This window comes from Trachypithecus francoisi, unplaced genomic scaffold (genome assembly GCF_009764315.1).
Source record: "Trachypithecus francoisi isolate TF-2019V2 unplaced genomic scaffold, Tfra_2.0 Lachesis_group10, whole genome shotgun sequence".
In the NCBI taxonomy this organism is placed as follows: Eukaryota; Metazoa; Chordata; class Mammalia; order Primates; family Cercopithecidae; genus Trachypithecus; species Trachypithecus francoisi.
In genome coordinates this window covers 74649851-75215896 of record NW_022681455.1, presented here as the reverse complement: position 1 = coordinate 75215896, position 566046 = coordinate 74649851, and the positions used below count along the sequence as shown (strand labels likewise).

Sequence of the window (566046 nt, the reverse complement as noted above, 5' to 3'; positions counted from 1 at the left end):
ACCCCATCTCTAAAAAAACAATTGGCCAGGTGTGGTGATGTCCACCTGTAGTTCCAGCTACTCCGGAGGCTGAGGTGGGAGGATCGCTTGAGCCAGGAAGGCAAGGCTGCAGTGAGCTATAACTGTGCCATTGCACTCCAGCCTGGGGGACAGAGAGACCCAGTCTCCAAAAATAAAATAAATAAATATGTATGTATGTATGTATGTATTTTTTGAGACAGAGTTTCGATCTTGTCACCCAGGCTGGAGTGCAATGGCACAATCTCGGCTCACTGCAACCTCTGCCTCCTGGGTCCTAGCAGTTCTCCTCCTGAGTAGCTGGGATTAAAAATGCAGGCCACCATGCCTGGCTAATTTTTGTATTTTTAGTAGAGATGGGGTTTTACCACTTTTGGCCAGGCTGGTCTTGAACTCCTGACCTCAACTGATCCGCTCACCTCGGCCTCCCAAAGCACTGGGATTACAGGTGTAAGCCACGGTGCCCAACCAATAAATATGTATTTATTATAAGCTATGTTATTGCCTGCCTGGTGAACAAGAGTGATGAGGCCCCTGTCTTCGTAGAGCTTAGAGACGCCTATGCCTTAGATGTAAGACAACGGTAAGACAACGCCACACGGAAGGGCACCTTCTAATGGCCGTGCTCCCGGTAGACGTCTCCAATTTTGTTCAGAGAGGGCCTGCCAGGGTCCTTGAAGGTAAGGTCCACCCTGTTTACAAGTTTCGACTCATTCATGTCTCCTTCATCCTCAAGTAAAAAAAAAAAAAAAAAATCCCTGCTGATTTGAGGCTCATGCAGCCCAGCTCTGCCACCTTCTCCCCCTCCTCTTTGCCACCTTGGCCCTCCTGGTCATCCCCTCCCAGTTACTGAAAACTTGGTAGCTTGGCCCCTAGCCTTCATCTCCACCCCAAATCCTGCCACTCTCCTTGGTGTCTTCAACGTCCAAGGTACAGCCTAGCCAGCACTGCAGCCTCTCAGTGGCTGTACCTCTTTGGAGACCTTACCCCTCACGCCACAATTGCACGTTATGTCCTGGGTCCTTGTCACACTCAGAACTACTCAGTTCCAACATCCCTTTCTCTGATTGCAGCCTCCTCTCCATGCAACAGTTTCACCCTTTCATTCTCCTTATCCTTGTGCCCTGACCTACATGGTACCTTCATCCCTCAGTCTCTTTCCCACTCTGTCAACCCTTTCCTCGTCCTTATCCAGCTTGGACCTCCTAGCTGACCATCTGAAGGAACTACACCACTGTCTTAGGCTGGGTTTCCTATGAACAGGTTGGGATTTTTATGAAAGTCATTTCACACTAAGCCATGCCAGGTTCAGGAGTTCAAGACCTGCCTGGGCAACATAGGAAGACCTCAGTCTCTACAAAAAATAAAAAATAAGCCAGGCACGCTGGTGTGCACTAGTAGTCCCAGCTACTTGGGAGGCTGAGGTGGGAGGATCCCTTGAGCCCAGGAGTTCCAGGCTGCAGGTAGCACCACTGCTCTCCAGCCTGGGCAACAGAGTGAGACCCTGTCTCTAAAAAACAAAACAGGCTGGTCGCGGTGGCTCATACCTGTAATCTGAGCACTTTGGGAGGTCAAGGTGGGAGGATCACCTGAAGTCAGGAGTTTGAGACCAGCCTGGTCAACATGGTGAAACCCTGTCTCTACTATAAATACCAAAATTAGCCAGGCATGATGGTGCATGCCTGTAATTCCAGCTACTTGGGAGACTGAGGCAGGAGAATCACTTGAACCCAGGAGGTGGAGGTTGCAGTGAGCCATGATCTCGCCATTGCACTCCAGCCTGGGCAACAGAGTGAGACTTTGTCTCAAAATAAGTAATTAAATAAAAAACCAAACAAAACAAAAACAAAGAAATGTGTACATCATGACGTCTTTGGTTTACTTGGTTGCTCTTTCATGCTTAGCTGTTTCAATATCACTAAATTGGCCCAGTAGTCCTAACTTTATTAAAAAAGTGATTGCTTGCCACTGTAGAACCTAACCCAAGCAATTGAGTGTGTGAACGAACCCTCCTTTCTGCTCTATATTTTGTACACTCTGCATTATTTTGAAATGTACATTGTGTTTACTATGGTTGGATTCAGGCATTTCTCATGCAAAAAATTTGACTTGCATAAAATACAAACTGCAAATGAACTGGAATAAATTATGTGTGTGTGTATGTGTTTATGTGATGATAAAAGTAATATACATTCTAGAAACTTTGTAAAATTCAGAAAAATTTAAATAAGAAAATATTTGGATAGGTGTGGTGGCCCACACCTGTAGTCCCGGCTACTCAGGAGGCTTAGGTGGGAGGATCACTTGAGCCCAGAAGCTGGAGGCTGCAGTTAGCTGTGACTGCACCATTGCACTCCAGCATGGGCTAAAGAGCAAGACATTATCTCAAAAATATTAATAATAATCAGCAGGATGCAGTCAGTGGCTCATCCAGTAATCCCAGCACTTTGAGAGGCTGAGGTGAGCAAATCACTTGAGGTCAGGAGTTCGAGATCAGCCTGGCCAACATGGTGAAACCTTGTCTCTACTAAAAATACAAAAATTAGCCAGGTGTGGTGGCACATGCCTGTAATCCCAGCTACTTGGGAGGCTGAGGCAGGATAATTTCTTGAACCCTGGAGGCAGAGGTTGCAGTGAGCCGAGATTGTGCCATTGCACTCCAGCTTGGGCGACAGAGCAACACTCCATCTCAAAAAAAATAAAATAAAATAAAATAAATAATAATAAATACAAATTTTTTTAAAAGTTCATTCATGGGTCCACCACTTGAAAGCAACACCCCGTTAACATTCTGTCATACTTCCGCCAATGGTTTCTTCTCCCTGTGCCTATATGTATGATGGGATCCTATGTTGAAATACTTACATGTTTTTTCCACTCCAGAGTTTCATTTACCCGGACAGTCCTTCTTCCATTCAAGCAAGTCAGCCCTAAATTTTGTTACCTTAGCAAATGGATGAGAAGCAGAAAGATAAATGAAAATTCTAGCTTTTGAGTTTTCAGGAAACTCAGGTTAGGAGCCTAGATTTGAGACAATAACCAGCCTGGCCAACATGGTGAAACCTTGTCTCTACTACAAATACAAAAATTAGCCGGGTGTGGTAGTGCGTGTCTATAATCCCAGCTACTTGGGAGGCTGAGGCAGGAGAATCACTTGAACCCTCAAGGCGGAGGTTGCAGTGAGCTGCACTCCAGACTGGGCGACAGAGTGAGACTCTGTCTCAAAAAAAAAAAAAAAAAAAAAGATTTCAGATACTAAATGAGGCTGGAAAAGATTTTCTAGACTTGGAGAGGAAGGAGAATAAGAAGGAACAGGGAGAAGCTGCTCCCGGTCCCCGAGGAAGGGAGACCCAGGCCTGCAGTCCCTCATCCAAGGACGGGACCCCATGTAGGTTTGTGGGGTCCAAGAGCAGAGAGGCTCTGCATTTTGCTTCCTGGGGAGAGCCTGGGAAAGCAGGAAGACTCCGGAAGAGAAGCTGCATTCTGGTTGGGGCAGAGGGGCCCATTAGAGGGGTCCCCACTGTCCACTGTGACATGGAGGTGGATGGGTGGATGTTTACCACGTGCCTCAGTGCCTGAGAGTGGCTTGGAGGAGGGAGAGAGCGAGAGAGATGATTGGTAGAGATAAAGATAACACATGCATGCTCACATAGAGATGGAGAACATATGTGTTGAAATTAGAGCGAGAGAGAGAACATGTGTGCTCAGAATAGAGATGGAGATAGAGACAGAGAACATGCATGCTGAAAATAGACACACATACACAGAGAACACATGTGCCCAAAAATATATATGTAGAGAGAGATGGAAAGAACATGTGCACCCAAAATAGAGATAAAGAGAGATACAGGCTGGGCAGGGTGGCTCATGCCTATAAACCCAGCACTTTGGGAGGCTGAGTCAGGTGGATCACTTGAGGTCAGGAGTTCCAGCCCAGCCTGGCCAACATGGTGAAACCCCATCTCTACTAAAAATACAAAAAAAAATTAGCCAGGTGTGGCGGTGGGTGCCTGTAATCCCTGTAGTCCCAGTTACTCGGGAGGCTGAGGCAGGAGAATTGCTTGAACCTGGGAGGTAAAGGTTGCAGTAAGACGATATTGCACCACTGCACTCCAGCCTGGGTGACAGAGCGACACTCCATCTCAAAAAAAAAAAAAAGAAGAAAAAAGAAAAAAAAAGTAGAATATGCATGCTCAAAATAGAGACAGAGAGAGAAAGAGAACACATGTGCTCAAAAAATATATGTGTATGGAGACAGAGAGAGAGGTAAAGAGAAAGAACATGTGTGCTCAAAATAGAGATAGAGACAGAGAGAGCATGCATGCTCAAAAGAAAGAGATAGAGAAAGAGAGAGAGAGGGAACAAAGAGTGAGACAGAGGTAAAGAGAGAGAACATGCGTGCTCAGAAAAGAGGAGAGAGAACAGAAAGGCAGAGAGAGGCCGCGTGAGGTGGCTCACGCCTGTAATCCCAGCACTTTGGGAGGCTGAGGAGGGTGGATCACCTGAGGTCAGGAGTTTGAGACCAGCCTGGCCAATATAGTGAAATCTCATTTCAATAAAAATACAAAAATTAGCCAGCATGATGGCGGGTGCCTGTAATCCCAGCTACTCGGGAGGCTGAGGCGGGAGAATCGCTTGAACCTGGGAGGCGGAGGTTGCAGTGAGCCAAGATTGCGCCACTGCACTCCAGCCTGGGTGACAGAGTGAGAGTCCCTCTGTCCATCTCAAAAAAAAAAAAAAAGAAGCAGCGAGAGAACACATGTGCTCAAATATACATGTGTGTATATATATATACACACACACATATATACATGTACACACATACATATATACATGTATGTGTGTGTGTGTATATACATATGGAGAGAGAGGTAGAACATGCAGGAGAGAGGGAGAGAGAGAGGGAGGAAAACAGGGAGGAAGGAGACTTCAGAGGGGAAGGACAGGCAATGCAGCAGAGGCCATTGGCATCTCAAGGGCTGCCTGCTGGTACAGATGGTGACCCGACCCCCGTGCTCTCTTGCCTGCTGGTGCTGTGTAGGCTCCATGGAACTTAAACCCACCCTGAAAAAGGCTAGGAGGAGCCAGATGGGATTGCATTTCTTCCACCTTGCACAAAGGGAGCTTAAAATAAAAGTTACATTTTATAAAGTCTATGAAGTTCTATAAGATTTTACAAAGTTGATAAATTTTATAAAGTTAAAAAGAAAAAAGTTCTATTTCTTCCCTGCACCTCAATGTGTGCTCAAGGGCTCTGAAATTTCTAGATCTATACACGCATCAATAGCTTTTCTGCTGTTTTAGCAACAGAGCAGAGAAAACGGAAATAGAAAACAAAAATATTCCAATCATAATAGCACTGAAAGGAAAACGCTTAGGAATAAATTTAAGTAGAAAGGCACAAGACCTACAGAAAGAAAACCTTAAAATCTTATGAAAGACATAAAACAAAATGTGAACAAATGTAAAGGGATGTTCCTGCATGGGAAGATTTTATATAATTAATATGTTAATTCTCCCTGAATTAAGTTGGGCGTGGTGGCTCACATCTGTAATCTCAACACTTTGGGAGGCCAAGGCAGGAGGATTGCTTGAGGCCAGGAGTTTGAGACCAGCCTGGGCAACATAGCGAGACTCTGTTTCTACAAAAAAATTTGAAAAATTGCTGGGTGTGGTGGCAGTGGGAGGATCACTTGACCCCAGGAGTTTGAGGCTGCAGTGGGCAATAATTACATCACTGCCCTCCAACGTGGGTAACAGAGTGAGACCCTGTCTCTAAAAACAAAAACAAAGCACAACAAAACAAAATAAAACAAAAAAAACCCAAAAAGCAAACAAAAAATTCTCCCCAACAAAACAAACAAAAAACCCTCCAAAAAACAAACAAAAAAATTATCCCCAAGTTAAAATATAAGTATAATGTAATTTTTTTGATCCAAGGTTTTAAAAATTGGCTAAAATAAAGATTATACGCAAGAACGAATGCTTGATGTGCTTATTTCGCATTGCATGCCTGTATCCAGACATCTCATGTACCCTATCATAAATATGTACACCTACCATGTACCCACAAAAATTAAAGATGCAAAATTTGAAATAAAATAAATGCTTGAGAATAGTCAAGAAAAGTGTGAGAATAAAGAAAAATGGGAAAGGGGCTTTTTTTTTTTTGAGGTGGAGTCTCACTCTGTCGCCCAGGCTGGAGTGCAGTGGCACGATCTCGGCTCACTGCAAGCTCCGCCTCCCGGGTTCACGCCATTCTCCTACCTCAGCCTCCCGAGTAGCTGGGACCACAGGCACCTGCCACCACGCCCGGTTAATTTTTTGTACTTTTAGTAAAGACGCGGTTTCACCGTGTTAGCCAGGATGGTCTCTATCTCCTGACCTCCTGATACGCCCGCCTCGGCCTCCAAAGTACTGGGATTACAGGTGTGATTCACCATGTCCTGGCGGAAAGGGGCTTATTTTTTACTAGATTATCAGAACATACTGCAAAACCACAGCATCAATATAATTTTAGCACAGGAATTGACAAATAAATAAATATATGAGTTGGATTGAACAAAGAATCCAGAAATAAACATCAGTATATGTGATAATTTAATAAATGTCAAAGATGATATTTTTATTATTTATTTATTTAGAGATAAGGTCTTGCTCTGTCACCCAGGCTGGAGTGCAGTGGTATGATCATAGCTCACTGCAGCCTCAAATTTGGGCTCACCTGATCCTCCCACATCAGCTTCTCAAGTAGCTGGGACTGCTGGTGCTCACCACCACACTCAGCTAAAGATGATAGTTTAATTCATTGGACTATTTGATGAATGCCTTGGCATAATTGTCTATCTATCAGGAAGAAATAAAATTTCTTTCTTATATCACATGTGCATTAGTTTTCTATGGCTGCAGAGCAAAGTACCCCCAAAATTGCTGACTGAAAACAACAGCAGTTCTTCTTCCACAGGTTCTGTGGGTCAGGAATGTGGGCGTGGCTCGGCAGGGCCCAGTGCTGCAAGTCTAGCAAGGCTGCCCTTGGGGTGTCTGCCTGGGCTGTGCTCATCCTTCCAGGCTCACTCCATGATTGATGGCAGTATTCATTTCTTTGTGGGCTGTTGGACTAAGGGCCTCAGTTCCTTAAGAGGTGTTGGTCCACCCTTGTTTGGTTCCTTGTCATGTGGGCCTGTCCAAAGGGCAGTGTATAACATAGCAAGTTAATTCATCAGAGAGAGAGAGAGAGATGAGAGAGAAAGCAGAGATGCTGGCAAGGTGGAAGTCACAGTCTTTTGTAACCTAATCTCAGAAATGATACCCTATTAACATATTCTAAGCCCCCCGTCTTTTTTTTTTTTTTTTTTTTGAGACAGAGTCTGGCTCTGTTGCCCAGGCTGGAGTGCAGTGGTGTGATCTCAGCTCACTGCAACTCCTGCCTCCCGGGTTCAAGTGATTCTCATGCCTCAGCCTCCCAAGTAGCTGGGATTACAGGTGCACACCACCACACCTGGCTAACTTTTTGTATTTTTTTTTTTTTTAGTAGACATGTGGTTTCACCCTGTTGGTCAGGCTGGTCTCAAACCCATCTCAAGTGATCCTCCTGCCTTGGCCTCCCAAAGTGCTGGGATTACAGGCATGAGCTACTGCACCTGGTCTAACTTTGATATATTCTATTTATCAGAAGATAGTTCCAGCCTCCACTCACAGAGAAGAGGTGACACAGGTCATGAATACCAGCAGGTGACAATCATTGGGGCCATCTTAGAAGCCTGCCTACCACAATATACAAAATACATTCTAATGGATTAAAAGTAAATGTGAAAAATAAGACAATAAAAATCTTTGAGGATGGTTTACAATACTACGTGAATGATCTAGGAGCGGCCGGGCGCGGTGGCTCAAGCCTATAATCCCAGCACTTTGGGAGGCCGAGACGGGCGGATCACGAGGTCAGGAGATCGAGACCATCCTGGCTAACACTGTGAAACCCCGTCTCTACTAAAAAATACAAAAAACTAGCCGGGTGAGGTGGTGGGCGCCTGTAGTCCCAGCTACTCAGGAGGCTGAGGCAGGAGAATGGCATAAACCCGGGAGGCGGAGCTTGCAGTGAGCTGAGATCCGGCCACTGCACTCCAGCCTGGGCCACAGAGCGAGACTCCGTCTCAAAAAAAAAAAAAAAATGATCTAGGAGCTAGGAGATGGGGAAATTTATTTTGTATTTTATAGTAAACTTTTTTTTGAAGTGTAGCATACCTACAGAAGGTACACAAATCACGGGTCCTACAGTGAACACATCTGTTTGACTGTGATTGTGCTCTGTTTTTTGTGCAAAGATCAACAAACAGAACTTGACCGACTCCCCCAGAAAGTTCCTTGTGCCCCATTTCAAGAGTAACCTCTACCCAGACTTCTCACACCATAGATTATTTTTGTCTGGTTTTGATCTTTATATAAATAGAATCATACAGCATGTGCTCTTCAATCTCTGGCTTCCTTTTTAGTGTTATTTTTTGTGAGATCTGTAGCTGTAGTTCATTCTCATTGCCGTATAGCATCACATTGTATGACTATGCCACAACTTATTTATCCATTCTAATTTTTTTAAACTTTTATCCTAAGTTCAGGGGTACAAGCGCAGGTTTGTTACATAAGTAAATTTGTGTCATGGGGGTTTGCTGTACAGATTATTTCATCACCCAGGTATTGAGCTTAGTACCCATTAGTTATTTTTCCTAATCCTTTCCCTCCTCCCAACCTCCACCCTCCAAAAGGCCCCAGTGTGTGTTGTTCCCCTCAATCTGTTCTCACTTATAAGTGAGAACATGCGGTATTTGGTTTTCTGTTGCTGTGTTAGTTTGTTAAGGATAATGGCCTCCAGCTCCATCCATGTCCCTGCAAAGGACATGATCTTGTTCTTTATTATGGCTGCACTATTGTAGTGTTGATGGGCATTAGTTTTTTTCCCCACCAGTTTTTGGCTTTTATGAATAGTTCTATGAGTATTCTTGTACTATTTTATTTTATACTTTATTTTTAGAGATAAAATCTCTTTCTGTTGCCCAGGCTGAAGTGCAGTACGTTGATCATAGCTCACTGCAGCCTCCAACTCCTCGGCTCAAGCGATCCTCCTGCCTCATCCTCCTAAGAAGCTGGGATTACAGGTGTGTGCCACCACCATGCCTGGCTAATTATTTTATTGTTTTGTAGAGACAGAGGTCTCACTATGTTGTCCAGGCTGGTCTCAAACTCCTGGCCTCAAGTGATCTTTCTGCTTCAGCCTCCTAAAGTGCTGGGATTACAGGCAGGAGCCACGGTGCCCGGCTGTACATGTCTGTACATGAATGTATCTATGCATTTCTTTTGGGTATATACTTAGCAGCAAAATTTCTGGGTCATGGGAAATGTGTATGTTCTGCTTCAGTACATTTTGCCAAACAATTTTCTAAACTACCAGATTGCACTTGGTGGTGGTGGTGGGGAATTTCTTATGCAATACAGAAAATATAGAAGCTTTAAGAAAAAACAGATACACATGAAATATATAAAAATTTAAAACTTTAGAATAGACACCATAGACAAACATCAGATTAGAAAAAATATTGGCAACATGGAAGATAAGTAAAGGATTAACATCTATTAAATACAAACTGTTCCTATAAATCGACAAGAAAAAGACAAACCAAAAAATATGCAAAGTCTATGAATAGGCTCTTACATAATATCAGCTCTACACATGTGAAAATGTGCTCAAAATCACTAGCAGTCAGAGAAATGTAAAAACAAGATTAAAAAAGTAACAGCAAGTATATCACTTTATGCCCATAAATTTGCAAAAATTAAAAAGAAGGCTGCGGGAATAAAATAATATTGAAAATTGCTGAAGCTGAGCCATGCGTTTTTGGAGGTTCATCATACTGTTCTGTTTGCATTCAAAATGTTTGAAAATGTCCATAAGATCAAGAAAAGAAGAAAAAAATTAGCCGAGCAGGGTGGCATGTGCCTGTAGTCCCCGCTACTCGGGAGGCTGAAGCAGGATGATCACTTGAACCCAGGAGTTTAAGGTTGCAGTGAGCTATGATTGCGTCATTGCACTCCAGCCTAGATGACAGAGCGAGATATTGTCTCAAATAAATAAATAAATAAATAAATAAATAAAAAATAAAAAGAACAAGAAAAGGAAACCCAAACAAACAGAAAGAAGGCTAAACCTATTGCAGTCAGGGATATGGGGAAGAGCACAGTCTCACATAGTACTGGTGGAAATGTAAATTGTTACAGGCTTATTTGGTTATTTTGTTTTTGTTTTTTAAAAAATGTTTTGTAGAGACGGGGATCTTGCTATATTGTCCAGGCAAGAAACTCGAACTCCTGGCCTCAAGTGATCCTCCTGCTTTGGCCTCCCAAAGTACTGGAATTACGGGTCTGAGCCACCATGCTTGGCCTGTTACATATTTGAAGGCATCTGTGAACAACTGGTAAAAATAAAAAATGCATAACTCCTTTGACCTGGAAACCCCACTCTCGGGGATCTTTTCCACAAAAATAAAAGCACCAGGTTTATAATGGTAGAAACATCAATGTGCTTACTGTAGCGTTGTTCTTAGTGACAAACAAGTGGAAACAATGAAAGTATCCTTCCATTGAGAAATAGCTGACTGAAGGCTGTTGTGGATGGATCACTCGAGGTCAGGAGTTCGAGACCAGCCTGGCCAACATGCCAAAACCCTGTCACTACTAAAACAAAAACCAAAACAAAAATTAGCTGGGTGTGGTAGTGCACGCCTGTAGTCCCAGCTATTTGGGAGGCTGAGGCATGAGAATCGCTTGAACCCGGAAGGCAGAGGTTGCAGTGAGCCGAGATTACACCACTGCACTCCATCCTGGGCAAGAGAGTGAGACTCTGTCTCAAAAATAAATAAATAAATAAGATAAATAGTTGCCTGAACTGTATAACATCTGCAATTTGGAGTATTATGCAGCCATTAAAAATAATATATTGGAGGCTGGGCACAGTGGCTCATGCCTGTAATCCCAGCACTTTGGGAGGCCAAGGTGGGCGGATCACCTGAGGTCAGGAGTTTGAGACCAGCCTTGCCAATATGGTGAAACCCTGGCTCTACTAAAAATACAAAACTAGCCAGATGTGGTGGCCAGTGCCTGTAATCCTAGCTACTTGGGAGGCTGAGGCAGGAGAATTGCTTGAACCTGGGAGGCAGAGGTTGCAGTGAGCTGCTGAGATCGTGCCGCTGCAGTCCAGCCTGGGTGACAGAGTGAGATTCTGTCTCAAAAAGAAATATATATTATATATATATATACACACATATATATATACACATATATATATACACATATATATATACACACATATATATACACATATATATATACATATGAGGCTGGGTGTGGTGGCTCATGCCTATAATCCCAGCACTTTGGGAGGCCGAGGAGGGAGGATTACTTGTGCCCAGGAGTTTGAGACCAGCCTGGGCAACAAAGTGATAACCTGTCTCTACAAAAAATTTACAAAATTAGCCAGGTGTAGTGGCATGCACCTGTGGTCCCAGTTACGTGGGAGGCTGAGGCAGGAGGATGGCTTGAGCCCAGGAGGTCAAGGCTGCAGTGAGCTGCGTTTGTGTTACTGCACTCCAGCCTGAGTGACAGAGCGAGTCCCTGTCTGAAAAAAAAAAAAAAATAGAGTACAGTCATTGACTCGGAAGAATTTCTTTGAGTCACATTGATAATTGCAAGATGAGAAAACAGCCTTATAGGAACTTATTTTTGTAAAACTTTGCAATATGTTTGTAAGTTATTTTATATGAGCATGGAGAAAAATACAGAATGTAATATACTGGTTTGTTAACAAGGGTTTTGTGGTAGGCTGGAGGGAGTATTATACTAGTGAAGGAGTAAAACCAGCAAAAAAGAAAGAAAAAAGCTACTAAAAATAGAAAATACTCTAATTATGTATCCCATTTATATAAAATTAGATTTTATTAGCTATGTGATATGCATGTATGCACTAATATGCAAATATGTCCTTGACCAAATGAAAGAGCTGTTTATACTATTATGCATAAATGTTTTTAAAAAAATAATTTTGGGGACAGTGTCTCTCTCTGTTGCCCAGACTGGAGTGTGCCTGGGCTGGTCTCGAGCTCCCGGTCTCAAGCAATCAGCAATCTTCCTGCCTCAGCCTCCCAAAGTGCTGGGATTACAGGAGTGAGCCACTGCGCCTGGCCTGGAGCAGTTTTAATTCCCATGTTCGCATACCCTGCCAGTTCTGCACATCATAAATTCAGTGGATTGGAATGTCTTTCGAAACCAAATGACAGTCTTCCTTTCATCCTCCTCAAAATAGTCACTGTTGCTGCACATATGTGATTTACTTAATCGCTAATTTGCAAGGAAGGTTTTCTTGCCTCCATATCACAGATGAGCAAACTAAGTTTCATAGAAGTTAAGTAATTTGTCCAAATTTACAAAGCTAGTAAGTGATGTGGCTGTGATTCAAACGTAGGTCCGTTGGACTCCTGAGTCTGCGAGCTTAATCTCTATGTTCTATTTCCTTACCTCTATTTTCCCCTTGATATGTTTTTCCATGGGTTTGCTTCTTCTAGATCAGAGTGGTGTGAACTAATGAGCTGATTAAGGTTTAGGCTTCAAATAAAGGAATCATTGGTAACTGGTCCTGTTGCCTGGGCAGAAGCAGTCCTTGGTGCTCATTTGGGCTATGCTAATTCACTAGCACAACACACTGTTTTTTTTTGAGACGGAGTTTCCCTGTTTTTGCCCAGGCTGGAGTGGTGCAATGGTGCCATCTCGGCTCACTGCAACTTCCGCCTCCCGGGTTCAAGCGATTCTCCTGCCTCAGCCTCCCAAGTGGCTGGGATTACAAGAGCCCACCACCACGCCCGGCTAATTTTTTGTATTTTTAGTACAGACGGGGGTCTCACCATATTGGCCAGGATGGGCTCGATCTCTTGACCTCGTGATCTGCCCGCTTCGACCTCCCAAAGTGCTGGGATTACAGGCATGAGCCACTGCGCCCGGCCTGTTGTTGGTTTTTTGAGATGGAGTTTCACTCTTGTTGTCCAGGCTGGAGTGCAATGGCGCAGTCTCGGCTCACTGCAACCTCCGCCTCCCAAGTTCAAGCAATTCTGCCTCAACCTCCCCAGTAGCTGGGATTACAGGTGGCCACCACCACGCCTGACTAATTTTTTTTTTCTTGGTATTTTTAGTAGAGACGGGGTTTCACCATGTTGGCCAGGCTGGTCTTGAACTCCTGACCTCAGGTGATCGCCCGCCTCGGCCTCCCAAAGTGCTGGGATTACAGGTTTGAGCCACCAGTCCTGGGTTTAAGGCCAACACTAGGGTTTAAGGCCAAAGTTGGTCCCTTTATCTTCCCCAGGAAACACTGTGGCCTCATATCTCCTCCAAGGACTCACCCACGCACAGTCAGAACTCAGTCATTTCACTCTCCTCCCCGCCCCGGCGTGAGTAACCATCTCCTTACGTCTGAGGAAGGCCAGAAGTCCTGCGGGACTGGGTTTTTCAGAGGCGGAGTCCTGTAGATTTCTGTTTTGCCTCACGAGAGGCCTCTAGTGGTAATATTTCAAACTGCAGGCTCATGATTCCATTGGAATGACAAAAGCAAGCCAAGGGTTCCAAGCTGTTGGAAGTATTGGTTACCCACGGAGAAGCGAGAGAGGGGGAAAGAAACGGGGTAGTTACCCTGCGGGGGCTGGAGGGAGGATCCTGGGGGATCTAACTGCATTGTATTTCTTGATACAGATGGAGGGGGCGTGAACACTTTATTTATTTATTTATTTATTTATTTATTTATTTATTTATTTATTTATTTAAAGACAGTTGCATTCTGCCGTTCGGGCTGGAGTGCAGTGGCGTGATCTTGTCTTACTGCAACCGCCACCTCCCCAGCTCAAACGATCCTCCCACCTCAGCTTCCCAAGTCCAGTAGCTGGGACTACAGGCGGGCGCCATCACGTCCAGACATCATTAACAACGTATACACACTTACAATTAAATACATTAAAGACGAAAGTAATAAATGCTCAAAGTTTATTTTCTAATTCTTTTACTGTTGCTTCTGAGCACACTTGGGACTCTTTCTATCTATGGTATCTGTTTGGTGGAAATACTATTAATATGGAATGGTGGGTTACATAGAATTATAACCCAACTCCATGCCAGTGACATCACATTACCATCTTGGAATCAGTTATGGTGCAAGTATTTTTACCATGGAAGTCAGCAGATGCTACAAGTTGGGTCTTGGTTTATATTTTGTTGACCCCCTAAACTTTTTTTTTTTGAGACAGGATCTCACTCTGTCTCCCAGGCTGGAGTGCAGTGGTGTGATCTTGGCTCACTGCAACCTCTGCCTTCCAGGTTCAAGCGATTCTCCTGCCTCAGCTTCCTGAGTAGCTGCACCAGTACGCCTGGCTAATTTTTGTATTTTCAGTAGAGACGGGGTTTCAGCATGTTGGCCAGGCTGGTCTTGAACTCTTGACCTCAGGTGATCCGCCCCTCTCGGCCTCCCAAAGTGCTGGGATTACAGGCGTGAGCCACCGCGCCTGGCCGAAAATATTTTTTAGAAGTGTTTTGTCTGTTAATGACATAAAAAATCAAGGAAATATTCTCCTTGTGTTTGAAATCTATTATCTGACTCAACAAAGATGTTCCTTTCATCATTGAAAAATGAGCAAAGTTCCAAAAAAACTTCATTTCACTTTTCTCTTCCTAGTTGTTTATGTAAACAAAAATATCAACAAACATGCATGTCGGAGCTACACTTGGAGAGTCAGTTGTTAAAAGTCTATTAGTGCATCATACGTGATACTCAAATAAAAGGTTAAAAACCAGTGAAGAAGCAGACACATAGATTTATGCCCTTATGGTAAAAATATGATGGATTTCATAAACAATGGTTTTGTTTAATTTTCTTAATAAAATATACAAACATTGAAAAGAAAACCTGGCTGGGTGTAGTGGCTCATGCCTGTAATCCCAGCACTTTGGGAGGCTGAGGCAGGTGGACTGCTTGAGCCCAGGCATTTGAGACCAGCCTGGGCAACACAGTGAGAACTCCACTCTACAAAAAATCAAACCATGGTTGTACATGTCTGTGGTCCCACCTGCTCGGGAGGCTAAGGTGGGAGGATTGCTTGAGCCTGGGCAGTCGAGGCTGCAGTGAGCTGTGATCATACCACTGCACACCAACCTGGATGACAGAGATCTTGCCGCAAAAGAAAAGAAAAATAAAACCTAATTACTAAAACAAGCAAAACCTTGCATCTCAGCCTCGAGCTTGCTGAGCAACAAACCTGTTGAGTAGAGTCTCTGCAGAGTCGAATAAGTTGCCTTGCATAGTAGACACAGTGGGATCCCACCCTCATTTCCCAACTGCAGTGAGTGTTGGCTGTTTACAGCCCATAGTGGTCTCCCTTCCTCAGAACACTGCCCTGGGATGATGCGAGCTGCCTCTCCTGGAAGTTACCCAACCCTGTGGTCCTCAGAAAAGCCCCGCCTCTGTTCTCCAGGTAGAACCTTTCTGCACTATAGCCTATGCCCTAGAAACCCTCACTGATCAGACCAAGGCTAGACTTTTCCTGAGACTACATCTTTGCTCCATCTCTCTCCCTGACTTACCCTGTTTCCCTTTTACTCCCTTACATTTGCTTCCAGAAGAAATAAATGAATAAACCCCATGCATCGGAAGCCCTGTCTCAGGCTCTGCTTCCAGAGGAATCAAACTAAAATACCATGGTTTGGTGGAGTGCGGTGACTCACGCCTGTAATCCCAGCACTTTGGGAGGCCGAGGTGGGTGGATCACTTGAGGTCAGGAGTTTGAAACCAGCCTGGCCAACATGGCGAAACCCCACCTCTATTAAAAATACAAAAATTAGGCCGGGTGCGGTGGCTCATGCCTGTAATCCCAGCACTTTGGGAGGCCAAGGCTGGTGGATCACAAGGTCAGAAGTTCGAGACCAGCCTGGGCAACATGGTGAAACCTGGTCTCTACTAAAAATACAGAAATTAGCTGGGCATGGTGGCATGTGCCTGTAATCCCAGCTACTTGGGAGGCTGAGGCAGGATAATTGCTTGACCTCGGGAGGCAGAGGTTGCAGTGAGCCAAATCATGCCATTGCACTCTAGCCTGGGCAACAGAGCAAGACTCTGTCTCAAAAAAAAAAAAACAAAAAAGATTCTCCCACCTCAACCTCCCCGGTAGCTGGGATTACAGGTACAAACCACCACACCCAGCTAATTTTTGTATTTTTAAGAGACATGGGGTTTCACTATGTTGGCCGGGTTGGTCTTGAACTCCTGACCTCAAGTGATCTGCCCACCTCCACCTCCCAAAGTGCTGGGATTACAGCCACTGTGCCTGGCCTTTTTTTTTCCTCTTCTATCTTCTCCATCTATACACTTTTTCTTGGCTGACAATAGGGACATGGTTTTAGACTTCGGGATCTTGAATCTTGCTCTTGGCTTGGGAAATGCTATTTTAGGAAATAATCAGTGCTTTGATTTTAAGCAGCTGCAATGGTCATCTTTAGTTCTGATATTTGCTTGTATTTTCTAAATTTGGGGGTGTGTAACTGGTCCTGAGATATCCTTGTGAGTTCTATTGACTTCTAGAACTTCGGAATGGTGAGACATGCACGACTCTGGCTGAAGTAAATAACCCAATTCTCAGGCCTTGAAGAACCCACATGATCCACCGACCTATCTAGGTGAGCTCTTTCAGTCTATCAAGATGGACCAAGTGCAGTGTCTGACACCTGTGATCCCAGCACTTTGGGAGGCCAAGGTGGGAGGACTGCTTGAGCCCAGGAGTTCAAGACGAACCTGGGCAACATAGCAAGATCTTATCTCTGCTTAAAAAAAAAAAGGCTGAGCATGGAGGTACACACCTGTAGTCCCAGCTACTCAGGGGGCTGAGGTGGGAGGATTGCTTGAGCTGGAGAGGATAAGACCAACATGAGGACAATGATCACTATCGCACTCCAGCCTGGGCAACAGAGCGAGACCCTGTTTAAAAAAAAAAAAAAAAGAAAAAAGAAAAAACTGAGATGGTGAAGAATGACAGATGGTAGAGAAGAATAATAACAGGCCAAGTGTGTGGTGGCTCATGCCTGTAATCCCAGGACTTTGGGAGGCCGAGGTGGGTGGATCACTTGAGGTCAGGAGTTTGAGACCAGCCTGGCCAACATGACGAAACCCTGTCTCTACTAAAAATACAAAAATTAGCCGGGCATGGTGGTGCATGCCTGTAATCCCAGCTACTTGAGAGGCTAAGGAGGGAGAACCATTTGAATCCAGGAGATGGAGGCTGCAGTGAGCCGAGATTGTGCCACTTGCACTCCAGCCTGGGTGAGAAAGCGAGACACCATCTCAAAAAAAAAAAAAAAAAAAAAAAAGAAAGAAAAACCCAAAACCCAAAACAAAACAAAAACAGTAACAGTAGTAACAGTAATGTAACAGTAATAGTAACAACAATAAGAGTAAAGATACAGGGTGTTTGATATGAGCCAAGCACTGTACAAAGAGCCTCACAACAATCCTACAAGGTAATTACTACTATTATCCCCATTTCATCTATGACAAAATTGAGTCACAGAAAAGGTTCAGAGAAGTATAGAGTTAACTTTCCCTAGACACACAACTTAGAAGCTAAATTATAGAACCAGGCGCCAGGCGCAGTGGCTCATGCCTATAATCCCAGCCTTTGGGAGGCTGAGGCAGGAGGATCACAAGGTCAGGAGATTGAGACCATCCTGGCCAACATGGTGAAACCCTGTCTCTACTAAAAATACTAAAATTAGCTGGGTGTGGTGGCGGGCACCTGTAATCCCAGCTACTTGGGAGACTGAGGCAGGAGAATCACTTGAACCTGGGAGGCAGAGATTGAAGTGAAGCCAAGATAGCACCTCTGCACTCCAGCCTGGTGACAGGGCGAGGCTCTGTCTCAAACAAACAAAAAAATAAGGTATAAAACCAGGCAGACCTGGTCTCAAAAAAAAAAAAAAAAAAGTACCAGGGCCTGGCATGGTGGCTCACACCTGTAATCCCAGCACTTTGGGAGGCTGAGGGGGGAGGATTACCTGAGCCCAGTAGTTCGAGACTAGCCTGGGCAACATGGTGAGACCCTGTGTTTAAAAAGAAAAATAAATAAATAAATAAAATAAAGAGCCAGGCTTTGAATCGTGGCATATCTGACTTCAAATCCGAAGTTTTTAACCTCCATGCTATATTGTGTTTCAGAGAAAATCCTTTGCACACATTCTGTTTTTTTTTTCTTTTCCCTAGGACTGAATGACATTGCTGTGAGTTTTAGACCTCAGTGGAAGCAGGAAACTGATGATAATAGTGGTAACATTTGCAGGGTGGTGGCTTACTTCGGATGATGGAATTGTCTACTTACGCTCTGGGATTATCCTGGGTGCATTGCCTAATCCTGCAGTCCAGATCCCAGGTCTGGGTGGATCCCCTCATAGAACATTGTTTGAAATGGGAACTGGATTGGAGGGGATTCTTGGCCATGTGTCATAGTGTGGCTGAAACTGAAGCAATCAGCTCACTTACTTTAGAAGTCTTTGGAAACAACAGTAAAGATGGCTGGGTGCAGTGGCTCACACCTGTAACCCCAGCACTTTGGGAGGCCGAGGCAGGCAGATCACCTGAGGTCAGGAGTTCAAGACCAGCCTGGCCAACACGGTGAAATCCTGTCATTACCAAAAATACAAAAATTAGCCAGGCGTGGTGGCGGGCGCCTGTAATTCCGGCTACTTAGGAGGCTGAGTTAGGAGAATGGCGTCAACTTGGGAGGCAGATTGCAGTGAGCCAAGATTGTGCCATTGCACTCCAGCCTGGGTGACAGAGTGAGACTCCGTCTGAAAATGAAACAAAACAAAAAAACGAACTAAAGAGACATTTGTAAAGTCCTCAAGGGTCTGCCTGTGGGTTTTGTCAGAACGCACAGTAGCTCTCTGGACTATGGCCAGAATAGTTCTATTCTGGCAACTCCTCCTTGCAACTCTCGCTCTCTGGCTGACAAGAGGTTTGGCTTTTGTTTTGTTTGTTTTGAGACAGGGTCTTGTTCTGTCAAGGCTGGAGTGCAGTGGCACTGCACTCTTGGCTGACTGCAAACTCTGCCTACTGGGTTCAGGCGATTCTCTTGCCTCAGCCTGCTGAGTAGCTGAAATTACAGGCACCTGCCACCACGCCCTGCTAATTTTTTTTCTTTTTTTCTTTTTTTTTTTTTTTTTTTTTTTAATGAGACGGAGTCTCGCTCTGTCGCCCAGGTTGGAGTGCAGTGGCGCGATCTCGGCTCACTGCAAGCTCCGCCTCCTGGGCTCACGCCATTCTCCTGCCTCAGCCTCCCGAGTAGCTGGGACCACAGGCACCCGCCGCCACGCCCAGCTAATTTTTTTGTATTTTTAGTAGAGACGGGGTTTCACCGTGTTAGCCAAGATGGTCTCGATCTCCTGACCTCGTGATCCGCCCGCCTCGGCCTCCCAAAGTGCTGGGATTACAGGCGTGAGCCACCGCGCCCGGCAATTTTTGTATTTTTAATAGAAAACGGGTCTCACCATGTTGGCTAGGCTGGTCTCGAACTCTTGACCTCAGGTTATCTGCCTGCCTCGGCCTCCCAAAGTGCTGGGATTACAGGCGTGAGCCACTGTGCTCAGCCTTGTTTTGTTTTTTTTTTGAGACAGGGTCTCGCTTTGTGCCATAGGCTGGAGTGCAGTGGGATGATCACACCTCACTCCAGCCTCGACCTCCTGGGCTCAAACCACACTCCCGCTTCAGCCTCCCAAGTAGCTGAGACTACAGGTGCACACCATCAGGCTTGGCTAATTTTTGTATTATTTTTTGGTAGAGGCAGGGTCTCGCTATGTTGCCCAGGCTGATCTTGAACTCCTGGACTCAAACAATCCTCCCACCTTGGTCTCACGAAGTGCTGGGATTACAGGCATTAGCCACCATTCCTGGCCAGAGGCTTGGTGTTAAGTCTCTTAGTTACCTGGGGAAAGGGTGAGGGGGAATCTTGGCCTCTAGGGAAGACCCCTTTCCATCCATGGCCTCCTGAGGGGGCATTCAAGGTGTTAGGGAAAGTTTGAACTCTGGCCTGATAGCTTCATTTTTGTTTTTTCTCTTTCACAACTTTGAAAGGTTGCTCTCTTCTCTCTCGAGGCTAGTGTGGCAGAAAGATCTGGGGCTGCTTCTTGCTGTGTGTGTGTGTGTGTGTGTGTGTGTGTGTGGTTTAGAAGGGTTTGGTTCTAAGTAGATCTTTGAAAAATCTTTCCTCATTAAATTTGTGACATTAACCCAGAGGAGCCAATTAAAGGCCTAATGCAAAACCTGCTTCCAGCAGGGGGCAGTAGAGTGTAGCAGTTAAACATGTGGGCTTAGCTTCTGTATTTGGGTTTGAAACTGGCTTTAACCAGTAGTTGCCACGCATTTGTGACTACAAGCCTCTTTCAGTGAGAAAATTTTGAACCTGCACCCTCAAATAGATATACATATATGTATAATCATTTATAAGTTGTATGCATAATTCTGGTCCTATTTGTTATATTATAAAACAAAACAAAATTGAAATTTAAAAATGAAAAAATAAAACTAACTCTTAAAATGCTTTATTGAGGCATAATTGACAATGAATTGCACATATAAAAGAGCATGATTTGAGAAGTTTTGACATATATATATATATATATATATATATGCCACCACACCCAGCATATAGAGATTTGTCTTTATGTCCTGGATGCTAGTTTTTTTTTCTTTTACATTGGAATAATTTTTAAAATTTTAATTAATTAATTTTTTTTTTTTTGACGGAGTCTTGCTCTGTTGCCAGGCTGGAGTGCAGTGGCGCAATCTCGGCTCATTGCAACCTCTCTGCCTCCAGGGTTCAAGCGATTCTCCCTCCTCAGCCTCCCGAGTAGCTGGGACTACAGGCACCCGCCACTACGCCCAACAAATTTTTGTATTTTTAGTAGAGATGGGGCTTCCCCATGTTGGCCAGGATGGTCTCCATCTCCTGACCTCGTGATTCACCCACCTTGACCTCCCAAAGTGCTGGGATTACAGGCATGAGCCACCGCACATGACCTAATTTAATTTTTAAGTAAGTAATACATTCACATGGTTTCAAACCTAACCATATGAAAACATATAAAGTGTAAACCCTTTAACTGTTGCTCCCTATTCATCTAAATGCACCATATCCTCCCACATTCCAAAATAAGTTTCTTAGGCATCTTCTGGATGTATTTATGCAAATATATACACATATGTATGTATATATAGATATGCACTTTCTTGGGATTTTCTTCTTGTATTCTCTGGTTTTTTTTTGAGACTGAGTCTCACTCAGTCACCCAGGCTGGAGTGCAGTGGCATGATCTTGGCTCACTGCAAGCTCCGCCTCCCGGGTTCACACCATTCTCCTGCCTCAGCCTCCCGAGTAGCTAGGACTACAGGCGCCCGCCACCACGCCCGGCTAATTTTTTTTATTTTTTAGTAGAGACGGGGTTTCACCGTGTTAACCAGGATGGTCTCGATCTCCTGACCTCGTGATCCGCCTGCCTCGGCCTCCCAAAGTGCTGGGATTACAGGCGTGAGCCACTGCGCCCGGCCTTTTTTTTTTTGAAATGGAGTCTCACTGTGTCACTCAGGCTGGAGTGCAGTGGTGTGATCCTGGGTAACTGCAGCCTTTGCCTCCCATGCTCAATCGATTCTCCTGCCTCAGCCTCCCGAGTAGCTGGGATTACAAGTATGCACCACCAGGCCCAGCTAATTTTTGTATTTTTAGTAGAGATGGGGTTTCACTATGTTGGCCAGGCTGGTCTTGAATTCCTGACCTCAAGTGATCCACCTTCCCTGGCCTCTCAAAGTGCTGAGAATACAGGTGTGAGCCACCGCACCTGGCCACATTCTGTTGTATTTTTAACAGAAAAGATAGTATATTATTCACAATCATGCATATTGCTCTACAACTAGCTTTTTTCATGTGATATGTCTTGGAGATCTTCCTATATGAGTTTGTAGAAAGGTTTCTCCCTTCCTTCTTTCCTGCCTTTCTTTCCCTCCCTCCCTCCCTCCCTCTTTCCTTCCTTCCTTCCTTCCTTCCTTCCTTCCTTCCTTCCTTCCTTCCTTCCTTCCTTCCTTCCTTCCTTCCTTCCTTCTTTCCTTCCTTCTCTCTCCCTCCCTCTTTCTTACAGCTTCATTGTGTTTCATGGTACCGGACTTTATTTAACCTGATGGGCACTTGGATGGTTTCTGTTTCATTTTTTTCTTTTTTTTTTTTGCTAGGTGAAAAACCAATGTTGCATCAAATAACCCTGTGCACACGTCATTTTACAAACATGCAAGTGTTTCTGTAGGGTGAATTCTTAGAAGCTGGATTGCTGGGTCTAGGAGTCCATATAATATTTTTGGGATTTTAATGGATAGTATCCACATGACCTCTGCAGGAGTTATACCAATGAACACATCCCTCTACAGGGAGAAACTGAAATGGGAGTGCCTAGGTCCTGAGAGTCTCACCACCAGTATATTTTTCCAACTTCAGAATGTTTTTCCTATTCTCAAAAATTAAAAATGGTATCTCCGTGTAATTTTAATTTGTGTTTCTCTTAAGGCTGAAGTTGAATTAGATGCTTCGTTGTATGTATGTATGTATGTATGTATGTATGTATGTATTTGTTTACTTACTTATTTTTGAGACAGAGTCTTTCTCTATCACCCAGGCTGGAGTGCATTGGTGCAATCTCGTCTCACTGCAACCTTTGCTTCCTGGGTTCAAGTGATTCTCGTGCATTAGTGTCCCGAGTAGTTGGGATTACAGGCGTGCGCCACCACATCCAGCTAATTTTTTGTATTTTTAGTACAGATAGGGTTTTGCTATGTTGGCCAGACTGGTCTTGAACTCCTGGACTCCGCTAATTGGACCAGGCGTGGACACTTGACCCCAGCTAAGCCAAGTAGATCTATTCTCTTTAAAATCTGAATTGACGGCAGGAGGGTTTGGGAACCCTGGAATTGTAAGATACTGTAGGATCTGGGTCAGAGTAGACACTGGGGAACCCAAAGTCAAGGGCAACTCTGTTTTTTTTTTTTTAGAGATGGGATCTCACTGTCGCCCAGGCTGTTCTCAAACTCCTAGCCTCAAGGGATTCTCCTGCTTCGGCTTCCCAAAGTACTGGGATCACAGGCATGAACCACTGCACCCAGCCCCAAAGTCAAGGGCAAGTCCAAGTTACGGAGGAGACAGACTCTGGGAGCCTTTTAGAGGACACTGACTTACAGAGAAAAAAGAGAAATACCCAGAAAGAGAGAAGCAGAGAGGCAGATGATCTGCGCCAAAAGACGGCGGAGGGAGGGGGGGGAGGGGGCGGGGAGGGGTTGGAGGGCTGGGAGGGAAGAGGGGAGAGGGGGGAAGAGAGAGAGAGAGAGAGAGAGAGAGAGGAGAGAGAGAAGAAGAGGAAACAAGAGAGAGCCAGAGTGCCAGGTGGCTGGTTAGCTGAGCTTCTTGCTCTAGGTTTCCATGAAATTCCTCTGATCCTTACACTAAAATACCTTCTTTGTAACGTATTTCATTTCCTTCAACAAATCCCCGGCATTTGGATGAGAAATATATAGAAGGCATGCATATACATTGCTAGTGGAAGTGTAAAATCATGTAAATACTTTGGAAAACAGTTGGGCATTGTCTCTTCAAGTTGAATACAGCCACCCTCCATATCTGTGGGTTCTGTATCTATGGTTTCAACCAACCTTGGATTGAAAATATTTGGGAAAAAAACTCATAAAAAATAACAACAATAAAAAATAATACAAAGAGGTCAGGCACGGTGGCTCAGGCCTGTAATCCCAGCACTTTGGGAGGCCAAGGTGGGTGGATCACTTGAGGTCAGGAGTTCGAAACCAGCCTGGCCAACATGGTAAAACCCTGTCTCTACTAAAAATACAAAAATTAGCTGGGCATGGTGGCTCATGCTTGTAATTCCAGTTACTTGAGAGGCTGGGGCTGCAGAATCATTTGAACCTGGGAGGCAGGGCTGCAGTGGGCCAAGATCGTGCCACTACACTCAAGCAACAGAGCCAGACTCTGTCTTTAAAAAACAAACAAACAAACAAAATAAAAAAGCAATCAGGATAAAAATGTGCCTTTTTTTTTTTTTGATGGTCTCACTCTGTCGCCCAGGCTCGAGTGCAGTGATATGAACATAGCTCACTGTAACTTTAAACTCATAGGTGGGAACTGAACAATGAGATCACTTGGACTCGGGAAGGGGAACATCACACACTGGGGCCTATCAGGGGAAGGGGGGAGGAGGGAGGGATTGCATTGGGGAGTTATACATGATATAAACGTTATGCACATGTACCCTAGAACTTAAAGTATAATAAAAAATAAAAAAATAAAAAAAATAAAAAAAATAAAAAAAAAAATTCCTGGTCTCAAGAACTCAAACAATCATTTCACCTCGGCTTCCCTAGTCACTGGAACCACAGGTACACCACCATGCCTGGTCAATTTTAGATTTTTTTTTTTTTTTGTATGGATGGGGTCTCATTATGTTGCCTGGGCTATTCTTGAACTCCTTGACCTTAAAGGATCTTCCTGCTTCTGCCTTCCAAAGTGCTGGGATTACAAGTGTGAGCCACCACGCCTGGTCTAAAATATGCACTTCTAAGGCATATGTATAAAATGAACTAAACATAAATAGGAAAGCAAGCGAATGATGAATATGGGATTCAGGATGATGGCTCCCTACTTGGGGGAACCATGTGGTTAGAGGTTGGCTACTGCCAAGTTCCTGGCTTTTGTTTTGGGTGAGTGGTTTTGCAGATGCTGAATACCTTATTAAAAACTGCTAACTAACAACATAAAGGCAGGCCGTACACAAAACACTGAGAAGAGTGTGCCTTGAGCCAAGGGTATTCATTATTATGAATAATCCAATTCTGTGCACCTGATGTTCAAATAAAACAAGAAATATAAAAGAGACTGACTTTTAACAATCTTTAATAAATTTTATTAGTGGTTAAAGTACAAAACTGTTGACATGTGTTAACTCTTAAATCCTCTTCTCCAATTTGATATTTCATGATGGTTGCTATTGAAAAGCAATGCAGGCTGGGAGAAGTGGCTCACTCCTGTAATCCCAGCACTTTGGGAGGCCGAGGCAGGCAGATCACTTGAGGTCAGGAGTTAGAAACCAGCCTGGCTAACATGGTGAAACCCCATCTCTACTAAAAATACAAAAATTAGCGGGATGTGGTGGTGTGTCTGTAGTCCTGGCTACTCAGGAGGCTGAGGCAGGAGAATTGCTTGAACCCGGGAGATGGAGATTGCAGTGAGTTGAGATCATGCCATTGCATTCCAGCCTGGGCAACAGAGCAAGACTCTATCTCAAAAAAAAAAAGGCAATGCAGAGTGGTATCAAACAACAGCCATAGTGACAGCTTTCATTATTTAAGTGCATGCTGTGTACCAGATGCTCTGATAAGCCAATCACAGGCATTTATGTCATTTACTCCTGAACACATTCTTAGGTTCCAGCTACTATTTTTCCCCTCCATTTACAATACACTAAGGAAACTAAAGTTCAGAGAGATTTAGTGAATTGCCCAAGGCTAAATGACATATGGACCAACACCTTATTAATTACAGGCAATTTTTTAATTTTTATTTTTTGAGACAGACTCTCTGTTGCCCAGGCTGCAGTGTAGTGGCATGATCTTGGCTCACTGCAACCTCTGCCTCCTGGATTTAAACAAATCTCGTGCTTCAGCCTCCCAAATAGCTGGGATTACAGGTGCACACCACCACGCCCAGCTAATTTTTGTATTTTTAGTAGAGACGAGAGTTCACCATGTTGCCAGGCTGGTCTCTAACTCCTGACCTCAACTAATCTGCCTGCCTCAGCCTCCCAAAGTGCTAGGATTACAGGCGTGAGCCACCACTCCCATCCAATTACAGACAATTAATACAACAATTATGTACAACATGGAAACATCTTTCTTTCTTTCTTTCTTTCTTTCTTTCTTTCTTTTTTTTGTGAGATGGAGTCTTGCTCTGTTGCTCAGGCTGGAGTGCAGTGGTAGGAATCTCCACTCGCTGCAACCTCCACCTCCCAGGTTCAAGTGATTCTCCTGCCTCAGCCTCCCCAGTACTGGGATTACAGGCACGTGCCACCATGCCTGGCAGCCTTGTGTTTCTCATACAGATGGGGTTTCGCCATGTTGGCCCGGCTGGTCTTGAACTCCTGACCTCAGGTGATCTGTCCACCTTGACTCCCAAAGTGCTGGGATTACAGGTGTGAGCCACCACGCTTGGCTGGAAACATCTTTTTTATCCTCAAATAGCATTTAGAATCAATACAACTCAATTTGTAGTCCTCCCTACCCCCCCCAAAAAAGGATAAATTCCATCCCTATCTCTGTAGGACAAAAATGTACCTGTCATACCTGGAGTGATCCCTTATTGATATCAAAGGTTTCTAGGTGTCTCTTCAGTTTCCCTGTCAAGGCACATTGGGAAATCCATGCCTTAATCTCAAGTAACATCTGTCTTGCCAGGAGCCAGCCAAGGGTGGCCTGCCTGCCAAACCCTGCCTGCTGCCTGTTTTTGTGTGGTCTGTGGGCTAAGATAGTGTTTGCATTTTTTAATGATCAGAAAAAAACAAAAGGAGAATGATATTTTGTGACATGTGAGAATTATATGAAATTCAGATTTCAGGGTCTGTAAATAAAGTTGTGTTAGAACTCCCATTCCTTTGTGTGTTGTCTGTTACTTTTGCCCTGCAAAGCAGAGCTGAGTGGATGTAATACAGACCATACAGCCTGCAAGCTTAAAATATTTACTATCTGTCCCTTTGCAGAAAATGTGAGCTGATCCCTGTCTTATACTAACAAATTCACAAATAGTAGCATATCCATTGCAAAATAACTTCAAGTTTAATAATTTTTTTTTTTTTTTTTTTTTTTTGCTGTTGTTGAGATAATTGCCATGTGTTTTGTGCCAGGGTTAGAGACACTGAGTACTTTTGAAGGAGATTCTTGGAGTGAATATTTCTTTCTTCCCAAAGAACTAACAAATGCCAGTTCATGAAAACCGTATAGTCACCATAGCATTGTGGAATGTTGATAATTGGCTTTGTTTCTAATGCAAACTATTGTATCTATCTCTATATATATATTTTTAAGAGACAGGGTTTCACTCTGTAACCCAGGCTGGAGTACAGTAGCATGATCATAGTTCACTGCAGCCTTGACCTCCTGGGCTCAAGTGATCCTCCCACTTTAGCCTCCCAAGTAGCTGGGACTACAGGTGCACACCACCATGCCCGGCTAATTTTTTTGTTTGTTTGTTTGCTTGTTTGTTTGTTTTTGAGACGGAGTCTCGCTCTGTCGCCCAGGCTGGAGTGCAGTGGCCGGATCTCAGCTCACTGCAAGCTCCTCCTCCTGGGTTGACGCCATTCTCCTGCCTCAGCCTCCCGAGTAGCTGGGACTACAGGTGCCCACCACCTCGCCTGGCTAGTTTTTTGTATTTTTTAGTAGAGACGGGGTTTCACCGTGTTCGCCAGGATGGTCTCGATCTCCTGACCTCGTGATCCGCCTGTCTCGGCCTCCCAAAGTGCTGGGATTACAGGCTTGAGCCACCGCGCCCAGCCAACCCGGCTAATTTTTTTTTTTTTTTTTTTTTTTTTGAGACGGAGTCTCGCTCTGTCACCCAGGCTGGAGTACAGTGGCCGGATCTCAGCTCACTGCAAGCTCCGCCTCCCGGGTTTACGCCATTCTCCTGCCTCAGCCTCCCGAGTAGCTGGGACTACAGGCGCCCGCCACCTTGCCCGGCTAGATTTTTGTAGATTTTTTTAGTAGAGATGGGGTTTCACCATGTTAGCCAGGATGGTCTCGATCTCCTGACCTCGTGATCCGCCCGTCTCGGCCTCCCGGCTAATTTTTAAACATTTTTTGTAGAGATGAGGTCTTGCTGTGTTACCCAGACTGGCCTTGAACTCCTGGCCTCAAGCAATCCTCCCTCCTTGGCCTCCCAGAGTGCTGGGACTACAGGTGTGAGCCACCACACCAGCCTCATATCACAGCTCTTAAGATGGTGCCTGGCATAGAGTAGGTGCTTGGTAAATCTTTATTGACTAAATAAATGACTGAATGTATTTAATGTCTACCTCCTCCATCGGACTCAGCTCTATGGGTCTGGGACTATGTCTCTTTTGTTCATTGCTCTAATCTCAGCATCCAGCACATTCCCCTTCAATACATGTTTCTTAAATGAATAAGTAGAAAGAACAGAGTTGAGGACCTGCCCTTTGCGTCCACCAGAGGATGGCGACATAGTTGCTTTTTCTCCTTTCTATCCTCTCACTCCTCCTTTTCCCCACCTGTTTTGTTCTTCTCTTCCACTTCGCTTCTTCCCCTCCCCACCCTTTTTCTTTTTCTGCAGGGGATGACCTGGTTTGAGTTTTCGGTCTTGCTGCTAATTGTCACTGTCTCTGAACCCTTTGACTCAGCCTCTGCTTTAATTGGTCTGAGATTGGGCTCCCATATCTCATATTTTTTAAACATACCAGGTGATTCTCATGTTGCACATTTTTCTTGCTCACGATTGCTTTTTACATGAGCGTGTGAGGAAACCTCCGCAAACGAGGGGCAAGGGGAGGTCTTTTGGGAGAGACTTCTGGAAAAGATTCCTTTTTCTTAGGAAGCATCCCTATATCTTTTATTTTCTGTTTTTCTTTTCTTTTTTCTTTTTTTCTTTCTTCTTCTTTTTTTTTTTTTTTTAGATGGAGTCTTGCTCTGTGGCTAGGCTGGAGTGCAGTGGTGTGATGTCAGTTCACTGTAATGTCTGCCCTCCAGGTTCAAGTGTCTCAGTCTCCCAAGTAACTGGGCTTACAGGTGCCTGCCACCACGCTGTTCTGTGCGGGAAATGCACAAAGGGAAAAGAAAAGATACACACAATACCTTTAAGAGTAAACAACCTTTACCCCACATGAATGGCAATGCAGATATGATAAGCAAATGATATAATAAGCAAATTGATATAATAAGCAAATTGCAATGGGAAGAAGAGAAGGGAAAAGATACATATATTTACACTCACCAGACTATAGAGGATTCATCACCAGACGGGGAAGCAACAGCCTGGGCTCCAGAGTCGGCCACTCATCTATGCACAGATGAGGAGAGGCAAATCACAGTGGGAAAGGGAGAGAGCCGATATCTATATCTGTATGTCTATATATCTATATATCTATACATTCATCAGACTATGGAGGAATCACCAGACTGGGAAGCAGCAGCCTGGGCTCCAGAGTCGGCCACCCGTCTGTGCACAGGCGAGGAGAGGTCTCATGAAGCTTCGGTGCAGTCTGGGACCCTATCTCTTTTTGTAACGAGTTGTTTGGCATGAGGCGCAGTCACGAGGGCCCTTTGCGACTGGACTCAAGGAACACAGAAAGATCAACTTGGTTTTGCAATTGTCTGTTGTTTTTCAATAACTGACATATAAGATTAGATTGAAATAGAGATTTTTCCGAAACAGCGCTGGATGAACGCATCAATGGGCTCACACAACCTGTTCTGGGACTTGGTGACCATTGTTTGTGTCCACTTCCAACTGAGTTCAAATGTGATATTTAACTTTTCCTCCACACACGCCTGGCTAATTTTTGTATTTTTAGTAGAGGCAGGGTTTCGCCATGTTGGCCATGCTGGTTTCGAACTCCTGACCTCAGCCTCCCGAAGTGCTGGGATTACAGGAGTGAGCCATTGTGCCCAGCCTCCTTTTATATTTTCTTGCATATGTATGAACAACTCTGGAAGATGCACTGAAAAAGAAGGGGCAACAGTGGTTCCAATAGGAATGAGGATTGGTAAACAGGATGCAAAAAAGGAGACTTCACCTCCCCCGCCACAAGGGTGAGTGTAAGACCCCAGCTGGCCCCTCAGTGATGGATTTAGAGGTGGGTATGTGAGTTCCTTTTCAGGGACTCTTTCGATCCTGATGGAGAGAGAGAGACACTTCTTACTCTCTGAGATCCAAGGTACTGAGAACCAGTTTCACCTGGAGATGTTGGGCACCATCTTTATAGGCAGGTGGAGAGTCTGTCTGAAGATGAGAAAACCACAGCCAATGGAGAGAGAAAGTGAGACAGCAACCTGATGGTGTTGTTTGAACACCTGAATCTAGCTGTGCCTGAGGTCCATCCCCCTAGAATTCCCTTTGACTTGAGCTCATCCGTGCTCTCCTTTCCTTAATCTAGGTTGAGGTTGGTTTCTGCCTCTGGAACCCAAAAGTTTCCTAACTTAAGAACCACTGGCCATTGTGAAATGATTTCACTTCTTTAGAAAGTCGTCAGGCTGTCCTGTAGAGAATAGACAGGGGAAGAGAGAGGGCAAGGGAAGGGAAGGGAAAGCAAGGGATAATGTTTGGAGGTGTTTTTTGTTGTTGTTGTTGTCGAGACAGAGTCTTGCTCTGTCTCCCAGGCTGCAGTTTAGTGGTGTGATCTCAGCTCACTGCAACCTCCACCTCCCGGGTTCAAGTGATTCTTCTGCTTCAGCCTCCTGAGTAGCTGGGATTACAGGTATGCACCACCACGCCTGGCTAATTTTTTGTATCTTTAGTAGAGATGGAGTTTCACCACGTTGGCCAGGTTGGTCTCGAACTCCTGACCTTGTGATCTGCCTGCTTCGGCCTCCCAAAGTGCTAGGTTTACAGGTGTGAACCACCATGCCTGGCCAGCCTTGGAGGTGTTCTTAAGCCCAATTTAGATGTCTAATAGCTACCTCACCTGGAATGCATCTGCTGTGGTCTGAATGTTCATGTTCCCTCAGCAAAATTCATATGTTGAAGCCTAATCCCCAATGTGGTGTTATCAGGAGGTGGAGCTTTGGGGAGGTAATTAGATTGTGAAGGTGGAGTGATCATGAATGAGACTTTTGCCCTTATAAAAAAGATCCGAGGAAGCTGTTGGTTATTTCCACTGTTGGCTGTTATGAATAATGCTACTGTAAACATCCGTGTACAAGTTTTTGTGTGACTATATGTTTTTATTTCTTTCTATGTACCTAAGAGGGAATTGCTGGGTCAGCCAGGTCATTCTTTTTTTTTTGAGACGGAGTCTTGCTCTGTTGCCCGGGCTAGAGTGCAGTGGCCGGATCTCAGCTCACTGCAACCTCCGCCTCCCGGGTTTATGCCATTCTCCTGCCTCAGCCTCCGGAGTAGCTGGGACTACAGGCGCCTGCCACCTCGCCCGGCTAGTTTTTTTGTATTTTTAGTAGAGACGGGGTTTCACCGTGTTAGCCAGGATGGTCTCGATCTCCTGACCTCGTGATCCGCCCATCTCGGCCTCCCAAAGTGCTGGGATTACAGGCTTTAGCCACCGCGCCCGGCCAGCCAGGTCATTCTTGCACTGTTCCTGTGACGACTCCTGCTGTCAAGCTCCCTCAAAACTGTCCTAGTTCGTGCCTTTTGCAAACCTGATTCTCCAGTCTTCTTCACAAAAAAACAGTTTGTTTTAGTTCAGGAATTCCTTTCCTTCCCAGATGGGCAAAGTTCTGGAGATCTAGAAGAACAATGACTTGGTACTACTGGGGTATGGTCAGTTTTTTTGTGTTGCCATCCTATTAGGCCTTGAGGCACTCTGGACAGTATGCCCCACTGGGTTCTGGTTTATACCAGTCTTGATGCAAAATTCTAGCTTTCCTGGAGAGCTCTGAAGAGAAAACATATCAGTCTTTTACCGAGTACAGCCCTACGGAGAATGCAACCCTTGATGGAACCAACCCCACCACTGCCCTGTAGCACCCAGCTTGGCATTAGTAAGTGAAAGGGAGATGGATGTTTTCAGTCCTCATTTGGAAAACCACATCATACACATGATCCCAGAAATTACCATGATTGTCCATATTTGAGCCATAAACTACAAGTTATGGATTTTGTATTGACTTTTATTACCAGGCTGGTGTTCTTTACTGAGCTGAAAAACCACACACCTGATTTTCCTCCTGTCACTGGCCATTTTTTCTCAGGCTCCTTTGGCAACTCCTTCTCCTCTTCCCAACTTTTTGATGTTAGAGGGTCATCAGAACTTAATCCTAGGACTTCTCTCTTCACTGACATCCCAGGTGATCTTGTCCAGTCCCATAGTTTTAATACCAACTCTACAATGATAACTCCCACATGTATATAGCCTTGTCAATTCACCAAGAAGAGATGACAATTATAAACATATGTGCACCAAACAACAGAGCCCCAAAATCTATGAAGCAAATATTGGCAGAATTGAAGGGAGAAAGAGACAGCTCTACAATAATGGTTAAAGACTTCAATGCGCCACTTTCAAAATTGAATAGAACATCTAGACAAAATAATCAGTAAGTAAATAGGGAGCTTGAGCAACACTACAAAGCTACTAGAACTAACCGACATATATAAAATACATAAAACAGGCTATCCAACAACAGCAGAACATACATTCTTCTCAAGTGCACATGGAACATTCTCCAGAATAATCCACATGTTAAACCACAAAATAAGTCTCAATATATTTAAAGATACTGAGATCATACAATGTATCTTTTCTTCAATGGAATGAAATTAGAAATCAATAAAAGGAGAAGTATAAAATCCACAAATATGTAGAAATTAAACAACACACTCTTAAACAACCAGTGGATCAATGAAGAAGTTACAAGGAAATTAGAAAATACTTTGAGACAAATGAAAACAAAAACACAACTTACAAAATATATAGCTCTTGTTCCAACTTCTCTCTTGAAGCCAATACTCCCATATGCCATAATCTACTTCATATCTTTATTGGAATGTGTAACAGGGAGCTCAAGGATTTTTTAAAACTCTCCCCTCGAAATGTGCTCCTTCTGCTCTCTTCACCATCTTAGCAAACGGCAACTTCCAGTTGTTTAGGACCAAAATCTTGGAGTCATCCGTGATTTCTTTCTCTCACAGCCTACATTCCATATATGAACAAACCTTGCAGGCTGTTCTTTCAAAATAGGATCCATATTTGACCATTTCTCACCACTCCACTGCTGGCACCCTGGTCCAATCCACCATCATCTTTCACCTTAATTATTGCAATAGTCTCCCAGCTTTCATCTTGCCCAGTGAAGTCTACATACAGCAGCTGGTGTGATTCTTGTGATGCTATTAAAACAGAAATTGGAGCCAGGCACCGTGACTCATGCCCCAAATCCCAACACTTTGAGAGGCTGGGGCAGGAGGATTGCTTGAGGCCAGGAATTCAAGACCAACTTGGGCAATGTAACAAGACACAATTTCTACAAAAAATAAGAAAATTAGCTGGGTGTGGTGGTGTGCACCTGTAGTCCTAGCTACACAGGAGGCTGAGACAGGAGGAGTACTTGAGCCCAGGAGTTTGAGGCTGCAAGTGAGCTGAGAAGATGCCACTGCACTCCTGCCTGAGTGACAGAGTGAAATCCCATCTCTAACACAATAACAACAGCAAAACAGAAATTGCATTATCTCATCCTCCAAAGCGGGTGGATCATGAGGTCAGGAGATCGAGACCATCCTGGCTAACACGGTGAAACCCCATCTCTACTAAAAATACAAAAAATTAGCCGGGCGTCGTGGCGGGCGCCTATAGTCTCAGCTACTTGGGAGGCTGAGGCAGGAGAATGGTGTGAACCTGGGAGGTGGAGCTTGCAGTGAGCTGAGATTGCGCCACTGCACTCCAGCCTGGGTGACTGGCGCGAGACTCCGTCTCAAAAAACAAAACAAACAAACAAAAAAACAACCCTACTACTGTGTCCTATCATACTTTTGGTCTAAAAGACCCTACGAGATGACTCTCGCTTGCTTGTTTTGAACATGTCAAAGATAGTAATAGTCGCTTGTTTCAGTTTGTATTTTAGACTTTGTGTGGTTAAGGATCTTTTTATCCTTATTGGCCATTTCTCTTTTACATCTTATCCCAATTATTTTTCCTATTGGGTTGTCTTTTATCTTTTACATATACGTATTTTTATGTATGTACATACGTATATACATGTGTATATATACGTATGTGCATATATATATACATAGCCATGCAGAGGTTTTAATTTTCATATAGTTCAAATTCGTCAAACTTTTAATTAATGAATTAATTGGGACAGGGTCTCACTCTATTGCTCAGGCTGGAGTGCAGTGGTGTGATCACAGCTCACTGCAGCCTCAAACTCTCTGGCTCAAGTGATCCTGCTGCCTCAGCCTCCCGAGTAGCTGAAACTACAGGTGAGTGCCAGCATCCTCGGCTAATTTTTGTATTTTTTGTAGAGACAGGGTCTCCCCATGTTGCCCAGGCTGGTCTGAAACTCTTGGGCTCAAGTAATCCACTCTTCTTGGCCTCCGAGAGTACTGGGATTACAGGTGTGAGCCACTGCGCCTGGCCATGTCAATCTTTTCTTTATGATTTCTTTGTTCTGTTTCATGTTTAGAAGACCTTCTTCTGTTTAATATTATCAGAACAGCTACCCAAGATTTTTTCTAGAATTACATGGTTTCATTTTGCATTTAAATCTCTATTCTATCTGGATTTATTATATTTTGGTATAAAAAGGTAAAGTACAGCCTTATTTTTTTCTCCCAAAAGACAGAGGACCCAAATGACATTTTCGAATGTCACTAATTTGAAATGTTACTTTTATCAAATACCAAATTCCCATATATATTTGGGTCTATTTCTGACTTTCTTCCTTCCTTCCTTCCTTCCTTCCTTCCTTCCTTCCTTCCTCCTTCTTCCTTTCTTCCTTTCTTTCCTTCTTCTTTCTTTCTTTCTTTCACACGGGAAAGGGTCTGGCTCTGTCATCCAGGCTGGAGTGCAGTGGCGCGATCTCGGCTCACTGCAACCTCCACCTCCCGGGCTCAAGAATTCTCCCGCCTCAGCCTCCTGAGTAGCTGGGACTACAGGCTGTGCACCATCATGCCCAGCTAATTTTTGTATTTTTTATAGAGACAGGGTTTTGCCATGTCGCTCAGGCTGGTCTTGAACTCCTGGGCTCAAGTGATCCACCTGCCTCAGCCTCCCAAAGTGTGCCAGGATTACAGGTGTGAGCCACTACACAAGGCCTCTTGTCTGTTTTTTTTGTTTTGTTTTGTTTTGTTTTGTTTTGTTTTTGAGATGGAATCTCGCTCTGTTGCCAGACTGGGGTGCAGTGGTGTGATCTCAGCTCACTGCAACCTCTGCCTCCGGGGCTCAAGCAAGCAATTCTCCTGCCTCAGCCTCCTGAGTAGCTGGGATTACACACACCCACAACCACACCTGGATAGTTTTTATATTTTTAGTACAGACGGGGTTTCACCATGTTGGCCAGGTTGGTCTCGAACTCCTGACCTCATCATCTGCCTGCCTCAGCCTCCCAAAGTGCTGGGATTACAACGCCCGGCCCTTTATTCTTATTTCTTACCTCTCTATTCCTGGTAGAGGAATTTGTATTTCCCTGATGACTAATGATGCTGATGTCACCCACCCTCATTACTTTTTGTCCAAGAGTTTTCCTGGCTATTCTCTTTTTAATTTTTAATGTTTTTGTTTGCTTACTTTTTTCCTTTCAAAATTTTTTTGTTTTATAGTTTGTTTTTAAGAAGACAAGAAGATCCCTCTGTAGGTTCACCTACAGAAATCTTGTTGCAACTTTTATTTCCTCTAGAGAGTCAAGTTTGACTGTCTTCTCTGTGCTGTTCTCTTTTAAAAAAAGTTTTAATGAGATATAATTCACATACCATACAATTTGCCCATTTAAAGCATACAATGCAACAGATTTTATTACATTCACAGATACGTGCAACCAAACTGTCACCAGAGTCGATTGTAGAACATAGTCATCACCTCAAAAAGAAATCCTGGGACCAGGTGTGGTGGCTCACACCTGTAATCCCAGCACTTTGGGAAGCAGAGGCGGGTGGATCACTTGAGCCCAGGACAGCCTGGGGAGCAAAGTGAGATCTCATCTCTGGTGAAGGGGTGGCCTGCCCCTCCTCACTTGTGGGTGTTTCTCGTTAGGTGGAAACGAAAGACTTGAGAAAAGGAATAAAACACAGAGACAAAGTGTAGAGAAAGAAAAGCGGGGCCCAGGGGACCGCGCTCAGCTTACAGAGGACCCACGCCGGCACCGGCCTCTGAGTTCCCTTAGTATTTATTGAGAATTATCTTAGTCATTAAAAGGATAAGGGAGTGGCTGGACAATAGGATTATTGTAGGGAGGAAATCGGCAGTAAGACATATGAAAAAATCCTTGTAATATGAATAAGTTTAAAGGAAAATGCTGTGCCTTGAGATGTATATGCGACATCTCCATAAACCTTTTAGCAGTATTGCTCCAGCAAGTCCCACCTTATTCCTAAAGGCGGTTTCTCCTCACCCAGTAAACAAGGCACACAATGGGTATTACCCGGAGATGTTCCATTGCCCAGGGAGGGGCAGGAGACAAATGTTTTTCTCTTTCTTGAGATTTAAGAGAATGGTGATGACTTTTAACCACAAGCAGCCTTTAGGCACTTGTTTAACGAAGCACATTCTGCACAGCCCAAAATCCTTTTAACCTTAAACCACCTTCGCACATGTCTCTTGCAAGGACAAAGTTGAAGGTAAGGTCACAGATTAACAGCATCTCAAATACAGAACTAAATGGAGTCTTTTATGTCTACTTCCTTCTATATAGACATGGTAACAAACTGATCTCTCTTTCTTTTCCCCACATCTGGGGAAAAAAAAAAAAAAAAAGGCCAGTTTAGATGGCGTGTGCCTATAGTCCTAGCTACTCAGGAGGCTGAGGTGGGAGGATCATCTGAGCCCAGGAAGTTGAGGCTGTGGTGAGCCATGATCACTCCACTGAACTCCATCCTGGGTGACAGAAGGAGACCCTGTCTCAAGAAAAAAAAGAAAAAAGAAGAAACCCTGTACACTTTAGCTATCATCCCTGGCTCCCACCTACCTCCCTTAGCCCTTGGCAATCACTAATCTACTTTCTGTCTCTACAGGTTTGCCTATTCTTAACATTTTATATAAGTACAATCATATAATACGTGATCTTTTGTGACTGGGTTATTTTACTTAGCATAGTGTTTTCAAGATTCTTCCATGTTGTGGCATATATAATACTTCATTACTTTTTATGGCCAAATGATATTCCTTTGTATCAATATACCATGTTTTACTTATGCATTAATCAGTCAAACATTTGGCTTATTTCCACTTTTTGGCTATTATGAATAGTGTCACTATGAACATTCACCACAGGTTTTTGTTTAAGCCCCTATTTTCTTTCTTTCTTTCTTTTTTTTTTTGAGCCCGAGTTTCGCTCTCTTGCCTAGGTTGGAGTGCAGTGGCGCAATCTCGGCTCACTGCAACCTCCACCTCCTGGGTTCAACTGATTCTCCTGCTTCAACCTCCCAAGTAGCTGGGATTAGAGACACGTGCCACCATGCCTGGCTAATTTTTTTGTATTTTTAGCAGAGACGGTGTATCATTATGTTGGCCAGGCTGGTGTTGAACTCCTGACCTCAAGTGATCTGCCCACCTCCGCCTCCCAAAGAGCTGTGATTACAGGTGTGAGCCACTGTGCTGGGCCTGAGCCCCTATTTTCAATTCTTTTGGGTGTATACCTAGGAGCAGAATTGCTGGATCACATGGTAATTTTGTTTAATGTATTGAGAAACCTTCAAACTATTTTCCACAGCAACTGCACTGTTTTACATTTCCACCAGCAATGAATGAGGCTTCCAAGTTCTTCATAGCCTCATTAAGATTTGTTTTTGTTTGTTTTAATTCCAGCCATCCTAGTGGGTATGAAGTGATATTTCATTGTGGTTGGTTTGTATTTCCCTGATGATGAATGATGTGGGGAATCTTTTCATGTACTTATTGGCTAAACATATATGTTTTTTTGGAGAAATGTCTATTCAAGTCCTTTGCCCATTTAAAAAGTTGGGTCATTTATCTTTTTATTATTGAGTACTAATTGTTCTGTATTTTCCTGACTATTCCCGGATGTTCATTTTTCTAGTTGAACCTTCGTCAAGAATGACTAGCAGCCAGGCGTGGTGGCTCACGCCTATAATCCTAGCACTTTGGGAGGCTGAAGAGGGCAGATCACTTGAGGTCAGGAGTTCGAGACCAGCGTGGCCAACATGGTGAAACCCCGTCTCTACTAAAAATACAAAAATTAGCCAGGTGTGGTGGTGCATGCGTGTAATCCCAGCTACTAGGGAAGCTGAGGCAGGTGAATCACTTGAGGCCAGGAGGCAGAGGTTGCAGTGATCTGAGATGGCGCCACTGTACTCTAGCCTGGGCAACAGAGTGAGACTCTGTCTCAAAAAACTAAAAAAGAAAAAAAAAATTACTAGCAACTTTTACATAGCCAAAAAGCAAAAACCAAATATTCACCCTGACTCTAGTCTAACAGATTCTGCAGATAAAATTTTCCTCAAAGCATCTTCCAGCTTAAATGACCTGAAAAAACCGTGAAGTTGATTTAAGTGAGATTACTTGTGTACATGAAACAGAAATGAGCTCTAGCATAGCCCGCTCTCTCTCTGTTTTTGTTGTTGTTGTTGTTGTTTTTTGAGATGGAGTCTTGCTCTGTTACCCAGGATGGAGTGCAGTACAGTGGTGTGATCTTGGCTCACTGCAACATCCGCCTCCCAGGTTCAAGCGATTCTCCTGCTTCAGCCTCCCAAATAGCTGGGATTACAGGCTCCCACCACCACACCCAGCTAATTTTTTGTATTTTTAGTAGAGACGGGGTTTCACCGTGTTAGCCAGGATGGTCTTGATCTCCTGACCTCGTGATCTGCCCACCTCAGCCTCCCAAAGTGTTCAGATGACAGGCGTGAGCCACCGCACCTGGCCCAGCCCTCTCTTAAAAGCTTGTGTGTGATATGCGCATGGGAGTTCCTAATTACTCTCCAGCCTAATTTACTTTGGTGTAGCACTGACTCCAAGATTAAGGCTGCAGAAACCCTTTTCAAGATCAGCATCCCAAGCTGGCCTGACATGCTTATCACAGCCTCTTGGGGGCTCTCATCTCCTCCTGGGTTCAGAACTGAACCCAAACTACAGGCACAGCCTGACTCACAGCTGTGGGTTGCAGCGATTGCTGGGTTTCATTAGGGAGGAGTGTGGTTTCCCGCATGCTTAGTCTTTGAGGGGAGTCTGAAAGAGAATCAAGCACTCCTCATGCCAGTTGCTTAATCCTTGGGGGTATCTGAAAGAGAAGCAAGCACTTCTTAGATCAATATTTTCAAGGCTCATCTGATGCAGGCCTCTGCCTGGGGCTGGGGGAGAGACTGTTTCTCCAGCTGCTCTCTCTCCAGGGTGGATATGAACTTAAGTCCTTGTAATGAACTCCTTGCATGTTTTCCCCCTGGGAAATTTGTGTATGTAAGTGCAATTATGATGGGGGAAAGGGTTTAAAGATAGTTTCAAAAGTGGACACTTCTGGTGTTTGTCCCTTGGCAAATTAGTTTCTCAACCTGTGTGTGTGTTTTTTTTTTTTTTCATTATCAATACCTCCCCGAGTCTTTTTAATTTCCCCACCCTCACCCCTCACCCATGAAATTTTCTTTTCTTTTCTTGTTTTTGTTTTTTTTAGACCAAGTTTCGATCTTGTTGCCCAGGCTGGAGTGCAATGGCGCGATCTCGGCTGACCTCAATCTCTACCTCCCGGGTTCAAGCGATTCTCCTGCGTCAGCCTCCCGAGTAGCTGGAATTACAGGCATGCACCACCATGTCCAGCTAATTTTGTTTTTTTAGTAGAGACGGGGTTTCTCCATTTTGGTCAGGCTGGTCTTGAACTCCTGACCTCAGGTGATCTGCCCGTCTTGGCCTCCTAAAGTGCTGGGATTACAGTCATGAGCCACTGTGCCCGACCTCTTTTCTTTTCTTTTTTTCTTTCGTTTTCGAGACAGGGTCTCACTCTGTCACCCAGGCTGGAGTGTAATGGCGCGATCATGGCTCACTGCAGCCTCAACCTCCTGAGCTCAAGTGATCCTGCTGTCTCAGACTCCCAAGTAGGTGGGACCACAGGCATGCTCCACGACACCTGGTTAATTTTTTTTTTTTTTTTTTTGGTGGAGATAGGGTCTCACTATGTTGCCTAGGCTGGTCTTGAGCTCCTGGGCTCAAGCAATCCTCCTGCCTCTCCCTCCCAAAGTACTGGGATTACAGGCATGAGCCACCACATCTGCCCTGAAATTTCAATATCACAGCTATACTGTATATCTGTTTATGTGTTGTATGTATGCTGTGCTTTACACATAAAAAATTTGTTTTATTTTTTGTCCCGTTGGAGTGTGATAGAGACTGTACTGAGAATGCACACTTTACATAATTAGTTCACAACTTGCCCCGGGCAGCCTCCATCACATAAAATCAGAAGAAGTCAGCCCAGCAGGGCCTACAAGGAATGTGTGAACGGATGCACATAAAGTGCTTAGCAAAGCGTGGTAAACAAGAGCCCTTGTTGTTGTCATTCTTGCTTTAAGCCCAGTCCCAGTGATGTCTGCAACCCTCTCTGGGGCCAAGGAGTCCCGTGGCTCTGGAGGGCTGCTCAGAGGACTAAGTATTCCCTGTCTGGAGCTCTAGGGGGTCAGTAGGCACCTAAGGGAGTGAACTGGGCTTGGAGGGACTGTGGCCAGAAGACAGCTCTGGGCCTGGTGGTGACAGAACTTCTGATTTCTCAGGAAAAGCCAAGAATATGGATTTTGGGTTAAATCTCCTGAATTTTAAGCTTTGGCTCAATTAAACAACGATAAGGCAATGTGGGCCGAACAAAAGGGATGAAACCAAGATTTACTGACTTTCCCAGAGTCAGGGGCACGGCTGGGATTCCAATAAGGACTCCTAAACCAGTGCTCTTTCCAGTTAACCTAACGCACACCCTTCATCTCACCGTCCCTCCCTACTTCTCAGTCTTCGGGAGTCCTTCATGCCTCTCCTCCCACCCCCAGGATTCCCTCCCCATAGGCCACCCGCCTTCCAGCAGGGCGTGGTCTCTACAGAGGAGGTCAGGTCTCCCAGGCTTCGTCAGCATCGACGCCGGGGAGCGCCCTGAGGTTGGGAGCGCCCGGGGCCCGCGAAGGAGGAGGTGGCTCAGGAGTCGGGGCAGACCGTGGGAACCGGCCCCGGGGGAGGCGTGGAAAGGCGGAGCGCGGGACTCGACCAGTCTCTCCCGCGCCGATCGCAAAATCTCGGAACTGAAACAGCCAGTTGTTCGCAGCTTCCCTCTGACCCGCCACCCTAGACATTGTTTTCCATTCGCCCGGGTCGCGGGTGGGAGGCGAGGCACGCCGGGGTTCTGGAGCTTGGCCGCGCGCCAGGCTTGTGGCCTTCGTCCCCTGGGGCCACTGGGGCGGCCACGCCTCTCCCGCAGGAGGAGAGAACGCGTGGGTCTGGGTGGCTGCTCCGGCCCTCCCGCCTCCAGCTCGGCCATGGGGTCGCGCAGCTCCCACGCGGCCATTCCCGACGCGGACAGTATTCGGCGAGAGACCGGCTGTGAGTGCGCCTGCACCGGCGGCTGCGGAGGGGACCGGGCGAACCCAGGCGTCCGGGGCTAGGGAAGGGGTTGAGTTGAAGGATGGACGAACTTACAAGTCCGGGGTCCGGGGCTCCCTGGAGCTGGAAGACCAAGACCCCAGCGCCTGGGATCTCTGGGCTCGGGGCGGGTTAATCTAGGGGTCCCAGCCTCCAAGTTTGGGGAGGATCCGGGTTCACGGGGTTGGAGTCCAGATAAATCCAGGCACCCAGGTGTCCTCGAGCCTGGATCGAAGCTGAAGGCAGAGCTGACGGCGGATGGAAGGGATGGCTTTGGTACTTTGGTTTTCGGGAGGTTGCGAGCCGCCCGGGTCTCCAACCTGATCTTCGCGGGGTCACGTCACTCTCCCTCCACCCCGGCCAGCTCCACCCCTCATTCCTCGGGATGATCGCCCCATCCAGCCAGCCCCCGCTGTCTCTGGCCTATCTTCCCGGCCTATTGAGGCGGGTTTCTGGAGCGGGCCCCGCAGCGTCACACACCACCCCTTTCTCCTTCCCGCAGTCTCCCAAGCCAGCCTGCTCCGCCTGCACCACCGGTTCCGGGCACTGGACAGGAACAAGAAGGGCTACCTGAGGTGAGGGGGAGCCGACCTCATGACTCTGTCCTCTGTCTCTCTGACTCCACGTCCCTCTTTGACTCTCCATCTAGCATCTCTGCCTTACCCTCTTTGAACTTTGGCTTTGCAGCCGCATGGATCTCCAGCAGATAGGGGCGCTCGCCGTGAACCCCCTGGGAGACCGCATTATAGAAAGCTTCTTCCCCGACGGGTGAGGCCTGCTGGGCATGGGGAGGTGGAGGCGGGAAAACCAGCGTGAGAGTGGGTGGGAGGGGAGTTTAGAGATTGAGGCAGAGTGATGACTAAGGTGACCACCACCTCTTTCCATTCTGCCCCCTGTCTCCCCAGGAGCCAGCAAGTGGATTTCCCAGGCTTTGTCAGGGTCCTGGCTCATTTTCGTCCTGTAGAAGATGAGGACACAGAAACCCAAGACCCCAAGAAACCTGAACCTCTCAACAGCAGAAGGAACAAACTTCACTGTGAGTTTGTGAAGACCTGCCCAAGTGAGAATGCAGATGTACCCACACCAGGGACAGGCTCCAGGAATCTCCCATTCCCTTCCTGAGCCCATTGACAACCTCCCCCCTCCTCCAGGGTGGCCTTCTGCTGGAAGAGAGCCAGGGAAGACCTACCTTCCTTTCCCCCTCCCACCCTCTCCCCAGATGCATTTCAGCTCTATGACCTGGATCGTGATGGGAAGATCTCCAGGCATGAGATGCTGCAGGTTAGCAGAAAGCGAGAGCAAGAGATGTGATGTGTGAAGGATGGGATGGTTAAATGCAATGGTGTGAGAGATGGGGTGGGATGATTGGGGAACTGGGGCGCAGATAATTGGGGTATTGGTTGGGAAATGGGAATGGGTGGAGTTGGAGTGTGGGTTTGTTGGGAGTTTGAGTGGGGAGCAGTTGACTATGAGGTTGGGAATAGATCAGTGATTCTCAACTGGGGGTGATTTTGCTCCCTGAGTGAACATCTGGCAATATCTGGAGATGCTTTTTGTTGTCACAAAGGGGGAGAGAGTGTGCTACTGGCATCTAGTGGGTAGAGGTCAGGAATGTGGCTCTATATCATGCAACACCCAGGAGAGCCTCCTCCAACAAGGAGTTATCTGGCTCCAAATGTCAATAGTGTCAAGATCGAGAAACTCTGGAAAAGATGTGATGGAATGAGGATGGTATTAGAAACCCTTAGTGGTTGAGGTGGATAATGGTGTGGAGGATGGATGGAGGTTGGGTGATAAAGTTGGGTAATGAGTTTGAGCATATGCTGAGGGTAGTGTGGGATGGTGAGGGAGAGATAGGAGATTGGTTGTTGAAGCAGTAGGGAAAATTATTGGGGGGATACGGTGAAAAATGGATGAAGGATGGATTATAAAATTAGTAATAGCTTTTGGGATGAGGTGGGCAAGGTTTAGGGGATGGGGGAGTAGCAGCCTTCGTGCCCCCTCTTTTTGGCTGCCTCTTCACTTGTCTCCTAGGTTCTCCGTCTGATGGTCGGGGTACAGGTGACAGAAGAGCAGCTGGAGAACATCGCTGACCGCACGGTGCAGGAGGCTGATGAAGATGGGGATGGGGCTGTGTCCTTCGTGGAGTTCACCAAGGTCAGAGTGCCCTTGGGGACTGGGGAGTTGAGATCAGGAGTCCCTGGGGCAGACATGGGAAATGTTCAACGGAGGAGGGTGGAAAGATAGGGGTTCCCTGGGAATGATGGAGTCTCTGGAATGGGTAGAATACTGGGGGAGGAGGTTGGGAGCATGGAGAGTTGAGAGTCTCCATTCGTCTGCCTGTCATTCGTTTCCCCCTCAGTCCTTAGAGAAGATGGACGTTGAGCAAAAAATGAGCATCAGGATCCTAAAGTGACTCCGTTTGTGCCTTGGGCTTGCTCCTGCAACCAGTATCTCCTTGGAATTCATCCAAAGCCCACATGGACGCAGGACGCCAATAAACTGTATTTTTGCTTCTACCTCTATTTAGGGCCAAGGGAAGAAAGCTGGAAGGATGTGTACTAAAGTCTAGCTCAGCAGTCCCCAGCCTTTTTGGCATCGGGGACAATTTTTCCACGGATGGGTGACAGGGGATGGTTTTGGGATGATTCAAGTGCATTACATTTATTGTGCACTTTATTTCTGTTATGATTACATTGTAATATATAATGAAATAATTATACAACCCACCATAATGAAGAATCAGCGGGAGCCCCGAGCTTGTTTTCCTGCAACTAGATGGTTCCATCTGGGAGTGATTGGAGACAGTGACAGATCATCAGGCATTAGATTCTCATAGGGAGCGCACAACTTAGATCCCCTGGGTGTGAAGTTCACAGTAGGATTTGGGCTCCTATGAGAATCTAATGCCACTGCTGATCTGACAGGAGGCAGAGCTCAGGCCGTAATGTGAGCAATAGGGAGTGGCTGTAAATACAGATGAAGTTTCAGCTTGCCTGCCACTCACCTTGTGCTGTGCGGCCCGGTTCCTAACAGACCACAGACCTGATGCCAGGTCCAGCTCATTTGGTCTCAGAGCTGAGAATCAGCCAGTCATCTTTTGGTTGTAAATCACTGAAAACCCAACTCAAAGTGATTTAAGTCAGAAAGAAATTTTAAGAGCTCATGTAATTAAAAAGTCTGGAAATATCTTACTTTAGGCACAGCTGGACCCAAGGGCACAAATGATGTCATCAGACCCCAGTTATTCTCCATCTCCCAGCTCAGCTTTTTCTGTCCATAAGCCTCATTTTCAGGAAGGCTCTTTCCTAGTGGTGGAGATGACTACTATCAGCTCCAGGCTTCTATCCTGCTAACCCAGTAACCCAGTGGGAAGAGATTTTCTTATTCCAATAATTCCAAGTGGAGAGAGTCATTGACCTGGTTGGGGTCTCATCCCTACTTCTAGGGGAATGGAATGCTCTGAGTGTTCACAGGCCAGGCCTGTGTCATGTACTAATCCCTAGAGCCAGGGAAACAAGGTCTGAGGATTCAGGATAGGGTGGAAGTGGTTGCTTAAAGGAAAATGAAATACAATTAGCAGAATAAGGAGAAATGAGTGGTCTGCTCTGCTTGGGCAAAACAAGAGATGCCCATTACTGTGAAGGACCCTTGAAGTCTGGACTCTTAAATGGGTTTTTGCTGATTTCCTGGGTGCATGCTAGGATGATCGGGCTTGATGGGGTAGGGAAGAGTTGATGTAAAAATAATAAACAATACATACCTTCCTAGAGTGTGAATGCGTTCGAAGAGTCTAAGAGTAAGCTTGTTTTCATGGTAAGACGTTCAAACATTGATATAAGACGGAATGGAGTAGGATGTCCCATAAAACCATGAGACTCTGTCTGCAGCAGAGCGCTCTGGTTGCTTTCGTGGGAGACACTGTAATTGCCTTGCTGTTTTTCTTCCTCCCAGAGCTGGTCTTTGGTTGCCTTGCATCAACACATGAGAACCAGCTGAGCTTTTTTTTTTTTTTTTTTGAGACGGAGTCTCGCTGTGTCGCCCAGGCTGGAGTGCAGTGGCGCGATCTCGCTCACTGCAAGCTCCGCCTCCCGGGTTCCCGCCATTCTCCCGCCTCAGCCTCCGAGTAGCTGGGACTACAGGAGCCCGCCACCGCGCCCGGCTAGTTTTTTGTATTTTAGTAGAGACGAGGTTTCACCGTGTTAGCCAGGAGGGTCTCGATCTCCTGACCTCGTGATCCGCCCGCCTCGGCCTCCCAAAGTGCTGGGATTACAGGCTTGAGCCACCGCGCCCGGCCCCAGCTGAGCTTATAACATCTCAACTCTGCTTTCAATGATGTGTTAGTAGCTTGAAACTGGCTATAGTGGGAATATTTACACCACAGACATTGGTAAATGCAACAGGTTAAGGCTTTTTCCTCCAGAAAAGCCAGTTGTTAAACATTTATCTGCACACCACCTGATAAACATTTGCCATTACTTAGCATGCCAATGGTTTCTTCCCTTTTTTCTTCTTTTTCTTTCTTTCTTCTTTCCTTCCTTCTTTCCTTCCTTCCTTCCTTCCTTCCTTCCTTCTTCCTTCCTTCCCTCCCTCCCTCCCTTCCTTCCCTCTTTCTTCCTTCCTTCCTTCTTTTCTTCTTTCCTTCCTTCCTTCCTTCCTTTCTTTCTTTCCCTTTCTTTCTTTCTTTCCCTTTCTTTCTTTCTTTCTTTCTTTCTTTCTTCTTTCTTTCTTTCTTTCTTTCTTTCTCTCTCTCTCTTTTCTTTTCTCTTTTCTTTTCTTTTCTTTCTCTCTTTCTTCCCTTCTTTCTTCTTTTTTGAGACAGGGTCTAGCTTTGTCACCTAGGCTGGAGTGCAGTGGCACAGTCTTGGCTCACTGCAACCTCTGCCTCCCGGGGTCAAGCAATGTTGCCACCTCAGCCTTCTGAATAGCTGGGACTACAGGCACATGCCACCATGCCCAGCTAATTTTGTTTTTTAAAGAGATGGGGTTTCACCATGTTGCCCAGGCTAGACTTGAACTCCTAGACTCAAGTGATTCGCCCATCTCAGGCTCCCAAAGTGCTGGGATTATAGGCGTGAGCCACCGCACCCAGCCATACATGCTAGTGGCTTCTTTTTCCAAGCACTGTGATGTTTTGCCCGAGGGCTTTGCACATATTCAACCTGTACAAGGGGCAGGATGGAAGTGCCAGGGAGTTTATGACATTAGGAGTAGCTCTTAACTAGTGACAGATGGAAATTGATTGGATAAAAACCCAGTTACTTCATCCTTCAGGCGGCACAATTTAGATACATGTTTTCTTAATTCTCAGAAATTTCCAGCAGATTTGAGCCCGGATTGCTCACAGCATTAATTGATTTGCTTGTTAAATCACCCTGTCCTGGCTGGGTGCAGTGGCTCAGGCCTGTCATCCCAGCACTTTGGGAAGCCAAGGTGGGTGGATCACCTGAGGTCAGGAGTTCGAGACCAGCTTGGCCAATATGGTGAAACCCTGTCTCTACTAAAAATACAAAAATTACTCAGGCGTGGTCACATGCAGCTGTAATTCTGCTACTTGGGAGGCTGGGCCAGGAGAATTGCTTGAACTTGGGAGGCAGGGGTTGCAGTGAGCTAAGACTGTGCCACTACACTCCAGCCTAGGCAACAGTGAGACTCTGTCTCAAAAAACACAAAAAAACCCCAAAACAACAAACAACAACAACAAAAACCCACCCTGTCCTGGCTTCCTTCCCCTTCTGTCTCACGGGCGTACTTCCCTATTAGTGCTTCCTGGATCACCTCACAAATAAACTTACTGTCAAACCTCAGGGTGCTTCTGGCAAAACCCAACCTGAGAGACACTAGACCTTCCAGAACACAAGCTCACACTCATCCATTATTGTGAGTACTCTGTGGGAAATTTTGAGGAAGCGATGCACAGCTCCTGGCACTTTCTGATTTTAGAAGTTTGAGGCCGGGCGCGGTGGCTCAAGCCTGTAATCCTAGCACCTTGGGAGGCCGAGATGGGCGGATCATGAGGTCAGGAAATCGAGACCATCCTGGTGAACACGGTGAAACCCCGTCTCTACTAAAAAAAAACAAAAAACAAACAAACAAAAACCAGCCAGGCAAGGTGGCGGGCGCCTGTAGTCCCAGCTACTCGGGAGGCTGAGGCAGGAGAATGGTGTAAACCCGGGAGGCAGAGGTTGCAGTGAGCTGAGGTCCGGCCACTGCACTCCAGCCTGGGGGACAGAGTGAGACTCTGTCTCAAAAAAAAAAAAAAAAGAAGTTTGAGGTCATGTAAATATGATGCACCTTGGGGCCCTAGGAACCTGGAATTGTCTGGGGTTAACCATAATGTGAAATGTGGATTAACCACATTTCAACTTTTAGCATTTATTATTATTATTTGAGATGGGGTCTCACTTTGTAGCCCAGGCTGGAGTGCAGTGGTGGGTTCTCAGCTCACTGCAACCTCTGCCTCCTGAGTTCAAGCGATTCTCCTGCATCAGCCTCCTGAATAGCTGGGACTAGAGGTGTGTGTCACCACACCTGGCTAATTTTTTTTTTGAGATGGAGTCTTGCTCTGTCACCAAGGGTGGAGTGCAGTGGTGTGATCTTGGCTCACTGCAACCTCCGCCTCCTGGGTTCAAGCAATTCTGCATCAGCCTCCCAAGTAGCTGGGACTAAAGGTGTGCACCACCATGCCTGGCTAATTTTTGTTTATTTGTTTTTTTGGAGATGGAGTCTTGCTCTGTCACCAAGGTTGGAGTGCAGTGGTGTGATCTTGGCTCACTGCAACCTCAGCCTTCTGGGTTCAAGTGATTCTCCTGCCTTAGCCTCCTGAGTAGCTGGGACTACAGGTGTGCACCACCATGCCCAGCTAATTTTTGTATTTTTAGTAGAGACAGGGTTTCGCCATGTTGGCCAGGCTGCTCTTGAACTCCTGACCTCAAGTGATCCGCCCGCCTTGGCCTCCCAAAGTGCTGGGATTACAGGCGTGAGCCACCACACCTGACCTGAACCCCCTTTTTTGGCCCTCCCAAAATACTGGGATTATAGGCATGAGACACTGTGGCCAACCCAGATCTATATATTTTTAAATAAGTGATTTCGATATCAGAAGATGAAGGAAAAATTTTTTGAAAACATTGAACTAAAGCTTCCAGCCAGGCTCCTAGTGACTGCTCTCTATAAGAAGGTCTCCAACAGCCATAAGGCACTGAGCATAGCGCCAGGCCCATAAGCTCTAAAGAAAGATCTCCCCATCTATTCATGCCCACACCTTCTCTAGGAACTCAGTACCACTCACTGGTGCTCCTCATCTCATAAAAGTTACTAGAGGGCCTGAGGGATCCCCAGGGCTCCACTCACTGTTCTGGTGGTCGGAGGCACAAACCACTCTCAGCACGAAACCCCCAGATTCCACCCAACCTCAGGAGGGGCGGCTTTTGCCATGCAGATGAGGGGCTGCAGTCTGGCTGCTGGGCAGAAACTGCTGAACCCCACCCTCTGGATGTCAAGTCTGGCAGACGCCTGTGGATTTGTTCTAGAGGGGTCCTGATGAGGAGCCCCTCTCCTATGAGCAGCAGTTGACAATTTTTAGTGATTTGTTTACCATCTTCATTATTGTTGCTGTACAGCATCTGTGTCCTATACTGTTACTCATTGTCTATAAACAGACTCACTTAAAATTTATGCATTTGAGTTTATACAGGAAATTTCATTTACTCCTATAAATTTTATTTTCTTTTTAAAGTATATTTTCTGCATCCAATCATTCATTATCACTCCTATAAAATAAAAGCAGCATCAATGACTATAAATAAGATAACTACACAAATATAGTACATGCAAAGAAACAAACAAAAAATACACATATAAGGGATATCAACACAAATAAAGGATAAATGTTTGAGGTGAAGAATATACTAATTACCCTCATTTGAGAATTACACATTGTATACATGTATCAAAATATCACACTGAGCTGGGTGCAGTAGCTCACGCCTCTAATCCCAGCACTTTGGGAGGCTGAGGTGGGCAGATCACCTGAGGTCAGGAGTTTGAGACCAGCCTGGCCAACATGGTGAGACCCTGTCTCTACTAAAAATACAAAAATTAGCCAGGCATGGTGGCAGGCACCTGTAATCCCAGCTACTTGGGAGGCTGAGGCAGGAGAATCGCTTGAACCCAGAATCACTGCCCAGGCTGCAGTGAGCCGAGATTGCGCCACTGCACTCCAGCCTGGGCAACAGAGCAAGACTCTGTCTCAAAACATAAACACAAACAAAAACAAAAACATCAACTGTATTCTGTAAATATGTATGATCATTATATGTCAATCAAAAATAATACTGTTTTTACAGGGAGAAGATTAACAAGTGTTAATTTAACAAGTGTTAAACAAGATTTAACAAGTGTTAAGGAGTTTTAAAAGATAAACCTGCCTAAAACAGAGATTTCTCTTTGGTGATCTGAAAAATGCAAAAAAGAATTGAGAAGGGTATAATTTTTTTTTTTTTTTTTTTTTGAGGCGGAGTCTCGCTCTGTCGCCCAGGCTGGAGTGCAGTGGCCGGATCTCAGCTCACTGCAAGCTCCGCCTCCTGGGTTTACGCCATTCTCCTGCCTCAGCCTCCCGAGTAGCTGGGACTACAGGCGCCCGCCACCTCGCCCGGCTAGTTTTTGTATTTTTAGTAGAGACGGGGTTTCACAGTGTTCGCCAGGATGGTCTCGATCTCCTGACCTCGTGATCCGCCCGTCTCGGCCTCCCAAAGTGCTGGGATTACAGGCTTGAGCCACCGCGCCCGGCCTAAATTTTTTTTCTTTTTTTGAGACTGGATCTTGCTCTGTCACCAAGGCTGGAGTGCAGTGGTGTGATCTTGGCACACTGCAGCCTCTACTTCTGGTGCTCAAGTGATCCTCTCACCTTAGCCTCTTGAATAGTTGAGATCACAGGTACATGCCACTACACCTGGTTAATTTTGCTATTTTTTTGTAGAGATAGGGTCTTGCTATATTGCCTGGGCTGGAATTACAAGTGTGAGCTACTGTACCTGGTTAGAAATGACCTTTTCACTGTGCGATTCAGTGTTATTGAGCTGTGTTGTTACTACCCAGAATCATCTTGTGTATGTGAATGGTGCGCTTCCCATACCTTGGGAACCACTGCCTGGAGGAGACTATGAGGAAATCAACTTGGGTTGAGTCTTCACTTTCTGTCCCTTCAGGGACCATCTGGAGGCAGCCATCAGTGGGATGGACATCGTGATGCTCAGGTTGGCCACTGGTCAGGTTGGGTTTGGTAGAGGTTGGCCATCATAGTGGAATTCACTCATCAGGCCAGGTCCAGGGACAAGTAACAGGACATTACGACACATGCTTGGTGGAGTTGGAAATATTAAAAGCAACAGCCCTCTGCTGACATTCGTCTCCAGAACCTTGTAAGACTTGTAAGTTTGGAGACATGGCCCATGAACTTGCCCACTTGCTGGGCTAAGATGGTAGAGTCCCCAAGGGAGAAACTGGAGGTGGCTCTAGTCCTGGTGCTTGCGATCCTCATTTGAGACGGAGGGTGCTTCCCAGCCAGGAGTGGGATGGGCACTGGAGGGGTCCCAGCTTGTTCCACTGAGGGTGCTGGGAAGGGCCTTGGCTATCCTGGAATTTTCTAGAAGAACCCATCTACGTATCTCAAAGAGGAGATGGCAGCTCCAGAAGAAGTACCTCTCTTTGCCAAGGAGACAAAACTTGAGACGGTGAGTAGGGAGCTCTCGGAAGAGAAACAAGTACAATCGTGCTTCGCTTAGCAACTAGGAAATGAAATGTGTTGTTGGTGTTTTCATCATTGTATGAACATCATAAAATGTGTTTACACAAACCTAGATGGTGTAGCCTACTGTACACCTAGGCGATACGGTATAGCTGATTGCTATCAGGTGAGAAACCTGCACGGCATGTTACTACATTAAATACTGTAGGCAACTGCAACATAATGGTAAGTATTTGTGTATCTAAAGATAACTAAACATAGGCACATTACAGTAAAACTGTGGTATTACAGTCCTATGGGACCATCGTCATATATGTGGTCTGTCATTGACCAAAACGTTATAATGCAGCGCATGGCTATAGAAGGACATAGGTAGTGATGTTGGGCAGACCTGGTTATGCTGTCATTGCCCCTTGCTAACCGATCAGGAAAATAGTTAGGAATTCTGACCTAGTCCTCAGCCCTACCTAAGCAATACCAATAAAACTCTTTTTTTTTGAGATGGAATCTCACTCTGTTGCCCAGGCTGGAGTGCAGTGGCGGGATCTCAGCTTACTGAAACCTCTGCCTCCCAGGTTTAAGTGGTTCTCCTGCCTCAGCCAACTGAGTAGCTGGGATTACAGGCACCCACCACCATGCCTGGCTAATTTTTGTATTTTTAGGAGAGATGGGGTTTTGCCATGTTGGCTAGGCTGGTCTTGAACTCCTGACCTCAGGGGATCCACCTGCCTTGGCCTCCTAAAGTGCTGGGATTACAGGCGTGAGCCACCACGCCCAGCTCCAATAAAACTCTTAATGTTTAAGAGGCAACATACAGTCTTGATTCCTGGTAGAGCCCTACCCTGAGAATTAGTGTGGTTTAGTAAAACCACACTGGCGATACGGCATAGCTGAGTCTTGTTAGGCCTGGGTTTGAATTTGGACCCTTATAATGAGCTGCCGTACAACCTTGAGTAAGTGATTTTAACCCTCGGGGCCTTAGCTTCTGTCATCTGTGACAGAGAGAGATACTAGCAGCTGCCCTCCGGAGCTGTATCTTATCCTTTCTCTCTCCCCTTCTCCCTCAAACCTACTTATTTTAGCTGAGGCCCTTGGCCTCATTTATAAGCCTGGACTCTGGCCTGCACCAGTCAGGATTCTTCAGTTGTTAAGTGGCTAATAAAATAATAGAAATGTATTGGTTCATATAGCTGAAAGAAAAGTCCAAAGGTACACCAGGCAAAGGTGAGTCCCAAAGGCTCAATGATATTACCAGAAATTAGTCTTTCATTTCTCAACTCTGCTGTCCTCTGTGTTGGTTCATTCATTCGTTCGTTTCATTCATTCATTCATTCATTCATTTTTTTTTCTTTAGACAGGTCTCATTCTGTTGCCCAGGCTGGAGGGCAGTGGAGTGATGTTGGCTCACTGCAACTTCTGCCTCCTGGGTTCAAGGGAACCTCTTGCCTCAGTCTCCCAAGTAGCTGAGATTACAGGCCTGTGCCACCACACTGGGCTAATGTTTGTATTTTTAGTAGGGACGGGGTTTCACCATGTTGGCCATGCTGATCTTGAACTCCTGACCTCAAGTGATCCACCCACCTCAGCCTCCTAAAGTGCTGGGATTACAGGTGTGAGCCACCGTGCCCAGCCAATGTGTTGGTTTCATTCTTAAGCAGTAAAATAAAATACCAGTAAAAAGAGAGCCTCTCTCTCTTTTTAAAAAAATTTTATCTTAAGTTCAGGGGTACAAGTGCAGGTTTGTTACACAGGTAAACTTGTGTAATGGGAGGTGGCTGCACAGATTATTTAGTCACCCAGGTATTAAGCCTACTACCCATTAGTTATTTTTCCTGATCCTCTCTTTCCTTCCACCCTCCATCCTCCAAAAGACCCCAGTGTGTGTTGTTCCCCTCTGTGTGTCCATGTGTTCTCATCATTTAGCTCCCACTTATAAGTGAAAACATGTGGTATTTGGTTTTCTGTTTCTGTGTTACTTTGCTAAGGATAATGAGTCTCTCTTTTCCAACAGTTCTGTCAAAAGTCCCAGAACAAAATCTCATTGGCCCATCCATTGTAGCCAGGTAAATGCAACACTCTGGTTATCCAGACTTGTTCACATGCTTGTCCCAGTACTACGGACTGAAGTCAATCCCACTTGAACCAAATGCAATGTGTGTGTGTGTGTGTGTGTGTGTGTGTGTGTGTGTTGATTCCCTAAAGGAATATCAGAATGTTGTTATGGGAAGAAGGAGGCTGCATGTTGAACAGGCAAAATCAACAGATAACTATATACTAGTTAGTTTGGTTTTGGCTACAAATAACAAAATTACCAGCTAACAGTGGCTTAAATAATTAAAACAATTATCTCACATTATAAGATGTCTCTGGTGGTAGGCAGTCTTAGAGTTACTGAATGATTAAACAATGTAATTGAGACTCCAAGATGTTTTATCCTTCTATTCCTTAGTATGTTGGCTTTTAATGCTCAGGTATATTGACTCATGGTTACAAAATGACTGCCATAGCTCTAGACATTCACATCCTCACAGGAACAGTGTCTAGAAAAGGCTTCTAGAGAGCGTGTCCTAGGAAACAGGAAGTGGAAGATGCCAGTGTCTTAAAGCCTGAGAAAGCGGCACAATGTCACTTCTGTTATAATGTATTGAGACAAAACAGGCCAGGAATGGTGGCTCATGCCTGTAATCCTAGCACTTTGGGAGGCCGAGGTCAGGAGTTCGAGACCAGCCTGGTCAACGTGGTGAAACCCTATCTCTACTAAAAATACAAAAATTACCCAGGTATGGTGGCAGGTGCCTGTAATCCCAGCTACACGGGAGACTGAGGCAGGAGAATCGCTTGAACGTGGGAGATGGAGGTTGCAGAGAGCTGTGACTGGGCCACTGCACTCCAGCCTGGGTGACAAAGTGAGACTCTGTCTCAAAAGAAAAAAAAAAAAAGAATTGGGACAAAACAGTCCTAGAGCACACAGAAGAGGAAATCTAGACTCCATCTCTGGATGGCAGGAGTGCTGATGAATTTATGGTCATCTTTAATCTGACATTGTGGCTACAGGTGGGGGTGCATAATTTTCTTGCAGGGAAGGAAAGTAGACATTTAAAAAAATTAATAATAATATGGGCCTTATCTTACCAGTTAACATCGATCATTTATCATGAAACCAAAATAAATAAAATGGTTGATTTGGGAAGCCTCTAAAGTTTAGGCAACTCTGTGTAGACTGCTTTATGAATGGATTTTTCTCATACTTATTAATGCAAAGCACTAAATAGGTAGATGTAAAAGAGCTTTGTGTATATAAATAATGTGAAGTATCTAGTTAACTATTACAGTATTAAAAAAAAAAATACACTTTGGGAGGTCGAGATGGGAGGATCGCTTGAGGCTAGGAGTTTGAGACCAGGTGGGCAACATAGTGAGATCATGTCTCTAAAAAAAAAAAAAATTAGCTGGTGGTGCACACCTGTAGTCCTAGCTACTTAGGAGACTGAGGCAGGAGGATCACTTGAGCCGAGGAGGTCCAGGCTGCAGTGAGCTGTGATCATGCCTTGCACTCCAGCCTGGGCAACGGAGTAAGAATCCATCTCTAGGCCGGGTGTGGTGGCTCACGCCTGTAATCCCAACACTTTGGGAGGTCGAGGTGGGCGGATCACGAGGTCAGGAGATCGAGACAATCCTGGCTAACATGATCAAACCCCGTCTCTACTAAAAATAGAAAAAATCAGCCAGGCGTGGTGGTGGGCCCCTATAGTCCCAGCTACTGGGGAGGCTGAGCCAGGAGAATGGCAAGAACCTGGAAGGCGGAGCTTGCAGTGAACCGAGATCATGCCACTGCACTCCAGCCTGGGTGACAGAGAGATACTCCGTCTCAAAAAAAAAAAAAAAAAAAGGAAAGAAGAAAAGGAGTATAACAGCACTTTAGAAGGCTGAGTGGGAGGATCACTTGAGCTCAGGAGTTCAAGACTAGCCTGGACAATATAATGAGACCCTGTCTCTACAAAAAATACAAAAATTAGCCGAGTGTGGTGGTGTACACCTATAGTCCCAGACACTTAGGAGACTGAGGCGGGAGAATTGCTTGAACCCAGCGGTTTGAGGCTGCAGTGGAGTGAGCTATAGTCACACCACTGCACTCCAGCCTGGGTGACAGAGAGAGATCCTGTCTGTTAAAAAAAAAAAAAAAAAGAAAGAAAGAAAGAAAAAGAAAAAAAAAGAAAGAAAAAAGGTGTGATTTTTAAGGTATTAATGTAATCCTGAGGTGCGGAGGCTTTCCTAAGAAGAATCATAAAGAAAATATTAATAGTGTTGACTACTTAAAAATTAAAAAAATTAAAGGTAAAAGACAAACTGGAGAATTATTTGAATCATGCATATCAGACAATGGGTTGCAATATTTTGCATATAAGTAGCTCTTTCGAGGGCATTGTGGCTCATGTCTGTAATCCCAGCACTCTGGGAGGCCAAGGCAGGTGGATCACCTGAGGTCAGGAGTTCAAGACCAGCCTGGCCAACATGGCAAAACCCTGTCTCTACTGAAAAATACAAAAATTAGCTGGGCTTGGTGATGGGCGCCTGTAATCCCAGCTACTCAGGAAACTGAAGCAGGAGAATTGCTTGAACCCAGCAGACGGAGGTTGCAGTGAGTCGAGATCGTGCCCCTGTACTCCAGCCTGGACAACAGAGCGAGACCCCATCTCCAAAAAAAAAAAAAAAAAAAAGAAAGAAAGAATATAAATGTCTACATGCATATGAAAACATTCAACCTCAATGTTGATTAAAATCTGATTAAAACCACAACTCTTCTGAGGCCCAGTCTAGTTTTAGATATCAAAAGCCCTAAAAATGGGGAGATTATTTGTCCCAGATCCTCATTTCTAGGCAAGTATCCTAAGCAAATAATTAAGGATGTGCAAAAAGATATGACCTACCAGATTGTTCACTTAAGTCTTGTTTATAACAAACAAAGTGGATTATCAGAGTCATCCAACTGTGCGCCAGCACGGGTGGGGCAGCTCTAGGGTGTGCCATTCGGGTCTACTTGCCCTTCAGCTGTGAGGAATGCTGGGAGCTGACAGATTCCAGCTATTTTTATTTTTCTATTTTTGAGGCATGGGCCTTGCTGTGTCACCCAGGCTGGAGTGCAGTGGTGCAATGACAGCTCACTGCAGCTTTGACCTGGGCTCAAGTGATCCTTCCACCTCAGCCTCCTGAGTAGCTGGGACTATAGGTGTACGCCACTACGCTCAGCTAATTTACTTTTTAAATTTTTATCTGAGATGATGTCTCACTATGTTGCCCTGGCTGGTGTTGAACTCCTGGGCTCAAGTGACCCTCCCACCTCAGCCTCCCAAAGTGCTGGGATTGTAGGTGTGAGCCACTGCACCTGGCCTCTGCCTCACCTGTTAAGCTGAGGTTGTGCTGTTCTCAGGCAGCCCTAGTGAAGGACTGAGCAAGGCACTGAGACTAGTGATTATAGCTCACTGTGGGATTCCTTTGGTGGGAAATCTTTGCTCCAGAACTCCCCACTGGGTTGGATAAACGTTTTCCAGATCTGAATCTCCATCTGAGGTTCTCCCTGGCCAATCCTCCTTCTTCACCATTTTATCTTTCATGGATGTTACTCCCAATAAACCTGATACTACCCCAGAGAACCCAACTAACACACTGCATTAGCGTTCAATTGGAGTTTGATCAGAAGGGCAGAACCACTATGGCTGACATGCAATGAGAGACTTATTGCATGCAGGGATTAGTCCTCATGCAACTGTGGGGGCAAGTTATCAGTCTATGTGAGGCGGTGGCTCTTCTGAATCTAATGTTGGACCTGAAGTCATCAGGGCCAGCAGGTGGGCAGGAAAAAATATACATGAAGTATGGGATGCAAAGACCAACAGGAACCTACAAGGACAAGGTGGAACATGAGTCTATTGCCACCTCCAATCTTGATGATGTGAGTGACTGGCAGGAGGAGCCGGGCATCTGGTCTAGGCTTTGGAGAAGCTGAAGGAGACCTGGAGTAGCGGGAGGCACCACAGGCCTGGCTGCTGCCTCACACCCACAGGTGGAGCTTCAGCTTAGCTGCAAATTGTGTGAGTGTCAAGAATGCCACGCACTATGCTCAGAGCATAGAAATTGCAGCAACTTCAGTCCCATCTGCCAAATCTTTTTTTTTTTTTTTTTTAAGTGACAGAGTCTCACTCTGTCACCTAGGCTGGAGTGAAGTGGTAATCACAGCTCACAGCAGCATCAAACCCCTAGACTCAGGTTATCCTCCTGCCTCAGCCTCCTGAGTAACTGGGACCACAGGCCCATGTCACCATGCCTGGCTTCTTTCTTTCTTTCTTTATATTTATTTACTTATTTTTTTTTTTTTTTTTGTAGAGATGGGGGATCTTGTTATGTTGCCCAGGTTGGTCTTGAACTCCTGGGCTCAAGTGATCCTCCAGTCTCAGCCTTCCAAAGTGTTGGGATTACAGGCCTGAGCCACTGTACCCAGCCAGTCTGTCAAATCTTGCAAACGTTTTTCTTACGGCCAACAATAACATCGACCACAGAGAAGGGATTTCTTGGAAATATCGTTCCAGTTTTGCTAAGTTAAATAAAATTAAATAAACCTACCACAATAGGATCGGTTAAAAATAAAATGATATATTTATAAAATGAAATGGTATTCAGCCATTTAAAATGATGTCATAGATGAATATTATCATCGTTAAGAAAACAATATAAACAGCATAAACTAATTTGTAAACATGTATATAAACATATAAAGAAAAGTATTTTGAGGGGTTATGTTCTAAGATGTTACATTTTTAAGTAAAAACAAGTCAATCTGGGGCACTTCTCTTCTTTAAACTCTTTTTTAGAGACACGGTCTTACTCTGCTGCCAGGATGGCGTCGAGTGGCACAATATAGCTCACTGCAACCTCAACCTCCTGGGCTCAAATAATCCTCCCACTTCAGCCTCCCAAGTATCAGGGACTATGGGTGTGTGTCACCATACTGGGCTAAGTTTTCTTCCATTCTTTTTTTTTTTTTTTTGTAGAGATAGGGTCTTGCTGTGTTGCTTAGGTTGGTTTTGACTTCCTGGTCTCAAGTAATCCTCCTGCCTCAACCTTCCTAATCTCCTTTAAATTCTTAAATAGTACTTTGGGAGGCCAAGGCGGGTGGATCACCCGAGGTCAGGAGTTTGAGACCAGCCTGACCAACATAGTGAAACCCCATCTCCACTAAAAATACAAAAATTAGCTGGGCGTGGTGGCGGGTGCCTGTAATCCCAGCTACTCGGGAGGCTGAGGCAGGAGAATCGCTTGAACCCAGGAGGTGGAGGTTGCAGTGAGCTGAGATCACACCGTTGTACTCCATCTTAAAAAAAAAAAAAAAAGGCCGGGCGCGGTGGCTCAAGCCTGTAATCCCAGCACTTGGGGAGGCCGAGACGGGCGGATCACGAGGTCAGGAGATCGAGACCATCCTGGCTAACACGGTGAAACCCCGTCTCTACTAAAAAAAATACAAAAAACTAGCTAGGCGAGGTGGCGGGCGCCTGTAGTCCCAGCTACTCGGGAGGCTGAGGCAGGAGAATGGCGTAAACCCGGGAGGCGGAGCTTGCAGTGAGCTGAGATCCGGCCACTGCACTCCAGCCTGGGGGATAGAGCGAGACTCTGTCTCAAAAAAAAAAAAAAAAAAAAAAAAAAAAAAATCTTAAATAGTTTCACACAATTGATCAAATGCAAGTATTTTCATAGCTTCCAGGTCCTCCGCAATGTAGATGACGTATGCAGTCTTTCCAGTTTCATCTCTGACTCGCACGTGCATGTCATTTCATGTTCTAGGAATGCCAAACTGTTTGAGGTTCTTCCTCTCTATGCTCTGCTGTTTCTCAATGACTTTGGCTTTTCTCTTTGGATGGACCGTCTTTCACCCCAACCTTTGCCTGATTAGTTCCTCCTTATTATTCAATAATAATTTTCTGGTAGTGCTTTATTGAGCCATTTGCAGCTCAATAGTTCCCCAAACTAATGATTTTGAACATCAAAATAGATTACCTGGGAAATTTACAAAAATACTGATACTTGGGCTTCACTATAGATCTTCTACATTATAATTTCCAGAGGCAGGACCTGCAAGTCTGCATATTATTTTGAATATGGACTTGTCTGCATATGACTGAGATCCACGGGTTCTGTGGTGAATTTCCATAGTTTTATGTTGCCTTGGTACCCATTTTGAATGTAAGTTAGACTTTCTCACATCAGACGCAGGGCCCAGTCACCCTGGACACAGTTCTTCACCTCTTCCCAGTTCCTCAATGTGGTTGATCCAGATACCTGCCTTATATCTCCTCCTGGTGTAGATACAACCTACTTGTCTCACCCCATCTACTTGACTCACCCCTCTGGTCCCTACACCTTGCATAGGTTGCACAGATATGCTACAGTGACTACCTCTAAGTCACAGTGTGACTTTGCAGAGCTCCTGCCTGTTTACTCTAAACCCACCAATTAGAACTTCTTGGGGGAAATCTGCTGGGATAATACTCAAGACCTTTTTTTGTGTGTGTGAGATGGGGCTGGAGTGCAGTGGCGTGATCTAAGCTCACCACAGCCTCTGCCTTCCGGTTTTAAGCAATTCTCCTGCCTCAGCCTCCTGAGTAACTGGGATTACAGGCACCCACCACCACGCCCAGCTAATTTTTGTATTTTTAGCAGAGACAGCGTTTCCCCATGTTGGCCAGGCTGGTCTCAAACTCCCGACCTCGTGATCTGCCCACCTCAGCCTCCCAAAGTTCTGGGATTACAGCCATGAGCCACCGCGCCCGGCCATACCAAGGACCTTAATAAAGGCTTTGACCCACAGGTCTCTCTCTTTCTCTCTTGCTTTCCACTTACAGGTTCAACACACTGCTGTCTCCAGACTTTCCATCAGCCCTTGTAGGCACTCCTGGCCTGATGACCAAAGTTTTAAAATAGCTTTATTGCTTTAAATGGTTCCATTCTAAATGTGAAATATATATATATATATATATATATGTATTTTAACCAAATTTTAATGATAAAGGCATAATGGTAATGGCCACTTCCTATTGAGCTAAATAAACCCTACACAAACATAATCTCCTTTAGTTCTAACAATAAACCCTTGAGTTAGGTATTTTTAGTAACCCCACATTATTAATATGAAGTAATATTCTCAAGGTCATGCGGTCAGTAAGTGGTGAAGTGCTTGCTTTTAGTCATTAAGCTTTTCGAGAAATTGCTGGTTTCCAATCACATACATTTTTCTTTTAATTAAACATTCCCTCTGATTTTCCCACAATTTTGTGTATGAATTTTCATAACTAGACTTCAGTGTATACTAATTTGATATTTAAGAGGTCTGGGCCGGGCGCGGTGGCTCAAGCCTGTAATCCCAGCACTTTGGGAGGCCGAGACGGGTGGATCACAAGGTCAGGAGATCGAGACCACCCTGGCTAATACGGTGAAACCCCGTCTCTACTAAAGAATACAAAAAACTAGCCGGGCGACGAGGCGGGCGCCTGTAGTCCCAGCTACTCGGGAGGCTGAGGCAGGAGAATGGCGTGAACCCGGGAGGCGGAGCTTGCAGTGAGCTGAGATCCGGCCACTGCACTCCAGCCCGGGCGACAGAGCCAGACTCCGTCTCAAAAAAAAAAAAAAAAAAAAAAGAGGTCTGTTTGTCGCTTCCTAGAATGAAAATAATTCACAGAAGATATTTAATTTAATACTCGGATGATCAACTTCTCATTTTAAGCCCTACCAAACTCTTTCCCAACTCTGAGCAATATTTTCAGATTCTGTTTTGAGCAAATGATTAATTAATACATAATTAATGTTCATGAACACTTTGGCATGCCAGACACAGAGCTAAATAAAAGCAGATATCACAGGGATAAGCAAGACAGACAACCCCATTGCCATGGAGTTTATATTCTAGAGAGGTAGGCAGATAACACAATAAATAAATGTATGACAAAGTAAGTTCAGGCTGGACAGAGTGGCTCATGTAATCCCAGTGTTTTGGGAGGCTGAGATGGGAGGACTGCTTGAGCCTAGGAATTCAAGACCAGCCTGGGCAACGTAGTGAGACTCTGTCTCTACAAAAAATTAAAAAAATTAGCGGGGTGTGGTGGTACACATCTGTGGTCCTAGGCACTTGGGAGGTTGAGGTGGAAGAATGGCTTGAATCCAGGAGCTGGAGGCTGCAGTGAGTATGATTGCATCACGACACTCCAGCCTGGGCAGCAGAGCAAGACTCTGTCTATGAAACGGAAATAACATTTATTTTTTAAAAAAGCAGGATGAGAAAGACTAGGTGGAGGCTATGGCAGTAGTTTAGGTAGGGAGGAGGGTGGTGACAGCAGGGGTTAGATTTAGAAAGACATGGGACATATTTTGGAGGTCGAGTCAAGAAAACATGCTCATGGTTTGTACGTGGGGCTAAAGTAAAAGAAGAATCAGAGATGGTTTGTAGGTTATTGGTTTGAGCACGTGGTTGGAGAATGGTAGCATTTCTAGAGCTGAGGATTTCTAGGGATCAATATGTTTGGAAAAATGAAGAGTTTTGTGCCTAATTAAGCAAAGTAATTTTTTTTGAGTGAGTGCCCATTGCAGAGACTGCTAGTTGTCTACTGTAGCCTATTCATCCCCCTCTTTTTTTTTTTTTTTTAAATAAAGGAAAGCCAATTTTACTTGGGGTAAAGTGTCTGGCGAAAAGATAACATTTCTTAGTTTCCTTTGTAGCTAACCTCTTTTGCTTCTCCATTACGTGAGCTCCATATACATAATGTGAACGTGAATAACCCTGAGTTTTGAAATTACATGCTTAGACTAAGAGAAGGAGCCTGAATCCCAAATAACTTTGTGGAGTTGCCATATCGGTTCTAGCCTTTCTTTTTTCTTTTTTCTTTTTCTTTTCTTTTCTTTTTTTTTTTCTTGAGACAGGGTCTCACCCTCTCACCCAGACTGAAGTGCAGTAGCGTGATCTCAGCTCAATGTAACCTCCGCCTCCCAAGTTCAAGCGATTCTCCCGCCTCAGCCTCCTATATAGCTGGGGCTACAGGTGCACACCACCACACTTGGCTAATTTTTGTACTTTTTGGTACAGACAGGATTTCATCATGTTAGCCAGGCTGTTCTCAAACTCCTGACCTCAAGTGATCCACTCGCCTCCGCCTCCCAAAGTGCTGGGATTACAGGCGTGATCCAACTGCACCCAGCCAGTTCTAGCCTTTTATATCAGAGAACAAACCCTAAATTGTTTAATCTACAATAATTGGAGCCCTGTTACTAGTAGTTGAATACAATTCCTGTCTGATACCATACCAATTCTAGAAAAAAATTATTACGCTATAATTTCCAGACTTTGTCCCTGCATTCCCATTCTCCTCCAAGCAGAACATGAAGAAGTTGCCCAGAAATAATTTATCTGTGGTATGCAAATCCGGTGTATTAGAAAATATTTTCTGAATCTACTTTTGGTTCTGTTATCCTCAACCAACATATGTCAGCAAAATAAAACAAGCATTTGTATTTTTAGTATGTCACTGTTGTGCATTCTCCTAAATTTTGATGTTTTAAGCACTATGCCTTTAACATTAGCTAAAGCTGATAACATGGAAGAGGTTGATTATGGTTCTCTGGGTGCCAAGAATTACACTGGTTTCTGTTCCAATGTTGAGGACAGAAATCCTTCAGTGCAGATGGAAACATGGTTGGATTCTGTAGATATATTTCTTATTCACACAACAGAGAGTCTAGTAGGGACTGGACGTTATTACTTTTCTGAAACCTCTACAAATGGTCACTTAAAAAGTTACAAGCATTATATGCAGATACTTTTTTTTTTTTTTTTTGAGACAACGTCTCATTCTGTTACCCAGGCTGGAGTGCAGTGGTTTGATCTCTGCTCACTGCAACCTCTACCTCCTGGGTTCAAGCGATACTTGTGCCTCAGCCTCCTGAGTAGCTGGGACTATAGGCAGCTGGCATCAAGCCCGCCTAATTTTTGTATTTTTAGTAGAGACGGGGTTTCACTATGTTGGCCAGGCTGGTCTTGAACTCCTGACCTTGGCCTCTCAAAGTCCTGGGACTACAGGCCTGAGCCACTGGGCCTGGCTCATTATTACTTTTATTTTTTAAAAAGTAGATGTGGGTTCTGTCATTTAGGGTGGAGGCTTGGGTTTGTGCATGGAGTACACAGTTCCTTTCTTTTGGGAAAGGCCATCTGGGTGAGCTCTTTCGCTTTGGGCAGGGACAAGGCAAGGACAAATCCCATGTTTATAGGGGACACTTTTGCTCTCTTTCCAAGTTTGGGGCTGGAAGCAATTTCTGGGCCTAGTGGGAGGGGGAGGCCAGCTCCTGGCATGTGGAGTCTGAGGCTGGGGGCTGTGCCCCTTGGAATAGCTGAACTGGACAGTGTGTCTTGTGACCTGAGGGTGTCTAAGTGGATCTAATCAGAGGCATTAGAGAGTGACAAGTCTCCTGAAGGCCACAGATTGCAGAGGCCTAAGTGTGGTAAGTAAGACAGAGACTGAATACAAAAGCCCAGTTATGCTTCAAACTCAACCCAGAAACCAGCAGTCCTTGCCACACTCTCTTCCTCCCCAGTTCCAGCCTAGAGAGGCAACCTGTATAATTTTTTTTTTTTCTATTGAGACAGAGTCTTGCTCTGTTGCCCAGGCTGGAGTTCAGTGCCACGATCTCGGCTCACTGCAAACTCTGCCGCCCTGGTTCAAGTGATTCTCCTGCCTCAGCCTCCTGAGTAGCTGGGATTACAGGTGTGCACCTCCACACTTGGCTAATTTTTGTATTTTCAGTAGAGACGGGATTTTGTCATGTTGGCCAGGCTGGTCTTAAACTCCTGACCTCAAGTGATCCACCCGCCTCGGCCTCCCAGAGTGCTGGTATTACAGGTATGAGCCACTGTGCCTGGCTGCAACCTCTATGAATTCTTTTAGCCATTTCTTCTCTAATTCACCTCCATATTTATAAACATACATCTGTCTTTCCCCTTACGGACATTATTTGCTGACTTCTTACTATGGAGGGTGAGAATTCGACTCTTTCACACTCCCTTCCAATTTCCTTTCTCATCTTTGACCTAACCACATTACAAGGTTTGGTTAAATCCATATTCAGTGTTTGTATTACTGTGACTTTGTAAATGCTATGTAAGCTGAGCCAAGTTGTGTACCATGATTACCTTTCCTTCTTGCATAAGCTTTTGTTTTCTCGAGTGAATAATTCCTTTATTTTACTTTATTAGTTTTCCACATATTTGTCTTAGTCTGTTTGGGCAGTAAAACCAAGATATGGTAGACAGGGTAGCTGATAAACAACAGAAATGCATTTCTTGGCTGGGCGCAGTGACTCACACCTGTATTCCCAGCACTTTGGGAGGCCAAGGCAGGCAGATCACTTGAAGTTAGGAGTTTTGAGACCAGACTGGACAGCATGGTGAAACCCTGTCTCTACTAAAAATACAAAAATTAGCTGAGCGTGGTGGTGCACACCTGTAATCGTCAGCTACTTGGGATGCTGAGACACAAGAATTGCTTGAACCTAGGAGGTGGAGGTTGCAATGAGCTGAGCCCGTGCCACAATATTCCAGCCCGGGCTACAGAGTGAGACTCTGTCTCAAAAGATAAAATAAAATAAAATACAAACACAAAGGCAGAAACTATTCTTCTTCCCTTGAACCTCAGTGGAATTTTGTGATGCTTCAACAAATAGGCGGTGGAAATGATACTGTGATTTTTGAAGCTAGGACATAAAAGATAGCATGTCATCTACTTGACTGTCTCTCTCTCTCAGGGCTCCTAACCTTAGAACCCAGTCACTGCTGTGAGAAAGCCCAAACTAGCCCACATGGACAGAGTGCACAGTGAGGAACTGAGGCCCTCAACTGACAGCCAGCATCAACCACCAGACCTGTGGGTAAACAATCCTTCAGATGATTCCAGCCCCCAGTCTTTGAGTCTTCTAGTTGAGGTTCCAGACACTGGGTAGCAGAGACAAGCCATCCCTTCTGTGCTCTAAATTCCAGACCCACAAAACCCATGAGCATAATAAGTGATAGTTTTTCACCACTAGGGTGTTTTTTGTTTTGGTTTGGTTTTTGTTTTGTTTTTTGAGACAGAGTCTTGCTCTGTTGTCCAGGCTGGACTGCAGTGTTGTGATCATGGCTCACTGCAGCCTCAAGCTCCTAGGCTGAAGCGATACTCTTGTCTCAGTCTCCTGAGTAGCTGGGAATACAGGCACATGCCAACACACCTGGCTAATTTTTTATTTTTATTTTTGTAGAGATGGGGGTCTCACTATATTGCCCAGGTTGGTCTTGAACTCCTGGCCTCAAGTGATGTTCCTGCCTTGGCTTCCCAAAGTGTTGGAATTACAGGCATAAGCCACTGCAATCCAGCCAATTTCACCACTAGGTTTTGCTACACTGCTGTAATAACTGGAATACCTTTGTGGTAGGCAGCCACAAAGATGATCCCCCCAGAGATCCCTGTTTCCTGTTATTCACACCCTGTGTAGTCCTCTCCAACCTTATACCAGGGTTCATCTCTGTTGACCAGCAGAATAGACCAGAAGGGAGGGCATATTAGTTCTAAGATTAGAATATAAGAGACATTGTAACTTCTGTCTTGGTCTTTGCTTCATCTTCATCTCTATTTGATTATTCACTCTAGAGGGAGCCAACTGCCATATGGAGCAGCCCTGTGGAGAGGCCCAGGTGGTAAGTAATTGAGGGATCTTGCCAGCAGTTATGTGAATGAATAGATCTTTCAGCCCCTGTCAAGCCTTTAGATGACCTCAGCCTCCACTTGACTGCAACTTCATGAAAGACTGAACCAGAGGCTGCTCCCTGATTTTTGACCCTTAGAGTGTGTGAGATGATATTTATTTGTTGTTTTAAGCTACTAACTTTTGGGGTGTCATTTGTTACACAGCAATAGCTAACTGATACAACCTCCTATTTGGATCCCATCTCATTGCTTCAGTCTGAACAGACCTGCTGTACATTCTGGGCCACTTTTTACTCTCATCCTAGGGATTCCCTTTCCTTTCTCCTGCTTCCACTGCTTCCTGGACCCCCTGTTTTCCTCTTTATAGCTTTAATTTCTCATTTTGATAGAGCAGACTGTCTAGTAGCCTCCTAAGAAAGAATGCATTGGTGACCAGGTGCGGTGGCTCATGTCTGTAATCCCAGCACTTTGGGAGGCTGAGGTGAATGGATCACATGAGGTCAGGAGTTCGAGACCAACCTGGGCAACATGGTGAAACCCCGTCTCTACTAAAAACACAAAAATTAGTCAGGTATGGTGGCAGGTTCCTGTAATCCCAGCTATATGGGAGGCTGAGGCAGGAGAATCACTTGAACCTGGGAGGTGGAGGTTGCAGTGAGCTGAGATGATTGCACCACTGCACTCCGGCCTGGGTGACAGAGCAAGACTACATTTAAAAAAAAAAAAAAAAAAAAAGAGTGCATTGGTGAAAAATATTTGAGAGCTTGCATGATTTGTAATGTCTTTATTCTGCCATTATGCTTGATGGTTAGGTGTCAGAGCCTAGAATTTTAGGTTGAAAATATCCTTTCTCTCAAAAAAAAAAAAAAAAAAAAGAAAAGAAAAGAAAAGGAAAGTATTGCTTCATTTTTCTTCTAGCTTCTTATGATGCTCTTGAAGAGTATTAGTTTTTGTATATGCCTATTTTGTTTATTCCTCCACTCCTGAAAACTTCTAGGTGCCATTGTTGGTGGCAGTTAAGTGTGCAAACTCTAGAACCAGACTACCTGGGTTCAAATCTCAGTTCCAACAATCATTGGTTATGTGACTCTGGGAAATTAGTTTAACTGCTCTGTGCCTCAGTTTCCCCATCTATAAAGTGAAGATAATAATAGTACCTACCTCATAGAGTTGCTGTGAGGATCAAATGATCCCTCACCTTTCTGTGCTCCTCTGTATCTGTTGATGTAAACCTTCCTCAAGTTGGATTCTTTCCACAGATCATTTCTGGAGAGGGGTAGGGTCTAGAACAAGGTGGGCAAGCTTTACCCATAAAAGAGCAGGTAGTAGGCTGGCTGTGGTGGCTCATATTTGTAATCCCAGCATGTTGGAAAGCTGGGGCGGGAGGATCACCTCAGGTCAGGAGTTCGAGACCAGCCTGGCCAACATGGTGAAACCCTGTCTCTACTAAAAAAACAAACAAACAAACAAACAAACAAAATTAGCCAGTCATGGCAGCACATGCCTGTAATCCCAGCTACTTGTGGGGCTGAGGCAGGAGAATCACTTGAACCCGGGAGGCAGAGGTTGCAGTGAGCCGAGATCACGCCATTGCACTCCAGCCTGGGCGACAAGAACAAAACTCCATCTGAAAAAAAAAAAAAAAAAAAAAAGCAGATAGTAAATAGTTTTGACTTTGAGAGCTATAAAGCTAGTGTTTCAGCTATTGAACTTTACCACTGTAGGGCAAAAACTGCCATAGACAAAATAAAAGTGAATGAGCCTGGCTGTGTTCCAATAAATCTTTTGTTTATACAGCTGCAGGCAGATTTGGCTCACTGACCACAGGCATCTGACTGTGAAACACTATCCTCTCCTATTTGTACTTATTTTATCCAACCCTTCTTAGAGGTATAGAGACGCCTCCTAGTTGGAGATATCTCAGACTAAAAACTGACTACCTTATGCTATAACTTCTCCACAATGCACTAAGTGGTCCAATGATTCAGTTGCATCAAATGCAGGGTTTCAGCTGCAACATTAATGAAATAGCCTGGGTAAACCTTTCATGATGACAAGAGCCAGCCACCAATTATCTTATCCCTGGATTGGCATTATTGTAAGCCACAAAGCCCCAAGGTTCCTTGTGCTTAAACCGATGAGGAAAATGCTTGACTCTTTTTTTTTTTTTTTTTTTTTTTTGAGACAGAGTCTCGCTCTGTCACCCATGCTGGAGTGCAGTGGCATGAACATGGCTCACTGAATCCTTGACCTCCTGGGTTCAGGTGAGCCTTTCACCTCAGCCTCCCAAGTAGGTGGAACTACAGGTGCAAACCACCATACAGGCTGATTTAAAAAATTATTTCTAGATATGAGGTCTTACTATGTTGCCCAGGCTGGTTTTGAACTCCTGGGCTCAAGTGATCCTCCTGCCTCAGCCTCCCAAGGTGCTGGGTTTGCAGGCGTGAACCACCATGCCTGCCCAGCCAACTCTTTCTTTATAACATCTTTATACAAATAAAAACAGCCATGCTATGGCACTTTTATTCATTAATTCTAGGTCAAGTAACATGCTGGGACTGGAAAGATGAAAATCACTGTGTCACCCTCAAAGGTTTGGGTAAACAAGCAATTTAGATAGGACATCCCCTGTGTCACAATAAAGTCCTTTCCGCCAATCAGATTAGCAAAGACTAAAAAACAAAACAAAAGATACAATCAACACTTGTTAGGACATGATGAAAAGGGCACTTTGTAGATTTCTGATGTTAAGTAAATTGGAACCCAGCCTGACTACATTTAACTCTGTGCTGTTATCTTCATCCCTGTTTTCTTTGTCTTTTCTTTCTTCTCTCTCTCTCTCTTTTTTTTTTTTTTTTGAGACAGGGTCTTGCTCTGTCACTCAGGCTGGAGCACAGTGGCATAATCTTGGCTCACTGCAACTTCTGCCTCCTGGGCTCAAGCAATTCTCCTGCCTCAGCCTCCCGAGTTGCTGGGACTACAGGTGCACACCACCATACCTGACTAATTTTTTAGTAGAGATGGGGTTTTGCAATGTTGTCCAGGCTGGTCTTGAACTCCAGAGCTCAGGTGGATCCACCCAGCTCGACCCTCCAAAGTGCAGGGATTACAGGCGTGAGGCACCACGCCCGGCCCCAACTCTGTTTTCTGCTCTGCCCTGTGTGTCTTGCCTTGGGGGTATGGGTGGGTAGATGGGCGGCAGTTTCCTCTTTGTTTGCCACTGACTTTTTTTTTTTTTTTTTTAAGATTATCTATTTATTTAGAGATGGAGTTCTCACTAGGTTGCCCAGGCTGGTCTTGAACTTCTGGGCTCAAACAATCCTTGCACCTCAGCCTCCTGAGTAACTAAGACTACTGGTGACCCAGTTGACTCTTGGGGAAGGCAGCTCCAAGTGAGTTGACAACAAAAGTGCCTCCTTAGCCTGGAGGGCCAGTGAGACCCCAAATATCATCCCCCTCCCTTCACCTGGTTTTTCCTGGCCATCTTTACCTGACCATTGGTCACTGGAGGAGCCTCTTACAACTTCTAACCGGGAACTACTGCTGCTATTGTATTTTCACCCACCTACCCAGTTACTGGACCACAGCATCTCCTACCACGCTCTCACTTCCCACATTGTCAGTTCACCCATCCCCAGTCCTTGCCTGCCAAATTCCCTCATCTGTCATCAACACCACCTCCCCCCATAGATTTTCTTTCCCCTTCCATCGACAAAAACCACTTTTCCCTTCTCCCACTGTTATTATGCTAGTATTGGTTAACTCTGAGCTATTTTCATTTATTTGCTTCATTTGAAATTTTCAAATGCATTCATGCGCCTTGTAAAAATTAAAGTAATTCAGAAGTACATGAAGTAAAAAGGTGAGAATCCCTCCTTCACTCAACTCATCTCAGTGCCCAGAAATAACCACTGTTAGTAGTTTTGCTTTCCTCTTTCCAAAGCTATTTTGCAAAATTCAATTTGGACTAATGGGGTTTTAGTGCTGATATGCATAATTTATAGAAAAGGGTGGATTCAGAAAATCACATCTCTGGGAATGGGCTGATTCAATCGATCTACATCTCATATGACTTTGCTGCATTTCGTTTGGCCAAACTGGTTTTGTTTGTTTTGTTTTGTTTTTGAGATGGAGCTTTGCTCTGTTGCCCAGGCTGGAGTGCAGTGGGGCAATCTCGGCTCACTGAACCCTCTGCCTCCCAGGTTCAAGCAGTTCTCCTGCCTCAGCCTCCCAAGTAGCTGGGACTATAGGTGTGCACCATCACATCTGGATTATATATATGTATATATATTTGTATTTTTAATGGAGATGGGGTTTCACCATGTTGGTCAGGTTGGTCTTGAACTCCTGACCTCAAGTGATCTGCCTGCCTTAGCCTCCCAAAGTGCTGGGATTACAAGCATAAGCCACTGCGCCCGACCAAGGCCAAACTGTACTTTTTTTTTTTTTTTTTTAAATTTGAGACAGAGTCTTGCTGTGTCGCCCAGGCTGGCCAAACTGTTTTTGAGACTTGACTCCTTCTAGGCTTCCTGAGCCTGCTCTTTCTCGTTTCCTTGGAGGCGTTCTCTTATCTGTTTCTCCCCTAAATGCTGGTGTTCCTCAGGGCTCTGTTCTCATCACTCTTGGTTGATGAGGCACAGAACAAATCATCCCTTCTTTAGACTTGCAAACTCACGTCTACTAGTGAAATATGCATTGAGCAGGCAGCACACGGTGGCTCGTGCCTGTAATCCCAACACTCTGGGAGGCTGAGGTGGGAGGATTGCTTGGGTCTGGGAGTTTGAGAGCAGCCTGGGCAACATCATGAGACTCTGTCTCTACAGAAAATTTAAAAAGTTAGCCAGGGGTGGTGGCACACACCTGTGGTCCCAGCTACTTGGAAGGCTGAGGCAGGAGGATGGCTTGAACCCAGGAGATCAAGGCTGCAGTGAGCCGTGTTCATACCACTGCTCTCCAGCCTGGGTGACAGAGTGAGACCCTGTCTCTGAGCTAAGGCTGAGAAGGAACCAAAGGTGACTGGAAGTTCAGCTTAAGACATATAAGTAAATTCTAGATTTGTTTCAACCTGGGTCAATATCCAAGCAGAATGCTGCAACTACTACTGTGATGACTAATACTATTACCGGTATGCTGGCTGGCAGAAGTAGATATTAGACTTTGTAGTATAAATACCTACTTTCCACTCCATCCACCACCATTATCAATATGCATTTGCATCCAGTGATGGTCATGGAGCTATTGTTGCATAACTGGAATAGAACGGAGGTATCAGGGCTGGGTGTGGTGGCTCATGCCTGTAATCCCAGCACTTTGGAGGCCAAGGTGGGAGGATCACCTGAGGTAAGGAGTTTGAGATCAACCTGGCCAATATGGCAAAACCCCATCTCTACTAAAACTACAAAAATTAGCTGGACTTGGTGGCACATTCTTGTAATCCCAGCTACTTGGGAGGCTGAGGCACGAGAATTGCTTGAATCCTAGAGGTGGAGGTTGCAGTGAGCTGACATCTTGCCACTGCACTCCAGCCTGGGCGACAGAGTGAGACTTTGGCACAAAAAGAAAAGAAAAGAAAAGAAAAGTGTAGAGGACAGACACTATAGAATTGTTTCTAAAAATGTTTTCTTTTGGAGGTGGGTGGGAGTATATAACATTTATATAGAAAAATGCATCAAACATAAGTGGACAGCATAAAGAATTGCTATAAAGCAAACACCCATGTAGGTAACCATCACCCGAGCCAAGAAAGGGAACATCATCAGGGCCCCAGGAAGCACTTGGATATTCCTTCACTTTCAAAACCTTTCCTTTACCCCAAAAGGAAACCAAGCTCCTAGTATTTAGTAATCACTCTCTTGCTTTTTAAATATCTTTTTATCACCTTAGAATACATCCCTAAACCATGCCATTTGACTTACTCTGTTTTTTTTTGTTGTTGTTTGTTTGTTTTTAAAACATAATATAGGTTGATTCAAAATTTTTTTTTTTTTTTTTGGCTAGGAAAGGTGACTTACACCTGTAATCTCAGCACTTTGGGAGGCCAAGGTGGGTAGATCACCTGAGGTCAGGAGTTGGAGACCAGCCTGGCCAATATGGTGAAACCTCATCTCTACAAACAATTTAAAAATCACCTGGGCATGGTTTTGTATGCCTGTAGTTCCAGCTACTTGGGAGGCTGAGGCAGGAGGATCACTTGAGCATAGGAGGTAGAGACTGGATGATTGTGCTGTGATCATGCCACTGTACTCCAGACCAGGCAGCAGAGCAAGACTCTGTCTCAAAAAAAACAAAATAAAACAAAATAACAACAACAAAAACAAACCCAAATAACCAAAGCCAAACAAACAAAAATACTTTTAAATGAGTGTTTTCTTTCACTTAACTTTATATCTGTGAAATTCATGCAAGTTATTGTGTGGAGTGTTTGTGCATTTTCACTGTTCTATGGTATTCCATTATGTGAATAAATGACAATTAAAAAAACTCATTTGCATTGTTTCCAATGTTTGGCTTTTATAAACAATGCTGTCTGCAGAACTGTTTGGATGAGAGATTTTGTGATTGATGGGGAAGATTGATGCAGCGACGGGGAAGAGGTGGTCCTGTGCAGAATCCACCTCAACTGGGGCAGCCCCGGAACTGGTCACTTTGTGGGCATTGGGAGATGGTACCTCAATACCATCACAGGCATCCTCAGAAGAGACACTCTCAGCTGTGGCTAGTTTATGTGGCTTCCTGCACCTCAATCTGAAGCCAGAAAGAGAAAGAACTTGGCAATTTTTGTGTTTTTAGATTGCAGTGGAAAACTGGTGTGTGAGTGCATATGAGGTTGCTTTTTGAAAGTAGGAATGGGGGTGCAGGTGGGAGGCTCAGAGGCATTGTAATTCAGGAATACATATAAATGTTCCATATATGAATCCACTGGAACCAATAATCCATAGACCTGCTGACTAGTGGGGAAGGGGCTGGGCCACCTGGGGTGGGTGGGAATGTTTCTCACTGGGTCTGGCATGAGCAGTGACAGGTTTTTGTTGGTGTTACTGCAGTAGAAGGGATTGCTTCTTTCCCACTGGCTAACTCTGAAGTAGCTGTTGCTCACTAAAATGGTGTTGGAATGAGATACTCATGATCTGTGCAGATCAGCAATGACTAATGGTGCTTTTGCAAGGTCTGGAGTCCCTCCCTTGGGGAGGGAACCAGACTTGGAACCAGACTATGGGTTGGCAAAATTAAGTATAATTTCTTTCTGTACGTACTCTGCTTCAGCAGAGATCACCCTGGAAGGTTCCTAGTATCCTGACTTCACAGATCAAATGATGTGATCAACATTGAATACTTATTATGTGTTAGGCACTGGTTGAAGCACCTTATATACATTTAAAATTCAAACATCAGGAAACAACAGGTGCTGGAGAGGATGTGGAGAAATAGGAACACTTTTACACTGTTGGTGGGATTGTAAACTAGTTCAACCATTGTGGAAAACAGTATGGCAATTCCTCAAGGATCTAGAACTAGAAGTACCATATGACCCAGCCATCCCATTACTGGGTATATACCCAAAGGATTATAAATCATGCTGCTATAAAGACACATGCACACGTACGTTTATTGCAGCACTATTCACAATAGCAAAGACTTGGAATCAACCCAAATGTCCATCAGTGACAGACTGGATTAAGAAAATATGGCACATATACACCATGGAATACTATGCAGCCATAAAAAAGGATGAGTTTGTGTCCTTTGTAGGGACATGGATGCAGCTGGAAACCGTCATTCTCAGCAAACTATCGCAAGAACAGAAAACCAAACACTGCATGTTCTCACTCATAGGTGGGAACTGAACAATGAGATCACTTGGACTCAGAAAGGGGAACATCACACACCAGGCCTATCATGGGGAGGGGTAGGGGGGAGGGATTGCACTGGGAGTTATACCTGATGTAAATGACGAGTTGATGGGTGCTGACGAGTTGATGGGTGCAGCACACCAACATGGCACAAGTATACATATGTAACAAACCTGCACATTATGCACATGTACCCTAGAACTTAAAGTATAATAATAATAATAATAAAAAAACCTCAAACATCACTATGACTGGGGCAATGTGTATCAGTTAGCTTTTGCTGTGTAACAAACCTCCCCAAGTTTAAGTGTCTTAAAACAACAGACCTCATTTTATTTTTATTGAGACAGAGTCTTGCTCTGTTGCCCAGGCTGGAGTGCAGTGCTGTGAACATGGCTCACTGCAGCCTCAACCTCCTGGATTCAAGTGATCCTCCTGCTTTGGCCTCCTGAGTAGCTGGGACCACAGACACATGCCACCATGCCCAGATAATTTTTAAATTTTTGTAGATACAGGGTTCCACTATGTTGCCCAGGCTGTCTTGAACTCCTGGGCTCAAGTGATCTCCCACCTCAGCCTCCCAAAGTGCTGGGCTTTCAGGCATGAGCCTCTGTGCATGGCATTATTTTATCTTTTATTGATTTTTTTTTATTATTATTTTTTAGAGACGGGGTCTTGCTGTATTGACCTGGCTGGTCTTGAATTCCTGGGCCCAAGCAATACTCCCTCCTCAGCTTCCTGAGTAGTTGAGACTATAAGCATAGCCACTGCAATTGACTAAGCAATAGACATTATTATTTCTCACAGTTCTGTGAATTTTCTGCGAGTTTGTTCTGATCTGGGCTAGCTTGGCTGCAACTGAATGGCCTAGGATTGTCTTGCTCACGTATCTGGCAATTGGCTCAATGTCAGTTGGGGCGACAGCCATGTGTCTGTCAGTATTAGCCCACACTGGTTCACATGATGGTAGGAAAGTTCTCAGCAGCAAGAGAGTAAATCCTAATGTGCAAGAAGGCTTCCAGCCTCTGCTTGCATCGCATTGGTTAATGTCCCATTGGTCAAAGCAAGTCACATGACTAACACCAGATTATACATAGAAATGACCTTCTCAAGATATGGATACGGGGTGGGGGTGGATTACGGTAGTCATCTTATAAACAACCAGCTGCATACTCTTATTATCCTCATTTTGCTGGTGATGGTTAGATAAGTTAAGGATCTTGTTCTAGGTCACACAGCTGCTACAGGGCAGAGCTCACCCTCAACTTTAGGTCTATATGGTGATGAAGCCTGTGCCTTAAGTCTTGTGCTACTTGTATTGCTTCCTTCTTCAGACCTGGACTGTTGTGTCAGCCCAGGGAAGAGGGGAGATGAGACACTTAACCAGCCTCCTCCAGGGACCACTCATCATAGAGCCTAGCCATTGCTTGTGCAGCCAGCTGGACTTAGCAGCCCCTGCAATGCTGAAGGGAATAATTCTCATGAATCGAACAATTCCGCCATGGCACTGGATTCTGTACCTTCAGATTCGTACTGGAGATCTCATTCCATAGACTGTAGGAAATAGATGGAAAGCGTAATGGATGGCAGCAGAAATAGGGCTCCACATTTGCTTCATGGGCAATCATTAAGCACCTAATGTATCTGGGCTAGATTGTGGTTATTCAGGCAAAGTGCAGGACGGGGAACAGTTGCTCTCTAAAGTACGTTTTCAACAAGGGAACATGTTGACATAAGGGACGTTAAAGACTGAGATGAAAGGCACTTAGAAGCTGCAAGACAGTAAGACCTTGAGATTTGTAGGGAAGAGGGGAGGAGAAGACATCTCTTAATAATAACCAGCTGCTTTACCAGTGCTGGTGCAGACACCACCCCCTCTCACCGGGTGGTTATAGAAACTGCACCTTCTTCTATCCAATTTCAAGCCCACCATCTCTTTTAAATTTAAGGTCTTCAAAAGAGCAGTTTTTGATGACACTGGGAAGAGGCTTAGCAGGCAGATTTGGGGTGGGAATTGAAGGAATCAAATCCCAAACCCCATTTTAGATTTGCAGTCAAGCTGAAACTCTCAGCACCCCCAGAGTATGCCTTTAAAAGGAATTTAAAAAGGCTATTTGTAAGAAACAAAGACCGAGGTTGCATCTGCTTGGAGTGCCAATCAGCACTCATTAGTGGGAACACAATGCGGCCCCATTAGCAGGAAAGGAGCTTTGGCAATTGCTCATTAGCTTTGTAGATTCAAATAATTATTTTAAGGGATGCTTGGGTATTTGATGAGATCCAGCAGTGTCAATGATATGCCACTTCTCTCCCCAAAGAAAGGGAATGTTCCCAGGAGTAATTGTACCTGGTTATCTCCCTCCCTTCTCACTCACACCTCAATGCTTCTCTATATACTCCCGGGGGTACAGGATCTCAACAAAGGGCTGGAAGGTGGATAGAAACTCCTCCATCAAGACATTACTGATGGGAAAACTGTGGTCCCGAGAGTACAGGAACGCAAAAGTAGTTATCTGAAGAGCTGGGAGAATCTGTTTATTACACGCACTCCCTTCTCTCATTGAGGGGAGGGAATCTCGATGGGCTGGGGGAAGCATAGAAACATTGCAGTAGGCTCTTGAGTACATACTCAAGAGAGAGGAGTGTGGACATACCAAGAGAAGGAATATTCATGAAAATTCCTGGAAAAAGGTGGAGATTTCCCAGAGCTATGGTGCCACCAATTTTTACATCAAATATGGGTGCTCCTGAAACTGTCCTGGCACTGGTGGGTGTGTGATTAAGAATGTTAATGAGCATATAGGCTGGGTGCAGTGGCTCATGCTTGTAATCCCAGCACTTTGGGAGGCCGAGGCTGGCAGATCACCTGAGGTCAGGAGTTCGAGCCCAGCCTGGCCAACATGGTGAAACCCTGTCTCTACTAGAAATACAAAAGTTAGCCAGGTGTGAAGGTGGGCACCTGTAATCCCAGCTACTTGGGAGGCTGAAGCAGGAGAATCGCTTGAACCCAGGAGGCAGAGGCTGCAGTGAGCTGAGATCACGCCATTGCACTCCAGCCTGAGTGACAAGAATGAAACTCCATCTCAAAAAAAAAAAAAAAAAAAAAAAGGTTAATGAGCATACAATGAGGTCCTAGGTGAAACCTAGGTCAAATCTAGTGCTAATTAAGTTCAATTGGTCTTAGCCAGCTTAGTCCACACCCCGGTTTTTCAGGGTCTTATCAGCCCCTAGCTTCTGCAGCTATTTCAACATTTGCCTTTTGCCTAGCCATGTGAAAGTGCTGCCTGGAATTTTTTTGTTCTCCTGTGACCACCCTGTATTATTCCTGTCTCACTTTGATGAGAATTTCAAAGATCAGACCTCTGTCCAAGGGGCTAGAAAATTGGGGTGGGCACAACTTTTTTTGTTTTGGCTGGAAGGAACATTCTGGAGGATAAGGTAGGTCACAGGAGACCTACGAAGGGGAACTTCTTAGGCCTAATTCTGCTGTAGGCATTAAGGGAGTGCTCCTAGAGCAGTGCTTGGCATAGGGTAAGAGCTCAATAAGACAATGGTTAAAAGCCCAGGTGTTAAAATAGGTGGATTTAGGCTCAAGTTCCATCATTCCCAGAGATCTGCCCTTTCGCCAAACTTCTGGGGTGATTCTTATGCACATTATTGTTTGAGAACTGCTGAGACAGACAGCACTATTTCTGATAATTAATGCTGGTCCTCAGGAGATTGTATTTGGGGAGGAAGAAGGATGAATCCCACTGTGAAGTCCACTTCTGTGGTTAGAATGTGGCAAAAACTTGGTTTCCTCTTCCTCTTTCCCAATAAAACCTCCATTTAATTTTTTGCTGTCTACTGTCCTCCACGTGGTCATGTTCTTTACAGGAAGTGGACTCTGACTTCAAGAAGTTAATAGTAATTGCTCTAAACCAACCATGTTTTCCAATTTCCCTTGCTTAGTGATAGGCTTAGCATGGGCACATGAGATAATTCTGGTCAATGAGACATGAGTGGGGAGTGTATTGGAGTTTCTGGCAAAGGTCTTCCTTAATGATTGAAAGGAGATTGATTGAAAGAGGGAAGAAACAGTCCCTTTACTGCCTCTGGATATTTGAGAATATTCTGACTGGAGCTTGGGCAGCCATCTTGTGGCCATGAGGGGGCTGACAGGTCAAGGATGACAGTGGAAATCCACAAAGAAGTGGGCCTTTACTAATGGAATTGAGCTGCCAAATCAATCAACCATGAAGCTTCCCCATTTTATTATGTGAGATAATAACATTTCTTCAGTGTTTAAGACCAGATCAGTCGTAGGCTCTGTTTCTTGCTTCTGAAAGTTTTCTGAAGAGGAGGGATGGAGATGTATACTGAGAAGGCCTGAAGAAGGAGGGACTGAATAGAGGGAGAACCCTGAGAATGGCTAGGAACTGGAGTGCATCTTTAAAGAGAAGCCCTATGAGTGGCCCAGCCTTTACTGCAGCACAGTGCCTAGAATCAAGGACTTTAAAATCTGAATGTCTTGGTTCAAATTCTACCTCCACTACTTATTACTTCTATTACCTTGGGTAAATTACTTACCTCAGTTTCATTGTCTGTAAAACAGGATCATGGTGGTATTAACCTCATAGGGTTTAAGAAGGTAAGTAGGACTGGGCACAGTGGCTCACACCTGAAATCCTAGCAGTTTGGGAGGCCAAGGCAGGGGGATCACTTGAGCTCAGGAGTTTAAGACCAGCCTGGGCAACATGGTGAAATCCATCTCTGCAAATAAATACAAAATAATTAGCCAGGCATGGTGGCACATGCCTATAGTTTCAGCTACTTGGGAGGCTGAGGTGAGAGGATGGCTTGAGCCCAGGAGGCTGAGGTTGCAGGGAACAGAGATCACACCACTGCACTCCAGCCTGGGTAACACAGACAGACCCTGTCTCAAGAAAAAAAAAAAAAAAAAAAAAAAGATTAATTAATAATGTAAAGTACCTAGTGTAGTGTGATCTGAGAGACCTACATGTAGTGTGATCAGAGACCAAAACGGACAGCCCTTTATCAACTAAGACAGGCCCAAGGTTAAGGAAACAAAATTTACCTACCTATAGGTCAAGGGTTCGGGTCCTGGCTGGCATGGCAAATTTCTCAATTCCTATAGCTATAAGAAAAACCAGCTGAGTGCTGTGGCTCATGCCTGTAATCCCAGCACTTTGGCATACTGAGGAGGGCAGGCTGCCTGAGTCCAGGAGTTTGAGACCAGCCTTGACAACATGGCAAAATCTCATTTCTACAAAAATTGCAAAAATTAGTCAGGTGTGGGCATATCTGTAGGCCCAGCTACTCAGGAGGCTGTGGGAGGATTGCTTGAGCCTGGGAGGTCAAGGCTGCAGTGAGCCATGTTTGCGCCACTGCACTCCAGCCTGGGTGACAAAGCGAGACCCTGTCTCAAAAAAGAAAAAGGAAAAAAAAAAAAAAAGTAAAACCACGGCCTTGCTAAACTCCCTAACCAAAGGAGCTATATCAGGCGAATTTACAGCCCAAACTGCTACAACTCTGGACAGGGACTGGCCTTATAAACATTCTTTTGTTATAAGGAACTGCAGACCTTAAGCCAGTTTCAGTAGCTTACAGAGGCTGCGCACAAACTGTCTTTGTGTCCTATAGGTCACCTTTTGAGGTAATGAGCCAAATTCCACCTCATTTTAATGCTAAAACCTGGCCCCAAAGTGAACATGGGATGTATGTTACATCACGTGTGTGTGTGATTAAGAATGTTAACAAGCAGCCCGGCGCGGTGGCTCAAGCCTGTAATCCCAGCACTTTGGGAAGCCGAGACGGGCGGATCACGAGGTCAGGAGATCGAGACCATCCTGGCTAACACGGTGAAACCCCGTCTCTACTAAAAAATACAGAAAACAAGCCGGGCGAGGTGGCGGGCGCCTGTAGTCCCAGCTACTCGGGAGGCTGAGGCAGGAGAATGGCGTAAAGCCGGGAGGCGGAGCTTGCAGTGAGCTGAGATCCGGCCACTGCACTCCAGCCTGGGCGACAGAGCGAGACCCGTTCTCACACACACACACACACACACACACAAAGTTAACAAGCATATAGGCTGGGTGCGGTGGCTCATTCCACTGCGGGTTCCCCTTCCTGCGCTTTGCCTGAATAACCGGAATCTAGCCCAGACACGGTAGGTGCTTAATGATTGAGCGTGAAGCAAATGTGAGGCCCTATTTCTGCTGCCGGTGTTTACCCATTGCTCATGCACTTGGCTCCTCTCATAAATATGTATAGCTTCCTCCCGAACCTGCTGAATATGCATGATTATTGTGTAACAAGAGTTTGTGTGGCATAAAACCCAACCTGCCCTTTCTCTCTTCAAAGCTGAGTGTGGTGGCTTACGCCTGTAATTCCAGCACTTTGGGAGGCTGAGGTAGCCAGATTGCTTGAGCCTAGGAATTTGAGACCAGCCTGGGCAACATGGTGAAACCTTGTCTCTGCAAAGAAAATACAAAAATTAGCCAGGTGTGGCGGGGGCATGCCTGTAGTTCACTGTAGACTCGAATTCCTGGGCTCAAGTGATCCTCCTGCCTCAGCCTCCTGAGGACTATGATGTGTGCCACCATACTTGACTATCTTTTTTTTTCTTTTTGTACAGATGAGGGTCTTTGTATATTTCCCAGGCTGGTCTTAAACTCCTGTCCTCAAGCGGTCCTTGGCCTCCCAAAGTGCTGGGATTACAGGTATAAGCCAGCATGCCCAGCCTCAACCCATTTTAGACAACCAATAAATTTTATTTTTTATTTTTAAATTTTATTTTTGGAGACAGAGTCTTGCTGTGTTGCCCAGGCTGGAATGTAGTGGCGTGATCATGGCTCACTATAGACTCCACCTCTTGGGTTCAAGCAATCCTACTGCCTCAGCCTGCCAAGTAGCTGGGACTACAGGCATGTGCCACCACACCCGGCTGATTTTTTTTCTTATTTTTATAGGGACGAGGTCTTACTATGTTTCCCAGGCTTTTATCGAACTCCTGGGTTCAAGCGATTCTCCTGCCTTGGCCTCTCAAATTGCTGGGATAATAGGTGTGAGCTACAATGTCCAGCCCTAATAAATTTTAATAGCCGGTTCCACTTCTCTTGGAGAATATCTCTTTGTCCATTGCTGGACATTCCAGCCTGTACAGTGTGCCCCTTGGTCTGAAGAAATGACAGTTGGCTGCCCAAATCCATGTACTATTTTTGGTCCTGTCTTTTAACGGCATCGTGAACAGTTGCATTTTCCACTGGGTAAGCAAGGCACAGTGCAGAGTCAGTGTCTATTATTGTCAAGAGCCACTTGTGGTCCCCCAGGGCTACCAGCATCGGTCTCACTTGCCAGCTACGTTCAGGGTCTTCCCACCAAGGAATCTTTCCCATAGCCCTCAGCAGCTTCTGTCTCTCTCGCTGACAAACAGAACAGTCTCACTGGCGTTTTTTACCTCAGAGGGCACAAGAGGAACATGTCTAGATTCAGCCCCTCTCTGCACTGCTGCAGTACCCCTGTCTCATAGACCCAGGTGGCCCCTACAAGGGAGCACATGGGGATATCTGCTTGTCAGTTCCAATCACCTTCCAAACCCGGAGGAAGGTTCTTCTGATGGGCAGCCCATGACTTACTTTAACGCACTCTCACGTTTCCATACGGCTGTGCCCTATAAAGGCATCTCTTTAATAGGCCAGGTTTCCATGCCCTCCTACCTGAGTATGGCTAGGCCACTGGCCACTGCCTATGAGTTAGTAAAAACCCAAACACAAAGACTTTTTATCACTGTTCAATCTTTCCAGCACTGCTTGGAAACCACCATGCAATTCAGCCCATTGAGCTGATTTGCTTTTACCCTCTTTGATCAGAATGGCATCTTTCCAAATAAGATGTTGTCTATTCATCTTGGAACTTGGAACTGTCACCCACACTATGTGGTTTTTTTTTTTTTTTTTGAGACAGGGTCTCACTCTGTCATCCAGACACCCAGGCTGGAGTGCAGTGGCATGAATATGGCTCATTGCAACCTTGAACTCCTGGGCTCAAGTGATCCTCCCACCTCAGCCTTCTGCGTAGCTGGGACCACAGGCATGCACCTGGTTAATTTTTAAATTGTTTGTAGAGAGGGAGTCTCACCGTGTTGCCCAGGCTGGTCTCCAACTTCTGGGCTCAAACAATCTCCTGCCTCAGCCTCCCAAAGTGTTGGGATTACCAGCGTGAGCCACTATGCCCAGCCCCAACCAGCTGTCAGTTGAGAACTGTTCATAGGGCACTATTCAAGTGACAATAGAATCCAGCAACCCCTCCCACAGTTCCAAAGTCTATCTGAGGGGAAAAGAGGCTCTCTGCGTGTATTTCCTCCTTGCATTCCCCAGGTAGGATGATCCTGCTAAACCATTTCCATTTCATCATGGATCTCCACTGCGCAGTGTCACACTCATTCCAGTGTTTCTCTGACATCACTCGAGTCATCGAGCGTGTTTTCCACCTTCCTGGGGTGAATCCTTTGACTCTCTTGTCTGCCTTTCCCCATTCTCTTATTCATTAATCTGTTTTTTTTTTTTCTTTTTTTTTGAGACTGAGTCTCTCTCTGTCACCCAGGCTGGAGTGCAGTGGCATGATCTCGGCTCACTGCAACCTCTGCCTCCCAGGTTCAAGTGATTTTCCTGCATCAGCCTCCTGAAACTACAGGCATGCGCCACCACGCCCTGCTAATTTTTCTTTATATTTTCTTTGTAGAGATGGGGTTTCACCATGTTGGCCAGGCTGGTCTCGAACTCCTGACCTCAAGTGATTTGCTCACTTAGGCCTCCCAAAGTGCTGGGGTTACAGGCGTAAGCCACTGTGACTGGCCCAGAAAATGTGATAAGGCTTCTTGAACTACCTTGTGATTTTGCAGCAGCAAGATTATACGGGGCATCCACATTACAGGGGTGCCCTTAACCACAGCATTTACTATGACCTTGGCAATGAGCACATTCAGCTGGTGAATATCCTGATCCTCATAAAGCCAGGCCCATATGACTTGCATACGAAACACATCAGCTGCTTCTTCCGAGGTGCTCTACTGGGTATTTATAGGAGGAGACAGCGTCCCCCTTCTCAGGGAGAACAGATCTTACAGTGGCTTTTTTTTTTTTTTCTTTTTGAGACAGGGTCTCACTCTGCCACCAAAGCTGGATGCAGTGGCGTGATCTTGGCGTACTGTAATCTCTGCCTCCTAGGCTCAAGTGATCCTTGCACCTCAGCCTCCCACATAGCTTGGACTTCAGGTGTGCACCACCACGCCTGGCTAATTTTCTTTTTCTTTTGGAAGGGATGGAGTCTGGCCACATTGCCCAGGCTGGTCTCAAACTCCTGGGCTCAAGTGATCCACCCACTTCTGCCTCCCGAAGTGTTGGGAGTACAGGCATAAGGCACAATATCCAGCCTACAGTGGCTTTTATCCAGTCCACCAGGCTGGCTGTTTTCTTGGAAATAACCCTCGTGTGTCTGCCTCCCATATAACCATTTGTGATTATTTCATAGTGAGCTGTGGGTCAACCCAAACATGCTCTTTCACTGCAGTATTTAAAACTAAAGACATAGGCTGGGCGCAGTGGCTCAAGTCTGTAATGCCAGCACTTGGGGATGCTGAGGTGGGTGGATCACTTGAGGCCAGGACCAGCCTGGCCAACATGGCAAAACCCCATCTCTTACTAAAAATACAAAAATCAGCTGGGCGTGGTGGTGGGCGTCCGTCATCTCAGTTACTCAGGAGGCTGAGGCACAAGAATCATTTGACTCCAGGAGGTGGAGGTTGCAGTGAGCCGAGATCGTGCCACTGTCCTCTAAGGATTCTAAGCATTTTAGGAGTTGTATGCCAGGAAATGGGGTCCAAGACCAAATATAATTTTACAATATCACAAGTTGTTTCCAGTGATTGCCTATTAGGAGTAAAGCTGCGATAAACATTCATATAGAGGTTTTTGTGTGAATATAAATTTTTATTTCTCTTGGATGAATATTCAAGAATGCAATTGCTGGGTCGCAGAAAAGTTTCATGTTCAGTCTGCGTAGATTATGACAATGAGACAGTGAGAGAAGTCTAACGTGGCTGACTCCATCCTCACAGGCTGGATGTCTGCTCATTCCTGGGCATAGGCCAAGCTAACCATGGGAAGAGTTTAATTTACAGCTTAACCTTGAAGCAAGGATGAAGATAGTCTTACCCTAAAATGGATCCTTTCCTTGTTCAGGGGCTGAAATCGTCTTTGTAAGGTTAATAAAACACCACAAGATTAAGATTATGGGAGGGGCCTAAATTTTAAAATGTAGGTACAGTTTTTATAATCCTTTTACTGCTCTGGTATCACGTAACCAGAGGCCACGAGATTTGAGGCTTTGCTAATTGCTCCTGTAGATGATAACACTATTTGTAGAATCTAAGGTTGATTTTTTTTTTTTCTTTTGGGACAGAGTCTCACTGCATCACCTAAGCTGGAGTGCAGTGGTGCAATCTTGGCTCACTGCAACCTCTGCCTCCTAGGCTCAAGCAATTCTCATGCTTCAGCCTCCCCACTAGCTGGGACTATAGGCATGTGCCACTGCACCCAGCCATATATGTGTGTGTGTGTGTGTATGTATTTTAAGTAGAGATGGGGTTTTACTATGTTGGTCAGGAAGCTCTTGAACTCCCAGCCTCAAGTGATCAGTTTGCCTCGGCCTTCCAAAGTGCTGGAATTATAGGCATGAGCCACCGCACCTGGCCAAGATTGATCTTTTGAGATGTTTTTTAGGCTTTTACATTCTGAGTAAAGAATGGATTGACTCCTACTGAACCCATGACTCATGACTCAATCAGTCCTGTGACCCCTACCCAGAGGCAGACTCAGTGCACAAGGGCCATTTTCCACACACCTGTGATTGCGCTTCCAGCCCATCAACAGGACCCATATTCCCTAATCGCCCACCCACCAATCTATGCTTGAAAAACCCTAACCTCCGAGCCTGTGGAGAGACTGATTTGAGTGAGAACTCCAGTTCTCCCACATGGCCGACCTCATATTAATTAAACCATTTCTTTACTGCAATATTACAGTCTCAGTGAACTGTTTTTTTCTGTGCAGTGCACAGAAAGAGCCCGATAGGCAATTATGCATGGATACCAAAAGTTGGGGGATCCCCATTACTTCTGGGCAAGAGGGGCATTTCTTGCTCCCCACTAGGCCTCCACGGATACCTTCCTGGAAAGGGCAGGAATGGCTTCATACTGCTTCCCACATGGCTTTTACTGACATCGTGGACCAGGGGTGGGGTGGGGAGATAGGAGAGTAGAGGGTTGGGGGGATAGGAAGTTGGGGGATGAGTGGGTTTGTTCCCATGACTGCTGGGAGGCCATAAAAATCCTAACTTTCCACAAGACCTACTATGACCCCGCCCAGCAGAGAGGGAGAAGACCTTGCTACTGCCTTGTGGAGATAAAAGCCCCAGCTCCCTACCTGCCCTTCTCTGACACCACTTCTAGACCTCTCATTACAGCCTAGGGAGGGTGGAATTCTAGGCTATTCACTCAGCTTTGCTGCATGGGTGTGGGTACATTCCGGTTTTTTTTTTTTTCCCTGTGGCATTTCCTGGAGAAGAGTAATTATCATTTAAAAGATTTCTATCTTGCTAGGCTGCCTCTTCCTGCTCCCTCTGCTAGAGAGAACACTTTTGGAAGAGCATATTTATCTGCACTTCTTGGCATTTCTGGGTTGCTGGCTTCTCCAGCTCCCAGTCTAGGCTATATCAGGCAAAAAGAAAACCCAGAGAGCTCAGCAATATGTCATTCCTTGAGTCCTGAGGTTCTTAACTGGCCTGTCTTCTCTCTGCCTCTCAGAGTCTTTTTTTTCCTTCTGAAACAGGGTATCACTCTGTTACCCAGATTGTAGTGCAGTGGCATGATCACAGCTCACTGCAGCCTCTTCCACCTGGGCTCAGGCAATCCTCCCACCTCAGCCTCCAGAGTAGTTGGGACTACAGGCGAGTGCCATCACCCCCGACTAACTTTTGTAATTTTTTTTTTTTTTTTTTTTTGTAGAGACAAGGTCTCATTATATCGCCCAGGCTGGTCTCAACCTCCTGGGCCCAAATGATTCTCCCGCCTTGGCTTCCCTAAGTGCTGGGATTACAGGCATGAGCCACCATGCCTGGCCGGCTTTTTCCTTCGTTCCACTGAAAATTGTAATGTGCCAAGTTGTCAAGAATGGGTCATGACTTGTGTAGGCCAACCATTGCTATCCTATTCTCCTTTGCCAGATACCCAAGTTCTCAGCCTCCCTTGCACCTAAGGGTGGCCGTGTGACCCAGTTCTGAGAAATGATATGTAAAAGAAAATCTTTCTGGAGTCTTTTATGAGCATTTTTGCATTTTCATTGTCTTCTTTTCTGCTGGGGACAAAAAGAGAGAGGGCATGAAGGCTGGAGGTGCAGCAGCAATCTGGTGACCTTGAGGTGATAAGCCTAAGAGAAAGGCCGAGCAAATGGTTACAGATGCTCTCCCAGAGACTGCAGCCATGCATAAGCTGCTGATTAGACTCATTACCTAGCTCCAGGTTCTCACTGAGAAAACCAGAAATGTCTTCACAGTCTAAATCTTCGCTAGTTGGGGTTTTTTTTTTTTGGTTGTTGTTACTTGCAACCAGACATATTTTGATTGATTTGGGGGGGAGGAGCTTATGATGCAGGGAAACAGCTGCTAATAAATTAATTACACAGTGGATGTGACACAAACTGATGTTCCTCAAGTATTTCAAAGGAAAATGATTCTTGAAAGGGAAGGAGGGAAGCTGGAACTAGGTTTTGGATCGTAAACACTTAATAAATTATATGTTTTCAAAGTAATAGACGTGAGCCAGCAATCCAGGGTGGAAAGGGACATTGGAGTGAAAGAAGCCACTTGAGCTCTCTCTGGCCTTAAGAGTCTGGAACTGGGAGTTATTTCTAGTGAAAGCTCCCATTTGAGAGGGCCCTGAGGAGCTACCCATGGGAGAACTCTGTCTTAGCAGCAGTCACAAGAGATGCAAAAAAGTGGTCAGGGGTAAATAAAGATGGACACTCTTCAGGATTCGGTAAACTACCGAGGGAAGAAAAGGATGCTTCTTGATTTCCAACAATAAGGACATTTTTGATCTCAAATAATAACTCAAGAAGTATACAGCTCTGGGTTTGTTTGGAGAATACCTAGACCACCAGGAACATCAAGGTTGTATGACCGGTTGCCTGCCATCCACATGGAAAACCCAGCTTGGGAAATGGACTCTGTCTCTCAGTCAATACATTCACTCAATACAAGTGCTCCTGGGTCAAAGAAAGAAAAGAGGCTCTGGAACATGGCTGGGTGCAGTGGCTCACGCATGTAATCCCAGCAGGGAATTAGCTGCTGGGAGGCCGAGGCAGGTAGGTCATTTGAGGTCAGGAGTTTGAGACTAGCCTGACCAACATGGTGAAACCGTGTCTCTATTAAAAATACAAAAAAATTAGTAGGATGTGGTGGCACATGCCTGTAGTCCCAGCTACTTGGGAGGCTGAGGCAGGAGAATTGCTGCAACCCAAGAGGTGGAGGTTGCAGTGAGCCAAGACAGTGCCATTGCACTCCAGCCTGGGCAACAGAGTGAGACTCTGTCTGAAAAAAAAAAAAAAAGACACTCTGGAACATTCTGGAAAGGGGAAATTTAAAAGATTATTATTATTTTAGAGACAGGTCTTGGCCTGTCATCCAGGCTGGAGTGCAATCATAGCTTACTGCAGCCTTGAACTCTTGGGTTCAAGCAATCCTCAACCTTCCAAGTAACTGGGAATACAGATGTGCCCCATCACAGTGGACTATTTTTTTTTTTTTGGTAGAGATGGGGTCTTGCTATGTTGCTCAGGCTGGTCTTGAACTCCTGGGTTCAAGCAATTCTCCTGCCTCAGTTTCCCAAAGTGTTGGTATTACAGGTGTGAGCCACTGTGTGTGACATTAACAGTTTAAAATAGAGTTGGTGGAACTAGAGGAAAGAAGGAAATGTTGGGAAAGGTGTCGTGGCTCAAGGGATGACCCTTGCAGATTTGCAAACGTTACTTCTCAGAGGTGATATCTCTGGAAATGAAGATTTCTGTAAAGTGGGAGGGTAATTGTTCACCAGGATACGAAATATTTCCAAAGGAGAAATAATGTCACATTTAATATTTTTTTCCTTCCAATAATAATGTTTTTCTCTCATTATAAAATTAGGGCATGTCCTTAAAGAGAATGTAGAAAGTACAAGTACAACAAAAAAAAGAAGAAAAATAAATCACTCATATTTCTGCTACACTAACAAAGCCGCTTCCTATGTTGATTATGTTTATTTTACATTATTTTTAAAGCCATAGGCTGGGCGCGGTGGCTCAAGCCTATAATCCCAGTCCTTTTGGGGGCTGAGGTGAGCAGATCACTTGAGGCCAGGAGTTCAAGACCAGCTTGGCCACCATAGTGAAACCCGTCTCTACTGAAAATACAAATATTGGCTGGGTGTGGTGGCGCATGCCTGTAATCCCAGCTACTCATGAGGCTGAGGCAGGAGAATCGCTTGAACTCAGGAGGTGGAGGTTGCAGTGAGAGATTGCACCATTGCACTCCAGCCTGGGCAACAGGAATAAAAAATCAAAAACAAAAACAAAACCATGCTACAAAGCTTGATATTTTGTGTCCTGCTTTCTTTTTACTTTTCCATTTCCATTATATTGTGATCAGTATTCCTTATTATTATTACAGACTTTTGGCCAATATCATTTTTAATGCTGCTTACTAATATATGAAGTGCATGTACTGTAATTTCCTGAAAAAATCTTTTCCATTAGCTGGACAATTAGGTTGTTTCCAGTTTCTCTCTATTAAAATTGATGTTTTGGTGAAAATTGCCATGAGAATGCCCACTGTCACTGCTCACCAAGCACTTACTGTGCTGCGTGGCTTCCATTCCACATTTATCTCATCTTCACAACAACCCAATGAGGCAGATGCTATTGTAGTTTATTTCCTTTTCTTTTTATTAAATTATGAAAATAAAATGTATCTCTGCAAAAGCAATTCAAGCAGAACCAAAGCAGCCTAAAGGGAAAGACCAAGCACTTCCTCCCCTTTCCCTCCAATCTCACCACTGCGACTCCCCAGCGATAACACTCATACATTTCTCGAATAACCTTCCAGAAATTTTTTGTGCATATACAAACACATTGGGAAATGAACTCTGTACTGGCATTTCATGGCATGTGTTTGACTCTGAAACTTCCTATTAGTATGAGTGACATATCTCAAATGTCCTTTTTTTTTTTTTTCTGAGACGGAGTCTCGCTCTGTCATCCAGGCTAGAGTGCAGTGGTGCAATCTCGGCTCACTGCAACCTCTGCCTCCTGGGCTCAAGCGGTTCTCATGTCTCAGTCTCCCAAGTAGCTGGGACTACAGGTGTGCACCACAGCACCCTGCTAATTTTTGTATTTTTAGTGGAGACTGGTTTTTGCCGTGTTGACCAGGCTGGTCTCAAACTCCTGACCTCGTGATCTGCCTGCCTTAGCCTCCCTAAGTGCTGGGTTTACAGGTGTGAGCCACCGCGCCTGGCCCCAAGTGTCTTTCTATGTCAGAATATTTCAATCCTATGAGCTGGCTATAATTATTTTCATTTTACACTTGACTAAATGAAGGCTTAGGGGGTGAAGGACTATGCTGTTGAATTGCATTGTGTGCCCATAAAAAGATATGTTGATGTTCTATCCCCCAGCACCCCAGAATATGAGCTTATTTAGAAATAGAGTCATTGAGGTAATTAGTTAAAATGAGGTTGTACAGGAGTAGTGTGGGCCATAATCCAATGTGACTGGTGTGCTTATAAAAAGGGACAATGTGGACACAAAAAGAGACAGGCATAGGAGGAAGATGTCGTAAGAGACACAGAGAGAAGGCCACGTGAAGATGGAAGATTGAAGTGATACATCTACAGCCAGGGAGAGATTGCTGGAAACCACCAGAAACTGGGAAGAAGCAAAGGAGTCCCCTGCAGGTTTCAGAGAAGGCATGACCTGGCCGACACCTTGATTTCAGATTTCTTGCCTCCAAAACTGAAACAATACTTATTTATTTATTTATTTTTGGTAGAGATAGGGTCTTGCTATGTTGCCCAGGCTGGTCGTGAATTCTGGGCTCAAGTGATCCTCCTGCCTCCAATTCCCAAAGCACTGGGATTACAGGTGTGAGCCACCACACCCAGCTCATTTTTTTTTTTTGAAATGGAGTCTCCCTCTGTCGCCTGGGCTGGAGTACAGTGGTACAATCTCAGCCCACTGCAACCTCTGCCTTCTGGGCTCAAGCGATTCTCCTGCCTCAGCCTCTCAAGTAGCTGAGATTCCAGGTGCCCGCCACTACGCCCAGCTAATTTTTGTAGTTTTAGTAGAGATAGAGTTTCTCCACGTTGGCCAGGCTGGTTTCGAACTCCTGACCTCAAGTGATTGGCCTGCTTTGTCCTCCCAAAGTGCTGGGATTACAGGTGTGAATCACCGCGCCTGGCCCAGCTCATTTTTTAAAAACCACCCAGTTTGTGTTACTTTGTTAAGGCAGCCCTAAGAAACCCAAACACATGTCAAAGTTTCAAAACTAGTATGTAGCAGAGCTGGAATTTGAACTCAGGTAGATGTGATCCTAAGGCCAATGCATTTAAACGAACAGGATCTATTTTTCTTTCTTTCTTTCTTTCTTTTTTCTTTTTTCTTTCTTTCTTTCTTTCTTTCTTTCTTCTTTCTTTCTTTCTTTCTCTCTTTCTCTCTTTCTCTCCTCTTCTCTCTCTCTCTCTCTCTCTCTCCTCTCTCTCTCTCTCCTCTCTTCTTTTTTGAGCAAACCCCTATATATAGTGCTTAGCCTGTGCCAGGCTCTGGTCTAAGCACTTGACATGTATCTCTCCGAAATTGGCATTTCGCCTTCTGGGCAGTGCAGTACTGTCCTCCTTGAGGTTGTCTGGAGACTTCCACCAGGGGGCAGACCTGGGCTTTCGTGCGCAGGCGGAAAAATAACACACAAGACTTTCTTTTTTTCTTTCTTTCTTTCTTTCTTTCTTTCTTTCTTTCTTTCTTTCTTTCTTTCTTTCTTTCTTTCTTTTTATTTCTGCTTCTTTCTTCTTTCTCTTTCTTTCTTTTCTCTTTCTTTCTTTCTCTTTCTTTCCTTCCTTCCTTTCTTTCTTTCTTTCTTTCTTTCTTTCTTTCCTTTTCTTTCTTTCCTTTTCTTTCTTTTTCTCTCTCTCTCTTTCCCTTCCTTCCTTCCTGCCTTCCTGCTTCCCTCCCCTTTCCTTCCTTCCTTCTTTCTTTCCTTTTTTCTTTCTTTCTTTCTTTTTTTTCGACAGAGTCTTGCTCTGTCGCCTAGGCTAGAGTGTAGTGGCGCTATCTTGGCTCACTGCAACCTCTGTTTCCTGGGTTAAAGTGATTCTCCACCTTAGCCTCCCGAGCAGCTGGGATTACAGGCATCTGCCACCACACGTGGCCAATTTTTGTCTTTTTAGTAGAGACAGAGTTTCACCATGTTGGCCAGGCTGGTCTTGAACTCCTGACCTCATGATCTACCCACCTCGGCCTCCCAAAGTGTTGGGATTACAGGTGTGAGCCACCGTGCCCGGCCAGGAGGTAGACTTTCTGGCAGTTCTCTCTGCAGGGGTTGTCTGTAGGTTTGGTTTACCAAAGCAAAGACCACACTGAAAAAAAAAAAAAAATAGAGAGGATTGACCCAGATGATTGAGTGCAAATAAACTTCCACGTTGTCTGAGGGAGAGAGAGCCAAGCCCAGGGGGTACAGGCAGTCTGATTTCCAGAGAGGAACGCTTTATCGTGGATGTGATGGGAGACATGATATCTGCTTTTTCTCCAAACAGATCCTGAACCCATTCTCACTCAACAAGCTTCTGATGAAAAAACAATGAACATTTGTGTCACAGGCACAGTTCTGGAGATGGTGGTACAGTAATTAATCTTGCCAGGTGTGGTGGCTCACGCCTATAACCCCAGCACTTTGGGAAGCCGAGGCAGGAGGATCTCTTGAGTCCAAGAGTTCGAGACCAGCCCGGGTAACATAGCAAGACCCAGTCTCTAAAAAAAAAAAAATTAAAAAATTAGCCAGATGTGGTGGTGCATGCCTGTAGTCTCGGCTACTTGGGAGGCTGAATTGTGAGGATCACTTGAGTCCTGTAGTTTGAGGCTGCAGTGAGCTATGATCATGCCACTGCCCTCCAACCTGGGCAACAAAGCCAGACCTTGTCCCTAAAAAACAAATGAAAAATTAATCTGCCTTTTTGTGCAACTGTCTCAGCAGCAGCAACCATGTCTATACCACATGACCTTATACCCCTGGCCAAAGCAGAGCTTAAGATTTTGACATGAGAGATGTAGAAGCTGCCCCTTATGAGGAAGTTTGCACAATCCTGCTGCTGGGTTTCTGCAGCTTCCTTGGTTACTGGCCCTGCTAAGCCCTGGTTGTTCAGTCCTTTCTTGGATTCTGATAATACACCCCAGTATCCACCCCATAATCTTTCCTTTTACAATGCCTTTTAAGCGAGTCGTAGTTTCTATTACTTGCAAAAGCACACACACACAAAAACCCCTGAATTTATATGAATAAGAATAGAAAAAAATAAAGGAGTAAGTATATTATTTAAAGCCATGCAGGCAATTAAAAAGTCATATATAATAAAATCATTAGAACAACCAGCACCCAGAAAAGAGCTTACTGTGTGGAGGTTCTCAGTAAATATTTATTCACTGACTGCAGGAATTTACCCACAATAATATCAAACAAAACTGATGTAGAAACAAGGGAAAAGGGGATAGTGAGGCTGAACTAAATTTCACTCTTTTCAATGGAGACAATATGGTTTTAAGTTGATCAATCAAGACACAGAAGCACAATCATGTTATTTAGAATTATAGTGTGAACGCCAGAGTTAAAACAAGAAAACGTTTTCTGAGGAGTGGGAGAGTGTTTTTCTGTCTCCTTCTAAACACCTCCTTCTAAACTCTCACCCCTTTAATAATTCGGCCGAGGGTTCCAAGCCTGTTTGGAAACCCAGGCTGTGAGGCAGTAGGACTGAAATCCAGAACTCGCCCCGGTCACCGGCACGAGGCACATCTTCCCAGAAGGGGGCGCTGTTTTCTAATGTGCACAGACGCGCTCAAAGGCCAGCGTCCACCTCCTGTTTGCCAGTCCCATAGCAGACAATGGTGTCTCATTATTGTTTCAATGTGCATCTCCTTAATTGTGTGTGAGATCGAGTGCTTTCTCCCATGTTTATAAGCCATTTGTATTGCCTTTTCTGTGAATTGCCTTTTCATGTCCTTTGCACTAAATGGAAACTGTGTCTCGTCCCGTTCAGAACTTTCTTTTACTTATCTGATCATTTTATTAGTCAGCTCCTCAGTCTAGCTCATTTTTGGCATACTAGATGGGTTTTAAATTCTCCTTTCCTCTTCCTTCTTTTTCCTTCACATTTTTTTTTTTTTTTTTTTTTTTTGAGACGGAGTCTTGCTCTGCCACCCAGGCTGGAGTGCAGTGGCGGATCTCAGCTCACTGCAAGCTCCGCCTCCGGGTTTACGCCATTCTCCTGCCTCAGCCTCCCGAGTAGCGGGGACTACAGGTGCCCGCCTCGTCGCCCGGCTAGTTTTTTGTATTTTTAAGTAGAGACAGGGTTTCACCGTATTAGCCAGGATGGTCTCGATCTCCTGACCTCGTGATCCACCCGTCTCGGCCTCCCAAAGTGCTGGGATTACAGGCTTGAGCCACCGCGCCCGGCCTTTTTTTTTTTTTTAATGAGGTCTTGCTCTGTCGCCCAGGCTGGAGTGCAGTGGCGCAATCTTAGCTCACTGCAACCTCTGCCTCCCAGGTTCAAGCAATTTTCCTGTCTCAGCCTTTTGAGTAGCTGCGATTACAAGCGTGTGCCACCACGTCCGGCTAGTTTTTGTATTTTTAGTAGTGACGGGGTTTCACCATGTTGGCCAGGCTGGTCTGGAGCTCCTAACCTCAAGTGATCTGCTTGCCTTGGCCTCCCAAAGTGCTGGGATTACAGGCATGAGCCACCGCACCTGGCAATATTTTTCTTTTTAAAAATTTTTTCTGGCTGGGTGCAGTGGCTCATTTTTAATACATATTTTATGTATTTTTAAACATTTCCTTTCCTTTTTTTTTGAGACAGGGTCTCACTCTGTAACCCAGGCTGTAGTGCAGTGGCACAATCTCAACTTGCTGCATCCTCAACCTCCCAGACTCAAGCAATTTTCCCACTTCAGCCTCCTAAGTAGCTGGGGTGACAGGCTTGCACCACCTTGCCTGGCCAATGTTATAATTTTTGTAGAGGTGAGGTCTCACTACATTGCCTAGGCTGGTTTTGAACTCCTGGACTTAAACAATCCTCCCGTCTCTGCCTCCCAAAGTGCTGGAATTACAGGCATGAACCACCACTCCCAGCTCTCCTAATATTTTTTATTTAAATATTTTCCAGAGAAATAACATGGTAAAATTCAGAGTAACAAAATGTATACAATGAACACCTAATTTCTCTCTTACTTTGACCCAAGAAACAATTACAATTAATGTTCTCTTACGTAAATTCCTTGTGATATGATCTGTGTAGTGTCTCTACATGTGTGTCTCTATCTCAATCTCTAACTCTGGATATCATCCTCCACTCTTTTTACACAAGTGGGTGTGTCACCTACAGACTTTTATGCCCCCAACGCTACAACTTGTGAATTGTTTAATGTCAGAGCCCATAAAAATCCACCCCGTTTAAAAAAATGGCTGTGTAGGCCAGGAGTGGTGGCTCGAGCCTGTAATCCCAGCACTTTGGGAGGCCGAGACGGGCGGATCACGAGGTCAGCAGATCGAGACCATCCTGGCTAACATGGTGAAATCCCGTCTCTACTAAAAATACAAAAAACTAGCCGGGTGAGGTGGTGGGCGCCTGTAGTCCCAGCTACTTGGCAGGCTGAGGCAGGAGAATGGCGGGAACCCGGGAGGCGGAGCTTGCAGTGAGCTGAGATCCGGCCACTGCACTCCAGCCTGGGCGACAGAGCGAGACTCCGTCTCAAAAAAAAAAAAAAAATGGCTGTGTAGCATTCTTATGTGGAAGTTCTGTAATAAAACCAACACTCTCCCATTGATTGGGAAACATTGTTTCTCATCTTTTGCTACTATTAATAATGTCAAAAGAAATAACCTTGAGCAAATATCTTTACTCAGATTCCAGCTTATGTGTAGGATAAACTCTCAAAACTAGAGTTCCTGGGTCAAAGGATTGTTTTTCTTCCTCATTTCTAATTTTTGATAGCTATTTCAGAATTTCCTTCCAAAGAAGTTATACCAGTTTATGCTCACACCAACAATGTGTGAAGCTGAATTTCTTTTTCTTTTTCTTTTTTTTTTAAGATAGGGTCCCACTCTGTCACCCAGGCTGGAGTGCAGTGGTTCGATCTCGACTTCCAGGTTCAAGCTATTCTCCTGCCTCATCCTCCTGAGTAGCTGGGATTACAGGCATGTGTCACCACGCCCAGCTATTTTTTGTATTTTTTTAGACAGGGTTTAGCCATGTTGGCCAGGCTGGTCTCAAACTCCTGGCCTCAAGTGATCTGCCTGCCTTGGCCTCCCAAAGTTCTGGGATTACTTCTGGGATTACAGGCATGAGCCACCACACCTGGCCAGAAGCTAGGTTTTTTTTTGTTTGTTTTTGTTTTTTTTTTTTTAGACGGAGTTTCACTCTTGTAGCCCAGGCTATGATCTTGGATCACTGCAACCTCCGCCTCCTGGGTTCAAGTGATTCTGGTGCCTCAGCCTCCCTAGTAGCTGGGACTACAGATGATGTGAGCCACCACACCGAACTAATTTTTGTATTTTTAGTAGAGACGGGGTTTTACCATGTTGGCCAGGCTGGTCTTGAACTCCTGACTTCAGGTGATCCACCCGCCTCAGCCTTCCAAAGTGAAGACATTTATTTGTATAAATGAAGAAAGCATACGGATAAATCACACAAACACAAATTAGAGAAACTTTGATCTCTGTCTTCTACTTACCAAATTAGCAACAACAGGTAATACCCCTGCCCTAGTAGTGACGCTATAAAATGTTACAGCTCTTTGGGAATACGATAAGGCAAACATAAGCCATGCAATTGTTCATATTTTTCTATTTAAAAACCCCACTCCCAGGAATTATCCTAATAAAATTAAAAACTATGTAAGGATTCAGCAATACTGATGCCCTCTGTGGATGAATCCATTTTCGCCCCACTTATTTGAAATACCTCTTTAATCTTATTTGGGGGCTCAATGACATGGATACCCACAGCAAGTCTTGGGTAACGGAGCTCTGAGATCCTGTTCTTCATTTTTATTGCTGACATTTCTGTCTTTCAGATGGTAAAGGAAGTTATCTAGAGGAACTGTTGCTTTGGGCCAAATTCTGGCCAACCAGGCGGAACAAGCTGGTGAGGGGAAGTGACAAGGATCTTAGTAGAAAGTGACTGTGTGGCTCTAGACACGCTGTCTGCCTCCTACTGCTTTGGTTAACCCTCCAGTTCTATCCAGCTTAGCCGGGAACATCCCTTGTGGTCAGTATCCTTGACAGTCTGGCTCTGTCTCTAATAACAGAAAGTTTGACCAACAAGTTCCCCAAATGTGCCCTCCTTTCTCTTGTCTCCACGTATTTGCCTCTGCCCTTCCCTTTGCCTGTAATATTTTTTTTTTTTTTGAGACGGAGCCTCTCTCTGTCTCCCAAGCTGGAGTGCAGTGGCCGGATCTCAGCTCACTGCAAGCTCCGCCTCCCGGGTTCACGCCATTCTCCTGCCTCAGCCTCCGAGTAGCTGGGACTACAGGCACCCACCACCTCGCCCGGCTAGTTTTTTGTACTTTTTAGTAGAGACGGGGTTTCACCGTGTTAGCCAGGATGGTCTCGATCTCCTGACCTTGTGATCCGCCCGTCTCGGCCTCCCAAAGTGCTGGGATTACAGGCTTGAGCCACCGCGCCCGGCTGCCTGTAATATTTTCCCTCACTTTTAGCCTAGCTAACTCTTCAGCCTTCACATCTCAGTTTAAAGGTTACCTGCAATGTGAAGGAGATAACACGTTAAGCTAGACACTCCATAATACCTTCTATTTTCTTCTTCTTCTTCTTCTTCTTTTCTTCTTCCTTTTTTTTTTTCTTGAGACAGAGTCTCATTCTGTCACCCAGGTTGGAGTGCAGCAGTGTGATCTTGGCTCACTGCAGCCTCCGCCCCCTAGGTTCAAGTGATTCTCCTGCCTCAGCCTCTCAAGTACCTGAGACTACAGGCCCCCACCACCACGCCTGGCTAATTTTTGTGTTTTTAGTAGACACAAAATCACCTGTTGCCCAGGCTGGTCTTGAACTCCTGACCTCAGGTGATCCACTTGCCTCGGCTTCCCAAAGTGCTGAGATTATAGGTATGAGCCACAGCACCCGGCCTGCTTCCATTTTCTTAATGGTCCTTATCCAAGATGGATGGGGTGCAGACAAGAAAGCCACTCAAATTCCAGGGGCCTGATGATCTGGAAAGTGGGCTGAGGTAAACCCCAAGTAAATACTTCCCATTGCCTGTCTGCCTCAGGACTAGAACCAGCTACATAATAACCCAATACAAAATGAAACTGTGCTGGGCACAGTGGCTCATGCCTGTAATCCCAGCATTTTGGGAGGCCCAGGCAGGAGTTCGAGACCAGCCCGGGTAACATAGTGAAACCTCCATCTGTACACAAAATTTAAAAAATCAGGTGGACATTGTGGCATGCACCTGTAGTTCTGGCTACTCATGGGGCTGAGGTGGGAGGATCACTTAGGCTTGTGAGGTGGAGGCTGCAGTGGGCTGAGATTGCACCACTGCACTCCATCCTGGGCAACAGAGTCAGACCCTGTCTCAAAAAAAAAAAAAAAGAAAAAAAAAAAGAAAATGAAAAGAAGGAAAGAAAAAAAGCCACAGTTGTTTGGGGCATCGTGGAAGTCTAGCTGAAGATTTGTGGAAGCAGGAAATATTTAATGAACAAAGTCTCCAATGAGATAAGCATGAGTTCCAGAGCCAGGGGCAAGGATAGCGTGGAACAGGATTTGGAGTTGGAGGGATACTTCTTTAGACCCTTCTGTGTGGTTATCAGGACTGGATGAAGATATTTAGAATCACAAAGAGCTATCTTCATATATAATAAAAACACCAACAGTGGGGAGAGCATTACGGAAAAGAGCTGATGCACGCTGGGCTTCATACCTAGGTGATGGGTTGATAGGTGCAGGAAACCACCATGGCACACCTTTACATATGTAACAAGCCTGCATGTCCTGCGCCTGCACTCTGGAACTTAAAAAAACAAAACAAAACAAAACAAAAAAACCCTGGCCAGGTGCAGTGGCTCATGCCAATAATCCCAGCACTTTGTAGGGCCGAGGCTGGTGGATCACCTGAGGTCAGGAGTTCAAGACCAGCCTGACCAACACTGTGAAACCCCTTCTCTACTAAAAATACAAAAATTTGCCGGGCATGGTGGAGGGCGCCTGTAATCCCAGTTACTCGGGAGGCTGAGGCAGGAGAATCGCTTGAACTCGGGAGGTGGAGGTTGCAGGGAGCTGAGTGACTCTGTCTTGGAAAAAAAAAAAGAAAGAAAGAAACACCAACCGTAAGTCATAAAGGATGTATAGCACAAAAAAGACATGCTTCTCACCCCCTCTTAGGTCTGCTTTTTTACTCCAGCCAACACTATGGTACTTGGTTGTGCATAGCCATAAAGGGGAGCATCTCCCTTTGGTTGCATTGTGTATCTTTCATTCTCTGTCTCCGGGCTTTTCTGCTTTCTCCAGAGGGTAGGACTGTAGGAATCTTCATGAATGAACCACACTGACTCATTCACACACCTGGAAGGGCAAGGGAGCTAACAGCCCATGCAGCAACCCTTGACAGATGAAGGAGGCCTCCATGGATAAATTGCTCTTCTCTGGAGCCTCCTGTTTGGAGAGGATTCAACATCATTCCCCTAAGGACCTCAGCAGGACTGAGCCCCAGCTGCCCATGGTGGCAACCAGCTCAATAAGGTATCCTTGGATCCGTGATCACTCCTTGGTTTCATGCTTCTCCAGCCTCTGCTTTCCTGGAATCACTTTCCAGATGAAACTGGCTGCCTGCAAGCCCTTATCTCAAGCTCTGCTCGTTGGAAGAACCTAGGCTAAGACAATAGGTGTAAGAAATTCTACCAACATTTTAGTTTTTCCATGATCATTTTTTATTTTCAAGACAGGATCTCACTCTGTGGCCCAGGCTGGAGTGCAGTGGTGCAATCACGGCTCACTGCAGCCTCGAACTCCCGGGCTCAAGCAATCCTCCCACCTCAGCCTCCTGAGTAGTTGGGACTGCAGGTGCACACTATAACTAACTAATTTTTAAAAAATTTTTTTCTTTTTTCTCTCTTTCTTCTTCTTCTTCTTCTTTTTTTTTTTAGAGGCTGGACTCAAACTGAAGTGATCCTCTTGTCTCGGCCTCTGAAAGTGCTGGTATTACAGGCATGAGCCACTGCGCCCAGCTTCCTTGATTATTTCAATGTTCCTGAGTCACTGCTGTTGCTGCTACTGCTGCTCCCTGAACTGGTTCAAGAAGGCAAGAAAAAAAAGTAGGCTCAGGAAAGATTCCAAACAGGATGGGGAGAAATCAGGATGAGGCTGAGGCCACTGGGGCCTAGTAAGAGACTTGCAGAAAGGATGGAAAGAGCTGGGTGGACAGGATCAGCCAGGCGTGTGGCAGAGTTAGGACATATTATGAGGAGTATAGCATTGAAAACAAAGGAGGCAAAAGTTCTCCATTCTTCGTGAATCTGACTGTAGGCTGGAACACTGTGTCTCAGTTTCTGGGCGCTATACTTTCATAAAGACAACGAAAAACTGAAGTAAATTAACTCAAAAGGTCAGCAAAGATTTTTCAGGACTTGTTACCATGTTATACAAAGAAATAAGGAGATTTCCTTGCAGAACTGTTAGGAGAAAGGGAGGGATATGAGACCTATTTTTCAACGTGTGAGGGTTGTCATGTGGAAGAGGGAATATATTTATTCTGTAGGTGAGGAATAATCGGTGGAAGTTAGAAGGTGTTGGATTAATCTCAGTTTAAGGAGAAACTCTCAAACCTGGGGGCTGCCTTCTAACTCCCAAAGGATCCAGATGCCTGGGGCTGCTATGCCTGGTACAGTTCACAACCTAAGAACCAAAGGCAATGGAATCAAAGTTTCTTAGCTTATCTCTTTCCCGTTGCCTCCATTCATTCCATAAAATTACTGAGCATCTCAAATTTGCATGAAAGTCTTCCTCACAGAGAATTAGAAACATTTTGGTAACTTTCATCGTTGGTACCTAGGCTCTTCTCTCAAATACAAGTCTACGGTGTTGCTTTGTTTTGCCAGAGTCCTTCTTGAAATGTGGTTCATGGAACTGAACATGTCTGTGACAGCCACGTCCACACACCTTGGCAGCAAGAGTCATTTGTATTTGTTCAGCACCTAGGATACTTTAATTGTAAACAACAGAAACAGACCCTGGCTAACTCTACGGGAAAAAAATAAATTTTTTAGATTGCAAAATAGGTACAGGTAAAACTAAAGGTTAATGGTTGATGCCAGAACATGGAATATTCTAAGGGTCTGGGTATCAGGAACAAAGGAACCTATATTGTACGTCTCTCTCTCTCTCCGTATCTGTCTGTCTGTATTGTCTATCTATGAAGCCTGCACTCACAACCACAATGTTGCAGAACCTCCTTCCTTTCCTTTCCTTTCCTTTCCTTTCCTTTCTTTCTTTACTTCCTTCCTTCCTTCTTTCCTCTTTCTCCCTTTCTCTTTCTCTCTTTCTTTCTTTCTTTCTTTTGAGACAGTCTCACTCCGTTGCCCAGGCTGGAGTGCAATGGCACGGTCTTGTCTCAATGCAACCTCTACTTCCCAGGTTCAGGCGATTCTCCTGCCTCAGCCTCTTAAGTAGCTGGGATTACAGGCGCCCGCCACCACACCTGGCTAATTTTGGTATTTTTAGTAGAGACAGGGTTTCTCCAAGTTGGCCAGGCTGGTCTCAAACTCCTGAGCTCAGGTGATCCGCCCGCATCGGCCTCCCAAAGTGTTGGGATTACAGGCACGAGCCACCATGCCCGGCTGTAGAATCTTTTTCATGGGAAGCCAACTTCACAACCTTACTTTAGTTGAAATCTAGCTCCCTATGGAGTTATTTCTTCTCTCCCTTTCTGTTACCATCCTGAGAAATTTTAGTGTTCTTACAGATGACTTTCCCAGCATGCTGGATGGCTGTTCTGTGATCTTCTTAACCAATGACCTTCTCGTCTGTTTCCTCATGGCCACACCCTGGACTTGGACATCAGCTGCAGCTGCTCTACTTGAAAAATATCAGAAATGGACACCTCTCTCTTCTGGTCATAGCTTCCTATCTCTTCACCTCTCCTACACCTTTATTCCCAGTTAACCTATTTTTCAACCTCATCAAAGCCACTGGTTCTAGCCAGGCATAGTGGCTCATGCCTGTAATACCAGCACTTTGGGAGGCCAAGAAGGGCAGATCACTTGAGGTCAGGAGTTTGAGACCAGCCTGGCCAAAATGGTGAAACCCTGTCTCTACTAAAAATACAAAAATTAGCTGGGTGCAGTGGCTCACATCCGTAATCCCAGATCTTTGGGAAGCCAAGGCAGGCAGATCACTTGAGGTCAGGAGTTTGAGACAGGGTAAAACCCTGTCTCTACTAAAATATAAAAATTAGCCTTGTGTGGTGGCAGGCACCTGTAATCCCAGCTACTTGGGAGTCTGAGGTAGGAGAATTGCTTAAACCTGGGAGGCGAGGGTTGCAGTGAGCTGAGATCACGCCACTGCACTCTAACCTGAGCAACAGAGTGAGACTCTGTCTCAAAATAAAAATAATAAAAAAAAAAAAACGCCACTGGTTCCTCAACTCCTCTTGGCTTCACCTTTTTCCCCAGCTGGGAGTCTGTGGTTAATGAAATGAACATCCTTCTGACCAATTATTCCAGTTCCTCCACATATTTGCCTTTCTAACAATTCATTTTCTCAGTTCCTATTTCCAGGCTTTTTGGCATGACTGGAGAAAAATCACAGAATCATACTCTTTGGCTTCATGAAAAATCCTTAGTTTACATCTTTAGGTTGAGCTTTACGCTATCAACAATCCTTTTATGAATTCTTAGGTGTTCTCTTTCTCATACAAGCCTTTACCACATTCCTGAAGGTCTCTACTCCATTGTATCATTTGATTCCCAAGAGATGACTTTACTTCCAGAGCAAATATAAGCCAATGATCTAAAACAATCTCAACTTTCCTCTCCTCCGTTTTGAAACCTGTCTGTATTTTCCTAGTCCTTACCATAACCATGGCATTTTCAGTAGGACAAGGATGCTGTTTAATTTTCTTTTCCTTTTTTCTTTTCTTTTCTCTTCTCTCTCTCTTTTTTTTTTTTAAACAGAGTCTCACTCTATCACCCAGCCTGGAGTGCAGTGGTGGAATCTTGGCTCACTGCGATCTCCGCCCCCTGGGCTCAAGCAATTCTCTTGCCTCAGTCTTCAGAGTAGTTGGGATTATAGGCATGAGCCACCATGCCCAGATATTTTCGTATTTTTGGTAGAGATGGGGTTTCACCATGTTGGCCAGGCTGGCCTCGAACTCCTGACCTCAAGTGATTCGCCCTCCTCTGCCTCCCAAAGTGCTGGCATTACAGGTGTGAGCCACTGTGCCCGGCCGGATGCTGTCTAATTTTCAAGGATGTGTTCTACCTCTTTCTTCATCATGTCTCCTATCTTCTCCCCAGGAACCTTGCTCCAGCAATTAATTCTCTATCCACTTACTGTTTCTTCTTTTCCCGCTATGCCTGATTTCTCCCCTGTCTTATATATATTTTATGTCTCCATCATCTAAAAATTAAAAATCCAGCAATTCCAACCCCTTTACTTAATCCTATGTTCGCCTGAAGTAATGATCATATTACTCCCTGTATAATCATCTAAACATCTGGAAAAAGTGCGTATAGTATAAATTTCAAAAATGTATCTCCTTTGAGATAATTGTAGATTCACATGCCATTGTAAAAAATAATACAGAACATATACATAATGCAATATTATTGAGCTATAAAAAAGAATGAGATCTGCCATTCGTGACAATGTGGATGGAACTGGAGGTCATTATGTTTATGAAATAAGCCAGGCACAGAAAGACAAACTTCATATGTTCTATTTAACTTGTTTGTGGGAACTAAAAGTTAAAATATTTGAACTCGTGGAGATCAAGAGTAGAAGGATGGGTACCAGAGGCTGGGAAGGGTGGTGGGGGCGCGGGGAGAAAGTGGGGATGATTAATGGGTACAAAAAATAGAATGAATAATATCTAGTATTTGATAGCACAACAGGGCATCTATAGTCCATAGTAATCTAACTGTACAATTTAAAATAATTAAATTGGATGATTGGATTGTTTGTAACACAAAGGATAAATGCTTAAGGGGATGGATACACCATTTACCCTGATATAATTACTATACATGGTATACCTGTATCAAAATATCCCACACACCCCATAAATGCATATATCTACTATGTACCCACAAAAATTAGAAATTAAAAATTAAAAAAGAAATAATATAGAGAGATCCCATATACCCTCCACCGTTTTCTCCAACAGAAACACCCTGTGTCACAGAAGGGCGATACACCAACCAGGGAATTGACATTGATATAATGAATTGACCTTACTCTGATCTCACCAGCGTTTCAGCCATTCATTTGGGTGTGTGTATTAGTGTGTATGTATTAGTTTCATGAGATTTTATGACATGTTTAGACTCCTGTGACCACGAGCAGTGAAGACAAGAACAATTTCATCACTGCAGGGATCCTCGTGCTATTTATTCTCTTATAGCCACAGCCACCTCCCTTCCTCTATCTCCTTGTCCCTGGAAACCCCTCATACATTTTCCCTTTCTATAGTTTTGTCATTTTAAGAAAGTTATATAAATGCAGATATACAGCATGAAACCTTTGGGATTGCTATTTTCCATTCAGAATAATTCTCTGATGATCTATCCAAGTTGCTGTGCATATCAATAGTTTGTTACTTTTTATTTCTGAGTGTATTTCTATTCTATGATAAGGGTGTACTGTAGTTTGTTGAAAGATTCATCCTTAGAAGGACATTTGGGTTGTTTCCAAATGTCTTTCCAGTTTTTTTTCTTTTTTGCAATTACAAGTAAAGTGGCTATGAAAATTTCTGTACGGATTTTTGTGTGAACATAAATTTTCATTTATCTAGGATATACGTACAAGAGTGCAGTTGCTGGGCAACTACATGTATTTAGTTTTATGGATTGATTGATTATGGCAAAAAACATATACCATAAATTTACCATCCTAACGACTTTTAAGTGTAAAGTTCAGGAGTGTTTAATATACTCATATTGTTGGGAAACAAATGTCCAGAATGTTTTCACCTTGTAAATCTGAAACTTTTTACCTATTAAACAACAACGCCTCTTTCCTTCCTTCCCTCTGCCCCTGAAAACCACTATTCTACCTTCTGTCACTATGAATTTGACTCCTCAATGTTTCTCATACCAGGGGAATCATACAGTATTTGTCTTTTTTTGTGACTGGTTTGTTTCATCTAGCACAATATCCTCAAGTTTCATCCATGTTGTAGCATGGGTCAGAATTTCCTCTCTTTTTTTTTTTTTTTGAGACAGAGTCTCGCTCTGTCGCCCGGGCTGGGGTGCAGTGACCGGATCTCAGCTCACTGCAAGCTCCGCCTCCCGGGTTTACGCCATTCTCCTGCCTCAGCCTCCCGAGTAGCTGGGACTACAGGGGCCCGTCACCTCGCCCGCCTAGTTTTTTTTTTTTTGTTTTTTTTTTTGTATTTTTTAGTAGAGACGGGGTTTCACCGTGTTAGCCAGGATGGTCTTGATCTCCTGACCTCGTGATCCGCCCGTCTCGGCCTCCCAAAGTGCTGGGATTACAGGCTTGAGCCACCGCGCCCAGCCAGAATTTCCTTTCTTTTTAAGTCTGGATAATATTCCATTGTATGTATGTACCGCACTTTGATTATCCATTTAACCAGCGATGGGCATTTGGGCTGCTTCTACATGCTGGCTGTTGTGAGTAGTGCCACTATGAACATGGTGTGCAAGTATCTCTTTGTTTTTTTGTTTTTTTTTTTGTTTTTTTGTTTTTTTTTATTATACTTTAAGTTCTAGGGTACATGTGCATGACGTTTATATCATGTATAACTCCCCAATGCAATCCCTCCCTCCTCCCCCCTCCCCATGATAGGCCCCAGTGTGTGATGTTCCCCTTCCCGAGTCCAAGTGATCTCATTGTTCAGTTCCCACCTATGAGTGAGAACATGCGGTGTTTGGTTTTCTCTTCTTGTGATAGTTTGCTAAGAATGATGGTTTCCAGCTGCATCCATGTCCCTACAAAGGATGCAAACTCATCCTTTTTGATGGCTGCATAGTATTCCATGGTGTATATGTGCCACATTTTCTTAATCCAGTCTGTCACAGATGGACATTTGGGTTGATTCCAAGTCTTTGCTATTGTGAATAGTGCCGCAATAAACAAACGTGTGCATGTGTCTTTGTAGTAGAGTAATTTATAATCCTTTGGGTATATACCCAGTAGTGGGATGGCTGGGTCATATGGTACATCTAGTTCTAGATCCTTGAGGAATCGCCATACTGTTTTCCATAATGGTTGAACTAGTTTACAATCCCACCAACAGTGTAAAAGTGTTCCTATTTCTCCACATCCTCTCCAACACCTGTTGTTTCCTGACTTCTTAATGATTGCCATTCTAACTGGTGTGAGATGGTATCTCATTGTGGTTTTGATTTGCATTTCTCTGATGGCCAGTGATGATGAGCATTTTTTCATGTGTCTGTTGGCTGTATGGATGTCTTCTTTTGAGAAATGTCTGTTCATATCCTTTCCCCACTTTTTGATGGGGTTGTTTGCTTTTTCTTGTATATTTGTTTGAGTTCTTGGTAGATTCTGGATATTAGCCCTTTGTCAGATGAGTAGGTTGCAAAAATTTTTTCCCATTCTGTAGGTTGCCTGTTCACTCTGATGGTAGTTTCTTTTGCTGTGCAAAAGCTCTTTAGTTTAATTAGATCCCATGTGTCAATTTTTGCTTTTGCTGCTGTTGCTTTTGGTGTTTTAGACATGAAGTCCTTGCCCATGCCTATGTCCTGAATGGTACTACCTAGATTTTCTTCTAGGGTTTTTATGGTATTAGGTCTAACATTTAAGTCTCTAATCCATCTTGAATTAATTTTCGTATAAGGGGTAAGGAAAGGATCCAGTTTCAGCTTTCTACTTATGGCTAGCCAATTTTCCCAGCACCATTTATTAAATAGGGAATCCTTTCCCCATTTCTTGTTTCTCTCAGGTTTGTCAAAGATCAGATGGCTGTAGATGTGTGGTATTATTTCTGAGGACTCTGTTCTGTTCCATTGGTCTATATCTCTGTTGTGGTACCAGTACCATGCTGTTTTGGTTACTGTAGCCTTGTAGTATAGTTTGAAGTCAGGTAGCGTGACGCCTCCAGCTTTGTCCTTTTGACTTAGGATTGTCTTGGCAATGCGGGCTCTTTTTTGGTTCCATATGAACTTTAAAGCCGTTTTTTCCAATTCTGTGAAGAAAGTCATTGGTAGCTTGATGGGGATGGCATTGAATCTATAAATCACCTTGGGCAGTATGGCCATTTTCACGATATTGATTCTTCCTATCCATGAGCATGGTATGTTCTTCCATTTGTTTGTGTCCTCTTTGATTTCACTGAGCAGTGGTTTGTAGTTCTCCTTGAAGAGGTCCTTTACATCCCTTGTAAGCTGGATTCCTAGGTATTTGATTCTCTTTGAAGCAATTGTGAATGGAAGTTGATTCCTGATTTGGCTCTCTGCAAGTATCTCTTTGAAATCCAGCTTTCAGTTATTTTGGATAATTGAAGTGGTATTGCTGGATCACGTGGTAGTTCTGTTTTTAACTTTTTGAGGAACCTCCATATTATTTTCCAGGCTATGTTGGAATAATTTTATAATGATGCAATTCCACCCACAGTGCTCAAGGGTTCCAGTTTCTCCACATCCTCACCAACATTTGTTATTTTCCCTCTTCCTCTTCCTCTCCTGCTCCTCCTTCTAGTAGCCAGCCTAATGGGTGTAAAGTGATATCTCACTGTGGTTTTGATTTGCATTTATTTGATGATTAGTGATGTTGAGTACCTTTTCATATGATTATTGGGTTTTGAATATCATCTTTGGAGAAATATTTATTCAAGAGCTTTGCCTTGAATATTTTAAAATTGGGTCAAATGATTTTTTATTGTTGAACTGTAGGTGTTCTTTATGTATTCTGGATATTTACCCCTTGTCAGATACATGATTAGCAAATATTTTCTCCCATTCTGTAGGTTGCCTTTCCACTCTATTGATTATGTCCTTTGATGCACAAAAGTTTTAAACTTTGATGTAGTTCCAACCACATTTAGTTTGTAAGAAATTGCCATGCTCTTTTCGAGAGTAGCGGTACTATTCTACATTCTCACCAGCAATTGATGTATGTTCCTGCTTTTCCACTTTCTTACCAGAATTTGGTGTTATCACTTTTGGAGGTACAAGGAGGAGCTGGTACCATTCCTTCTGAAATATTCCAATCAATAGAAAAAGAGGGAATCCTCCCTAACTCATATTATGAGGCCAACATCATCCTGATACCAAAGCCTGGCAGAGACACAACAAAAAAAGAGAATTTTAGACCAATATCCCTGATGAACATCAATGCAAAAATCCTCAATAAAATACTGGCAAACCGAATCCAGCAGCACATCATAAAGCTTATCCACGATGATCAAGTGGGCTTCATTCCTGGGATGCAAGGCTGGTTCAACATACGCAAATCAATAAATGTAATCCAGCAGATAAACAGAACCAAACACAAAAACCACATGATTATCTCGATAGATGCAGAAAAGGCCTTTGACAAAATTCAACAACCCTTCATGCTAAAAACTCTCAGTAAATTCGGTATTGATGGAATGTATCTCAAAATGATAAGAGCTATTTATGACAAACCCACAGCCAATATCATACTGAATGGGCAAAAACTGGAAGCATTCCCCTTGAAAACTGGTACAAGACAGGGATGCTCTCTCTCACCACTCCTATTCAATATAGTGTTGGAAGTTCTGGCTAGGGCAATCAGGCAAGAGAAAGAAATAAAGGGTATTCAGTTAGGAAAAGAAGTCAAATTGTCCCTGTTTACAGATGACATGATTGTATATTTAGAGAACCCCATCATCTCAGCCCCAAATCTCCTTAAGCTGATAAGCAACTTCAGCAAAGTCTCAGGATACAAAATCGATGTGCAAAAATCACAAGCATTCTTATACACCAGTAACAGACAAACAGAGAGCCAAATCATGAATGAACTCCTATTCACAATAGCTTCAAAGAGAATAAAATGCCTAGGAATCCAACTTACAAGGGATGTAAAGGACCTCTTCAAGGAGAACTACAAACCACTGCTCAGTGAAATAAAAGAGGACACACACAAATGGAAGAACATACCATGCTCATGGATAGGAAGAATCAATATCTTTAAAATGGCCATACTGCCCAAGGTAATTTATAGATTCAATGCCATCCCCATCAAGCTACGAATGAGTTTCTTCACGGAATTGGAAAAAACTGCTTTAAAGTTCATATGGAACCAAAAAAGAGCCCACACTGCCAAGACAATCCTAAGTCAAAAGAACAAAGCTGGAGGCATCACGCTACCTGACTTCAAACTATACTACAAGGCTACAGTAACCAAAACAGCATGGTACTGGTACCAAAACAGAGATAGAGACCAATGGAACAGAACAGAGCCCTCAGAAAGAATACCACATATCTACAGCCATCTGATCTTTGACAAACCTGAGAGAAACAAGAAATGGGGAAAGGATTCCCTATTTAATAAATGGTGCTGGGAAAATTGGCTAGCCATAAGTAGAAAGCTGAAACTGGATCCTTTCCTTGTTCCTTATACTAAAATTAATTCAAGATGGATTAGAGACTTAAATGTTAGACCTAAAACCATAAAAACCCTAGAAGAAAACCTAGGTAATACCATTCAGGACATAGGCATGGGCAAGGACTTCATGTCTAAAACACCAAAAGCAATGGCAACAAAAGCCAAAATTGACAAATGGGATCTAATTAAACTAAAGAGCTTCTGCACAGCAAAAGAAACTACCATCAGAGTGAACAGGCAACCTACAGAATGGGAGAAAATTTTTGCAGTCTGCTCATCTGACAAAGGACTAATATCCAGAACCTATAAAGAACTCAAACAAATTTACAAGAAAAAAACAAACAACCCCATCAAAAAGTGGGGAAAGGATACGAACAGACATTTCTCAAAAGAAGACATTCATACAGCCAACAGACACATGAAAAAATGCTCATCATCACTGGCCATCAGAGAAATGCAAATCAAAACCCCAATGAGATACCATCTCACACCAGTTAGAATGGCAATCATTAAAAAGTCAGGAAACAACAGGTGCTGGAGAGGATGTGGAGAAATAGGAACACTTTTACACTGTTGGTGGGATTGTAAACTAGTTCAATCATTGTGGAAAACAGTATGGCGATTCCTTAAGGATCTAGAACTAGAAATACCATATGACCCAGCCATCCCATTACTGGGTATATACCCAAAGGATTATAAATCATGCTGCTATAAAGACACATGCACACGTGTGTTTATTGTGGCACTATTCACAATAGCAAAGACTTGGAATCAACCCAAATGTCCATCAGTGACAGACTGGATTAAGAAAATGTGGCACATGTACACCATGGAGCCATAAAGAAAATGTGGCACATGTACACCATGCAGCCATAAAAAAGGATCCATCATTCTGCAAACTATCGCAAGAACAGAAAACCAAACACTGCATGTTCTCACTCATAGGTGGGAACTGAACAATGAGATCACTTGGACATGGGAAGGGAAACATCACACACCGGGGCCTATTGTGGGGAGAGGGGAGACGGCAGGGATGGCATTGGGAGTTATACCTGATGTAAATGATGAGTTGACGGGTGCTGACGAGTTGATGGGTGCAGCACACCAACATGGCACATGTATACATGTGTAACAAACCTGCACGTTGTGCACATGTACCCTAGAACTTAAAGTATAATAATAATAAAAAAAAATTTTCGTCATTCTCATAGGTGTGTGGTGCTTTCCCACTATGGTTTTAATTCATATTACTCTAATGGTTAATTATGTTGAACATATATATTTTTTGAGATAGGGTCTTGCTCTGTTGCCCAGGCTGGATCACAGTTGCATTATCATGGCTTACTGCAGCTTCGACCTCCTGGGTTCAAACAATTCTCCCTCCTCAGCTCCACTAGTTGCTAGGACTACAGGCATGTACCATCATGCCTGGGTAATTTTTAAATCGATTTTTAGTAGAGACGAGGTCTCACTATGTTGCTCAGGCTTGTCTTTAACGTCTGGACTCAAGCAATCCTCTTGCCCTAGCCTCCCAAAGTGCTGGCATTACAGGCATGAGCCACCACACAAGGGTGAGCATATTTTCATGTTTTTATTTGTCATTTGTATATCCTCTCCCATGAAATGTCTGCTGATGTTTTTTTTTTTTTTTTTCTCACTTTCCAATTGGGTTGTTAGTTTTTTTTGCTGCTGAGTTGTGAGGGTTCTTTATGTATGGTAGATGCTAGTCCTCTGTGAATTACATGGTTTGTGAAAAATTTCTCCTAGTATGTAGCTTGTTTTTGCATCTCTTAACAAGGTCTTTCAAAGAAAAAATTTAAAAAATTTTCATGAGGTGCAATTTATCAATTTTTCCTTGCTTTTGGTGTCAAGTTTAAGAAAGCTATTATATATACATTTTTTAACCCTTTACTTAGCATTTCTTCTTTGAGACAAACATTATTCCGCTTATTTCATAAAAATCCTGTTCAATCCCTGTGGCTTGAAGGCTAACAAGGGCACAGCCAATCAGAACACTCCATCTCCCAGGCTGGAGTGATAGGGTCAGGTGTGGTCATGTTTCCCAGGCTGGACCATGCAGCGTTGTCCTCCGAGACTTTTGCTAGTGTCGCTGGGGAGGCTGTGCTCCACTTCTCCATGTGGAGAGAGACTTTTTAAAAAAATTTGTTGTCCAGGCTGGAGTGCAGTGATGTGATCTTCACTCACTGCAACCTCTGTCTCCCAGGCTCAAACAACTCTCCTGCCTCAGTCTCCCAAGTAGCTCCTGGGATTATAGGTACGTGCAACCGTGCCTGGCTAATTTTTGTATTTTTATGAGAGACGGGATTTCACCAGGTTGGCCAGGCTGGTCTCGAACTCCTGACCTCAAGTTATCCACCCACCTCGGCCTCCTAAAGTGCTGGAATTACAGGCGTGAGCCACCATGCCTGGGCTCCATGTGGAAGGAGACCTTCTGAGAAGAAGGCAAGTAGAACCAAGAAATGCAGAGAAAGACAGGGTTTCCATTATGTACAGTGGGTTCTCCATATCCGAGGATTCTGCATCCTTGGATTCAACCAATTGCAGGCCAAAAATATTAAAAAACAGGGCTGAGAATGCTGGCTCACACTTATAATCTCAGCATGTTGGGAAGCTGAGGTGGTGGAAGGATCATGAGACCAGGAGTTTGAGACAAGCCTGGGCAATACAGAGAGACCTCATCTCTACAAAAGAAAAACAAAAACTTTAGCCAGGCATGGTAGTGTGTGCTCGTAGTCTTAGCTACTCAGAAGACTGATGTGAGAGGATCACTTCAGCCTAGGAGGTCGAGCAGTGAGCTATGATTGCACCTCTGCACTCCAGCCTGGGTGGCGGAGTGAGACCCAGTCTCAAAAAGCAAAAACACAAACAAAAAACCAATACAGTATAACAACTATTTACATGTCTTTTACATTATATTAGGTATATAAGTAATCTACAGAGGCTTCAAAGTATATAAAATTATATTCATTGGTTATATGCAAATATTACATCATTTTGTATAACAGTTTTAAGCATCGTCAGATTCTGGTATCTGAGAGGGTCCCGGAACAAGTTCCCCACAGGTAATATGGAGTGACTCTAGTTCAAACCTCTGAATCCAAGTACGTCTGACGCTAGATACTCTTTGAGTTTCAGTTAAAAGAGCTGTTAAATCTACACCCTCAAACCAAGCGGTTTAAGGTGGGATTATGAGGCGCATAATCAAAAGAGTCCAAGATAATGTGATATCCTATATTTATTATTCATCCTTTCTCTTCTTGAGTTTACTCTTCAATTCCTCATAGTCTGCTTTTCATGTCACGGCACTGAAACTGTCCTTGCTATGGTGACCGGTGACAACAATTTTATGGTCTCTTTTGAGCCCTTTTGTACTTATCCTCTTTGCCATATTTGGCATTAAATAAAACCTTTTTTCTAATATTTCTCTCTCTCTCTCTCTTGCTCTCTCTTCTGTTTATTGGGATTGTAACATGGGGTATTTTCTACTACACAGCAGAGGCCATGATGAGCATCATCACTTAAATTATATCATCTATGCCTACATCTGTTTCACATATTGTCTGTTTTACGCTTTCTATGTATGTGTGTATTTGGAATTTTGGACCTCAGAACTGGACTTTGCTTCTCATCTTCTGGACTCTATGTAATTTAAGGATATATAAATTTGCATATGATTTTTGGGTAACCATCCCTCAAATTTGGCTCATATTAGGCATGCAGTTAGCCTGGACTCCTTCACAGAAACTTGAAAAATATCCAGCCAGGCTGGGCGTAGTGACTCATGCCTATAATCCCAGCACTTTGGGAGGCTGAGGCAGGTGGATTACTTGAGCTCATGAGTTCAAGACCAACCTGGGCAACATGGTGAAACCCCTTCTCTACAAAAAACACAAGAATTAGCTGGGCATGGTGGTGTGCACCTGAAGTCCCAACTACTCAAGCGACTGAGGTGGGAGGATGGCTTGAGCCCAGGTGGGAGGATGGCTTGAGCCCAGGAAGCCCAGGAGGTTGCAGTGAGCCAAGGTCATGCCACTGCACTCCAGCCTGGGTGACAGCAAGACTGTCTGTAACAACAGCAACAACAACAACAACAACAACAACAGATATTCAGCAATTTGGGATATCTGGCAGTGGGTGAACCACCTTTTATCATCTGGGAACTGACCTCCCCTTGTAGCATCTTAATTGATACACAAAAATAATATACATCAATTAATACTAGTTCAACTGTCTTAAACAGAAAGGAAAATTAATCAGCTCACATAACAAAAACTTCCAAGGTAGCACCTCTTCAGGGTTAGTAAATTCAGTGGTTCAATGTCATCATAGAGAATCCTTCCCATCTTCTGCCATCCTCAGGCTAGTACCCTTCATAGTCCCAAGATAGCAGAGTTCTAGGGGTCACTATGATAGACTGCAAAAATTGCTGCACTACGTTTTATCTCCTCCCATAAAGAAATATGATCTATTTCTCCACCTTACCAGGCTTAGTCACGTGGCTTGCATTGGCCAATGGGACAACAGCAAATGTGATGCATGAAGATACTTGAAAAGTGCTTGGGCCGGGCACGGTGGCTCGTGCCTGAAATCCCAGCACTTTGGGAGGCTGAGGCGGGCAGATCACCTGAGGTCGGTAGATCGAGACCAGCTTGGCCAACATGGTGAAACCCCTCCTTTACTAAAAATAGAAAAATTAACAGGGCATGATGGCACATGGCTGTAATCCCAGCTACTCAGGAGGCTGAGGCAGGAGAATCACTTGAACCTGGGAGGTGGAGGTTGCAGTGAGCTGAGATTGCACCACTGCACTCCAGCCTGAAGGACAGAGTGAGACTTTGTCTCAAAAAAAAAAAAAAAATTCCAACAACAACAACAACAACAAAACTCCTGGTGCGATGGCTCATGCCTATAATCCCAGCACTTTGAGAGGCCAAGGCAGGTAGATCAGGCTGGCCAACATGGTGAAACCTCGTTCTACTAAAAGCACAAAAAAATTAGCCAGGCACGATGGTGTGCACCTGTAATCCCAGCTACTTGGGAGGCTGAAGCAGGAGAATCGCTTGAATCCAGGAGGCGGAGATTGCAGTGAGCTGAGAATTGCACTCCAGCCTGGGCAACAAGGGAGAAATTCTGTCTCAAAAAAAAAAAAAAAAAAGTTCTTCCCCCCCACCCCCGCCCGACCCTCTTACTGTACTTTGAGAGCCTGAGATGCCATGTTAGGAAGACTGGGGCTAGATTCCTGATGTAGTCAAGATGAGCCATCCTCAGCTATCCCTTGTAGATCAAACAGCTTGTGAAGTGTTAGACATTGAATGAAGCCATCCTAGACCATGTAGTCCTAGCTGAGCTAGCTCAGATCAGAACCAGCTGGCCAACCTACAAAATCATGAGAAATAATAAGTGCTTGTGTATTGTCGCTAAATTTGTGTGTGTGTGTTTTTTCTTTTTCTTTTTGAGACAGGGTATCGCTCTGTCACCTAGGCTGGAGTGCAGTGGCACAATCATAGCTTACCGCAGCCTGGAACTCCTGTGCTCAAGGGACCCTCCTGTCCCAGCCTCCCAATTAGCTGGACTACAGGTATTCGCCACTGTGCCTGGCTAATTTTTATTTTTATTTTTATTTTTGTAGAGACAGAGTCTCGTTATGTGGCTCAGGCTGGTTTTGAACTCTTGGCCTTAAATGATCCTCCTACTGCTCCTCCCAAAGTGCTGAGATTACAGATGTGAGCTACTGCAATTGGCCTAGGGATTTTTTGTTGTTTTGAGATAGAGTCACTCTATCGCCCAGGCTGGAGTGCATGATCTCGGCTCACTGCAACCTCCGTGATTCTCCTGAGTTTAGGCAATTCTCTTGCCTCAGCCTCCCGAGTAGCTGGGATTACAGGTGAGGCGCGTGCCACCATGCCCAGCTAATTTTTGTATTTTTATTAGAGACAGGGTTTCGCCATTTTGACCAGGCTGTTCTCGAACTCCTGACCTCAGGTGATCCGCCTACCTTGGCCTCCCAAAGTGCTGGGATTACAGGCATGAGCCACCACACCCCACTGTAGGGTGGTTTTTAATGTAGCAAAAGCTAATTGATAGAATCACACACAGACACAACAACATACAGTAACAGAAGAGTGGCCGTCTTGACACTGTATCTATTTTTAGCTGTGAGGAATGTTTCCTTATGTATCATTAGCTAGAACTGAATCACAGATCTATTTCTAAACCCATTACTAGCAAAAGGCACGAAATTACTATGATTAGCTTGGAAAAGCACTGGGGCATATAAAGAAGAGTAGACTATCCTTCACATGGGGCTTTGCAAAAACATAGGAGCCCTCTGTGTTTTTGGGAGAACTGCACTGGGAGAAGGGATGGTCAGTGAAGGGGTCCTTGGTTTCCTGTTGGCATTGCATTATCGGGGGTCAGCAATTGTATTTTCTGATTCTCATTGTTCTCCCACCTCCCACTATGGCTAATGGGACTAGGAATGCACTGTGGAAGAAAGATTAATCAATTAGAGTCTCTCTCTGGGAATTTGGAATTGAGACTATGTGGGAGCATATGTCGGGGGTGGAGATTGTGTCATGTACACTGGGGGGATGTAGGGAGGCACACACTCCTACACTCAGAAAGGAGGTATTTCCCCGTTTAGAAAGCGAAGAGTAGATGAGAGGAGAGGGAGATAAATCCAATTAACATTTTTTGTTTTCTAGATCTGGGGGTCTGGCTGGATTGCTGCTCTTGGCTCCATGAGACACCTCTTTTTTTTTTTTTTTTTTTTTGAGACGGAGTTTCGCTCTGTGGCCCAGGCTGGAGTACAGTGGCCAGATCTCAGCTCACTGCAAGCTCCACCTCCCAGGTTTACGCCATTCTCCTGCCTCAGCCTCCCGAGTAGCTGGGACTACAGGCGCCCGCCACCTCGCCCGGCTAGTTTTTTTTTTTGTATTTTTTAGTAGAGACGGGATTTCACCGTGTTAGCCAGGATGGTCTTGATCTCCTGACCTTGTGATCCACCTGTCTCGGCCTCCCAAAGTGCTGGGATTACAGGCTTGAGCCACCGCGCCCGGCCGAGTCACCTCTTAATTCTTATAGTAATTTCCCCTTCATTTGCTTGAGTTAGCCCTAATGAACTTCTGTCACTCACAATAAAAGTATTTTTTAATGTGCCATTCTTATGAAGAGATGCTCAACCTCATTCATAATAAGATAAATTAAAATTAAAATTCCACCAAGAGATCATTTATCACTTATCAGATTGGCCAAAATAGAAAAGCATAACAATGTTGTGCGTACAGCTGTGGGGGAAACTGGCATTGTCATCCTGAGTAGGATGAGTACAAAAGGCCATAGCCTCTGTAGAGGGCAAGCTGGGGACATCTATCAGCCTTGAAAATGCACTTACCCTTTGACCTAGTAATCCCTAGTTCTGGGAATTTATTCGACAGAGGCACTGCTGTAGGGAGGAGTTGATGTATGTGCTAAGTCATCTGTTGCAGCATCATTTGCAACAGCAAAAATTTGGAGATGACCCAAGTTTTTACCAATGAGGGACTGGTTAAACTAACAGTTATACAGAATATGATACAGCTGTAATAATTAATGAAGTTCTCTGTGTTCTGATATAGAAAGAACTCCAGAAAAGTTGTGAGTTTTTGTTTTTCTTTTGTTTATTTGATTTGATTTGTAGAGACAGGGTCTCACTCTGTTACCCAGGTTGGAGTGCAGTAGTGCAATCATAGCAAACTGCAGACTCAAACTCCCGGGCTCAGGTGATTCTCCCACCTCAGCCTCCTGACTAGCCAGGACTATAGGCATATGCCACCACATCCAGCGAATTTTAACCTTTTTTTTTTTTTTGAGACGGAGTCTCGCTCTGTCGCCCAAGCTGGAGTGCAGTGGCCGGATCTCAGCTCACTGCAAGCTCCGCCTCCCGGGTTTACGCCATTCTCCTGCCTCAGCCTCCCGAGTAGCTGGGACTACAGGCGCCCGCCACCTCGCCCGGCTAGTTTTTTGTATTTTTTAGTAGAGACGGGGTTTCACCGTGTTAGCCAGGATGGTCTCGATCTCCTGACTTCATGATCCGCCCATCTCGGCCTCCCAAAGTGCTGGGATTACAGGCTTGAGCCACCGCGCCCGGCCCATTTTTTTTTTGTTGTTGTTGTAGTGATGAGGTCTCACTACGTTGTTAAGGCTGGTCTTGAACTCCTGAGCTTAAGCAGTCCTCCCGCCTCAGCCTCCCAAAGTGTGGGGATTACAGGTGTGAGCCACTGCACCCAACCCAGAAAGATTGTTAGGTGAAAAAATAAAGTGCAGAATATTATATATAGTGAGATACTTTTTTTTTTCTGTAAGAAGAGGAAAAAAAGAATATATCAGAATAGATACAGCATTGATTTTTTTAAATATTTAAATAAGTAAATTTAATAAAGGAAGTATGGAAAGATGAATAAGAAACAATAAACTAATAAACATCACTATCTCTAGGAGGTGAAGAGAAAGGCTAGGATGGGAGATACTTCTCTCAATGAAAACCTTTTTATATTATTTTAGCTTTTAAAAAATGAGCATATTAACTGTTCTAAAAATGAATGCAAGTAAAATGTCATATTTTAAAGTGAATTCAAATATTAAGTAATTCTATTCTATCCAATTGTCTAAAGAATTCAGGGCAGGTCAGGTATGGTGGCTCACATCTGCAGTCCTAGCACTTTAGGTGCCCGAGGTGGGAGGATGGCTTGAGCCCAAGAGTTTGTGACCAGCTTGGGCAACAAAAAGAGAACCTCTCTCTACAAAAAATAGAAAAAACAGGCCAGGTGTGGTGGCTCATTCCTGTAATCCCAGCACTTTGGGAGGCTGAGGCGGGCGGATCATGAGGTCAGGAGATCGAGACCATCCTGGCTAACACGGTGAAACCCCATCTCTACTAAAAATACAAAAAATTAGCTGAGCTTGGTGGCATGCGCCTGTAGTCCCAGCTACTCGGGAGGCTGAGGCAGGGGTATCGCTTGAACCTGGGAGGCGGAGGTTGCCGTGAGCCGAGATCGTGCCACTGCACTCCAGCCTGGGTGACAGAGTGAGACTCGGTCTCAAAAAATAAAATAAAATAAAATAAAAAAGAAAAAGGAAAAGAAAAGAAAAAATGAGCCAGGGTGTAGTGGAGTGTGCCTGTAGTCCTATCTATTCAGGAGGCTGAGGTGGGAGGATCACTTGAGTCCAGGAGGTCGAGGCTGCAGTGAGCCATAATCACACTTTAGCCAGCAGACAGCGTGAGACCCTATCTAAAAAAAAGACAATACAAGACAAGGCAAAAATGATTTGGGGCTAGCGCAGTGGAAGAAAACATACTATGCTTATACCTTGACATTTGTTTAAAAAAAAACACCCAAACCTGGAATGTACCAATGAAAATCCAAAAGCAGAGAAAGTGTGTGGTAAGTATCCCTTTAACTGAGTAGTTTGTGCTTTCTACATTTGGCGCTGTGGTTGCTTGTTGAAACCTCCCCTCTCCAGGTCACACTACATCTGGAAGCAGTAATATGGATGGGCATTGTGCTTGGCCAGTTGAAGATTAAGCTGACCAGCCAAGCATAGAAAAGAATTCCAGGACAGAGAGAGATGTTGTATTAAAGATTTCTTTTTAACCTGAAGGGATCAGGTGGCCTCTTAGGCAAATGACAGAACCTATTTTCTCCTTCTCATCTGTTCTCGCCGTTGGCAAGCTCTTGTTGTAAGAGGGAGTAAGTAAAGATTGCCTGGGGGTGGAGGGGTAATAGAGCTGGCATCTTTTCACAGATGTGGGCGGCAGGGTTCTGTTAGCCTGGGAGCCCTGTCTAATTCAATACTTAGGAGCATAGATTCGGGAGTCGGGGGGGTGGATGGAGCACAGCTGTCCTACGCTGGTAACTGAGTGACCTTGAGCACACACTTGACTCCTCTGTGCCTCAGTTTCTTCATCTTTAAAAGGGTATAGTGATATCACCTACCTATATGATTATCATGAGGATTAAATGAGTTGATACATTGAAAAAGGTTAATACAATGCTTAGCACGTATGAAGTCCTCGGTAAATGTTAGCACTGAAATAAATAATGATAATTTTGTTATTATATAACTTCAGACTAAATAGGAGAGTTGACAAGTATGTTAACGGTTGCCATTCCACTTCTCTCACCAATCAATTTAGTGCATCCTTGTGAAGAAGGTTAGAGGAGAGATGTGTGGACACTGATTCACACTGATCTAAGAGAATAAATATAGTTCCAGCAGCTATTTCGTGTGAGGCGCTGTGTTTGGCCCAGGGAAGGATAAACTGGTAAGCAAAATAGGACTATCTCTGCCTTCACAGAGGTCCTAAGCTACCCAGGGAGATGAATGTGATGGACTAAGTATTTGTGTTTCCCCCAAATTCATGTGTTGAAGCCCTAAGGCCTGTGTGATGGTATTTGGAGGTGAGGTCCTTGAGAGATAATTAGGTTTACGGGAGATCATGAGACTGTGGTCTTCCTGATGGGATTAACGTCATTCTAAGAAGAGGAAGAGACCAGAACTCTCTTTTTCCATCTTGTGAAGATAAACTGAGAAGGTTGCTGTCTGCAGGAGGGGAAGGGAGCCCTCATCAGACTCCGGATCTCATGGCACCTTGAACTTGGACTTCCAAGCCTCCAGAACTGTGAGAAATAAATGTCTGTTTTTCAAGCTACCGAATCTATGATATTTTGTTCTGGTGGCCTGAGTTGATGAAGACAATGGCCAAGTAAACAATCAACACGATGCTGTGTAAGTGCAGCCCAATTCAGGATGCCAAAGGATCACAGGGAAGGAACACCTAATTTAAACCCTAGGAATCAGGAAAAACTTCTTACAGGCAAGGATGGGAACAGCAGACCCCCACTCCACCTGGTCATAAAACAACTATCTCTTTCCTGCAGCAAAAATAGTGGTAGTAGTAATAGTAGTAGCTGTAATAGTAGCAGCAGTAGTAGTAGTATTAGTAGTAACAATAATGCTAATAATTAAAACACATTGAGGGCTTGTTCTAAGCATGTCACATGCATTAGCTCATTTAATCTTAACTTCTTAGTGGAGCTACTCTGCACTTACATGACTTGGTCTCACCCTAATTCTGCCTGTCATAACCTATATTTATTTTAAAAGTTGTTATTTCCCTCATCATGGATTTTTTGCATTAGTTTTGGTTTTTTTAAATATAGCATTAAATGTTGTTTATCTTGCTTGTTGATTTTTTTTCCTTTTTGAGATGGAGTCTCTGTCACTCAGGCTAGAGTGCAGGGGCATGATCTCAGCTCACTGCAACCTCCACATCGTGAGTTCAAGTGATTCTCTTGCCTCAGCCTCCCAAGTAGCTGGGATGACAGGCATATTCCACCACACCCGGCTAATTTTTGTATTTTTAGTAGAGACAGGGTTTCATCATGTTGGCCAGGCTGGTCTCGAACTCCTGACCTTAAGTGATCCACTCACCTTGGCCTCCCAAAGTGCTGGGATTATGGGCGTGAGCCACCATGCCTGGCCTTGCTTACTGATTTCTTGGCATCCCTTTAATTTTGCACTCAGGGCAAGCATCTTTCTCTCCTGATTCTAGTTCTGGCCCAGCTGAGGAACACCATGTGGGGAAGGGTAGGCAGAGTTGTCTAGCCTGCCCAATTCAGGCTGTCTATGCAGAAGGCATTTGCAGTTCCTCCTTTCCAGACAGCATCATGGAAGGAAAGAGAAAGAGAAAGAGAAAGCATTCCTATCTGGACTCAGTCACCCCTTAGCACCCTCCTTCCCAAATAGGGCTCCTGCAATGACTTTTAGTATTACTTTAACGTGGTGTCAAGTCCCACTGAATCTCACAATGAGAGTCCTTCCTTATTTAACTTGCTTTCAATTACTCTAAAACCATCAAGGAGAAAGTGTCAGATCGGTGCTAATAGGTTTTTAACACCTCTCTAATACTTAATGAGCAGGCCTCTGACTTTCCTCCCCTGCCTCCCTGAATGAAGAGGGTTATGGAGCTGCATTTTAGCATCTTAAGTCTGCCCTTGAATCTGAGCCCCATTACTGTACTATTACTGCTGGGAGGACCAGACAACTGTGATGGGAACGATGCTTCAGTCTGGATGTCTGACCTCTTTGTTTGTGCCCTCATACCTTAATTTTTTCAGTTTCCCTTTCTAGAATTTAGTAAATCAAACAAGAACTTTCCCTGACCTGAATACTGGGTTCAATTGTGCTGTGTTCCTTATTACACAGCATTTTACCCATGATTACTTCCTGTTCAAGTTCCTGTTTGTTACTGTGCTCTGAGAACCCACCTAGGTACTAGAGGCTCTTCAAAGGAAGAGGAAGACAAAGTCTCCTTTCTGAAGGGGAACTTAGCTAAGGGAGTGGAGTAGATACAGACCACGTGGCATCACAGATCCAACTGTTCGGAGTCAGTCTAAAGGACTTAAATTTTAGTAATTCTACTTCTGGGTGTATTCCTAAGAGATATAGGCATGTATATCCACAAAAAGACATGTACAAGGATGTTTATGGTAGGGTTTTCCAAAGTAGCCCCAAACTGGAAACAACGAAATAACTATCAACATTTAATGGATAAGTACATTGTGATATATTCATGCCCAGCAATACAAAAGAATGAACACAGATACACACGAAAGCATGGATGAATCTTACAGACATTATGTCGAGTGAAAGAATCCAGAAACTGTATGATTTTATTTATATGAAATTCAAGAACAGGCAAAACTAATCTACCATCTCAACCTTAAAAAGGAAAGAAATGCTGACACACGACGGGACATGAATGAACCTTGAGGACATTATGCTACGTGAAATTACAGAAAGACAAACACTGTATGAGTGTACTTTTATGAGGTACCTGGAGTAGTCAAACTCATAGAGACAGAAAGTAAAATGGTGATTGCCAGGAGCTTGGGGCAGAGGAAATGGAGAGTTGTTTAATGGGTATAGAGTTTCAGTTTTGCAAGATGAAAAGAGTTCTGCAGATTGGTTGCACAACAACATGAATGTACATAACACCACTGAACTGCAAACTTAAAAAGGCTAAGATGGTAAATGTTATGTTATATATGTATACCACAATTTAAAAGATTCTAACAACAACAACAACAACAACAACAACAAAACCTAATCTATGATGATGACAGTCAGACAGTGGCTCCCTTTTGAGGTAGTATTTCCTGGGAAAAGGTACAGGAGAGTTTCTGGGGTACTAGAACTTTCCTGTATGTTGACCTGGTAGAAGTTATGTGGGTATACACACTTATAAAAAACATAGTCTGTTGCAGGTACAGCTTATTGCATAGAGGTTATACTACAACAAAAAAGTGTTTTAGAGAAGGTAGCCAGCTGCTGGGCACAGCGGCTCACTCTTGTAATACCAGCATTTTGGGAGGCCAAGGCAGGTGGATCCCCTGAGGTCAGGAGTTCGAGACCAGCCTGGCCAACACGGTGAAACCCCATCTCTACTAAAAATAAAAAAATTAGCTGGGCATGGTGGTGAGCACCTGTAATTCCAGTTACACAGGAGGCTGAGACAAGAGAATTGCTTGAACCCTGGAGGTGGAGGTTGTAGTGAAGTGAGATTGCACTACTGCACTCCAGCCTGGGTGAGTGGCTCCATCTGGAGCCAGTGGAGGTTGCAGTGAACTGAGATTGCACTACTGCACTCCAGCCTGGGTGAGTGGCTCCATCTCGAGCCACTGGAGGGCAGTGACTCAATCTTGGCTCACTGTAATCTCCGCCTCCCGGGTTCAAATGATTCTTCTGCCTCAGCCTCCTGAATAGCTAGGATTACAGGCACAAGCCAGCACACCTGTCTAATTTTTGTGTTTTTGGTAGAGACGGTTTCATCATGTTGGCCTGGCTGGTCACGAACTCCTGGCCTCAAGTGATCTGCCTGCCTCGGCCTCCCAAAGTGCTAGGATTACAGGCGTGAGTCGCCGTGCCCGGCCCATCTTAGCTATTTTAAAGTATAGTTCAGTGATGTTAAGTGCATTCGTGTTGTTGTGCCACCATCACCAGCATCCATCTCCGGAATGCTTTTCATCTTGCAAAGCTGAAACTATACCCATTAAACAATAATCTTCCATTTCTTCCTGCTCCCAGCCCCCAGCAACCACTATTCTACTTTCTGTCTCTATGATTTTGACTACTCTAAGTACCTCATATGTATTAATCCATTTTCTGTTGCTTATAACAGAATACCTCAACCTGGGTAATAGAAAGAAAAGTAATTTATTTCTTACAGTTATGAAGGCTGAGAAGTCTAAGGTTGAGGGGTCACATCTGGTGAGAACCTTCTTGTTGGTGAGGACTCTCTGAAGATTGCAGAGGTAGCTCAGGGTATTACATGGTGAGGGGGCTGACCATGCTAATTTACTTATTCAGATCTCTCTTCCTCTTCTTATAAAGCCACCCATTCCCCTCCCATTATAAGACATTAATTTATTAACCCATTAATTCATTCACGAGGGCAGACCACATCATGATCCAATCATCACTTAAGAGCCTCACCTATTAATACTACCACAGTGGGGATTGACTTTCCAACACATGAAATCTGCGTGGGCCGGGGGGAGGCACATTCAAACAATATCATATAAGAGAAATCATACAGTATTTGTCTTTTTATGACTGACTCCTTTCACTTAGCATAATGTTCTCAAGGTTCATACATGTTGTAGCATGTGTCAGAATTTTCTTCTTTTTGAGGCTGAATAATATTTCAGTGTATGTATATGCTACATTTTGTTTATCTGTTCATGTTTTAGCTACTGTGACTAATGCCGCTGTCAACATGGGTACAAATATATCTTTCAGACCCTCCTTTCACATTTTAAAATTTCAACCTATTTGTGTCTTTGGATCTGTAGTAGGTTCTCTTTATTTTTTACTTATTTATTTAGTTTTTGAGATGGAGTCTTGCTTTGTCACCCAGGCTGAAGTGCAGTGGCTTGATTTCGGCTCACTGCAAAGTCCACCTAACAGGCTCAAGTGATTCTCCTGCCTCAGCCTCTGTAGTAGCTGGGATTATAGTGCCTCCCACCACACCTGGCCAATTTTTGTGTGTGTGTTTTTAGTAGAACGATGTTTCACTACGTTAGCCAGCCTGGTCTTGAACTCCTGACCTCAGATGATCTGCCTGCCTTGGCCTCCCAAAGTGCTGGGATTACAGGTGTGAGCCACCACACCTGGCCTAAGGTGAGTTCTCTTGTTGTAGACAGCATATAGTTAGGTCACATTTTTGAAAATCTATTCTGCCAATCTCTGTCTTTTGATTTGAGAGTTTAATCCATTTACATTTAAAGTAATTACTGAGAATGAGGAACTTACTTTTTTCATTTTGCTATTTGTTTTTTGTATACCTTACAGCTTTTCTTATTCTTCATTTCCTGCATTGCTATCTTATTTTGTGGTTAGCTGATTTTTTTTTTTTTTTTTGCAGTGAAATGTTTTAATTCCCTTTTGTGTATGTTCTATAATTATTTTCCATGTTGTTACCATGAGGATTAAATTTAACATCCTAAAATTAGAATATTCTAATTTGAATTTAAACCAACTTAACTTTAATAACATACAAAATCTCTGCTTTTAATAGCTCTGTCCCCATCCTTTTCAGTTATTAATGTCATAAAATTACATCTTTATACATTGTGCACCCAAAAACATAAACTAGTAATTTTAAATAATGCATTAGTCTCTTAAATCATGTACAAAACAGAAAGCGGATTTTATGATAATATTAGCTTTTATAATTGCCTATGTATTTACTTTACTGAAATATTTATTTCTTCACATTGCTTCAAGACACTGTCCAGTGCACTTTCATTTAAACCAGCTGGACTTCCTTTAGTATTTCTTGCATGGCAGTTCTGGTGGTGACAAACTCAGCTTTTGTTTATGTGGGAATGTCTTAATTTATCTCACTTTTGAAGGACATTTTTGACAGGTATAGGATTTTGGGTTATTCTTTTCTTTTAGCATTTTGAATATATCAGTCCACTACCTTCTAACTGCTGAAGTTCTGATAAGAAATCTGCAGATAATCTTACTGAGGATCTCTTGTATGTGATAAGTCACTTCTCTCTCATTGCTTTCAAGATTCTCTTTTTGTCTTTGGTTTCAGACAGTCTGATTATAATGTCTTGGCGTGGGTCTTTTTGAGTTAATCCTACTTGAAGTTTGTTGAGCTTCTTGGATGTTTATATTCATGTCTTTTATCAAACTTGGGGGGTTTCTGGCCATTATTTCTTCAAATAAACTCTCAAATAATTTTTCTTTCTCTTTCTATTCTCCTTCTGAAACTCCCATGGTACATTGTTGGTTTGCTTGATGGTGCCCCACAAGTATTTCAGGCTTTGTTCACTTTTTTCAATCATTTCTCTTTTTGTTCTTCAGACTCAATAATCTCAACTGTCCTGTATTTAAATTTGTAAATTCTGTTTTCTGCTTGCTTAAATCTGCCTTTGAACCCATTTAGTGATTTTTTCATTTCATTTATTGTTTTTTCACTTCTAGAATTTCTTTTTGGTTTCTTTTTGGGTTTTCTATTTTTTTATTGACATTTTCATTATGTTTATGCATTTTTTTTCTTTTTCCATGTCTTCCTTTAGTTCTTTGAGCATCTTCAAGATAGTTGCTTTAAAGCCATTGTCTAGTAGGCTCACCTTCTGATCATTCTCTGGGACAGTTTCTGTTGGTTTAATTTTTCCCTTTGAATGGACCATAATCCCCTCCCTCCCTCTCTTCCTCCCCCCTTCTCTCCCTTCCTGCCTTCCTTCCCCTCTATCTCTTTCTTTCTTTCTCCACTGTGTCTCTTCCTCTCTTTCTTTTTTGAGATAAGGTCTCACTCTGTCATCCAAACTTGAGTGTGGTGGCACAATCATGGCTCACTGCAACCCCCAACTCTCAGGTTCAGATGATCCTCCTGCCTCAGCCTCCTGAGTAGCTGGGACTACAAGTGTGGACTACCTGTCAGGCTAATTAAAAAAAAGTTTTTGTAGAGATAGGGTCTTGCTATATTGCCTCGACTGGTCTCAGACTCCTAGACTCAAGTAGCCTTCCCACCTTGGCTTCCCAAAGTGGAGGCATGAGCCTCCACCACACCTGGCCCTTTCTTGTTTCTCATTATAGGTTTTTAGTTACAATTAGTAGCAGTTCTAAGTGAACTTGAGAGTTGCTTAACTTTTCAAGTCTCTGTTTCCTCATATGTGAGATAGGAATTGTGACATTTTATTAATTCAACAAATATTTGAGTTCCTTACGTGTGGTCCTCAAATTCTTTGACATTCTTTCCACTGAGAAATGGGGTCTCTTCTTGAATATGGGCTCTCTGTCTGCCTGATCAATGGCATGTATCGGAAATGATACTGTGCCAGTTTGTGGGTCACATCTTAAGAAACTCGCATTCTCCACTTCCTGTCTTTTGGAACTCTCACTCTTGGGATTCAGCTACCATGCTAGGAAGAATTCCAAGCAGCCAGTGGAGAGGCCCATATGAAGAGGAACTGACACCCTTGGCCAAAGCCTTGGGTGAACTTTCAACTGACAGCTCGCACCAACTTATTAGCCACATGAATGAGAATCTTCAAAGTGGACACTTCAGCTTCCAGTCAAGCACCACTGCTGATGCCACATGGAAGAGAGATGAACTTTCCTTTATAGTATCCAGTTGTTTTTATTAGGTTACTGGATATAATTTTAAATCTATTCTTCAGAACAGAGCTGCCCAAGTACATATAATGCAGGCCACATAAATAATTTTATATTTTCCAGCAGGTACATTACAAAAAATATAAACAAACAGAAAAGGTGAAATTAATTTGAGACAGAAATTTGATTATCCAAATAGATCAGAAATGTTATTTCAATATGCAATAAAGATAATAATAGTAATCATTATTATAATTACAATTATTTGGAGACAGGGTTTTGCTCTGCCACCCAGGCTGGAGTACAGTGCTGTGATCATGGCTCACTGCAGCCTCAAACTCCTAGGCTCAAGCAATCCTCTTGCCTTAGCCTCCCAGGTAGATAGGACTATAGGTGTGTACCACCATGCTAGGCTAATAAAAATTATTTATGAGGTATTTTACATTATTTTTCATACTGCATGCTTGAAATTTAGTGTATATTTTTATGCTTGAAATCATATATCAATTCAGACTAGCCACATTTCAAATGCTCAGCAGCCACATGTGGGTACTGTGACAACTGTGTTGAAGAGTGCATCCTTAGAACAAAGGGATTGAGGCCGGGCACGGTGGCTCATGCCTGTAATCCCAGCACTTTGGGAGGCTGACGCGGGTGGATCACCTGAAGTCAGGAGTTTGAGAACAGCCTGGCCAACATGGTGAAACCCTGTCTCTACTAAAATACAAAAATTAGCTGTGTGTGGTGGCACACGCCTGTAATCCTAGCTACTTGGGAGGCTGAGGCAGGAGAATAGTTTGAACCTGGGAGGTGGAAGTTGCAGTGAGCCGATGTCGTACCACTGCATTCCAGCCTGGGTGACAGAGCAAGACTCCATCTCAAAGAAAACCAAAACCAAACAAAACAAAAAACAAAAGAATAAAGGGGTTGAGAGACAAACTACTCCATCCTTGTCCTTCCTTAGAGAAGAGGAAAATGAGACACAGAAGGAGGAAGTAGGTGACTTGCCCAGGGTTATCACTGTAGTCATTTAAATGGTAGCCTGCAAGAAGGTATACCAATGTTATAATTCCTGGAACCTGTGAATGTTATTTTATTTGGCAAAGGGGTCTTTGCAGATGTAACTGTATTAAGGATTCTAAGATGAAGAGATCATCTCGGATTATCCAGGGGAGCCCTAAATCCAAGGACCAGTGTCCATATAAGAGATAATTAAGGGATAGGGCCAGCGAGGTGGCTCACGCCTGTAATCCTAGCACTTGGGAGGCTGAAGGCGAGCAGATCACCGGAGGTCAGGAGTTTGAGACCAGCCTGGCCAAGATGGTGAAACCCTGTTTCTACTAAAAATACAAAGATTAGCCAGGCGTGGTGGCGGGTGCCCGTAATCCCAGCTACTGGGGAGGCTGAGGCAGGAAAATCACTTGAACCTGGGAGGCGGAGATTGCAGTGAGCCGAGACCATGCCATTGTACTCCAGCCTAGGCAACAAGAGTAAAACTCCATCTTGAAAAAAATAAAAAAGAGATATACAGGTGATATTAGACAAACAGAAGGGGGTGAAGACAGGCACGCAGAGGAGAGGGTGATATAAAGACAGAGGAGGATGGGAGTGATGTGGCAACAAGCCAGGGAAGCCAAGGAATGCTGATGGCCTCCAGAAGCCACAAGAGGCAAGGAAGCGTTCCCCTCTGAAGCCTCCAGAGGGAATGTGGCCCTGCTGACACCTTGATTTATGGTTTCTGGCCACTAGAATGATGAGAGAATAAATTTTTGTTATTTCTAGCCACCCTGTTTTGTGACAATTTTTTATGGCAACCACAGGTCTGGAGCAAAGGGGCCTTGGACTCCACTCCCAGCCAGAGCAACCTGCCCTCTCACTGTCTCTGAAATCTTTCGAGAGACCAGCATTCACTCCTTCATGAACAGAGCAGGCCTGGGGGGCTCTGGTGACACAAGAGCCACTGCCCTGCAGCACCAGGTGGCACTATGCCATGTTGCCCTAATCTCTTGCCTGTTCTGCTTATTTGACCTATTCACTGTTCTTCCTGCCTCCACCCTTTCTCCTCTAATTTCCACATAGTATCTAGGGTAAGCTTTTAAAAAGAAAACCCATAAGTCATATCAGGCTACTCCTCAGCTTCCAACCCTCCAATGGCTTCCATTCACTGGAGTGAAATCCAAACTCCTTATCACATTTACAAAGCCCTTTGGGGCCCTGCTACCTCCCTGACCTCATCTCGTAAGTCCTTTATCCTCTCTGTTCATCCAACCACTGAGGCCTTCTCGCTGTTTCTCCAATATACCAAGCATGATCCTCCCCCAGGCTCTTTGCATTTGCTGTTTTCTCTGTCTGGAAACTCTCAATAGTCCCCTGGCTCACTCTCTCACTTTATTCAGGCCTTGCTCAGATGTACCCATATTATAAAGGCTTTACCTATGGTCTTTATAATAATGCTTTATTTTTCTTTATGAACATTCTATTATACCCCACCTGGTATGGATTCATTAGTTGTTTAGGTTATTACTGTCCCTTCCCCATTAGACTATAAGCTCCATGTGGGCAGGGACCTCTGTCTGGTTTGTCTAACAGTATCTGGAACAGCACATAGTGGGTGCTTAATAAGCAATTTGTTGATTGAAAGAACAAATGTATGAGTGAGTGCAGGAATGTAGGCTCCATTTAGCTATATCTTTTTTTTCCTAGATAAATCAGAATCTGGATATTTAGGTAAAATTCTATGACACTTGAATAATAATAATAATTAAAAAAACCATTGGGCTATCTTTAAAAAAATAGAGCATCTGGAGCTACCACTTTGAGACCCCTGACCTACAGGAATCTGGGTCCAATGGGAATCACATTTCTCATCCTCAGTTGGTGCAATGCCTTCAAGAACCAAGTGGCTCTTCTCCATCCACAGCCCTTGCATCCCCAGGCCCTGGCGCCATGAGGTACTGTTTGTTGTTACAGACCAAAGTCATCCAGAGCACTTCATTCAAAAGGCAGGATGTGGACTGTGAGCTTCCAGCTCATCAGTTCAAAGGAAAACTACTTCAAGCAGCAATGTCTCCTGGGATGTTTTCCCAAGCCTCACTGGGAGGTGGTGGGGCCTCTTAAAGGACTAATAATAGACAGGCACATCTAGTTTCCCAAACATGTCAACCTTAAAAGTGAATGCTATTTTTTCCTCCTTACCTTTGAATTACTATGTAGGAGAGGGACATTCTATTATTGCAGCCCTTGCTCTCGACATGCTACCTAATAATGACTTACCACTTAGCAGCTTCCAGGCAAAATTGTCATAGTGGGACCTGAGCTCATGCAACTCCAGCCTGCCCGCCTTCATCCACCACTACTCAGGTTCACCTCTTTGTCACCAGGATACTTTGTAGTCAGGCCAGCCCAATCACCATTCAGCAATGGTATGACTGTGGGTGTATCTTAATCACTCTGAACCTCCCCATCCTTATCCATAACAAAAGTTACCAGATCTACATAGCATTGTCGCGGGGGCTAAATAAGACAGCACAAGTACCTGACGCCCATCAATCACTTGATATTTATTATTAAACACCTACTGGGTGTGAGTGGGGGTAAGGAGTGCCGTCCTTTAAGTCTTCATTCATTCACTTGTTCATCTATGCCCTCACTCAATCAACCAATATTTACTGGGCTCTTGGGAGGTGTCAGGCACTGAGCTTGGTGCTGGGCGACATGGTGGTGCGCAACCCCCCTGCTCTCACAGAACCTAGGTCTGGTGAAGTAGCTCATGGTCTAATGAAGCTCTGCATTCCCAGAGTGGGGGACATGGTGGCTGTGGGTATGTTTAGGCCTTGTGCACGAACAGGGCGCTAAATAATATTGAATTACACATTGTAGACAATTATTACCCTTTCAGTTACCTTCAGATCACATCAAGGAGAGAGTCCTGTTTGATATTAATGTCTTTAACACTCCTCTAGCATTTATTAATTTCCTCTCTTAACAAATAAAAGATGACTTCAGTCGAAGATGCTTAGGACAGATGACGGCACCTGGAGATATTTTGATAACATAGATACCTCTTGCTATTCAAACTCAGATAGACCAAAAGAGACAGGCTTTCCCCACCCCCCGCCAGAGGGTGCACAAATACGACCAGAATTTGTGAAGACGAGTCAGAAATGAATGAAATTTGGAAAAATAATGATCTACTGAAATCCTTCCCCCCCACACTGTTAGCCCTATGTTACAGTTGGGGAAACGGAGTCGCTTTGCAGAGGGGATGGACAGAAGGTAGTGAGTTCTCTTCCAAACGTGCAGGCGGCAGGCAAAGCCAAGACTCTTCTTTGTGGTGGAGTTAGAGATATATAAAATAAAGATCGCTCCTCCCCTACCTCTGCGGAACGTGTATGTGTATGTGTGTGTAAGTGTGTGCTGCCACAAGCCTTTCCGAATGAGTGACAGCGGGAGCCCATCCCTCCAGGAGACGCGTGCAGAATGACCAATGGGATGGATGGGGGTGGATGGGTACCAGTCTCCGCAGAGGCCAGGGTAGAATTCGCTGCGCCCCACCCCTTCCACCCGCTCCCCTTCGCCCCGTAGGTCCTTCCACTCTCGCTCCTCCCCGGGGCACATCTCTAGAACGCAGCCCCGGGGGCCGAGCACGGGGTGGGGTGAGGGGCGAGGCTTGGGTCCGGCGACCCCGGGCCGCTGTCCCATCGCTGCAGAGCTGCGGCTGTGCACGCTTCGCTGCGAGGCCCACGGCCGCCCGGGCGCGGATATGTAAAGCAGCTGGCGGCGCTGGGCGGGGCCTGGACGCGATGCAAATGAGGAGGGCGGGGCTGGCCCGGGGCTCCGCCTCCCTCCCCCGCAGCTGGGGCCAGCGGTGCCAAGCGCAGCTGGACGAGCAGCAGCAGCTGGGCGAGTGACAGCCCCGGCTCCGCGCGCCGCGGCCGCCAGAGCCGGCGCAGGGGAAGCGCCCGCGGCCCCGGGTGCAGCAGCGGCCGCCGCCTCCAGCTCCTCCCCGGCCCGCAGCCCGCGGTCCCGGGGCCCCGGGGCCGGCACCTCTCGGGCTCCGGCTCCCCGCGCGCAAGATGGCTGACCCGGCTGCGGGGCCGCCGCCGAGCGAGGGCGAGGAGAGCACCGTGCGCTTCGCCCGCAAAGGCGCCCTCCGGCAGAAGAATGTGCACGAGGTCAAGAACCACAAATTTACCGCCCGCTTCTTCAAGCAGCCCACCTTCTGCAGCCACTGCACCGACTTCATCTGGTGAGCGCGCGCTCAGGGCACCTTTCCGGGCCCCCGAGGGCAGCGCCGCGCCGGGGACCCCCTCTCCGCGCCCTCTGCGCCCTCCGCACCCCGGGACCCGCGTCCCCGGACTCCCCGCTCCGGACCCTGCTGTCCGGGACACCCGGATGGACAGTCCTGCGGTTGCCCTGTCCCCACCCTGGTCCCAGACGGTCCTCCGCGGGGCGCCTCCTGCCCTCTCCTGCTCCCAGGCGCCTCTAGAGCGCCCATGGGCAGCGTCGCGGGCGCCTTTGCTCCACCTGGCTAGGAGCGCTCGAGGTCTGTGCCTTCTCTGGAGGGCAGCGCCTCGGGTGCTCTCTGACCCGGGGTTCCCTATCTCTCCGCCTGCTTCCGGGCGCGAGGAGCCCTCGCCCCCCACCCCTTGTTTCCGGGGGGCAGCGCCCTGGGTGTCCTTCTCTATCTTCCTGCGGGCATGGGACATCCTTTCTCCCTCCTCTTTGCCTCCGAGCAGCGCCCTGTGTTATCTCCCATTGCCCCTTCCCGAGGGCCTGGGTTCCCCTTTCCACTCCTCGGTCACATCACTGCGGGCCCCTTTCTTCCCCGGTCCCTTTAGTAGTGGGGCATCCTTTCCTCCCCAGTCCCCCTCCCAGGGGACACCACCGCCGCGGGGTCACTCTCGCCCTCCCTCAAAATGCGTCTTTATCTCTTCTCTTTTCCCAACGGTGCTGGGGCATCTATGGGCAGATCTACCGCCTGCCTTCAGCCCCTACCCCGGGAAACGCTCCCCACTATCCCGCCACCTGGTGGTCGAAGCCTTCTCTCTTCTGCAGGAGTGAAGGGAGATGAGGGTTACAGCCGAGCTCCCACCTACCCCCACAAAGGCGGAAGACTCTTGGGCACCCGCCTGTGGCTGGGAGTTTGCACCTGGGGTACAGAGGCAGGGAGGAAAGGGGGTGACTCTGTGGGGAACTAGCTGGAGGCTGGGCCCCCCCGGGCTGCCTGACATACACCTCCTTCTGCTTTTGCAGGGGCTTCGGGAAGCAGGGATTCCAGTGCCAAGGTAGGCTCTGGGGCTTTGGGGATGCTATTTGTGGGAAGAGAGGGTGAAAAAGACTTTATAGAAGAAGTTACTGAGTTAGGCAGAGAGTGAAAGAATTACATTGGTCAGAGTGACCTCCCAGGCTAGGAATTCTTCACCACAACAGGGTCCTTTTAAGGGGTGTGTGTGTGACTGGGGCCGATGGCGCTGGGAGTCTTACATGCCAAGGAAGTGCACCTACCCTTCCTGCCTTCCCTGCTCTGGAAGAGTCAAAGCAGCCTCCTGAAGCAATCCTGGCATGGTCAGTTCTGTTGGGGGAGAAAGTGTCTTCCCGGGACGTTTCTGGGAGAACCTGTCCTTCTTAGTTCCTCCCCCTTTCTCTGCCCATGTCCCTTCCTTATCTCACCCAGGGAGGTTCTGCCTCGCCCTGCCTTGCAGAGGTCTCCGCAGGTGGCTGCTGCTCCTCTGTAGATGGTATATCACTTAGAAAGACGACTGTGTTTGTCTCCTGGGCCTCCTCTCTCTCTGAAAGAAGTAGTTCCAGAGGCGGGGTTTCTCAGATCCTGGTTTAAATCACCCTATCTTCTGGGTAGAAACAGAAAGGTCTCCAGGGCACTGGTTACCTGAGTTCTTGCATCTGGCTTGAGATCCTGGACCCTAACCAGGGGTATCAAACCTGCTGGTGGTGACTTGATCACGTGTAAGGTGCCCCCCTCCCCCGTCTTTGGGGCTCATGTCTGAAAGACAGATTGCAAATTGGCTCTCCAGGACCAAAAGTCACCCGCAGTTCTGTGTAGCCCTTAGGGTGTCTTATTTGTGAATTTGATGTGAACATTTTAGAATCGGGAGATTTCACATGCACATCCTAATTTCCAACTTTAACTTTGCTGAGAAATGGTCTGACTTCCTTGTGAAAACAGTCGTTTGGAGCTGAGAGCCGTTGTCCTAGGTGGGGAACAGCGTTACCATTTGTCTCAGTTGATTCCAATTGGGACCCCTTCACCCATTTCTGGCCCCTGTAGGCATTTAAATTTGCGACCTCTCATCTGGAAAGTTTGTGTGTGTAGTGTATTTTTTTGTTTGTTTGTTTAAATTTTAATTTTCCACTCTTAGGCTTGGCGAGATTGAGTTTGGTAAGAAACAGTGCATTGCTGGGGTATTGTGTCTTTAGGGGCAAATTGACCACCACCCTGGTGAGCTGGGTTTAAATCAAAAGAAAGTATTTGAGTGTGGAAGAGTCTGACATGTGATTTAGCACTGACTGACAGTTTTGTGGCTGCACCTCCACCCTCCAGGGAAAAGTAAAGTGATCCCTAGTGAGTGTAGGTGGCATCGTCAGTGGTGCAGAATGTTTGCTTGCTGGCAGCATGGCACTGTGCTCCTCTGAGACTTGTGCATACGCTTCTGAGATCGAGGCCCCAGTGGGCTCAGTGAGCCCTGCCAACCTACGCAGCCTCTCTTACCAAGATTTGGATCCACTGCACCACACCAGAGGACTCCTCATGTCTTTTTAAGTGGCAACAACTTAGGCCCTGGTGCAAACAAGTTTGGACTGTTTTCTAGAACTTTGACCCCTCAAACAAAACGCCAATAGTGTCTTGGTGCTGGAATGTGTAATTTCTTCTTTGAGGTTGCCTTTCACTTCCATGAATCAGTTTCAGTCTTTGTCTCTTGCTGAGGCCGGGGGCGATTTTTCAACATTTTTACCATGGCTCTTCTATGCCACCTGCTCTGTTGTTATTGATGGATGGGAAAGTCACTTTGGAATGTGCAAGGCATGACACCTCTGAAATAGGAGATCCTCTAACTCAAAGTCTGGAAGATAACCGGACTTTTTTGATGTTATGGGAAAAAGGCAGAATTAAAGTTTGTCATGAAATATGGCCACTTTAGAGATAGGAGTGTCTTTTTTTTTTTTTTTTTTTGACAGAGTCTCACTCTGTTGCCCAGGCTGAGTACAGTGGTATGATCGGAGCTCACTGCAGCCTCAAACTCATGGGCTCAAGCGGTCCTACCACATCAGCCTCCTGAGTAGTTGGAACTACAAGTACACACCACCATGCCTGTCTAATTTTAAAACAACTTTTGTAGAGAAGGGGTCTTGCGATGTTGCCTAGACTGGTCTTGAACTCCTGGCTTCAAGCAGTCCTCCCACCTCGCCCCGCAGTGTTAGGATTATAGGTGTGAGCCGCTATGCCCCTCTGGAGTGTCTATTTTTTAAATTGCCTTTCTTTTTCTCCTCCCTGCCTCCCGACCAAGAGGCAGTGTAGAGAAGTGGGCCTGTGCACAGGCTACCAGGCAAGTCCCTGTTGGTCTGAATCCTGGCTCTGAGACTTCTCAGGCGTATTACTTAGCTTCTCTGTATTTCAGCCTCCTTGTCTATAAAACGGAGCCAGTAACAGTACCATAGTGTGGCTGAGCAGCTCCAACTCATGGCAATATCCAAGATTCTTGGGCCAGAGCTTGGCACAGAGAATGTTCAGAAAATATCAGCTCTTATGATGGTCCCCAGACTACCCCAATGGTGGGGCAGCTGGTACGAGAGAAGACTGGCTCTGCAGGGTTGCTTGGCTGTGGAACTGCCTGCCAGGTAAGAGTCAAAATTCAGCCATGAACTTCTGGTCACTCTGTGTAGCTGCTTTGACAGCGTATTCCATTTGGGCAGGAGTAGGGAGGAGTGAGGGGAAGGGCAGATTGGCAGTCCCTGAAATTGAGGTGTTTAGAATGGGAACATACAGGAAGGAGGGAAATTTATCCCTGGTACTCAGCATTGCCTGGGACTAATTCTGGAACCACTGAGGAGTTCCTTAGTATCTGATTGTTCTTGGTACCAGATATTTCCTCTGAAAGTGAATCCACTTACAATGGAATCAACAGTTTATACAAAACACATAAGGTTTTATGATCTCACTTAAGTCAGCAATCCAGAACCCAGGGCCTCAGGTTCCTTTCAGTTTTCTGCTCCACCATCCCTGGGGAGTGACAATTACCTCCTGGTCCAAGAAGGATGCTAGACTGTGGAGTCCTCATACCCTTCTTTCAGCTAGCAGGAAGGAAGAAAGGGGTAAAGAAGGGCAAATAGCACATGCTCGGTGTCACTTGGGGAAGCTGCTCAAGATCCTTCGACTTATATCCTATTAGCTAGGGTTTAATCACATACCCACACCTTGCTGCGAGGGAGCATGTGGGAAATGTAGTGTTTATTTCAGGCAGCCACTATTTAGAGGATGTTTCCATTTCAAAAATATAAGCAGAGAGAGGATATCGTCTCTGCCACTCCGGTAGGAGGTATGTAGGATGATCTCAAGGCAAAGAAACCATTGAGAGTTACCTTCATGCTCTATATGGAAATTGGGTACACTGCTATGGGTTGGGAGAGGAAGGATGGAAAACTCATAAACCACGGGAAATTATGGATTTCTACATGCTCAGGGGAGCTTAAGAATCAATTTTCTTGCTTTTGTATGATGATAGGACAAAACTTTAGGTTGACTGCCACATAATTTCTCCCTTTTTGTTTCCACTCTGTCTATTTCTTATAAAACCACTCTCTGGGAGGTAATTTAAGAATGTATTTGATGACAGGGAACTGGGGCTGAAGATCCCTATTGTAAAATTGCCTAAATTCTAGAGTAGAAGTGGAACTCCTTTGACAAGCAAGGCAGATTTCTATGGCATTATTTTTTCTTTTCCTTTTTTTTTTTTTTTTCAAGACGGAGTCTCTCTCTGTTGCCTAGGCTGGAGTGCAGTGGCACCATTTCAACTCACGGTAACCTCCATCTCCCAGGGTTCAAGCGATTCTTCTGCCTCAGCCATCCAAATAACTGGGATTATGTGGGATTATGGGGGCCCACCACCACGCCTGGATAATTTTTGTATTTTACAAAATTATGCAGAGATGGGGTTTCACCATGTTGGCCAGGCTGGTCTCGAACTTCTGACCTCAGGTGATTCACTTGCCGTGGACTCCCAAAGTGTTGGGATTACAGGCATGAGCCACCATGCCGGCTGTCTCTATGGCATTCTTTACAGGAACTTAGGACCCACATTTGAGCTTTAGTTGTAATTAATTAATTCTACCCAAGCCATTGGGTAGAATGAGACTCTTATTCTCAGAAGACTTTACAGTTTGGCAGCAAGAAAAGCCTTCTTCCTTTTTTTTTTTTTTTAATTTTGTTCTTAGAGACAAGGTCTCACTGTGTAGCCCAGGCTGGAGGGCAGTGACATGATGATAGCTCACTGCAGCCTCAAACTCCTGAGCTCAAGCGATTCTCCTGCCTCAGTCTCCTGAGTAGCTGGGACTGCAGGTGTGTGTCACCACGTCCTTTTTTTTTTTTTGAGGCGGAGTCTCGCTCTGTTGCCCGGACTGGAGTGCAGTGGCTGGATCTAAGCTCACTGCAAGCTCCGCCTCCCGGGTTTACGCCATTCTCCTGCCTCAGCCTCCCGAGTAGCTGGGACTACAGGCGCCAGCCATCTCGCCTGGCTAGTTTTTGTATTTTTAGTAGAGACGGGGTTTCACCATGTTAGCCAGGAAGGTCTCGATCTCCTGACCTCGTGATCCACCTGTCTCGGCCTCCCAAAGTGCTGGGATTACAGGCTTGAGCCACCGCGCCCGGCCTTTTTTTTTTTTTTTTGAGACGGAGTCCATTCTGTCATCCAGGCTGGAGTGCAGTGGCATGATCTTAGCTCACTGCAACCTCCACTTCCCGGGTTCAAGTGATTCTTGTGCCTCAGCTTCTTGAGTAGCTGAGACTACAGGCATGTGCCACCATACCTGGCTAATTTTTATATTTTTAGTAGAGGTGGAGTTTTGCCATGTTGGTTAGGCTGGTCTCGAACTCCTGACCTCAGGTGATCTGCCCGCCTTAGCTTCCCAAAGTGCTAGGATTACAGGTGTGAGCCACTGAACCTGGCCAAATATATATTTTTTAATTTTAAATTTTTTTGTAGAAATAGCGGGTCTTGCTTTGCTGCCTGTGCCTGGTCTCAAACTCCTGGCCTCCAGCCAGGAGTCTCATTCTGCTTTGGCCTTCCGAAGTGTTTTTTGTTTGTTTTTGTGAAGGAAGTGAATTTGGTAGAAATAGGCAATAAAATATAGATATTCGGAATTCTTAGCAAGGAGTTGGAGTCCAGTAGAACTGGGTATATATCTGTGATGGGTCACTTACTCCCTCTGTGACCTTGGGCGAGTCATCCTCCAGTAGCAACCTTGGTCTCCTCATCTGGAAAATGGGGATAATAGCACCTAACTCAAAGGGTTATGGTGAAGAATAATGAGGTGGTGCATGAGAAATAGCCACAGCAAGTATCAATGACTCTAAGTGAGACCATCAGTATTACTTGATTAGCAGTAGGAAACTGTGTCAAAGTGGGACAGAGTTCATTCTGGAACTTGTTAAATGACTAGGCCTCTTTCATGTACTTAGATAGTTTCTCTTCTTGGATGTATTTCTTCCTAGGTATTGGGTAACACCAGTGAGTGCTCAGTTCAGTGTCTGGGCCCAGAAACCCAGGCCTGGTTAGCATTGTCTTTTCTTCTGAGAAAGATCTGAACTTGCCATGGACTCTCTAGAAAAACCCCAGGGCACAAATTTTCTATGAAAAGCTAGAATTGATGATTATAATGAGTAAGTTGGCTCTTCTTTTTCTCATGTAGATTAGAAAACATGTTTTTAAATCTTCTAATTGAAATTATTCTTAAAAAACCCCAAAGCCTGACATGACTCCGACCACAGTTGTTTTCATCAATATCAATTCTATCAAATCAAATATAAGTTTATTTTAGTGTGTAGCTAACACGTGTAGATTAGAAGAGTTTGCACTTTTTTATACCACAAAAAATGAAAGGTTAATTTTATTTTCTATGAAAAGCTAGAATTGATGATAATGAGTAAGTCAGCTCTTCTTTTTCCCATGTAGATTAGAAAACAGGTTTTTAGGCTGGGCGCGGTGGCTCAAGCCTGTAATCCCAGCACTTTGGGAGGCCGAGGCGGGTGGATCACGAGGTCAGGAGATCGAGACCCTCCTGGCTAACACGGTGAAACCCCGTCTCTACTAAAAATACAAAAAACTAGCCGGGCGCGGTGGCGGGCGCCTGTAGTCCCAGCTACTCAGAGGCTGAGGCGGGAGAATGGCGGGAACCCGGGAGGCGGAGCTTGCAGTGAGCTGAGATCCGGCCACTGCACTCCAGCCTGGGCGACACAGCGAGACTCCGTCTCAAAAAAAAAAAACCAAAAAACAAAAAACAGGTTTTTAAATCTTGTAGTTGTAATTATTCTTAAAAAACCCCAAGTCATGACATGGCTCCAACCATTGTTGTTTTTTTCAATATTCACCCTATCAAACATAAGTTTATTTTAGTAGGTAATTAACACATGTAGATTAGCATAGCATATGTGTATTTATATAACAAAAAACGAATCAAAGTTTAATTTTATTTTGGGCAGTGTTCCCTAGAAATGTATAATATGACCTCATGCACTTCAGGTTGAATTTTCTTAGTAAAATCATGAAGAGGGCCATTTTTTCAAAAAATCACCAAGTCAGGCTGCAAGTTTAGAGGTTACTTCTATTGTTTCACTTCTCTTTCTTCCCAGAAGCAGACCCCAGAGACCTGTGAGCCAAACTCCACTCACCTTTTAGCTTATTCTAAATGTGTCCTGCGGGCTTCTATGTGAATAAAAGGCAGAGGCTTTTTGACTTCGTGTTTGATGAGCTGGCTTTTTTCTTTTTTTTTCCACCTGAAGAGGGATTTCAGGCTCAATGTCCCAATCAAAATAAGAATCTTTGAGTGGGTTAACGCTGAGTCTTAAAAAGGAGGGCTGATTTGTTGGATAGGCAACAGCAAATTCATTTTTCACTGTGGAGCACTCAGGAGGAGCCTGAAGCTTTGTCACTGGGCAACAGAACGTCTTTCTAAGTAAATATGGAAAATATGACCTTTGAAAATCTAGATGATATGATATACAGATTCTTAGGAAATAATATTTAAAAAATATATTATTTCCGAGCACTAATGATGCTCCAGATACTGCCCACAACTAGATGCAGCATGTTTATAGTGTATCTAGGCCAATAAAAAAGAAGATATAGAAGAAGACAATTGGTCAAAAAATTAACTGAAGGTCTGAAAATAATTTTATATACATTTGTACTGTTGGAGTCTCTCTTTTCTCGTCTCTGCTTATCCTTCTGTCTCTGTCTCTCTGTTTCCATCACACACACACACACACGTGTATACACACACATATATGTAAGTAGATCAATATGTCATAATTTTCACAATATGCATCTTCTTTTGCTACTTTTCAGATACAGGTCATTAAATTACTAAGTATAATTTAAAAGCTATGGTCTGGTCTTGTAACTGTGCAGTTCAGTTAATTCTTGGATAGATAGGGGGATCTGCTGAAAAGTCTGTTTCTGATTGATGCCTTCAAAGGTAAGTCCTTTATGTTCTGGCATTTGCTCTAATAACATGAATTCTTTGACTTCATTCATCCAGTCTCCTCATTGAAATTGTGTGAAATTCCATAGATAGAATGTTAGCCTTTTTACAGAGAATACAACATCCTCAGTGTTTACATATGGCATTTGGAGGTGTGATGGCTGCATGAAAATCCAGTAGGAAATTCGTCTGTTCACCACATACATTCATTTATTCATCCATCCATCCCTCCATTTGTCCATCCCTCTTTTCATCATCCGTTTTCCCATTTATCTATTTGTCCATCCATGCATCCATCCATTCACCCGTCTTTCCATTCTCCTTCTAAAAGTTCTCTCTCTCTCTCTCTTTCTTTCTTTTTTTTTTTTTTGCTTTAGACAGAATCTCACTCTTTCACCCAGGCTGGAATGCAGTAGTGCGATCTTGGTTCACTGTAACCTCCGCCAGGTTCAAGTGATTCTCCTGCTCAGTCTCCCAAGTAGCTGTGGTTACAGGCTTGTGCCACCACACCCAGCTAACTTTTGCATTTTTAGTGGAGACAGGGTTTCACCATGCTGACCAGGCTGGTCTCTATGACCTCAAGTGATCTGCCCACCTCAACCTTATGAAGTGCTGGGATTACAGGAGACAGCCACCATGCCTGGCCTCACTGGTTAAGTTCTATGTGTCAAGTTCTATGTGTCAGGAGCTATTTTAGGTGATGAAATACGGTCATGAATGAGATTGAGAAGATTTCTGTTGTAATGGAGCTTATGATGTAGTGGGGGGAGATAAGACATTCTACAGATCATTGCACCCATATTTAATCTCATTTTTATTAGGTACTTTGAAGAAAATGCACTGGGTACTAGGAGAATATATAATGGGAAGCTAACTTATGTAATGGCTGGGGATACAGTCAGTGGTCTGGGAATTAAAAAAAAAAGCCCAACTTTTCATTCTCATTTTCTGAGGTAACTGGAGAAAGTCTGAGTTGTCAAGGAACTACAGCTAGAAATCTGTATTGTAAAACTGCCCATATCCTGGATCATATATGCAACAGGGCTGAAGGCAGTGGCTCATGCCTGTAATCCCAGCACTCCAGAAGGCCAAGGCAAGAGGATTGCTTGAGGCCAGGAGTTCGAGACCAGCCTGGGCAACATAACGAGACCCTATCTCAATTAAAAACAAAACAAAACAAAATATGTGCAGGAGACTTATCTTTGCGACATTCTATGGAAAAAGCCTAAATATTTATTTGTATCATGGCTGCAAGTAAGATGAGTAAGTATTTGGTAGAACTAGCCTGTTACTTTGAGATGGCTTCTTTCCCAGTTTGACAGAGAACTTCATCTCCTCTTACTTAATGACTCAGATAATGAGCTGACTTCCTTTTTGTTTAGGGTTTGCAGTTTGAGGTGGCTGTTCTAAAGAAGAAAAATCAGACAATTTCAGAGGTGGAGGAGCCAGTCTGGGCTAATAAATTGAAAATAAATAAAAAGAGAGAGCACAGCATTTCAGTGAGAGGCGTTTTGAGCTGAAAGTCCGTTTTCAGGGGGCACAAGATTATTCACATTGCCTCCCAAATACCTTCCTCACCCTGTGTCCATCTCTGATATGTTACAAGTCTTCATTCCTTTGACTTGGACAGTATTTTCTCTTGTTCAGAAGATACTTTGTAAGTAGTTTAACAATAAACAGTGTTGACTCACTCACAGAGAAAGGACTTTTGTCAAGTCTGTCTTTCTGATTTCATTAAGGAGAAAGTCTCAGTTGATATTAATATGTCTTTAACACCCCTCTAACACAAATCTGGGCACTTAGTAGATACCTGTTGAATATTCTTTTTTTTTTTTATTATAAAGGAACTACAGGGAATTATGAGAATATAAAAATATGGGCTGGGTGTGGTGGCTCATGCCTGTAATCCCAGCACTTTGGGAGACTGAGGTGGGTGGATCACCTGAGATCAGGAATTCGAGACCAGCCTGGCCAACATGGTGAAACCTCTTCACTACTAAAAATACAAAAACTAGCTGGGTGTGGTGGCGTGTGCCTATAGTCCCAGCTACTAGGGAGGCGGAGGCAGAAGAATCGCTTGAACCCAGGAGGCAGAGGTTGCAGTGAGCCAAGATTGCACCACTGCACTCCAGCCCAGCGACAGAGACTGTGTCTAAAAAAAAAAAAAAAAAAAAAAATCAGTTTCTACCTGTGAACCAACTTTTTCTTTTGGGTCAGCGGTGTTACACTTTTACCTAATGTTGAGCCTGGTTCTGTTCTACCCTGGGCTTGATTCTGTACTGGCTGTTCCTCCTTGTGAATAGAGAAGGGAAGTTCAGGGTCTTTCCTGGAAATTTTTGGTGTTGTAAGGATGCTTAGTGTTCTAGAGGGTTGAGAGGAACAGCAAGGACAGGATCTGGTAGAGATGGCAGCTTTTATTCAGAAGTGCTAAGCTGTTAATCATTACCATGGTTGTTATTACCTTTTAATTGACATTTGTCCTGCTTGTTTGTGGTCTCCTGGGCATCTCCTTCCCCCTCAGCCCACAGGCAGAAAGTTGCCCTACAGAGTCAGGAGGAGAACTCAAGCCCAGACCAGAGAGCTCTGATCCACTCTTATTTGGTCTTGGAAGTGGCTAAGCAGATGGAAATTAACTGGTTCAAGATATGCAGCATCATTAGTTCAACCATAACCATGTTCCTGGGTTGAATTCTAGCTTTCTTTTTTCTTTCATCTTGCTACTTCCCAGAGACCAGACTTTGGGCCTCTAGGGAGGGAGTATCAAATTGGACTTGAGAGTTCAAGCTCAAATCTCACCTAATTTTAAATCCTGGTTCTGCTTCTCCATGTCTTCATGACCTTTGGGTGGGTAAAATATGATCCTGCCTCTATCTATCTATCTATCTATCTATCTATCTATCTATCTATCTATTCACCCATCCACCCACCCATCCAGCAATCCATCCATTCATTCATCCATCCATCCATCCACCCATCCACCCAGCCATTCTTCCATCCATCCATCCATCCACCCATCCATCCATCCATCCATTCATCCATCCACCCATCCATCCAGATATCCAACCGTTTTTCCATTCATCTAATATATATTTATTGGGTGCCTACCACATATCAGGTACTGTTCTAGGCATTGGAACTAGAACAGTGAACAAAACAGCATCACTGACTTCATGGAATTTACATTCTAGTAGAATAACAGTGATAAGTAAATAACATAGAACAAATATATTGTATAATGTCAGGTTGCCATATGGGCTTTGAAGAGAAATAAGACACTGTCCTCACCCTTAAAGATCTTCCTGGTCTTTTAAAAGGAGAACAGCACATGGCCAATTAGTTCTGAGACATAATGTAAAGTGCTACACCAAGGATGTAAAAACACTTTGGATGGCATCCCTACTCCTCCTCGGACCGGTGAAGATTCCACAGAGGAGGTGACATTTGGGAACAGTCTTACAACAGGAGTGGGAGTTCCCAGATTGACAAGGGGATGAGGGCAGGGGAGGGTGTTTCAGGCACAGGACAGGACCACACAGTTGAGATAGTGAGGAGAGAGAATAGGGCGTATGCAGGGAACAGGAAGAAGAGGGTGTGAGGGAGGGAGGAGCAGGTGGGAGACAAACGTCACCTCACAGGGGTGGGCCCTGTGAAGGCAGTGTAGTGACTAGGAAGTGGTTGTTGTCACTGTTTTAAAGTGGGATGTGTGGGGGTGAGTGAAATGGCCAAATGTTTGAAAAAGAGGAGCATGAGATGCCTTTGGCAACAATACTTGCCATGACTCAAATCCTGAAATTCCAGGCCTGCAGGGATGGAAGTCAGGCAGGAGAAACTGAAATGGCCATTTATAAGCAGTGGGGGTGCCTTACCGGAGCACCTCGGGGCTGTTGCTATTTTTCACACCCTAAAGAGATATTTGGAATTTCATGTCAGTCATATTGTTGATTGTTCTATTTTGAGGGTGGTTACTAGGTTATTTTTATGGTTCTATCAATAGGGATATCTCTCTTCACTGCATCCTTAGACGTGGAGGGCCATAGAAATGAATTTTCCTCTGAAAGGCATCCTCCCACTCCTTCTCCCTCTCCACTGCTGTCACCCAGTGGGTACGTGTTTATTGAGTACATGCTGCACATGGTGGTGAAGAGTTGGTGTTTTGGAGAAAGAAAGGCTTTGGTTTAAATCTTGACTTCTTGCCGTGGGACCTTAAGCAAGTTACTTAACCTCTTTGAGCTTCTGTTTTTTCATAGTTGAAAGGATATAATAATAAAACCTAGTTTATGTGAAGTGTTTCTTAGCACCCTACCTGACATATATACAGTAAGCACTTGATAAATGGTAGTTATTTCTGTTCTTCCTAGGACTGGGCACTGTCCTTGTCCTTACTGAGTTTATAATCCTGTTGGGGAGGCAAGATGAATGCTCTTGAATCAAGGAGACGATGCAAGAGTGGATGTGCTTACATGTCATGGTCAGTAGCATTAGCTGCACCTTACCGTGGATCTGAGAGAGAAATGCTTGACTGGGGCCAGAGAGGTGATTTGAGCGTGGGTGAGCACAGTGCTTTCTGAGAAACCCTTTCCTGGCTTGCGATGCTTTAATTTGTGGGAAACCTCAGAAAGTTGAATTGCAATCTGTGATCACCCCATCGGCTGACCTCATTTCAAAAATGTATTGGTAGCATTTCAACTTTAAATAGATTTGTGACCAGTTCACTCTTCTAAATTTGGGTTCCCTTCACCCTTTGGGTGCAGTGTTTATATCCCTTTTCGGTTGAAGAAGCTGGCAAGTAGTGTGGGTGAAAGTGGAGGGTGAAGTCTGCAGGACAGTTGCTTGTCTTGTTGGGATAGTCAGGGCAGTGATTTTTATGGGATGGCCCTATATTAAAGATCTTCTTTCCCTCCCTAAAGGTAGAGACCATTCTTTAGAATTTAGTCAGTGCTGCAAATGAAGATTTGATAGTTATTTGGATTTTTGTGTGTGTGTGTGGATTTTTTTTGGTAGTTATCTGGATACATTTTGTGTCAAAATTTATGGCTGAGGGTATTGATAATTCTTTCTGAGCCAAACAATGCACTTAGGGAAATAGGATTGACATATAGTATAGAGAAGGACTTCTTTTTATTTCAGTTGGATATTCATCTTTTGTTGGCTAGCTTTTTTAAAAAAAACTGTTAATATTATTTTTGATTGACAAATCATAATTTATGTGCAATGTAATGTTTTGATAAATGTATACAATGTGGCATGGTTAATTCAAGCTAATTAACATAACCATCAGTTTGTATACTTATTTTTTATGGTGAGACACTTGAAATTTACTTAGTTGTTTGAAATATATGATACATTTATTATTGACTGTGTTACCCTGCTATGCAATAGATCTCCAAACCTGTACCCCTTGTCTGTCTGAAACTTTGTGTCCTTTGATCAACAACTCCCTCCCTCCACCCCAGATTCTGGTAACCATCCTTCTACTCTCTACTTCTATGACTACAACTTTATTAGATTCCACGTATAAGTGAGATCATGCTGTATTTGTCTGTTTCTGGCTTATTTTACTTTGTATAATGTTCTCCAGATTCATGTATATTGTCACAAGTGATAGAATTTTTAAGTCTGGGTAGGATTCCACTGTGTGTATATACTATGTTTTCTTTATTCATTCATTCTCTATTGAACACTTAGGTTGATACCATATCTTTGCTATTGTAAATAATACTGCAACAAACATGGGAATGCACATATTCTTTGACATATTGATTTCAGTTGCTTTAAATATATACCCAGAAGTGGGATTACTGGATTGTATTGTAGTTTTTAAATTTTTTTTTTTAAATTTGAGACTGAGTTTTGCTCTTGCTGCCCAGGCTGGATTGCCATGGTGCAATCTCAGCTCACTGCAACCTCCACCTCTCGGGTTCAAGAGATTCTCCTGCCTCGGCCTCCCAAGTAGCTGGGATTACAGGCTTGCACCACCATGCCTGGCTAATTCTGTATTTTTGGTAGAGACGGGGTTTCACTGTATTGGTGAGGCTGGTCTCAAACTCCTGACCTCAGGTGATCCACCTGCCTTGGCCTCCCAAAGTGCTGGGATTACAGGCGTGAGCCACCATGCCCTGTGGTAGTTCACTTTTTAGATTTTTTTGAGAAACTTTTAGTACTGTTTTTCGTAAGGCCATACTAACTTACATTCCCACCCACAATGTATTGGTCCCCTTTTCTCTACATGTTCTCCAACATGTTATTTTTTATCTTTTTGATAAAAGCCATTCTAACAGGTGTGAGGTGATACCTCACTGTGGTTTTAATTTGCATTTCCCTAGTGCTTAGTGTGATGAACATTTTTTCATGTACCTATTGGCCATTTGTGTGTCTTCTTTTGAGTAATATCTGTTCAGATCCCATTTTTAAATCAGGTTATTTGTTTTCTTGCTATTGAGTTGTTTGAGTTCTTTGTATATTTTGGATATTAATCTCTTGTCAGATACAGCGTTTGCAAATATTTTTCCCGTTCTGTGGGCTGTCTCTTCACTTTGTTAATTGTTTCCTTTGCTGTGAAGAAGCTTTCAGTTTGATGCCTTCCCATTTGTCTCCTTTTGCTTTTGCTTAATCATTGCCCAAACCAGTGTTGTGGAGTTTTTCCCCTATATTTTTCTCTAGCAGTTTTATAGTTTCAGGTGTTAAGTCTTTAATCAATTTTGAGTTGATTGTGTATGTGGTTTGTAAGATAAGGGTCTAATTTCGTTCTTCTACACGTGGATATCCAGTTTTCCCAACACCACTTACTAGAGACTGTCCTTTCCCTCATTGTGTGTTTTTGGCACCTTTATCAAAAATCAGTTGGCTATAAATGTGCGGATTTATTTCTGGGCTTTCTATCTTGTTCCATTGGTTGATGCATCTGTTTTTATGCTAGTACTGTGCTGTTTTGATTACAATTGCTTTATAATGTATTTTGAAATCAAGGAGTGTGATTCTTCCAGCTTTGTTCTTTTTGCTCAAGATTTGGCTATTTGGGGTCTTTTGTGGTCCTGTATGAACTTAGGGGTTGTTTTTACTATTTCTGTGAAAAATGACATTGGAATTTTGATAAGAATTGCATTGAATCTGTAGATTGCTTTGGATAGTATGGACATTTTCACAATATTAATTTGTCCAATCCATGAACACGGGATATCTTTTCATTTATTTATGTTTTCCTCAGTTTCTTTCATCAGTGTTTTATAGTTTTCAGTGTACAGATCGTTTACCTCCTTGGTTACATTTACACCTAGGTAATTTCTTTTTGCTGCTATTGTAAATGAATTTGTTTTCTTACTTTTCTAGTCTGGTAGTTTGTTATCAGATATGCTAGTATAGAAAATTAGAATAATTAGGTATTCTAATATAGAAACACGACTGTTTGTGTGTTGGTTTTGCATCCTACAACTTTATTGAATTTGTTGATCAGTTCTAACTGTTTTTTTTTTGGTGGATTCTTTAGGGTTTTTTGTATATAAAATCACCTTGTCAAGAAATAGAGACAGTTTCACTTCTTCCTTTCCTATTAGGATGCCTTTTATTTCTTTCTTTTTCCTAATTACTCTGGCCGGGACTTCCAGTACTCTATTGAAAAGAAGGGGCGAGAGTGGGCATCCTGATCTTAGAGGAAAGGCTTTGACTTTTCAGTGTTGAGAATGATGTTAGCTATGAGTTTGTCATAATAGAGGCCGTAGAGTTTATTGTGTTGAATGCATTTCCTTTATACCTTATCTGCTGAGTACTTTTTTCATGAAAGAAGGTTAAATTTTTTCAAATGCTTTTTTTTCCTGCCTCTATTGAGATGATCATGTGATTTGTATCCTTTATTTTTTTAACATGGGTATCACATTTATTGATTTCTATGTGTTGAACCATCCTTGCATCCCAGGGAGAAATCCCACTTGATCATGGTGAATAAAATTCTTTTAATTTGGTTTGCTAATATTTTGTTGAGGATTTTTTCCCATCTATGTTCATCAGGGATATTGGTTTATAATTTTCTTCTCTTGTCATGTTTTTGTTTGACTTTGGTATGATAGTCTTGGATAATGAGTTTGGAAATATTCCCTCAATTTTTTGGAAGAGTTTAAGAAGAATTGATTGACATCCAGATCAAGAAACAGAACATTTTGGTACCCCCAGAAGCATCTCACAATCCCTATCCACTGTATCCTTCAGGAGTAATCACTATCCTAACCTCTGTCACCTACGATTACTTTCATCTGTTCCTCAACTTATGCCCACTGTTCTGTTATGCAACTCCATTGACTTATGCCCACTTTTCTGTTAAAAAATTTAGAAAGCACAGAGCTTTAAGTTACTGAGGCTGAGCCTGAGAAATGTTAGCTGGGACTTTTTTAGTTTTGCATAGAGGAAGTGAAATCCGTATGGGAGACAGGCACCTTCTGGAGTCACCCATTGGGGAATGGTGCCGTTTGCCTTCTTTGGGGGAACATCTGCTTCCCGTTTCAATGTTGCCCATCGATTCCAGACTGTTCAACAAGGAAGCCAGGGCATTCTGACAGTTTTTCCACCCAATAATTTAGCTCTGTAAATACTAGGAAAACTTGAGCTCACAAACTATTTTTAGGGCTTAAATTCCAAAAATTTTGTATTAGTAAGAATCTATTAAAGCTGCTGTAACAGACAAACCTTGAAGTCTCAGTGGCTTGATAGAAGGGGGTTTATTTCTCACTCATGTCACTAACCAGTGCAGGTGGCCCTGGTCAGGACATCTTCCACAGAGTCACACAGGACCCCAGGGTCCTCCCCACTGGGTCAGTGGAGGGGGAAAGGGAAATCGAGAAAGCACACTCATTTCACAACCACTTCAGCTGGGGAAGGAAGTCACATCACTTCTGCTCACATTCTATTTGCCAGAACCCAGGCAAAGAGGCAACCAACTGAAAGGAATGCTGGGACATGTGAACTAGCTCTCTGTCTAGGAGGATAAGAAAACAGGTTTTGATGAACTCAGTAAATCTTGCTCCAGTTTCCAAAGCCCAAAGCCATATCCCCTTTGTCTTTCTTTGTGGTGATGTATCTAGTTTTATCTCTCATTTGACTGGTAAAACTAAGATGCGAAACTCTAGACGTCTTTATCTTATCAAACATAGTAGGGAAAGAGTGAGGTCTATTTGTGTTCCTAAAAGTGAAATAAAGAAGCACTCTTCTTGTTTTTAGTTACTAGAACAATCTGGTTCTTGTCAGACTTTCCAGTTTTTCAGTCAGTCAGAGTTCTCGCCTCTCGGTTGCCTGTTGTATTAGTCCATTCTCATGCTGCTACTAAAGGCATACCTGAGACTGGGTAATTTATAAAGGAAAGAGGTTTAATTAACTAATAGTTCAGCATGGCTGGGGAGGCCTCACAATCATGGCAGAAGGCGAAGGAAGATCAAGGCACTTCCTACGTGGCGGCAAGCAAGAGAGCATGCGCAGGGGAACTGCCCTTTATAAAACCATCAGATCTCGTAAGACGTATTCACTATCACGAGAACAGCACCAAAAAACCCACCCCCATGATTCCATTACCTCCTGCCAGGTCCTTCTCATGACACATGGGGATTATGAGAGCTACAATTCAAGATGAGATTTGGGCGGGGACACAGCCAAACCATATCACCTGTGGACATCCCAAGCAGATCTCTCTGAGGCTGGGTTAGTTCTCTTCTAAGCTGACTTATCATATAGAAGAATCCTTTGTTGTTTCTACTTCAAGGTATTTGACTGGACACCCAACAAATCAGTTATTTATTGCTAGATAGCACATAACCTCAAGGCTTAATGACTTCAAGTAACCACTCTTTTATTTAGTTTTAGTTTCTATGGATCAGTAATTTGGGCTGGGCTCAGCTGGGTGACCAGCTCAATCTGGTCTGGGCAGGGATTGGTTGTTCTTGGCTGGGCTCATTTATCTGCCTGGGGCCTCAACAGGGATGTCTAGGACAACGGGGCCTCTCTTCAGGTCTTTCATCTTCCAGTGGGCTATGCTGAGCATGGTCACGTGCTGATGGGTGCATTCTCTGGGCGTGAGCAAGGGCTGCAGAGCTTCTTGAAGTCAAGGCTCAGGACGTGCATAATATCACTTCTGCCATATTCCCTAGTGAAAGCAAATCACAAGCCCACCCCAGAAATAAAGGAGGAAATAGAGAAGAGAATAGACGCCTCCTCTTGATGGGAGAAGCTGCAAATAATTTGTGATATTTTTGGAACCCACCACACTAATTTCAGTGTTATCCTCGCCATTGCTTGGCTGTCTAAAAACATACTCCAGTCTGGTGTGCATTTCCGAAAATTAACTTGATCAAAGGCAGGCCCCAGATGAGTGCTCAACGTTTACAACTGATAATAATACTACCTACCTCCTAGGGAAATGGTAGGGCCAGATGAGATGCTGTATGCAAAGGATACAGCCCAGGGCTTAGTGCACACGCAACACTGAATACTACCACCATTGCTACTGAATACTGCCACCAAATACTACTGTTACTACCACTTGGCACTGCCTAAAAGCTTGAGACTCAGAGAAAGGAACACAAAGCCTTTGCACTTGAGGAGGGAGAGATCAAAGAGAGACAGAGAGAGAGAGAGACAGACAGGTGTGCAAGTGAGTTCTTGCAACACAGTGTGGTCAGTGTGATTACAGAGCTGTGATGGAGTGTGGATAAGGTCCGATGACTTACTGGTCAAGAGCGTGGGTTCAGGCCTCAGTTCTTCCCCAATCACATGTGGGGTCTTAAGCATCTTTCTCTTTAATCTTCAGTTTCTTTGTCTGTGAAATGAAGATAATGGCATGGAGCCTACCTCCCAGAGTTCTATGTGCATTAAATGAGACAGGCAAACAACAACAACAACAAAAACAAACAAACAAAAACCAAAAACAAAAATCACGTGATTGCTTATTAAATGTTAGTTATAGAAAAGAATATAAGTTCTTAAATATGCCCTTGTAAAAATCTCCTAAAGACCTCATCGTTACTTAGTTCTTCTGCAACTCTGGCTAGCGTCATTGATAAGTTGTCTTAAAAGATGAAGATTTGCATGCAGGTGGTTTATTGGGGATGTAGCTCGTGGGAACAACATCTATAAGGGATAGAGGGAAGCAGGGAAGAGGTAGTTGAACTGTGGTGCAATAGTTGTAATAGAGGCCAAAGCCAATCCCATGACGGGAGCTGAGATGGCCCTTCAGAACTGGGACAAGCCAATGCATTAAGTGGACATTGGTTGTGGGCTGCTCTTTGGAAGGTAACATTACCTTGGGCAAAGCAGCTCTGTTCTTCAGGGGAGGATTCCCAGGGAGGACACAGCTGTGAGCCATTGGTTTTCCCAGCAGCTGGGGGAATGAGTGCCTTGTCCCTATAGATGGTTTTGTGTGGGCGCATTTGGGGGATGCTCTCTGGGGTTCACCACATGCTTCTACGTCTTTCTTAGAGGTTCATTTCAAACTATATCTTGGTTCATTCACAGTACTGATTTAGTTACTATCCAGATTCATAGACTGTACTTACTGGCACTGTGGACAGAGAGTCCTAATCCAACTAAGCCTAGGGAATGACATGGGAATGGCTTGTTCCAGGTTATCCAGCTACCAGAGAGGAGAGCTTGGATTCATATCCAAGCAATGAGACTTCATACCTCATCTTACTTCCCTTATGCTACACACACCTGAGTCACAGGAGATTCCAACTTATATTTCAAGCCCAGACTGCGTGACTTCAATGTCCTGTTGCCCTTAACCCTTATATCAGATTGCAGCCCCACTCTGGAAAGTTTTCTTGAATTCTTCTGTGTATGTTTCTTAAACTGTGGATCATCACTCATTAGAGGTCATAAAATCAATATAATAGGTCAAGAACACCATAAAGAAAGTGGAACAGAAAATATCACAGTGCATCACTCTCAGGAAGGGTAGGTATCGTTTTATGAAAGTTTTTTTTTTTTTTTTTGAGAAAGAGTCTTTGTCTGTTGCACAGGCTGGAGTGCAGTGGTACAATCATAGCTGACTGCATCTTCAACCTCCCAGGCTCAAGAGATCCTCCCACCTCATTCTCATGAGTAGCTGGGACCAGAGTCACATGCCATCATGCCTGGCTAATTTCTAAAAATTTTTATAGAGATAGGATCTCCCTGTGTTGCTCAGGCTGGCAGGCTGGTCTCAAACTCCTGAGCTCAAACAGTCCTCCTACCTTGGCTTCCCAAAGTACTGGGATTATAGGCATGAGCCACTACTCCCGGCCTCATACAATTTTTATTTGATATATGCATATATAGGCAAGAGTGAACTGCATTAAAATGTAAAATGTGTCTCTTACTGCAAGTAACTGTCAATGTAGTTTGAATATCACTGTGAGATATATAGAGAAGAGGCTCTGGGGGCTCATGAACTTGGTCCATGGACTGTTGAGGCATTTTTAAAAAAATCTTTAGAGATGATATAAATGTAGTGCTTTGAATTCTTTATAATTAGAAGTTTTATTCTTACCCCATCACCATATCCCAAGATCATTTTTATTATCATCTTTGAGCTTTAACATATCACAGACAAAAGTTATTTTTCCAAATAGAATTTTAAGTATGGTATAAGAGATTTTTAGAAATGGCATGATTGGTTTTGGCAGAACTGCCTGGCCTGACCTGTCACTTGGGCGAAGTGTCAGAGAGCTGTGTCGAGTGCTGGCAGAGAGCTGTCCCTCTCCTGCAGAGAGAAGGAGCTGCTTATCCTGGGGGATAATGTGGGTTGAGAAAGAAGTGTTTTATGAGCAGAATCAGCACAGAGGGAGGGAGGAGGAGGTGTTTAGGGGCTGCAGAGAGCCGCCGGAAGATGTGGGAACAGTATGCCAGCACGGAGGTGGGTCGGATCCCCATGGTGGGATTTTGCTGAGGGTTGCCTCCAGCTGGGACTTCCAAGGGCTGGGATTCAGTGTGTGTTTATGTTCTCTGGTGTCCCTGATAGGTGGGGGCCCACATGACAGCTGGCCTCACTGTGTTTCCCTTCTGGCCATCTCTGGTTTGGGGCCCAAGGGCCATAGGGGGGCCAGGGCACTCCAGATGGGATGAAAAGTCAAGTCCAAGAAAAAACTGAAATCTGGGCTAGGCTTGTCCCTGCTTGAGGATGTGTGTGTGTGTGTGTGTGTGCGCGCACACGCACATCTGCAGTCCCTAGAAGGATCTCTATTCATTGGACAGAGAGGCCAAGGGAATTTTCCATTTCCTGGATGTCTTCAAAGATTTCAAATGCCGTTAACTTGAGCTGACATTTATTGAGTACTCACTCGGTGACTGGTACTGTTCTAAGTACTTTACATATATTATTTAATCCTCACAACAGCCCTGTGTGGTTGCTGCTGTTATTATTGCCATTTTATGCTGAGAAAACAGCACAAAGAAGTGAGAAATGTTTCCAAAGTTACAGTTAGGATTCTGACATGGACTTGGTTTTGGGGTTGTATAGCTTCAGAATTGATGGTGATAATGACGATGATGCTGATGATGAAGGCAGCTAATATTTGAGTGCTTGCAATGAGCTGGGCATTTTCACAGACTTTATCCCTTTGAATCTTTACCTTCCACTAAGATTTGTTGTTATTCTTATCCCTGTTACAGATAAGAAAGCAAGCTTAGAGAAGATTAAGCACTCGCTTAAGTAACTGCAGAGTGTAGATTGAATTCAGATCCATTCGAGTCAGATTCTCTGTTCCCAGCCACCAAGGTGAAAGGCTCAGGGGTTTTTTGGGGTCATAGAGGAGCACCCTGGTGAGGAAGGCCCCATAATAGTGGCAGAATGGCAACCAAGAAGGATCTGGCATATGGGATGGTGATAGGCCCATCTCTCATGGCCAGGAAAGTGTGCCTGCCACAGCAATGAATGAAACTGGCAACATTTGACAGGAAGGGGAAATTCTCCAGTGGGAGGAATACTTCCATCAAACATTTTTTTTTTTTTTCCAGTGGGGGAGTTTGCACATGTGTAGATTTTTTTAGCCATAGCCTTGAATAAGGAATTCAGAAAGTGGCTTCTAGTTTGAGGCCTTTCTTTTTTCTTTTTCCTTTTTTTCTTTTTTCTGCCACGTGATCACAGTGGGCTGATTTCTTCATGCCTAAGTTACCAGGCTGGGAGGACAGGCTGAGAACTATGAAAGCGGTTGAGTCGTTTGGAAGGAAGAGGGTTGCATACAGCAGGCACTTCCATGGAATAGCACTTCTCTGAAGAGCTGCACTAATTTATTGAGGCACTGAGCTGGATGCTTCACACACATGATCTCGTTGAATGTCCACAGCACCCTAGGAGGTTAGTCTCATTATTAACTTCATGAAGTGACTGAGGCTTAGAGACATTAAATAGCTTCCAGACTGGGAAACGTAGTGAAACCCCGTCTCTGCAAAGAATAAAATAAATGAGCTAGGCGTAGTGGCTCGTGCTTATAGTCACAGCTACTTAGGAGGCTGAGGTGGGAGAATCCCTTGAGCCTGGGAGGGTTGAGGCTATAGTGAACTTTGATGGCACCGCTGTACTCCAGCCTGCATGACAGAGTGAGACCCTCTCTCTAAACAAACAAATCCCAGAAGACATTAAGTAAGTTGCCCCGGTCTCTAAGCTAAGTAGTTGAAGAGGGCAACAAACCCAGGTGGTCTGACTCTGAGGCTTGAAGGTCCAGGTTCAGCTACTCCACCAGTATCCCTGGTTAGTCTTTGGCCAGGGCACAGAAGGTGGCGTATCAAGTGGTGGGGCCTGATTTGGAAAGTGTGAGATCCCTTCTTTGTATCTTTTCCAAAGTCCACTCAGAAGAGAGTAGTGTAAAAGGAGTGATAGCACAGCGTGGTCTGGCTGGCGTAGCCAGCCACCGTCTGATGGGCAGGGGGAAGTACGGGCTGCTTTCTGTCCTCAAGCAGCCCCTAAACTTGTAGGCCAGACTCATAAATCACACATTGGTAACTCAGTGTGATGTGTGCTGTAATGGTGGAGAGAAATACCAGGAGCAGCTCACTTCCCAGGGGCCTGGGGAGGCTGCACAAAGGAGCCTGAGTTCTCAGTTGGGTTTTGAGGCAGAGGAAGCAGTGAAAGAGAGAGGAAGAGTGTCAGTGAGGTGCAGGGAGAAGCAAGAGAGAGAAGACACTTGGCAAGAAGTAGTTGAAGTACCTGGGGATGTTTAGCTCAAATAATAGAAAATTTGGAGGAGGCAGAGAGAAGGCAGGAAACTTTAAAAGCAGGAGAGAAAGACCTCCAGGTTCCCAAAGGGAGCATGGCACTTCTCAAGGGGGTGAGGCTGACAGCATTGGTGGGAGAGAGCGAGAGAGTGAGAGAGCGAGAGAGCGAGAGAGAGAGAGAGAGAGAAAGAGAGAGATCAAGGAAGGGAAGGACCCATTGAGGGGAGAGCACATGTGAAAATGAGAAGTGGTGGGAAAATGGGTGGGAAATAAATGAAGTTTTGAGGCCATTTGAGAAATCTTGCTTGGTGGTTTCTATTTTCTTTGCGAAGCAGAAAAAAAGAGGAATTAGACAGACCTGCATTCAAATCTCGTGACCCCAGGCAAATTTCTTATCCTTAGCTTCTTCATTTTGAAAAAGGGTTGAATGATAATAGGACCTACCTATAGAGTTGTCAGGATCAAATATGATAGTGCTTGTGTTAAGATGCAGTGGCACCCTGGCACATAGTACCAAGGAAAGTACCATGAATGTTGTCAGCTATTGAGGGAGTCCGGGTTTGGGTGCTTGATACATAGAAATATCATGAATAGCAGCAGAGAATCCAAGAAGAAGAGAAAGCTTGGGGGAGAAGATAGAGAATTATGCGTTGGGTATGTTGGGGATGAGGTGCCTGTGCTATATCCGGGTGTAGGTGCCCAAAGGGGCAACTGAGAGTCATGAGAAGTCAGGGATAGAGGTAAATGTTTGGGAGTTATTAATACAGCGGTATATTTTTAAAATATCTGAAGTATATTACTGGTGGCACTCAAAGATTTTTAATGATGTAAGTTCAACAACATGGAACTACATAGTTTTTAAAAAAATTCTCTTTTAGGCTGTGTGTGGTGGCTCACGCCTGTAATCCCAGCACTTTGAGAGGCCAAGGTGGGTGGATTAGTTGAGGTCAGGAATTCGAGACCAGCCTGGTGAACAGGGTGAAACCTCATCTCTACTAAAAAAATACAACAACAACAACAGCAACAACAACAACAACAACAACAACAACAACAAACCGGGCATGGTGGTATGTGCCTGTAGTCCCAGCTACTCAGGAGGCTGAGGCAGGAGAATTGCTTGAACCTGGAGTCAGAGGTTGCAGTGAGCCAAGATCACGCCACTGTACTCCAGCCTAGGCAACAGAGCGAGACTCAGTACCAAAAAAAAATTTTTTTTTCCTTTTCATTCTTCAGGTTAAGGAGAGTGTCTTAGTTTGGTGGTATCATGTCCTAAACATCTTTCTAATGCATGCAAATCTCCCTTTTAAACTAAAAGAATGAAGCAGTTTCAGACTCAGAGCTATGTACCTGCTAGAATTTAATAATTTAAATTTTCATTGTGTTCTTCATACTCACCTTCTATTTATAGCAGGTGTTACTAGCTCTCCAATTCTGGAGGTTGTTTCATATAGGATGCATTGGTTTTCTTTTTCTTTTTTTTTGTGACAAGGTCTTGCTTTGTCACCCAGGCTGGAGTGCAGTGGTGCAAACACAGCTCACTGCAGGCTCAACCTGCCAGGCTCAAGCAAACCTCCCGCTTCAGCCTACTGGGTAGCTGGGACTACAGGCATGTGCCAGCATTTCCAGCTATTTTTTTTTTTTTTTATAGAAACAGGGTCTCACTGTGTTTCCCAGGTTGGTCTTGAATTTGGGCTCAAGCAATCCTCCCACCTCAGCCTCCTAAAGTACTGGGATTACAGGCATGAGCCACCACACCTGGCCTGCTTTGGTTCTTAAAAACAGAATACCTGGTGAGCCTAACAAGGAGGCAGGTGATTCCAGGGTTGGTTTAATCAAAGACTTAACACTGTCATGAAGTGTCTCTCAGTTATTTGCTCTGTCATCCTCAAAATGTGATCAGTGTCTCCCTTCTTGGTCCCAAGAAGGCTGTGATAGCTGCCAGAATCATGTACTCACAGGGCAAAGCAGGAAGGAAGGGGACATAGGACAAAGGATTTGTATTTAAGTACTTCATGTCACACCTGCATGTGATGCTTGGAGCTATGGCAGCTATGTTTTGACCATGAGGGACAAGGCTGCAGACTGTAAATGGCAGTGTAAAAAGAAGGAGAGGATCTGTCTCCTTCACAATGTCCTTGAGTCCCTGAATTCACTAACCTTGATATAGCCTTATCTCTTGAAATTTTGTTTTGTTAGATAATTCTCTTACTGCTTAAAACATCTCAAGATGGGTTTTCTCTTCTTTTCAGTAGAGTGCGTTGAATCTCACGCAATATGAGATTATTGCCCCAACCTACTCTGAATCATTACTCCTCCCCCATTTTTCCTGGTTGATTAGCTTTTCTCTTGAGATTGTGTCTTATCTTCCTGGTGTTTTGTGTGTCGGGTAATTTTGGGTTGTCTCCTGGACACTGTAAGTGTTGTGCTGTGGAGACTCTGGATTCGTTCGTATTTCTCTGAAAAGCATTGATGTTTTTGTTTTAATAGGCCATTGACTTAGTTGGACAGTAGACTGTCTCTGGGACATCAGCTCAGATGTCAGTTCTGTTTTTTATTTTATCCTTGAGTCTTCTTTGGGACCGCTCCATGCATGCATGGTTCAAGAGTCAGCCAGACATTTGGGTGGGGTTTAGACACAGAATTTGGGGCTCTTCTCTCTTGGCTGTCTCTATTATTGAATTCCTTCCTCACTTTCCAGAAGCTGTGGGTGACCTGAAACCTGTCCTCTAGTTCTGTACACCAGAAAGACTTGGGGCTTCATATTGAAGTGTTAGCTACCATTCAGTGACGGCAGCTTGCGTTCAGGGCAAAAGCTGTAAAATGACCATTCGTTTCTTCCAAGTTTCAACCTCTCTGCAGAATCTGCTTTCTTTTGTTCGCTTTCCAGTAATTTCAGGAAAAATTTTTTTTTTCATTGAAGTTTTTACGACTATGGAAAGGTTGGGTCTAGCTGAAGCTTGCTTGCCCATAACAGAAACGAGCCTCTTTTCTGTCTAACACATGGGAAAACTAATGCCCACAGAGTTGAAGTCATTTTCCCCGTTGTCAGAGGCGACTCCATCTTGAGTAAGGGCTAGGAAAATACAACCGGGACTTGCTGGGCTGCATTCCCAGAAAGAAAAGTATTGCTAGCCTCTAGATGCTTGCAGTTAAGGGAACAGATTAATAGTGTTTACTAAACAGACCCAGCCTTGGGAGTGTCCAGATATTCCAATATCTTGAGAATAAAGGCATTCCTAATTTTGCTTTAAAGATAATAATATTGATTCTTGCAAAATATAGTAATTAAGAAAATTAATCCTTTATCACAAACCCTTGTAGTAGAGCACATCTCTCCATGATCTTTTAAATCATATATATGATTTATATATATGATCATATAATATATAATATATATGATCATATAATCACACACACACACACACACACACACACGAATATTTTACCTAGGGTGGACATGCTCCTTCTCTTACTTTTAGGAACCCCCTACTCTGTTTATGGAGTAGCTGTTCTTTCACCACTTTGCTTTCTTAATAAACTTGCTTTTGCTTTGCACTGCAGACTCACCCTGAATTCTTTCTTGTGCAAGATCCAAGAACCCTCCTTGGGGTCTGGATCAGGACTCCTTTCCTGTAATACAATGTCACAGAGCTTTTAAGTGGCAGAACTTGGGACCAAACTTAGGCTGCTGCACCCAATGCCCCAGCTCCTCTGCCCTATCCAGCTGTGGATTTGTGCCTCGAAATAGAATTGCATTTTGCATGCAGTTTCATTTTGGTATGGAAAGTGTCTATACTGTGAATGTAACTGTAGCAGCCCCAAAGCTGAGCTGGGCAGTTTTATGGTAGCCTGGAGCCAGTCTTGTCCCTTCCGATCAGGGTTCCTGGACTGGCTCCTTTATTAAAATTGGAAGTAGTAGATAATGTTCCAGGCAGAGTTTTGGATAGAAACTATCCATCAGCACCAAGAACATGCCTGATTATTATTTATTTGGTCATCTTTTTGCCAAAGTAAAAGTCAGTAGTAAGTTGTGGTTAAAAGAGAGGAAGTTCAGAGTTCAGTACGTTATTTCTCTCTCTCTCTCTCTCTCTTTTTGTTTAAATAAAAGAGGAAGTTACTGCTCTTATTTTTGTAACAGCTGTCAGTAATGGGTATGGAGTAAAATCTTAGCTAAGCTGAGGTCGAACTTCAAAACTTAGTAATAAGGATCTCCCTTGTTCCTTTGTAGGGCCACTAGTATGAAGGTTCTGACTCTTAACCCATAGAGCCACAGAAAAGAATCCTAGGAAATCATATGATTTTATTTATTTTAGGAACAGAAATGGTCCTCTCCAAAGTAGAGTCATTTCTATTTCTTTCTTAAACACTATCTCTGCTCAGTGAGCTCTCTCACCCTCAGATACTGTGTTTCAGGCTTCTTGCTATATTGCTAGAAGTATCCCCACCTTTGAGATTAAGAAAAAATATTTATTGCCAGGCACAGTGGCTCACGCCTGTAATCCGAGCCTTTTGGGAAGCTGAGGCAGGGATCTTGAGACCAGCCAGGGCAGTATAGTGAGACCTCATCTTGAAAAAAAATTATTGAGCTCCTACTGTACACTGGGGATACAGCAGTAAGCAAGACAGCCCTTGCTCCTCATGTAACTTACAGATACAAGATTATAAACAAACAAAAAAGGAGGTCGTTCTAGATTATGATAAGTGATGGAAAAGAAAAAACCCCATATCTACTTCTTAGAGCAGAAACCTGTGTTGGGAATTGCTGAGATCAAACAGGAAATGGAGGGTGGAGTTTGCTTCTGTATCCCTCCATCCCTGGGTGGAGGCTGGGTGCTTCTCATGACCAGCGCCTCTGAGATTTCTTTTTCTTTCTTTCTTTCTTTCTTTCTTTCTTTCTTTCTTTCTTTCTTTCTTTCTTTCTTTCTTTCTTTCTTTCTTTCTTTCTTTCTTTCTTTCTTTCTTTTTAATTTATATTAGATTAAGGGAGTACACGTGCAGGTTTGTTACATGGATATGGAGCGTGATGCTAAGGTTTGGCTTCCATCGATTGCACCACCCAAATAGTGAACCTAGCATCTGATAGGTAGTGTTTTGATCCCCTTTCCCCTATGCCCTCTCCCTCTTGGAGTCCCTAGTGTCTGTTGTTTCCATCTTTATGGCCCTGTGTACCTAATGTTTAGTTCCCACTTAGAAGTGAGAACATGCGGTATTTGGTTTTCCGTTTCTGCATTAATTTGCTTAGTATAATGGCCTCCAGCTGCATCCATGTTGCTGCAAAGGACACGATCCAAATAAGCACAATCAGAAATGGCCAAGGTGACATTATGACTGGTCCCACAGAAACACAGGAGATCCTCAGGGATGACCGTGAACACCTGTATGCGCACAAGTTAGAAAATCTAGAGGAAATGGGTACATTTCCTTTGCACACAACCTCCCAAGATTGAACCAGGAAGATATAGAAATCAAGATTTATTTTCTATTCTGTTTTGTGTGTGTGGATCCTGTGGGACAGGATCTCATTCTGTCACTCAGGCTGAAGTACAGTGGCACAATCACACCTGACCGCAACCCCGACCTCCTGGGCTCAGGTGATCCTCCCACCTCAGCCTCCAGGGCAGCTGGAACTACAGGCATGTACCACGATGCCCGGCATATATATATGTGTGTGTATATGTATGTATATATATAAGATACAATTTTATATATAAATGTATATTTATTTTTGTAGAAATGGGGTTTTGCCATGTTGTGCAGGCTGAAATTGAGATTTCCTAATGTAAGAAACAGAGGATGAATCAGAAGGGGCTCTTCTTGGGCTGGTCGCTGTATTTCATCAGGTACCTCTGTGTTGGACACTTACTTCTCTCCATTGCATAGACTGGATCCTTTACGCTTAGCATAGACCCTGCCCTTTGGGATGCAAGGAGCTGAGTGAAGGTTCTGGGACAGTAGGCTTAAGCCCAGAAGAGGAAGGCCTATCTCTGGATGTCATGCTAGAGCCTGCCCCTTAGTCTTTGTGTTTCCACTCTCCATCCTCCTCTTCTGGAGTTCAGAACCCCTTCCTGGCCAAATTGCCCCCAGGTTCTATGGGATCCTGTGGGATTCTATCCTTTGAGTCTTCCCCATCCTTCAAGTACTTCCTGTCTTTTCACACGTAAGTGAAAGTAGGATAAGAACTTGATTGACTGTAAATTGCCTGCATTAGAAAATGTTAATTATCACCCGTGGGAAGGGATTAATCCTTTAGGTCTCTAGGTTACTAGACTAGCAAAAGCCAGGTTTGCCTTGGTTGACTGTTTCCTTCTGACAGTAAAGAGAAAACATGAGGGGAGGTAGAAACCTCAGTCATGGGGTAATCATTATGGCCATGTGTATCCCCATACACGTATCTTCTGCTGATTCTGGAGTCGGCTAGATTTTGTGACCCAGCATGGATGACATAGTGAGATTGTCCTGCTGTGTTAAAAAATTTAAGTTCATAAGAGATGCATAAATACAATCTCATTAGGATAAATTACACATCATAGATAAGATTGAAGACCTTTTGACTCTTTTGACATCTCAATTTAGTCCCCTCTACCTTCCCCAGAAGCGACTATTGTTTGTAACTTTGGTGTCTCTTTTAGAACTCTGTAGAATTCTAAAGTCTGAACTTTCTCCCATGCATATGGCCACTTTCCTGTTGATGAACATTTAGATTATTTTTTGGAGAGATTGTGTCTGTTACAGACAGCATGGCAATGAGCATCTTTCTACACATCTCATCAATATGCAAGTGTTTCTCGTGTTCCTCGGAAGTATAATGGCTTGGCCCTGGGGTATACACGATTCAGCTTTTAATAGATTTTGCCAAATGTTCTCCAGAGTAGCTGGACCATTGTACACTCCCACCAGCAGTGTGTGTTTCCATCTCACTGAATCTTTCCCAGACCAAGATATTATCAGGCCTTAACACTTTTGCCAATCTGATGGGAGAAAAATGGCATTTAATTTTGATGATCCTTTTTTTTTTTTTTTTTGAGACAGAGTCTTGCTCTGTCGCTCAGGCTGGAGTGCCCATGGCACAATCTCGGCTCTGCAACTTCCGCCTCCCAGGTTCAAGCAATTCTCCTGCCTTTGCCTCCTGAGTAGCTAGGATTACTGCCACCTCACCCGGCTGAGTTTTTTGTATTTTTAGTAGAGACGGGGTTTCGCCATGTTGGCCAGGTTGGTCTTGAACTCCTGACCTCAGGTGATCCACTGGCCTCGGCCTCCCAAAGTGCTGGGATTACAGGCATGAGCCACTACTCCCAGCCACCTTTTCTTACTAGTGAGATTGAATATCTTTTTACATATTTATTGGACAATTGTATTTCAACTTCTATGAATATCTCCCTTCCCACTCTTTTACATTTTCATATTGATTTGTAATAATTTTTATTTCAATCTACTAGACACTGATCCTTTGCTCGTTGTTTGTGTTTGTGTTGTCTGTTTTCATCAAGTCCTGGGTTCTGTTTCACTCTAGTGCCTGGAATGACAGACTCCATTATTATTGGTCTAGCTGTTGAAGCCTAACAGTGTTTCCAAACAATTCATTATTCCCACTTTAAGGATGTGAAAACTGAAGCTCAGGGTGACAACTTGTGCAGTCTTGGGTAGACTTTGAAAGTCTGAGCAGACTTACAAGTAGACCAAACTGCTGTGAGCCACACAGGGAGATTATTATTGCTGGCTTCTCACTGTTAACCAAACACTTCCGCTTGGTCCCTCTAGAGAGAAGTCTTTAATTATTCATCTCTTTCCAAGTAATTGGTGACAAGTCCTTCAGTTGAGAGATGGACCAAACTTGTTTGCTAAAAGCATCCATCACACATAAAACAGGAGATCTGGCTCCAAAGAATGGTAGATGGAGATCTTCCCCTAAGGGTTTGTTTTCTGAAGATCTCCTTATACACTGACCTCAGCCTTTTGCTGAAATATCCTTGTGAACTGAAGGCTGAAAAAACCAATGTAGCCATGGTCCACATCCGTTTATCACTTTCAGAAATGGCCCCTGCACTTTGTATTTCTTCAGGTCCTGCAAAAAGAATCGAAAATCCTTTACAGATAGAGGCAAGGTCAGGCCATCCCTGTGGGATTCCCAGGGAGCAGTGCACTGACCCATTTTACGGAATGGGAAACAAAAAAATAAAACTCAGACTTAGACGGCTGGCATAAGCAAGGACTTCCCTATTCCGGGTGCCAAATGTTGATTTGAAATGCTTGAACTTTTCTTCTCTGGGACAGGTACTGGGCATTAGTAAGAATTTCTATTTATTGAGCATTTATTTGGGCCAGGCAGATGATAAGTTATACACATTAATTATCTTATCTGATTTTCACGATGACCTATCAGTTACATAATTGATGGTCTGCATTTTATGGATAAAATAACCTGAGGCTCAGTTATTTGAGTTGCTCAAGGTGATGTAACAAGTAAATGGCAGAGCCATGATTTAAATACCAAAATGCATGCTCTTAATCACCACATTAATGTTTTGATATCAATTAATAGAACCATTTCCCTTCCATTTTCTCTTTAGTTTCAGAACTGGTAAGAGCTTGTCTAATAAGATTTTTATAAAGTGGTGACATGGATGGCTTGTGGGGATGGAGACTGGGGCCGGCTGGCAAGGGTACCTATCTCACATGAAACATCAGGTCCCCTTGGGTTTGTTTTTGGCTGATTACAATCTTGGATCAAACTTTTCAGTACAGCTTGTCTCCCAAGAACTTTCTATTGCTGGTTTGAGCTTCCCTGAATGAATCTCAGAAAATAAGAAAGGGAGAGAGAACGCCTGTGTATTGAGCTTGACCCATTTCACAGATGCAGAAATAGAAGTGAAGTGACTTTCCCAGGGTCACTGTGGTGGATTGTATTATTGTCTCAATTATTTGCTCCCACCTCATACAAGGATTACACATTTCACACATGGCTATGTGATATACGTGTCTACTTGCAGAAGGGGCACACTTTCCTTCCCACTGATGTGGAGCACTGGCCAATGGAATGTGAACAGACACGATCTACTCTGCATCTAAACAGGCTTTAAGAAGCTATTGTGTGGTTTAGCCATTGTTCTTCCCACCTCTGCCACAAGACCAAGAAAGGGCCGTTGCCTCAGCTGTGTCCTGGGATGGAGAAGACACAGGAAGTAGAACCACAGAGCTAAAGACAACTGCAGTGACATGTAGCATGAGCAAGAGCTAAACTTTCAATATCATAAGTCACTAGAATTTTGGGTTTCCTTGTTATTGCAGACTTCCCTACCAAAAACTGACTAATACAGTCATATAGCCAGTAACTTGGCTAAGCTGGAACTTGAGCCAGGTTGAACTACCAATCCTATCCATGTTCTTTTCCTTATTTCAGTCTTCTTTAATATTCTGTTCTGACTTACATCATTTTTTCTGTGTCTGTGTGCTGCTGTTTGTCCTTTTTCCTTTTGAATAAATCTTTTTTTTTTTTTTTTTTTTTTTTTTTTGAGATGGAGTCTTGCTCTGCCGCCCAGGCTGGAGTGCAGTGGCCGGATCTCTGCTCACTGCAAGCTCCGCCTCCTGGGTTCATGCCATTCTCCTGCCTCAGCCTCCCGAGTAGCTGGGACTACAGGCGCCCGCCACCTCGCCTGGCTAGTTTTTTTGTATTTTTTAGTAGAGACGGGGTTTCACTGTGTTAGCCAGGATGGTCTCGATCTCCTGACCTCGTGATCCGCCCTTCTCGGCCTCCCAAAGTGCTGGGATTACAGGCTTGAGCCACCGCGCCCGGCCGAATAAATCTTTTTCTACCAAAGATATAGAATAGGAAAAAAAAATTTTCTTTAAATAGTCTGTTTTTTTCATTTCAACCCATTTATTTTAAAGGAAACTTTATCATCATATGAATAGAAAGACAGTGTCACCACAAATAATTCATAACTATAAGTGGTGGCTCACACCTGTAATCCCAGCACTTTGGGAGGCCGAGGCAGGTGGATCACCTAAGGTCAGGAGTTTGAAACCAGCCTGACCAACATGGTGACACCCCATCTCTACTAAAAATACAAAAATTAGCCAGGCGTGGTGGCACACACCTGTAATCCCAGTTACTTGGGAGGCTGAGGCAGAAGAATCACTTGAACCCGGGAGGCGGAGGTTGCAGTGAGCCAAGATCGTGCCATTGCACTCTAGCCTGGGCAACAGAGTGAGACTCTGTCTCAAAATAAATAAATAAACAAACAAACAAATAAATAAATATTTAAACAATATTATGAAGTTCTAGCTAGGTACTGTTGGCCGACAAGAATCTGATTTTGAAATATCGTCTCTCTTTGTTCCAAAAAGGAGTTTGGCAAATATTAGAATGGTGTTCAAAACATATAAGCACCAAACGAATACTTTCTCCTTTGATAAATCAGGAAGATTAAAAAAGAATCAGAAGAACATTTTCTTCCTAATATGGTTTGGCGTGATGAGTTCTTTTTTTTTTTTTTTTTGAGATGAAATTCTCGCTGTGTTGCCCAGGCTGGAGTGCAGTGGCCGGATCTCAGCTCACTGCAAGCTCCGCCTCCCGGGTTTTGGCCATTCTCCTGCCTCAGCCTCCCGAGTACCTGGGACTACAGGCGCCCGCCACCTCGCCCGGCTAGTTTTTTGTATTTTTAGTAGAGATGGGGTTTCACCGTGTTAGCCAGGATGGTCTCGATCTCCTGACCTCGTGATCCACCCGTCTCGGCCTCCCAAAGTGCTAAAATTCTTTCAGATATCACCAATGAGTGATATGCTCATTACAATGGGGGGTGTCCCTTTCTTTAGTTCATGTGTAATAACTGGAAACATGTATCTAGCATGTGATATGTGCCAGGTACTCTTCAAGATACTTTACTTATTTAATCTATTATCAGGTAAGGAAACAGAGGCTTGGAGAAGTTAAACAGCTTCTCCTAGCTAGAAAGAGGCAGAATTCGGACTTCAAGTCAGGTCTGTTTGATTCCACAGGCAACATCCTAAAGCAGAGGTTCCTTCTAACTGCTCACTTGGGACTTTTAAATGAAGCCATTAGGTATTTCACTTCCTTGTAGTGTGCCAGAGTGGTTCCTGCTTCAGGGCGTCAGCCTGGGGCCACGTCAGGACCTACCTGCACTTAGGTTGATTAGGACCCTGGCAGGGCTGTCAGGTACAGCCACAAAGCAGGCTGTTTCTGACTGTGTTCCCACACTTTCTCGGGCATCCACCCTAGGTGTATGAATGTGCTTCCTCTTTATAACAAACTGCCTCTAAACTGCACACTAGTTGACAGATCAGCTGGGCAGTGCTGTTGATCTCGGCTGAGCTTGCTCGTGTGTCTTTGGTCAGCTAGCAGGTTTTCTGGGGCCTGGTTGATCTAGTATGGCTTCACTTGCGCATCTGGCACTTGGATGTGTGTTAGCTGGAGCAATAGGGGGCCTGGACCCCTTGGGTCTCCTCTTCCAGCAGACCACTTGGACTTATTCACAGGGCAGATGGGCACAGTTCAAAGGGTCTGAGAACACAATCGTTCTGCAGGATGAGCTTCGGAACTGGTGCACCGTCTCTTCTACTGCATTCTGCATACTGGCCCTAAACAAGTCCCAAGCCATCCCAGATTCAAGATGTGGGGGGATAAGCTGTACCTCTTATGGAGAGAGAGAGACATAGCAAGGGCGTGGCTCTAGGGAGGAATGAAGAGTGGTCAAGTGCAGCCTGCCATGCTGGTTCCTTCACCAGCCTCTCAGTTACATGAGCCAATAGGCTGAATCATAGTCATCTTTCTCTCCCCATGTCTGGCTCATGAAGGATTTGCCTGCCCGGCAGATACTATGGAATGAACGTGTGCTCCAGTCACTCTGCCTTCTCTCTCTTCTTTGACTTCTCTAAGCTTGTTCCTGCTCCTGTCCCCCTCTGTCTCTCTTCCTCAGGATCATGGCATTAGTCAGATCCTTCTCATCATTTTCATTTTAGCTCCAGTATCACCTCTTTGAGCCTTCCCTGACTACCCTTCCAGCATTCTCTAATCCCATCACCTTGTTTTTTTTAATCTTTTCTTTTCTTTTTTCATTCTATTTATTTATTTATTTGAGATGGAGTCTCACTGTGTTGCCCAGGATGGAGTGCAGGGGCATAATCTCAGCTCACTGCAACCGCCGCCTCCTGGGTTCAGGTGATTCTCCTGTTTCAGCCTCCTGAGTAGTTGTGATTACAGGCATGTGCCACCATGCCTGGCTAGTTTTTGTATTTTTAGTAGATGCGGGGTTTCATCATGTTGGTCTGGCTGGTCTCGAACTCCTGACCTCAGGTGATCTGCCTAACTCAGCCTCCCAAAGTTATACAGGGTTTTTAAAAAAATCTTTTCATAGCATCTGTAACTATTTAAAATATTAGTTTGACTTCCTCTACTAGAATGTAAGCTTTGGGAGAACGAGGTCCTTGCCTGTCTTGTTGTCTGTTGCTTCTCTAGCTCCCAGAATGGTGGCTGGTACTCAGGGGGTGCCTGACACACATAAGTGTCAAGAACATGCTACATCAAGCCCTGAGTTGCTTTGCCACGGCTCTTCTTGCGACTGCAGGCCTTGGTGCCAGCAGCCTCCCTAGTTCCAAGAAATGGTCTCTTGCTGGCCAACTTAGCAGGAAGAACTGGCAGGGTTCCCGTTACAGCACTTCTAGGTGGATGCTTTTCCCCGAGTCCATGTGGCTTCTCCATGTCTCTCTGTTGGAGTCACAAGTGGTGGAAATTCACTTAGGCCAACTTAGACTAAGAAGTGGAATAGTTAATAGTTAAATGTCAGTCTGGGCAACATAGCAAGACTTCGTCTTTCCAAAAATTTAAAAAAAATATTAGCTGGTGTGGTCGCGTGCATCTGTAGTCCCACCTACTCGGGGGTCTGTGGCGGGAGGATCGCTTGAGCTCAGGAGTTGGAAGCTGCAGTGAACTATGATCATGCCTCTGCACTCCAGCCTGGATGACAGAGAAAGACCCTGTCTCTAAAAAAACAAAACAAAACAAAAATAATAAATAAAAGTTAAATATACAGTCTCTGGAGGTATCCTGTTTGGATTCAGATTCTGGCTCTGCCACTTCCTAGCTGGGCCACCTTTAGGAAGTCACTTAACCTCTCTGTGCCTCAGTTTTTCACCTACAAAAATAGGGCAGAGTATAAATATATGAACTACCTCACAGGGTTGTCAGAAAAACTAAATTTCATGTATGGAAAGCACTGATTGCTGAGCAGATGGTGAGCATCTCTGAGTGGGAGCTCCTGATGCCATTATTATTATTATTATTATTGGAGGTTATCATTTGTGATTGAAGAGCAGGAACTTCAGCTGGGCTTCAGGAGCAACTGGATAGAAAAATAGAAGACTTGGCCCGGCGTGATGGCTCATGCCTATAATCCCAGCACTTTGGGAGGCCGAAGTGGGCAGATCATCAGAGGTTAGGAGTTCAAGACCAGCCTGACCAACATGGTGAAACCCCGACTCTACTAAAAAAAAAAAAAAAAAAGTAGGTGGGTGTGGTGGCAGACGCCTGTAATCCTAGCACTTTGGAAAGTCGAGGTGGGTGGATCACTTGTGGTCAAAAGTCTGAGACCAGGCTGGCCAACATGGTGAAACCCTGTCTCTACTAAAAAAAAAAAAAAAAAAAAATGGTAGCTGAGTGTGGTGGCAGGCGCCTGTAATCTCAGCTACTTGGAAGGAGGCTGAGGCAGGAGAATTGCTTGAACCTGGGAGGTGGAGGTTGCAGTGAGCTGAAATCATGCCACTGCACTCCAGCCTGGGCAACAGAGTGAAACTCTGTCTCAAACGAAACAAAACAAAAAACAAAACAAACAAACAAAAAAAGGAAGACTTACCGGGAATGCAGGCAGCTGTGCGATTTCAGCTTCTCTTTGTTTTTGGACCACCATGGGTTTTCTGGTTCTTCTTTGGTTCCTGCAGGTCTGCCTTTCTCCTTTCTCTGTTGATGGTCTTTCTTGGCCTTTGTTTGCAATGGGTCAACCATGTGCTTTCTGGCCATACTTCACACTCACTTCCCAGTTGGGACAGATAGCGTTTCTTAAGTCTAATTCCAAACTTCTGGGATAATCTGATTGGCCTTCCTTGGGTCAGAAGCCAGTGGATAGGGACGTGGAAGATGCTATAGCTGGGCTCCACCCTTGTAGGTGAGAGGAGCAGTTTCAGGAAAGTCTGCCAGGGATGGGCTGAGACCTTAAGAGATGTCAGCTAGACTTAGCCCCTGTCAGTATATCTGCTTCTTGGTCCCGCTCTTCATCCTGCTTTTCAAGGTTTTCAAACATATACTCCTACTCAGTCTCATGAAAATTATTATTTTTAAAATACCCTTTAGCACATTTACCTCTAATGATACTAGATTGTTGCCTTCTGCCTCTGTAAATCACTCGGTCATTTCCTCATCTTATATTTGGCTGTCATGAATGTGGAAATCTCACAGAACCCTTGAATTTCAAAGTTGGAAGGGAAAATTGCTTGTCTATGCTTATAAAAAAATACACACCTACACCCACGTACTCACGTATTTACTAAAATAGTATTAGGCTAAATATTCGGTTGTACAACTTTCTGATTTCACTAACAATGTCTGTCTTTCCATGTCAGAACAGATAGACATTTGAAAAAACGGCAGCATAGGATTTTGTTCTATGGATGAGCTAAAAGTTCTTTCACCTGTCCACAAATTTCCACCTTGTCCATGTGCCTCGTAAATCATAAATTCTGAAATCCCATGTAACATGTCAGCTAGATTCTGCCTATCACTGAGTAGTGATGAACCATCACATCTCACGTTCTAGATTTGGGGTCACAATTTCAAATTCCTACAGGGGCCAGGCAACTGTCTTAGATGTGTGAAACATCCTAGATATAAGAAATGCCTGTAAATGAAACCTTAAGAGTTTTTATAAGCATACAAAGAAGTGTGTAATATTTTGAAACATACTTATTTTTTGGTATACCCACACAGGCCTAGCATTACCAGATTATTCTCTCTCTCTCTCTTTTTTTTTTTGCCCCAAGAGAGGCAGGAAATTAGTATATTTATGGAAGCTTTCCTAATTTTGAAGTGTTGGTAAGTTGATTATTTTTAAAAAACTAAAAACCAACTTGCAGGCCAAACAAAATGTGGGCCACCAATGTGTAATCACTGATGTAGATAATGTACTTCAATTAATCTAAAATCATTAACTATTTTTTGGCAGCCTTCTCAGACTGCTGACTCACTGAGCTTTTCATCTAATGAAATCCTTAAGTGATTCACAAATACTTAATCTGAAAACCTCTTAATCTAACTTGTGTTCCTGGATTTGTAAATTGGGTTTCTGGACCTTAATACTTGCTCATGTTAAATCCATTCTGTTACTTATGTTTAAGGTCCTATATCTGTCTTCCAGCCTGGTCACCCACCTTTTCAGCCATATGTTGTTTTTGAATTCAACTCATTTGATTCCTTTCTCTATGTTCTTTTTTTTTTTTGAGACAGGGTCTTGCTCTGTTGCCCAGGCTGGAGTATGGGTCATGATCAGGACTCAATGCAACCTCGACTTCCTGAGCTCAAGCGATCCTCGTACCTCAGCCCCTGCAAGTGGCTGGGACTACGGGCATATGCCACCACACCCAGCTAATTTTTTTGAATTTTAGTAGAGATGAGGTCTCTCTATGTTGCCCTGGCTGGTCTTGAACTCCTGAGCTCAAGTGGTACTCCCAGCTCAGTCTCCCAAAGTGCTAGGATTACAAGCGTGAACCACCACGCCCAGCCTCTCTGTATCTTATGATAAAAAAAAAAAATCCTGGATGAGACAAGACTGAGGATGAAGACCCAGGGCCCCTTTTTAGCAGAGCTTACCAGCAGGTGTCCAAGGACCGAATTTCCCTTCCTAGACATGTTTCGCTTCAACTAAAAAGAGTTATATATATATATGTGTATATATATATGTATATATGTGATATACATATACATATATGTGATATACATATACGTGTGTGTGTGTGTGTGTGTGTGTATATATATATGACCCGTATTTAAAAATAGGATTTCATAATGAAATACCTGTATTAGGTATCTTTTGAAAAAGCATCATAACTGACAGCCCAAGTCTGCATTCCTTCACGGCACCAGGGCTAGAACTGAGAAGTAGCTGACTTTTTGGGATGGATATAGGCTCCTCTAGTCACCCTGTATGCCTCATTTTACATGACTGCCCTGGCCCCATAGGCGTTTATGTTTGCCACTCTTTTAGAGGTCCCTCTAAGGTTGACATACATTCGTTGATTGATCAACTCATTTACGCATGCATGCAGTCATTTTTTGGACCCCTGTCTATGTGCTCTGCACAGTGCGAGGTGTGGGATATAATGGTGACCAAGACAGATGCCAACCACTCACTCACAGATCCCACAGCCTACCAGGGAAGCCAGATATGGAACAATTATATACGTAATTTTACTTGTAAGTGCCACAAAAGCAAATTGTATTAAGCAGTGCCATTTGGCTGTGGAAGTTTAGCTTGTCACTAATCCACCAAACTGTCTGAGAAGACAGTATATTTTCCGTCATTTCCAAAAGACTATTGCAAGTAACATTGAGGAATGCTTTGTTAAACTCCAGGGATATATTCCACATCACACTTCCCCCGTCCACCAGATTAGCAACTGTCCAAGGACAAAACAAAACACACACTAAAAAGGAAATAGGGTTAGGCTGATATGCCTCCCTCTCCTTATGCTGGTTCTTTTGTCTGCAGAAGCCACGGTTTCTTTTACTTTTGAAAAACAGAATGACATTTGTGTACCTCTGTGCGTTTCTCTTTCTCCAGGATTCTTCTGGGATCCTAGGCAGTGTGGTTTGGTGATTTCACTGGTGAGATCTCTTGGAGCCCTGGAATGCAATTCATCTGGGCCAGAAGAGTTGAACTAATTTAAGGACATCTGGGTGCTTCATTGATGTATTTGCTCTGCTCTGTTCCTTCAAAATACGACTACTCAAAACAGTGTTCAGCTGGGGAAAGTGGTTAACACTAGAATTTTCTTTTCTTCTGAGAGCTAAGTGATAGGGAAGGGTGGATGGAGGAAACATATCCTTTGAAAATCCTTTAGTTAGAATCCTTTGGTTGCAAGTAACATAAATGAACTCTGATTAATGTAAGCAAAAATGAATTTATTAGAAGGATATGGGGGGGACAGAGATGTGAAGGAAAAGATGAAGAAGTAGGCTTTAGAAGGTTCTGGAACCAAAGAAATTCTGGGGATCTAGGAAGCAGGGACTAATGACCTTTTCCTTCAGGACACCACAGATGGGGTGAATAACTCTGTAAAAGATGCAAAATTCCCAGCCTGGGCAACATAGTGAAACCCCATCCTTGAAAAAAAAAAAAAAAAAAAAAGACCAGGCACGGTGGCTTATGCCTGTAATCCCAGCACTTTGGGAGACCGAGGTGGGCAGATCACCTGAGGTCTGGAGTTCGAGACCAGCCTGACCACCACGGAGAAACCCCGTCTCTACTAAAAATACAAAATTGGCCAGATGTGGTGACACATGCCTGTAATCCCAGCTACTCCAGAGGCTGAGGCAGGAGAATGGCTTGAACCCAGGAGGCGGAGGTTACTGTGAGCTGAGATCGTGCCATTGTACTCCAGCCTAGGCAACAAGAGCGAAACTCCATCTAAAACAAAACAAAACAAAACAAAACAAAACAAAAGAAAAGAAAAGAAAAGAAAAGAAAAGAAAAGAAAAATAGCCAGGCATGGTGCCTATAGTCCCAGCTACTGTGGAGGCTGAGGCGGGAGGATCACTTGAGCCCAGGAGTTCAAGACTGCAGTGAGCTATGATGGCACTATTGCACTCCAGCCTGGGCAGCAGAGGGAGACCCTGTCTCTTAAAAAAAAAAAAAAAAAAAAGCTAAAATTTAGAGAGAATAGAGAGAATCTTTTCTAAAAAAGATGCTAAGTCTGGGGAAGGAACTTCTGATTGTCCTGCCTTGAGTCACATAACCATCTCTGACTTGTTGACCACTCCACAATCCCATATAAGACTCCCCAAGAGTACATTCTGAGCAGGTAAAGCCCATGGGTGTTCCCCAAAGTCGGCCTTAACCTGAAGCCACTTATTTCACTCTGAGCTCATCACCAATGGCATGCTGCACTGTCAAAACTTTTTCTGTGCATTTGTCTGGGCCACTCAACTCAGGAAAGTTAGTTGTTCTATGTGAGTCCCCATGTTCTCGTTGATTTCATGTCAGTCTTTTAGCTAGAAATCTGTATAAATGGTAATGGAGAATGGCTACATTGCACATAGTATGTGTCAAAGACGTATCCTAGGTGCCTTAGTGGTATCAGCTTATTTAAGACTGACAGTGCTATGAGGTGCAGTCACTTCTCATTTTATTTTTTCTCTTTTTGAAACAGAGTCTCACTCTGTTATCCAGAATGGAGTGCAGTGGCATGATCTCAGCTCACTGCAACCTCCACCTCCCAGGTTCAGGTGATTCTCATGCCTCAGCCTCCTGAGTAGATGGGACTACAGGCGTGTGCCACCATGCCTGGCTAATTTTTGTATTTTTAGCAGAGATGGGGTTTCACCACGTTGGCCAGGCTGGTCTTGAACTCCTGACCTCAGGTGATCCACCCATCTTGGTGTCCCAAAGTGCTGTAATTACAGCCATGAGCCACCGCACCCGGCCTGTGCAGTCACTTCTTGTCATTCACAGTAGTTATGTTCTGTAAAGTCACTGCAAACACTGAATTAATAAACAGTGAACCATTGCTCCTAGGTGAAATACAAAGTTGGGTTCCTGTGAGCCTCTGGTCACAGCGTTTTCATCCACTGATCAACCCGTAAGCTTATTTTGTGTGTGTTTCCGTTTAAAGACACCTTAATATATATTGCTGACTCATTAACATCTAACTCACTGCCAACAGCACTCCAACTCATGCCTGATCAAAGCTTATATAACACACGTATGACACATCTCGGACCCCTTGCACTTAGGAACACCAGATAGCACTTCACCATTACCCTATGGGATCATTTTACAGCAACGTCATCCTCAAAAAGCAGGAAAATGGGAAAAAGCGTGCTGCTAATATACCACAGAAAGAATGCTTGTTTATAGCATGAGAGCTGAAGCCAGAAGGTAGAACATCATTTTGTTCATCCTCAGCTGGCAACACATGTTAGCTGACTCAAATATTTTGCCACTCTGTACATGTCCGCTACTGATCTTGAAAGAACCTTGAGTATGGATTGGGGGGTTATAAATAAATTTTAGCAAGAGGTGAATTTGCAGATAATGAGGATCGACTATAACTCCTGTTATTAGCTCTAGTTAACAGATGGGGGAATGGAGGGGTAGAGAGAGGGTAAACAGCTCTCTGCAGGTCTTGCAGCCAGGGAGTATAGAGGAGGCTTTGTCATTCTGGGTGCAGAGCCTGTGTTCTTAAGAGGCAGTGTTGTGTTGGCTGGGCGTGGTGGTGGTTCATGCTGTAATCCTGGCACTTTGGGAGGCCGAGGTGGGTGGATCACTTGAGGTTAGAAGTTCAGGACCAGCCTGGCCAACATGGTGAAACCCTATCTCTGCTAAAAATGCAAAAAAAAAAAAAAAAAAAAACAACCAGTGGGGTGTGGTGGCACGTACCTGTAATCCCAGCTACTCGGAAGGCTGAGGCAGGAGAATCACTTGAACTTGGGAGGCAGAGGTTGCAGTGAGCCGAGAGCATGTCACTGCACTCCAGCCTTGAGACTCCATCTCAAAAAAAAAAAAAAAAAAAAAAAAGAAAAGGCAGTGTAGTGCTTGAGTGCAGTGTGGCGCCTACTGAGAGCTGATTTTCATGTTTTGTGGGCACACAGGAAGTAGAGAATGTGGAGAGCTGGGGACTGAAGCAGTAGGAGATATGGGAGTGGGAAAGTGGTTTCCCTGAGTAAGTCTGGGCTGTTTTCATAGCCTAGGACGAGGTCCAGCAATACTCAACCCTGAGGTTTTCCAGGCACCTTCTCCTTGACGTGAATCTCCTGCAAACAGATGTCATAGTAATCTGGGAATAAACCTCTGCTGTTGGTCCTTTAGCTATCCTTTTTTTTTGTTTGTTTAAGATGGAGTTCCACTCTGTCGCCAGGAGTGCAGAAGCGTGATCTCCCCGGTTCAAGCGATTCTCCTGCCTCAGCCTCCCGAGTAGTTGGGATTACAGGCATACAGCACCATGCCTGGCTAAATTTTGTATTTTTAGTAGAGACGGGGTTTCACCATGTTGGCTAGGCTGGTCTCGAACTTCTGACCTCAAGTGATCCGCCGGCCTTGACCTTTCAAAGTGTTGGGATTATAGGCGTGAGCCAGTGAGCCCGGTGCCCTGGTCCTTTAGCTTTCTAAGAGAGCAGCATAGTAGTTCAGAGCATAGGCTCTTGGGCCATAGCTTCCTGAGTTTGAATCCTAGCTCTGTTGTTTTTTAAACTCTGTGACCTTGGGCAAGTCTTCACCTCTCTGTGCCTCAGTTTTCTCATCTGCAAAATGGGATTAATAAAAACGCCGGTCTCATAGGATTGTTGTGAAGATTGAGTGAGTATGTTTGTAGTGTTTAGGAAAGTGCCTAGTACACAAGACATGCTCTGAAAGTTTATTAATATTATTTGTCCTTAGATTCAGTGGTACCCTGGGGAAATCAAATCCCCACCCCCAAGCCAGGCAGCACGGTAGAAGCTAGGTCAGCTGTCAGGCTCCTGGGTCTTTTCCATTCTGCTGCAGGAGATGCCTGACTCACCTCTTGTGCTCATGCAGATGACAGCTAAATAGAAGGGCTCTTTCCTCCTAGTATTAGCTTAATTATAGGGGCTCCCTAGAACAGTGGGGAAAATGAGCTTTGAGAATCCCCCCACCACACATTGGCACCTGAAAGAGGAGTGAATGTTCTTCCTGCCTCCTTCTCCCCCTCCTTCTCACATACGCCTTTGTCTCTGCGATTCTGCCTGTTTAATTTTTAATCCCGGGATGGGTTCTGTTAGTTTTTGTGTATTTTCTCTGCCCTGGTTTGTGCTCCAAAAGGTCTGTTTGGGTCTCTGTGGGTGTCTGACAGCCTCTGCAGGCCTTTCTGAATTACATAACTCAAGCTTTGTGTTTTCTGTTTGTGACTGGGGGTTCTTTCTGTGCTATAATTTTACTCTTAGAAAATGAAGTAGGGTACTAGAATTTTCTCTGGGATCCCGTCGGGTTTCCTTCTGAATATTTTTTCCTGCCATATTTTGTTTGCTAAAACATTTTTTTTCTTATTTCAGAAGCAATACATCTTCATTATAGAACATTACAACAAAATGCAGAGAAAGAAAATAATCTAATCAAGCAGAAATGTTAATACCTTGCTATCTACCCTTGTCTCTCTGTTTCTGTCTCTCTCAAACACACACAAATGGGGCCATGATGACATAAGAGGCTATTGCTTTTCAATTCACATTTCACCATCTTTTTTTGTGTGGTTCTGTAGTCTCCACTGCTTGGCGTGACCGTCCTTAACAGGTGCCCTGTGGATGGTCATGGGGGTATTTTCCATTTCTCACTGTTATAAGCAGTGCTCTGATGAAACACCTTTTGCTGTCACTCCCAATTATGTCCTAAGAGCAGACTTCTAGAATTTTTCAGCAGTGAGGTTAAAGGGAATGTTTGCCTCTCCTCCTCACTCTGTGATGCTACTAGGGGCCCAGGCCCGTGAGTCTCTGTGTCCATCTTCCCAAGATGAAAGGCAAAGTATGGGCAGAGCATTGACAGGGCCCTGTGTTGACTCCTTTTCTCTCTTTTCCCAGTTTTTTTTTGAGACAGAATCTCGCTCAGATTGTTGCCCAGGCTGAAGTGCAGTGGCGTGATCTTGGTTCACTGCTACATTAGCCTCCCAGGTTCAAGCAGTTCTCCTGCCTCAACCTCCCAAGTAGCTGGGATTACAGGGACTCACCACCACACCCAGCTAATTTTGTCTTTTGAGTAGAGACGGGGTTTCATCATGTTGCCCAGGCTGGTCTTGAACTCCTAGCCTCAAGTGATCCACTCACCTTGGCCTCCCAAAGTGCTGGGATTACAGGAGTGAGCCACTGCGCCCTGGCCCATTCCTATTTGTTTAAAAAATATTTTCTTCTTTTTAGACTATTTAGCCACAGTTTTCCATTCTATTCCTTGGGATAGATGAAAACTTGTTTTGTAAAATATAATTACAAAATTTTAAAATCATGGTTAAAAAACACATAACATAAAATTTACTATCTTAACTATTTTTTTAAGTGTACAGTATCATTTCAAGTACATTTACATTGTTGTACAACAGACAGGACTTTTCATCTCGTAAAACTGAAACTCTATACCTACTGGCAATAACTTCCCATTTCTCCCTCCCCCCGAGCCTCTGGTAACCACCATTCTGCTTCCTGTTTCTATGAGTTTGGCTATTTTAGATGCCTCATGTAAGTGGACTCTTGCAGTATTGTCTTTTCATGGCTAGCTTTTTCCTTTTTTCCTCTTTTCTTTCTCTTTCCTTCCTCCCTCCCTCCCTCCCTCCCTCCCTCCCTCCTTTTCTTTCTTTCTTTCTTCTTTCTTCTTTCTTTCTTTCTTTCTTTCTTTCTTTCTTTCTTTCTTTCTCTCTCTCGTTCTTTCTTTCTCTCTTTCTTTTTCTTTCTTTTCTTTCCTTTCTCTTCCTCTTTCTTTCTCTCTTTCTTTCTTCTTTCTTTTTTAGACAGGATTTCCCTGTGTCTCACAGGCCAGGCTGGAGTGCAGTGGCGTAATCACAGCTCATGGCAGCCTCAACCTCCTGGGCTCAAGGGATCCTCCCACTTCAGCCTCCTGAGTAGCTGGGACTACAGGTGCACACTACCACGCCCAGTTAATTTTTTTTTCTTGATTTTTAATACAGACGAGATCTTGCTATATTGCCCAGGGTGATCTCAAGCTCCTGGCCTCAAGTGATCCTCCCACCTCAGCCTCCCAAAGTGAGGGGATGAGCCTCCCAAAGTGAAGGCGTGAGCCATTGCACCTGACATGACTGTTTTATTTCAGTTAGCATAATGTCCTCAAAGTTCATTCATGTTGTAGCATATGTCAGAATTTTCTTCCTCCTTATGGTTGATTAATATTCCATTGTATGAATAGGCACCATTTTGCTTATATATTAATCGGTCAATGGACATTGGAGTTGCTTTCACCTCTTGGCTATTGTAAGTAATGCTGCTGTGAACATGGGTATACAAATATCTTTTTTTTTTTTTTTGTAGAGATGGGGTCTCCCTATGGTGACCAGGCTGGTCTCAAACTCCTTGGCCCAAGGAATCCTCCCACCTCAGCCTCCCAAAGTGCTGAGATTACAGGTGTGAACCACTGCACCTGGCTGAGACCCCACTTCCAATTCTTTTGGATATAGATCCTGAAGTGGAATTACTGATGGTAGAAACTGTCTCGGGAAATTTTTCTGGGGATTTAGCTTCTAATTTCGCCACAGCTCCAGTGGAAACATCTATTAATTAAACTGGCATTTATTGAGGGCCAGCTTTGCTCCAGTCACTGAGCAAGGCTGGGGGGATAGCACGGCTTAGATAGGTCCCCACCCTCATGGAGCTGATATTCAGCAAGAAGCCAGACAATACGCAGGTAAGCAAATTGAAAAAACAGGAGAAGTTCCATTGGCAATAAATGTCATGAAACTGAATCAGGATTTGACAACAGAGTGATGTAGTGAGTGGCTATTTTAGATCAGAAAGGCCTTCCTAACCAGGTGACAGGTGACCTGAGAACTACAAGGTGGGGAGGAGCTAGCCACACAGAATTTGGAAAAATACCATTCTGGCCCTGGGATGAACAGTGGAGGTCTTGAGGAGGAAACTGGCTCGGCATGATCCTTGTTGCTGGGGTGTAGTGGGTGTGGGGCCAGATCATAAGGGGCCCCGTAGGATGAGCCTTTGTGCTAAGTGCCGTGGGAAGCCACTGGAGAGTTTTAGGTAGGCGAGATGGAAAGGGTCAGATTTGTATTTAACACACCTTCCATTGGCTGCTGAGTAGAGAATGGATTGTTGGGAGTTGGAGTGGAAGTGGGAAGATGAGTCAGGAGTCAACTGCATATTTCTAGGTGAGAGATGGTGTCTTTGTCTGCAGGGGCAGCAGTGCAGAGGGAGAGACACAGGCAGATTTGGGAAGTAAAAGGACTTATTGGTAGATGGGATATAAATTAGAGGAGGAAAATGAATGCACAGCGGGGCACATGGTACACTTTACATATGACGTCTTTGAACTTCGTAGCAATCCCATAACCACATTTTGTAGATCTGTGTTGTCCAGTAGAAATATAACATGAGCCATAAATCTGAGCTGTGTATGTGATTTAAAATATTCTAAGCAATCACATTAAAATGATCAAAGGAAACAGGTGAGATGAATTGTATGTTTTCTTTAACTCAGCATATTCAAAATCTTCCCATATCAACATGTAATCAATATAAAATTATTAATGAGATATTTTACTCCCCCCCCGCCCTTAGCAAGTCTTCAACTTTTGATGTGTATTTTACACATACAGCACATCTCAATTCAAACCAACCATATTTCAAGTACTCAGTAGCCATATATGGCTAGTGGCTACCATATTGGTAGCACAGTTATAGATGAGGAAAGGGAGGCTCAGAGAGTGTAAGTTCTTATGCAAGCTTGTAGAGTTAGGACTTGAACCGTAATTTAACTCTGGCACCCATGCTGTGCTTACGGCACTGCATCCACCCCCAGTGATGAAGACATTTTAAATATAAGCAAAAGTCCTGGAGATTTCCCCACATGATATACATGGGGACATAGGAACTAAAATTTGTCATATATTTATATTTTCCTTTCCAAAGCAGATCAACCCCAAGTTATTTCCGTTAGCTCTCGTTTTCTGCCTTTCTTTGCAAATATCACTTCATTAAAAATTGTGAACTTTCTCTTTGCCTTCCCTTGTGTGGGCTTCCTGTTTGAGCACCACATCCTATGTACCCTGGGAACTGAACCATCTCCTTTTCTTTTTCTTTTTGAGACAAGGTCTCACTTTGCCATGCAGACTGGAGTGCAGTGGCGTTGACCGTAGCTCACTGCAGCTTTAATCTCTTGGCCTAAAACAATCCTCCCACCTCAGCCTCCTAAGTAGCTGGGACTAGAAGAATGCGCCACCATGCCTGGTTAATTTTTTTATTTTTATTTTTTGTAGATGCAAGGTTTCACTATGTTGCCCAAACTGGTCTCAAACTCCTGGACTCAAGCAGTCCTTCCACCTTGGCCTCCCAAAGTGCTAGGATTACAGGTGTGAGCCACAACACCTGGCCCATATCTCCTTCTCTTTTGTGGCATTCTGGTAGCCCTTTGGTTCATGAGATCATTTAGTTGTTCAGCAAATATGGATGATTGAATGGATATAATAGGTCCAGAGCCTTTGGGATCAGACAAACATGGATTTGACTCCCAGGTTCACAAGATGGATGATCTTGGGCGAGTTATTTAATTTCTCTGGATTTTAGTTTCCTTGCCAGCAAACTCAAGATAATAGTAATGCCTTCTTTTAAGTAGTTATGGTGAAGATTGTAAGGAGTTAATAATAACGATAATAATAATTAATAATGATACATGTTGTTTATTAGAGCCTGCTGTACGTCAGACACTAACTCAATGATTTAACCTTCCCCTGCTACCCTTTACTCTTATTATTTCTTTAGGAGTGAAACTAATCATTATGCTTTTTATCTAACGGAATCAATTCTGTTTCTTAAGCAGATGGGAGATCCTGTGGCTTTTTACCACTATTCACAGCTCTTTTTTATTTTTTGAAATGGAGTCTTGCTTTGTCACCCAGGTTGGAGTGCAGTGGCTCCATCTCGGCTCACTGCAGTCTCCGCCTCCCTAGTTCAAGCAATTCTCCTGCCTCAGACTCCCGAGTAGCTGGGGTTATAGGTGCCCGCCACCACGCCCAGCTAATTTTTGTATTTTTAGTGGAGATGGGGTTTTACCATGTTGGCCAGGCTGGTCTCAAACTCTTGACCTTGTGATCCACCTGCCTCGGCCACTCAAAGTGCTGGGATTACAGGTGTGAGCCACCGCGCCTGGCCTATCCACAGCTGTTTTCCCTTCTTTGCCCCCTTTTGTGGCACTCACTTCTGATTCACTCTCAACTTTGATTTCCAAGCTACCCAGCTCCTTCCCATAGTGTGAATCTGTATTTGCACTGGATTTGTTTTTAAATGGGAAAAGAAAGCCACCATGTGCTGGAAGATACATATTTCAGACACCAGGAAGCTGGTGGGGAAATGTTTTTTGGATGTCTTTCTAGATCTCTTAAAAATCCTATGAGCCATCACCAGGTTGATCTTGTAGTAAGGTGGCCTTGGCCTTAGTGTATTTCTTTTTGACTTGATATTGGGCGGCAGGAGGTTTGAGGAGTGTGATACTAACAACATTAAGAACAGCGAACTTTCGTTGATTGATTGCCATGTGCTGGAAATATGCTAATAAATTACATTTATTTTCTCTTTGGATCCTCAAACCAACTCTTTGAGACAAGTGTGTTTCATTACAGTTGTAGAAACTCAGGTTCTAAGAGGTCAGTAGATTTGCTGAAGTTCACAGAGCTGGGATCGAAATCTAAGCCTCACAGCAAGAAGTATCCTTAACCATCATCTTTGCTGTTGGTTGGCTTAGACTGGCTGTGCTAAGAAAGTTTCCTTTGACTTGCAGATGGATCAAGGCTTTTCTTGAGAGAGACTTCTCTTGCCTGGTTCTCCTTCTTGCTTTTTATTCTCTAGGAGACTCAGTTTTTCTCAAATCCCTGTCTGTGGGACTTTGGGCAAAACATTCAACATCATCTTTACCTCTTAGAGTCACTGTGAGGGTTGGACTATGGTGTGTTAGGTTTTTTATGTTTGTTTGTTTTTAAATGAAGTCTCACTCTGTTGCCCAGGCTGGAGTGCAATGGCATGATCTTGGCTCACTGCAACCTCCGCCTCCTGGGTTCAACCGATTCTTCTGCCTCAGCTTCCCGAGTAGCTGGGATTACAGGCGCACACCACCATGCCTGACTAATTTTTGTATTTTTAGTAGAGATGGGGTTTCACCATGTTGGTCAGGCAGGTCTTGAACTCCTGACCTCAAGTGATCTGCCCTCTTTGGCGTGCTGAAGTGCTGGGATTACAGGCGTGAGCCACCGCGCCCGGCCGTGTTAAGAGTTGAACAGAGTTCTTGGCTTCAGCAGGTGCTCAATGTGGGTCTGTCATTATTACAGTTTTCATTTATCTCCTTTTATGCCTCATGCTCTATCTGTCTCCTTCGTCTCTGCCTGTAGCAACCACAGACACTCTCTTTCCTTGGTGCATATCCCTCCTTCCCACTTTCCTAACTTCAGCCTGACTTAGTTCTTTACCTGTCAGCTTGTACTTAAGAAAAGGAAGTTCTCTTTTCTTGGGGGGTCACTGGGGCCATGGGCGTCTTTCCACTCCCATTTCTTTTCCAAAGCTGGCTCTGGAACGAATCTGTAAATCCCAGGGCATTGCATGGGTTTTCTTTCTTTCTTTCCTTTTCCTTTCCTTTCTTTTCTTTTCCTTTCCTTTCCTTTCTTTCCTTTCTTTCTTTCCTTCTTTCCTTCCTTCCCTCCCTCTCTCCCTCCCTCCCTCCCTCCCTCCCTCCCTCCCTCGCTCCCTCCCTCCCTTCCTTCCTTCCTTCCTTCCTTCTCTCTCTCTCTTCTTTTTTTCCTCTTTCATTCTGTCACTGAAATCAAATATTGTATTGTAGACAGATATGCTTGTAGGGTGGAAATAAAATGCCCCATTCCTTTAAACATATTTTGTTTTTTATTTTCAATTAATGGAGTACATGTGCAAGTTTGTCACATGGGTGTATTGCATGATGCTGAGGTTTAGGCATTGAACTTGTTACCCAAATAGTGAGCATAGTACCCAGTAGGTAGTTTTAAAACCATTACCCCCTCCTCTCCCTCCTTTCTGAGTGCCCAGTGTCTGTTGTTTCCATATTTGTGTCTGTGTATACCCCGTGTTTAGCTCCCACTATAGGTGAGAACATGTGATATTTGCTTTTCTGTTTCTCTGTGATAATTCACTTAGGATAATGGCCTTCAGCTGCTTCCATGTTGCTGCAAAGGACATGATTTCATTCTTTTTTATGGCTGTGTAGTATTCCATGGTATATATGTACCATATTTTCTTTATCCAGTCCATTGTTGATGGGCATCTAGGTTGATTCTATGTTTTTGCTCTTAGGAGCAGTGATGCAATAAACATGGGAGTGAAGGTGTCTTTTTGGAGGAATGGTGTGTTTTCCTTTGAGTATATACCCGGTAATGGGAATGCTGGATTGAATGGCAATTCTAGTTTTAGTTCTTTGAGAAGTCTCTAAACTACTTCCCAGAGGGGCTGAACTAATTTACAATTTCACCAACAGTGTTAAGAGCATCCTTTTTTCTCCGTAATCTCTCCAAGGCACTGTATAAGCTGTCTGAATGACCAGCAGGCAGTATGCTTGAAGGATTCTCCAGCTGGGGGTGCTGGGCCCAAAGGTGAGCAGTGTATGGCCCTGGCCTTTTTCTCTCCAGCAGGGTCCCCATGATCTTTCCAGGTCTAGTTTTTTCTTGAGCACACCTGCATCTGACAGTTAATTGCAAGAATCTGACTTGCTGAACTCTCATTTCTCCCTCCTCCTTTAGCACATCAAGTCCCCTTCTTTGTTTTCCCAGCCTGGTTCTTGCAAGGACTACCTAGAGGAGGACTTCAGGCAAGCCCTTTCTCCCTGGTGGACTGCTGTGTTCTCACCAATAAATCGATGCTCTCTCTAGATTCAGCCTGCCTCTTAGGACAGTTGCTGAGTTCAAGTGACTTTTGAGGTTGTTGAGTTGAGACACTTGGACCGAACAATGGAAGGCACAGCTTGGCTCAGCTAAAGGAAGCCCCGTGAAAGCTCTCTGAGTGGGCCAGTTGGCTCCATGAGTTGGCAGGCTGGCCCTCCTCTAGGAGATAGTGGGTCCTCATGGGCTGTAGCAGGGCCAGGCCACAGGAGCAGACTGTGTGGAGTGGAACATTTAGAGCCATCTTCCTTGCTGCCTTTCTGTGATCTCTTTACCCAGGAAGCTGAATGCTGTCGGCAAGCCAAAGGGTGCTTGGTAACTGTTTCTTTTTTAAGTGTGTGCTGGTGCCAGGGAGGGGGAAATCCTCAAAACCCATTGTGTCTGACTCAGGTGCCATTGGTTTGGCCATAACCACTAGTTTGTCCTCCCTCCCTCTACCACCCTTGTCATGTCTGCTTTTTCTCAACCACAACCTGTCTGGGCCATCCCTGAGTTGGCCAGGGCTTGATCATCTTTTTGTGTAAGGAGTTATCCCTTCCTCATCTGCCAGGGTGGGGCTACTGTGTGGGGACTGGGTAAGAGGCTTGAGGTTGCAAGAGGGCTGGAAGGGTGTCACTGGCAAGCACACATTATGTCTTATATAGGTCCCTGGCCTTGTGCTTCAGACCCTATCACAGCTTTTCCACAGCTGGGGCTGTTGAGAATGTAAGTGGTGACATAGCTGGATGGCTAAGATGGGGGGAGTGTGAGACCTGCAAGCATGTGAGTCTCCTTCTGCTAGCAGGGTGTGAATGAAATGTACTTATTTTCCCAATAAATTTGACATGACTGGTCATTCATCCACCCACTTACCCACCCATCTACTCACTAACCCACCCACCCACCCACTCAGTCATATACCCACCCATTCACTCATCCATCCATCCATCCATCTATCCAGTCACCTACCCATTTACCTACCCACCTATCCACCCCACCCATCCACCCACCTACCTACCCATCTGCCCATTAACCCATCCATTCATCCATCCATCCATCCATCCATCCACCCACCCACCCATCCATCTATCCAGCCACCTACCCATTTACGTACCCACCTATCCACCCCACCCATCCACCCACCTACCCACCCATCTGCCCATTAACCCATCCATCCATCCATCCATCCATCCATCCATCCATCCATCCATCCACATTCAACATAGTGTAGTGATTAAGGGCATAGAGTTTGGAGTTACCCTGCCTAGGTTTGCATCCCAGCTCTACCACTCACCAAGCATGTGATCTTGGTTGAGTTTTGAAACCTTTCCTTGTCTCAGTCTCCTCGGCTGTAAAATGAGATTGGCATTGAAATTAATAACAGAGCCTCCCTTACAGCACAATATATAAGGTTATGCGAGTCAGTATGTGTAAGGTATTTTCAGTAGCGCCTGGATCATAGCAGTGCTATCTAAGTGTTAGCTGTTAGCATCACTGCATCTATTCACCTGTTTATCATCTATAATAATCATTAAAGGTCTTCAATAAATGTTTCTGGTCTTTGGCCTTGCAGGCCAATGGTAGGATTGCACTGTTTGCCTTCCTTGTGGGTAGGTGGGGCCATATGAGTAGCTCTGACCAGTGAGTTGTGATCTAAAGTGATGTATGTTCACTTTTATGCTGGGATATGTAATTGCTGGTTCTAGATTATCCAGAAAGAATCTTTGAGTTATGGCTGCTCTATCAACTTGCTCCTGGAGACGTAGAACTGCTTCCCTAGCTGATCAGGCATGAACCTGTAGTATGTGAGAAAACCAAACTTTTGCCTATTTTGAGGGTTATTACTGCAGGATAATCCAGTTCTATCTCTGTCTCTCTCATCTATCATCTATCTATTTAAAATAATACCAGTCTCATTTTATTTCCCTTCCCTTTTCTTTTTGGCACCTGTTACTAGCTGGCATTTTCTTATGTTTTTTGGGGTTTTCCCCCAAAATTTATTTGTTATTAATTATAAGAATATGCTTTCCATGAGAAAAAGGACTTGTTTATTCACTTATCTAATTGTAATAGTTAGAATGGTACTTTACACATAGTAGATACTCAGTACCTATTTTTTAAAAGAATAAATCAGTTAATGAATGGATCTGCTTGACTTTTAGGAGGTCCTACTGAATACTGCATTTTACAGCTCCTTGAAAATCCTTACTGAGGCAGCTAATATTTAAGAAGGAACACCCTGACCTTTCACTCTCCAATTTTATTGCCTGTGTTAGGCATATCTGTAAGAAGCATAAGGGTTTGTCAGGAGCTATTATGATTACTTATTCTACAACCCCCAGCTCAACAAAGAAGGGTGAGGCTTGAGTGTTTAATTAGAGAAGCTGGCCAGTTGTGGTATCATGATATCGGCTCTACATCCAATGCCCAATTTTCAAGGGGTCATGTTGCTCTGAAAGGCCTTGTGAGGTTGATGACTGTCTTAATGAAGCCACTTGTGAAAGAATACCACATGTCCGTCCATCACATTGACCCAGGAAAGGAGCTTTCACAAAAGACAGCACAGAAATTTTGCAGGCTCGGACCAGAAGGGAATTTGTCAGTGTTTAGCTTGGCTGACATCCCACACCCTACCTTCTTGTGCAGTTAGAATCCCTTCTAGTGTAATGTGTGAAAAACCATAGGCCCCCTGCCCACGCCCTCCTAGAGCTGTATCACCAACAGCTTTCAAGTGTGTGCAAATTGGGAGACGGCTGGATCCCACATCTCCGAGTGACATTTGCTGAAACAAATGCCTGTTAATAAGTGGTACAATTTCCTTCGTCTCAGTGATAAAGATGTACCTGTTACTGGGAGCCCTTGAGAGAAATCTTTGGTGAAGGTCTTTACACTTATTTTAATTGGTGATAGACAGATGTGTTGAGAAAGCTTACAATTTTTTTCTCTATCCGTCTCAATTAGAATGTTATGAAATAGCACCCCCTTTGCTCTTCTGTGCCTTATGCCCTAGACTTTAAAGACTGACAACGCAAGTGGTTAAAAAATCTCCATTGCTTCAGGATGCAGTATCAGCTGAGTTGGTGGATTAAATCATTTTAAGGTCCCGAACTTTAATTCTTACTTCAGTGATTCTCAAATCTTGCTTTGCAAAGCCCCAGAGCTTTTATCTTAAGAGATGAGCCTGCTATTTCCGAGACAACAACATTATTTCTACTTCGTATTAATACAAAACATTAAAATACACATTGTCTTTGTAATGTAGTTTATTAATTCAAAGCACTTGCATTCCCATTTATCTGGTCTTCATACAAAACCATGTATGAGTGAGTAGGCAGATGGTCTTATTTATTACTTCGTTCAATATATAGATTTTTGAGTGCCTACCGGTATATAGCACTGAACGAAAGAGAAGAATACTAGTTTCAATGGGAGCTCAACACAGTCTGAGGGGATATATTGGACCCATTTTGCAGAGGAAGAAACCTTGGTTCAGGAAGGGAAAGCAAATTCTGAAGTTTGACATCAAGTTAGCTTCAGAACTAGAATATCTGCCTTCTAATCTCAGCCTATCACCTATCTCAGGCTCTGTCTCCACGATACCATGTGAGTGGAACCAGCTCATTAACATGGGGATGGATCAATTAGCATCTTTATTTATTTATTTTTTTTACCAGGATTGGAAATCTGCATTCTTTGATCACTCAGTCTATAGGGTGAACTTACAATGGCCCTCATGCTTAATCTTGAAACACAGGGATGGTCTCAGGGAGTGTGTTGGAGACCCTGCTGAGATTTTGGACAACTCCTCTCCAGTCCACTACCTGAATCCTTTCTCTTCTCCTCAAAGAAAATCTGAGACTATCCACATGAAGAGTAAATAAAGGGAAAAGTAAGAAGGAAACATGAGACAGAGAGGTAGCAGGAGCAGAATGAAACTTGAGGAGCAGAGGGAGAAGCCAAGAAAGCTTACTGGACTTGAAGCCAATAAATTGGCCATGGCATGAAGGCTTTTGCCAGCAATATGGCAGCTCATTCCAGCTCTTTCCATTTTCTTTTCCCAGCTGTGCTGCCAAGCACCATGCTTAGGCTGGTTTAACAGAGATTATGCTAGGAGGATTTTCTAACATTCATGCCCCGATTACCCCTTATCGGATTCCTTAGCCATACCCTTCAGTGGCCTCAGAGAATTCCAGGTTCAGCTCTCTGAACAGTTCAATGACTGTTTATAAGTTCTGACTTATGATCAAGGCAGGAAATGTGAAAAGCATTTTAAAAAAGGAAAAAAATCATCCAGCGTTGTTAACATTTTTATGTTATTCCAGTATTTTCCCATGCATACAAATATGTGTGCTTTTATTTTTCACAAGAGTAGTCTCACACCATAATATTGTTTTATAGCCTTCTTTTCCACTGTGCTCTAGTGTAAACATTTTACTATATCAAATCTTTTTCCACAAGAGGATTTTTAATTACTGCATAGATTTCCATTGAATGGATATACCTAAAATTTACCTAAAAAGCTCTTATTATTCAACATGATTCAACCATTGTTACAAATAACATTGTTGTATATTTATCTTTATGGAAAGCTATTTGTGAATATTTCCTAAGGACAAGTTCATGTATTAGTTAGCTTTTGCTGTGTAACAAATCATCCCACAACTTAGTGCTGTCAAACAATGACTATTTACTTACCTCTGCAGTTCTGTTGGACTAGTCTGGAATCAGTGAACATAGGCTAGGGTTGGTTATGCATTTGCAATCAGCTGGGGAACTGCCTGGGATAATGGTGGTATCTATCTTCCAGTAGGCCAGGTTGTTTCCATAGCAGTCAGAGTTGCAAGAGCAGCAAGGAGGCAAGCCGTGATGCACAGACTTTTTTTCAAGTTTTTGGTTGCATCACATTTGCTTCTGTCCCATAGGCCAAAGCATGTGATGTGGCCATGCCTGGAGCCAGTTTGAGAAGACATTACCAAGGGCATGGCTACAAAAGGCATGAAAGTCCTGGGACCATTATTGTAATCAACTCATCACAGTCCCTAAAATGGGAGTTTCTGGGTCAAAAAGTGTGGCCATTTAAAAGGTTTTCATTGTCACGTTGCTCTCCAGAGAAGTTGTAACTAATTTACACACCTCCTAGAGTACATGCATTTCCAAATTCACTTGATCACTGGATATAATCATTGCTTTAATTTCCCCCCAGAAAATAACACTGTTGCTTTTGAAGAGTACATGCTTTGTGAGGGAAGCCATCTTGAATGTTCCAGCTTCCAGGTGCAAGCACCCGCATGTGAGCACAGGTGATACCATGTAGAACTGAAGAACCACCCAGCTGAGTCTAGCCAACCCAGAGAATTGTGAGGGGAAAAATAAATTATTTTTTTAAGGCAGAAGAAAAATGTGTCTTCATTGTAAAAACCTGAAGCAATATGGTACCTTTATCATCAATATCGTCCCCAGCACTTGATTCATTCTGACATTATGTTGTTGGGTTACATTTATTTCTATTACATTTAGGATCTTTGAGTCTATATTCATTAGTGAAATTTGTCTGCCGTTTACTCTTTTTTTTTTTGGTCTGCTGTCTTTGACAAGTTTTTGCTATTTTCATCAAAACATCTGGGACGTCTTCCATCTTTTCTTGTTTTTTAATGCTTAGGAAGAGTCTAAATGGCAAAGGATTTAGAATATTTTTTAAAAGTTTGAGTGGATTTACCATACTCCCAAAGCAAAACAATTTCTGGGCCTGGTGCCTTTTCCAGGATTAGTTATTTGATAATTCTTTCTCGTGTATTCCAGAATCATTTTTGGTATACTTTAAAATGTGTTGTGTTTTCTTAAGAATAATCATTTAGGCCGGGCGCGGTGGCTCAAGCCTGTAATCCCAGCACTTTGGGAGGCCGAGACGGGCGGATCACGAGGTCAGGAGATCGAGACCATCCTGGCTAATACGGTGAAACCCCGTCTCTACTAAAAATACAAAAAACTAGCCGGGCGAGGTGGCGGGCACCTGTAGTCCCAGCTACTTGGGAGGCTGAGGCAGGAGAATGGCGGAAACCCAGGAGGCGGAGCTTGCAGTGAGCTGAGATCTGGCCACTGCACTCCAGTCCGGGCGACAGAGCGAGACTCCGCCTCAAAAAAAAAAAAAAAAAAAAAAAAAAAAAGATAATCATTTAATTGAATCTTCAATTTATTAGCATAAAACTATATATATTATCCTGTAATGATGTGAAAAATTGCCTTGCCATCTGCAATTCTCTTTTCTCATTCTTACTGAGTTTCTATTTTTAGTTTCTGAAAATTTCCTTATGAGCTTTGCCAGAGTGTCACTGTTTTATTTTTCCCCTCAAACAACCACCTCTTAAATTTATTCTTCAATTCAACTTTTTTCTGTTTCCAGATGCATGAATTTCTGCTTTTTAATTCTTTCCTCAGTTTTATCACTGTTTCTAGTTTCTTGAGCTAAATGTCCCTATATACTTTTAATTATATCTACTGATTTGTCAAAAATCGGATAGCATGCTTGTCTCCTACTATAATAGTGATTTTTCAACACATCTTTGTATTTTTTTAAGCAAATTTTGTTTTGTATATTTCTAATGTATTTTTATGTTATAGGAGTTAGAGGTTCATGATTCTTCAGTCTTATTGTGAAGTTACTTGGATCTGAGTTCAAATTCTCCTCTGCTGCCTACCAAATGATGAACCAGTTTTAGATTCTCCTAAAAGCTTGGTGATAATAATGATGCGAGTGTTGCTTATTTTTAATGCTTAAATTAAATGACATAATTGATGTTAAGTATTCATCATAGTGCCAGGCACATGGGACACACACTGCTATTGGTCATGTTGTTATTGTTGATGTACCCTTTATGAATATAAAATATCCATCTTTGTCCTATGTAATATTCTTTTTTTTTTTTTTTTTTTTTTTTTGAGACGGAGTCTCGCTCTGTCGCCCAGGCTGGAGTGCAGTGGCCGGATCTCAGCTCACTGCAAGCTCCGCCTCCCGGGTTTACGCCATTCTCCTGCCTCAGCCTCCCGAGTAGCTGGTACTACAGGCGCCCGCCACCACGCCCCGCTAGTTTTTTGTATTTTTTTTTTTTTAGTCGAGACGGGGTTTCACTGTGTTAGCCAGGATGGTCTCGATCTCCTGACCTCGTGATCTGCCTGTCTCGGCCTCCCAAAGTGCTGGGATTACAGGCTTGAGCCACCGCGCCCGGCCTGTAATATTCTTATGCTTTACATTTTATTTGTCTGATAATTAATATTTCCACTCATGGCAGCTTTTCTCACTTTTTCATTTTCATTTTGGATCATATTATTTTCAGCAAGTCTCATGGGAACCATGTATATTTGAATTCTATTTTTTCTTTAAATTATGAATCTTTGCTTTTAATGGGATAATTCAATCCATTCACATTTTTTTGCAAGGCATAGCATTTGGCAAGTGTTTACTTCTTCTCCCAATCCACTTTCCTGCCTCTGAAGATTTTAGAACCAGAATTTATGAAAAAAATTAAATATATTTGATTTCCCGTGAATTGCTGTTGACACATGCATTATTTCATGCAATTCAAGACTTTTTTTTAAAGATGTGACTCTCAAACTTATTTCATTATTCACTTTTTATGTTTTTTGGACCCATTTCCCTCTTATTGAATTAGTTGATTCATTAATTCAATCAACAAATATTGATTGAAAACATATTATATGCAGACACTGTGCTAGGGTCTGAGAGAAACGTATTTGATGTAGACCTGGTCTGTATCTTCATTGAATCTACACTGAGAGGATGAAAGACACAAAAAATAAATGGCAAATTAAAACAGATATACAGGAAACCAATAAGGGTCTCAAGGAGAGAGTAGTGAACATGCGGGTGAGTATCTATTTAAGAATTTTAATGAGGAGATGCTTTTTGTGAAGGTGACATGTATGCTGGCACCTTAAGAAGTGGCATTAGCTGTGTGAAGAGAGGAAGGAAGAAAGGCATTCCAGGCAGAAGGACTAGCATGTGCAAAGGGCTTGAGAGGGGAAAGAGCCTTATCCTAATGTTTTCCTAGAAATTAGTTTTAAATACTCAACAATTAGCTTTTGAATTAAAGGAATACACACAAGTGAAGTTAATCTCTTATAGGCGAAACCAAATGAAGGATTGGAAAATGCCTCTGAAGATCAGCTGGAAGGCTCTTCATCCATCCATCCAACCATCCACCCATCCATCCATCCACCCATCCATCCATTCACTCATCCATCCACCCACCCACCCACCACTCATCCATCTGTCCATCCATCCATCCATCCATCCACCCATCCATCCATCCCCCATCCATCCATCCATCCATCCATCCATCCAACCATCCACCCATCCATCCATCCACCCATCCATCCATCCACTCATCCATCCACCCACCCACCCACCCACTCATCCATCTGTCCATCCATCCATCCATCCATCCATCCATCCACCCATCCATCCATCCACCCACCCACCCATCTATCCATCCATCCATCCAACCATCCACCCATCCATCCATCCACCCATCCATCCATCCACTCATCCATCCATTCATCCATCCATCCATCCACCCACCCACCCACTCATCCATCTGTCCATCCATCCATCCATCCATCCACCCACCACCCACCCACCCATCTATCCATCCATCTATCCATCCATCTACCCACCCATCCACTCTCCATCTGCCCATTCATCCATCCATCCAGTAAACATTCATTGAGTGACTACTGTGTGTCAGATCCTGTGCCAGGTGTTGATCACAAGTAACACAAGCACCTCCTGGAGAGCAGAGCTTGGTTGTGTACATGGGGGCCCATGATAATAAAGCTGGTGCTTCTGATGGAGTGGGATGTACCAGGGACATGGGGAAGGCACACGTGCTGTGCTCTGTAGAGCTCTGAGCAGGGAGGGAGGCAGTGGAAAAGAGCTGAGAGCAACTCCTGCCAGATGGTTTTTTTCTTTCCCCTGAAGGAAGTGGGGACTTCGTGCTGTGACATGATACATAAGAACAGTGTTTCCTGTGGGTTTGCAAGGGCATTTTGAACATAAACACCACAACTCGCCAATGTGTGAAAGAATTATTTTTTTTTTGCTTTTTCAGACTTTGTGAAGGGATAATCAGATCAATTTTATAAGTCTGGAAAACAGGTATTTTGGGGTGAATTTTAATGCACACATTATAGTGGCTGGAAACCTAATGAAAGGCAGCTGTCACCTGTTGGTGGGTTCTCTTAGGCACGTTGTTTGTTCATCTAGCTGTCACCTGGCAGCTTATGTCCTCCAGTTCCTGGAACTAACCAGTTATCTGCAACTGACTAAGTTCTGATACTGGATCCTGTGTGATTTGACTCTAACCTCCAAGAACCTTACTGTCTTTAGCTGTGAAATGTGGAGAAGACTAGACTACTTGATCTCTCAACACTATATCTTTAAAGTTAAATCATTTGTTCAGTCGTTTGCCATTTCTTCCACCCTTTTTCTTTCCCTCTCTCCCATCCACTCATCCACCCATCCACCCACCCATCCGTGTATCTATCTAATATTTATGTTTATTATTTATTTGTTTTGAGATGGAGTCTTGCTCTGTTGTCCAGTGCAATGGCATGATCTCAGCTCACTGCAACCTCCGCCTCCCAGGTTCAAGCGATTCTTCTGCCTCAGCTTCCTGAGTAGCTGGGATTACAGGCACATGCACCACCACGCCCGGCTAATTTTTGTATTTTTAGTAGTGATGGGGGTTCACCATGTTGGCCAGGCTGGTCTCAAACTCCTGACCTCCAGCGATCTGGCAGCCTTGGCCTCCCAAAGTGCTGGGATTACAGGCGTGAGCCACCGCACTGGGCCCTATCTAATATTTAATTGAGTGCCTGTTGTGTGCTAAGCACTGTTCTAGGTTCTCATCCAGCGGCCAGTAAATTAGACAGTCCTCCCATCATAGAGCTTGCCATCTAGTAGGGAGAGAGATAAGCAAATAAGTACACAGGTAATAATACAATTACAGTTATGATAAGTATTACAAATGAGAAGAATGGGGTAGGTGAGCATGTGTATTAAGGCGATCGTTCTCATTTTGAGGGCCAGAGAACTCTTTCTTGACAAAGTGAAGTTTAAACAAAAACTAGGTGAAGATTGGTGGAAAAGCATCCCAGGCAGAGGGCACAGCCAGTGTGAAGGCCCTGGGATAGGAAAGGGCATGGCCACATCTAGGGAGGTAAAAATCCATAATGAAATAATAATATAAGCAACAATGGCAGCGACTAGTGAGGGAAAACAGCCTATTTTCCAGGGACCACGCAATCCTTAACTGTGTGGTTTTGATCAAATCATCTAACCTCCTTGCACCTTGGTCTGTGTCTGTAAAATGGGGTGATAGTGATCGTGTATACTTCATGAAGTTGTGTTGAGGCTCCAATGAAGTAATGTCTGGGAAATCCTTAGGTCTATGCCTGGACCATAGGACGTGTTTAAGAGATAGTAGTTGTGACTGTTATTTTTATGAATGGTATTGGGTGAGAAAAACTTCGTTTTGCATCTCAGAGCTTGTTTTGGACCCTGTTGATGATTCCTATGTTGAGGTCACTCTTGGAGTTTCTGCAGAAGTAGAACTCTTGGAAGTCTGCCATTCAACATGGCCAAACGTGTGAAACAAGTGCTTCTCCTTCTGCTGCCACAGAAAGAGGGGCAGAGATGCCTGCCACAGCTTAGCCTTTAGGCAGCAGACACATTGGGATCAGTGATTGGCATTTGCAACATTGGTTGGCATCACAGAGGGCATGGAAGGTCAAGGTAATAATTATCAAGGACAGTTCGAGGGGAAACAGTACGTTCCATTCCTTATCCATTGTAAGACCAGTATATTCCCTGTGCTTTAACTCTTGGGAAGACATCTCCCCCAGATCTCTCTGCTGAGGATAAGGGTCATTTCTCTGTTTAAAATGTCAAACAGCAGCTTACTGGAGGAAACAGAATGGTGGAAATGCCATCTCAGCATTCAGAAAGCCCCAGTACCAAACTATGCGTGTATATACATTTGAAACAAGCTTTGTAAATTACTTTTGTTCATTTGTAATTATCCATAAGAACTGTGTGTGTGTGTGTGTGTGTGTGTGCATGTGTGTGGTTTGTTGTCACCTAGGCTGGAGGACATTGATGCGACCATGGCTCACTGTACTCAAAATCCTGGGCTCAAGCAATTCTCCCACCTCAGCCTTCTGAGGAGCTGGGACTGTAGGCACGTGCCATCAGGCCCAGCAAATTAAATTTTATTTATTTATTTTTTGTAGAGACAGGGCCTTGTTATATTGCTCAGGCTGGTCTCGAACTCCTGGCCTCAAGTGATCTTTCTGTTTCAGCCTCCCAAAGTGCTGGGATTACAGTTAGGTATGGAGAGAGAAGGAAATAAGCAAGACACAGTTATTACTTTTTAGGACCCATAATTTAACTCAAATGATTTTGCCCCCAGGTGGTATTTGGCAATGTCTGGAGACAGTTTGTTTGTCACAACTTGGGGTGGTGGGGATTGCTACTGGAATCTAGTGGGTAGAGGCCAGGGATGCTACTAAGTAAAATATACAAGACAGCCTCACAACAAAGAATTGACCAGTCCAAAATGTCCACAGTGCCGTGGTTGAGAAACCTTGATCTAAATGCTTGTAACATACCACTTCCATAAAGCTGAGAGATACCAATTCTTATGCAGTTATCACTGTGTACAGGAAATTGTGTGTGCATGAATGTGTGGATATAAATGGATAAAACCTTTGTCTTCTTTTCCTAGGTATTTTTAGTTTTCTATTATCAATTGAAATAATTTGTTTTTGAACATATGATGCAAAGTTTGAAATCCTACAGGTACAACAAGGTATGCAGTGAATAAAGAATCTCCCCACTCCACTTCTGTCCTCAAGTCTTCAGTTCTCTTCTCTGGAGGAGTACTGCTGTCACTAGTCTCCTATATATTAGTAGACAGACATTCCGCATATGAATCTTATACCCTTAGTAGCACCTTACACACATTTTTTTCCTTGTTGCCTTTTTTTTCCCTATGTGATGATGTATCTTAGAAATATTTTCATATCAGCACATGTAGAGCAGCCTCATTCATTTCAACAGCTGCACAGGGTTTTATTTTATTTTTATATGTGGATGTCCCATACAGTCTTCTGTTGATGAGCATAGGTTATTTCTAGTCTTTTGCATAACAAACCGTGCTGTAGTGGATCTCCTTGTACCTAACTGTGGACACACATGTGCAAGTACATCTGTAATCCAAAATCCTGCAAGAGGAATTTCTAGGTTAAGATGGCATGCACATTTTAAATTTGGCTAGAGATTTCTGCAGTGGTGGCTAATCCTGTGCACCGTGCATTCATCATGTGACCCATTTCTAGTCCTTCTTGACCGCCCCCTCTCCCGTGGGGATCCTGAGCTGATAGGGTCACCTCTGTCTGTCCCCTACACTGGAACAGCTCTCTCTAATCTACAAGATTAATTTTTTTTTTCCTCATCAACATGCAATTGCCAAGGATGGCTTGAAAAATATTAATTGTGTCTGTCATTCTGGGACTCTGAGCACGTGAGGGTTTGGGATATAATCTTTGCAAATTGCCCATAGTTCATACAGCACAGCAAGACCTCTCTCTCTGCAGCCGGTCCTTTATGATCGATCGTACCCACCCCCTCTCCCAATGCGCTGTATCCTAAGGGTAAGTAGACAGCATGGGTTCTCTTGCTTAAAAAAAATCGTTAACTCAACGGGGGCGCCTGCTGCTTGATTGGGAGTATGTCGGCATTTAGAGCCTGCTGGCTGCAATCTCACTACGCAGACTGGAAGTTGTGGGGTGTTTTTATCGGCAGGAAACAGCTTTGAGAGCGGAAGGGGAGTTAGAGTAGATGGATGGATGAGGGAATTCGAAGAGGAGGAAGTCGTGGGAGAAATGTCTTCTTTTAAAGACAGACAAGGCAGATTTCTCCGGCCCATCTCTCTGGAATGTCACGTAGAAATGAAAGGGGAAGTTGAGTTAGTTCTACCAGGCCTGCCCAGCAACCAGCCTGCTCAGGTTCCCCGGGAGTTGCAGCCTGTTGTCTGAGACTGCGAGGTTCTCCTCCCTGAAATATCTTGTGGGAACTGGCTGGTGGCAGCATTTTCTCTGAGGTCCCATAGATTTGAGTGGTCAAGAAGACACCCTGCAATGACCATTCCTCAGCATTAGAGGCCACAAAAGTCAGTCTGGCTTTGCAGATACGTGCTGTAAGTCTCAGAGCTGATGCAAACATCTCCGAGCTGGTGCAGACAGATACTGTGGCTGAGTGTGTGTGCCTTGGTCATTATGGTTTCCCAGCTACTGGATTGGTACCTGGTACACAGTAGGCACTGAAAAAATATTCACCGAAAAAAGAAAACTTGATGGCAGATATAGGTCTGGGTCTGTTGGAATTTTTACCTCCAGGAAGAGACTTGATTTTAACTCAAAGCCAGTTGATAAGCAGCCTCACCCAGCAGACAGAGGGTAGCTTGGGGGAAACTGGGGATATGTAGGGTGGGGTGGGGCTCTTATCTGTGTGGACAATGCTATATATTTTCTGAAACTTGGATTTTTCTCCTTATAAGGGAGAAGATCCAAGAAGACAATGAAAAAATATTTGTCCCTGCCTTTACAAAAAATCACCTTTTAATTTTTGGAATAATTTCAGATTTTTAGAAAAGTTGCAAAACATTTACAGAGAGTTCCACTATATACCCCTCACCCAGTTTCCCCCTAATGCTAACATCTTATGCAACTGTGATGCCTTTGACCCTACCATTTTGAGGTTAACAATTAAGTTAGTATAATACTTACTCTGTGCCGAATTCTATTCTATATCATTTTCCTGCAGTTGTTTATTTGACCCTTTCAGCATCCTTTGAGGAATAAGCACTGTTATAGCAGTCCCCATTTTACAGATGGGGAAGCTGAGGCTCAGCTAGACTCTAGCTAGTATTTGAAATCTAAGTTGTCTGGCTCCAGCTTCTCACCCCTCACCATTATTATCTGCACAGTAATGATAGTAGCTGTCATCTCTTGATGACAATGTATTCAGGAACTTAGCTCAAAGTTTTTTTTCCTTCCTTCCTTCCTTCCTTCCTTCCTTCCTTCCTTCCTTCCTTCCTTCCTTCCTTCCTTTTTTTGAGATAGGGTCTCACTCTGTCACCCAGGCTGGAATGCAGTTTCACGATCATAGCTCACTGTAACCTTGAACTACTGGGCTCAAGCCATCCTCCCACCTCAGCTTCTTGAATAGCTGAGACTACAGGCGTAAGCCATCAAGTCTACCTAATTTTTAGTTTTTTCTTTTCTTTTTTTTTTTTCCTTTTTCTGTAGAGACAAAGTCTTGCTATGTTGCATGGCTAGTCTTAAACTCCTGGCCTCAGGAGCCTTCCTGCTTCAGCCTCCCCAAGTTCTGGGATTACAGGTGTGAGCTGCCACACCCGGCCTACTTATGTTATTTCTAAACCCTCCCCTGACTCAGAGCTGTGGTAAAGAGCTCCGCTTTTGTTGTCCTGCTCAGGACAAAAATACATGGCCCCAAGCTTTTGTGAGTAGGATCCGGAAGGGAACTTAAGTGTGTGTGTGTGTGCGTGTGTGCACCCACGTGTGTGTGGGGGAGTGATAGAGATTCTCTTGGTTTCTGTCCTAGTTTTTTCTAAATGTATGGAGACAGGTCTGCTGCGTACATCTGGGGATTGGTATTACCACATCATTTCCCTCCTAACAGCAGCAAAGATTCTCAAAGCTTGATCGGAGCGTGAACAATCAGAAATGCCTTAATTTTGTTAGTCACAATAAATAATAATTTGAATAATTAGAAAGCACATGCCTTGGGAATATGAGAAAGTAAGTGATTCCTACCCTAGATCTCTCAGATAGCTGGGAGGGAAGAGAGTATTAAAATAAGCTTTTAACTATGGGTTTTGGATGGAGAAGAGGAGAACGCCGGGGGTGAAAGCAGCAGTGGAATTGTTCTTGGGCACAGGAGAAACTGAAACTCTTTCCATCCAGAGTCTTTGCAGCGAGTGGTTCCCACTGCCTGGAATACTTTTTTTTTTTCTCTTTACATGGTGAGCTCTCACTTTTTAGTCTTAGCTTAAATGTCTCCCCCTTTGACAGGCCCTTGCTGACATCCTATTTCAAGTTCCTTCCAGATATTGATTAGGATGGTAAGCTTCATGAGGTTAAGGATCTCTGTTTCATTCACTGCTGCATCCTCTGGTGCCTGCAACGATGCTGGGCACACCATAGACCCTTATTAAATGTGTTGACTAAAGGAATATGTGGTCTATTTCAAGTCCTTATTTGTGTCTGCCCTAGAACTTAGCACTGTTTGCCATTAACTTGTCTATTTCCTTGTGAATAGCTAGATTCCCTCATGAGCTGTAAGGGCCATAATGGCAGGGGGTGTGCCTACCTTGTTCACCAAGGGTACCCAGGAGGAACCTGGCCTGCAGTTAAGGGGGTGGGCTCTGGGGTCGGATTACTTGGGCTCAAATCCCAGGTTTCCTACGTTCCAGCTGTGTGATTTCTGCTAATTGTCAAGCCACTCTGTGCCTCATTTTCCACATATGCACAGGAGGGATAATAACAGCATCTATCTCTTGGGGTTGTTGAAAGCATTAAATACGTCAGTAATGGCTAAAACACTTAGAGGAAGCTGGGCATGGTGGCTCATGTCTGTAATCCCAGCACTTCGGGAGGCTGAGGCAGGTGGATAGCTTGAGGCCAGGAGTTCAAGACCAACCTGGCCAAAAGGGTGAAACCCCATCTCTACTAAAAATACAAAAATTAGCCAGACATGGTGGCGGGTACCTGTGATTTCAGCTACTCGGGAGGCTGAGGCAGAAGAATCGCTTGAACCCGGGAGGTGAAGGTTGCAGTGAGCTGAGATCGCACTACTGCACTCCAGCCTGGGCGACAGAGCGAGTCTCCATCTCAAAAGAACAAGAACAACAACAAAAAACCACAACACTTACAGGAGTATCTGGCGTATAGTAAGTGCTTCAGTGCTTTATACATGTCGTTTATTGGTAGTACTCAAAATATTTGGGATTTAAAAGTTGGGGCATTTTTACATAAAAGGTACTTTTCCTCTTTCAGTGGTAAAATCTCCCCTAAGAAAGAGGCAAGGACAGATGGAGATGATCTGAGAGGTTCAAGAGATCCTTAAACCAGGCTATTTAAGAAATCTGACATTTTATTTCTCCATATTGTCATGGAAAAGGCCAGCTTTTACCATGCCTGGTGTTTCTGGTGTTTCTTCTCTTCACTGTTTTCTACATTTCTTTCTTTGCATTGGTCCTTTTTTTTTTTTTTAATAAAAAAAAATAGCACAGCTCAGAGTCTTGCTTGCTGACTTGCTGCTAGAGTGTGGGATCGAGTGCTTCCATTTAGAGAAGCAACCGGCCCTGGAATGCAACTGCGGGGCTGCCAGGCTGCCTCTGAGGGCTGAGCTGGCCAGGAATGCACTTTGCAGCTTGCACTGAGTTAGGCCTTAGGTCTGTGGAATTTCTTCTGTCTTCTTACTCATTCGTGTCATTAAATAAATAATAACAACACAAGCAGTGCATCCTCCTGGTTATAATGGCAAACAGTACAATGCATTACAACACACAGTAGCTTGAAGAGGGTATCTCTCTCCTATGGTAGATGCTGCATTCCCCAGAACTTCACTCCTCACCCCCAGAGTAGATTGCCCAGTTAACAGGATGCCCGGTTCAGTCTGCATTTTGGATAAACAAGGAACACCTTTTTAGTATAATTAGGTCCCAAATATTGCATGGCACCAACTTATCCTAAAACACTGTTTGTTGTTTATATACTATTCAGGTTTAACTGGGCATTCTGTAGTTTTATTTGCTAAATCTGACAACTCCAGAGCCTCTCCTAGAACCGGTTTCCTGTGTTTTCTTCCAGTAATTTTCCAAGCATGTGCAACCTATGGATATATTGGCAGACTTACTCCTGGTAGAATTCCCATCACCTAGAACAGTGCTTAGGACATTGTAGGTGCTTAATAAATATTGGTTGAATGAGTGATTGAATCTGTACCCACTCCATTTTTCTTCACGTAAGTGGAAATACATTATAGTATTGTTTCATATATAGATTTTCCTTTTAATAATGTCTCATGGAGATTGATACATAAAGCTGCCTCAAACTCCTCTAAGGGTTTCCTAGCATTCCCTTTTATGATGCATAATGTATTTAACCAGTCCCCTGATGATCGACATTGGTGCTGTTGAGAGTCTTTAGCTATTATAGACAGTATGGTAATGAGCATTCCTATATATGTTTACCTCTGTGGGTTTGAAGACGTGCAAGGATAGGTGTGGCATTGGAATCATGTGGACAGAGGGTATGTGCTTTAAAATGTGGTTTGATGTTGCTGAATTGCTTTCTGTAGAGGATCTGTTCACACTTCCCTCAGACAGCTTGTTCCCCATCTCCTTACCAACATAGAATATTATCAAACTTTTTCATTTTGCCAATCTGATCAGCGAAAAACTAGTATATTGCTATCATCTTAATTTACATCTCTTTGCTTATGAGAACATTTTTATGTTTGAAAGCTCTATTTCTTTTTCTGTGAACTGCTTCTTCTCTTTTGCCTATTTTTTTCTACTTATTGATTTTTAACAGGTTTTTGTTTGTGAAAGAACATGTCTCTTAGCCTGGCATATGTTTTATATAAAATGTAACTTATAAAATTGGTGTTTAACTTTGAAAAATTGATTTATTATGGATTTTTAAACTCTGTAGACATAAAAAAATTCCTCAGTAGTCAATTTATGAGTGTTTTCTTCCACGTATTCTACATTTTGTGCCTTGCTTAGAAAGGCCTCTTACTCAATGAGATTATAGAGCAATTCTCCCATATTTTCTTTTACTACTTTAACTTCTTTTTTTTTTGCATTTAAATCTTTAATCCATCTGGAATTTATTTTGGTTTTAGGAGGGAGGTGAGGATCTAGCTTTATTTTTTACCAGATGGCCAGCCAGTTGTCCCAATACCATTTATTGAATAATCCATCGCTTCCCACAGAATTGAAATGCCGCCTTTATCATATATTAAATTGTGGAGGAGGGATTTTGTACTCATTTTCTGACAGCCTCCAGCGCCAGCTAGGCAGCAAGGATTTTAGGGAGTTTCAGCTGACTAGAGGCAGAGATCCCGGCCTGAAGGATAACCATGATTTATTAAACCAGGAATATTCCGTGTAGGAACAGTGGGTTTCCTGGGTGGGGACAGGGTTGGGGTGGGGGAAAGTGAGTGTCCCGTGCTGGGAGGAATTTAATTACAGCAAGATTTCTCAACCTTGGCATTATTGACATTGGGGTGGAATAGGTCTTTGTTGGAGGCTGTCCCATGTAGTGTAGGATGTTTAGCAGCATCCTTGGTCTCCACCCAGTAGACACCAGTATCAACTTCACCCTGATTTGTGACAATCAAAAATGTCTCCAAACATTGCCCTGGGTGGCAAAATCATCTTCAGTTGAGAATTACTGCTTTATCAAGCCTGGGTTGAACAGACCTCCCATCCTTTTCTTTTAAATAGAGGCAGGGTTTTGCTCTGTTGCCCAGGCTGCAGTGCATAGTGTGATCATAGCTCACTGCAGCCTCAAATTCCTGTCTCAAGCGATCCTCCTGCCTCAGCCTCTGGGGTAGCTGGGACTACACCACCTGCCCAGCTAATTTTTTAGTTTTTGTAGAGACAGGGTCTTACTATGTTGCACAGGCTGGTCTCAAACTGCTGGCAACAAGCAATCCTCTTGCCTAGGCCTCCTGAAGCACTGGATTATGGGCGTGAGTCACTGTGCCTGGCCTGAACAGACCCTTGATTAGATGCATGTGAGGCCCTTTCTTGTTCTGAGAGTCTGTCATCAGCAATGTCGATGGCTCCAGATGTCTGGGAAGCAGGAAGGGAGGTGCCTGTCTATCTTAGAGACCAGAACACCTAGATTTCTGGTATGAGTGTGGGATCTGTGGGGAAACAGTGGAACCATACCGGTCGACTCTAACCCTGCAGCAGAATCTTGCAGAACTCCCTAGGACCTGCCTGGGACCCTGCTAACCATTCCCCCTGCTAACCACACCCCCAGACAACAAGGCCTGGCTGTGGATCCAGGAACAATGACTCGTAAGAACCGGAGGTCGCAGACGTTTTGTGATTTAACAGTGTATCAATTTATTGTCTTCTTTTCCTTAGGAGTAAAAGGGTCCATGGGTGTATTGTTGGGGGCGGCAGGAAGCACACGTGTCTATTCGGAGATTTGGGGCAGCAGGTGGGGAGAGAAAGTCCATCTACACGAGGGAGTTGTGGGAGTGAGATGGAAGAGGAAAGGGAAGTGGGTGGAATCCCTGGGAGCTGGGGGAAGGAGGAAAACACAGAGGGGAGCTGGCTGAGGTTTGAGCAAGGCCTCTGGAGATTGATCAGTGAGAGCTGGGGTGGCGAGGATTCTTTATGACAGCGCTGCGGAGGGAGATAGGATTGTTGCTGAGTTGGGTGGAGGTGGGTAGGAGTGATTTGAAGGAGGTCCCCTTTGGAAGTTGCATTAATGGGTGAATGGGGGTTTCACAGGCCAGGCAGAGAATACGGGGAGGGCCACTCCAGCAGATGAACAGCTTTGCAAGACACCTGTGTGGAGCATGTGGCACCACCTGAGCGTCCTCCTCAGGTGCGGCTGTAACACAGGTGCAGGTTGTGATAGGAGACAGCCAGAACTCAGGAGTGCCTTGGGTGCCTTGGTGTAGGATTTGGGCTTTCCCTTTATTTCAAAATACTCCTCACCCACTCAATATAGAAAACAAAACAAAACAAAAAAAAAGAGGTGCGCAAAAGGAAGAGAGTGAAGAACAGCGTGGTGTCACCCACCCAGTGGCCACCTCCATAAATGCCGCCCAGTTTCTTCTGCATGTCCTTAGCGTGCTCCCTGCACACCCACTGGGACGCCAGCTTCGTGAAGGCAGGGGTTTGTTTTGTTTTGTTTACAGAGCCTGGCACACAGTTGGCACTCAGTAACTGTGGAATGAATGGATCTGTACTGCAAACCCGATGTCACTTGCTCTTTTCACTTCGAAGTTCATGATCCTTGTTAGTAGATACGATCCTTGTTAGTAGATATGATCCTTGTTAGTAGATACCTTTCTGGGACAGGTTTTTAATGGACACAAATTATTGGACTGGGTAAATAGGCCACATTTCACGGAATCAACACCTTCCTGCTGTTTATCAGTTTTCTTCCACATTCCTCTATCACAAGTGCTTTCACTTGTTTGGGCTGCTGTAACCATAGGTGGCTTAAGTGACAGAAATGTATTTTCTCACAGTTCTGGAGCTGGAGGTCTGAGGTTCTTGGCGAGACCCTCCTCTTGGTTTATAGATAATCTCTTGTGTTTTCACGTGGCAGAGAGCAGAGAGAGGAAACCAGCTCTCTCATGTCTCTTTAAAAAAATTCGCATACATTTAAGTACAAGTGCAGTTTTGTTACATGGGTATATTGTGAGGTGGTGAAGTCTGAGCTTTTAGGGCAACCATCACCCAAATAATGTGCATCATATCTATTAAGTAATTTCTCGTCCCTCACCCTCTTCCGACACTCCCAAGTCTCTTATTCTACACTGTATGTCCATGCACACACATTATTAGCCCCCACTTATAAGTGAGAACATGCAGTATTTGGCTTTCTGTTTCTGAGGTGTTTTCAGTTAAGATATTGGCCTCTACTTCCATCCATGTTGCTGCAAAAGACATGATTTCATTTCTTTTATGGCTAAGTAGTATTCTGTGGTATATATAGACTGCATTTGCTTCATTCATTTTGAGTCCCTTCTTATAAGGGCCTTGATCCCATTCAGAGAGGCTCCATGATCTGATCTAGTCTCATGATCTAATCACCTCCCAAAGGCCCCACCTCCTAAAACCATCACACTGAGGGGTTAGGCTTCAACCAATTAATCTGTAGAGGACACACACGTGCAGTCCATAGTAGGAAGCAGTGCCGCCATGGGGAAGAGCATTGTCGTGAAACCTTTTGCCCCTCTTGTTGAGTTTTCTCCTCCAGCACACCCTGAACATGCTGACAGTGTCACCTTCCTTTTTACTTATCCTTCTTCTGCTCCAAGTTGCCTCCTGGCTTCCCAGTGTGTCTGTGGGCTTGAGACCAGAGCTTGTCATAAGAGATAGATGACGTCACTTGATGCAAAGAGTCAAGTGCAGTGACCAGCACATAGAAGGCATCGATCAACATTGGTTTCATCCTTTAGAGCAAAGTTTCCCCAAACACCCCGTGTGCACTGGTGAGCTTTGGGGACAAGGTTGGTACTTAAGAATTAACACTAGATCACAGTGTGGGAAACATAGTCCCTTTTCTGTTCTCTTCAAATCCTTCTGATTGGGCTGAGGAGAAAGCCTCAGGTTGGTGCTGATGTGCTTTTAACTCCCAGACCCCCACCCTAACAAAAACAGAGCAGGTCTCAGGCTCAGGCCCTTAAGCAATGATGTCAAGCCAGAATGAACTAACATTATTTTGTTTTTGTTGTGTTTTATTTTCATGGGAAACTTATAGTTATATTCAGAGATACTGATTTTTTTTAATGCCATTTAGAAATAATTTTTTAATTGAGATAAAATTCACATAATGTAAAATTCACATTTTAACCATTTAAAAATGTACAATTCAGTAGTTTTAAACATATTTATCATGTTGTACACCCATCACCACTATTTAATTCCAGAACATTCTCATCACCCCCAAAAGAAACCCTGAACCCCATTTGCAGTCACGCTCCATTTTTTTCTGTCTTCCCTCCGGCCCTTGGCAACCAATAAACTAATTCAGTTTCTATAGATTTGCCTATCCTAGACATTTTGTATAAATAGAATCATACAATGAATGATCCTTTGTGACTGGCCTGTTAGAATAATGTTTTCAAGGCTCATCCAAGGCATGTATCAGTACCTCATTCCTTTTAATGATTAGATAATTTTGCATTGGGTGGATAGACCATATTTTGTCTATTTATTCATCAATTAGTGAGCATTTGAGTTGTTTCTACTTTTTGGCTGTTACAAATAGCCATGAACATATATATGCTTTTTTTTTTTTTTTGAGACAAAGTCACCCAGACTGGAGCGCAGTGGCGCGATCACAGCTCACTGCAGCCTTGAACTCCCAGGTTCAAGTGATCCTCTTCCACCTCAGCCTCCCAAATAGCTGGGACTACAGGCACGTGCCACTACACCCAACTGATTTGTTTATTTTTTTGTAGAGACAGGGTCTCACTTTGTTGCCCAGGCTATTCTCCAACTCCTGAGCTCAAGTGATCCACCCACCTCGGCCTCCCAAAGTGCTGGGATTACAGGCATGAGCCACCATGCCTGGTCCAGTTTTTTGTATGAGCATGTTTTCAATTCTCTTGGGTGTCTTCCTAGGAGTGGAATTGCTGGGCCCTATTAGAGCTCTATGTTTAACTTTTGCAGGCCATTTCCCGAGTGACTTTAAGTTGAAAAGTAAGTCAGTTTAAAGAAAACTATTAATCATATTGCAGATGGTGTGTGGATATGGCAAACGTCATAAAGGTGGTTTGCAGTGATGCAAGAGTAGAAATCCTGCTTGGACATGACCTCCTCCATTGACTGTTTCCCACCCACCTTTCCAGCCTGCGGTGCCTCTGTTCCCGGGAGCCTTAGTGTAGCCACTCTGGCCTCTGAACTGTCTTACATGAGATGTCCTTCTTCAAAGATACTGCTGTTTGTCTTGTCCTGAGATATGTACCACCCCATTTTTTTTGAGATGGAGTCTCAGTCTGTTGCTCAGGCTGGAGTGCAGTGGCAGGATCTTAGCTCACTGCAACCTCCGCCTTCTAGGTTCAGGTGATTCTCCTGCCTCAGCCTCCCGAGTAGCTGGGATTACAGGTGAGCACCACCATGCCCAGATAAGTTTTGTACTTTTAGTAGAGACGAAGTTTCGCTGTGTTAGCCATGCTACTCTCGAACTCCAGACCTCAGGTGATCCACCCACCTCGGCCTCCCAAAGCGCTGGGATTACAGACATGAGCCACTGTACCCGACTGTGCCACCCCTTTATACCCTCCAGAGAGCTGGACTTTTCAGAGATCATCTTTTGTTTAGAATCTACTATTTAACCCTTAATTGCATTTCCCCTCATATTATTATGCTCACTAATGATTTTGTTGGAGAATCTTTTGCCTCTGCTATAAGCCACTTGAGGGTAGCATCTATATTCAAGTTGTCCATTGTTTCTCTCACGGCACAGCCTCACCTGATCAATGGTGAATAGACACTGATGAACAGAACCTTCCTGGGAGGCCCCTCTACTACTGAATCTTGGCCAGCCCCGTGTCCTAATGCTTGCCCTGCTCACTGTTACTTTTTGTCTGTGGTTTTACTGTTTAGTTAACTTCTTCTTTTTCTTTCTTTCTTTTTTCTTTTTTTGAGACGGAGTCTCGCTCTGTTGCCCAGGCTGGAGTGCAGTGGCGCGATCTAGGCTCACTGAAATCTCCGCCTCCTGGGATCCAGTGATTCTCCTGCCTCAGTCTCCCGAGTATCTGGGATTGCAGGCGTGTGCCACCACACGCATCTAATTTTTGTATTTTTAGTATAAATGGGGTTTCGCCCTGTTGGGCGGGCTGGTCTCAAACTCCTGACCTCAGGTGATCCACCCTCCTTGGCCTCCCAAAGGACTAGGATTACAGGTGTGAGCCACTGTGCCTGGCATTTATTTATTTGTTTATTTATTTATTTATTTTTTGATAGGGAGTCGTGCTCTGTTGCCTAGGCTGGAGTGCAGTGGTGCAATCAAAGCTCACTGCAGCCTAGGCAACAGAGAACTCCTGGGCTCAAGTTGTCCTCCTGCCTCAGCCTCCCAAGTAGCTGGGACTACAGATGTGTGACACCATGCCCAGCTAATTTTTGTATTTTTTGTAGAGACTAGTCTTGAACTCTTGGGCTTAAGCGATCTGCCCACCTTGGCCTCTCCAAATGCTGGGATTGCAGGCAAATCAGATTCTTTCACAGACTTTGGAATGGAGGCTGAGGTTCAAGGAGGTGGACACCAGGCAGCCCTGGGAGGCCATCTTCCATCCAACATGTAGGGTAAGGAACAGGTAAGCAGGTGTACCCAGAGGCAAGGACAATGAATATGGACAAGGAGAAGCCGAGAGGACACAAGGGGAGACCCAACTGTCTTCCAGTTCCCAGTTCTCTTCCTTTCCTTCAGCCAGACCAACCTTCCTCCTATTGGGCCCAAATCATGTCTTTAAAAAAAAAAAAATCTGACTGGCGAGGCTTAGTCAAGGAGGGGATCATAGAGTCCCAGTACCATGGGTGAGGGAGGCAGTCAGCATAGACATCACTGGGGAGATAAGCCTTCAATGGTGCCCGCTGTTGGGTGAAAAGGCAGACCTGGAGCTGTGACTTCAGCTTCCCCTTCTTCCCAAGGTCATAGAAGTGGGAAGGCTAAGCTAAGCTAGTCGTTTCTGAGTGCGGAGGGAGAATAATGTGACAGAAATGGTTAACATCAGACTGGCTAGCCTTGAAAGCTTGAGTCTGAACGGTAATATCTTAGGAGAGGGAAAAATAAGCATGAAGCTGTGGATCTGCTCCATTTCTGGGGGAAGGAAGCTCTTCTGACTTTTCTGGCTCAGTGCAGGAAGGCTTGAATAATCTCTTAAAATCTCCCGAGTCCTCTTTGTCCTTCATCTCAGGGTGCCTGTGCAGGTGATGTTTGGCTTTACGCTCTGCGAAAGGAAAAGGGAACTTTGCTCCCTCCCTCCGGGGACTTTGCTGCTCCTCTGAGTTTCCTTAGCTATGCCCCCTGTGTGCCACTTGCCTTGGGACAGAGATGACTCCTATTTTCTAATCCTGTTGTAGGAGTGGAAATATCCCCAAGCTGTTTTTTTTTTTTTTTCTTTTGGGGCAGGCTCTTGTTGTGTTGCCCAGGCTGGAGTGCAGTAGCACAATCATAGCTCACTGCAGCCTCAAATTCCCGGGCTCAAGCAATCTTGCCTCAACCTCCCAAGTTCTGGAATAGCTGAGACTACAGGCATGTGCCACCATGCCCAGCTAATTTTTATTTTATTTTATTATTTTGGGGATGAGGTCTTGTTCTGTTGTTCAGGCTCATATCAAACTCCTGGCTTCAAGTGATCTTCCTGCCTTAGCTTCCTGAACAGCTGGAATATCCCTAGGTTTTTAAGCCTCAGTTACTTAATCAACACAGTGGGGCCAGTACAGCCCACCATTGGCATTTGTGGATTTGGCAGTGGTGGTTCCTTTTCTCATTAGCTACCCAGAAGATCCTTAGCACAGCTTCATAAGTCACTGTCTTGAAACTCCACCCTGAATTGAATGCTTGGTGAGCATCTGGCAGAGGCAGAATGGTGTTGGAACCAAGGTGTGGGCTCTGGAGTGAGATTTCTCTGTAAGCCTGGACACCACCCCATGGTTGGGTGATCTTGGGCCAATTAGTTAAGGTCTCTATGCCTCATTTTCCTTACTTATAAATGGGGATGACATAGCACCCACCTCGCAAGGCTGTTGGGAGGTTTAAATGAGTTAAGACCTGCACAGCCCTTAGAACAGGGAGCTCTCAATATATGTCGGCCACAGCTCTTCTGCCCGATTGATTTCACTCATTTGGGCGATGCCTGGGTTCTAGAGGAAGGGGGAGGAGCCCGCCTGTAGTGTCCCCTTCATGGGCCAGTCCAGCTCTGCAGTGGACCATACTGGTGATGTCCACTGTGCCTCAGCTTTTGAGCATATATTCTCCTTGAAAACCATTTAAGCAGAACACACTGGGGTCAAGCCAGTCCAGGCTAGATGTTTGGGGTCCTGGGTGCTTCTGTTTTCTCCATCTCTGTTTACCTTTAACAAGATAGATGGGGGCTGTGAAGCCCCTCTGGGTGGCCTTTTCTGGCTGTGACATGCACCAGAAACCCGCTTTTGACCTGTTTGCACTGTGTTAGAAAACAGCAGGTGCAGTTGGCAGCGTCTCCCCCACCCCTTCTCCCGTTAGCCCCTGATCTCTGGGGACTCCCTAGACTAATGCAGTTGTAATGAATACACATTACTGTTTACATGTCTGAAATGAGAGGCTGGCTGCTTATTTTATGCTGAGGTTTACAGCCCTGCCTTTTAAAACCCTCTCTCCCTTGCTCTGCTTCTGGCCACGGCGATATTTCCTGGCGGCCCCTATGCTGTCCCTCCAAATAAGGAATTCACCATGAAGTCCTGCAGCAGCGTCAGAGCCATTGCCTTGCCCCGGAAGGAGTGAACTGTGTGGAACAAAAGCAGAGGCTGGGAGCCGTGGCTCACGCCTGTAACCCCAGCACTTCAGGAGGCAGAGGCAGAAGGATTGCTTGAGCCCAAGAGTTCTAGACCAGCCTGGACAACACAGTGGGACCCCAGTCTCTATAAAAAATACAAAAATTAGCCGGTCGTGATGACCTGCACCTGTAGTCCCAGCTACTAGTGGACACTGAGGTGGGATGATTGCTTGAGCCCAAGTGGTGGAAGCTGCAGTGAGCTATGATTGTACCACTGCATTCCAGCCTGGGCAAGAGTGAGATCTGTATCAAAAAAAAAAAGCAGAAAGATGGATTCTTCGGGAGGCTGAGGCAGGAGAATGGCGTGAACCCGGGAGGCGGAGCTTGCGGTGAGCTGAGATTGCGCCACTGCACTCTAGCCTGGGCGACAGAGTGAGACTCTGTCTCAAAAAAAAAAAAAAAAAAAGAAAAGATGGATTCTTTATTTTTTTAATTTAAAAATATTTTTACAATTCTTAAATGCTTGCTTATGATAGCACAATTAGAAAACGAGGGTATACAAAGAGAAGAAAATAAAAACCACCTCTAATTCCACTACTCAGAAAAAGCTCGATCATTAACATTCAGTTTATGTTTTAGCATATTTTAATCAATCTACATTTATATGTATTTTAAATTAAAATTAGAAACCAAACTTAATACATGTTATTCAGAAATCTGCTTTTTACCCTACCCCACAATTAATATATGATGAACGTCTTTCCAAATTAAGAAATATAGATCTGAAGTATCTTTTCTTTAATTTTAATTTTAATTTTTTAGAGACAGGGTCTTGCTTAGTTGCCCAGGCTGGAGTGCAGTGGTGTGATCACAGCTCACTGCAGCCTCGACCTCCTGGGCTTAAGCAATCCTCCCACCTCAGCCTGCCAAGTAGCTGGGACTACAGGTGCATGCCACCATATGTGGCTAATTTTTTTTTTTTTTTTTTGAGATGAGGTCTTACTATGTAGCCCAGGCTGGTCTTGAACTCCTGGCCACAAGCAGTTCTTCCACCTCAGCCTTCCAGAGTGCTGGGATTACAGGCTTGAGCACCGTGCTCGGTCTTGCAGTATCTTTTTTTTATGCATCAGTGTATCTTATTCTATGACTGTATCTATGGTCTCATTTGTAGAAAGTTAACTTCGAATAGTTATATGTGTTCACTGGTTCAAAATTAAAAAGGCACAAGAGCTTTAATACTTTTATTGAAAGGTTTCTCTCCTATCCCTAGCCCTTTAGGCCACTCTGTTTAGCTCCTTTTTGGCACCCAGTATTCAACTAATACTACCAATTTATTGTGTATACTTCTGGGAATAGTTCATAATGTACATGCACATCATATACATTTGTTTTTCTCTTCCTCAAACACATACATTCAAAGGTTAGCTTACCTTGCTTTCTTCACTTCACGATATCCTGTATCTTGGTGTTTGTTCCATATTAGTGCATGTAGAACATCCTCATTCTTTTTTTTTGAAACAGAGTCTGGCTTTGTCACCCAGGCTGGAGTGCAGTGGTGTGATCTTGGCTCACTGCAGCCTCTGCCTCCTGGGCTCAAGCAATCCTCTTACCTTAGCCTTCCGAGTAGCTGGGACTACAGGTACACACCACCATGACTGACTGATTTTTGTATTTTTTTTTTTTCATTGTTGTTGGTAGAGACGGGGTTTGTCCATGTTGCCCAGACTGGTCTCAAACTCCTGGGCTCAAGTGATAGGCTCACCTGGGCCTCCCAAAGTGTTGGGATAATAAGAGTGAGCCACTGCACCCAATGTCTCATTCTATTTTTATTTATTTATTTTTTTTGAGACAGAGTCTCACACTGTTGCCCAGGCTGGAGTGCAGTGGTGTGATCTTGGATCACTGCAGCCTCCACCTTCCAGGTTCATGCGATTCTTCCACCTCAGCTTCCTGAGTAGCTGGGATTACAGGTGTGTGCTACCACACCTGGCTAAATTTTGTATTTTTAGTAGAGATAGGGTTTTACCATGTTGCCCAGGCTGGTCTCAAACTCCTGACTTCAGATGATCCACCTGCCTCCCAAAGGGTTGGGATTACTGGTGTGAGCCACCACGCCCGGCCACCTCATTCTGTTTTATGACTGCATCATGGTCCATGGTATGGACATCCCTGGGGTGTTTCCAAAATTGGGATATATTGACTCAGAAACCCTTCCTGTGGTTCTGTCCAAGCTTCTTGTTCATACGGCCCGGCCTGGGGTAGGCTGGAGGAAGGATATCCATTCAGAGATTAGGAGGGACTGCAGCTCCCGATTATGAATGGGATTGGCCTCCGCAGGCCTGAGTGACAGAGGCAAAGCAGAGCTGGTGAGCCACATGCCAGGTGATGGTCGCTGGTGGAAGGCCATTTGTGACTTCTCTGCAATTCTCCAGATGGACCACATTTAAAACAGAGGCACTGCCCTTCATTTCTACTTGGTTGAGAAAAGGTTTCATCGCAGGCCCAGAGAGAGGATCAGATGTTTTTTGCAGTTTCTGGCAAGACATATTACTGGGTATCAGAGGGTAAGTGATCTTGTAAAGCTGACTCAAAGCAAGAGAAAATTTCGTGTCTGTCTTAGAAACATACGTTTGCCTCCAAAGGGAAGGCAGGGTGTGGAGGACTGATCAACACATTTCACATTTGGTTTCTTTGTCTTTCTTGGTGATCTTATGTGACTTACCCTGAAAGTTTGGCATATGTCAAGGAAACATTTCAAATGACTAAGATGAGAGGAAAATATGGGGAATGAATGAAATGGGGTTTATCAGCAAGAACAGCAAAAGACTTCTTAGAACTGGCTGGGGATTGTTTTGTGAATCTCTAAACAAGAGGGGCAGTTTGACTTGGGGATGGGGGATGTTTTGACACTTGGAGGGATGGGAGGGAGCCAACAAAGACATAAAGCAAAACTGCTTCATATGGTGGTGATGGAGAAGCAGTGGGGGTTTCTATGGGAAGACAAAGGAAATAATGGTCTGTCCTTCACAGACCATAGGTGAGGTCTACTAGAAGGGACTTATCTTTTCCCTAAATTTCAGTCAACTTCACATGATTGAGTTTCCATTATTAAAGACTTGTTCTTTGTGTTACCTTTATTTTTGTTTGTTTGTTTGTTTTTTTCGAGACAGAGTCTCACTCTGTCACCCAAGCTGGAGTGCAATGGAGCAATCTTGGCTCACTGCAACCGCCACCTCCCGGGCTCAAGAGATTCTCATACCTCAGCCACCCGAGTAGCTGGGACGACAGGCACACACCACCAGGCCTACCTTACATTTGTATTTTTAGTAGAGGTGGGTCTTGCCATGTTGGCCAGGCTGGTCTTGAACTCCTGGGCTCAAGTAATCCACCCGCTTCGGCCTCCCAAAGTGCTGGGATTACAGGCATGAAGTACCACGCTAGGCCTTTTGTGTTACTTTTGTAAGGGATGAAATGAAACTAGTATCTAATCAAACCTAAGCGTCAAGCAATTAAAAAATACTTTCTTAAATAACTATCGAGTTAAATAGGACTCAAAAGTACAATTGCAGAGAGGCTATAAATGAAAAAACAAAACAAAACAAAACAGAGTGCTATATAAAAAAATTGATAAGATCAGCCAATGCTGTGCTTACAGATAAGTTCATAGCTTTAATACTGTTATGATTAAGGATTGAGATGCCTTGCATTGAACATAATCTGGCTATTCACTTATTCTAAGGAACTTGTCATGGCTCAAACATGTTTCTAGTATCCTCTTTAGAAATTCCGTTTAGATACAGTTTTCTTTGTTAAAACTTCTAAGATGACTATTTCAAAGATGAAACATTCATTTTGTTGTTTAAATTAACATGTATTCTTTAAAGGGTTATATAAATGTATTATCCATCAAATATATCTTTAAGCCTTCATCACAGTGTGATGTAGGGGGTATAAGTTGTCGAGGACCCAGGAGTAGAGAAAGTTTCTGCACGAAAGTTACTATAGCTCTATTACTTTTGAAATATTCCCTAGGATACATCCAAGACCAAATCAAATTATACTACTTCTAAAACACATTTGGAAGATACTATGTGAATATGCTTTGAATACTGAGGCTTATGTTAGAACACAGTCATGGATGAATTTGCAAAAAAACAAAAACAAAAACAAAAACAAAAAAACTCCAAAATTTCCTGTAGTCTGGCAAAAATACTGGATAGGTTTCCTGAATATATTTTCATGATCTCTGTGATATAACCATATGTCTCTATATTTCAAAATGGAGCATATTTTATTAGTCTTTCTTAGTACACAAGCAACATGCCATCATTGCAGATACCAGAAAGTAGGATCACATTGCTGTGCTATAGATCTCCAGAACTTCTTTATCTTGCAAAACTCAAAAACTCTGTCCTTAAACAACAATTCTCCATTCTCTCTTCCTCCACCCCCTGGCCACCACCATTCTACTTTGTCTCTATGAATTTGAATACTATAGGTATCTTATATAAGTGGAATCATCCAGTATTTGTCATCTTAAGATTTCTTTCTTTTACTTTGCGTAATGTTATGAATCCACGTTGTTGTGTGTGTCAGAAGTTCCCTTCTTTTAAAGACTGAATATTTCATTGCTTTATAGACTACATGTTTTTATCCATTCATGTGTCAGTGGACAGTTGGATTGCTCTCATCTTTTGGCAATTGTGAATAATGCTGCTATGAACAGGAGTGTACAAATATCTCTTTGAGGTCCTGTTTTCAATTCTTTTGGCTATGACCCCAGAAGTGGAATTGCTAGATTAAATGGTAATTCTATTTTTAATTTGTGGAGGAACCACCATGCTTGTTTTCATAGTGGCTGCACCGTTTTGCATTCGCATCAACAGTGCACAAGGATTTTTCCACATCCTCACCAACACATGTTATTTTCTTTTTCTTTTTTTGATAGTAGCCATTTAATGGGTATGAGGTGGTATCTCATTGTGGTTTTTGATTTGCATTTTGCTAATGAGTGATGCTGAGTATCTTTTCATGTGCTTATTGGCCATTTATGTGTCTTCTTTGGAGAAATTCTATTCAAGTTGACTCCTATGATTTTGCATTATTGCATCTGTATTGATTCAAGCAAGCCAGCTAGAATAAATTCTGGCATTTAAACCAATTTTGTGGTTTTTCTGCAAATAAATTCTACCCCCAAATAACCTCCAACTTTCTGGAAGCAGTCAGCAGGAGTACAGTTCTGAAGATAACTTTCTTTAAAAAAGGAAATTCATAAAAGTATCATGCATCTTCCTTTTTTGACACTAATGGAACAATTTAATGTAATTTCAGAGGGAAGCAGCGCCCCTGGAAAGGCTGGTGTGATAAGGGAAGGTTACCCAGCTTTCCTGTCAGGCGGTGTGTGGGAGCAGAGAGTGGTATTCTCTGCATACTCTTGGGGAGAGGAGTGGGTGAGACAGGCTGCTCAGGGCTGGGGCAAAGCCCAGGGGAAGGGGATGGAAGAGGGGAAAAACAGCCCTTCAAGAGTCCTGCAGGAATTGGTGGAAGTTACTTAACAAAAATGTTCAGCTCCACCCAACACATTCTGTTGCCTTCTACATACAGAGTGTGTTAGTCTGTTTTCATGCTGCTAATAAAGACACACCTAATTTATAATTAGGTATGTTTTATAATTTGTATATGTAATTTATAAAGGAAAGAGGTTTAATTGACTCACAGTTTCACATGGCTGGGGAGGCCTCACAATCATGGCAGAAGGCAAATGAGGAGCAAAGTCACGTCTTACATGGTGTCAGGCAGGAGAGAGCATGTGTGGGGGGAACTCCCATTTATGAAACCATCTGAGATTTATTCACTACTGTGAGAACAGTATGGGGGAAACCACCCCCATGATTCAGTTATTTCCACCTGGTCCTGCCCTTGACATACAGGGATTATTACAATTCAAGGTGAGATTTGGGTGGGGACACAGCCAACCCATATCACAGGGTAATGAAGAATGTGTGCCCAAGTAGTATAGTGCTTAAGAAAACCTCTCAGGCTCTGAGTTTCTCTAGGTCTCAGTTTCCTCATCTTTCAAATGGGAATATTAATAAGACCTACCTCATAGGGATTGTGTGGGGTTTAAATGAGAAAAGACAGATAAGATGCTAGTACCTTATGAGTGATTAAGTTGGCATTAAAGTACTGGGGACTTAGTGCTTGTCCTTGAAGAGCTTTTGGTCTCATGAGGAGACAGCCTGATCCTTATAAACTATTACAGAAAATGGGAAGAAATAAGGGCTAAGGTGTGATAAAGATGTGCTAGGCCAGGCACGGTGGCTCATGCCTGTAATCCCAGCACTTTGGGAGGCCAAGGTGGGCAAATCACTTGAGGCCAGGAGTTCAAGACCAGCCTGGTCAACATGCAAAACACGGTCTCTGCTAACAAAAGTTAGCTGGGTGTGGTGGCACCCATCTGTCATCCCAGCTCTTTGGGAGGCTGAGGCAGGAGAATTGCTTGAATCTGGGAAGCAGAGGTTGCAGTGAGCTGAGATTGCACAACTGCACTCCAGCCTGGACAACAGAGCAAGACTCTGTCAAAAAAAAAGAAAAAAAATTGAAAAAGATATGCTATACCCTCATATATTACAATAATGCCAGGAAATAGATCATTAATTCTGAACCCTGATTCTTGGGTGGGCATCAAGGCAGACCTCACAAGAAGAAGGCATTTGAGTTGGATCTTATAGGCTCAGCTGGGTTCCAATCAGCAAAAACTTAGGGAAAGGGCAGAGCAGGCAGGGCAACAGTGTGAGCAAAGACTTGGAGGCATGGAAGTTCATGGGTAATTACTGACTGAGACGTTTGGTGTTATGGTGCATAGAACACTGTCAGATGATAATGAAAACATTGAATTCCAACATGTTCAAAAAGACATTGGCTGATAAAAGTGACGTCTTAATAGTTATCTGTGGACAAATTTGTAAATGTAAAAGGGTTGCAGACTCAAATCCTACAGAAGCTAGGCAGGAGGCCTAAATGAGTGAAGTGGGTGGGTATAAAACAGAGGTGGTGGTAGGAGCCCATGTTGAATTGAATAGTGGGTGTTTTGTTTAAAGGGGCACCAGGAGTAATTTTTCCTTTATTGGAATATGGTCCTAGGGCTGCCAGCTGTTCTGCATTTTCAAGGGAAGCCAGGAATCTGGATTTCATGCAAAATTTCTTGTTTTTCTTTTCTTTTTTTTTTTTTTTTTTTGAGACAGAGTCTCGCTCTGTCGCCCAGGCTGGAGTGCGGTGGCGCGATCTCCACTCACTGCAAGCTCCGCCTCCCGGGTTCACGCCATTCTCCTGCCTCAGCCTCCCAAGTAGCTGGGACTACAGGCACCCGCCACCGCGCCCAGCTAATTTTTGTATTTTTTTTAGTAGAGACGGGGTTTCACCGTGTTAGTCAGGATGGTCTCGATCTCCTGACCTCGTGATCCGCCCGTCTCGGCCTCCCAAAGTGCTGGGATTACAGGCGTGAGCCACCGCGCCCGGCCCTTGTTTTTCTTTTTATTAAAGAGGTGGTATAGACCAAAAAAAGATGTCTCTAGGCTAGAACTCTGCAACCTCTCATCTATACTCTATTCGCATTTTTAAGACTATATGCAAATGTTATTTAGCAGAACTACCTAGTTTTTTTGTGTGATGATAGCATGTTAAAGAGCTATGATACATCTTGGGAATGTCAACATTGAAATATACAGTGACTGTGTTGGTCATTACAGAATGATCTCTGTAGAAACTCAGTTGCATTTTCTCTAAATGACACCTTCGCTTTGACAACACATTTTCAAAAGGAAAAATAGCAAACTACCCTTCCTCCAGGGCCTTAGCCACAGTAGCTCCTGCGAACATAACACAATACTGCACCTTACCGAGGGATCGGGAGATGTGGTTTGATTTATAATTATGGCTTCATGGGTAGAATGGTGGCCAATGTCCACATGAGCCACACTCACTGGCTGAGATCCAGAGGGCATTTATTTTAGATAGCCAGTGTTACAGACAGAGTTTAGATTGTTGCAGACTTGACCAGCCTTAATAGATCTGTCTGTTCTTTAGAGTTACCTTTTTTTCTCCCTCCTAGCTACCTACACCTTTTAATGCTAAACGTAGTTAGCTAGTGAATGCTGTTATTTGAATCTTAAAACTTCAGGTTTGGACAGAACCTTAAAATTTATGTATTTCAACCACTCTTTGTATGAGGCAGGAATCTTGGTTATGACAGGTGACAGAAAATTCGAACTAGCTTAATTCAGAAGAGAATTTATTACCTTTATAAAACCAAAAAGTCCAAGGGTAGCTGCCTTCAGATATAGTCTGATCCAGGGGTTTGTTATGTTTCCAGGACATGGTTTCCTTTATTCCATCTCTGCTTCTGTATTGGCTCCCACCTCAGATGGAAGACCCTCCCCTCATCATGGTGAGACAGCTATGGAAGCTCTACTCACATTTCCTCTAGGTTCAAGCCCATGCGGAGAAGAGCACCTCCTTCTCTTGTTATATCTCACAGGCTCTAAATTAGCTAATAGGGCCAGTGAGAAAGCAATGTGCTGATTGACCACCCTTATCTACTCTTGGAGTTCTGGATGGAATTAACACTACCTGAATTATGTGGACCAAGAGTGGGGAAGGACTAGTTCTCCAGAAGGATATTTGATATTGTTATTAAAATAAGGTTAAGTGAATACTCACAGAACCATCTAATGCTTGAATTCCCTTCATAGCACACCATTGGTGACTGTCCAGTCTTCAGTTACTAACATACTGCTCCCAAAATGGTGTGTTTGTGCAGCTCTAATAATGACAGGGTTTCTCCTAATACTGAAATGATACCGGCATCGCCATAGTTCCAGGCATGATTTCTGGTCCCAGCCATATTCAACCTGGTTTGTTATGGGCGAATATGTAAGGGAAGGGGTTGCTCATTGTGGTCACAGAAGTGACCTACCCAATAGAAGCACAACAACTTGAAGCATGCTTCCATGATCACCGAGGGAGGAAAATGATTGGCAAGTCTTGTATTGGCCCTTGAAGCGCTCCCTATAAACACCTGTCACTGCCAAGCATGTATCACTGGCCAAAGCAAGTCACATTGTGATATGATTAGGCTTTGTGTCCCCACCCAAATCTCATCTTGAATTGTAATCCCCGTAATCCCCATGTGTCTAGGGAGAGAACTGGAGGGAGGTGAATGGATCATGGGAGCAGTTTCTCCCATGCTGTTCTCATGATACTGAGTGAGTTCTCACAAGAGCTAATGGTTTTATAAGGGGCTCCTGCCCCTTCACTCCTCACTCTTCTCTATCCTGTAACCATAAGAGAAGGTCCAAGCTTGCTTCCCCTTCACTTTCTGCCATGATTGGGTTTCCTGCGGCCTCACCAGCCATATGGAACTGTGAGTCAATTTAATCTCTTTCCTTTACAAATTACCCAGTCTCGGGCAGTATCATGATAGCAGTGTGAGAACAGACTAATACACATGGCCATGCCTAACTTCAAAGCGGCTGGGCAAGTATCATACTGCTGTGTACGTGGGAGGAGGGGAGAATCAGAATATTTGATCTGGTGACCACCACACAACTGACCTTCTCTATTTCTGTGTTCATCTTGTTAACGCTCTAGTTTCTGTTTCCTCTTGTGACACATGTATTAATTAATTTTTCAATACCCAAACATAAGCCTCTAATATTTATCTTTGTTTAGTTACTTCCTAATACACTAAGTTACCTCTACATCCTGATCCTAAAACTTAAAGGCTCCATGTATACCATGGTGACTATAGTTAATTGCAATATATTGTATAGTTGAAAATTGCTAAGAGAGTAGATTTTAAGTGTTCTCACTACGAAAAACTGCATACGTTAAATAGCTTGATTTAGCCATTTCACAATGTATACATGTAGCAAAACATCATGTTGTACACCACAAATGTATACAATTTTTACTTGTCATTTATAAACAACAACAACAAAACTGCAAAGTCTTCTTAGACCCACTCAATCACATGTTATCTGCTGATTTAATGAGTAAACTCTATATAGCTTCATTCTGGACCTGGGTAAAATGATTTAACAGACTGAGACCAAGGGGGAGGACCCTATTGCAATTCATTAGGTAAAGTCTTCTAGGTCAATATCTGACCATTGATTAGCACATTTGGGGTATAGTTATTTAACTGCCTTCTAGTTTCCCTCAATATGACCCCTCAGTGGAGGAAGAATGGAGCACAATGACAAGAAGAATGTTGAGAGATGAGGAAAGAGAGAATGGAATGGAAAGAACACAAATCGGAAAGCATTTACATTGTTACTTCTTGGTTATTTCTTCCTGTAAAATCTTGCCTAGGGTGCCCTCCATTGGGGTCCCCATCCTCTGCCCTGACAACATCTTAGAGGATCACTCCTCTCTCCCTTTTTATTCTGCAGGACTTGCCCACTGGGGCTCTCTCCGATCTGACTTGTCATTGGCCATCTGTGGCCATGATGATCACTCTCTTCCTGGGCTTGACCCTCCTCTCGTTGACCAGGATGCCCGTGTTCTTAAGGTTGGCTGTTTCCGAGGACAGAGAGCTTGCATTCCCAGTTTCTAGTAGGTGCCAAGGACTCCGTTCTTGACATTGTCTTGTCAGCCTTGAAGTGCCAAAACCCAGCATCCCTGCCTGAGGTCATCCTGTCTCTCTTCCAAACATGAGGACTTCTTAATTTTTTTAAAAAAATGTTTACTTGCATAAATTTAGAAGGCACAAGTGCAATTTTGTTACATGGATATGTTGTTTAGTGGTAGAATCTGTGCTTTTGGTATATCCATCACCCAGATAGGGTACCTTGTGCCCATTAAGTGATTTCTTATCCTTCACTCCTTCACCCAATCCTTCTAAGAAGGATGACTATTATTCAACAGTCACTCAGTAGCCATTGGAGAATGACTATTATTCCACACTCTATGTCTATCTGTATTATGTAGCTACCATTTATAAGTAAGAGTATGCAATATTTGACTTTCTGTTTCTGAGTTATGTCTTTCAAGATAATGGCCTTGGATTCCATCCTTGTTGCTGCAGAAGACATTATTTCAGACTGGGCATGGTGGCTTATGCCTGTAATATTAGCACCTTGGGAGGCTGAGGAAGGAAGATCACTTGAACCCAGGAGTTTGAAACTAGCCTGAGCAACTTGGTGAGACCTCGGCTCTATAAAAATTATATTAGCCAGGCATCCTGTTGTGCACCTGCAGACCCAGTTACTCGAGAGGCTGAGGCAGGAGGATCTCTTGAGCCCAGGAGTTCAAGCCTGCAGTGAGCTATGATCACACAACCACCCTCCAGCCTGGGTGACAGAGTGAGACCCTATTTTAGTCAGGACTTCAAGACCAGCCTTGCCAACATGGTGAAGCTCCATCTCTACAAAAATACGAAAATTAGCTGGGTGTGATGACGGGTGCCTGTAGTCCCAGCTACTCAGGAAGCTGAGGAGGAAGAATCTTTTGGACCCGGGAGGTGGAGGTTGCAGTGAGCCGAGATTACCCCACTGCACTCCAGCCTGGGCGACAGAGCGATACTCTCTGTCTCAAAACAAAATAATAATAATAATAAAAAAATAAAATCAAAGGTCTTACTCTTTTTTATGGCTGAGTAGTAGTCTATTGTGTGTATGTATATGTAGATGTACATACATATACACATACATGTGTATATGTTTATATATGGTGGTGTGTGTCTGTATACACACAATGATGTGTATATTTATATATGTATATATGATATGTATATTAATATGTGCATATATAAATATATATACATTTTCTTTATCCAGTCATCCATTGATTGATGCTTAAGTTGATTCCATATCTTTGCTATTGTACTGTGATAAACGTGTGAGTGGAGGCATCTTTTATATAATGATTTCTTCTCCTTTAGATAGCTACCCAAAATTCAGGTAAAGGATCTCAGTCTACAAGGTAGCTCCCAAGCTTCAAAAAATTGCCCTGCCAGATTTTTAAAATCAAGTTTTCTCAAAAGTTTTGATGTATACATTGGTCGATGTATTTATCCATTAAAGTATTTATTGAATACTTCTTATTGCATATGGTGGTGGTGGTGCTGAGGTGTCCCACAGTGGACACAACAGGCATGGCCTCTGCTATTACCAAAATTATTGTTTGGTAAAGAATGCAGACGGCTAACCAGGCAGATGGCTGTACAGTGACACATGTGCTCTGATGGCTGTAAGTGCATGGTGTGACTGTAGAGTTGGGTGCTTAACTGAAGGCATCAGGAAGGCTTCCAGGACTAAATGATATCAAAGTCCAACCTTAAGGATGATAGGTTTAACTAAGTAAAGGAGGATGTGGAAAGAAGGAGGAGAGTGCTCCAGGCAGAGGAAATAGTATATGCAAAAGCACAAGAGGATTGAAGAACCAAAATAACTTTGGCATGGCTGGAATGAAGGGCATGTTTGTGTATTTTCAGGGCAGGGGATGTGGTTAGGGACAAGTTCAGAGAAAAGGAAGTCAGGAACCCTGTCATAAAGGGCTCATCTGTCCCATGAAAGAGTGTACATTTTATTCTGAGAGTACAGAGCTTTTTCTTTTTTCTAAGCATTACATGATTAGATTTGTCTTTTAGAAACCACTCTGGCTGCCGTTAAAAATGAATTTCACAGTGACAAGGCTGGAGGAAGGATCTTGGGTTAGGAGGCGGTGGTAGTAATCTAGGCAGGACTTGAGGACTCCCGAGTGGCGGTGAGGAAGGAGAGATGTGGATGAAAGATTCAAGAAATATTTACGGGGTGTTATTGAGAGAATTTGGTGATTGATTTGGTGTAGGAGGAATGAGAGAGTCAGGGATGGCTCCCTGGTTTCTGGCTTGGGTACTAGGTGGGCTGGTGGTGCTTCTGACAGAGATAGAACCATGGGAGGAGGAACGTATTTTGGGGGAAGGCTGTCTCCCTTTTAGGCACCTGGTTGGTGTCCAAATGGCACAGACCAATTGGCATGTGGATATCTTGGGGCTTAGGGCGTGGATCTGGGCTCAGGGCAGAGATTTGAGCCTCAGCTGCACATGAGTGGTCATTGCAGTCACGGAGTGTGCTGGGGTTTTGCCAAGAGCTCATGTAGATTCAGGCGAGAAGAGAGGAGGGGCTCACGCTGGGGATACTGGCTTTGGAAATACTCTTGAAATATATAGAAATGAAAGAATGTATAGGGCTATTTCCACAGATGTTTATTTGTTTGTTTATTTTTTGAGATGGTGTTTCACCCTTGTTGCCCACACTGGAGTGCAATGGCTTGATCTCAGCTCACCGCAACCTCTACCTCCCAGGTTCAAGCGATTCTTCTGCTTCAACCTCCCGAGTAGCTGGGATTATAGGTGCCCACCACTATGCCTGGCTAACTTTTTGTATTTTTAGTAGAGACAGGGTTTCACCATGTTGGCCATGCTGGTCTCAAACTCCTGACCTCAGGTGATCCGCCCGCCTTGGCCTCCCAAAATGCTGGGATTACAGGCATGAACCACTGCGCCCGGCCTACAGACATTTATTGAGCATGAGCTTGTGCAAGGCACTCTGGTATGCATGCAGTCAGAGACCCTCTGATGAATGGAACTCAGGCCTTGTATAAGGAAGTGACCTCCATCAGGGGGTGGAGACGCTGTTAGTGAGCATCCATAACAGACAAGTGACTGAATTAGGAGCTGGGGCAAGGTAGAAAAAGGAGGACAGTGGGCGATATGAGCTGGGAAATGCACCTCTGTTGGGGGACAGGGAAGGGCTTCCTGGAGGAAGTGGTGATTTTTGTATCTAGTATTTTTTTTTTTTTTCTTGAGACGGGGTCTTGCTCTTGGGTCACCCAGGCTGGAGTGCAATGGCATGATCTTGGCTCACTGCAACCTCTGCCTCCCAGGTTCAAGCGATTCTCCTGCCTCAGTCTCACGAATAGCTGGGATTACAGGAGGTCACAACCACACCTGGCTAATTTTTGTATTTTTAGTGGAGACGGGGTTTCGCCATGTTGGCCAGGCTGTTCTTGAACTCCTGACCTCGTGATCTGCCTGCCTCGGCATCCCAAAGTGCTGGGATTACAGGCCTGAGCCACCACACCCGACCTGTATCTAGTGTTTAAGGAGATGTTTTGTCGGATAAAGCTGGAGTTTTGGAGAGGGGGAAGAGCAGACTGGTTTAAGAGGGTGCTGCATAAGGGATGGCTCAGAGAAGAGAAAGTGTACAATGTTTTCAGGACATATTAGTCCTTCACCATGGCAGGAATCTCGGCGGCTGGAAGGACATTTGTGGGAAATTGTAGTAGAAAAATACGAGGAGGACTTTGATGCCAGGCCACAGAGTTTGAGGTCCTTTTTGGAGGCTCAGGGGAGTTATTGAACAATTAGAAACTAAAGGCTGATGTGACCTCCACAGGATACTGGCTAAATGCATGAACTCTTGACGCAGATGGACCAGGATTTAAGTTTGGATTTTACCATTTCCTTGCTGTGTGGTCTTACGCAGATTATTAACCTCTCTGAGCCCTAGTTTTCTCATCTGTCAAATAGGAGTGAAATACCTCATAGAGGGTTGTGAAGAGTGAAGTAAACTAAGGTGGAGAAGGCATTCTGCAGTGTCCAGAATTCAGCGACCCTTCAGTACATGTTAACATACTAATACTTTCTATGTAATCATACCTGTAACAACACAGAGATGAAGGTATCATCCTTACAACTTGCTCTCTTCTGTATCCTCAGCATCTAGGACAGTGCCTGGCATGTAATGGATGCTGGAGAAATATTTCTTGGGCAAGAAATGAATTGCACCAGTTTCTTTTTGTAAGGGATCTATTTTTTTCTTGTCTGGAAAAATACTTTGATAAAACCTTAGGGAAAAGATGAAATTCCCTTTCTTCTGGAGCCCGGATTTCAAAGAGGAGAGGTCGAGTGTTCTGCAAAGTAGAAGAAGAAGATTTTGGGGCAATGAGGAGGAGAGAATTGATGAGGTGGTGGGGCACAGTGTACTATGAAATGTGACTCTTCCCCTGGGATCCCCAAAAAAATCTTCTGTAACATTTTGTATATGTAAGACGTCTTTCTACCATCTGCTGTGGTCGAAATGGGATTTGTAGAGAGCTTATGTGATTCTCAAACCTCCTAGTAACTCTGCTTACATGGAGAGACAGCTGTCTTCAGGCCAGCTGTTGTCTTTTGGATGTGGGAAGCTTTAATCTGGGGGAAGGTAACACCTTGAGAAAAGATGTTAGAATTAGAGGGAGATGTTGATGGGACCACTATTTCTAATGTCCCAAGGCAGCCGCACTTGGTATATATTGTGTGGATGGGCAGGTGCACAAGATGAGTTATTTTTTTTCCCACCCAGAAATTTATGGAGGCCTGGCATGGTGGCTCACATCCATAATCCCAGCACTTTGGGAGGCCGAGGTGGGTAGATCACTTGAGCCCAGGAGTTTGAGATCAGCCTGAGCAACATGGTGAAACCCTGTCTCTACTAAAAATACAAAAATTAACCAGGTATGGGGGTGCCCCCTGTAGTCTCAACTACTCAGGAGGCTGAGGTGGGAGAATTACTTGGACCCAGGAGGTCGAGACTTCAGTGAACCATGTTCGTGCCACTGCACTCCAGCCTGGGTGAGAGAGTGAGAACCTGTCTAAAAAAATATGAAGTTACTGTTCTGAAGAGCGTTCTAATGACTTATCTGGAGATTCTAGGAAAGAAATTAAATTTAACTTTCAATGTCTGTCTTTCTAGATTTCTTCCTTCCAACGTTATTGTTGTTATGTCCTCAAACAGAAACATTTAGTACTTATTATGAGCTTCATAGGGTTGTTGTGAATTAATATGTGTAAAGCTCTTAGTGCAATACACAACACATAGATAACATTTAATATTATTGTTACTGTTGGGTAGCACTCAGTTCATGAAATTCCCACACGCTGTCAAGTGGTAAATGCTATTAATTTGTAAGTATCATCGATGAGGAACCTGAAGCTCACAGAGATTGATGACTTGCCTAGGATCGCTCAGAAAGCAGGCAGCAGAGCTGATTGCCATGGTAACCATTTCCAAGCTTCAGTGCCCAGAGATGGACCCAGTCCGGCATGGGCTCGTCCCCTGGAGCACTGTGTCTTGACAGATAAGTAAAGGAAGTCATTAATTTCTGAAAAATGCCCAGCTGTGGTTGGCATTGTTAGGGGTCAGTGAAGACATGCTCAAAGACCTTACTGTCCAGCTTTTTTATCTTTCACCTTTAATGCCCCTGTTAGCCCCGGGAGCTAACCAAAGGGGAGTCTTCTTTATCACTCCAAGAGGGATGCCATGGTTGTCCCAAGATTCTGGAGCTAAAGGTGGGACCAGGACCAGACTTCAGTTTCTGTGTTTCCAAATCCAGTTCTGTTCTCCTCTCAGTAGACCAGGAGGCCTCCAGACAAGACAGATGGCAGACAGCTACAGTAGTTTAAAATAGCCTGAGCTCACTTCTGAGGTAGACATGTGCGTGGAGTGAGCTGGAAGACAGGGACCCCTGTGTGGGAAAGCATTTTGGCAAACAGAAGCCCAGTAGGGAGTTCTGATGCTAGGATGAGTGTCATCAGTTTGGGGTGAGGGTGTGAGAAGAGCCCTGAGCAGGTGCCAACCTGAGGCTGAGTGGGGAGGAGAGAAGAGAGAGGACAGGTGCCAGGCAAGATGCGGCACTGCCAGTTGGTAGAGGCTTCCTCCCTCCTTTCCAGCTGTGCTACCGAGACGGGGAGGTCAGGTGGTCATTCTGGAAGGGCTGGTGCCTTTTACTTCCTGGCCTTCTGGCCTGCTGGGTCTTGGGAGTCCAATGCAAAATAACGAAGTTCCTATAAAGACAGTTTGTATAGATCTTTTTAGGGTGACTTGAAAGCCTATGCATTTCCTTAACAATGGTCAATTCTTTGCTAATCCTCTTTCATCCATATCTGCACCCAGTGCTTGTCACTCCATTTCCATCCTGGATATTTTGAAGTAAATCCCAGACACCATATAATTTCACTAATTATCAATCTTAATGTCACAAAAAGTCAAATAACGTTATACATCTTCTGATATGATGCAAAAGAAGTGGCCAGCACTATCTATGCCATATTATTACTAAAGATCTAACTCCAAATTTACAGGAAATACAGAGAATATGTAGGAAATTCTACATAGAAATGACTTGATTTCTTCAGGAAACCAGTGACATGGAAGTGTGAAGAAAGAGAATTAAATGAAATAGCAATCTAAGACAATGTGTGGACCCCATTTGGAAATAAATTCAAACAAACCATCTGTAAAGAAAACGTTGTGAGATAATCAAGGAGAAGGAAACATTAACTGAAATATAAAATGATAATAAAGAATTGTTATTGCTTTTATTGGGTGGGATAATGGAATTGTGGTTGCTTTTTTGTTGTTCCTGTCTGTAGAGATATGCTGAAGAATTTATAGGTAAAATAAAACTAAGCGATGCTAGGTGGGGAGGAACCTATGCATTTCCTACTTTTTGGCAAACAGGCCCCAAGGTGTGGTCCCTAGCACCTGTGTTGGAACAATGTGACCCAGCATTCCTGCTGATCCGTAATTGAACCATGTATGGTTCCACCTGATCCTCTCTCTGGGGACTGGGACTTAGCATTCAGAAATGCCAGCTAGCCTCCATCAACAGGAGACTGGAAGGATCGGGCATCTCAGGAACCATGCGATGTGCATCGAAAAATAGAGAAAGCTTATCTTCAGAGAGACAGACAAGTGAAGCTGGCTCAGAGGTTATGTGGACCAGAGGGATGGGGAAAACGGTTGCCTTGGTTCTTGACAATCCTACATTGAAGTCAAACTGCTGTTCCTTTCCCTGGTTTCTGTTTGCTTGTAACAGACTTATTTGCTTGAACTGGGGGTTTTTAGTGGGGTTCTGTTGCTTGCCAATCTTAAGTACTCTGAGAAGCAGCTAAGGAGATGAAAATGGAAAACGTGGTCATGAAGGGAAAGGGTTACTGGAATCTTTCTGGAGGGAGAATTATGAGGATTACAAGGATGCAGTTCTGATTGAAGAGGGTCTTGTAGGTATCTGGGATTTGGAAGTGAGAATGAATGCTGTAGCAGATTCTATTAGCTACCCATCCAATGGCCATTCCTTCTTTGTTTCTAGTTTTGTTCAGTAGCAGTGTGCCCAGGGGACAGTGCATGCATGATCCATGGTGATCCATGATGATTTCCCTTTCAGTGATTGGTCTAGAAGTGGGCACTGGACCCAGTTTGGATCATGTAGGAAAGAACTCTTTCATCCTTTCTTCCTGCTCTGGAGGCTGTTAGGTGAGGACATAATAGTTTGAGTTATGGCAGCCACATTATGACTATGAACAGATGCCTAGATTTGTAGCGACACTGACTGAGAGCACTGTCATTCTTGAGTCACTCATACCTCCTTCTTTCAGACTTTATTATTTTGGAGATGATATTTATTGATGAGCCCCATTTGGTTAAGTTGCATATAGTTGGCTGTTCTGTTAATTCAAGCCAGAAGATTTTTAATTGATACAGCTGGGCTTCACAATTTAGAGGTTTGGGAGGAAAATGAGGTGAAAGAGCATGCATGGTTGGGGAAGATAATATTTTAAATCAGAAAATTAACATTTTCTACCAGAAGACCTTCAATTATGATATTATAGCCTGGTTTTCAGAGTCTTTTGAGAATGGTGTGAACTGATATCCATCCATCCATCCATCCATCCATCCATCCATCCATCATCTTCTGTCTGTTGATTTTCTATCCATCCATCTATCCATCCATCTATCCATCCATCCACCTGCCCCATCCATCCATCCATCCTTCCATGCATCCATCCATCCATCATCTTCTGTTTGTTGATTTTTTACCCACTCATCCATCCATCCATCCATCCATCCATCCATCCATCCATCCATTTGACTATCTTTTTATGAAACTTTGCCTTTGAGCACTGGAGGATTTCCTTCCTGGACTTGCTTGGTTCTGTCTATTATCATCTGGGTATAAAATGCTTTTCCTTCTCCAATTAGGTCACGTGTAGAGAAATGATATTAGATAGTTATGGTGAAAAGTGTCTTTCTAGGGACAGTTTGCCTTCTGCAGTGTCTGGCATTTCTAAGAAATGTTGATTTTTAGGCATTGAGAAAAAAAGTTGAGTTTTTTTTGACATTAAAAGTTCTAATTTTCCCTTATTTTATTCTCTGGAGCTTCTTTCAACATATTCAAGCACTGTTAGCTTCAGGCATGGCTTTGTGGGCTGGAAAGGGCCAGGGTATATTTTCAGAGGAATCTTGTGAGATTGAATTAGGAATGCTGCCTTCAGGGGATAATTATTATTTTAATAGGAATATATTCTTTGTTTTTTGATTCTTAGGAATTGCTCTTTCTCATATAGATGTACTTGCCTTTGTTATATTCATAAGTTCCATAAAATATTTTCAGCGTATAGAATTTTTATTTTTATTTATTTATTTATTTATTTTTATTTATTTTATTTTATATTTTTTTGAGGCGGAGTCTCGCTCTGTCGCCCGGACTGGAGTGCAGTGGCCGGATCTCAGCTCACTGCAAGCTCCGCCTCCCGGGTTTACGCCATTCTCCTGCCTCAGCCTCCCTAGTAGCTGGGACTAGACCGTTATCTGTTTCAGGTTAGGAATGGTCAGTGTTTATACGTGCACCTAATCTCCTGTAGTCTGTTCGTTACTGGGATGGTGGTGATGGAGGCACTAGAGGGTGGAATTTGCGCACATGGAGAGAGGAGATGGTGCATGTCAGTGTGTTTTCCAGTTGAGGCCCTTGGGGTTGTGGGTGGGGAGGAAAGAGGAGGAGGAGGAAGCCAGTGTGGTAGGAGTGTGATCCACATTCTCAGGAAGAACCATATTTGATTTCATTTAGAAAACGGAATTCTAACTTCTTGAACAAACTTGGCTTTTCTTCTCTGAACCTGGCCTTTGCAAGTGCTTGAGTCTTTGAGTATGGTGATGCCTGAGGGAGAGGAGGGATTTGCTTGGGGCAGCAGGCACACCTGGAACCATCGACCAGAAACCTGGCTGAGCACAGAGCCACCTGGACAATGGGCTTAATAGGTACCTACTGGGAACTTCCCCTCAGGCATGCCAACTCAGGAGGCTGTCACCAGTGACTGCACCTTGGAGTGATCTGGGGATCTTTTAAATGCCCCAGTGCCCTGGCTCTACCTCAAGTCAGTGAAAGCGGGCTGTCTGGGAGTAGAATCAGGGCAACAGTATTCATTAAAGGCTCTCCAGGTGATTGTCATCAGGATCCAGGTTTGAGAGCCACTGGGGGGAGACAATCTGTACTTTCTACAAAGCTGGAAGCAGTCAGTTTTCTGAACATCATTGATTAGACCATAGCCATTTTCCAGTATAGACAAAGTAGGTTCTCTCCTCCCATCCCCCGACTGCAGCAAACTTTTCACTAATGGGTATACTTTGAGAAACACCAAACTGCAGGGACCCAAAGAAGCATATAATTAAAATTAAATCACACCAGCTTTGGGCATATCTATCCCTCCTCCTCCCCCAAATTTCTTTAAAAATAGTGTTTTAAATGTATTTTTTGTAGTATGTTCACAGGATTCAAAAAAATACAAAATGCTGCACTATTCACAGTAACAAAGATATGGTATCAACTCAGGTGCCCATCAGTGGCAGAATACTATGCAGTCATAAAAAAGAATGAAATCATATCCTTTGCAGCAACATGGATAGAGCTGGAGGCCATTATTTTCAGCAAATCAGAGCAAGAACAGAAAACCAAATACTGCATATTCTCACTTACAAGGGGGAGCTAAGTATTGAGCACACATGGACATAAATATGAAAGTAGACACTGGACTACTGGAGGGCTGAGGGTGGGGGTGGGTTAAAAAATTACCTGTCAAGTACTGTGCTCACTGCCAGGGTGACGGGATCTGTACTCCAAACCTCAGCATCATGCATTATTCCTGTGTAACAAATCTGCACATGTACCTATGGTATCTAAAATGAAAGTTGAAATTTAAAAAATTGTTTAAAACCCATACATTTTTAAAGTCTCTTATTCTTTTCTGTTTTCCACCCACCCATTTCCCACCCCCTTCTCTGGATATCCTCTCAGAAATCTTTTCCTTCACCCCATTTGTTGTCACACAAAAGACGACATACTGCAACTTCTGTTCTCCACCTTGATTTTTTTCTTCCTAATATTTGGCTAATAAGCACCAGCATGGTGTAACGACTGGCATTTGTCCTGATTTGTTGAGCATCCTCACTGACTGGCAGAAGCTTATATGGTGCTGCCAGTCTTTAGATATTTGAATTACTTTCCCTGTCCACCCCACGTCTTGAAGATCTCTCTATAGCAATACAAAGACAGCTTCCTTATACTACTTTTTAAAATAGATGTAAAATATTTGTGTATTTGAGACAGGGTCTTGCTCTTACCCAGGTTGCAGTACACTGGTGTGATCTTGGCTTACTACCACCTCTGCCTCCCAGGCTTGAGTGATCCTCCCACCTCAGCTTCCCGAGTAGGTGAGATCACAGGTGTGCACCACGACACCCAGCTAAAATTGTTTCTTGTATTTTTGGTAGAAACAGGGTTTCACCATGTTGCTCAGGCTGGTCTCAAACTCCTGAGCTCAAGCAATCGAACTTCCTTGGCCTCCCAAAGTGCTGGGATTACAGGTGTGAGCCTGGCCCAAGTATTCATTTTTAATAGATGTAAAGTATGGATAATTCATAATTCATTAAACAAGTCCTCTAGGGACGGACTTTAGGTGATTTCCAATGTGGGGCCATTACAAACAATGCCATTAAGAATAGTGTGGCAAATGCATCACTTCAGATGTGTAGAAATCCATCTGTAGAGTTCCCATAAGTGCTATTTCTTGGTCAAGGGGCATGTGCTAGAGTGTTGTTAGCAACGGGAAATTTCACGAAGGCATCACATTTTCCAGTTTGCCGCAGCAGACAGCTCAGGTTCTGAAATTGTAGTAGGTACAAGGTTTTATTTTCTTTTTTTCCATTGGTGGCTTTGCGGAACTATCAGATGGGATAGCTGAAAAATGTACATCTAATGGTTTTAGAGAAGATGCTTCTGGAGCTGCAGTTCTCCTAGGGCCTTTCTTGAATGACCTGCAGGCATCATCTTGTGTTTGTTAAAAATGTGGACCTTGAGCCCCATTAGAATCTTTGAGGCAAGGCCCAATAAATTTTTAACATGAGCTTCCCGAGCGATGCTTCTGTGCACTGAAATTTCAGAACCACTGCTCTAAGGGATTTGTTGTAGAACAATGCTGTGAGAGGACATCTTTTCATATGATTAGCACAGTGGAACCACACTGGTTTACTCGGGACAAAGTCTGCGACTGCCCTGAACATTGCAAGCTTGATAATGCCAAGAAAAGACTGAGTCTTGGCATTGGGTTGAAAATAACATTTGGCTATCAGCCTCTGATGCAGCATTTACAAGTTTGCCCTCAAATGCCCTTAGAATAGGAGGAACAGGGTCAACAACACTGAAAATAGTCAGATAATCAGTTGCTGGAATCTCAGTGAAATATCCATTAACTCAAAGGCAGATGGTGCTGGATTGGATCCACCCTTCACAGTCAACACCTCCAACAAGATGTAACAAGACCAACTGGAAACAGTAGAAAGACCCTTTGTCTTCCATTGTCCTGTTACTAGACTAAGAGAACTAACTTTGTACCGAGTGGAAAGTCACCCTTTTCTGCTCAAAATTAAGTTTTTGAAATGACCAGAGGCCTCTTAAGATGGCTACTTTTCCTACATTCATTCAGAGAAACCAGGAAGGGAAGGGGAGGCAGTTAACTTGTGCACTGGTTTGTGTAGGGGACTGCTGGTGGTGAATTGAACCTTCAGTTGTGTGGCTGCTATATGTTAGGTGTATAAGAGAGACCAAAGGAACTAAGGTGTGAGTGCATCGTGGAATCAGAGAATCAGATTGTGCAGGTGGGAGAAGAGTCTGAGGCAGGTCAAGAGAGCTGCAGTGGATGAGTGCTTGCTAGAACCCTAGTGCTATGTGTGTAGTTCTGCCCTCCAGCCATGGCTTGAGAAGAGGACTGGACCATTACTAGCGAGAGCATCGCTAGCAAGGGCAGTCTACACGACCAATCTTCTGGCAGACACAGGGCCTGGATATATGTTTTCAATGAATAATCCAGTACTTAAGACAATGCAGCTGCGTTTACAGAGTTTTGAAGGGAAATGTTATCATCTACATATTTGATTCTCAAACTGTCACTTATGTGAGAAGGCAACAGAAAGACAGTTTTCAGTTATAAAAAGGCGCTGCAAATCTACCACCACTGAAAAAGTTAATTGAAGATGTACTTTAATTGAGAGCAGATCCAAAATTAGGAACTTAAGAATGAAAAAGTCATGGTATGAGGGAACTGGCATGAGCACTTCCAGTAATTAAACATAATATTGAGTCCAAATAATTGCTGTAAGTCTCCAATTAAATGTCAGACAACAAAAATTATTTGTGAATGAGTAGCTATGTGGTGTAAAATTAACTTCATGATCTATTTGAGTGCAAAATCCTAGCATATAAGTGAAGATGGGGAAGTAGATAACATAGGAGCGAGGATATTGAAATTTAACTTTATCATCTTTTATTGATTTTACTTAATTTATTATCTTTCATTGTGGAAGACAATCAGAAAACATGCTGTCAACTTTCTTTAATCACAATGAAATAAAACTAGAAGTTAATAACAAAGGTTAAAAAAATCAATGACTTAAAAATAAAATACTTTCCTTAATGACCCTGGGACATGTTCAACATAGTGCTGTATATTCCTGTTGGTCGTTATCATTGCAATAAGGCTGAAAAAAAAAAACACACAAAGAAAGAAATAAAAATGTATTTATTTACAAATGACATGCGTATCTATGCAGAAAATACCAAAGAATCTATAAAACCAACCAACCAACCATAAACAAGCCATCCTATAACAAATAAGTGAATTCAGCAAGGTTGCTGGATACAGGGGAAACATACAAAAAACAATTGTATTTCTATAAATTAGCAATGAACACGGGGAGACTGAAATTGAAAATATAATATGATTGACAATTGATTGCTCAAAGGAAAAAAATAATTAGCTGTAAATCCAACAAAATATATACAGGACTTATATACTGAAAACTATAAAATGCTGATGCTTACAGTCTGAAAACTGTCAAATGCTGATGAAAGAAATAAAAGAATATCTACATAAATGAAGACATACTGTGTTCATGAATTGAAAGACTCAGTATAGTAAAGATAGGAGCTATCCCCAAATCGATATACAGGTTTAATGTGATTCTTATAAAAATTCCAACAAAATTATTTTGTATATATAAATACATTGTTCTATAATTTATATGAGAAGGCAAAGGAACTAGCATAGCTAAAACAGTTTTGAAGAAGTAGAATAAAATGGGAGGAATTGGTCTACAGTAATCAAGGCTGTGTGATATTGGTGGAGGGACAGACACAGAGATCAATAGAACAGAATAGATAACCCAGAAATAGACCCACACAAGTATGCTCAATTGATTTTTGACAAAGGCACAAAAGCAGTTCAATGGAGAAATGAATTTTCAACACGTAGTGCTAGAACAATTGGATATTTATTGGCCAAAAAATGAACCTCAGCCTAAGTCTTGCACTTTATACAAAAATTAACTCAAAATTGATCATGCTATTAAATGTAAAATATAAAACCATATAACTTTTAGAAGAAAACATGGGAGAAAATTTTTGAAATCTAGGGTCAGGGAAAATTTCTTAGACTTTACACCAAAATCCTGATCCATAAAAGGAAAAATTGATGAGTTGAACTTCATCAAAATTAAACGCTATTGTTCTGCAAAACCCGGTTGAGAGAATGAAAAGACAAACTATAATCTGGACCAAATATTTGCTAATCACTTATCTGACAAAGGACTATTATCTAGGATACATAAAGAGCCCTTAAGTTTCAGCTGTAAGAAACAAACAATCCGTGGCCGGGCGCGGTGGCTCAAGCCTGTAATCCCAGCGCTTTGGGAGGCCGGGACAGGCGGATCATGAGGTCAGGAGATTGAGACCATCCTGGCTAACATGGTGAAACCCCGTCTCTACTAAAAAAAAAAAATACAAAAAACTAGCCGGGCGAGGTGGCGGGCGCCTGTAGTCCCAGCTACTCGGAAGGCTGAGGCAGGAGAATGGCATAAACCCGGGAGGCAGAGCTTGCAGTGAGCTGAGATCTGGCCACTGCACTCCAGCCTGGGTGACAGAGCGAGACTCCGTCTCAAAAAAAAAAAAAAAAAAAAAAAAAAGAAACAAACAATCCAATTAAAAAACAGCAAAAGGTATCAATGGACATTTCACCAAAGCGGCAATACAGATGACAAACACATGGAAAGATGTTCTACATCATTAGCTTTTAGGAAAATGCAAATTAAAAGCACAATGAGATATCACTACCGATCAAAATGGCAAAACTGAAAAATAATGGTAATGCCAAATTCTAGCAAGGGAGGATGAGGAACAATTAGATCGTTCATGCATGGCTGCTGAGAATGGGAACTGCAGTAGCCACTCTGGAAAATTGGCAGTTTTTAAAAACATGTCAACTGCGCTGTGACCCAGCAGTTGCACTCTTGGGCATCTATCCTAGATAAATAAAAGCTTAAAGGCTCACGCAAAAACTTCTGTGTGAATATTTATAGCAAGCAAGGAAAAAAACCCCACAAGAGAAACCTAACGTAAACCGGAGTAAGAATATAGGTAAGAATATATAATATTTTATATTCTGATGCAATATAGCATTAGGGTATGTAAAAAGGATTGTGTTGATAACTTTAAGAGTTAGTCCTGGAAAACAGAACAAAGCAAAGCAAATGAACGAGCCAATAAAACATCTACTTCTAATTATATATTTAATCATATAGATAGGTCATACATATATATACATCACACATGTATTTATATAACATATACAATGAATATATATGGCAAATATATATATGAACAATATGCAAGTTAGAAGTGAGAAAGGACATATAAATCCAGAGATAGAAACAATTGTAAGACAAGATGTGCTATTACAGTGGTGTTCAGACCGGTACTCTGGGATTCATGTCGTAGCTTTTCCACTACCGTTTTCTGACCTTGGGTGATTATTTACTCTCTCAGTCTCAGTCTCCTCCACTATAAAACAAGGATAATAATGCAGTAGTTGTATGGGTTTGGTTAAATAATGCATGCAAATAGCTCATCCCAGTGTTGGGCGCCTTGTAGAACTAGGATGATAGCTGTTTTTCAATTTTTGGTGTTAAGTTTGAAAGTCCAAGAAGACAGAAATGCTCAAATTGTCTACCATAAAAGATAGTCTGCCTAGATTAGGGGTTGGCAAATGTTTTCTTACAGGACTAGATAGTAAATATTTTAGGTTTATGGGGCATCTGAGCAACTACTCAATGCTACCATTGTAGCATGAAGGCAGCCGTGGACAGTTTATAAAGAAGTGATCATGACTGTGTTCCAATAAATCTTTATCAAAACAGGTGGCAGGCCTGCAGGCTGTAGTTTACTGGCTTCTAGTCTAAACCAATAACAAGAAGGAACTAATGAAAGTTTTCAAAATCATCCACAAAACCTATAGAACAAATGATCCTTTTGGTTTTTAAAACATTTCTCTAGACCATAGAGAAAAAGGACACTGTCTCACTTCTTTCCTCTGACCCTAGCATCATACAGACACAAAAATCTGACAAAGATAAGGCAAAAAATAAAGCCATAGTCTAATTTCACTTATAAACACAGAGAAAATAGTCCTAAATAAAATCTTGGCAAATTGAATCCTCTTGGATATTAAAAGAACAATGCATCATGATCAAGGAAGGTTCATTCTAGAAATACATTATGATTTATGATTAGGAAGTCTATTAATATATCCCATCAATATGTCAAAGGAAAAATGTGATCATAGATGCAAAAAAAAGCATTTGTTAAAATTTCGATGTTTGTTCTTGGTGAAAATTCTTAGAGAAAGGACTAAGAATAAAAAGATACTTCTTCAGCATGATGAAGACAATCTGTAGCCAACCAATAGCCATTTTGAGATACTTAAGGAATTCCCATTAAAGTTAAGAATAAATGAAAGATGGTTGATCGCAACACACTGTTATTTGTCATTGTTTTGGATGTTCTAGTCAATGAAACAAGAAAAGAAACAGATATAAATAGTAATTACATATTGGAAAAACAAATACCAAATTAACATTATTCACAGGTTATATTATTTAGTTTAGCAACTCTAAAGGAATCCACTGAAAAACTATTAGCACAAATAAGGGAATTAGTTAAGGGGGCTGATTACGAAACATGTCAACCAAAATCAATAACTTTCTTAGAGAGCATCTCTAAGTAGGTGGATGATATAATGGAAAAATAATCCCTTTGGGTCTCCAGATGCCACCAGCTCCCTTTTCCTCCTCCGTGTGCTTGGCAGAAGGCCAGAGGAAGTACTGTAGTCCTCTACTACACAGGGAAATGTAGGAAACTGGAATATTAACCATGGATTGGCAATCTGTGCGTCTAAAGGAAAGTGGTTTAATTTTCTTTTAAATGTCACACTTGGCATGCCGGATCCCCATGCCGTCGGAGCATAACAAAGTGATAGAGCATGGGCATAATGTGTTTCAGGGAAAATGTTTAGCATTTGCACAGTTAGGTTCTCACCAATGGTGTGTTCCTTCCGTAGACATGTGAACCTGGAGCTTAGAGCTTTGGAGTTTGAGAAACGGCTTGATGAGGGCAGTGAGAAGCTCTGGAAAGGATATGGATAGCAGCTCGATTCACATTTTATTTTTGTCTTCTTTTCTAATTTTGTTTACTTCAAGCACTTACTCCACTTCTTTGAGCCTTTGTTGCCTTGCCTACATACTGAGGATAATTAAACCTTTCTCCTAGGGTCTTGTAGCAGTAAATATGATTGGATGAAAAATACGAAGGCATGTCAACAACTGCTTGTTAAAAGTTAGCTACCTTTCTGCTGCCTTCTTATGCTTGGCTAGCTCCCTTGACTCTTTGAAAACATCAGAAAGCCTAGCCTTAAACTCCTTTTTGGAAACTAAGCATTGGGTCCCAGAGTTTGAGGCATCTTAACATCTGCCCCTAGTCTGGTTCAACTTCTACCTGTTTCTCAACTTTGCTCTCATTTCAGGAAAGGAGACAAATGAATTATTCACAATTATTGTCTCTTGAGGGGCAGTGACTGTCTCTCTATCTTGTTCTTCCCCGCACCCCCGCCCACAGCATTCAGAGCAACTCTAGGAATAGGAGTGTAGAAATAAAACCCAGGAAAGAGGGACTTCAGAAACAAGAGGCAATGCCATGGACAGGGGTGGCAGAACTGTTGCCCTTCCAATCTTTGCTCTGTCATCCACCAGCCTTGTTGCATGGAAAATTCAGTCAACCTCTGAAGCTTCAGAGTGTTCTCCACTATAAAAGGAGAAAAATGATCATCTACCTTAGGGTGTTGCTGTAAAGGTTACATATGTGTGGGCAGGCACAGTGGCTTATGCCTGTAATCCTGGTGCTTTGGGAGGCTGAGATGGGAAGATCACTTGAGGTCAGGAGTTCAAGACCAACGTGGGCAACATAGCAAGTCCCCATCTCTACAAAAAAAGTTAAACAATACTAACTGGGCTAGTTGACATACACTTGCAGTCTCAGCTACTTGGGAGGCTGAGGCGGGAGGATCACTGGAGCCCAGGAGGTGGAGGTTGCAATGAGCCATGACTGTGCCACTACATTTCAGCCTGGGTGATAGAGTGAGACTCTCTCTCCCTCTGTCTTTTTAAAGACTACATGTGTGACTGTATCTTATTTAACTATATTACACATACATATAAATATACATTCTGTTTATTATTAGCTCATATAATATACAGACTCTGCACCTGTACAAATGTAAAGGCAATGCATTTTACATAGGAAAAGTGGTTGAGTAGAATGATTTAATTTTTTTAAAATCACACAATACTTGCATGAAATAGCAACAAGCGTGAACCGCCTAGGCAGATAGGAGTGCAGTGCTTTGTTTCACAAGTACCATCAAGCCTAGCCTTTATTGTGGGCTTATTATGTGTCAGGCCTGTTCTAAGATCTTGTTAATGAATTGATTCATTTTTTCTCATAACAATATAGAGGGGAAAAGATCACATGGGGAAGGCACCAGGTCCCTGGACTTTGCCTCAAGTGCTCCTGGCATTTTGTAGAGAGGTAAGGGCTTGGTTCCTTATGGACTTTTAAGCTCATGATTGGTTTGGTCTGGTTTCAAGTCTCATCTTCATATATGCTGTTAGAAATAATCTCATTTTAGGAGAGAAATTCAGAGTCAACACGGAAACTGAAAAGCTGTAATATTGCCTGAAGTCTCAGAATAAAGGGTGCTTTTATTTTCACTTTTCCAAGTAATCTATGAGAGGGACTTTTAGTGTATCTGTAAGATGTGATACTAACATAGTATCTGCATATTGTGAAAAATTTATAACTGTATCCAGAAAGGTTATTTGACTCCATTGCCTCAAAGTCTATATAATTAGAATTCCATGATGTCATCTTTGAGCTTTAATATAGCTTAAAATTATCCTTCTGTAGGTTGTGTTTCTTTCTGAAACATTTTAAATTTAGAAAATTAACTTGTTAAACTTTTTTAAGTTAAATCTTTAGTTTTTTTTTTTTTTTATTCACCTGCTGTGGGAGTCAGAATGACAAATGCTTGAGTCATCAAAGTCAAATGTTAGGGCATTTTAGCCCCTATGGGAAAGCTAAGGTCTCCATGGCCCAAGAATCTAACACTACTTATGGGGATAATTATCTCACATGATCTCTGTGTTTTGCCAACATTCCTTCTTGGCAGGACTTAGGAGTGCAGATGGGCCCCAGAGAGCATGCCTTGCTCAAGCCAGGTCCCCTCCTACTGCCACTTTGGGTGACTGGAAGAAAAACCTCACAAAGGAATCAGTGTCTGCGGATAGGAGATGGGTCTCAATTTTCCTCCATCACCTGCTCACAAACTCTCATGGGGTTCTGGGTCATGGTGCAGCCCTAGGTCATCAGTCTTCCAAAAGCTGATTTGCTGAATTTCATGTGAATCGACTAGCTTCATGTCAGCATTTTAGGGAATATTTGATTGGTCTTTGTGCTTGCTTTCTGCTTTTGCAGGCTGAGAAATAATGAGGGGAGAGAATGAGGGACAGAGAGAGGAGGGGACTGAGGGGGCCAAGGAGGTTCCGATGAGCAAAAATGGAAGAGAACGAAGGTCAGAGAGGAGGCTGTTGGGGGATGAGGGGAGAGACCAGAGATCAAGCAGCATGAAGATATTGAGGGTCAGAGGGGACTTCTAGAGACATGGAGAGGCTGCAGGACAGAGAGGGGGCTAGGGGAACGGGACAGTAGCCATTTCACTTCAACGATCAAAGTTCCCAGCTTTTTGACACCACAGGGGCACCCTGACAATTCTGGCAATAAGAACATGAAGGGCCTCGTCTTTGTTTCGCTGAATTCCTGCTATGTGTGGTGAGTGCGAGTGAGCCAAGGGGAAGGTGATCCTATTGTCAGGAGGTAATTTACCATGCACAGGGATGATATGGAAATGATGTGCGTGATCCTTCCCCTGCCACCGTTGGGACTTCTTATTAATTTCCTTCCCTCATTTATCACAGCCGTGAAAATGCTTTTTCTGATATGATGGATGACAGATGGCAGGGTGCCGGCAGCCCTTCTGGAGGGATGGGAGGCTGTGTGTGTCCACGGTAGGGGTCCAATAAGTACTGGCTGAATGAGAAAACGAGGAGCCTACACTGTGGGCTTTCTTTGGGGTGGGTGGAGGTGCTGAGTGACCTCTCAGTTTCCTAGAAGTCACAGGCCAGAAGCTGTGGAATCTCAGTGGTGGAAAGTCCTGATTTGAGGATCAGGGAGGGAGAGAAGCAGCAATGGTGTGCTGATGAATGTTTAGTAATTAGCTCTCTGGTAAAACAACAACAACAGCAACAAAAGAAACAAACAATGAACAACCCTGGTATGCAGCGCTTGCCGCTGGTCAGTTTCCATGGTGTAAATACTCTCACCACGGTCAATTACATGTGCCATCATTGAACACAGAATACAGAAGAGATCCACACCGTTGACTCACAAGCTGGCCCTACCACACCACCAGGAGGAATACATATTGGGCAATGACTGATGGCAATAGAAACACTCATGCTTCTTTCTCCTGGCATGACTTCATGTATATGACATACATCCTCTCATTTTACGCTTGCAGCAACTCTGAAACCTAAGATTTATTTCCTCATTACAGGTGGGGAAGCCAAGGCTCAGAGGGGTTAAATAATGTATCTGTTATTGTACAGTGCATCAGTGGCAGAGTGGATTCTAAGATTTGTGCCTTCTCTACTCACTTCACTGGGCTGTCAGAAGTTAAGGGATGAGTTACACAAGCCACCTCTGATTATTAGAGAATGACAGGGCTGGCTAATTCTGCCTGGATAGTATTGAAGAGGAGCTTCATTCAGGGGCACCGCTTTGCTAAAGAGACCACCCAAAGAATGAGTAGTTGTGAGTCACCAGGTACCCTGAAGTGACACATGGAGGTACAGCTGGTATGATGGATGACAGATGCCGGTACCTTGCTGTCTGTCATCCATCATATCAGTTGTCAGTCACCAGGTAGACCTAGCAGTAAAGGGTAAGTTGTATTTCTTGCCTAAACTTCAGTTTCCTCACCTGTAAAACTGGACCCTGAAAGTCTACTTTAAAGGGCTGTAGGGTTTATAAGACTTAATGAGTTAAGTCCGTAAAAAACCTAGCGTAGTGCCAGACACAATGGATCCAGAGAAATGCTGATTCTGGGCAGGGTAACTTTTTCTTTTTGAATTCTTCTTTAGGCCAGAACTGACTAAGACAGGCTTTTCAAACTTTAGCGTGCAGAAGAATCACCTGTGAATCTAATTAAGATGCAGGCTGTGATCCAGTAGGTCCGGGGAGGGGCCTGGAATCCTGCATTTCTAACAAGCTGCTGGATGGTGCTGATTCTGCTAGTCCATGGATCACACTTTTTCTTTCGTTCTTTCTTTGTCTTTTTTTTTTTTTGAGACAGTCTTGCACTGTCATCCAGGCTGGAGTGCTGTGGTGTGATCTTGGCTCACTGCAACCTCCACCTTCTGGGCTTAGGTGATTCTCTTGCCTCAGCCTCCTGAGTAGCTGGGATTACAGGCATGCGCCACCACAGCTGGCTAATTTTTGTATTTTTAGTAGAGATGGATTTTCACATGTTGGCCAGGCTGGTCTCGAACTCCTGACCTCAAATGATCCACCCGCCTTGGCCTCCCAAAGTGTTGGCATTACGGGCGTGAGCCACCGTGCTCAGCCCGTGGATCACACTTTGAGTAGCAAGGGGCTAAGGGATCCTGACATAGCATTTTGGGGTCCTGCAGCTTCAACTTACTCTGCTGCCTGTTCCCATGACCTCTAAGACTGCTCTTCTTGAGACAACATCCTTCTTGTTCTGCACTGGTTCCTTTGGAGCAGCTGCTGAGCCCTGCTAAAGGCATCTTGCTCAGTGCAATACTGGTTTGCTGCAGAGGATCTGCAACCTGAGCCCCTCTCCTCATTCTCCTTGATCTTAGTTTCGGTTCTGCCAGGACTTTGCTGGACAATCTTTGTCATGTCCTTTCCCCTTTTTAGATTCAGTTTCTTGATTTGCAAAACAAGACAGTAGGAGAGAGTCACTTTCTAGTTTAGGCATTCTGAAGTTCTGTGAATCTGTGATACCAGCTGGTTGGTGCATTTTCCTGCCAGGCCATAAGCAGTACTTGCCTTTATTTCTGGGCTCCAGTGGGGGTCTCCAGAGACACTTAGATGCATATAGTCAGGACAAGAGTTAGGAGGAGTAAAGGGAAGGGTTTAATCCAAACCTTTTGGAATAGTAACAGGGTGGCCCAGAGAGATGAAGAATGATTGGGGCACAGGAACCTTCTTGCTTTGGGGCCTAAATGACATCTCCAGGGAATGGCTACTCATTGGGCATATATGAGCCAGGCACTGTGCCAAGAGCTAATGGGAGACATTTGTCATTCTTTCTGGCCACACACTCTAGAACCACTTTTAAAAAAATGTTTGCGAATTTGCCACCTCATAAACCCATGTCTCTTTAATGTACAACTCAGAAACCCACTCGCCCAACCTCCCTCGCAGCTAGAGCACAGACATGTGACCCAGGATCTGTCAATCAGGTGAGTCCTTGCTGGACTTCGAATTGGTGGCTAGAAGCAGCTGCCACTGTGTTTGATCTGTTCTGGAGAGGGAGGCGTTAAGTATGTCCAGACTACAGAGTCAGCTGTGGCGAGGCTTCTAGCAAGATTTGTCCCTTATGAATGTTGAATATTCACAGCATCTGTAGTGCAGACTGCCTCATCTGGACTCTGGAGCAGTGGCAGCGGGTTCTGTCCTGTGGTCTAGATGCTTCTTCTGGCTGTTTAAAAGTGTCCTAATTGGATTCTTGGGGCCTCCCAAAGATTAAGTCTTTCCTGCTTAAACTGGTCAGAGTGGGCTTCCATGTTTATAAATAAGAATCTTGACTGCTTACAGCCCTTTATGTGTGTTATCTCATTGAATTCTTTTTGTAATTTTTGAGGTGGAGTCTTGCTCTGTCGCCCCAGGCTGGAGTGCAGTGGTGAGCTCTTGGCTCACTGCAACCTCCGCCTCCCAGGTTCAAGCGATTCTCCTGCCCCGCCTCCCAAGTAGCTGGGATTACAGGCGTCCACCGCCATGCCCGGCTAATATTTGTATTTTTAGTGGAGACTAATAGGGTTTCACCATGTTGGCCAGGCTGGTCCCAAACTCCTGACCTCAAGTGATCCACCTGCCTTGGCCTCCCAAAGTGCTGGGATTACAGGTGTGAGCCACCGTGACTGGCCCTCATTGAATTCTCACAGTAACCCAGCAAGGTAGGTGTTATTATCCTCTTCTTGTAACTGAAGAAACTGAGGCGAGAAGAGATGAACTAACTTGCTCAAGGTTCCACTGTTGACAAGTGGAGGAACCAGGATTTGAGTCCAGATCCTCTGGTTCCAAAGCACACATTCTTAACCACCATGCATCTCCTGTCAGAGATTTGTGAGTGTGGAAAGGCCCTTGCAGATCACTTGTCAGTAGTAAAGGGTTTCATGAGATCCACACCTGGGCTGGGCATGCCTGTGGGTTTTTACTGACAATGCATATTTTTTCGAGGAGTGATAATCAGAGGCAACTGTTGTGGTGACAGTATTTCAGGCATAAACAGTTAGCTTTGGCCCAGAGGTTGCACTGTGTGAGACCGCAGGTGAACACTAGAATGTTTACACTCTTCCGGAGTCTGTAGGTGGATGCCAGGGACAGAGAATGAGATTGTAACCCAGAGAAAGAAAGAAAGAAAAAAAAAGAAAAGAAGGAAAGAAAAGGAAAGAAGGGAGGAAGGAAGGGAGGAAGGAAGGGCAGAAGAGCGAGCCAGCCCCTGGGGCTTCCTTAGATAAGGAAGAGAGAGGAGACCTTGGCTCAAGCTCAGAAACGGGCTTAAACACAAGCCCAGTCACCTAGTGATAAGCAGTGCTTGGTTCTATTAACTCTGACAACCTAGTTAGTACTCTTTTGGGCAGAGCTCTTTGAGAAGCAGTTTGGCTAACAGGTCAACCTCAGCTGCTTCTCATGGTCTTGGAACTTTCCTGGGGGTTCACCTTCCTCCCTTCTGCCCCTCTTTCTCCTCTACCTTCTATCGTTTTATTCTTTCTTATGTCTCCTTTGTTTTTCTTCAACAAGTATTTTTGAGCACCTATTGTTTAACAATTCAACCAATATTTATTGGGTGTCTGTTCGGTGCCACTGACAGTTCTAGGTGCTGGAGATACAGCAGTGAACTAGCCAGACAAGCTGCCGGAGAGTTTCCAATTTAGGGGCGGTGGGGTGGTCCAGTGGGCATGAAGCCAGGCAGGTACCAGTTGATGAGGTGGTGGTAGTTCCACCCAGTCCTAGGAAGATAACATTCTTATCCCCATTTTACAGATGAAGACACCAAGGCCGGAGAACTTAAATCAATTGCCTGAGGTCTCACAAGTAGGCTGGGATCTCTGTGAGATCTAGGAGTGCCAGAGCCACTTGGGTCCAGCCACCCACACCTCTTCCCTGTGCCTCAGGCTGGGATGACACACAGAGCCTCTCCTTTCTCCCTCACCTGGGCCCAGAAACCACCTCCTTTCCTCTCCTTGCATTGCCCGCTGCCCATGCTAACCCAAGGATCCTCGCCATGGGGCAGATGTGGCCTCCCCAGTGGCCCACTTCCTCCTGCTTCTGCCAACAGCAGCATCAGCCCCTATGATTTGAAGTTTTTTGTTTTGTTTTGTTTTTTGTTTTTTTCTGTTGATCCCTCTAGCAGCACCAGATGTGGGTGGGGAGGAGGGTGGGTACACCCACACTCTCTTCAGCCTGGAAGTAACCTAGGTTCCAGACTCTGTGTGTCCCTGAATGGTAATAGTGACTCTCTTCTTGGCTGTCTGACCCACTGGGTCCTCCCACTCCCCAACTGGTGCTCCTGCTTTTCCTCAGAATGGGGGGCATAAATCTTCCAGTCCCAACCCATTGTCAGGCAGGACTTCCTCCTGGAGGACTGACTTCCCAACACTGGGCCAGCTAAAAGCTAAGCAGTATGGGTAAGAGCACGGGGTTCTGGAGTCAGAGAGACCTAAGTTCAAACCCCAGTGCTGCTGTGGGCAAGCTGTGTGGCCTCAGACAAGTTGATTAACCTCTCTGAGTTCCTTTTAAAATAGGCTGAGGTCTGTAGGGATAAGGTACCTGAGGTCTTAGCTCAGTGCCTGGCACAGAGTAAACCCACATGTTGGCTGTTTCTATTATTGGGTAGAACGGAGGGGCCTCCTAGTGTCCGTGGCATCTTGGGCCTGCTGCTTTCTTGTCTATCTAGGCTGCTTTTTTGCCTTTCAGGCTGGTACCTCTTTGCAGTTTCACTTTAGCAAGTGAAACTTTAGTTTGCCTCTTGTTTCCTGATCTGTTTCCTCCTTATTCTCCATAGTGAATAATCACACATAAGTCTTTCTTTTCTCATGGCAAGGTTGCTGTCTGTGAAGGAGTGGAATGCCTGAGCTTCCCTGGTAGGAAAGGAAGAGTGACCAGCATCAAGGACACACTCTAGTCCCTGGGTAGCAAGCCCTGTTCCCGCCTTGTCCCCGGCTCCTGCTCCCACACCTGTTATCCTGCTGGCAGTCATCTCCAGTATCCCAGAAGAGCCATAGGGATGGGGATTTGAATAACAAGAACCCTCTGCAGCTCAGATATGCAGCGTTACTTTTCCTGTTTGACTCAATTCTGCAGAGGGTTGCTGAGTGACTGTCATGTGCAAAGCACGTGGGAGGAAAGATGAATAACAAGAGCAATTGAGTGCCCATTCCCTCACATCCAGGGTGCTCTACTAGACCTGCGTTCTTCCTTCACTTTTTCAGCCCATGTGGTTGCCAACACTGGGAGTTACCAGTCTTTTCCATTTTTGCCAGTCTAATGGATAAAATATCTTATATTAATTTGCATTTCCCAGATATTAATGAGATTAGGCATACGCTTTTTGGGCACTTGTATTTTTTTCTCTGGAAATTCTCTCTTCATATTACTTTGTCAATTTTTCTAGTGGCTTTTTTTTTTTTTTTTTTTGAGACAGGGTCTTCCTCTGCAGCCCAGGCTGGGGTGCAGTGTCACGATCACAGCTCACTGCAGCCTCAACTCAAGTGATCCTTCCACCTTAGCCTCTCTAGTAAATGGGACTACAGGACCACAGGCACACACTACCGTGCCAGGCTTTTTTTTTTTTTTTTTTTTTTTGTAGAGACAGTGTTTTGCCATGTTACCCAGGCTGGTCTCAAACGCCTGGGCTCAAGTCATCCTCCCACCTTAGTCTCCCAAAGTGCTGGGATTACAGGCATGAGCCACTGCACCTGGTCCCCTGTCTATTTTTTTTTTTAAACTAATTGATAGTAACTCTCTTTATATATTCAGATGTCAATCCGTGATATGGTCTAAAAATAAATCCCCTTGGTCTATCCTATGTCTTTTCTTTTGGTTTTTGAGTTCTTTTGTAATGCAGGAACATCACATTTCTACAGTCAAATGTATCAGTCTTCTAAATAGATATAGGTACCTTGTGTATATCTCCTTGATATATCACATTGTTTGGTGGTGACCTGTTTGTTTCCCTGGCTGTCAGACTGTGAGAAACTTGAGGGCAGGGGCTGTATTTTATTCTTCTCTGTCTCTCTAGGGACTAGTGCAAGGCTGGGCTCAGAGTTTTGTGCCTGAATGAGTTTTTTTGTGTGTATACGTGGTCTAAAACAGGTTTTGTGACTGAATGAGGGAATGAATGAAAAAGCCCTGTCCTGCCCTCCCTGCAGAGATGGGGTCTGCTGCAGAGATGGGAGTGAGTCAGGGAGTGAATCACAAGCTCTTCCGTGGCTCAGCTGACATTTTAAAAGCCCTGGGCAGAGAAGCCCCCCTCATTCCAAGAGAGCCTCCCCCTCTCTGAGCAGGCACAGTGAAGCTCTGCTGATGATCAAACTCTGTGTGTGTATGAGCACGCACGTCAGGGGTTTAGCATTTAAAACTCTTAGTGTTGCATGTTCTGTGTATGTGTGAACAAGGCTTTAAAAAATCTCTCAGAGGACCTGTGTATGTGTGTGGGTGCTGGGGGCTGCATAGAGAGAGAGTTAAAAGAGATGAGGGGGTGTTTAGAATCTTTGCAATGTATTGCATTTGTTGCTGGGAGGATGGGGCGACTGGAGGGGGTTAAATAGCTCCCGGAGGCGCCCTTGTGAGCGGAGCTTCCTGAAATCTCTTTATCTGTGGCCACATGCTGTTCTTGGTTGTCCACGTGGTTCCGTGGTGTCCCTGTTGCTGAAGCCACTTCTGTTTTGTTTCTGGAGGCTTGACTTCTCGTTGCCATTTTTCTGAAGTAGTAGAGAGCGCCAGTTAGATTGTTAGACCCAAATAATCTGAAATGTGTGAAAAAATAGTAAATATTTACTGTACCTTTTGTGGAACAGGTTATTGCCATGGAAATGCATTGCACATGAGTCTGGATGATGGAGGGAAGCTGGCTCAGGAGCTATGGGAGTGTTTGGATACCATGCCGCCTGAATTGGCAGGTTTAGGAGTGAGTGCCATGGGTTTAGAATCACAATGTGGTTGGGTGAGGCTGAAACACTTGGTCCCCAGTCAACCTGTACCGAGAGGGACAGTTATTCATTGCTTCCCATGTGCAGAGTGCTTCCCAGAGCATTCTCCACACATTATTGCGTTTGATCATCATGCCAACCCAATAAGGTGCCATTATCCTCCCTGTTTTACTGAGACACAGAGTGTTTGAGCAATTTGCTTGAAGGTACGCAGTCAATGAATGGTAGAGCCCCCTGACTCTGTTCTCTAGAGCTTGATTCTTCCCTGCTCAGCTGTTTCTCTCACTGCGATTTACCCCAGAGAAAGCTAACCAGCTGTCTACTCGGGTTTTATTCTCCAATATTGACTTCGGAGCTGACATTTAGAAACCATCAACAATTTCCAGCTTCTCTTGAAAATGTGCATGATCTGGCTACTGAGTGGGGCTTCCCTAGTGGCTGCTCCCGAGAAGCCATCCAGGTTAGCCGGGCATCAGCTCTGCAGTCAGTGCTGGGCATCCTCCTGTTGCAGCCGGGGAAAAAGCACGGGGTATCACACCCAGGGGCTCCTTGAATTAATTGAGAATTGTCTGTTGAGAGCTCCTCATCCTGTTAGACATGACATTTAATTTAGCTGGTGTTTCCATTTGCCTATTAGAGCTTTTGAGATTCTTTTGATTTTCTTTCTGTGGTCTCAAGGAATTTGTGGGTGGTTGAGTGAAGATCTTCATGGCAGGAAAGGAAGGCTGCATCAGGAGATATAATGCATGAGCTCATTCATTCATTCATTCACTTGTTTAGTCATTCGTTCAACATATTCATTGAGTATTGGATGTTGAAGTTACAACAGTGGGAGTACAGCAATAAATAAGACAGATCCAGTCACTGCTCCCAAAGAGCATATAATCAAAGAGGGCAGTCAGACGTCAACTGTGATGCACGTTACAGATAAGGCATCAATCTTTTTTCTTTTTTTTTTGACAGAGTCTCATGTGTCACCCAGGCTGGAGTGCAGTGGAGTGATCTCAGCTCACTGCAACTTCCACCTCCCAGGTTCAAGCAATTCTCCTGCCTCAGCCTTCTGAGTAGCTGAGATTCTATGCACCCACCACCATGCCTGGCTAATTGTTTGTATTTCTAGTAGAGATGGTGTTTCATTATGTTGACCAAGGTGGTCTTGAACTCCTGATCACCTCAGGTGATCCACCTGCCTTGACCTCTCAAAGTGCTGGGATTACAGGCATAGGCCTCCACACCTGACCAGGGAAGGCATCAATCTTAGACTGACTTAGTGATGTCTAGGTATCTGAAGGAGGTGTCAGAGGTGGTCTCCTTGGCTAATCTTTGTGACCACCAGAGCTCTGTTAGTTTCATAAGACATAAGCCTCAGCAACTCTTGCAGAAAGACCCTTCCTCAGAAAGGATGATGGGCTCCTCGGGCTCTGTGCACTTTCTGTCCTGGGAGGCATGTTCTATCAAGAGACATGGCTAGTCATTTCATCCATTGGGAATGAGCTTACTGGCTCCATTTATGAGAGTTAGTTTAGACTGAGGAGTAAAGGAAGTGTGAAGGAGTTTGGGAGTTGTCAGTGACGAGCACGCACATTCTAAGTTGACAGGACAGCATGGACACTAGAGCCCAAACACCTTAGTTCAGCTTAGCTGCACTGCCTATTACGTGATACTGGGCTGGTTTCTTAACTGTTCTATGCCTCAGTTTCCCCATCTGAAGCTGGGAATAAAATACTCATCTCATAGGGTTACTGTGAAGAGTAAATCGATTGAGCTGGGTGTAGTGGCTCACGCCTGTAATTCCAGCATTTTGGGAGGCCGAAGTGGGTGGATGGCTTGGGGCCAGGAGTTTGAGAGCAGTCTGGACAGCATGGTGAAACCCTGTCTCTACTAAAACTACAGAACATTAGCTAGGATTACGCACACATAAGTGTGTAATCCCATGAAACACATTTCAAATAATTGCTAAAATTTTTCTAGCTGTGGCATAAGAGACAGGAGTCCTGAAGAGGACTGAAAGGTCTTGGGATGCAGGAGAGCTTAATGTATTAAAAGGTGACATTTTGGATAGTAGGAAAAAAAATTACACACAGATGTATGTGTAATCCCAGCTACTCGGGAGGCTGAGGCACGAGAATCACTTGAATCCAGGAGGTGGAGGTTGCAGTGAGCTGAAATGGCACCGCTGCACTCCAGCCTGGACGAGCGAGCCTCTGTCTCAAACACACACACACACTCACACACACACACACACACACACACTGCCAGGCAAAGGATGAAGAGAAGCAGTTAATAAATGTGAGCCACTCGTGTGTGTATTATGATTGTCACTTGGTATCAACCAGTCCTGCTTGAGACTCACTTTTCCGACAGTTCTTTCTTCGACCGACTATACCCATGCCCCTGTGTGCCAAATTTGTGATTTCCAGTCTTCCTTTCTGACAACTTCAATCCATTGTTCTTCCCAGGCAAGTCCTTCAGTGGTTTTGGGGTGTCCGCACTTGCCCTCATCCCCAGCTGAGTGTTCTGCGTTTGGGGACTTGTGTTCATAAGTGTGGGAGGCTGTCCCCTGGGGGTTACTGCCCTGACAGTTAGGGTTGTCCGTAATAACAGAAAAGTGCACGGAGAGAGAAGGTGCAGGTCTGGCTCTTTGATGTTGGGTAGGATGTGCTGCTTGATAACTGGTGAAGCATTTACTTCTCCCATCATGGGTGAGATCTTGGATGCGTCCTTTACCTTTCCCTTTGTCACTTCTGTCCTGAACTGCCCATGAGTGACCAGGGGCTTCCGTTGGAAGTGTCTCACGATCCCACCACACAGCAGAGAGGCATTTTCTTTTGGATTTGAGCTTTGTCCCTGCACTGACTTTTTGTGTCATCTCCTCTTCATTCAATGTGAGATACTCATCTTGATTCATAGGCTGTTGTCTCATTCCAGCTTTGTATTTTTTTAATCACCAAAAGAAGAACTTATCATAAAAGCCTGTGATGATGTATAACTGTGTAACCTAGTTTGAAAATCTCCACCTTATAGAAGCAATAAACTTAATATTTATGTGTATTATCCTGTGAAATTTTATAAATATGACTTTATTACTAATAAACAGAAAATGAGGTCATATCGTATATACTTTTTTAAATAATTTTTTTTTTTTGAGACAAGGCCTTGCTCTGTCATCTAGGCTGAAGTGCAGTGGTGTGATCTCGGCTCACTGCAACCTCGACCTCTAGGGCTCAATCCTCCCACCTCAGACTCTCGAGTAACTGGGACTGCAGGCACATGCCATCACGTCCAGCTAATTTTTGTAAATTTTTTTTGTAGAGATGGGATTTTGTCACGTTGCCCAGGCTAGTCACTTTTTCCCATATCAATACCTTATTTAGATCTACCTTATGTTTTAAATGGCTGCAGACTATTTCATAATATGGCCACTGTATTATTTATGTTCATATTTATAATTTGACTAAAACATTAGCAATAGGCATTAGGATTATTTCCAGGTTTTCTCCATAATGAACAGTACACCAGCGAACACTCTTAGGCACTGTAGTGGGGATTTCTATGGAACAATTTTTAGAAATGGGGTGTTTAGGGCAAAGGACGCGAACACTTTTAGTTGTAATAGATATTGCTAAATTGCTCTGAAAAAGGTTGTGTCAATTTATGCACCCACCAACAGTGCATGAAAGTGCCTCTTAGAAAACATCTTTTAAAAGATAAAATACCTATTGTTAAGCCATGAAACACATTTCAAATAATTGCTAAATTTTTTCTAGCTGTGGCATAAGAGACAAGAGTCCTGAAGAGGACTGAAAGGTCTTGGGATGCAGGGAAGCTTAAAAAGGTGACATTTTGAATCAGTAGGAAAAAAATGGCTTATTTAATACATGGTGCTAGCATAATTGGGAGGCCATGTGGAAGGATGCTCAGTTTGATTCCTAACTCATACAAAAATAAATTACAGGTAGAGTAAGCTATAGACAGTAAAAACAAAAATAAAGAATATTAGAGGAAATTTTAGGAGCATACTTCTGTAGCCTTGAGTGAGGGAAATCTAGAAGCCATAAAGAAAAAGATTAGACCGTTTCAATTATGTAAAAATAACTTAATCTTTTAAGAGGAGAATGTATTCGTGAATTGCTTATATAATAAGAAAGACTATTAAAAATGGGTCCAGTAGCTAATGTACAATGGTTTCCAGTGTGAATAAAGTTGAAGTTAATAAAGAAAAGAAAGTTTTAGGACATGTCAGGGAGCTTTTGTTCAAGGATTGAGACTCTGCAATATTTATTCTAAATAGGGATGAATGATAGACCTAAGTGCACATGCAGTAAACTAGCAAATATGTAGCCCATAAACCTTGTAAGCTCTGGAAGGGTAAAGAAAAAGGGAAGGAAATGTTGTTTTCTGCCTCTTTATTTTTTGTTATTTTGAGAAAGTTGAGTACCCACCCAAAGCCTCAGGTGTCCCAGGAGAGAGGACAACGAAAACATGCCATCAAAACAGCAGCTTCCGCCACAAGCTCCAGTGTTTCCCGGGGGCCAGTGCTCTTATTCCCACATGAAGCATCTGCCTTTTTTGCCCCTTTGAAGTCTGAGTCTCTCATTTGTTCCTGGAGATTTTTAGCCAAGCCCCTCCTCCCCACCCCTCACCTTAGTATTTGTACCACCCTCTGAATCAATCCCCCCCAAAAGACACCCCTTTGTACTTTTCCCTTCATCTGGCCATCACCAGGGTACTGTGGTTGTTGAACCTGAGTATGTGCCCTCGCTTTCTGTAAACTCACAGTTCCTTTATTCTGCGCCTTCAGGGATTGCGAATCCTAAGGGTCTGGCTTCACATATCAGCCCTGTGACTTCCTAGCTCAATAACCTCACACAGCTCTATGCCTCAGTTTCCTCATCTGAAAAACAGTGATGAAATGAAATGGCACCACTTCCTAGCATTAATGTGAAGACTGTTATTATTATGTGTTATTAATTGTCATTATGTTGTTCTATTATTATTTGAGATGGAATCTCACTCTTACCGAGGCTGGAGTGCAGTGGCGCGATCTTGGCTCACTGCAACCTCTGCTTCCCAAGTTCGATGGATTCTCCTGCCTCAGCCTCCTGAGTAGCTGGGATTACAGATGTGTGCCACCATGCCTGGCTAATTTTTGTATTTTTAGTAGAGACAGCGTTTCACCATGTTGGCCAGGATGGTCTTGAACTCCTGACCTCAGGTGATCTGCCCACCTCAGCCTCCAAAAGTACTGGGATTACATGTGTGAGCCACCACGCCTGACCTTTCTTCCTCTTCCTCCTCTTCCTCTTCTTTCTCCCTTCCTTCTCCTTCTCCTTCTCCTTCTTCTTCTTCTTCCTCTTCTTCTTCTTCTTCTCCTTCTTCTCTTTCTTCATTACTACTTTTTGAGATGGAGACTCACTCTGTCACCAGGTGGGAGTGCAGCAGTGAGATCTTGGCTCACTGCCACGTCTGCCTCCTGGGTTCAAGCGATTCTTCTGCCTCAGCCTCCCGAGTAGCTGGGACTAAGGCACCCGCCAACACGCCCAGCTAATTTTTGCATTTTTAGTAGAGATGAGGTGTCACCATATTGGACAGGCTGGTCTCAAACTCCTGACCTCCTGATCTGCCAGCCTCGGCCTCCTAAAGTGCTGGGATTACACATGTGAGCCACTGCGCCAGGCCTTTTTAAAAATTATACTTAGCACGGCACTTGGCACTTAGGAAATGTTCAATATATGTTAGCTATTATTGGCTACTGTTATTTCTTCTTCTTTTCCTCCTCCTCCTCTTCTTTCTCCTTTTATTCCTCCTCCTCCCCCACTCCCTTCCACCCCCTCTTTCTTCTTATTCCTCCTCCTTCTCCTCATTATTATTTTAAGTACCTCCTTTCCAGTGCCTGCAGAAATAGACTGACCTAGTACCAGGGTCTAGAGGAGTTCAAGTTCACCTGCTGCCTTCAAGGTAACAGAGTTGTGGTGGTTCCCAGCCAGATGCCAGACCCAGTCTGCCTTCGTTCAAATCCTCGTTTTACACTGAATACTGTAGGTACCTCGGGCAAGTTACCTAACATTTCTTCGCCTCCATTTCTCCATTTGTAAAATGTAGATAATGATAGTACCTACCGCACATAGTTGTTAGGAAGATTGAATGAATTAGTATTTGTAAAGCAAAGCAACCGACTCATTGTAAGTATTGGAAGTGTTGGTTAAAATAATTACAAAATAAACAATCTCACTTAGATACATCCCTTACCTCCTGTGGATTATGTCAAGGATGAAAGAAACAGTGTGCTTGAAATCCCGCCGTGCGCTGTGCAGTGTATCAGAGGTGTTATGGTGATTCGTCATTCTCCTGACCACTTTCCATTTTTCTTTTAGAGTCAACCCTGGCCAATCTTTAGGGAGGAGCTCTGATCATTGAGAAACTGACACCATGGAGGAGGTCATTTCTGACGCTGTCTTCCTGGCTCCATTTGATCTTCCTAAATCTTTTACTAATGTGTCATTGGGGTAGGACCAAAGAAAAACCGGGTGAATGTACAGTTGCTGCTTTGTTTCCTATAGTGGGAGTGACTCTGATGTTTTACAAAGGCAGGGGTGGAGAGGCAGCGCCTCGCAGGAAAGCCTTCTTGCTAAATCGAGGACTTTTGCACAGAAATAGATACAAACTTGCTTACTGTTTAAATAGAATATTAGCGATTATCTTTTATCCAGCTGGAGTCTCCTGGGTTTGGTACTGCCTCAAATGAGCAGCCTGCAATCTCGGGTGTCACTTCCTCACCGGTTCTGCTTTCCATAACTCTGTGTTGAAATCACTCCCCCAGAAGGTCACCAAAAGGGAAAATATTAGTGTGTGTTTATTGGCATGATCTTGCAGGTGCTGGGCTAAGTGTAGACATGATTTATTCTCATTTAATCTTCAAGGTAGTTCTAGGTGATTTCCCCCATTTTGCAGATGAGGACACTGAGGTGCAGGAAAATGAAGCGACGTGCCGTAGCACTGTTGGTGCTCTGCTCTGTCCCCTCATCCTTCTATTTCATTGCATTTTGGCCTGGCTTCCAATGGGCAGCACCTGCACCTGTTCACCTGAGGGCTTGCTCTGCCGTAGTCCATTCAGTCCACAGGCATGTCAGGCTGTGGAAGTACAGGAGGAGAGGAGAGGAGAGGGATGATGCAGGAGAGAGGAGAAGATGATTAATGTCCCCCAGGGTCCATCCTCAACCATTGACTTGTGGGAAACCACCTCCTAGAGTTGTATTAAGCTCCAGTTACCCAGAGTGGTAAAAAGCTCACAAACACTTCCTTTTTTTTTTTTAATTTCACAAAAAGACTTTATTATACCCCTACCTCCTTGCGTTAGCCCATCCCAGTAAGGTAGTATCTTCAGAATACTTCAACTTTCCCCTCTCCTCCCCTCTTCTCTCCCACCCTTGAGATGTAATCTTTGGACCACTTTTACTTCTTTGCTTTCTCTCAGCACCTTTCCTTCCCTACTCTATGGTGACTTTGTGTTTTTGGATTGAAGTCGTTTCATGTCTATGTCTGGGTTTTTTTTTTTTTCCTTCAACTTTTAAGTTCTAGGGTACATGTGCAGGATGTGCGGGTTTGTTACGTAGGTAAACATGTGCCATGGTGGTTTGCTGCACAGATCAACCCATCACCCAGGTATTAAGCCCAGCATCCATTAGCTATTCTTTCTGATGCTCTCCCTCCTCCCGCCCCACTCCGACATGCCCCAGTGTGTGTTGTTACCCACCACCAAGTGTCCGTGTGTTCTCATTATTCAGCGCTCACTTATAAGTGAAAACACGCAGTAAAACGCTGCCTTTATAGGCTTCCTTCCCTTCCCTGTCTTACTTCCCCACTCCCTACTGCTGCTCTCTGGGATTGCCTCTCACACAAGCTGTTTGTACTTTAATCATTGTCTAAGGGTCTGGGGTATCCCAAACTAAGATAATTGCCCAAGGTCTTAGCTAAATTCAACAGCCCTTTTTGTCTTTCTCCTCTTTGTGGCAGTGTCACTACTAATGGATGTCCCTTCTTAAAATTCTTCCCCATTTTGGCTTTTGTGACACCTAATAGGATTCTTCTTCTACTTTGATTATTTCTTTCCTTTTTCATTAATTGGCAGCTCTTTCTTTTTTAAAAAATTTGCTAGATTTTTTGCTCTTTTTTTTCTTTTGAGACAGAGTCTCACTCAGTCGCCCAGGCTGGAGTGCAGTGGTGTAGTCTCGGCTCACTGCAAGCTCCGCCTCCCGGGTTCACGCCATTCTCCTGCCTCAGCCTCCCAAGTAGCTGAGACTACAGGCGCCTGCTGCCACGCCTGGCTAATTTTTTGCATTTTTAGTAGAGACGGGGTTTCACCGTGTTAGCCAGGATGGTCTCGATCTCCCGACCTCGTGATCCTCCCACCTCGGCCTCCCAAAGTGCTGGGATTACAGGCATGAGCCACCACGCCTGGCCTTATTTATTTTATTTTTTTAAGAGATGAGGTCTCATTATGTTGCGCAGGCTGGCCTCAGAATCCTAGGCTCAAGCCATCCTCCCACCTCGTCCTCCCAAGTGCTGGGATTACAGGGGTGAGCCACTGTGCCCATCTTTCTTTTCCTTTCTTCAGCCACCCAGTTTTAGGTACCTCCAGTATCCCAGTATTTTAGTTTAGTAAGTGACAGAAAATCTGACTCAAATTGGTTTACATTTTTAAAAAGTAAGTTATTGGATCACATACTTGGGAATCTTAGGATAGGTGACTTCGGGGAAGGTGTGTTCAAGGTGTTCAGCAATCTGATTTTCTCTCCATCATGATGCAGCTTTCCTCTGAATTGCTTGATTCTCAGGCATGTGCTTGACTAATGAGGCAACAGCAACTTGAAGGTCCAATCTTATCTTCATCAATGGTATCTTAACTACATCAGCGGTATTATAGGACTGCTTCTTTCCTGAGAGTCCCACTGTAAGTTTTGGGTTTCATTCTCATTGGCCTGTGTTGGGTGATGTATACATTTCTAAACCAATCACAGTTGCCACGGAGATGTAGTACAGGTTGAATATCTCTTATCCAAAATGCTTGGGATCAGAAGCATTTCTGAGTGTGGATTTTTTTTTTTTTTTTTTTCAGATTTTGAACGATTTGCATTTTACTTGCCAGTTGAGCATCCCAAATCCCAAAAGTTAAAATCCAAAATGTTCCAATGAGCCTTTCCTTGGAGCATCATGTCAGTGCTCAAAAGGTTTTGGGTTTTGGAGCATTTCACATTTTGGGTTCCTGGATTTGGGTCACCCTTGGAGCTAAGGTTAGAGTTGAGCCGCACTCCATAAGGACTGAGAGTGGAGAGAGGTGATTTCACAAAGGAAAGTCGAAGTACTGTCACATGAGGGGATGGGTACTGGAGAGGCAAAAACAACAGATGTTCACACTCCACGTCTCTGGGTTCATTTATCTGCTCTTCTCTTTCTCTGTGAATCATCTGATGATTTCCGCTCCCGCCTGCCTGAGTAGGACTCTGAAACTCCTGCCTCCAGATTTGACTCCACTTCTGAGTTGTAGCCTTCTTTCCCCCACCCTCGAGAGTTAGGCATTTCCATTTGGTGGTGCCGTGCAGACCTGAAACTCAGTGTGCCACAACCCTCGCCACCTCCCACCTGGTTTCTCTCCCTAACGCCCCTGTCTTTGTCAGTGGTGCCAGTTGGGTTTCCATCTCTCCCTCATCCCTCCCAACCCCAGCCTAGTTTCCAGCCCCATTGTGCTTCTTTGGATTCCTTTAATGCACCTTTGCAATGCTTTTCCTTGTTTTGTTAACCCTCTTTAGCATATTCTTGGGTTGCTGAACCCCTGGCCATATTTAGATACCAGCTCAGAAGTCACTTCTTTGGGGACCTCTAACCTGGTCACCCATCTCTGCCAAGCCTGAGTTAGATGCTCTTTCCCTGAGCTCTACTAAGCCTTCATCTCCTTCACCATGGTGCTTCTTACTCAGACTCCAATGACTGGCTCCATTGCCTGCCTTCCCCATAAGGGCAGGGCCACATCCGTGTAATTCACCATTGTATTTCCAGCAGTCCAGCCTGACAATTGAGTCTGGGCTGGTGTCTGACAAATCAGGCTTTGTTTTTTTTTAATCGTATTTTAATTTTGATAGTTTTAGGGCAACAACTGGTTTTTTGGTTGCATGGACAAGTTCTTTCACGGTGATTTCGGAGGTTTTGGTGCACCCATCACTGGAACAGTGTATATGGTACCCAATACGTAGTCTTTTATTCTTCACCCTCCCACCGTTCCCCCGAGTCCTTAAAGTCCATTATATCACTCTTATGCTTTTGCATCCTCATAGCATTTACAAGTGAGAATATACGGTATTTGTTTTTCCAGTCCTGAGTTACTTTCCTTAGAGCACGGCCTCCAGATTCATCCAAGGTGCTGCAAAGGCCATTATTCCGTTCCATTTTACGGCTGAGTAGTATTCCATCGTGTATATATACCACATTTTCTTTATCCACTAGAGATAAACCAGGCTTTGAATTCAGGCTCCACCTCTCCTGAGCTGTGAGCACATGGGCAAGTTTCTTCACCACTCCAAACCCGTTTTCTCATCTCTAAAATGGAGACAATGAAGATTCCTCCCTCACTGAGCACTTGTGAGGAGTAAGTGGTGATCACAGTTACAAAGCATTCAGCACAGTGCCTGGAACACCATGAGCATTGAATCAGTGCCAATGATCATTTATGATACTCACTATGAATATTATTTTTACCTCATCCAGTGTCTAGCACACAATCAGCTCTCAACAAATGACAGCTCTTATTATTAGCCAAGCATGGAACCTGAAACAGAGTATGCTCCATGGATCACTGAAGCTTTCTTTTTGAAAGTTTGAAATTAACAAAAAGAGTCTTTGATGTTTCCCTCACCCCACATCAACTAGGAGTAGGTAGAGCATTCTTCTTTTCCAGGTGGGATGTGCAGTTTCCACTGGGGGCTGGAGCCACCCCTCCTGTAGCTGGAGGTGGTCTTCTCTGATGTCACTGAGATGCCGAGGTGATGTGTCACCAGCACTTGTGTGTTTGTGTGATGTCATGAGGGTGGCCTTGCCCCTCCTAGGGAAAAGCCTCATTAAGGTTAGTGAGGGACTTGTTCCTGGGACGTTCCAAGGACTGCCTAGGGCTGCCACATAAGGAACTCCCCTTTTCTCATTTTGTCTCCGGTAAGTTGTTATTGATCTGTACATGATGTTTCTCTTTCTTGCCAGCCGTGGGAATGGGCCATCCTTTGGCATTGCTGTTGCCTTGAACATTGCCATCAGCACCGTTGTCATCAAGTCATGACAGCAGCTCTGGTTGGCTCTGGTTTATTGGGTGTCTACTGTGGACAGTAGTAGGGCTAGACATTTAGTATACTCCAGGGCTGCTGCGGGGATTAAATGAGGTATGAAGCATCTATAACCCCACAGTCCAATAGGGTAGCCACTAGCCATGTGTGCCTACTGAGATATACATTTTAATTAAAGTTAAACAAAGAAAAAATTCAGTGTATCGTGCACAGTAGCCACATTTCAAGTGCTCAGTAGCCACATGTGCTCATGGCGGATGTAGCTGGCAGTGAAGATGGGGAACGTTTTCATCATCACAGAAAATTCTTCTGCAGTGCTGATCTAGATAGAACAGAATTCAGTCCACTGTGGCTTGTGGATCCACGGACTGAATTCGTACACACAGAATTTTGTGGGAACACAGCTGTGCCTGTTTGTTTATGCCTTGTCTATGGCTGCTTTTGTGCTACAAGGATGGAATTGAGTAGTTGTGACAGAGACCATGTGGCCTGCAAAACATAAAATATTTAGTCTCCTATCCTTGAAGAAAAAGTTTGTCAGCCTCTGGTCTAGAACATTGCCTGGCTCTTGGTAAGTATTAAATACATGTTTGGGACTTTTTATTTATTGAAAATAATACACATTTAGTTCTCCACATAACCTTTTGAAGTAAGTATTTTAAAGAGATGAGAAAACTGGGACTGGAATTCTGTACTGTCACTTCCAGGCGGCAAACACCTCATGAATTTTTTTTTTTTTTTTGAGACAGAGTCTCACTCTGTCTCCCAGGCTGGACTGCAGTGTCGCGATCTCAGCTCACTGCAGTCTCTGCCTCCTGGGGTTCAAGTGATTCTCCTGCTTCAGCCTCCTGAGTAGCTGGGATTATGGGTGCCTGTCACCTCGCCCAGCTAATTCTTGTGTTTTTAGTAGAGATAGGGTTTCATCATGTTGGCCAGGCTGGTCTTGAATTCCTGACCTCAAGTGATCCACCCACCTTGGCCTCCCAAAGTGCTGGGATTACAGGTGTGAGCTACCACGCCTGGTCTCATGAGTCTTTTTTTTATCACGTACCTCCTTTTTTTCTTCCAACTTTAGTTTCAGGTTCAGGGGGTACATGTACAGGTTTGTTGCATGGGTAAATTGCATGTCACTGGAGTTTGGTGTACTAATGATTTCATCACCCAGGTAGTAAGCATAGTACCTGATAGTTTTTGATCCTCACCCTCCACCCTCAAGGAGGTCTCAGTGTCTGTTATTCCCTTCTTTGTGTCATGAGTGCCTGATGTTTAGCTTCCACTTATAAGTGAGAACATGCAGCATTTGGTTTTCTGTTCCTGTGTTAATTCGCTTAGGATAGTGGCCTCCAGCTGTGTCCATGTTGCAGCAAAGGGCATGATTTCATTCTTTTTAAGCCTGCATAATATTCCATGGTGTTTACTTCGCACGTTTTCTTTATCACATCCACCATGGATGGGCATCTGGGTGGATTTCTTGTCTTTGCTATTGCATCACTTACTCTTGAATCTGGAGCAGTGCCTAGCACATAATAGACATTCAGGACATGTTTGTTGAGCAATGAATGGATGAGTTAGGAATCAATTATGTATAAATCAATAATCAATATCATCAATGATTAATTTCTATGAACAAATATGAAAATTAGATCAGCCCCATTGTAGAGATGAGGAAACAGCCCTGTAGAGGGAAAGTGCCTCATCAAAATGCAACATAGCTGTGAAAGTATAGACTTGGGGCTCCAGCTGAAGTCATTTGTGTATTTTCTTTTTTTTCTTTTTTTTTTTTTTGGAGACGGAGTCTCACTCTGTAGCCCAAGCTGGAGTGCAGTGGCCAGATCTCAGCTCACTGCAAGCTCCGCCTCCCGGGTTCACGCCATTCTCCTGCCTCAGCCTCCCGAGTAGCTGGGACTACAGGCGCCCGCCACCTCGCCCGGCTATATTTGTGTATTTTCTAAGCTGTCCGCTCCACCATCCTGCCTTCTCTGGGAGCTGCCAAAGTGCAGGGCTGATGCCTCCTTTCTGTCCTGCAGCCTGACTTTTGTTCAGCTCCTGCTTCTCTTCTTCACCAGCTGCCAGCTTCAGCTGCTTTGTGGCACCCTTGGGCTTGAAGCTTCATTTCTGGTGCTGTGGCACCACAAAGCTCTGCCCCAGTGTCACTTGAGTCCAAGTAGGTCAGCCAAGTTTGAATGATCTCTCTCTTGGCCACTTCAACCTATGAAGCTGGGGTTGAGACCATCTGTGATTTTACACGTTCGTTACAGCAAAACTAAGAGGGCCATGGGGGTAAGAGGGCCATTAAGCTAGAGGTTGAGCAAAACTCTGCTCTTGAGGCACCTTCTGAGATGGCTTCTCGTGGAACATCTGCTCAAAGTGGCTTCACATCGAATTAAGTCAAAGATGCATTAAATGAATCCAGTTCGTAACTGCTTCCATCCATGAAGTCACAGTTCCATCTCTTGCCCTGGGAGGGGCTTCTTTCAGGCTCTCAGTGCCTTCTCTCTCAGTGCCTCAGTTTCCTGTTCTGTACAATAAGGACAGTAATAAGACCTACCACATAGCCAAGGAGAGGATTAAAGGAGCCAAAATGTGGAAAATATTTAGAACAGTGTAGTGCGTAATAGCTTCTCTATAAGTGATTATTATTATTATCCCCACGTATCTAAAATCCCTCTAATTTGTATCAGAGGAGCAAGGACTGTGTCTTGTCTGCCTTTAAATCCCTTTAAGTTGGGGGTCTCAAGCCCAACCATCTGCAGGAGACTAGAAGGGAACTGACATGAGTGAATTGAACTAGGTGTGGATTTCTGTAAACTAGAGAATGCAAAGCTGTCTGAAAGGGGAACTACTTCTCATTCATGCATCACATACACACTGAGCACCTACTGTGTGCCAAGCACTGTTCTGTATCTGGGGACACAGCAGAGAATGAACCAGGCAAAATTCCCTGCCCCCTTGGAGTTGATGTTGTAGTGGACTAAGCTCTGATGACTCTGTTGCTGCATTAGAATATGAGCCTACTGCTGACAAAACTTCTGATTTTTCTGTAAGAAAAGCCGGAAACTGGCCGGGCGCGGTGGCTCAAGCCTGTAATCTCAGCACTCTGGGAGGCCAAGACGGGCGGATCACAAGGTCAGGAGATCGAGACCATCCTGGCTAACCCGGTGAAACCCCCGTCTCTACTAAAAAAATATAAAAAACTAGCCAGGCGAGGTGGCGGGCGCTTGTAGTCCCAGCTACTCAGGAGGCTGAGGCAGGAGAATGGCATAAACCCGGGAGGCAGAGGTTGCAGTGAGCTGAGATCCGGCCACTGCACTCCAGCCTGGGCGACAGAGCGAGACTCCGTCTCAAAAAAAAAAAAAAAAAGCCGGAAACCTGGATTTGTAAAAACCATGAACATTCCTAGCTTGAGAATTGGCAGTAGTTTCCTTTTTTTTTTTTTTTTAAAGCACAGTACATGCTGTGAACCCAAGAGCCAGTTTGCAGCCCCTGCCTTAAGACACTCCTCTAATTGCTCTGGGAGGAGGCCTGTCTCTGCCCTGCAAACCAGCAGCTGGTCGGATTTCAAGGTCGTTGGCGTGGAGGGCGCCTCCTCCCTCTCCTGCGTGGAGGTTATTGTGGCTTTTTCTGCCCACAGAGCAGATGATGCTGCCACCCTGCAGACTGCAGGCAGTGAGTTCGAATATTCCTTCTCTTATCCTTCCTTTTGGATGGTGGCCTTGGCTGGGTTCCCAGCCCTCTGACAGCAGATGACAAAAGGATGGAAGCAGCTTCCTCGTAGTCACCCACGGGGGCGATAGAGTGGTGATGGTGATGTGGAGAAAATGCAATGGGTCAGGACAGCTGCCTTTGAAGCCAGAAAATTAATGATCTCTGTTGCCTGAATCTTTTAAAAGTGGAGAAGTGATTTAAGACCTTGTGTGGGAAGGATTGAGAATGGGATTGAGGAGAAAAGAAGTTTAGGATGCTATCAGGAGCAATTCCTAACAGCAGGAGGTTTTTGGAGAGGCAGTGGTGAAATTCCTTGGAAATTTTTGTGTGGTGTCTTTTTTTCTTTTTTCTTTTATTTATTTATGATTTATTTATTTATTTATTTTTTTGAGATGGAGTCTCATTCTGTCACCCAGGCTGGAGTGCAGTGGTGCAACCCCAGCCCACTGCAACCTCCACCTCCCAGGTTCAAACGATTCTCCTGCCTCAGCCTCCCAAGTAGCTGGGACCACCTGCGACCACACCCGGCTAATTTCCATATTTTTAGTAGAGACAGGGTTTTGCCGTGTTGGCCAGGCTGGCCTTGAACTCCTGACCTCAGGTGAGGTCCACCTGCCGCAGCTTCCCAAAGTGTTGGGGTTATAGGTGTGAGCCACTGCGCCTGGCCTTTTATAGTGTCTTTGAAATGCTTGTTTAAATTTACATGTGGTTGCCTCTCAGTGGGGTGCAGTTTCTCTGGTTTTCCCCGAGCCCCACCACTCCCTGTTGTGCTTCACCCACTTGCCTGACTCCGTTATGCTTACTGAGCTGGCCTTTGTGGGTCTTTGAGTTGGTGCCCTCTGCTCCGAAGGAAGCGTGCTTGAGATAATGGAATCTAGGTTCAAACCTACCTGCCCTGTCTGCACTTTACTGACTTGTGTGGCTGTGGACAAGTTCCTCCTCCCCTGAGATTGTCAGGACCCCGCAGGAAATAGAAACCACTCAGGTGACTGCAAGGAAGAAAGTTTCATGAAAGGACTATTTAGGGAGGCATGGGCAAGGTTAAGATTACAAATAAGGAATGTGGAAGCACCTGCAGCCTTGCAACAGCAGGAGGCTGTTGCCGTCTCTAAAGAGGAAGAAGCAAGCAGAGGGAATAGTTTGGAGTCTATTGAGAGCTGGGGCTAAGAAGGAAGGAATCGCCAGCAGGAGCCATGATCCTGGAGGGATGAACCGCTTCCCAAATGGCAGTACCGAGGCAGGGAGGAAGAGGAGGAAGAAATACCTCAGCCTCTCTTCTCCTCTCCCATTGTCTGTTGGCCTCACCCACTGGCTGAACCCAACTGGAAACCAAAAGGACCAGATGATGAATTCTGTAAGGGTCAGCTTTTGGGGCTCAGCTCACAGCAGAATCAGATTAAAAAAAAATGGATCTAAGAGGTGAAACAAGGAACAAGCAGCACGCAACTCTCAGCTTCCCTACCTTGAAAGTGGAGGAGGATGAGGTAACTGACCTCAGAAGTTTATTGGGTGGCTCGTGTACTCACAAAGGGAAGGGCCTGGTCAATATTAAGTACTCAAAAATACTGAGATTCGGTGTGGGTTTCAAACCATTTCTAGAAGCTAAAGGTCCTGAGAAAGGGGTTCAGTTTCAGTATCAAGAGACATTCTCAGGTGGGCAGATCTCTTGAGGCCAGGAATTCAAGACCAGCCTGCCCACCATGGTGAGACCCTATCTCTACTAAAAATACAAAAATTAGCTGGGTGTGGTAGTGGGTGCCTGTAATCCAAGCTACTCAGGGGGCTGAGGCAAGTGAATTGCTTGAACCTGGGAGGTGGAGGTTGCAGTGAGCTGAGATCACGCCACTGCACTCCAGCCTGGATGACAGAGTGAGACCCTGTCTCAAAAACAAAAAACAGAAAACAAAAAGACATTCTCCTCCTTCCCCTGCAGTGGGGCCCAATGGGAGTGGTTGCGTCTTCCATGAGGAGTTTAAAGTGAATGTGTAGCGGCTAAGAGCAAAGACCCTAGAACCAAGTAGGTAGACACTGTGGTAGTCTATCAGTGTGGTAGACACAGATCTACTTTCTGTTACTATAGATTAATGGCCTTGTACAGTATGCACTATTTTGTGTCTGCCTTCTTTCACTTAAAATAATGTTTTTGAGACTCATGCATGCACGTGTCTGTATTGGAGTCTATTGAGAGTTGGGTTCCAGCCCCAATTGCCACTGACAGTGAAGTCACTTAATTTTCATGCATTATTTTCTCACCTGTAAAATGGGGATGTTAGTAGTTTCTACCTCTTAGGGCTGTGAGGATTAAAATGAGTTAATCTATGTAAAGAGCTTAACATAATGTCTGACACATAGTAGACAATCAATAGATGTTAGCTATTGTAATTGCCATCATCATCATTATCATCGTCACCATCTCCGTGGATCAGCTCCAATCAAAACTGACCCATTGTCAATACAACAATTCTCTGTGGATGAAGTCCATGCCACCAGGCCTCTCAGGAGCTTCATTGATCATACCATTATCTTCTCATCCTCCCACAGATATGATATTTCAGGGAGTGATTGATAGGTGTGTGTGTGTGTAAGTGGGGAAGGGTGGGCTTGTGCCTGACTCCAGGGACAGAGTGCTTTGTTATGCAGAATAGCTTGCCTGTCATCCCACTACAGGCCCCTTCCTTGAAAAGTTCCAGGCTATTTTTGAGCCCTCATGGCTCACATGTTCCTTTCTACATCATGTCAATGCCAGTGCAGAAAAACTGAAACCTTTTGGCAGCATCTAAAGCAAAAGAGATTTCAAAGTGCATGGAGGATGAGTGTTGCTCGAATGACAGGGTATTAAAACGTGACAAGAATGCTGAGTTGAGAGACTGCAGGCAGCTTGTGTGTTTGTATTTGGACCTTGCTGGATTTCTTGGGAAATCAGTGGAGTTGCCCAAGGTTAATGTCATCTCCAAGAAGGCAACAAAGGGTAGTAACACTCCTTCACCCCCATTTGTACATACACTCTGCAAGATTAGAAGAGGATGCAGCCAGTGGAGTGGGCGGTTGTCCCAGAGCACCACCTGGGCTCTGAGCTACAGGATTCTGCAGGGGGAAGCACCTGAGGACAGAGTGAAGTGGGTTGGTGCCACCTGGGAGCTCCAGGCTTTTGTGTGCTGATGTGCAGGCAGATACTGGAGCCAGACCGAATTGTGTGCGAAAATGTGGGTCTAAGAGTGAAGGCACCAAACCCTCACCTTTTCTACTCTCGTTTATCCTTCCCATTCTTCTCTGAAGGGCAGAATATGACTTTGGGGTCAGGTGGACCTAAGTTCAAATCCCTCTTCTTCAGTGAGTGGTTAAATCTTTCCAATGCTTTATTTAAAAGGAATCATGATCACACTTTCAGGGTTGTTGAGAGATTTAGAGATCATGGTGTTACAGGGCCCCTGCAACTCAGAAGATGTTTGCTGAACCCCTGTCTTGTGTTAAATTCTCACAGTAGTCCCTAGGGGAGGATGAACAGATAACACTGCCAGGTAACACTGCCATTTCATAAACAGGTGACTGAGGTGCAGAGTGGCTTGTCCATAACAACACAGGAGGTGAATGCTGGAGCTGGATTGAAGGCTGAGTCACTGGACTCTCCTCTGAGGGAGGCAGTGCAGAGTAGTGGTCAGGGCTTGACCAACCTCTGGAGTCCATGGGCAGATTTTCTGGGCCTCTGGCTTAGTTTTTCTCATGCATAAATGGAGTGGGGGGATTATAGTAGACTTGCTTTCTGTGGTTGTGAAGGTTACATATACATGAGATAGTTCTATAAATTCTTAGTATGTGTTTGAGTTACAGTAAATATGCAATGAAGTATGCACTACTGTTTTAGTATTATTACTGTTAGAAGCAGCAGCAGTAGTTACCATCATTGTCACCATCTCCACAGATCAGCTCTAATCAAAACTGACCCATTGTCAATAGAAAAATTCCCTGTGGGTGAAGTACCTGTTGTAGGTGTAGCGGGCAATCGTGATCGCCACCAGAGATCCATGTTGGGGTTTGGTTTACGAGTGTTGGCCTCTGGGAGTGTTTGCTCTGTGCTCCTTCTCTCCTCCCCTTTGAGGACGGATGGTGTGATGGTTCCTCTCCATTTGGTCCCTCCTCTGGTACCACCATTCTCCTCCCTTCTTTGTCCTGCTCTGTGTCCCAGGAAGTAGACCCCCATGGTCTACCTGGTAGACCACTGTATCTCCTGGACTCTCTTGCTTGTTGACTTTTGTCTGAGTTAAGCCAAAGGGAGGTGGCAGCAAGAGACAAGAGGGTGGGAGGAGAGAGAGTTTGGGGCATTTCCACCTGCAGCTCCCTCTGTCCATCTCTGGTCCTGCTCTGTGATGCTTGCCCCTGCGAGGTGGCCCCTCTCTCAGAGTTTCCTCTCTTACTCGCCCCTGTTACATCATTTCATGGGACTGTACCTTTAGCTCTAGGTACAGAACAGTTTTCCACAGTTAAGTGTCTTTAATTGGACATCTAGAATGCAAAACATATTATAAGATAATGTGTTGGGTTGTTTTCCTTAAAAAAAAAAATGATCCAACCACTTTGGAAACAATGGCAGTTTCTTGTTAAGTTAAACATAGAGTTACAGTATGATACAGCAATTCCACTCCTAGGTATTTATCCAAGAGGAATTAAATTGTATGTCCACACAAAAAAATGAACGAATAAATGAAGACTTATAAATGAATGCTCATAGCAGCTTTATTCATAATAACCAGATAATGTGAAAAAAAGACAGAATATTGATCAGTAGATGAATGGATAAGCAAACTTGGAATAATTATATAATGGAATATTATTCAGCAGTAAAGATGAACTAACTGCTAATACAGACACGTGCATGCATGAGTCTCAAAAACATTATTTTAAGTGAAAGAAGGCAGACACAAAATAGGGCATACTGTACGAGGCCATTAATCTAAAGTAACAGAAAGTAGATCATTGTCTACCACAGGCTGGGGGTGCGTACAGGGAAACTTTTTGGGTGGTGCCCATGCTCTGTATCTCCATTTTGGTGGTACATGGGTATAATACATTTGTATTTTCTTGTTTTAAGTATGCCTCATGAAGTTCAGGTATATGAAAATTTGTATTTGCTTTATTATATTAAAATATCAGATAATGCAAAATTGTAAAAAGAAAAAGAAAGCCTGAAAGTCCTTTTGACTAGAGACAACCATCACCATCTACCTTTTATCTCGTTCCTTTCAGTTTTTAATTTTTTCCTGTACTTAGGTTTTCCCTTCACTGTCTTATTTAAATAAAAAAGAAAGCAAATGGAAAGTCTCCCATACAAAGGCCTTTTTGCTATGAGTTTACCTTGCCTAACGACATCCAGTGTGATGGTGAGAAGGTTTCGTCTTGTATAACTAAAATGTATCGGGAGGAAATGAAAACGTTTAGCCTGGTGAAGGGGAGACATCAGGGAGAAAAGTGAGGGAGAGTAGGGTCTATAGTCGTGAGCTTTAAATCACAACCAATCAGTCAATTAAACACTGAGCTCCTGTTATGTGTCAGTGTTAGGAAGACAGTAGTGAACCAAACATGTGGCTCTTCTGATTTAATGGAGTTAACAGTCTGGGAGGGAAAGATATTTTTGTTATTTGCAACAACAGTAGCAATAGCTAATATTTATGATGAACTAGTGCCTGTTATGGTGTTAAGGTTTAATTTTTTCTTTTAGTGTTTTTAATGTGTTGTCACATTTAATCCTAGCAACTCCATGAGTAGGTACTCTTTTTATTCTCATTTTATGGTTGAAAATAATAAAGTGACTTGGAGACGTTAAGTCAAATTAAAATCTGTTTAATTTTTATTTTTATTGAGACAGAGTCTCACTCTGTTGCCTAGGCTGGAGTGCAATGGCACAATCTCGGCTCACTGCAACTTCCACCTCCTGGGTTCAAGCGATTCTTCTGCCTCAGCCTCCCAAGTAGCTGGGATTACAAGTGCCTGCCACCACGCCTGGCTGATTTTTGTATTTTTAGTAGAGAAGGGGGTTTCACCATGTTGGCCAGGCTGGCTTCTTTTTTTTTTGAGATGGAGTCTCGCTGTGTTGCCCAGGCTGGAGTGCAGTGGTGCAATCTCGGCTCACTGTAAGCTCTGCCTCCCGGGTTCATGCCGTTCTCCTGCCTCAGTCTCCTGAGTAGCTGGGACTACAGGCGCCCGCCACTGTGCCTGGCTAATTTTTTTGTATTTTTAGTAGAGACAGGGTTTCACCGTGTTAGCCAGGATGGTCTCGATCTCCTGACCTTGTGATCCACCCGCCTTGGCCTTCCAAAGTGCTGGGATTACAGGCGTGAGACACCGTGCCCGGCCGGCCAGGCTGGTTTCTAACTCCTGACCTCAGGTGATCCACCTGCCTCAGCCTCTCAAAGTGCTGGGATTACAGGTGTGAGCCACCGTGCCCAGCCTCTTTTAGTGTTTTTAATGTGTTGTCACATTTAATCCCAGCAACTACATGAGTAGGTACTCTTCTTATTCCCATTTTATGGTTAAAAATAACAGAGTGGTTTGGAGACATTAAGTCAAATGGGAACATACAGTGAGCATGTTAAACCTAGATTGGGAAGTCAGGACAGAAGTGATATTTAATCCCCAAGAAAATAATGTATTTTTTTCTTTTTTTGAGACAGGGTCTCATTCTGTTGCCCAGACTGGAGTGCAGTGGCATGATCACAGCTCACTGCAGCTTCAGCCTCCTGGGTTCAAGTGATCCTCCCACCCCAGCTACCTGGGTACAGGGGTGCACCATCTTGCCCTGCTAATGTTTTGTGTTTTTTGTAGAGATGGGGTTTTGCTGTGTTGCTCAGGCTGGTCTCAAACTCCTGGGCTCAAGCAATTCACCATTCTTGGCCTCCCAAAGTGCTGGGATTACAGGTGTAAGCCACACTGCCCAGCTGGAAATATTTAATCTGATATCTGAAGGATGATAGGAGTTAAACAAGAATCAAATGTCAGAGACCAGATATATGAGGTCTCCATATATATATATATATATTTGCTCAGGGCAGTGGGCTAGTTTTGGGTGATAATTAGAGGCTAGACTGGACTGGTGGTAGTGGTGAGGGAGGAGAGAAGGGTGAGTCCCAGGGTGAGGGATGCAGGCACATCCTGAGAAATGAGGCAGAAGAATGAGAACTTGGCTTGGTGCATGTTCTGCTCATCTGAATGGTAGTGCTGAGGAGACGGTGGACAGAGAGGTGTGGGGCTTAGGGAGGAGCGTAGAACTGAGAGGTACCAGCAGGAATAGAATTCCTGAAGTCCCTTGGATTGACCAGATGCCTCAGTGAGAGAGCGTCCACAGGATAGAGATCAGCACCTAGGACAGAGCCTCGAGAACTTCCTCCAGGATAGGGAAGGGCTGGAGAACAGGAGGAGGAGCCAATGAGAGGAGGAAGGGGCCACAGAGGGCAGGATCAGGACTCACTGGGAGGCCGGCCGACTCCTGCACAGTTGAAGAACTCTAATGTCAGAGCTGTCCTTAGGAGGCAGAGAGCCCCTCTTCCTGGAAGTGTGCGGGGAGCTACTTGGTGACCATCCTTCGGGAATGTCATGGAAAAGATATTTGCATCAATCTGGGGTGAGATCAGGTGTCTGAATTGGTTCAGGTTCTTTTGTCATTTGTAAGCACACAAATAAACTGTAGTTATCTAAAGGAGTAAAAAACTGGAACTATTATGGGGTGGCACACGAGCAGTGCTGAGCCTTAGAAAGTACAGGGCCCAGGGTGACTTTGGGGATCTGGGTGGCAGGAGCTAATGGATGACCTTCACAGGGTGACACCATCAGGATGAATCAGCTCCAGCTGTTTTCTGTGCATGCATTTCTTTGCCCAAGAATCAAATCCCAGGGAGAACAGTGTGATTCCCCATTGTTGCGAGATTCAGTCATGTGCAAGGGGAAAGCCGAGCACCTTGATTGACAGCCCCATCAGGACTGCATACCATGGAGAAAGGATGGCTTCCCAAAGGAAAAGCAACATTCCAGCTACCAGAGAAGAGGGAGTGAATGCTGGACAGGCAAAATCAACAGACACTTTTTGTAGTCTTCATGGTGCAATGATTCAGTGATTTTTGCAATATTCACTTAGCAAGTCACCCCTCCTTGCAGAATTGTTGCTAGTGTTTTTCCTGGCTGGGGAAATGGCTTTTTCCATTTGCTTTTTTTAGAGTGAGTTGGGGGCCTGGGATTGACATGCATTTGTCTCTGGGCTTCAAGGTAGCCCAGAGATTGTGGCACCTCAGGAGGCAAAATTTGGTGGCTGTCACTCCTTGTCACATCAAGAAAGGGTGCGGATTGTGGCTCTGTGGCCTCTCCTTTACCAACAAGGGCAGGATGCTGGTAGTGGCAAAGGGTCTAAATCTCTGTTACATCAGCAAGATTGACCCATCCTAAAAGCACTTATCAAGAAGATGCCCGAGTAACAGACACTCATGGGCACAGTAGACCTGTCAAATCTCATAGTTCCTGGTACTTCCTCTCACCTGAGTAAACTCCTAGGTGCATATGTCTTCATTGTGGGCTGCAATATCTAGAGGAATTAAGGGAAGGATGAAACTCTATATCCCAACTTTCCTGAATTCACCAATATGGACTGATGGAGTTGAGTGCTCATAACACCGAGCTCCTAAATAAAAAACAAAAGGCTTACTTTTTGTTTGAATGTATGAAGCACAAGAGAAATAAGGGCCCCCATGGCCCACCTTTCAACTTCTTACCTTCGGTTTGTTAGTCAGGACTCCTTTGGTCACAAGAAACAAAAACCCAATTCAAGTTGGTTTAGGTAAAGAGGCATTTATTGGCTTATATAGAGAAGTTGAAAGTTCTTCAGGTCTGGCTGGATTTAGGTGCTCCAGTATGGTCATGGGGCATCTCTTGGCTCTGCTTTTCTCTGTGTTGGCTTCATTCTCAAAAAAGCTTTTCCTTAGTGATGATAAAGATGGCAGATGTAGCACTTTGGGAGGCTGAGGCAGGAGGACCACTTGAGGCCAGGAGTTTGAAACCAGCCTGGTCAACCTAGCGAGACCCCATCTCTACAAAAGAAAAAATTTAGGTGTAGTGGTGTGCCCCTGTAGTAGCTACTAGGGATGTTAAGGTGGGAGTTGTATGAATCCAGGTGTTCAAGGTTGCAGTGAGCCACAATCGCACCACTGCACTCCACCTTGGGTGACAGAGTGAGATTCGGTTTCAAAAAAGGCATTTGCGTTTGTCACCGCTGTGTTAAGGTAGGTAGGATGAGTGAATGAGCACTTTTCATTTTAAAAGCTCCCTGGGTGACTCCTGGGGAGCCAGGACTGAGAACCAGTGCTGTAGAATTTTATGTGGGCAAAACAGCAGGGACCGCCCCCCCCAAAAAAAGGATGGCAGATGCAAATTTATTCCCTACCAGTTTAACAACTCTGCTGGAAAATAAACCCTCTTTCCTAATAATTCCAGCAAAAGTCCTGAAGTTGATTCTCTTTGGGTGTCCTGAGTCACATGTCCATGCCTGAATCTCCACTGTGGCCCAGGTCCCATGTCCACCCTTAGAGCCAGAGGATGAGGGCAGCCTTAGCGGCCCACACAGTGAGCCAGTGAAGAGCGATCCCTCACAGGAGAAGCATGGAGGATGGATGCTGTCAGGCAGAAACAAGACATGCCACCACATTTGGTTTTGGGGTTAGGCCTGCTGCTGGTCTGAGCAATCTAGGGCCGGATATGGCTGGCGAGTGAAGAGATGTTGATGTGTCATCCCCTTAGACCATGGCATTGTGTCCTGCTGTCTGCATCTTTGGGGGCCTGATCAAAAGCGGGAAGTCATGGGGTCAAGGACAGTCTCCACGTGCCACCCAAACAGGCAGGATGTCCCCAGCAGGTGTTCTGCTCAGGATCTGGCTCTCCCAGGGTTGTTACTGCAGAAGGAGGGGTAGGGGACAGCTTTCTTCTGGTGGATTTATTTACTTCTCAGGCCTGTGCTTTTCCTCTTGTGGGCTCAACTGCTTAGTTAAACAAATGTGGTAACATTAGAAAGGAAAACAGTCTTTTCCCGCAGTTGCTGACCACTGCAAGGTTATTGCTCTTTCCTTTGTTTTTCCTCTTTAGTGCTGGGCTGTGAATAAGCAAATGAAGTTTGCTATTTCTTCCTCTCCTCTTCCAGGAAGAAATAATCATAATCAGAACTTTAAGAGTTTCCCATAAGACTGGGCAAATTAAAGGAAAGCCCCTATACGGTGGAGCAGATGCAGTTGTGCAAACAGAGTGGGGTCATTCTCTACATATGGAGATGGAACAGACCCTCCCACATGTGTTAGTGTGGGGAAAAGCAGGTGGTGGAGGTGCATTCAGAGTAGCAGTGTTCAGCTCTCCCAAGCACATTTGAATCACCCAGGAGCTTTTTAAATGTACTGATGCCTGCCTACCTCCCTCTCCCCACAGCCCCATTAAATCAGAATCTCTGGGAGTGGGACCTGAGCACTTTTCATTTTAAAAGCTCCCTGGGTGACTCCTGGGGAGCCAGGACTGAGAACCAGTGCTGTAGAATTGTATAAGGGCAAAACAGCAGGGACCTAGATGAAAAAAGAAAAATGAGATAGGGAATATCTCAGTCCATACCTACAGATAGCCTCACACATGTGGTCGCACATACAGAGAATGTCTCTAGAAGGATACACAGGAGACTGGAAAGAACAGTTCTCTCTGATGAGGAAGTACAGCGGTGATTCTCAACTGTATACTCATTTCTAATGTTGGAATTTTGAAGCCAGAAGCATAAATGCTCACTGTGTACTTAAAGCTGACCAGGCAGGGCTGTAAGATGACCCCTGATCTCTTACAGCTTGTCTGTGTTGGGGCCGGCTGCCCACAGATTCACAAACCATCTCCCTGCCCATGGTCTCTGCTTGCCCTCTTCTACTCAGCTGCAATGAGTGATTTCTGAGTGTGGGAGAGACCAGAAGAGCCCATTCATTCATTCGTTCATTCATTCATTCATATTTTTAGTAAGAATTAGGTATAAACCAGGCACGTGGTAGGCATGTGAATCTGATTTCACCTTCACAACCGTATGTGAAATTGGTGGTCCTTTTTTTTTTTTTTTTTTTTTTGAGACAGAGTCTTGCTCTATCACCCAGGCTGGAGTGCAGTGGCCGGATCTCAGCTCACTGCAAGCTCTGCCTCCCAGGTTTACACCATTCTCCTGCCTCAGCCTCCCGAGTAGCGGGGACTGCAGGTGCCCGCCACCTCACCCGGCTAGTTTTTTTGTATTTTTTAGTAGAGACGGCATTTCACCGTGTTAACCAGGATGGTGTCGATCTCCTGACCTCGTGATCCACCCGTCTCGGCCTCCCAAAGTGCTGGGATTACAGGCTTGTGCCACCGCGCCTGGCCGAAATTGATGGTCTTATCTCCATTCTAAGATTGGGGATATTTTAACACAGAAATTCATACAACCAAGCTGGAAATATCTGAGGCCGAATGACCAGCTAAGAGAGCTTGTAAACTGGCAGCACTTAGATATGTTTGGATGGCCTGTACAGAGCTTTTTAAAAAAAATCCTATTTCACGACTCTGGACCAGTGAACCCAGGGCCTTTGTTGGCTAGAGCTGAGTGTCCCTTGGAAGGGCATATGCCCTTCAGTTCAGCCCAGTCCCCCCATATCCCTTCCCTTCTGTGTCACACCAGCCTTGCATCACTCAGTCACAGGCCTAGCCTCTACAGGCATTTGCGTTTGTCACCGCTGTGTTAAGGTAGGTAGGATGAGTGAATGTCGTCTGTCCTGTAGGGATACTGAGCTGAGTTGTCCTATGGAATATGCCATTTCTATCCCAATCTGGCCCTCCTTCTGCTGGCTGGAAAACCAAGCTCCTCTGCTTTAAGTTTCATTTGTGGACTGCATGGGATGGGCTGTGGGTATTGATTTGTTTGTGGAAAAAATGTGCACAATAGGGAATGTGTAAAATACGTCATGGAAATGGACAGTTATCCCTCCTGGCCGGAGTGTGGGGCAGTGGAGTGACAAGAGATGAGAGTCAAGTTAGACAATGAGTATACTGTGGGTGGATGCCAGGCTAAGCATTTGGAACTCTAACCTTTAGGCTACTGCTGTCCAATAAGACTTTCTATGGTGCTGGAAATTTCTTTTATCTGTGCTATCCAATGATGTTGTCTCCAGACGCGTGTGGCATCAAGTACTTGAGAAGGAGCTGGCATTAATGAAGATTTTTAGTGACATTTTAGGTTTTATTTAATTAATTTACTTTTACATAACTCCATGTGGCTGGTAGCTACCACACTGGGCACTGCAGATTTAGGCAATAGCCAGTGGATATGTTGGAGCAGGGAAATAATATCAAAGCTGAATCTTCAGAAGGTGATTTTTCCAGGAGTGTACAGACCACATGGGGTGGGCGGAAGTAGGTAGGGATAGTATTGAGACTTCTTAGCATCTATTAGGCACTTCCTGTGTCCACATACTGTGCTGAGATAACTCACTTATTCCTCATAACAACTCTATGAGGAAAGTACTATCATTGTCCCTATTTTATAGACTAGAAAATGAGACACAGCAAAGACAATGGGCATATTCAGGGTCACACAGCTAATCAACAGTGGCACACGCTGTAGAATCCAGGCAGCTCAGCTGCAGAGCTTGTACCACAAATCCCTCCATCCTGGAAGGAAATAAATGAACCTTCATTGAGAATATACCTTGTGCCGTCCCCTGGTGCTGTGCATCCACACGTGACATCTCATTTAGATTTTGTAGCACTCATGTGCCGTTGGTGGACTTAGATCCTTTGTGCTTATGGAAACTTAGGTTCATAGGGATGAGATACCAAGGTGACTGCAATCTCTGTGGACACCAGTTAAAGCTTTATTGTAAAATTCCATGCCTGTGGGGGAATCACAGGCTGTGGGAGTCAGGGGGGCATGTACAGGAAGATATGGCATGAAAGGTGTTGCGAAGGAAGAATCAGTGGGATTTAGCAACTGACTGAATGGCGGGGGTGAGGAAAGCGGGGGAGGCTTTCTCCTGGAACAGTGAGATGAATGACAAACACACATGTAACTGCACTGTGTGAGTTGAGGGTGTGGGCTCTAGAGGAAGACAAACTGGTTTCAAATACAAGTGTTAAAACGGACTAGCTGAACAACCTTGGGCAAATCACTTCTCTCCGAGCATCGGTGTCCCTGTTGATATAATGAGGACCCAAGACAGGAGTTTGAAACTAGCCTGGGCAACATAGTGAGATCCTGTCTCTAGAAAAAAACTTAAAAAATTAGTCAGGCATGGTGATGCATGCCCGTAGTCCCCTCTACTCAGGAGGCTGAGGCCAGAGGATCACTTGAGCCCAGGAGTTTGTGGCTGCAGTGAGCTGTGATTGCACCATTGCGCTCCAGCCTGGGCAACAGAGCAAGACTTTGTCTCTATAAAAGATATATTGAGAATCATAGCACCTTCCTCACAGGACTGTGATGAGGCTCAGGTTAAGCACGGATATGAAAGCCCTTTGCAAACTCAATAGCATGACCTACATAACCCTGTCAGTCACTCCTCTTAGTGCTAGTGAGACCAGCCATTGGGCAGACATGGTGACCGGAACTTTCTGTCTTTGATCATGGAAACAATTCAGGAAATTGCCTGGGGGAACCCCACTTCATCTTGGGCACTTGGCAGAGTTTAATGTGGATAAGCCTGTGGGTCAGCTTTGACCTAGGAGGAAAGAGGAGTTCTCCCAGCAGCTGTAGAGCAAAATCTGCATGCCATTGGCTCCAACTCCAATGCCCTTTTCCACCAAGCAGTTTGCATGTGTTGTCTTATTTGAGCTGCACAACCTTATTTAAGTAGGTACTGTTATAAAATAAGGCTCAGAGAAGTGGAGACACTGAGCTAATCTCCTTCAGCTTATAGTTGGTAAAATGAGCATTCAAACCAAGGTCCACCTGTTTCCAGAAACTTAGCCTGTAATTCTTGTAGGTGATGGGCTTCTCATTTCTTTTCCCACCACAGATATCTGCAGCTAGTGCTATAATTTCTATCCCAGATTGACACGGATTTAAGGGCAAAGGTTGCTTCCTAAGAATGTCAGTTTTCCACTATAGACCCCTGGAAGAATTGTGTACAAGAGGGGAATCAACTCCAAACAGAAAAGAATATATGTATCTTTTGATGATTTAATTTAGTCCTCTTTGAAATGCAATGAGTAAATTTTAGTGGTTGGAGTAAACCATTAAAATTTGGGAGTTGGGGTGAAATGCAGTGTGAAGCAGAGTTGAGATCTCAGTGCTTTTCCTGGAGCAGAAACCTCCAAGAGGGCCCCTATCACCCAAGCTTTTGGCTACAGTCTACTCCTTCCATCTGGGATTAACCAGGCATTTCTTATTCTTGCTGATCTAGTGTTTCTTATTGCTGCTGTAACAAATTACCACAAATTTCCTGGTCTAAAATGGCACACATTTATGACCTTATACTTCTAGATGTCGACATTCTGAACAGCAGGTCTTCCGGGGCTGAAATCGAGGTGTCAGCAGGGCTGCATTCCTTCTGGAGGCTCTAGGGGACAATCTGTTTCTTACCTTTTCTAGAGGCCACCCACATTCCTTGGCTTGCGTTCCCTTCCAGAAATGGCATGACTCCAACCTCTGCTTCCATCATCATGTCTTATCCTCTGACTCCAACTCTTTTCCCTCCCTCCTGTAAGGACCCCAGTGACCACACTGGGCTCATCCAGATATTCTAGTATAACCCCTTTACTCAAGATGATTAATTTAATCACATCTGCAAAGTCAATTTTGTTGTGTAAGTAATACATTCACATGTCCCAGGATTAGGACATGGATATCTGGTGGTGGTGGAAGGGGGTTGGGGGTCGGGAGTAGGAACATTATTCTGCCTATACAGCTGGCAGATGGCCTTTCTTGTTTTCTTTTCTTTCATTTTCTTTATTTTATTTTTTATTTTTTGAGTCAGGGTCTCCCTCTGTTGCCCAGGCTGGAGTGCAGTGGTACCAACACAGCTCACTGCAGCTTTGACTTCCCAGCCTCCCAGGTTCAAGCAACCCCTCCCCACTCAGCTTCCCAAGTAGCTGGAACCACAGGTGCACACCACCACACCCGGCTAATTTTTAAAAGTTTTTGGAGATGGAGTCTTGCTGTGTTGCCCAGTATGGTCTTCAACTCCTGGGCTCAAGCAATCCTCCTGCCTTGACCTCCCAAAGTGTTAGGATTATAGGTGTGAGCCACTGCATTTGGCTGCAAGTGGCCTTTCTGATCTTGCCTGTAATAAGGGAGGATGGGAAGTGGATAGAGCCTGAGACATCTTTTTCATTCTCTGCTGGAGCTGAGTAGCAATTTCCCCTTTTAAACAGGTCAAGCGTGCAGTCCCCTGTCTGGCTTTCAGACATTTTCATTGCTCACCTGGCCCCTAAGCATTTGCGTTTCAGACCCCATTGTGTAGTTCTAGTAAAACCTTGCTGTAGACTGGGGTCAGAGGGCTGCAGGCTTTCAACCTTTGTAGAGCAAGGAGTTACTGAATAAACTATGAAGCATCTGGAGATTCTGGGCTCTTAACTGGGTACCTGTTTGAAAGTAGGGTCTAGTACATTTTTTCAGCAGCTCAGTAAATGTTGCCTCTTCTTTAAAAAATAACAAAAAACAAAAACTGGTCTTACTCTGAATTTGCCAAATAGAAATGAGGGGGTGTTTATTTGTGCCACAAAAGGATTTGATTTCTTTAAATAGGCAGCCCTACTATTTTCTTCTAAGTGTTTTAGTTAATGGGAAATTAGATTTGCACAACTTTTCAGAAACACACTGTGTAAAGGAATTACCTGCACCAGAAACTCATCAGGTTTTTCAAAGTCTGTTCTCAGCTTCTCTGCAGATCATGCTGGGGTTCACTTGGCTTATTGATTCTGCCTCACTGGGGATGGACTATTCATTTCTGTGGGTAATTGGAAGGCTACCTAAAGTGACCTTGTCAATGGTTGGATTGACAAATATTCATGCTGCTGGAATGTTGGGGGATCAGCCAGGAGCTACGTCTACCCTTAAGTTGGTTATGTTTTCTCCTTTTTCTATGACTGATAATATTCATTTTTTGGTTCATTCATTCACCAAACATTTATTTACTGAATATCAGTTTTGTGCCAGGAATTGTGGTAGACACTAGGAGACAAGAGATGAGCTATTTTTACCCCTTCTGTCTCCAAAGGGGATAAACATGAATAAGATAATAACTGATTTTTTTTTTTTTTTTGAGACAGTCTTGCTCTGTCACCCAGGCTGGAGTGCAGTGGTGTGATCTCGGCTCATTGCAGCCTCCGCCTCCCAGGTTCCGGTGATTCTCCTGCCTCGGTCTCCTGGGTAGCTGGAATTACAGGGGCCCGCCACCACACCTAGCTAATTTTTGTATTTTTTTAAGAGAATAACTGATATTTTGGATGTTTGGAAGAAAGGTTGTAGAATAAAGCAGCTACTTGAAAATGGGGGAAAGTACTTTCCTAAATAGTTCTGGGTTAAAGAATAAATTAAAACTATACTAATAGACCTCTTAGAAACTTGATACGATGATGGGACTAAATATAAAACATAGGATACAGCCAAAACTGTACTTAAAAGAAAAGTTTTCAGCCATAACATCTTTAAATGTTTAATGAAGAGGAATGGGAATAAATTAATTGAGGAGTCAATTCAAGAAGCTTTAAAAAGAACAGTGGATAATATTAACTGACATTTGTAGAATAGTCATGATATGGTTGGCATGGTTCTGAGCATGGAATAACTCATTTAGTTCAGACAACACCACCATGATGTGGGTCCTGTTTTCGCTGTCATATTCCAGAGAGGAAACCGAAGTACAGGAAGATGAGGTGGTGTACCTAGTCTTAGAGTTTGCAAATGATAGACACGGGATGTACACCTGGCCATCAGACTCCAGAATTCACATTCGCAACCAATAAGTAATACAAATACAAGTAAGCAATACAATCACAGGCACATAGAACAAAAAAGTTAAAGTACCAATTAATAAAGAAGAATAAAACCAGATAGAGTTGATAAATATAATCATAATCTGCTTCTTTAACGTCATAGAATGATAAAAATAGACAAGAAAGAACACAAACTTCTGGAAAAAAAATGAGAGACTACCTAACAATACAATATGAAGAAAGAAAGAGAAAAGGTGTAATATCATAACAGATAAGATGCTACAATTTAAACACGTTGAGAAGAACACTGTGGATAATTTCCAAGGAAAATATAAATTCCAAAAGTTAGTTTGAGCAGAGGTGGAAAACTTTCCTGTGTGGTTGAAGTGTAGAGAGGGAGAGGGAGGTGAAGCTGGGGAAAGCTCAGGGATGGGGCGAGACTATGCTGTCATCCCTTTACTTTCCATGTTGAATAAAAGGGAAAGTTAAACATGGAAATATGACAAAGGGAAAAGAGAGAATAATAAAAGTATTATTTGGGGTAATATGGTTTTCTATCTGGAAAACTCAAAGGAAGCAACTAAAACCCCACAAAAGCTATTTGAGTTTTTAAAAAAATGCTTTAAAATAAATATGCTAAAAATCTATTGCTTTCCTATTGTTTTTATTTGTTTGTTTGTTTTGTGTTTTGAGATGGAGTCTCACTCTGTTGCCCAGGCTCAAGTGCAGTGGCATGATCTTGGCTCACTTCAACCTCCACCTCCCAGGTTCAAGCACTCTCCTGCCTCAGCCTTCCGAGTAGCTGGGACTGCTACGGGAACCTACCACCACGCCCAGCTAATTTTTGTATTTTAAGTAGAGACGGGGTTTCACCATGTTGGCCAGGCTGGTCTCGAACTCCTGGCCTCAAGTGATCTGCCTGCCTCATCCTCCGAAAGTGCTGGGATTACAGGCGTGAGCCACCGCGCACAGCTATTTGCTTTCCTATTTTTAAACAATGACCAGTTGGGAAACAAAATGAAAACGTGTCAAATTTACAATAGCATACAAAAGATTCCCTTAGACGATACTAAAGGGAAAATGTGTAGGACTTGTATGGAAAAAATAGGAGTTCAACAAGGGGACAATCATTTCCTGATGGAAAGACTCATTGTTGTCAAGGCGTCAATTATCTTGAATTTAATTTCTAAATTTAACACAATTTCAATCAAAGTCCCAATCATTTTTTGGAGGCTGGGGGTTGACTGAATACAATCCCAATAAAAATTCCATTGGTATTTTTAAAATCTTGATAAACTGATTCTAAAGTTTACTTGGAAGAATAAATATGCAGTGATAGCCAAGAAAATGTTGAAAATAAGGATAATGAGGGAGGACTTGCCCTGCCAAGATATAACATATTACAGAGCTACTATAATTAAAGCCCATATTGCTATACTAGAAGACAGATCAGTGGCACAGAATACAAGCCGCAAAGACAGACCCCAGTGTATATAATTATTAAACATATAATAAAGTTGGCATTTGAAATCAGTGGGGAAGGGACGAATTATTCAATAAAGGCTGCTGGGACAATTAGTTACCTCTTTGGGAAAAAGTGGCAAATTGGATTCCCATTTCACATCAGATTCCAAGAAATTACGCATGGATCACAGAGTTTAAAGTGGAAATGATGCCATATAAAAGTACAAACAAACTCCATAGAGAAATATTTATATGACCTTGGAGCATGAAGAAGGCTGTTTGAGGTGTACTGGGACTATCTTCCTTTGTCCAGTTTTCCCTTTTAGTGGTTTAAAAGGAATACATAGTAGTTTTTATATTTTTATTTATGTACTTACTTTTGAAACAGGGTCTCATTATGCCACCCAGGCTGGAGTGCAGTGGTGCAGTCATGGCTCACTGCAGCCCCAACTTCCTGGGCTCAAGCGATCCTCCCACCTCAGCCTCCGGAGTAGCTGGACTACAGGCATGCACCACCATGTCTGGCTAATCTTTTACTTTTTGTAGGGATGGGGTCTCACTATGTTGCGCAGGTTGGTCTCAAACTCCTGGGCTCAAGTGATCCTCCTGCCTTGATGTCCCAAAGTGCTGGGATTACAGACGTGAGCCACCACACCCAGTTCCTATTCTTATTTTTAATCCTTAATTGTTAACACGTATATTTAAACTTATAATGCCCTATATGCAATTTCTCAATATCTATAATATTTTGAGGAATATAAGACTCAGCACATTTTAATCTTGTAACCCTCCTGCAACTCCCATTTCTTATGACTTGGGTTTTCTCTACTGCTCTATCTCTTCCTCTGTTGAAAACTTTACATATTACAGAAAAAATTAAACATATATAAAAGTAACAGATTAGTATAATGCATCCTCATGTGTGCATCACCCAGTTCAATAATGACCCATCATGATTGATTTCTTTTTCATCTGTAATCCTCCCCTTTCTATCCCCACCTTAGCATACTGAATTATTTTAAATTATTTTATTCATAAAGATTTTAATGTATCCTCAAAGATAAGGATTCTGTAACCAAAAAAAGACCATTATCACACTAAATATTTTTAATTCCCTAATGTTGGTAACAATAATTCCCTAATGTCATCAGAAAGTAAGTATATCCACTTCCCTGATCGCCTTATCATTTTTTAAAACTATTGGTTTTTTTTTTTTTTTTTTTTTTTTTGAGACGGAGTCTCGCTCTGTCGCCCAGGCTGGAGTGCAGTGGCCGGATCTCGGCTCACTGCAAGCTCCGCCTCCCGGGTTTACGCCATTCTCCTGCCTCAGCCTCCCGAGTAGCTGGGACTACAGGCGCCCGCCATCTCGCCCGCTAGTTTTTTGTATTTTTTAGTAGAGACGGGGTTTCACCGTGTAGGCCAGGATGGTCTCAATCTCCTGACCTCGTGATCCACCCGTCTCGGCCTCCCAAAGTGCTGGGATTACAGGCTTGAGCCACCGCGCCCGGCCAAAACTATTGGTTTTTTTCCAATTAGAATCCAAACAAGGTCCACATGTTAAATTTAGTTGATAGGGGTTGATAGGTGCAGCAAACCACCATGGCACATGTATACCTATGTAACAAACCTGAACGTTCTGCATGTGTATCCCAGAACTTATAAAATAAAAAAATTAGTTGATATGTTTCTTGAAATATATGTTTCTCCTCTTATTTTCTCCCCACTTGCAGTCCCCTCTTATAGTTTATTTGTTGAAGACACCATATTGGTTGCCTTTTTTTTCTACATTCTGGGTATTTGTAGGAGGTGGTGGTTGCTGATCGCATCCCTGTGGTGTCATTTAATATGTTCCTCTGTGACTTGTGTTTTCTGTAAATCTGTAGTTGCATCAAGAGACTTGAACCAGTCATGTTTGATTATTTGACAAGTGTGCTTCATAGGTAGTGAAGTGAGCTTTTCTCTGTAGGCAAGTGGTATCTTTTTGTGACCTTAGCAACCATAGATGATTGTCACCCAGACTCATTGTGTCACTATGGATGGCCTTGAGGTTTCCTGTTCTGTTTTCATTTACTAAGTATGCACTTTAGAAAGGCTCTGAGCTGGTCCCTGAAGCATGGCACTCGTCCTCCAGAAACCCACAGTCTTGAGGTTGTAAAAGAAGATTTGAACACCAAGACTGCAAAAGATGATTTGAACAACAACAACGAAAAAACAGTTTTATTTTATATACATTCTTTCATTGTACCTCCGCCAGAGTGATATAACCTCCAAATAGGGGAGCCATAGCCTAGATGCATTAAATTCACACCAATTCAAATACGTGTATATATGTATTTGCTTGCAAATGACTGAAGCGACAATGTAAACGTTGCTGCCTGTTTTCCCACTCTTCTGTTAGATTGACATTGCTTTTGGTGAGATGGGGCGTGAGTCCACCATCCTGTTCCCTCTGTTTCCGCATGACCCTCATCGTATGAACACCTCTCTTAAGTGTGATTCTACGATTTAGAGATACATATTTCTTATGCATTATGCACCTAAACACAAGCCAACTACTTCATCTGGCACCTGATCCAAGAAACAACATTCTGTTCCAAAATCAATAGAAGACCAGGCACTTTAAGGGATCTTCAAGGGAGTGTAATTTTGAGCATATGGAATCTTTCTAACCCTAGCTAACTTTAGAAGTTTAACTCCTATGCAAGATGAAACATCTATGTACCCAAGAGTTTGACTTCAGCAAAGGACAAGCTGAAGAAGCTGACATTATTGTTTATTTTGGCATAAAGGCTTTACTTGTTGGTGATGTTCAAGTTTAATGATCTCTTCCTTCCTTTCTCTCTCTTCCTCCTCTCCGCTTTCCTTCTTCCCTTCCTCCCACCCTGATTTTCTCTTTTGCAGTTTGCTGCTTTGTGGTGCACAAGCGGTGCCATGAATTTGTCACATTCTCCTGCCCTGGCGCTGACAAGGGTCCAGCCTCTGATGTAAGTAATGAGCATCCATCACTTTTCTCTGTCCACAGTCAATACTGCCTTGTGGTTAAATGTGAGTAAGCATTCTTAGACGAGTAAGTGCAGAAGATCTCACTTTAAGGCATGTGGTGGTCCCTGTAGCTTTTGAGACAGTTTTCCTTTTAGTGGAAAACAAAACGAAACAAAACATTTTGAGACAGGGTGTGGCTGGATAGGAAACCAGCTAGTTGGTCTACTATGAGTTTGCTAATGTCTTTACTTTGAAAGCTGGAGCACGGAGGGTGATAGGCAGGGGCCTACTTGGTAGTGTGGCTGCAAAAAGGTAATTTTGGTGGTACCTTACAGTGCACGTTATAGCACTTTGTTAGGGTGTTCTTTATTATTATTATTATTATTATTTTGAGATGGAGTCTCGCTCTGTCTCCCAGGCTGGAGTGCAGTGGTGCGATCTCAGCTCACTGCAAGTTCCGCCTCCTGAGTTCATGCCATTCTCCTGCCTCAGTCTCCAGAGTAGCTGGGACTACAGGCACCTGCCACCATGCCCGGCTAATTTTTTTTTGTATTTTTAGTAGAGACAGGGTTTCACCGTGTTAGCTAGGATGGTCTCAATCTCCTGACCTCGTGATCTGTCTGCCTCGGCTTCTCAAAGTGCTGGGATTACAGGTGTGAGTCACCGTGCCCAGCCTATTATTATTATTTTTTAAGAGACAAAGTCTCTCCATGTTGCCCAGGCTGGTCTCGAATTCCTGGGCTCAAGCAGTCCTCCCGCCTTGGCCTCCCAAAGTGTTGTGATTCCAGGCTTGAACCACTGCACCCTGTTTGTTAAGGTGTTCTTAATATCAGGGACCAAGAATGAGGAGGAAATGAATTTGTCCTGCTACCGTGAATCTCAAAATATGACTACTGCTAGTGGGACAAGAGATGCTCGTAGGTAAAATGTGCAAAAAATTCGTGTTTTAATCATTATAAATGTATTTTACTGTGGATTGGGAAAAACGTATCTAGTAATGGTTTTGCGCTTATGATAAGGACATAGAATTTCCTACCTAAGTAAAGGTATTTAGGTTAAACAAAAGATAAATTGATTTGAGGACAATATTAAGTGAATGACAGTAAGGGTGATAAAAGGATATGGCAAAAGTTTTGGTACAAATGTGTTCTAAGTTTAGGATACATTGTTGATTGGCCTACCCAGCAGCCATTCATAGACTTCATCCTTCTGGCAGAGGCTACCTCTCGTGCTGGAAGCTGAAAATGCTTGATACTTCCTTTCCCTGGCTCTCCTGTAGCTGCTGAATGAGAATGTGACCCAATTCTGCTAATGGAAACTGAGGGGAAGACCTGGGAAAGAGCCTAAGAAAGATTTTTCCTTTCTGATAAGAGAGAAACATCCTTTCCCTTGTCCTCTTGGGCATTTTTGTGCAAGGTTATATGCTTGGAGTTGTGGCAGCCCTTTTGGGTCAATGAGGGACATATTGCCGACATCCTGAGCATGACAGAGTGGAAGATTTAAAAGAAGCATGGGTCCGTGATAATGCTGATGAGCTGCTGAGACCACTCACAGTCCTTTTATCCCCAAGCTGGATAGATGAACCTTCCACTTCAGCCTCCCAAGTAGCTGGATCTACAACTGGATGCCACCACACCTGGCGAATTTTTTATTTCTTTGTAAAGATAGGTTTTCCCTATGTTGCCCAGGCTGGTCTCGAATTCCTGGGCTGATGCCCTCCTCCTACCTTGGCCTCCCAAAGTGCTAGAATTACAGGCATGAGTCACCGTGCCTGATCCTGGGGGCATTCTTTTACATGCACCTGAAACTGTCCTAGCTGAGAAGGCTTTCTACCATTCACAGTCTTTCATTGCCCAGTAATGAACTACATTCAGCATACCCCAATGCAGCCATCACCTCTAGTTCTCTTACTTTGTTCCTGCTTTGATTCCTCTTCCTGAAATTTCTCCCATTGGCTTAGTCTCCATCATTGGTCCTGTTACCCACTTAGACTTGACAGCTGACAGCTTGCCCAAAGTGAGTAGTCACTATCTTCTGTCATTGAATTTCTTTAGCTCCTGCTGGTCTTCTGCAAATGGTCATCTGCCAATTTGCTGCAAACTGGGATGGGAGTTGTGTGTGTGTGTGTGTGTGTGTGTGGAGGGGGGGTATCTGTTGCCATAGCAACACAAAGATGCTGGAGCATATGTTGGATATTCTTTGCTTGGAAAATGTGGTAATTGAGGTTAAGAACTCCAAGAAACATGGAACAACCAAACTCCTTGAAAACCTGTTTGCAAAGACACAGTTTGAGACTGTCACGTTCTGTCAGATCCTGTGCCCTAACCCTTGTAGTGCAATTTCTTCTCTCCTCCCTAGCAAAACAGGCAGGCAAGTCTGGGGAGACTGCCTGACTCCAGTATGCAGCTCTGAGTGTTCATGCAGACTGAAACTTGATACTCAACTTGCAGCCAAGAAGATGGTGTTTCCAATATTCTATGTATCTGCTGAATGTTTCTGTTGCCTAAGACAGAAACTCAGCTCAAACTGACTTACATGAAAAGGAAAATTTTGGGTCCTTGAAATTGAAGGGTTGACCTGGCTTGAGGCACAGTGAATCAAAGTTCTAAATAATGTCATCCAGAACTTGTTTCTCCCTTTCTTGGCTTAGCCTTTGTCTGTTTTGATTTTGTTTTCAGGAAGGTTTGTCTCCTATGCGAGCATGGTGGCTACAACACCTTTAATCTTGTGTCTTATCAGTGCTGCAGTGCAGTAACAAGAGCTAAAGTCTCATTAGACCATGAATCATATATTGCCAGAGAATGGGTTATGCTGATTGGCCAGGCCTGGGTATATGCTGCTGTGGTGTGAATGTTTTGTTTCTCGAAACTTATATCCTGAAATCCTAACACCCAAGGTGTGGTGTTAGAAGGTGGGCCCCTTGGGAGGTGGTCAGTTCATGGGGGAAGAGTCCTCATAAATGAGATAGTGCCCCTATAAAAAAAGACCCTCACCTTTTCTACCATGTGAGGTTGCAACAAGAAGACAGTTGTCTACGAGAAAGTGAGCTCTCACCAGAGACTGAATCTTCCAGTGCTTTGATCTTGTAGTTTGCAGCCTCCAGAACTGTGAGGAATAAATTTATCATTTAAAAACCACTGAGATTTTGGTATTTTGTTACAGCAGCCAGAAGGGACTAGGACAGAAAAATTTTGGCGCTAAGAGTGTATAGAGGAACAAAATTTTAAGGATGGGTTTTCTGAATTGGTTTTGGGGATTTGGCAATTGGCTGCTGAGTCTGATTAGATTTAAGAATGCTAATGACCCTATTTCTAGTAGTAAAGAGAGCATAGATCGTCCACAGCATGATCTGTTTATAGAGATACACAAATTATCTGCATTGGATACTCCTAATCAACCATTTATAAGAAGCAAGGAACCAAGTGATTCCATATATGATACCCAAACACTTTTGGAAAACTAAGGCATATAATGACTTGCTTCTAATGTCTCTAGACAAAGTGAAGAAAGAAAAAGATGAGCTCAGGGATTTGAATTCCCAGCTCAAAGTGTTTCATAAACGACCTAAGAGCTTGTAGGTGTGCCTTGAAGGGGAGCCTTCTAGCCTGTAGTTGCAGGGCTGAAATTTCTGAAAATTAAATGCACAACTTCATCCTGCAATTGGCTGAGTTACAATGAAAATTGAACTCCCCACCACACAGGGTGTCTGCTGTAAAAGCAAGGGCAAGGACACAGATCAGAAAAGAATGGGATCCTGTGAGGTGGGAAGACTCTGATGAAGACCCTGATGAAGCTGGGGACATTGAGCCCCTAAATTCTGACGAGTCCTTTTTACCAGTGGAATTGGCCTCCTTACCTCCAGCAAAAGTGCCATCCCCACCCAGGGTGGCATTGGCCCTTCCACCTTGTCTAAGGGAACTCGCCCTGCATTGCCCTAGGAAATAGTAATGGGTTTCTCTGAGGCAGTTCCCATGCCAGACAATGCTGATTCTTCTCAACACCCAATCCCACCACCCCTTCAAGTCCTAGCAGGCTTCTACAGGTGAGATGCACAGTGTGACCCATGGGGAGGTATGCTATACCCCAAAAGAACTATTTGAGTTTTCTAATGTTATACAAGTAGAACCATAGGGACTATGCATAGGAATGGATATTAAGGGGGTAGGATATTAAGGTGGAAGTAACATAAATTTGGATCAGACTGAATTTACTGATAAAAGTTCACTAAGCAGAGATTCTGAATGTAATGTTCCAGCTTAAGGAGTTAGGAAGGGCTCTAACAGTTTAGCTGGTTGGCTGAAACATGGATTAAAAGATGGCCTATCCAGAGTGAGTTGGAGATGCCTGACCTCCCCTGGTTTAATGTAGAGGAAAGGATTCAAAGGCTTAGGGAGATTAGAATGTTAGAGTGGATTTGTCATTTAATACCTGCTCACCCATGCTGGGAAGGTCAGACATACCTTTAAGAAAGGTATGTCTTTCTCAATACTTTGAGAAATAAATTTGTGAGAGGAGCCCCAGCATCCTTTAAGAGCTCTGTGATCCCTCTTCTCTATAGACCAAACCTTACAGTGGGAACCACAGCCACTTAATTGGAAAACTTAAATGCAGTGGGAATAATTGGGTCCTGGAGTATCAGGGGCCATTTGGTGGCACTCAACTGTTAAAGGCAAGGTGGGTGCAGTTACCTTAATGGACCGCAGAGTTAAAACAACAATCAGAATAGCCTGACTCGTGCAGACCTATGGCACTGCTTAATCATGGTGTTCCTGGAAGTGAAGTAGGTGGGAAGCCTACTAAATTCTTACTTGATCTGTATAAGCAGAAACATTCTAGGTGAAGTGAACAGAAGTCTAACTTGAATCCTAAAAATAGAGAATCATAGCCCCTCAATCCATCCCAGACTTGAGCCAGTTTATAGACCCAGAACCCTTTGAATGAAGGGGAGGCAAACTTTCCTTGAGAAAGTGATTATACTACTAAAAGTTTATCCTGTTAATCTTTCTCCCAGCCTTCCCCAAAGGAACCTACTGCTTTTTATCAGGGTAACTGTGCACTAGAGAAAAGGAAATGATCAGACCTTTTGGGGACTACTGAACACTAGCTCTGAACTGACACTGATTGTAGGAGACCTAAAATGTCACTGTGGCCCTCCGGTCAGAACAGGGGCTTATGGTGGTCAGGTGATCAATAGAATTTTAGCTCAGGTCTGTCTTACAGTGGATCCAGTGGATCCCCAAACCCATCCTGCAGTTATTTCCCCAGTTCCAGAATGGATAATTAGAACAGACATACTTAGCAGTTGGCATAATCCCCACATTGCTTCTCTGACCTGTAGAGTGAGGCCTACTATGATGGGTGAAGCCAAGAGGAAGTCATTAGAACTGCCCCAACCTAGGAAAACAGCCAACCAAAAGCAATACTACATCCTTAGAGGGATAGCAGAGATCAGTGCCATCATCAGTGACTTGAAAGATGCAGAGGTAGTGATTCCCACTGTATCCCTCATTCAGCTCTCTTATTTGGCTTCTGCAGAAGACAGATGAATCTGGAAGAATGACAGTGGATAATCATAAGCTTTACCAAGTGATCACTCCAAGTGTAGCTGCTGTATCAAATGTGGTTTCATTGGTTGAGCAAATTAATACATCCTCTGGTAGCTAGTATGTAGCTGTTGATTTATCAAATGCCCTTTTCTCCATCTCTGTCCATAAGACCCACCAGAGCAGTTTTATTTCAGCTGGTAAGGCTAGCAATACACTTTCACAGTTCTACTTCAGGGGTATATCAACTCTTCAGTCCTATGTTATAATTTAGTTTGCAGGGATCTTGATCATTTTTTTCCTTCCACAAGCTATGACAATGGTCCTTTACATTGATGACATTATGCTGATTTGTCCTAGTGAATGAGAAGTAGCAACTACTCTAGACATTGGTAAGACATTTGTGTGTTAGAGGATGGGAAATCACCTAAAATTTAGGGACCTTCTTCCTTAGTGAAATTTCTAGGGGTCAGTGGTGTGTGGCGTATTGAGATACCCCTTCTAACATGAAGGATAAGTTGTCGCATCTGGGCCCTTCTACACCCAAGAAAGAGACAGATGGCCTTCTGGGCCTACTTGGATTTTGGAGGCGATACATTCCTCATTTGAGTGTGTTATGCTGGCCTATTTACAAAGGGGCCCCAAGAGCTTCTGATTTTCAGTAGGGCCCAGAACAGTAGAAGGCTCTGCAACAGGTCCAGACTGCTGTGCAAGCTACTTTGCCACTTGGGCCATATGACCCAGCAAATCCAGTGGTGGTTGATCAGTGGCAGAGAGGGATGCTGTGTGGGGCCTTTGGCAAGCCTCTATAGGTGAATTGCAGCACAGACATTTAAGATTTTGAAATATGGTCCTGCCATAATCCGCAGATAACTAGTTTCCTATTAAGAGACAGCTCTTGGCCTGCTACTGGGCCTTCGTGGAAACTGACCATTTGACCATGGGCCACTAAATTGCTATATGACCTGAATTGCTCATCATGAACTAGGTCTTATCTAAACCACCGAGCCATAAAGTTGGGCATGCACAGCAGCACTTCATCATCAAATGGAAGTGGTATGTATGTGATCAAGCCTGAGCAGGCTCTAAAGGCACAAGTACGATACATGAAGAAATGGCTCGGATGCCCATACTCCCAACTCTTGCTACCCTGTCTTCTCTCTCCCAACTTGCACCTTTGGGTTCATGAGGAGTTAGTTCCCTGTGATCAGTTGACAGAGGAAGAGAAGAGTAGGGCCCATTTTACAGATGTTTCTGCATGGTGTGCAGACAGCACCCAGAAGTGGACAGCTACAGCACTGTAGTCCCTTCAGGACATCCCTGAGGGACAATAGTGAAGGGAAATCTTCCCAGTGGGCAGAATTTCGGGCGGTGCACCTGGTTGTGCCCTTTGCTTGGGAGGAGAAGTGGCCATACATGTGACTATATCCTGATTCATGGGCTGTAGCCAATTATTTTACTGGATGGGCAGGGACTTGGACGGAATATGATTGAAAAAATTGGTGACAAAGAAGTGTGGAGATGAGGTGTGTGGATAAACATCTCTGAGTGGACAATAAATATGAAAATATTTGTGTCCCAGGTGAATGCTTACCAAAGGGTGACCTCAGCAGTGGAGAATTTTAATAATTGACTGGATAGAATGACCCATTATTTGGATACCAGGGAGCCTCTTTCCTCAGACACCCTGTTATCACCCAGTGGGCTCATGAACAAAGTGGCCATGGTGGCAGGGATGGAGGTTATGCATGGGCTCAGCAGCATAGACTTCCACTCACCAAGGCTGACCTGGCTACGGCCACCACTGAGTGCTCAATCTGCCAGCAGCAGAGACCAACACTGAATTCCTGATATGGCACCATGCCTAGGGGTCATCAGCCAGCTACCTGGCGGCAGGTTGATTACATTGGACCACTTCCATTATGGAAGAGGCAGCATTTTATCCTTATGGAAATAAACATGCTGGGTACAGATTTGCCTTCCCTGCATACAGTGCTTCTACTGAAACTGCCATTCAAGGACCTAAAGCACGCTTTATTCACTGTTATGAAATTCCACACCACATTGTGTCTGATGAAAGAAATCACTTCAAAGCCAAAGTGGTGGGCAATGAACTCACACTCATGGAATTCACTGGTCTTACCATGTTCCCCATCATTCTGAAGCAGCTGGCTTGATAGAATGGTGGAGTGGCCTTTTGAAGACTCAGTTATGTTGCCAGCTAGGTAGCAACACCTTGCAGGACTGGGCAAGATTCTCCAGAAGGCTGTATATGCTCTGCATCAGCATCTAGTATTTGGTGCTTTTTCTCTGATAGCCAGAAATTTATGTATCTGGGAATCAAGGAAGTAGAATGAGAGTGGTACCATTCATTACCCCTAGTAATTTTACCACCAGCAAAACTTTTGCTTTCTTTTCCCATGACTTTATCTCTCCCAGCATGGAGGTCTTAGTTCCAGAGGGAGGAATACTTCCAGCAAGAGACAGAACAATGATTCTATTGATAGTTAAGACTACCACCCAGCCACTTTGGGGTTCTCATGCCTCTGAGTTAACAGGCCAAGAAAGAAGTTATGAAGTTGGCGGGGGTGATTGATTTGGACTACTAAGGGGAAATTGGACACTACTCTACAATGGAGAAAAGGAAAAATGTGTCTGAATACAGGAGATCCCTAAAGGGATCTCATAGTATTACCATGACCTATCATTAAGATAAATGAAAAACTACAACAACTCAATACAGGCAAAACTATGAATGGCCCAGACCCTTTAAGAATGACGGTTTGGGTCACCCTGCCAGGTGAGGAACCACCACCAGCTGAGGTGCCCACTGAAGGTAAAGGGAATACAGAATAGGTAGCAGAAGAAAGTAGTTACAAATACCAGCTATGACCATGTGACCAGTTACAGAAACAAGGACTGTGATTGGCATGAGTACTTCCTCATTATTTTGTTATGGATATATTTGTGTGTATATATACATATGGTGAGCAAATGTCTTTGTTTTCTTTGCTCTTTTAGTTCTTTATCATGTAACGTAAGATGTATTGACTTTATATCAGTATTTAAGTAATGTTAATTTTATATCTTAGTATTTAAGTTATAGGATACCAGGACAAGAGGAATCATTACTCAAGGACTTCATCTCCTTTTCTGGGGAAGGGATTATTGCATTTTCAGTTGTACAAAGTCTAATTGTATCACATCAGGTGGAATTATGTCCTTGTTATTGTTTATTTGGAGGTTCTTTATTTAAGAGGTATTTATGGATGCCAAGTTGAGAAAGGTGGACTTGTGATGGTTAATTTTGCACATGCAGTTAACCTTGACTGGGCTACGGGGTACCCAGATAGCTTGTAATACATGATTTCTGGGCATGTCTGTGAGGGTATTTTCAGGAGAAATTATCATTTGAATCAGTAGACTGAGTAGAAAAATTGCCTTCATTGACAGAGTCAGGCATCATCTAATCTGTTGAGGACCCAAATAGAACAAAAAGCCAGAAGAGGGGTAAAGTCAGTCTCTCTTTTTGAGCTGGAACATTTATTTTTTCCCGCCGTTGGGTGTTGGTGCTCCAGGTTGGGTCAGGACATACTCCATTGGCACCTCTGGTTTTGAGGTCTTTGGGCTCAGATTTAGAACATTGGACTAAATTATACCCCTGGCTTTCTTGGTTCTCTGGCTTGCAGATGGAAGACTGTAGGACTTCTTGGCTTCCATAATTATGTACACCAATTCACGTTATTGGTTCTTTTTCTCTGGAGAATGCTGACTAATACACTATGTCTACACCTGTAGATGAGGGCCTGTGTGCCCATTCCATGGACTGAGAGTGAGGAAGAGGTAGTTTCTCTGAGGAAGGCTAGAGAAACAGTATTGTGTCCTGGTTAAAATCACAGATTATGGAGCCATAATTCTAGGCTCAGATCTGTGTGACCTTGGACAAATTACTTAAATCCACTTATGCCTTAGATTCCTCAGCTAAAAACTGAGTAAAATAATAGTTTCTACTTGATAGCATTATTTTGAGTATCAAATACATAGATATCTGTAAAAGCACTTAGGACAGTGTCTGGTGCATAGCAAGGGCTATATATGTGATGATGATGATGATGACGACAATGATAATGAATAACAGTGCACACATGCTGGGCAGCCAGCAAGGACAGGTGTCTTGTCAGACAGACCAGGAAAGGGTGAGGAATGAGCAGGTTCTCTGTCTGCCACCTGGCAGTCCTTCCTAGAAGTGTGTAGACTCTGTAAGTGGCATGAGACCCCTCTCTGTATGAATGAAGGAGTGCAGCCATTCATTGCCTTGAGCGTGAGGAGAGCAGGAAGTACTCTCTGCAGCCAGCATGCATAGGATTTGGCAGCCTACCTGAAATGACTCTATCTCTGGATACGGTTCCAAAACGGTTGGTTGGCACCAAGGATGATGAATTGGTTCAGACACCTGAATTGGCTTGACTCAGTTCATTGACCTTTTCCTGCTCATGGTTGGAGGCATGATTAAAGACCTAGCCACACCTGCTTGCCCACCTGGCCAGACTCTCCTTTAGCTGCCCCTGATACTCATGAAGGTATGGAGGGGTGCCCTCTCCTTCTGCATGACCTTGGAGGAACTGGTGTGCAGCAAGTTCATGAAGCAGAAACACACAGGCGGTGACCTTGGACAAGGCTCCTTCCACGATAATGGATGTGCTTGGATGCCTCCTCTACCCTCTGCTCTTCCAAGCCCAGTCTGAACCAGGGAATATTATGGATATTAGTAGAGTTTTGTGTTGTTGGGATTATCCTACAGATATGTTCACATCATATCATATTGAGGCAATTTTATGAACCAGGCACTGTACCGTGAACGTAGCTACTGAGCCAACCATTCAATACTGATGAGAATGGACAACATTTATGGGCACTCACCATTGGAGGACCACAAAGTGTGGCAGAGTTCACGGATGATACTCCTGGTCATCCACAGTCATCCTCCTGGTTCTTGGTCTCACCAGGTAGGAAATCCTCAATTCATCTGTCTCTCATACCTCTTAGAGAGACCAGGTCTCTGGTACTGTCATAAGCATTACTTAGGGACATTATAGGTTACTCAGCACTTGGAATACTGACCACATACACAGCCTCCTGTGACATCTTAGAACAGGGAACAGAGGAGTTGTCTCTGAGGGTTGGGACTACAGTGAGTCAAGTGAGGTACTTGCCTTGGGCACAGTTTAAGGGGTTCTTGTCCATATCTGGGGATAGCTGGTTGGTTGGCTGGTGGGTGGATTATCTAAGATGGCCTTTTTCACATGACTGGCAACGAGCAGGTTGTCGGCCTGTGTGCTTTGGCTCTCATCCATGTGGCCTCATCCTCCTTCCAATTGGCTAGCTCTGGCTTGTTCACATGGTTGTTTCCAGGCTCCATGAAGAGCAAGAGAGCATCCCCCAGTGCTTTTTAAGCCTTTGTATCACGTTTGTTAATGTCCCACTAAACAAAACTAGTCTCTTGGCCAAGTCCAGATTCAAGTGGTAAAAAAATAGATTCCAGTGCCTCATTGGAGAGGCAGAATCTGTGGTTAATCTATTGGAGATCCTGTTAACCCAAGAGGCCACAGCAGAACAGAACCCCTGGAGACCATCACACTGGACTTTATAAAAATCTGCATGTTATAGTGTGATTCAGAGTCTTAGATGGCCTCATCAAAAGAATGCACCTAATTTATTCCCTGCCTCAATCGCCGGTGGACTTCACCTCTAGCTACAACTGGTTAATGTGGCAGTATATTGTATCATGTCAATGATGGTTAAGTGTATGGACTCTGAAATCAGACATACCTGAATTTGAGTCTTGACTCTGCCCAGACACTCATTGGGAAAACTTGTGCATGTCGTTCGACTTCTCTATGCCCTAGTTTCCTTATATATAAAATAGGATGTTAGTACCAACCACATAGGTTTATAGTGATAATTTTAAAAATATTTAAAATGAGAAAGAGTTCACAAACAAAAGACAAATGAATTTCAAAGCCCTTACATGAAAGCGCTTGGTAAAGTGCATAGAAAGCCCTTGGTACATGAAACTAAGGCCATTTCCACTGCTCCGCCTAGGTCCATAATCAAGAATATACTGATAATTCTCTACATTCTTCCACCCAGAGCATGCCCTTATGAGGTGATTATGGTTTCCATTTCCATTACTTCACACAAACCTCAAATTCTGTGATGCAATGCTAAGAACTCACACTTTGAAGCCAGAAAACATTGGTGTCAAATTCCAAATGGTCTCTGCTATGTATTGCTCCAATGACCTTGAGAAAATAACTTTAAGTTCTGTGACTCTTAGTTTGTATCTTTAAAATAGAGAAAATAATACCTAAATAAAGGGTTTTTTTTTTTTTTTTTGTAACTGTTCAATAGGAGACTGCTTGAACTACACCTAGAATAGTGTCTGGCACAAAGAAGGCACTCAATACATGGTTTTAAAATCATTATTAATGTCTGGAGGAGTCTCTCCTGCTCTATAAGGGATACAGATTACCCTCTGACTTACCAAGAAATAATAGCTAATAATAATAGCTAACTTTATTGACCAGGGGCTCTGGGCAGGCGGTACAAAAGGACTCTTTGTCTGGTTTGTCTAAAGATACTTTTTTCAACATTTTATGGCTTTAGAAATAATTTCTTATCATTTATAGTCAAGGTACTGAGTAAAACCCACTGTTAGGTCCTGTGCTCTCCTAATTCCATCACTAAATCAGGTCCATTAAAGATGGTGGACGCTAATGTTGACCTTATCCTTTTGCTCAAGTCTCACTTTGTGAAAAGATAGATGAAAAATATAAACTTGTTAAATCTTGAAGATTTGATAAAACGGAAATGAAAGTATTAAATGTATATATACATTAAAGTGTATGTAAATAAGTAAGAACATGTGTGAAACTCTGGTTGAAATGGATGATTTTCTTGTAAAATTGTCAGTTTGGCTCAAAAAAATATTACAAACCAGAATAGGCAAATAACCAAGAAAGAAATGAAAACATTATTCAAGGACCTTTTCTTCTCCTAAAACCCCAGACAAATGGGTTTCATGGGTAAAAATTTTAAACTTTAGAGCGATGAAGAATTTCTGTTCATTTAAAATTGTATCTGATTACAAAGAAGAAATAAAGCTTTACAGTTTTTTTTTTTTTTTAAATGAAAGTGACAGAAATCCAGCTCAAATTAGCGGTAGGAAGAAAGGGCCCATTGACTCCTGAGAAGGACATTGGAAGTAGAATAAGAGCTTCAGGACCAAGGACCTCAAAGGTTGGAACTGAAGCTCCAGTACTAGCAAGATGCTTTTCCATTTTCTGCTATATTGATTAGTTATTTTGCTGTGTAACAAACCACTCCAAAATTGAGTGGCTTGAAACATCAGTTATTTGTGGTTTCTCATGATTGTGTGGGTTACTTGGGTGATTCTTCTGACCTCGGTTTATTCGGGTGATCCCGGCTGGGCTCTGTCCTGGGTCTTGGTCAGCTAGTGGTTGTGCTGGTGCTGGATTACCTAGGACAGCCTTGCTAACATTGACTGAGGGCTGGCAGGCTGTTGATCCTGGCGTTTCATTTTTCCTCCATGCATCTTCTTTTCCTCCAGCAGGCTAGCTTAGTTTCAGGGTTCCAAGCATGGCAAGAAAGGGAAATCCCAAAGCACAGGGGTGTGTGTGTGTGCGTGTGTGTATGTGTGTGTGAAATGGAGTCTCGTTCTGTTACCCCGGCTGGAGTGCAGTGGTGTGATCTCGGCTCACTGCAGCCCTCCCAGATACAAGCGATTCTCCTGCCTCAGTCTCCCAAGTAGCTGGGATTATAGGTGCCTGCCACCACGCCCGGCTAATTTTTGTATTTTTTTGTAGAGATGAGGTTTCACCATGTTGGGCAGGCTGGTTTTGAACTCCTGACCTCAAGTGTTCTGCCTGTCTCAGCCTCCCAAAGTGCTAGGAGTACAGGCGTGAGCCACTGCGCCCAGCCAGCACAGGTGTTTTTTAAGCCTTTGTTTGTGGTGGTTATGGGCAAGACCAGATTTGGGGGTGGAGAAACAAACATCATCTCTGGATGGGAAGAATAGCAAAGTCACATGGCCAAGGAGCATGCAGGGATGGGAGACACTGGTGGCCATTGTGCTGTCTACACACTGACCCTTATCTGCTGTGCCAGCTGCCTCGTTTGCCCTTCCAATCCACTCTGCTTTCTCTGAGAGACTGAGCCATAATGACTGCTTTGACTGGGGCTCCCTTACCCTCTGACCTGACCTCTGGTTGGACTCAAGGGGAGGGGCTAATAGGAGACTGGGGGAGGGGAAAGAGCGAGCCTCTCCCTGAGTCAGTCAGTATTTATTATGGAGTCATCTTCACTCTACCTTTTGACTATAGCTCACTGCTCCTCTACAGATAATCTTCTCTATATAATTCTCTCCTTCTGGGTTCCAGGAGCTACTCCCTTCCTTTGTCCCCTGGCTCTTACCAGCCTCCAATCCCTTATATTTTCCCAATACCTTGCCCACACCTTTAGAAACAATCCTTTCTTTGAACCTTCCTTAAACACTCTTCACTTGAGCTTGCCATCTGTTTCCTGCAGGGCCCCTGACTGATGCATCTGCTTTGTCTTGCCTCATTTGCTCCTGCTGTAGATGGAACATGTCTGCAAACATCATTACAGTTGACTCCATGGAAAGATGGCAATCCTAGTGGAGGAATTAGCCTTCTTCCTGCATTCATTTTTTTTTTTTTTTTGAGACAGAGTCTTGCTCTGTTGCCCAGGCTGGAGTGTCAGTGGTGTGATCTCAGCTCACTGCAACCTCCGCCTCCTGGGTTCAAGTGATTCTCCTGCCTCAGCCTCCCAAGTAGCTGGGACTACAGGTGTGCTGCACCACACTCAGCTAATTTTTGTATTTTCAGTAGAGATGAGGTTTCAGCATATTGGCCAAGCTGGTCTCAAACTCCTGACCTCAAGTGATCTGCCTGTCTCGGCCTCTCAAAGTGCTAGGATTACAGGCATGAGCCACTGCACCCAGCTATCTTCCCTGCATTCATAATCGATCTCAGAAAAGGTTCCAATGAGATTAGTTCTCTATCATTGGGAGAACAAACTCTTACAACCTCAGACCTGGATCCCATGGCATCCCTTTCACGCAGGAGCAGTGTATGTTATAAGAAGAGTGAAGGAGAAACGTTGATGAGCTGATGAAATTAATAACTAATTGTTATAAGCTAGCTTAACCACAATAATCGGTGTTACGTAGTAAAGTTGGCATAAAAAGTAAACTACGAGCCAGTCTCGTGCATGAGTCTAGACGAGCATATCCCAGAGAAAATATTGAATGCTATTTTATTGTTGTCATGGACATTATTGATTCAAATAATGTATAGGAAACAATCTAGAGATAAAACAACAAAGAAAATTATGATCAATATAACCAAATGTAGCAATAAAGGTAAAAATATGCCAATAAGGAACATGTGAAATCTGGAAAGCATAAATTTAGATGGTAGAAGTGACAGCAGAATGTTACCCAACCAACGTAAACAGATGGAAATTCTCTACTGAAGGGCAAAGACTATGAGATTGGAAGAGCAATGTACAACTCTTGGCAGTGGATAAAAGAAGCTTAAAGCACAGGTTTTTAAAATAAAAGGAACAAAGGTATGTTGTAAAAATACACATATAAAAATGAAGCATGGTCTTAATAGTAATATCAAAAGAAATAGGACTCAAAACAAAAAACATAAACAGGGCAAGTGTCCCAGCACTTTTGAAGGCCAGAGTGGGCAGATCACTTGAGCTCAGGAGTTTGAGACCAGCCTGGGCAACATGGCAAAACCCAGTTTAAAAAAAAAAAAAAATTAGCCGGGCATGGTGGCGTGAACCTGTAGTCCCAGCTGCTCAGGAGGCTGATGTGGGCGGATCACTTAAGCCTGGGAGGCAGAGGCTGCAATGAGCTGTGATTGCACCGCTGCACTCCATTCTGGGTGACAGAGTGAGATTCTGTCTCAAAAAAAACAAAACTAAACAAAAACATAAAACAGGAGGAAGGAGAAAACATGAACTCTAATACATTACTGGTGAGTGGCAAATTAGTATGTTTTCTAAAGAGCAAATTTTCCATACATATCCAGAGCGTTAAACACGTTTTTGATCTAAGAACTACTAGATCCAATCATTTTGACCTGAGAATGACAATTCTAGGAAGTTTTGGTAAGAAACCATTTAAGAATATGTGCATAGTTTTATCTAGAGTGATATTCATTGCATCAGTATTTATAACATCAAAAATTTGAAAGTGACCCAAGTCACTACCAATTAGGGTTTATGTAAGTCAAATATATTACACTCCTATGATGGAATGCTAGGCAGTGATTCAGTGTCACGGTGTCTGGGGACAAGGGGAATGTTCTGTGTCTTGACTGGGATGGTGCCTGTACAGGTGTACACATTTTTCAAAACTCACCAAACTGTATGCTTAAACTCTGTACATTACTGTATGTAAATTATACTTTAATGAAAAGTCACAGTGATTAAAATGCTATTGGCCTGGGAATGCAGTCATAATATATTATTAAATGAAAAAAAAAAAGCAGGCAACGAAACATTAAGTGAGATATGATAGATTTAAAAATATAAAAATATATACACATATAAAGCCAAAGGTCACATTCCCTAAATAAATTTTTGTGAATACTTAATTCTGTTCACTGTCTTATTCCAGACTTGTTATCTGCAGAGCTCTGAAGGTCAACTTTGGGATGTTCTGTAGCTGGTTTCTCCAGTTTTGTTTGTTTCTGGGGCCACTTCACCTCTAGTGCAGACTCAGGTTTCCCACTTAGTTCAGTGAGGACCAAACTTGAGTGGTGGTTCTGGCATAATCGGGAGTCACTTACAGTTCCTTCCAAATGTGGCTACTCTTGAGGTCCTCCATCAGCTGCGAGCCAGCTTAGTTTCTGGACTGAGCATCTTCAAGTGCTTCTAATAAGATTCTGGACTCTGATAAGTCTTTACTTCAATTCGCTGTTGGCCCCAGAGAAGGGGAGTCCTGGCTCTGCCAATAAGGCCCTGTCCATTTCCTGACTCAGTGTGAGTGGCAGGAAGATCATCTTGATCTTCAGGGCAAAGGCTTGCGTCCTCCTCTTGGTGTCATCCGGTCTCCTTGGCTCAGTAAAGCAACATAACAGTCAACTGCACTTTTCTCAATGCCTGGTTTGTTCTGTCTTATGTAACCCCGAGTGGGGGTGCCCACAGTGCACTTTCAAAAATAATGCTCCTTCCCGGGAGTGAAGCAACAATGAGGGTTGAACATCCCTCTTGGCATCACCATCACCTGGACCAAAAGACCCATTTGCATCTCTCAAGGATAAGTAATGTCAGGGGAAATTTAGTCTAAATGGTGCAGTCTCCACCTCCCTTCCTCCCTTCCTCCCTTCCTCCCTTCTTCCGTCTCTCACTTACCTATTATTTCCCTACATCTGAAAGTGCACCATCCTGCTGAAATCACATCCTGTTCACGTAACACTGCAGTCCACAGCTTCTACATCCACACGGAAGTTCTCGCGGGCGATACCAAGTGCCAAGAGGGTGCCTTAGAAGGAGTCTGGAGATACTCAAGGATTGCCCTCTCTTTTTTTTTTTTTTTTAAATTTTTATTTTTTATTTTTTATTTTTTATTTTTGAGACGGAGTCTTGCTCTGCCGCCCAGGCTGGAGTGCAGTGGCCGGCTCTCAGCTCACTGCAAGCTCCGCCTCCCGGGTTCACGCCATTCTCCTGTCTCAGCCTCCCGAGTAGGTGGGACTACAGGCGCCCGCCTCGTCGCCCGGCTAGTTTTTTGTATTTTTCTTAGTAGAGACGGGGTTTCACCGTATTAGCCAGGATGGTCTCGATCTCCTGACCTCGTGATCCGCCCGTCTCGGCCTCCCAAAGTGCTGGGATTACAGGCTTGAGCCACCGCGCCCGGCCGGATTGCCCTCTCTAGCTTAGAGGTTACACTGTCATCAAATATCCCAAGATCTCTTGTATAGATTTATTGTGGTGTAGTTCCAAAGGAGAATTAGGACTGAGGTCCTTCGCTGCAGGCTAAGGAAGAACAGCCCATATTGACCAACTGGTTGCTACATAATGATATTAGGTCCGCATCTGAGGATAGTAAGCTCAATTGCCAAACATGCTGTAGAGGAGATAGCTGTGGTAGGTGTGGGTTTCTACCATGTTGGCAGAAACTAGCTTTTGTTGTTTTGTTGCATGGAACAGAAACCATCTTTGGTTAACTCAAGTTGGAAAGGAATTCATTGCAAAAGATGTGGCGTCCTTCAGAGCATTGAAAGCAAACTCGAACAACCAGACCAGCTCTATCTGATTTTGGTTCTTGTGTTACTTTTGGCCTAAATTCAAATGCCAGAAGGAGAGAGATTATTTGGTTGAACTCAAGTTGCCTAACAAACTCTTGGGTTGGGCTTTTAAAATATTCTTTCAAAGACTAAACTCTGTGGGGGTAGGATGGCTTTTCAAAGGAGAATTGAGGCACTGATACGGGAAAAAAGAAAGCATAGATGTTGCGCCAATTGAAACAGCGTGTTTGCTACAATTTCTAAATGCTACGTGGCAGATTTCAGAGAGCTTGGATGACAGGCTTCACCTGAAGAGATACAGATCAGGACCTGGGTACTTCTGATGGATAGCTGGGTTTAGAAGCCAATGTAAGGCAATATGTATAAAGGCTCTGAAACCAGAATGACTGAGTTTGAATTCCAGGTTGGCCACTAACTAGCTAATAATCTTGAGCTAGTAGTCTAACCTCTGTGCTTCAGTTTCCTAATTTATAAAAAGAGGATAAAATGGCACCCACCTCATAGGGTCCACGTGAGGATTAAATGAGTTACCCTAGATGGTAAGAGCTTTATGCCATGACTGGCACGTAGGACATGTTAGTTAATATTATTGCCACCAATGATCCTTTCAAGTCTTGGATTGTGCGTTTCAAAAGTCCAGCCTTATTTTTGGCATTGCATGCATTTGTCTTGCTTTCTGCAAAATGGAAAGGCATCTTCCATGGGCTGCTTGGAGAGAGGGGCTGACAAAATGTGATAAAATGCAGTTCTCTTGATTGTCAAGTGAATTCTGCATGATTCTTCTGCTCTCATTCGCCACGGGCTGACTGCTTCTGCAATGCAGAACTCGCCTGTAAAGGTCAGAATGAATTGCTTCCAAACATCCCTTTGTCCCTCACTGTCACGAAGACACAGAGCTGCATGCTGTGGAGGAAGAAGCAAATCCATGAAGCTGGAAGGCCAGAGAACAGAAACCAACCGTGCACAAAGAGGTGAGCTGCTGGGACTTGAATGAAGCTGATACGTCCCATCTATATATTGTTGTAGCTTCTCCTGGTTGGGAGGCAGGACCAGCCTCACAATTTCCCAGAAGACCTTGATTTCTGGAGCCTGCAGGCCTGGGGGCAAGTGGAGAAATCAAAAGGCAGATGACTTTGGAGAGAGGCAGCCGGAAAGGAATGCAAAAGGCCCTGGTTCTGGACTCAAGAGACATCATGTTTCCTGGTCTTCTTTCTTTCTCTGCTCTTTTGTGCTCATGAGGTTCATGCCCTCATGAGGGCTCCCCCACCTCTAGTGGTCTAGGATTCTAGGATGTCTTAGTATTCTTCAAAAACAAAAATCTAAGAGCCAGCATTTATAGATATAATTCTGTCCTAAGCACTTTACATATAGTAACTCTTCATTCTTCATTATACCTTATGAGACAGATTATCATTGTTATCATTCCATTTCATAGATGAGGAAACTGAGGTATTCAAAGACTAAATGACTTGCTCAAGGTCACCAGTGAGAGGTTCAGTCCTAGGCCATCTGGCCTGCAGGGCTATGCTCTTACCTAGTACCTCAAACTGCCTGGTAAACCTCAACCCTGTGTACCTGGACAAACGTTCCTGAAACAGGCAGCTCTCGTTCCTAAAGCAGGCAACTCTCTTCCCTGAGAACTGCGTTTCCAGATATGCACTGCCAAAGGTCTGTGACCCTACAGCCTTGGCCTGATTTGGTCCAGATGCATGTGGACATCTCTCCCACACAGGATCAATCAAATGGCCTCTTCTAGAGTTTAGAATTTGGAATCAAAGGTGCTGGTTTTAGTCTGGACTGGTCACACAGTTTTTGACAACTGTTTGTTGTACGGGAAGTGTCCAGCTTGATGAATTCTCACACAGTGAACTTTTCTTTGTAAGCCGAACCCCAGAAGCCCTTTTGTGCTCCTTCTAATCTCTACATGTCCCGCCCCATCCATCAAAATAACTACTACCAGACCAGCAATCCTTTGCCTGCTTTTTTCCCTGCCGGTGATCTTTTTTATTTTATTTTGGAAAGAACACGTAACATGAACTCTACCCTCTTAACAGAGTTTTAAGTGTAAAATGCATCATTGTTGACTAGAGATGCAATACTAGACAGCAGGTCTCTGGGGCTTATTCATCTTGCTTGACGGAAACTTGATGCCCATTGGTGAGTAATTCCCTATTTCCCCCTTCTTGCAGACTGTAGCCACCACCCTTCCACTCTGATTCTCTATCAATTTGGCTATTTTAGTTACTTTACATAAGTGGAATCATCTAGTATTTGTTTTCCTGTGACTAGTGTTTTTCATTTACCATAATGTCCTCAGGGTTCATCTATGTTGTCTCATATTGCAGAACTTCCTTCTTTTTTGGGGGTTGAAAAATATTCCATCATATGCATAAAACACATTTTCTTTATTCATTTGTTCGTCAGTGGACGCTTAGATTGCTTCCGTAGTTAGCTGCTGTGAAGAGTGCTGCAGTGAACATGGAACTGCTAACAGTTCTTCAAGATGTTAATTTCAATTCTTTTGGATAAATACCCAGAGGTGAGAGTGCTGAATCATATGGTAGTTCTGTTTTTAGTCTTTTGAGGAACCTTCACACGGGCTAAGAACTTGAATAGGCCGTTGTCCTTGGAAGACATACAAATGACCAACAGGCATATGAAAATTTAGAAAGCTAAACATCACCAATCACCAGGCAAATGCAAATCAAAGCCACAACGAGATATTATCTCACACTTGTTAGGATGACTTTTTTTTTTTTTTTTGAGATGGAGTCTAGCTCTGTTGCCCAGGCTGAAGTGCAATGGCTTGGTCCTGGCTCACTGCAACCTCCGTCTCCTGGGTTCAGGTGATTCTCCTGCCTCAGCCTCCCAGAGTGCTAGGATTACAAGTGTGAGCCACTGCACCTGGCTCATTATTTTTTTTTAAAAGACAAGTGTTAGCAAAGATACGGAGCGATTGGAACCCTTATATACTGTTGGCGGGAATAAAAAATGGTGCAGATACTATGGAAAACAGTTTGCCTGCTTTTGAGCACTTAAAAAACAAAATTAGGCCAGGCATAGTGGCTTATGTGTGTAATCCCAGCACTTCGGGAGGCCGAGGTGGGCAGGATCACTTGAGGTTGGGAGTTTGAGACCAGCCTGACCAACATGGCAGAACCCTGTCCCTGCTAAAAGCACAAAAATTAGCCAGGCGTGGTGGTGCACACCTGTAATCCCAGCTACTCAGGAGGCTGAGGCAGGAGAATCACTTGAACCTGGAAGGCAGAGGTTGCAGTGAGCCGAGATCATGCTGCTGCACTCCAGCCTGGGTGACAGGGCCAGACTCCATCTCAAACAAAAACCAAAAAACAGAGTTATAAAGTAGACTGTCTCTTGTGTCTGGCTGGTTTCTTTGATATGTGTGTGTGTGGCCACATGATATTGAAAGGAGACAAAGCATCCTGTTCATCAGGATGTCCAGCTTCAGAGCCAGCAGGGGCCAGGCAGGTGGGTGAGTGAGTGACATGTGTGACCACAGGCATGTTCCACTGGCACTTGAATGCCCTATCTGAAACGGGCAGCGGCACTCAGCTCCGTTTCCTAATTCCTGCTCTTTAGAAGACCAAGGTCTAAGTTTTCCCATTTTTTTCCAGAGAAATCTGAAATCCCCTAAATTTAGATTTTGACAGATAATCTCTACACGTCCCTCCCCATCCATCAAAATAACTGATAATCTCTACACGTCCCTCCCCATCCATCAAAATAACTACTACCAGACCAGCAATCCTTTGCCTGCTTTTTTCCCCGCCAGTGATCTTTTTTATTTTATTTTGGAAATCTACCCTCTTAACAAAGTTTTAAGCGTAAAATGCATCGTTGTTGACTAGAGATGAATTGTTGACTAGAGAAGAATTACAACTGTGGTGTATTTTAAACACATTTTTGGACTGGATTCCTTCTGTGAACCTCCAGTTTACAACTTCCGCATTCGTAGGTGGGGCCTGTCAGTGGGAGGTCTTCTCCACCCCACGTCTGAGGGGAGAAGGGAAAATGTAAATTTAGTCAAACCGGCCTTCTTTGGAGAGTAGAGAGTGTGCAGTAGTCCAAGGCAGGGAGCTTTAAAAGAATGCAGAAGTCTTTTTTTCTCTCTTGGTGTCTGAGGTCTAAATTGGCTGGGACACATCCTCGGTTAGGAGTCAGGGGCTACAGCGCCCCCTGCTGTCCTTTAGCACCCTCTTCGTGTCCAGTGAGATCTGCAGGTGGGCCTGGAAGCCACTTGCTTCTCCTGCAGGTTTGGGGAGGAGGATTCATCATTTTAAATATTGCTCAAGTGCCTGCTCTTGCCAGTGACTTCATAGGCTCCTGTTACACTCGCCTTCCCTTATATTTGGTCAATTACCTACTCCCTCAGTCAGACCTTGCCACTCGATATTTTCTTTTTTTTTTTTTTTTGAGACAAGATCTCATTGTGTCACCTACGAGTGCAGTGGTACCATCACGGCTCACCGCAGCCCCTTCCTCCCAGGCTTAAGTGATTCTCCTGCCTCAGCCTCCCAAGTAGCTGGGGCTACAGGCATGTGCCACTACGGCTGGCTAATTTTTTAATTTTTTTGTAGAGATGGGGTTTCATCATGTTGCCCAGGCTGCTCTCAAACTCGTGGGCTCAAGCAGTCCTCCCACCTTGGCCTCCCAAAGTGCTAGGACTACACAGGCATAAGCTACCATGTTTTTTTAAATTGGAGGTAGGGTAGGAAGAACTGGGCCAGGCCGTCGTTCCCACAATTCCAGTCTCACTGTTTCTATCTATTGAAAAGCATTTCTGGCATTTGCTTGGTACCTTTCCCTGGTTTCTGGGCTGAACTAGATTTTGTCCCATTTTTAAACAATTCCTTCTGGTACTTTCAGGGATACTTTGTGGATGAGAGCAGAGTGAAATGCATAGGCTCAGGTTTGTGGTCTTGCAAGTTAATAGAGTGTGGACTTTGGAACCAACCTGCCTGGGCTCCATTCTTGGCTCTGCTACCTACCAGCTGTGTATCATTGTTTTCATTGTTTTGTTTTATTTTGTTTTGTTTGAGATGGGATCTCACTTTGTTGCTGGGACCAGAGTTCAGTGGTGCAATCATAGTTCACTGCAGCCTCCAATTCCTGGGATCAAGTGATCCTCCCACCTCAGCCTCCTGAGTGGTTAGGACCACAGGCATACACCACCACACTTGGCTAATTTTAAATTTTTCTGTAGAGATGGGGTCTTGCTATGTTGCCCAGATGGGTCTTGAACTCCTGGTCCTAGCCTCCCAAAGTGCTGGGATTACAGGCATGAACCATTGTGTCCCACCTTAGCTGTGAACTTTGGATAAGTCGCTTGACCTCTCTGTTCCTGTTTCTTCATTTACAAGGTGAAGATGATAATGTACTACTTCTTAGGGTGAGTATTAAATAAGTTAGTCTACACAAAGAGGTTAAAATAGTGCCTAGCATGTCATAGAAATGTCTGCTTGACCCAGAGGCTTGAACCTGCTTTTGCCTTCAATGTTGGTCTTTAGGTCCTGGCTTCACTTATTAATGCTACTTCTCAGCCTTTCCTCATGAAACTGTCTGTCTTTGATCCTTTTCACCCCTTAACTGTGAATCTCCCAAATTCCACTGAGCAGTGATCAATTCTTGGGGCCTCTTCCTCTGTGTTCCCAAACATTCCTTCACCCTAATTTTCTCTCCATGGCCAAATCCTACAGTGTCTCCTAAATAATTGTAGCTAACATGTATGTAGCACCTATCATATGCCACATGCTGTTCTAAGTGATTGATGTATACTAACTCATTTAATCCTCACCCTATGAGAAAGATGCTTTTTAAACACCCATTTTATAGAGGAGGAAACTGAGGCCCAGAGAAGTGAACTGACTTGCCAGGTCACGTGACTAACAAGAAGCAGAGTCTGGATTTGAATTTGGCTCTAGAGCCTGCTCTTAGCCACCATGATATGCTGCTGCCTACCTGTCCCATCCTCACTGAGAGGACCCTTGTTCAACTCCACTAACCCTCTCCGGACCAGTAGCCTCTGGTCCTGTCTCCCTGCTTCCTGTCTGTCTCACTGGCCTACGCTTTCCACACCTTTCTAAAAACCAAATGTGATCATGTCATCCTCTTTGCTGAAAACACGTCAATTGCTTCCCGTTGTTCTTGGGACAAAGTAAATATTCTTTGAAGTGGCTGTGAAGCAGGGTGGACATACATCCTCCTCTGCCAAGCTTGCCTATAAACCAAATTGGTTTGTTCTGTTGCATCAGTGTACCACAATATTGGTACCCTTGTCATCTGCACAAGGGTCCCCAATTGGGAGATACAGGATATGGTTGTCCTACTCATGAGGTCCTGCGTGCTCTGGCCTCAGGGTCCCTCCAGCCTTTGCTTGACCACTCTGAGTGCCTTCATTCACTCCTCTGTTCCTCCTGCCACCAGGCATCTGCTCATACTTCTCCCTCGGCTGAGATACTCTTCTCTCTCTTCTTCCCCGTGAGTTCAGTGGGTCTCAATCCTGGTTGCATTGTAGAATCTTCTGCAGGGCTTTTTAACTGAACACAGTGTCTGTACCCATTCCAGACCAACTAAGTCCAAATTTCTGATTGATTCAGAACCTGTCAGTTGCATGCAGGGTTAAGGGCCCTGGTCAACTCATGCAGGTCCTCTAGGCTGCAGCTCAAGCATCACTTCCTCAGGGAAGCCCTCCCTGACCTCCCTGACTAGGCCAATTTCCAATATTTTGTACTCAGAGCACTACAGACCTCTTCTTGCTGTCACATATCTTAGGGAACAGCTAAATATTAGGTTAGTGCAAAAGTAATTGCGGTTTTTGCTATTACAAATAATGGTGCAGGCCAGGTGAGGTGGCTCACGCCTGTAATCCCAGCACTTTGGGAGGCAGAGGCAGGCGGATCACAAGGTCAGGAGATCGAGACCATCCTGGCTAACACGGTGAAACCCCGTCTCTACTAAAAATTATAAAAAATTAGCCGGATGTGGTGGTGGGCGCCTGTAGTCCCAGCTACTCTGGAGGCTTAGGCGGGAGAATGGCGTGAACCCGGGAGGCGGAGCTTGCAGTGAGCCGAGATCGCGCTGCTGCATCCAGCCTGGGCGACAGAGCAAGACTCCGTCTCAAAAAAAAAAAAAAAAAAAAAAAAAAAAAAAATAATAATAATAATGGTGCAATAGTAATTAGTTAAAAGTAATTCAAAATAATGGCAAAACCACAGTTACTTTTGCACCAACCTAATATTTACTTACATGGTGACAAAGAACCCAGATTCTGGATAAAAATGAATCACTAGCTGTGTGACCTTGGGCGAGTTATTTAACTTCTCTGTGTCTCAGTTTTCTCCCCTATAAAATGGGAATAGTCAAAAACCTGTTTCACATGGTTGTTGAGGATCAAATTAGTTCATAATATGTAAGGCACTTAAAACAGTGCCTGGCTCATTGTGAATGCTGTATGTATTAGCTGTTACTGCACTAGTAATTATTACCCCCTGCTGGGATCTGTAAATCCCTGAAGGTGGGGTCAGCATCTGCTGTTTGATTGCTCCACACCTAGGATGGTGCATGAACATAATAGCTCTTCAATACCTGTTTGTTCAGCAGAGTGGTGTCCTAGTGATGTTCTTGGTAAAAGATGAAAGATGAGATGTGGAATTGCAAAACAAAACAAAACAAAACAAAACAAAAAAACAGCATAGACATCAGAGTTGGCCTGCACAGAATTCACCTTTTTCAGTTAAGGCCCTTGTCTATGTGGACCTGCTGGTTCAGGGTCATTGTTTCTAGCGGTCATGAGGATCAGAGCCTGCATGGTCTTGCTGTGTGCAGAACCCCTGGGGCAGATGGCCACTTGGCGGGCATTTGCTCCAACAGCGTCCTTTGCAGGAATGGGAGGCTTCTCTGTAATTCACAAACTCACCATGTCCTTCTACACAGAGGATCTTTCTGCTCTTCTGAAATGCAGACTTGGGTGTGCTGAGAGCTTCTGTGACAGAGGGTGCTGTCAGGAAGCTGGGCACCCGGGGCTGCACCTGGAAACCAAGCTGGCAGTGGCTTTGCAAGTTGAATAATCTTATGTTCTGATCTTGCATTTGCGGGACCCCCCACTTAGCAAAAAGGGGTGCTCAGACCACTTCCCTTGGTTGGCTTACAGCACTATCAGGGGAGAGGGGTGGGGAGGGGAGGAGATGGGTGTGGTTTTGTGGGTGACGGAGGATTTATTTATAATGTGGATGTGATCTGTTGCCATGTGATTGTTCCCTGAAACTGCTATACACCCTGAGCAATGAATGCACAACCCGGCCTACACAGGAAGAGGTGGGGTCACTCTGTGAACACCCTCCACCAGAACTCAAAGACCCACTGGGGAATACCCAGCCTAACCCCTTTGTTTTCAGAAGGAGGAACTGAGACCGGACCATGGCAGTGACTTGCCCAAGATCGCAGATGTCATTTTTATTCTAAGCTAACATTTATCATATGGATACTACATGCCAGTCACTACACCAAGTTAAGTGCCATCATCGTGATTTCATTAATCTGCACAACTCTAGAAAGCAGGCATGTTACATTCAGCAAACACTTACATAATACATATACGATGTGCCAGGCACTGTGCTGAGTCCTTTACAAATATTAATCCATTAAATTCTCGTAATTCTAGGAGGATTTTATGTGATTATTATTATTTCCACTTATTTATTTATTTACTTACTAATTTACAACAGAGTCTTGCTCTTGTCACCCAGGCTGCAGTGCAATGGCATGATCTCGGCTCACTGCAACTTCCTCCTCCTGGGTTCAAGCAATTCTCCTGCCTCAGGCTCCTCCCAAGTCACTGGGATTACAGGTGCCCGACACCACGCTCAGCTGATTTTTGTATTTTTAGAAGAGACGGGTTTTACCATGTTGGCCAGGCTGGTCTTGAACTCCTGACCTCAAGTGATCCTCCCACCTTGGCCTCACAAAGTGCTGGGATTACAGGTGTGAACTGCCGCGCCTGGCCTTATTTCCATTTTAAAGATGAGTACGCTGAAGCTCAGAGAGATTAGGTAACCTGCCCAAAATCACACAGCTGGGAGGTCATTGAGTTGAGAGTCAATCCCAGACAGTCTGGCCTTGCAGTGACTGCTCCAGCACTGTCATTTCTCTCCATGTGACAGCTCTTCTCCCCATTTTACAGGTGAGAAAATCAAGGCTTAGATAGCTCAAGTAGCTTGCTCAAGGCTGCACTACTGGAAATTACTGGAGCTGGTGTTGAATTTGCACATTCCAGCTTTAGAGTCTGACCCCTGATCTCATGCTAAACTCCCTCTCAGGGGGACTAGGGTCTTTTGGCTGAGGGGTCCAAGCTGGGAACAGGTCACTGGGGTTGAGGCAGAGCCTGAAGCCAGCAGGTGGAGGTGGGGTGGTGTCAGCCAGGTCTACCCAGACTGACTCTGAACCTCATGCAGCAGAGCAGTTACTCCCTTCCCACCGGGCAGAGCCCCAGCTAGGTGACTGTCACCTGGTTATACTCTCTAATTCCTTAAGATTTCAGCTTAAACTTCATTTTCTCAGGGAAGCCCTCCTGACTCTATCCAGCTGACTCTCTCCTTGTAAATTCTCTAAGCTCTGAGTGTCTCCTTTGCAGCTGTTGGAAGTGTACATTGGTGTATGCTTCTTTATTATTTTCCCCAACTAGACTGACACAGGGAAGGTGCTCAACGAATATTTGGTGACTACATGGTTAAATAAATGAATGGCTTACAGCTGTCGTAGAGGGAATTGGCATAGGAAATCAAGACTGAAGTCCAAGAAGTGGAAATATATATGAGATTTATTGGAAAAAGTCACAACTCAGTAGGCACAGGGATGCCCTGAGCAGCGATAATTAATAATTAATAGTTAATAATAATAGCTGGTACTTACTGAGTGCCTGCTCCGTATCAGGTAGCTGTTTTAAAGGTTGTAGGTAATTCAGTCCCTAGAACAACTTCACAAAACAAATATTGTTATCCCTATGGATAACTACCGCTAGGGTTATTATCCTAACTACCCCTAGGGTTGTTATTTCTAGTTCACAGTTAAGGTTAACTAGGGATAGCATCAAGAGAACTGGCCCGAGGTCACCATTTCTTCCCAGCTTTTAACCAATGTTCTGAGAATACCGCCTTCCCCATCAAAATCGTGGCTCACCATGGCTGTGAGTTTCACCCAGTGGCCTGGGTGGTCATGGTGAAAGCTGGAAGTACATTCCTGGAAGACATTTTCGAGTGTGCTACAGAGGCTGGCATACCCGGGCTCAGAGCTGCTGGCCTGGCTCCAAGCAGAAAAGACTCGCTTAGCATGGATGGCAAATGTTGTCTACCAAGAAGACTCAAGAAAATAATCAAGTACCCTTTGCAAAGAAGGTCTGGTTATAAAATAAAGATATAAATGACAATAACTTTTCTGTATTTTAGCAATAACCAGTTAAAATAAAATTGAAAAAATCCCAGTTAAAATAGCAATAAAGAAGGTAAAATACCTAGGAAAAAATACTTAGGACCCAACTAAGAAGAATTTATGGGGGAAAAATCTTTTCTGGAAAAACACAAGAAGGCTCAAATTACATGTGAATTCCACCGCTAGCTCCCCCAATCTGTCTTTCTTCTGGCAGTCGTGGTTCTATATCACACCCCACCTCACCCCTTAGCTCAGCCACAGCACCCAGCTCTGCACAATTCCTTATTCTAAATTCTAATTGGCCCAGTTCTTCCTTCATAAATTCCACATCACTGACCGGACCTTGGTCTATTCAGCATTGGCTGGAAACATGAGGTCAGATGCTTTACTGTCCACTGAGCTGGCGCTGTAGGTTGGAATTTTTCTGGAAGGGTCAATAAGTCAAGCAGCCAGTGAGTGGCATTTGCAGTACAGTCTGGGAGAATACATGGATGAGAATAACCAAGAAAAAATTGAAAACAAGCAGGAATGCTAGGGGAGGGGCCAGGGGGTATAAAAATGCATGCCTCTAGTTACCAAGAGCTTATACCATGGTATGGTGCAACGGTGGGGATAGAGAGACAGATCAGTGGAGCATAAGACAATATTAAAAATGAGTCAAGAATACATAAGAAATTTGTGTATCATAAAAGAGGCCTTTCAAATCAGCAGGGAAAAGATGCATTTCATACATTTGTTGTCTAAACATTAAGAGTAGAAATAAAGGTCTTTCTTGAGAGCTCATGCTAAAATGAATGCCAAGGGAAATAATGATTTCAATGTAAAAAAGTGAAACCATAAAAGACTACCAGAAAATATCAGGAAAGACTTTCTAAATACGACAGCAGAGACAGAAACCACACAGGAAAAGGGAAAAATTTGCACTTTATTAAACACACAGACACACACACACACACGCGCACACATATATAGACACGCACATGTGTTATATGCTGAAAAAAGAACATCTGCAAAATTAAAAGGCAAATGAGAAAAAGAAACTGGGAAAACATGTACCGCATATGTCATAGGTGAAGGGTTAATATCCTTAAATAATACACAGGAAAATTTATTACAAATAATTCGAAAGAAACAAACTTGAATTTTAAAACAGGCAAAATTAATGATAACAGTGAACATTTCTTTTTTGTTTGTTTGCTTTGGAAGCAGGGTCTTGCTCTGTCACCTAGGCTAGAGTGCAGTGGTGTGATCATGGCTCACTGTAGCGTTGAACTCCCAGCCTCAAGTGATCCTAACATTTCATCCTCACAAGTAGCAGGGAGTATAGGCATGTCCACCATAACTGGCTAATTTTTAAATTTTTTGTAGAGATAGAGACAAGACATTACTATGTTGTCCAGGCTGGTCTGAAACTCCTCGGCTCAAGCAGTCCTCCCACCACGGCCCCGCAAAGTGCTGGGAATGCAGATGTCAGCCGCCAGACCTGGCAGAACGTTTCTTAAATGTTCATCTTCACCAGCAACTTTATGCAGTTTCCATGCAGTATCTCACTGAACTCTTATTAACCTAGGAATTAATCATTATCATTATTTCAGTTTCCACACAAGGAAACGAAAACTTAAAAGGGTTAAATAGCTTCCCCCAGAGTCAAAAAGTTAATAACTTGAAGAGCCAAGAGTTAAGCTTAGATGTGGCTGTTAATTCACCCCAATATTGACATGGACTGCAGGCAGTGCAGATCTTAACCCAGGAAATGGTATTTTAAATTCTGCCAAAGTTTACACAATAGAAGCTTATCCTTCAAATGGAGTAATTACGTATTCGCGAGAGGGGCGGGGTTAGAAGAGGGCAGGGTATCTCAGGCGGTGGAAGCAAATCATCACCCAGCACACAAGTGTTTACATGGCGTTATTGGCTCTATTCATTCTCCTCTCCAGGAACAAAATGAAAGATCGTCACCAAATTACAGTGTCCCCCTTTCAACCGTGCCATGCGTGTGTAATTACAGCTCCTCACATTCTCCACTTTTTATGCTCACGCAATCTCCGTCCATCCAGTCTCAATTAAGGGTTCCCTACTTTTTTTGTCTTTTGCAAATTTTTGGCCTTTTGTTTGCAGTTGTGGGCATGGCGGTACTGATGTGTTACCCACGAAACCCTAAAATATTCTACTTTACATCAAAAGTATAGAAAAGTCTTGTGCTGAGAAGTTTTACTCTCTGTCTACTTTATTCTCTCTTGCCTCTATAGATGAACACTCTTATTAGTTTTTTTTTTTTTGGTGTATCCTGCCAGAGGTGTAATTAACAGTCGACTTTCCCCAGTTACTCAGGAAGCTCAGGCAGGAGGATCACTTGAGCCCAGAAGTTTGAGGCTCCAGTGAGCTATGATCTCGCCACTGTGCTCCAGCCTGGGCAACATAGTGAGACCTTGTCTCTAAAAATAATTTTAAAAAGAAAGGATACATACTTAACTTATTGCACCTCCCTTTCTCACACACACAAAAGATACCATGTAATATACATGCTTCAGCACCTTGATTTTTTTTGTTTGTTTCACTTAAAAAATACAACCTTGGTTGGGTGCAGTGGCTCACGCCTGTAATCCTAGCATTTTGGGAGGCCAAGGCAGGTGGACTGCTTGAGCTTGAGTTCAGGACACCAGCCTGACTAATATGGTGAAACCCTGTCTCTACAAAAAATATAAGAAGTAGCTGGGCATGGCAGCACACACCTGTAGTCTTCAGCCACTTGGAGGGCTGACGCGGGAGGATTGCTTGAGCCTGGGAGGTTGAGACTGCAGTGAGCCGAGATTGCGCTGCTGCACTCTAGCCTGGGTGACAAAGTGAGGCCTTGTCTTAAAAAAAAAAAAAAAAGAAAAAACAAACAAAAAAAAACCCACAAGATTTTTTACATATTAATGCAGAGAACTTCCTCATTGTTCTTTATACCTGAGTAGTCTTCCATTATGTGACCACACTATGATTTACTTAAACAACCCCTTCCCAGTGACACTTAGCTTGTTTAAATCTTATGCTACCCTAAACAGGGCTTCAGTGAATAACTGCATCTGTATATTACTTCCTGTGTATGCAGGTTATTTCACCTTCGTCCAATGTGATGGAGTCAAAGATGAAAGGAATTTATAATTTTTAAAAAGCATTTATACTTTGGATAGATAGTGCCAAATTGCCCCGACAGGATGACACCAGTTGGCCCACTCACCAGGAATAGGAGTATCTGTTTCTCCACAGCGTTTCAACAGAAACTGTCGGGATGAACATTAAAAATTTTCATTGTACAATTTTAAATTGTCTACTTCATTTTAAGGTGCATTAGAAAAGGCAGTTTGCACATTGATCCCGTGAGTTCACACTCTTAGTTTCATTTTTTAAAATAGGTTTATTTAAATAAAAATGGCAGTACTGAATTGAAGAAAAGCATCAAGTAAATATTGTGTTAGTGCAAAAGTAATTGCGGTTTTCGCCATTAATTTCAATGGTGAAAACCGCAATGACTTTTGCACCTACCTAATAATATTGCAGGTTGAATGCAGGCATGCAAAGTTATGGCAGCTCATGACAAGCTGGGGAAGTGTTGCCATGATGATTTTTTCTCTTGGGAATAATAAAATCAAGAGGTTTTATGTTCTGTATGCAGGACACTGTGCTTGAGGTTTTATAAAATGTGTACTGTTATTAGATCCATTTTATGGCTGAGGAACCAGAGACTCAGGGGACTCAGGGAGGTTAAGTCACTTGCCTGAGGTCACACAGCTAACTCTGGAGCCTGCGCTTGTTAATTTCCCTCTGTTCTGAGGATATTTCCAACTGGGACCTTCAGTTGAACCGTGCCTGCCTACCCCCTGGGGAATAGAGCCTCAGGAGCTTTCGTAGCTTGTAAATGCCCAGGGATGACACAGTCTGAACTTGCAATTTGCTTTTCCTTTCTCTTCTACGGACGCTGTTAGCTTGTGTTTCTCTCTGTGTGCCTCATTTCAGCTTCCTTATTCCTGCAGTTTTACTTCAGCTCAGCCAGATTTCAGCCCACCTGTGGGCAAAGCGGCACAGCCCATTCAGACTGAGAGAGGCCTTCCTTTCTTTCTTTCCTTCTTTCTTTTTATTTCTTTCTTCCTTCCTTTTTCTTTCTTTCTTTCTTCCTTCCTTTCTTTTTCTTTCTTTTCTTTTCTCTCTCTCCTTCCTTCCTTCTCCCTCCCTCCTTCCTTCCTTCTTTCCCTCCTTCCCTCCCTCCCTCTCTTTCTCTCTCTCTTTCTTTCTCTCCTTCCTTCTTTCTTTTTTCCTTTCTTTCCTTCTTTCTTTCTCTCTCTCCTTCCTTCCTTCTCCCTCCTTCCTTCTTTCCCTCCCTCCCTCTCTTTCTTTCTCTCCTTCCTTCCCTCCTTCCTCCTTCTCTCCCTCCCTCCTCTTTTGCTCTTTCTTTCTTTTCTTTCTTTGTTTCTCCTTCCTTCCTTCCTTCCTTCATTCCTCCCTCCCTCCCTCCACCCTCCTCCATCTCTCTCAGCTGCACTTCCTTCCCCGTTAGCTGCCTGTGTCTGGGGTTAAGTGATGACCTAGGATCTGCCTGTCTTTGGTGCTGGGGACTGTTTTCACTAAAAAGACTCTGGTTTTGGGGTGGCAGGGACCCAAGTACTCTGTCACTGGCCGGTGCTGAATTTGTGTGAGATGAAGAGTGTTATCGTCTGTAACCCCCCTGTTAGGTGGGAGACCCTCTGGGGAGGCTGAGGACACTGGGGGACAGCCAGGGGACACTGAGGGGTTCCCACTTGGCTGGCTGCATTTCTGGAGTCTGACAAACTTGGCTTCCAGTCCTGGCTCTCCCACGTCCTTGCTTTGTGACCTTGGGCAAGTTACTTCTCTCAGCCTCAGTTTTCTCATCTGGAATACCAGGATAACAGTCTAACTCCTCTGGGGTGTCAGGAGAATCTGGGGACATGACATAGAGGGCACAGCACAGTGCTTGGCAGGTAGTATGTGCTCAATTCAATAAAATTGGTGGCAGTAAAAGTCACATTCGATGGTTATTTTGTTGTTGTTGTATTCAACAATCTCTCGAATGAAGATTGGAAATGGAAGGAAATTTGCGAATCCAAGCTTGCCTAGTAAGTACCAGGCATGTGGAGATGGAGCCTCAGCAACAGGAAATACTGGGAAGAGGAATCGTGCCAGGATCCTGTGGAAACCTGATTTCCAGGGGTGGGCGAGATGACTGGGGATGATCAAGGGGTGATGTTGGGGCAGGAGTGTAATAGTTTCAGACCTGTTTCTGAGAGCTCTTGAGATGAACTCACTCGGGAGTTTAGGGGATGTGTTCGTGGAGTTGGATGCCAGCATTGTTGGGAAGAGGATAGGGAGTCTGGCAGAGGTCCCAAATCCATATTCCTAAAGGGTCCAGGCAGGAAAAGGGAAAGCGTGAAGCAGGCCTGGTGTAAGACAATAGAGAAGAGTGGGGACTGTGGAAAACTAGAAAGCTTATCACTTATCTAAAGGGGGAAACCACTGCTCAGCCCACAGAAACGAGTGATGAGTGTTCAGTGTTGTCACAGCTGGTGATTTCTCAAAAAGAACCAGTATTTCACATTTTTTATTCTTTTTTTTTGTGATGCGGAGTCTCGCTCTGTCACCCAGGCTGGAGTGCAGTGGTGCGTTCTCGGTTCACTGCAAGCTTCACCTCCTGGGTTCGTGCCATTCTTCTGCCTCAGCCTCCTGAGTAGTTGGGACTACAGGTGCGTGCCACCACGCCCGGCTAATTTTTTTGGATTTTTAGTAGAGATGGGGTTTCACCATGTTAGCCCGGATGGTCTTGATCTCCTGACCTTGTGATCCGCCTTCCTCGGCCTCCCAAAGTGCTGGGATTATAGGCATGAGCCACTGTGCCTGGCAAAGTTTCACATTTTAATCCGATAGTTCCTGACTTAAATATGGTAAACTTATTTGGATTTCTAAGAAGCACCATGTTGGCCAATTGTAGCTTCTTTACAGGCTTGATATAGCTTCTGGGTTCCACACTGTGACCTCTGGGCATGAAGTAGGACCTAGGCCAGGGATGGGACAGGCTCCCGGTGGCCTGGAGGGGTCCAGTCTGTGTGGCCTGGGTGGAAGATCTGATGTAAAATGAGACTGGGGGAGGGATTAAGGCAGAGATGGAAACTGTGTCTTTTTGTTTGTTTGTTTTTGAGTCAAAGTTTCACTCTGTCACTGGAGTGCAGTGGCGCCATCATGGCTCACTGCAGCCTTGAATTCCTGGGTTCAAGCCGTCCTCCCACCTTGGCTGGGATTACAGGCATGAGCCACTGCTCCCAGCCAGGAAGCTGCATTTTTTAATGAAATCAAAACCAAACCCCATAGGGAGAGTGATGGCTTGGAGGCCATGAGGATTCCCAGACTCATCTCAGGCTGCGTAGGTACCCACAGTCTTGGTCAATACCCATAGCCTCAAGGCTAGGAAGGGAACGTATTTTGGTTAAAGGCAGGACTGATATTTATTTATTTATTTATTTATTTATTTATTTATTTATTTTTTGAGACGGAGTCTCGCACTGTCACCCAGGCTGGAATACAGTGGTGCAATCTCCGCTCACTGCAAGCTCTGCCTCCCGGGTTCACACCATTCTCTTGCCTCAGCCTCCGGAGTAGCTGGGACTACAGGGGCCCGCCACCATGCCCGGCTAATTTTTTGTATTTTTAGGAGAGATGGGGTTTCACCATGTTAGCCAGGATGGTCTCGATCCCCTGACCTCATGATCTGCCTGCTTTGGCCTCCCAAAGTGCTGGGATTACAGGCGTGAGCCACTGAGCCTGGCCAGGCAGGACTGATATTTAACCTGCATGCACTGGCACTACTGTACCAATTGTGGAAATATTGAAATACTCTGAAACCGATTGGTGAATAGCCACTGGGTCCTCTGAGCCTTTTCCCCCCACCTTCCACTTACCTACACCTGCTTCTGCCAGCTCCTACCACATCCCCTCCATGACATGGTAACTAAAGTGTTAACTCTCAGCACGGCCAGGCTCTGCTGTCCATTCCGTTTGGTCTATGGGCAGTCTCTGAGCCAAGGCAATTATAAATATCTTGACTCACCCCTGGTTGCAGGTAACATGCCTACCTGGATTGGCTGAAGCACAAAGGAGAAATTTTAGAGGACACAAGGAGGCAGATGGAATTGGAAGGCAGGATACCAGATCCCCCAGGGACCAGAACCAGGAGCTTCATCCCTGGGGTCATGTAATCTTTGTCTTTGTTTCTCAAGGTTCCTTAGAGCGCACTATAAAAATCAGGACCAACTGTCATTTGCTACAATGTGGATGAACCTGGAGGATATTATGCTAAGTGAAATAAACCAGGCACAGAAAGACAAATACTGCATGATTTCACTTAGATGTGGAATCTAATGAAGTTGAACTCATAGAAGTAGAGAGTAGAATGATGGTTACCAGAAGCTGGGGGACAGCAGGAGTCAGGGGGTAAGGAAGAAATGGAGAGATGCTGATCAAAGAGTACAATGTTTCAGATGGGAGGAATTGCCTTTGAGATCTATTGCACAGCAGGGTGACATTAGTCAATAATAATGTATGTTTCAAAGTAATTAAGAGAGTAAATTTCGAATGTCTCATGCTAAGAAAATGATAGGCAAGTTAGGTGATGGATATGTTAATTTTCTTGATTTAATCATGCCACATTGTGTGTGTATATCCAGAACAATCAGAACAATCACATTGTACCCCATAAATGCATACAATTATGATTTGCCAATCAAAAATAAAATCAGCAGCCTCAGCCCTGGAACTGCATGTCTGCCGGCCTCAGGACTGATTACCCGTGTCCCAGCCACTCAGCATATGTGACCCTTGAGCCAAGTGTCCACCTCTGCCCCAGTCAGCTGTGTTCAGGGAATGTGGGTGTCTCAAAGTACAAGCATGGCTGTTGGGAGGTGTCCATCTCGGAGATGGCATTGGGCTCAGGCAGACATGGATAGGTACCCTGAAAGATGCACCTTCAGGGTCATGGAGGGAGTCATGAGGACCACAGGTGTGGGAGTGTGGTTTTTAAGCTCTTTCAGGTAGCAGGAAGGAGGAGGGAAGAATCCATTGAGGATGACTGGGTTTGTCTGGCCTGAGGGATTGGGGCAGTGGGTGGGTAGAGTTGGTACCTACAAGTATGATCCCTCATGAAAGCGGAGGCAGGGGAATGAGGTCAGAGGAGCTCTCCAGCAGTCTCTAAATAAGCCTTAAGAAGTCAACGTTTCCCTGCAACTTGCTGATTGGTTTTCCTGTCTCTCATCTGGCTCTAATCTGTGCTGCACAGCCCCTTCTAAGTCATTTTCCTGAAATAGCACGTGTGTGGTGCAGGGGTTTGCAGTGACCAACAGTGATGATTGCGCCCCTGCAGCTGTCACAACAACCCATTGACCACTGTGTACAATGCTGTGCTTGCCCTGGGCAAAACACTTTGTCTCTTAGTCCTTTGGTTTCCTCTTCTGTAAAATAGGGGTAGTAAATAGTATGCACTTTATAGGGCTGTTACAAGGATCAAATGCATTAATGCCTGATACATCCCTTAAAATAGTTCCTGGCATGAGTAAATGTTCAATAAATGTTAACTCTCATTTATTAAGTATTTATTGAGCATCTTGTATATGCCAAGTACAGTTTATGCCCTGGGGGTATAATGGTGAGCAAAATTTCCTCACCTTGCATGCAGTGAAGTATGGAAGAGATGCAATTAAGCGTGGATTTACAAGTCAGTGATTTAAGTGCTGTGATGGCGAGGATTTAGAGTTTAAGTTCCATGAGAGCAGAATCTCTTATGTTCACAGCTGTATCCTCAATGCCTAGGAAGAACTCGGCCCTCAGTATACATTTGCTAGGTGAATGAATGAATGAGTCAAGTTCTATCTTAGCTGCATGTGAAGATGAGGTGTCAATGGAGTGAAGTTGGGAGTGAGGAGAGAAGGGAGAGGAACTTGGTGTGAACCCCATCTCTGCAAGGGTCCAGCTGGGTCACCTTGGTGAAGTTACTCTGTAGTCAGGGTCTGTTTCATTGTTGCTAAAATGGGAACAAGTGATATCTTCTGTATGGCATGTCATGAGGATTGGAGAGAGTGCATGTGACACACCCAGCATACACATGCAACTCTCAAGCAATGTGTTGAGACTGGGTGTGGTGATTCACACCTATAATTCTAGTACTTTGCAAGGCTGACACGGGCAGATCACTGGAGCCCAGGAGTTTGAGACCAGCCTGGGCAACATAGCAAAAACCGTGTCTCTACAAAAAATAAAAATTAGCTAGGCATGGTGGCATGTGCCTTCCATTCCAGCTACTCAGGAGGCTGAGGTGGAAGGGTTGCTTGAAGCTGGGAGGCGGAGACTGCAGTGAGCTGTGATCGCACCACTGCACTCCAGCCTGGGTGACAGAGCAAGCCCCTGTCTCAACAAAACAAAACAAAACACGCAAACAAGAAAAGAAATGTACTTTCTTTTCCCTTCCCGTTCTTTGTGCCTCTTGGTATCTCCTCTTGTTTAAGAGACTGTTGAGATGGAGAACTGAATCATTTTTGGTCAGAAATGCTTGAGTCCTTGTCCTGGAGATCGCTCAAGAAAATATTTATATGAAGAAAAGTGCAAAACCAACAGAGGCAATTTGTTATTAGTTGCAATTTTGCCCCAGATCTTAAAGTAGAGCTCACAAGGCCTTCAGGGACTCCTTTCTTCTGTACTAGGTAAGACTAAGGAAATTCAAACCTGAACTCAAACCTAAGTCTTGGCCTCTGTAAGATCAATTTATCAGAGAACCCAGAAGGGACCTCAAGAGCCAAGAGTAGAGACAGAATGTATCCTAGGTCTTGGAGTGGAGCTGGCTCAGGCCACTTGTACCAAGGGTCTCAGGGCAAGACTATGAGACTTGGATCCAGCAGCATCCTGGGAGAGGTGAAGGACCTAAGGGAGAAGAGAAAGATGGAAAGGTGCCTTTTAACCTCCATGTGAGCTCCCGCATTGGGGTCTGGCCAATCCGTGTGTTGGAATCCATCCAATTAAATCAACTCTGCCTCCTTAGAGGTTAAGTAGGGGTGTGAGAGAACCTTGAGCTTCCCCTACAAGCCAATACCAGTCATGAACAGGGGTTCCTTTTTTATTATTATTAAAGTTCTGGGGTATATGTGCCGAATGTGCAGGTTTGTTACATATATATACACGTGCCATGGTGGTTTGCTGCACCCATCAACCTGTCATCCACGTTAGGTATTTCTCCTAATGCCTCCCCTAGTCCCCCACCCCCCGACAGGTCCCAGTGTATGATGGTCCCCTCCCTGTGTCGATGTGTTCTCATTGTTCAACTCCCACTTGTGAGTGAGAACATGCGGGGTTCGGTTTTCAAACAGGTGTTCCTTTTTAGGTGGGTTTGAAGCACTGAATTCCCAACTTTAAGGTGGATGCCCAAGAAGCACAATGGGAACTGTTCTGTGGCACAGAGCAAGGGGACTCTTAGAGGAACCGTATGTATTCAGTTAGTCTCATTGTCCAGAGATAGAGACATGGCTGGTTAACCCGCCAAAAAGGACCCCTTAGTTTTTGTCTTGGGATTTCCAAGCCCTGTTGTTGTTACTAGGATAGCACGTCAATCTTTGAGCAGGACGGGTGATTACTGGGGTCCTTCTGCAACTGAGAGCACTACAGCGTCCCACTGGTCAAAGCAGAGCAGACCTCGCCTCTCAAACTTGGCTGTCCAGAGCTCTGTAAGGACCAGGACTTCATCTGCTGACTGCAGAGGGTAGGAATGTCATGAAACTTCGTAGCTCATTAAGAAGATAGGAAGCAACCAAAGCCTGCAGTGGCTGAGGATTCTTCAGTCAGGTTTATTGAGATATACATTTCCTATGGTAAAAGTCACTTTAAAAATTTTTTTTGAGACAGGGTCTTGCTCTGCCACCCATGCTGGAGTGCAGTGGCCTGATCATAGCTCACTGCAGCCCTGAACTCCTGGGCTCAAGTGATCCTCCCACTTTGGCCTCCTTAGTAGCTAAAACTACAGGCATGCACCACTATGCCTGGCTTTAATACATATATATGGTAGAGACAGTGTCTCACTGTGTTGCCCAGGCTGGTCTCAAAGTCCTGGGTTCAAGCTCAAGAAGTCCTTCCACCTTGTCCTCCTGAAGTGTTGGAATTGCAGGCATGAGCTACTGTGTCTAGCAAAATTCACTTTTTTTCTTTTTCTTTCTTTTTTTTTTTTTTTGAGACAGAGTCTTGCTCTGTCACCCAGGCTGGAGTGCAGTGTTGTGATTTCGGGTTCGAGCAATTCTTCTAACTCAGCCTCCCAAGTAGCTGGGACTACAGGCGGGCCACCACGCCCAGCTAATTTTTTTTGTTTTTAGTAGAGACAGGATTTCACCGTGTTGATCAGGCTGCTCTCGAACTCCTGACCTCAGGTGATCCACCCACCTCGGCCTCCCAAAGTGCTGGGATTACAGGTGTGAGCCACTGCGCCAGGCTGCAAATTCACTTGTAAAACTATAAAGTAAAATTCATCACAGTTAATATAGAGACCACTCCAATATCCAAAACAAAAAAGTTCCTGCATCTGCCTCTTTGTAGTTAATTCCCTTTCCACCTCCAACCCCTTTTAACCACTGGTGTTTTCTGTCCCCATAGTTTTGTGTTTTTCAGAACATTTAGAAATGGAACCACACAGTGTGTAGCCTTTTGTATTGGACATCTTTGTTTTACCAGAATGCTTTCGAGGTTCATGAATGCTGCTGCATGTGCCAATAGTTCATTCCTTTTTACTGCTGAAAAGTATTCCACCGTGTGGATGCCTCACACTGTATCCATTCACACGCTGAACAACTTTTGGGTCGTTTCCAGTTTGGGGCTATTATAAATAAGGTGGTTATAAACCTTCATGTATGGATTTGGTTTTTTCTCCCCCCCCCACCCCCCCACTCTCTTGCCCAGGCTGGAGTGCAGTGATGCAACCATGCTCACACGTAGCCTTGAATTCCTGGGCTCAGGTGATCTTCCCACTTCAATCTCCTGAGTAGCTGGGACTACAGGCATGTGCCATCACACCTGGCTAATTTTTTGTTTTTGTAGAAATGGGGGTCTTACTATATTGCCCAGGCTGATCTTGAACTCCTCACCTCAAGCGATCCTCCCATCTTGGCCTCTCAAAGTGTTGGGGCTACAGGTGTGAGACACTGTACCTGGCCTGCAATACACAACAGAGAAAGCAACTTTTACAGAAAGAGTTCTCTTGAACTAAAACCGATTCTGTGAAGAAAGAATCTCTTGAAGAAGAAAGAGAAATGCAGAGCCAAAGGCTTACGAAGGCCTAAGTCCTGTTTGGGAGTGGGGGTGCGCCCTGAGTGCTGAGAATGTACATAGTACGTGCGCATGTGGGTGGGTGGGAGGAGGGGGCTTAGCTGGAGATCACCTTGGACAAGTAGTAATAACAATCATGCAAAAGCTTATGCTGCTTGCTATGTTCCAGGTGGTGCTAAGATCTCTAGACAGGTTCATTCATTTATGCTTCCCAACAGTCTTATAAGCAGGGCACTAGCACTATCAGCATTTTACAGATAGGGAAACTGAAGCACAAAAAGATCAGATTAGCCGGGCATGGTGGTGTGCACCTGTAGTCCCAGCAATTTGGGAGGCTGAGGCAGGAGGATCATTTGAGACCAGGAATTTGAACCAGCCTGGACAATGTAACAAGAAGCCCTCTCTACAAAAAAAATTTTAAAAATTCACTGGGCAGGCCCGGCACAGTAGCTTGTGCCTGTAATCCCAGCACTTTGGGAGGCCAAGGGAGGTAGATCACCTGAGGTCAGGAATTCAAGATCAACCTGGCCACCATGGTGAAACCCCGTCTCTATTAAAAATACAAACAATTAGCCGGGCGCAGGGGTGCACACCTGTAGTGCCAGTTACTCGGGAGGTTGAGACAGGAGAATAGCTTAAACCCAGGAGGCAGAGGTTACAGTGAGCCGAGATTGTGCCACTGCACTCCAGCCCGGGTGAAAAGAGCAAAACTCCATCTCTAAAAAAAAAAAAAAAAAAAAAAAAAATTGGCATAGTTGCATGCACCTGTAGTCCCAGCTACTCAGGAAGCTGAGGCAGGAGAATCACTTGAGCCGAGGAAGTCGAGGCTCCAGTGAGTTATAATCATGCCACTCCACTCCAGCCTGGGTGACAGAGCAAAACCCTGTCTCTTAAAAAACAAAAGAAAATAAAAAACCCTTAAATAACTTGCTCAAAGTCCCACAGCTTAGAGCCCAGGAAGTTTATCCAAGTCTACCTTTTACCACTGCCCTGCACTGCCGGGCTATGAAGGGCATATTTATTGATTAGGAAATTATGTAAGCTTCTGTGAGATATAGCTCCCAAAATATAGTGACTTAAACAAGGCAGAAATTAGGTTTTTCTCTCAGGAGTCAGCCCAAAGGGACAAAATTCAAGGCTGGTAGGGTGGTTTTGTCCTTTCCACATGTGGCTGTAAGTTTGGGTCCAAGGTGGTCACTTCCAGTTCCCACTATCTTTGAACCAGTGGGAAGAGGGAAAGGCGCAAGGAAGTATGCATTTCCATTTGAAGGGAATGGCCCTGGAGCACACACATCCCATTGGCTGCAACTCAGCACCGTGGCCGCACCAAGCTGCAAGAGATGCTGGGAAATGTGGCCTCTATCTGGATAGCCATGCTCTCTGCTAAAACTCGAGGGTTTGACTATTAAAGGGAAGAATGGATATTGGTGGGAAACCAGCAGTCTCTGCCACAACTTGCCAACTGTCCATTGGGCTTCGAACTTTATTCTGTCAGTGATGAGGAGCTGACCATGGTCTCTAAGCAGGGAGGTTTCACGTCCAGACTTGGGTTTTTGATCACTGCAGAAGCATGCTTGGAGATTAAAAGTGGTGAGAAAGAAAAGTCAGGAGCCCTGTTTAGATGATGTGTCTGTCGCTTTGTTTTCCCATCTCTGGAGTCCCTGCCACAGGCAGGAGCCTGTAGGTTGGGTTCCCAGGCAGGCCCGGATGGAGGTTTGCAGGCAGGGTGAGTATGCATAGGGCTGCAAAGGGAGCAGTCAGCTGTCTTTGTCCTTCGTTCCTTCCACAACTATTTGTCCAGCACCATGTCTGGGCACAGGGCTCCAGCAATGTTCCCAACAGGTACAATGACCTCTGGGGACCAAGTTCAGTTCCTGTTGAGTTCTCCAGTGCCTCTCGATGTAGGATGAACCCTTGGCATGGTCCGCTGATGTTGGCTCCTTCTGTTGTTTCTCTTGGCTCCAGGATCCCCGGAGCAAACACAAGTTTAAGATCCACACGTACTCCAGTCCCACGTTTTGTGACCACTGTGGGTCATTGCTGTATGGACTCATCCACCAGGGGATGAAATGTGACAGTAAGTACTTTTTCTCTCTGGGGGCATCTGCTGATGGCAGAAGCAATGGGAAGGGGCTGCTTCCTCTTGCTTTGGGGTCCAGGTGTGCCACACATTCCCTCCATCCTGGTTGGGGCTGGTGTCCCAGTTGCCTGTTGCTGCATAACGATCCTCCCACCCCAAAACACTGTGGCTGAAGACAATGAACATTTTTTTAGTTCATAACTCTGCAAGGCAGTCCTTTGAATCTGGGCTGGCCTCAGACAATGTCATGCATGTCCATAAAGCATGAACTCATGCTTCATGGTGGATTAGCAGGTGGAGGTAGGCTGGGAGCTGTCTGGGCCTCGGTGGCCTCACTCACATGTCCGGCAGGACGGCTGGCTGTCATCTGGGTGATGTGTCTTTCCTTCTCAGTAGGCTAGGCTGGATTTGCATGCATGGAGGTCACAGGGTCCTGAGTTCCTCAGGAGGGCAAGCCCCATTGGCAGATACACTTCAAGTCTCTACTTGTGTCTGTTTGCTCCTGATCCACTGGTCAAAGCAAGTGGCATGTGAGATGCACAGTCACAGTGTGGGAAGGGACAGTCCATGGCTGTTGACACCTGGAGGCATGAACAAATTATGGGCATTTCGGCAGCCATGCATCACCACTGTTTTCAGCATTGAGATGTGGGGCTGATGCATTCTTTGCATGGAGAAGACCTGTGGCCCTGCAGCACCCACAAGTTTGTGCTGGAGGAGGAAAGAGCATCATTCTCTGGCCAGGATGTGGTAGGAAAGGCAGATGGGGTGGGATTCCTCTTTATGAGGCCAAGGCCCAGATGGCCTGTGGGGCAGGGGAGCAGACAGGCTTTGAGAGCTATGGCCACAAAGCTACAGGGAGGCTGGAGGTGCTAGTGGCGCCCACAGGCCTGTTGGTCTGCAGCAGGCTGGGCAGTCATGAGGCTGGTGCTACCCCTATCACAAGGGTCCTGAGGCTCAGAGGACAGAGGGAGAAAATCACGGGGCAGAGAGTGACAGAGAGGAGTGTGAAGGTGAATAAGGGTGGTAGAGGGCAAGAGAGACAATAAGAAACACACACGCATAGCCAGAGACAGATGCAGGGGAAAGATGGACACATGCAACCCTAACACAGGGAGGAATGTGGGGTGTGGAAGCTGCAGAGAAACTCAGCTAGAGAGAGATTCAGGCAAAAGGAGGGACAGGCAGACACACAGACCAACAGATAAGCCAGGTGCGGTGGTTCACTCCTGTAATCCTAACACTTTGGGAGGCTGAGGCGGGTGGATCACATGAGGTCAGGAGTTCGAGATCAGCTTGGCCAACATGGCAAAACCCCATCTCTACTAAAAATACAAAAATTAGCTGGGAGAGATGGTGGACGCCTGTAATCCCAGCTACTCGGGAGACTGAGGCAGGAGAATCGCTTGAACATGGGAAGGGGAAGTTGCAGAGAGCCGAGATCACGCCACTGCACTCCAGCGTGGGTGACAGAGCTAGACTCTCAAAGAAGAAGAAAAAAAGATAAAATGATTGGTATGGACACAGACAGAGATGCCATCACACAAGGCTCATGCAGAGGTGTAGAGATGGAGAGACCAGAGACAGAGACAGAAGCACACATGGAGAGCCACAGAGGAGAGAGAGAGAGGCAGAGGGACACAGCTGGAAAAGGGGGGAGACAAAGAGGCCAGAGGCAAGTGCAGAGAGTGGAACAGACCAATTCACAAATGTGGCCAAGGCAGTAAGACACGTGCAGAAGTGGGACAGCAGAGATAAGAGACATGCAGCAATGTGGGAACAGTGAGACAGACACAGAAACATGGTGAGAGCTGCAGGGGACAGTGAGGCTGGAGCCTTCTGCCTGCAGGACACCAGCTCCTCTTACCACACATGGGGCCCTAATGTAGGGGCAGTGCCCCTGCCTCGAAGACAGTGGTGGGTGGGAGCTCAGCCTGGTGCTCGGGTCCCAGAGGGCTCTCCCTTCCCTCCCCACAACTCATTTCCAGTTTTTGTAATAGGCCTGCCTCCTCCTGGGAATTGGGTGGTCTGAGAAGGGTCCCTTGGCCCCAGATACCTTGAAATTGGGGCCCATGGGGTGACTTGGCCTCTCCTGCCTTCTCCAACTGGAACTAGTGTCCCCCTGGAGAATCCTGGGTTCCTGGCACACCTTCCTGGAGCAGGGCATTATTGCTCAGGACCTAGGGGAAATCACCCACCACGTTGAAATAGACACAGATACTGTACGGAGGAATGCACAGAGGGAGTGGATATCCTATAACATGAGAGATGGCTGCAGGCCAAATTCAGCTGACAGGCACATTTCATCCACCTCACCCTCGCCCTAAATCTTTTTCCTTGTAATTAGTTGTGGTGGACACTATGGTCAGCCCAGACCCCTTCTTCAGGGTCCCACCCCATCCCCTAGCTGTGGGTTCACAGTGGTGCCCCATCCTGCATAATTGCCCGAGGTAATGCCCCTTCCAGGGCGACTGGATGATTGCAGTGCCCAGCCCTCTTGTCTCAGTTTGGAACAGCTTTGAAGGATCATCTCAGCTCTGGGCTCCCCTTCACATCAGCTTTGGTTGCATCCACATGGCAAGCCAACTTCTCTTCCCAAGAGCACCCCCTAAAAACCTTGTGCCCTAAAGTCCCCATCTCAGGCTCTTTCCAGGGAACCCAACCGATTAGCTGTCAATATTTTAAAATCAGAGCTGTCACATACACAGTGAGATTCCTGCATATGCTGAGAAACGGGAAATGTTGCTGTCCTGTTCCCCACTTGGCCAAGTTGCCGCCATCCCCTTAGCTTTCCTCACTCATGTGACCAGCCAGCCTGTGAGCATTGAAGTTGGTGACTCTGGCTTCAGAGCCTTAAGGGGTGTGGGGTGTGCTTGCTTCAGGCTGCACCCTTGGCCTTGGGTGGGGAACAGACAAGTACCTCCTTTACCCATCAGGGTTCAGGGGGAAGAGTTGGAGAAGCCCTTCTGATGAGATCTTGGCAGGCAAGTTGGTCTCAACCAGGCTGGTGATTTCTCAGCTGCCTGAAGGGAGGGGAACAGGAAGGACTCAGCGGTCCTGGGTGGGGCAGATGTCTGCAGCCCCCAGCCTGGACCAGCCTAAGCAGCATCCCCTCTCTCTGCCCTCACAGCCTGCATGATGAATGTGCATAAGCGCTGCGTGATGAACGTCCCCAGCCTCTGTGGCACAGACCACACGGAGCGCCGCGGCCGCATCTACATCCAGGCCCACATCGACAGGGATGTCCTCATCGTCCTCGGTAGGTGACCCTGGGGTTCCACTGGTTCGTGACCTTGCTTGACCTGTGTGATTGAGGAAGGGAGGAAGGTGGAGGGGTAGGGCAGTCCAGGGATTGGGGAGGGGGTGTGGCACTGCTTCTGTCCCCTGCCCTGCCCACGGCAGCCCCTCGCTGCAGCAGGGGGGTATTTAGAAACCGTATACCCTCAAAGCTACGTCCTTCAGCACCCCAGGCTAGGCTGGGTTCAGAGAGGAGACGTCTGAGTTCCTTGGACTTCTAACTTCCTCAGGATCCTCCACTTCTCTTCTCTCCTCATTTCCCACTGTTTTTTTACAGTTGTCTTTTGGAGTGGGTAGTTGCGTTTCCTTTACTCAGGTAGCGGAGAAGGGAACTTTGCTTCTTCCCCAAGCTTTTCCAGCAAGAAATATGGCGTCTTGATGATAAACAGCAAATTTGGAGAATATAATATCTTGGAAGGAGGGGGTTGGAGGGTGCAATTCAGGGACTTTCACATATTTGAAAGATTATTTCTTGAACCTGACGGTGGCTACGCTGTAATTTTATTATTCTCTATACTTTCTGCAAGTCTAAAATATTTCATGATAATTAGAAAGCAGGATGGTACAATCTGCCGGGAGATGCAGTGAGAGGAAGGGCTGGTGGCGGGGGGTGGGGGGCGGGGGCGGGGCTGTCACTCATTTATCCCGGCATTCAAGACATACTTGGCTCTGATGTGAGAAGTTCAAGCAAAATTGGAACTCAGCTGCACTGGCTTGAGGAATACTCAGCCATAAGCCCTGGTGTAACTGGCACTGAGCCGGCTGGGAGTGGAGCTAAAACTTTGCAGGAATTTCTTCTCGAAGGCTGGTGACAAACTACTGTTGACTTTATATATCTAATGAATATAAACAAGGGTTTATGAATTAGTAACTCAGGAAATTGATCGTGGAAGAGATTAATTTTGCAAAAATTAGTCTATTTCTGAGGCCTCAGACTGGTTCAGTAGCTCTGATGTGCTGAGCCCTGGGTTGGGGAGGGGCTTTACGTAAACTGTAAAAGCTGAAAAATACTTATCCCTGTACAATATAATTCTTTTAAACTTGAGATTTTGTGAAGCCCAGTGAGATTTTAGAAAATGTGCAATCCATTGCGTCATTATGTTTTTCTCCAAGTGGTTGCCTGCCTCCCAGTGGGGTGCTTGGAGGCCCCAGGGGAAATCCCGCAGTTGCAGGTTCAAGAGAAGCCAGTTTTCCCCACTGATTGTCTAAGATTCCCGATGCTGGTGAGACAAAAATAAGACTCTGCTTCCCTCTGGTGCCATTCTCTGGGAACTACACTCATTCCAAAGCGTGACTGAAGGCCCCAACATTTATGGATCACATGGAATGTGCGGTGCTCTAAACCTTACATGTTATTTTTTTCCATCTTCACAACATTGCAAAATCTCTATTATTCTTGCTTGAGATGGAGACGCCATCTGTCGCCCAGGCCGGAGTGCAGTGGTACCTACCACAGCCGCCTCCTGCCAAATACTCAACTCACTGGAACCTCCACCTCCCAGGTTCGAGCGATTTTCCTGCCTCAGCCTCCTGAGTAGATGGGATTACAGGTGCACACCACCACTCCTGGCTAATATTTGTATTTTTAGTAGAGACAGGGTTTCACCATATTGGCCAGGCTAGTCTAGAACTCCTGACCTCAAGTGATCAGCCTACCTCGGCCTCCCAAAGTGCTGGGATTATAGCTGTGAGTCACTGCACCCGATCTTCTATTACTTTTGTTTTATGAACAAAGAAGCCACGGCTCAGAGAAGTTATACTCCAAGAGCTCACACCATTTGCGGCAATAATAAAACAATAGCTGACATGTGTTGAGTTTTAAAAATGTGTTAATGATTGTGAAAAGCACTTAGAGGCAGTATCTGATTGATGTTTTTTCAACAACTCAAATGAGGTAAGTTATTATCATTCTATCCATCAGAAAATACACTTCCTCACCTAGGTCTGTTTCACTCAAAAGTACTATAGACTAGGTTCTTTTTAAGTTTAGTTTCGCTTCTCTATGCCCTCCACTGTATTTATTCACTATGCCCCCCACCATATTTATTCTCTATGTCCTCCACCATATTTATTCTCTATGTCCTCCACCATATTTATTCCTTTTGTGGTTTGGCTAGGGCACCCCTTATGGGCATTCCTTAGGGAGTCTTTGTTCTGATGAGGTATAGTACAATATTTCTTCAAGTTCAAAGTCAAAGTCTTCCCCCTTAATCATAGATATGCTGTGACCTTCGAGAGCCTGGATCACAAGCCCCTGATTCTCAGGACACACTGGTAGGAGGTGTACCCATTTGCTATGGCTGCCATAACACAATACCACAAACTGGATGGCTTAAGACAAGACGTTAAAAAGAAAAGAAAAAGAAAAAAAGCAATAGGCGAGGCACAGTGGCTCATGCCTGTAATCCCAGCATTTTGGAAGACCAAGGTGGGTAGATCACTTGAACTCAGGAGTCAGCCTGGGCAACATGTCGAAACTGCATCTCTACTAAAAATACAAAAAATTAGCCAGGTGTGGTGGTGCACGCCTATAATCCCAGCTGCTCGTAAGGCTGAAGCTGGAGCTCCTGATCACTTGAGCCCAGGAGGCGGAGGTTGCAGTGAGCTGAGATTGCACCACTGCACTCCAGCCCGGGTGACAGAGTGAGACTCCATCTCATAAAACAAAAACAGAAACAAGAAAAACAAACAAGCAAACAAGCCAGGTGTGGTGCCTCACACCTGTAATCCCAGCACTTTGGGAGGCCAAGACAGAAGGATTGCTTGAGGCTAGGAGTTCAAGACCAGCCTGGCAAACATGGAGAGACCCTGGCATGTTGTAGGATTTCATTCCTTTGGGATGTTCAGGACAGGCAAATCTATAAAGAAGTTTAATAGCACTGTGTGCTTTTCCAAGTGCTTTGATATTGGACCATCCAAGGAAGGCTGTGTTGGTGCCATCATTGGAAGGAAAAATGAAGTCTCGGCAAGGCTGAATACCCCGACCAGTGTCACATGCAGAGCAGGGATGAGCACCTGGGCCTCTGGCCCCGTGTCACAATGCCCTGCAATTGCCCATACACCATGCTGGGCACAGCCTGTACTCAGCACGGGCTTGTTGATTGATTGACAGTAGAAGACAGCCCTGATGCTGTGGCCAAGTTCTCTAAAAATAGAGCCAAGATGGGGATTTTGCTCCAGTGATTTATTGGGCTGCTCATGGGAAAAGAGAAGTGAAGGAACCATGTTTCCTTCCTCGGACAGGGAAAAAGCTCAGGGAGGGTGTGGTCTCCGTGGAAGTCTTCTTCAGCCTGGTATCTGGTGGAATTTTGCACCAAACACTGTAGCAGAGTCAGTCCCACCTTGAGGTGAGGGGGCTGGTCTGTCATGTTCCAGGTCAGTCAGTGCAATGGGATGACTGTGGCTCCCCCAAATTTGTGTCTTAAAGTCCCACCCCCAGTGTGATAGTATTTGGAGCTATGGGACTTTTGGGTGATAATTAGGGTTAGATGAGGTCGTGAGGGTGGGGCCCTCATAATGGGATTTGTGGATTTCTAAGAGGAGGAAGAAAGAGAGATCATTCTATCTCCACCAAAGGCAGGACACGGCAAGAAGGTGACCATCTGCAAGCCAGGAAGTGAGTCCTTACCAGGAATTGAAGCTGCTGGTGCCTCAATCTTGGACTTCCCAACCTCCAGAACTGTAAAGAAATAAATGTCTGTTGTTTAAGCCACCCAATCTGTGGCATTCTATTATGACAGCCTGAGCTGACTAATATAGTCAGTCACTGCTGTAGGCTGCTGGGGATGGAGGTGGGAAGGTAGAGTAACCTCCCAGGTGAGGAGGCGTCTGTGCAGTTGAGGGCAGTTATCTGGACATGGGGGTAACTGTGAGCCATTAACAGCCATCACACACAACACTCAGGGGATGGGTGCATTGGCCAGCATGGAGGGGAGCTGGGCAGGGTCCAACAGCATCCAGGACACTCAAGTTTCCCTTGGTCTCCTGACTGTCTTCGTGGTTTCATTGCTGGGACTCCAGCCCCCTCCTCCTTGATCTTGGCCAGACAGATCAGAGAGGAGGGAGCACTAAAGGTTGTGTGGGGTCCTTCTGCCAGGCCAGAAGTGGCCTTGTGGTGTTTGTGGAATGGCCCCACTTCATTCAGACCCAAGAAGCATGGTCAGTATTAGGATTTTCCACTGACCACCAGTCCAGGACACTGCTGTTTGCCCTGAGTGTCATGTGCTCTTTGGAAATCTCAGCATCTCTAGAGGTGAAAGGTTTTCTAACTTGCCTGGCTACCAAAATTGAGCTCATACATCTGTTCTTAGTGTTTTGGCAGGTCAAGATGAGAATAAATCTGATCAGTTCTCCTCCTTTTAAAAACCCATCAATGGTTTCCCATGGTCTTTATAACAGACTAAATCTAATATGGCAGTCTCATTCTTTATTCACTGTCTCCTCCCCCTTTCTTTTAATCCCTGGTCCTCTGCAGACCGCCACACACTATAGGACATCTGTTGTTCTGTTCTCTGTTTAGAATGTTTGCCATTGCCATCTTCTCTTTTACTAGCAATTAACTCTTCCTCTTGATCTCAGCTCATTTTCACCATCTAATGAGCTTTTTCCGACTTCCCCCTTTTGTAGACATTCATGGTAACTTGAGCTTGGCCTTGTGAAAGGGGTGATTTTATGTTGAGTTTGATTAGCGTCTGCATCTCGTACAAAGCATTAGCTCCATGAGGGCAAGACTGTGTCTTGCTGCTCTACTCCCAGCACTTAGCAAGGTGGGCATCACTAAATATTTATGGACTCAATGGCTGTATGTATGAATGAGAAACCCCTGGAGGATCCTGATAGATAGATATAAGGCTTTCACAGATGGTCCTCAGATCAGTGCCTCGAGCTGAAGGTCAGCAATTTATACCATTATTCTTATGGGAGGTACAACACGCAGAAAATCTTAAGTATCAGATCCAAGGTCAACAGCAAGTGTTACTGGGACTGAGACCCGCTTGTTGCAGTCATGACCACCCTTGTTCCCTGGACAATGGAGAGAAGACACAGAGGAGTGGAATTTGTAGTATCCCAGGAAACCATATTGACATCATGATGCCCATAGGTGTCATGAGGTCAGGCAATATAATGTCCAGATCAGAGTTGTAAAATGCTCCCAAGGTTTATGAAGCCTGTGTGTTCATACATGCAACAATATATTTTTTTCTATTGAGACAGAGTCTTGCTCTGTCACCCAGACTGGAGTGCAATGGTGCAATCTCAGATCACTGCAACCTCCGCCTCCCAGGTTCAAGCGATTCTCCTGCCTCAGCCGCCCAAATAGCTGGGACTTCAGGCGTGTGCCACCATGTCCAGCTAACTTTTTTTGTATTTTTGGTAGAGATGGAGTTTCACTGTGTTAGCCAGGATGGTCTCGATCTCCTGACCTCATGATTCGCCCACCTCGGCTCCCAAAGGGCTGGGATTACAGGCGTGAGCCACCACACCCAGCCAACAATATCTTATTTAACCCCTTTTCAATTCAGTATCTACATATCAACATAACAACTGGCATCTATTATTTATACTCCCATCTATATTACAGCCACCTCCAAATGCTTAACCATGTCCATCCTCATATCTATCTCCCAAAAGGAAAAGCAGAAATAACCATTTTTAAAAATGTTTCTCTTTGGAACTCCCATTCGATATTCTTACCTTTATATTATCTTTATATTTACCTTTATATATATTACCTTTGTATTGCATTATACAGAAACTTTTTACACTGAAACATCTCCCTGACAGACTTAGGTACTCCCAATATTGTGGTATTTAAATCCTTCTTAAGATCTGACATCCGCACATCAAGAGAAAAAGAGTACCAAAGAGGGTGGGTGTGGTAGCTCACGTTGGTAATCCCAGCACTTTGGGAGGCCAAGGCGGCTGGATCACCTAAAATCAGGAGCTCAAGACCAGCCTGGCCAACATGGCAAAATCCCGTCTCTATCAAAAATACAAAAATTAGCCGGGTGTGGTGGTGGACGCCTGTAATCCCAGCTACTTGGGAGGCTGAGACAGGAGAATCGCTTGAACCTGGGTGGCAAAGGTTACAGTGAGCTGAGATCGCACCACAGCACTCCAGCCTGGGCAACAGAGTGAGACTCTGCCTAAAAAAAAAAAAAAAAAAAAAAAAAAAAAAAGAATTGGGAAGAAAAAGGGCAATGTAAACAAGAAAAAAAATCCAGATAGCTTAATATTTATTTTTTATTTAACTTTTATTTGAATTTTGGGGGTACGTGTGCAGGTTTGTTATATAAGCAAACTTGTGTCGTGGGGGTTTGTGTAATATTGCCCAGCCATGCGTCAGTTGCAGAGACAGAAAATTATTATAAACTAGGCCGCGAGGGCCCACTAGGGGGCAGTCTCTGCCTTCAAAGCCATTCCCCCTCAGAGGCTCTCTCAAGAGATTCTCCTATTTGTAAAACCACAGTACTGTCATTGTTCATAATGGAAGGTGCAGCAGAGACCAGTTGGGCTCACTGAGGCCCAGAGAAAGGGTTACTTCTCCAGGTCACACACAGGATGGGGATAGGGCCCGGTTCTGGTAGATCTCCCTTCCCTTTTACATTATTGGTTTGTAATTTTTTCCCAAGGCTTTATTTTGAACTAAGTTGAAAGGATTTTACAGCAAACACTCATTTATCCACCACCTATATTCTGTTATTAACGTTTTCCACTCTTGCTTAATCACATTTCCATCCATCTCGCTCTCCATCCATCAATCTGTCTTATTTTTGACACATTTCAAAGTAAACTGCAGAGACCAATTTGATTTCCCCTAAACACTTCAGCATGCCCAACATCAATAGAATTCAAAATTTATTTGTAGGGTTTTTTTTTTTTTTTAACTTTTGAGGTGAAATGTACATACAATGATACACACAAATCTTTTTTTTTTTTTTTTTTTTTTTTTGAGACCGGGTCTGACTCTGTCACCCAAGCTGGAGTATAGTGGCGTAATCATGGCTTACTGCAGCCTTGACCTCCCAGGCTCAATTGATTCTCCCACCTCAGCCTACAGAACAGCTGGGATTACAGGCGTGAGCCACCACGCTCGGCTAATTTTTGTAGTTTTGTAGAGAGGGGTTTTGCTGTGTTGCCCAGGCTAGTCTTGAACTCCATGGTTCAAGCAATCCTCCCACTTTGGCCTCCCAAAGTGCTGGGATTACAGATGTGAGCCACTGTGCCCGGTGATGTCTTAAGTGTACAATGGCTGAGTTTTGACAAATGCATATGACTTCGTCATTCTAACCCTTATCAAATTAATTCTGTTTTTTGATATCACAGCTTCTGTTGAGGATCCAAGGGAAGGTATGAACCAGAGAAATGCCCTCATGTCCCCACACACCGCGGTGCATGCCCATGAATTCTGGCTATTGGGATGTCCATTATACCTAAGATCCCTTAGATGACATCATACTTAATAGCTGTTCAATTTTTTTGTTTGTTTTTTTGAGGAGTTATAATGCAGTAAAGTAGAAAATTTGAAAATTGGAAATTCTTGTTTACAATTTTTTGTTATGTATTCATTGAAGAGCAAAATGTCTTTAAAAACTCAACAAACCTGCCTTATTTTGCTGTTTTAAAGTATTGTTGTAATGAAGAAGTTCAGTTAAATCATATCTCTGTATATGGAACATCTACCATCTTTCTCAGTGTATGACTGACAGTTGTCTGCACACCCCGTGAGGCCAGGGGAAGGGTCTCTTGCCCATCCTTCCTTCAAAGCCTATCAGTTTGTTAGGTTGAGGTGAGTGTCTCGGGCACTGAAGTTCTGGGATACTAGACCTGAGGAGATGTAGGGAAGCTGACGTCTTGCTATTCAATATTCCTTCTCTTCTTCCCTGATCATGAGAATTATCAAGGCCAGGCCAGCGTCTGAGGCCCTCAGGATGTGCTGGGCGCAGTCATGGCTCCCAAATGTCTAAGGAATTGCACTGAAGTGGGCACTGCCGGGACCTGCGGGGCTGTGACTTGTGACTGCCTTTGGGGACAGTGGTCCAGCAATGTCTATTAAAGTATGTATACATATGAACATTTTGACTCTCATGTTTTCCTTTAGGAAATCTGTTCTTTTAAAATGAAACACTGGCATGCAAAGAAATAAAGTCTAGAACAAGCATGTTTATTGATGTTTTCTTTGAGATGCAAATGAAACATCAGCCTAATGAAGGGGTACCCATTTTATGTGATACTAGGCAGTTGTTGGAAGCATTGAATTAGGCCAGGCGTGGTGGCTCACACCTGTAATCCCAGCACTTTGGGAGGCTGAGGAGGGTGGATCACTTGAGGCCAGAAGTCCGAAAACAGTCTGGCCAGCATGGTGAAACCCTGTCTCTACTAAAAAAAATCCAAAAAGTTAGCTGGGTGTGGTGGTGCATGCCTGTAATCTCAGCTGCTCTGGAGGGTGAGACACGAGAATCGCTTAAACCCCGCAGGTGGAGTTTGCAGTGAACAGAGATCAGGTTGCTGCACTACAGCCTCGGTGACAGAGTGAGACTGTGTCTCAAAAAAAAAAAAAAAAAAAGAAAAAGAAAGAAAAAAAGAAAAGAAAAGAAAACACTGAATTAAAATGAGAAAATGAGCATGCGGGACGTCTGTAGAACTAGTGATGTTCTAATTTTTGATATGGGAACTGGTTACACAGGTGAATTTCCTTTGTGAGAATTCAAGCTGTAGAATTGTGATTTATACACTTTTCTATAGATATATTATACTTCCTATACTTTTTTTTTTTTTTTTGAGACGGAGTCTCACTCTGTTACCCAGGCTGGAGTGCAGTGGCTGGATCTCAGCTCACTGCAAGCTCCGCCTCCTGGGTTTACGCCATTCTCCTGCCTTAGCCTCCCGAGTAGCTGGGATTACAGGCGCCCGCCACCACACCCAGCTAGTTTTTTGTATTTTTTAGTAGAGACGGGGTTTCACCAGGTTAGCCAGGATGGTCTCGATCTCCTGACCTCGTGATCCGCCCGTCTCGGCCTCCCAAAGTGCTGGGATTACAGGCTTGAGCCACTGCGCCTGGCCACTTCCTATACTTTTATTATTTAAAAGTTTGTGCTAAAAATTCTAAATAGCTGAAAACAAAACACCAATGGGTTAGAGCTACAGATAGTGATCTAAAGCAGAGGTTGCCAAACTGGCCTGCTGCCTGTTTTTTTAAAGTTTTGTTGGAACACAGCCACATCCGTTCATTTACATATTATCTATGGCTGCTTTTGTGACGCAATGGCAGAGTTCACTGCGTAGTTGTGACAGAGCTTGTACAATCTGCAAAATGTAAAATATTTGTTCTCTAGCCTTTACTGAAAACATTTGGCAGTCCCTGAACTGGAGGAACATCTGTGGTTAAGCGAAAGGGTTAGGTTGCGTACAAATGTATTTCATATGATGTCATTTTGAAGAAATAAGCAGCAGCAACAGACACCTCCTATGTGTGAAGTTTTGCTTGTGTATTTTATAACCTATGTGTGAAGTTTTGCTTGTGTATTTTATAACCTATGTGTGAAGTTTTGCTTGTGTATTTTATAACCTATGTGTGAAGTTTTGCTTGTGTATTTTATAACCTATGTGTGAAGAAAGGTGTGGAAGGATACCGACCAGGTTGTAAACACGGAGGTCGCAGCAGGATTGGGAGTGAAGAGGCTGCAGCGGGAGGAGGATTGTGTCGTGTTTCTATAGTTTTTATTTATTACGTGTTTCTCGAGTTGATTACAATACATATCATTTCTGCAATTTTTGAAAAATAAAAACAGAAAAATCTCCAAATGGGAAAAATGAACAGAAATAAATTGTCTCAATAACAATAGCAGAAAAAAAAAAAAAGAAAAGAATGGATAATGCCCCAGTCTTGGGGTGTTGGTTGCTTGAGGAGTGTTGTTAGGTGGTTCTCAACTTGAGCAGAGCTGGGCCCAGGCCCTGTCTGGGTATTTTTGAGTTTTTATTGCCACTAGCATCCATCTTGTGTAGCATCTGCCTTGTGAGCTGGGCCTATTCTCCGAGTTTCATGGTGTTTGATGTTTTTTTGCCTTCTGGCAGCATGGTCGCTAGCATCATCCTTGCTGAGTCGCATGTGTACTGGGAACCACCTTCTCTTCTCTGTGCCTCTCATCTGGCAGGTCCACTGTAAACTGCCCCCTGCCCTCCCAGGCCCACCCCACCTCCAAGTCTGAGTTCTTTGACTTAAATTTCAAACACTCTGGTGCCTTCCAATCCTGTTTCCCATGGGCTGTGGCTTCCCAACTCTCAGTTTCAGTTGAAGCTAATTTTTTTTTTTTTCCAGAAATCACTGTGGGCCCTGGCTGCTCTAGGTGCGGTCTGGGGATCAGCCACATCCCATGGACATTACCTGGGAGCTCGTTAGCAATTCGGGATCTCAGCTGCCTCTCCAGGCCTGCTGAATCAGAATCTGCATTTTATTTTTTATTTTTATTTTTTTAATTTTTTTTTTTTGAGACGGTGTCTCGCTCTGTCGCCCAGGCTGGAGTGCAGTGGCCGGATCTCAGCTCACTGCAAGCTCCGCCTCCCGGGTTCACGCCATTCTCCTGCCTCAGCCTCCCGAGTAGCTGGGACTACAGGCGCCCGCCACCTCGCCCGGCTAGTGTTTTTGTAATTTTTAGTAGAGACGGGGTTTCACCGTGTTAGCCAGGATGGTCTCGATCTCCTGACCTCGTGATCCGCCCGCCTCGGCCTCCCAAAGTGCTGGGATTACAGGCTTGAGCCACTGCGCCCGGCCAGAATCTGCATTTTAATAACCTCCCCTGGGGAACTGTAACAGTTGAGCAGCCCTGCTGCAGGGACCGCGGTGAGACGGGAAGAATGCGTCTTTTCCACTAGATGGCAGGCGTTACCCACACTCAGCTCCTGTGCAGCCCACCACAGGTGGACGTGCCAGGGGTGATGTGAACGTCCAGCCCCACGTTGGCCGTGGCATCTTACCAGTCATGAAGCATGGGTGTCAGTCCCGCTAGGGCCGGAATCCTCTTTCATTGGTGACCTGCACCTACCTGCATGACCTGGCCTTGGTGCAGCATGAGCTCCTGGCTTGAGCCATTTGTGTAAAGTGACCCAGAGCCTTTCTTTCTTCCCTGCCTTGCCTTTGTCCCCTACCACCTGGAAGGTGAAGGCATGTCTCTGGGGAGCTTCCTAGTCAATAGCTTCTTTATTGTGGCTTGCTGCAAGTCTCTGCTAATTACAGGCCAATGTGGTCTATGATTACAAGGGTTTTGCATGGGCTTTGGAGTCTGGCCTGGGTTTGAATCCTGCCTTTCCCACTCCTCCCACAAGTATTTGTTGGGGGCCTCCCATGTGCTGTGCACTGCTTACAGGCAAGGCCCCTGCGCTTATGGCCTCTGCCTTCTTTCTAATGATGGAAGATGAAGAGAAAGCAAACAAAACACTTTGAGAAAACAATAAAGACTATCAAGGAAATAAAATAAAGTGGCATGATGTGATAGAGGGTGGCCAGTGGGCTGAGTGTGATTAGCAGGGATGATGGCATTTAGTTGAGACCTCAGGGACCAGCAGGAGGGAGCTAGCTTGCTGAAAATTCCAGGGAAGAGTGTGCCAGGCAGAGGGAGCGGCAGAGGCAGAGGCCAGAGGGAAGAGTGAAGCAGCAGGCTTGTGAGTGACAGGAACTGACAGCCAGTGGGTGTGACTGGAGCCTAGGGATGGGGAGGGGCGGGTGATGGTGGAGGAAAGGCAGGGACAGCCAATTAGGCTTTGTAAGCCCCATGGTGGGCTTGGTTTCTTTCTAAGTGCGCGGACATTTAGATCCCAGGCGTATCTGAAGGACATCATGCAAGGTCAGTGTGCTTAGGCCCCACAACCACCCAGTGCGAGCAGTCATTTTATTTTTCTCATTTTACAAAGGAGAAAACAGAGCCTTAAAAAATCTGAGCCTGGTGTGGTAGCATGTGGCTATGGTCCCAGTTACTCAGGAGGCTGAAGCAGGATGATCAGTTGAGGCCACGAGTTTGAGACCAGCCTCAGCAACCGGTGAGAAAAAAAAAGTCTTAAGTATTAGCTGGGCAGGCTGGATGTGATGGCTCATGCCTGTAATCCCAGCACTTTGGGAGGTCAAGATGGGTGGATCACGAGGTCAGGAGTTCGAGACCAGCCTGATCAACATAGTGAAACCTCGTCTCTACTAAAAATACAAAAAATTTAGCTGGGCATGGTAGTTTATGCCTGCAGTTCCAACTACTCGGGAGGCTGAGGCAGGAGAATTGCTTGAACCCGGGAAGCAGAAGTTGTAGTGAGCTGAGACTGTGCCACCGCACTCCAGCCTGGGTGACAGAGTGAGACTCCATCTCAAAAAATAAATATATAAAATAAAATAAAACAGAATAGAATAAAAATTAGATGGACATGGAGGCATGCACCTGTAGTCCCAGCTACTTGGGAGGCTGAGGTGGGAGGATGACTTGAGCCCAGGAGTTGGTGGCTGCGGTGAGATGTGATCTCACTACTGCACTGTAGCCTGGGTGACAGAGCGAGACCCTGTCTCTCCCTCTAAAAAAAAAAAAAAGAATTTGACCACCTGCCTCTAGTCACTAAGGCAGTGCATGGAGGAGGCTGGATTTGTACCCTGGGTCCATCTGTCTGGTAGGTTCTAACACCTTAGGTCAGATGTTGGAAAGATACAGTTTAAGACTATGAGACATTGGAATGTAAGAAACACCCAGCATACCAGTGGGGAGAGGAAGGAGATGGTTCAGCATTGGCAGTTCCCGTAGTCTTATCCTGCAGTGGCTTTAGGGCACAGGTTGGGAGTAGTTTTGCCTCAAGGTCTTGGAGAAGACCAGCTTTTCATTTGCCTGTGTTGCCCCAGCACTGTGGGGTTAGAATCTTTCTTGTGATCGGAGTTTAGAGAAGGGAGGGAGCAGTGGGCTGGGGACATTCCAGGTAGCTCCCTGCAGAAGGCAGGAGAGACACAATTTAGAAGGGTGAGGGAAGGGAGGAGGGCCAGTGGCTGACGCTTACTGAGCCCTTGCTGTGAACCCAGCACAGTGCTAGCCATCGTGGGACACAAAAGCCTGTGCAAGACGCAGTCCCAGCTCCTGAGCAGCCTCGCTGTCTGGTTGGGTTTCATCTGCTTTACCGCTACCAACAAAACCAAGGGACAGACACCTGTTACTGATAGTAACCACTAGGCACCGGGCGAAGCATGCTGCTCAGCCATGTCGCGTAATTGTATCAACAACCTGTAGTCCCAGCTACTTGGCTGGGAGAGAGTTACTGATAGCATCTCCTTTTACAGATGAAGAAATTGAGACAGAGAAAGAGGTTAAATAACTTGCCCAAGCCACGCAACTAGGAAGATGTGGACCTGGGACTTGAATCTAACTATGTCATTCCAGATAATTATGCTCTTGGACACCCTCTTATCCTGGCACTAAATGCATCAGTGGAGTGGTGATGGTACATGATATTGGTAGCAGCCACCTTTTTTTTCTTTTCTTCCTTCCTTCCTTCCTTCCTTCCTTCCTTCCTTCTTTTATAATAGAGTCTCACTCTATTATAATCTCACTCTATCGCCCAGGTTGGAGTGCAGTGGCACAGTCCCAGCTTACTGCAACCTCTGCCTCCCTGGTTCCAGTGATTCTCCTGCCTCAGCCTCCCAAGTAGCTAGGATTACAGGCATTTGCCACTATGCCCAGCTAATTTGTTAGTATTTTTAGTAGAGACAGGGTTTCACCATGTTGGTCAGGCTGCCTGACCTCAAATGATCTGCCACCTTGGCCTCCCAAAGTACTGGGATTACAGGCGTGAGTCACCGTGCCCCGCCACAGCCACCTTTTCTTTCTTTTTTTTAAAAATTATACTTTAAATTCTAGGGTACATGTGCACAATGTGCAGGTTGGTTTGTTACATATGTATACATGTGCCATGTTGGTGTGCTGCACCCATTAACTCGTCATTTACATTAGGTATATTTCATAATGCTATCTCTCCCCCTCCCACTACCCTACAACAGGCCCCAGTGTGTGATGTTCTCTTTCCTGTGTCCAAATGTTCTCATTGTTCAGTTCCCACCTATGAATGAGAACATGCAGTGTTTGGTTTTTTGTCCTTGCAATAGTTTGCTGAGAGTGATGGTTTCCAGCTTCATCCATGTCCCTACAAAGGACATGAACTTGTGGTTTTTTATGGCTGCATAGTATTCTATGGTGTATATGTGCCACATTTTCTTAATCCAGTCTATCATTGATGGGCATTTGGGTTGGTTCCAAGTCTTTGCTATTGTGAATAGTGCCGCAATAAACATACCTGTGCATGTGTCTTTATAGCAGCATGATTTATAATCCTTTGGGTATTTACCCAGCAAAGGGGTGGCTGGGTCAAATGGTATTTCTAGTTCTAGATTCTTGAGGAATTGCCACACTGTCTTCCACAATGGTTGAACTAGTTTACAATCCCACCAACAGTGTAAAAGTGTTCCTATTTCTCCACATCCTCTCCAGCACCTGTTTTTTCCAGACTTTTTAATGATTGCCATTCTAACTGGTGTGAGATGGTATCTCATTGGGGTTTTGATTTGCATTTCTCTGATGATCAGTGATGATGAGCATTTTTTCATGTTGGCTGCATAAATGTCTTCTTTTGAGAAGTGTCTGTTCATATCCTTTGCCCACTTTTTGATGGGTTTTTTTTTTCTTGTAAATTTGTTTAAGTTCTTTGTAGATTCTGGATATTAGCCCTTTGTCAGATGAGTAGATTGCAAAAATTTTCTCCCATTCTGTAGGTTGCTGTTCACTCCGATGGTAGTTTCTTTTGCTGTGCAGAAGCTCTTTAGTTTAATTAGATCCCATTTATCAATTTTGGCTTTTGTTGCTGTTGCTTTTGGTGTTTTAGACATGAAGTCCTTGCCCATGCCTATGTCCTGAATGGTATTGCCTAGGTTTTCTTCTAGGGTTTTTATGGTTTTAGGTCTAACATTTAAGTCTTTAATCCATCTTGAATTAATTTTTGTATAAGGTATAAGGAAGGGATCCAGTTTCATCTTTCTACTGTGGCTTTCTATGTGGCTCACAACCACCTTTTCTAAAACCCTTCCAAATGCCTGGCTTTTGCTAGGAACTCTACAAGCATTCTTTCAGGTAATCCTCCTAACAACTTTTGCTATTGCCTGTAGTCCCTCTCTCTATTATACGGTGAGGAAACTGAGACTTTGCTTCATATGACTCCATTTTCCCCAACACTTCCTGCTAGCTTGTTTTGCTCCTTTGGGAGTATGAGAGTCAGTGTTTGCTGGACTGTGAGGCTGAAGATGATAACATTTCTTCAAATTGGCCTGTTTTTCTTTTTTCTTTCTTTCTTTCTTTTTTTTTTTTTTTTTTTGCAGAAAGACAGATTTCATTGGCCAAGATCTGCCCAAGAGGCTGGATAAATTCCTAGGTTGTGAGAAGCAGGTGGATGGAGAAGACTTTCTCTCCAAACCTCACTGTGTTAGGACCAGGGAATGGGTTATGTGAATCTGGCAACCCTGTCCCACCCAGGACCTGCACCCTTTACCACTACCTTAGCACAGCCGGACCTGCACCCTTAGCCACTATAGCACATCTGGGACCTGCACTCTTAACTACTACCCTGGCCTGCCTCGTTGAGTGGCCCAGGGAACTTCTAGAAGCTGAAACAGAGAGAGGGATAAAATCAAGCTCACAACAGTATCCTGAGAAAGTGTTCTCACTTAAAAATGCAAAGATGCTCACAGAGTGTTCAGGTTACACTGGAAAACTCCAGAAACAAAGTGGTTTGTGCACATGAGAGGAAGCAGAATCAGCTTCCCACCTTAGCCTTGTGGGTGCTGAGCTCACAAGGCCCGTGTATCACTCAGGGAATCACAGTCACTATGCACATCATGGAATAAGGGATTTACTATACATGTTAGACCTTATGCAAGCTTGGAGATGCCGGAGATGGGAAGATCTGAAGGGGTGGATCAGAGGAAGAGCAGTGGTGCAGGTGGACAAGTTGGAGTTGCTAGGGGATCCAAGAAGCCAAGCACATTGAGCTGCTGTCATAGATATTGATGAATTTCATGAAGCTTCTATAGGCAGTCGTTTCACCCTTGGGTAACCCAGTCCAGGCATGTCGACAGCCTTCCACTTATTTAAAGACGGTTCATAGCTGTCCCAGAATCTTTTAATACCCAAGTGAGGCAGCCCCAACTCCTTCACCCATCTGCTTTCTAATCCCTAATCCACAGCCCACAACCTCAAACACATGATAGGGCCGAGTATGCCATCATTGATGTCAACCCAGAACTCTTCCTAGACAACACTCCAGTTGGAGTAGCTTCCTTATAAGGCAGGGTGCCCAGAGTGAAAGAGAATCCACCTGTGTTGCCGAGGAGAGAAGGATTGTCACTTTCCTTGTTCTAAATCAGCTGTTTGCAAACCTTTCAGCCTCCAGCCCATTTAGGTTTTATGTAACACACACACGCACACTGCACAAACAAGCACACACTCACAAACACACACATATTGCACAAACAAGCACACACTCACAACCAAAACCAAAGTGCCATGAATTAATGCTTACCTCTACTTGTGCTCGCCACACACTCTGATACATTCTCCTCTCTTTTATGGCCCTCTTTTCTGTTCATTTCCATTCTATTTCCTTTAAGAAACCCTTTAAGGAAAATGCTCTTACTCTGCAAATTGATTTCATTAGCAAATGTGTCATGACCCGCCGCTTGGAAAACATTGTCCTAGACAACAAAATTCTCTTTCTGCATCCTGAGATGATACTACTCTTTTGGCGGGCTTGGGGGTACCACCAGCCACATCACACTGTTATCTTGGGTTTATGATCAGTTAAAACTCTCTTGTCTATCACATCAGGTACTGCTAGCCTGCAGGTCCTACATCCTTGTGCAGGATTTTTTTTTTTTTTTTGAAACTCCAGGATGAACCCTGATGCATTTCATCTTTTAGGGTTTGGCCTTTTGCTCCATGGCCAGGCTGAGAGCTTTTGGGTCTTCCTGTTCTTGTGCCGAGTGTCTTCTGGACGTCATCTTCCTCACACCATTCTCTGTGCCACTTGTTCTGCCCTCGTTACTTTTGAAAAGATAGTTTATTACTCATAGTTCCCATGAGGAGCGGGCATGCCACTCCATGCAAGGCCACACAGGGAAGCAGCAGGGTCTGCCAGAAGGCAGAGGAAGTGGGAAGAAAACGTAGCATGAGCCTTTGCTGCTGTTTCTGTGAGAAGGAGCAGGTAGGGCGGGAAAGCAGCCTTAGGGCTGGCTGGTTTGAATGTTCTCAGCAGACTCTGGGTATAGGGGCTGTCTCTCTAGTTGCCTGGTACCTGATACCTGTTGCTTTTACCTAGGGTAATTAGCGCAGGCTAATTACTGGGACCTGCACCCAGAGTGTAAGAGCCCCGTGTAGGAGGTGGTTGGAGATTTGAGCTTTGGATTGGTCAGTTTGCATATGAAAGGTGCGCTTGCAGGTGAATTCTTCTGTCTCTAGGAATGGGCTAGCCTTGGGACAGACAGTTTCTCCAGAGTCAGCAAGGGTCCGAGACACCAAAGCATCAGAAATACAGAAAATAGAGCCAGGTGCGGTGGCTCATGCCTGTAATCCCAGAGACTGAGGTGGAAGAATCACTTGAGGCAAGGAGTTTGAGATCAGCCTGGACAACATAGTGAGACCCCTGTCCCTAAAAAAAATTAAAAATAAAATTACTCAGGCATGGTAGTGCAGCATGCCTGTAATCTCAGCTACTCAAGTGGCTGAGGCAGGAGGATCGCTGAGCCAAGGAGTTCAAGGAAAGAGGCTGGGTGCAGTGGCTCACACCTGTAATCCCAGCTCTTTGGGAGACTGAGGCAGGTGGCGAGTGACTCACGGGGTCAGGAGAGGGAGACCATCCTGGCCAACATGGTGAAACCCTGTCTCTACCAAAAATACAAAAATTAGCTGGGCATGGTGGCAGGCACCTGTGATCCCAGCTACTGAGGAGGCTGAGGCAGGAGAATCACTTGAACCTGGGAGGTGGAGGTTGGAGTGAGCTGAGATCGTGCCAATGCACTCCAGCCTGGGTGATAGAGACAGACTGCGTCAAAAAAAAAAAAAAAAAAAAAAAAAAAAGAGAGAGAGAGAGAAAGGAAGGAAGGAAATAATAGACCTTAAACTATTTTATTTAATTATTTTATCAAAATAGTATAGGCATAGAGTTAAAAATGCCAGTGTGCATTGAAGAGCTCAGGACAAGAAACAATGTCCCCTACTTGAGCTTGCATCAGAATCATCTAGAGAGTGCCCCACCCTCAGAGTTTCTGATTTAGTAGACATTGAAGAAAGAATTTGAATTTCTAACAGGTCCCCAGAGGATGCTGGTGTGTTCACCTTTTTGTTACCACAAAGGGGTCCCGATCCAGACCCCAAGAGAGGCTCTTAGGTCTTTTGCAAGAAAGAATTTGAGGCAAATTCATAAAGTGAAAGCAAGCTTATTAAGAAAGTAAAGGAATAAAGCATGGCTACTCCATAGGCACAGCAGCCCTAAAGCTGCTGGCTAGCCACTTTTAAGGTCATTTCCTGATTATACGGTAAACAAGGGGTGGATTCTTCATGAGTTTTCTGAGAAAGGGGTGGGCAGTTCCCGGAACTGAGGATTCCTCCTCTTTTTAGACCATGTAGGTAACTTCCCGACGTTGCCATGGCATTTGTAAACTGTCATGGTGCTAGTGGGAGTGTCTCTTAGCATGCTAATGCATTACAATTACTGTATCATGAGCAGCAAAGACAACCAGACATCACTGTTGTTACCATCCTGGTTTTGGAGGATTTTGACCTACTTCATTACCACAGTCTGTTTTATCAGCAAGGTCTTTGTGACCTCTACCTTGTGCTGATGTCCTGTCTCATTCAGTGACTTAGAATCCCTTAACCTCCTAAGAATGCAGCCCAGTAGATCTCACCCTTATTTTACCCAGTCCCTATTCAAGATGGAGTCACTCTGGTTCGAACACCTCTGACGCTCTGAGAACCATTGCATTGGAACACACCATGTTCAACTCTTTAAACTCTTTCTTCAGGCACTTAATCACATGCTCTGTCTCTGTGTCATTTCACTATTTCATGGCTCTGACTTCCTGAGAAGGTTTTAACTCTTTGATGTAATCCCTCTAGTTCTCTTCCCCTTACATCTAGCATAGGGTTACTGACATTTGTAGTTCACTCATTCAAAAAAAAAGTGATTATTAAGCATATTTTACATGTCAGGCGTTGACTTAGTCACTGGAAATTTGTCAGAGAACAAGCCAAAGTCCTGCCCTCATGGAGCTTACATTTTAGTGCAGGGCTTGACAAACTTTTTCTGTGACGGGCCAGACAGGCTTTGGAGCTATCTGGTCACTGTCACAACTACTCAACTCTGCCATTGTAACACAGAAGTGGCCACAGACAGTGTGCCAATGAATGGGCGTGGGTGTGTGGCAGTAAAACTTTATTTACAAAAACAGGCAGGAGGCTGGATTTGGCCCTTGGGCTGTAGTTTGCCAAGGCAGACCTCTGTTGTAGTGTGTGAGAAGACAAAGTAAGTAAATAAGTAAAATACGAACAGTAAGCTAAGGAGAAAAAACAACAACAACAGAAAAAGAGGATGGGAAGGATGTAGGAGGGGACTGGACCTGCACATTTAGATATGATGGCAAGCAGGCAGTCACTGAGATGGAGACATTGAGTAAAGACTTTCAAAGGAGATGAAGGAGGAAGCCATTCATCTCCCTGACAGAAGAGCATTCCAGACGCAGTAACAGCCAGTGCAAAGGCCCTGTAGCATGAGCATGTTTGATGTGCTTGAAGAAACAGCAAGGAGTCTCATGTGTCTGAGCGGGACAAGTCAAGGGGAGGAAGCAGGAGAGGAAAGCGGAGGAGACAGAGAGGCAGCTGCTGAGGGCTTTGTGATCCTTGGGAGTGAATTTGTCTTTTCTCTTAGTCCAATGGGAATCCATTATTGTGACTCTAGTAGTTGTGATAGTTCCTTTAAGTTTTATTTATTTTTAGCTACAGGTTTTCACTGTATCGCTCAGCCTGGAGTACAGGGGCACAATCACTGCTCACTGCAGCCTCAAACTCCTGGCCTCAAGCAATCCTCCTGCCTCAGCCTCCTGAGTAGGTGGGATTGCAGGCACACACCACTATGCCCGGCCAAATTTTTAAAAATTTTATAATAGATGTGGGATCTGGCTGTGTTGCCCAGGCTGGTCTCAAACTCCTGGCCTCAATCAACCCTCCTGCCTCAGCCTCCCAAAGTGCTGGGTTTACAGGTGTGAGCCACTGCACCTGGCTAGCCATTTAAGTTGTATATTTGCAACTCCATTTCTTGCTTTCTTAATGGTAGGCAGTATCTCTTAACTTTCTCTTTTGTAGAACATTTTTATGTGCATGATATCATTGACTCCCTCTGAGATAGATGTGAATATTGTCCCTATTCTGTAGAGGAGGCAACTGAAGCTCAGAAAGGTTAGATGACTTGACCAGGTTCATATAGCTGGTAAGTGCTGGTGCTAGAATTTAAATCCAGGTTTGTCTTAATATGGAGATCTTAGCACCTGCTTTATATCAAGAGACAATCCTTTAGGGATACTGGGAAACCTGTAGCTTTTGGACAATAAATTAAAAACCCTTTCCCAAGGAGGGGAGCTGTGTGTATATCAATCAAACAAAATGAGAACTATTCTGAGAGGGAGGAAAAGGCTCTTTTCTGTGGGAACGCTGACCAAGCCACTGACAGCTCATTTATGTGATGCTGGTGCAGTTTGACATTCATAGTACAAGACTTGCATGCAATTAGCACGAATCGTTCTAATAGTCTCTTGAAAACATTTGGAATTTTCCCTCTGTCTGGCCTTGTGCATGATGTAAACATGGCTTTATTTAGTTGGTCATCCATCCCAGAATAGTGTGGTCTGCATCTGTCTGCATCACTGTGGTCTGATTGAGGTCTTGTTTTCCTGGAGGGCAGAGACTGTTGTGTAGGCTTGCTTTGTGGATCCTCCTCCCAGCCAGGATCATTTGTCGCAAACCCGATGGCGGCCTCTCTCTTTAGCGCATGACAATTTCTCCAAGTGTAATCCGGGGTCCTGTTAAGTATGCAATGCAAATGAAATGTAAATGAGGGGCCCTCTTGGGCATAGGCCAGGAGGCCAGAGCTCTCGGGACTTCTGCACCCCTCCTCTGAGTTGCCTAATGAAGCTGACAGTTCCTTTCACAATCGTCTTCTCCACCCACCAAAGGCCTCTTAATGAGGGCAGAAGCTGACTGCTCTGAAACCCCTTCAGACACCTGGTGATTGGAAGCTGGAGAGACAGTGAGCTTTAGATGGGCTGTCAGCCGCTGCTGAGTCCTCATCAGCTGCCTGCTGGGTTCTGAGAAGCACTAGGGAAAGAAGGGAGATGGCCCTGGAACTGACTGCTATTGTCTGTTCCTCTTCCCCTGATGAGCTGCATGCAGCAGCCATGGATGGCTGGGTTTGGGCTCTCACGTCGGCCTCTCTGGCCCTTGCTGGGTGCCTGCTTCAGCTCAGAGAATGTGGCTTCACAGGGACTTGGAATAAGAGCTGAGAGCCCGTTCCCCCAGTCGAGGATCAATGCTCCTTTGATTTCATTTCTTCTTTCCAGACGAATTCACTGTCTTAGACTGTTGTTGGAGAAATCCCGACCTAAGCAGTCTTTCAAATTGGGGAAAGAAAAGTGAACCAATCTGAAATCATGGAATGGTTGGTGGAGAAGGACAAGTAGGCATATCCACAAAGAGCCAGTAGTCCCAAAGGATGTTCCAGTGCATCTTTCTGCTTATTTCTTCTAGATTTGTAGGGGTGTGTGGTGTGCAATGCTATTTACTTGACAGAATCATTTCAGTCTCTCTCTCTCTCTCTCTAAGTATAAATTTCTTGCACTACAACAGACTACTAAGTGCCAGGCACAGTGCTGGGCTCTTCACCTGCATCAACCCATTTTGTCTCCATTTACAAATGGGGAAACTGAGGCTCAGAGAGGTTAATTGACTTGCTTAAGGTCAACTGGGCTTCCGTGTGGCAGAACTGGATGTTGGTCCCAGGTCTGTTTGCATCTAACACCCAGCCCCTTAACCACTTTGCCAAATTGAGAATTTGGGAATTAAAGTGGTGATTTCAACTCAGGGATGGGTGTGCTTTCTTTCAGCCTTGCAGTAAATGTACATCTTCTTTCTCTTTTCCTCTTTGAAGCTACCAGCCTCTCCCTTGGGGTTCTCCTTGGCTCTGGCCATGATTTCCCCAGCTTCCTCACCCATACCTCCTGGCATCAGACTGACCTGGGCTAATCACCATCTCTGCCTGTCACTAGCTCAAGAGGCAGCTTGTATACAGGTTCCCCTAGAAAGATGATGGGCAGACTGACACTGGGATTGAAATGTCTTGTCTCCAGTGTTCTTGAACAGGGGCAACAATGCCCACTGGGTCTCCAGGCATGGGGTCAAAAAGTGAATGCCAAATACCAAATACCTGTGATATAGTTGGATGTTTTATCCCCACCAAATCTCACGTTGAAATGTGATCCCCAGTGTTGGAGGTGAGGCCTCATGGGAGGTGCTTGGGTCATTTTGCGTCATGGGGCAGACACCTCATGGCTTGGTGCCCTCCACATCACCTAAGTGAGTTCTCGCTCCGAGTTCACTCGAGATCTGGTTGTTCAAAAGAATCTGGCACCTCCCCCGTCTCGTTCTTGTTCCTGCTTCTGCCATGTGATCCACGGGCTCCCCCTTCTCCTTCTGCCGTGATTGGAAGCTTCCTGAGTCCCTCACCAGAAGTAGGTGCCAGCACCGTGCTTCCTGGACAGCCTACAGAACCATGAAGCAAAATAAACCTCCTTTCTTTATAAATTACCCAGCCTCAGGTGTTCTTGAGAGCAATGCAAACAGACGGACATAGCCTATTTCCATAGTCTTGCTATTGGTGAGTCTTGGGCCTGTGGTTCATGCACAGGGTCCAGATCCAGCCCTCACCTCATGAGCAGATTCAAGTATATCTTTCCCTGATTATTTATGGCCAATAAAATGGAGGATGGTGGTTGTGGTGGGTGTCTATGATCAGGGCTCAATAAATATTTGTTGAAAACAAAAATTTAAACAAGAAGAAGACAGGACCTTGCCCATAAGTGTTATATAGTTGCAGATCTTTATCTTGGATGGTTCAGACTCTGCCCTTCTCTGGCAGGCACTCTTTTGGGAATGGGAAGGGCCAACAGTCCTTCTTTGGTCCCATTGGATCCCTATGTCAGCCCTATGAAATAATACTATCCCATACTTACTACTATTTCAGCCTTACAGAAGGGAAAAATGCAGCTCAGAGAGGTGAATTCACTTGCCCAGAGTCCCATAGCTAGGGAGCGGTGGGACTTGAATTAAAAATACAGATGCAATTGATTCTAAAGCCAGGCTGTTAAATACAGATGTGATTGATTCTAAAGTCAGCTTTCCTGGGGAACACAAAGATCTTTCCCTTCATACCTCATTCATTCATTAACTTGTTCTTTAGTCTCCCCTGTATGGGAGATCATTTGCTAGACACTAGATGGCTGTAGGAATGAATACGATTCTTTACATACTGAGTATTTCATAGCCCTACTAAGAGAGAAGAGGAGAGAGCTCACTATAAAAGTGGGGATTGATGAAGAGATAATGGAGTAGGAAGCACATGCTGTGGAAGGTGCCAGGGGATGAGAGGTTAATTCCAACCCATGGGGTTGGGATAGGCTTCACAGAGGCAAAGGCAGTGGATTTAGTTCTGGATGGGGCGGAGATCTAACGCTTATTGAAGGCTTGCCCCTTGCTAGGACTCAGCTCGGTGGGTGCTTTGTCTATTTTCTACTTTGAAAAATGAATAGAAACTTTCATGGTCTTTTGCCCGTTGAAATCCACCCTTCACACCCAGACACAGGCATCTTTCTAAAATGTAAATGAGGACATGTCACCCCCCTGCTTAAATGATTCCAAGGCTTCTCAGCGCTTCCAAACGGAAACCTAAACTCCTCACTCTTGCTCTAAGAGCCTGCAGATTCTGCTTCCTTCAGCCTCTTTCCAACCTTGTTTGTTCTCTTGCCCATGATAGCCACATCTCTGAGCCACCAAATATTTTTCCTTCCTTCTTGCACTTGCTCTTCCCTCAGCCTGGGTTGCTTTTCCTTGGGCTCTATGTGTTCCCAACTTTCCGTAGCCTTCTGTCATCACTAAATGTCACTGTCTCAGAAAGCCTACCTCTGAGTCTTAGCTAAAGAAACCCCTCGATCCGGGAGCAAGATGGCCGAATAGGAACAGCTCCAGTCTCCAACTCCCGGCGTGAGCGACACAGAAGACCGGTGATTTCTGCAGTTTCAACTGAGGTACTGGGGTCATCTCACTGGGGAGTGCCAGACAATCGGTGATGGTCAGCTGCTGCAGCCCGACCAGCGAGAGCTGAAGCAGGGCAAGGCATCGCCTCACCTGGGAAGCGCAAGGGGGAAGGGAATCCCTTTTCCTAGCCAGGCGAACTGAGACACACAACACCTGGAAAATCGGGTAATTCCCACCCCAATACTGCGCTTTAAGCAAACGGGCACACCAGGAGATTATACCCACACCTGGCCGGGAGGGTCCCACGGCCACGGAGCCTCCCTCGTTGCTAGCACAGCAGTCTGCGATCTAACGCAAGGCAGCAGCAAGGCTGGGGGAGGGGCGCCCGCCATTGCTGAGGCTTAAGTAGGTAAACAAAGCTGCTGGGAAGCTCGAACTGGGTGGAGCTCACAGCAGCTCAAGGAAACCTGCCTGTCTCTGTAGACTCCACCTTTGGGGACAGGGCACAGCTAAAAAACAACAAGGGAAGCAGCAGAGGCCTGTGCAGACCCGAACCACTCTGTCTGACAGCTTTGAAGAGAGCAGTGGATCTCCCAACACAGAGGTTGAGATCTGAGAAGGGACAGACTGCCTGCTCAAGTGGGTCCCTGACCCCTGAGTAGCCTAACTGGGAGACATCCCCCACTAGGGGCAGTCTGACACCCCACACCTCACAGGGTGGAGCACACCCCTGAGAGGAAGCTTCCAAAGTAAGAATCAGACAGGTACACTCGCTGTTCAGCAATATTCTATCTTCTGCAACCTCTGCTGCTGATACCCAGGCAAACAGGGTCTGGAGTGGACCTCAAGCAATCTCCAACAGACCTACAGCTGAGGGTCCTGACTATTAGAAGGAAAACTACCAAACAGGAAGAACACCTATATCAAAACCCCATCAGTACGTCACCATCATCAAAGACCAGAGGCAGATAAAACCACAAAGATGGGGAAGAAGCAGGGCAGAAAAGCTGGAAATTCAAAAAATAAGAGCGCATCTCCCCCGCAAAGGAGCACAGCTCATCGCCAGCAACAGATCAAAGCTAGTCAGAGAATGACTTTGACGAGATGAGAGAAGAAGGCTTCAGTCCATCAAACTTCTCAGAGCTAAAGGAGGAATTACGTACCCAGCGCAAAGAAACTAAAAATCTTGAAAAAAGAGTGGAAGAATTGATAGCTAGAATAATTAATGCAGAGAAGGTCATAAATGAAATGACAGAGATGAAAACCATGACACGAGAAATACGTGACAAATCCACAAGCTTCAGTAACCGACTTGATCAACTGGAAGAAAGAGTATCAGCGATTGAGGATCAAATGAATGAAATGAAGTGAGAAGAGAACCCAAAAGAAAAAAGAAGAAAAAGAAATGAACAAAGCCTGCAAGAAGTATGGGATTATGTAAAAAGACCAAATCTACGTCTGATTGGGGTGCCTGAAAGTGAGGGGGAAAATGGAACCAACTTGGAAAACACTCTTCAGGATATCATCCAGGAGAACTTCCCCAACCTAGTAGGGCAGGCCAACATTCAAATTCAGGAAATACAGAGAACACCACAAAGATACTCCTCGAGAAGAGCAACTCCAAGACACATAATTGCCAGATGCACCAAAGTTGAAATGAAGGAAAAAATCTTAAGGGCAGCCAGAGAGAAGGTCGGGTTACCCACAAAGGGAAGCCCATCAGACTAACAGCAGACCTCTCGGCAGAAACTCTACAAGCCAGAAGAGAGTGGGGGCAATATTCAACATTCTTAAAGAAAATAATTTTAAACCCAGAATTCCATATCCAGCCAAACTAAGTTTCATCAGTGAAGGAGAAATAAAATCCTTTACAGATAAGCAAATGCTTAGAGATTTTGTCACCACCAGGCCTGCCTTACAAGAGACCCTGAAGGAAGCCCTAAACATGGAAAGGAACAACCGGTACCAGTCATTGCAAAAACATGCCAAAATGTAAAGACCATCGAGGCTAGGAAGAAACTGCATCAACTAACAAGTAAAATAACCAGTTAATATCATAATGGCAGGATCAAGTTCACACATAACAATATAACCTTAAATGTTAATGGACTAAATGCTCCAATTAAAAGACACAGACTGGCAAACTGGATAAAGAGTCAAGACCCATCAGTCTGCTGTATTCAGGAGACCCATCTCACATGCAGAGACATACATAGGCTCAAAATAAAGGGATGGAGGAAGATCTACCAAGCAAATGGAGAACAAAAAAAAGCAGGGGTTGCAATCCTAGTCTCTGATAAAATAGACTTTAAACCATCGAAGATCAAAAGAGACAAAGAAGGCCATTACATAATGGTAAAGGGATCAATTCAACAGGAAGAGCTAACTATCCTAAATATATATGCACCCAATACAGGAGCACCCACATTCATAAAGCAATCCTTAGAGACTTACAAAGAGACTTAGACTCCCATACAATAATAATGGGAGACTTCAACACTCCACTGTCAACATTAGACAGATCAACGAGACAGAAAGTTAACAAGGATATCCAGGAATTGAACTCATCTCTGCACCAAGCCAACCTAATAGACATCTATAGACCTCTCCACCCCTAATCAACAGAATATACATTCTTCTCAGCACCACATCGCACTTATTCCAAAATTGACCACATAATTGGAAGTAAAGCATTCCTCAGCAAATGTAAAAGAACAGAAATTATAACAAACTGTCTCTCAGACCACAGTGCAATCAAACTAGAACTCAGGACTAAGAAACTCAATCAAAACCGCTCAACTACATGGAAACTGAACAACCTGCTCCTGAATGACTACTGGGTACATAACGAAATGAAGGCAGAAATAAAGACATTCTTTGAAACCAATGAGAACAAAGATACAACATACCAGAATCTCTGGGACACATTTAAAGCAGTGTGTAGAGGAAATTTATAGCACTAAATGCCCCAAGAGAAAGCAGGAAAGATCTAAAATTGACACTCTAACATCACAATTAAAAGAACTGGAGAAGCAGGAGCAAACACATTCAAAAGCTAGCAGAAGGCAAGAAATAACTAAGATCAGAGCAGAACTGAAGGAGATAGAGACACAAAAAACCCTCCAAAAAATCAATGAATCCAGGAGTTGGTTTTTTGAAAAGATCAACAAAATTGACAGACCACTAGCAAGACTAATAAAGAAGAAAAGAGAGAAGAATCAAATAGACGCAATAAAAAATGATAAAGGTGATATCACCACGGACCCCACAGAAATACAAACTACCATCAGAGAATACTATAAACACCTCTACGCAAATCAACTAGAAAATCTAGAAGAAATGGATAATTTCCTGGACACTTACACTCTTCCAAGACTAAACCAGGAAGAAGTTGAATCCCTGAATAGACCAATAGCAGGCTCTGAAATTGAGGCAATAATTAATAGCCTACCAACCAAAAAAAGTCCAGGACCAGATGGATTCACAGCTGAATTCTACCAGAGGTACAAAGAGGAGGTGGTACCATTCCTTCTGAAACTATTCCAATCAATTGAAAAAGAGGAAATCCTCCCTAACTCATTTTATGAGGCCAACATCATCCTGATACCAAAGCCTGGCAGAGACACAACAAAAGAAGAAAATTTTAGACCAATATCCCTGAGGAACATCGATACAAAAATCCTCAATAAAATACTGGCAAACTGGATTCAGCAGCACATCAGAAAGCTTATCCACCATGATCAAGTGGGCTTCATCCCTGGGATGCAAGGCTGGTTCAACATTCACAAATCAATAAATGTAATCCAGCATAGAAACAGAACAAAAGACAAGAACCACATGATTATCTCAATAGATGCAGAAAAGGCTTTTGACAAAATTCAACAGCCCTTCATGCTAAAAACGCTCAATAAATTCGGTATTGATGGAACGTACCTCAAAATAATAAGAGCTATTTATGACAAACCCACAGCCAATATCATACTGAATGGGCAAAAACTGGAAAAATTCCCTTTGAAAACTGGCACAAGACAGGGATGCCCTCTCTCACCACTCCTATTCAACATAGTGTTGGAAGTTCTGGCTAGGGCAATCAGGCAAGAGAAAGAAATAAAGGGTATCCAGTTAGGAAAAGAAGAAGTCAAATTGTCCCTATTTGCCGATGACATGATTGTATATTTAGAAAACCCCATTGTCTCAGCCCCAAATCTCCTTAAGCTGATAAGCAACTTCAGCAAAGTCTCAGGATACAAAATTAATGTGTAAAAATCACAAGCATTCTTATACACCAGTAACAGACAAACAGAGAGCCAAATCATGAATGAACTTCCATTCACAATTGCTTTAAAGAGAATAAAATACCTAGGAATCCAACTTACAAGGGATGTAAAGGACCTCTTCAAGGAGAACTACAAACCACTGCTCAGTGAAATAAAAGAGGACACTAACAAATGGAAGAACATACCATGCTCATGGATAGGAAGAATCAATATCGTGAAAATGGCCATACTGCCCAAGGTTATTTATAGATTCAGTGCCATCCCCATCAAGCTAACAATGAGTTTCTTCACAGAATTGGAAAAAACGGCTTTAAAGTTCATATGGAACCAAAAAAGAGCCCGCATTGCCAAGACAATCCTAAGTCAAAAGAACAAAGCTGGAGGCATCACGCTACCTGACTTCAAACTATACTACAAGGCTACAGTAACCAAAACAGCATGGAACTGGTACCAAAACAGAGATATAGACCAATGGAACAGAACAGAGTCCTCAGAAATAATACCACACATCTACAGCCATCTGATCTTTGACAAACCTGAGAGAAACAAGAAATGGGGAAAGGACTCCCTATTTAATAAATGGTGCTGGGAAAATTGGCTAGCCATAAGTAGAAAGCTGAAACTGGATCCTTTCCTTACTCCTTATACAAAAATTAATTCAAGATGGATTAGAGACTTAAATGTTAGACCTAATACCATAAAAACCCTAGAAGAAAACCTAAGTAGTACCATTCAGGACATAGGCATGGGCAAGGACTTCATGTCTAAAACACCAAAAGCAACGGCAGCAAAAGCCAAAATTGACAAATGGGACATGATTAAACTAAAGAGCTTCTGCACAGCAAAAGAAACTACCATCAGAGTGAACAGGCAACCTACAGAATGGGAGAAAATTTTTGCAATCTACTCATCTGACAAAGGGCTAATATCCAGAATCTACAAAGAACTCAAACAAATTTACAAGAAAAAAACAAACAACCCCATCAAAAAGTGGGCAAAGGATATGAACAGACATTTCTCAAAAGAAGACATTCATACAGCCAACAGACACATGAAAAAATGCCCATCATCACTGGCCATCCGAGAAATGCAAATTAAAACCACAGTGAGATACCATCTCACACCAGTTAGAATGGCAATCATTAAAAAGTCAGGAAACAACAGGTGCTGGAGAGGATGTGGAGAAATAGGAACACTTTTACACTGTTGGTGGGATTGTAAACTAGTTCAACCAATATGGAAAACAGTATGGCAATTCCTCAAAGATCTAGAACTAGATGTCCCATATGACCCAGCCATCCCACTACTGGGTATATACCCAAAGGATTATAAATCATGCTGCTATAAAGACACATGCACACGTATGTTTATTGCGGCACTATTCACAATAGCAAAGACTTGGAATCAACCCAAATGTCCATCTGTGACAGACTGGATTAAGAAAATGTGGCACATATACACCATGGAATATTAGGCAGCCATAAAAAAGGATGAGTTTGTGTCCTTTGTAGGGACATGGATGCAGCTGGAAACCATCATCCTTAGCAAACTATCACAAGAACAGAAAACCAAACACCGCATGTTCTCACTCATAGGTGGAACTGAACAATGAGATCACTTGGACTCGGGAAGGGGAACATCACACATCGGGGCCTATCATGGGGAGGGGGAGGGGGGAGGGATTGCATTGGGAGTTATACCTGATATAAATGACAAATTGATGGGTGCTGATGAGTTGATGGGTGCAGCACACCAACATGGCACAAGTATACATATGTAACAAACCTGCACGTTATGCACATGTACCCTAGAACTTAAAGTATAATAATAAAAAAAAAACAAAAAAAAGAAAAAAAACAAAAAAGAAACCCCTCCCAGTCACTCCCTATCCCATTACTCTGTTTGCATTTATCACACTCTGTCATTATGTGGTTTATTTATTTTCTTCTTGCCTGTTTCCCTCCACTGGATGGAGAGCAAGAACCTTCCTTATTTTTTATGCCACTTTGTGGTAGTGCAGTACACAACTGACATGTACAGATGCACAATTAGAGTTTGCTGAGTAAATGGTTAAATAGGCAAAAAAAAAAAAAAGAAAGAAAAAAAAAAAAAAAAAAAGTGGGCTGCTAGGCAGAAGTGTAAGCACATGAGTGAACCTTGAAGGTTACCATGAAATGTAACCTTCATGCCCTGGGGCATGAAGGTGCCTTGGGTTTCTGGTGTGTTTAGACCATAGATCGTAGCTGTGAAGTCTGATTAATGCCTGAATCAGACATTGAATGACCTGAATAAATAGTTAAAAATTTGGACTTCTAGGCTGAAGTGTAACCACATAAGAGAACCATGAATGTTACCATGAAGGTGCCTTGGGTTTCTGGTATGTTCAGACCGTAGATTGTAGCTATGAAGTCTGATTCATGCCAGCTCACAGAAGAGCTTGCTCAAGCATGCTAGGGATTTGGTGAGCCATTGTAGGTGGTAATGACCTGATCTAGTTACCATGGGTGACAATTAAAAAGAAGGATTAAAGATGTAAGGGACTAGAGCTTTAGAGACCCATCCAGGAGCTACTGATCCCTGTAGGATAGATGAGATGAAACACACATGAATTAAGGAAGTGGAAGGATAAGAATAAATGGATATAGAGGATCAGGGAGAGGATGGAGGAGTCAGGACTAACAGAGATTTCCGACTCAGGAAGATATGTGGATAGTGAGCATGACAGCCAATCAGGGTTAGAAGTCACAGAAGCTTACTAGAGGGGAAAGGTAATCATCTTGCTTTTGTATATGTTGAGATGTTTTTGGGTTGCACAGGTGACTGTGTCCAGTAGGCAGATGAGTCTGTATATCCAGAGATCCAATTGGAAAAACAGAGCCAACAGTATGGATGCAGGGGTCACCAGCCCTAACAGTGGGAGCTGAATTCTTTGAGTGGGTCAGAAATTAGTGCAGCGTTGTAAGAGCAGGAAGGTTCAGGCTCTGGGAAATGGAGCCTCTTCAGTGGTCAGTGGAGCAAGAGGAGCCAGTGAAGGAGAATTTAAAAAATAGTGCTTTTAAGTCCAGGTGCAGTGACTCGTGTCTGTAATCACAGCACTTTGGGAGTCTGATGCAGAAGGACCACTTGAGCCCGGGAGTTCAAGACCAGCCTGGACAATAAAGGGAGATTCTATCTCTACAAAAACATTTTTAAAAAAAATGTAACCAATGTGGTGTTGCATGCCTGTGGTCCAAGCCACTGGGGAGGCTGAGGTGGGAGGAGCTCTTGAGCCCAGAAGTTTGAGGCTGCAGTAAGCTATGATCGCACCACTGCACTCCAGCCTGGGTGGCAGAGTGAGACCCTATCTCAAATAATAAATAATAATTATTGTAGTGCTTTTAGAGAATGAAGGGGAACCAGCCAAGTAAATGGTCATAGAAGCCACGGGAAGAGAGAGTTCAAGAGAGTGGATATGGCCAGCACCGTAGATGCTGCCAACTGGTAATGATAAACACCAGGCTAAGAATTAAACAAAGTCACTGGATTTGGCCATTTAACTTAGGGACTTGGGAAGTGCTCTTTCAGTGGCATAGTAGGAATTAAAAGGCAGGATGCTGGAAAGCCTGGATGCTGGATGCTGAGGAGGGAAGTAGAGGGGATGTGGAAAGAGGAGTGTAGACAACTCAAGAGAATTTGGGTTGTGGAAGAAAAGGGCCAGGGAAGGCATCTTAGAAGGAATTTATTTCTGAGAGGCATTTGAGCAGTTTATAGCATGAATGGAAGAAAACAAGGTGCCTGGAAACAGGGATAGGAATTAAGCAGAAGGTGTCCAAGGCTTTGTCTTCAGGCAGATAGGTGTTCAAGTCCCAGCTCTGCCGCATGCTAGCTGTGGAACTTTGGACAAGTTAATGAAGCCCCATGAGTCTCAGCGTCCTCATCTGGTGAGCAGAGAGAGTAGCCTGTACCTCGTAGAGTCATGGCAAGGATGAAACAAGAATGTCTATCGGGGCCTTCACAGCGCTTAGCGCATAGTGAAGGGTTAGTTAGTGAACTCCTACCAAGCTCCTTTGTATAGGGCTTTTAGCAAAGACCCCAGTGACCCTGAGAATCCCTAGTCTAAGGTAGGTACCCCTTCCCTAAGTTCTGAACTTCTTCACCTATGACATGTATCACATTTACAGTGATTCCTTGTGTAGTGGATACTGTGATGTGCCACCAGGATCCCTCTCACAGGACAGAGGCACTCCTGCCGCAAGCCATGCAGAGTGTTGGCTCTGACCACTCACAGCTTCAGTATTTCTGTAGGATTTGCCCTGAGGGAGCTGTAGTGCCCAAGGTTATGCCCCCTTCCAGGGGCAGCTCACAGTCTATGATTGGTTGCTGGTGGGAAATGGGCATAAATGCTCATCCCCAGCCTCAGTAGGGAACGAGTCTAAAGGGCCATCACAGCAACAGAGCTCCCCCATGGATCAGGTGAGACCTCTGTTGCAACAACATTACAGCTCAGTTTCTTGGTTTCATTCTGCTTTCCCCATTCCTTGCAGGAGTTGCTCCCAAGGTTACTCCCTGAGAAGCCTCCTGCACACAAATATCCAGATCAGTCTGTTTTCAGGGAACCCGACTTAAGATGCCTTGTTTAATGTTTGTATCTTTTCTCTAAAATAGAAGCTTTTTGCAGGGACTGACTATTCTGTCTTGTTCATTTTGTATCACCATGTCTGGGTACATAATAGGTGCTTGTTAATAATTTTTACTCTTTTTTTTTTTTTTTTTTTTGAGACAGAGTCTTGCTCTGTTGTTCAGGCTGGAGTGCAGTGGCATGATCTCGGCTCACTGCAACCTCCACCTCCCAGGTTCAAGCAATTCTTATGCCTCAGCCTCCCAAGTAGCTGGGATTATAGGTGCACTGCCACACCCAGCTAATTTTTGTATTTTAGTAAAACGGGGTTTTGCCATGTTGGCCAGGCTGGTCTCGAACTCCTGAACTCAAGTGATCCTCCCACCTTGGCCCCGCAAAGTGCTGGGATTACAGGCGTGAGCCACCACATGCGGCCATTAATTGAATAAGTGAATGAACAGGTTTCCTAAACACACACACAGGAGTGCCCTGATATGTACAGTTTTTCAGAGTTGTTATTAGAGAACAGGTTATCTGGAAGTGCCTTCCTGTGGGCGTGTGAGCTTGCGTGGGCTTCTCCAGCGTGGAGCCATCCCTAGCAATGGCTGCGTCTTCCATGAGCTATTTCCAGGGTTCCATCAGCAAACAGTGGTCACGATTTATAAAACGTTCACACAAGAACATTTGGGCTGCGTTCTACATCATTTTAGTACAGAGAGGTTGTTCCTTGGGGCCTTTAATTTTCTAGCTTTCATTATTGGGAGAGTAAAATGTATCACTTGCATTCCAAAATTGATTTTTATTTCCCAAAAGAAGCCCATAAAAATAAATAACTTCCCGGGAGGGAAAACAGAAAAGCACTCTATACACTGGGCAATTTGTTAAAAAAGAAAAGAAAAGGAAAGGAAGCCTGGAGGGACAAAGCTATCTAAACATTTAGATTGTATCTCTTGTATTTCCCCACTCCCCCTGCACCTTAAAAAAAACAAAAAACTTGAGGCCTACTGGACTTTGAAAATGCCCATGTTGTTGAGAAAACTCTGTTGGGACAGCTTCATGGGACAGCATCCTTTGGAGCACTGCCCCATGGTTTGCACCCCCGGTATCCCAACCCACTGCTATGTTGCTATTAGCAAGATACATTTCCAGTATCTCATTGCTAATTGTATCAGTAAGTATTTGCTGTGTAACAAATTGCCCCAAGGGTAGTGGGCTTAAAACAACATGCTTTCTCTCAATTTTCTGGGTCTTCTGGGAGGTTCTTGTGATCTGGGCCAGCTTGTCTGGGGCTGGAGGGTCTGTGGTGCCCTCACTCTCACATCTGGTGGTTGGTTCAGTGTCAGCTGGAGGGACAGGGGTGCCTTGGCTATTGCTTGCCACCGTCCAGCAGGCTAGCCTTTGCCTGCTCACATGGGTTATGGTCACAGGCATCTCAAGAGCAGTAAGCAAGGGCATTTCAATCCAAGCCCCAATTCCCAAGCACTTTTGAGGATTCTGTTTACATCGCACTGGCTAATATCCCAATCACATGACCAAACCCTGATGCAGGGAATAGAGAAATGAATTGTCATTCTTTCCTTGACATTTTACTTTCTCAAGTATAAAGGGGGGTTTGTAGGCAAGGAAGATGCCAAGTAATCTCATTTTATAGCTAATAAACTGAGAATCAGAGAGGTTGAGCAACTGATCTGAAGTCACACAGCAAGCCCAGAACCTACTGGGTAACCAATCCATTGGGGGTGAGTTCACCCTGCACAGCCACATTCGATCTCTCCTTGCTTCATTCCCTCTGCCACTCTGGCAGCCAGGAGGACAGCACCCTATGGGGACTGTAACGTTATTGGCCCCTCACTCGGCTCTTCTTATGTCAGTTAGAATGTATACTTACCTGAGTTGTGGGTTATTCTCTGCTTGCTTGCATCCCTCACCTCCCCCATCCACTCTCTGATCTTCTCTGTGGCTCAAGAGTCTGACCCCTTTGAAGTGCATGACATGAGCTCTTTTCCTTTTTTTCTGATTGACTTCAAGCAGTAAGAGGCATTGATTGGCAAGAGATTGTAAGATGATAGGAATGAGAAGATGCAGCATTTCTGACCAAATTCCTCTGCTCTTGGCTGTGTGTCCGGCAGTATCAGAAGGCCCCTTCTCTTGATCTCCAGATTTCACTGGGCTCTGGTAACACTACTTCCTTCTTTGGCCTCTTCAGGCCTGGGGGTAGCAATGGCATCTCAGTGCTGCTACTCTCTGTGTGTCTCACCATGCATCATTGATCCCTTTAACCCTGTCTCCACATTTGTGAGTAGTACCTTAATTAAAATCTCTAGAGCCATCTGAATTGGGTTCTGTTTTCTGCTTGGGCCTATCCTGATACACTTCCTGTTTCTTTTTGAGACAGAGTCTCACTCTGTTGACCAGGCTGGAGTGTAGTGGCATGATCTTGGCTCTCTACAACCTCCGCCTCCTGAGTTCAAATAATTCTCCTGCCTCAGCCTCCGAAGTAGCTGGGATTACAGATGTGTGCCACCATGCCTGCCTAATTTTTGTATTTTTTGTAGAGACAGAGTTTCACCATGTTGGCCAGGCTGGCCTCGAACTTCTGACCTCATGTGATCCACCCACCTTGGCCTCTCAAAGTGCTGGGATTACAAGCATGAGTCACCGTGCCTGGCCACTGATATACTTTCATTGGGTTCCTTTTTTTTTTTTTAATAAGGGGAGAAAGAATGGAGTTTGCAGCATGCGCTTAGTGAACCCAGTATCATGATGATAGAGGAGTGAGTAGCCTGCACGAATGTTGTTGTGGCTGAAAGAATGTTTGAGAACTTGAGCAATAGAGTGTGAGATTTCTGGTTGTCTTGGCTCCATTCAGGGAATTCTGAGGACTCTGGGAAGGACATACCAGGATATTTACAGCATCACTGTTTGTGGTGGCAAAAACCTAATAGCCTCTTGAATGGCCATTTTTGAAGGGATGCCCGTTTTGAAGGCTGAACACATTGTAGTCTGTCCATGCTGTAGTATAACTTGCAGTTGCAAAAGAATGCGTTTCAAACTGACTGACATATTGTTGGGTGGGAAGAACATTTTGCAGAGCAGCATGTATAGTGTGATTCCATTTTCGTAGAGTAACCCTCCCAATCCATTTGTTTCTAGGTGATTGTCTCAGCCAGGAAAAAGGTAGGGAAGAGTAAACACCAGGTTGCCATCCTTACCTGGGAGTTGGGGAGGAGGAGAAGGTAGAATGGGAAAGCAAGTGGGTAAGGGGAGTTTGAAAAAAAAAAATCAGTTAATGGGTGCAGCACACCAACATGGCACATGTATACATATGTAACAAACCTGCACGTTGTGCACATGTACCCTAGAACTTAAGTATAACAACAAAAAAAATCATAGCAAGTGGGAATGTACACAGATTTAATTTGCTGTTCCTTTTCTAACTTTTTGAGATAGATACTTAGAGCATTGATTTTTCAGCCTATCTTCTTTCCTAATATGTACATTAAGGCTACACATTTTCCTTTAAGTACAGCTTTAGTTGACTCACAGGTTTTGAATATTTTTGAATTTTCATGATGATTTTTTCCTATGATTTATTCAAAAGTGTATGTTTAATTTTCACGCATTTGTAAATATTCTAGTTATATTTTTGTTATTGATTTCTAGTTTATTTCCACCACAGTCTGAAAACACATATAATTTCATTCATTTGACATTTGGGTAAATATTCCATGTGCACTTAAAAAGAATATGTATCCTATGGTTGTTGGATGCCATATTCCATATGTGTAAATTAGTCACATTACTAAATTGTGTTGTTCATATTTTCTATATCTTGTTTGATTTTTATTTTGCTTGCTTGTTTTATTACTGAAAGAGTTGGATTCAAGTCTCCTATTATGAATCTGGATTTTTTTCTTTTAGTTTTCTCAATTTTTGGTTTGTATATTTTGAAGCAATGTCATTATTATAAAATATAATTGATATCTCCTCAGTGAATTGATCCTTTTGTCATTCTGAAAGGTATCTGTTTATCTCAAATAATGCTTCTTGCCTTAAAGCCTACTTTGCCTCATGTAAATATACCAGTTTTCTTTTGGTTAATGTTTTATGATGTGTGTGTATATATGTATAATATATACATATATAGACTGAATATATATTATATATGTTTTATATAATGTTTTATGGTGTGTGTATAAATATATAAAGACTGAAAGGGAAAATGGGGGGAATATAGACATATAAAGTAATACAAATTATATATATATATTTCCCCCCGTTTTCCCTTTCAGTCTTTCTGTAGCCTTACATTTAGTGTGTCTTTAATAAGCATAATTTTTAATATAGTCTGACAATATTTGATTTTTGATTGGAGCATTTAGACCATTTACATTTTATGTAATTGCTGATATAGTTGAGTCTGTATCGACCACGTCTTATGATTGTCCGTTTGTCCCAGGTGTTTTACATTCCTTTTTCTCTTTATTATTGCCTCTTGGGGATCACTTAAGTATATTTTATTATTTCATATTCCTTCCTATGAACTAATTAGTCATATATTGTTTTATTATTTTTATATTGATTCTAGAGATTGCAACATGCATCTTTGAATTTTAGAATTTAATATATTAGTATTTTTATTGCTTTCCAAATAATCCTAGGTTCTTTAACATTTTAGTTCTATTTACTCCATCCTACTGTACACATTGTAATTTTACATGTCATTTAAACTACATTATGATAATGCTTCATATAATCAGCATTTGCTTAGATTTAATAATATATTTACCCTTTCTGTTGTTTTGCATTCTTTCTTACATTTTCACATTTCCATCTGGAATCATTTTCTTTCTGTCTAAAGAATGTCTTTTATTATTTCGTTTAGGCCTGCTGGAAATACATCTTAAGATACTTCTATTTCAAGCTGGGCACAGTGGCACAGGCCTGTAGTCCCAGCTATTCAGGAGTCTGAGACAGGAGGATTGCTTGAGCTCAAGACTTCAAGTTCAGTCTGGGCAACATCGTGAGATCCCATCTCTGGGGAAAAAAAATCTTTATTTCACATTCACTCTTGGATAGAATTTAAAACTGGCTGTTGTTTTCTTTCAGCACTGTGAATATATTATCCTGTTGTTCTTCCATCATTTTTGTTGATTTTGTCAGTCTTATTGTGGCCCTTTTGAAGTCTTATTGTTGCCTTTTTGTAATCTGTATGATTTTAGATTTTCTCTCTCTCTTTGATTTTCAGCAGTGTGACTGTGATGTTCGTGTGTGTGTCTGTGTGTGTATGTTTATCTTGGCTGGTGTTTGTTTACTTCTTGCCTCTTTAACGTGATGTTTTTCATCAGTATTGGAAAATTCTTGTCCATTCTCTGCCCTATCCTTGCTCTCCTTTTCATCCTGGACTTTGATTATATGTATGTTAGACCTTGGTACTGTGTCCTCTGTCTCTGAAACTCTCTTCTGTACTCTCTCTTTTGCTCTTTACGCCGTAGTCTGATTTTTTCAATAATCTGTTTTGCAGCTCACTAATTTGCGTTCTAATTGCTTCCAATCTGCTGCTAAGTCATGCACTGAGTTATTAATTTTAAGTATTGTATTTTAAATAAACTTTTTATTTTAGAATAGTTTTAAATGTACCGAAAAGTTGCAGAGGATAGACTTCCCATATACCCTTCGCTCAGTTTCCCGTTATTAACACATTACATGACCATGATACATTCGTCAAAATGAAGACATTCACACTAATTAGTACTGTGCTATTAACGAAACTCCAGACTTTATTTGGATTTTCCTTTTTTTTTTTCACTGATGTTCTTTGTATATTCCAGGATCTCACGTAGGATACCAAATGATATTAAGTTGTTATGTTTCGTAAGTCTCCTCTGGTTTATGACAATTTCTCAATCTTTTCTTATTTTTCACGACCTTGACAGTTTTGAGAAGTACTGGTCAAGTATTTGGTAGAATGTCCATCAGCTTGGGAATTATTGTATATTTAATTCTAAAGCTTTCATTTGCTTTATTTATTTATTTATTTATTTTGAGACAAGGGTCTTGCTCTGTCACCTAAGCTGGAGTGCAGTGGCACAATCATTCGCTCACTGCAGCCTTGGACTCCTGGCCTCAAGCAATCTTCCCACTTCAGCCTCCTGAGAAGCTGGGACCATAGGTGCATACCACTAAGCCTGGCTAATTTTTAAAAATTTTTATAGAGATGAGGTCTGGCTGTATTGCCCCAGGCTGGTCTTGAACTCCTGGCCTCAAGTGATCAGCCCACCTCAGCCTCCTAAAGTGTTGGGATTACAGGTGTGAGCCACTGTACCCAGTCGGTTTCTTTTTTGTAGCCAATAGTTCTCTAGTGAAACTCTCCACATTGTCATCCTTTCTCCCCTCTTTTAAACATCTTAATCAGTTATTTTTGAGTTCATGTTTGATAATTCCATTGTCTGAATCACCTATGAATCTGCCCCCTGTCTGTTTTTTCATTTTTTTTTTTTTTTTTTTTTTTTTTAAGATTTTAGACAGGATCTTATTCTGTCACCCAGGCTGGAGTGCAGTGGTGCAATCATAGCTCACTGCAGCCTCTGCCTCCTGGGTTCAAGCAATCCTCCCACCTCAGTCTCCTGAGTAATTGGGACTATAGATGTGCACCACCACACCCCACTAATGTTTGTATTTTTGTAGAGATGGGTTTTTACTATATTGTCCAGGCTGGTCTTGAACTCCTAAGCTCAAGGCATCTGCCCTTGTTGGCCTCTGAAAGTGCTGAGATTACAGGCATGCATCACCACGCCTGGGTGTTTTTTGCTTCTGGTCCTATTTCTTGGTATGTTTGGAAGTTTTATTTGAATTACAGATGATTCCTTGCTAAATTAGAAAGCTGTTGGACGGTACGGGGCTCATGCCTGTAATCTCAGCACTTTCGGGGGAGACCTGATCTCAGATCACCTGAGATCAGGCATTTGAGATTATCCTGGCCAATATGGTGAAACCCCATCTTTACCAAAAATACAAAAATTAGCCTGGCCTGGTGGCATATGCCTGTAATCCCAGCTACTCTGGAGGCTGAGGCATGAGAATCATTTGAACCTGGGAGGCGGAGGGAGGTGGCAGTGAGTCTAGGTGACAGAGCAAGACTCTGCCTCAAAAAAAAAAAAAAAAAAAAAAGAGAGAGAGAGAGAGCTGTGGAAGAGGTTATTTTCCATGCAGGTTGGGGTCACCCTTCTGGTGGTGATCGAGCTCGAGCTCACTGTGTACTGGTTTATAGCCTTTGTAAGGTTTGTTCTATTCCTGGTTCATTTCCATTCCTATGGTGTAGAGGTTTCCAACTCTGAGGCTGAAGACTTGGCAGGGCCCTCCGTTTAACTGGGTCCTGAACCCCAATATTTATTTCTCTAACACCATGAGCCTGACAAAAACCTCTCAGCTGATTTCTGTTTTGTGTCTCAACCTCTGCAGTGTGACTGGTAGAGCCTCAAGAGAAAAATAAATGCCTCGTGTTGAGTTCACTTCTTTGCTCTTCCCTTCCCACTATGATTTGGCCCGTCAAGTCCTGCCTTCCCCGGAAGCTTTGATTCCTAGCCCTAAGAATAAGCTTCAAGTTCTGGTGGCCTCCCTCCTTCTTAGCAGCTGCCCTCTGTCTAGCTTCTTAGTCCCTTGCCTTGTGTTGAGAATTGATTTATGGCCCAAAGGGGGGAAAAAAAAAGACACACAGAATATTGGACTTACCTTAATTCTAATTCCTTCGAAATTACAATTTCTTGAAAAATGTTTTTATCTGGCTTTTATAGTTGTTGTCAGTGGGAGAGCTGCTTTATCATTGCCTGAAGTGGTATGATATTAAATAAAAATATAAAATACAAAATAGGTTTAGAGTTGTATAATTATGTAAAAATTGAATGTTAATATGGAAAAAGACCAGAAGGTGAATGTACAAATGAAAGCATTTATTTAATTTTGGGATAAGATCTAAGGTAATACTTGCTTTGGTTCAGAAAATTATTTTTAAAGAAGGGTGTTGCGAGCATCAGTGATAGAGCGAGGAATCCTCATTTCTTTCAGGTCCTGGTAGGGGACCCTGAGAACTTTGGGGAGTGAAGATAGTGAAGTAAAGGTTACTAAGTATTCTGGTAGAACACTGTGGAGATATTGATATAAAATAAGAGCCAATAATAACAAAGTAGCACATAGTGAATGTTTACCGTATGCCAGACATTCTATTAATTCATAATGATTGCAGTGTTTCTATGAGCCAACATCCTTATCATTCACCCCGTTTTTTAAACAAGGAGACTGAGTGACTGAGAAGTTAGGTAAATTTTAGGTCACACAGCTGCTCTATGGCAGAGCTGATCTGCCAGGATCTCTGGGTTTAAGCTCCTCACCATCACACTTGACTAATTTGGTAAAGAAAGTGGCTTTAGATCTGATAAGGGTACATGAAATGCAGGAGGTGCCATGTTAGAGGACAGCTTGGTCCAGTCCCCATGTCCTGGGGCAAATGAAACAGATGGCCTCAGAACAGCCTGTTTTTAAATCATGTAAGACTCTGACTTTTTTCAACTACTGGATTCTGCCTCCCAGAGTGAGATGGTGAAGTTTGGCCAGGAAGAGACTGAGCACTGGGGATAAGCAATGCTGTACTGTGTATAGAGTGCTTAAAGCAGTGCCTGGGGCTGAGTGTGGTGGCTCGCACCTGTAATCCCACCTCTTTGGGAGGCCATGGTGGGAAGATTGTTTGAGCCCAGGAGTTTGATTTCAGTCTGCAACACAGTGAGACCCTGTTTCTACAAAAAATTTTAAAAAGTAGCCAGGCATGGTGGTATACTTGTAGTCCCAGCTACTTGGGAGGCTGAGGTGGGAGGATCACTTGAATGGCAAAGGTTGACACTACAGGGAGCTGTGATTGCACAACTGTACTCCAGCCTGAGTAACACAGCAAGACTGCATCAAAACAAAACAAAACAAAACAAACCCGTGCCTGGCATATAGTGTGTGGTGAATAACAGTTGTCATTGCTATTGTCATCATATCCTCAGAGCCTAGAACAAATCGCAAAACCTGTATATTCTCTCTGGGCTGGAGGTCTTAAGATTCTTCTCCATTCCAAACGGGTACTCCTGAGATGATGTGATTCAGGGCCATTCCTTCCTTCCTTCAGTGTGTGGCTCACACTGTGCTGTGCTATGGAGTCACCACTGTCAATACAGCAAATAAATGGATAATGACAGCAAAGTGTTAGGACTGCCGTGCCAGACACAAGTGCAAGGTATCCTGTGCAACCAGGGAAGGGACATTAACTCATACTGGGATTGTGGCTCTGCGATAGTGAACTTTTCATCTTGCAGGAAACCAGGGAATTTTTCTTTTTTTTTTTTTTTTTGAGACAAGGTCTTGCGCTCTGTCATCCAGGCTGGAGTGCAGTGGTACGATCTTGGCTCACTGCAACCTCTACCTCCTGGGTTCAAGCGATTCTTATGCCTCAGCCTCCCAAGTAGCTGGGATTACAGGCACACGCCATCACTCCTGGCTAATTTTTGTATTTTTAGTAGAGATGGGTTTTTACCATCTTGGCCAGGCTGGTCTCAAACTCCTGACCTCAAGTGATTCGCCTGCCTCAGCCTCCCAAAATGCTGGAATTACAGACATGAGCCGTTGCGCCCAGCCTTGAAACCAGGGAATTTAATGACATTTAAAAATCATTTATTAAGTATCTATGAAACATGTAGAAAATAGTATCCCAGGCACTTAATAGAACAGAGTAATAATAATGACTAGGAGTTGCTGTCATTATGACACATGTAATAGCATGAAGTCTATAGCTCCTCAGCACTCTCAGAGATCTTGAGGGAACACTGTTGCTATTCTCATATCACAGATGAGGAAACTGAGGCTCAGAGAGGTTAAGTAATCCTCTAAGGCTCCACAGCTAGAAAGTGGTATCACTTTTAACTCAAACTCAGGTCTGTCTAATCCTGAGGCCAAGCCCTTGGCCAGAAAAGTTAGGAAGTCACAGTCCCTTCCCTTAAGGAACTCTATTTAATATAGCAGAACAAGTAAAGCAAGTACATATATCTCTAAAGTATACTGTGTCACTGAAGATAAGAAAGGAACAAATCCTGTGGTGGGTCAGATGAAGTCAGGAAAGGCTTCCGGGAAGAGGTGGCCTTAGAGATCTAACTGAATGGATGAATGAACTTTGGGCCAAAGGCCAAGGGAGGGAACACTCTGGGCAAAGGATGGTACACACTGTGACCTGAAGGGGGAGCTCAAAGCCCCTCTCCACTCCAGGGCTGATGTGAGGATGTGAGTTAAGGACTTGGATGCTGCACTTGGGGCTTTCAGAGATAGGGGAGGAGCTTAATGACCTCATCATCGTGATACACCCTAAGCATTCTCTCTTGGCTTTCCATTCGAGGCTTACTCTGCCTTCAGACCTCTCAGAACTCCTCATGTCTGGTGTGGTAAGAGGAGCCTGAGCTACCTCTTCTCTGCATTGCCTTGAAAACAAACATGGCCCAGCACGGTGGCTCACGTCTGTAATCCTAGCACTTTGGGAGGCCAAGATGAGTGAATCTCTTGAGCTCAGGAGTTTGAGACCAGCCTGGGTAACATAGTGAGACCCTGTCTGGAAAAAACAAAAAAACAAAAAAACAAAAACAGGACTGGGGAAAAGGAGTAAGAGGAGCAGCCTGTCCAACCTTCCAATTTCCACCGATTCTAATGTGGATCCAGAATTGAGAACGCTAGTCTAGCTCAACTTAACAGGGCCAGTGGTTCTACTTGTGTTTGGGGGTAAAGGTCCTAGGGTGGTAAAGAGACTGAGTACCTGCCTGGCTTGTCCACTCTGCACATGTCTCTGGGCAGTAGCTGTGGGATGTGGTCCTGGACACTAGATCCCATCTGTCTCCTCCTATGAAGGCAGGATCTTGCAGGGAACAGCCGGCAGCCAAGAGTAGCTGGAGTCTGGCCTACATCATGTAAGGAGATGGTGCAGGGAAGACTGGAAGTTATGGTGGGGGGCGAAGAGGGCGTTTAGTTGCAGTAACCATGCCCAAGCCTTTGTGGAGTTAATAATCACAATGGACACATTCTGTAGGGGTCGTCGGCATCACTGGGCCCTGCTCCAGGATCTCAGCAAGGACATTATTATCATCGTGAGGGTGCCCAATTCAGGTTGCTGCTTGTTTATGGGCTGATTGCAATTTGGATAGAGTTTAACCCCCCTGCCTTTTGTTTTCAAAAATTTGCTGAGGTGAAATTCACATGACTTAAAATTATCTGTTTTAGAGGGAACAGTTCAGTGGCATTTAGTACATTCACAGTGTTGTGCAACCACCACCGCTATTTAGTTCCAAAACATTTCTATCACTCTAAAATAAAACCACATACTGATTAAGCAGCGACTACCCATTCCTGCCTCCTCCCAGCCCCTGGCAACCATCAGTCTGCTTTCGTTTTTAATTTTTTTGAGACAGCGTGTTTCTCTATCACCCAGGCTGGAGTGCAGTGGCACGATCATAGCTTGCTGCAGCCTGGAGCTTGAGCTCCTGAGCTCAAGCAATCTTCCCACATCAGCCTCCTCAGTAGTTGGGACTAGAGGCATGCACCACCATGCTCAGATAATTATTATTTTTATTTTTTATAAAGATGGGGGTCTCCAACTCCTGGCCTCAAGTGATCCTCCAACCTCAGCTTCCCAAAAAGTTGGGATTACAGGCGTAAGCCACCACAACCAGCCAATCTGCTTTCTTTAACTCTCTCTCTCCTTTTTTTTTTTTTTTTTCTGAGACAGAGTTTCCCTCTTGTCACCCAGGCTGGAGTTCAATGTCATAATCTCTGCTCACTGCAACCTCTGCCTCCTGGATTCAAATGATTCTCCTGCCTCAGCCTCCCAAGTAGCTGGGATTACAGGCATGTGCCACCAGGCCCAGCTAATTTTTGTATTTTTAGTAGAGACGGGGTTTCACCATGTTGGCTAGGCTGATATTGAACTCCTGATCTCAGGTGATCCACTCACCTCGGCCTCCCAAAGCACTGGGATTACAGGCATGCACCACCGCACCTGGCCTAACTCTGTCTCTTTTTAAGGCTGTTTAAAAATGAAACTATTCAGTAGCTCAAGTATACCTTACTGTAAAGAGGAAGTATTTATGCAGTGCTCAGTCATCTTGATCAGAGATAATTATCAAAGCATCAAAATATCTCGATGCCAGTTGGCAACTAAGAAATACCCCCAGATGTCCTCTGCCTCTCTGGCCTTGTTAGTTTCTTCTCCAAGAGCCCTGGATGTGATCTGACAGTGAAAAGGTGAATGTCTAGTTCAGTGGGAGCCTTCACATCTACTCCAGGGCTTTGGCTGTGTCCATTCTGATGGATAAACCGCTTGCTAAATATTTTGACTATCAGACCTGTGATGAGGTCAGGATTAGAACTGTTGTATCTGTAAGAACCTCTCCTAAAGATGGCCTCCCATTGCCCACCTGTTTGAATCCTACCTGTCTTAACCATTTTTGCCATTTTTATTTATTTCTTAGAAACAGGATCTTGCCCTGTCACCCAGGCTGGAGTGCAGTGGCATAATGATAGCTCATTGCAGCCTCAGACTCTTGGGCTCAAGTGATCCTCCCACCTCAGCCCCTTGAGTAACTGGGACTACAGTTGCGTGCCACCATGTCTGGCTAATCGTAAAAATTGTTTTTGTAGAGACAAGGTCTTGCTGTGTTGCCCAGGCTAATCTCAAATTCCTGGCCTCAAGTGATCCTCCCTCCTTGGCCTCCCAAAGTACTGGCATTACAGGTGTGAGTCACTGCACCTGGCCCATTTTTTAAATGTCTTGATCTAAAGTTCAATATTCATCCCCAGCCCCCAAAATCATGTTTCTTATACCTTGATGAACAATGTGCTGACTTTACCTAAAATGTGTCCGGTGTACCTTCTGAGATGGAAAGATGCTGTTTTGGGGATAAATATGTTGATCTTTTCCAGAAGGAGTCCAAGACAGCTGATGATAGCTTTCACTTGCTCACTATAGAAGAGCAAATGATGTGTTCAAGACAGACCTCGAAGCTACTGCCATAGAACGTGTGACCATGGTTATAGATTTCATAAAGGGCACCCTAAGAGGGAAAAATAATCTGACCCAGATGGATCTTCTGAGGCAATGTGATGTCATGGCTAAGAGTGCAGCCTTGGGAGGGAGATGGCGAGGGTTCAAATCCCGCTCTGCTGTTATTGGCTCTCTGTACCTTGGACAAATCACTCAACCCCCTCAGCTCTCAGGTCCACATCAGTAAAACGTGGAAAACAATAACACTCACATCATAAGGTTCTTGTAAGGATTCAATGAGATAATTCATGTGCAGTCCTTAGAATAGTGCTTGGCTCATATAGTAAGAGCTCATTCACCGTTAACTATTATTATTTAATCTATTTTCTATCATATTTTGGAATAAAACATTTTGGCTTACTAAAAAAGAACAAAAAGAACATGTATTTAAAATCAGTAGGCAACAGTAGTCAGTGAGGATGTTCCGAGAGTAGGAATGACATGATAAGATCTGCGTTCTGGAAAGATTAATTTGTCTGAAGCTTATAGGGTGACCTGAAAGGAGATGAGGAGGGGAGGGAAATCTGTCAGGAGGCTGATGCAATGGTCTAAACTGCTTTGTGCAATATGGCAGCCACTAGCCACGTGGGGCTATTTAAATTTAAATTAACAATCTTGGCATGGTGCCTCCCGCCTGTAATCCCAACACTTTGAGAGGCCAGGGTAGAAGGATTGCTTGAGGCCAGGAGTTTGAGACCAGTCTGAGCAATGTAGCAAAAACCTACAAAAAATAAAATTAGCCAAATGTGGTGGCATATGCCTATAGTCCCAGCTACTCAGGAGGCTGAGGCAGAAGGCTCACGTGAGCCCAAGAGGTTGAGACTAGAGTGAGCCATGATTGCACCACTGCACTCCAGCCTGGGTGACAGAACAAGACCCTATCTCAAAAAATATATATATTTAACTAATGAAAATTAAATAAAATGCAAAACTCAATTTTTCCAAAACAATAGCCACATTTCAAGTATGTAGTGGCCTCATGTGGCTAGTGGTTACTATAATGGATAGCAAACACTTCCATTATTTTAGAAAGTTCTATCGGATGGTGTAACTGTAATAGGTTCACTGCCCAATGCATGCAACAAGTCAGCACACTAGGACACTGGGTTGCAGCAGAGAAACAGGTTTACTTGTAGGGAAGAGACAGGAGGAAACCTCAAATCCATCTCCCAGAAGAGTTTGAGGCTGGGATTTTTAAGGGTTTTGCGGTGGGCTGAAGTGTGGAGATTGTTGATTGGTGGAAAAGAGCAGGATGCAGTCATGGGACAGGGAAATAAAGAAGCTGTGTTCTCTTGCTGATTCAATTCCTCTGTTGGGGGATATTTAAACTGGTTGGCGTCAGCTATTCTGCTGGAATTCAGGATCTGCTTAAGCAACTCTTAAACAAAAGCCTATGATTCTAATGTCAGAAATCCTATCTATAGGAACAACAAGGTTGGAAATGGTCAGTATCCAGTGTTCCCTGACTTTCAGTTGCAAGGAAGTGGGTCAAAGTATACCCTGATTAATGCAGAATTGTAACTGTATTTCTGTCCAGAATTCTTCCTACCCTTGTGTGGCTGTCTTCAACAGCACTGGTCAAAAGCAGTGGTTTTCATACATGAGTGTCACATCAGAGTCATCTGGAAGGTGTGTTAAAATACAGGTTGCTGGGTTCCATCCTCGATTCAGCAGGTCTGGGCAGGGCCTGAGATCATGCATTTCTAACGAGTTCCCAGGTGATGCTGATGCTGCTAGTCTGGGTCACACCCTTTGAGAACCACTCTCTGAAACAGCACTTCTCAGCCATGGTGTGAGGGAAAGGGGAATTGTTTGGAGCATGTTAAAAGCCTTATTTATATGCCCCAGTTAAGCCCAATTGGGATTTGGACTCAGCCTCTTTCCAGGATTGGCAGTTGTGGGGGAGATGCACAGGAGTGTTTTGGCTTTTCTGGTTAAAAGAGGTGAAAGGTGGGGGTAGTTCAGACTGTAGAGAGTAGAGGGGCAAATCATAGAGCAAAAAGGGGGCATTATGTGCTTCTTTATCTACTCTCTCTGTCATCCTGGAGTTCAGCTTTTGGAGTCTGATGGGGAGAAAGGTGGAGGCAGAAGCTTTCAGAACTGAGAAGTCAGCCTTCACTGGTTTGGTTCCTCACTAATACCTTGACAACTTTCTCCCTAAGGCAGTGGATGACTCACGTCTAGCTGCACGGTCTGGGGGGAGGAGCCTCAGGGTACAAGTGACAGAATTCAATGAAGTGCAAAGTGGGAGAAACAGGCACTTCAAACCTCAACGTATTACCTTGCTACAAGTGTGCCTTTAACTCACTGTCTGAGTCGCAGAAGGAAACAGCACAGGGCTTGCTCTCAGGGAGCCGGAGTATAGCATCTGCTGATGGCCAGGGTCCCTGGAATATTTACCTCTGTCTGGACAGAGTTTGGAATTTCAGGCAGAGGCATAGGGCGGGGGCTGTGCTGGAACTCTGTCTATCTCAGCTGTGCGCCCCTTTATAGATGGTCATCAGATTTATATTTGCATCCCAGTGTAGTTAGACATTCTTCCAGAATACTCCAGCAGTGCTTCTGCACCTGCTGGAAAATAGCTGCAGCTCTCTCCAAAGGCAGCTCTTCCCATGATCCCAGCTGCTCCCCTGGGATCCCTCTCGGACCTCCCCACAGCTTGGCAAGTAAAGTTAGTACCTGGGAATATCAGGGGGCCTGGAGGACCCTGTTCCAGTACTGAGCACAGCATCAGTACTGGTTAGCTTGTGCTTGGGCTGTGCCATTTGGAAGTATTTTGAAGATGCATGCGTGTGTGTGTGTGTGTGTATGTGTTTGTGTGTGTCTACAGTGGTGAATAATGGAGGGATGTGGGATGGGGCAGATTCAGTAGATGCCTTGAGATATGGATAGTTTGGTAAAATTATGATAAAAAGAAAGTGGAAAGGATGCCAGTTTCCTTCAAGTTGGTTAAGACCCATTACGTTACTCATTCACCCACTTAACCATCCATCCACCCATTCATTCATCTCTCCATCCGTCCATCCATCCAACTCATACATTCATCTGTCTGTCTAACCCATCCATCCATCCACATATGCATTCATCTCTCCATCCATCCATCCATCCATCCATCTAACTCATACATTCATCCATACATTCATCCGTCTAACCCATTCATCCATCTAACCCATTCATCCATCCACGCACCCAGCCCATCTGGCCATGTAATCGTATATCCATTTAGGATAAATGTATCCAGCACTCTCTTTTAGTGCTTCTGTGTGACTGAGGATGTTTGACAATGAAACAAGGAAGCATTCAACTGCTGGGACCTCTTCTAACAGATGTTTTCTTCTCCTGAACAACAGTAGAAGAAACAGGAAACTTGTCTTCAAATGGTAGCCTTTTCCCTGACTGACTGAGGATCATCGTCTGACAATGTGCCTCTGAGTTTTTAAAAGTCCTTTGAATTCCATGATTCAGTGATGTGGTTAATATAGACAGGGCTCTTCTATCAAAGCAGGGAACCTATTGAAGAGATGAGAAAATATGCACTGTTTCTCTAGAGAAGGGAGGTAAACCCGCCTTCCTCAGAGCTGGGAAGGCTTTTGTCCCAAGCTTCTGAAAATTAAACCCATCACTTAGCGTTCTCACTGAGCAGATTGTGGGGCTTCTGGCCCTATGCTGCTTGGGCTGTGCAGAGCTGCCGACAGACAGTTTTGATTGAATGTCCAAATTAAGCTGCCAAGTAGCAACTCTGCAGCTCCAGGGACTCCATGTTAGTATTTGTGTCACATCTTTAGAAATAATCACATTGCAAAGCAGCACCCAGAGCCATGTCTGCAGCCGCTGCAGTGCGGGGGAGGGTGCTGTCAAACACCTCCTGCCTCCATGCTTCATGCTGCATTTACTCAGCACCCAGGCAAGGGTGGGACCCCATGGCACTCCATCCTAGTTCCTGTCCCAAGGATGTGAGTGAGGTATTGGTAAACCCCATCTGCCCTACTTGTTTTCACTTAACTTGAGGCAGGAGGTGGTCTCCAAACAAGAAATAAAGCTCACTTATTGGATGCTTAACTCCCAAACCATCTGTCCTAGGCAGACAGAAAGACCCTCAGGACCAAACTGAGGGGAACAGATGTTTATGGGTGCAGGTTTACTCTTGTTTTTCCAAGCTGGGCTGAAGAGCTCCTCTTCCATCTGCATCAAGCCCTGAAAACTCTGCCGTGCGTGAGTAAAGTAGCAAGTGCTACATCCCCCAGTGAGATCCAGTGTTGACATTGTCGACACCGCTGGGGAATGCCAGTGATTAAAAGACTGGGCTTGCGAGAGCTCAAAGGGGGACTAACCCAGATCTTCTCTGTTGAGGGAGATTGTCTCCGCACTTGTGGGCTTGTGGTTGTGTGGAGTCAGAATAAATGTGGAGCAACACTGGGAACTGTAGGACCCAGAATGACCAGGGAAACCTCTGTAGAAAATAGCTGACACTAAACTGGGTTTAGGGGGTCATAAAACCTCCAAGATTTTAACGCTTCTGGGTCCCAGGAGGACTCAGTTACTGAGCACAAAAGTTGCATGGTTTTGGTGTCAGGCCTCTGAGCCCAAGCTAAGCCATCATATCCCCTGTGACCTGCACGTAGACATCCAGATAGCCTGAAGCAACCGAAGATCCACAAAACAAGTGAAAATAGCCTTAACTGATGACATTCCACCATTGTGATTTGTTCCTGCCCCACCCTAACTGATACGATATTTTCTCCCCCGCTCTTAAGAAGGTACTTTGTACGCCTATCCCAAACCTGTAAGAACTAATGATAATCCCATCACCCTTTGCTGACTCTCTTTTGGGACTCAGTCCGCCTGCACCCAGGTGAAATAAACAGCCTTGTTGCTCACACAAAGCCTGTTTGGTGGTCTCGTCACACGGAAGCACGTGACATTTGGCAGTGTTGCAAAGCTCTCAGAAGTCCGAGTATCAGCTGGACTGAACCTTGGCGCACCCACGTTGTGTCCAGTTCCAATTTGTTAAGAATTATGTGCGCAAGACCAGCCCCGCTTTTACACAATGATTTCTTTCTCTCAGATTTAGAGTAACATTTGTTTTTCTAACTAAAAATGTAATTCATGCTCAACTGCAACCATATATTGAATGTCTCCTTCTTCCAAATTCCCACTGAAACGACAAAGAGATTAAAAATGGAAAAAAGTTGATCAGGGTGACAAACCAGAGAAGTGGTATCAATCAGATGCCAGAATCTTTGGGGAATTTTTCTAAGATACAATTCAGACAATCCAAGCTGATTTTGTGTCCTCTTTTCCAACATCTAAGCATCTTATACAATACTTTTAAAAAATGTAATTGCATTGATTGGTACTTTCAGAACAATGTTAAATTATAATAGTGATGGTGGGCATTCTTAATTTGATTGTGGCCTTAATAGATATGCCTCTAGAGTTTTACCAGGAAGCATAATGAAGGCTGTTGGTATATTTATTACGTCAAGAAAAGCAGTCATTTGTTTCTATTTTTCTAAGTGTTAAAAGGATGAATGGTTATTGAATTTTGTCAGTCGCCTTTTTCGTCAGTTTTTTAGATAATTATATAGTTTTTCTCCTTTGACCTAGTTTTATAGCGAATCATATTATTAATAGATTTTCTAAAATTATGAAAGATTTTTGTTTGCAGAGTGTGTGATCGGTTTCCAGCGTTTGAAAGATCACTTTGGTGGGGGAGTGAAGGGAAGGGCTCAATAGAAGACTGGAGGCAGGAAACCAATGAGGAGGATCTTAATTTCACCAGGAGAAGAAAAGTGAGTGGCCAAACAGCAATCATATGAGCAGCTGCTGTTTATGAATCACTCATCACCTGCCCAGCACAATACCAGGCTTCAAATATAACTTAATAATCACAGTAATTCTATGGCACACTTACTATTGTTCAGATGGCAGCGATATGAATAGTAGGGACTCAGGTACACAAAATGAGAAAGAGGCAGATCAAACAGCACATGGTTGGAGATTGCACCAAAGGGAGGAGACCAGAATGATTTCCAGATTCTTACTGGGGCAGCTGGGTAGATGGTTAAATACTCACTAAGACTGGCATTGAAAGACAGGGAGGAGACATGGTGGTGTCAGGGGAGCAGGAGGATAATGAGTGTTGTTGGACATGTTGAATGTGACATACATATGGGACATCCAGTACAAGATAGCCAATGGACAGTTGTACATATAGTCGTAAAGGCCAGAAAAGAGGTGTGGGTGGGAGTTGTCAGTATTTAGGTAGAAGTAAAATCATAAGAGTAGAGCCCCTGGGAAAATATGGAAACTAACAAACAAACTTCTGAATAATCCATGGTTTAGTTCAAAGAGGAAGTCTCAAGGGAATAAGAAAATATTTTGAACTGAAAGAAAATAAAAGTGTAACACATTATATTTTGTGGAATCCAGATTAAAAAGTGTTTAAAATGAAATTTATATTGGTAAATTCTTTTTTTCTTTGTTTGTTTTTTTGAGACAGAGTCTTGCTCTGTCACCCAGGCTGGAGTGCAGTGGCACGATCTCGGCTCACTGCAAGCTCTGCCTCCTGGGTTCACGCCATTCTACTGCCTCAGAATCCAAGTAACTGGTACTACAGGTGCCCGCCACAACACCCAGCTAATTTTTTGTATTTTTAGTAAAGACGGAGTTTCACCGTGTTAGTCAGGACGGTCTCCATCTCCTAACCTTGTGATCCGCCCACCTTGGCCTCCCAGAGTGCTAGGATTACAGGTGTGAGCCACCGCACCTGGCCTATATTGGTAAATTCTACCAACACTTAAAGATGAAATAATACTGATTCTCCTAAAAAGCAGATGAGAAGGGAACACTTTTCAACTTATTTTATAAGGCTAGCACTACCCTCATACCAAAACCAGACAAAAATAGTACAAGAAAACTTCAAGCAAATACCTTAAATATTTGCTTCCTGTTCGTAGTTTGTGTTTTGCAGAACAAATGTTTTTAAACTTTAATAAAGTACAGCTTATCATTTTTTTCTTTTATAGCTCATGTTTTTAGTGTCATGTGTAAGAACTCTTTGTAAACATAAATGTAAAAATTTTCATTGAAATGTTAGCAAATGAAATTCAGCAATGTATAAATGAAAAATATACTCCAACCAAATGAGTTTTATCCTGAGAATGCAAGCTGGCTTAATAATAATAAAAAAACAACCAATGTAATTCACCGTATCTAAAGAAAGAAAAAAAATGAACATATCAATTGATGCAGAAAAAATTGGACAAAATTCAGTATTCATTTATGATGAAAGTTCTCAGCACATGAGAAATAGAAGGGAACTTTCTTGACCCAGTAAGAAGTATCTACCAAAAACTTGTAACATACTTAATGCTGAAAGGTGCATGCTTTCCCATTAAGCTATGAAACAAAACTAGAATGTTCACCCTCCCCAGTCCTATTCAACATCATATCATAACCAGCACAATAAGACAAAAAAATTTTTTTAAAGGCATATGGGGCTCGGCTCGGTGATTCACGCCTGTAATCCTAGCACTTGGGGAGGCTGAGGTAGGTGGATCATTTGAAGTCAGGAGTTCGAGACCAGCCTGGCCAACATGGTGAAACCCCACATCTACTAAAATTACAAAAATTAGCCGGGTGTTGTGGCAGGTGCCTGTAGTCTCAGCTACTCCGGAGTTGGCAGGAGAATTGCTTGAACCTGGGAGGCGGAGGTTGCAGTGAGCTGAAATTGCACCACTGTACTCCAGCCTGGGTGACAAAGCAAGACTCTGTCTCAAAAAAAATAATAAAATAAAAAATAAAAAACATATGGAATGGAAAGGAAAAAAACAAAATTGTTTCTATACACAGAAAACAGTATTGTTTATGTAGAAAATCCACAGGAATCTACCAAGAAATTACTAGAAATAATGAGTGAGTTTAGCTAGGTTGCAGCATACAAGGTCAACACACAAAACTCAATCGTGTTTCTATATATTAACAACTAGAAACCAAAATTTAAAAAAATACTACTTACAGCAGCTTCAAAACAAAGGAAATATTTAGGTATAAATCAATACATGTCTAGAATCTATATGCTAAAAATTCCAAAACACTGAAAGAAATCAAAGAATACCTAAATAAATGAAGAGATAACACACGTTTGTGGATTGGAAGACTCAGCAGAGTAAAGATAGCAAGTCTTACAGATTGATCTATAGACTTAATGAAATTCAAGTCAAAATTCCAGCAGGATTTTTTGTAGATTTGGACACAGTGCTTCTAAAACTTATATAGAAGGGCAGTGAATCCAGAATGGCCAAAACAATGCTTGTGATGAAGAATAAAGTTGAAAGAATTACCGTACCCAATCTTAAGTCTTACTATATAAAGCTTCAGTAATCAAATGTGATATTGGTGACAGGATAGATATAAGCCATTGGAACACAATAGAGAATCTGGAAACAGACCCACACAAATACGGCCTATTGATTTTCAACAAAAGTGCGAAAACAATGAAATGGAAAAAGAATAGTGTTTCAACAAATGATATTGGAATGATTAGACATTCATATGAAAATAAAATGAACCTTGACCTCCATCTCACACCCTTTACAGGAATTAACTCCAAATGGGTCATGGAGTAAAATGTAAAGGTATAACATTTCAGACAACACAGGAGAAAATCTTTATGTAGTTATACAAAGAATTCTTAGACATGACACTTAAAAACATGACCCATAAAAGAAAAAAAGTGATAAACTGTACCTTATTAAAGTTTAAAAACTTTTGTTTTGCAAAAGACAAACTATAAACTGGAAGAACATATTTGCAAATCACATATCTGACAAAGGACTTGTATCCAACTCATTGTATCGGAACTCTCAGACTTGTCGTATGCAGACAACCTTACTTAAAACGTAATCTAAAAACCTGAACAAATATTTTACCAAAGATAATACAAGGATGGCCAATACATTCATGGAAAGATATTCAATATCACTAGAAATCAGAGAATTGCAAATTAAAACCATGGTGAGATACCATTGCACACTTACTAGAATGGCTAAAATAATGATGATAATAATAATAAATACTGTCAATATGGTGTGCTAATGAGTATGCAGAACAAGAGGAACTCTCATCCATCACTCTGGAAATGCAAAATGGTACAGCTGCTCTGGGAAAGTGTGGCAGCTTCTTATAAAGCTAAACAAATGCATATTACTGAATGATCCCACTCCTAGTTATTTATCTTAAAGAAATGAAACTTTATGCTCACACAAGAACCCGTGAGTATATCAGCTCTATTTGTAATCACTAAAATTTGAAAACCACTCAAATATTCTTTAACAGTTGAATAGAAAAACCTTGATACATCCATACAATAAAATACTACTCTGCAATAAAAAAGAATTAACTATTCATATACACAACAATATGGATGACCCTCAAAGGCCCTTTGCCGAGAAAGAGAAAGCAATCTCAAGAGGTTTTCTTGCTGTATGATTCCATTTAGGTATTATTCTTGAAAAGATAAAACTGTAGTGATGAGAAACAGATCGGTGGTTGCCAGGGGCTGAGCATGAGAAGAGGATGTGACTGTGGAGGGGAAGTATGAGGAATTTTTCCTAGGTGATAGAACTCTTCTGTATTCTGATTGTGTGCTCGTTACATGAATCTATACATGCATTAAAATGTATAAATTTTTGCACAAGACTGTGCACCAAAAAGTCAATTTTACTGCATATAAACACATAAAATAAATGTTATAGGCAGAAAATAAACTAATAAAAGACACACGAACAGAGAGAAAGAGAGAAGGCAATAGTCAAGATGAAAAGGGGACTGGGTAAGAGGAATGCAGAAGGCAAAAGGATGTCATGTTATGATACTAAAAAGTAATTTAAAACAGTAGACTAAATCAAACTATGTAGAAGCAGTAGATAGAGGAGTGCCTACTGCAGAAAACATAGTAAGTAATACAGAAACAAGCTTAAGGAGCTCTCCCAATGCAGATGGCAGGGGAAAGGGACAAATAAATAAATATAACCACTAAATAAATGACAGAAGTAGAGAACAAATAACATTTATCCATGGGTAAATGTGTATTAGATATTCTTAGAGAAAAGACCAGAGCAAATGGAAAAGCACCTGTACTGTATTCAAAGCAGAGTTCAGGACAAATATATAATATACTATATAAAATGAGTCTTTTAATTATGGTAAGTAAAGTCTGGGGATAAAAAGTAATCATGAGCCTAGAGTCAAAACGCATAAAGCAAAAACTAGAAATGAAAGGAGAAATTTATGGAAATACCACAACAGAAGGGCTTTAAAAACATACTTTGTCAGTCTTGGACAGAGAAAAGAGGTTAAGAAAATGGATATAGATAATTTAAATAACATAATTAGAGTGAATATAAAATACCTCTCTATCTTGATTCCTGAACCCTTCAATAAAATAATTACATTTTTCTCTAGTATTCACAAAATTAGTGATATATTAACTTGTTAAGGAAACCCCATTAGATTTCCTCCAAAATGCCCCCAGAAATTGCTCAGCCCATATTTTCTGATGAAATAAAACAGAACTAGAAATTAATGACAAAAACATGTAATACCAAAGATTGATGGATAAGTGAGTTGGAGGTAGGAATCAGATGGAAGCCTCAAGAATTGAAATCTTGAAATTGCTTCTGTAAGGAATGGGAAATTAGGGACACCCAATAGGGTTGACAAGCAGTGTGCAGAACCTTGCTGTGGTTGGAGATCATGGATATATAGTGGCATGAAGCCCCTGTGTGTGACACTTTCCCCTGGGGACACTCTCTAGAGCAAATTTCACTCATGGTTGAGAGTATGCACACAGGATATTGAAGAGACAGGAAGGTAAGGACATTTAAGCTGCTGGTCAGAAGTGATTGAATGACTTTTCCATATGGGAAGGGGTAGGGAGGAAGTAAACCCATAGCAATGCACTGATGGACCAGAGAAAAGGAAAGAGTTGAGGAACTGGAGGGTTTGATGAAGTGGAAAAAAAAAAAAAAAAAGCCCAGTAAAGGGAGTAGAAACATAAAAGGATAAAGTATCACTGGAGAGTTCAGAGGAGTTGCCATATGAAACTCCAAATGCCTGGATTGGAGTGGAGAGGAGGTCATAAGAAGAATGGATGATACATTTGCCTTCACATCGTCTATTATTTTCAGACCTCCTCCAAGATTCATTTGTATGAAAATCACATTGGAGGGGTACTCTTTTAGCCCTGGAATTTATCTTGATTGTTACATAATTTGGTCTAAATTCTCTGAAAGGATAAAGGAAATCAACATTTGTTGAGCCTCTGCCATATGCTTTACATTCCACTTTGACACTATTATCCTCTATCATTAGGGTAGTCTTATCATTTATTGTTAAAATTTGGACTCTCTTAAGAGTGTGAGGACAACAGTTCTAAATTGAAGTTGCTCTGGGCAAACAGGGATGGATGGTCACCCCCACTATTATCCAAGAGCCCATTTGAGTTGTCTGTAGCATTGTGAGAATTTGGGGGTGGGGAGACCAAGGTTCAGAGAAGTCATTTGAGTAAGATCACCCAGTTAGTGCGAGTCATGGCAGAGGTAGGATTGACAACCATGTCTGCCTAACTCTGAAGTCCAGCCATTGCTAACTTAGTTCCTGATTCACCACACTAGCTATCCACCATTGCTTCACTAGCTGTGGCTTGACAGGCTCTCTTCTTGACAGACACCATGACAGTCCCAGCTGGAAGTCTGTCTCAACACAGATAATTAGATGTGTGATAACTATACCACTGCCAGCAGTGACAGGAAGCCAGCTGTTCTAGGAGCCTGTGGGACCACGATGTGCTAGGGAGGACTTTGATGCTGGATGTGGGCTGCCCAAAGACCCCACGTTTGCTGGTTTTGTAATCAGAGCGTATCAGGTGAAGATTACACAGCGTGGCCAGTTACAGAGGCTGGGAAGGATTTTCTGAGGGATTCCAGGGCTCATAAAAGCCACAGCATCAGAGAACCTTGGGTTAGAAGGAAGTAATAAGTAAACAGGAATCGATGGGACAAAAATCTAGATTGTAGAGCAAAAGGCTAAAGAAGCTTCCAACTCAGGAAGGTATGGCAGGGCAGGAGGTTTCAAGCAAAGGACCAGGTAAACTGTCAGCCACCAACAGATATCTGAAACAGAAGAGGGCACGGCAGGGTAGGACAGTGAAAATAGGTTGATGGCTCTGAAATGATTCACCTGTTTAGTCTCTCCCTCCAACCCTGGTTAGGGCATGTGCTGAGGATGTCCAGCTGACCTCAATGAGGTTATCCTGGGTCTGTGTGCTATTCCCCACGGAGCTCATTTTCTGTGTTCTGTGATGCAAACCAGAAGTTTTTAAGTATCACCCTGCAGATCCAATTGCCCTATAAAGTCTTTGGAGGAACAGGATGGGGTCTCTGAAAGCCAGGGCAATAGATTCTTGGAAACTGTCAAAGCACAACTGAATTTATAAGTTGTTTTAATAACACAATATAATAATACATTCTCTTTCTCAAATATTTAAAATGTGATTGATAAAGCTAAAATCTTTACTCACAACCCTCAAATCAGGGTTCTATACCTGTTCCTTAGAGGTGGACATTATTTTAAATCAATTTTGGGTATATCTTTTCAGACTCTTTTCTACAGATTTACATTCATATATGACCTTGTAGAAAATGCATTTTACTGTACTTTTCTTTTAAATATTTGGAGGGCCTTTAAAAATTTTTTATTCTGACATAATCTCAAAATGACAGAACTTGGCAATAGCAGTAAAAGAAACTTCTATGTACTCATTACCTCGTGTACTAATTGTTTATATTTTGCCCCATTTGGTTTAGCATTTTCTCTACTAATATATTTTTTTGTATATGCACATTCTTTTTCTGATCCATCTGAGAGTAAGTTGGGGTCACGCTTTCCACTTATCCTGGAATACTTCAGTTTATATTTCCCGAGAACAAGAATATTCTTAGTACATTTATTCAAATGAGGAAATGCAACATTGACCCAATGCTATTAGCTGACAGTTCAGCTCCAGATTTCACTAATTGAACCACTAATGCCTTCACGCCTTTTTCTTAAACAAAGAGGCAGTATATTGCCCTCATCTGCTTTTTTCAACATGCTTCATCTTGCTTTTTTCAACATGTTTCTGCATATAGATAGCCCAATATTATCAGCACGGGCAAAGTACGTCAAAGTATGAAGGCGCCATAAATTATTTACTGCTTCCCCCATTGATGGGCACTCAGATTATTTCCTACTTTTATCATTGCAGACATCCTCAGGCTGAATGTTAGTGGATATTACTTTGGATTAATGTTCTTTTTTTTTTTTCTTAATAAATCCTTTATTTGAATGAATTACTGTTTTGAGGACATACAGTGAGGACAAAGCAAGACTCATAATGCTGAGGAAAGTTCCTTCAAAAGGAGTTAAATAAGAGATGCTCCTGATTCACATAATGTGGAATCAGGGTATGAAAGCAGCACAATCATTCCAAGTTTTCTGATAGATAATTGTATCTTCTTAGAAAGAAAAAACAATTAAGGAAGTTCTTGGTGAAGAACAATTCTTGGGAAAATAGTTAACATGCATGCTATATTTTTATGGATTCGGTGCTGTCTTAGGGAACTTGGACCGGAATACAGAGGCCTCGCGTGTTCTAAAGACCCGTAGACGGAAACAGGCAGACCTCACCCCGCACCCAGAGCCCTACGCCCATAGCAAACAGTGTTCTCTGCAGCAGGACACGCTTCTCCTGTACCCTTAGCAAACTTCCACCAGTGGGGACGTTTGCTATTTCTGCTTTGTGTGAAGCATTTGGTACCATCTGGGCTGGCTGAGTTTCAACAAAGATAGTAAAGAAACATTTATCAAGAAAAATCAAAGTCGGTCTCGCCAAGTGTGGTCTGGAGAGATTTGCTTCCGCGATGCATATGCGGCTCTCTTGCTGCTGGGAAACACGACTCAACTTTGAAACGCTTCAGGAGGGACAGCCCTTTGGATCTTAGCCTGCAGCTACTGTCAACTGCTCATGACAGAGTGATTTTAGTAGCCAGAGCTCTTGGAGATGTGAATGCCAGCAGTCTCAGGATCCATTCCACGGCATTCCGTTCCGCGGAATGTTTTGGCCCCTTTGGTAGAGAATAAGCTCAAAAGGACGCAAGTAGAAGAAAGGACCGATAACGGTGAGGGAAGAGGTGGAGTCATGCCTCAGGGAGTAATGTTTGGCTCTGCAATGATTAGATGCCCAAGAAAAGGTCATTTTTGGCGGCACACAGTGGCTCACACCTGTAATCCCCACACTTTGGGAGGCCAAAGTGGGAGCATCACTCGTGGCCAGGAGTTTGAGGCCAGCCTAGGTAACATAGTGAGACCCCATCTCTACAAAAATTTTTCAAAAGTTAGCTGGGTGTAGTGGCACTTGCCTGTAGTCCCAGCTATTCAAGGGGCTGAGGTGGTAGCATCGCTTGAGCACGGGAGATCAAGGCTGCAGTGAGCCGTGATTGCACCACTGTACTCCAGCGAGACCCTGTCTCAAAAAAAAAAAAATTACTCTTAAACCACGAGTCTTGAGATTGACAGCTTCGAAATACAACACTCTTGTCCAGCAAAAAGCACTCTAAAAGAGCTGTAAATTCCTTAAGCTTATGATAGAAGATCTTTTTCCAGTGACTATCCTTGTGGTGTCAGTTCATAAGACTGGGGTGGCGGAGGGGAAGTGGCCTTGCCAGGGAGAAGAAAGATGAGCTGTTTCCTCTTGCCTCTGTGTTGTCAATCAACCAGACAGACAAGCTTCTGGTGCCTCGGAGTATCTCAATCCTGTGTGCGTGCAGCTCACTTTGTGATAGATGTGTCACTTCAAGATCCCAGCCTAGAAACTGGTACATGTTATTTTCCTTGGAAGGCTCAAGAAATGAAAGTAACAGTTGGATATTATATTCTATGGGGAAAATGCATGGTTATTTTGAGAAATTATTATTTCTCCAGAACAATGTTACTTAATGCATGTCTTATAGACTGGCAGCATCAGCATCACATGGAAACGTGTTAGAAAAGCATATGGACAGGTTTCACTGCAGACTTAGGGAATCAGAATCTATCTGTGGGGGTGGATGCCAGAGATCTGTGTCTCATGAGTCCTCTGAGTAATTTTTATGTACAAGAAGCTCTCCTGTGGAAGGGTTCAAATAAACATCAAATACATTGTTAAGAAGAAAACCACAAATTGTTCCATTTGAAGTCAGTCCATCTGGAAATGGTTAAGTCTTCATAATAAAAATAGACAAACAGGCAAGGCACAGTGGCTCACACTTGTAACCCCAGCACTTTGGGAGACCAAGGCCGGAGGATCATTTGCATCCAGGAGTTTGAAACCAGTCTGGGCAACATGGAAAGACCCCCACCTCTACAAAAATTTTTTTAAAAAATTAGATAGGCATGGGTTGGCAAGCACCTGTAGTCCCAGCTACTTGGAAGGCTGAGACGGGAGGATCACTTGAGCCCGGGAGGTCGAGGCTGCAGTGAGCCATCATCATGTCACTGCACTCCAGCCTGGGTGACAGAGACCCTGTCACACACACACACACACCCCCCAAAAACATAGTGAAAGAGGGCATTGAATATGAATAAGAATAATAACGAAATACCAGTAATATATAACAGTTAACATTTATTGAAGTATTTTCTAAGTTCCAGGTTCTGTGCTAAACATGTATATTCTTTGTCCAATTTTACTCTTGTAACAACCTTATTTTATTGATCAAGAAATTGAGGTTCATATGTGTGATGTAACTGCTTGGTAAGATGCGGACCCTGGGATCTTGTAGTCCTGTGTCCATGACACCATATGGTCTGTCCTGAGGAAAACATTAACATTTTATTTTGTCCCCTATATCCCCAGAGCCTAGCAGAATGCTTAGCACTTAGTAGGGACTTGCTTGTTGAACTTAACTGATCAAGGTCAACATCTTGCTTTTGGTATAAAAATGAGATGTAGCTTGCAAGCTGAGATGGAAGATGAATTCAGCCTGTGGAAATATAGAAGACAGTGCCATATTGCTGGATTGCAGAAAAAATGTCAGCACAGACTAAGTTACAGCTTGCATCCTGGTAGCCAATTCAATGCTTCTCCCATCTCATTTATTCGGTCACAACCCCTTACTAGTTGTGTGATTTTAGGGAAGTCAGTCTTATTTTTTTTCCAGCAACGGTCAGCTGTTTGAGTGTAGGAAAAGGACAGAGTAAGAAAGGACAGGTATTTGAATTTAAGTAGGGCTGGGGTATTGTGAGATAAGTAAAATAAAAAGAAAGAGGGGCAAGGGAGTTGAGGGTCTTTCCAAGGGAGCAGCTAAAATGCGCCATAAAATCAAATCTGGGGATGAATGGAATAAAAGCAAGAGGGAATAGGGAGATCAAGAGAGTGTGTTGGGTTCAGGGGACTGATTGGTGGAGAATGGACTGATGAATAGGGGAAGATTTACTGCAGTAGAATAATAGAGCTAATGAACTGGAAAAATAGAAATTGGGGTAAGACAGTAGGGTACTTGAAACTGAGATTGAGAAAGTGGTATAATTTCTGGGATAATAGGCTCCAGAGCATGACCATGGGAGGAGATGACTATGATTGGGGGTGAGCAAAGGTTGCAGGAAGTGAGGGAGTGCTTTCTCTCCTACTTTCCAATATTCTTCCTTCTAATCTGTTTTTCTTGTCATCTTGAATTTACAAAATTTCTGGTTTTATTTATGCTGTGGATGTTTTTCCAGCCTTTTCCCTATGGACTGTCTGGGTGCAGGTTATGGGTGATACATGGATAGTAAGTGCATCTTGGTTTAGAGGGTAACTCTTTATTTCTTACTGTACTTATGGAACACGAGAAAAAAAAGTATTGAATAATGGCTATGGTAATGGGTACCTTTGTCTTATTCCTTACTTTAATGGAATTGCATTTATCATGAACCATGGTACTGTTATTTCAGATAGCCTTTATCCTGTTAAGAAAATTCTCTGCTGTTTCTAGATAACTGCAATGGTCTTACGGTTTTCTTCTTTGATCTACAAATATGATGAATATATTGAAAATAGATTTCCTAAGGTTGAGCCATCTTTGCATTCCTGATAGGAGTCATTATGTATTCACCTTTTAGCAGATAGTTAGAGTCAATTTGGATTGAATATATTACTGTGGATTGTTCTACTGCAAGTGAGATGATTGACATTGTATCCTTAAGAGCTGTACAATTATCATTTTCTAGTCTCCTTCCATTGACTACCTGCATTACTGGTTTCTGAATTGATTCCTAATTAACTACTTCCTGTGTCTCCAGGCTGATGATTTAGTCTCCCTCATCCTTTCTACGGCCAGTTGCATCTTCACTGCTGATTCCCTGCCTCCTTTTCTTCTCTAAGTTCTTTTTTTTTTTTTTTTTGATGGAGTCTCGCTCTGTCACCCAGGCTGGAGTGCAGTGGCACAATCTCGGCTCACTGTAAGCTCTGCCTCCTGGGTTCACACCATTCTCCTGCCTCAGCCTCTGGGCAGGCTGGGACCACAGCCGCCTGCCACCACGCATAGCTATTTTTTTTGTATTTTTAGTAGAGACAGGATTTCACCATGTTAGCCTTATAGCCTCCTTTACCTTGGTGTTCTGGACTCAGGGTGGAGCTAAGCTCTAACGCTACTGACATTTTCCCAACCTTCTCTCTATGGGCTGTCTGGGTGCTGGTTATGGGTGATACATGGATAATAGGTGTACCTTGGTTTAGAGGCTAATTCTTCCTTTCTTTTTAAGCTTTTTCTTTTTGAATGGAGGTAAAATTAACATAACATAAAATTAATCAATTTTTTATGTACAATTTTTAAATGTACAATTCAGTGACATTTATAGAATATTCACAGTGTTGGACAACCGTCATCTCTATCTAGTTCTCAGAAATTTCATCACCTCTAAAAGAAACCCTGTATTCATTAAGCAGTCACTCCCCCTTTCCCTTTCCCTCCAGCCCCTGGCAACTATTAATAGTAGTCTACTTTCTGTTTCTATGGATTTACCTGTTTGGAATGTTTCATGTAAATGGAATCATACAATATGTGACCTTTTGTATTGGGGTACACAAATGTTCATAGCAGCAGTATTCACAACAGCCAAAAAGTGGAAACAACCCAACTGTGGATCAGCTGCTGAATGGATAAACACAATGTAGGATATCTGTACCATGGAATATTATTCAGTCATGCAAAAAAATGAAGGGTCGATACATGCTATAGTGTGGTGAACTTTGAAAACCTTATGCTAAACTAAAGAAGCCAGCCTTTCCTATGGGCTTTGTGGAAAATAAGCTTAGAAAACTTACAGTTAATCTTGGTATGGGAAGAGCTGTGTGAAAGTCAGAAATCCATTTTTAACCAACACTGAACAGAGTTGACATCTTATCAGCCCATCTCGTTTTGTGTGCTGCTTCAGCTATGGATGTTAATAAAATTAAATTTCTCACTAAACAAGTGTGATGCCAAAGAACCTTCCACAAGTTCTGCAGCCGTCACTGCTTGGTGCTTAAACACGTTGGACAGTATTAAGGCAAAAACTGCTTTTTCTTTTTCAGTAAGAGATGCTAAAAACCTTGTACCTATGGACCCCAATGGCCTGTCAGATCCCTACGTAAAACTGAAACTGATTCCTGATCCCAAAAGTGAGAGCAAACAGAAGACCAAAACCATCAAATGCTCCCTCAACCCTGAGTGGAACGAGACATTTAGATTGTAAGTGGAAATGACTGCAGTGAGCATGGGTGGTGGAGGTTGGGTTATGGGCCACCTGAGATCAGGGAGTTCCTCTTCCTTTAGCTTCTGTTTCCTTCCTTCCCTACCTCCCTCCTTCTCTGTCTTCTCCCTCCCTCATTCCTCTCTTTCCCTCCCTTCTCTTCCATCTGCAATTTTGTGTTGTGAGCCAAGAAAAAAATTAGAGCTATTTTTTTTAATAGAGATGAGAATGCCTGTGGTGTGGGGGAGTGGGTAGGATAGGAAATGGTGTGATGTGTTGCTAAGTGAAGGCAAGTTGTGGGAGAAATGATGGGGCTCAGGAAACAGGGGGACATAACCTACAGGGTATGGTGACAGCTTCTCTAGAGCTGGGTTTATGGATGATGCTTGGCTTGCAGCCTGCTGGGACATCTCCACCAGCCTCCCTTGAGGGTCTTCCCTGGCCAGGGCTCCAAGAATCTGGGAGTCTCTTTCTTATACATCTAGGCATCAGGAGTTAGTTATAACAGCCAATTCACTGAGCATATATGATGTGTGACAAACACTGGGTTAAGCGATCTGATTTCATCGACTCATTTTATTCCCAATGTAGCAATAGGGTTTATAGAGGTTAAAGAGTATGCCAAAGTCCCATAGCAAATATGGAGTGGAGTGGAATTCAGCTTCCGGCAGTCGGACTTTAGAGGTCATACGTTTTTAGCCACCAGCTAGAAGCACGGTTCCTTGTCCTGTCTCCTCTTCCCTCTCTCAGGGCAAAGCTGGGCCCCTTCTTAGCCTCAGTCGAGGACATGTCTCAGAACAGGCAATTTCCCCAGGATTTTTCTCCATACATTTCCTCAGCCTCATTCTCAACCCACCTGTGTGCAGCTAGAAACCATACACACCCAGTTATGCAACTGATACCTGTATTTCTTATAGGCAATAGGAATTCCTGAATATCCTGAACCCTATTAAGACATAAGATAACAAAAGTAGTTAGAACTGTTCATGCCATAGCCAATCTAGGGCCTCTGCCTATTTAAGCCACAGGCTGTCAAACAGAAAAAGCTCTCACTCCCTGGAGAGCTAGCCTGGGATGGAAACTGAGTATGTTTCTTTCAGCAGCCTGTAATCTGTAAAAATTTCTACCTCCAGGTCTTGTCCTCTTGTACATTTCTTCTGCTTGAAAAATTACTATGACTTCCACTGATGTCTTTTCTTTTTCTCTATGCAGTCAGCTGAAAGAGTCGGACAAAGACAGACGACTGTCAGTAGAGATTTGGGATTGGGATTTGACCAGCAGGAATGACTTCATGGGATCTTTGTCCTTTGGGATTTCTGAACTTCAGAAAGCCAGTGTGGATGGCTGGTAAGTAAGATTTTGCTTTGAAAGCTGCCATACAGCTTGCTCCATCAAACATGGGGTCAAGTATGTTTTCCTTTTCTCCAAAAATTGAAATAGTGAGGCAGAGTCCCAAAGTGAAGTCTGGTTGATTGGATCTGCCTCGCAGTTATGTTTTGTTTGGTCCTTGTACTAAAAACAAAAAAGAAAGAGGCCAGGTGTAGTGTCTTACACCTGTAATTCCAGCACTCTGGGAGGCCAAGGCAGGTGGATCACTTGAGGTCAGGAGTTCAAGACCAGCCTGGGCAACATGGCGAAACCACATCTCTACCAAAAACATGAAAAATTAGCTGGGCATGGCGGTGTGTGCCTATAGTCCCAGCTACTCGGGAGGCTGAGATGGGAGGATCACTTGAACCCTGGAGGTAGAGGTTATAGTGAGCAAGTTGGTCAGAGATTGAGCCACTGCACTCCAGCCTGGGTGACAGAGTGAGAAGAAAGAGAGAGAGAGAGGAGAGAGAGAGAGAAAGAAAGAGAGAGAAGGAAGAAGGAGGAAGAAGGAAGAAGGGAAAGGGAAGGAAAGGAAGAAGAAAGAAAGAGGGAAAGCAGGAAGGAAGGAAGGGGGGAATGGAGGGAGGGACAGAGGGAGGGAGGGAGGGAGGGAGAGAGGGAATTAGTTCTAGCATTTTAAAAATCTGGGGGTAGAAGACAACAATTGAGAACAGTTGACTAGTTAATGCCCCCTTTAGCCAGTACATGGATTTTCTATTTGTCACCGTCCTCACCACTCCCTATTTTGTTACATCTGGCCCACTTTACTAAACTATATGATGCGACTGGAACTGCCCAGTGGCTTCTTTGTGCCTGCTGCCCAGACAGAGCCGATTTATCAAGACAGGAGGATTGCAATAGGGAAAGAGTTTTACACACACAGAGCCAGCTAAATGGGAGAACAGAGTTTTTTTATGACTCAAATCAGCCTCCCTGAAAATTTGGAAGCTAGGGCTTTTCAAAGATAGTTTGGCAAAGCATAGGGTGGCTAGGGAATGGGTGCTGCTGACTGGTTGGGGATGCAGTAATAGGGGTGTGAGAAGTGGTCCTCGTGCGCTGAGTCCACTCTGGGTGGGGCCACAGGACTAGTAGGCAGGTCCAGGTGGGGTAGTCTGATAGTCAGAAAGGCAAAAGCCTGAAAAGACATCTCAAAAGGCCAATCTCAGGTTCTACAATAGTGATGTTATCTGCAGGAGTAACTGGGGAAGTTGGAAATGTTGTGACCTCTGGGATAAAGGCTGATAATAATCCATGTCTACATCTTAGCAGAATTCAAGCTCCTTTCATTTTCCTAACTTGGCAATATTTCATTAGTTTTACAAAGGCAGTTTAGTTTTGGGGAAGGGCTGTTATCATTTAAAATATACAACAAATGTCTTTCAAAGTTAGGTTGGCGGTCTGGTTGGGGTGGAGCCATTGGTTATCAGAAATGTAGAAGAGACATCTCAAAAGGCCAATTTTAGGTTCTACAATAGTGATTTTATCTGCAGGAGTCATTGGGAAAGTTGCAAATCCTGTGGCCTCTGGAATAATGGCTGGCAATCCTTTATGTCTACACCGTAGCAGAATTCAGGCTCCTCCCATCCTCCTAACCTAGTGGTTTCTCATTAGCTTTATGAAGGTAGTTTCATTTTGGGCAAGGGTTATTATCATTTAAAATATACACTAGGCTGGGCACGGTGGCTCACCCCTGTATTCCCAGCACTTTGGGAGGCTGAGGTGGGTAGATCACGAGCTCAGGAGATCGAGACCATCCTGGCCAACACGGTGAAACCCTGTCTCTGCTAAAAATACAAAAATTAACTGGGCGTGGTGGCATGTGCCTGTCTGTAGTCCCAGTTACTCAGGAGGCTGAGGCAGGAGGACCACCTGAACCCGGGAAGCAGAGGCTGCAGTGAGCCGAGATCATGCCACTGTGCTCCAGCCTGGGTGACAGAGCAAGACTCCATCTCAAAATAAAATAAAACAAAATAAGATAAATAAAATAAACATTAAATCTGTCCCAAAGTTAACTTGGCCCAAGCCCAGGAAAGAGTAAGGGCAGCTTGGAGGTTAAAGGCAAGATGGGGGTTAGTTAGATCAGATCTCTTTCACTGACATCATTTTCTCACTGTTACACTTTCTGCAAAGACAGTTTCATGACTGGCTCCATGCACATCAGAGTGGCTTGTACACTTCACCTAAAAGATATGTGCAACCCACTGTCAGATTGTGTCTGGGAAGCTGCTGCTTTATATATATCCTTCAATAGTACCAACAGAGAGGCTGGGTAAGCCCCCTTGGCAACCGTTTCACAGTTAACTGAGTCAAGGAGTCAGAAGAAATAGCTCAACCTGCCGCTATAACTTTGGGAGAAGTGGCAATTGGGCTGCTATTACTTCTTCAAGATAAATTGTCTCATATCTGGATTGTCTCATTCAGGACTTTTTCAGCTTCAAGTGAAAGAAAATAAAAATCAAACTGGTTTAGCAAGAAAGAGATGTATCATTTGGACCACACACACATCTTTCCATCATTCACCTTATGACTTCCTTGTCTTGGCTCTGTATTTCATCTTAGGCTTTTCTTGAAAAATATATTGAGTGTCCACTAGGTGCTGGTCACTAGAGACACATCGAGGTGTAAGACAGATATGACTTCATGGAGCGTAGCTTATGGCAGAGAGTGGGGTGGGCAGATAAACTTTGAACAAGGAATTACGCAAATGACAAATCAATGACAACATGATGGAAGATGTGAAGAAGACAGGAGCTGAGAGTTTTGAACCCGAAAGTATCTGAGACAGATTTCAATCAATTTAAAAAGTTTATTTTGCCAAGGTTGAGGATGTGCCAGTGACACAGATTCAGGAGATCCTGATGACATAGGCCCAAGGTGGATGGGGTACAACTTGCTTATGTACATTTTAGGGAGACATAAGACATCAGTCAGTACAGGTGAGATTTACATTGGCTCAATCTGGAAAGGCAGGACAACTCAAAGTGGGACGAGGAGGTGCTTCTAGGTCATAGGTAGATTTTACAATTTTCTGATTGGCTATTGGCTGAATGAGCTGTTATCAATAGAAAGGAATGTCTGGATTACATAAGGAGTTGTGCAGACCAACGTTTTGTCATGAAGATGAAGCTTCCAGGTAGCAGGCTTCAGAGAGACTAGATTGTAAATGTTTCTTATCAGACTTAAGGTCTGTGTTGATGTTAATGCTGGTTGACTTTTCCTGAATTCCAAAAGGAAGGGGGTATAATGAGACATCATGTCCAACCCTCCCTTCTCATCATGACCTGAAACAGTTTTTCAGGTTAAATTTGGAATGCCCTTGGCTGAGAGGAGGGGTCCATTTACATGGCTAGGGGGCTTAGAATTTTATTTTGGGTTTACAGAATGTACCCCAAAAGAGTTGTGTTAAATCACATTTCACAAATGGTTAAAAACATAGTTCTCATAAAATAGATAATGGGCATTGGCAAAGATTTCCTTAGCTCGCTAAGGAGAAAAGCAGCAGGATGAATGAATGATTCCACAGAAGGTTTGAGAAACTGATGTTTGTGTAATCAGTAGAAAAAAAATGCTGAAATAACTTTGCTCAGTTAAATATAAAACTGACTGATAGGACAATAGAATCACAAGCTTTGGGGTTATCTTATCTACTAGACTGAAAAAAAAAAAAAAAAGAGATTTTGGCCAGGCATGTTCACGCCTGTAATCCCAACACTTTGGGAGGCCGAGGTGGTCAGATCACCTGAGGTCAGGAGATCACCTGAGGTCAGGAGACCAGCCTGGCCAACATGGTGAAACCCCGTCTCTACTAAAAATACAAAAATTAGATGGGTGTGGTGGCCCATGCCTGTAATCCCAGCTACTTGGGAGGCTGAGGCAGGAGAATCACTTGAACCCAGGAGGCAGAGGTTGCAGTGAGCTGAGATTGCGCCACTGTACTCCAGCTGGGCAACAGAGCGAGACTCCATCTCAAAAAAAAAAAAAAAAGATCTCAACTCAGTTTTCTAAAAGTTAACATCTATCTTTGCAGACTAGGGAGGCCATCTGGGCCTGACTTGATGGTGAATAATAAATTAAACAAAGTAATATTACTGTGAGGAAGAAATAGCTAATTAGAAAATGCTCTAGCATGACATTAAAAGTTTACACGATCGTCTTTTTGTTTTTTTTTCCCCCAAGCTTTGGATATTTTTCCCTAACATACAAATGACTTGGCTTCGTAGGGTCTACATCAGTCACTCACAGTGGGCGTTTCATTCTCATTTTAAATCAAATGTAAAGAGGTTAAAGAGAAAGAATGTATGATCCTCAGGGGGTATGTGACAGGAGAAAATGTAATAATAATTATTATAACAACAATAGTTACTACTCATTGACTCTTAATAGATGTTAATAGATGCCAGGCTCTGGGTCCAGCATTTCCGGATGTCGTGGAGTCGCACTTTTACACAACACTGATCAGGTGTGCAGAAAAAAATAAAGCTTTTTTCTTTTCTATAATGGACTTAGACTTTCTCATGCACTTTTGTGAGCTCCTGGTGACCAAGGAGAAGGGCCTCTGTATGCTGCGTGTGGTACTTTCTGAGCTTCACTGCTTCACTTTTCTGACTGGCCCCTGTTAACAGCAAAACTAAACTCTGTAAAATAGTTCAAAGAAGTTTATTCTGAGCCAATATAAGTGACTGTGGCCTGGAGAAACAAACCCAAGAAGCTTTGAATAACTGGTCCTGAGGTGGTTAGATTACAGTTTGGTTTTACACATTCTGGGGAGGCAGAAGTTACAGGCAAAGACATAAATCAATACATGGAGATTATAAATTGGTTTGGGCCCAAAAGGCAGGATAGCTTTAAATGGGTTATAGGAGATTCTTTAATTTGCAGTTGGTTAGAGTAAGGCTTTGCTAAAACTTGGAGTTTACAGGAAGAAATGCTTTACATTGGCTGGGCGCGGTGGCTCATGCCTTCACTCCCAGCACTTTGGGAGGCTGAGGCAGGTGGATCATTTGAGATCAGGAGTTCGAGACCAGCCTGACCAACATGGTGAAACCCCATCTCTACTCAAAATGCAAAAAAATTAGCAAGGTGTGGTGGTACATGCTTGTAATCTAGGCTATTCTGGAGGCTGACCAGGAGAATTGCTTGACACAGGAGGCGGAGGTTGCAGTGAGCTGAGATTACGCCACTGCACTCTAGCCTGGGCGACAGAGTGAGACTCCATGTTTTATGTTGAGGATGCATGCAGCAAGATGGCTTGCCTACGGTGTGACTGCGCCTTTGTCTGGCCTGGCCTTAGTCCTGTTTATAATCTGGTATTTTATTGCCACAAAGAGTCTGTTTTGTCAGTCTTATGATCTCTATTTTAACATTCATGTTAGTCCATTGTTGTATCTAAACTCCAAAAGAGAGGGGGTATAACGAGACATGTCCAATCTCCTTTCTCTCATGGCTGACAATTCCGTTCTTAAGGTTTTTCTTACATCCTCTTGGCCAAGGAGGGGAGAATATTCTGTCAGTGGGGGGGGCCTTAAGATTTTATTTTTAGCCTACATTCCTAAACCAGTGCCCACTGAAGCGGGACTGGTCCTGCTAGCTTTGGGGCATCATTCTGGCTTTGTGCTGGAGATCCTGGCCTGTTGCTTCCTCTTGTGAGTTCCCTCCATGCAGCACCCTCTCTGTCCCACTCGTAGGCCACTGTTGGGCCTGGTTCAGGGAGGGCCAGGAGCCTGCCTGAGTCCTCCCCCTGGGGAGCCTTTTCTGCTCCTGCTGCTGCTGCTGGAATGATGATGCCTGGTGCATGGATAGGTCTCTGGCCAGCGTTCCAGCCGAGGAGGAGGGAAACCCACCTCTCCCCACCACCTGTCCTTTCTCCTTCCCAAGGTTTTCTAAGCCCTAAAGGGAAGGGCTTCTCCTGTAATCACCCAATGAGTTCATCTAGAGCTGATTCACTGAGAGGGCAATATTTTAGCAGAGAAAGCGTTTAATAAACACAGTGCCAGCCAAGCAGAAGGATGGGAGTTTATTACTCAAATCGACCTCCTCCAAAATTCAAAGACTAGGGTTTTTCAAGGATAGTTTGGTGGGAAGTGGGGCTAGGGAATGGGGAATGCTGGTTGGTGGGTTGAGAGTGAAATCACAGGGGGTCAAAGCTGTCTTCTCATGCTGAGTCAGTTCCTGGGTGAGGATCACAAGACCAGGTAAGCCAGTTTTGTTGTATGGGTTCCTGGTCTGGATGGCACCAGCTGGTCCATCAGAATGCAGGGTCTGGAAAATATTTCCAACACCAATTTTAGGTCAATAATAGTGATTTTATCTATAGGAGCAATTGGGGAGATCATGAATCTTATGACCTCTGGCTACATGTCTCTGGAGCCAGAATTCTAACTTTGTGGCTAATATGTTAGTTTTACAAAGGCAGTTTTAGTCCCCAAGCAAGGAGATGGTTAGTTTTGGGAAGGAGCTGTTATTGTCTTTGTTTTAAAGTTAAGCTAATGGCCAGGTGTGGTGGCTCATATCTGTAATCCCAGCAGTTTGGGAGTGCCAAGGTGGGAGGATTGCTTCAGTTCGGGAGTTAGAGACCAGCTTGGGCAACACAGTGAGACCCTGTTGAAACAAAAAATTTAGCCAGGCATAGCGGCATGCACCTGTGCTCCCAGCTACTCAGGAACCTGAGGTGGGAGGATCACTTGGGCTCAGGAGGTCGAGGCTGCAATGAGCTGTGATTGTGCCCCCGCACTCCAGCCTCGGCAACAGAGAAAGACCATGTCTCAAAGTAAATAAAGAAACAAATACAAATAAAAAATGAAGTTGAACTGAAACTAAATTATTCCCATAGTTAGCTTGGCCTAGGCCCAGGAATGGACAAGGACATCTTAGAGATTAGAAGCAGATGGAGTTAGTTAGGTCCGATTTCTTACACTGTCATAACTTTTGTATGTCATATTTCTCTTACTGTCATAATTCTTGCAAAAGTAGTTTAACTCCCACACATGCCATATCCTTCTTCCTGGGCTAGTGCCTGCCTTGTCTACTCCCTTAAGGCAGAGAGCAGGGAAGAAAAAAAAATGGTTTAAGAATAGGGATAGTGTATCAGGAGTAAGCCCAAAATATTACTGCATTTACACTTAGATGATCATTTAATTCTCCAGTTATTCTAGATAGAGCATCATTTCCAAGGATTAGAATAGTTCAGCAACATGTTAGGGACACACAGCTTCTAAGCAACGGTTCTGGGTTCAGGTCCAGGATTCTATGATGCCAGAGCCTAAGCATATACAAATCCCATTCTGCCTCCTGATACAGGGGTAGGTGGAAGGCTAGAGGGTAGACAGCTCGGGTTTGATTCTGGCTTTCCTGACTGGGTGGAGGCTTTGTGACCTCAGGTGAGCCACTTCACCTGTCTGTACTACAGCCTTCACAGCAGGTATGCCACCCATCATATTGATTACAACACCCCCTATTCTCCATCCGCCACTTAGGATAGGTGTGAAGTTGATGACACAATAGTTGGAAGGGAACTTTTCCAAAATAAAAGCCCTCTTCAGATTCTGCAGATAGAAGTCCTCTTCAGATTTACGGCCAAGACATTTGCGATGCTGTCTTGACTAAATGGACCAGATCCTAGACATTTGGATTCTTGCCCCTGGGATTCTTTGAACACTATGTGATCTTGAGTAAGTCTCACACCCTTTCTGAGACTCAGTTTCACCATTTAGAAGGGGATGGGCTCCACCAGCTCTTCTGTTGTGCTGTAATTTAAGACCATGTGGCAGAAACAGCAGATGCGGCTGTGAAAGCTCCCAGATGTGGTACACTAGCCCCAGGCCCCCTGTCTGCATCTGCCTCTTGGCCAGTTGCCCTGTATCTGTTGTCAAATCCTCCTCTTTGTTTCTAATTTTGCTTATTTACACTGTCTCCTTTCTTTCCCCTTGGTTTTCCAGAGGTTCATCTGTTTTATTTACTTATTTATTTTCTTCAAGAAATTAACTCTGGGATTTGTGTATCAATTCTGTTTGTTTTCTCCTTTTCTGTAGGTTTATTTTGTGTTTGGCTTTGACTTTCAGTTTAATATTTTACTAAATTATTTTTTCTTCTTTTACCTAACTCTGCTCTTTAAAAATAATGAATAGTTTTTTTTGTTTGTTTGTGTGTTTTTGTTTTGAGATGGAGTCTTGCTCTGATGCCCAGGCTGGAGTGCAGTGGCATAATCTCTGCAGGTTTAAGTGACTCTCCTGTCTCAGCCTCTTGAGTAGCTGGGATTACAAGTGCCTGCCACCACGCCCGGCTAATTTTTGTATTTTTAGTAGACACAAGGTTTCGCCATGGTAGCCAGGCTGGTCTTGAACTCCTGACCTCAGGTAATCCTCTCACTTTGGTCTCCCAAAATGTTGGGATTACAGGTGTGAACCACCACACCTGGCCAAAAATAATGAACAAGCATTTAAGGGAATAAATGTTTCCTCTAAGTTTTGATATGCTGACATTCTGGCTTTTGCTGCTTCCTTGAGGGCCTGCAGTTGAGTTTTTAGTTTCTTTTCTAACATGCTTTAATTTAGGCATTTTTTTTAACCCCTAGAATTAGATTTCTGTTTAAATTTTTATTATTGATGTTAAGTTACTGTTTTAGTGCTTTCAAGTTAGAGAATATGGCCTGTGTACTTTTCCTTTTTCCTCTGATTTTCTTTCCTTTTCTTTCAGCATAGCTTAGTATTTGTTCAATGTTGTTAAAAGTTCTGTGGACTTTCAAGAAAAAGATTATATTAACTGTTTGTAGAGTATACTTTTTTTTTTTTGTGGAGAAAGAATAAACCTTTTTTCAACTTTCATTTTAGATTCAGGGGATACATGTACACATTTGTTACCTGGGTATATTGCATGATGCTGAGGTTTGGAGTATGAATGATTCCATCACCCAGGTACTGACCATAATACCCAATAGTTAGTTTTTTAATCCTTGTCTTCCCCTCCCCTCTCCCCTCTGTAGTACCTAGTGTCTGTTGTTGTCATCTGTGTGCCCATGAGTATAGGGTATACATTTATTCATTCCAATGTATTCTAAGGTCCATATCTTTTTTTTTTTTTTTTTCTGAGTCAGAGTTTCGCTCTTGTTGCCCCGGCTGGAGTGCAATGGCGTGATCTCAGCTCACCACAACCTCCACTTTCCGGGTCCAAGGGATTCTCCTGCCTCAGCCTCCTGAGTAGCTGTGATTACAGACCTGCACCACCATGCTCAGCTAATTTTGTATTTTTAGTAGAGACGGGGCTTCTCCACGTTGGTCAGGCTGGTCATGAACTCCCGACCTCAGGTGATCCATCCACCTCGGCCTCCCAAAGTGCTGGGATTACAGGTGTGGGCCACCATGCCTGGCCAAGGTCCAGATCTTTTATAACTTCATATTGTCCTTTTGTTTGCTTGAGCTAAATGTGTAGTGCTTATTAAGTTTCTTCAGGCAAAATGATTCAAAAGCATTCTTTTTATTTCTAAGAGTTCTTGCCTTATCTGTACATGGCAATATTATTAACCACATAACTCTACAAATCTTATTATATTGACATGAAGTTATCTTTGTTGCAGCTAATGCATTTTCTCTATAATTTTACTTTGTTGCTGGTATTCATTCATTCATTTATTCATTGAATATACACAGTGAACACCTGCTGTGCTGAAGAGACACTAATGAGCAAAATAGCCAAGAACCCTGTGGCCTCATGGAGTTTTCTTTCTAGTTGAAGAAAAATAAACAACAATAGTAAATGAACAAAAATAAGTAGTAAAACATGGCATGTTTGAGGCTGATCAGTGCCATAGAGAAAAGTAAACAAGAAATGGGGACAAGGAATCTTGGGGAGTGGGGGCATTCAGATTTTATAGGAAATTCAGGAAAGGACTCACTGAAAAGGTAACATACAGCAAAGATCTAAAGCAGGTGAGGAGTGAGCTGTGTGGATATCTAGGGAGAGGTTGTCTCAGACAGAGAGGACGGCAAATGCAAGGGCCCTGAGGCAGGAGTGCACCTGGCAAGTTGGAAGAGCAGTAAAGAGGCTCGTGTAGCTGGAGCTGGATCCATGAGGGGAGACTGGAGGAGGATTAGGTCTGGGAGGATATATATGGGGAGAGGGTTGGCAGATCCTGCGGGGCTTGTCAGGACTTTGTCTTCTGCTCTGAAGAAGACGGGGAGCCAGGGAGTTAATGAGATCGAACTGACCTTTGCATGTGTCTTTTTTGGTTGTGGTGTGGTAGATCCCTTTTCCCTAGTAGGTCCTTTCCCATTCTTTTATATCTAATCTTTCTAAGTCCTTTGGTCTTGTGTAACAAGTGGCACGTTGTTAGAATTTTTTTTTTTTTTCTTTTAGAGACAGAGTCTCCCTCTGTTGCCCAGGCTGGAGTGCAGTGGCATGATCTCAGCTTACTGCAACCTCTGCCTCCTGGATTCAAGCAATTCTCCTGCCTCAGCCTCCTGAGTAGCTGGGATTACAGGCACCTGCCACCACGCCTGGCTAATTTTTGTATTTTTAGTAGAGACAGGGTTTCACCATGTTGGCCAGGCCGGTCTCGAACTCCTGACCTCATGATCTGCCCACCTCGGCCTCCCAAAGTGGTGCTGGGGTTACAGGAGTGAGCCATCATGCCCGGCCTTTTTTTTTGTTTTTTTTTTTTACTTTAAGTTCTGGGATACATGTGCAGAACGTGCAGGTTTGTTACATAGGTATACATATGCCTTGGTGGTTTGCTGTACCTATCAACCTGTCATCTAGATTTTAAGCTCCGCGTGCATTAGGTATTTGTCTTAATGTTCTCCCTCCCCTTGCCCCCCACCCCCGACAGACCCCAGTGTGTGATGTTCCCTTCCTTGTGTCCATGTGTTCTCATTGTTCAACTTATGAGTGAGAACATGTGGTGTTTGATTTTCTGTTTCTGTGTTAGTTTGCTGAGAATGATGGTTTCTAGCTTCATCCATGTCCCTGCAAAGGACATGAACTTCCCCTTTTTTATGACTGCATAGTATTCCATGGTATATATGTGCCACATTTTCTTTAGCCAGTCTATCATTGATGGGCATTTGGGTTGGTGCCAAGTCTTTGCTATTGTGAATAGTGTTGCAATAAACATACATGTGCATGTGTCTTTATAGTAGGGTGATTTATAATCCTGAATCTGAAGATCTTTTCTCCATAGGAAAATGTTTTAATGTTTATAGCTGTAATTGCCATGTTTCTTATGGTGTTTCTGTTTCTAAAGTTTTCTTTTTCTTTCCTATTTCATTCTTTTTTACTCCATCTCCTTCTGAACAGATAACTATTATCTTAAATCAGTGTTATATTACATTTTTAAAGAACACTTTATTTTGTTATTATTAGTAATGACATTTTGGTCTTATTACAAAAACAAAAACAACAACAACAAAAAAAACTAATGCTTTGGAATCAGACTTCTTGGGTTAGAATTTCTACTGTACTACTTCCTAGCTGTGTACCCTTGGCAATTACTTAGCCTCTCTGTGCTGTGTTTCCTCATTTGGAGATAATAGTCGTAATTATGTCACAGGATTGTTGCAATATCAAATTAGTTAATATAAGTGAGGTGCCCAATGTCTGCTAAATAGCACTCAGTAAGTGTTAGTCATTATTGTTAATTTAAAAATTATTAGAAAAATATAAAAAATCAGAGAATTTTATCCAGATTCCCAGTGCCCATAACCACTATTGACCCTATATAGAGAGTGAAACAAAAGTGAAACCTTACTGTGCATACTATTTGGTAGCTTGCATTTTTCACCTAAAATAATCTGCAATAAACGTAATTGTGGCAAAACTTCTGTGCCCCAGCTTTAATAATTTCCTAATAAATTTCTAAGCCAGGAATTGACGGCTTTAAGCATATATGCATCATTAAAGTGTTTGTCAAAATGTCCTACAATTTTAAAAATCAATTTACAGTCTTATCAATCTCGTATGACGCTTTTCAGTTTATTAACATTAACGTCCAGTGCTATAAATTTCAAAGACATGATGCAAAGATTATGCACATACTGTATTACAAATTATGTTGAACATTTTCATTTGCCTATTGCCATTTGTTTATATTTATATATGACTATGTCCTTTTGCCTTTTTCTTATTGACTTGTAGGAACTTTTTATATGAGAAGACTATTAGTAGGTCTAGGTCTTTTCTGACATATGTATGTTGCAACATTCCTCCTTTTCATGTTGTAAATTAATGTTTATAATATGCATTCTTAGTGGTATATAAAGCATTCGATTCAACTCCAATCTATTATGATAAATATCAAGTCAATTGCCAGAAAAATTTCTCAAGTTTTTCTTTTCATTGAGTAATTGTTATCTGAATTATCCATGCTGTGTTCACTGTCTCAAATGGATTTTTTAATTCAGAGATTATATTTTTTTTCTGAAAGTAGTCTTTCCCACTCTCATATTTGTTCCCTTTTCACAGATGCACCAACCTCTTGAATCTCATTGAAAATATGAATTAGGTAGTTTCTAGAATGTTCTCTCTTTTGGCAGCAGTTTTGTTTCATGGGAGTTACTTTGATTCTGCATTGTTTCTTCCTATTTAAATGACTAAACTTTTCACACATCCTATTGTGTTTATTTGCCCATACTTATAGAAGAGTGAGCACAGAAATGACAAGTGTCCTTGTTCTAACATTTCATACCGGGATAAAGGGAGACAGGAGTCTTTTGTGTTTTTTTGAATTCTGTTTTGTCAGATCAGGAGTCCTATTCCTGACATTTGGGCGGGGCTGCAGTGGAGACAGGGGCATAACAGGCAGCCTTCATGCCAGATGGAGAGCCATCTTCTCCACGTTGGTTCTATACATCTCAAAGTCAGAAGGGGTCCTATTCCTCTCTGAAGGGACACAAGTGTCCTATTTGGAAGCAGTAGTGGCAGCGTCCTTCACTCACTCTGTGGTGTACTGGCCACCATGGACACACGCTGTGGCACCCTTCCCCTGCCCGCTGCTCCAGGTGCTGACATCTCTCTTCCTGCATATGAATGGGAGTCGGCGACCCCCACCCAGTCCCTGATGGTCTCAGCCAGGGTCATTATTGGGCTCTGTTGAAACACCTTTTAGGGATGACAGCCGGTCAATTCCCTTTTATCTGTATTTTCACGAGTGTGAGACCCCCAAATACTCTAGATGGTTCACACTCAGGGCATAAATAATATCGAATTGTGCCCCAGGAAAGCAATTCTTTGGTTAGTGTTCTTTCAATTCTTCAAATTATGGCAAAGAGAAAATCTCAGAGGGCTCTGGTGTATCCTTAACACTCTAACACTTGCTCTTTGCTGATCTCCCATTAAAAAGGGGACGGAGCAGTCTTTAGATTGAGAGTCTTTGGTAAGCAACACCATCTGCTTGCACATGCATGACCTTGATTTCCATTTGTTTATCTTTTTTTTTTTTTTTTCTGAAACGGAGTCTCGCTCCATTGCCAGGCTGCAGTGCAGTGGCGCAGTCTCGGCTCACTGCAACCTCCGCCTCCCAGGTTCAAGTGATTCTCCTGCCTCAGCCTCCCAAGTAGCTGGGACTATAGGCGTGTGCCACCATGTCCACCTAATTTTTTTATAGTTTTAGTAGAGACGGGGTTTCACCATGTTGGCCAGGATTGTCTTGATCTCCTGACCTGGTAATCTGCCTGCCTTGGCCCCAAAGTACTGGGATTACAGGCATAAGCCACCATGCCCGACCTTTTTTTTTTTTTTTTGAGAGAGACAGGGTCTTGCTTTGTCACCCAGGCTGGAGTAAATGGTGCTATAAAAGCTCACTGCAGCCTTGACCTTCTGGACACAAGCGATTCTTCTACCTCAGCCTCTCAAGTAGCTGGGACTACTGGCGTGCGCCACCATACCCAGCTAAATTTTTTAATTTTTTCTAGAGACAGGGTCTTGCTGTGTTGCCCAGGCTGATCTTGGACTGCTGGCCTCAGGCGATCCTCCTGCCTCAGCCTCTCTAAGTGCTAAGATGACAGACATGAGCCACGACGACGACCTGTGTATCTTTCTGTTTGTTTTGTTTTGTTTGTTTTTAACAATTATTTTCTATTTGTAACAAGTGATTTTGGATTTCCTTCTAAGGAAGAAATAAAAAGTGTCCTTTAAAATTAAATTTATTATTAAAAAAGCAAAACAGATATTTCAACACTGATACACAGATCTAGCAAAATCCACAAAGGTAGCATCTGAATGGATAAAGTTAAAATTTACCCAACATAGCTCTGTTTTCTTTCTATTACTTTAATTTGTAGGAATCCCTGGAAGTCCCTGCTGTGTGGATAGCACCCTTCTCGATTTCCAGCAAAGATACAGATGCTCTCTTGTGTTTGTATTTCTTTTGGTAATTTCCGTGGAAATTTGGAAGAAAATTTGGAATATTAAATGTGGAGGCGTAGAGGCTCAAATTGTCTTCTGTGCTTTGAATCACCTAGCCCATTTTTGGAAGCTGCCTGAGAAGATTCATGAATGGAGAGAAAACATTGTGATGAAAATTTTAAACTTTGGTTAGGAACGATCTTTGAGAGCGAGCAGTTTTGGGGTCTTTTTTCTTTCCCACTGATTCAAATGCTTTTAGAATGTCCCTTTTCGTTCCTCACACTCATCTGATCCTCTTACTAGCTGGAAAAATCTTTGTGGTCAAGAAACAAACTGAAGCCTCCATGTTTATTATTATAATATTAGTAGTAGCTGGGCATGGTGGCGTGTGCCTATAATCTCAGCTTGTTGGGATGCTGAGGCAGGAGGATTGCTTGAGCCCAGGAGTTCAAGACTGGCGTGAGCAACATAGCAAGACCCTATCTCTGCCAAAAAAGAAAAAAAAGAAGAAAAAAAAAAACAGCCAGGTGTGGTGGCGTGTGCCTTTAGTCTCAGCTGGTTGAAAGCTGAGGCAGGAGGACTGTTTGAGCCCAGCAGGTTAAGGCTACAGTGAGCTGATTGTGCCGCTGCACTCCAGCCTTGGTGACAGAACAAGACCCTGTCTCTAAAATAATAATAATGACATTAGTCACAGTAATAATAATCATGATGATGCCACTAATTGAACACTTGCTAAATGCCAAATGCTGCTGTGCTTATCATTTTACATGCATCATTATCTTTCAATTTCACAAGAATTCTATGAAAAAGGAATTTGTATTCCAATTTATAGATGAGAAAAAGAGGCCCAGAGAGGCTGACCAGCCTGTCTAAGGTTATGAGATGAGATTTGCATCCAGACATGGTTTGACTCCAGGGCTTGTGCACTTAACCACTAAGGGATGCCGTTTCTCAAGAGACTGACTACAGCACACTTTGGGCAAACTTCTGCAGAGAAAATAGCACCATGAAGTTAAGTCCATGGTCACCTAAATACAGTTGAGTGCCAGGATGGCAAGGTGGCACCCTATGTAGGATGAAAGGTAGAAATGCTGGAAGAGCATGACAAGAATGTATTTACAGCCAGGCAGTGGGGTTTGCAGCTGGGATTACAGACAGCTCATATCTGTAATCCCTGCAATTTTGGAGGATAGGGTGAGATCACTTGAGGTCAGGAGTTCAAGACTAGCCTGGGAAACATAGCCAGCTCCCATCTCTACCAAAAAAAAAAATTTTTTTTTTAAATTAGCTGGGCATAGTGGCACAAGCCTATAGTCTCCAGCTACTCAGGAAGCTGAGGCAGGAGGATCGCTTGAACCCAGGAGCTCGAGGCTTCAGTAAGCTATGATTGCACTATTGCACTCCAGTCTGGGTGACAGAGTGAGACCCTATCTCTAAAAGCAACAACAACAATATCAACAAGAAATTTACGATGAGGGGTCTTCATAGCATTCTTTCAGACTAAGAAACTACTTAATGGACAAAAAGTAGGTAAAAATATACAGTGATTTAATGATACAACTAAGAAAACTGTATAAGTGTGTGTGGAGAGTGAGAACTTTCCCTCCTATGTACACAAGATATACATTTTTTTCTGCTGTTCATGGAAGAGTTACAAAAATGTATAGTGTACCTGGCAGTATACCATGCACACTACCCCCATCCAACATACTGAAAAACAAACCAAAACAAGCCAAAAACCCCTCAACATACATTTTTTGAAGTAGAGTTTTATATAGGCCTCCTTTTCATATCCTGATCAATAAAATAATATCAAATAGAGTCATGAAATTTGTCCTGCTCCCTTGTCTCCCTTCAGGTTTAAGTTACTGAGCCAGGAGGAAGGCGAGTACTTCAATGTGCCTGTGCCACCAGAAGGAAGTGAGGGCAACGAAGAACTGCGGCAGAAATTTGAGGTGAGGTTTCTTTTCTTTCTCTCTTCTTTCTTTTTTCTCTTTATTTTTTCCTTCCTTCCTTCTTCTCTCTCCTCTTTCTCTCTTATTCTTTCTTTTTTATTTTTCCCTCCCTCCCTTCCTTCCTTCCTTCCTTCTTTCCTTCCTTCCTTCCTTCTTCCTCCCTCTCTCTTTTCTTTCTTTCTTACTTTCTCCCTTTCTTTCTTGCTTTCTTTCTCTTTCTTGTTTTCTTTCTCTTGCTCTTTCTTGCTGTCTTTCTTGCTTGCTTTCTCTCTCTCTTTTCTTACTTTTTTCCTTCCTTCCTTCCTCTCTCTTTCTCTTTCCCTCTCATTCGTTATCTTCTTTCTCTCTCTGTCCTTCCATTCTTTGTTTCTTTCTCTCTCCTTCCTTCTTCCTTTCCTCCTTCCTTCCTTTCCTCCCTTCCTTCTTTCCTTCATTCCTTCCTCCCTCCCTCCCTCCCTTCCTCTCTCCCTCTCTTTTCTTTTTCCTTCCTTCCTCCTTCCTTCCTTCCTCTCTCTCTTTCCTTCCTTCCTTCCTCCTTCCTTCCTTCCTTCCTCCTTCCTTCCTTCCTTCCTTCCTTCCTTCCTTCCTTCCTTCCTTCCTTCCTCTCTCTCTTTCCTTCCTTCCTTCCTTCCTTCCTTCCTTCCTTCCTCCTTCCTTCCTTCCTTCCTTCCTTCCTTCCTTCCTTCCTTCCTTCCTTCCTTCTTTCTTTCTTTCTTTCTCCCCTTTCTCTCTCTCTTCCTCTATCTTCTCTCTCTCTCTCTCTTCTTTCTTCATCTCCTTTCTTTCAACAATGGGAACCAGTTAGGTTTGCTGCTGTGCTGATTTTCCTGTTTATGGCATGGTTCCTACCAAGACTTTTCATGACTCTGAGCCTTTGCAAGGTTGTTTCGTCTCCTAGAAAACTCTGATTAATCCTTCAAGACCCCAATTAAATGCCCTTGCCTTATGAAGTTATTCCCGCTTCCCTGTCTGCATTCAGACTTAGACATTTCTTCAAAAGTGCTTATTCACTGCCCACCATTTTGATGGACTGGAATGGTAGTCACGGTGAATGAAATAAGTAGACAGAGGGCGGGGCGCGGTGGCTCACGCCTGTAATCCCAGCACTTTGGGAAGCTGAGGCAAGCAGATCATTTGAGGTCAGGAGTTCGAGACCAGCCTGGCCAATATGGTTAAACCCCGTCTCTACCAAAAACACAAAAAAATTAGCCAAGCATGGTGGTGCATGCCTTTAATACCAGCTACTTGGGAGGTTGAGGCACAAGAATTGTTCTGGGTGGCAGAGGCGGCAGTGAGCCAAGATCGCGTCACTGCACGATCAGTAATGCTCTGTTGCCCAGGCTGCAGTGCAGTGGCGCGATTTTGGCTCACTGCAGCCTGGGCAACGGAGCAAGACTTGGTCTCAAAAAAAAAAAAAAAAAAGAGTAGACAGAGAAGTGATATATTTTGGAGGCTGAGTCAACTAGGCTTGCTGATGGATGGAATCCGGATTGGCTCTATTGGCAGAATGGTGCTATATAGTTAACGAATGGAATTGATTGTGCTAATGACTTCATGAAATACCCTGGGGGTAGATCTTCCCAGAGAATAGTTTTATCAAATGGAAAGCCCTTGGCTGTGACCTTGAGTTACATTGCTGGCTCTACTTCTACCTGAGATAAACCCCTTTCCTTCTATGGGGACAAATAAACACCATTTTCAGCTACGTAAGAGGTGTATAGGTGTATAGGACACATCCCTGCTTTACAAATAACATATTCGGGGGAAGATAGGTTTGAATGCTTACATTATATGTGCATTGAGTGATTTTAGTGGTTTCCTGAGGGAAAACACATTATTTTGTTCCCACAAACTCAATACACTGAGTCTGGTGGGAGATGATCAATTCTAGATAAGCCATGATGGCCTACTAACTCCCCAAAAATGTGTATAATAGCATAGCTAAAATGAAATGGATTTTTATTATTGTTATTCATCAAATAATGACACAAGCGAATAAAAAAATGTGTAAAGACCATGTAAAGTCCTGTGAAAGAGAGATCAGGTACCTTGATACCTTGAGAACATGTACAAAAGAAATGTCACGTAGTTTGAGAGGATGGGGAGGTGTCAGGGAGGAAACAGCAATGGAATTTTACCACGTAAAAAGAGGGGAAAATGTATTCCATTCTGCAAACAGCATGTGCAAAGGCCCTGTGGTTGGGGGTTATATAGCAACCATGTGAGACTGAAAGAAGACCAGCCTGGGTAGAGCAGAGAAAGCCAAAGAGAGTCCAAGGCTGGGGAAGTAGGTGTGGGTCAGAGTATGCAGGGCTGTGCTGGCCTTGACAAGGATTTTAGCATTTATCCCAAGAGTATTTATCCAAAGGATTTTAGCATTTATCCCAAGAGCATTTATCCAAGAGTACTTATCCCAAGAGTATTTATCCCAAGGATTTTAGCATTTATCCCAAAAGCATTTACCCAAGAGTGCTTATCCCAAGAGTATTTATCCCAAGGATTTTGGCATTTATCCCAAGAGCATTTATCCCACGGATTTTAGCATTTATCCCAAGAGTATTTATCCCAAGGATTTTAGCATTTGTTCCAAGAGCATTTTTCCCAAGAGTGTTTACCCAGGAGCATTTATCCCAAGGATTTTTTTTTTTGGAGATGGAGTCTTACTCTGTCACCCAGGCTGGAGTGCAGTGGCCCGATTTCGGCTCACTGCAAGCTCCGCTTCCTGGGTTCATGCCATTCTCCTGCCTCAGTCTCCTGAGTAGCTGGAACTACAGGTGCCCGTTGCCACGCCTGGCTAATTTTTTGTATTTTTAGTAGCGATGGGATTTCACCGTGTTAGCCAGGATGCTCTCAATCTCCTGACTTTGTGATCCACCTGCCTCGGCCTCCCAAAGTGCTGGGATTACAGGCGTGATATCCCAAGGATTTTAGCATTTATCCTGAGAGCCAGTTACCACACGTGGTGTATTTCAGTACGTCAGGGTTGGTTGCCTCTGGTTAGGCGGCTTTGAATTCTAGGGGTCTATATTGCAGACATGAAAAGGCAACCATTAGTGAGTGTATTCCTGTTTCTGAAGGCACATCGTACACAGCAAGATAAAGGACAAGGTTGTTGAAAGAAACAAACTTTTTTTTTTTTTTTTTGAGACAGAGTCTCGCTCTGTGGCCCGGGCTGGTGTGCAGTGGCCGGATCTCAGCTCACTGCAAGCTCTGCCTCCTGGGTTTATGCCATTCTCCTGCTTCAGCCTCCCGAGTAGCTGGGACTACAGGCGCCCGCCACCTCACCCGGCTAGATTTTTGTATTTTTTAGTAGAGACGGCGTTTCACCGTGTTAGCCAGGATGGTCTCGATCTCCTGACCTCGTGATCTGCCCGTCTCGGCCTCCCATAGTGCTGGGATTACAGGCTTGAGCCACCGCGCCCGGCCGAAAGAAACAAGCTTTCTATCAAGTTTGTTTTTCCCTCAACTTGATAGAAATAGTGCTTAGGGGCCAGGCATGGTGGCTCACGCCTGTAATCCCAGCACTTTAGGAGACTGAGGCAGGAGGGTTGCTTGAGCCCAGGAGTTTGAGACCAGCCTGGGCAATATAGTGACTCTGCCTCATTATTTAAAAAAATATATATTTTTTAAAAATAAAAATAAAAAAAGAAATAACTTGTATTCCCAAATTCCTTGTCTTGAGCCTGTGCCTTCCCTGCATGCTGGAAGATAGTGATAGTTCTGACTCAGTGGGGCCCGCCCTTCCTGGAAACAAGTGGAACGGACACATTGGCCTTGAGCTTGTCAGTCATTCTCCAGTGACCTCGATAACAGAGACTTGTTCCCAAAGTCTTGGACTCAAGCCCAAGTGAACTGATAAAAGCATCTTCCCTCCAAGTAGAACTAAAAACTGGATGCTGTTTGATACAAATTAAGACAGGAAGGCCGTCCTTCCAGAGAACACCTTCCATCTCTTTCCCCCAACTTGCTGGTGAAGTATCCATTTGCTGCTGTGATAGAAATGTGCTATTAAGGGTGAAAAACACAAGGCCGGTATTTTCTTGTATACAGTGAAGTCTCAGTTTCTTTTTTTTTTTTTTGAGACAGAGTCTCGCTCTGTCACCCAGGCTGGAGTGCAGTGGCCGGATCTCAGCTCACTGCAAGCTCTGCCTCCCGGGTTTCCGCCATTCTCCTGCCTCAGCCTCCCGAGTAGCTGGGACTACAGGCGCCCGCCACCTCGCCCGGCTAGTTTTTTGTATTTTTTAGTAGAGACGGGGTTTCACCGTGTTAGCCAGGATAGTCTCGATCTCCTGACCTCATGATTCGCCCGTCTCGGCCTCCCAAAGTGCTGGGATTACAGGCTTGAGCCACCGCGCCCAGCCGTCTCAGTTTTACAAAATGATTTCTTCTGTCCTGGGGCAGCCAGAGGGACATTTCAGAACACCAAGGAAAAGATTTTCTACGCAAACAGTACATTTGTCTGGGCCGGTAATTGGCTTGGAATAGGAAACTGTTTTGTCCGCATGCAACAAATTGTGTCCCTTTATTTCTAGCAAGAGCCTGCAAAAGCTTGTTTATGCCTGAATTATAATCGCTCCATACTGTAGTTGTTGATTAAAAAAAATGTTTCCAACAGACCGAAAATTGTTCTCAGGCTTACAGAGGAATTTCAGTTGACCTTGAACGTGAGAAATGTAATCCCTGGGAGATAACCAATTAGCACCCGGAATGACCTCAGAAATTACTTTCAAGCCTCTTATCTGGAGGAATCCTGAGTGACAGTAAAATCGAGCTGCTAGAATTGGGGTAATAGAATTTCATGGTAGTGTGAGCTTGGTGCAGTTGCCACACGTGGTATACTTCAGAACGTCAGAGCTGGCTCTGTTTGGTTAGGGGGCTTTCAGTCGACCGTGGGCTTGGGAAGAGAAGACTCCATTTTGGATGGCGCACAGTAGGATTTCTCAGAGTCTTAAAATGTATTTATTTAACAAAGTGCTTACTGTGTGCCATTTAGGATTCTAAGTGCTTTGCAAATATTAACTCCAGTAATTTAATCCTTACAACAACCTAGAATGGTAGGTACTGTTATCACGCCATTTTACTTTTACAAATGAAGAAACTGAGGCCCACAGAGGTTTAAGTAACTTTTCAAGGCCCCAGAGCCGCTGGTTGTCCCGGGTTTGAGTTCTCCCCAGAAACAGACTATAAGGATTCAAGTGCAAGTACTTTATTTGGGAGGTGATCCTGGAAGCACCATAAGTTAATAAAGAAGCATTGCCAGAAAAGGTGGGAAACCAGGAAAGTATTATCAAGCAAGCTACCGCTGTGGGCAGCTAGGGTTTAACCCTGCTGGAGAACTCTCTAGTCAGCGCAGAATGCATGCCTCAGAATTTCCCAATCAAGGGACAGGAAGCTGAGGGGTTATCCATTGGCTCTCCTTCCATTGCAGGCTAAGGGCTGCTCCCAGGGGAATCCACCCACCAGCACTTTCAATGTGCCCTGTGCACTGTGCCTGCTCCTACAACCAGAAAATAAGCTGCAGACAAAGAATCGCAGATGTTTGCTGTTAGCAGCCCCAGGTGTAGAGAGTAGCATGCTGGTGGTGTCTTGGAAGAACACCAGTGATCGTATCTGTGCAATGTAGCCTAATGGTTAAGTGTGATGGCATGAGAGCCAGACTGCCTAGATTTGAATCCCAATTCTGCCACCTCCTTGCTGAGTGGCTATGAACAAGTTGCTTTGTCTCTCTGAGCTTCTGATTCCCTACCTGTAAAATGGGGAATTATAGAATTATAGTACTTCTTACTTCATGAGGTTATGTGAGGATTGAATGAGGTAATGCATTTAGCAGAGTGTCTTACACGTCATACACATCCAGATGTTAGATGCTAGCATCATGGTTGTTATAATTATCAGCTCCCCTTTGGGATAAATAAAGCTCAGAACATCCTCTTTCTGGGCTTTGGAAGGGCTGCTTGGAGGTTAGGGAGAATCTACAGGGACTCCTAGCCTACAGAGGTCCTTGCCCCACTGCTAGGTAGCTGGGAGTGCCTGTAGTAGTTCCTTGTAGGGGTGGAGTGGCAGAGGAATCTGCAGTTTTAGCCAGGACAGGCATTCATCATCAGGAGTGGAGCCCAGAGCCTGGCTGCTGGGGCTTCTCCACTGTCCCCTTTTGCTGTCTGGAAGGTGACTTGGCTCTTTGCTCAGAAATGCTATTTGCTTTCTCTCTTAGCGTTGAGTTCTAGGGCTCTAAATTACAGACATGAAAAGGCAACCATTAGCGTATTCCTGTTTCTTCAAGCACATCCTACCCAGCAAGATAAAGGATGAGTTTAATTTGTGCCTCAATTTTAAAATGTTCGCTCTTTGATGCAGTGTGTCCTGGGCATTGTCCCCTTGGAACAATAGGATATTTCGAAGGACAAAGGACGGGACTCCTGTCCTCTGAAGGCTCACTGTGTAGGGGCCACAAACCCGGGTGTTTTCAGGAGCCAGGCAAACAAGAAGAAGGCGAAAGAGCCTGTATCACCCAGTGTTAGCAGATCCCCTTCTTCAAAAGAAGCTGGGGGTCTGGGTTTTCATATCTCCAAATTTTCAACAGTTGGCGACTAATTAAATATTAAAATGATAGCAAACACTGTGCAGACCAGATCAACAGGGTTATTAGACTTCTTTTTTTTTGTTCCAGGGTTATTAGTCTTCTGATCTAGATTCTAGAAGTTAAATTAACATGCCCATGGGAAACGTTGTAAAAGCAAGCTGGGAGGGAGGGAGGAAAGAGGGCTGCCAGCCCCGGATTCAGAGGAGAGAAGGGAGTTTCTAGCGCTGAGGGATGAGGCTGTTAGCTGCTCCTTGAAGGACAAGGAAAAAATCAACCCCACCCCACCCCCACCCCCAACCCCCACCAAAAAAAGTCCTTATCTGTTTTGCTAATCAAAGTCAAATGAAGAAATCGGGAAGTTTGAGGTCTGTGCTCAGGCTTCATGGGGAGTGTGTGCTGGGACTCGCAGGTGAATGGGAAGGTTCCCAGGATGGGAACTGAGGACTGGGACAGGCAGGACTTGGATCTTCACAGTCTGGAGAACGGAGTGTGTGAATCCAATGGGTCCTGAGCCAGGATTCAAAGAAGGCAGGACACACGGTGATAAGGTGATGGGGGGTGGAGCGGGGAGGGGAGGAGGGAATGTGTTTGGGTCAGGCCAGCTTGGGGGTGATGATTTAGGAGGGTGTGAGGACATAGCCCAGGAAAGGTGAGACAGCCTCTGTCCTATGCTGGTTCTTTAGTTTGCAGTCTCCATTGCGAATAAGATAACTTTGTAGTTTTAACTACCCCCTCACTACCTCTGCACCCCAAATCTGTCTCCAGTTCAGATATCTTTGCTCAAGCCCCAAACCCACGTATACAACCGCTTACTGGGTATTTACACGTGGGTTAAACCTCAATATATCTTACTGCAAAGTAAACTGACCAAGCATGTTCACAGCAGCATTGTTAGTAGGCCGAAAGGGGAAACAACTCAAATGCCCGTACACAGGAGACGGGATAAACATCAATAACGAGTGCCATTCAGCAATACAAAGAGACAAATTACCGATTTATGCAAAAACATGGATGCATTTCAAGAACATTTTGATGAGCGAAAGAAGTCAGGCACAAGAGTACGTACTCTACGATGCCATTCAGCTGAATAAAGAACAGACAGAACTGACCTATGGGATAGAAACCGGAACAGAGATCGCCTTACTGGGAGGGGGGTCGACTGGGAACTTTTGGAGGGTGATGGAAATGTTCTGCGTCTTGTTTGGGGTTTGAGTTACATGGATGTGCGCATTTGTCAAAATCCGCAGAGCCGTGCACGTGAGATTGGTGCACTACGCGGTGCCCAGCTCGATTTTCAAAACATGAATAAAGAGAAAAATGGTGGATGCTTTGTTAGCCATGGTTCCTAAGTGGTAACAGTGGAATATGCATCCCATGAGGGGGAAATAAACCTTGCAGTTTTAAGCTGTGGTGGGGAAGAGGGGATCTCAACATGTCTGAAATCACACCAGTCATCTCTTCCCCACACTTCCAAACTTACTCCTCTTCCGCTTCTTCTCATCTCAGTGGAAAGAACCAGTATCCTGCCAGTTGGCCAGAACAGAAGCTGGAGCTGTCCTTCATCTCCGATCTCCCTTCTCCCTTGCCCAATGTGCTACCCAGCTGGGGTCAGTCTGTCTCCCAAACAGGTCCACTTTGTTCCATCTACACTGCAGACAACTGAGTCCATCATTTTTTGTTTTTTTAAGACAGGGTCTCCCTTTATCACTAAGGCTGGAGTGCAGTGGTGCGATCATGGCTCACTGCAACCTCTGACTCCTGGGCTCCAGCTCCTGGGCTGATCCTCCCACCTCAGCCTCCCGAGTAGCTGGGACTACAGGCACACACCACCATGTCTGGCTCATCATTTCTCTCCTTAATAATGCAGTGACTTCCTAGTGATCCCCCAGCCCACATGCTGGGGGTCTCCTCTCTCCACTCAGAGTACCTTTAAATTTTTAAGGTCATACCATAGCCCTGCTTCAAACCTTTCAAAGGCTACTTGTCATGCTTACAGTCAGCCTGAATTTCTTAAGGTCCTTTCAGCCCTTCGTCTGCCTCCTGTGTCATATCTGCCCTGCATTTCATGCTCCAGCCAGATGATGTTTCATTCTTTGAATGTGTCTTCCCCTCTGTTCCATAAATACCGTTCCTGCTGCCAATACCAGTTTATCTGCCTCAGCAACCCCAACATACCTTTTGGACACAGTTTGGAGGACCCAATCCCAGCTAGAATGCACCTTTTTTGAGAGTATCTGCATCCTTTTTGCCCTCTGATGTACCCTCAGCACCTAGGGCAGCACCTATCATGTAGCAGGTACTCAATAAGAATTTTTGGTTTGTTTGTTGGTTTGTTTGTGACAGGGTCTTGCTCTGTTGCCCAGGCTGGAGTGCAATATAGTGATCATAGCTTACTGCAGCTTCCAACTCCTGGGCTTAAGGGATTCTCCTGCCTTAAACTTCCCAAGTAGCTGGCACTACAGGCCCATTGTGACCATGCCTAGCTAATTAAACTTTTTTTTTTTTAGATGGGGTCTGGCTGTGTTGCCCAGGCTGGTCTTGAACTCCTGGTCTCAAGCAGTCCTGCCTCAGCCTTCCAAAGCTTTGGGATTACAGGCATCAGCCACCACATCCAGCCTTAATAAATATTTTTTGAATGAATGAATGAATCTTCCCTGATATTCAAAACTTTGGAAAGATTTATGTTGCCTCTTTATCTTCAAAACAACCAAATAATGCAACAGTAATAATAGGTACCATTCACTGAGCATCTATTGTGTGCCAGGAATGATACTAAGGACTCTGTGATACATCATTTCATGTCATTATCTCCGTTGTCTTGAAAAGGTGATGAATGTTTAGGAAGCTTCAATCACCAAATGCAATTAAGTGCCTTCTCTTTGCCACACTCCTCTAGGTACCAGGGAAACAGTGGAAAGCAGAACAGACAAAATCTTTGCTCTCAGGGAGCTTACATTCTGGTATAAGGAGAAAGACGATAAATTGGGAAACAAGTAAATATATGGTTTGTAAGATGGTGACAAGTGTTTTAGAGAAAATCAAGTAAGTGAAGCAGATGGAGATTGCTGAGAGCAATTTTATGTGGGGTGTTCAGGGAAGAGCCCTCTTATTAGAGGTGAGAGAGTTCTGGAGAAAGAGTGCTCTGAGCAGAGGGAACAGCAGGTGCAAAGGCCTTGGGGTAAGAGCGTGTTTGGTGCATTCAGAGAGCAGCGAGGAGGCCAGTGTGGAAGTAGAAAGGAGACTAAAATCAGAGGGAGTCCAGAGGGACTCAGTCATCTGTGGTCTTTGGCTTTTACTTTGAGAATAGTGGGAAGGTATATATATTGGGCAGAGGAGTGTTATGACTTAACTCATGTGTTCTGGACCACACAGCTGATTCATGTCAGAGAATTCTACCACGAGGCTTTTTTTTTGAGTGAGAGAGAGATGGGATCCCACTCTGTCACCCAGGCTGGAGGGCAGTGGTGTGATTACAGCTCACTACAGCCTCTAACTCCTGGGCTAAAGCTATCCTCCCACCTTGGCCTCCCAGGTAGCTGGGATGACAGGTGCACACCACCATGCATGGCTAACTTTCTTTATTTTTGTAGAGACAGGGTCTTGCTATCTTGCCCAGGCTGTTCTCAAACTGGTATCCTTAATTGAATCTCCTGTTTCAGCCTCAAAAATTGTTGGAATTACAGGTGTGAACCACTGTGCCCAGCCACACACGAGCTTTTAACTCCACAGTTTTCTCTCTACTAGAAGTGAATCCAGTAACGAAGTCCTGGCAGCTGCAGGTCTCCTGCTCATGGCTTCCGGTTCTTGTCTCATTCCAAAGCGCCTGCTGCCACTCTGAGCCCCATTCCTCCACTCATGGCAAGGAGTCCCTCTCCCATTGCACTGAGGACACACATGGCCGTCATTCATCTATTTATGCAACAAATATTTAGCTGGGAACTATACTAGTTGTCAGGAAGACCACAGAGAATGAGAAATATTCCCTGTCCACGAGAGAGTCTCCAGTTTATTGGAAGGAAACAAGAGAACAGGCAGTTATCCTCCAGTATTAATGGGAAGAGAAGTGGATGAAGAAAATCAGAGGAGAAGCTAGTGCAGAGAGAATCGATGAGGGCTTCCCTGAGGACATGAAGATGTAAACCCCTAGCTGGGTTGTTGAAGGGGAGAGAATAGCCATTTGTACCACAGTAGCAGCAGCAGATGCAAAGGCCCTGTGGTTGGAGGGACCTGGGATATCCAGGGGAGTGAAAGGAGAGTGAAGCTACGTTGTAGGGAAGAAGCACCCTAGCAATGATGGAGTTGGAAAGCCAGGTAGGGCCTGAACATATAAGTCCATGAAAGCACCTCAATCTTTATCATGAAAATAATGGGATGCCACTGCGGCATTTTAAGCAAGAGGGGACTTGGTTGGGTGAGAGACTCACTGTGGTTGTGTGTGAAGCCCAGTGTAAAGGAAAGCAATGTGCCTTGTGCAGGTGAGAGATGATGGCAGGTAGTGGTGGTTGAGATGGAAAGAAGTAGATGAATTCTAGAGACAGCTGGGAGGAAAGAAATGACAGTTCCTGGTTATGGTTGAGACATGAGGGATCAAAGAAAGATGGAAGTGCAAAGGATATCCGACAGGTGTCAGGCTTGTGGAGTGATGCACGGCCATGCTTTTCATGGGGACAGGGTGCTGGAGATGCAGGAACCACAGCATCCCACTGTGTGCCTGTGTCTTCCTACAAGATCATCCTCAAACCCTGAGCATGTTTTTTGTGTGCTTCCTTTTTGCAGAGGGCCAAGATCAGTCAGGGAACCAAGGTCCCAGAAGAAAAGACGACCAATACTGTCTCCAAATTTGACAACAATGGCAACAGAGACCGGATGAAACTGACTGATTTTAACTTCCTAATGGTGCTGGGGAAAGGCAGCTTTGGCAAGGTATGGTATGATTTGGTGACTCCACCTGCTCTGGAAGGAACGTCTAACAAGGCAGGCACATTTGCTGTTCCTATGGGACGGACGTCCTAGTGGGAGAGAGAGTAAGAAGTAAATAGACCCACACTACACTTTGTAATGAATACCATGAAGGAAATGAATGGAGTGCTCTCTCACAAACAAAAAGGGGACCCGTTCAGACAGTCTGAGGAGGTGACACATAGGCTGAGACCTGGAGGATGAGAAAGAACTAGCTATACTTTCAAAGAGCTAGGAAAAAATGTTCTCAGAAGAGAGCAAGTGCAAAAGTTCCAGGGTGGGGACAGGCTGGGTGCATCCTAGGAACCATCAGAAGGTGTTGGGGCAAAATGTCGCTAGTAGAAGGAGGTATAGGATGTGATGTTGCAGAGACAAGCAGGACCCAAGGATGCAAATCTCATAAGCTACGGTGAGGAGTTTGGGTTTCCTTCACATTGCAGCGGGGAGCCATTGAACGTTTTTAAGCAGAGCAGTGATACGATCGGATTTGCCTTTTGGAAAAGATCACTCTGACAGCTGAGAACGGAAATCGTTCCTTTCAAACAGTAGCACAGTGGAAGGGTGACCCTGGGACTCGTAGAGTGGTTCTGGATGCTTTTATAGATACTGCGAGATGCTGTTTTACTGAAGTTGAGATTGTGTTATAAGTATTTCTGACTCGTTTAGTGTTGTTTTGGGGTTTTTAGTCCCTTTGCGTGCCATGAAGATGTCTAGCATAAATCTCATACCATGAACTCAGGTGTGCAAAAAATATAAATTTATTTTCCATCTATGTAACGTAAGCCAAAAACCTGGGAGTTATCCCTGAGTTTCCCTCTTTGCTGTATTACCACCATCCCTCCCCACTGCCCCCCGCAACCGTGTATAATGCCCTGGCGAACGCTGACAGTTCCTTCAAAGTATATCACATATTCACTAACTTCTCTTCACCTCTCTAATACTACCCTAGTCCAAACCATTAATATCACCTGGATAAGTGCAGAAACTCCTCAGTGGCTTCTCAATCCCAATCTTGTTACCTGTAATTAATCCCAATCCCAATCTTGTTGCCTATAATTAATCCCAATCCCAATCTTCTTGCCTATAATTAATCCCAATCCCAATCTTCTTACCTATAATTAATCCCAATCCCAATCTTCTTACCTATAATTAATCCCAATCCCAATCTTCTTGCCTATAATTAATCCCAATCCGAGTCTTGTTACCTATGATTAATCCCAGTCCCAATCTTGTTACCTATGATTAATCCCAATCCCAGTCTTGTTGCCTGTAATTAATCTTGTTACCTATAATTAATCCCAATCTTCTTGCCTATGTTTAATCCCAATCCCAATCTTGTTGCCTATAATTAATATACTTTCTACTTCACAGCCCTAATAATTTTTTAAAGCTTACATTAAGTCAAGGAGCTCCCCTGCTTAAGACCCTCCAATGACTTTCCATCCAATTAGAAGAAATTCTGTGTTACATCCTTAGCTTGTATCACCCTTTATCATCTGGTGTTCTCTGTGTGACTTCTTTTCTTCTTTTCCTCCTCCTCATCACCCACTGTGCTCTGGCCACAACCTCAGCTCTTGGGTCACTGAAACACACAAAGCTCCTTTCCCTCTTAGAAGCTTTGTGATTCTGCTCACTTTGCTGTTTGCATGGCCGGCTCCTTCCTGCAATTCACATCTCAACTTAGACGCCACCTCTTCTGAAAAATCTTCCCCAACTACCCACTCAAAGTTGCCTCTCATTCACTGTCCGTTATATTTAACTCTCTCATAGCACCCATTACTGAGTGATGCTTTTCTTGTGTCCTCGTTGATTTTTCTCTCTTCCCTTTCTAAGGTCTAAGCTCTACAAGAATAGGGATCACCTCTGTCCTGGCCACCACTGTGTTCTCAGAGCCTAGGGATGGAATTCATTCAGTGCCTAGATTGAATGCATGGATTCTCTGTCTGTGGGTGGCAAGGGTATCTGCTGAGATGGACTAAGGAATCTGAAATGATGGCTGAAAGTCTGAAGAGCCTCAGCATGGGATGGGAATAGAGAGTAAGGGCAGCCACTAAGATGGCCCATCCAGTCCCTAAGGTTGGGAATAGGCAATTGGCAGTGGTCCACAACGTTGTATGGTTTTTACCAGCAGCTCTGAGCATCCCTGGGGTAGAGATGGAGAAGGAGATGGTGGATTTGAGCTAAGGGTGAGATTAGTAGAATCAGTGAACTAGATTATGGAAGAAAGAGAGTTAAGGATTCTGGGAAGAGAGATGTCCACTGCAGATCCACAGAGCCTGTACCAAGTGCTCAGGAAAAGTGTGTTGAATACATGAATGGAAGTGGTATCTAGATTGGGTTGGGGAAGATGTCTAGCATAAAGGGAGTCATCACCTGGGTGGGAAAAAGGGAGTTTAGAAGTCTAGGGATGAAAAAAGATGGATGAGGTCAAGATACGTAAAATGTTAGGAAGAATTGAGGCATTTAGATTTCAAACATGGAGCAGTTTCTCTGATGATGGGGAAGAAAGTGGCCTAAATAAAGAAGAGGTTCTAATAAGCTGAGTTTTTAAAAATTAAATGAGCACTTTTTTTTTTTTTCTTTTTGAGACAGAGTCTCACTCTGTTGTCCAGGCTGGAATGTAGTGGTGCATTACGGTTCACTGCAGCCTCGACATGCTGGACTCAAGCAGTCCTCCTGCTTCAGTCCCCTGAATAACTGGAACTACAGACATGCACCACCATGCCTGGCTAATTTTTGTTTTTGTTTTTGTTTTTCTGAGTCAGAGTCTCACTCTGTTGCCCAGGCTGGAGTGCAACGGTGCCATGTCGCCTCACTGCAAACTCTACCTCCCTGGTTCAAGTGATTCTCCTGCCTCAGCCTTGCGCTTGGCTAATTTTTGTAGTTTTTAGTAGAGACAGGGTTTCACCATGTTGACCAGGCTTGTCTCAAACTCCTGACCTCATGTGATTCGTTTGCCTCAGCCTCCTAAAGTGCTGGGATTACCGACATGAGCCACCGCGCCTGGCCTAATTTTTGTATTTTTTTGTAGAGACGTGATCTCACTATGTTTCCCAGGCTGTTCAAGTACTTATTAGCTCAAGCGGTCCTCCTGCCATGGCCTCCGAAAGTGCTAGGATTACAGGTGTGAGCCCCTGCACCTGTCCTAAATCATATATATATATATATATGTGTGTGTATATATATATATATATATTTTTTTTTTTTTTTTTTTTTTTTTTTTTTTGAGACGGCGTTTCTCTCTTGTTGCCTAGGCTGGAGTGCAATGGCACGATCTCGGCTCACCGCAACCTCCACCTCCCGGGTTCAAGTGATTCTCCTGCCTCAGCCTTTTCGAGTAGCTGGGATTACAGGAATGCGCCACCACACCCAGCTAATTTTCCACTCTTAGTAGAGACAGGGTTTCTCTATGTTGGTCAGGCTGGTCTTGAACTCCCGACCTCAGGTGATCCACCTGTCTTGGCCTCCCAAGGGCTGGGATTACAGGCATGAGCTACTGCACTTGGCCATGATATTCTTAATAAGCAATGCATTCACATGGTTCATCATTAAGATTATATTAAAAGGATAAACACTGAGAAGTCCTGCTTCTACCCAAGTTCACATCCTTCTCTGACCACTCACTGCTGCTGCTCTCCCTATGTGAACACTTTTGTTGTGTTAATTTGTGTCTTTCCAGTCCCCCTGAGGTAATCTAACATTTTTATTCTTGTCCTTGTTAACTCAAAAGTTTGTGTACTGTGCCTGTTTTTGATCACTTAACAAAACAGATGAGAGGATGTTTGATGGAGGACTGGAAGTTCTGGAGGATCCCATGGGAAGGATGGGGGTTGGGGGATAGTGGGTGGAGTCGTGGGAGAATGGATCACTGGGGAGCAATGAGAGAATAGATCATATGTCTCCATGGAAACTGTTATAATCATTGAGAGCTCTGTTCCAGACTGGAGATGTAGCATCAAATAAATCATAGATGAAAACAACAATATGTCATGAAAACAAAGTAGAATAACAAACACCTCTATGATCCTTTAAAACAGAGTAATCCTTTGCAACTCTAGTATTGCCGACCAGAGTTGTAAATTAATGCAGGTTTTGTATTTGAATTCCAACTTTGAACATTTTGCAGTCTGGTTAGGTATATAGATCAATCTCCATAAACAGAAGAACACAGCTGCAGTGATTTGCTCTTCCCCTTCTGAAGATGAAAGAGATCGGGCTTTGGGGTAATCTGTTTCCACCTCCCTTAACCCAGGAAAAACAAAACAGAACAAAAAATATCTTTTTAAACACTAATGACCATAAGCGTTGGCTCATGCCTGTAATCACAGCACTTTGGGAGGCCGAGGTAGGCAGATCAAAGTCAGGAGTTCAAGGCCAGCCTGGCCAATATAGTGAAACCCCATCCCTACTAAAAATACAAAAATTAGCTGGACATGGTGGCGGGCACCTGTATTCCCAGCTACTCAGGAGGCTGAGGCAGGAGAATCACTTGAACCCAGGAGGTGGAGGTTGCAGTGAGCCGAGATCGTGCCACTGCACTCCAGCCTGGGTGACAGAGCAAGACACTTGTCTCAAACAACAACAACAACAACAACAACAACAACAACCCCACTAATAATTTGTGGGGTGACTAGGGAATGGCACAAGCCTTTGGTAAGACCTGTAAAAACGGACCAAGGCAGGAAGCAAGAGTGAAGGACACTGAATTTCAAATATGTAAGCTCGTTTCAAAATCTTCCAAAAGAAGAAAACTGGAGAGTTTGTTTTTTTGAACAGGAAAAAGTATTTACCTGGAAGGGCTATCATACCAAAGTGGGGCCTGTTGGCATCGCTGGCTTACTCGGAGGTAGATGCCTTCTAGGTTTTAATACAGAGCATTCAAATGTATCATTCACATTTAAAAATTGTTTTATTTCTCAACTTTCATTTCAGCTACAGAGGGTACATGTGCAGGTTTGTTACGTGGTTATATTGTACCCAGGTAGTGAGCATAGTACCCAATAGGTAGTTTTTAATTTATTGCTTAATGGTGCTTAGAATTTTATCCTTAACTCCCTGTTTTTATAATGCCTTGAAACTTTAACTTGAGTTTTGCCAACATCTTCAAGAATTGAATCTTGAATGATTGCTGGAGTCAAAATTATGCTGCACATATATAAATTGGGCAGATCTATACCATCCAGATTGATGATACAAGCTTACCTTAAAAAGTAAATACAGCAAATACTTGATCAAGCATATACACAGCACAAGGATAACTCTTTATATTATAGACATGATTCCTCTAACCCTAATGTGCTGCCTTAATAAACATGCATTAAATATTTAATGAATGCTAATACTGTGTGTCTTCTGAGACTTCATATGTGCTCATGGTAATGATTTGTATGATACACGTCTTTAAAAAATAATATGCAGGAAAGTTTGAATGGAGGTTTTCTTGTTCTCTTACACCCCTGACTCTTGCCTACAGATGGAACTGAGCTAATGTACGTGAGTTGAGATGGGGTCGGGGGATAGAAGGGGGCTGGGGGAGGCAGCTGGTGTGCTATGGTGGACATAGATCTACAACTATAAAGAAGCTCAAACCTAATAGCACAGAAGAGCTATGTAAAAATGGTATTTACTGGAAAATGGAAATAGCCCAAATGGTATATTCATAATAAATACAAGAAAATAAAGTGACTCTCTCCTCTCTCTCTCTTTCCCTCTCTCATGCACATGCATATGTCTATCTATCTATCTATCTATCTATCTATCTAATCTATCTAATCTATCATCTATCTACCTATCTATTATCTATCTACCTGTCATCTATCTATCATCTATGTATCATCTATAATCTATCTACCTATCATCTGTCTATCTTACTATCTATCCTCTATCTACCTATCATCAATCAACCAATTAATCAATCGATCATCTATCTGTCTTCATAGAAAGATTTTCATAACATAATATCAAATAAAAATAAAAGCAAATTACAGAACATTATGATTGGCAATATAAAATGTATATAGACCAATTCCTTTTGTGTAATATACTCATGGTCCCTCCTTTTATTAAACTTTTTCTTCAACATTTCATTGCGAAAATTTAAAAACTGGAAAAGTTGAAATAATTGCATAATGAACATCCGTAACACCCACCACCTGGATTCCACAAGTAACATTTGACTGTGTTTGCTTTATCATGTATCCATCTGTCTATCCATCCATCAACCCTTTTTTAATGCATTTTAAAGTGAGTTGCTTTAATCCGTACCCTTTACATTTGCAGGTAACTGTAAGTGCACTTTACATGCAGCATGTGTACCATTTAACCAGAATTCAATATTTGCAATGATTATTTTAAAGGTAAAATTACATATACTGAAATGCAGGTATCTTAAGTGTATCGTTCTCTGAGTTTTGAAAAATGCATAGTTTTTAAAATGCAGTGGAGGTATAAACATTCATTAAAAATAATCACACAGGCATGAAAGCAACTGTGATGTTTGGTGTGTTCCATGGGCACCTGTGGGAATGGGATTTGCCCTAGTTGGAGCCAGAGAAGGCTTCTGTGAAAAAGTGGCTCGAGCTATAGCTAAAGGACGAGTTAAGTTAACTCTACAAACAGAGGAAATAGTAAATGAAAATCTCAGAATGTCTCCTTGTTCCTGGCCCCCAACCCCAAAATAGGTTTGGTTAATCTGTGTGGCTGACAGGGCACCTAAACTCCTTTTATTAGGGTAGATTCATCTGCTGTAACAAATAGACCCCCAAATATATACTGGCTCAGACATAATAGAAGTTTAATTTTCAATAAACTTCTAAGTTTAAGAAGTTTAAGACAGGCGCGCCTGGCCCCACCCACTCTCTCCATATGGTGATTAAGGGACAAGGTGCCTTCCGTCCTATATGGCTCCATTAATCCCTAGAGCTTTGTTTTCTCTGCAGTCACAGGGTGGAGGAGGCACAAGCTGCTTCTTAAAAGTCTCAGTTTGGGAAGTGGCACCAATCACTTCGGCCTACTCTCTATTGGAGAAAATGTAGCCACGTGGCCACACTTCCGTGCAAAAGAGGCCGGGAGAGCAATTTGGGTGGATGACGCGTTGTCTCAGTTGCGCTCCCTACTTTTCAGCCCTGGTCGGAATTTTTCTTGGTGACACACAAAAGACCTTCTGACTTTTCCCTTTAGAGCTCCCAATGTATCACACTCCACACACAAAAAACTTCAAGTGCCTCTTCTCTGTGGCATTTCTTTGTGTTCGAATCATGGAGCACGCCAGGTGTTAGTGGTAACTTTCTTGAAGCCTAGCATGAGCCAGGAATAAGTCAAGTAGGAAGAAGTCAGCAGCTTATGAAATTACAAAGAAAAAGTGAAGTGTCTATAGCAACGAGGTGCCCAGGTATCACATTTTTTATTTTTTAAAAATCCCATCCAGTTCTGTTGCTGTCTATCATCTAAGATGATCTAAAATCAGAAGCAGAGAGGTGAGAGACAGAACCATTAAACTTCCCCATCTAGTGTTTGACTTTCCTAAAATAATCCCAAGATACTGAACCAATGACATTAAATGCCTGGGTGTATCACTAAGGAGGCTGTGAAAGATCTGGTGGTGGCCGCTTCCACTAGGGTACCCCTAGAAACTTGGCATTTGTGTGACACTCTCCAAGATGCTGGCATCAACTTTTGTAGCTCAAAATTCAGACTGTGCAACAGAGTTGACTATAGTCTTGGCCAAGTTTCCCAAATATTAGTCATTTATGCACCTGTTGTGGGGTTTTCTTTGCCATTACATGCCTCCTTTATGCGATCATATTTTTCTTTAAAGTGACTTTAACTTCACTTCCTTTTCTTCTCCTTAACATTGCCCTAAGCCATAATATATGTGAAATCACAAGTTTGATATACCAGTTATATATTTATTTCAATGTGTTTGGTTTGATATACCAGTTATATATTTATTTTAATGTGTTTTAGGAGAATATAGTAAAAGAAGAGTAATTTTGTCCTTGTACTAGTACCTGAACCACATTTGGTGAAAAACTGTCATAAAATCCTACACTCATACAATGTAAGATTGAGGTGATTTGGCAGCTTGATTACCATGGTATTTCTAAGAATGTGAAGTCTTTTGTTATAATTTGTGTGCGTATCTGGAAGTTACAAAAAGTCTGTGTTCATCCCCCTCCTCCATATCCTTTCCTTCAAATAAGGAATATGCTCAACACTCCCTGTATCCTTAAAAATCTTTCCTGTGATCTTGACCTCCCTCCACCCTCCTTTACTCACTAAATATATCCAGACAGCAAAGCTACTCTTTGGAGATTTGCTACCTTCATTTCTTCCCCACCCACTCCTTTTGTATTATGTCTCCTCCCCTTAGCAACTTTCAGAAACATCTGTCTCCCAGGTTATCAGCAGTCTCATAACTCATACCTCTCCAGATCTGAGCATAAGGCATCCTGGCTTCTCAGGGGAGTAGGGCAGACATGAGGGGAAGAGAACTGGTAATAAGATTGGAATTCATACATTATTCTGGGGAGAAGTCATCACCTTTATAGTAACTTCCCACTGAAAGGCACAACTAAGGATTCATTCATTCAAGAAGTATTTATTGAGCATCTACTATATGCCAGGTACCCTTGTAGGTACAGAGGCAATGTCTATGAACAAAACAAACAAATATATCTGCCTGCCCCTCATGAAACTTATATTCTAGTGGTGGTGATGGTGACGACGAAGATGATGATAACACCTAATATTTTGGGGTCCTTACTACGTGCCAGGCTCTGTTATAAGTGCTTAGTATGTATTCATTAGCTCACACGTACTCTGTGATGCAGCTACTGTTGTCCCCATTTTACAGATAAGGAGAGTGAGATGCAGAAAGTTGAAATAACTTGCTAAAGTCACACAGCTAGTAAATGGCATTAAACAGATCAGCTTGGATTTAGATGTGTATGATTTGGGGCTCTTTTTTTTTTTTTTTCTCGAGAGAGGGTCTCACTCTGTTACCCAGGCTGGAGTACAGTGGTGCAGTCGTAGCTCACTGCAGCCACGAACTCCTTGGCTCAAGTGATCTGCCTGCCTCAGCCTCCCAAAGTGCTGGGATTACAGGCATGAGCGCTATAACTAGCTGATTTTGGGATCTTGATTGCTTGATACTTACCATGTAATTTCCTAGTTTTAACAGTGATTACCTGGAATGTCACAAACATGTTCTAGGAGGCTAGTCATTTTCCCCTCTTATTTCCTCATCTCTCCCTCTAAATGCTAAGCAGAGTTTGCGGCCAGGGGCAGTGGCTCGCACCTTTAATCTCAGTGCTTTGGGAGGCCAAGGCAGGAGGATCACTTGAAAAGGAGATGGAGCAACATAGGGAGACCCCATCTCTACAAAAACAAAAAACAAAAAAAAAATTGCATCCCTTATTTTCAGTGTAAGCTGCTGCCATTAGACAAATCACATGCTTCTAGTGATGGAGGGCTCTGGGTTTTCTGTTCTTCCTCATCGCTCTGTGCTTATTGGCTACCTATCCATGTGTAAATAACACATATGCCATGTGCTCATTGGAACTGTGAGTCATCTGCAGGGATTCCAACGAGGGCCCATGAGAATGGCTTTCACTCCTCCAGCCTCTGCCTTTCTGACCTCCTCCACAGGCTTCAGCCTTTTGGGATTCCCCAAGTCTTGGAAGCATCTCTGTTGAGTGCATTGACTCCTTAACTGGTTCCTTTTCAACCTTCAACCTCCATTTTCCTAACCCTTACCAACTCTACCGCCCAGCTGCACCCACTCCAATTCCACTCACACCTTGCCTGTTATCTCCAACGTTTTGGAGCTCATGCTCATTGACAAGGACCTTGCCATGGATTTGCATGCATTATATCATATTAATTCTCACCATAATCCTGGAAGGTAGTTACTGATAATCACTCTATTATATAGAAATTGTAAGGCAGAGAGGTTAAGTGACTTCTCCAAGATCACACAGCTGGAAGGAGGCAGGACCTTGAAAGCTGGTTTTGTGATGTCAGTTGCCTCTTGCCATCTCTTCTTCACTTTGGGGTCCACACATCTTCCCAAACCACTAGTTTAAGATTTTTTTTTTTTTTTTAAACAGAGTCTCACTCAGTCACCCAGGCTGGAGTGCAGTGACATGATCATGGTTCACTGCAGCTTCAACCTCCCAGACTCAAGCAATCCTCCCATCTCAGCCTCCCAAGCAGCTGGGACTACAGGCACATGCCACCACACCCAGCTAATTTTTTGATTTCTTTTTTTTTTTTTTCTTGTAGAGACAGGGTCCCACTTTGTTGCCCAGGCTAGTCTCCAACTCCTGGGCTCAGGGAATCCTCCTGCCTTGCCCTCTTAAAGTGCTGGGATTATAGGAGTGAACCACCGTGCCCAGTCCAAACCACTCGTCTTTCCTCTTCCTTTTTTCCTTTCTTTCTTCCTTCCTTGCCTTTCTCTCTTTTTGTCTTTTTTGAAATAGCAGTTACAAAACAATTATAAGAGCTTCCTAATGAGGCCAGGTGTGGTGGCTCACGGCTATAATCCCAGAGCCTCTAGAAGCCAAGCCTGGAGGATTGATTGAGCTCAGGAGTTCGAGACCAGCCCAGCCTGAGCAACATAGCAAGACCTCGTCTCTAAAAATGTGTTTAAAAATTAGCCAGACACAGCTGGGTACGGTGGGTCCCACCTGTAATCCCAGCACTTTGGGAGGCTGAGGCGGGTGAATCATGAGGTCAGGAGTTCAAGACCAGCCTGGCCAACATAATGAAACCCCATCTCTACTAAAAATACAAAAAAAAAAAAAAAAAAATTAGCCAGTCGTGGTGGCACATGCCTGTAATCCCAGCTACTCAGGAGGCTGAGGCAGGAGAATCGCTTGAACCCAGGAGGTGAAGGTTGCAGTGAGTCGAGATCATGCCACTGCACTGCTGGGTGACAGAGCGAGACTCCATCTCAAAGAAAAAAAAAGCCAGACACAGTGGCACATAGCTCTAGTCCTAGCTTCTCTGGTGGCTGAGGCAGGAGGATTGGTTGAGCCCAGGAGTTCGAGGCTAAAGTGGGCTATGATTACACCATTGCACTCCAGCCTGGACAGCAGAGGGAGACCCTGTCTCTTAAATGTTTACAAAGCTGCATAATGACGTTTGTGGGTTTCTCTTTCTTCCATGAAAAAAAAAAGCAAAAAATGATATCCCATGACTGCATTGATATGAAGACAAATATGTTAATGTTACATATTAAAACATGTACTTCCACCTAAGTTCACTGTTTTTCTTGTGATTTAAAAAAAAAATTAAAGTGCATTATGTACCCTGAAAACAGCATGGGCCCTGAGCACTGTGCCTGGTGGGATTTGATGGAGAAGTCGGCCCTATTTTCCAGCTCCAGCATGTCAATAGCACCTCCCTCCGCAGCCTCCAAGCTTGTCTCCCCGAAGGCCAGGGTGCTTAACTACCATGCTCTGTGAGCATGAGAGAACATTCCAGAGTTCCAGGCCCCAGACCGCAGTGTCTTTTTTTTTTTTTTTTATGACAGAGTCTTGCTCTGTCACCCAGGCTGGAGTGCAGTGGGGCGATCTCGGGTCGCTGCACCTCCTGGGTTCAAGCAATTCTCCTGCCTCAGCCTCCCGAGTGGCTGGAATTACAAATGCTCACCACCACGCACAAGTAATTTTTACATTTTTAGTAGAGACAGGATTTCACCATGTTGGCCAGGCTGGTCTCGAACTCCTGGCCTCAAGTGATCTGCCTGCCTCGGCCTCCCGAAGGGCTGGGATTACAGGCATGAGCCACCGTTCCTGGCCTCACAGCATGGTCGTCTGGAGCCAAGCGCGGCACCAAATTTTAACAGGAAGAAATTGCCTGAGGAGATTAAAAGGCAGCTTAGTTCATGCCAGGAACAAAGGCCTTCTCTAAAGTCTGAGCTTCTGGTGTGGGAGTCTCTACTAATTTTAATCTCATTAGTGGTATGTATTCACACACAGACATATACATACATACATTAGATGTGATTATATAATCCTACAGACAAAAGCACTTCCCTGTACTTCAGCCTGCTTTGCTATCTTCCTGCACCATATGGTGAGTTTCTTTATCATATGGTTCACAGATAGCTCAAAGTGTTTGCTACCTGTTTCCTTAATCCTTTTCCAGAGAACCTTTTTGACATTTGCTGTCTGATCTTGGATTCCTGCCCTCTCTTTGGTTCTATGGCAATTATGTCACTTCCCTGCCCCCACCAAGCCTTCACCCTTTCCTTCTTTCATATGCAATTCTGATTGCAGTGTGTGTGTGTGTGTGTGTGTGTGTGTGTGTGCGCGCGCGCGCACGCGCGTTTTTTTTTTTTTTTTTTTTTTTTGCCAACTCATCTTCCCAGATCCTTGTGAGGTCCTTTTTCCACCATCCCGAATTTTCCAGGTATCTCCTCAATGAAGTGACTTAACTGCTCTTCTGCAGCCTCTGCCTTCAATTCTCAGAAGGTAGTACGTTACAAGACAAGATAAGTGTTCATTTTTCGCAAGAAAATTAATTATATCAAGGAAAATAAAATATCAGGAATTTAAGTTTTACAACCTTCCATCTGCTGCAAGTAGATTGTCAAGCCAGAGTGAGTAAAGTGGGTATTTGCTGAGAAGACGTGGCTTGTTTCTGTGTATCTCAAGACACCCAGAGGCAAGAAGTGCCACCTGAATGAGAGAGCTTCCAGCAGTCTGATAACCATGGCTCCATCTGGGGGGGTGTAAGGGGCCCCCAGCCTACCATCCCTGCTTCTCGATGACATCTCTCTGCAGATACGCATCAGTACCACCTCTCTCAGCCTTGCTGATGCTTCTTGAGTCTCCATGTCTAATTCTCACATCTAGAATGTCCTAAGAATCTAAAATCCCAGGAAAGAAAAACTGACGGGTCAGTGTGGATCAGGGATCCCTAGGATCCAATTCGCTGTGACCAGGGGGAGGGGTTACTTTTCCAACCATCCATCAGGAAGGATGACAAGAAAAGAAAATAGGATGTGGGCAGTTTTCCTATGGGAAAGAAGAAAACGATGGGCGTGTCTGGCACGCAGGCCAAAGTAGGAGTTTCCTTTAAATGTGTATTCTTTTTTATTTTATTTATTTGTTTATTTTTGAGATGGAATCTCACTCTGTTGCCCAGGCTGGAGTGCAGTGGCACGATCTCGGCTCACTGCAACCTCAGCCTCCTGGGTTCAAGTAATTCTCCTTCCTCAGTTTCCCTAGTAGCTGGGATTATAGGCACACATCACCATGCCCAGCTAATTTTTTTTTTTTTTTTTTGTATTTTTAGTAGAGACGGGATTTCACCATGTTGGCCAGGCTAGTCTTAAACTCCTGACCTCAAATGATCCATCTGCCTTGGCCTCCCAAAGTGCTGGGATTATAGGCATGAGCCACCGTGCCCGGCCTTTAATTTTAATGTTTTAGAGACAGCATCTGGTTTTGTTGCCTAGACTGGAGTGCAGTGGTATGACCTTAATTCACTGCAGCCTGGAACTCCTGGACTCAAGCGATCCTCCTGCCTCAGCCTCCCTACTAGCTGGGACTGCAAGTGCATGCCCCCATGCCTGGCTCATTTTTGTTTTCTTCTAGAGATGGGATCTCATTATGTAGACCAAGCTGGTCTTAAACTTCTGGCCACCAGCAATCCTCCTGCCTCAGCCTCCCAAAGCAGTGGGATTATGAGTGTGAGCCACGTCGCTGGGCCCTGTGTTTTCTTTAAAATGTTGCCTGATTCTTTGGGAAAAATATCACAGAGATAAATCAAGTCCTCTTGTAGAAGGACCAGATAGAGCCTATTAACATGGAAACTCTGTCTCAGGTGATCATTCATGGCTGCTGGTCCAATTATCATGCTATCATGGTACCTGCCATCCTCTGCGTATCCATCTCAACTTTATCTCTATGTGTTATTTCAGAAATTTACAGTCCTGGTAAAATGAATCCCTGGTTACTAACAGCATCACCCATAATCTTTTCTATAATACAACAAACATAATGGCAGAAATTTGTAGATTGTAATCATCCAACACCCATGATAAATATTTTGGATGTACAAATGTGGATGGTACCTATGATTATTCATGCCGTAGTTATTTCAAACCCCCACCCCACCCCACAGTTTCACCTTATATACTGACCTCATTGAACACCACTGCGGAGATTGATAATGTTTTTGGAGCACTGGAAACTCATCTGAGTGTTTTATATGCATTGCTCATTTAATCTTCACAATGGGTCTTGTGAGGTGGGTGCTGTTGTTACCTCCATTTTTAAATTTGTAGATAAAGAGACAGAGTCTCTATTTTGCAGATGAGGGCATAGAGGGTCAGAGAGGTGAGAAACTTGCAGTCCTGAAGCGGTGGAGGCAGGTTCAAATCAGGGAGCCTGGCTGCTGAATGTGTTGCCACTCAGCTCCACAGTCCCCTTGCACCCAGTCCCCCCAACTCCTGCTGTGCTGGAACCCCTTCTCTATTAGCAGTGGTCTGTAACTCCAGCAACAAAGAGGGGGCTGTGCTGACAAGGCAGATCAGATTATAAATAAGCTTTCTTCCGGCCACCTAATTGTTACCACGAATGACAGGCCTTTAAGGGTTTCATTTCATTGTCTTTCGGTAGAAGTCATCAATTATTAGTTTATTTTCCCAGCAACCATTTAAAAAAGAGTCAAATTAAATCTGCTTTTATGTTAACTATCCAGCTTTGTCAAATGTAATATATGATTCAAAGAAATTTGACTAAGCCATACATGTCACCAGTGTTTATTTTATTTATTTATTTTTTTGGCGTTTCTCTTCTTTTGTGAGTGTGAGTGGTGAGAACACTTACGATCTCCTCCCTTAGTATACTTCAAGTATATAACACAGTATTATTAACTGAATTACCATGCCATACCTTTTAAATTGCTAGTACTTATTTATCTTGTAACTGAAAGTTTGTACTCTTTAATCAACATCTCCCCATTTTCTCTACTCCCAGCCCCTAGCAACCACCATTCTGCTCTCTGTTTCTTTAAGTTTGACTATTTTAGATCCCACATATGTGAGATCATACAGTATTTGTCTTTTTTTTTTTTTTTTGAGACACAGTCTTGCTCTGTCTCCCAGGCTAGAGTACAATGGCACAGTCTCGGCTCACTGCAACCTCTGCCTCCCAGGCTCAAGCGATTCTCCTGCCTCAGCCTCCTGAGTAGCTGGGATTACAGGCATGCACCACTGTGCCCTGCCAAATTTTATATTTTTAGTAGAGATGGAGTTTCACCATGTTGACCAGGCTGGTCTCGAACCCCCGACCTGAGGTAATCCACCTGCCTTGGCCTCCCAAAGTGCTGGGATTGCAGGCATGAGCCACCGTGCCTGGCCCCAGTATTTGTCTTTTGGTATCTGGCTTATTTTGCTTAGGATAAGGTGCTCCAAGTTCACAAACATTTATTTTAGCTCAAAAGAACCCTTCAGTTACTGGAATTGATCAATATCAATTCTACTGGTAAAAATCAATTATACTGGTATCAACAATTAGACTTGACACAGCCCAGAGTGTGGAAATAGTAGTTCTCTGGCATTTCTTATTACAACCCAATTAGACCCAACCACGCATCCTCATTTAAACACAGGGGCCAGGTATTTCAGGTTTCAATCTCCTTGTTCCACTCCTCCCCTTTCCAGCAGTCACTGTGAGTCATCCCTTCTAGGGGTGTAGTGACATTTGCTTAACAATAGCAAGTCCACAGAAGCCAGAGATGACTGGGCTAAATGCACCTTCATTCTAAATTTCGTTTCACACTTCCATGGCTTTCTCGGCTAGTGGGCAAAAATTCTACTTGATTAAATTTCAGGTGTGACATGGCCTCATTTTAAAAGGTTTAAATCTTAATGCAACCTGCCAATCTGACCTCTGAAATGAGAAATTAGCTTATCTATCACACAGATCCATGCTTTTATCATCTATAAAGAGATTTTTAAATACAGAAAACCTTACGTAATAAATCAAGAAATAGTCAAGTTGTATCATCTAAGTTGATCTATATGCTGGATATCACTGCTCTTTTCATCTGGCCAATGTGAAGACTGTATTCAAAAAGTGCTTCAGTCCTACCTACATGCACACTATTAATTCCCAAGCATCTTCTCTCCATTATATCACTTTCCAGTTTTTCCTGAGGTACGTCTTCACTTGGCAGAGTCTACCCAGTTGCCTTCTCCTAAACAGACTGTTAGAAGTCTGAAATCATTTTTAGACTGCTGGCTTCCTCTTCACTGCTAGAGGCAAGTGCATTTGATTCCTTCAAATCACATGACTTCACATCAGACTGATGTGGCCACTGTCAAATGTAACATTTAAACATATGTTTGTGTGGACATATGTGTTTGGAATATTTCATCCAAAGTCTGACGCCTAAGAATACACTTTGGAAAATCAGAATGAGGGCCTTCAAGATAAACTAGAATGTGATAGGACATCTTCATTTCTGGTCAAAGTTGGAAGTTTGGGAGAGCCTCAAAAGTGAAGAATTCACCAACAACCATGGTGAATGCAGTGTACGGAGTTCTTGTGAGTACCCAGTGGGATCTCCTTGCCCTCTCTCCAGATAGAGCTGATTTCTCAAGAGGGGTACAATAGGGAAAGAGCTTTACACACACAGACTCAAATCAGCCTCCATGAATATTTGGAGGCTAGAATTTTTCAAAGATAGTTTGACAGGGAGAGGGGGTGGCTAGGGAATGGGTACTGCTGATTGGTTGGGGATGCAATCATAGGGGTGTAGAAAATGTCCTTATTCTCTGATTCCTCTTCTGGGTGGGGTTGCAGGACTGGTTTACGAGTTCACGTTGGGGTTGTCCAATAGTCAGAAAGGCAAAAGACCAAAAGACATCTCAAAAGGCTAATCTTTGATTCTACAACAGTGATGGTATCTGCGGGAGTAACTGGGAAACTTGCAAGTCTTGTTTCCTCTGGAATAATGGCTGGTAATCCTTTATGTCTATACCTTAGCAGAATTCAGGCTCCTTTCATCCTCCTCACTTGGCAGTCTTTCATTAGTTTTACAAAGGCAGTTTAGTTTGGGGGAAGGGCTGTTATCATGTAAACTATACACTAAATTTCTCCCAGAGTTAGCTTGGCCCAAGTCCAGAAATGACTAAGGGCAGTTTGGAGGTCAAAAGCAAGATGAGGGTTGGTTAGATCGGATCGCTTCCACTGTCATCATTTACTGTTATAATTTTTGCAAAGGCGGTTTCATTCTTTGCTATATGTTAAGCTGCTAACATGCCTTATGTCATGGAATCATCATCATGGCCCTATGAACTCTTATTAATGGACTCTTGTCTATATTTGACCCCAATGTCCAACCTGTTGTGAGACCTCCTTTTTGTTGTTGTTGTTTGTTTGTTTGTTTTTGTTTTTTGTTTTTTGAGACAGAGTCTCCCTTTGTTGCCCAGGCTGGAGTGCAGAGATGGGATCTCGGGTCACTGCAACCTCCACCTCCCGGGTTCAAGAGATTCTCCTGCCTCAGCCTCCCAAGTAGCTGGGACTACAAGTGTGCACCAACATGCCTGGCTAATTTTTGTATTTTTTAGTAGAGACAGGGTTTCACCATGTTGGCCAGGCTGGTCTCGAACTCCTAGCCTCAAGTGATCCACCTGCCTCAGCCTCCCAAAGTGTTGGGATTACCGACGTGAGCCACTTTGCCCGGCCAAGACCTCCTGTTTGGAATGGCTTTCCCCTCCATTCCAAGCCTCTGGTTATCAAAGGTGAGGTAGCTTAAGCCCTTCAGTGCTTAATCCCTGGTCCAGGTGGAAGGAGGACTTTGGCAAATCCGCATGCTAGAAAAGATGAGTTTGGAAGGACCTGGAAACCAGGGTACATAGTTCCTTCTCCCTTGAGATTTTAGAAGTTGACAGACGGTTTGCTGGTTTTGTAGGGAAATCCTATCTGCCACAGGGTATGTGGATTACCCAGGGAGGATCCTGGAGGTCATGTGCCCAGTACCACCTCTAAGCACAGACAGTATGACCTTGCCTTTCGCTCTGGGCTTTGTGTAAGGACTTCCCAGGACATAGATTTCATTGTGATATTCGTCGATTGCTCCAATTCACTTTCTGCCTTTCTGTTTCTTGCTTATGGAGAATGTGGGAAAGAATTCTCTATACATACCCACAGAAGGAGTTAGAACATCCTTCTTATCCTCCATAATTGTGCTTTCAAGTTAATAATTATGGCTTCCTTTTGAGGGAGAAACTATCATTATTCCCCTTTTATGGATTGGGGAACTGAGACTCAGAGAGGTTGAGTAACTCAGCCAAGAACACACAGCAAAGCACGTGACAGAGTCGGGATTTGAGCTCATGATTCCAAAGTCTGAACTTGTATCTTCCATGACTATAACTCTAATTAAATATAAGCTTCTGGATCACCAGACTCTGTCCATGCCGTAATCTCTTTCTTACATGGCAGAGATGGTCAGGATACCTGCCATGTGGTAATGATGTGGATGTGGAAGCTAACCTCCATTTGATTAGCTTGGGTGCACCAAGCTGCACCAGTTTTCTCTCGAAATTCTGCTCCTGAGTGGGTGAGTGCCCCGGGAAGAGCAGGTGGATGGAGTTTGCTCAGTTTTCCAGCTCCTGACCACCCTCATGGCCTCTAGCCAGCTTTCCTCTCTGTCCTCCCCCAGTGAGGGCCAGGCCTGCCACAGGCAGCCTCCCAATATTTAGAAGATTCCGATTTAATTGGTCTGGACTGTGGCCCAAGCACCGGCTTCTAAAACCTCCACAGGGAATTCTAATGTGCAGCAGGGAGAAACAGCAGCTCAGTGCAGCAGGCAAGGCACATCCACAGAAGGGCTGGGGGAAGGGAGGAGATCATATTTGCCTTAAAACTCGGAGTTGAGCTCCTCTGACCTACCCTCTGCAGGTCTTCAGGGGGACTGGGAAGAACCCATGGAGGGGATAGCCCCAGAGAGCAAGGGGATCCTCAACGAGATGGGATCTTAAGACAGAGGGAGGGTACATTCCTTGCAATAGATCAGCACCCTGATCCTGTACCCAGCCTCATCCACAAACCTGCGCCCTAGTGCTGGGCGTGGGAGACAGAGCAGGGGTCACGTGGTCCTCCGGAGGCCTACAGTATATACACATGAGCTGTAACCTGCTTGTCTATCCCTCTCCAAGTTGACCTCAGCTTGTCTGATGCTCTTCTGCCAATTTAGTGTTTGGGGACCCTGTGAGCCCTAAAGTCCTCTTTCTCTTATTTTATTATTTTATTTCATTTATTTATTTTGAGATGGAGTCTTGCTCTGTCACCCAGTCTGGAGTGCAGTGGCACGATCTCGGCTCACTGCAACCTCCACCTCCTGGGTTCAAGCGAGGCTCCTGCCTCGGTCTCCCGAGTAGCTGGGATTACAGATGTGCACCACCATGCCTGGCTAATTTTTGTGTTTTTAGTAGAGACAGGGTTTCACCATGTTGGCCAGGCTGTTCTTGAACTCCTGACCTCAGATGATCCACCTGCCATGGCCTCCAAGGTGCTGGGACTTACAGGCATGAGCCACCATGCCCGGCCAAGATAGGTTCTTAAGATAGAGGGAGGGTATACTCCTTGCAACAGATGAGTACCCTGATCCTGTACCCAGCGTCATCCACAAGCCTGCTCCCTAGTGGGGGATGGGAGAGGGAGCTAGGGGTTGCGTGGTCCCCTGGAGGCCTACGGTATATACACATGAGCTGCAACTTGCTTGTCTATCCCTCCCCAAGTTGACCTCAGCTCAGCACACCTTACTGATGCTCTTCTCCCAATTTAGCCTGTGGGGACCTAAGAGCCCTAAAGGTCTCTTTCTCTATTTTAGATGCACCATCTGAATTCATCAAGTTGGAATCTTTTCCCAATCACTGTTTGTTAGTCAAGCTTGCAGACTCTGACAGTGCTAGATGTTTTGGTCTCTTCTCCCTTGCCTCCTCCTCCTCCTCCTCCTTTTCTGATTCTGTTGTAGGGATGTTATTAAGAACACCATCCACAGCACAGCGTGTTCAAATATCCATGCAAAACATTTCGTTTAGACCTACGTTCTGGAAGCTTATTTTTCTCCTCAAAAAATGATTTTCGTTATAGAAAATATGAATTTTGTTATGTTTCATGTATTTCTGATCGCTTTGGTTTCCAGGAAGCAGAAAGAGAAAGTGGGAGAGAGAGAGAGAGAAAGAGGGAGAGAGAAAGAGAGAGACAGAGAAGAAAAGAGGGAGAGGAAAGAAAGAAAAGAGACAGAATGAAGGAGAGACAGAGATGGCAAAGGACGGAAAGAGAGAGTATGTGTCTATAAGGTATATATGCATACACATGTACTTACTACATTCTTTTCTTCTTTTTTTCCTTTTGACACTGAGTCTCACTCTGTCGCCCAGGCTGGAGTGCACTGGCATGATGATCTCTTGGCTCACTGCAACTTCCACCTCCCGTGTTCAAGTGATTCTCCCGCCTCAGCCTCCCAAGTAACTGGGATTACAGGCATGTGCTATCGTGCCCAGCTAATTTTATTGTATTTTTAGTAGAGGCAGGGTTTCACCATGTTGGCCAGGCTGGTCTCAAAATCCTGATCTCAACTGCTCTGCCTGCCTTGGCCTCCCAAAGTGCCAGGCTTACAGGCATGAGCCCCCAGGCCCGGCCACTACGTTCATTTTTAACTACCCGTGTTGAGGTATAATTTACAGAAGACTCACCTGTTTGTTTCACATAATCTTGAATGATCCCTCAAATTCTTTGTGAAATACGAGTTAGACAGAGCCATATGTAAATTAAACGATGCTGACACCCAAGGAACTGAAGATCTTTAGTGACCTTCATCGAGGAGATTTTTAAAGCAACTTCTACTCATGAAATCCTTTCATTCATTGATTCAACAGATATGTATTGAGTGTCGACTGTGTGGTAGATGTTGGGGACATGACAGTGAGCAGCTCAAATAAAATGCCTGTCCTTATGGAGGTTCCACTCTTGTGAGGGAGAAAAATAAACAGATATTAATATAACGCCCATATGGTAAGTGCTGTCAAAAAAAGCAAAGGAGGGGAAGGAGATGGAAAGTGACAATGGGGGCTACGAGTTTAGAGAATGTGGTAGGGAGGGTGTTGGTGACAGGGTCACATTGGAGTGTGACCTGAACAAGGTGAGGGAGCAAACTGTTGATTGTCCCTAGGGGAAGAGTTGTGCAGGCAGGAAAAGCAGAAGGCGGGGATCCTGAGGGTGAGATTGAGTCCCAAGTGCAGTAGGAGGACAGAGGAAAGCCTTGGGAAGGTGGAGTGACATGAACAGACTTGAGTTTCTAAAGCATCGTTCAGGTGTGTAGAGAATAGAATGGACCAGGTGCGGTGGCTCACGCCTGTAATCCAGCACTTCGGGAGGCCAAGGTGGGAGGATCTCCTGAGGCCAGGAGTTCCAGACCAGCTGTGGCACCAGAGTGATACCTAATGTCTACCAAAAAAGAGAGAAAAGGAGAATAGAATGTTTATGAGAACTGGAAGAGGGGAAGCAGAAAACATGGCAAGAGACAACTGCCGGAAACCAGGCTAAGGATCAAGGTGGCTCAGATCAGCAAACTTAGTATATATTTTGAATGTAGAGCTGACAAATCTTGTGATTATACTGGATGAGAGATACAGAGAGAGGAACCGAGGGTGATTGGATTTGACTTTGGACTTGTGGCAAGTGTATGTTGAAGTTGAGCAGTTGAGAGGCAAGATCTTGGGTCCCTGGCTGTCTCTGCCCTTGCACACTGGTGTGGCCATTTGCACAGCTCCCTCAGGACAAAGCTCCTGGGCCAGTTGAAAACCGGAAGTTGGTGCTTTGTACAAAGCTCACCATCATCCCCCTTTGTTTGCTGAAAAGATTATGTTGATGATCACCACTGTAATGGGTAGAACTGTGTCCTCATAAACAATGTATGTTCAATTTCTAATGATGGTGGCCTCATTTGGACATAGGGTCTTTGCAGATATAACCAAGTTAAGACGAGGTTACTCTGGATTAGGGTGGGACTGAATCCAATGGCTGGTGTCCTCATAAGAAGAGGGACATTTGGATACAGACAGAACACACAGGGAATAATGCCATGGGAAGACAGAGGCAGAGATTGGAGTGATATGCTTACAAGCCAGGGAGTGCCAAGGGTAGCTGGCAGCCAGCAGAACCTAGGAGGGAGGTGTGGATGGAACAGATCCTCCCTCAGAGTCTTCAGAAGGAACCAACCCTGCCAACACCTTGATTTGGGACTTCCAGCCTCCAGAACGCTGAAATAAATAATAAATAATAAATTCCTGTTGTGTGAAGTCACTCAGGTTTTGGCTCTTTCTTGTGGTCACCCTAGGAAACTGGTAGAACCACTAGGTATTAAGTATTTATAATTTGCCATGCATAGTGCTAAGTTAAGGTGTGGACTTAGATACTTTATCCCGTAAAACTCCCTCAGCAGCACCAAAAGCAAAGTATTGTTGCCATCTCCATTTTATAAGATGAGGAGATTGAGGTTCAGAAAAAAGTGAATTTCTCAAGGTCGTACAGCTAGTATGTGGCAAAACTTGGACACATACCAGGTTTTCTAACTCTAAAAATCCATGCCCTAACCATTATGCAACGCTGGGCCACAGTCAGGGGCCGAGATTCTAGGCACGCTTTGCCATTGGGATTTGCCGGTAAAGTTCATCACCACAAACTTTCCAGCCAGGAATCCCTGGGCTACTTTCCTCTGTTTTATTTGCTGTCATCAAAGTTCTGCTATTTATCACATCTCTCCCAGAAGATTCTTGGGGAACAGATGTGGCTTGGAATTTGATAAGAACGTCACTTCAACACATCCTTTCAGTCTGTTTGGAATCCTCACCCTGGAGAGAGAGGGACAGCTGAACCAACAGCCCACGCCCTCTATGTTGGTATTAAAGTTTCTGGAAGCTCCAGAAACTGCTTGAGACAATTAATAAGAGATCACTTCCATTTAAAGGAACATTTTAGAACGTGGGCATCACCAGGGCCAGGGCAATGGCTACTTTTCTGCTCTTTTCCTCTCCCATGGCAAAACTTCATAGCATATGTGGAGGCAGAAAGATCTGCCCAAGCCACTTGATGGAAGCAGGGCCATGTTTGTCCTGTTTACTGGGCACATCACCAGTGCCTAGCATCATGCCTAGAACAAAATTCCCAATAGAGCTTGTAGACCCGATGGAAGAACTGGAATCGTGACTACAGCATGAATGCACACCAAGCTCATCTCGCCAAGCAAATGTTAGTGGTTGTATAAGAAACAGAAAAAAGAAATGACTGTTCTGTCTGTGGCCATGTGCAAGGTGGATAGGAAAAGAGGAATAGGACCAGGATCTAAAACTGAATTTAAAAAATTCTAGCAATAATTTGCTCACCACTGAACACTTGGCACTTAGGGCTTGATGATGGGGTGTGTTTAAGGGCATGGATTTAGGGGACAGGTGACTAGGTGTCACTTCCTAGTGGAATACAGATGAGTCACCTAGCTTTGCTAAACTCTCCCTTCTTCATCTGTAAAATGAGGATAGCAGCAGTTTCCACCCTACATATTTACTGTGGTAATTAATAAGATAATGCGTATTGGAAGTAATCAATGGACATGGTTATTGTTATAAAGTCCAAACTAGTCCCAACATTGCCCTTTTTTTCTTTGGCACAAACACTTGGCCTTTGAGTATCACAAATTCTTTGTTCAGCCACCCTACTTGGTGGCTGGATCTCTCTGATTCTATTAGAGACAATTATCTGCTACATCTCACAGAGATGCGAGTCAGCATCTGCAATTTGATTTCTGAAGCCCAAGTGCTCATATCCTTATAGGAATCATAGGCCAAGGTTTGTAGATCCAGATCGTTTAATCCTAAGGGAGCACCGTTCTTTTCCCTTTGGCTAAAATATGCCTCCTGTACCCCTGCCTTGCTAGTCCTATTGATATCATCACTTCCCCAAGAGCATCTTTTGCTGACTCACTCAGTGAGGTTAAGTCTTCCATTTAAACACTCCAAGAACAATGTGTACTTCTGTTTCAGGGGTCTCATTATGATTGATGTTAGGTGGTTATTTGTACAGGAGTGTAAGCTTCATGAGGGCAGGAACCTTGTCGTTCTAAATTCCCAGTGCCTATCTCAGTGTCTGACACCCTTAATTAATGTTGACTGAATGAATTGTCTAGCCTTCTAGGTGCTGGATAAGACTAGGAAAGTTGATGCATTTGGAAGGCACAATGAATTCCATCTCTGTCGCCCCTCTCAATTGAAGCTTTAAACAATATTGTTATTATTGATTGAAGAGCATGTGTAACCAAACCCAAGGTGACAGGGACCACAGCTGACCAAGCTGGGTTGCAAATTAAACTGCAGCCATTTTTGATCATGGGTTACTCTTCTTTTCCCTGATCCTTCTTGAAACGCTTATTCTAAAACGAGGGTCAGCAGACTATTAGAGCCTAGGCTACTGCTTATTTTTGTAAATAAAGTTTTATTAGACCACAGCCACACTCATTCACTTGATCCAGACCGCCCTGGAAAGCCTATAATATTTCCTGTTTGGCCCTTTTGTAAAGAGGGAATTTGATAAATCTGTTCTAGTTATCTATTGCTATATAGCATATCATCCCCAAACATACAGGCTTAAAACATCAGCCACCCTATATTATCTGTCACGGTTTCTGTGGGTCAGGAGATTGGGAATGACCACTGATTGGTTGTGGCTTGAGATTTTTCACGCAATGGCTGGAGCACCCGGTCATGAAGCTTATCATGTAGTACCAGGGTTTCTTCATGGGGTCTTGTGCCCTGGTCTAGCATGGTGGTCTTGGGGTCGAAAGGAAAGAAACTAGCAGAAGCTACAGCCTCAGAAGTCGTGGAGGGTCTCTTGATCACATTCTGTTCATTAAGGCAGCCACAGTGCCTGCCCGGGTTCCAGGGAGAAGGCGGAGACTCTGGCTCTGATTGGAGGAGTATCAAATATTTGTAGACGTGTTTTAAAACCTCTATAAAGTATCACTTCCTTCGTGCTATGGGGACAGCTCTCAAAATGTAACTCCAAGAGAGGACAGAGAGATTTATATCGAAAATGAAAGCTTGATTAAAATAGTAAGAAGAAAAGGAAAGTTTTCTCTCGTCCTATTAATGATTGCTGAGAAAGTGTTAGGAAAATCAGGATGGAAGGATTCTGTCAGCTTTACGTATTGACATCTCCTCGCCACCTTTTTAAGTGGATCGATTTTGATACTATCTGGTGATTATAATCAAGATAGGAAAAATATGTTTATTAAAATGCAGACTCCCAGGTCACAGCCCAGAGCTCCTGAAGGAGAGGGAGTGCTTGGAATCTATATTGTAAGCAAAGACCCTCAGGTGATTCTGACATAGGCAGGAGGCACAGTACTTTATAAAGAGTGGAATTTGCCTTGTTTAAGGTCACATACTGACCTGATGCTACTTGGCTTCATGTATTCTAATTATTATTAAGAATTTAAGCTACTTATGTAATAATTTTGTCTTAGGGATCTCTAAGATACATAATCCATTCAAAGTAATATAAATAAAAATAACTTTATTAGAGGGATATAAAGGTTTCTAACAGAAAACGGCTAAGCCTCATGAGAGGTTGGAAACTGAAAGCAAGGCCTCTGCTTGTTCTCTTACCTTCTTTGGTTTTTTTTCCCCTCTGCCTCAAACATCTATTTTCTTCCTCTTTGCCTGCACAGTGGTAGAAAAGGACCACGCTAGGCTGGGTGTGGTGGCTCGTGCCTGTAGTCCCAGCAGTTTGGGAGACCTAGATGGGTGGATTGCTAAAGGTCTGGAGTTTGAGAACAGCTTGGGCAACATGGTGAAACCCCATTTCTACTAAAAATACAAAAATTAACCAGGTGTGGTGATGGAAGCCTGTAATCCCAGCTACTTGGGAGGCTGAGGCAAGAGAGTTGCTTGAACACGGGAGGAGGTGAGCCAAGATCATGCCACTGCACTCCAGCCTGGGCAACAGAGTGAGAATCTGTCTCAAAAACAAAAAACAGAAAACAAAAACAAAACAAAACAAAAAGAAAAAGAAAAGGACCGCTCTAGGAAGATCTGTGTATTCTCTGTTGAAGGACCCAGGACTGACTCTTTGGAGTACCCTAATTCAAATTCTTAGGAGGGGGAATCCGATTGGCTTGGCTCAGGTTGAGGAACTTACCTCTGATCCAATCAGCTGTGGCCAGCTGTGTCCACTGCCCAATCAGAAGGTTCTTCTAATAACAAAGTTGGAAGAAGTGAAAGGCATGCTAGGGTTTTCATTTCTCAATTAAACTGCAGTCATTTTTTATCACGTAGTTTCTCTTATTTTCCCTGATCCTTCTTGAAACGCTTGTTCTAAAACGAGGGTCAGCAAACTGTTGGAGCCCAGGCTACTGCTTATTTTTGTAAATAAAGTTTTATTAGACCATGGCCACACTCATTCACTTGGTCCAGACCGTCCTGCAAAGCCTATAATATTTCCTGTTTGGCCCTTTATAGAAAAAGTTTCCTGGCTCCTGCTCTAGAATTCAGTTTGCTTCTATTTCTAAATTTTTGCTGTGCTTTTTGCATGTCAGTTCTGTTTTCCTTTCATGAGTATAGGGCACGTTGTTGAGGACAGGGCAAGACACTGGGAATCTTCACACATCCCTGTTTATTGATTTTTAAAACTGTCTGTACAAATGCAATAGTATTTCCTAAGATGCAGAACACATAGCACTGCTGATTTGCAAGATTTCAGTTGCTACTTGAGATTGTTTTAGGTGCTATGTAGTTGTGCTATTAAATAAAATTAAACCACATTATGATAAGGTTATTTTCTGTGCTTTCTTTTACTCTTTCTAATTACTTGAACAAGAAAATCTCATTTGATGGCAATATGCTCTCTAACAACTTTCTAATATAATTTTTTCCTTTAACAAGGAGAAGACACAAAGCCTGACTCAGAACCTTCAGCAGCCAGCAGTATATAGCTAGAATTTACTGGCACTGCTTTGCTTTTATTTATTTTTATGCTTATCTTCCATTTATGACTTGTGATACTGGCTTGCCATTAATAGTGGTGATATAAGTTTCCTTTTCAAATTTAGTTAAGTTGAAATGTGACTAGATTTTTAAAATGCTAAGCAAATAACAGTTTAGGTGGCAGGAAGAAATGTGAAAAAAGGGATATGAATGATTGAAGTGTGGAAAAGCCTGAGCTACAGTAACTGACATAGTTACGAAGCAGCCCTGGTGCCCAGGGGAGGGAGTGGTGGATTTGGTCTAAATGGAACCTCCAGATTAGAGGAGGAGATAACAGCCCAGTGGAATCTCAGATTTTCAAAGCAGTGCAACAGCATGGAAGGACGTCATAGACAGTGGGAGTCAAATGTTCAAAGGAAAAGAAAGAACAGGATGTGGTCATGGAATTGTTTGGCTTTCAAGAGCCACTGAAGGGCTTTCAGCATTCAAGTGGCACAGTCAGAGCTGCATTTTCAGAACAATCATTAGCTGAAGCAAGTTAATCTCCCTGACCCTCAGTGTGTTTATCTACGAAATGGGGGTAATTGACACAGATGTAGGATGTCCACCGCTCTCCCTGATGAAGGGGGAAATTCCCAGCCATTCTGCCCTGTCTCTCTTCCATGCGGAAGGCTAAGATGTCCTATCATGACTGCATCTGCACTGAAGGTGTCTAGGGCTCCTCCTTCTCTTGGTTGGGGGAGTGGGAGGTAGTTGCAGATATTCAGGATTGTTGAATGGTGCCTTGAGCGGTGGTGATGGGTCAGGAAAGATGTATTAGTCTGTTTTCATGCTGCTGATAAAGACATACCCAAGTCTGGGTAATTTATAAAAAAGAGGTTTAGTGGACCCACAGTTCCATGTGCCTGGGGAGGCCTCATAATCATGGTGGAAGGCTAAAGGCACGTCTTACATGGTAGCAGACAAGAGAGAATGAGAACCAAGAGAAAGGGGAAACCCCTTATAAAATCCTCCGATCTTGTGAGACGTATTCACTACCACTAGAACAGTATGCAGGAAACCGCACCTATGATTCAATTATCTCCCACCAGTTCCCTCCCACAACAAGTGGGAATTATGGGAGCTACAATTCAAGATGAGATTTAGGTGGGGACACAGCCAGACCACATCAGAGGGTGTCCACTGTCAAGGACAGTTCAGCAGCAAGCCCTTCCTACTGGGCTCCGGAGTTTCTCAGCTGAAAACTCTTCTGATCCCTCTGCTCATTTGTCTTCCAGCTAAGTCACCTCCCTGACCCCTCCCTGCACTTGTCCTGGCCCCAGCTCTCTCTCAAATCTAAGAACAGGAAGTCCCTGTCTCCATCTGACTCTACATCTTAGGAAAGTGACTCCTTTGAGTCGTTGTTTCTGTGTTAGTAAGCATTGAGGAAGGAAAATACAGCCCTTGAGTACCAGAGAGAGAACAGAGGGTGGCAGGAAATAAACTGAAGATGCCCATCCTAGCACTCGGAGCCCTGTCTTGCCACGCATGTAAACAAATGGGTCTGCAGGAGCCACTTAGACTGGCAACTCTTCTTTTTTATTGTGGTGCTGGAGAAGAAAGAGGTTAATAAGAGTCCTCTTGCTGTGGAAGTGTGTGACAGGGACCCTTTTCCTAAGGTGTCCCAAATCCCTGGGTCTGCGTGGCCTTTGCCACTCTGGCTGTGATGAGAGAGAAGATGGTGAGGACAGGAGATGGGAATGCTGTGAGTTGGCAAGCTCAGCCCAGAAGCTTCAGTGCATGGATGCATGATCTGGAAGCTTCTGTGCATGAGTTTAGCCAGACCTTTTGGTGCCGGGATAAGAGCTGGGTGGGGTGTGCAGAGGTGCCTTCCTGCTGCTAAGCTTGTTGTGTGTCACCCCTTCTAGCCTCAGGTCTCTGTTCTATCCTCTGGTCCTCCAGCTGAGTTGGGTGTAGCATCTAATTTCCTAGATCACCTGAACTCTGGCCCTAATTGGTTCCCTTACCCTCCTGAGCCTTGATTTCCTGCAATATGGGACTCACAGTGGCACCTACTTCCTAGGATCTTATGCAATACAAATGAATAACAACAAGTGAAAACTTGGAATTGTTTGGTCCGTAGAAAAGTGCTCAAAGATGTAGTGGTGATTAATATTATTGCCTGCAAAATATCTGACACAGTGTCAGTGTATACTTCAGTCTGATTGTTTCTTCCTCCAGGAAGCCTTCCTAGAAGCCCCCGAATCAGGTTAGGATTCTTCATAATGTAGTTCTGCCTTGTGCTTCCTATAAGGCTTCTTGAGAGAACCCTGCTGGTCATTGTTCTCTCTGGCACAATCAAAACCAAAGAATGTTCCTCCTGGTTGGAGGAGTGGGAGAAGGGGTGACACGCGGAAAATACTGATGTGTCTGTGAGCAACACCGGTTAACTGACCCAGAATATGACCACAGCACAGCTCATAGAAGGAAGCCCCAAGACAACAGGAGAGGCTGTTAAAATATTAAATTAATCATCTCTGTAATTAATTTGGAAAATCTTTCTTCCTCTCTGGAGTTAAGGGTCAGAGAATGTGCTTGTTTGTTTATTACTGTGTCCCCAGTGCTTAGCAGGTTCTTAGTGAACATTAAATACTTGAATTAATAAAGGAACAAGTGTCCTAATTGTAGTTTTGTCAGTCATTCACTCATTCCCTCGTTCAACAAATGTTTATTGAACATGTACTATGAGCCAGGAGCTATTGCAGGCTCTTGGGTTACACCAGTGAACCAAACCAGCAAAGATACTTGCCTTCATGGGACTTACCTTCTAGCTATGCACTGATACATTGCCTCTTACCCCAGAGGGATCAATATACAATCATCTCCCCTGGAACCATCCTCTCTTGATTGAGTTCAGCTATTCAAAGTGTGAGGTCAGGACTGGATGCAGAGTCAGCCCTGTAATCTTAGCACTTTGGGAAGCTGGGGCAGATGGATTGCTTGAGGCCAGGATACCAGCCTGGGTAACATAGTAAGACCTTGTCTCTACAAAAAATAAAAAATAAAAAAATTAGCTGGGCATGGTGGCACTTACCTGTAGCCCTAGCTACTTGGGAGGCTGAGGCAGGAGGATCGCTGAGTCCAGGAGTTCGAGTCTGCAGTGAGCTATGATCGTGTAACTACCATCTAGGCTATAGTGCGTCATGATCGTACTACTGCAGTCTAGGTTGGGTGGCAGAGCAAGACCCTGTGTCTGAAAATATAAAAGTGTGAAGTCAATGGAAAACATTATCTGTTGTTTCAGAATCAACAGAGGGCACTTATACAAAGCTAAGTGTGGCTACAAATGAACACCAGCTGCTCATAACTGGCCCCCAGACTCCTTCCAACTACCCTGACATGCTTGCTCTCTTTCCCAGGTCATGCTTTCAGAACGAAAAGGCACAGATGAGCTCTATGCTGTGAAGATCCTGAAGAAGGATGTCGTGATCCAAGATGATGACGTGGAGTGCACTATGGTGGAGAAGCGGGTGCTGGCCCTGCCCGGGAAGCCGCCCTTCCTGACCCAGCTCCACTCCTGCTTCCAGACCATGGTAACTTGTCCCATGGCCCTGGGTATTCCACCTCCAGGGCTTCACTAGGCTTTGGCCAAAGCTATCTTAGTAGCACCCACCACAGAGATACCTGCACCCTTCCCTTTCTAGACACAGAAAGATGTAAGGCCTAGGAAAGTCAGCTGAGAGTTCTGAGGTTGCTACTGAGAAATGCTCTCCCCTGAGGCAGGTGCTGCCTCAACTCAGATAAAGGAACTCAAGCAATTGATTTTATAATCAACAGAGCAGGGCCTTTCTCTGACAGCAAGGGGTGACTTGGGGACAGGAGCTGGGTGAAAAGGTTCACAGCTTGTGGCTCTAGATGGTTCCATTCAGCCCTCCAGCCCTTTGGATAAATGCACGAGTACATCTCTGCAGGTTGCCTGAGGCCTTTGCATGGGCCTCGTTGGAGGGAGGATGTCGCCTCAGAACACAGCCCTCGAGGACTCTCAGGGAAGGTACACAGTGTCCTGGGAAGGAGCTAGTGAACTCAGAGCCATAGCTGCCAAGGTGAGAAGGGAGCTTTTGTCCACTTTCTGCTCTTGACTGTGATTTCAACCGTATCTGCAAGAGCAAGAGTCCCTGCTTTAAGTAACGTCTTACCTTTTCCCTGTTCAAATTAGACCTTGGTTTCCAAACCCAAGGACGGAGAGGTCAGAGCCCAAATGCGAAGGGGTACAAAGTTAATTGATGCCTTTTAGGCTTCTCAGGGCCAATGGCCTGGTGACTTAAGATGTTTTGGGGACTTTTCAAGATTAATTTTGACTCTATCCAGTTCTCAACTTACTGAGTAAAGTGACTGATTTTAGAGCCCAACCCATATATGAGATGGGACACTATAGCACTTTGCATCTAATTTGACGTCTTTAGTGATTTCCCTCTCTCTTTAATTCTTTTCTTTTATCTGTTCTGTTATCTGCTGAAGATATCCTGGGCTGTGTGACCTGTCGCATTTTCATGATCTGGGTTTCACTGACGAGAGAGGCTTGGGGTACCTCAACATGTTTCCTCTGTCTTCTGTATTTCATGCAATTGGCAGCTGGTTCTGGAGGCTTGATCAGACTCAGCTAGGATCTCTTTGGCAAGACCATAGATGGTGGCCTGTTCTTTCATCTGAAGGTGTATAATGGCTGGTTGTCTCTCATAGTGACGTTGGCAGCGACTGATGCTTGGTGCCTAGATCTGTTCATTCATTAGGGATTGTAAAATGGTGATGTCCTAATTCTATCATTTATTTTTCATTTACTAGTGAGAATGCGTTTATAAGGAAGGGCCTCCCTTCACCTATTCCTTGGTTCCCTGGCGGTATAGTTCATGTGAAAAAGGCAGGATAAATGCTTGATTCTTTCTCTTTATTTGATAGTTATCAAGATAATAAATAGGTTCACTATTGTGCTCCAAGGGTGGCTAAAGTTGGCTTTTTTTTTTTTTTTTCTAAATGGGTTCTGGCTCTGTCTCCCCAGCTAGAGTACAGTGGCATGATCATGGCTCACTGCAGCCTCGATCTCCCATGCTCAAGTGATCTTCCCACCTCAACCTCCCTAGTAGCTAGGACTAAAGGCACACACCACCACGCCCAGCTAATTTTTGTACTTTTAGTAGAGACTAGGTTTCACCATGTTGCCCAGACTCGTCTTGAACTCCTGGACTCAAGTGATTCACCTGCTTCGGCCTCCCAAAGTGCTGGGATTGCAGGCATGAGTCACCATGCCCAGCCAAAGTTGGCTTTTAAAATAAACTGCTTTGAGTGGAAGAAGAGAGACAATAGAAAGAAAAATATTAAGTGAATGATAATTTACATCATGCAATGGAGACTTGGCAAAGACCAAGAAAGGAGTACACCTAACCTTGCTAGTCCAAATCTCTAGTCTTACCATGGGGATTTAAGGGCCTAAAGGTGTTCAAGTGGTGATAGAGAGAGGGCTGGGATTTAAACCTCTAGGCTCCCCTACTCCCCTACCTTCTGCCTTTTCCATTGGTTATCCCCAAATGGATTCATTGACATCCAGGCAAAGGACAGTCTCTGTGCAGTAAATCAACTAAGAAAGGGACCTTGTTCCTAGCAAAGAGGCTGAGCAGCTGCAGTTTTCCATTTCAGTTGGATATGTTGAGAGAGGGAGAAATTAATCATGGGTGACTAATGTTCATTGTGGTGTATTTGTTTCTGATTTATTGATTTAAAAGTGATTAGAGTAGATTTGAGATAATTCTTTTAATATTGAACCATCCCACTCACCTGTATTGCAATATGCTTTCTGGAATTAGAGAGTAGGGGCTGGGTGTCCATAGAAATTTTGCAGAACTGTGGGTCCCCTCCAGGGATTGTCATGTGCCAGGGAAGAGAGACTGAGAACCATGAGAGCCTAGAACACAAGAGCTCAGTGGGTTTGGATCTTGCATGGTGACATGATTTGGCTGTGTCCCCACCCAAATCTCATCTTGAATTGTAGTTCCCGTAATCCCCGTGTGTCATGGGAGGGACCCAGTGGGAGGTAATTGAATCGTGGGGACGGTTACCTCCATGCTGTTTTCATGATAAGTGAGTGAATTCTCATGAGATCTGATGGTTTTATGAGGGACTTTTACCCCACTTCACTCTACACTTCTCCTTGCTGCTGCCATGTGAAGAAAGATGTGTTTGCTTCCCCTTCTGCCATGATTGTAAGTTTCCTGAGGCCTCTCTAGCCATGCTGAACTCTGAGTCAATTAAACCCCTTTCCTTTATAAATTACCCAGTCTCAGGTATGTCTAATGGACTAATGAGAATGGGCTAATGCACATGGGAATGAAGACCTCCCCATGTTGGAGACCAATGCAGAATCTCCCCATCTGGCAAAGCCAAAGATGGCACAGATTGCTTCCTCAGTCGTTGAGGGTCAGATGAAGTCGTTAATCTATCTCTAGGCACTGTATCGATTGAAAGAAAAAAGTGCTTGCGGAGACGCACTCACTGCAAGCAAGAGACCCTGGGATGCCAAGTGCACTTGGCTGAGGGAAGAGCAGATCCCCTTCCATCTCACCTGCACTCTGCGCATATGCTCATTGAGTGAAAAGCTCCAATTTAAATTATTTTTTCTCACTTTTTTTGGGCTAAGCACATATATTTTAATGTTGCATAAATTAAATGTATTTTCAAAGACTTATAATAATGCCTACTATATGTGAGGCACAAGGCAAACAATTTTAAGTCTCATGACAACTTAGATAGGTTCTGTCATCATTCCCACTGTGTAGACCAGGGGACTGAGGCCACACAGCTAGTGCATTTCAGGACCAGGATTTGAACCCAGGCAGTCTGGCTTTAAAGAGTTTTGCATTTAACTGCTATGCTCTGAGATTTTTTTTTAAAAAGTTATATATATATATGTATATGTGTATGTATGTGTATTATATGTATATGAATAAGTATATGTATTTTTAGAGACAGGGTCTTGCTCTGTGGCCCAGGTTTGAGTGCAGTGGACCAATTATAGCTCACTGCAGCCTTGGATTCCTGGGCTGAATAGATCCTCCTGCCTCAGCCTCCCTAGTAGCTAGGACTACAGGCATGCACCACCATGCCCAGTTAATATTTAAAAATGTTTTGTAGAAACAGGGTCTTGCTATGTTGCCTAGGCTGGTCTCAAACTCCTATGCTCAAGCAATCCTCCTACCTTGGCCTCCCAAAGTGCTGGGATTACAGGTATGAGCCACCACGCCCATCCTGAGTCTTTTGAGTGTGGATCACCCAAAGACCACTCCACCCGACAACCCTGGGTTGGAATCCCCCCTGCAGGCCTGTCTCTAGGCTCCACCAGGAGCCTGTGCTCTAATCTAGCCACAGTCACCTTTCACCTGTTTAGTGAAGCCACAGTACCTCCACCTCTTAGCTTCTCTATCTCTGCATGAAACTTGACGTTCCATCTGAGCCTCTACCATGTATCGGTCTTCAACAACGTTGCTTCAGTCCAGCCTCACAAAAATCTTACAATGAAAGTGATTATCTACTGTCCCATTTTGCAGGTGAAAGGATTGAGGATCAGGGCTGCATGGTAGTTCTTCCTCAACACAGCACTGGGTCATTGGCTCATTGAGCTCAGAGCCCAAGCTTTTGTTAGTACATCATGTTGAGTTACCACCAAAATGGCCTTGACAATGATGATACAAACAAGAACAAAAAGCAGCAGCTAACAGTAATAGGTTGAGCACTCTACTCAGCACTTTAGCTGTGTTATTGCATTTTATCCTCCTGACACTTCTATTGGAAAGGTACTATTGCTAACTTTAATTTACAGACAAGAATGCTGACATTCAGAGAAGTTAAGTAACTCATGCACCGTCACACAGCTGCTAAGTAGTGGAGCTGAGATTTGCTCTTCAAGACTCTAGAACCCCAAACCTGGAAGCTTTTGCTAACCTACCTGTGCCTTAACTTCACATTCTTTGTTTTGGTTTATGGAGTATTTTCACTTTACAGCCAGGCACAGTGGCTCACACCTGTAACCCCAGCACTTCGGGAGGTGTAGGCAAGTGGATTGCTTGAACCCAGGAGGTTAAGACCATCCTGGGCAACATGGCAAAATCCTGTCTCTACAAAAAAATTAGCTGGGAGTGGTGCACGTACCTGTAGTCCCAGCTACCCAGGAGGCTGAGGTGGGAGGATCAACTGAGCCTGGGAGGTCAAGGCTGCAGTGAGCCGTGATTGCATCACTGCACTCCAACCTGAGCTACAGACTGATAAATAAAATATAAAATATTTTTAATTTTACGATCACATCTGATCTTCACAAAAACACTGTAAGTACTATGGTCCACATTTCTACTCAATGGAAACTGACCCCCAGAAAGCTGAAATGGCCCAAATTCCACAATTGGTAAGTGGCAACTCCAGGGCTTGAGCTCAGGTTTTCTAATAGGCTTTTGGGTGTTTTTTTTTTTCCTACTATAAAAGAGTCACCCCACTTATCCTACAGGGATATTACAAGGGTTAGGTAAGATTTTATCCATGGTAATGATTATTAAAATTTAGGGAGCACTGCATATACATGAAGCAAACCATTGTTACTATGGCTAAAGTGAGCAGGAAGGTGATACCTCTTTCTGGGGATGTCCGGGAAAATGGTCATCTGGCTCCCACTCATTTTCTAGCATTGCATGGCCTGAATCTGCAGAGCAGGGCTTCAGAGGAGGCAGTGGAGCTGGAATAGACGGTATCCGTAAAAGGCCATTACTGCCTGTATACAGAGAGTACTAATGCTTACTGATTATTTCAACAAAGACTTATTCATTGAAATAATTGTATCAGGCCCCAAAACATGATGAGGCACGAAACAGATAAAGTCCGTGTTCCTTTGGAATTTACATTCTCGTGGGGGAGACTGATAATAAACTATAATAATGACACAAAGTAAAGAGGATGGAGATGGATGGATTGGGGCAGAAAGATGCTATTTTTGATAGGATCATCAAGGAAGGTCTCTCTGATAAGGATGACATTTGAGCAGAGACCGGGGCGAGCAAGGGAGCAGGGCGGCTATCTGGGGGCAGAGTGTTCCAGGCAGCAGGAAGAGTGCGTGTGAATGCCCGCGGCGTGATCATGCTCCGCCTGTTTGAGGAACGGCGAGGAGGCCGGTGTCGCCCCGGTGGATTGTCATTTTGTATTTTGTGACCCAGAATTCTTTTTGAATCAGCTACCTTTTAAAAAAGAGACAAATCCAATATAACATGCTATAAATTTGATGTTTTTCTTGCTAGAGACTTAGAATTTTGAAGATAAAAGATTCTTAATAGACTTTTAAAAAATCTCGAAAGTGATCAAAATACTGGATAAAAGTGAAGGAGACAACCAGCAATGTACAAAACCATTTTTAAAAGATCAATTTTAAAATGATGCAAATTCGATTTTTAAAAACTTATTTAAAAAAGCAAAGTTACATCAGAAATATTCTTATATTGGAATAAAAATATATTTCAAACATATGCACGGCACGGTGTTAACAGAAAATGTAGGGTATTAAATCCTATTCAAGATATTATTGTAAGTGTGTTAAAATTGAATATTCACATGGAAAAGAATCAGAAGGGAGCATAAACAAATCAAAATATTGATTTGATTTAGGGAGGGGTCTGTGGGTAAGTGCCTTCTTTTTGAACTTACGTCATTTCAGAAGTAGTTATAATATAGCCGTTTAAGTTTTTTTTAATGTACCACAAGATGGCAAAGTTAATACCCAAATAGATGCAAAAGCTCCCGGAAGGGGGTTTCGTTTTCAGCGATTTGCTCATTAGATGGTTTAGGCAAATTGTCCTAGAAGCACAAAGGGATAATAAGCCTGTACTCCACAGTCAGGTGAATCTGGATCTGTGATTACTTGCTAGATGACCTCTAAGAAGTCACTTAACAGCTCTGAATATGAGTTTCATCATCTTTAAAGTGGCCATAATCAGGGAGGATTAAAAGAGATGGTGAATAAATATAATAAACATGAAATGGAGGTTGCCGGCATTATTAGAGCTGGGCTGGAGGTGCACCTTGCTGCATAGGCACAAAAGAATTATGGTTCTTCCAGTCCTTTTGCAGTTTTTCTCAGGGACAATTGTCAGCCCGGCACATTCATGCAATTTCCCAACTGCCAGTGGGCACAGGCAGTTAAGTTTCTTCAGCAAAACATCTATTTTAACTGTTTTCTTTTCAATTGAACATATGCACCTCTTTTTTTTTTTAAATAGAATTAGATTTTATGAGTCATTGAAGGACAGAAGTTACTTCCTCCCCAAATTTGCTGCCATGGCCCAGCAATAACTCAGTTGCAAGGCATGCTGGGAGGAACGTCAATTCAGAATGCAAGAGAGGACAGGGAGGGGGTGAGGATGATTCCCACTTGTAGAGTGGACCCCTGATGGCCCAAGAATGAGCCCCAAGAATGTCCCAGGGGTCCTGGTAACTTGGGCTCGGCTCTGGGCTGGCAGCAGTACCCAAGGATATCGTTGGACTTAAGGGCATTGCTGCAGGTGGCTCTGGCTGTTGTCTCAGTCAGCAATGATCGAGTTGTAAGAAACAGAACACCCTTCCCCTGCCCCCCACCAAACTATCTCCAATAGCTCGAAAAAACAGAGAAGACTTTGTGGGTTTTTTGTGTGTTTTTGTTTGTTTGTTTGTTTGTTTGTTTCTTTGGAACAGGATCTCCCTTTGTCACCCAGGCTGGAGTGCAGTGGTATAATCATGGCTTACTGCAGCCTGGACCTCCTGGGCTCAAGTGATCCCCCTGCCTTGACCTCCCGAGTAGCTGGGACCACAGGCATGCACCACCATGCCAGGCTAATTTTTTAAAATTTTTTTGTAGAGATGGGGTTAAGACCTATGTTGCCCAGGCTGGTCTCAAACTCCTAGGCTCAAGTAGTCCCCCTACCTCAGCCTCCCAAAGTGTTGGGATTATAGGCATGAGCCACCGTGCCCAGCCTGGAGAGGACTGTTGATGAGAAATTAGTTAATGGGTGCAATGTACCTTATTCAGGTGATGGGTGCCATAAAAGCCCTGACTTGACTGCTGTGCAATCTATGCAGGTAACCAAAAAAAGAGGATTTTATTGGAAAGAAACCACCCAAAGACAAAGGTGTACTTGGGCCTCATGAGGAGCTAGAATCTATAATCCTAAAGCAGTCTAGAATAAATTTCTGGGTTTCTTTGTCCTTGCTTTCCTTGTTTCTCCCTGCTCCTGGTAAACATGACTTTGTTAGCTCCTTGCAGTTTGCCTATCTGGCAAATTCCCTGCATTTCAAATCATAGTCATGGGAAAGACAATCTGGTTGGTTCAGCTTGGGGCAGGTGTTTATTCCTGGCCCAATCAGCTGGCAATTGGCTACTACTAACTCACTAGGAACCTTTTAAAAGGGGTTGTATCTACAGGGAGGGAATAATTGGTGTTCATGCCAGGTGAGAGGCGCCATCTTGAGTCCAAGGAGACAAACTGGATTGAAGCAGGACATAATTATAGCTTAGTGGTACAAACATGGCGTCATTGCCTCCCAGGAGAGGAAACTCGTGAGAGCTTGGCAGGTGTTAGGGCTTTAGCCAACTAAAGCTATCCAAGGATCTTGAGTGCAGGAAATGAATCAGAAATGCAACCCAGGCAAATAGAGCTGGGGCAGGTAGGAATAGACACAGCCTTGTGCTCTCTGTTTTCTCAATGGTAGCCTTTGCATATTCCTTCAATAATCAAAGATCTGTGGAATTCCAAGGAAGAATAGAGGTAGTTCTAGCCTTTGAAAACTTTGGCCTCTATGTGGAGGGACAAGGCTTAGAAAGCTGAAAAAAAAAAAAAAAAAAAAAGCTAGAGGAGCATCAACTGTGATCACAATTCTGACAGTGATTGCAAGTCTATAAAATATGGAGGAAAGAAAAGTTGTGTGTGAACATATGTCATTGAGTGCACACTTACTTGGGTAAGGCTTTTTGAGTTTGCATGGACTTGGCATACGTCATCTGATGTATCTTGGCAACACCCCTATGAAGAACAAGCTGTCATTACCCCCTTTTGGGAAGGCAGAGACTCTAAGTAACTGACCCAAGGTCTCAGAGCAAGTATCCAGTATAACTGCAACTAGAACCCAGGACTAGCTGATACCAGAACCAGGGCTCTTAACCACAGCACTACACAGCCTCTCTGGAGAGAAACAGATGGTTCTGAGCAGTAAAGGGATCAGCTTATAGACAGGATGAATCCACAGACCAGCTTGGAAAATCATTAAAGATCATTAAATAGACAAAGTCTTGCAGCAACTCCCCTTGGAGCATGGTACATAGAGCTGCACACGTGGTCAGTTTTCTCTGTTCATGGTATCTGATTAAAAGTGGCAAGTGTCCCCCTGGCAGTCACACAGGCATCATGTTACACTCCATTTTCAGCTGTCTTAGGGGAAGACTGTCTCTTTGAATTCCCTTGCTTCTTCTGGAGACCTCCAGGTGAATTCTGCACCTCCCACCTAGTCATCATTTTAAATCAGACTATCCTCATACTTATGTTCCAAATTTGGGAAATTCTAGCCAACCATTTTGCATAATGTAGTGACAGACAGACATTTGGTTTTATTTATTTACTGATTATGAGAGGTTAAGGAGAAGGGGAATTTTAAATTACCTGAAGGCACTTGAAGCTTAGAGGGCAGCGATAATCATGTAATGAAGAATCACAACAACAATGACAATTTTGAAGAAGCCCTTTAAAGTCAAGCAGACTAGCCAGTTTGAAGAGAAAGATGGTGAGTTTGCCTTTCCGAGCTTTTAATTGGAGTTGACGGTGGAACACCCACGTAGAAACGTCCTGTAGCCAGCTGGAGCTGACTGGAGCTCAGGAGAGAGGGAGAGGATAGAAATATAAGTCAAGACTCATCAGCCCAGAGAGATGAGAGTTGAAATTCTGAGCTGTGACAAGTTCTTCTTGGAAAATTGAGTAAGTAGGAGAGAGCCAATCTGGACTTCAAGTCGATATGCAAGAAATACTTCTTTTGATTTTCATATATTAGAGTCCAACAAATAAGCCCTAATCAAAAAACACTAAGTGTGGTGATAAGGAAGATTTTGCAATAATTTCATAGGAGGAATGGGGAACAAAAGTAAATTTAAGGGTGATGTGGAGGGGAATAATACGTAAGAATTGGAGGCAGTACGTGAGGTCCATTTACTTAGCTGAAGCCCCCATGGTTCACTCTTTATGCCTCTCATGCACTTTCTTTTATCACATTCTATTTATTTATTTATTTATTTATTTACTTTTATTTGAAACACAGTCTCACTCTGTCACCCAGGCTGGAGTGCAGTGGTGCAATCACTGCTCACGGCAGCCTTGACCTCCCAGGCACAAGCCATCCTCTCACCTGAACCTCCTGAGTAGCCGAGACTACAGGTGTGCGTCACTGTGCCTGGCTAATTTTTTTTATTTTTTGTAGAGCCAGGGTCTTGCCGTGTTGCCCAGGCTGGTCTGGAACTTCTGGGCTCAAAAGTGGTCCTCCCACCTCAGCCTCTCAAACTGCTGGGATTACAGGCATGAGCCCCTGTGCCCAGCCACATTCTATTTTAGATTAGCATTTGAATTAGTTGTCTATTTGTTTTAACCAAGATTCTGAATTCCCTGAGGGCAAGCCTGAACCCTTATTCATCATTTTCATCCTTTTAATGCCTGCCTAAAGCCATGACTTGCAAAAATAAGCACTGGATGAAAGTTCTAAAACTCACTTCTCTGCTCCAGATTGGCTCTGGAGTGCTTCTGACAATGTTTTCCAGATTTTGATGTTGCTTACTGTGGAGTGGGAGATGAACCTGGTGGTACATGAACACATTGCATTTATTTTTAAAATAAGTCATTTAAAGGATTGATGTACCAGAGCCAGACTGGATATTGCATAAAGATGATGGACTCCAGATATGCACTTCTTTTCTGCAGAGAGGTTGAATTTCCATTTATGGCTTTGGTATGAAATTTAAAATTTTTAAAATAATTGTGTTTCAGTTTTTTTAAGTGGGTTAATAAAAATACTTTTAAAATAAGTCAATTTTAGTAGAAAAGGCAGACAAACTTGGTAAAGATTTTTTTTTCTTTTCTTTCTTTTTTCTTTCTTTCTTTTTTTTTTTTTTTGAGACAGAGTCTCACTCTTGCCCAGGCTGGAGTGCAGTGGCACGATCTGGGCTCACAGCAACCTCCACATCCTCAGATCAAGCCATTCTTGTGCCTCAGCCTTCCAAATAGCTGAGATTGGAGATGTGTGTCACCATACCCGGCTAATTTTTGTATTTTCAGTAGAGACAGGGTTTCACCATGTTGGCCAGGCTGGTCTCAAGCTCTTGGCCTTAAGTGATCCACCCACCTCGACCTCCCAAAGTGCTTACAGGTGGGAGCCACCACACCCAGCCCAGATACGCACTTCTTTTCTACAGAGAGGATGAATTTCCATTTATGACTTTGGTATGAAGTTTAAATTTTTTTAAATAATTGTGTTTAAGTTTTTTAAACTGAGTTAATGAAAATTTTTTTTAAAATAAGTCAATTTTAGTAGAGGAGGGGGAGAAACTTGGTGAAGATCTTAAAGCCCGTTGGGAGATGAGTCACGTTCGGGTGGATGGTCTTAGGCAGTGTGTCATAATCTGGTCTTACCCGACCTTTCCCCCCTTTTCTCTTATATGACTCCATGAATTTTACTCTCCCTCTCCAGCAATAAGAGCCATCAAATCAGGAGCCTAAAGTGCTTAGTTGTATTTTCCACAATGTACGTTAAAACAAATACAAAGCCATAAAGGTGAAACCATCATAGATCCGTGGACTACTCAAAATGATCTCCTACCCATTTTGGGAAACACGGCCATTTGGAAATTTATTTGGCCCCTGTCCCTTGCCTGGGAATCCTTAACATCTGGCACTGTGGATTATCCACAGAAACATCTCTGGCAATAGAGTTGCTCCTGGCATAGAGTGGGCATCATTAAGTGTTTGTTCAGAAATAAAAGGACAGTGAGATGCCAACCATAACATTTAATAGCTTAGGCGCTGGTGTGTCGAAGCCACATGCTCAGTACAGTTCAAAGATGATAGATCTTAGGGTTTCCCTGCATATGGTTAGCGGTAGAAATATACCACAAAACACGGCCTTACCCACAGTGGAGCGATGCCCCAATGTGGGGATTCCGACTAATGAGTTTGGGGGGCAAGCCGAGTTCTTCCGAGCAGAAAGCAAGCGAGTGAAATCTCTCTCTCACTTACTTCTCTCTCTGCGGCCGATGCCATCTGCTAGCTTTAAAAATAATTTTTAAAAGCAAGTGTTTTGGTTCTCTTCAACGTGCAGCAAAGACAGATGCTATTTTTAGGCTTGTTTTCTATTAAAAAAAAAAAAGAAAAGAAAAAACCAAAGAACCAGGGGCTGGGTGTCGGCTGTTCTGGCTTACCGTCTGCATTTTGCTATCAACTCATATGTGACCTTCTGGCAAATCTCCTATACCTTGGACCCTGAGAACATAAGTGATCATTTGACCTCCTTTTCTCATTAGACGTGTTGAGAGGGTGAAGTAGTATTGGTCTGAGAAATAAAAACCATTCATTTTCTAAAAATTAGTCAGTCAGTGTGGGCAATACGGCAAAACCCTGTCTCTACAAAAACTACAAAAATTAGCCAGGTGTGGTTGTGTGCACCTGTAGTCCCAGCTACTGGGGAGGCTGAGGCAGGAGGATCACTTGAGCCTGGGAGGTTGAGGCTGCAGCAAGCAGAGATCGTGCCATTGTACTCCAGACTGGGCGACAGAGTGAGACCCTGTCTCAAACAAACAAACAAACAAACAAACAAACAAAAATTGGTTAACTTGTGCTCTCCTGTAACCTGCCAGCTTCTGTCTTGATGTACCACTAGATCTCCATGTGCCTTCTCTCCCCTCCTAGACTGGAAGCTCTTTGAGGGGAGGACACATCCACACATCCATACAATGTCTAGCTCAGAACCTTTCACACAAGATGTACCCACTGGAGGCAGCATCATGAGGGGTTGAGAGTGTAGAGTCTGGAACCAAATGCCTAAGGTTCTTCAGATCCTGGCTTTGCAGCAACTTATCAGCCGAGAGACCACTGGCAAGTTACTTACCCTTTCTGAGCTTCATCTTTCTCCTCTTTAGAAGGGAGAGAATGATTATACTTGTCACATTGAGTTTTGTAGAGGGACAAGTGAGACAAAATATGTAAAGCATTCAGCTCATCGCGTGGTTAAGTACCCAAGAGAGCTTAATTTCATTATTGTTGTTGTTGTAGTTATTAGGCACTCCCACATTTGATAAATGCACATATGACGTTACATATAAGATAAAGTTCTATGTGCTGTAAGGAAAATTTTTTTTAAATGGTGAATTAAATGTTTGTTATATGGCCAGCATCATGTTAGACACTCTACACATGTGTCGTTGTTTAACGCTCTGTGGGCAAGTCAAAAATGTCCCGTCTACAGGAGAAGAGAAAGCCCAATATTAGGTTAAATAACTGCTCAGTGTTGCAGTTAGTAAGTAGTGCAACAAGACTTCAAATACTGTGTTGACGTAAAAGGTGAAATCTTTGCTTCACTTTCCCACCACCTCTTCTTCTGGTTTTATAGCCCCTCACAATAGCGTTGCAACTTTTGACAGCAAGTCACCTTTTACATCGTGACTCAGCCATAGCAACATATAAATATAACCAAAACATATATTCCACAAAAAGTATTTAGTGGTGTTCTGTGCAGCATGCACTGATAATTTCCATTTCATTGTTTTTCTTTCTTCTTTTTTCTTTCTTTTTTTTTTTTTTGAGACAGAGTTTCACTCTGTTGCCCTGGCTGGAGTGCAGTGGCACCACCATGGCTCATGGCTCACTATAGCCTTGAACTCCTGGGCTCAAGCGATCCTCTTGCATCAGCCTCATGAATAACTGGGACTACAGGTGCTCACCACTATACCCGGCTAATTTTTTTTTGGGGGGGGTAGAGGCAGAGTCTTGCTATGTTCCCCAGGCTGTTCTCAAACTCCTAGCCTCAAGTCATCCTCCTGTCTCAGTCCCACCAAAGTTCTGGGATTGCAGGAGCGAGCCACCATGCCTGACCTCTTTTTTCTGTTCTTTTTTTTTTTTTTTTAAGTTGATCATGACCCACCAAATTGATTTAATGATCAGTTAAAGTGAGATACAACTTGAGTTTGGAAAGCACTGGTCCGGCTTCAATACTCAGGCAGTGCTGCCAGGACATCTCATTTTCATCACATGTAGCTTGCAGCCTTGTGTATGTTTCATTCCAGCCCCTCAGTCAGTCTGTTAGAGATGATCGAATATGTTATCCTCATTTTATAAGTGAAGATATCAAGGCTCGGGGATACAAAATGGTCTTCCCAAGCCTCCCCAGTAGTCAGAAAACGTGGAGTCCATGCTTTCATTCCACTCTTCTGACTGTATGAATGGTGCTTTGGAGACCCAGTAACTCCTGCTGCCTCGAGGATCACCCATTTTTCACTTAATTAATGTGTACTGATGGCTCGCTTTGGCCAGGCATGGTGCTGGGCTATTGGTACATAGTGGTAAACAATTTTTACACAGTGCCGGATTTGTGGAACGTTCAGTCACATTTGACATTAGTCCATTTCTTTCAGAGTGAGACCCTGAACCTTTGTATTAGCCTACATGACCTTACATGATGAGTCCCTCAGCACCGCTCTGGGCTCATCTCCTACGCTGTCCCCCTTCTTCTTTCTTCTCCAAGCACATGAGGTGTACTCTAGCCTCAGGGCCTTTGCACAGCCTGTTTCTCTGCCTGGTAAACTCTCACTCCAGATAACCTGCATACCTGCTTTCGTCATCTCCTTCAAGTCTTTGCTGAAGGATCGCCTTCTAAATAAGATTATCCTGAATGCTTTATTGAAATTGGAACTCCTTTCTCCCATCTCATCAAGCTGGTACTCCCAATCCTCCATACTTTGCTCTGCTTTTCCCCCATGGCACTTTTTAATCTTTTAATCTTCTATTTTTATTTTTATTTATTTATTTAATTTTTTGAGACAGAGTCTCACTCTGTTGCCCAGGCTGGAGTGCAGTGGTGTGATCTTAGCTCACTGCGACCTCCACCTCCCAGGTTCAAGCAACTCTGCTGCATCAGCCTCTCTAGTAGCTGGGACTAAAGGCACGCACCATCATGCCCAGCTAATTTTTGTTTTTATATTTTAGTAGAGACAGGGTTTCACTATGTTAGCCAGGTTGGTCTTGAGCCCCTGACCTCAGGTGATCTGCCCGCCTCAGTCTCCCAAAGTGCTGGAATTACAGGCGCGAGCCACTGTGCCCGGCTATCTTTTAACATTCTCTATAATTTATTTATTATGTTTAGCATTTATTGTCTTTATCTGTGTCTACCTGCTAGAATGAAAGATAAAGGCCAGGAATTTTTGTTGGTTTTGTTCACTGCTCTATCCTCAGCACCCATCTATAACCTGGTACCTAGTAGGACTCTATACATTTTTTTTTACTTGAATAGATAGATGAAATAAATAACCATTAAGTTCAAAATATAATTAACAAATTATGATGTGGTCAGAGATTTAAAAAAGAAAAGAAAAGAGAAAAGCCCACAGGGTTTCATGAAAGAGTATAACGGCAGACCTAATTTAGATTGGGTGGGTTAGAGGAAGTGACTTTTTTAGGCTGAGAACATAAGACGGACTTCAGTTCCCAAATTCGTTAGCGCAGACTCTGCCATTGCAAGCCAAAGGAATGTAGCGTAAAGGAGAGATTTCACCCAAGCAGAAGTCTCTAAGAAGAGACAAAGTGATTCATTCATTTAGCAAACACCCTCTGATGGAAGGAGAGATGCAAGTCACATATTGGTGTTGCCCAAGGACCAAAACACATATCTGTCTTATTTAATCCCAGCAACATCACTGAGGTTCTGCTCTTCTCTCCTCTTGACAGATGAGGAAACCCAGGTGTGTTGAATAACTTCTCCAGATACATCCAGCTATTAAGAGACAGAGCTGGATTTCCAAATGAAGTGTCTTTGGCACCAAAGCTTGTGCCCTTTCACTCTCTGGGCACCTACTATGTGCTAGTTGTGCTATCAGGAACAGGACTTACACAGCCAAGAAGGGCATAGCCCCTGACTTGAAGAAGTTCACAATATCCCTTGAAAGACATGCTGAAAACTTCCCTGATTAGGACACAGATTTTTTTCTGGCCCCATTTCTTTTGCTTCTGGACATGCCTTCCTAGGTTACTGTTTTTCAAACCTTGATCATTCATCTTTTTGTTATTGATAGCTACTGTGTTATCTTTTGGTGAGTACCTCAAAATTCAGTGGCTTAAAACAACAATAAGCATTCATTATCTCAGTTGCTGTGGGGCAGGAATTTGGGAATGCTTTACCTAGTTGATCTGGCTCTGGGTCTCAAAGGATTGAGTCAGATTGCCAGCTGGAATTCTATTCATCTGAAGGCTTGTCTCGGGTGAAGGATCTGTTTCCAAGGTGATTCTCTCATAGGACTGGAGTTGGTGCTGGCTGTTGGCAGGAGGCCTCAGTTCTTTGCCAAATGTACCTTTCTGTAGTACTGCTTGAGCATCCTCATGGCATGGCGGCAGGCTTCCCAAAAAGCAAGCGATCTGAGAGAGCAGGGTGGAAGCTGTAGGTCTTTTATGTGCTGCTCCTGGAAGTCATACATTGTCATTTTTGCAATATCCAATGGGTTACACAGGTCAGTCCTATTCGTTATGGGAAGGTACTACACAAGTACATAAATACCAAGAGTTTGAAAAATCACTGGGGCGGTGGGGGGGCATCATAAAGGCTGGCTACTACAGCTACCTATCATCTGTAACATTATTTACTTAATATTTTCCACTTTTTGTTAAAATCAGCCTTATCCTAAACAATAATATCAGTTAAGTCACAATATTAATATGCTAATTATATTTTCCAGCAAAAAATATAAACTTGTAATTATTATTATTATTATTTTTGAGATGGAGTCTCACTCTCACCCAGGCTGGAGTGCAGTGTCATGATCTTGGCTCACTGCAACATCCCCCTCCCAGGTTCAAGCGAGTCTCCTACCTCAGCCTCCTGAGTAGCTGGGATTACAGGCATCTGCCACCATTACTTGCTAATTTTTGTTTTTTTTTTCCTTTTGTTTTTCTTCAGTAGAGATGGAATTTTGCCATTTTGGCCAGGCTGGTCTTGAACTCCTGACCTCAGGTGATCTGCCCTCCTCAGTCTCCCAAAGTGCGGAGATTACAGGTGTAATCTGTAGGCATGAGCCACCATGCCTAGCCAACGTTGCAATTGTTAATGAAAAAAATTATCTGTGTATCACCTATGCTCGCTTGCATAGTTCCAGTAACAAAAACGTTACCCTTGGGGAAACAGCAAGCCCAGCAAACAGGGATCTGTCAGAGTCCTGGAAGTTTTCATCATAAATTCCAGCTCTTCCCTCACTGTCCATTTGGAGCCCCAGAAGCTACAGGATGCTAATATTGCTGTTTGCTGTCCTCTTCCAGGACCGCCTGTACTTTGTGATGGAGTATGTCAACGGGGGCGACCTCATGTATCACATCCAGCAAGTTGGCCGGTTCAAGGAGCCCCATGCTGTGTAAGTGAGAACTAGTGCTGTGCTTTCTCTTTGGGATAAATGGGTAGGTTAGTGGTTCCTTTGGGTGTTTTTTGTTTGTTTATTTTTGCCAAAGAGGGATTTTTAAACACCTCGGGCATCTTTTTGAAAAAATATTTAGCCAGGGAAGAAAGGTGTTCTGCTTAATATGAGATGCTTCTTTTTTTTTCTGACACCAGCTAAGAACCTGAAGCTCAGCCAGACACCATGGCTCATACCTGTAATCTCTGTTTTGGGAGGCTGAGATTGGAGGATCGCTTGAGCTCAGGAGTTAAAGGCCAGCCTGGGCACCATGACTAGATACCATCTCTATAAAAAATAAAAAACTTAGCTGGGGATGGTGGCGCACACTGTAGTCTCTTCTGAAAAATAAAACAAAACTCAAAGCTCTAAAACCACAGCTATTTCTTTATTTCTAATTCATGTCCCTGACTGCTTAGAAAGGCCCTATATCTTCCCTGGGGATTATCACTGTAGATTTTATGTGTCCATTTGCTAATATTTATTGAAAACTTACTATGAGCCAGGCCCTAAGTGCTTAACAAACATCATCTCAACCCTGAGAATAACTCTGGGAGGGAGATGCTACCACCTCTGCTTTACAAACAAGGAAATGGAGATGCAAGGTTTTGAAAGCTTGCTCATATTCATGGAGCTAGTAAGAAGCAGTTCCTGAATTCTGACCCCAGTGTTTCTTTGCACATGTTCTTTATCTTATACCACTCTTCCCCTTAGATGCCTTCACTCCACGGGGGTGAAGGATCAAGGTGCTCAGTGGCAATGGTCTGTGGTTCCTGGGATGGGGAGACTGATTCTTGGTTGTTGGAAATGTGTTTCCTCTGCTGAGTCAACTCCATCCCCTTCAGTTTAAAAGGCAGCTACAGTCTCTTCTTTTCAGAACACAAATCTCATCATGTCACTCCCCTGCTTAGGAACATTGCAAGTTGTAGGAATCAGCAATGATAACCTCTCCTGGGGAGTTTGCTAGGATCTTATTGCCTCTCCATAGAGCCCCCAGAGCTCATCTAGAACCCCACCCTGTCATACCAGAGGCTCGGTGGCTCCCGCCCAGTTCAGCTTGCCCCCTCTCCTCCCACCTGGCTAGGTTGTGAGCACTGTGTTCTGATAGGATTTGCATTATTCTTGTGCTTCCAAATCTAGCCATTCATATCTCCTGGCATGACTCTAATAGGATTAGCTTTGCTTTTACTTCTAACATCTAATTGACCATAGGCTTTAATTCTGTTGTCACACAAGACATGTCAAGACACTTTGCATAGTTCCCCAAAGCCCTGCCCAACCTTTGTGGCATAACTGGGCTTCCTAGTTCTCTCGAAACCTCTTTCTTTATGGGTTGACCTTCAATAAGAGGTTACACTTTAGACAGATATTGTTTCTGATTCCAGCTGTGCCAGTCATTCGCTATGTAACTTGCCCAAGTTAATCTCTCTAACCCTCAGTTTCTTCATTTGAGGAATGGGAAGATAATAGTAGGACCTACCTTACAGCATTATTATTGGGATTAAATCAGGTAATGCCTAAAACGGTGCTAGGCAGATGGTAAAACTTCAACAGATGTTAGCTGCTATTGTCAAGATAATTTTAGCTTGCTATACAGTCTGAAACTATAATTCTCTCTCTTTTTGTGGGGGATGGGGGACAGGGTCTCACTCTGTTGCTCAGACTGGAGTGCAGTGACCCTGATTATAGCTCTCTGCAGCCTTGATCTCCTGGGCTCAAGCAATCCTCTTGCCTCAGCCTTCCAAGTAGCTGGGATCACAGGCATGTGCCACCACTCCCAGTTATTTTTTTTTTTTTATTTTTAGTAGAGAGAAGGCCTCACTATGTTGCCCAGCTAGTGAAACCGTAATTCTCCATCCAGCTCATCATATCCCATGGCCTCCTCTCCACTATACAATTGCTGAACTTCTGCCTACACCCAATTTGTCCTTAAGGCAACCCCATCACCTTCTAAACCACCCTGTGAATCCATCTGTACTCTCAGCATTTTATGAGCTATTTAGCTGACCATCTATGGGTTCTTTAATGCCCTGCACCTAGTTCAATATTGTATTGAATTCTGAGCATTGCCAAGCATATGGTGTCCTTGAGTTTCTCCATTGCTTTTTTTTCCTTTTTTTTTAATTTCAGATTTTACGCTGCAGAAATTGCCATCGGTCTGTTCTTCTTACAGAGTAAGGGCATCATTTACCGGTAAGTGAACACTGCTGTACTTTCCATCTCTTCATCTCCCTCAGCTCCTCCCTGCCCTGCCTCTTTCTTCAGCTGCTTTTAAAATTAGAATCCGTGGTGGGGGAGGAATCCTCCAGAACTAACTTGGGCATGTGTTCTGCCAGGCAGCATCGCCCACTGCCCTGGCAAAGTTTGGACAGCTCTATATGGTGGTAGAAAATCTCGATGGACTGTGTCACCAATGATGGTTCAGAGCCTCAAACAGGAGACCATTTGCTCTAAGAGGAGACTCACAGAGAGGACCCCAGTACTTCTTTCTCTTGCTTGTGGACCCTACATTTGAGGAGCAGGCAAAGAATTTTGGCTGGCAGAATGTGATGGATCACATGACTATGAAACATTATTTATTTATTTATTTATTTCTGCTATGTAACTACAACTTGGAAATGGATCTCTGAGTGGCTGCTCTGAAAGACAGGATTAAGTTCAGGACTTGGCATTTGCTGGTTTTTGGAGGAGCAAATGGATGATCATAGCTGCATGAGTCATATCATTTTATATTTCATGCAAGGCAGACGATTGCACCCGAGGCTGCTATTTGTCAGCGAGTCCAGGGCGTACAATTCTCCTTGTACTACGTTGATGCAAATGGCATAGCCAGTGCAGGCTTGGGCTGGTTTGTTATGCAAGAGAGGCTGCAAGGCATGAGGCTTCCAAACAGCGCTTGGCATGGGTGGGGGTCTATTTCAACGATTATGAAGAACCACAAAAGTCTATTCCATTCATGCGTTTGACACATATTTATCAAATCCTACTATATTCTGGGCACTCTTCTGGGTGGTGGGCATACGGAAGTGAATAAAACAGATGAAACCCCTTGCCCCTGTGGAGTTTATCGTTTCGTGGTGGGAGACAGATAAGTGAATCATAAAAACATAGTCTGCCAAGTAGTGATAAGTACTATGGAGATAAATCAAGCAGGGGAGGGTGCTGGTGTACCCTGGGTGTTGGAGGATTCCCTCTCATTCTGTAGAGAGCATAGTGATGAGAGCCTGGAGAGTTAGGGGTGACTTGGGAGTCCTGGGCCCTTCGCTTTAACTGTGGGATATGGGATTAAAAGACATGAGAGGGCTGGGCACAGTAGCTACCACCTGTAATCCCAGCGCTTTGGGATGCCGAGGCAGGAAGACTGCTTCAAGCTAGGAGCTTCAGACCAGCCTAGGCAACATAGTGAGGCCCCCATCTCTAAAAATAAAATACAATTAGCCAGGTGTGGTGGTGCATACCTATAGACCTAGCTACTTAGGAGGCTGAGGTGGGATGATCAGTTGAGCCCAGGAGTTCAAGGATGCAGTGAGCTATGATCATACTACTGCATTCCAGCCTGGGTGACAGAGCAAGACCCTGTCTCAAAAAAAAAAAAAAAAAAAAAAAGCACGATTAGATTAGCCCTGGTAAGTACAAGGCAGATAGTGGAGGCAAGGCTATGGGGTGCTGGCAGGACGGAGGGATGGGAAGTGGGGGCCTTGTCAGAAGCTTTCAGAGTCCTGGGGCTTTTAGTCACACCTTGGAGTGCTGATATGAAATCTATAGGGGGAAGGATGATCTTATTCTGAGTGCACAAAGTCCCCGCCATTCCTACTTTCTCCTAATGATGGAGGGAAGAAGGTCAAGAAGAGGAGTGGTTTTACTTGGCATGTGGGTGATCCTAGTGAAAGTGTAAAAATAGAGAGAAGAAGACAAATTTAGAAGCTGAGGCAGGAGGATCACTTGAGCCCAGGAGTTCAAAACTGCAGTGAGCTATGATGGTGCCACTGCACTCCAGCCTGGGCAACAGAGCAAGACCCTGTCTCTAAAAAAAGGAGAATTTAAATTTTAAATAGTATGATCATTCTGTCCATGCCCATGTTTGCCCTCAATGAACACATTCGCTCTGTGTGCATGAAATGGCACGTGGAAATCATTTAATTCTCTTAGTTTCTCTTTTGACTCTCATAGTGACAGTATCATTTTGTGCGGAATATAATTCTGGTGTTGAAAGGTACACATGAGGCTAGGGGCAGTGGCTCACGCCTGTAAACCCAGCACGTAGAGAGGCTGAGGCGGGCGGATTGCCTGAGGTCAGGAGTTGGTGACCAGCCTGGCCAACATGGTGAAACCCCATCTCTACTAAAAAAAATGCGAACATTAGCTGGGTGTGGTTGCACATGCCTGTAATCCCAGCTACTTGGGAGGCTGAGGCAGGAGAATCGCTTGAACCCAGGAGACAGAAGTTGTGGTGAGCCAAGATCGCCCTGTTGCACTCCAGCCTGGGCAACAAGAATGAAACTCCATCTCAAAAAAAAAAAAAAAAAAGGTGCATATGATCTCTTCCATATGATGTGATCCCTAAATTCAAGCCAATGACTTCAGCTCGTGCTTAACCACAGAGACAGGGATCATGGCTGATTTTTCACTCTACATGATTTTCAACTTGGGTGCTGACATTAGGACCTAACTCCTATGTGGGATGTGCCTCTACTAAAGTAGAACCAACTGGGTTCTTGAGAAGATTAAACATGGAACTACAAGTTTATTGGAAGAAAATCGAGTCCCAGTGTAGGAAACAGGAAAGGAAATAATTAGAGTTCTAGTCAATTGAGTTGTGATTCAGGGCTAGTTTCTAATCAATCAGGAAGCCACATTGGGATCTCGGATCCAAGAATCCAGATCCAGGTGGTAAAATTCAAAGATTAGCATTTCAGGTGCTAATATGATACCTATTCCAAAGCCCCTTTCCTAAACTAACGACATACTCTCCCTTTAATCTTCCACTATTAATATGGTCTTTAAAGGGATATTTATCAATCTTTTAGGCCAGTCTTCATCTGAACCCTTATTTTGCATATGTGTAAGAACACAGTCAATCTCCTATTATAGATAATGAAAATGACAGATACTCATTTCACAGCCCCCCTGTAGCCAGGGCAGGCACACAACCCAAGCACTGACATTTGGTCACACTTACTCAAGACCTTGAATCAGAAACTAGTGGCCAAGGAAGCAGAAAGCACAGAATCAAGAGAGGCCATAGTAATTATTAGCAGTTGCTTTCCAGAGGCAAGAGAAGAGGGTCTTAACAGCAATAGGCAGAGTCCAGCTTAGGGCTTCGTGGAATAAGGGGTGATGTTTGTGTCCCATGGCAACTTGGGTGGTGGTGTCATTGGACAAGCTCTGAGTTGCAGTTAGGCATTGTTTTGGGCTGTATAGACTCTTAATCTGGTTCTTCAATCTCCTCAAAGATTCCATGAGCTCCCCAATATCCTTTGATGAATTCCTTTTCAGGTAGAAGTCATCACAGTTGGTTTTTGTTGCTCACCCTCTAGAACATTTCTTGGAAATAGATTTCTTGAAATTGATAGTCAAATAGAAATGGTAAAAAATAAATTACTTGACAAAGATGTATGGTTTTGTCATTTCATAGAGATTGCCTTCGTAGTGGTAAAGTCTTTTAAGATGTTACAAATCACTACCTCCTTCATCTAAATCTCTACTTAATTGAACAGTTCTTAAGTAAAGAGGATGACAGATTATGTTAGACTTACCATCTTTAAGAAACTGGAGATGTTGTGTTGGGGGGCGAGGAGGGAAAAAGATTCTTCCTATCAAACTTAGTTTCTGATTTACCAACTACTATATCTGGAATGTGTGTTGGTTTTGCCCTTGATGGTTTTCTGAAAAATGAAAATAATTTCTCCATCCATCATTTGAAGCAGAAATGAGGATTTATTACATAGAACAAAAGATTAGGGTGTGATATCAAAACACTGCTATGTGACGGTGAAGATGACAGAGGTGCCCTCCAGCCTCAGGACTGCCTGGCTCTTGGCATCTGAAACTTCTTTTCTATAATAGATGAAGATTTTATCACTTCCCTAGTCTACCCAGCTGCCTGCTTCTGGGCATGTGGTCCAGCTGAAGGGATGTCATTTGTCACTATTAGAGAAATCACATATATCACATATAGACCTACCTAGTAAGTTTAGGAAAAGCAAATTGCTGCAAAGCCTGGGTTTTCTGAGTTCCAAACTTTCACTCAAATCACGGTGGCTTGTAGATGAGCATGAAGGCTGGATACGAGCAGCACCACGGACAGCGCCAAAGGCATGGCGTGTTGGGATTGGCAAACATCAGTGGGTGAGTGCAAGTGGACCTCCCCCTCCGTTTGAATAAGGAGAACCCACAGACACAGATAGGAGATGCCAGGATATAGTTTTCAGATTGTATTCTTTTAGTCGGAAATGATGACAGCAACTCAATTCAAAGTAACTTAGGTTAAAAGAGGCATTTATTGGCTGACATAGCTTAAAAATCCAGGCGCAGATCTGACTTTAGGCCTGGATACATGCAGAGGCTCAAGTGCACGTTATGAGGGCACACTTTATCATCCTCCCTCTAGGCTCTACTTTCTCTGTATTAGATTGCTTCTCTTCATCTGGTGACCCCTGGAATTTCTAGACTTCCATAATACCACTTGAACAACCCCAATGTAAAATGCACTTATCCCTTTCCTGATTGTGCCAGCCAAAGTGCCGGCACTAATACTTAACAGCTTTGATTGGCTCAGATTGGATCACATGCCCGTTCCTGAATCAATCACTGTGACCAGAAGAATGGAATATTTCCATTGGCCAGGACAGGCCCACATGACCATTCCTGGAGCCATGTTACATGGAAGCCATGTTACACCCATGGAAGAATTGGATGAGGGTGTTTCTTCTAAGGAATATTAGAATGCTGTCATCACAAAATACTGGAATAGGCAGAACCACAGATGCCCACTGCCCAATGAAGATGACCGAAGGGAAACATCTGAATTAAGCAATAGATCCCCCTACCTCTCAGGAAGTCGGAGTTCCCCATCTTCTATTAGGACTGGGACCATCTGATCCATCGCTTAGCTTTGCTCACTGGTGCTGAAATATAAAGCATTGACATTGGAGTACGTGTTTAGGGAGGAGGAACGTGTGTTGATATTGGATCCATCTTGTGTGCTAAAGACCTACAAGTGTTCCCCAAAATATCAAGCTCTACTTATCAACACATGTGAAAATAAAGGAGAATACAGCACATGTCCTTTAGGTTAGAGCTCAAATGTCACCACCTTAGAGAGGTCCTTTCTGACTGACACCCTGCTTAAAGTGACTTCCTCTAATCACTATCTTATGTCCTCTTTATTTTCATCATACCACTTATCAGAATCTATAATAATCATGCCTATAGAGTAATTGTTATCTTTTTCCCAGCACTGAAATTTTATCTGGAGAACAGGAGGCTTATCTTGTTTACAGCTACATACTACATCCAGGCATAGTGCCTGTCATATAGTAATTGTGCAACAATTTTTTTTGTTGTTTTTGAGACGGAGTCTCGCTCTGTCACCCAGGCTGGAGTGCGGTGGTGCTGTCTCGGCTCACTGCAACCTCCGCCTCCCGGGTTCAAGCTATTCTCCTGCCTCAGCCTCCCGGTAGCTGGGACTACAGGCACCCGCCACCACGTCCAGCTAATTTTTTTTTTTTAGTAGAGATGGGGTTTCACCATATTGGCCAGGCTGGTCTGGAACTCCTGACCTTGTGATCCAACTGCCTTGACTTCCCAAAGTGCTGGAATTGCAAGTGTGAGCCAACATGCCCAGCCAAATAGTTTTTGATTCAAAGAATCAATGGAAACTCCTGGGTCATTTCCTAGGACGTGGTCCAAGAGATCAGGGAACACTTAGCATTAAATATTTCCTTCAATCGGCTTTTTTTCTTTGTAATCTTTAGAGATATTTTAAAAAATAATAATTTTGTGAAAAATGTATCTTCTTACAAAATATAAGGGGTCCTTAAGTTGCAAAGGAAAATTCTTGGAATTTTCCTGGATCCAGGAAGTGTCATGGATGCTCTGCCCTTTGCTTAACTTTCTGGGGTTCTCCCTCTTTTCAGAAGTGCTGTCTCTGTGTGTCCTTGTGAGACACTTGGCACAGTTGGCTCTGTAGAAAAAGAAAAGCACGGAGGTTTGTGAGCCTCTTTTTATTTCCCTGCCAGATTGTAAGCTGTTGGAGGTCAAAGGCTGGTTTCTACTGACCTTTGTGCCCACACAACACCTAACACAGTGTTTTATGCATAATGAGTGGCTGTTGCTTGGCTTGAAATGCATAGCAATTAATTAAATCTCTAAATTCTTGTGTCTGCCATAGTGACCTAAAACTTGACAACGTGATGCTCGATTCTGAGGGGCACATCAAGATTGCTGATTTTGGCATGTGTAAGGAGAACATCTGGGATGGGGTGACAACCAAGACATTCTGTGGCACTCCAGACTACATCGCCCCTGAGGTGAGAGCTGCCGGGCACACGTTCACATTGCAGTGATGTACCCTCTGCTCCCCAGTTGGCCGTGTGAGAGCTAGGAAGGGTCGAGGGTGGTGCCTTGCAAGGGAACCTCGGGCAGAATCTTATTCCATACTCTGAATCCTCCCTTTGAGATCACACATGCAAATTAATTTAGCACACATCCAGAAGCCCAAGCCCAAAATACATCAAGGTTTGGGAGAAAATTTAAATAAAACTCAAAAGAACCATCCAACACACATCAGTAAAATTCTTCATCAGACTGCTGTGGCTCACAGCCATGTGATACCGCGTAATTGTGACACTGGAATGTTTGTTGAGAGAGAAGGAGCAGATCCCCTGGGCTGGCATATGACATGGGATCTGTGTCCTGTATATGTTCCTCAGTAGGAAAATGGACAATAGCCCATGATTTATTTATAGCATGAAATACTACCAGGCACCAATTCAGAAGAGTGAGTTAGATATGTATGTAGGTATGAAAAGATCTTCAAGACACATTGTTAGAGAAAAAAAATCAAGGTACAGAATGACAAATACAAGACCAGGCACGGCAGCTCGTGCCTGTAATCCCAGCACTTTAGGAGGCAGAGGCAAATGGATCACTTGAGCCCAGGAGCTCCAGAGCAACCTGGGCAACGTGGCGAGACCTTGTCTCTACAAAAAATACAAATATTAGCCAGGTGTGGTGGCATGTTCCTGTAGTCCCAGCTACTTGGGAGGCTGAGGTAAGAGAATCACCTGAGCCCCAGGAGGTCCAGGCTGCAGTGAGCCGTGATTATGCCACTGCACTCCAGCCTGGATGACACAGTAAGACCCTGTCTCAAAAAAAAAAAAAAAAAAAAGAAAGAAAGAAAGAAAGAGGAATGACAACAATGTGATACTATTTATGGATAAAACAGAAATACACAGAACACTGCTCTGTTTTCAATTAGTAAAAACATACAAAAATCTGGAAGATTTCAGACTGATTTTATAACACTGGTTACCTCTGAAGATAAGGGAATTGTAAAGAGAAATTTAGCTACTTCTGTATACTGCTGACATTTTTTTTTACAAGGTAAATATATTTGTATATTACTTGAGTAATAAAGTAATTCAAAAATAATAAGGCTTTATTCAGACCCAATGAAGTTCTCCCAATGTGATATACTTTGGTCTATTATCATTTTGTTAATTAATTAGATATGACACAATCTATAACACAACTTCCTGATAGGCCATGGGTTCCATAATCTCTGGTTCTCAACTCTAACTGCAGTTTAGAGTCATGAGGGAGCTTTTACGATGTAGGATGCAGCTGGGGCATGGTGGCTCACCCCTGTAATCTCAGCACTTTGGGAGGCAGAGGCAAGAAGATTGCTTGAGGGTAGGAGTTTGAGACCAGACTGGACAACATAGTGAGACCCTAATCTCTACAAAAAAAATAAAATAAAAATTCGCCCAGCGCACTAGCTTACACCTGCTGTCCTGAGTACTCAGGAGGCTAAGGTGGGAGGATCGCTCGAGCCCAGCAGGTGGAGGCTGCAGTAAGCAGTGATCATGCCACTGCACCTCAGCCTGGGAAACAGAGCGAAACCCTGTCTCAAAAAAAGAAAAAAAAACCCACAGACAAACAAACAGAAAACAATGTGGGCTGCCCAAATGCCATCCCGTTAGAATCTCTGCAGGGTGAGGCCCAGGATTTGGGGTTCTCAGAAATTCCTCACTGGTGGTGATCCAGACAAGCACAAGAAACCCTGAACTGTGCTGCTGATGAAGTCGCCTCCCCTCCAGCCCGCAGATGGGAGGGACAAGCTGCAGGTCGGGCTTTGTCATGAACTAAACCACATCACCTCTGGCAACTGGTCTCACATCCCAGGCTCTAGTTTCCTTTGTAAAAAGATTAACTTGTTGGGTTGTCATGAGGATCAAATAAGACTTGAAGTACTTTAAAAGTGTGAAAACACTTTCAATGAGAAGTGTTCTCCTGGAATGCTTTCCCTTCCTTGTCTTGCGGGTTACTTCTCAGAACGCATCTCATTCATTCATAATTGACAAGTAAAACTGTATACATTTATCATGTGCAGCATGTTGTTCTGAAATGCATATACATTGTGGAATGGCTAAGTTGAGTTAATTAACATATTTATTATCTCACATACTTTTTTTTTTGTGGTAAGAACACTTAAAAATCCCTCTTAGCAATTTTCAAGAATACAATAGATAGTTATTAACTATAGTTACTGTGTTATACGATAGATCTCTTGAATTTATTCCACCTACTTAACTGAAATTTCATATCCTGTAATCAACATCTCTGCGTTTCTGATTTTGGAATAGAAATCAAAGTGGGAGATAGAGATCAAGAAACGGACATTCACTTTATAGCCAAGTTTGCTCAAATACCCTTTTTGAGTTAAACAAGCAATAACTGAATTATAAAACATTCTAGGATTAGTTAACATTTTGAGAGCATAATATGTGAAAGCCACCTAGTATCTCATGTAACTCCATGATATAGATATTATAGAAGTTAAGTAACTTCTCCCGTGATCAGACAACCTACTGGTAGACAGCAGTCAGGATTCAAAGTCAGACTGCCTAACCCTCAGACCTCAGCCTTTAGCCTTTGCTGTATTACCTCTTAACCTCTGACATGGTTAGTTTTACATCCCTACATACTGAAAGATGGACCATCACATGGCTCTTCTAGACTTTTCCATGTTCTGGCAGTTTGGGAATATGAATTAAAAACTTCACAACTGCATATACCACATGATCCACCAATTCTGCATGGAGGAGTTTATCTTAAGGAAATACTTGGACAGAGGTCCAAATGTCTAATTACAAGAATGTATGTTACAGCATAGGAAGAAACCTAATCAATTGGAAATTTATAAGATAGACTTTGGTGTATCCATTCAATGGAATGCTATGCAGAGATAAAAACTGATTATGTTCATATACAAATATTAAATTAGCAAGGAAAATTTAAGTGAATAACTGGCTTTATTAAAGATCTGCTGCCCATAATCCGAGCGCTTTGGGAGGCCAAAGTGGGAGGATTGCTTGAGTTTGAGATCAGTCTGGGCAATATAGAGAGACCCCGTCCCTACAAAAAATTAAATAGTTAGCATGGTGGTGAGCGCCTGTAGTCCCAACTACACAGGAGGCTGAGGTGCAGGGATTGCTTGAGCCCAGGAGGCCAAGGCTGTGAGCTATGAGCTATGATTGCGCCACCACACTCCAGCCTAGGTGACAAAAAGAGACAACATCAGAAAAAAAAAGAAAGAAAGAAAAAAATGGTCCACATACCGAAGTGTTTATGTAAAGCACGCACATACACACAGAATTTAATATGTATTCAGAGAAAAGAGTATGGAATGAAGTAGACCAAATATTAGTCATAATTTTTCTCTTAATAAAGGATTATGGGTGATTTTCATGTTATCATCTCAGCTTAGCTATCTTTTATAAAGAAATAGTAAAATAGTAACAAATAGTATTGCCTCTTAAACGTTTTTATTTGTAATTATGTTTTAAAAACATGCTACATAAAGTTTACTATTTTAACCATTTCTAAGTGTACAGTTTAGTAGTGTTAAGTATATTTACATTATTGTGTAAATGTCATAACTTTTACAGTGAAGAGTAAAGACAGTTTTTCTTTTAAAAATTCCATGCTCACTGTTTTGAAAATAATGATAATAATAATACACCGTGCTTAGTGCTTCGAAAAGGCAATGTGACAGCCACAGGTGTTTGCCCAGCTGCAGGTACCTCTGCAAAGCATGTCTGTCATTCCCTGAGTAGTTAATGTAAAGAAATAGCTCAGGTGGGCACTGGCCTTCTTGTAAAAGAAGAGTGGAATCTGTCTCCAGAAGATACATGAACTGCAAACCTCCCTGATAGGATGCCTTCTGTTTTCTAGATAATTGCTTATCAGCCCTATGGGAAGTCCGTGGATTGGTGGGCATTTGGAGTCCTGCTGTATGAAATGTTGGCTGGGCAGGTAATTGAATTTTAAGTGATCGATAAGAGAAGTCCTCCCTACCCCCATCCACATGGTTTCTTTAGGAGAATGCATGTTTGGTAATAGCTCATAAATTGGAACCTCTATGACTTTCCCAGCCTTGGGGTCATACAAGTCTGTGGTCATTTGAAAGCCTGGGTGTGTGGCTTCACTGTAGGCCCCAGGGAGGAGAGTCTGCCAGTTGAGGGGGGCTACGGGGAGGGTTCAAGCAGGGATTCTTCTCCTCCCACCCCCCCGTCATACAGGCACCCTTTGAAGGGGAAGATGAAGATGAACTCTTCCAGTCCATCATGGAACACAACGTAGCCTATCCCAAGTCTATGTCCAAGGAAGCTGTGGCCATCTGCAAAGGAGTAAGTACGTCTCTTAAAGCTGTGGCCAGGACCACCACATACAGGCATGTGGGATGTACCTTGCCCAAGGACACCCCACCGTGGGGGAACAGAGCCTGAACTCCACCCTTCACTCCATTTGGCAATATGAGAACCCTGGCATGGAGCTGCTGCTTCCCAGAGGAGAGAGAACTTTTTTTCTGATTTGCACAGAAGTGCCACAGAGAGCTGCCTGCAGCTGTGTCTTGCTGCTGGCTGGGCTGTAGTCTCTGAACCAGCACAGGGGAATGCTTATTGAGTGAATGAGGTAGAAAGCACAGAGATTTTGTCAAAGAGCTAGAAGTCATGGGAAAGGGCACAAGAGGTCTTTGGCACAACTCAGGCTATCTTGCCCTGCTCTGCTGTATGTGTTTAGTTAATACCAAGAGCGTGCAACTTTTGTTCTAAAAATACCAGGCAGTGTTGAGGTTAAGGAATTCTCTAGATAAACAGACTGAAATTCAAAATCCCACTGTCCCCTCTCCCCCAACATGCACACAAATGGCTAAAAGGGAATGCACGCTTGTACATCTACAGTTTATGCACAGGGCACCTGCGAAGAAAGCAGGACGTGTGTTTATGGGGAAGGATTGTTTGTTTTGCCTCTTGTGTTGGACCAAGGCATACTCACAGTGACTTGTGTGAGATCCTAAAGATCAGTGACACTCACTTTTGGAGCCATCAGGATAACCCGAAGTGCCTTACCAGGATGCACATGCTTCTGCCTCACCCCAGAGATTAAATCTGGGTATGAGTGTTTTGGAAAAGTCTCCATTTGGCTTGCACACCACTGCCTTTAAACATACTGTCCAAATGAAGTGATTTTTCAACTCTGATGGAAGCCTGAAAGCAATCGAATTAGATGCCCAGAAAATATGTTCCAAGTGTAATATACTAATAAAGAATTTGCTCTCCCACCACCCAGTGGTACAGGTTAGAACATGGCCATGCCTTAATCAGCGGGTTCCCACCTGTGTGTCTGAATAAACCAGGGCTGCCAGTCCTAGATCTGTGGGATGCTTACAGACTTTTCGTGCCCTACTTTGCTCTTCCTGACCCCAGCCAGATGCTGAATGCACTGGTTTGGGTGAAGGAAAGCTGGGAAACTCAGGCAGGCCAATCTGAGGCTTGGCCCAGTTTGGAATAGCTGGGCCAGCCTCTCAGCCTAAAAGCGCCTTGTCACACTGCCTAAATTCCCACTCTTAGTGAATCACCTAAGGTTTGCACCTCAGCTACGTAGGCTAAGATGCACGTATCCCTGGGGAAACCACCTGTGAATTAGTCTCAATCCCAAACATCTAAAGTGAATTGCTTGAAAATATTTTCTTTGAGGGTGTGAGGCAGGCAGAGAGAAAATGAAGAATAGAGAGGGGAGTCGCAGAGGTACGTTAGGAACCCAACGAGGTCAGGAGATCGAGACCATCCTGGCTAACATGGTGAAACCCCGTCTCTACTAAAAAATACAAAAAACTAGCCGGGCGACATGGCGGGCGCCTGTAGTCCCAGCTGCTTGGGAGGCTGAGGCAGGAGAATGGCGTAAACCCAGGAGGCGGAGCTTGCAGTGAGCTGAGACCCGGCCACTGCACTCCAGCCTGGGCGGCAGAGCGAGACTCCGTCTAAAAAAAAAAAAAAAAAAAAAAAAAAAGAAAAAGAAGGCACACACGAAGGCCTGTACCCCCTATAGACATGGTATTGAAGGGTGGGAGGGGTAGACAGAAGGTGATACCTGGAGCTTTTAATTTGTTTAATAATTGCCAGCATATAAGGATCAGGAGATTTCTCATAAACATTCAGCTTTCAGGTTTCTCTTGAAAAATCAGATCTTGCCACATTGGCTTGTCATTCTTACAAAGCACCAGTCAGCTAGATTGGAAACCACTGCCCTCTGTAGTTGGGGCTTGCCCTCTGTAATTCACAGAAATTCTCATCTGGCCAATTCTATCCAAGTTCAAATCCTGGTTCAGGCATTAATTGCCCTAGGACCATGGGGAAGTTGTTTGATGGCATCTGCAGATTGGGAATAATAATTGCAGTCCACACAGGGTTCTTTGATGATTAAACAGCTGAATACTGTAAATCGCTTCGAGTAGAGGCTGGCACTCTGCTTCAAACCCCTTGGAAGTTATTATGTCTATTACTAGTGCTGACACTATTTTGTGTTATCTGCCTGGTTCCTCTTGGCATTTGCGTTTGCATCCCCTGGAATTGCAACTTTTAAAGTAGGGGATTTTGGAGATCAAGAGACCCTTTGCAAATCTTGACCTTTCCATTTTCTAGGTGCAGGGTCTTTTTTTTTTTTTTTTTTGACAACATCTCGCTCTGTCACACAGGCTAGGGTGCCGTGGCATGATCATGGCTCACTGCAGCCTTGATCTCCCAGGCTCAAGTGATCCTACTGCCTCTGCCTCCCAAAGTGCTGGGATTACAGGCATGGGCCACTGCACCCAGCCTAGGTGCAAGATCTTAAGCCACTTCCTTCGCATCTCTGTGCTTTTGTTTATTTTAAAAATGAAATAGTACTCACTGAAAAGAGTTTTTGAGAAGCATTACATGAGATAACGTAAGAGAAAGCTCCTTGCATGATGTGGGCACATAGTAGGTGTTCAGTACATGCACAGAGTCCTCCCCCTTCACATGCCCGCCCTGCCTGGACAGCTGGGGGTTCTAAGTGGGTCATGGAGGAGAGAGGATTTTCCAGGTCAGTTGTCTTCAGCTTCAGCTCCAATTAGCAGTTTCCCTGGTAGGGCCGTTTTCTATTAATTCAGGACCCATAACCTTCATGATTAACTGGGGTGACTCTCTTACTGTTGAGTTTGGGGACCATTATTAATTGAGTGGGCTGAGTCCAATGCGGGCTCTTCCTTCAAGGAGGGTACTCCAGAAACGAGTGACGCTCAAGCGAACAGCCAAATGCTTCCTCCAGAACAGCAAGCCCCAGGGGATGCGTCTGGGAGGTGATCAGAGATTGGAACAGTGATTAAATCCAGCTGTCTACATGGCTTCGGGCACATTAGAGCAGGAGTGCGGGAACTGGGCAGAGACTCCGAATTAATGCTGAATATTTCTGCAGTGCCTTTTCTTTGCTTGGCATCCTCCTGCTTAGACAGAAATTCAGTTGAGCTTTTGAAAACAGTCTCCTGTTTAATTGAAGCAGTGTCCTTTATATGTCCATCCCCTCAAAGGCCCGATTTTCTACCTCCCCTCCCCCCAAAAATAAGTAAAACCTTACTCAGAGGGCTATGCCCACTTTGAACAGACTTGAAGCAAACAGAAGCCCAAATAGGCCGTACCTTAGGATGAAAACCAGCAGACACTGAACAGCTGAGACTGTTCAGTGAACATAAAGCTATGAGAGTCCTGAGCCAGGCAGAGCTGTTCAAAGCCTTGCCCTGCTCCTTAGCTGTTTGACCTTAGACAGATGACTTTACTTCTCTGCCCCTACATCCTTTACCTAGAAAATGGGGGATAATAGTTGCTGAGGTCTCAGAGTATTGTTGCAAAGGTTAAAGAGTAATGGGTAACGGCTGGGAAGCCTTTAGCACGGAGCCTGAATGCATATGATGTCGTCATGCTCAGTACACGGAAGCCATTATTGATATTATTATTATTATCAGTGTGAACCAAAACCTCCCTGCCCTTTCATTCCTCACATCCTAATCTTACACAAATGTCAAGGCTTGACTCAATTTCCTCACCCTCCATAAACCTCTCCTGACAAAGCCAGGCCACAAAAATTCCTGAGAAAACCACGTCTGAAATGCGCTCCCATTTTTCTTAATAGCCCAAGTTTTAGAGCTAAGCAGAGGTGGAGTCTGCACCCAGCTCTTACTGACTGCCACTTCCTATCTCTTGAGTCCTTGCTGTTCCTCAGCTTCTCTGAATGTGCATTGCCTTTTTATTCAAATGGGAAAAACAGTATACTCACCTCATTGTGTTATTACAATGATCAGGGAAGATCGTGCATGTAAATAAAGAGATAGCTAGCTTAGAATGTCAGTGCTCAGTGAATTTCCCCACCCTGGAGGATATGGTTTATATGAGAAGTACATGCTTGTGTGTGTGACCACAAATTGTCTTGTAAGGGGGCAACAGGCTGAGTGACGGTCCAACAGTGTAGGAATGAATTTCTGGGTTCATCCTTTCCCCATCATCCGCAAGTCCTGGGCAGAAGATTCTGCCATCACGGGCTGCTCAGTGTGATGTCAACTCTGGAAAGCTTTTGCACTTGTATGTTTCTTTCTTCCTTTCTTTCTTTTTTTTTTTTTAATTAATCACCAACTCTTCCATCTTTACCCTTTGTGCATTTGCTCAAGTCTTGAGATCAGAGATATTTTCATGCTGCTTTGGACTCATTTACAAGAGGAAGCCTGTCTGGTTTCATCTTGGAGCATCTATTCATCTTGTTATTTAGCACTCAGAGACCCAAAGATGGAGGGTTTTGATAATTAAGTAATTTAAACGGAACACCAAAGAAACCTCAGCGGCGTTGTGTGTAATGTATGATACAAGGGAAATGAGCTGGGCTAGGTTTTGACTATTTAATGAGCTTTCAGAAAGTAATTACTTGAAACTTGGGCCCCTTTGACTAATACTTTTTCTTCTGTTTTGTCATTTTTGCAAGTGCTTTACTGAGAAATGCAAATAGTATCTGAATGAATGTAGCCTTTGCTTTTGTCAAACTCCAGTTTTCTTGTTATGGGAGGAGGGAAGTTTGAAGGTATTGAAACTGCCCTAATTAAATGCACAAAACTTATTCTTAAACCAAAATGGATCATGCGGCATTTCTTTTTTTCTTTTGTTTTATTTTCTTTCTTTCTTTTTTTTTTTTTTCTTTTTGAGACGGAGTCTCTCTCTGTCGCCAGACTGTGGAGTGCAGTGGCGCAACCTCAGCTCACTGCAACCTCCGCTTCCTGGGTTCAAGGATTCTCCTGCCTCAGCCTCCCGAGTAGCTGGGACTACAGGTGTGTGCCACCACACCCAGCTAATTTTTGTATTTTTAGAAGAGACGGGGTTTGATCATGTTGCCCAGGATGGTCTCGATCTCTTGACCTTGTGATTTGCCTGCCTAGGCCTCCCAAAGTGCTGGGATTACAGGCATGAGCCACTGTGCCTGGCCCTCATGCAGCATTTCTAACTTGAAGTTCAGGGTCACATTCAGGCTTCGTTTTGATTAACCGTAAGAGATGATCGGCAGCAGGTCCTGTTATCAGGTCCTCTCCTACAAAGTCCTGGTTGGGATTTTTTGCTGCAATAAAAAGCAAAGAACAAAAATGAGTTGAGATTCTTCATTTGTGCTTTCTTTCCTAATGCCTTGGAGTAATAATTTCTGAGTGTCTCACATTTCCTCTTCTGAAACTCATCAAATTCAATGTTTTTCTTTCTCTCAAAGCTGATGACCAAACACCCGGGCAAACGTTTGGGTTGTGGACCTGAAGGCGAACGTGATATCAAAGAGCATGCATTTTTCCGGTATATTGATTGGGAGAAACTTGAACGCAAAGAGATCCAGCCCCCATATAAGCCAAAAGCTGTAAGTAGCCCATTCTCTCTGACTGCCGACTATTCACATACAAGGTATTCTTCCCCGTTCCCCATGTTTTCCAAATGCTCCCTGAGGGGTAGACATCAGTGTGTCTACTGGAACGTGGGTGTATGTGTTCACACGTATGCACAAAATCACTGGGTACAAAGATGGACTTTTCCATTGGCCCAGCTCTGTCTCTATAAAGATGGAAACGATGATGCCTATTGAATTTTTGTTTCATTGATTCAATTATTGTAACTGTCTTCGCTGACAACTTTCTGAGAATGGTTCTTGGGTGAGCAGAGTTCAGATCCGTTTTTGGACTATGATAAAGGATCTAATTTTGCCCTCATTCTTTCTCTCGGTTCAACTGTATCATTTTCTCTTCATACTGACATTGAAAAGGTCATGTTGTTTATCTCAACAGTATTTAAATTTAATTCTGAAACATACACTATGTCTGAGTCAGTAAATAAGATGGCAGTTCAGCAGCCAGCTCCCACCCAAGGCGAAACAGAGTAAAGCAGAGACTGACGTCCTCTTGAACTGAAGACCCCCTCCTGGAGGGTTTGGGTGTGGAGACGGCTTTGACATAACTTTTATAATGCAAGAATAAAACTCCCACGTTTCCCACAGTCCATGTACCCACAGGAAGGTTTTCTATCCCCCAAGACTCAGCAGGGAGTACTTGTCGGCATCAGGAAAGAAGAGTTTGCACCTGAATTAATCAAACTGTGATTCTGCTGGGAGGATATTTCTTTGTGAAATTAAATAGAGGTCAGACCTGGTGACTCGATGATGGGTCGTAAAACTACTGACTGAGGCTGAAGACTGAACCTAAACACCGTCATTGAAACCTAACGTTGTAAGGGTTTGAGTGTTAAGATGAAGAAGATAATAATGGTAGTTATTTTGATACTAGTATTGTTATTCCTTTCTTGAGCACTTACGTGCTAGGCATCATGTTAAGCATTCTCATGCAGCATCTAATTAAATCCACACCACAGCCTGTGAAGGAACGTGCTGTCATTCCATGTTACGGAAGAGGAAACGGGCTCAGAGGGGTTAAGTGCTCTGTTCAGGGTCATTCAGCCAGCTGTGATGAAGGGAGGATCCAAGCCTCAGACAGTCTGACTGTATTGGAGGCCCACCAGGAAGCGCAGGGACAAAGGACACATAGTTCAGAAGTCTCCCAGGTGATGCTCATCTCTCCCTAGTGTCGCACCTTCCCCTCATCCCAAATGGCTAGAATCAGAGCTCTACACCAACCTCCACGCATCCCATTTCTCCCTGGATGCCTCCTGGTGCAGGAAGCCATGGCCCTTAGAGGCAGCCAGTTCTACTTTGTGACCCTTCTCATTATTGCCAACTTACACACTGCCGTCAGATCAGCCTTACCAGAACTCCCTCTAGAGCCTCTCTCTGTGTGTGGATCAACCTTCAGACATTTGCGGGTGCAGGTTCTAATTCCTTCTTCTTTTTTTTTTTTTTTTTTGAGATGGAGTCTTGCTATGTCACCCAGGCTAGAGCGCAGTGGTGCAATCTCGGCTCACTGCAACCCACCTCCTGGGTTCAAGCAATTCTCCTGCCTCAGCCTCCTGAGTAGCTGGGATTACAGGTGCCTGCCACCATGCCTGGCCAATTTTTGTATTTTTGGTAGAGACTGGGTTTCACCATGTTGGCCAGGCTGGTCTCGAACTCCTGACCTCAGGTGATCCACCCGCCTTAGCCTCCCAAAGTGCTGGGATTACAGGCGTGAGCCACAGCCCCGCCCTGATTCCTTCTTGAATCCTGTGATTTCCAGTTAAATCCTGCCCCACCCCCTTTTGCAAGCATGTTCCATAGGACCTCACTTCCAGGTGCCTGTTGTTCTCCATGACATCCATATCTGTCTTAAAATACAGACACAGAATTGAGCACAATACTCTTAATCGTGTCTGACTCTCAGTGAGTACTGTGGATCAAACTATCCCTTGGTTATTCCAGAGCTGGTGAACTGGGACCAGTCCTTTTCCTTCTCTGATCCACTGTGTCATCATCCGTAATACAGTGATGATAATAGTTTTGACATCAGAGGGTTGTTATGATGCATAAAGCACTTTGTACAAGCCTGGAACAGAGGAGGCACTCACAGAGAGCTGATTGTGGTTTTCGTTAGCTGTGTCATACATTAATTAACGTCTCGATGCAGGGTCTTTGAGGGGCAGAATCCTGCTGCTGCTATTCCTTAAGATAACATCTGTGTGTACATTGGGGTTGAAGAGGGCCCCACACGTCATGAGCAGCATCACAGCTTTTATGGGCCCATTTGGAAAAAGATGAAAAGGTAATACTGAAGGGAAGAGGGAACTATTTGTTCAGGAAACCGGGAACTCGAAGGTGAGATGTATAACTCATATGGTTTTTGTGGGGTTATTTATGAGATCTCGAAATGTGGACCTCCCTTTTCTCACTTGGCCAGAGGAAAGACGCACATGCTCCCATCCCCACCAGCATAGAAGCCAGCGGACATCTGGGGGTCATGTTCTAGCTGTAGTGCCGTGGTTTGTAAAGGGTGCTGTCCATCAGTATGCAGTATCAGTATGCAGTGTCACAGTCAGTGGTATCGACATTACATGAGCACTTTAGGAATGAAGTTCTCGGGCTCGAACCCAGACCTCCTGAATCAGAAACTCTAGGGGTGGGGCCCAGTGTTCTGTGTTTAATAGGCTCTCCAGGTGACTTGATGTGCTCTCAAAGTTGAGAATCACTGCTGTGGAGTTTAGCATTAGGAGCTCAGCCAGGGAAGCTAGGCAGAGGCCAGAGAGAGGTAGCATGGAGAATCATCTCCTTTTTTTTTTTTCTTTTTTTAAAGACAGGGTCTTCCTCTGTTACCCAGGTTGGAGTGCAGTAGCGCGATCATAGCTTACTGCAGCCTCAATCTCCAGGGCTCATGCAATGTTCTCACCTCAGCCTCCTGAGTAGCTGGGACTACAGGAGTATACCACTATGTCTGCCTAATTTTTATTTTTATTTTTAAATAAATGGGGTCTTGGCCAGGTGCGGTGCCTCATGCCTGTAATCTCAGCACTTTGGGAAGCCAAGGTGGATGGATCACCTGAGCTCAGGAGTTCGAGACCAGCCTGGCTAACATGGTAAAACCCCATCTCTACTAAAAAAATACAAAAATTAGCTAGGTGTGGTGGTGCCTGTAATCTCAGCTATTCGTGAGGCTGAGGCAGGAGAATCGCTTGAACCGAGGAGGTGGAGGTTGCAGTGAGCTGAGATTGTGCCACTGCACTCCAGCCTGGGTGACAGAGTGAGACTCAGTCTTAAATAAATAAATAAATAAATAAATAAATAAATAAATAAATGTGGTCTTGCCATGTTGCCGAGGCTAGTCTCAAACTCCTGGGCTCAAGTGATCCTCCAAAAACCTCAGCCTTCCAAAGTACTGGGATTACAGGTGTGAGCCACTGCACCCAGCCAAAAGAATCATCTCTTTAAGTGGAAGACAATGGTCCTTCTTCTAGTCAGGGCATGGGGTGGTGGCTTCCAGAAGAGGTCACAGACTCAGATGCCTACAGAGGCCAAGCAGATAATATGAATGAGGGAAGAGGGCTGGTAAGATAAAAGAGAGTGTTGGAGATCAGTGCAAGCCAGAGAGCAGGTGAGCTACCTAACACGCTCAGCTGATGTTCACCTCCCGATGGCCTGCCCTGCAGGATGCAGCTTCCACAGGGCTGCTCCATCTTCATGATTGTCAGGGGATAGAACTCAGTGCTGCGGGGTGCAGCAGACCTGTGAGTTGATTGACAGATCCTGTTACGGTCAGTGTAGTATGTAGGCCCTGTGTAGTAAGGGCTTAGTGAAAGGGTATGTAAAATTAAGATGTTTGGATAAAATCTCACAAATTTGACCGGGTACAGTGGCTCATGCCTGTCATCCCAGCACTTTGGGAGGCTGAGGCGGGCAGATCACCTGACGTCAGGAGTTCGAGAACAGCCTGGCCAACATGGTGAAACTCCATCTCTACTAAAAATACAAAAATTAGCCAGATGCGATGGCCTGTGCGTGGAGAATCGCTTGAACCTGGGAGGCGAAGGTTGCAGTGAGCTGAGATCACGCCACTGCACTCTAGCCTGGGTGACAGAGCGAGACTCCGTCTCAAAAAAAAAAAAAAAAAAGACTCCGTCTCAAAAAAAAAAAAAAAAAAGTCACGATTTCTTTTATATATCAGAACAAATTTTTGAAAATTAAACACAGGAGCAAATAAAACACATCCACACCCATATGTATCCCATGCACTGCTGGTTTATAGCCTCAAGGGTAGTGATGGTTCAAAGTCAGGTTGCTGTTTAGCCAGCATCTGTTAGCAGTGGTTATTTACAACCAGAGTCCATTTTGACCTGTTAAATATTTTGAATAGCCCTGCTAAGCAGTAGAATATAAAAGGTCTAGCCTTGTGCCTGGCTCATAGAAAGCAGTCAGGAAAAGGTAGCTGGCCGGGCGCGGTGGCTCAAGCCTGTAATCCCAGCACTTTGGGAGGCCAAGACGGGCGGATCACGAGGTCAGGAGATCGAGACCATCCTGGCGAACACTGTGAAACCCCGTCTCTACTAAAAAAATACAAAAAACTAGCCGGGTGAGGTGGCGGGCGCCTGTAGTCCCAGCTACTCGGGAGGCTGAGGCAGGAGAATGGCGTGAACCCGGGAGGCGGAGCTTGCAGTGAGCTGAGATCCGGCCACTGCACTCCAGCCCCGGCGACAGAGCAAGACTCCGTCTCAAAAAAAAAAAAAAAAAAAAGGAAAAGGTAGCTGTTATTATCATTGGTAATATAAAAAGATTACAATACTTGGTCATTATCAACAGGATCCCTCAACTGTTCTGCATTTGATATGATTTCCCACTGACCTGTGTCTTGAATTCCTCCATGTGGGTTTAACAATGACTTTCAAAGGACAGTGATCAGGCTGTACTACGTACTTCAAAATGTTCTGGTACCAGCTCTAAAGGAGCGGGCGCTGCCTTCAATCTCCTTAGACTGAATTAGAAGTAATAATAAATGATACGTCATCCAGGTACAGTGGCTCATGCCTGTAATCCCCACACTTTGGAAGGCTGAGGCAGGCAAATTGCTTGAGTCCAGGAATTTGAGACCAGTCTGGGCAACATGGCAAAACCCCATCTCTACAAAAAATACGAACATTAGTGGTGTGATGGCATCCACCTGTAGTCCCAGACACTCAGGAGGCTGAGGTGGGAGGATCTTGATCCTGGGAGGTTGAGGCTGTAATGAGCCATGATCATGCCACTGCACTCCAACCTGGGCAACAGAGCAAGACCCTGTCACAGGAAAAAAAAAAAAAGATACATCACCTACCCATTTGATCCAGTCTGCCTGTATGCCTTTTACATTGCAAATGCATTGCATCAGAGCCCTCCTCCCCCCAATCCCAGGATTTTATATTTCTCCTTCCTCACCCCTTCTTAACTGTCTGCCACTTCCAAAAGGCCTGTGGTGAGCGTGTACAGAGTTCCATGTGCCTTGTGGGATGTGAAAAGCATGCATGTATCTGTCAGCCTTCCTGATTCATGCATGCTATTAAATAGAGTGTGGTGAGAGAAAAAACAAGGAACAATAACAGAGGATTATATTCAAACATCAGTGAAGGGTGCTATTATTGGAGGTTCATTAAAATAACTTTAAATGGGTTTTTAAAATTTGTTCTCAATGCCATCTTTTATTGTGGCAAGGAGCTGTTCACAGAGCATTGTTTGAAACTGTATTGAAATACAGTAGATTTGGTGTATTGTTGCAGGGAACAAGAGCCTTTTTTTTTTTTTAATGTTCGCCTGGTTGTGTGTTGCTTTTGTTTTAAAACACCCAAATGGCTCTCTGTTGCCCCAGCCTAGTATGTTCCTTGGCATATATGGCTTTTGAGGTCTTCCAATGCTAGATCTCTGTTCTCTTCCTAGCTTTAGCTCCTGACTCCAAGAACAGCATTCCTGGGCTTCTTTCAGTTCCTCAAACATGCAGTGCCTTGTCTTCCCTTGCCTGCTTCATCCGTGCAGAGCCATGCACCTGGGATGCCCAAAGAACTTTCCTATGCTCTCCCCAGCCCCCTGATCCCCACTGTGCCTTGCCTTTTCCCCCCTCATCAAATCAGCAGAACATCACCCGCTCAGGGAGGCTCTTGTTGATTCCTGAGTAGATATCTGCTACTGTCCCATCAACAAATTCATCGCAGGTTGTAATAACGTGTTCAATCTCATGCCTGTCTTTTTGACTACTTGAAGATTGTGACTTTCTCCACGTCAAATCCCAGTGCCTAGCATAGGGTTTAGCACATTATCGGTGCTCAAGAATTCTTACTCAATGAGTGAATAGCCATAAAACAAGATGCCGTAATACACTGTGCTGTGGAACATAAAGGAGTCTTTAGGGATATATATTAGAGTGCATGGTTTTTTTATGTACGGCAGGGTATCGCAAATAAATTGATTGTTGTGTAAGTTACTACCCTATTTATAAAGGGCTATAATTTGGTTTGCTGATTTTGCAAACTGTCATGGCATCATGTGGTTTTGCAGTGTGTGTTGGGAGAGTGTGCTGGCGAAGGATCTGAAGAGGCAGTGCATTGAATCACAGGACTTTGGGTAGAGAGGTCTACAGCTTCCTGCAGTCTAACCTTGCACAGTCCAATCCAGTGTTACAGATGCCATGATGTAGCCTAGCAGAGCGTCTTAAACTTTAATGTGCACACACGAGTCACCTGGGTATCTGGTTAAAATTCTTACTCAGCCAGTCTGCGGTGGGATTTGAGATTCTGCATTTCTCACAAGCTCCCGGGGGATAGGATGCTGTGGGACCAGGGACTCCACCTTTATGTAGCAGGGACTAGAACTCAGTGCTGCAGAGTGCAGAAGGCCTGTGAGTTGACTGGCAGAACCTGTTGTAGCAGTGCAGTAGGTAGATCCTGTGTAGTAAAGACTGTAGTGAAGGGGTGTATACAGTTAAGTATAGAATGTTCTGGTGAAGTTATTGTTCAGGGCACACAGCAGGCTGTTGCTAGTCAGCATGTGGTGGGAGGAAGGTGGTGGTTTGGGTACTAAAGGGCAGACTGTCGCTGAGTGCATGATGGAGCAGTGGCTTGGGAAGAAGCATGTGCTAGTTCTGTCCTCCAGTGGGGATGTTGTCAGATATTGAGTCATCCATTCAGTGGGTGATGAGGTTAGGTACTGTTCTAGGTGATGGGAATATAGCACTAAAAATAATTAAGATCCCTGCCCTCATGGAACTTATATTCTGGGGAGAGTGGGCAAAATAATAAACATAGAAACAAGTGAAATATACAATGTATCAGAAGTTGATAAACATTATGCAGGAAGCTGAAGTAGGGATGGAGATTGGAAGAGCCAGGTCAGGGAGATGTCCATATAATAGAGTAGGTGGAGAAAATGACATTTCAGCAAATACAGGAAGATGAGGGAGGTGGGAGTCATGTATATATTTGGGTAGAGGGGAGAGTGATTTGGATGGTAGTAGCAGAGGCAAAGGCCCTGAGGCAGGAGCTTGCCTGGCATGGTCAAGGGGGAGCAAGGAATCCAGGTGGCTGAGCCGAGGGGTTGAGGGAGAAAGGAAAAGGAGGTGAGATCAGAGAGGCGAAAGGAAAGCACAGGCCACTGAAGGATCTTTGGCTTTTACTCCAACTCATGAACCAAGAAATAACATGTTCTGACTTTGGGTTTTTAAAGGATCACTCTGAGTGCTGTAGGGACAAGGGTGACATCAGGGAGACTGGTTAAGACTCTTGCCATAATCCAGGCAAAAGGTGATAGGAACTTGGGCAGGTTGGAGCTGTTTGAGAACCCTCAAGCTGGCATCTTCAGGTCCTCCCCAGTTCCTGGCATATTGTAGGCACTCAGTCATTGTCTCATGGGGACATGAAGGCACCGATGAACATGAGTCCCTGCAGACGACCCACAGGATTGCTCCTCAAGTGTAAAACATGGTAGCCAAGAGTTTGGTCCCAGTAGCAATAGGATGAATGAATGAAATAGACTGTCAGGAAAGCTTATGTGATACAGAGTGCTGGCTTGCAGGGCACAGAGCAGGAGGACATGGTTGTGCACTTGGTTGGACTTCCTCCTGTCGATGCAAAGGGTGCAGTGGCTGAGGGCTGTACCCAGGGAGTTCCTCTGTGTCTGGGTGATCCAGTTGAGAATTTTGCTGACTTGTAGCAAAAGGTGCATTGAGTCTTTGGCATGGATGAGCATATTTTGTTGCAGAAGTAATAGTACATGGAGCTATAATGTCACAGGACAAGATGTGCTAGGTAATATGTTCAAATTGAAATGCCTAATGGAGAGTTTGATGGCATTCATGTATTGTCACTAATTGGCTTAATGAAGTCCTGTCACTCTTCCTCTGAAAGGCTCCATAACACCTAATGTAAGGCTTACTGTGAAAATTGGGTAAGGGGATGAGCCCAGGGCACAAGGATTCAGCTGCCTCCAAAGACAACCTGGGTAGCAGCATAGAAGCAGTGAGATGAAGAGGAAGAGAAAGTTAAGCAGGCTTCATTAGAGACCTTGGAGTCTTTTCTGCTTTTTATTTATTTGTGTTTTCATTGTTTTTAATTAATTGCCCGTGCTGGTCTCAAACTCCTGGCCTCAAGTGATCCTCCCACCTCTGCCTCTGAAAGTGCTGGGGGTTACAGGCGTGAGTCACTGTGCCTGGCACCTGTGGAGTCTTAAGCGCTAGAGTGTGTGTACAATGATCTTCCCAGTAGTAAACATGGCTCTAGTAGTCTTTTACAATATTATCAATCGGATCATCAATTGTTCTAAAATATGGTCAACCAGATTGTCAAGTGTTCTAAAATATGATGGATCTGATCGTCAATGCTCTCTGAGCAGGGCTCGAGGAGTACAACTTGATGAGAAGTAGACATTAAGAGCCCCTTTCCTCTGCTCCTTACATTGGAGCAACCATCCAGTCCTGTCTAGACATCTCTAGAATGCTCATTCCCTCTTTCCTTCCATTCTAGCCTGTGTCAGGCCTCGCCAACTCCAAACCCACATGTATGACAGACTGATTCCAATCATTTCTGCTCTTGTTACCAATTCTTATCTGCCCTTTACTTAAAACCCATAATTTTGAGGCGTCTGCACATTAGGAAAGACTGAAAACCTAGCAAACTTTTGTAGCTTGCAAAGATCCTTGTGCTATGCTCTGTTAGTATCATTTCCAAAATACTACATGGGTTAACTGATCACATCCCATTGCCCGTATCCTCTGAGAGTCTAAATGCTGAACTGCTTCAGAAACTAAATCATACTCATAGGACTTGGTTTCTCGGCAATTCTGTCATCTGAAAACATTGTTTATGTAGCTGAGGTCAAAAGCTTCAAGTACTGCTTTAATGAGCTGCGATTCTGTTCATGTGACATTCTCTTCCAAACCCAATTGCCCTTTACACTGTATGAGTAAGTGCTTCTGTGTGTGCGTCTGAATGTGTGTGTTTGATGTGCTGACATTTCTGAATTGAATCCAGAAAGTGTAACCTTTGTATGTTTGCTGTTAAAACTCCAAATTCAAGGCTTAAGAAAAGGATCTAACACTTACTCAATATGATTTATTTAAGCACAGAACCTAACTCCCCCAAAGTATCAAATACTCAAGAGAACAATTCCTTTTTGAAAACTGTGATTTAAAGTAATTTTCATAAAACCTTTACTGTTCAAATATATTAGAAAATATATTGAGTTTTTGTCTGCATCGGGCACTGTTTTAACTGCCTTCCGTGCATTGCCTCATTTAATTCTCTCAACCCTATAAGGTAAGGTTATCACCACGTTACAGATGAGGAACTAGAGCTTGGAAAAGTTAAGGCACTCATCCAAGGTCCGGCAACTGGAAAGTGGAGGAGCCAGGACTTGATCCCTGGACTGTACACTGTCCCAAGACCCTTGTAAAGCTTATTAGAAGCACTTCGAGCCCCGGTAAGGTTCGTGGTTGTGGTAACAGGAGAGAGTCATGATAACACCATCAAATGGTGTCTATTACATAATAGAAAAAGACTAAGTATTCTTACAATTCAAATGATTGAAATTTATTTTAAAATATTGCAACAAATAAGTAGCATGTTCACACCTTTTATAATTGGTTGGCAGGATTTTAAAAGATGCGAATCTTATTTGTTCCTTAAGGCTTTGATTTTGAAGCTGACAAAGACAGCCTACATTGACTAACCTCTGAAAGAAGGGCATGGCAGCATTGAAATGAGGCAGTTGAGACAGGCTCATTAAGGAGTAGAGGTTTCCCTGCTCAGTTCTGCTTGTTCTTGTGGGTTATCCAGTGTGTGGAGTTTGCAGAGATCTTAATAAAAATATCAACCTACCTTTATATGCTGACAAACAAATAGCCAAGAGCCATTTGGGACACATAGCTTGGAGTCTGTTTATCTCTCTCCACCTAGCTACACACCCATGAAGAACCCATTTAAACTTCAGATCAAACGAGGCTCCCTTTAGTGGTTGGAATTGGCAGGTTCCTGAGCCAAGTGAAGTTCCTAAATCAGTTGTTGTCTTAGTCCATGTTGTGTTGCCATAACTGAATACCACAGACTAGATAATTTATAAAGAAAAGAAATTTTGTTTCTTACAGTTCTGGAGGCTGGGAAGTCCAAGGGTGAGGGGCTTGCGTCTGGTGAGAGACTTCTTGCTGTGTCATCCCATGACAGAAGGTGAAGGGCAAGAGAGAGTATGCATGCACATGTGTGTGTGTGCATGTATGTGCATATATATGCATATGCATACATGTGTGTGCACATGCAGGGGAAAGATAGGGAGCCAAACTCATCCCTTTTATCTGGAACCCACTCCCAAGATAACGATGTTAAATCCTCATGAGGTGCCACCTCTCAACACTGTTGCATTGGAGATTCATTTTCTAACACATGAACTTTGTGGGGGCAAGTCAACCATAGAACCTACCAAATACATGACTTTGAGATATCCCCTGGCAGAAAAGCCAACGGTTTGAATTGAAATGGTAGATGGGAAGGCCACAGACTGGGAGAGGGCATGAAACTGGTAGCTTCTGTCTGGGAATAACTACTGAAATATCATATAATTAAAGTCAATAGTTGAAAGATGACCTTAGAAGTGGAATTTAACTGCTCCATTCTATAGATGGGCAGAGGCCTAGAGATTTGCCCAAGTGACTTACACAGGGAATATAACAGAACCATGGCAAAATAATCTGGTGCTCCACTTAATGGATACAGGACTTTATTATTTTTATTGTTATTTTGATACTGGTCCATGGTCAAGGGATTGGGGATCCCTGCCCTAAATCATGAGGAAGGTTGAGACCCACGGGTGCCACAGGTTGGTAGCCCTCAGCTTCCTACCACCTCCCAGCACCTCCATAGTCATCTTGACCTCCTTGCCTGGCTTCCATCTCTGTCTTAGCAAATATGTGTTCCCTCCCTCAACTCATGTGAGACTTACCCTCACTCCTGCTCTGGACTCCACCCTCTCGATCCTTCCTGCTTATCTCCCCTGTTTAGTCTGTGTCTACAACTTCTTTATGTTCCTGTGGTTTCAAATAGGAGCCTGATTTAAATTGACTTTTAAGCAAAATATAATGATAGTTAGTATTCAGATGTAGATGGATCATGGTCCCAAGCAATGCCAGCAGGGAAACATTTTTCTATATCCCTTAGGATTACTTTCCCCACTGTGTTGACTTCATTCTTCATTCTCAGAAGGCTTTCTTGGGCACATAGCAACTCCCAACTTATGTCCCATTATAGCTGCAGCTTCTACCTTAAAAAAAGGGCTTCCTTTTTATAAAATCCCAGCAGCCTAGGACTCAATCTTTTTGGAAGACATTGGGTCATATGCCCATCTCTAGGGGAATCGCTTACTGCACCGGGGGGATGGAATAAGCTGATTAGTTGGGCCTGGGTCACCTGCCCCTCTTAGCCAGGGAACTGGATCTAATCCAGACATTTTGAAAAAAGAGAAGGAATGTCCTATCTAAATCATACATTTTGAAAGAAGAGAAGGAATATCTCCTTTAAGAAAAATAAAGCCACTGTCACTAGAAGAAAAGACAATGAATGCCTGATGGCTGGGCAAAAACAGCAGCTGTCCGTTCTGACTCTATCCTGACTGTCTCCTTTGTGCATAAACCTGCTATGTCTTTTTCATGTTAAAAATCCCCTACCTCAAACCTGGGAATCCTCCTTACTACTACTCTTACTACTGCTAGGACTACTACCCTACCTTACTTTGCATACAAATACGCTTTTGAAAGAGTTGCCAGTTCCTGCTGTTTCCACTTGTTGACAATTTATTCTTTCCTCAGTTTGGTGCAATCTGGCTTCTGCTCCCACCATCCTATTGATATTTTTCTCATTGAGTCATCAGTGACCTGAAAACTGCCTCCTTTCATAAGCTGGTCTCGTCTTTCTTGACCTCACTGTATTATTAGGTGCTCTAATCCTTTCCCCTTTGAAAAAATGTGAAAAAATAAAATATTCAAGCAGCATTAAAAGCTACAAAGTGAAATTAAGACTCCCCTCACCCATGGCTCCTAGCTAGGCTTCTTGATTCTCCTTCTTAGAGACACCCACTGCAACCAGGTTCTTGTGTGACCTTCTAGAGAAGATGTGTTCAGGCCCAGAAATAGTCTACATCACACACAAGGATGTTAGCATGCTGTATACAATTTCTGTATCTTGCTTTATTCCCCTCTATCTTGGAGACTGTTTCTTATCTGCACATCTAACTCTACATCACCCTTTGAATAGCTTCCTAGTTTCCTATATAAGTGAATTTATCTGTAGGATAAATGCAGAGTAACTCCTCCTTTTTAAGCCCCTCTTCTCCTTCATTTTTATTACATTGTGTGTCTGTCTTAGTCTGTTTTGTGCTGCTATAAGAATACCTGAAACTGGGGCCAGGTGCAGTGGCTCATGCCTGTAATCCCAGTACTTTGGGAGGCTAATGTGGGCAGATCACTTGAGCCCAGGAGTTTGAGGCCAGCTTGGGGAACGTGGCAAAACTCTGTCTCTACACACAAAAATACTACAAAAATTAACCAGGTGTGGTGGCACATGCCTGTAGTCCCAGCTACTTGGGTGACTAAGGCAGGATTGCTTGAGCCTGGGAGGTCAAGGCTGCGTTGTGATCACAGCTTACTGCAGACACGACCTCCCAGGCTCAAGCAATCCTCCTGCCCAAGTGACAGAGAGACCCTGTCTAAAAAAAAAAAAAAAAAAAAAAAAGTGGATAACTTGTAATGAAAAGAAATGTATTTGGCTAATGGTTCTGGACGGTGGGAAGTCCAAGATCAGGGGCTGTATCTGGGGAGGACCTTCTTGCTGTGTAGTAACCTGATAGAAAGCATCACATGGCAAGAGAGTACACAAGAGAGGGTAACTTAATTTTTAAATAAATTCACTCCCACAGTAATAACATTAATCCAATCACCTCCAAAAGTTCCCACCTCTCAACACTGTTGCCTTGGGGATTAAATTTCTAACACATGAACTTTAGGAGACACATTCAAACCGTATCACCACATTTGCTGATGTTCTTCCTGCCTTCACAGCCACTTCCGATAGAAATTCCAACTCCACGAAGACTTCCAGTGACAATTGAATTTGGAGGGTTGAGACCTGCTCATGACCCAGAAAGGAAAAGAGAAAGCTTACTTTTAGTTTTGTTACAAGTACAGTTTCTTAAAAATAACCACAAAATGCCCCCCGCCCCCCCACCAAATGGCATATGGAAAACAGCGCAGAGATGGTGTGTGAATGTACTTGAAATGTCTTTCTAAGGAAGTGAGGCTTGGGTGGGACTGGAAACACATCCCTTTTGCTCCCCAGGGTACATGTCTTTTTTTCACTTCCTCTAACTGGGAGCCCCAGGGCCTGGCTTTGTCTTGTAGCTTCCTGTCATGATGTACCAGGCTAAGTGGGAAGGTTTCTGTTCTATGTCTTGAGTAGCACTGTCAGATCCTCATTCTGCTTGTAATTGGGATGGGAATATGAGTAGGAATTTGGGGTTTGGCGGAGCTTACAGGACCTCTTTCAAGCCAGAGCACAGCCCTATCAGACTTACTCACTGGACAGGAATAGGTCAGTCAGCCCTCAGCAGCAGCCACCAGCTACCACGTTAAGTATTTGATGTGCATTTTATCAGGTCATTCTCACCCCATCCTACAAGAAACTTGAGCTTAGGGGACTTAGCTAACTTGCTTGAAGGTTGTATAGCTGTGAATTATTGGAGCCAGGATTGGTACCCAGGTCAGCTTAACTTTTAAGTCCATGCCACACAATCAGATACATAGTATGAGGCAATGGGATGTAATGGAAAGCCCACGGGCTTTGGAATTGAACAGATGGGCTCTGGATCTTGGCTCTCCTACTTGACTCCATATGACCCGGAACAAACTGTTAACTCTTAAAATTATCTGTTAAGTAGAGATAATCCTTTTCCTGCCTATCTCACAGCCTTGTGGGAATCAAAGCTATAAAAAGATAGGCAAATAGAAGGGATAATAACTCTTTGAGGGTGAGTTTACTTGAAGCCAGCAATGTGGGTTTACGATGAATGGTGAAGAATAGATAAGAAAAAAAAAGATACTCTGTTGACATGGGAAGATGTTTAGAGTGTATTTCATCTAGTTTCTCTTAAAAAGCAAGGAAAAGAACAGAGTCATGATTCCACCTTTGTCTAAAAACTAAAAAATATCCATTCATCTGTTCATCAGCCATCTAGGATACAGACCAAGATGTTAACATAATACAGAGATTTGGGGTGGCAGGATTAAGAAGGAGTCTTTTGTGTGTTTTAAAATTTTTTATGGCCAGGCGCAGAGCCTCATGCCTGTAATCCTAGCACTTTGGGAGGCCAAGGTGGGCGGATCACGAGGTCAGGAGTTCGAGACCAGCTTGGCCAACATAGTGAAACTCCATCTCTACTAAAAATACAAAAATTAGCTGGGCGTGGTGACGGACGCCTGTAGTCCCAGCTACATGGGAGGCTGAGGCAGGAGAATCACTTGAACCCGGAAGGTGGAGGTTGCAGTGAGCCGAGATGGCGCCACTGCACACCAGCCTGGGTGACAAAGTGAGACTTCATCTCAAAAAAAAAAAAGAAAAGAAAAATTATTACAATTACTGTTTTTTTTGTTTTTTGTTTTTTGTTTTTGAGACAGGGTCTCATTCTGTCACCCGGGCTGGAGTGAAGTGAAACGGTAGTAGCTCACTGCAGCCTCCAACTCCTGGGTTCAAGGGGTTCCCCTTGCCTCAGCCTTTTGAACAGCTGGGACTATAGGCATGCACCACCATGCCTGGCCAATTTTTTAAAAATTCTTTGTAGAGACAAGTTCTTGCTATGTTGCCCAGGCTGGTCTCAAACTCCTGACCTCTAGTGATCCTCCCACATGGGCCTCCCAAAGTGCTGGTATTATAGGCATGAGCCACCATGCCTCGCCTCTTGGTGCTTTTTAATAGCTTGTTGGTTTCTGCGATAAATGTAGGAGAATGATAGAAGAGTCTGGATCTCTTGTCAAATCTAGGATCAAATCATGGTCAGATACTTAAACTCTCTAAACCCATTTTCTCACTGCACAGCAAGGACTTCATAGAGCTTTTGGGGGGATTAAAGGAGATAATGCTTGCAAAACACTTAACACAGTATCTGGCTCATAGTTAGTGCTTAAGATACACTATTATTTGTCCATTTGATAATTTTTTGTGCCTGGGTCTTAGAAGCGCAGTGGTGAATAAAACAGATGTGACTTTGCTCTCTTGTAGCTTACAGTCTAGATGAGAACATAGACAATAAACAGAGAATGAACATATATTAATAATTATAGATTGAGATATACTAGATTTTATTTCTGTGAAAGAAATGAACAGGATATCTTGATACAGAATAACAGGGGGGAACAATGAGGATCCACTTTATTTGAAGGTGATCTGGAACAGCTTCTCTGACAAGGTGCCATTTAAACTGAGATCTGGAGGAAATCAAAACACTGGATATTATTTTTTAATGAAAATTCAGAAAAGCAAGAGCAAAACGAAACAGACTTAGTATCAAACACAAAAGACCCCTCTCCTACTGACTTCCTCCCTAAATAAACATAAGAGGTAAAAGATCCCTGATTGTAAGGGACCTTCGCTATTAGCAGAAAAAGAAGACTCCAGTCTCTCTTTTTTTCTGCCAAAGCCCAGACCACAAACGACTTTTTTAAATGATCAAATGTGTAGGCAGCTTTGTGCATCTGATTGTTCCTGGGTGGGTCCCTCCTGTGTTTGGCTGTGGGAAACTGGAAGGCATAGAAACGACCCTGCGTTTCACTGGATGTGCACATGTAAAAAAGAAAGATGCGTTTGTCGTTTTGCCTAGGCTATGTAACTTGGATGTCTTTTCATTGTGACCTTCTGGTCTTGTTATCCTGAAGGTGCCCTGGTGTCTTGATGGAGGCTAGGCAGGTAGCTTCCCTGAGCCACTAGCCTCATGTTATCAAACTTGGCTAGACAACAGCAGCAGGGAGGAGCCTTATCCTCTCTTCCACCATCTTACCCTGTCCATACCCTCTTTTTACCTCCATTTCTTCTCCAGCTCTTTCCTTTCCTCTTCCAAAGAAGCAGTGTCTCTCTTGCAGGTCCCACTCAAGTGAGAAGTCGCTTCCTCCAGACAGTGTTCCTGGCCCTTCTTGGGTTCCTTTTCTCTGTGCTCAATGGCAGCACCTGTCCCATGGTCCCATGCAGTGGCCTGTGTGTGCATCTGTGTCCTCTGCTAGACCTTAAGCTCAATGGGGACAAGAACAGGTACCCTCTTATGTATCGCCAGCATCCGGCATGCTGCTAGGCAGAGGATCTACAAGACCCAAATATTAGCCTTCCTCATTATCCCTTAGCACCAAAAAACACCTCAAAGCAGCCTCTTGTTTTGGAGTTTTTTTGTTTCATTTTGTTTTGAGACAGGGTCTCACTCTGTCACCCAGGCTGGAGTGCAAAGGCACAATCATAGCTTGTTGCAGTCTAAACCTCCTGGGCTCAAGCGATCCTCCGACTTCAGCCTTCCAAGTAGCTGGGACTACAGCCATGTGCCATCACGCCCTGAGAAGTTTTAAATGTTTTGTAGAGACAGGGTCTTGCTATGTTGCCCAGGCTGGTCTCACACCCCTAGCCTCACTCGATCCTCCTGCTGCCTTAGAGTGTTTTACTAAGATGAAGCATGTTAAAGTGGCATCAGGCTAACCTTAACAGTTTACCCAAATACTCCCATTCTCTTTATTTCTATTTTTCAATTGCTTCCATGATAATTGCTCTCTCATTTAAAATAGCTTTCACAGCTTCTTTTCTTATTACAAAATAATAATAATACCTGATTGTTATGTAAATTTTTAAAAATATAATCAAGCATAAAGGGGAAAAGGAAAAAGATTAAAACCATCTGTAATTCTTCTAATCTCCATAAGCCTGTGTATAAAATGTGTACAGATATTACATATACATTTGTGTATATAATTTATAGAATGGAAAGATATTGTACACACTGTTAGTAATTATATAACTTTGTCATTTCATATTCTCCTACATCTTCTTTTAATTTTTAAAAGTGTTTTGCATGGTAATACATCAAACAGATGTATCATTATTTATTTAACTGTTTTCCCTATTGGTCCATAGTAGATTCCCATTTGTTTTCTCTAAGGATTCTTTGATGAACGCCCTATATCTTGATGGGATAAACCCAGGAGTATAGAGGAGAGGTCAGGAAAAATCTCGTGGAGGAAGTGACACTGCTGTGGAGACAGAAATGATGCACAGGAGATAGCTGGATGGATGGGGAAGGAGTGGGAGCAAGTGCTCCTGGCAGAGGAGATAGCCCGTGCAAGGGCTTGGAGTCACCTCCAAGAGTTCATGAGTGTTCCAGGAACTGGAAATATTTCAGTATGGCTGGAGGGTGTCTCAGGGGGTTGGGGACATGGGTAGGGAAGGGGCTGTTGACCAAGTGTCCAGGAGCAGGTCCTAAATGGCCCCTTAAGCCATGCTAAGGAGTGTGGGCTTTGGGCAATGGGGAGCTATTGCAGATAAGAGCAGGGAAATGGCATAACCCAGTCAGCATCTTTAAAAGATCCCTTTAGCTGGGCATGGTGGTGCGCAGCTGTGGTCCCAAGCTACTCACAAGGCCAAGGCAGGAGGATCCCTTGAGCCCAGGAATTCAAGGTGGCAGTGAGCTATGATCACGCCACTGCACCCCAATCTGGGCAAGAGACCAAAACCTTGTCTCAAAAAACCAAACCAAACAAAACAAAAAAGAGATCCCTGTGGCAGTGGTGACCAAGCCAACTCCACATTCAATAGCAAGACTCTGTTACTAACTCAATGAAACAAATTAAAAGAGAAGAGAAAAAGAAAAAGAGCTTACGTGTAACAGGTCACAGATAAGCTTTTCAAGCTGTCTAGATTCTTAAATTCAGGAGTGTAATTCAACAAATCAACCTTCTTACTCCTCTCCTTCATCCTGAAAGAGGTGCTTGTGGTTTAAATAACCCTGTTGGTTTCTGGCCCCCATTCCTGTTCCAGGAGCCCCATTGATGTACCCTGATGACAAGGGGGTCGGATTTTCTTTTCTTTTCTTTTCTTTTTTTTTTTTGTAAGCTGAGTGAGGCTGAAGTGTTCACCCAAGACAAGTCGGAGAGGCAGGTGCAATCCATGGTGCGTTTTTAATTAGATCCCAGCCACCGAGCTGCCCATACTTCAAGGACACAGCAGGCAGGAAGCTGATCTGGGCTGTGTCTCCCAAGGGCTGACGTCTCCATTTAGGGAGCGCTCTTGAAGCTAATGGTCAGTGACAGCTCCATTTGAAAAACACAGAAACACTTAACAGGGAGGCTGTGATCTGCCAGCCCGGTAAGCCGCTGATTAGCAGGGAAATCACACTCCCTCTGTATCGCACCCCCTTGGTTAACCCCCGTTCTTGCGTCTCCTCTGTGCTATCTCACTTAAAGATTTCATTGTTCTCTGAGACAGGAGGGAGGGGGACAGGGAGAGGGAGGTTGTGGAGCTGCCAGAAGCTGTTTCACTGTCTCCCATCACAGCCTCTGGGGAGGCCCAGGCGAAGCAACAGCCTTCTGGCGTGGATGGGAAATTGATGGTTTTTAAAGAAAAATGGTCCCTGAAGAGGCTTCGTGTCTCAGCTAATGTGCTTCCTACACCGGCTGGCTTGGGTTCCAACACCCAGGCCAAAGAAAACCACGCACAGATCTGCCTTATAGCCACACCAGGATGCCATACCAGCAGTCCCTGCCACCAGCACCTCTTTATCGTCTGCTCCACCTCCCTTTTCTACCGTCCTAGCCACCATTCCTCTCCTGTGGATGACTGCGGCAGTCTCTCCCTGATGCCATGGCCACCAGTCTAGCTCCCCGAACCTCTGCAATCCCCACAGCTGAGGGGACTCCTTGACTTGTCTGCTGGAATTTTGAACTTATCATAAAGGAAAGCAAGTACTAAATTTCCCCTCTCAAGTAGGCTCTACTCCTCATGTTCCTCTCTCACTAAATAGCTCAGGTCAAAAATGTCAGTGTCACCAACAATGCCTCTCTTCCTCTCATACCCCACACCCGATCCATCAGCAAATCTTGTCAACTCTGAATTCAGAACATACCCCACATCTGAATGCATCTTTCCACCCCCCTACCAATCACCTTCCTTCAAGCCCCCGTCATTCTTACCTGGATTATTGTAACTACTTCCTCACTGGTTGCACTGTTTGCATTATTGTCCCCCGCTCATTTAATCTATCCTTGTACACCACACCAGTGATCCTGTTTAAATGTAAGTCAGGGCCAGGTTTGGTGGCACACACCTGGAATTCCAGCACTTTGGGAGGCTGAGGTGGGAGGATCACTTGAGGATAGGAGTTCGAGACCAGCCTGGGCAACAGAGCGAGACCCCCCCCCAACACACACCCCGTGTTTACAAAAAAAAAAAAAAAATTAGTCCTGCGTGGTGATGTACACCTGTAGTCCTAGCTACTCATGAGGTTAAAGTGGGAGGATCGCTTGAGCCCGGGAGTTTGAGGCTGCAGTTAGCTGTGATCATGCCTCTGACTCAAGCGTGGGCAACAGAGCAAGACCATGTCTCTAAAACAATGAAATACTATAAAAACAAAACATACGTCATCATGTCATTCGGGGCTCTACGTTCTCCAGCAGTTTCCCATTGAGCTGAGATGAAAATCCACTGTCCATCAAGGACATCAAGGATGCTGCTCTGGCTCATGGTCCACTCTGTGGCCCCTTGGTCGCTCTGCTCTGGACATACTGACCTCATTGCTGCTTGGTGGCTATGCCAGGTGAGCTCTGTCGGGGCCTTTGCACTTGCAGCTCCCCCTGCCTAGGGTGCCTTCCGTCCTGACATCCAAAAGGCACCCTCTCTCACTCCACTGAGGTCTTGCTCAAAGGTCATCTCCTCCAAACTGAAAATGGCATCACTCTCACGCCATCCCTTGGCCTTTCTTTTTTTTCTTTACTTTTTTTGTTTTTTTTATTTGGGACAGAGTCTCACTCTGTCACCCAGTTTGTAGTGCAGTGGCTTGATCTCTGCTCACTGCGACCTCTGCCTCCTGGGCTCGAGTGATCCCCCCACCGCAGCCCACCTGAGTAGCCGGGACCACAGGTGTGCACCACCACACCCAGCTAATATTTGTATGTTTGGTAGAGACGGGGTTTCACCATGTTGCCCCGGCTGGCCATGAACTCCTAAGCTCGAGTGATCCACCAGCCTCGGCCTCCCAAAGTGCTGGGATTACAGGCGTGAGTCACCCCGCCTTGCCTTGGCTTTATTTTTCTTAACATCACTTATCTCTCTCTGGCACTAAAATATATATTCACATGTACAGTTACGGTCTCGTTTGTTTGTTGCTTCTCTTCCCCAGTAAAATGTAAGTTCCATGAAGCATGGATTTTGTATCATTTTCTACTAGCACAGAGCCTGGCACATAGTGAGTACTCAAGAAATCCGTCTGAATGAGAAAATGAATAAACAAAGAAATGAATCTGGACAGCAATCCTAACCACTCTGAGTTTACCCTGAGGGGGCATCCTTCTGTGGGAGTTTCCCTCCACTGGCCAGCAGAATAGACCCCAGGTCTTGATACTGTGTCAGAGAGTTCTCATTTTCTGAGACCTGAAGCCAAGATAACAAGAACAGCAGAAGCAATTTAGCTTGGAATGACAAATAGGTTTCCTTAAGTCTGACAAGAGTCATTTAAAACTTCAAGACTGTTTCCTTAGTATTTAAAACTTAAACACCATGAAACCGCCCTATTATAGGAAACATATGCTATCTGTCTGTAGGGATTTGGAGTAGAAAATGGGAACTAAATAATACTTGCAGCCATGATGCGTTGATCACATACTCAGTACCTGTTGCTTGCATTCTCTCACTTTATCCTCATATCACAACCCCAATGTGATAGGAATTAAAATTGCTCCCCTTTTACAAAAGAGGAAACTGAGACTTTAAGGAATTTGCCCAGAATTGCACAGATAGTGGGCAGCATAGTGCCGGGGTTTGAATTCAGTCTACAGACTCACTTTTTTTTCTTTCTTTGAGACAGAGTTTCCCTCTTGTTGCCCAGGCTGGAGTGCAGTGGTGCCATCTCAGCTCACTGCAACTCCCACCTCCCGGGTTCAAGTGATTCTCCTGCTTCATCCTTCCGAGTAGCTGGGATTACAGGCACCTGACACCACACCTGGCTGTTTTTGTATTTTTAGTAGAGACGGGATTTCACCATGTTGGCCAGGCTGGTCTCGAACTCCTGACCTCAGGTGATCCACCCTCCTCGGCCTCCCAAAGTTCAGGGATTACAGGCATGAGTCACCACACCCATCCCCAGACTCACTTTTACTCAGATAAGAAGTGAGCAGGAGGCAGAGGCTCTTGGAGACCTCAGTCCCTTGCATGCACAGCAAATACTTCTGCTTCCCTCAACAAAAAGGCTTTGAAGAAGAGCATGCACCTCTTGACTTTTTCAATGTACCTTCACTCTTCCAGCAACTGAAGTTCAGTGGCAGCCCTGCATTTCTCATCAGTATCACCCCAGTTGCCAACTGCAATGATCCCTTTTCAGCAACTCTCCTATTTGACCTCTTAAAGATATTTTAGTTATACCAGTGCCCTTCTCCTGGGATTCCTCTTAGTCCTTAGCTTGGCTGATACTGTTCTCTCCTGGTTCTCCTCGTGCTGTCCTAAGACACTTTAAGGGACATTTTTATCATGGGCAAATGGAAATAAAACATCTATTTCACAGAGTTGTTACGTGAATGAAAAAGGTCATATATGCAAAAACACTTGGCAAATGTCTGTTTCACTGAAAGTGCTCACTAGTTTTTATTTCTCTTGTTATCTCTTTCCACTCCCCATATTCTGTGCTGGAAAAAAAAAAAAAAAAGGTTTTTCAAGAGCTCTCTCCTCCTGTGCTTTTTTTTTTTTTTTTTTTTTCCTTTTTTGAGTCAAGGTCTCCATCACCGCCCAGGCTGGAGTGCAGTGGTGCAATCTCTGCTCCCTGCAACCTCCACCTCGCGGGATCAAGCAATTCTCTCACCTCAGTTTCCTGAGTAGCTGGGACTACAGGCATGCACCACCACACCCAGCTAATGTTTTAAAGACAGGGTTTTGCCATGTTGGTCAGGCTGGTTTCAAAATCATGACCTCAGGTGATCTGCCCACTTTGGCCTCCCAAAGTGCTGGGATTACAGGTGTGAACCACCACGCCCGGCCCAGAACCTGTGCTTCTGACTTCTTCTGGTCATCACCGGGACTCTCATTGGCCTCTCAAAGTCTTTGTTCAAAATGGAATTAATCATCTTTCTCAGTTTTCCCACTTTCTCTCAGTTCATACAACCACAGTCTCTGTTATTCAAACCAGAGACTTCATCATCCCCATCCTTGTCTTCCCACCAGCCGCTTCCCCACTCCATTAGTCAATCAGCCACCAGGCTGCCACCATAGTTGTAATATTTATTTATTTATTTATTTATTTATTTATTTATTTATTTTGAGAGAGAGTCTTGCTCTGTCACCCAGGCTGGAGTGCAGTGGCATGATCTCAGCCCACTGCAACCTCTGCCTCCCGGTTCAAGTGATTCTCCTGCTTCAGCCTCCTGAGTAGCTAGGACTACAGGCGCCCTTCACCATGCCTGGCTAATTTTTGCATTTTAGTAGAGATGGGGTTTCACCATGTTGGCCAGGCTGGTCTCAATCTCCTGACCTCGTGATCCACCTGCCTCGTCCTCCCAAAGTGCTGGGATTACAGGTGTGAGCCACCGTGCACGGCCACTCTGCTTGTAAAATGGAGCCAGAAACTTGTGCTCTGATGTCAGATGGACCTGATTCATCTTGCTCTGCTATTGGTTCACTGTGCGACCTTGAACAAATTACATAATCTCCCTGGTCTCAGTTCCCTCATCTATAAAATGGAGATGATAACACCCACTTCATAGGGCCATTGGGAAGATTAAATAAGGTAATGCAAGTAAAGAACTTTTCAGTAAAGAGCATTTTGCACTGGCATATAGCAAATGATTCATAAATATCGACAGTCATGGTTATTATTACTACTATTACTATTATAGTATTAGGTTGTGGTTACCCCCTATAGCTACTGTGTTGGAAACGCATAGAGCTTTTGTGCAAATGGGTTTTGCTGGCAAAGAACAAGGGACCCCAAATTAGTGGTTTGCCCCTTCTCATTAGGTGGGAATTAGCATGTACAGGTGTGAGCACTCGTGCATGCATGCACACACGTACACACATGTACATGCACATATGTGTTATAACTCTGCCTCAGATAGGGGCCTTTTTGTATAGAAAGACCAGCAGGATGGGTGAGAAATGGCAACTATTTTCTCTCTAGAACCTGATTGCTTCACCAAACAATGGTTTGTATTTCCTCCCACATTCCTCCTTCCTAATTGAAGAGGGAGTGACCGAATTTACCTCCTGGTACGTTGCAATTAATGGTCAATGACTGCTCCAGCTAACCAGGAGCCTCGTGGTTGCCCAGGCGTTGCAAGCATCAAACCCAGATCTCCATTGGGATCTTCCTCCATTGGTTGGAGTTTATAAATTGTATTCTGTTGAGTTGGAAAACATCCACTGCTCCTGATTGAGAGCTGGAGGACAGCACTTTGAGGGGTCTGCTGCTATAAATACTGGGATCTCCCAGGTGATGTATAAATGGGTCATTACTTTGCATCTTGCACCCCCTGAAACATCTCAGATGCCTTGATCCCATGTATTCCAACAGATGAGCTTGGCTGACTTCTCGGGGTGGGTTGGGGGGACATGCCACATGCCTCTGGCCCCACCATCTCATGCCTTTGCCATCCATCTCCTGACTGCCCAGAAGGACACCAGGAACGGCTCATGAGCTACAAAAACTGAAGGTCGGGAACCCAAGGTCGTGCACCAAAGGTCATGAGAATTTTGCATTTTATGTTGCTCTCATTTCTGATCATTTGAAACAACCTCTCTGAGTTTCTGAAAGGGAAGGGATTGGAGAGAAGCACACCCGATTATGCTAGGTTCTGTTTTATTTTGGCTTTTGTTTTTGTTTTTTTTCCCACCCACCACAAGTTCTTTTCTTCCCCTCTCATAGTGTGGGCGAAATGCTGAAAACTTCGACCGATTTTTCACCCGCCATCCACCAGTCCTAACACCTCCCGACCAGGAAGTCATCAGGAATATTGACCAATCAGAATTCGAAGGATTTTCCTTTGTTAACTCTGAATTTTTAAAACCCGAAGTCAAGAGCTAAGTAGATGTGTAGATCTCCGTCCTTCATTTCTGTCATTCAAGCTCAACGGCTATTGTGGTGACATTTTTATGTTTTTCATTGCCAAGTTGCATCCATGTTTGATTTTCTGATGAGACTAGAGTGACAGTGTTTCAGAACCCAAATGTCCTCAGGTAGTTTGGAGCATCTCTATGAGATGGGATTATGCAGATGGCCTATGGAAAATGCAGCTGCATAATTAACACATTATCAAAGTCCTCTTACAATTTGTTTTCCGCAGCATGTCAGCTAAGTAGACCCAATGGGGAGAGAAAATGCCTGCTTTCTTTCCCTCTTTTTCTGCACTGCCATATTCACCCCAAACCATCCAATCTGTGGATAATTGGATGTTAGCAGTACTCTTCTACTTCCGGGCCTGGAGCTTGGCTTGTATCCAAGTGTATGGTTGCTTTGCCTAAGAGGAATCCCTCTATTTCACCTGTTCTGGAGGCACCAGACCTTGAAAAGAACATGCTCAAAATAAAATGTTACTTGTTATTTTTTTAAACTCAAAGTTAAAGTTATCAAAGTTCTAAAATTCCAAGAATGTGCTTTTAGACAGTCTCAGTCTAAAAGCACTTCAAGGGGTCAAAGGGCAACCAGCTTGGGTGCTACCTCAGTGTTGTAGTTTCTGATACTTTATGTCTTTGATCACTCTCATCCCCAAACTACTTGAAAAGGGCATTTGGCACCACTCCCTGAAAAAACACAGTCACTCTAGCAAGGCCCCAAAAGGGCCCTGGTTTTACATTGCATTTCGAACTTTATTTGCTTTGGGGTTTTGTTTCTGTTGATGTTCAAATGCAAAAAAAAAAAAAAAAAAAAAAAGTGACTCACATTGTTACACATGCTTTAAAATATGTGTTCAAATGTTATTAACCACATTGACGACCTGCTTTGATTTAACCGAGAAGACGGCTGCGGAGCCTAGCAGACTCAGGCCTGCGGGAATGGGATTTGTCTAGATTTGTTACTGGCTTTAGAAAGCTAATTAAGTGCTCTGAAAAAGACACCGTTTCTTGAAACAAAGATGGTTGTATTCCTCACTTTGATGTTGTTTTGCAAGATGTTTGTGGAAATGTTCATTTGTATCTGGATCTCTGTTATGTGCCATTTTTCTTCTAGCATCGAGATACAATAAAAAAAAAAAAAAAGAAAAGAAGAAGAAATACTATTTCAAGGAAAGCTGATCTTTTTGAAAAACGTGGACCTAAACTACAAAGTGGGAACTGAGGAGGGAACTCAGGAGAAAGGAACTAACTGTGGAGCTTTAATCTCGGCCCCAGTGTTCAACTACTCAGAGAGGCGGGGGCTGTGGCCCATTCAGGGGCTGCCAGTGGCCTGTAGTGGGGTGGGAAGACCTGGCCAGAGCCAACGAGGATATTGGAGCCCAAAGTCAAGTTTAGAGACCAGCTGGGAACATGAATGGGGCTCTTGATTTTCTTATCAAAATCACCACTCCTCCCAGCTTGGACTAAATATTCTTTCTAGCAAACAGCTTTGCAAGCTCCCTAAAGCCCAAGGAAACCCTTGGGTGGGAGAAATTTCACTCCTGTCTGAGCGGATTAAGACAGCAGGTGACTCCTCCTCCTTACCTGCCGTGTCCTGCTATTCTCAGGCAGCTCTAAAGAGAATTCTTATCACAGTTCAAGTGATTTCCAGAAGTTCCAGGGCTTCTGAGAGACCATCAGGGAAATTTTAACAACTTGACAAATGTCCTTGAAGTAAGATGTCTCATCTTTACGGAAAAATGGGGTTTAGACTTCTGCTTAGGCAAAGTCTCCTGCAGTTCATCCTTCTCTGTCCTCTTCCTGCTTCAGGCTTGGGGATCGTCCCTGCTGTCCCCACTATGGTGGCAATCAGGACCTAAGGTGAAGCAAACTGGAAGTTCTAGCTGGCAAGTTTAGGCAATTAGAGAAGGAGGAAAATCGGAGCAAAGCCCCCTCACTTTATCGTTGAGAAACTGGCATCTGGAAAGAGGAAGGAACTTGCCCAAAGTCAGTCAACTGGGATAAAAACCTGGGTGTCCTGATCCTCAGTGCAGGGCACTTTCTGCTCTGTAGCAAGGCAACAGGCATCTCTGAGCCAGGCCCACCAACAGGCAAGATTTGAGGTCTCTCATCTGGTGGTTGGCTCATGATCTCATTTTGCTTGGACACGCTCTCAGGAAGATGAAAACCATGGAGAAACACTAGGCCATTGACAAATGATCTGAGACAACTTTAGAAAACAATGTAGGATGGATGGAAAGAGAAAGAGAGAGAGAGAGAGAAAGAAGAAAAAGAAAGAACGAAAGAAGGAAGGAAAGAAGGAAGGAAGGAAGGAATATAGTGTGTTTATATAATGCACTCAACATTTTCCAAATTCTTGCCATTATTTTTCAAAAGCTTAATAGTTTGCAGAAATAGATACTCAAGTCAAATCTCTTTTAGAGAAACTTTCCATGGAAAGTCAGAATTTCTACCACTTCCTTTTCTATCCACATTTCCAGTGCAGAAGAAACTGAGAAACAGAGTTTTTTTAAGAGAGGACAGGGCCATAGCCACAAGGGCCTTCTTGGGGGATTAATGGGAGGTCAGTAGAATTAATAACCCTCCTTGGATGAGTGCTACTGTTCTCACGTGGCTTCAGATGCTATCAGCCTCAAAGAAATGATCTCAACAGAGAAGCTCATTCCCTCCCAACTTCTGTGGTAAAATCCAGGAGTATTTTCTCTGGGGATGTGCCCACAGGGCAAAGTCCATAAAGGCAAGTCCTGTCTGGACCTTGTGGTTATCTGAAGCATTAGCCATCACCAGCACAACAAAGGGGACAGGGCTTTCCAAGGTGGGGCTGGTCAGAAGGTAATGTTTACTAAGATGCCCACAGGCAGGGAAAGCGAAATAGGGTTGATGACACCAGGGGAGACCTAAAAAAAAGGCAGGTTTGTGTCTTCTAGCTCCAAATGTACCTGCCTTTTAGCTCACACACTGTCCTGGAGTTCTCCGACCTTTAAGGGCCCTAACACAGTTCAGTTTATAAAGGGGTTCAAAAGGGACAGTGGCCCATGTGGAAGACCTTTAGGATCAATGGGAATACATTCCATTGTTTTGCCTCAGAGTAAAGTTTCTGGCTCGGGGGTAATTATAAGTTGTAAAAAGGATAGAGGTATATCCCAAGTCTTCCTTTATTCCACAAATAATTACAAACAACCTACTGTGTGCCAGGCACTCTTCTTGGCACTGGAAATATAGTAGTGAAGAACCTGATGAGGACCCTGTTTATTGTTGCTCTCCAAGAAATTCTCCAAGAATACTGTTTCTTGGAGAGAAATAATAAATAAACAAGACAATTTCTGAAAGCAATAAGTGCAATCAAGATAATTAAAGGATGCTAAAGTGTGACTCATGGGGATTGGGAGAGAGATGCACAGACAATATTAAAGAGGAGACATTCGAGCTTTGCTGTGAACACCGGAAGTAACACACCGAGCGCCTGGGGGATGGAAATTCCTGTAGCACCCCGCAGGCTAACAGCAGACAGAACAAGACAAACAGGGCAGGTGGGACATGGTAGAGATGGACCCCAGGAAACAGCTCTGTCAGCATCTTAACCTGCTCCACTCTAGCCACACATACCCACGTGCACTCCTGAGACCTGTGTGTCCACCTCACTCCCCGACTCTCACACAGACACGGCAAGAGTAAGGAGGGAACTCCATAGAGACATTTTACCTATCTCAGGGGAGCAGCCACAAAGAAGCAAGTCTTGTAAAAGGTGGTTTGCAAAGGAGAGTGAACCCAGCAATGAGAGATCCTTAACAGCTAGTGCCCATTAGGGGGCTAAACCTAAAGGGCACTAAACCTGACATTTCTTTTCTAAGTGTTGATGGCTCAAATGCTCATGAGTTAGTCAATACTTACCGACCCCCTGGCCTTTATAATCTGACACAACTTTGGCTGCAGCCCGGGAATGTGCAGGGCACTAGTGAATCCAAGGCCTTCTTCTCTGGTTGTCTTGTAATAAAACAGCCATTGGGCTGTCCCTCCAGTCCGAGGGACTGAGATGAGGCCTATGTAGCAGCGATGTTGTCAGGTAAAAATCAGGAACCCTCTGAAATCTTGGGCATGCCGCCCTGCCTGCTTGTGCCTCGGTTCTCTCATATGTCATATATAGGAGGTGAGGACTCCAACTCTACCTGCCCCAGGTGGGTGTGGTGATGATGAGAAAAGACAAGAGGCTTGCAAGGACCCTAAGGAGGTTGGCGCATCATACAGATTCCTTTATTAGCCCACATTCTGATGTTCCCTGGTGAGACTTGCCCCAAACAATTGCTGGTAAACAGGAGTTAATTTCTTCCCCACCTCCCTACTGAACAAAAAAAGAAATGTCAGACTTACTAGGAGAATCGAGTTACTTTGAGTTTATTTTGTTTTGTTTTATTTTGTTTTAAGGCTCCCCTTACACACCTTCCTTTAAGCTTTGGGTTTTCTCTCATAGTTTGTTGACTAAATACATGCTAAAAATGTCTTTGGAGAGAACTTCTGCCTGATAAAGACCCAATTCTAGTCTGTGGGTGGATTTTCGAGCTGACAGTGGTCAATTCCTTTCATTAAGCAGTGATCTGATTTCTCCACATGGTCATTCTGCCTTCTTGGGGGCAGAGTAGATGGGCAGCAGTTCACCTTTTCAAAGAAAGAGGTCTTCTAGCCACCTGGGCTGCTACTGAATGGTTTTCTCCAGGACGCTATACCTAATGGTTATTTCTATAACATTAAGCATGGTAATAAGTAGCTTCCAATTCAATTCATCCTAAAGCCAAAGAAAATACACCACACACACACACACACACACACACACCCCACTTTATGACAATTCTTACAGAAATTCAATGACATTTCTTTTCTTAGAAAATTTCCACCACGTTTCTATCCCCAAGCCAACATACAATGTGAAATGAAAGCTAGTACGTGGAGTGCAGCTGCTAAAAGTTTTCAGCACAGGGCTCTTTCTGACTCTGCTCATGAGACGGCATCAGCCACCCAATGACTGGTGTATCTTGGTCCTGTGTCTTTCTTCTTATGCTGTGTTAATGTGTTTACTTTCCATTTGGCAGAGAGACAAGAGAGACACCTCCAACTTCGACAAAGAGTTCACCAGACAGCCTGTGGAACTGACCCCCACTGACAAACTCTTCATCATGAACTTGGACCAAAATGAATTTGCTGGCTTCTCTTACACTAACCCAGAGTTTGTCATTAATGTGTAGGTGAATGCAAACTCCATCATTGAGCCTGGGGTGTAAGACTTCAGGCCAAGCGTACGTATCAATTCTAGTCTTCCAGGATTCACGGTGCACATGCTGGCATTCAACATGTGGAAAGCTTGTCTTAGAGGGCTTTTCTTTGTATGTGTAGCTTGCTAGTTTGTTTTCTACATTTGAAAATGTTTAGTTTAGAATAAGCGCATTATCCAATTATAGAGATACAATTTTCCAAACTTCCAGAAACTCATCAAATGAACAGACAATGTCAAAACTACTGTGTCTGATACCAAAATGCTTCAGTATTTGTAATTTTTCAAGTCAGAAGCTAATGTTCCTGGTAAAAGTTTTTACAGTTATTCTATAATATCTTCTTTGAATGCTAAGCATGACCAATATTTTTAAAAATTGTGAGTAAGCTTTGCAGTTACTGTGAACTATTGTCTCTTGGAGGAAATTTTTTGTTTAAGAATTGATATGATTAAACTGAATTACTATATGCAAGCTCTTGTTTATATGTCTTTTCTTAAATGGATCATGTTACAGAGGTTACAAACTGAAGATCCAGTTTGTAGCCATTAGATAAGCTTAATTTTACTCACACGGAATTTTATTTAATTAAAACCATTGTGAACATGAAAAAATAAGATACTTTATATAAATTCCTGTACTTTTAGAGTCCCTTGAAAAAAGAAACAAAAGACTAGCAGCTCTAAGCCCATGTTTCCACATGGAAATAATTCTACAGAACTGAGAAATGCTCTCTCCTTTAAAAGCAGTGTATGTTCTCATTTTGCCACAGTCTCCACCACCCCCTGTTGTCTTATACCCTCCATCCACTTCCCTGGCTGCTGTAGCCACTTGAGGTTGAGACCTCTGTCATTCGTGAGTCACAGGTTTGAGGACCTTCATATTTTCTTGTGCCCTTAATCAGGGTATGTGCATAGTCATCCACTCAATGTGATTTGTGTTTATTAAGCTTATGTATCTAGCACAAAGTACATAAGATTTTATTCCAGCCATGACAAAAGTCAGGAAAGAGGCTGGTGTCAGTACCGAGGGAACCCTTTGTTTGTTGTCCATGAGGATGTTGCTGTTTGTAAAATGACTTACCTTTTACTTATATTCTCCTAATTTAGCTTAGCACCTGCCAAAAAAGGGTGGGGGGTTATAAGCCGTTTTTTTGTTTGTTTTTGTTTTTTTTTCAACAGCTTGTGCAGGGAGGCCCAAGAGAAGAGGGAGAAATAAGGGAGACTGCTTCTAAACCCTGCTGGCATGATAAGGAGCTACACACTCTCACAGCAGAGTGGCACAGTACTAAATCACTGGGTGTCAACCTGATACCTTCTTCTCTGAATAAAGTCATGCTTCTTTTTTCTTTTCAAAAGATAGAGTAATCCAATCTGTAGCACATGCCTTTGTAGCTGCTAAGGCTAGTGGGTAGCAGAAAAGAGCAAACCTGTTCACGCTACGTACATTATGACTCTCTACAGCGTGTATTCATCTCTTCCCTTCTTGAAAAAGCCTCAGTAAATGGAGCACTGGAAAGATACAGTGAATCCATTTATCTTACCTAGTGCACTAATCTTTGCAGCATTTTAGAAACTCTGCCAGTTAAAGTTGGCTGAAGCCCATTTAAACTTCAGGAAGAAACTGTGTTCTAGGCATCACATTTAGAAAATAAAAATACCTGGGATTCTACAGATGTTTGAACATGCATTCCATTTAAGACAGTATTATATAGAAGAGGTTACCATTGCTGCCTCTTATTCCTCCTCGTTCCATGCCAGCTTCTCAAACTTTTCCCCTCTGCCAGATATAAATCCATCTTTCATTTAATAAATATTGAGCCCCAACTCTGAGCCAAGCACAGTTCTGGGTACTGGTGTTATAGAGACCAATAAGATAGTCCAGGACTCCCCACTTGTAGGGACAACATGGCTGCAGAAATCCTGGCCTGTCATCCTCCTAGGATCATGTCCAGTGAGAAAGAGTGGGAGGTCCTATAAAAGTGTTGTAGTTTACTCCAGTTGACTTGGCCCGGTCACATGTGCATTCCTGAGCCAAGAACTGTGGGTGGAGCGGGGAGGCAAGTGAGGTGCTTTGATTGGCCAAACCTAAGTTGTATTAGCTATTACTGTGTAACAAGTTACCCCAAAACTTTAAAGCAATAAACATTTATGACCTCTCAATGTCTGTGGATCAGGAATCTGGGTGTGGCTTAGGTAGTATAAAGTCTGTCATGAGGATGTGGTTAAGCTATTGACCAGAGTTGTAGTCACACGTGAAGGTTCAGCTGGGGGAAGATGGGATTCATTTCCAAGCTTACTCACATGGTTGTTGGCGACCCCAGTTCCTCACTTCATAGTTCCCTCCACAGGGCTGCCTCTGGACATGGCAGCTGGCTTCTCCTAGGGCACATGATTCAAGTGAGGGTGCCCAGTTTGGAAACCACAGTCTTTTTGCAATCTAATCTCAGAAGTGACATCCTATCATGTTTCTGTTTTCTGTTCTTTATGAGTAAGCCCAGCCCATGCTCAAGGGCAAGGGATTTTGCAAAGTGAGACTACTGGAAAGTGGTTTAAGGACCATCTTACAGAATGTCTATCACACATAGGATGAGCTGCACCTCTGCAGCTAGGGGTAGAGTGCCACTCAAAACACAGGAACTGGGAATAGGTGAAAAACAGCTCTCTGAATAAAAATTGGAAGTTGTTCTTGGAACAGAGGGGATGTATGCCCAGGAAGGAAACCACAGTGTTAGATCCTCTGTAGATGGGAATTTGGGGCTACTCCAAAGATTCTTGAAGCTAGTGATATATGAGAAATGGGTCAACACTGATAAACAATTAAAGGAGTGGTTCACCTGGCATTGCATTGGTCCACAGTAGTCTCTATTGTTTCATAGCCAAGCTCACCACCCAACACAGAGACCTGAATTGGACCTTCTGATGAGTTATAGTTCTTTGCCTTCAAGATCTCAAAACCCATCAAGAAGATGAGTTGAAGGAAACATACACATGGTGTAAGTCTATGTCAGTTTTTGGGCACCGAGTAACAAACCACATCACAACCTAATGGCTTAATAAAAACTACCACTTATTTAGCTCACGATATGGTTTTTCTGGCCTGGCCTCCCCAGTTTGTCTCTGATGGACTTGCTTGTGTATCTTCAGTCAGCTGGAAGATTATCTGATGACTGGAGCATTGAAGGAATAAAACAGATGGAAAGAAATTGCTGGGAATAGTCTGGACTTTCCCACAGTCAGATTCTTCAATCTCAACACACAAAGGCATGATAGCAGAGTTTAGGCTTGTCAATTGGATGACCACAGCCAACTTAAGAGCTTCAAACCCAATGAGGACAAATTTCTGAAATCCTCAGAGCTTATTCTTGCCACGATTCTTTCTCTGACCTCACATACAAGCTCAGATGCTGGTGAAATCAAGAAGAAATGCAAAGCAAGATACATAGGAACCAAATCTGGGATACCCAATCCAGTTCCACCTGTAATGTCCTATGCGGGGACATAGATAGAGCTGGAGGCCATTATCCTCATTAGCTGAAGGCCACTAACACAGGAACAGAAAACCAAATACCACATGTTCTCACTTGTAAGTGGGAGCTAAATGATGGGAACACATGGAAACACAGAGTGGAACAACACACACTGGGGTCTATCAGGTGGTGGAGGGTGGGAAGAGGGAGAGGATCAAGAAAAATAACTAATGAGTACTAGGCTTAATACCTGGGTGACTAAATAATCTGTATAACAAATCCCCATGACACAAGTTTACCTATATAACAAACCTGCACATGTACCCCCTAACCCAAAGTAAAAGTTAAAAAAGCAAAATAAATAAATACCCTAAAGCCCAGTATCTCAGGTCCTATATCTTTGCTTGTTTTGATGTGGGACCTACACAGAATTCTGCTGCTCATCACTTCCTAGACAAGCAATGTTGGCTCCAAAATGGAATCCCAATTTCCAAACACAACAAAGTTTTAGCTCTAGGGGACTTGCCCAGTGAGTGAACCACACTCCATCCACTAAGGACTTTTCCCCATAAATGCTAGTCTCCCTGGCATATAGCCTGCCAAAATCAGGGCAGATGTCAGGGTGAGATGAAAGTGGTATTTGGACAAGAGATGCAAGAACATTTAGTTTTGTTGTCAACCAGTGACTACTCCTCACAAGATCCAAGAGGGAAATAAATGCATATAGGACAATGCCTAGAAAATGAAGAATTTATTATGATTTGAAGATTTGGCTGCATATTCAATATGGGATCCTAATCCTAAAGTGGTTGGACTCCATAGAGAACTAGATATCAGGTGGGTTGTATTAGTTATCTGTTAATAAATTACCCCCAAAATTAGGAGCTTAAAACAACACACATTTATTATCTGCACTTTCTGTGGGTCAGGAGTCTGGGCACAGCTTAGCTGGGTCTTCAGAGTTTCACATAAGCTATAGCTAAGGTGTTGACTGGGGCTGTGGTCTTATCTGAAATTTCAGCTAGGGAAGAATCCACATCTAAGCTTACTTACATGGTTGTTGCCAGGATTCAGTTCCTTGTGAGCTGTCAGACTGAGGTCTTCAGTTCCTCACTGGCTCTTGGCAGGAGGTTGCCCTCAGTTTGTTGCCATGTGGGTCTTGCCAAAGTAGAGGCTTGCTTCATCAAATTATACACACTAAGAAGTCAATATAATGAGAATACCAGTAAGCTGGAGGCCCCATTCTTCTGTAACCTAATCATAGAAGTGACATTATATCCTTTTTGCTGTATTCTATTAATTATAAACAAGTCATTAGGCCCAGTCCACACTCAAGGGGAAGGAATTACACAAGGATATTGTGGTATTAAATACACACACACACACACACACACACACACACACACATGATGTAGAACTTTAATCTACAGTCCCTGGCTCATACCTCCCATAACCCTTGTGATAGTCTTGTTATAACGTTGGATGCTTTAGACCTCAGGAAATAGAAGCTCTCTGACCTTCTTCTGCCCTCCTTCAGGCAGGACTCTAATCTTCCCCCAGCTTTCTGATTGTGGATCATAAGACCCTCATTTCAGAGGCGGTCCCCTGCCCCATACTTGGGGGAAGAAATGTTGATATCATGAAGGTTCCATAAAAACTTCACAGAAGGATAAGGTTGAGTGAGCTTTCAGATAGCTGACCACATGGAAGTTCCTGGAGAGTGGTTCTCCATGTTCCTCCCAGTGGAGAGGGCATGGAAGCTCCACGCCCCTTCCTGCATACCTCACCCTATGCAAGACATCCTCTTCTGTATCCTCTGTAATATCTTCTATAATAAACAAGTAAATGTAAATATTTCCCTGAGTTTTGTGAGCCATTCTAGCAAATTAATCAATCCCAAAGAGGGGACTGTAGAAACCCCAACTAGAAGTTGGTTGATCAGAAGTTCCAGGGGCCTGGATTTGTGACTGGTATCTGGTGGGTGTGGAGGGGGCAGTTTTGGGGGCTGAGTCCTCACCCTATGGGATCTAATGCTATTTCCAGGTAGATAGGGTAGGAATTGAATTGGAGGATACACAGCTGATGTCCACTGCTTGTTGATGAGGAAAACCTCCCAGACATTTGGTTACATAAGTCTTCTGTGTTGATTGTTGTGGTATGGAGAGCAAGAAAAACACAGGCATAAATAGGCAAGATGGAGACTATTGCGAGCCATGTCTGAAGCTGTCTACCACATAATATGGGCTGGAGTAAGGGAGGGAGGTGTCTTAGCACTGTGTCCAATAAACATGCTCAATCTTGACCAGCCAGGTCAACCCTCCTCCCTAGAGGTGAAGTCGGAGTTGAGAGCAAGGACTATGAGGATCCCTTCTTTGAGAGTTTCTGAGCTGATGTGAATGATCAGACTGACACAATTAATCCAGATGAAAGAGATTATTTCAAACATAATGATTTGGGCCTCTCATAAACAGAGAAGAAATTAGTATTTCCTTAAACCCACACAACTTAAGGGCCCTTGCTCTCAAAGGAGTTTCCTTGACTCCCTAAGACATGAGCAGCACCAGATTCACATTTATGCCCTAGTTAAGCAGCAGAAATCAAAAGGGGAGTTTAGTTGATGAACCCTTGAAGGTATTTGACCTCAAGGTCGTCTTCAGGAAATCCTACTAATTGTAACTGGGCAGAGCTCAGCGCAGGACTTTCAAGGGAAATAGATGAGCAAAGAGGAAATACCAGGAAATTATGCTAAGGGGAGAAGACTCTCTGATAGAGAAGAGGAACAAGCAGAAATGACCTCCATATCTCATCCTCTATCATCTCATGGCTCAAATCTGGATTGGGGGTGATTTGCTTATTGTTAATATACTACAGGGGCTGAACCCATGGCAGGGAGCCCACGCCTTTGGAGAGAGATCATTGGACACAGAAGGTCTATTTCACTCATTCATTCTACAAATCTCTCTTTAGAATGAATGACTGTTCCAGATGGGAACAAAGCACGAGTCCTTTTCTCATGCAGCTGATGTTTAGGAGGGATGCATATTAAATGTATATTAAATATGGTGAATAACATGATAGGAGACAGCAGGGTTTTGACCTGCTGGGTTGTCAGTAAATAGCTGGGTTGTCAGCTGTTTAACCTAAGGGGCCAAGAAGGGCCTTCTTGACAAGGTGATATTTTGAACTCAAAGATGAGGAGCCAGAGCAAAGCATTCCAGACTGAAGGAACGTCAAGAGTTAGAACCTGAGGGCTGGCCTGTCAAGGAGCAGAAAGTAGAACCACATGGCTGAAGACTGGTAAGCATTGGACCAGATGGTAGAAGATTCCTTCCCAAGAGGAAGTCAGTGGTCTGATCACTTAAGCATTTGTAGACCCTGCTGAGAAGCTTGACTTTGTTCTAAGTTCAATGAGAATCCCTTGAAGACGTATTACTTTCCTGTTGTTGCTGTAACAAATTGTCACATCTGTATATCTTAAAACAACACAAATATATTATATTATTGTTCTGGAGGTGAGAAGTCCAAAAGCAGCCTTACTGGACTAAAATCAAGGCATTAGCAGAGCTGGTTCCTTCTGGAGGCTCCAAGAGGAGAATTGGCTTCATTTCCTTTCCCAGCTTCTAGAGGCTGCCTGCTTCCTTAGCTCATGTCCCCTCTTCATCTTCAAAGTACATCTCTGCAACCTCTATGTCTCCATTTCCATCTGTGACTTTTCTGCATCCCTTGTGATTACCTTGGGACCGCTTAGATCATCCAGGATAATCTCCCCATCTCAGATCCTTAACACATCTGCAAAGTCCCCTTTGTCATGTAAGGAGCATATTCACAGGTTTCAGCGATTAGGATATAAATGTGTTGGGAGGGCCTTTATTCTGTCTCCCTACAGAAACTTTAAGCAAAGAATTGCCATGATCTGATTTGTATTAGAGAACGTAGTTTATAGAGAAAGAGGAGCAGGAAAATAATTGGAGGCCATTGTAATAGTGCAGCAAAGAGGAAGAGGTGCAGTTTACCTTGACCACTGCCATCCTTGTAGAGATGAGAGAGGAGAAACACACACACACACACACACACAGACAGAGAGAGAGAGAGAGACAGGTGACTGCCTCTGACAAATCCAGCCAATCTTGTTTCTACTGACCCCAAGCCCAGGGTTCTTTCAGCCATCCCAGCTTTGTTTCTCTAGGGTCTGTGTGACATTTTTGAAGGGAAGAGACTTGGCCACAAAGGGAGGGAAAGCAGGATAAGATTAGGGCATCTGTCGTGGTGAGTAAGGCCTGGAGTAGTACGCTGAATAATGACCACCCAAAGATATCAAGTGCTAACCCTGGAATTTGGAAATTTTACCTTATTTTGGGGGTGGGGAGGAAGGTCTTTGCAAGAAGTAATTGAATGGAGGATCTTGAGATGAAGCGATGACCCTGGGCTAACAGGGTGGGCCCTAAATGTCATCACGAGGTTCCTTATAAGGGAGAGGCAGAGGAAGATAACACAGACACACAGAGGAGAAGGTGATGAGAATATGAGGCAGAGGGAGATGCAGGCACTAGATGCTAAAGGATGCAACAGGCACCAGAAGCTGGAAGAAGCAAGGAATGCGTTCTCCCCTAGACCCTCCAGACAGAGCAGAGCCCTGCCAACACCTTGATTTCATACGTCCAGTCTCCCGGACTGTGGAAAAACACCTGTCACCGTTTAAGGCCACTCAGTTTGTAGTAATTTGTTTCCACAGCCCCAGGAAACTGATACACCTGGTGTGGATCAGATCCTAGCCTAACCTGTGACCCAACTGCTGTGAAATTGACCAAGCTGGCATTTCAAAACCAAGCTCTGGAGTATTGCAGTGCCACCAGGCAAGTGCAGTCAGGGATGAATCCTCACTCCCGGTTGTCCCAGGAAACGAGATGGGACGGCACTACAAAGGCCACTCTGACAGCCAGAGGACCTTGATGCCTCTAAACCCCTTTCCCATTGGCACTGTCCCCACCAGCTGGAATAAAGAGCAAACACCCTGTCTCTGTGGATGCAGCCCTCCTGCGGGGCCCCCGAAGACAACGGATGCTTCGTATGGTGCAGGCCTGGGGACAGCTCGCCTCTCCCTCGCAATACACCCACCTGGGGTTGGCTCAAACTCCTTTTGTCTGTTGCTGCAGAGAGTGGTGGAAAGCTACAGAGAATGGACAAAACTCACAGACCATCTGTTCATCTTCTGTGTTTTGTGAATTTATTTTCAAATGTTAAGCATTCGATAGCAGTCGTCAGGCATCATCTCAAAACTTACCATTTGGGGAAAGGCATTCTCTTAAAAATCTACAAGAATCACTCACAGACCAGTGAGACTCAGGGTTTGGAATAGGGGGTGAGTCGTATTTTGAAACATCTTCAAATATTATCATATAATTTTATAACCGGAAAAGGAAAATAAGATGTCTTGTTTTTATAATACAGATTTCAGGAAGGAAAGCTTGACAAAATTTCACTAGAAGGGCTCTGTAGAAAATGGAGGGATTTTTTAAGAATGAATCAAGGCTCTTGATCAAGAGTGGGCGTGTGGGGGCTTATTGGAATCTCCTGGCCATGGTAAGATTTCATAAATGTTTTTCAGGAAGGGACACAGGTTCTCTCTCTCTCTCTCTCTATATATATATGTATACACACATATATATATATACACACACACACACATATACACATACACATACATATATTTTTATCTATCTATCTATCATCTATCTATATATAGAGAGAGAGAGAGAGAAAGAGCATAACATTTTCAGTAAAGGGATGTGTCACCTTGATTTGATTCTAGCATGATCGGAAACTGAATAAAATGGATAGTTTACAGTCATCTAGGAAGGGATGTGTCTATGGTTGTTAGGGATAAGCAGAATGTACCAACTCCTGAAGATGGGTTTTCTTTCTGTGTCCTGCCACTGGGGGCCGAGTTGGGGATACTCCAGTGTAGGAAGAGACCCTCACTCTAAATTCAATGGCCTCCAACAGGAGCTTCTATTCTGGGTAGAACTATCCTTGTGCATCAGAGATGAGTCTGGGAATGTTGAGGGCGATTGGGAAATTAAGCAGCTAATTCTGAAAATCATGACTTTTGGCATCCACAACTAAGCCCTCTTGGCCAACATGACGAGAACTGAAGATGGACACCCTGGAGCATGTTCCCCTTTTATTCATACAACTGCAGAAAACTTGACGCAGGTAGGAATAAGGGGTTACTCTAGAGTAGAGTGTAGGGGCAAGAGCCCAGAGTTGGGAATCAGAGTGTGCAACTCTCGGCTCTGCCACATGCCAGCTGCACAACCTTAGCCGTTCTATGTCCTCTCATCCTTAAAATGAGACAATAACAATGCTTCTCCCTTAGGTTTGTTGTGGGGATGGATTGAGATAGTGCCTGAATCATAGCATGCTCTGTGTATGTGTTAGCCGTTATTTTCATTATTTCAGGAGCCAGGCAGGTAAGGCAAGTGCCTGAAACTTTCCCAGGTGTAGAAAACTGGGAGTGTTGTAAACCAGGAGTTTCTGACCTGGACAGTGTCTGTCTTCTCCACAGTGAGCAACCACGGCAGTGTCAACTCCAAATGACAGCCTGAAAGAATGTGTATCACAGTGCCATCTCTTCCCATTCCTCAGGAGAAGCTGTTTATATGAACGGTCTTGATTTTAAAATGTGAGCCATTAGCCAGGCATTTTGAGTTTTTCTTAAACAGGCATAAATAGCCGAGGTAAGGACTATTGGGAGCCATGTCTGAAGTTGTCTACCACATAACGTATACACCTGTAATCCCAGCTACTCAGAAGGCTGAGGGGAAAAGACCACTTGAGCCCAGGAGTTTGAGACCAGCCTGGGCAACATAGTAAGACCCTGTCTGTAAACAAAAAGAAGGGGCACTGATTCTAATTTTTTGAAACTTGAGGCTGTGCAAGTAAAATATGTCCACTGGACGTGTCTGTCAGATAGGCTACAAGCTTGAAACCTGTAATGTGCAAGATCAAGAAACATACATTTTTCAGCTCTTTTAAGAGAATTCCAAGGGTATTTGAAAGCATCCTATTTGCAGAATATATTAGCTGGACATTATCATTTATAAGATAATAATTTCACACTTACAATGTGTCAAGACCTATTCCTAGGCCTTTGCCATAACAACTCAGTTAATCCTCATGACAACTTAAGAAGTAGGTACTATGAGTTCTGCCATTTTACAGTCAGGAAACTGCGGTTCATCAAGGTTAAGTAATTTGCTCATGATAAAATAGCAGATATTGGAGCAAGGCTTTGAATGCAAAAAAAAAATAATGTGAATTAATCGTACACAAAAATAACATGGAATGTTGGCATGGCCAGGGTTTTCATCAAAATTCATAAGGCTGTGTACTGCTAACTGGTGTTGGGACTAGTAGGACCACAAAAGGACCCAAGCAATCAGAACCCAGCATAACCTGACTATGCACAGAGTGGCTTGTGTCCAAGAGAAGTTAGTACTTGGCCACTGAGCATGTATGTGGTTGACATGGCAAAGTATTAAACACACAGATGATGACTAACCCTTACCTTGTGTCATTCATTAATATTAGCTTACTTAATATTAAATATTAATTTACTTAATCCCAATGAGGCAGATACTATTTCATTTTTGTTGTTGTGTTTGTTTAAAACAGAATATTGCTCTTGTTGCCCAGGCTGAAGTACAATGGCGCAATTTCGGCCCACTACAACCTCTGCCTCCTGAGTTCAAGCAATTCTCCTGCCTCAGCCTCCCAAGTAGCTGTGATTATAGGTGTCTCCCACCACAATCAGCTAATTTTTGTATTTTTAGTAGAGACAGGGTTTCACCATGTTGGCCAGGCTGGTCTCGAACTCCTGACAGGTGATCCACCTGCCTAGCCTCCCAAAGTGCTGGGATTACAGGCATGAGCCACCATGCCTGGCCGGCAGATCCTATTTTTGTCATCCCCATTTTATGTGGAAACTGAACCACAGAGAGATGGAGCCATTTGCCTGAGACTACGCAGCCACTAACGAGGCAGAGTTTGAATCTAAACAGTCCAATTCTTGAGTCTATGCTCTTAACAATCACAGTTTGTACATAAATCAATTGAGAACATCAAATACCTATGGCTGTATCCACTGCAAAAATGCTTGTAAGGGACGACAGAACAAAGGGAGAGATTTTGAATTAAGTTACAGACAAAACTGAGCATTTGCACGGAAATGCTGTTTGCTTTATAATGATGATAGTCGCTATCTTTCAGTGAGTGACTACTAGGTTCCCACCAGTGTTCAGTTTATTTCAGCCTTACATAAACTGTAGGAGCTGAATGTTAGTATTAAACTCATTTTGCAGATAAGAACACTGAGTCTTAGAAATGTCAAGTAACTTGACTGAGGTCACATGGCTGGTAAGTGGCCAAGCCAGGGCTTAAATGCAGGTCTGTCAGACTCTAAATCTTGTGTGGTCAAGCCTCACATTAAAATATTCAAGAGCTTGCTTCTTCTAGAACCACTTCTACTAAGGGAAGTGAAGTAAGTGGGAACAGGAACTGATTCTTACTCGGCCATGGAGTGAACTTCCAAAGAGTTTCCAAAGGGTTCACATGACCAAGCAGTTCATGAAAGGGTTGAGGTTTAGGATAGAGCCTCATCCAGGATATTTATCTGACACCCCACGGGCTCCAGCTGTCAAACATCCTGCACTTGGAAATAAGAGGGCCATGTACCCCTGCCAAATATAAGGGGTGTCCTTCTGCCTTGCTTTGTCCTGGAATCCAACACCTGCCTTAAATTAAACCTACATGTTGGGCCAGACATGGTAGCTCATGCCTGTAATCCCAGCACTTGGGGAAGCTGAGGCGCGTGGATCACTTGAGGCTGGGAGTTCAAGAGCAGCCTGGCCAACATGGTGAAACCCTCTCTCTACTAAAAATACAAAAATTAGCTGAGCATGGTAATGTCTTACAGGTCGTGCACCTGTAATCCCAGCTACTTAGGAGGCTGAGGCACAAGAATGGCTTGGACTCAGGAGACGGAGGTAGCAGTGAGCCAAAATTGCGCCACTGCACTCCAGCCTGGGCAACAGAACAAGACTCCGTCTAAGAAAAACAAAACAAAAACCAACCAACCAAACAAAAAACCTACATGTTTGATCTTCTCAGGGTCACAAGTGACAAACCCCACCTCAAACTAAGGCAATTAAAAGGGAAAAATGGTTGTATATTTGTTTAGGTAACTAAAGAGGCCTTAGGTCTTTCTGGCTTCAGGTACAAATGGATCCAGGGACTCATGCAATAGCAGAAAGCTGTTACTCTCTGCCTTCATCTACTTTTTCACCACGACTTTATTTCGTTTGGTGGCTCCCAGCATCTCCAACCACCATCCTCAAGTCTTAGTAATACCAGTGGAAGGAGAATTTATTTTTTTCAGTAGTTCCAAGAAACGTTCTGAGACTGGGTTTTATTGCTTCAGCTTGAATATTTATCTCTAACTTGATTATCTTAGCCCAGAAGATAAATATTACACTTGCCAAACTGAGTCACCATGCTTGCTCCTGAAGTAGGATAGAGGTAAGAGATAATCCCTTTGAATTGCTTGGGAAGTGGGTCGTTTCCTAGAGGAAAATGGTGGTGTAATTAAAAGAAGAAAGGGATCAGCGCAGTGGCTCATGCCTGTAATCCCAGCACTTTGGGAGGCCGAGGTGGGCGGATCACCTGAGGTCGGGAGTTTGAGACCAGCCTGACCAACATGGAGAAACCTTATCTTTTCTAAAAGTACAAAATTAGCCAGGCATGAAGGTGCATGCCTGTAATCCCAGCTACTTGGGAGGCTGAGGCAGGAGAATCACTTGAACACAGGAGACTGAGGTTGCGGTGAGCCGAGATCGTGCCATTGCACTCCAGGCTGGGCAACAAGAGTGAAACTCCGTTCCCCATCCCACCGCCCACACACACACACACACACACACACACACACAAAAAAAAAGGGAAATGGATTCTGGAAAGACAATAATGACAAATGTTTTCTAAAAGATCAGAACATAGAGTACACTTCTTCTGGATACTAGGATTGTAGGAGCAACCTCATTTAGTGTGTGATGTGTTTACCTAATCACCCTTAAGGGAAGGTGCTCCAGATCTCTGAAGTCTATAGTAAAGGCAAGAAGCTTCTTTGCTAGCTTAGGTAGTGAACATTTTCCCTTCTGGAAAGATCACATCAATACTCCTTGCTGTTCCATCCCTCATTCTTGTTCACTATGGTTTAGGTGGGCCTAGCCCCACCCCAAGGCTTCAAGCATGAAACTGTGACCTCAACTCATCTTGTTACAGGAAAGGAGTCCCAATCCGGACCCCAAAAGACGGTTCTTGGCTCTCATGCAAGAAAGAATTCAGGGAGAGTGCATACAGTAAGTGAAAGCTAGTTTATTAATAAAGTAAAGGAATAAAAGAATGGCTACTCCATAGACAGCAGCCCCAATGGCTGCTGGTTGCCCAGTTTTATGGTTATGTTTTGGTTATATGCTAAAGAAGGGGTGGCTCATTCATGCCTCCCCTTTTTAGACCATATAGGGTAACTTCCTGATGTTGCCATGGCATTTGTAAACTGTCGTGGCATTTGTGGGAGTGTAGCAATGAGGACAACCAGAAGTCACTCTTGTGGCCATCTTGGTTTTGATGGGTTTTGGCTGGCTTCTTTACTGCAGACTGTTTTATCAGCAAGGTCTTTATGACATGTATTTTGTACCAACCTCCTATCTCATCCTGTGACTTAGAATGCCTTAATCATTTGGAAATGCAGCCCAGTAGGCTTCAGCCTTACTTTACCCAGTCCCTATTCAAGATGGAGTTGCTCTGGTTCACACACCTCCAACAGTCTTACACTTCTGGCCATAGTGATTGGTTCTGAGAAGATTATGTCCTTTTTTTCTTTTTTCCTTTTGCGACAGGATCTCTGTTTGTCACCCAGGCTGGAGTGTAGTGGTACAATCTTGGCTCACTGCAACCTCGAACTCCTGGGCTCAAGCGAGCCTCCTGCCTCAGCCTCCCAAGTAGCTAGGACTACAGGTGCATGTCACAAAGCTCACCTAATTTTTTTGTATTTTTGTAGAGATGAGATCTTGCTATGTTACCCAGGCTGGTGCTGATCTCCTGGGCACAGGCAATCCTCCCGCCTCAGTCTCCCAAATCACTCGGATTGTAGGCATGAGTCACTATGCCTGGCCACTTACGTGATTCTATTCTTGTCTGAGTCATCATGCTCTGGGCATTAGATAGATAGATAGATAGATAGATAGATAGATAGATAGATAGAGCTATTTGGAAATAAAAGCTCTCTCTTCCAGACTGGGGTGGGTGAGAGGGTAGGTTCTTGGCTAGGAGGTGCTAGGAACCACTTTGCCACCGCAAGGATAGGTCTGGTCTCAAAATGGTGCAACATAGAGGCAATTAGAGTTAAGAGATGGAGTTTGAGCTCCTGGATTCAGGCATGCCTGGACTTCTCACCTACTTGAGCCAATCTATTGCTATCCTTTTTTTCCCTTGAATTAAACCAATTTGAAGTGCATTTTCTGTCATTTGCAACTGAAAGAAAGCCTAAATGATACTACCTGGATCCAAATACCAGCTCTGCCATTTTCACAAACCATACTCATTTGGGTAAGTCAGTTCTTGTGATCCTTAGCTACCTTCTCTATGGAGTGAAGATCCCTCCCCTGTAGGGTTTCTAGGATAGTAATTGAGGTTATAGCTAATAATACACTGGGTGCTCCATGCATGTAAGTTTGAGACATTGTAAGAGCAAAGAAAGCACAAAGCAAGTAGGATGCAACCAAACTGAATGTCTATCGTTGAAGCCAAGAAAGTACATGATGTAGATGATGAGAGCAGGCTGGACACAGATAATACGGAATTCTGGAGCTAACTGGAAAGCCAATGCTCAATTGAAATACATTTACAATTTAGAATTTTAAATCTTTGTAAGGGACAAACAAAATAAACACCAAGACAGCTAGTTCACAAACCCTGCAAAGCAAACGAACCATTTGTGTTTCAGGCGAGACCACAACTGTGAGCCATGAAATGCAGTTGCCCAGTTCTGGGTGCTCCCATGAATTAGGGTTCTGGGGAAAGGAAGCCCCATGGTGTCCCCCCACCATGACCCCCTACTCAGCACCCTCTCTCTCCCAAAGCCAAGAGAATTGAAGGGCCTTTGAGTCCATGCCTCTCTTTTAATTTCAAAACTGAACATGACCACTCTTTATTTTTAATCTTCCCTTCCCCTAGTCTATGCCTTCAAGCAGCTTTTCTGGGGAGAGAGTGTTGGCGCCCACACTGGCAGATCTGAGTCCCTGGCCACGTGCCCGCTGTGATGAGGATGTTGCCATGCTCACCCACCCCAGCAGCCTGGAATCCAGCCTTTAGAGGGGCTCACTTGAGAACTGTCAGCACGATGAGGAGAGTGGAAGTCAAGTCCCACAGGTGACCCAGGTGAGGACAAGGCGCTCTCCATCCTTGCCTCCTCTTTGGAAATGAGCATGCCTTATGTCTGGTTGGAGCATCTGTAACAAAGGACTTGACTTGAGGGAGAAGTAAGGGCTTACAATGGTCATCACCATATATTGAGTGCTCCCCATGTGCCGGAACTCTTCAATCACTCTCCAAAGAAGAAAGCTACTTAGAGAGGTCAAGGAACTTGCCTAGAGTCACAAAGTTAATAGGTGGATAGCATTTTAATCTTGCTTGGCATAAATTCAGAACTACAACTTAGTCATCATACTATAATGCCTACCAGGAGAAAGAATGCATTGATGAGCTGATATGAATGTCCCGATCCATTTTACAATCGTATTTATTATTGTTAATTGTTAAAGAATTACCTGATCCATACATCAATTTTCTATCAATTTGATTGGTATAGTGGTCTTAGAACATGTCCAGTTCCTTAATGCTCATCCCATCAAAAGGTAGAGACTAATTTCCCTTCCCTTTGAATACGGTCTGGCTTCTAATGAGTAGAATGTGGCATAAATAATGCCTTGGGATGTCGAGGCTAGGTTAGGAAAAGCTGTAGAACTTCTACTGGCTCCAAGTCTTGCAATGCTCATTCTTGAAACCCAGCCATCATGCTGTGAGGAAGCTCAAGCCACACAGAAGCCATGGGGAGGTGCTCCTTCTGATAACCCATCCAGCACCCAGCATCAATAACTAGATATGTGAGTGGGAAAGGCTTTGAGATGACCTCAGTCCCAGCACCATCTAATTGCAACCAGGGAGGGATTCTGAGCAGGAACCACATAGCTGATCCCAGTTAACTTCCAGAACTGTGAAAGATAATAATAAATGATTGCCATTAGAAATGGTTAGTGTGAATTAGTTCCTGTAAAACATGATCACTCCTTGAATCCTGGGGAAAAAAAAATAAATTAAAAATTAGCTGCTTGACTTGTCTGATTTGACTCCAAAATGAATAAACTTCACTCTCATAAAACTTTGTCTGGAAGAATTTCCACTTGCCTTTCTGAGAGTGCTTTCTTTTTTTTTTAATTTTTTTTTTTTATTATACTGTAAGTTCTAGGGTACATGTGCATAACGTGCAGGTTTGTTACATATGTATACTTGTGCCATGTTGCTGTGCTGCACCCATCAACTCGTCAGCCCATCAATTCATCATTTATATCAGGTATAACTCCCAATGCATCCCTCCCCCCTCCCCCCTCCCCATGATAGGCCCCAGTGTGTGATGTTCCCCTTCCCGAGTCCAAGTGATCTCATTGTTCAGTTCCCACCTATGAGTGAGAACATGCGGTGTTTGGTTTCTCTTCTTGTGATAGTTTGCTAAGAATGATGGTTTCCAGCTGCATCCATGTCCCTACAAAGGACGCAAACTCATCCTTTTTTATGGCTGCATAATATTCCATGGTGTATATGTGCCACTTTTCTTAATCCAGTCTGTCACAGATGGACATTTGGGTTGATTCCAAGTCTTTGCTATTGTGAATAGTGCCGCAATAAACATACGTGTGCATGTGTCTTTGTAGTAGAGTAATTATACTCCTTTGGGTATATACCCAGTAGTGGGATGGCTGGGTCATATGGTACATCTAGTTCTAGATCCTTGAGGAATCGCCATACTGTTTTCCATAATGGTTGAACTAGTTTACAATCCCACCAACAGTGTAAAAGTGTTCCTATTTCTCCACATCCTCTCCAGCACCTGTTGTTTCCTGACTTTTTAATGATTGCCATTCTAACTGGTGTGAGATGGTATCTCATTGTGGTTTTGATTTGCATTTCTCTGATGGCGAGTGATGATGAGCATTTTTTCATGTGTCTGTTGGCTGTATGAATGTCTTCTTTTGAGAAATGTCTGTTCATATCCTTTGCCCACTTTTGATGGGGTTGTTGTTTATTTCTTGTATATTGTTTGAGTTCTTTGTAGATTCTGGATATTAGCCCTTTGTCAGATGAGTAGATTGCAAAAATTTTCTCCCATTCTGTAGGTTGCCTGTTCACTCTGATGGTAGTTTCTTCGCTGTGCAAAAGCTCTTTAGTTTAATAGATCCCATGTGTCAATTTTGCTTTTGCTGCCGTTGCTTTTGGTGTTTTAGACATGAAGTCCTTGCCCATGCCTATGTCCTGAATGGTACTACTTAGGTTTTCTTCTAGGGTTTTTATGGTATTAGGTCTACATTTAAGTCTCTAATCCATCTTGAATTAATTTTTGTATAAGGAGTAAGGAAAGGATCCAGTTTCAGCTTTCTACTTATGGCTAGCCAATTTTCCCAGCACCATTTATTAAATAGGGAATCTTTCCCCATTTCTTGTTTCTCTCAGGTTGTCAAAGATCAGATGGCTGTAGATGTGTGGTATTATTTCTGAGGACTCTGTTCTGTTCCATTGGTCTATATCTCTGTTGTGGTACCAGTACCATGCTGTTTTGGTTACTGTAGCCTTGTAGTATAGTTTGAAGTCAGGCAGCATGATGCTTCCAGCTTTGTCCTTTTGACTTAGGATTTTCTTGGCAATGCGGGCTCTTTTTTGGTTCCATATGAACTTTAAAGCCGTTTTTTCCAATTCTGTGAAGAAAGTCATTGGTAGCTTGATGGGGATGGCATTGAATCTATAAATCACCTTGGGCAGTATGGCCATTTTCACGATATTGATTCTTCCTATCCATGAGCATGGTATGTTCTTCCATTTGTTTGTGTCCTCTTTGATTTCACTGAGCAGTGGTTGTAGTTCTCCTTGAAGAGGTCCTTTACATCCCTTGTAAGTTGGATTCCTAGGTATTTTATCTCTTTAAGCAATTGTGAATGAAAGTTCATTCATGATTGGCTCTCTGTTTGTCTGTTACTGGTGTATAAGAATGCTTGTGATTTTTGCACATTAATTTTGTATCCTGAGACTTTGCTGAAGTTGCTTATCAGCTTAAGGAGATTTTGGGATGAGACAATGGGGTTTTCTAAATATAGAATCATGTCATCTGCAAACAGGGACAATTTGACTTCTTCTTTTCCTAACTGAATACCATTGATTTCTTTCTCTTGCCTGATTGCCCTAGCCAGAACTTCCAACACTATGTTGAATAGGAGCGGTGAGAGAGAGCATCCCTGTCTTGTGCCAGTTTTCAAAGGGAATTTTTCCAGTTTTTGCCCATTCAGTATGATATTAGCTGTGGGTTTGTCATAAATAGCTCTTATTATTTTGAGGTACGTTCCATCAATACCGAATTTATTGAGATTTTTGCATGAAGGGCTGTTGAATTTTGTCAAAAGCCTTTTCTGCATCTATTGAGATAATCATGTGGTTTGTCTTTGGTTCTGTTTATATGCTGGATTACGTTTATTGATTTGCGAATATTGAACCAACCTTGCATCCCAGGGATGAAGCCCACTTGATCATGGTGGATAAGCTTTTTGATGTGCTGCTGAATCCGATTTGCCAGTATTTTATTGAGGATTTTTGCATCGATGTTCCTCAGGGATATTGGTCTAAAATTCTCTTTTTTTGTTGTGTCTCTGCCAGGCTTTGGTATCAGGATGATGTTGGCCTCATAAAATGAGTTAGGGAGGATTTCCTCTTTTTCTATTGATTGGAATAGTTTCAGAAGGAATGGTACCACCTCCTCCTTGTACCTCTGGTAGAATTCAGCTGTGAATCCATCTGGTCCTGGACTTTTTTTGGTTGGTAGGCTATTAATTATTGCCTCAATTTCAGAGCCTACTATTGGTCTATTCAGGGATTCAACTTCTTCCTGGTTTAGTCTTGGAAGAGTGTAAGTGTCCAGGAAATTATCCATTTCTTCTAGATTTTCTAGTTGATTTGGGTAGAGGTGTTTATAGTATTCTCTGATGGTAGTTTGTATTTCTGTGGGGTCCGTGGTGATATCCCCTTTATCATTTTTTATTGCGTCTATTTGATTCCTCTCTCTTTTCTTCTTTATTAGTCTTGCTAGCAGTCTGTCAATTTTGTTGATTTTTTCAAAAAACCAACTCCTGGATTCATTGATTTTTTGGAGGGTTCTTTGTGTCTCTATCTCCTTCAGTTCTGCTCTGATCTTAGTTATTTCTTGCCTTCTGCTAGCTTTTGAATGTGTTTGCTCTTGCCTCTCTAGTTCTTTTAATTGTGATGTTAGAGTGTCAATTTTAGATCTTTCCTGCTTTCTCTTGTGGGCATTTAGTGCTATAAATTTCCCTCTAAATACTGCTTTAAATGTGTCCAGAGATTCTGGTATGTTGTATCTTTGTTCTCATTGGTTTCAAAGAACATCTTTATTTCTGCCTTCATTTTGTTATATACCCAGTAGTCATTCAGGAGCAGTTGTTCATCCATGAGTTGAGCGGTGTTTTTGTAGTTGAGCGGTTTTGATTGAGATTCTTAGTCTGAGTTCTAGTTGATTGCACTGTGGTCTGAGAGACAGTTTGTTATAATTTCTGTTCTTGTACATTTGCTGAGGAGTGCTTTACTTCCAATTATGTGGTCAATTTTGGAATAAGTGCGATGTGGTGCTGGGAAGAATGTATATTCTGTTGATTTGGGGTGGAGAGTTCTATAGATGTCTATTAGGTCCGCTTGGTGCAGAGATGAGTTCAATTCCTGGATATCCTTGTTAACTTTCTGTCTCGTTGATCTGTCTAATGTTGACAGTGGAGTGTTGAAGTCTCCCATTTTTATCGTATGGGAGTCTAAGTCTTTTTGTAAGTCTCTAAGGACTTGCTTTATGAATCTGGGTGCTCCTGTATTGGGTGCATATATTTAGGATAGTTAGCTCTTCCTGTTGAATTGATCCCTTTACCATTATGTAATGGCCTTCTTTGTCTCTTTTGATCTTTGATGGTTTAAAGTCTATTTTATCAGAGACTAGGATTGCAACCCCTGCTTTTTCTTGTTCTCCATTTGCTTGGTAGATCTTCCTCCATCTCTTTATTTTGAGCCTATGTATGTCTCTGCATGTGAGATGGGTCTCCTGAATACAGCAGACTGGTGGGTCTTGACTCTTTATCCAGTTTGCCAGTCTGTGTCTTTAATTGGAGCATTTAGTCCATTAACATTTAAGGTTAATATTGTTATGTGTGAACTTGATCCTGCCATTATGATATTAACTGGTTTTTTTGCTCGTTAGTTGATGCAGTTTCTTCCTAGCCTCGATGGTCTTTACATTTTGGCATGTTTTTGCAATGGCTGGTTCGGTTGTTCCTTTCCATGTTTAGGGCTTCCTTCAGGGTCTCTTGTAAGGCAGGCCTAGTGGTGACAAAATCTCTAAGCATTTGCTTATCTGTAAAGGATTTTATTTCTCCTTCACTGATGAAACTTAGTTTGGCTGGATATGGAATTCTGGGTTTAAAATTATTTTCTTTAAGAATGTTGAATATTGGCCCCCACTCTCTCCTGGCTTGTAGAGTTTCTGCCGAGAGGTCTGCTGTTAGTCTGATGGGCTTCCCTTGTGGGTAACCCGACTTTCTCTCTGGCTGCCCTTAAGATTTTTCCTTCATTTCAACTTTGGTGAATCTGGCAATTATGTGTCTTGGAGTTGCTCTTCTCGAGGAGTATCTTTGTGGTGTTCTCTGTATTTCTGAATTTGAATGTTGGCCTGCCCTACTAGGTTGGGGAAGTTCTCCTGGATGATATCCTGAAGAGTGTTTTCCAAGTTGGTTCCATTTTCCCCCTCACTTTCAGGCACCCCAATCAGACGTAGATTTGGTCTTTTTACATAATCCCATACTTCTTGCAGGCTTTGTTCATTTCTTTTTCTTCTTTTTTCTTTTGGGTTCTCTTCTCACTTCATTTCATTCATTTGATCCTCAATCGCTGATACTCTTTCTTCAGTTGATCAAGTCGGTTACTGAAGCTTGTGGATTTGTCATGTATTTCTCGTGTCATGGTTTTCATCTCTGTCATTTCATTTATGACCTTCTCTGCATTAATTATTCTAGCTATCAATTCTTCCACTCTTTTTTCAAGATTTTTAGTTTCTTTGCGCTGGGTACGTAATTCCTCCTTTAGCTCTGAGAAGTTTGATGGACTGAAGCCTTCTTCTCTCATCTCGTCAAAGTCATTCTCTGACTAGCTTTGATCTGTTGCTGGCGATGAGCTGTGCTCCTTTGCGGGGGAGATGCGCTCTTATTTTTTGAATTTCCAGCTTTTCTGCCCTGCTTCTTCCCCATCTTTGTGGTTTTATCTGCCTCTGGTCTTTGATGATGGTGATGTACTGATGGGGTTTTGGTATAGGTGTTCTTCCTGTTTGATAGTTTTCCTTCTAATAGTCAGGACCCTCAGCTGTAGGTCTGTTGGAGATTGCTTGAGGTCCACTCCAGACCCTGTTTGCCTGGGTATCAGCAGCAGAGGTTGCAGAAGATAGAATATTGCTGAACAGTGAGTGTACCTGTCTGATTCTTACTTTGGAAGCTTCCTCTCAGGAGTGTACTCCACTCTGTGAGGTGTGGGGTGTCAGACTGCCCCTAGTGGGGGATGTCTCCCAGTTAGGCTACTCAGGGGTCAGAGACCCACTTGAGCAGGCAGTCTGTCCGTTCTCAGATCTCAACCTCCGTGTTGGGAGATCCACTGCTCTCTTCAAATCTGCCAGACAGAGTCGTTCACATCTGCACAGGCCTCTGCTGCTTCCCCTGCTGTTTTTTAGCTGTGCCCTGTCCCCAGAGGTGGAGTCTACAGAGACAGGCAGGTTTCCTTGAGCTGCTGTGAGCTCCACCCAGTTCGAGCTTCCCAGCGGCTTTGTTTACCTACTTAAGCCTCAGCAATGGCAGGCGCCCCTCCCCCAGCCTCACTACTGCCTTGCGGTTAGATCGCAGACTGCTGTGTTAGCAATGAGGGAGGCTCTGTGGGCGTGGGACCCTCCGGGCCAGGTGTGGGATATATTCTCCTGGTGTGCCCGTTTGCTTAAAGTGCAGTATTGGGGTGGGAGTCACCCGATTTTCCAGGTGTTGTGTGTCTCAGTTCCCCTGGCTAGGAAAAGGGATTCCCTTCCCCCTTGTGCTTCCCAGGTGAGGCGATGCCTCACCCTGCTTCAGCTCTCGCTGCTCAGGCTGCAGCAGCTGACCAGCACCGATTATCCGGCACTCCCTAGTGAAATGACCCCAGTACCTCAGTTGAAACTGCAGAAATCACCGGTCTTCTGTGTCGCTCGCGCTGGGAGTTGGAGACTGGAGCTGTTCCTATTCGGCCATCTTGCTCCACCCCCCAAGAGTGCTTTTATGTTTAAATGATATGGATGATGATGATTATTTTTCATGTTACTACTTCTTGAGAGCTTTGTATGTCATGCAGAGGGCTAAGGTCTCTACCTGCATTATTTTATTTTATTCTGTTTTTGCTAAAAAACAACATAGTATTGTCATTTTCTTTTTTCTTTCTTTCATTCTTTCTTTCTTTCATTCTTTCCTTCTTTCTTCTTTCTTTTCCTTCCTTCCCTTGCTTCCTTCCTTCCTTCCTTGCTCCTTCCTTCCTTCCTTCCTTCTCTCTTTTTTATGGAGTTTTTCTCTTGTTGCCCAGGCTGGAATGCAGTGACACAATCTCAGTTCACCACAACCTCCGCCTCCCAGGTTCAAGTGATTCTCCTACCTCAGCCTCCCGAGTAGCTGGGATTACAGGCATGCGCCACCATGCCTGGCTAATTTTGTATTTTATTTTATTATTATTATTATTATTATTTTTAGTAGAGACAGGGTTTCTTCATGTTGGTCAGGCTGGTCTCCAATTCCTGACCTCAGGTGATCCACCAGCCTCGGCCTCTCAAAGTGCTGGGATTACAGGTGTAAGCCACTGTGCCCAGCCTTGTCATTTTCATTTTTGGGACTGAGCTCAAATAGTTAATTGTCCAGAGGGGTCAGGCATGGTGGCTCACAGCTGTAATTCCAGCACTTTGAGAGACTGATAGGGAGGATCACTTGAGGCCAGGAGTTCAGGACCAACCTGGAAAACATGGTGATACCCTGTCTTTATTATTTTTTTAAAATTGTCTAGAACCCACAGCTAGGATGCTGCAAGGGTGAGGTCTTTATTGATTCATTGATTCAACATGATTTTGGAGCTCCTACAATATACCACTTTCCATGCCAGGCCCTAAGAAGAAGACAGATGAGATTTTTGCACTTGTACTCCAGTGTAGCAAACAGGTGATAAGAAAACAAACCAGTAAGTAAATATCTTAATCTATCAGGGCTACTATAATTTTAAAAAAACCATAGCCTGAATGGCATAAACAACAGAAATTTATTGTCTCACAGTTCTAGAGGTTGGGAAGTCCAAGACCAAGGCATTGTGTGATTTGGCTCCCTGGTGAGGGCTTTCTTTCTGGCTTACAGACAGCCACCTTCTCAGAGTATCACCATGGGGCTGAGAAAAAGAGCTCTCATCTCTCTTCATCTTCTTATAATGATACACATCCCATCATGGTGCACCATCCTTATGACCTCATCTAAATCTAATGACTGCCCAAAGTCCTCACCTCCAACTACCATCACATTGAGGATAAAGGCTTCAACATCTGAACTCTGGAGGAACGTAAACATTAAACTCATAGCAATAAAATGGCATTGCTAATTGTGATCATTGGTATGAGGAAAAATAGTGATGCACTTTGTGGAATTAAGGTAAGTGGCTGTCTTCAGTCTGGTGGTTGGTCACAGCCTCTCTGAGAAAATGGCCTTTGAAGAACATGATGTGAGATCTGCACCATGTGATCCTGGAGAAAGAGCATCCCAGGCAGCAGAAGCACTGAGAGGAAAGGTAGGGTTTGGGGAAAGGCTTGGTACCTTCAAGGAACAGCATGCACATGTGCGCGCGCGCGCACACACACACACACACAAGAGGACAGCATAACAATGAACAAGAAAAACAGGCTATGAGACGAGATCAAAGAAGGAGGCTGCAGCCAGATCACACAGGGCCTCGTTGGCTAACATAACAAATGTGGGTGTGTTTTTTTATTTTATTTTATTTTATTATTATTTTTTTTATCACCTTCTTTTTTTTTTATTATTATACTTTAAGTTCTAGGGTACATGTGCATGACGTTTATATCATGTATAACTCCCCAATGCAATCCCTTCCTCCTCCCCCCTCCCCATGATAGGCCCCAGTGTGTGATGTTCCCCTTCCCGAGTCCAAGTGATCTCATTGTTCAGTTCCCACCTATGAGTGAGAACATGTGGTGTTTGGTTTTCTCTTCTTGTGATAGTTTGCTAAGAATGATGGTTTCCAGCTGCATCCATGTCCCTACAAAGGACGCAAACTCATCCTTTTTTATGGCTGCATAATATTCCATGGTGTATATGTGCCACATTTTCTTAATCCAGTCTGTCACAGATGGACATTTGGGTTGATTCCAAGTCTTTGCTATTGTGAATAGTGCCGCAATAAACATACGTGTGCATGTGTCTTTGTAGTAGAGTAATTTATAATCCTTTGGGTATATACCCAGTAGTGGGATGGCTGGGTCATATGGAACATCTAGTTCTAGATCCTTGAGGAATCGCCATACTGTTTTCCATAATGGTTGAACTAGTTTACAATCCCACCAACAGTGTAAAAGTGTTCCTATTTCTCCACATCCTCTCCAACACCTGTTGTTTCCTGACTTCTTAATGATTGCCATTCTAACTGGTGTGAGATGGTATCTCATTGTGGTTTTGATTTGCATTTCTCTGATGGCGAGTGATGATGAGCATTTTTTCATGTGTCTGTTGGCTGTATGAATGTCTTCTTTTGAGAAATGTCTGTTCATATCCTTTGCCCACTTTTTGATGGGGTTGTTTGTTTATTTCTTGTATATTTGTTTGAGTTCTTTGTAGATTCTGGATATTAGCCCTTTGTCAGATGAGTAGGTTGCAAAATTTTTTTCCCATTCTGTAGGTTGCCTGTTCACTCTGATGGTAGTTTCTTTCGCTGTGCAAAAGCTCTTTAGTTTAATTAGATCCCATGTGTCAATTTTTGCTTTTGCTGCCATTGCTTTTGGTGTTTTAGACATGAAGTCCTTGCCCATGCCTATGTCCTGAATGGTACTACCTAGATTTTCTTCTAGGGTTTTTATGGTATTAGATCTAACATTTAAGTCTCTAATCCATCTTGAATTAATTTTCATATAAGGGGTAAGGAAAGGATCCAGTTTCAGCTTTCTACTTATGGCTAGCCAATTTTCCCAGCACCATTTATTAAATAGGGAATCCTTTCCCCATTTCTTGTTTCTCTCAGGTTTGTCAAAGATCAGATGGCTGTAGATGTGTGGTATTATTTCTGAGGACTCTGTTCTGTTCCATTGGTCTATATCTCTGTTGTGGTACCAGTACCATGCTGTTTTGGTTACTGTAGCCTTGTAGTATAGTTTGAAGTCAGGTAGCATGACGCCTCCAGCTTTGTCCTTTTGACTTAGGATTGTCTTGGCAATGCGGGCTCTTTTTTGGTTCCATATGAACTTTAAAGCCGTTTTTTCCAATTCTGTGAAGAAAGTCATTGGTAGCTTGATGGGGATGGCATTGAATCTATAAATCACCTTGGGCAGTATGGCCATTTTCACGATATTGATTCTTCCTATCCATGAGCATGGTATGTTCTTCCATTTGTTTGTGTCCTCTTTGATTTCACTGAGCAGTGGTTTGTAGTTCTCCTTGAAGAGGTCCTTTACATCCCTTGTAAGCTGGATTCCTAGGTATTTTATTCTCTTTAAAGCAATTGTGAATGGAAGTTCATTCCTGATTTGGCTCTCTGCTTGTCTGTTACTGGTGTATAAGAATGCTTGTGATTTTTGCACATTAATTTTGTATCCTGAGACTTTGCTGAAGTTGCTTATCAGCTTAAGGAGATTTTGGGCTGAGACAGTGGGGTTTTCTAAATATACAATCATGTCATCTGCAAACAGGGACAATTTGACTTCTTCTTTTCCTAACTGGATACCCTTGATTTCTTTCTCTTGCCTGATTGCCCTAGCCAGAACTTCCAACACTATGTTGAATAGGAATGGTGAGAGAGGGCATCCCTGTCTTGTGCCAGTTTTCAAAGGGAATTTTTCCAGTTTTTGCCCATTCAGTATGATATTAGCTGTGGGTTTGTCATAAATAGCTCTTATTATTTTGAGGTACGTTCCATCAATACCAAATTTATTGAGCGTTTTTAGCATAAAGGGCTGTTGAATTTTGTCAAAAGCCTTTTCTGCATCTATTGAGATAATTATGTGGTTCTTGTCTTTGGTTCTGTTTATATGCTGGATTACGTTTATTGATTTGCGAATGTTGAACCAGCCTTGCATCCCAGGGATGAAGCCCACTTGATCATGTGGGTGTGTTTTAATAAAAATGGGAAATTTGGAAGGTTTTTTTTGTTTGTTTTTAATAGAATAGTGTTATGGTTTGGCTGTGTCCCCACCCAAATCTCGTCTTGAATTGTAGCTCCCATAATTCCCACATATTGTGAGAGGGACCCAGTAGGAGATAATTGAATCATGGAGGCAGTTTCTCCCATACTGTTCTCATGGTAGTAAAAAAGTCTCACAAGTCCTATGGTTTTATAAGGAGTTTCCCCTTTCGCTTCTCTCTTCTCTCTTCTCTCTCATTCTCTTTTGCTTGCCACCATGTAAGATGTGTCTTTTGCCTTCCACCATGATTGTGAGGCCTCCCCAGCTATGTGGAACTATGAGTTCCTTAAACCACTTTTATAAGTTGCCCAGTCTTGGGTATGTCTTTATCAGCAGCATGGAAACAGACTAATACAGGTAGTGACATGACCTGGTTAACTTTTAAAAAGTATCATTTCTGGCTGTTCCATGGACCAAATCAAGCGGGGAAAAAGTGTACTGAGAGACTCCAGCCAGGGTCACCAAGGAACACATAGCTGGACCATATAACCCCTGAACACAACTGAGCTTACAACACCTAGGATTCAGAGTTTGAGTTGCTTTGCCCAAACAGAGCAATACCTATCTAGAAGTGATCATCCTTCTACTGCAGCAGCAGGAGGTTGACAAGCCAGTACTTAGAAAGGCCAGAATGACTAGGTTCTGAATTCAGGAAGAGGGAGTGGATAGGAGGCCATGAAAAGGAGAGGGCAGCCATTATCATTTCCATTAATTAAAAGAAGAAAAGGAAATTAAAGGAAGTAGGCATCTGATTCAAGAAGTTAGGAAAGGAAATGAAAGCACAATGTGAGACTCTATGCTAGCTCAATGGAAAATCTTGATGAAATGGATGCTTTTCTGGGAAACAATTACTGAAATTCATTCAAGAAATAATATCTTAAATAAAGTAGCAGAGAGATTAAGAGCAGGCTCTGCCATCAGATGAATATGGGTTTTAATCCATTCTCCATGTCTTACTAGTTGTGGGAATTTGGGCAATAGTCAATGTCTTCACTTCTAAAACAGGGCTAGACTGGATACAGTGGCTCACATTTGTAGTCCCAGAACTTTGGGAGGACAAGCCGGGAGGATCCCTTGAGCCCAGAGGTTTGCAGCTACAGTGAGCCATGATGGTGCCACTGAACTCCAGCCTGGGTGACAGAGTGAGACCCTGTCTCAAAAGAAATAAGTAAGTAAATAAATATTCAGGGATAAAACAGTCCCTGCCTAGAAATAAATGTAACTGGAAATGTGCATAACATATGTAAAGAAATAAGAAAAGTTCATCAAGGGAATTTAAAACAAGATTAGATAAATGAAATTAAGGAACAATGTCAATTCTTCCTAAATAAATGCATGGGTTTGATGCAGTTCTAATAAAAACCCCACACAATTAATTTTATTTTGTCATGTGATTTCCTTCGATGAGCAGGAGAAGAATTTGACAAAATGATTATAAAATTTGACTAGAAGAATGAATGGGCAAAATAGCCAAGAACAATTTGAAAGTGAAGAATAATTAGGGAACTGTATTATTCTGTTTTCATGACGCTGCTAAAGACATACCCAAGACTGGGCAATTTACAAAAGAAAGAGGTTGAATGGACTTACAGTTCCACATGGCTGGGGTGGCCTCACGATCATGGCAGAAGGCAAGGAGGAGCAAGTCACATCTTACATGGATGGCAGTAGGTAAAGAGAGAGAGCTTGTGCAGGGAAACTCCCCTTTTTTAAAACCATCAGGTCTCAGGAGACTTATTCACTATCATGAGAACAGCATGGGAAAGACCTGCCCCCATTATTCAATTACCTCCTACTGTGTCCCTCCCACAACACATAGGAATTCAAGATGACATTTGGGTGGGGACACAGCCAAACCATATCAGGAACACTCTGAATATAGGCATTAAAATGGACTATAATGGTTCAAAGATTAAAATAACATAGTACATAAATACTGTAACATACATCAATATGACAAATATTGTAACATAAACTCATGTGATCTATGGATCTATGGGACTGTTACAATAATTGCAACATAAACAAGGGAATAGAACAGATATCTCCAAGATAATCTTTCACATACCTGACTTTATTAGATAATAAAAGTGCTCATACAAGTCTATGGAAAAAGAAGTAGCATTCAATAAATGACCCTGGGACAACTGATCAATATTTGAGGGGAATAAATAAAGCAAAATTAAATCTTCATCTCATACTATAGATCAATGTAAATTCTAGATTAATTAAAGAGTATAAAATAATTTAAAAGTTAATAAAAACTAATAAATAATCCAGACAAAGTTCTGGCACCTCGATCACTTAATCACAAGCATCTAATCCTTTGCTGTGTCTGTGCTGGAAATTACAGAAGGCTGGCACTCATATATTTGAAACTTTAAAATATTTATGCTCAATATAGCATGGATGAAACGAAATTCAAATATGGATATTTGGTGGGTGTTGGGGATCAGTATAAAAGGAAATAAATGTTTACTTAATCTGATTAAGGAGCAGAAGAGGAAAAGGGACCTATAAGAATAAGAAATGGACTGAGTGCAGTGGTTCACGCCTGTAATCCCCAGCACTTTGGGAGGCCAAGGCAGGCGGATCACTAGAGACCAGGAGTTTGAGACCAGCCTGGCCAACATGGGGAAAACTCTTCTCTACTAAAAATACAGAAATTAGGTGGCATGGTGGCGGGTGCCTGTAATCTCAGCTACTCAAGAGACTGAGGCAGGAGAATTGCTTGAACCCAGGAGGTGGGTGAGCCAAAATCACACAACTGCACTCCAGCCTGGGTGACAAAGCCAGACTCTGTCTCAAAAAATAAAAATAAAAATAAAAATAAGAAACAACTCAGAATGATAGTTAAGAAGAATAAATTAATTTAAAATATAAGAGATTATGCATAACCTCATGCTGATAAATTAGAAAATGTTGATGAAATAGATTACTAAAAAAAAATGGCCAAAAAATGATTCCAAAAGGAGAATTAAAAAATCTGAGTAAAGCCATGGAGAAAACGGAAAAATTATTCAAACAATGGCAGTGGGCTCAGGTGGTTTCATGGATGAAATCATAATGTTATTTGGAAAAACTGCTGGGAGTTATTGGAATCTGTACTTCAATGTCTCACCCACAAGGCATCCTGGGGACCCATGGAAGCTAGGCAGGTGACTAAGGAGCGATCTTCAGGCAGAAGATGATAAGGTGGGCTGGGGACTGCAGTAAATGGAGGCAGGCATGCTTCATCATCAAATGCAGATGTTACCCTCCTCCAACCAATTGCCAGCAGGAATGTGGGCCCACATTCAATTCATTTCAGTATAAATTGCAAAACCAGGCGGGCAAAACAAAACATCAGAACCTGTGAGCTGTCAGCTTGCACATTCTCCTGAAGATGCTAAAAATGCAGAAGGGTTTAGGGAAAGGCAACCCCCATAACATTATCTGGAATCACTTGTGAAGCTGTTTCTCCAAAGAGATAATTACCCTAGTCAGTCCTTCAAGGTGGGACATTTTGCTCAGTAACTTTGGGTCAGTACTGAGGCAAGCCAACTGAATAACAAAAAATAGATATTTTATCTTGTGATGGGTAGCAAAAAGGAAAAAGAAAAAAATTTACCTTTTACTTCAATCTGAGCACTTCTCAGATTGTGGCAAAGGGAGGCCAGGTTATTTTGAACAAATAATTCATTCAACAAATAATTATCGAGCACTCACTATGTGTTATGTGCTATTATGAGTATAGGGCTAGTGCAGTGAATAAAATAGAAAAATTCTCTACCCTATAGAACTTTGTGCTTTAGAGACTGAAAAAATGAACAAGAAGAACCCAAGGTCTTCCAGTCAATTTCAATGTTAAGAACCTTCTTTCATAATTGGAACTCATGTGCAGGCATTCAAAAGCCCAATCAGGAGGCAATAGGACATCTGGCACTTGCTTCAGAATGATACAGTTAATGGAGCATAGACATGACAAGATTGGCCGTGAGTCAGTCACTGTTGTAGCCAGCAATGGGTACAAGGGCATCCATTCATTCTGCTTTTCTGCCCATTTTGTATATGTTTGGAAATTTCTCATAATAAAAATATTTTTAAAGTCCAATTTAGTTGAAATCAAAACTACAACCTCCCATTCCATTCAAAGCCTTTCCCTTTGACCAGTTCTAGCCTGACCATCAGTGGAGAGCCTCCAGGAATGAGAGGAGGGATGTCCTCTCCTTCCCCTTCTTCTGTTGAAGGTTCCCCTGGGGCTGAAATGGGAGGGTGGCATCTGGGGTTTGGTAGAGGGTGAGAGGTGAAAGTCTTACTTAGATGGTACAATCAGTGGTTCTATTTTGTTTTGTTATTTTGTTTTTTGAGACAGAGTCTTGCTCTGTTGCCCAGGCTGGAGTGCAGTGCTGTGATCTTGGCTCACTGCAACCTCCACCTCCCGGATTTAAGCGATTCTCCTGCATCAGACTCCCTAGTAGCTGAGATTACAGGCATGCGCCACCATGGCCAGCTAAGTTTTTTGTAGTTTTAGTAGAGAAGGGCTTTCCCATATTGGCCAGAATGGTCTCAAACTTCCAGCCCCAAGTGATCTGCCCGCCTCGGCCTCCCAAAGTGTTGGGATTACAGGTGTGAGCCACCATGCCCAGCCTATGGTTCTATTTTGGCTGCTGCTCTCTGACATCCATATGGTGTTCTTTCGTGGACATGGTCCCATGAAGAGAGCTTGAGCTCAGTTACTTTCTCAGCATCTACTTGGTACTCAGCACATCTCGGCTACACCAAATCCTTGAAGTGGAAGCGGCTTTATGATGCTCTCTCTTCCTGCTCTGCAGTGGAAGGTGGTTCCAACAAACCCCTTGCTGTCATAGTTCTCCAGGTAGAATCCAGGCACCAGCCTCTATGTTCCGGTGTTCATGTGTGCCCCAAACACCAGACAACACTTGCCAATTTCTCCCCAGTAGTCCCACACGATGTTCTGCTGGAACCCACTGCTCTCTTCTAGGTACCAACCTAGAGTCTCCACAGCTCAGCAAGCGTCAGGGAGTAGGATGTCAGTCTCCCCTAATCTCCCCAATAAGCTGATTTGACCTCTTCTTACTTGGCTTGGTGGGCAAGAGCTACTCCCCTTTCTCTCATGGGGATGGAATAAGAAAAATCCAAAGCACCTTCCTCCCACAGTCATTTCTCCCACCTCATTGAACCCCAGCCTTCAGGCTAGATCGTTGAGATGGGAGTCATCAGAGTGAGGATCACAGGACCCACTTGGCCATCTCTTGGTAAAGGCTTGGGAGTCATTTGGCAGCTCTTTGGCTCTGGATGTGGGAATATTTCATGCTTATTGTTTTCACCTTTGAGGCTTTGGCCAACGTTCCAAGCCAATAGAAAGAGCCCCAAACTACATTCTATTTCACTTGATTTTAGGAAGGTTTCCAAAATGGTTTTAAGCTTCTTAGTTGTCTATTTGAGGCATTTATCTCATTTCTCAATAAAGACACCATTTGAATCTCTAACTGCCTCTTGGATCATTTTGTTTTCCTCTTGCATAAGTCTCAAGGAAACTGATTAACCACGTAATAGCCATTTATTATTCTCAAGGTGGCAGATTAAAGCAAATCTCATTAAGAGCCAGCTTCTTTGGCATCATACTTCCATTTATAGCTGCAGCTGACATTTATTGAACACTTAATACGTGCCAGGCACTGTGTTAAGCACTTATGTGTATTATCATATGTAATCCTCATTATACAAGAAGGAAGTTTCATTGACCAAAGAGACAGCTTCTATTACTATCCATATTTTATTTATGAGGAAAAAGTGACACCGAAAGATTACATTTCTCAAGGTCACACAACAGATGATGCAATTAGGACTCTAACCCAAGCTTCCCTAGCCCCACATCCCATTTTCTCTACCAATGCTGTCTGCCACGCACCAAAGGGCAGTGTTTGATGCTTCCATGGATTCAAGTTTTTCTCCTAAAACTTGTTCTGGATTAGAGATGAACAAAGCTTCTTTCTCCTGGTTCTTCTGGCAAAGTTTGTCCAAGACACAATTTGAGGGGTCTTTATCCTGAGTCTGGTTTCTAAAGTCAGGTCTTGGGGAAATGGCCAATTTCACAACTTGCCCACCCCATACCTCAATCTAGGTGGTAAGAAGAAGAGCAAAGCCCTAGGGAAGCTTGGAGCCAAAGAGATCTACTATTTTCTTGCCATCTTCTGGGTCTCTGCTACAATTTCTTGTCCTATGGAGCATGGCCAACGCACTGATGTACCACTAAAAAAAAAAAAAAAAAAAAAAACCCAAATTTGACCACATCACTCCCTGCTTAAAACCTCTCAATGTTCTCCACAGTTTTCAGGAAACAGTCATATTCCTTAATATCCAATACATCAATACAATATCACTTGCCTGAGTTAATGCCACCACCTCCTAATTCATCTCCAAGCCTTTGCTCTTGCTTGTGCCATCCATTATCCACTCCGTGGCTAGAGTGAAATCTCTGAACTATAAATGAGATCATGTTAATTCCCTGCTTAAAATTGTGCAATGGCTTCACCCTGTAAAAGAATTAACACCCAAACTTCATTTAGCCTGGCCAACTAGGTCTGTATAATCTGGCCACAGTCCGCTTCCCTAACCTGGTTATCTACCGTTTTTTCTCTTGTTTACCATTTGTCTACCTCATGACTCTTTCTGTTTTTCAACAAGCTGCATTCATGATCCTTTCGCTGGTGATACCTTTTTCTAGATCCTCTTAGAACTGACTCCTCCTCCACTACTGACTTTTCTTAACTCAAAAACCACCTCCCCAGAATGCCCCACTGACCATGTTACCTACAGCAGTCCTTCTACCGCCAAGATTGGTCATATTGTATCACATTGCTTATGTTTATTTTTTGCAGCATTTTTCACTACCTTCATTTTTTTGTTTGTTTGTTTGGTTGGTTGGTTGGTTTCATGTTTACTGGCTATCTCCCTCACCTAAAATATAAGCTCTTTCAAGGCAGGGAATCTATCTGTCTTGCTCACTGCTGTCCCCTTAGAACCTAAAGCAGTGCTTAGCAAGTAAGTAGATCTTAATAGATATTTGTTGAATGATCTAACATGGCTAAAAGTCCCTGAATAATCTGGAATCTGTATATCTGTAGTTCACAGTGAATATCTATTATTCTTTACTTCCTACCATTTCTTCAACCTTTTTCTGGTAACAGCAACCTCGATTTTCTCTAAAACATCATCCTTCACGCTACTGTCAGTCCACATGGATTAAAATAAGGCTGGCTTTCCTTCCTATATGCCCAAAGATTGGAAAGGTAGCCCAAACCTAAAAATTGGCGAATTCCATTTTGTGTCCATTATTATTGGTTCGGGTGGGTATGAACTAAATGAGTCGATGAGAAAGCAGACCCAAGACATTTACTGTAACTGTTGGTGGAGAGATGTCCTCTTTCTCCTAGGATTGCTCAGCTGGTAAGATGCAAGCCAGGAGCTCCTGGTGCTTGAGAAGACAGCCGGCTCAGTGCAGAGGGAGGAAGGCTGAGATGGAGAGAGATGGATCCCAGAAGCTATAGATATTTACTTTTAGACTTTTAAGTTACACATATTAATTGATTACTTCTGTTTGTCTTATACACTTTAAGTTGGATTTCTGTCAACTGTGACTAGAAGCTTATGACCAATAGACCACCTCTCTAATTTCACATCTCCTTGCCTGAATAAATTAGGAATTGTGCTCATCTGCTAAACTTGAAAGGGGGTGAAATAGGTTAAAGAGTCTGTTTTCATCACGTAATAAGAATTGTGGAGATAAAAACTTTTGGCCTGGATTGGTAGCTCCATAATGCTATCAGGGACTCCAGCTTCTATCAGTGTATCTCTGTTGCCCAGGCTGGAGTGCAGTGATACGGGATCATAGCTCACTGCAGCCTCCGTGTCCAAGGCTCAAGTGTTTTCCCCACCTTGGCCTCCCAAGTAATCTGGATTACAGACATACTCCAGCATACCTGGCAAAAAAAAAAAAGAACTTTTAGAGATGAGAGGGGACCTTGCCATGTTGCTCAGGATGGCCTTGTATTCCTGGGCTCAAGTGAGCCTCCCACCTCAGCCTCCTGAATAGTTGGCATTACAGCCGTGAGCCACCATACCTGGATCAGGCTTCTTCTGTTTTATTTTCAGGTATACTAAACATGTGCTTGTTACCTTATGTAACAACATGGCTGATCTGACTCCAGCATTAAGTCCTAGTTCCAGGTAGGAAGAAAGCCAAGAGCAAAAGGTGTCACCTATGTGCCAGCAAAGTCTGTCCAAAAACCTGCTGGGAGGAGATTTGACAGAAAACCCACAGAACAACTTTTGTTTTCCCTTTCTTAAATTTTGGTAAAATATATATAATATTTGCCATTGTAAACATTTGTAAGCATAAAATTCAGTGCCATTAATCACGTTCACAAGGTTGTGCAATCATCACTTTTATTTCTAAAATTGTTTCATATATCTAACAAAAATTCTGTAACTATTAAGCAATAACTCCTCGTTCCTGTCTCCTCGTAGCCCCTGATAAGCTCTAATCTGCTGTCTGTCTCTGCATTTGCCTGTTCTACATACCTCATATAAATGGAATCATGCCATATTTGTACTTTTGCATTGGGCTTATTTTGCTTAGCACAATGTCCTTAAGATTCATCCATGTTGTGACATGTATCTGAACTTCACTCCTTTTTATGGCTGAATAATATTCCACTGTATGTATATACCACATTATGTTTATCTATTCGTCTGTTGATGAAGACTTGGGATGTTCTCATGTTTTAGCCATTATCTACACCGCAACTTTTGATTACATTGTATCAGTCAGAATTTTATGACAAAACCATCCTTCTCTGTAAGGAAAACTGAACAACCTTTATTTCAGCTAGGGAGAGTGTCCCCAGTCACAATTGGAGTCTTATGTAAGAAGAAATAAGGAAAGCCTACTGGGTAAGCAACTAGAAGATTCTGTAACAATCCATGTTTTTTTTTGCCAGCAAATACCATTCTTTAAAAATATATATATTTAGAGGGTACAAATGCAGTTTTCTTTCATGCATATATTGAATAGTGGCAAAATAGGGTGCCCATCACCCAAACAGTAGTGTACCCATCACCCAAATAGTAAATATTGTACCCAATAGGCAATTTTTTAGCCCTCACCCCAATCCTACCCTCTCAATCTTTTGGAGTCTCCAATGTCTATTTTTTCTAATTTGTTTGTCCATGTGTACCCATTGTTTAACTCCCACTTACAAGTGAGAACATGTGGCATTAGGCTTTCTGTTTCTGAGTTATTTTAGTGAGGGTGATGACCTCCAATTTTATCCATATTGCTGCAAAAGACATAATTTCATTCTTTTTTGTGGATGCATAGTATTCTCTGGCATATATATGCATATATATACATATGTGTATATATACACACATATATATGCACACACACACACACACATGCACACATATCACATTTTCTTTATCCAGTCCTCCATTGATGGACACTTTGGTTCACTTCATATTTTTGTATTGTGAATAATGCTGCAAAAAACATACAAGTGCGGGTATATTTTGATATAATTATTTATTTCCCTTTGGGTATATACCCAGTAATGAGACTGCTGATTGAACAGTAGAATAGTAGTCTTATTTTTAGCTCTTTAAGAAATCTTTTTTCTTTTCTTTCTTTCTTTTTTTTTTTTGAGACAGAGTCTTGCTCTGTCATCCAGGCTGGGGTGCACTGGCACAATCTCAGCTCACTGCAACCTCTCCGCCTCCTGGGTTCAAGTGATTCTCCAGCCTCAGCCGCCCAAGTAGCCAGGACTATGGCACATGCCATCACACCTGGCTAATTTTTGTATTTTTAGTAGAGATGGGGCTTCACCACATTGACCAGGCTGGTCTTGAACTACTGACCTCAAGTGATCCACCTGCCTTGGCCTCCCAAAGTGCTGGGATTACAGGCATGAGCCACTACGCCCAGCCGAGAAATTTTTATACTGTTTTCCATAGAGGCTGTACTAATTTACATTCCCACCAACAGTATGTAAGCATTTCCTTTCCTCTGCATCCTCACCAACATCTGTTATTTTATTTTATTTTATTTTTTACTTTTTAATGATAGCCATTCTAACTAGAAAAAGATGATATCCCATTGTGGTTTTAATTTGCTTTTCTCTGATAATTAGCCAGCAAATGTTGGTCTATACATAGAATACATTTACCTTTACCCAAAGGACACCACCTCCAAAGTCTCATCCATGTAAACGGTAAGATTTCTGGGCAGCTTGCAGCCCTCTTCAGCAGGTTTGGGTGTATCCTCTCTTGGTCTAAAATAAAAGACAATTTACTTGCTTCCAGCACATCCATCATTCAATAGTGCAGAAGGAGCCACATAATAACAATAATAATAAAAAACTTTTAAAAGCCGAGACTAAAGTATACACAGCAGTCACACATGTATAGAAATGATCAGCTGAGCAGGAATAACAATATTTCTCTTTCCTATGAATGGAAGACTTCCCTGGCTAGCAAATCTGTTCCCTTTTCAGAGAGAAACTTCCTTATTCATTACTTTTCATCACCCTACTCTCTGTCCCCTGGAAGGTTCTTCTCTGTCCATCTCTCTCCCTGGATTCATCTGAGGTGGAATTGGAAAGGACAGGCTTCCTGTTGGGCTCAAGGATCTTTTAGAAGTTTAGCTGTTTAGGGATTTAATAGTCTCAGGTTGCCATGTATCAAGCTTGGGAATTGTTTGGGAATGTAGTTCCTTACTATCCCTTTTGGGTAGCATTCCCTAGAAGCAGAGCCTAAGGCAGATATTTGGATGCAAAAGACTTATTGAGAAAGTAATCTTTAGCAAAAACCCCAAGGGAGTATGGGAACAAACATAAGAAAAGACAGTGATTCTCCAGTTGTGGTTTCCTAAAGAGCAGCATTAACACCCCTTGAGAACTTGCTGAAAATGAACATCTTCAAGCATCATCCACCTTGGAAAGTTTGAGGGTGGAGCCCAAAAATGTCTCATTCAACAAGCCTTCTAAGCGATTCTAATGCACACTATGGTTTGGCAACCAAAGAGGATGGAGATGAAGCCCAACAAGGATGTGGTAGCCTTGGCCTGATCATCAGAGGACCCTGGAGCATAAATTGTATCTCACAGTTGTCCCTGCCTTTGGCAAGAAGCCAGCCTTTTACACCTTTGTGTCTGACTGCAGGAAGAAGGGCTCTAATTCCTTGGGAGAGGCAGCTCTCATCAGCTAAGACCCAGTTGTCCCAGGAGGGGGCAGCTCTGGGTTAGAAAGGTCAGGGCTGGAGGGGTATAAATGCACCAACCCAGTAAAGAGAATCTGAAGAGTAGTGTAACAACAAAGAGTAGTGAAACAACTACTCCTTCTCCTTCTCCTTCTCCTTCTCTTTCTCCTTCTCCTTCTCCTTCTCCTTCTCCTTCTTCTTCTTCTTCTCCCTTCTTTCTTTCTCTCCTCCTCCTTCTTCTTCTCCTTCTTCTTCTTCCTCTTCTTCTTCTTCCTTCTCCTCCTCCTCGTCCTCGTCCTCCTCCTCCTCCTCCACCTTCTCCTCCTCTTCTACCTCCTCCTCTTCCTCTTCTTCTTCTTTGAGACAGGGTCTCACTCTATCACACAGGCTAGAGTGCAGTGGCACCATCATGGCTCACTGCAGCCTTGAACTCCCAGGCTCAAAGGACTCTCTTGCCTCAGTCTCCTGAGTAGCTTGGATTACAAGTGTCCACTACCATGCCTGGCTAACTTTAATTTTTTTGGAGAGACAAGGTCTGACTATGTTGCCCAGGCTGGTCTCAAACTCCTGGCCTTAAGTGATCCTCCCACCTCAGCCTACCAAAGTGCTGAGATTACAAGCATGAGCCGTTGCACCGGCCTGCAATTGCTCTTATTCATCCAATTGTCTCTGTCGTCTTCATGAGACTAAGAGTTTCAGGTGATCAAGAGCAATGTCTTTCCTGCTTGTTATTTACTCATCGGTGCCTGTCACAGGTGTAAATCTTAATAATTACTTATGCAATTAGTTGATTAAACAAATACTAATTAAATGCCTACTGTATCCTGAGCACTATTCTAGGGTCTGATAATTTAGATTTGAACAAGACAAAGCACCTGTTCTCATGGATTTCTTTGGCTTTAGTTGGGAAGAGGACAATAAGCACAAAAACATATATATACATATACACAGTATAATGTCAGATACTGATAAATGCTCTGAAGAAAAATAAAGCAGAGTGAGAGTATAGAGAGAAGTATGGGGTGTTATTTTTAGATGGAGCAGTTAAAGAATTCTCTAAGAAGGTGACATTTGAGCTGAGGTATGAATGAAGTGAGGGATTGAACCATGACAATATCTGGGCAGCAATTTGTATGTAAATTCAAAATTATTTTAAAATAAATGTTTCTTACATATAAAGTATATTCAGGGAAGAGCATTCTCAGCACAGGAAATCAATGGGTGAGTCACAGGAAACACCTGGCATTTCTGTATCAATTAAACAGGAGGTAGTTGGAGACGGACAGCTGGCACACTGCTTATTGTTTTTATTTATTTTTGAATTAACTTTAAACTTTCATCAAAATATACATGTACAAGATTTTTAAAATCAGATAGGATAGAAGTGGCTATAGTAAAAAACTGTTCGGGTCCCACCCTGTTCATTCTTATTACTCATTTTATTTTAGTTTAGTTCATTTTACCCCAATGTCTCCTCTTCTCCAAATATAGATTAGAGTATTTTTATTTTTTGTATTGGTTATCTTTAATTTTCAATGACATACAAGATACTCTAGATCTCCTTTTATCAACTCTAGACAGTATATTTTGGCTATTCTCTTTGCATAATAATATCAGGATGTTACATCCTACCATTCCTTCCCTCCTTCTACCTCCAATTTCTATCACTGTCTGGAGAGTAGAAACATAATTTCATGTAATTGGGTTCAAAGAGAGCATAGAGGGTTTCAGATACTGAAAGAAGGTTAACAAGACTGAAGTTGAAATAATGATGTGTGAATGCTTTGTAAGCATATTTGGTTTTTAATGCTTTTTTCTATAGGTTGAATCCAAAAGTAGAAAACTCGTAACAAGGCTATGTGTGAACATTGAGAGAATTCAAGATGGCGGGGATGACACTGTTTAGTCCATGTGTGCCTGGTTTTCATCATCTCCTTGACTTACACACATGTGGGTGCCCTTAACTCTGAAGACTTTTTCTCTTCTGATGATGCTCCATTCTCTTCTGATAAAAGGTAAAGCTGGTTTGGTACCACTGACACCCAGCTTAGTTGGGGTCCAGTACCTTCTGAGCCCCATATCCTGCCATGTTGTCTCCTCCTTTGTGGTCACATTTTACTACTGATCCCATGGACATCACTGGAGTGGTGCCACAAGTAGATCACATGGGCTTTTCACAGTAAAGTCTTCTTAGGTATCACAGAATTTCCCCCTTTTCTAAGAACTAGCCTCCCACAACTCACAGGTGCTGATCCTGATGGCTACGTTTATACTACATGACCCTGAAAACTTGGCCACAGCTGCATGGACCAGGAAGTGGCAAGCAACATAAGCTAGGCTGATCAGGTTGTCTCTCCTGGAAATTTTGAATTAGGACTAAAACTTCCCAGTTTAGTCTGGGTGGGTTTCTTAAATAGAGATGACATAAGAACTCAAAATCTAGCTTCTATTTTGAGGATCAAAGAATAGATGAAGCAAAACAATTTTTCAACTAAAAATATGAAAAGAGGCAGAGATGCAAAATGAAGTGACTGTCAAGACTCCTGATGGCTTTTTTTTTTTTTTTTTTGCTGGTTCCTGCTCCCTGCCGAGGCCTGATTGAACCTCTGCCCTATGGTTCTTTGAAACATCGTCATATTCTTGTACCAAATTCTCCATTTTCTTAAGCTAGCTCTGGTAAGTTTTTGCCATTTACAGTCAAAGTGAATTCACTAATAAAATATTCCCAACTGCATAATCTGCTCCCTGGAGGATGAGAATCATATCTTTGTATTCTCCAAGGTGCTGAGCACATAGTGGAATGCCTTGCACATAGTAGGCACTCGAGAAGCATTTGCTGAATTGAAGCAGCTGTCAGTACTCCTTCCTAAATGACACAACCATTCTTACAGGGGTCACTGACCCCTCCAGATGTATGAGAAGATGGACAGGGAAAAGCATAAATACATACACCGTGCCAACTACTTCACTAGCTGACAGCCCAGTGGAAGAAAACAAAAGTCTCAATAAGAGAATCAGACATCAGTTGCAAGATGTCTGAATGTCTCCTAGTCTTCTGCCAGATACGTGGGATCAGAGAGGGCTATTAGCAAACAGGAGTCTAGCTCCAACTCGCCCTGGAGAGAGCTCTGAATCTCTTGAGTCCCTCGTTGATCTGTTGAAAGAGCCCTCTAGTGGTGAAAATGAGGAACGATCGCTAGCCTTACAAGCAGTATTTACGCACCCAGGTCCGCACACCTACACATTCAATTGAATGAAAGGATGAGGTCACCCCCTAGTAAGTTGGGAGGCGTGGTAGGGAACTAACTGCGGCCTCCCTGCCTCCACACTCACACTCCGTTCAGTTGTTCTGACTTGCTCCACATGCAGGTTCGGGACTTCCCACAGTGATCAGGTTGGCCCTGGACAACAATCCCAAAGAATGAGCCTGCCTCACCCCGTCAGAGGCTCCGGACAAAGCTCCAGTTTTATCACATGTATCCCTTTCTCTTATTCAGCAAAACTGGGTGCATAATTGTTACCTTCATCTACCTGAGCTCCTAATCCTTTTCCCCCAACTATCCTTCTGCTAGGCCCCTGGGCACCATACTCTGCCTGTCTGGGCTTCTGTTGTAGAGCTAAGTGAGTCGAGATGAAGATGCTGTTGTTCCACTGTGGGTCTGGTAAATGGAGTGATTGGGGCATACGGTCCCTTAGCCCGAAGCTCACTCATCTTTCATCAACATGGTCCTTCTTCGAAAGAAGACCTTTCTCACTTCTGTCAGAGCAAGAGAAGAATCAAACAGATCCTGAAATGACTGCCTTGATCATTATTAATTATTTCATCTTATTTAACTTTCTGAGAGTGGGGAGGGAAATTTTTGCTAACTGAGTTAACCCCTCCCAAGAAATACCAACCTCACCTCCATGTTACATATGGCTTTCCCTTAAAAAAAAAAAAAAAAAAAAAAAAAGGTAACAATAATCAAGGCAGGATATTTTTTAAGATGCAAATTTTCATTTCAGGAAAGAAAATGACACTAAGTAACTTGTAGGAGACCTTGTATATCCTCTCCCTACTATCTTCTGTCATTCTTCTGGAGTACAGCTGTAGTCCTGGCCCCAAGTTTATCCATTCCATTGTGGATTATGTGGCAAGCTTTCAGTATTTCTACCTCCTGTTCATAAATCAGTGTTTGTGAACCACTACACATGCATATGCAACTAAATGCACGTAGGTATACACACCTACGTATTCAAATCTATACTTTACCTATACATACCTATGCATAGCAAAAATGCCATGCATTTGCAGCAAATATGTTCACATGGTCCTAACACTGCCTGCAGGTACAAACATACATTTACATACTTGTTTTACTTCTATGACAAATTCACAGGCATTCAGAATTTATAACTAAACTGAACACAGCACAGGTGAGCAATCAAACACAATCATTCCACAGCTATATATTCAAACTTCCTCATGCACATGCGTATTTATCTAACATCAAGAATAAAGTCTTCAATATTAACACCAAAATAAGAGTAGCAAAGTCACCAAGAAGTTGTGAGCTGCATTTGCGAACCCTTCAATATATTGCTGCTACTCAGTCACTTGAATAGAAGCTCCCAGGCAGCCAGAGATGGCACCAGGGGAGTATGTGTGTCTGCAATTACCTCCTGTTATATTACTGTCCAGCTAAATAACATTCAAACATGACAGCTGGTTGTGGACACATCTCAGGAACTGTGGAAACAACCCAAGCAGCCTCATTTCTAAATTCCTGACCTCTGGATATCAGTCCCAGTATGCCATGAGAAAAAAAAAAATAATAAGGGCATTTCTGTGGGCTGTTTCTAGTCAACTAGGTGTGTGCCCGTGCATATGCCAGAATACACAGTAATAAAAAGCTGGTTAAATGCTGGACCTTTGCAATACTGGCTATTTCCAAGGAAGAGAGCTTTCAGGTGTGCAATGCCATTTGCACTTTGGACTAACAAGCAAAGCAGACCTAACTTCACCTGCTTCATGGTCTGACTTAGATAACAATGTTAACAAATGAATATCTCAGAGACCTTTGAACAAAATCTGACATTTTCAGTGACTCTCCCACCATGAATCCATGACTCCCTTCAATGTAGATGTGTTAAAAATGTATAAAAGGCGTATTCAAAGACCAAAATCTTA

The 566046-nt window shown here is 43.8% G+C and overlaps 2 protein-coding genes across 3 annotated transcripts; both read left to right on the top strand.

Moving 5' to 3' along the window:
• Positions 1 to 41112: 41112 nt before the first annotated feature.
• CHP2 (calcineurin like EF-hand protein 2) lies at positions 41113 to 45398 on the top strand. The gene is made up of 7 exons (XM_033217734.1): positions 41113 to 41592; positions 42134 to 42206; positions 42319 to 42399; positions 42537 to 42667; positions 42851 to 42912; positions 43666 to 43788; positions 43994 to 45398. Exons 1-7 carry the CDS (start codon positions 41529 to 41531, stop codon positions 44045 to 44047), a joined length of 588 nt encoding a protein of 195 aa, XP_033073625.1. The 5' UTR covers positions 41113 to 41528; the 3' UTR covers positions 44048 to 45398.
• An 86250-nt stretch (positions 45399 to 131648) lies between these two features.
• On the top strand, positions 131649 to 522756 carry PRKCB (protein kinase C beta). Of its 2 annotated transcripts, none has more exons than XM_033217733.1 (17): positions 131649 to 132051; positions 133059 to 133090; positions 285500 to 285582; positions 328233 to 328344; positions 331478 to 331606; positions 396620 to 396776; positions 397990 to 398124; positions 414338 to 414434; positions 425791 to 425937; positions 456376 to 456549; positions 473557 to 473648; positions 475818 to 475880; positions 482080 to 482218; positions 486147 to 486227; positions 486494 to 486601; positions 492009 to 492149; positions 522106 to 522756. In XM_033217733.1, the coding sequence occupies exons 1-17, from the start codon at positions 131879 to 131881 to the stop codon at positions 522256 to 522258; spliced, it is 2016 nt and encodes a 671-aa protein (XP_033073624.1). In that variant the 5' UTR covers positions 131649 to 131878; the 3' UTR covers positions 522259 to 522756. The 2 variants fall into 2 exon arrangements, with proteins under 2 accessions (XP_033073624.1, XP_033073623.1); XM_033217732.1 differs by lacking the exon at positions 522106 to 522756 and adding an exon at positions 516834 to 519297.
• Positions 522757 to 566046: the final 43290 nt, after the last annotated feature.

What these genes read in the sequence shown, in the direction of transcription:
- PRKCB (XM_033217732.1), top strand. Translation starts at nt 131,879, where the DNA reads ATGGCTGACCCGGCTGCGGGGCCGCCGCCGAGCGAGGGCGAGGAGAGC. An exon ending in CCAGGGGATGAAATGTGACA is followed by an intron (nt 328,345 to 331,477) that starts GTAAGTACTTTT and finishes CTGCCCTCACAG; the next exon opens with CCTGCATGATGAATGTGCAT. An exon ending in AGTAAGGGCATCATTTACCG is followed by an intron (nt 475,881 to 482,079) that starts GTAAGTGAACAC and finishes TGTCTGCCATAG; the next exon opens with TGACCTAAAACTTGACAACG.
- CHP2 (XM_033217734.1), top strand. Translation starts at nt 41,529, where the DNA reads ATGGGGTCGCGCAGCTCCCACGCGGCCATTCCCGACGCGGACAGTATT. An exon ending in AACAAGAAGGGCTACCTGAG is followed by an intron (nt 42,207 to 42,318) that starts GTGAGGGGGAGC and finishes TTGGCTTTGCAG; the next exon opens with CCGCATGGATCTCCAGCAGA. An exon ending in CAGAAGGAACAAACTTCACT is followed by an intron (nt 42,668 to 42,850) that starts GTGAGTTTGTGA and finishes CCCTCTCCCCAG; the next exon opens with ATGCATTTCAGCTCTATGAC.